The sequence below is a fragment of the Somniosus microcephalus genome, chromosome 17 (genome assembly GCF_052327205.1).
Source record: "Somniosus microcephalus isolate GS21.2 chromosome 17, FLI_Smic_1.0, whole genome shotgun sequence".
Taxonomy (NCBI): domain Eukaryota; kingdom Metazoa; phylum Chordata; class Chondrichthyes; order Squaliformes; family Somniosidae; genus Somniosus; species Somniosus microcephalus.
This window is the reverse complement of record NC_141003.1, coordinates 13580380-14157095: the sequence shown is the minus strand read 5'-3', so window position 1 is coordinate 14157095 and position 576716 is coordinate 13580380. Positions and strand designations below refer to the sequence as shown.

Here is a 576716-nt window from a genome sequence, read left to right as displayed (position 1 = left end):
GTAAGACGGTACATGACCAGTGGTGTACATTTAAGGAGTTATTTTACAACTTCCAAAAAAAATATATTCCACTGAGGAAAAAAGGGTGTAAAAGAAAAGATAGCCATCCGTGGCTAAGTAAAGTAATTAAGGATAGTATCCGACTAAAAACAAGGGCATATAAGGTAGCCAAATCTAGTGGGAGGATGGAAGATTGGGAAGTCTTTAAAAGACAGCAAAAAATAACAAAAAGATTGATTAAGAAAGGGAAGATAGATTATGAAAGTAAATTAGCAAAAAATATAAAAACAGACAGTAAAAGTTTCTATAGTTATATAATAAGAAAAAGGGTGGCTAAAGTAAATGTTGGTCCCTTAGAGGATGAGACCGGGAAATTAATGGTGGGAAACATGGAGATGGCAAAAACACTGAACAATCATTTTGTATCAGTCTTTACAGTAGAGGACACTAAGAATATCCCAACACTGGACAAACAGGGGGCTCTAGGGGGGGAGGAACTAAATACAATTAAAATCACTAAGGAAGTGGTACTTGGTAAAATAATGGGACTCAAGGCGGATAAATCCCCTGGACCTGATGGCTTGCATCCCAGGGTCTTGAGGGAAGTAGCGGTAGGGATTGTGGATGCATTGGTAATAATTTTCCAAAACTCACTGGACTCAGCAAAGGTCCCGGCAGATTGGAAAACTGCTAATGTAACACCCTTATTTAAAAAGGGTAGTAGGCAGAAGGCTGGAAACTATAGACCTGTTAGCCTAACATCTGTGGTTGGTAAAATGTTAGAGTCCATTATTAAGGAGACAGTAACGGGACATTTGGATAAACATAATTTAATAGGGCAAACTCAGCATGGTTTCATGAAGGGGAAGTCATGTTTAACAAATTTGCTTGAGTTTTTTGAGGAAGTAACATACAGGGTGGATAAAGGGGAACCAGTGGACATAGTGTATTTAGACTTCCAAAAGGCATTTGACAAGGTGCCACACAAAAGATTATTGCTCAAGATAAAAAATCACGGGATTGGGGGTAATATTCTGGCGTGGGTGGAGGATTGGCTCTCTAACAGAAAGCAGAGAGTTGGGATAAATGGTTCATTCTCAGATTGGCAACCAGTAACTAGTGGTGTTCCGCAGGGGTCAGTGCTGGGTCCCCAACTCTTTACAATCTATATTAACGATTTGGAGGAGGGGACCGAGTGTAACATATCAAAGTTTGCAGATGATACTGTTGTGTATGTAACCTGTTCCACCTTAAGAGAGCTTAAGCCTGTTCCACCTTAAGAGATGTACTACTTTCTCAGGCTGCTGTAGACGTAATACCGGGGGTGAACACACCGGTATATAAGCACTGTGCAGTAACCTTGTATTCAGTATAGTCCCTACCTCCAACCAGTAAAGACCTGTTTGAGTTATACGTTTAAGTCTTTGTGTTAATTGTTCAATACAATACACATACTTAACACTGGCGACGAGTCAGGTTCTTACCCTGCGGCAGTTATTCCACGGCGGTTGAAGAGAGGTTTCAAACCTCACCACTCACCACCCCACTGGAAGCGACAGGCATTAGGACCCTGAAGCCTCCATCAGCTTGTGAACCGGAGTAGAAGACAGGACTGGGGAAGAGAGGTACAGGGCGATAGCGATCGGCAGATAAGGGCCGGGCCGCTTTCAAGTGCGAGGCGCAGCCGGGCCATCGATCGCATCCGCTGATAAGGGCCGCACTCGGGGGCTGAAGGGAGACGGCATCGGGGGACGGGTGAAGACCGCCAAGCGCGGGAAAACCGCCATTTTGTGGGCGGAGGACGACGGCAAGAGCGGGAAGCCGCCATCTTTGATAACAAGTAAAGAAAATAAAATCTGAGAAATTGCAAATCTACAATGCCTAAACACGGGAATATTAGCACCTTTGATAGTGACCTCGAAGATTGGGCCATATATGTTGAAAGAGTAAAAAATTATTGTAAGGCCAATAAAATTTGTGACCAAGATAAAGCTCTAACATTATTAAATTTAATGGGTGCGAAGACATACGGGCAATTGAAACACCTGTTATCACCAGATGAACCGGCGGATAAGACGTTCGATGAGATTGTTACTGTCCTGAAAGATCATCTAAACCCCACGCCGCTGATGCTAGCGGAACGATTTAAATTTTACGACAGAAGGCAGCTACAGCATGAAAGCAATGCTGATTATTTGCTGGAATTGCGTAAATTAGCGAAATATTGCCAGTTTGGAACGGGACTGACAGAGGCACTTCGAGACAAATTTGTGTGTGGTTTATTTAAACAGGATACACAAAAGTGACTGCTCGAGGAGAATGAGCTGACGCTTGAGAAGGCGGTCACTATGGCAGCAGCACACGAAGCCGCAGCGAGAGGCACGGCAGTAATGCAGCTACGGTCACCGGAGCTCAGTGCACACAAATTGGGTGTGAGTTCTGGCAAATGTTATCGTTGTGGAAAGACAACGCATGATCAGGACCAGTGTTGGTTTAAAAACCAAGAATGTAGAACTTGTGGTAGGCTTGGACATATAGCTAGAGTATGCAGGTCAGCGAAGAAGACCAGCAACAAGAAGTCACCGCAAGGGAAATACGCAAAGGTACACAAGGTGGCCGAACAGGAGTCCGATTCAGACGCAAGCAGTATTGAACTGGCTAGCTTAAGGGTACTCAACGTTGGTAAGGGTGCAGACCTCCAGACAATTTGGGTTACTCTTCAGATAGAAGGAGTCCAAGTAAAAATGGAATTGGACACTGGATCGGCATTGTCGGTCATGAATAAGAAAGATTACAGAAGGTTATTCCAACATATTCCCCTACAGGATACGGAGATTATATTGACAACCTACACGGGGCAGAGAGTGTACCCCATCGGGACAATAAAGGTTGCAGTGGCCAACAAGGGTGAAGGAAGTCAAATAATGGACTTATATGTGCTACCGGAGGGAGGTCCACCACTACTAGGCCGGGAGTGGTTTAGAAACATAAATATGGACTGGCATTCGCTAAAAGCCATAAAGAGTGAGAACTCGGTGCAGATAATCAGCCCAGACTCTAGAACTGATGATGGTAAGACCAACCCATGTGCAAAAGACAAAGTTTCAGCACAGAATTCCACTGAGCAACAACAACATAGTTTAACAGAGAATTCTGAGTCTGTCAAGTCTACTGATATGCACATTTTTGAGGGACACTGGGCTCGAACTCAACTCCATTTCAAACTACAACAGCAATTAGAACAAATGATTCGCCGTTTTGAGCAAGAGATGAATGAAATAAAAAAGTTCTTTGTTACAGAGTGGGAGAATCTGGAAAGTCAACAGAAGCAACTGATGGAGAAAATGGAGCAGGAGCACACCAACCATCTGCGCGAGGAGGCCGAACGAATCAAAGCTGATTCAGGTTCTGAAGGTGCGTGCCATAATCTGGTGTCAGAAGAGTTAACGGTCAGCCAACTCCTTCATATGCTGAGGGACAAGACTCTGAAATGGGAAAAACTTGAACACGAGCTGCGATCTTCAAAGGAAAAGGGTTCGGAGCTCTCAAAAGTCATTGAGATGGCTGATGTGACGACACAGACTGAAACGACTGCAACAGAGCAGCCATTGGATGTCAAAAGTACGCTGACTCACGTCAATGTAGAACAACAGACCGCTGAAACAGCTGCTCCGGTAGAGGGATTGCATAGTCCGATCAATCAATCTCCAAAGGAAGTTGAAGTATTAAAATCACAAATGAGGTCACTAGTAAACGACTTGCTGAAAGCCCAGAAAAAGCTGGATGCAGAGGTACACATGAAGAAGTCTCTTCAGGAAAGATGTCTGGATTTGGAACAAGAGCTGGCTAACGTCCAGCTGGGTATGGAGGAAATAGACGACCCTCTCACTGGTCTAGCTCAGGACGACACCGAATATTACCATGACCTGGTGGACGACACCGAATATTACGATGTCCTGTCCTGCCCAGCTTGTAACTTCGACTCCCAAAGTGCAGAAATCATGGAGGAGCACCAAAAGTCTACGGAACATCGGGAGAAGCTGGCTCTACGACGGAAACAGGAGGAAGAGAAGGAGGAACTGCGCATGCAGCTGGTAGCTGTGGCAGCTGACAATGGAGCCCAGAGAGTCTCCAAGAAGCAGAAAAGGAAAAGGAAAAACAGAAGATGACCCATCTGAACCATTATCACCTCTACCAGATCACACACGTGGTCCCTCCGAACGGAGCCAAATCAGTTCGGAAGTTCAAGCTGTTAAATCCATGAAAGGACTATTGAATGAGTAACGTGAACCGACTACACCACAGAGATTGAATCTGTGAACTGTTTTCCGCAGAGACTGAATCTGTGATATGTTACGTTAAACATGAAGTTATATATGTATATATGTTATTACGTTATGTTAAATGGGGGGGATGACTATAAAGCTAAGAAGGGAGGAGTGTTGTGTATGTAACCTGTTCCACCTTAAGAGAGCTTAAGCCTGTTCCACCTTAAGAGATGTACTACTTTCTCAGGCTGCTGTAGACGTAATACCGGGGGTGAACACACCGGTATATAAGCACTGTGCAGTAATCTTGTATTCAGTATAGTCCCTACCTCCAACCAGTAAAGACCTGTTTGAGTTATACGTTTAAGTCTTTGTGTTAATTGTTCAATACAATACACATACTTACCAGATACAAAGATGGGACGGAAAGTAGTGAGTGAGGAGGACATAAAAAACCTGCAAAGGGACATAGACAGGCTAAGTAAGTGGGCAGAGATTTGGCAGATGGAATACAATACTGGAACGTGTGAGGTTATGCACTTTGGCAGGAAAAATCATAGAGCAAGTTATTATCTTAATGGCAAGAAACTGGAAAGTACTGTAGTACAAAGGGATCTGGGGGTCCTGGTGCACGAAACTCAAAAAGTTAGTATGCAGGTGCAGCAAGTGATTAAGAAGGCCAATGGAATGTTGGCTTTTATTGCTAGGGGGTTGGAATATAAAAACAGGGAGGTATTGCTGCAGTTGTACAAGGTATTGGTGAGGCCGCACCTGGAATACTGCATACAGTTTTGGTGTCCATACTTAAGAAAAGACATACTTGCTCTCGAGTCAGTACAAAGAAGGTTCACTCGGTTAATCCCGGGGATGAGGGGGTGGTCATATGAGGAGAGGTTGAGTAGATTGGGACTCTACTCATTGGAGTTCAGAAGAATGAGAGGCGATCTTATTGAAACATATAAGATTGTGAAGGGGCTTGATCGGGTGGATGCGGTGAGGATGTTCCCAATGATGGGTGAAACTAGAACTAGGGGGCATAATCTTAAAATAAGGGGCTGCTCATTCAAAACTGAGATGAGGAGAAACTTCTTCACTCAGAGGGTGGTAGGTTTGTGGAATTTGCTGCCCCAGAAAGCTGTGGAAGCTACATCATTAAATAAATTTAAAACAGAAATAGATAGTTTCCTAGAAGTAAAGGGAATTAAGGGTTACGGGGAGCGGGCAGGAAATTGGACATGAGTCTGGGTTCGGAATGGTCATGGCCCTGTGGGTAGTGGAGCGGGCCCAGGGGCCGTGTAGCCTTGTTCTGCTCCTACTGTGTTCTAATTCTGTTAGATTTCAGGAGATGGTTTTATTCCTGTTCCTGGCTGGGGTGGAGATCGCCTTTACAGAAGGTAAGTACTGTAGAAAATATAGGGACAGAGTGATCTCCTGGAAGAATTTCGATCGCCTAGATGGGTCGGAGAGGAATTTCCCAGATTTTGTTCTCCCAAATTGGCCATTGGGTCTTTATCTGGTTTTTCGCCTCTCCCGGGAGATCACATGGGTTCGGGTGGATGCAGAGTGATAGAAGATTTGAGGTTAGGATCAGATCAGCCATGATCTTATTGAATGGTGGAGCAGGCTCGAGGGGCCGATTGGCCTACTCCTGCTCCTATTTCTTATGTTCTTATGTTAAGTCAGGGGCGGAGCCAAGAGCCAAGACCTGGAACCTCCCAGGTTAGTCGGGAAAGAGGAAGTGAAACTATACACAGTGGGGGAGGGTAATATACATGAGTGCAAAACGAATACAGGATCAAGACAAACAGATTTCATTACATTCACCCCTTCTATAGATTTAGTCCATCGGGGTGATATTTCTTAAAAGTTGATATAAGTGAGTCTGTCAGGAGGTTTTGCAGTTCTCAGTGATCGGCGCAAAGCCGGTTGGGGTGCCTCTAGGGGAGTGGATTTTGGTTCCTCCGCTGTCTGGGCCTCCGCAGTGTCTTCCAGGTTATCTGCAGTGTCCTCCAGGTTAAAGTTGGGTATTGATACCTCTGGGCGTCCTGTCTCTTTGTAGTGTAGGTCTTCATCGGGTAGTCTCCCATTGTTCTCTCCGCTACCCGAGGGAGCGAGGTCTTTTATGGAAACAGTGTCCTCTCGCCCATCAGAGTATTCGATATAGGCGTACTGAGGGTTTGCATGGAGGAGCTGTACCTTTTCCACAAGGGGGTCCGTTTTATGGCCTCTCACGTGCTTCCGCAATAGTACTGTCCCCGGAGACATCAGCCACGCGGGTAGAGATATGCCCGAGGTGGATTTCCGGGGGAAAACGAACATCTTTTCGTGAGGGGTAGCGTTAGTGGCAGTACATAACAGAGGCCTTATGGAGTGGAGCACGTCTGGGAGGACTTCCTGCCAGCGGGAGGTCGGAAGGCCTTTTGACTTTAAGGCTAACGTGACAGCCTTCCAAACAGTAGCATTCTCCCTTTCCACTTGCTCATTACCCCGGGGGTTGTAGCTAGTGGTTCTGCTAGTGGCTATCCCCTTCGAGAGCAAGAACTGGCGCCGCTCGTTACTCATGAATGACGTCCCCTATCGCTGTGTATGTAGTTCGGCATGCCAAACATGCAGAATAGATTACAGAGACACTTGATGACCGTGGCACTGGTCATGTCTGGGCATGGAATGGCGAAGGGGAAGCGGGAATATTCATCAATGATATTGAGGAAGTATACGTTACGGTCGGCAGAGGGAAGGGGTCCCTTGAAGTCCAGACTTAGGCGCTCGAATGGCCGTGTGGCTTTGATAAGGTGTGCACGGTCAGGCCTGTAGAAACGAGGCTTGCATTCCGCACAGATGCGGCAGGCTCTGGTCATTGCCCTGACCTCCTCGATGGAGTGGGGCAGATTGCGGGACTTTATAAAATGGTACAGTCGGGTGACCCCTGGGTGACAGAGGTCGTTGTGGAGACCCTGTAATTTGTCCGTATGAATGCTGGCACACATTCCCCGCGATAGGGCATCTGGGGGTTCATTAAGGGCTCCCGGCCTGTACATAATATCATAGTCGAACGTGGATAGTTCGATCCTCCACCTGAGTATTTTGTCATTCTTGATTTTCCCCCTTTGTTTGTTATTAAACATGAAAGCCACCGACCGCTGGTCGGTGAGCAGGGTGAAACGTTTGCCGGCTAGGTAGTGTCTCCAGTGCCGCACTGCCTCCACTATAGCCTGTGCCTCCTTCTCGACAGAAGAGTGCCTGATTTCAGGTCCCTGAAGGGTTCGGGAGAAGAAGGCCACAGGTCTCCCAGCCTGATTGAGGGTCGCAGCTAAGGCAAAGTCTGACGCATCGCTTTCGACTTGAAAGGGAATGCATTCGTCCACTGCACACACTGCAGCCCTTTCAATGTCCTGTTTAATACTGGTGAAAGCCTCCCGAGCTTCAGTTGATAGTGGGAAGGACGTCGATTTAATGAGGGGTCGGACCTTATCAGAGTAATTGGGCACCCATTGGGCATAATACGAAAAAAATCCCAGGCACCTTTTTAAAGCTTTGGGATTGTGTGGCAGGGGCAGTTCCTTTAGGGGGCGTAATCGGTCAGGGTCCGGTCCAATTACCCCATCATCCACCACACAGCCGAGGATACAGAGACGGGTTGTGTTGAAGACACATTTGTCTTCGTTGTAGGTTAGATTCAGCTTTAGGGCAGTTTTTAAAAATTTCGCATGATTTAGATCGTGGTCTTGCTGGTTGTGCCCGCAGATAGTGACATTGTCCAGATAGGGGTAGGTAGCTTGTAGTTTATTCTCGTCAACCATGCGGTCCATCTCACGTTGGAAGACCGAGACCCCAGTTGTTACCCCGAAGGGCACTCTGAGAAAATGGTAGAGGCGCCCATTCGCCTCGACGGCAGTGTATGGGCGGTCCTCCGTTCTAATGGGGAGCTGGTGATACTCGGATTTGAGGTCGATAGTCGAGAAGACTCGGTATTGCGCAATCTGGTTGACCATTTCTGATATGCGGGGTAAAGGGTAGGCGTCCAGCTGGGTATAAATATTAACCGTCTGGCTGTAGTCAATTACCATCCGTTTCTTTTCGCTATTTTTAACTATGACTACTTGGGTACGCCACGGGCTGGTACTGCATTCAATAATGCCTTCCCGCAGGAGTCTGTCCACTTCCGCCTTGATAAAGTGTCTGTCTTCCAGACTGTACCGTCTACTTTTGGTCGCTATGGGCCTACAGTTCGGAGCGAGATTAGCGAATAAAGAGGGCGGGCTGATTTTTAAGGTTGATAGGCCACAGACTGTGAGTGGCGGCTGGGACCCGCCATATGCTAGCGTGACACTTTCGTGGTGGCACTGGAAGTCCAGGCCCAAGATTACATTAACACAGAGTTCTGGCATCACGAGGAGTTTAAAATCCTTGTAGTCCGTGCCTTTTACAGTCAGTGTTACCACACAGTAGCCCAAAATGTCCGAAGTGTGGGGCTTAGCAGCCATAGCAATTCTGCTCCGTGTAGGGGTTACCGTTAATGAGTGCCGCCGTACCAGGCTAGGGTGGATAAAACTCTCGGTACTCCCACAGTCAATTAAACATTTCGTTAAATTCCCGTTTACCTGTATGTCCATCATGGATTTTGTCAACGGGTGTGGCCTGAATTGATCCACCGTGATCGAAGCCACTGTTGGGCCCTGGGCGGCTGTTGAGTCGGGAAAAGATGGCGGATCCCAAGATGGCGGCCCGCACAGCACGCACGAGGCGGTGACGGAGTTGGAAATCGGATTCCCCCTGCAGACTTTGCTAAAATGCCCCTTTTTCTTACATTTGAAGCATGTAGCGTCCTTCGCTGGGCATCGTTGTCTGGGGTGCTTGGCCTGGCCGCAGAAGTAGCATTTCGGGCCTCGAGACATTGCCGCTGTAGTAGGACTCCTGGGTGAACTTCTGTGTGGGGACTCCGGCGGCGTAGAGCTGGTCTGAGACCTGGATGGGGAAGATGGCTGATTCCAAGATGGCGGTCCCCTCGGCGCACACGAGGCGGTGAGGGCCGCATGGCCGGAAGAATAAGAGTCAGAGTTTTTCTGGGCCACGTCCAGCGATCGTGCAGTGGCCACTGCCTTTTTTAAGCCCAGGACCTCCTTCTCCAGCAGTCTCTGCCGGATATAATTCGATTTGAGGCCCGTGATGAAGGAATCGCAGACCAATTTGTCAGAGTACGCGTTGGCCGTCATGGCCTTGCAGTTACAGTCCCGGACCAGGTCCTTTAGGCCCTGTAAGAAATCGTCCATTGATTCCTCTGGTCGCTGCCTGGCGTACACTTCGTTTACCGGCCTCTGGTATTGGGCCTTCAGGATAGTGATGGCCTCCGTGTAAGAGGTGGCATCCCGGATGAACGAATAAATCTGATGACTTACGCGAGTACTCAGTAGACTCAGTTTATCTACCTCGCTAGCGGATGAGGCCCCCGCGAAGAGTTCGAAGCATTTGAGCCAGTGTCCAAATTGATTTGATGCTTCAGCAGAATGTGGATCCAAGTCCAGACGCTCTGGTTTTAGGAGTCGCTCCATCCTAGTATTCTTTAGTGATTAAAATTGATGGGCCTTCAATAACCACAAAACTAGAAGTTATAGACTTAAACAAGTTGGCTTTTAATCACTAAGATCAGAGCTAACATCTCAACACGCCGACTGGTTCACAGGAATGAGTCATACAGATCCTGGGATCTTTATGTAAGAGAAGTCAGGGACGGAGTCAAGAGCCAAGACCTGGAACCTCCCAGGTTAGTCGGGAAAGAGGAAGTGAAACTATACACAGTGGGGGAGGGTAATATACATGAGTGCAAAACGAATACAGGATCAAGACAAACAGATTTCATTACAAAGGGGAAATTGGAGGTGGTGGTGTTCCGCTGTGCCTGCTGCTCTTGTCCTTCTAGGTGGAAGAGGTCGCGGGTTTGGGAGGTGCTGCCGAAGAAGCCTTGGCGAGTTGCTGCAGTGCATCTTGTAGATGGTACACACTGCAGCCACGGAACGCTGGTGATGGAGGGAGTGAATGTTTAAGATGGTGGATGGGGTGCCAATCAAGCGGGCTGCTTTGTCCTGGATGGTGTCGAGCTTCTTGAGTGTTGTTGGAGCTGCACTCATCCAGGCAAGTGGAAAGTATTCCATCACACTCCTGACTTGTGCCTTGTAGATGGTGGAAAGGCTTTGGGGAGTTGGGAGGTGAGACACTCGCTGCAGAATACCTAGCCTCTGACCTGCTCTTGTTGCCACAGTATTTATGTGGCTGGTCCAGTTAAGTTTCTGGTCAATGGTGACCCTCAGGATATTGATGGTGGGGGATTCGGCGATGGTAATGCTGTTGAATGTCAAGGGGCGGTGGTTAGATTCGCTTGTTGGAAATCGTCATTCCCTGGCACTTCTGTGGCGTGAATGTTACCTGCCAGTTATCAGCCCAAGCCTGAACGTCATCCAGATCTTGTTGCATGCGGGCATGGACTGCTTCATTATCTCAGGAGTTGTGAAAGGCGCTGAACACTGTGCAGTCATCAGCGAACATCCCCATTTCTGACCTTATGTTGGAGGGAAGTTCATTGATGAAGCAGCAAAAGATGGTTGGGCCTAGGACACTGCCCTGAGGAACTCCTGCAGTGATGTCCTAGGGCTGCGATGATTGACCTTCAACCACCACAACCATCTTCCTTTGTGCTCGGTCTGACTCCAGCCAGTGGAGAGTTTTCCCCCCCCGATTCCCATTGACTTCAGTTTTACTAGGGCTCCTTGATGCCATACTCGGTCAAATGCTGCCTTGATGTCTAGGGCAGTCACTCTCACCTCACCTCTGGAATTCAGCTCCTTTGTCAATGTTTGGACCAAGGCTGTAATGAGGTCGGGAGCCGAGTGGTCTTGGCGGAACACAAACTGGGCATCAGTGAGCAGATTATTGGTGAGTAAGTGCTGCTTGATAGCACTGTCGATGACACCTTCCATCACTTTGCTGATGATTGAGAGTAGACTGATGGGGCGGTAATTGGCCGGATTAGATTTGTCCTGCTTTTTGTGGACAGGACATACCTGGGCAGTATTCCACATTGTTGGATAGATGCCAATGTTGTAGCTGTACTGGAACAGCTTGGCTGGAGGCGTGGCTAGCTCTGGGGCACAAGTCTTCAGCATGACAACCGGGATGTTTTCGGGGCCCATAACCTTTTCTGTATCCAGTGCGCTCAGCCATTTCTTGATATCACGTGGAGTGAATCGAATTGGCTGAAGACTAGCTTCTGTGATGGTGGGAACCTCAGGAGGAGGTCAATATGGATCATCCACTCGGCACTTCTGGCTGAAGATGGTTGGAAATGCTTCAACCTTGTCTTTTGCACTCACGTGCTGAGCTCCACCATCATTGAGGATGGGGATATTCATGGAGCCTCCTCCTCCCGTTAGTTGTTTAATTATCCACCACCATTCTCAACTGGGTGTGGCAGGACTGCAGAGCTTTGATCTGATCCGTTGATTGTGGGATCGCTTAGCCCTGTCTATAGCATGCTGCTTCCATTATTTAGCATGCATGTCGTCCTGTGTTGCAGCTTCCCCAGGTTGGCACCTCATTTTTAGGTACGCCTGGTGCTGCTCCTGGCATGCTCTTCTACACTCCTTATTGAACCAGGGTTGCTCTCCTGGCTTGATGGTAATTGTTGCGTCCGTGTATAATAAGACACAGACTGCGGAGAATGGCACAACAGGTGTTTACTCAACGTGGCTCACACTGCAACTGATCTGTACAGATTACTACTCAGTGCTATATACAGGTGTGGTCACTGCCGGTACTGCAGTATACATGAGCTGTAAAACATAGTTCCGCCCTTAAAGGTATATACATTACAATTCCTCCCCTTTTAGACTAACAGTACCACAACACTCATTTAACAATTCAATATCAAACTAATTACAATTAACACTTTTAACATGCAACATTAGCTGAATATAGTCTATTTATATATTCAGTCTTTGGGGAGGCTTCCTGATCCTTTATGGATAGCGCCTTTCCCGAGTGTCTTGCTCTTGGTGCGGAGGCGATTCTGGCCCCCTGTCGTCGGTTGGTTCATCAGCTTCCGATGCTACTGTTTCTGGGGTAGATGCGACCTGTACGTCGGGTTCATCACCAGGTACGTATGGGCGAGGCATGGGGTTGACTTGTTCCTGTGACTCTAGGATCTGGTCAGCATGGCGTCTCACGATGCTCTCCCCAACGTCCACTGTGTACATTAGTGGGCCCTGCCGTGTGCATATCGTTCCTGGCTGCCATTTTTCTGTTCGGTAGTCGCGGGCCAAGACTGGTTGCCCTACATTGAAGCTCCTTGTTGGCTCCTCATGGATGTGCTGGAATTGCTTACTCTCAACATCTCTTCGTACGTTTGGTCTGAGCAAATCCAGGCAAGATCTTAACCTTCGGTTAAAGAACATCATGGCTGGGGCCTGGTTGGTGACTGCATGTGTCGCATTCCGGTAGGCGAACAGGAAATTGTCCACCTTGTGCTGCAGCGGAATGTTGTCATTGTACATAGCCTTTATTGCCTTCTTAAAGGTTTGTACAAACCTCTTAGCCAATCCATTTGTGGCTGGATGATACGGGGCGGATGTGTAATGCCTTACCCCATTCTTTTTCAAGAACCTCCGGAACTCTTCAGAAACAAACTGTGGTCCGTTGTCGGAGCAAATCTGTTCTGGCAAGCCATTCCTGGCAAAAATGGTCCGTAGGACTGCAATAGTTTTCTCCGTGGTGGTGGAGGACATTTTGATGACCTCAGGCCATTTCGAGTGCGCATCCACGGCTATTAAAAACATTGAGTCCATGAATGGACCAGCAAAATCAATATGCACCCGTTGCCATGGAGATGAGGGCAACTCCCATGGGTGTAGAGGGGCCTGTGGTGGTGCATTTTGGACTTTCTGGCATCCTGAGCAGATCTTGGTCAGGTCCTCGATTTGTTTATCGATTCCCGGCCACCACACATAAGCCCTGGCTAGGCTTTTCATTTTTACCCCTCCCAGATGACCCTCATGAAGCTCATTGAGCACTCTATCCCTTAACTTGGGTGGAATTACCACTCGGGATCCACACATCAAGGTCCCCCGGCACACTGACAGCTGTTCTCTCCTTGTCGAGAATGCTGGCAACAGTGAGTCGCCATATGCTGGCCATCCCTTCACCGTCAAATCATATACCCGAGACAGTGTCTGGTCATTTCGGGTTTCCTTTTTGATACAAGCGTTAGTTACCGGTCGGTATTCAACTATAGTCGAATGGAATATTTCGACAGGATCCACTGCTGGTGCTTCCTCCGCAGTAGGCAGTGGCAGGCGTGATAGCCCATCAGCATTTCCATGCTGTTTCGTGCCCTTATATTCAATCTCATAGTGGTGCGCCCCTAGAAAAAGTGACCATCTTTGTAGTCGTTGCGCAGTCATCACCGGAACGCCCTTCTTCGGATTAAAAATGGAGACAAGAGGCTGGTGATCAGTCAGCAAGGTGAATTTCTGCCCATGCAGATAGTGATTGAACTTTTTCACTACCCACACTAGGCTGAGGGCCTCCCTGTCAATCTGGGCGTAGTTACGCTCGGCTGAGGTTAGTGATCGTGACACAAAGGCTATTGGCCTCTCTGAGCCGTCCAAGAATTTGTGCGACAGCACCGCTCCAATGCCGTAGGGCGACGCATCACATGCCAACCGAATTGGTAATGCCGGGTTGTAATGGGCCAATACCTCTTTCGATGTGATTAGTGTTTTGCTCTTCTGGAAAGCTCATCTACATTTGTCACTCCACTTCCATGGCACCCCAGTTTGCAGTAGGGTGTTCAGTGGGTGTAGTATTGTAGACAAATTTGGCAAGAACTTATGGTAGTAGTTTACCAGCCCGAGGAACGACCTCAGTTGTGACACATTTTCCGGTGCTGGAGCCTTGACTACTGCCTCAATCTTCTCTGGGGACTTATGTAACCCCTCTTTATCGATAACGTGGCCACAATACGAGATCTGTTTTCTAAGAAACTCGCATTTGGGGCGGTTAGCTCGGAGCCCATATTCCTGCAATCTAGTGAGCACCTGCTCCAGGTTGGCAAGGTGATCACTGTCATTTTCGCCCGTGACCAGGATGTCGTCCAAATAACACTGGGTCCCTGGGATCCCTTGCAGGACTTGTGCCATTGCCCTCTGCCAAATAGCCGGAGCTGATGCTACCCCGAATACCAGCCGGTTGTATTGGTAGAGACCTTTATGGGTGTTGATTGTGACGTATTCTTTTGATGCTTATTCTACCTCCATTTGCAGGTACGCCTGGGCCAGATCAATCTTAGTGAAGCGTTTCCCTCCAGATAGCGAGGTGAAAATATCTTCAATCCGCAGAAGTGGATATTGTACGGTGTGAAGGACCGGGTTCACTGTTATCTTAAAGTCCCCACAGATGCAAACCTTCCTTGGTTCCCCAGGCATGCTGCTCAACGACTTTTTCATCACAGGGACGATGGGCGTAGCCCACTCGCTCCAGTCTACCTTGGACAGTACACCTGAACGTTCCAGACTCTCCAGCTCTGCTTCGACGGCTGGGCGGATCGCATAAGGTACTGGCCTGGCCATAAAAAAGTTTGGGCTTGCGTTTTCTTCAATTTTAATCGTCGCTGTCATGCCTTTTAGTGTTCCGAGTCCTTGCTGGAACACTTCTTTCGCATCAGTTAGGATCTTTGACAGTCACCCAGGTGTGACGTCGTCATCCTTTTTGTCAGCCACAGTCAGTGCCTGTATGGAATGCCAATCCAGTTGTATTTTCTGGATCCATTCACGTCCCAGTAATGGTGGTCCTCCATCTTGCAATACATACAGGTCTAGTTTTGGTGTTTCCTTACCGTTATATATAACGGTCACCCTTATTTTTCCTTTGGGGTAGACCTTTTGCCCCGTGTACGTCTTCAAAATAATTTTTGTGTCTCTCAAGTGTATGTGTGAGAATAGCCGCTCGTAGTCCCGTCGGTTTATGACTGTTAGGGCTGATCCTGTGTCCAATTCCATCTTTACCTGGACTCCTGCTATCTTGAGAGTGACCCAAATGGTTCGGTGATCCTCCGTTGTGATCACATTATGTAATTTCAGACAACTCAGTTCCCTGCTTTCGGAGTCGTTATCACTCTTTTGTTCGTCTGAACTATTCTCCGTCATCTTATGTACCTTCTTGTACTTTCCTTTGGTAGGTTTCTTATTGCTGGTTTTCTTTCCCAACCTGCAGACTCGTGCTATGTGTCCTACTTTTCCACACTGTCTGCACACTTTGTCTTTGAACCAGCAATCATTCTGGTCGTGTGTTGTTCTGCCGCAGCGATAGCACTTCTCTGTTCCATACGACATTTCGTTTGTGCCATATTCTTGCGGTCTCTGTTGTATCTCTGCAGCGCCCCGTGCTGCTGCTTCATATCACAGAATCACAGAATCACAGAAACCCCACAATGCAGATAGAGGCCATTTCGGCCCATCGAGCCTGCACCGACACATATCCCACCCGATCCCCGTAACCCCTACACCAACACATATCCCACCCTATCCCCGTAACCCCACGTATTTAATCCCCCTAACACTAAGGGTCAATTTATCATAGCCAATCAACCTAACCCGCACATCTTTGGACTGTGGGAGGAAACCGGAGCACCTGGAGGAAACCCACGCAAACACGGGGAGAATGTGCAAACTCCACACAGACAGTCACCCGAGGCCGGATTCGAACCCAGGTCCCTGGCGCTGTGAGGCAACAGTGCTAATGATACCACAATGCTGAAAGCCTTTTCCAGCGTAAGGTCCTTTTCAGATAAAAGCCGTTTCTGGGTTCCTTCACTTTGAAGCCCACACACAAACTTGTCCCTTAAGGTATCTGCCAGTCCCGCTCCAAACTGGCAGTGTTTCGATAGTTTGCGCAGTTCTGTTAAATAACCAGCATTGCTTTCATCCTTATGCTGGTTCCGTTTGTGAAACTTGAATCTTTCTGCTATCAGCAGCGGTGTGGGGTTTAAATGTTCCTTTAGTATCGTTACTATGTCTTCAAAACTCTTTTCCATTGGCTTCGTTGGGGTTACTAGGTTTCGTAATAACCCATACATCTTTGCACCCATTAAATTTAACAATACCGATGCTTTCTTGTCATCTGACACCTCATTTGCCTTGCAGTACACCTCTATTCATTCGACATATGTAGTCCAATCTTCGACGTCATTGTCAAATGCGGTGATACTGCCACTCTTCGGCATTTTGGGTGTGGCTTAAAATGGCGTCTCCCAATGGCTTAAAATGGCGTCTCCCACGCTTTCCTTCCTCCCCCGCTGCTGCCAATGCCGCTCCCAGCGGTTTTCGTGGCAATGGCGGCGCCCTGTAGGTTTCGTGCGCTTCTCCTGCGCTGCTGCCAACGCCGCTCTCGGCGGTCCTCGTGGCAATGGCGGCACCTCGCGGGTTTCTGCGCGTCTCTCTCTCCCTCTCTCCGACGCTGCTCGGCCCCTGAACACCGGCTGCACCCTGTGCGCTCTGCCCTCTCTCTCCCCCGTCGACGCTGCTTGGCCCTTTGCTGTGCCGCTCGGTCGGGCTCTAGCCCGCCGCTGTCCGGGAAGGGTCTGCGCACTACCTGTTGCCAGCCCGTTTCGCTGGACCACCTCGACTGGAAAGCCAAGCCTGGCTCTCGACAGCCTCCCCCGCAATTCTCGAGTCTCTGCTGGATGGCTGGGCGGTTGCCCGTGGTCGACGCCAGAGTCTCTGGCCTTGACCTCCAATCCACTGATCTCCAGGAACGAATCCCCGGGAGGTGATGCAGAGTTGCAGGTAGGTTCGAACCTGCCTCGTCGCCAATGTTGTGTCCGTGTATAATAAGACACAGACTGCAGAGAACGGTACAACAGGTGTTTACTCAACGTGGCTCACACTGCAACTGATCTGTACAGATTACTACTCAGTGCTATATACAGATGTGGTCACTGCCGGTACTGCAGTATACATGAGCTGTAAAACATAGTTCCCTCCTTAAAGGAATAAACATTACAGTAATGGTAGAGTGAGGGATATGCCGGGCCATGAGGTTACAGATTGTGGTGGAATACAATTCTGCTGCTGCTGATGGTCCACAGTGCCTCATGGATGCCCAGTTTTGAGCTGCTAGTTCTGTTCTGAATCTATCCCATTTAGCACGGTGTTAGTGCCAGACAACATGATGGAGGGTGTCCTCAGTGTGAAGTTGGGACTTCGTCTCCACAAGGACTGTGCGGTGGTCACTGCTACCAATGCTGTCATGGACAGATGCATCTGCGACAGGTTGATTGGTGAGGATGAGGTCAAGTAGGCTTTTCCCTCGTGTTGGTTCTCTCACCACCTGTCGCAGGCCCAGTCTGGCAGCTACGTCCTTCAGGACTCGGCCAGCTCGGCCAGTAGTGGTGCTACCGAGCCATTCTTGGTGATGCACATTGAAATTCCCCACCCAGAGTACATTCTGTGCCCTTGCTACTCTCAGTGCTTCTTCCAAGTGTTCATCATGGAGGAGCACTGATTCATCAGCTGAGGGAGGGCGGTAGGTGGTAATCAGCAGGAGGTTTCCTTGCCCATGCTTGACCTGAAGTCATGAGTCTTCATGGGGTCCGGAGTCAATATTGAGGACTCCCAGGGCCACTCCTTCCTGACTGTATACCACTGTGCCGCCACCCCTGGTGGGTCTGTCCTGCTGGTGGGACAGGACATACCCAGGGATGGTGATGGAGGAGTTTGGGACATTGGCTGAAAGGTATGATTCTGTGAGTATGACTGTGACAGGCTGTTGCTTGACTAGTCTGTGGGACAGCTAACATGAAATTCAACAGAAAGTTAGCGGCGGCGGCAACCAATAGCGCCCCGTGGCGCTGCACCTCCAATGAGTGCTGGGCTCTTTTGCCAGCAACCCGGCTGTGCTAGGCCCCTCCCCTTTAATCAAGGGAGGGAGGCCTCCAGTACCATGGCACTATGTGCTGATACACGTGGTGCTGCTGCACGTAGCGCCGCGATATTCAATGGGAGTGCCCCAAGAGGGAGGGGCAGCGCTTCCTGTAGCGTCCCGCCTCCTGCTTGGGGCGCTATCATTGAATTTCGGGCATGGGGGCGCTAAAAGTAGTAGAAAAGGTATTCAGTGGACATCAGTGCTCGCAGAATAACTCTCCATCTTAGCGTCAGCCCTTGGCACTTGCTTCTGAATTGAAAGGTTATGGGTTCAAGCCTTGCTTCAGGGACTTCTGCACTTCAGTACAGTGCTGTTGGAGGTGCCATCTTTGATATAAACTAAGGCCCAGTCTGCCTGTTCAGGTGGATGTAAAAGATCCCATGGCATAATTTGAAGAGAGTTGTGCTGACTAACATTCATGTTTCAATCAACACCACCAAAAACAGATTATCTGGTTGACATGAATCTTGTCATTCATGTGGAAATGACTTATGAAATAATACTGGGCGGCCTGCTGGTGGCGCTGTCCAGGGAGAGTATAAATACTCGGGCATGGGCCCAGCTTGCTCAGGACATTCTTTAACAGGAACTAGTGAAGGACACAACTAGCTCTCCATGTTGTAAAACAGTTGATTAAAGCTTTGTTTAACGCTTAGACCAAGTGCCGAGTAGTTTTCTTACATCACTGGTCATCTATCTCGTTGGAGTTTGCGGGACCTTGCCGCATGCAAAGTTGCTGCTGTGTTTGTCTCCATAGCAACAGTGACAACACTTCAAAAGTAATTCATTGGCTGTGAAGCACCTTGGGACATCCTGAGGAGATGAATGGTGTTATATAAATGCAAATTATTTCTCTCTCATTGCTTGCAATTTGCATTCCTCAGTACTGTGCGTGATATGAATGGGAAGATCAGTTGGAAAATATACAAGGGGTTATCTGATGCCTGCGTTCCCTGTAACCTAATGACAACTTATTAAAGTATATGCCAATTGTAACTGTAACCATCCCTAATTCTTCAACTTTAATCGGCCCTAAAGGGATATTTCCACAAGGTGAGGAGAATGTGAGCCACTTGACATAAAGACATGGGAGGTATCAAAGTGCTTCCTGCCTTTACAAGAACTCAGGCTAAAATAACATTCCTAATAGAATTAAATTCATCATTGTTCCAATAGGTTATTTGATGCCCGTAGGAAGTCACAGAATATGGGATTCATCCCACTTGTAATTCAAGCCTACACAACCCACAAGGATTTGTGGCATCCATTAATTATTTATTGCTTCTCACTCATGAGATAGATTCCCTATTAAGTTGTCCATTGAGTATCCTGAGTAACTCATTCCCAACCAGCTTTTCTGTATATATAGTTAATACTATCGAACTATTTTACCCTTGTAGGAACGGAGGTTCCTATCAGAAAGACTGAATTTGACTCAGGTAATTAAATTAATGAACTTCAATGAAAACAAACGAGTTTAAACTGGAAACTGCTAGGACACATCAATAACAGGTCCATTCCCCTTGAGGGCTCCACGAGGACTGATCCCCTGATCAGGAGAGTGACGTCATGACGTCATCACGTTCTTCCCACCATTGGGGCATCACGTGACTAACGGCATGACGTCATCATGTGCTGTAAAGGTAACTGGCATTGTACAGTCAAACAGTGTAATTAAAGGTACAGGCACAGACAGTAACTACATTGCTGTTAAAGGAATTATGTACAACCGCTCTGAGTCCTTTGGTGGCTCCGCCACACCCTCAACATTTTATTTAGCGCAGGGGAGTGGGACTTTGGACAGCTCTTTCAAAGAGCCAGCCCAGGCATGATGGGCCGAATGGCCTCCTTCTGTGCTGTATCAGTCTATGGTTCTAGAGGACGTCACTAGAGTAAGTTTATCAGTGATTTCATCTGTTGTAAGATGTTCATGTGGTCCTCAAAGTGCCGCTCCGAACCCACAGGAATATTGAACCTGCTGTCTACCTAAAAAAGTACAATCAGAATTCATAATAGAACTGAAAGTAGCTTTGTTCCCTACACTGGTAACTACAATGCTTTTTATATTCTCAGGGCGTGGGCGTCGATGGCAAGGCCGGCCTTTATTGCCCATCCCTCGATATAACCTTGGCCCCTATCATATTTATATATTTTTTATCCACACTTTTGGTTTGTGCCTTTTCCTTTTTTTCTTTCCCACATGGCAGCTGTCTTTCACTCTGCCAGCGCATTTCACATTTCATCCAGAGCCATCCTTTGTTTCTTTACCGGTCCTATTACCATCTCATCTCGCCTTGAATATCTCTAATGTCTCTTCACCTCTCACAGACCTTCCCTTTTGTTCTTTCATCCCCTCCCCCATTTCCCAGCCCCCAAACTTACTTTTTCATCTGTTTCATTTCCTGCTTTTTTCTCAGTTCTGACGAAGGGTTTCGACCTGAAACGTTAACTCTGTTTCTCTCTCCACGGATGTTGCCTGGCCTGCTGAGTTTTTCCAGCTTTTTCTGTTGTTATTTCCTCGATATAACGGAATGGCTTGCTGGGCCATCAGAGGGCACTTAGGAGTCATACAAACATACGAACAGTGACGGACAGGAAAAGACCTTCTGGTCCATCAGGTCAGTCCCACACAATTGCGATGCCTTGTGTACCACAATATATACACTCCACCCATCCAAAACCATGTAACCTCCTGGGAGAGGTGAAAAACCAGATTAAAACTCAGGCCAATTTGGGGGGGAAATTTGGGAAATTCCTCTCTGACCACCCCACCACCCCCCAGCGACCAAAACTAGTCCAGGCCCTGCTATTTCTATGCAGTACCTGAAGCACCTGTTGTAACAGATGATCTCCGCCCCAGCCGGAAACAGGTCCAGCTCTCGCTTGAAGGAATTCAGCGAATCGGCGTCCACCGCACGAGCCGGCAGCCTGTTGCAGAGGTCCACTATTGTCTGGGAAAAGAACCACCCCCTGACCAATGCTCCCTTTGAGCAGTGAGGCCACACAGCCGTGTAGCGCTTGCAGCTCCCGTGCAGCCGGCTCACCGGCTTTTAAATAGGAAGAACCACGCATGCACGATATTTTGAATGGGCCGTGCACCCAAAAATAAATGAAAGGGAACGTTGCTCCTGATATTTAACCTAGATCTGACCTTACATACCTTGAGATTGTGACCCCTGGTCCTCCCTAACCTACTTAATTGGAAAAAAAACTCTCAACTCGAACACAATCTATTCCCTTCACCATCTTCGATCTGACCACCCCAAAGTCTACGCATCTCTAAAATGTAGATTCTCAGCTCTTTTAGCCTATCTTGATAACTAAGATGCTTTATACAGGGAATTGGTCTAGTGGCTGCTCCTCTGCACCCTCTACAAAGCCTCAATATCACCCACCAAACCAAGACACAGTATTCCAAGAGACAAAATCTTGTACAAGGACTAAATTGTATGCTTTGTCTTGGAGTCAATTGTGCTATAAAGGTACCCCAACACCCTATTCTCGCAATTGCTTCACGGCATTGCTCATGCACTAGAACGCCCAGATCGCTTTCTTTCTCCACCTTCTTAGTCCTCGATATAACTGAATGGCTTGCTGGGCCATCAGAGGGCACTTAGGAGTCATACAAACATACGAACAGTAACGGACAGGAAAAGACCTTCTGGTCCATCAGGTCAGTCCCACACAATTGCGATGCCTTGTGTACCACAGTGTGTAGCACGGTGGCATAGTGGTTAGCACAGTTGCCTCATAGCGCCAGGGACCCGGGTTCAAATCCAGCCTCAGGTGACTGTCTGTGTGGAGTTTGCACATTCTCCCCGTGTTTGCGTGGGTTTCCTCCGGGTGCTCCGGTTTCCTCCCACAGTCCAAAGATGTGCGGGTTAGGTTGATTGGCCATGATAAAAATTGACCCTTAGTGTTAGGGGGGATTAAATATGTGGGGTTATGAGGTTACGGGGATAGGGCTTGGGTGGGATGGCAGTCGGTGTAGGGACCGGGTGCTAGGGTTTGGATGACCAGCCATGATCTCGTTGAATGGCAGAGCAGGGCCGAATGGCCTACTCCTGCTCCTAGTTTCTATGTTTCTTTAATGCTTTTCCTGAAGTGTACGTATGTTCAGCATTCCCCTGCTCACAGGCTGCACTTTCCTAAGTTAAACATCATTTGCCAGTCGTGAGCCCAATCTCCCAACACATTGAGGTCCATCTGAAACAGTTGAGCATCATCTACAGTCTGAATCCGAAGACTCGCACAGATCTCAGTATCATCTGTAAATTTGCAGATTGTATCCCCAACACCTACATTTAGATCATTAATTAAAATAGTGAAGAGCAATAGTCCTGACACTGATGACCGGTCTCCAAACAGATCCAAATCCATCTACAACTATTTGTTGCCTACGCCCTTCCAACCAGTTCTCAATCCAGCTCAATATAGTACCACTAATACCAAAGGCTTCAATTTTATAGAGAAGCCTCTTGTGTGGTACCTTGTCAAAAGCTTTTTGGAAGTCTTAATAGACAATGTCTATTATGAGGCTTCCCTCATCCACCACCTTGGTGATGTCTTCAAAAAAATACAATTAGATTTGTAAGATGTGACCTCCTTTTTTTGAAGCTATGTTGGATGTCCCTAATATGCCCCTCTCTATCTAACTAATCATATATTGCATCCCTAATGATCACCTCAAGCATCTTGCCTATTACTGATAATAGTCAACCATGTTGTGTGAGACTGGATGGGTAAGGACAGCACATTTCCTTCCCTAAAGGACATCAGTGAACCAGTTGTGTTTTTATTTTTTTTTATATTCGTTCATGGGATGTGGGCGTCGCTGGCAAGGCCAGCATTTATTGCCCATCCCTAATTGCCTTTCAGAAGGTGGTGGTTGTTGTGTATGTAATATGTGTGCTACTTGAACCTATGGACAGGACTGCACTACTTGTAGGGCGTAGTGATACGCAGTACCACTCCTGGCCATAGGCGTATAAATAGTACTGTGGGTACTGATCTCCCCTCAGTTCCCGCCTGTGGGCATGAAGTAAAGACCTACGTGCAGTCCCTACCTCCAACCAGTAAAGACCTGTTTGAGTTATACGTTTAAGTCTTTGTGTTAATTGTTCAATACAATACACATACTTAACACTGGCGATGAGTCGGCTCGAACCCTGCGGCAGTTATTCCATGGCGGCTTCGTCCAAAGACAGGACGTTGAAGAGAGGTTTCAATCCTCAACACCCCACTCAAAACTGAAGGGCAGCAGAAATCCTGACAGCTTCCAGCGACTGGAAGCGACAGGCATTAGGACCCTGAAGCCTCCATAACCTCGTGGGTAAGCCGAGCAGCGTTGGCTGCAAAGATAAGGGCCGCACTCGGACTGAAAGGCGCGGCGGCTGCAGAAGCTCAAGGTGCGAGAGCCGCGGTGCACAGCGCGGGCTATCGATCGCACAGAAGATAAGGGCCGAGAGCCGCTTCGGTCGGGAGCCACTTCGCGATCCAGCGATCGCATCCACTGATAAGGGCCGCACTCGGGCGATCGCGGCGAAGATAAGGGCCGCACTCGGGGGCTGAAGGGAGACGGCGTCGGGGGACGGGTGAAGACCGCCAAGCGCGGGAAAACCGCCATTTTGTGGGCGGAGGACGACGGCAAGAGCGGGAAGCCGCCATCTTTGATAACAAGTAAAGAAAATAAAATCTGAGAAATTGCAAATCTACAATGCCTAAACACGGGAATATTAGCACCTTTGAGAGTGACCTCGAAGATTGGGCCATATATGTTGAAAGAGTAAAAAATTATTGTAAGGCCAATAAAATTCGTGACCAAGATAAAGCTCTAACATTATTAAATTTAATGGGTGCGAAGACATACGGGCAATTGAAACACCTGTTATCACCAGATGAACCGGCGGATAAGACGTTCGATGAGATTGTTACTGTCCTGAAAGATCATCTAAACCCCACGCCGCTGATGCTAGCGGAACGATTTAAATTTTATGACAGAAGGCAGCTACAGCATGAAAGCAATGCTGAATATTTGCTGGAATTGCGTAAATTAGCGAAATATTGCCAGTTTGGAACGGGACTGACAGATGCACTACGAGACAAATTTGTGTGTGGTTTATTTAAACAGGATACACAAAAGCGACTGCTCGAGGAGAATGAGCTGACGCTTGAGAAGGCGGTCACTATGGCAGCAGCACACGAAGCCGCAGCGAGAGGCACGGCAGTAATGCAGCTACGGTCACCGGAGCTCAGTGCACACAAATTGGGTGTGAGTTCTGGCAAATGTTATCGTTGTGGAAAGACAACGCATGATCAGAACCAGTGTTGGTTTAAAAACCAAGAATGTAGAACTTGTGGTAGGCTTGGACATATAGCTAGAGTATGCAGGTCAGGGAAGAAGACCAGCAACAAGAAGTCACCGCAAGGAAAATACGCAAAGGTACACAAGGTGACCGAACAGGAGTCCGATTCAGACACTAGCAGTAATGAACTGGCTAGCTTAAGCTGTAATGAACTGGCTAGCTTAAGAGTACTCAACGCTGGTAAGGGTGCAGACCTCCAGACAATTTGGGTCACTCTTCAAATAGAAGGAGTCCAAGTAAAACTGGAATTGGACACTGGATCGGCATTGACGGTCATAAATAAGAAAGATTACGGAAAGTTATTCCAACATATTCCCCTACAGGATACGGGGATTATATTGAAAACATACACGGGGCAAAGAGTGTACCCCATCGGGAAAATAGAGGTTGCAGTGGTCCACAAGGGCGAAGACAGTCAAATAATGGACTTATATGTGATATCTGAAGGAGGTCCTCCACTACTAGGACGGGAGTGGATTAGGAAAATGAATATGGACTGGCATTTCCTACAAACAATAACGAGTGAGAACTCGGTGAAGATAGTCGGCCCAGACTCTGGAACGGATGATGGTAAGCCCAACTCAGGTGCAAAAGACAAAGTTTCAGCACAGAATTCCACTGAGCAACAACAACATAGTTTAACTGTGGATTCTGAGTCTGGCAAGTCTACTGATGTGCCCATTTCTGAGGGACACCGGGCTCGAACTCAACTCCATTTCAAACTACAACAGCAATTAGAACAAATGCTTCGCCATTTTGAGCAAGAGTTGAATGCAACGAAAGAGTTCTTTGATATAGAGTTGGAGAATCTGGAAAGACAACAGAAGCAGCTGATGGAGAAAATGGAGCAGGAGCACACAAAACGTCTGATGTCAGAGGAGTTAACGGTCAGCCAACTCCTGCATATGCTGAAGGACAGGACTCTGAAATGGGAAAAACTTGAACACGAACTTCAATATTCAAACGAAAGGGGTTTGGAGCTCTCAAAGGTTATTGGAAGAGCTGAGGTGGCAACACAGACTGAGATGACTGCAACAGAGCAGCCCTTGGATGCCAAAGGTACGCTGACTCACGTCAACGTAGAACAACAGACCGCTGAAACAGCTGCTCCGGTAGAGGGATTGAATAGTCCGATCAATCAATCTCCAAAAGAAGTTGAAGTAGTAAAATCTCAAATGAGGTCATTAGTAAACGACTTGCTGAAAGCCCAGAAAAAGCTGGATGAAGAGGTACGCATGAAGAAGTCTCTTCAGGAAAGATGTCTGGACTTGGAACAAAAGCTGGCTAACGCCCAGCTGGGTATGGAGGAAATAGAAGACCCTCTCGCTGGCCTAGATCAGGACGACACCGAATATTACTATGTCCTGTCCTGCCCAACTTGTAACTTCGACTCCCACCATACAGAAATCATGGAGGAGCACCGAAAGTCTACGGAACATCGGGAGAAGGTGGCTCTACTACGGAAAAAGGAGGAAGAGAAGGAGGAACTGCGCATGCAGCTGGCAGCTGACAGTGGAGCCCAGAGAGTCTCCAAGAAGCAGAAAAGGAAAAGTCGAAACAGAAGATGACCCATCTGAACCATTATTACCTCTACCAGATCACACACGTGGTCCCTCCGAACGGAGCCAATTCAGTTCGGAAGTTCAAACTGTTAAATCCATGGAAGGACTATTGAATGAGTCACTCCAGCAACGTGAACCGACTACACCACAGAGATTGAATCTGTGAACTGTTTTCCGCAGAGACTGAATCTGTGATCTGTTTTGACATGAAGTTATCTATGTATCTATGTTATTCTGTTATGTAACCCTGAAGTTATATATGTATATATGTTATTACGTTATGTTAAATGGGGAGATGACTGTAAAGCTAAGAAGGGAGGAATGTTGTGTATGTAATATGTGTGCTACTTGAACCTATGGACAGGACTGCACTACTTGTAGGGCGTAGTGATACGCAGTACCACTCCTGGCCATAGGCGTATAAATAGTAATGTGGGTACTGATCTCCCCTCAGTTCCCGCCTGTGGGCATGAAGTAAAGACCTACGTGCAGTCCCTACCTCCAACCAGTAAAGACCTGTTTGAGTTAAACGTTTAAGTCTTTGTGTTAATTGTTCAATACAATACACATACTTAACAGTGGTGAGCCGCCTTCTTGAACTGCTGCAGTCTGTGTGGTGAAGGTGCTCCCACAGTGCTGTTAGGGAGGGAGTTCCAGGATTTTGACCCGGCGACGATGAAGGAACGGTGATATACTTCCAAGTCAGGATGGTGTGTGACTTGGAGGGGAACTTGGAGGTGGTGGTGTTCCCATGCGCCTGCTGCCCTTGTCCTTCCAGGTGGTAGAGGTCGCGGGTTTGGGAGGTGCTGTCGAAGAAGCCTTGGTGAATTGCTGCAGTGCATCTTGTAGATGGTACACACTGCAGCCATGGTGCATCAGTGGTAGAGGGAGTGAATGCTTAAGGTGGTGGATGGGGTGCCAATCAAATGGCCTGCTTTGTCCTGGATGGTGTCGAGCTTCTTGAGTGTTGTTGGAGCTGCACTCATCCAGGCAAGTGGAGAGTATTCCATCACACTCTTGACTTGTGCCTTGTAGATGGTGGAAAGGCTTTGGGGAGTCAGGAGGGGAGACACTCACCACAGAATACCCAGCCTCTGACCTGCTCTTGTTGCCACAGTATTTATGTGGCTGGTCCAGTTCTGTTTCTGTTCAATGGTGACCCTCAGGATGTTGATGGTGGGGGATTCAGCGATGGTAATGTCATTGAATGTCAAGGGGAGGCGGTTAGACTCTTGCTTGTTAAAATCCAACAAGTTTAATGGCCACTTTTAGTGGTACCAGGTTTTTATTTCCAGATTTAAAAAAAACTGAATTCAAGTTCTCAAACTGCCATGGTGGGTTTGAGCACAGATTCTCTGGATTAGTCCAGTGAGATAACCACTACACCGCCAGAGCCAGTATTCAAAAGTGACTCGTTTCAGTTTGGCTTTATTTTCTAATCCCCAGATCGCCCAGTGAAGCTCTTTTTCTTTACAATTTCGTTGAACCAGATGGCTTTGCATTCACCTTGAAACACAGATGCAATGTGCATGTCCTTGTGCTCTTTACAATACCGTAGGGTTGCCTCTCGCACCTGTGTAATGTTCCATTCTGCTCGATTAGACTCCAGAAATTGTAAAACTCCTATTCGAACCTCCATCACCCCTCCCAAACACGCACGGCACATATAGTGTGAAACCAGAAGACATCATTCACTGGCTCTCTTCTGGCGCCAGCTTTACATAACTGTACCATGGTTTACTTTTGCATTTGCACAGTGGCTTTTGGTTTGTTAATATTTGGTTTGTCTTGTTGGGTAGACAGATGTGAAATTCGAGAACTAAAACAAGCCAGTAGAACCGTTTAGAGGATTTTCCATGGACTTTGTGTTGTGATCATGGGGGTAATTTTAACCCCCCCCCACCACCCACCCATAATGGGCAGGAGTGGGTCGTGGGGGAGGGGGGGGAGGTTAAATATGCAAAAATCTAAACCCCAAATTCAACCTGCTGAGAATGTGCCTACTTTCCATGGCGGGTTTGGATTTTAACACCTCCTGCTCAGGTTTCCCAGGGTTCAGGAACGCCGGCATTAACAGGGAGCCGAGTTTGAGGTCAGGAGACCCGATATGAATAAAGGTTCAGTGCTCACAGCTACTTTCTCAGATCCCCCCTGGCAAATGGTTTGGGTGAGGTTAATTCTGTTGTGAGAGAATTATTTGTTCAGTTTGGAGATTCTCGGAGAACACCACGATGGGCGGTGCCAGGGCTGCTATTGATTGGACTTCAGATGCTGTTTCTCTCTCTCTCTCCCCCAGTTTGTGTTTCTCTCTCTCCCTCTCCCAGTTTGTGTTTCTCTCTCTCCCTCCCCCAGTTTGTGTTTCTCTCTCTCTCTCTCCCAGTTTGTGTTTCTCTCTCTCCCCCAGTTTGTGTTTCTCTCTCTCTCTCCCCCAGTTTGTGTTTCTCTCTCTCTCTCCCTCCCCCAGTTTGTGTTTCTCTCTCTCGCTCCCCCAGTTTGTGTTTCTCTCTCTCTCTCCCCCAGTTTGTGTTTCTCTCTCTCCCTCCCCCAGTTTGTGTTTCTCTCTCTCGCTCCCCCAGTTTGTGTTTCTCTCTCTCGCTCCCCCAGTTTGTGTTTCTCTCTCTCTCTCCCCCAGTTTGTGTTTCTCTCTCTCTCCCCCAGTTTGTGTTTCTCTCTCTCTCTCCCTCCCCCAGTTTGTGTTTCTCTCTCTCGCTCCCCCAGTTTGTGTTTCTCTCTCTCTCTCCCCCAGTTTGTGTTTCTCTCTCTCCCTCCCCCAGTTTGTGTTTCTCTCTCTCCCTCCCCCAGTTTGTGTTTCTCTCTCTCGCTCCCCCAGTTTGTGTTTCTCTCTCTCTCTCCCCCAGTTTGTGTTTCTCTCTCTCCCTCCCCCAGTTTGTGTTTCTCTCTCTCCCTCCCCCAGTTTGTGTTTCTCTCTCTCTCTCCCCCAGTTTGTGTTTCTCTCTCTCTCTCCCCCAGTTTGTGTTTCACTCTCTCTCTCCCCCAGTTTGTGTTGCTCTCTCTCTCTCTCTCTCCCAGTTTGTGTTTCTCTCACACTCTCCCCCAGTTTGTGTTTCTCTCTCCCTCCCCCAGTTTGTGTTTCTCTCTCTCCCTCCCCCAGTTTGTGTTTCTCTCTCTCTCTCTCCCAGTTTGTGTTTCTCACTCTCTCTCCCCCAGTTTGTGTTTCTCTCTCTCCCCCAGTTTGTGTTTCTCTCTCTCTCTCCCTCCCCCAGTTTGTGTATCTTTCTCTCCCCCAGTTTGTGTTTCTCTCTCTCCCTCCCCCAGTTTGTGTTTCTCTCTCTCCCTCCCCCAGTTTGTGTTTCTCTCTCTCCCTCCCCCAGTTTGTGTTTCTCTCTCTCTCTCCCCCAGTTTGTGTTTCTCTCTCTCTCTCCCCCAGTTTGTGCTTCTCTCTCTCTCTCTCCCCCAGTTTGTGGTTCTCTCTCTCCCTCCCCCAGTTTGTGTTTCTCTTTCTCCCTCCCCCAGTTTGTGTTTCTCTCTCTCTCTCCCCCAGTTTGTGTTTCTCTCTCTCTCTCCCTCCCCAGTTTGTGTTTCTCTCTCTCCCTCCCCCAGTTTGTGTTGCTCTCTCTCTCCCTCCCCCAGTTTGTGTTTCTCTCTCTCTCTCTCCCCCAGTTTGTGTTTCTCTCTCTCCCTCCCCCAGTTTGTGTTTCTCTCTCTCTCTCCCCCAGTTTGTGTTTCTCTCTCTCTCACCCCCTCAGTTTGTGTTTCTCTCTCTCTCTCCCTCCCCCAGTTTGTGTTTCTCTCTCTCTCTCTCCCCCAGTTTGTTTCTCTCTCTCCCTCCCCCAGTTTGTGTTTCTCTCTCTCCCTCCCCCAGTTTGTGTTTCTCTCTCTCGCTCTCCCCCCAGTTTGTTTCTCTCTCTCCGCCCCCAGTTTGTGTTTCTCTCTCTCTCTCCCTCCCCCAGTTTGTGTTTTTCTCTCTCTCTCTCCCCCAGTTTGTTTCTCTCTCTCTCTCCCCCAGTTTGTGTTTCTCTCTCTCACTCCCCCAGTTTGTGTTTCTCTCACTCCCTCCACCAGTTTGTGTTTCTCTCTCTCTCTCCCCCAGTTTGTGTTTCACTCTCTCTCTCCCCCAGTTTGTGTTTCTCTCTCTCTCTCTCCCCCAGTTTGTGTTTCTCTCTCTCCCTCCCCCAGTTTGTGTTTCTCTCTCTCCCTCCCCCAGTTTGTGTTTCACTCTCTCCCTCCCCCAGTTTGTGTTTGTCTCTCTCTCTCTCCCCCAGTTTGTGTTTCTCTCTCTCCCTCCCCCAGTTTGTGTTTCTCTCTCTCCCTCCCTCAGTTTGTGTTTCTCTCTCTCTCTCCCCCAGTTTGTGTTTCACTCTCTCTCTCCCCCAGTTTGTGTTTCTCTCTCTCTCTCTCTCCCAGTTTGTGTTTCTCTCTCTCTCTCCCCCAGTTTGTTTCTCTCTCTCCCTCCCCCAGTTTGTGTTTCTCTCTCTCTCTCCATCCCCCAGTTTGTGTTTCTCTCTCTCTCTCTCCCCCAGTTTGTTTCTCTCTCTCTCTCCCCCAGTTTGTGTTTCTCTCTCTCTCTCCCCCAGTTTGTGTTTCTCTCTCTCTCTCCCTCCCCCAGTTTGTGTTTCTCTCTCTCCCTCCCCCAGTTTGTGTTGCTCTCTCTCTCCCTCCCCCAGTTTGTGTTTCTCTCTCTCTCTCTCCCCCAGTTTGTGTTTCTCTCTCTCCCTCCCCCAGTTTGTGTTTCTCTCTCTCTCTCCCCCAGTTTGTGTTTCTCTCTCTCTCACCCCCTCAGTTTGTGTTTCTCTCTCTCTCTCCCTCCCCCAGTTTGTGTTTCTCTCTCTCTCTCTCCCCCAGTTTGTTTCTCTCTCTCCCTCCCCCAGTTTGTGTTTCTCTCTCTCCCTCCCCCAGTTTGTGTTTCTCTCTCTCTCTCTCCCCCCAGTTTGTTTCTCTCTCTCCCTCCCCCAGTTTGTATTTCTCTCTCTCTCTCCCTCCCCCAGTTTGTGTTTTTCTCTCTCTCTCTCCCCCAGTTTGTTTCTCTCTCTCTCTCCCCCAGTTTGTGTTTCACTCTCTCTCTCCCCCAGTTTGTGTTTCTCTCTCTCTCTCCCCCAGTTTGTGTTTCTCTCTCTCTCTCCCTCCCCCACTTTGTATTTCTCTCTCTCTCTCCCCCAGTTTGTGTTTCTCTCTCTCCCTCCCCCAGTTTGTGTTTCTCTCACTCCCTCCACCAGTTTGTGTTTCTCTCTCTCTCTCCCCCAGTTTGTGTTTCACTCTCTCTCTCCCCCAGTTTGTGTTTCTCTCTCTCTCTCTCCCCCAGTTTGTGTTTCTCTCTCTCCCTCCCCCAGTTTGTGTTTCTCTCTCTCCCTCCCCCAGTTTGTGTTTCACTCTCTCCCTCCCCCAGTTTGTGTTTGTCTCTCTCTCTCTCCCCCAGTTTGTGTTTCTCTCTCTCCCTCCCCCAGTTTGTGTTTCTCTCTCTCCCTCCCCCAGTTTGTGTTTCTCTCTCTCTCTCCCCCAGTTTGTGTTTCACTCTCTCTCTCCCCCAGTTTGTGTTTCTCTCTCACGCTCTCTCCCAGTTTGTGTTTCTCTCTCTCTCTCTCCCAGTTTGTGTTTCTCTCTCTCTCTCTCCCCCAGTTTGTGTTTCTCTCTCTCCCTCCCCCAGTTTGTGTTTCTCTCTCTCTCTCTCCCCCAGTTTGTTTCTCTCTCTCCCTCCCCCAGTTTGTGTTTCTCTCTCTCTCTCCCTCCCCCAGTTTGTGTTTCTCTCTCTCTCTCTCCCCCAGTTTGTTTCTCTCTCTCTCTCCCCCAGTTTGTGTTTCACTCTCTCTCTCCCCCAGTTTGTGTTTCTCTCTCTCTCTCTCCCCCAGTTTGTGTTTCTCTCTCTCTCTCTCCCCCAGTTTGTGTTTCTCTCTCTCTCTCCCCAGTTTGTGTTTCTCTCTCTCTCTCTCCCTCAGTTTGTGTTTCTCTCTCTCTCTCTCCCCCAGTTTGTTTCTCTCTCTCCCTCCACCAATTTGTGTTTCTCTCTCTCCCTCCCCCAGTTTGTGCTTCTCTCTCTCTCTCCCTCCCCCAGTTTGTGCTTCTCTCTCTCCCTCCCCCAGTTTGTGTTTCTCGCTCTCTCTCCCCCAGTTTGTGTTTCTCTCTCTCTCTCCCTCCCCCAGTTTGTGTTTCTCTCTCACTCTCCCCCAGTTTGTGTTTCTCTCTCTCTCCCTCCCCCAGCTTGTGCTTCTCTCTCTCGCTCCCCCAGTTTGTGTTTCTCTCTCTCTCCCTCCCCCAGTTTGTGTTTCTCTCTCTCTCTCCCCCAGTTTGTGTTTCTCTCTCTCTCTCTCTCCCCCAGTTTGTGTTTCTCCCTCTCTCTCTCCCTCCCCCAGTTTGTGTTTCTCTCTCTCTCTCCCCCAGTTTGTGTTTCTCTCTCTCTCTCCCTCCCCCAGTTTGTGTTTCTCTCTCTCTCTCCCTCCCCCAGTTTGTGTTTCTCTCTCTCTCTCCCCCAGTTTGTGTTTCTCTCTCTCTCTCCCTCCCCAGTTTGTGTTTCTCTCTCTCTCTCCCCCAGTTTGTGTTTCTCTCTCTTTCTCCCTCCCCCAGTTTGTGTTTCTCTCTCTCTCTCCCCCAGTTTGTGTTTCTCCCTCTCTCTCCCCCAGTTTGTGATTCTTTCTCTCTCTCTCCCTCAGTTTGTGTTTCTCTCTCTCTCTCCCTCCCCCAGTTTGTGTTTCTCTCTCTCTGTCCCCCAGTTTATTTCTCTCTCTCCCCCAGTTTGTGTTTCTCTCTCTCTCTCCCCCAGTTTGTGTTTCTCTCTCTCCCTCCCCCAGTTTGTGTTTCTCTCTCTCTCCCTCCCCCAGTTTGTGTTTCTCTCTCTCTCTCCCCCAGTTTGTGTTTCTCTCTCTCTCTCCCCCAGTTTGTGTTTATCTCTCTCTCTCCCTCCCCCAGTTTGTGTTTCTCTCTCTCCCTCCCCCAGTTTGTGTTTCTCTCTCTCTCTCTCCCCAGTTTGTGTTACTCTCACTCCCTCCCCCAGTTTGTGTTTCTCTCTCTCTCTCCCCCAGTTTGTGTTTCTCTCTCTCTCTCTCCCCCAGTTTGTGTTTCTCTCTCTCTCCCTCCCCCAGTTCGTGTTTCTCTCTCTCTCTCTCTCCCCCAGTTTGTGTTTCTCTCTCTCCCTCCCCCAGTTTGTGTTTCTCTCTCTCACTCCCCCAGTTTGTGTTTCTCTCTCTCTCCCTCCCCCAGTTTGTGTTCCTCTCTCTCTCTCCCCCGGTTTGTGTTTCTCTCTCTCTCTCTCTCCCCCAGTTTGTGTTTCTCTCTCTCTCTCCCCCAGTTTGTGTTTCTCTCTCTCTCTCCCTCCCCCAGTTTGTGTTTTTCTCTCTCTCTCCCCCAGTTTGTGTTTCACTCTCTCTCTCCCTCCCCCAGTTTGTGTTTCTCTCTCTCTCTCCCCCAGTTTGTGTTTGTCTCTCGCTCCCTCCCACAGTTTGTGTTTCTCTCTCTCTCTCCCCCAGTTTGTGTCTCTCTCTCTGTCTCTCTCCCCCAGTTTGTGTTTCTCTCTCTCTCCCTCCCCCAGTTTGTGTTTCTCTCTCTCTCTCCCCCAGTTTGTGTTTCTCTCTCTCTCTCCCTCCCCCAGTTTGTGTTTCTCTCTCTCTCTGCCCCAGTTTGTGTTTCTCTCTATCTCTCCCCAGTTTGTGTTTCTCTCTCTCTCTCCCTCAGTTTGTGTTTCTCTCTCTCCCTCCCTCCCCCAGTTTGTGTTTCTCTCTCTCTCTCCCCCAGTTTATTTCTCTCTCTCCCTCCCGCAGTTTGTGATTCTCTCTCTCTCTCCCTCCCCCAGTTTCTGTTTCTCTCTCTCTCTCCCCCAGTTTGTCTTTCTCTCTCTCTCTCCCTCCCCAAGTTTGTGTTTCTCTCTCTCCCTCCCCCAGTTTGTGTTTCTCTCTCCCTGTCTCTCCCCCAGTTTTTGGTTCTCTCTCGCTCTCCCTCCCCCAGTTTGTGTTTCTCTCTCTCTCTCTCCCCAGTTTGTGTTCCTCTCTCTCTCTCTCCCCCAGTTTGTGTTTCTCTCTCTCTCTCTCCCTCAGTTTGTATTTCTCTCTCTCTCTCCCTCCCCCAGTTTGTGTTTCTCTCACTCTCTCCCTCCCCCAGTTTGTGTTTCTCTCTCTCCCTCCCCCTGTTTGTGTTTCTCTCTCTCTCCCTCCCCCAGTTTGTGTTTCTCTCTCTCTCTCCCTCCCCCAGTTCGTGTTTCTCTCTCTCTCTCTCCCTCCCCAGTTCGTGTTTCTCTCTCTCTCTCTCTCCCCCAGTTTGTGTTTCTCTCTCTCTCCCCCTCCCCCAGTTTGTGTTTCTCTCTCTCTCCCTCCCCCAGTTTGTGTTTCTCTCTCTCTCCCCCAGTTTGTGTTTCTCTCTCTCTCTCCCTCCCCCAGTTTGTGTTTCGCTCTCTCTCTCTCCCCCAGTTTGTGTTTCTCTCTCTCTCTCTCCCTCAGTTTGTGTTTCTATCTCTCTCTCCCTCCCCAGTTTATGTTTCTCTCTCTCTCTCCCCCAGTTTGTTTCTCTCTCCCTCCCCCAGTTTGTGTTTCTGTCTCTCCCTCCCCCAGTTTGTGTTTCTCTCTCTCTCCATCCCCCAGTTTGTGTTTCTCTCTCTCTCTCTCCCTCCCCCAGTGTGTGTTTCTCTCTCTCTCTCTCTCCCCCAGTTTGTGTTTCTCTCTCTCTCTCCCTCCCCCAGTTTGCGTTTCTCTCTCTCTCCCTCCCCCAGTTCGTGTATCTCTCTCTCTCTCCCTCCCCCAGTTTGTGTTTCTCTCTCTCTTCCTCCCCAGTTTGTGTTTCTCTCTCTCTCTCTCCCCCAGTTTGTGTTTCTCTCTCTCTCTCTCCCTCAGTTTGTGTTTCTCTCTCTCTCTCCCTCCCCCAGTTTGTGTTTCTCTCTCTCTCGCCCCCAGTTTGTGTTTCTCTCTCTCTCTCCCCCAGTTTGTGTTTCTCTCTCTCTCTCTCCCCCAGTTTGTGTTTCTCTCTCTCTCTCTCCCTCAGTTTGTATTTCTCTCTCTCTCTCCCTCCCCCAGTTTGTGTTTCTCTCGCTCTCTCGCTCCCCCAGTTTTTGGTTCTCTCTCGCTCTCCCTCCCCCAGTTTGTGTTTCTCTCTCTCTCTCTCCCCAGTTTGTGTTCCTCTCTCTCTCTCTCCCCCAGTTTGTGTTTCTCTCTCTCTCTCTCCCTCAGTTTGTATTTCTCTCTCTCTCTCCCTCCCCCAGTTTGTGTTTCTCTCGCTCTCTCCCTCCCCCAGTTTGTGTTTCTCTCTCTCTCTCCCCCAGTTTGTGTTTCTCTCTCTCTCTCTCTCCCAGTTTGTGTTTCTCTCTCTCCCTCCCCCAGTTTGTGTTTCTCTCTCTCCCTCCCCCAGTTTGTGTTTCTCTCTCTCTCCCTCCCCCAGTTTGTGTTTCTCTCTCTCTCTCCCTCCCCCAGTTCATGTTTCTCTCTCTCTCTCTCCCCCAGTTTGTGTTTCTCTCTCTCTCTCTCTCCCAGTTTGTGTTTCTCTCTCTCCCTCCCCCAGTTTGTGTTTCTCTCTCTCTCTCCCCCAGTATGTGTTTCTCTCTCTCTCTCCCTCCCTCCCCAGTTTGTGTTTCTCTCTCTCTCTCCCCCAGTTTGTTTTTCTCTCTCTCCCTCCCCCAGTTTGTGTTTCTCTCTCTCTCTCCCCCAGTTTGTGTTTCTCTCTCTCTCTCCCCAGTTTGTGTTTCTCTCTCTCTCTCCCCCAGTTTGTGTTTCTCTCTCTCTCTCCCTCCCCCGGTTTGTGTTTCTCTCTCTCTCTCCCCCAGTTTGTGTTTCTCTCTCTCTCCCTCCCCAGTTTGTGTTTCTCTCTCTGTCCCTCCCCTAGTTTGTGTTTCTCTATCTCCCTCCCCCAGTTTGTGTTTCTCTCTCTCTCTCTCCCCCAGTTTGTGTTTCTCTCTCTCTCCCTCCCCAGTTTGTGTTTCTCTCTCTCTCTCCCCCAGTTTGTGTTTCTCTCTCTCTCTCCCTCCCCCGGTTTGTGTTTCTCTCAGTTCAGTTCAGTTCAGTTCAAATGCTTTATTGGCATGAAAGTTTACAGAGAACCATATTGCCAAAGCTTACATAGCAAAAAGGTACAGTTTTCCAACATTCTGTAGGTGTCAATCGATTTGACATTTGTTGGGTACATACAATATTACTTTTAACAATATTAATTTTAAACAGTCTTACTTTTAAACAGTCCTCAGGTTGTGACATGTTGTTACATATTTGGCCCCGAGGTATGGTCTGTCTCCTTCTCCCAGGACTAATCTCAATTTTGACAGGTCATCCAATTCCTTGAAATCTGGGGTTGTTTGGCTTAGCTTGTTGAATGATATGTTTCTTGATGTGTTGAATTTTTCGCATTTTAGGAGGAAATGCATTTCTGTTTCAACCTCGCCGGCCAGACATTGATCGCATATTCTATTCTCTCTAGGCTGCCAGGATTTCTTGTATCTGCCTTTTTCAATTTCCAGTTGGTGGTCGCTTAGTCTGTACCTGGTGAGGGTCTGTCTCTGTTTTGTGTCTCTGATGGTCGTGAGGTAGTCTGCCAGTTTATAATCTCTTTTTAGGGCCCGGTAACATTCTAATCTGCTTTGGCTTTCGGTTATTTTGTTCCAATGTTCCAGGTAGGTTTCTTTGCATTGTTTAATGATTTGGTTCACTCGGATTGGTGTTTGGACGGCTGTGTTGGTCTGGGGCTGGTCAGGGTCCGGCTGAGTACTTAGTTTCAGTAGCAGCTGACTCAGGGGACTCTTTTCTGGGTTTAGCTCTTGGGTCTGAAAGGCTTTGAAATGAAGGGTGTCTGGGGAGCTAGATTTGAGGTGATTTAGGAAGTTTAGTGCTCGTTTTTGGATGTTTATTATCAGTGGGTATCTGCCTAGTTCGGCTCTGCATGCATTTGTTGGCGTTTTTCTTTGGGTGCGAAGGATGCTTCGGCAGAATTCTGCATGTAGGGCTTCTATTGTGTGTTTTTCCCATTTAGTGTAGCTTTGGTGATTTAGCGGGCCCCATACTTCACTACCGTACAGTACAATGGGCAGGATTATGCTGTCAAATATTTTGAGCCAGATTTTGATTGGGATTTGGATGTTGTAGAATTTTCTTTTTATTGCATATAGGGCTCTTCGGGCTTTTTCTTTTAGTGCATTCACTGCTATGCTGAAGCTCCCTGATGCTGTAATAGTTAGACCAAGGTAGGTGTAGCTCATAGTGTGTCCTATAGCGGTATCACTGAGGGTAAATTGGTATTTGTTTTCCTGACATCGGGGCCTTTTTTGAAAAATCATGATGTTGGTTTTCTTTAGATTTACTGTTAGAGCCCAATTTTGGCAGTATTTGTCGAGTAGGTCTAGTTGTTGCTGTAATCCCTGTTCTGTGGGAGACAGCAGAACCAGGTCGTCCGCATAGAACAGGGATTTCACTTCTCCATCAAGGAGACGGAGACCTGGTGACTCGCTTTGCTCCAGCATGTCTGCTAATTCATTTATGTATATGTTGAACAGGGTCGGGCTCAAATTGCAGCCCTGTCGGACGCCTCTTCTCTGGGTGAAGAAATCGGTGCGTTTGTCTCCAATTTTGACCCCGCATTTGTTTTTCAGATACATTGATTTAATAAGGTCATAGACTTTGCCCCCTATTCCACACTGAAGAAGTTTATAATAGAGCCCTTCGTGCCATATAGAGTCAAAGGCTTTCTTGAAGTCGATGAAACAGGCGAATATTTTCCCATTTTTTGTTTGGTGTATATGTTTTTCAATGAGGGTGTGAAGGGTATAGATATGGTCGGCGGTGCGGTGTTTTGGAAGAAAGCCTATTTGGTTTTTTCTGAGGATATTATGTTTGTTAAGAAAATCAAGTAATCTACTGTTTAGAATACTGCAGAATAACTTCCCTAGACAACTGTTGACACAGATGCCGCGGTAGTTATTTGGGTCTGATTTGTTTCCGCTTTTATATATGGGGGAGATTAGTCCTTGGCACCAGATATCGGGAAAACAGCCTGAACGTAATATGATGTTGAATAATTTGAGTACCGCACCCTGCATCTCCATATTGCTGAACTTGAGCATTTCATTTTTGATGTTGTCTGGGCCACAGGCTTTCTTTAGGTGGAGAGATTTTGTTTTTGTGGCCAGTTCTTTCCATGTGATTGGGGAGTCTAGAGGGTTTTGGTTGTCTTTAATTGTTGCTTCTAATGTGTGGAGTTTTTCTGTGACCTGATGTTGACTTGGGTTTGTTTCGTTTATTGGGATGTCTTTGTAGAGGTTTTCAAAATGTGTTCTCCAGATGTCGCCATCTTGGATTGGTAATGCTTGCAATTGTGTTGTACTCAGGTTATTCCACATTTCCCAGAATTGTTTTGGATTGGTGGAGTTTTCAATTTCTTCGAGTATTTTGTGGGTATAGTTTTGTGTTTTGTTCCTAATGGTGTGTTTATATCTTTTGAGGGTTTCATTGTATCTAGTACGTAGGTCCGGATTGTTTGGTTGCTGATGCTTTTGGTTTGATATTTTTCTCAGGTCTTTTCTGGCATTTTTGCATTCGTGGTCAAACCATTTCTTATTTTTATTTTGTCTTTTGTGACTCTTCCTCTTCTGTTTCACGAGGTCGGCTTTTACAGCTGCCTCATGGAAGATCATATTTATATCCTCTATGGCCATGTTTACACCATCTCTGGTGATCTCATATAGATTTTCTTTAAATTTTGAAATTTTACTTGTGAGATCAGGTGAATTTAGTGCTGTGATGAATTTATCTCCACTGTCTGGGGCCCATCTGTATGTCTGGTTTATTTTATGTAGCTTAATGGGTTCCTTTTTTGTGTCTGTAGTTTGGGCAGAAAGTTTAAGGTACACATTTATTTGGTTATGGTCTGAGAGGGGGGATTGCTGCCTGACAGTGAATGCGTTGATATCGCAGGGGTCCAGGTCAGTGATTGTATAATCCACCACACTAGACCCAAGAGTTGAGGAATATGTGAGTCTCCCTAAGGAGTCCCCTCTGAACCTACCGTTAACTATGTACAGGCCTAAGGCTCGGCAGAGTTGCACTACCTCCCTACCGCTTTTATTTATTACACAATCGAGGTTGTTTCGGTTTGCGATGGCTGGTGTGACATATAGAGGGGTCTGGCCAAACACATGGTTGTTGCCCTGTGGGTCTATGAAGTCAGGTTCACATCCTGTCCTTGCATTTAGGTCCCCACATAGTAGCACCTTTCCTTGGGCCTGGAAATGGCTGATTTCCATGTGGAGAGTGTCAAATATCTCCTCTTCAAAATATGGCGATTCTATTGGAGGTATGTAGATCGCACATAAGTAAACATCGTTTTTTGCTATTCCTATATTTTTATCTAATTTTAGCCATACGTGTGATTTTCCCTGTTTTATCGGTGAGATGTGTTTGTTCAGTTCTCCTTTATACCACACCAGGATTCCCCCGGAGGTTCTGCCCTTGCGTGTCTTAGTGTTCTTTACTGAGGGCACAATGATTTCATGGTACATTGGAGGACAGTGGGTCGGCATGTCCTTTTGGCACCATGTTTCTGTTAACACAATTATATCAATGTCTTTTATAGCTTTTAGGAATTCAGGGTCTGTACTCTTCATCCCAAAAGTTGAGGAGCGGAGGCCCTGGATATTCCAGCAGCTTATGTGGAAAGAACGCATTTATATAGTTCAATAAAACGAAATAAAATGGACCTATTTTGTGGGATGCGTGTGGGAACACTATTTTCTATAATGCTAAATGATGATTTAGTATAAATTTCATGAGGCATGCACATATATCTATCTAATAATAGTAATAATACTGATAAGATAACAATAATGATAATGATAAATAACAATATTAATAATTTCTCCGGCTTTCTATCAGGCTGTTCAGCATCGTCATGATCTTTCTCAGTTCTTGGTCTACAGTCTGTGGTCTAGAGGGGGGTCTTGGGTCAGGTATAAAAGCACGGTTCTGTTGTTGGTTTTGTAAAGGGGGGTGGGGGACATTGGTGGTCCTGTTTGGGTTACGGCTCCCAATGGTAGAGGGGGTGGGAGGGCTGCGTCTTTTGGCAGTGTTTATGAGGTTTCTTGCGAAGACCCACATCCGCTGTTTGAGTAGATGTATTTCGTCATAGAGGTCCCTTGTGTTGATGTTTGGATGATGGGCCAGGTAGACGTTGGGGAAGACAGAACATCTCGTGTCGATCTTCCTGTTGGTGTTGTGGATTATATAGGCTGGGGTGTCCTTTCTGGGCAGTAGTGTGGAGATCACGATCCGCGCCTCGGGGAATTCCTTGCTGGCCTTTTCCGCCATCCTGCTCACCGCCCTAGCAGTGCCTTCCTGTAGGGTGCGTAGGTCGTTTGTTCCTGTGTGGATCACAAGCCATTTGGGGCTTCCAAGGGATTCTTTGTTCAGGATCCTCATTGCATGGTCTGTGTTGCTGCACCATTTTTTCAGGACTTGATGACCTGGGAACAGCCTCTGGGGGTCCAGAAACTTTCCGTTGGAGTCGGTCAGCAGGACCGCCTGAGGGGCTGGTTTTTCAGACTGGGTAGCAGTAGTCTGGGCAGGACTCGACTGATGGCTGGTTGTTGGCCGGGTTTCTGGGATATGTTGTGTGGCAGGAGCAGGGTTTGAGGCTTTCGGTGTGTCCTCGTGTGTCTCTCTCTCCCCCAGTTTGTTTCTCTCTCTCCCTCCCCAGTTTGTGTTTCTCTCTCTGTCTCCCTCCCCCAGTTTGTGTTTCTCTCTCTCTCCCTCACCCAGTTTGTGTTTCTCTCTCTCTCTCTCTCCCCCAGTTTGTGTTTCTCTCTCTCCCTCCCCCAGTTTGTGTTTCTCTCTCTCTCTCCCTCCCCCAGTTTGTGTTTCTCTCTCTCCCTCCCCCAGTTTGTGTTTCTCTCTCTCTCCCTCCCCCAGTTTGTGTTTCTCTCTCTCTCTCCCTCCCCCAGTTCGTGTTTCTCTCTCTCTCTCTCCCCCAGTTTGTGTTTCTCTCTCTCCCTCCCCCAGTTTGTGTTTCTCTCTCTCTCTCCCCCAGTTTGTGTTTCTCTCTCTCTCTCCCTCCCCAGTTTGTGTTTCTCTCTCTCTCTCCCCCAGTTTGTGTTTCTCTCTCTCCCTCCCCCAGTTTGTGTTTCTCTCTCTCTCCCTCCCCCAGTTTGTGTTTCTCTCTCTCTCTCACTCCCCCAGTTTGTGTTTCTCTCTCTCTCTCTCCCCCAGTTTGTGTTTCTCTCTCTCCCTCCCCCAGTTTGTGTTTCTCTCTCTCTCTCCCCCAGTTTGTGTTTCTCTCTCTCTCTCCCTCCCCCGGTTTGTGTTTCTCTCTCTCTCTCCCCCAGTTTGTGTTTCTCTCTCTCTCCCTCCCCCAGTTTGTGTTTCTCTCTCTGTCCCTCCCCTAGTTTGTGTTTCTCTCTCTCCCTCCCCCAGTTTGTGTTTCTCTCTCTCTCTCTCCCCCAGTTTGTGTTTCTCTCTCTCTCCCTCCCCAGTTTGTGTTTCTCTCTCTCCCTCCCCCAGTTTGTGTTTCTCTCTCTCTCTCCCCAGTTTGTGTTTCTCTCTCTCTCTCCCCCAGTTTGTGTTTCTCTCTCTCTCCCTCCCCCAGTTTGTGTTTCTCTCTCTCCCTCCCCCAGTTTTTGTTTCTCTCTCTCTCTCCCCCAGTTTGTTTCTCTCTCTCCCTCCCCAGTTTGTGTTTCTCTCTCTGTCTCCCTCCCCCAGTTTGTGTTTCTCTCTCTCTCCCTCACCCAGTTTGTGTTTCTCTCTCTCTCTCTCTCCCCCAGTTTGTGTTTCTCTCTCTCTCTCCCTCCCCCAGTTTGTGTTTCTCTCTCTCCCTCCCCCAGTTTGTGTTTCTCTCTCTCTCCCTCCCCCAGTTTGTGTTTCTCTCTCTCTCTCCCTCCCCAGTTCGTGTTTCTCTCTCTCTCTCTCCCCCAGTTTGTGTTTCTCTCTCTCTCTCCCCAGTTTGTGTTTCTCTCTCTCTCTCCCTTCCCCAGTTTGTGTTTCTCTCTCTCTCTCTCTCCCAGTTTGTGTTTCTCTCTCTCCCTCTCCCAGTTTGTGTTTCTCTCTCTCCCCCAGTTTGTGTTTCTCTCTCTCCCTCCCCCAGTTTGTGTTTCTCTCTCTCTCTCTCCCCCAGTTTGTGTTTCTCTCTATCTCTCTCCCTCAGTTTGTGTTTCTATCTCTCTCTCCCCCAGTTTCTTTCTCTCTCTCCCTCCCCCAGTTTGTGTTTCTCTCTCTCCCTCCCCCAGTTTGTGTTTCTCTCTCTCTCCCTCCCCAGTTTGTGTTTCTCTCTCTCTCTCCCTCCCCCAGTTCATGTTTCTCTCTCTCTCTCTCCCCCAGTTTGTGTTTCTCTCTCTCTCTCCCTCCCCCAGTTTGTGTTTCTCTCTCTCTCCCTCCCCCAGTTCGTGTTTCTCTCTCTCTCTCCCTCCCCCAGTTCGTGTTTCTCTCTCTCTCTCCCTCCCCCAGTTTGTGTTTCTCTCTCTCTCTCTCTCCCCCAGTTTGTGTTTCTCTCTCTCTCTCCCTCCCCCAGTTTGTGTTTCTCTCTCTCTCCCCAGTTTGTGTTTCTCTCTCTCTCTCCCCCAGTTTGTGTTTCTCTCCCTCCCTCCCCCAGTTTGTGTTTCTCTCTCTCTCCCTCCCCCAGTTTGTGTTTCTCTCTCTCTCTCCCCAATTTGTTTCTCTCTCTCTCTCTCCCCCAGTTTGTGTTTCTCTCTCTCTCCCTCCCGAGTTTGTGTTTCTCTCTCTCCCTCACCCAGTTTGTGTTTCTCTCTCTCTCTCCCCCAGTTTGTGTATCTCTCTCTCTCTCCCTACCCCAGTTTGTGTTTCTCTCTCTCTCTCTCTCCCAGTTTGTGTTTCTCTCTCTCCCTCTCCCAGTTTGTGCTTCTCTCCCTCCCCCAGTTTGTGTTTCTCTCTCTCTCTCTCCCCCAGTTCATGTTTCTCTCACTCTCTCTCCCCCAGTTTGTGTTTCTCTCTCTCTCTCCCTCCCCCAGTTTGTGTTTCTCTCTCTCTCCCTCCCCCAGTTCGTGTTTCTCTCTCTCTCTCCCTCCCCCTGTTTGTGTTTCTCTCTCTCTCCCTCCCCCAGTTTGTGTTTCTCTCTCTCTCTCCCTCCCCCAGTTCGTGTTTCTCTCTCTCTCTCTCCCTCCCCCAGTTTGTGTTTCTCTCTCTCTCTCTCTCCCCCTGTTTGTGTTTCTCTCTCTCTCTCCCTCCCCCAGTTTGTGTTTCTCTCTCTCTCTCTCCCCAGTTTGTGTTTCTCTCTCTCTCTCCCCCAGTTTGTGTTTCTCTCTCTCTCCCTCCCCCAGTTTGTGTTTCTCTCTCTCCCTCCCCCAGTTTGTGTTTCTCTCTCTCTCCCTCCCCCAGTTTGTGTTACTCTCTCTCTCTCCCCCAGTTTGTGTTTCTCTCTCTCTCTCCCTCCCCCAGTTTGTGTTTCTCTCTCTCTCTCCCCAGCTTGTGTTTCTCTCTCTCTCTCTCCCCCGCTTTGTGTTTCTCTCTCTCTCTCCCCCAGTTTGTGTTTCTCTCTCTCTCTCCCTCCCCCAGTTTGTGTTTCTCTCACTCTCTCCCCCAGTTTGTTTCTCTCTCTCTCTCTCCCCCAGTTTGTGTTTCTCTCTCTCTCCCTCCCCAGTTTGTGTTTCTCTCTCTCCCTCCCCCAGTTTGTGTTTCTCTCTCTCTCCCCCAGTATGTGTTTCTCTCTCTCTCTCCCTCCCTCCCCAGTTTGTGTTTCTCTCTCTCTCCCCCCCAGTTTGTGTTTCTCTCTCTCCCTCCCCCAGTTTGTGTTTCTCTCTCTCTCTCCCCCAGTTTGTGTTTCTCTCTCTCTCTCCCCAGTTTGTGTTTCTCTCTCTCTCTCCCCCAGTTTGTGTTTCTCTCTCTCTCTCCCTCCCCCGGTTTGTGTTTCTCTCTCTCTCTCCCCCAGTTTGTGTTTCTCTCTCTCTCCCTCCCCCAGTTTGTGTTTCTCTCTCTGTCCCTCCCCTAGTTTGTGTTTCTCTCTCTCCCTCCCCCAGTTTGTGTTTCTCTCTCTCTCTCTCCCCCAGTTTGTGTTTCTCTCTCTCTCCCTCCCTAGTTTGTGTTTCTCTCTCTCCCTCCCCCAGTTTGTGTTTCTCTCTCTCTCTCCCCCAGTTTGTGTTTCTCTCTCTCTCTCCCTCCCCCGGTTTGTGTTTCTCTCTCTCTCTCCCCCAGTTTGTGTTTCTCTCTCTCTCCCTCCCCCAGTTTGTGTTTCTCTCTCTCCCTCCCCCAGTTTTTGTTTCTCTCTCTCTCTCCCCCAGTTTGTTTCTCTCTCTCCCTCCCCAGTTTGTGTTTCTCTCTCTGTCTCCCTCCCCCAGTTTGTGTTTCTCTCTCTCTCCCTCACCCAGTTTGTGTTTCTCTCTCTCTCTCTCTCCCCCAGTTTGTGTTTCTCTCTCTCCATCCCCCAGTTTGTGTTTCTCTCTCTCTCTCCCTCCCCAGTTTGTGTTTCTCTCTCTCCCTCCCCCAGTTTGTGTTTCTCTCTCTCTCCCTCCCCCAGTTTGTGTTTCTCTCTCTCTCTCCCTCCCCAGTTTGTGTTTCTCTCTCTGTCTCCCTCCCCCAGTTTGTGTTTCTCTCTCTCTCCCACACCCAGTTTGTGTTTCTCTCTCTCTCTCTCTCCCCCAGTTTGTGTTTCTCTCTCTCCCTCCCCCAGTTTGTGTTTCTCTCTCTCTCTCCCTCCCCCAGTTTGTGTTTCTCTCTCTCCCTCCCCCAGTTTGTGTTTCTCTCTCTCTCCCTCCCCCAGTTTGTGTTTCTCTCTCTCTCTCCCTCCCCCAGTTCGTGTTTCTCTCTCTCTCTCTCCCCCAGTTTGTGTTTCTCTCTCTCCCTCCCCCAGTTTGTGTTTCTCTCTCTCTCTCCCCCAGTTTGTGTTTCTCTCTCTCTCTCTCTCCCTCCCCAGTTTGTGTTTCTCTCTCTCTCTCCCCCAGTTTGTGTTTCTCTCTCTCCCTCCCCCAGTTTGTGTTTCTCTCTCTCTCCCTCCCCCAGTTTGTGTTTCTCTCTCTCTCTCCCTCCCCCAGTTTGTGTTTCTCTCTCTCTCTCTCCCCCAGTTTGTGTTTCTCTCTCTCCCTCCCCCGGTTTGTGTTTCTCTCTCTCTCTCCCCCAGTTTGTGTTTCTCTCTCTCTCTCCCTCCCCCGGTTTGTGTTTCTCTCTCTCTCTCCCCCAGTTTGTGTTTCTCTCTCTCTCCCTCCCCCAGTTTGTGTTTCTCTCTCTGTCCCTCCCCTAGTTTGTGTTTCTCTCTCTCCCTCCCCCAGTTTGTGTTTCTCTCTCTCTCTCTCCCCCAGTTTGTGTTTCTCTCTCTCTCCCTCCCCAGTTTGTGTTTCTCTCTCTCCCTCCCCCAGTTTGTGTTTCTCTCTCTCTCTCCCCCAGTTTGTGTTTCTCTCTCTCTCTCCCTCCCCCGGTTTGTGTTTCTCTCTCTCTATCCCCCAGTTTGTGTTTCTCTCTCTCTCCCTCCCCCAGTTTGTGTTTCTCTCTCTCCCTCCCCCAGTTTTTGTTTCTCTCTCTCTCTCCCCCAGTTTGTTTCTCTCTCTCCCTCCCCAGTTTGTGTTTCTCTCTCTGTCTCCCTCCCCCAGTTTGTGTTTCTCTCTCTCTCCCTCACCCAGTTTGTGTTTCTCTCTCTCTCTCTCTCCCCCAGTTTGTGTTTCTCTCTCTTCCTCCCCCAGTTTGTGTTTCTCTCTCTCTCTCCCTCCCCCAGTTTGTGTTTCTCTCTCTCCCTCCCCCAGTTTGTGTTTCACTCTCTCTCCCTCCCCCAGTTTGTGTTTCTCTCTCTCTCTCCCTCCCCAGTTCGTGTTTCTCTCTCTCTCTCTCCCCCAGTTTGTGTTTCTCTCTCTCTCTCCCCAGTTTGTGTTTCTCTCTCTCTCTCCCTTCCCCAGTTTGTGTTTCTCTCTCTCTCTCTCTCCCAGTTTGTGTTTCTCTCTCTCCCTCTCCCAGTTTGTGTTTCTCTCTCTCCCCCAGTTTGTGTTTCTCTCTCTCCCTCCCCCAGTTTGTGTTTCTCTCTCTCTCTCTCCCCCAGTTTGTGTTTCTCTCTATCTCTCTCCCTCAGTTTGTGTTTCTATCTCTCTCTCCCCCAGTTTCTTTCTCTCTCTCCCTCCCCCAGTTTGTGTTTCTCTCTCTCCCTCCCCCAGTTTGTGTTTCTCTCTCTCTCCCTCCCCAGTTTGTGTTTCTCTCTCTCTCTCCCTCCCCCAGTTCATGTTTCTCTCTCTCTCTCTCCCCCAGTTTGTGTTTCTCTCTCTCTCTCCCTCCCCCAGTTTGTGTTTCTCTCTCTCTCCCTCCCCCAGTTCGTGTTTCTCTCTCTCTCTCCCTCCCCCTCTTTGTGTTTCTCTCTGTCTCCCTCCCCCAGTTTGTGTTTCTCTCTCTCTCTCCCTCCCCCAGTTCGTGTTTCTCTCTCTCTCTCCCTCCCCCAGTTTGTGTTTCTCTCTCTCTCTCTCTCCCCCAGTTTGTGTTTCTCTCTCTCTCTCCCTCCCCCAGTTTGTGTTTCTCTCTCTCTCTCTCCCCAGTTTGTGTTTCTCTCTCTCTCTCCCCCAGTTTGTGTTTCTCTCCCTCCCTCCCCCAGTTTGTGTTTCTCTCTCTCTCCCTCCCCCAGTTTGTGTTTCTCTCTCTCTCTCCCCAATTTGTTTCTCTCTCTCTCTCTCCCCCAGTTTGTGTTTCTCTCTCTCTCCCTCCCCAGTTTGTGTTTCTCTCTCTCCCTCACCCAGTTTGTGTTTCTCTCTCTCTCTCCCCCAGTTTGTGTATCTCTCTCTCTCTCCCTACCCCAGTTTGTGTTTCTCTCTCTCTCTCTCTCCCAGTTTGTGTTTCTCTCTCTCCCTCTCCCAGTTTGTGCTTCTCTCTCTCCCCCAGTTTGTGTTTCTCTCTCTCCCTCCCCCAGTTTGTGTTTCTCTCTCTCTCTCTCCCCCAGTTTGTGTTTCTCTCTATCTCTCTCCCTCAGTTTGTGTTTCTATCTCTCTCTCCCTCCCCCATTTTGTGTTTCTCTCTCTCTCTCCCCCAGTTTGTTTCTCTCTCTCCCTCCCCCAGTTTGTGTTGCTCTCTCTCCCTCCCCCAGTTTGTGTTTCTCTCTCTCTCCCTCCCCCAGTTTGTGTTTCTCTCTCTCTCTCTCCCCCAGTTCATGTTTCTCTCACTCTCTCTCCCCCAGTTTGTGTTTCTCTCTCTCTCTCCCTCCCCCAGTTTGTGTTTCTCTCTCTCTCCCTCCCCCAGTTCGTGTTTCTCTCTCTCTCTCCCTCCCCCTGTTTGTGTTTCTCTCTCTCTCCCTCCCCCAGTTTGTGTTTCTCTCTCTCTCTCCCTCCCCCAGTTCGTGTTTCTCTCTCTCTCTCCCTCCCCCAGTTTGTGTTTCTCTCTCTCTCTCTCTCCCCCTGTTTGTGTTTCTCTCTCTCTCTCCCTCCCCCAGTTTGTGTTTCTCTCTCTCTCTCTCCCCAGTTTGTGTTTCTCTCTCTCTCTCCCCCAGTTTGTGTTTCTCTCTCTCTCCCTCCCCCAGTTTGTGTTTCTCTCTCTCCCTCCCCCAGTTTGTGTTTCTCTCTCTCTCCCTCCCCCAGTTTGTGTTACTCTCTCTCTCTCCCCCAGTTTGTGTTTCTCTCTCTCTCTCCCTCCCCCAGTTTGTGTTTCTCTCTCTCTCTCCCCAGCTTGTGTTTCTCTCTCTCTCTCTCTCCCCCGCTTTGTGTTTCTCTCTCTCTCTCCCCCAGTTTGTGTTTCTCTCTCTCTCTCCCTCCCCCAGTTTGTGTTTCTCTCACTCTCTCCCCCAGTTTGTTTCTCTCTCTCTCTCTCTCCCAGTTTGTGTTTCTCTCTCTCTCCCTCCCCAGTTTGTGTTTCTCTCTCTCCCTCCCCCAGTTTGTGTTTCTCTATCTCTCTCCCCCAGTATGTGTTTCTCTCTCTCTCTCCCTCCCTCCCCAGTTTGTGTTTCTCTCTCTCTCCCCCCAGTTTGTGTTTCTCTCTCTCCCTCCCCCAGTTTGTGTTTCTCTCTCTCTCTCCCCCAGTTTGTGTTTCTCTCTCTCTCTCCCCAGTTTGTGTTTCTCTCTCTCTCTCCCCCAGTTTGTGTTTCTCTCTCTCTCTCCCTCCCCCGGTTTGTGTTTCTCTCTCTCTCTCCCCCAGTTTGTGCTTCTCTCTCTCTCCCTCCCCCAGTTTGTGTTTCTCTCTCTGTCCCTCCCCTAGTTTGTGTTTCTCTCTCTCCCTCCCCCAGTTTGTGTTTCTCTCTCTCTCTCTCCCCCAGTTTGTGCTTCTCTCTCTCTCCCTCCCCCAGTTTGTGTTTCTCTCTCTGTCCCTCCCCTAGTTTGTGTTTCTCTCTCTCTCTCCCCCAGTTTGTGTTTCTCTCTCTCTCTCCCTCCCCCGGTTTGTGTTTCTCTCTCTCTCTCCCCCAGTTTGTGTTTCTCTCTCTCTCCCTCCCCCAGTTTGTGTTTCTCTCTCTCCCTCCCCCAGTTTTTGTTTCTCTCTCTCTCTCCCCCAGTTTGTTTCTCTCTCTCCCTCCCCAGTTTGTGTTTCTCTCTCTGTCTCCCTCCCCCAGTTTGTGTTTCTCTCTCTCTCCCTCACCCAGTTGGTGTTTCTCTCTCTCTCTCTCTCCCCCAGTTTGTGTTTCTCTCTCTCCATCCCCCAGTTTGTGTTTCTCTCTCTCTCTCCCTCCCCAGTTTGTGTTTCTCTCTCTCCCTCCCCCAGTTTGTGTTTCTCTCTCTCTCCCTCCCCCAGTTTGTGTTTCTCTCTCTCTCTCCCTCCCCCAGTTCGTGTTTCTCTCTCTCTCTCTCCCCCAGTTTGTGTTTCTCTCTCTCCCTCCCCCAGTTTGTGTTTCTCTCTCTCTCTCCCCCAGTTTGTGTTTCTCTCTCTCTCTCCCTCCCCAGTTTGTGTTTCTCTCTCTCTCTCCCCCAGTTTGTGTTTCTCTCTCTCCCTCCCCCAGTTTGTGTTTCTCTCTCTCTCCCTCCCCCAGTTTGTGTTTCTCTCTCTCTCTCCCTCCCCCAGTTTGTGTTTCTCTCTCTCCCTCCCCCAGTTTGTGTTTCTCTCTCTCTCTCCCCCAGTTTGTGTTTCTCTCTCTCTCTCCCTCCCCCGGTTTGTGTTTCTCTCTCTCTCTCCCCCAGTTTGTGTTTCTCTCTCTCTCCCTCCCCCAGTTTGTGTTTCTCTCTCTGTGCCTCCCCTAGTTTGTGTTTCCCTCTCTCCCTCCCCCAGTTTGTGTTTCTCTCTCTCTCTCTCCCCCAGTTTGTGTTTCTCTCTCCCTCCCCCAGTTTGTGTTTCTCTCTCTCCCTCCCCCAGTTTGTGTTTCTCTCTCTCTCTCCCCCAGTTTGTGTTTCTCTCTCTCTCTCCCTCCCCCGGTTTGTGTATCTCTCTCTCTCTCCCCCAGTTTGTGTTTCTCTCTCTCTCCCTCCCCCAGTTTGTGTTTCTCTCTCTCCCTCCCCCAGTTTTTGTTTCTCTCTCTCTCCCTCCCCCAGTTTGTGTTTCTCTCTCGCTCTCCCTCCCCCAGTTCGTGTTTCTCCCTCTCTCTCTCCCCCAGTTTGTGTTTCTCTCTCTCTCTCCCCAGTTTGTGTTTCTCTCTCTCTCTCCCTTCCCCAGTTTGTGTTTCTCTCTCTCTCTCCCCCAGTTTGTGTTTCTCTCTCTCCCTACCCCAGTTTGTGTTTCTCTCTCTCTCTCTCTCCCAGTTTCTGTTTCTCTCTCTCCCTCTCCCAGTTTGTGTTTCTCTCTCTCCCCCAGTTTGTGTTTCTCTCTCTCCCTCCCCCAGTTTGTGTTTCTCTCTCTCTCTCTCCCCCAGTTTGTGTTTCTCTCTATCTCTCTCCCTCAGTTTGTGTTTCTATCTCTCTCTCCCTCCCCCAGTTTGTGTTTCTCTCTCTCTCTCCCCCAGTTTCTTTCTCTCTCTCCCTCCCCCAGTTTGTGTTTCTCTCTCTCCCTCCCCCAGTTTGTGTTTCTCTCTCTCTCCCTCCCCAGTTTGTGTTTCTCTCTCTCTCTCCCTCCCCCAGTTCATATTTCTCTCTCTCTCCCCCAGTTTGTGTTTCTCTCTCTCTCTCCCTCCCCCAGTTTGTGTTTCTCTCCCTCTCCCTCCCCCAGTTCGTGTTTCTCTCTCTCTCTCCCTCCCCCTGTTTGTGTTTCTCTCTCTCTCCCTCCCACAGTTTGTGTTTCTCTCTCTCTCTCCCTCCCCCAGTTCGTGTTTCTCTCTCTCTCTCCCTCCCCCAGTTTGTGTTTCTCTCTCTCTCTCTCTCCCCCAGTTTGTGTTTCTCTCTCTCTCTCCCTCCCCAGTTTGTGTTTCTCTCTCTCTCTCTCCCCAGTTTGTGTTTCTCTCTCTCTCTCCCCCAGTTTGTGTTTCTCTCCCTCCCTCCCCAGTTTGTGTTTCTCTCTCTCTCCCTCCCCCAGTTTGTGTTTCTCTCTCTCTCTCCCCAATTTGTTTCTCTCTCTCTCTCTCCCCCAGTTTGTGTTTCTCTCTCTCTCCCTCCCCAGTTTGTGTTTCTCTCTCTCCCTCACCCAGTTTGTGTTTCTCTCTCTCTCTCCCCCAGTTTGTGTATCTCTCTCTCTCTCCCTACCCCAGTTTGTGTTTCTCTCTCTCTCTCTCTCCCAGTTTGTGTTTCTCTCTCTCCCTCTCCCAGTTTGTGTTTCTCTCTATCCCCCAGTTTGTGTTTCTCTCTCTCCCTCCCCCAGTTTGTGTTTCTCTCTCTCTCTCTCCCCCAGTTTGTGTTTCTCTCTATCTCCCTCCCTCAGTTTGTGTTTCTATCTCTCTCTCCCTTCCCCATTTTGTGTTTCTCTCTCTCTCTCCCCCAGTTTGTTTCTCTCTCTCCCTCCCCCAGTTTGTGTTGCTCTCTCTCCCTCCCCCAGTTTGTGTTTCTCTCTCTCTCCCTCCCCCAGTTTGTGTTTCTCTCTCTCTCTCCCTCCCCAGTTCATGTTTCTCTCTCTCTCCCTCTCCCAGTTTGTGTTTCTCTCTCTCTCTCCCTCCCCCAGTTTGTGTTTCTCTCTCTCTCCCTCCCCCAGTTCGTGTTTCTCTCTCTCTCTCCCTCCCCCTGTTTGTGTTTCTCTCTCTCTCCCTCCCCCAGTTTGTGTTTCTCTCTCTCTCTCCCTCCCCCAGTTCGTGTTTCTCTCTCTCTCTCCCTCCCCCAGTTTGTGTTTCTCTCTCTCTCTCTCTCCCCCAGTTTGTGTTTCTCTCTCTCTCTCCCTCCCCCAATTTGTGTTTCTCTCTCTCTCTCTCCCCAGTTTGTGTTTCTCTCTCTCTCTCCCCCAGTTTGTGTTTCTCTCTCTCTCCCTCCCCCAGTTTGTGTTTCTCTCTCTCCCTCCCCCAGTTTGTGTTTCTCTCTCTCTCCCTCCCCCAGTTTGTGTTACTCTCTCTCTCTCCCCCAGTTTGTGTTTCTCTCTCTCTCTCCCTCCCCCAGTTTGTGTTTCTCTCTCTCTCTCCCCAGCTTGTGTTTCTCTCTCTCTCTCTCTCCCCCGCTTTGTGTTTCTCTCTCTCTCTCCCCCAGTTTGTGTTTCTCTCTCTCTCTCCCTCCCCCAGTTTGTGTTTCTCTCACTCTCTCCCCAGTTTGTTTCTCTCTCTCTCTCTCCCCCAGTTTGTGTTTCTCTCTCTCTCCCTCCCCAGTTTGTGTTTCTCTCTCTCCCTCCCCCAGTTTGTGTTTCTCTCTCTCTCTCCCCCAGTATTTGTTTCTCTCTCTCTCTCCCTCCCTCCCCAGTTTGTGTTTCTCTCTCTCTCCCCCCCAGTTTGTGTTTCTCTCTCTCCCTCCCCCAGTTTGTGTTTCTCTCTCTCTCTCCCCCAGTTTGTGTTTCTCTCTCTCTCTCCCCAGTTTGTGTTTCTCTCTCTCTCTCCCCCAGTTTGTGTTTCTCTCTCTCTCTCCCTCCCCCGGTTTGTGTTTCTCTCTCTCTCTCCCCCAGTTTGTGTTTCTCTCTCTCTCCCTCCCCCAGTTTGTGTTTCTCTCTCTGTCCCTCCCCTAGTTTGTGTTTCTCTCTCTCCCTCCCCCAGTTTGTGTTTCTCTCTCTCTCTCTCCCCCAGTTTGTGTTTCTCTCTCTCTCCCTCCCCAGTTTGTGTTTCTCTCTCTCCCTCCCCCAGTTTGTGTTTCTCTCTCTCTCTCTCCCCCAGTTTGTGTTTCTCTCTCTCTCTCCCTCCCCCGGTTTGTGTTTCTCTCTCTCTCTCCCCCAGTTTGTGTTTCTCTCTCTCTCCCTCCCCAGTTTGTGTTTCTCTCTCTCCCTCCCCCAGTTTGTGTTTCTCTCTCTCTCTCCCCCAGTATGTGTTTCTCTCTCTCTCCCTCCCTCCCCAGTTTGTGTTTCTCTCTCTCTCCCCCCCAGTTTGTGTTTCTCTCTCTCCCTCCCCCAGTTTGTGTTTCTCTCTCTCTCTCCCCCAGTTTGTGTTTCTCTCTCTCTCTCCCCAGTTTGTGTTTCTCTCTCTCTCCCCCAGTTTGTGTTTCTCTCTCTCTCTCCCTCCCCCGGTTTGTGTTTCTCTCTCTCTCTCCCCCAGTTTGTGTTTCTCTCTCTCTCCCTCCCCCAGTTTGTGTTTCTCTCTCTGTCCCTCCCCTCGTTTGTGTTTCTCTCTCTCCCTCCCCCAGTTTGTGTTTCTCTCTCTCTCTCTCCCCCAGTTTGTGTTTCTCTCTCTCTCCCTCCCCAGTTTGTGTTTCTCTCTCTCCCTCCCCCAGTTTGTGTTTCTCTCTCTCTCTCCCCCAGTTTGTGTTTCTCTCTCTCTCTCCCTCCCCCGGTTTGTGTTTCTCTCTCTCTCTCTCCCCCAGTTTGTGTTTCTCTCTCTCTCCCTCCCCCAGTTTGTGTTTCTCTCTCTCCCTCCCCCAGTTTTTCTTTCTCTCTCTCTCTCCCCCAGTTTGTTTCTCTCTCTCCCTCCCCAGTTTGTGTTTCTCTCTCTGTCTCCCTCCCCCAGTTTGTGTTTCTCTCTCTCTCCCTCACCCAGTTTGTGTTTCTCTCTCTCTCTCTCTCCCCCAGTTTGTGTTTCTCTCTCTCCATCCCCCAGTTTGTGTTTCTCTCTCTCTCTCCCTCCCCCAGTTTGTGTTTCTCTCTCTCCCTCCCCCAGTTTGTGTTTCTCTCTCTCTCCCTCCCCCAGTTTGTGTTTCTCTCTCTCTCTCCCTCCCCCAGTTCGTGTTTCTCTCTCTCTCTCTCCCCCAGTTTGTGTTTCTCTCTCTCCCTCCCCCAGTTTGTGTTTCTCTCTCTCTCTCCCCCAGTTTGTGTTTCTCTCTCTCTCTCCCTCCCCAGTTTGTGTTTCTCTCTCTCTCTCCCCCAGTTTGTGTTTCTCTCTCTCCCTCCCCCGTTTGTGTTTCTCTCTCTCTCTCCCTCCCCCAGTTCGTGTTTCTCTCTCTCTCTCCCTCCCCCAGTTTGTGTTTCTCTCTCTCTCTCCCTCCCCCAATTCGTGTTTCTCTCTCTCTCTCCCTCCCCCTGTTTGTGTTTCTCTCTCTCTCCCTCCTCCAGTTTGTGTTTCTCTCTCTCTCTCCCTCCCCCAGTTCGTGTTTCTCTCTCTCTCTCCCTCCCCCAGTTTGTGTTTCTCTCTCTCTCTCTCTCCCCCAGTTTGTGTTTCTCTCTCTCTCCCTCCCCCAGTTTGTGTTTCTCTCTCTCTCTCTCCCCAGTTTGTGTTTCTCTCTCTCTCTCCCCCAGTTTGTGTTTCTCTCTCTCTCCCTCCCCAGTTTGTGTTTCTCTCTCTCCCTCCCCCAGTTTGTGTTTCTCTCTCTCTCCCTCCCCCAGTTTGTGTTACTCTCTCTCTCTCCCCCAGTTTGTGTTTCTCTCTCTCTCTCCCTCCCCCAGTTTGTGTTTCTCTCTCTCTCTCCCCAGCTTGTGTTTCTCTCTCTCTCTCCCCCGCTTTGTGTTTCTCTCTCTCTCTCCCCCAGTTTGTGTTTCTCTCTCTCTCTCCCTCCCCCAGTTTGTGTTTCTCTCACTCTCTCCCCCAGTTTGTTTCTCTCTCTCTCTCTCCCCCAGTTTGTGTTTCTCTCTCTCTCCCTCCCCAGTTTGTGTTTCTCTCTCTCCCTCCCCCAGTTTGTGTTTCTCTCTCTCTCTCCCCCAGTATTTGTTTCTCTCTCTCTCTCCCTCCCTCCCCAGTTTGTGTTTCTCTCTCTCTCCCCCCCAGTTTGTGTTTCTCTCTCTCCCTCCCCCAGTTTGTGTTTCTCTCTCTCTCTCCCCCAGTTTGTGTTTCTCTCTCTCTCTCCCCAGTTTGTGTTTCTCTCTCTCTCTCCCCCAGTTTGTGTTTCTCTCTCTCGCTCCCTCCCCCGGTTTGTGTTTCTCTCTCTCTCCCCCCCAGTTTGTGTTTCTCTCTCTCTCCCTCCCCCAGTTTGTGTTTCTCTCTCTGTCCCTCCCCTAGTTTGTGTTTCTCTCTCTCCCTCCCCCAGTTTGTGTTTCTCTCTCTCTCTCTCCCCCAGTTTGTGTTTCTCTCTCTCTCCCTCCCCAGTTTGTGTTTCTCTCTCTCCCTCCCCCAGTTTGTGTTTCTCTCTCTCTCTCCCCCAGTTTGTGTTTCTCTCTCTCTCTCCCTCCCCCGGTTTGTGTTTCTCTCTCTCTCTCCCCCAGTTTGTGTTTCTCTCTCTCTCCCTCCCCCAGTTTGTGTTCTCTCTCTCCCTCCTCCAGTTTTTGTTTCTCTCTCTCTCTCCCCCAGTTTGTTTCTCTCTCTCCCTCCCCAGTTTGTGTTTCTCTCTCTGTCTCCCTCCCCCAGTTTGTGTTTCTCTCTCTCTCCCTCACCCAGTTTGTGTTTCTCTCTCTCTCTCTCTCCCCCAGTTTGTGTTTCTCTCTCTCCATCCCCCAGTTTGTGTTTCTCTCTCTCTCTCCCTCCCCCAGTTTGTGTTTCTCTCTCTCCCTCCCCCAGTTTGTGTTTCTCTCTCTCTCCCTCACCCAATTTGTGTTTCTCTCTCTCTCTCCCTCCCCCAGTTCGTGTTTCTCTCTCTCTCTCTCTCCCAGTTTGTGTTTCTCTCTCTCCCTCCCCCAGTTTGTGTTTCTCTCTCTCTCTCCCCCAGTTTGTGTTTCTCTCTCTCTCTCCCTCCCCAGTTTGTGTTTCTCTCTCTCTCTCCCCCAGTTTGTGTTTCTCTCTCTCCCTCCCTCAGTTTGTGTTTCTCAGTTCAGTTCAGTTTCAGTTCAAATGCTTTATTGGCATGAAAGTTTACAGAGAACCATATTGCCAAAGCTTACATTGCAAAAAGGTACAGTTTTCCAACATTCTGTAGGTGTCAATCGATTTGACATTTGTTGGGTATATACAATATTACTTTTAAACAATATTAATTTTAAACAGTCTTTCTACTTCATTTGGTACGTTCAATATTAATTTTAAACAGTCTTACTTTTAAACAGTCCTCAGGTTGTGACATGTTGTTACATATTTAGCCCCAAGGTATGGTCTGTCTCCTTCTCCTAGGACTAATCTCAATTTTGACAGATCATCCAATTCCTTGAAATCTGGGGTTGTTTGGCTTAGCTTGTTGAATAATATGTTTCTTGATGTGTTGAATTTTTCGCATTTTAGGAGGAAATGCATTTCTGTTTCAACCTCGCCAGCCAGACATTGATCGCATATTCTATTCTCTCTAGGCTGCCAGGATTTCTTGTATCTGCCTTTTTCAATTTCCAGTTGGTGGTCGCTTAGTCTGTACCTGGTGAGGGTCTGTCTCTGTTTTGTGTCTCTGATGGTCGTGAGGTAGTCTGCCAGTTTATATTCTCTTTTTAGGGCCCGGTAACATTCTAATCTGCTTTGGCTTTCGGTTATTTTGTTCCAATGTTCCAGGTAGGTTTCTTTGCATTTTTTAATGATTTGGTTCACTCGGATTGGTGTTTGGACGGCTGTGTTGGTCTGGGGCTGGTCAGGGTCCGGCTGAGTACTTAATTTCAGTAGCAGCTGACTCAGGGGACTCTTTTCTGGGTTTAGCTCTTGGGTCTGAAAGGCTTTGAAATGAAGGGTGTCTGGGGAGCTAGATTTGAGGTGATTTAGGAAGTTTAGTGCTCGTTTTTGGATGTTTATTATCAGTGGGTATCTGCCTAGTTCGGCTCTGCATGCATTTGTTGGCGTTTTTCTTTGGGTGCGAAGGATGCTTCGGCAGAATTCTGCATGTAGGGCTTCTATTGTGTGTTTTTCCCATTTAGTGTAGCTTTGGTGATTTAGCGGGCCCCATACTTCACTACCGTACAGTGCAATGGGCAGGATTATGCTGTCAAAAATTTTGAGCCAGATTTTGATTGGGATTTGGATGTTGTAGAATTTTCTTTTTATTGCATATAGGGCTCTTCGGGCTTTTTCTTTTAGTGCATTCACTGCTATGCTGAAGCTCCCTGATGCTGTAATAGTTAGACCAAGGTAGGTGTAGCTCATAGTGTGTCCTATAGTGGTATCACTGAGGGTAAACTGGTATTTGTTTTCCTGACATCTGGGTCTTTTCTGAAAAATCATGATGTTGGTTTTCTTTAGATTTACTGTTAGAGCCCAATTTTGGCAGTATTTGTCGAGTAGGTCTAGTTGTTGCTGTAATCCCTGTTCTGTGGGAGACAGCAGAACCAGGTCGTCCGCATAGAACAGGGACTTCACTTCTCCATCCAGGAGACGGAGACCTGGTGACTCGCTTTGCTCCAGCATGTCTGCTAATTCATTTATGTATATGTTGAACAGGGTCGGGCTCAAATTGCAGCCCTGCCGGACGCCTCTTCTCTGGGTGAAGAAGTCGGTGCGTTTGTCTCCAATTTTGACCCCGCATTTGTTTTTCAGATACATTGATTTAATAAGGTCATAGACTTTGCCCCCTATTCCACACTGAAGAAGTTTATAATAGAGCCCTTCGTGCCATATAGAGTCAAAGGCTTTCTTGAAGTCGATGAAACAGGCGAATATTTTCCCATTTTTTGTTTGGTGTTTATGTTTTTCAATGAGGGTGTGAAGGGTATAGATATGGTCGGCGGTGCGGTGTTTTGGAAGAAAGCCTATTTGGTTTTTTCTGAGGATATTATGTTTGTTAAGAAAATCAAGTAATCTACTATTTAGAATACTGCAGAATAACTTCCCTACACAACTGTTGACACAGATGCCGCGGTAGTTATTTGGGTCTGATTTGTTTCCACTTTTATATATGGGGGAGATTAGTCCTTGGCACCAGATATCGGGAAAACAGCCTGAGCGTAATATGCTCTCTCTCCCTCCCCCAGTTTGTGTTTCTCTCTCTCTCTCCCTCCCCCAGTTTGTGTTTCTCTCTCTCTCTCCCCCAGTTTGTGTTTCTCTCTCTCCCTCCCCCAGTTTGTGTTTCTCTCTCTCTCTCCCCCAGTTTGTGTTTCTCTCTCTCTCTCCCTCCCCCAGTTTGTGTTATTCTCTCTCTCTCCCCCAGTTTGTGTTTCTCTCTCTCTCTCCCCCAGTTTGTGTTTCTCTCTCTCTCTCCCTCCCCAGTTTGTGTTTCTCTCTCTCCCTCCCCCAGTTTGTGTTTCTCTCTCTCTCTCCCCAGTTTGTGTTTCTCTCTCTCTCTCCCCCTGTTTCTCTCTCTCTCTCCCCCAGTTTGTGTTTCTCTCCCTCTCTCCCTCCCCTAGTTTGTGTTTCTCTCTCTCTCTCCCTCCCCAGTTTGTGTTTCTCTCTCTCTCTCCCCCAGTTTGTGTTTCTCTCTCTCTCTCTCTCCCCCAGTTTGTGTTTCTCTCTCTCTCTCCCCCTTTTTGTGTTTCTCTCTCTCTCTCTCTCCCCCAGTTTGTGTTTCTCTCTCTCTCTCCCCCAGTTTGTGTTTCTCTCTCTCTCCCTCCCCCAGTTTGTGTTTCTCTCTCTCTCTCCCCCAGTTTGTGTTTCTCTCTCTCTCCCTCCCCCAGTTTGTGTTTCTCTCTCTCCCTCCCCCAGTTTGTGTTTCTCTCTCTCTCTCCCCCAGTTTGTGTTTCTCTCTCTCTCTCCCTCCCCCAGTTTGTGTTTCTCTCTCTCTCTCTCCCCCAGTTTGTGTTTCTCTCTCTCCCTCCCCCAGTTTATGTTTCTGTCTCTCTCTCCCCCAGTTTGTGTTTCTCTCTCTCTCTCCCTCCCCCAGTTTGTGTTTCTCTCTCTCTCTCCCCAGTTTGTGTTTCTCTCTCTCTCTCCCCCAGTTTGTGTTTCTCTCTCTCTCTCCCTCCCCAGTTTGTGTTTCTCTCTCTCTCTCCCCCAGTTTGTGTTTCTCTCTCTCTCTCCCTCCCCCAGTTTGTGTTTCTCTCTCTCTCCCCAGTTTGTGTTTCTCTCTCTCTCCCTCCCCCAGTTTGTGTTTCTTTCTCTCTCTCCCCCAGTTTGTGTTTCTCTCTCTCTCCCTCCCCCAGTTTGTGTTTCTCTCTCTCCCTCCCCCAGTTTGTGTTTCTCTCTCTCTCTCCCTCCCCAGTTTGTGTTTCTCTCTCTCTCTCCCCCAGTTTGTGTTTCTCTCTCTCTCTCCCCCAGTTTGTGTTTCTCTCTCTCTCTCCCCCAGTTTGTGTTTCTCTCTCTCTCTCTCTCCCCCAGTTTGTGTTTTGTGATGAAATTATCCATTCATCACTGCCTGTGACTGTGGTCGGTTTCAGTTTCATTTCCCTTCCCCCAGTTCCGTTTCCTCACCATTGTATTGTATATTGGAATGTGTTATGTGTAGGGCTCCGCCCATACCTGGCCCCTATGTAAGCAAGCTCAGTCTGGCCTCATATCCAGTACTGCAGCCCTCCGGATGGAAGATACCTCTCTCCACTACGTGTTACCTTCTAAGTTAATAAAAGCCTTGTTTTCTTTCGCTTACATCGAGTCTCGGAATTATTGAGGCAGATCAATTTTATTCACTTATTTTTCAACACAATGGATCAACTCCTGAAATCCGAACGTTTGGATTTGGATCAGCATGCTCCGGACGCATCAGCACGCTTCGGACACTGGTTTATGTGTATGGAATTCTTCCTGGACAATTCCGCAGCCGTCAAAGACGTTACGGACGCTGCGAGTATGAAACTCGGAATTCTGCGGAATTGGGTAAGCCACCAGGTTTACCCCCTCATCCAAGACGCCGACACGTACCTGGCTGCCTGCAACATCTTAAAGGTGCATTACCAGCAGCCTACGAATGAGGTGTATGCTAGGCATCTGCTCGCTACTCGCGCACAGCGACCTGGGGAATCGGTGGAGGAGTTCCTAGGCACCCTGAAAATGCTTGGCAAAGACTGCAAGTGCCGAGATGTAAAAGCCACAGTGTACACTGACGAGCTTGTTCGCGATGCCTTTATCACAGGCCTCAGCTCCACTTACATCCGGCAAAGACTGCTGGAAAAAACGGGATTGGACCTGAAACAGGCTGCGGACACCGCGCGATCCCTGGATGTGGCCCAGAGAAACTCGGACGCCTACTCTTCAGCCCGCGCCGTCCACGCCACCACGTGTGCACCAAGGGCGCCGCCATCTTGGAAGGCATCTTCCCCGCCCGGCAGCCCGACACCGTCGGGACCCCGCTCTCCCCCCAGAAGCCCTACGACAGCCACGACGCGTCGGGGACCCAACTGCTCCTTCTGCGGGCAGCCAAAGCACACCAGAAACCTGTGCCCGGCGAAAGGCACCACCTGCTTTAAGTGCGGTAAGAAGGGGCACTTCGGGAAGGTGTGCAGAGGGAACCCCGCCGGATACCAACCGCCGGAAAACCCGCCACCGCCGCGTGCGCGCCGTGGGAGCGGCCATCTTGGACGCCATCTTGCCCGATCTCGTGGGGTCCGCCATCTTATGAGCAGACAGCGTGGACGCCATCTTGTCTCGATCAGGGCCCTACAGTGGCATCGGTCACAGTGGACCAGACCAGGCCGCACCCGCTATCCAAATCAATGGTGGACATCGAGGTAAACGGGTGCAGGGTTAAATGTTTAATTAACAGTGGAAGCACGGAGAGTTTTATTCACCCTGAACTGGCACAACAACTCTCCCTAAAGGTGGTCCCTACTCAGGGTACCATCTCTATGGCTGATAAAACCCAGACATCGACCATTCTGGGTTACTGCACGGTACAATTGTCCATTAACGGAACTGTATATGATAATTTTAAAGTATTAATCATGAAGAATCTATGTGCGAGCGTGATCTTGGGCCTGGATTTCCAGTGCAACCACCAAAGCATCACGCTCAAGTACGGTGGGTCCCAGCCGCCCCTCACAGTGTGCGGTCTGGCTACCCTGAAGGTAAAGCCGCCTTCGCTATTCGCGAACCTTACCCCTAACTGCCGGCCAATAGCGACCAAAAGCAGGAGGTACAGCTGGGAGGACAGGCGGTTTATCGCGACCGAGGTAGACAGGCTCCTGAAAGAGCGCATTATTGAACGCAGCAACAGCCCGTGGCGCGCCCAAGTGGTAGTGGTAAGGGGTAGCGAGAAGAAACGGATGGTGATTGACTATAGCCAAACGATCAACAGGTACACCCAACTAGACGCCTACCCGCCACCCCGCATATCAGAAATGGTGAACCAAATCGCCCAATACCGGGTGTTCTCCACCATCGACCTCAAGTCAGCGTACCACCAGCTCCCTATCAGACCAGAGGACCGCCTGTACACCACCTTCGAGGCGAACGGACGCCTTTACCAATTCCTCAGAGTCCCCTTTGGGGTGACGAATGGGGTCTCGGTCTTCCAGAGGGAGATGGACCGCATGGTCGATGACCACCACTTGCAGGCAACCTTCCCCTACCTCGACAACGTCACCATCTGCGGTCACAACCAGCAGGATCACGACTCGAACCTCGAGAGGTTCCTGGAAACCGCACAAAAACTCAACCTCACCTACAACGAGGACAAGTGCGTTTTCAACACCACGCGCCTCTGCATACTAGGCAGCGTGGTGGAGAATGGGGAAATCGGACCAGACCCCGACTGATTGCGCCCCCTACGGGAGCTGCCCCTGCCCAACACTCCCAAAGCCCTGAAAAGGTGCCTGGGGTTATTTTCTTATTATTCCCAATGGGTCCCCAACTACTCCGACAAAGCCCGCCCCCTCTTGAAAGCATCCTCTTTTCCGCTCTCTGCTGAGGCCCACGCTGCCTTCAAAAGCATTAAGCAGGATATTGAGCGGGCCACGCTACAGGCAGTGGACGAGAACACTCCATTTCAAGTGGAAAGTGATGCGTCTGACTTCGCCTTGGCGGCCACCCTCAACCAGGCGGGGCGGCCCGTAGCTTTCTTCTCGAGGACCCTCCAAGGGCCCGAGATCAGACACTCCTCTGTGGAAAAGGAGGCCCAAGCCATCGTGGAGGCAGTGCGCCACTGGCGCCACTACCTAGCCGGCAAACGCTTCACCCTACTTACCGACCAGCGGTCGGTAGCGTTTATGTTCAATAATAAACAGAGGGGGAAGATTAAAAATGATAAGATTCTTAGGTGGCGGATCGAGCTCTCCACCTTCGAGTACGACATCATTTACCGGCCAGGGGCCCTTAACGAATCCCCTGACGCCCTCTCACGAGGGATGTGTGCCAGCACCACCGGGGATCGGCTACAGACCCTCCACAACGACCTCTGCCACCCAGGGGTCACGCGGCTGTTCCACTTCATAAAGTCCCGTAACTTACCCTACTCGATTGAGGAAGTTCGGTCTCTGACCAGGAACTGCCACACTTGCGCTGAGTGCAAGCCTCGGTTCTACCGCCCAGATAGAGCCCACTTAATCAAAGCTACACGGCCCTTTGAGCGGCTCAGCTTAGATTTCAAGGGCCCCCTCCCGTCTGTCGACCGCAATGTTTACTTCCTGAACATTGTGGACGAATACTCCCGGTTCCCATTCGCCTTCCCCTGCCCAGACATGACCAGCGCCACGGTCATTAAATGCCTCAACAGCCTGTTCTGCCTGTTCGGTATGCCGAGCTACATCCATACGGATAGGGGGGCGTCCTTCATGAGTGAAGAGCTACGCCAGTACATGCTGTCCAGGGGGATCGCCACGAGCCGTACCACCAGCTACAACCCCCGGGGTAACGGCCAGGTGGAGCGAGAGAACGGGACAGTATGGAAAGCAGTCACTCTAGCTCTAAGGACCAAGGGCCTCCCTATCTCCCGCTGGCAGGAAGTCCTCTCGGATGTGCTCCATTCGATACGGTCGCTATTGTGTACTGCCACGAATGCCACGCCTCATGAACGAATGTTTGTCTTTCCCCGGAAATCCACCTCAGGCGTATCCATGCCGTCATGGCTCTCCACCCCAGGTCCGGTATTCGTGCGAAGGCATGTGAGGGGCCACAAGACGGACCTTCTCGTGGAGCCAGTGTACCTACTCCACGCCAACCCCCAATACACATATGTCCGGCACGCCGACGGAAGGGAGGACACCGTGTCCATAAAAGACGTCGCCCCAGCCGGTAACGACAACAACCACGGCGATAGCAGCGACAACGATCGCAGCAACTCTTACCCACCCACTACTCTTTCATCACCCCCGGAAGAACATCGACCAACAGCACCCCCACCAACTACCCCTTCAACAACCCTGGCGGCACCCCCGGCAGAGACCCAGGAGGCTACCGGGGACACCCAGCCGACACCCGCGGCACCGCAACAGCCACGTCGGTCGCAGAGGACTATCAAACCCCCGAACAGACTAAATCTATAGAAGGGGTGAATGTGATGAAATATTCCATTCATCACTGCCTGTGACTGTGGTCGGTTTCAGTTTCATTACCCTTCCCCCAGTTCCGTTTCCTCACCATTGTATTGTATATTGGAATGTGTTGTGTGTAGGGCTCCGCCCATACCTGGCCCCTATGGAAGCAAGCTCAGTCTGGCCTCATATCCAGTACTGCAGCCCTCCGGAGTTAATAAAAGCCTTGTTTTCTTTCGCTAACATCGAGTCTCGGAATTATTGAGGCACATCATGTTTCTCTCTCTCTCTCCCTCCCCCAGTTTGTGTTTCTCTCTCTCTCTCCCCCAGTTTGTGTTTCTCTCTCTCTCCCTCCCCCAGTTTGTGTTTCTCTCTCTCTCTCCCCCAGTTTGTGTTTCTCTCTCTCTCTCCCTCCCCCAGTTCGTGTTTCTCTCTCTCTCTCTCTCCCCCAGTTTGTGTTTCTCCCTCTCCCTCCCCCAGTTTGTGTTTCTCTCTCTCTCTCCCTCCCCCAGTTTGTGTTTCTCTCTCTCCCTCTCCCAGTTTGTGTTTCTCTCTCTCTCTCCCTCCCCCAGTTCGTGTTTCTCTCTCTCTCTCTCCCCAGTTTGTGTTTCTCTCTCTCCCTCCCCCAGTTTGTGTTTCTCTCTCTCCCCAGTTTGTGTTTCTCTCTCTCTCTCTCCCCCAGTTTGTGTTTCTCTCTCTCTCTCCCCCAGTTTGTGTTTCTCTCTCTCTCTCCCCCAGTTTGTGTTTCTCTCCCTCTCTCCCTCCCCTAGTTTGTGTTTCTCTCTCTCTCTCCCTCCCCAGTTTGTGTTTCTCTCTCTCTCCCCCAGTTTGTGTTTCTCTCTCTCTCTCTCTCCCCCAGTTTGTGTTTCTCTCTCTCTCTCCCCCAGTTTGTGTTTCTCTCTCTCTCTCTCTCCCCCAGTTTGTGTTTCTCTCTCTCTCTCCCCCAGTTTGTGTTTCTCTCTCTCTCCCTCCCCCAGTTTGTGTTTCTCTCTCTCTCTCCCCCAGTTTGTGTTTCTCTCTCTCTCCCTCCCCCAGTTTGTGTTTCTCTCTCTCCCTCCCCCAGTTTGTGTTTCTCTCTCTCTCTCCCCCAGTTTGTGTTTCTCTCTCTCTCTCTCCCCCAGTTTGTGTTTCTCTCTCTCCCTCCCCCAGTTTGTGTTTCTCTCTCTCTCCCTCCCCAGTTTGTGTTTCTCTCTCTCTCTCTCTCCCCCAGTTTGTGTTTCTCTCTCTCTCTCCCCCAGTTTGTGTTTCTCTCTCTCTCTCCCCCAGTTTGTGTTTCTCTCTCTCTCTCTCTCTCCCAGTTTGTGTTTCTCTCTCTCTCTCCCTCCCCCAGCTTGTGTTTCTCTCTCTCTCTCCCCCAGTTTATTTCTCTCTCTCCCTCCCGCAGTTTGTGTTTCTCTCTCTCTCTCTCTCCCCCAGTTTGTGTTTCTCTCTCTCTCCCTCCCCCAGTTTGTGTTTCTCTCTCTCTCTCCCCCAGTTTGTGTTTCTCTCTCTCTCCCTCCCCCAGTTTGTGTTTCTCTCTCTCTCCCTCCCCCAGTTTGTGTTTCTCTCTCTCTCTCCCTCCCCCAGTTTGTGTTTCTCTCTCTCTCTCCCCCAGTTTGTGTTTCTCTCTCTCTCTCTCTCCCCCAGTTTGTGTTTCTCTCTCTCTCTCTCCCCCAGTTTGTTTCTCTCTCTCTCTCCCCCAGTTTGTGTTTCTCTCTCTCTCCCCCAGTTTGTTTCTCTCTCTCCCTCACACAGTTTGTGTTTCTCTTTCTCTCCCCCAGTTTGTGTTTCTCTCTCTCTCCCTCCCCCAGTTTGTGTTTCTCTCTCTCTCTCTCTCCCAGTTTGTGTTTCACTCTCTCTCCCTCCCCCAGTTTGTGTTTCTCTCTCTCCCTCCCCCAGTTTGTGTTTCTCTCTCTCTCTCTCCCCCAGTTTGTTTCTCTCTCTCTCTCCCTCAGTTTGTGTTTCTCTCTCTCTCTCCCTCCCCCAGTTTGTGTTTCTCTCTCTCTCTCTCTCCCCCAGTTTGTGTTTCTCTCTCTCTCTCCCTCCCCCAGTTTGTGTTTCTCTCTCTCTCTCCCCCAGTTTGTGTTTCTCTCTCTCTCTCCCTCCCCCAGTTTGTGTTTCTCTCTCTCCCTCCCCCAGTTTGTGTTTCTCTCTCTCCCTCCCCAGTTTGTGTTTCTCTCTCTCTCTCCCTCCCCAGTTTGTGTTTCTCTCTCTCTCTCCCTCCCCCAGTTTGTGTTTCTCTCTCTCTCTCCCCCAGTTTGTGTTTCTCTCTCTCTCTCTCTCCCCCAGTTTGTGTTTCTCTCTCTCTCTCTCCCGCAGTTTGTTACTCTCTCTCTCTCCCCCAGTTTGTGTTTCTCTCTCTCTCTCTCCCTCAGTTTGTTTCTCTCTCTCCCTCACTCAGTTTGTGTTTCTCTTTCTCTCCCCCAGTTTGTGTTTCTCTCTCTCTCCCTCCCCCAGTTTGTGTTTCTCTCTCTCTCTCTCCCCCAGTTTGTGTTTCTCTCTCTCTCCCTCCCCCAGTTTGTGTTTCTCTCTCTCCCTCCCCCAGTTTGTGTTTCTCTCTCTCTCTCTCCCCCAGTTTGTTTCTCTCTCTCTCTCCCTCAGTTTGTGTTTCTCTCTCTCTCTCCCTCCCCCAGTTTGTGTTTCTCTCTCTCTCTCTCTCCCCCAGTTTGTGTTTCTCTCTCTCTCCCTCCCCCAGTTTGTGTTTCTCTCTCTCTCTCCCCCAGTTTGTGTTTCTCATTCTCTCTCCCTCCCCCAGTTTGTGTTTCTCTCTCTCCCTCCCCCAGTTTGTGTTTCTCTCTCTCCCTCCCCCAGTTTGTGTTTCTCTCTCTCTCTCCCTCCCCAGTTTGTGTTTCTCTCTCTCTCTCCCCCAGTTTGTGTTTCTCTCTCTCTCTCTCCCAGTTTGTGTTTCTCTCCCTCTCTCCCTCCCCTAGTTTGTGTTTCTCTCTCTCTCTCCCTCCCCAGTTTGTGTTTCTCTCTCTCTCTCCCCCAGTTTGTGTTTCTCTCTCTCTCTCTCTCCCCCAGTTTGTGTTTCTCTCTCTCTCTCCCCCAGTTTGTGTTTCTCTCTCTCTCCCCCAGTTTGTGTTTCTCTCTCTCCCTCCCCCAGTTTGTGTTTCTCTCTCTCTCCCTCCCCCAGTTTGTGTTTCTCTCTCTCTCTCCCCCAGTTTGTGTTTCTCTCTCTCTCCCTCCCCCAGTTTGTGTTTCTCTCTCTCCCTCCCCCAGTTTGTGTTTCTCTCTCTCTCTCCCCCAGTTTCTGTTTCTCTCTCTCTCTCTCCCCCAGTTTGTGTTTCTCTCTCTCCCTCCCCCAGTTTGTGTTTCTCTCTCTCTCCCTCCCCAGTTTGTGTTTCTCTCTCTCTCTCTCTCCCCCAGTTTGTGTTTCTCTCTCTTTCTCCCCCAGTTTGTGTTTCTCTCTCTCTCTCCCCCAGTTTGTGTTTCTCTCTCTCTCTCTCTCCCCCAGTTTGTGTTTCTCTCTCTCTCTCCCTCCCCCAGCTTGTGTTTCTCTCTCTCTCTCCCCCAGTTTATTTCTCTCTCTCCCTCCCGCAGTTTGTGTTTCTCTCTCTCTCTCTCTCCCCCAGTTTGTGTTTCTCTCTCTCTCCCTCCCCCAGTTTGTGTTTCTCTCTCTCTCTCCACCAGTTTGTGTTTCTCTCTCTCTCCCTCCCCCAGTTTGTGTTTCTCTCTCTCTCCCTCCCCCAGATTGTGTTTCTCTCTCTCTCTCCCTCCCCCAGTTTGTGTTTCTCTCTCTCTCTCCCCCAGTTTGTGTTTCTCTCTCTCTCTCTCTCCCCCAGTTTGTGTTTCTCTCTCTCTCTCTCCCCCAGTTTGTTTCTCTCTCTCTCTCCCCCCAGTTTGTGTTTCTCTCTCTCTCTCTCCCCCAGTTTGTTTCTCTCTCTCCCTCACTCAGTTTGTGTTTCTCTTTCTCTCCCCCAGTTTGTGTTTCTCTCTCTCTCCCTCCCCAGTTTGTGTTTCTCTCTCTCTCTCTCCCCCAGTTTGTGTTTCTCTCTCTCTCCCTCCCCCAGTTTGTGTTTCTCTCTCTCCCTCCCCCAGTTTGTGTTTCTCTCTCTCTCTCTCCCCCAGTTTGTTTCTCTCTCTCTCTCCCTCAGTTTGTGTTTCTCTCTCTCTCTCCCTCCCCCAGTTTGTGTTTCTCTCTCTCTCTCTCTCTCCCCCAGTTTGTGTTTCTCTCTCTCTCTCCCTCCCCCAGTTTGTGTTTCTCTCTCTCTCTCCCCCAGTTTGTGTTTCTCTCTCTCTCCCTCCCCCAGTTTGTGTTTCTCTCTCTCCCTCCCCCAGTTTGTGTTTCTCTCTCTCCCTCCCCCAGTTTGTGTTTCTCTCTCTCTCTCCCTCCCCAGTTTGTGTTTCTCTCTCTCTCTCCCCCAGTTTGTGTTTCTCTCTCTCTCTCCCCCAGTTTGTGTTTCTCTCCCTCTCTCCCTCCCCTAGTTTGTGTTTCTCTCTCTCTCTCCCTCCCCAGTTTGTGTTTCTCTCTCTCTCTCCCCCAGTTTGTGTTTCTCTCTCTCTCTCTCTCCCCCAGTTTGTGTTTCTCTCTCTCTCTCCCCCAGTTTGTGTTTCTCTCTCTCTCTCTCTCCCCCAGTTTGTGTTTCTCTCTCTCCCTCCCCCAGTTTGTGTTTCTCTCTCTCTCCCTCCCCCAGTTTGTGTTTCTCTCTCTCTCTCCCCCAGTTTGTGTTTCTCTCTCTCTCCCTCCCCCAGTTTGTGTTTCTCTCTCTCCCTCCCCCAGTTTGTGTTTCTCTCTCTCTCTCCCCCAGTTTGTGTTTCTCTCTCTCTCTCTCCCCCAGTTTGTGTTTCTCTCTCTCCCTCCCCCAGTTTGTGTTTCTCTCTCTCTCCCTCCCCAGTTTGTGTTTCTCTCTCTCTCTCTCTCCCCCAGTTTGTGTTTCTCTCTCTCTCTCCCCCAGTTTGTGTTTCTCTCTCTCTCTCCCCCAGTTTGTGTTTCTCTCTCTCTCTCTCTCCCCCAGTTTGTGTTTCTCTCTCTCTCTCCCTCCCCCAGCTTGTGTTTCTCTCTCTCTCTCCCCCAGTTTATTTCTCTCTCTCCCTCCCGCAGTTTGTGTTTCTCTCTCTCTCTCTCTCCCCCAGTTTGTGTTTCTCTCTCTCTCCCTCCCCCAGTTTGTGTTTCTCTCTCTCTCTCCCCCAGTTTGTGTTTCTCTCTCTCTCCCTCCCCCAGTTTGTGTTTCTCTCTCTCTCCCTCCCCCAGTTTGTGTTTCTCTCTCTCTCTCCCTCCCCCAGTTTGTGTTTCTCTCTCTCTCTCCCCCAGTTTGTGTTTCTCTCTCTCTCTCTCTCCCCCAGTTTGTGTTTCTCTCTCTCTCTCTCCCCCAGTTTGTTTCTCTCTCTCTCTCACCCCCAGTTTGTGTTTCTCTCTCTCTCTCTCCCCCAGTTTGTTTCTCTCTCTCCCTCACTCAGTTTGTGTTTCTCTTTCTCTCCCCCAGTTTGTGTTTCTCTCTCTCTCCCTCCCCCAGTTTGTGTTTCTCTCTCTCTCTCTCCCCCAGTTTGTGTTTCTCTCTCTATCCCTCCCCCAGTTTGTGTTTCTCTCTCTCTCTCCCCCAGTTTGTGTTTCTCTCTCTCTCCCTCCCCCAGTTTGTGTTTCTCTCTCTCCCTCCCCCAGTTTGTGTTTCTCTCTCTCTCTCCCCCAGTTTGTGTTTCTCTCTCTCTCTCTCCCCCAGTTTGTGTTTCTCTCTCTCCCTCCCCCAGTTTGTGTTTCTCTCTCTCTCCCTCCCCAGTTTGTGTTTCTCTCTCTCTCTCTCTCCCCCAGTTTGTGTTTCTCTCTCTCTCCCCCAGTTTGTGTTTCTCTCTCTCTCTCCCCCAGTTTGTGTTTCTCTCTCTCTCTCTCTCCCCCAGTTTGTGTTTCTCTCTCTCTCTCCCTCCCCCAGCTTGTGTTTCTCTCTCTCTCTCCCCCAGTTTATTTCTCTCTCTCCCTCCCGCAGTTTGTGTTTCTCTCTCTCTCTTTCTCCCCCAGTTTGTGTTTCTCTCTCTCTCCCTCCCCCAGTTTGTGTTTCTCTCTCTCTCTCCCCCAGTTTGTGTTTCTCTCTCTCTCCCTCCCCCAGTTTGTCTTTCTCTCTCTCTCCCTCCCCCAGTTTGTGTTTCTCTCTCTCTCTCCCTCCCCCAGTTTGTGTTTCTCTCTCTCTCTCCCCCAGTTTGTGTTTCTCTCTCTCTCTCTCTCCCCCAGTTTGTGTTTCTCTCTCTCTCTCTCCCCCAGTTTGTTTCTCTCTCTCTCTCCCCCAGTTTGTGTTTCTCTCTCTCTCTCTCCCCCAGTTTGTTTCTCTCTCTCCCTCACTCAGTTTGTGTTTCTCTTTCTCTCCCCCAGTTTGTGTTTCTCTCTCGCTCCCTCCCCAGTTTGTGTTTCTCTCTCTCTCTCTCCCCCAGTTTGTGTTTCTCTCTCTCTCCCTCCCCCAGTTTGTGTTTCTCTCTCTCCCTCCCCCAGTTTGTGTTTCTCTCTCTCTCTCTCCCCCAGTTTGTTTCTCTCTCTCTCCCCTCAGTTTGTGTTTCTCTCTCTCTCTCCCTCCCCCAGTTTGTGTTTCTCTCTCTCTCTCTCTCCCCCAGTTTGTGTTTCTCTCTCTCTCTCCCTCCCCCAGTTTGTGTTTCTCTCTCTCTCTCTCCCCCAGTTTGTGTTTCTCTCTCTCTCCCTCCCCCAGTTTGTGTTTCTCTCTCTCCCTCCCCCAGTTTGTGTTTCTCTCTCTCCCTCCCCCAGTTTGTGTTTCTCTCTCTCTCTCCCTCCCCAGTTTGTGTTTCTCTCTCTCTCTCTCCCCCAGTTTGTGTTTCTCTCTCTCTCTCCCCCAGTTTGTGTTTCTCTCCCTCTCTCCCTCCCCTAGTTTGTGTTTCTCTCTCTCTCTCCCTCCCCAGTTTGTGTTTCTCTCTCTCTCTCCCCCAGTTTGTGTTTCTCTCTCTCTCTCTCTCCCCCAGTTTGTGTTTCTCTCTCTCTCTCCCCCAGTTTGTGTTTCTCTCTCTTTCTCTCTCCCCCAGTTTGTGTTTCTCTCTCTCCCTCCCCCAGTTTGTGTTTCTCTCTCTCTCCCTCCCCCAGTTTGTGTTTCTCTCTCTCTCTCCCCCAGTTTGTGTTTCTCTCTCTCTCCCTCCCCCAGTTTGTGTTTCTCTCTCTCCCTCCCCAGTTTGTGTTTCTCTCTCTCTCTCCCCCAGTTTGTGTTTCTCTCTCTCTCTCTCCCCCAGTTTGTGTTTCTCTCTCTCTCTCCCCCAGTTTGTGTTTCTCTCTCTCTCTCCCCCAGTTTGTGTTTCTCTCTCTCTCTCTCTCCCCCAGTTTGTGTTTCTCTCTCTCTCTCCCTCCCCCAGCTTGTGTTTCTCTCTCTCTCTCCCCCAGTTTATTTCTCTCTCTCCCTCCCGCAGTTTGTGTTTCTCTCTCTCTCTCCCTCCCCAGTTTGTGTTTCTCTCTCTCTCTCCCCCAGTTTGTGTTTCTCTCTCTCTCTCCCCCAGTTTGTGTTTCTCTCCCTCTCTCCCTCCCCTAGTTTGTGTTTCTCTCTCTCTCTCCCTCCCCAGTTTGTGTTTCTCTCTCTCTCTCCCCCAGTTTGTGTTTCTCTCTCTCTCTCTCTCCCCCAGTTTGTGTTTCTCTCTCTCTCTCCCCCAGTTTGTGTTTCTCTCTCTCTCTCTCTCCCCCAGTTTGTGTTTCTCTCTCTCCCTCCCCCAGTTTGTGTTTCTCTCTCTCTCCCTCCCCCAGTTTGTGTTTCTCTCTCTCTCTCCCCCAGTTTGTGTTTCTCTCTCTCTCCCTCCCCCAGTTTGTGTTTCTCTCTCTCCCTCCCCCAGTTTGTGTTTCTCTCTCTCTCTCCCCCAGTTTGTGTTTCTCTCTCTCTCTCTCCCCCAGTTTGTGTTTCTCTCTCTCCCTCCCCCAGTTTGTGTTTCTCTCTCTCTCCCTCCCCAGTTTGTGTTTCTCTCTCTCTCTCTCTCCCCCAGTTTGTGTTTCTCTCTCTCTCTCCCCCAGTTTGTGTTTCTCTCTCTCTCTCCCCCAGTTTGTGTTTCTCTCTCTCTCTCTCTCCCCCAGTTTGTGTTTCTCTCTCTCTCTCCCTCCCCCAGCTTGTGTTTCTCTCTCTCTCTCCCCCAGTTTATTTCTCTCTCTCCCTCCCGCAGTTTGTGTTTCTCTCTCTCTCTCTCTCCCCCAGTTTGTGTTTCTCTCTCTCTCCCTCCCCCAGTTTGTGTTTCTCTCTCTCTCTCCCCCAGTTTGTGTTTCTCTCTCTCTCCCTCCCCCAGTTTGTGTTTCTCTCTCTCTCCCTCCCCCAGTTTGTGTTTCTCTCTCTCTCTCCCTCCCCCAGTTTGTGTTTCTCTCTCTCTCTCCCCCAGTTTGTGTTTCTCTCTCTCTCTCTCTCCCCCAGTTTGTGTTTCTCTCTCTCTCTCTCCCCCAGTTTGTTTCTCTCTCTCTCTCACCCCCAGTTTGTGTTTCTCTCTCTCTCTCTCCCCCAGTTTGTTTCTCTCTCTCCCTCACTCAGTTTGTGTTTCTCTTTCTCTCCCCCAGTTTGTGTTTCTCTCTCTCTCCCTCCCCCAGTTTGTGTTTCTCTCTCTCTCTCTCCCCCAGTTTGTGTTTCTCTCTCTATCCCTCCCCCAGTTTGTGTTTCTCTCTCTCTCTCCCCCAGTTTGTGTTTCTCTCTCTCTCCCTCCCCCAGTTTGTGTTTCTCTCTCTCCCTCCCCCAGTTTGTGTTTCTCTCTCTCTCTCCCCCAGTTTGTGTTTCTCTCTCTCTCTCTCCCCCAGTTTGTGTTTCTCTCTCTCCCTCCCCCAGTTTGTGTTTCTCTCTCTCTCCCTCCCCAGTTTGTGTTTCTCTCTCTCTCTCTCTCCCCCAGTTTGTGTTTCTCTCTCTCTCCCCCAGTTTGTGTTTCTCTCTCTCTCTCCCCCAGTTTGTGTTTCTCTCTCTCTCTCTCTCCCCCAGTTTGTGTTTCTCTCTCTCTCTCCCTCCCCCAGCTTGTGTTTCTCTCTCTCTCTCCCCCAGTTTATTTCTCTCTCTCCCTCCCGCAGTTTGTGTTTCTCTCTCTCTCTTTCTCCCCCAGTTTGTGTTTCTCTCTCTCTCCCTCCCCCAGTTTGTGTTTCTCTCTCTCTCTCCCCCAGTTTGTGTTTCTCTCTCTCTCCCTCCCCCAGTTTGTCTTTCTCTCTCTCTCCCTCCCCCAGTTTGTGTTTCTCTCTCTCTCTCCCTCCCCCAGTTTGTGTTTCTCTCTCTCTCTCCCCCAGTTTGTGTTTCTCTCTCTCTCTCTCTCCCCCAGTTTGTGTTTCTCTCTCTCTCTCTCCCCCAGTTTGTTTCTCTCTCTCTCTCCCCCAGTTTGTGTTTCTCTCTCTCTCTCTCCCCCAGTTTGTTTCTCTCTCTCCCTCACTCAGTTTGTGTTTCTCTTTCTCTCCCCCAGTTTGTGTTTCTCTCTCTCTCCCTCCCCAGTTTGTGTTTCTCTCTCTCTCTCTCCCCCAGTTTGTGTTTCTCTCTCTCTCCCTCCCCCAGTTTGTGTTTCTCTCTCTCCCTCCCCCAGTTTGTGTTTCTCTCTCTCTCTCTCCCCCAGTTTGTTTCTCTCTCTCTCTCCCTCAGTTTGTGTTTCTCTCTCTCTCTCCCTCCCCAGTTTGTGTTTCTCTCTCTCTCTCTCTCCCCCAGTTTGTGTTTCTCTCTCTCTCTCCCTCCCCCAGTTTGTGTTTCTCTCTCTCTCTCTCCCCCAGTTTGTGTTTCTCTCTCTCTCCCTCCCCCAGTTTGTGTTTCTCTCTCTCCCTCCCCCAGTTTGTGTTTCTCTCTCTCCCTCCCCCAGTTTGTGTTTCTCTCTCTCTCTCCCTCCCCAGTTTGTGTTTCTCTCTCTCTCTCCCCCAGTTTGTGTTTCTCTCTCTCTCTCCCCCAGTTTGTGTTTCTCTCCCTCTCTCCCTCCCCTAGTTTGTGTTTCTCTCTCTCTCTCCCTCCCCAGTTTGTGTTTCTCTCTCTCTCTCCCCCAGTTTGTGTTTCTCTCTCTCTCTCTCTCCCCCAGTTTGTGTTTCTCTCTCTCTCTCCCCCAGTTTGTGTTTCTCTCTCTTTCTCTCTCCCCCAGTTTGTGTTTCTCTCTCTCCCTCCCCCAGTTTGTGTTTCTCTCTCTCTCCCTCCCCCAGTTTGTGTTTCTCTCTCTCTCTCCCCCAGTTTGTGTTTCTCTCTCTCTCCCTCCCCCAGTTTGTGTTTCTCTCTCTCCCTCCCCAGTTTGTGTTTCTCTCTCTCTCTCCCCCAGTTTGTGTTTCTCTCTCTCTCTCTCCCCCAGTTTGTGTTTCTCTCTCTCTCTCCCCCAGTTTGTGTTTCTCTCTCTCTCTCCCCCAGTTTGTGTTTCTCTCTCTCTCTCTCTCCCCCAGTTTGTGTTTCTCTCTCTCTCTCCCTCCCCCAGCTTGTGTTTCTCTCTCTCTCTCCCCCAGTTTATTTCTCTCTCTCCCTCCCGCAGTTTGTGTTTCTCTCTCTCTCTCTCTCCCCCAGTTTGTGTTTCTCTCTCTCTCCCTCCCCCAGTTTGTGTTTCTCTCTCTCTCTCCCCCAGTTTGTGTTTCTCTCTCTCTCCCTCCCCCAGTTTGTGTTTCTCTCTCTCTCCCTCCCCCAGTTTGTGTTTCTCTCTCTCTCTCCCTCCCCCAGTTTGTGTTTCTCTCTCTCTCTCCCCCAGTTTGTGTTTCTCTCTCTCTCTCTCTCCCCCAGTTTGTGTTTCTCTCTCTCTCTCTCCCCCAGTTTGTTTCTCTCTCTCTCTCTCCCCCAGTTTGTGTTTCTCTCTCTCTCTCTCCCCCAGTTTGTTTCTCTCTCTCCCTCACTCAGTTTGTGTTTCTCTTTCTCTCCCCCAGTTTGTGTTTCTCTCTCTCTCCCTCCCCCAGTTTGTGTTTCTCTCTCTCTCTCTCCCCCAGTTTGTGTTTCTCTCTCTCTCCCTCCCCCAGTTTGTGTTTCTCTCTCTCCCTCCCCCAGTTTGTGTTTCTCTCTCTCTCTCTCCCCCAGTTTGTTTCTCTCTCTCTCTCCCTCAGTTTGTGTTTCTCTCTCTCTCTCCCTCCCCCAGTTTGTGTTTCTCTCTCTCTCTCTCTCCCCCAGTTTGTGTTTCTCTCTCTCTCTCCCTCCCCCAGTTTGTGTTTCTCTCTCTCTCTCCCCCAGTTTGTGTTTCTCTCTCTCTCTCCCTCCCCCAGTTTGTGTTTCACTCTCTCCCTCCCCCAGTTTGTGTTTCTCTCTCTCCCTCCCCCAGTTTGTGTTTCTCTCTCTCTCCCTCCCCCAGTTCGTGTTTCTCTCTCTCTCTCCCTCCCCCAGTTTGTTTCTCTCTCTCCCTCCCCCAGTTTGTGTTTCTCTCTCTCCCTCCCCCAGTTTGTGTTTCTCTCTCTCTCCCTCCCCCAGTTCATGTTTCTCTCTCTCTCTCCCTCCCCCAGTTTGTTTCTCTCTCTCCCTCCCCCAGTTTGTGTTTCTCTCTCTCCCTCCCCCAGTTCATGTTTCTCTCTCTCTCTCCCCCAGTTTGTGTTTCTCTCTCTCTCTCTCTCCCCCAGTTTGTGTTTCTCTCTCTCTCTCTCTCCCCCAGTTTGTTTCTCTCTGTCTCTCCCCCAGTTTGTGTTTCTCCAATTCCAATTCCAATTCCAATTAAAATGCTTTATTGGCATGAAAGTTTACAGAGAACCATATTGCCAAAGCTTACATAGCAAAAAGGTACAGTTTTCCAACATTCTGTAGGTGTCAATCGATTTGACATTTGTTGGGTACATACAATATTACTTTTAAACAATATTAATTTTAAACAGTCTTTGTACTTCATTTGGTATGTTCAATATTAATTTTAAACAGTCTTAATTTTAAACAGTCCTCAGGTTGTGACATGTTGTTACATATTTGGCCCCAAGGTATGGTCTGTCTCCTTCTCCTAGGACTAATCTCAATTTTGACAGATCATCCAATTCCTTGAAATCTGGGGTTGTTTGGCTTAGCTTGTTGAATAATATGTTTCTTGATGTGTTGAATTTTTCGCATTTTAGGAGGAAATGCATTTCTGTTTCAACCTCGCCAGCCAGACATTGATCGCATATTCTATTCTCTCTAGGCTGCCAGGATTTCTTGTATCTGCCTTTTTCAATTTCCAGTTGGTGGTCGCTTAGTCTGTACCTGGTGAGGGTCTGTCTCTGTTTTGTGTCTCTGATGGTCGTGAGGTAGTCTGCCAGTTTATATTCTCTTTTTAGGGCCCGGTAACATTCTAATCTGCTTTGGCTTTCGGTTATTTTGTTCCAATGTTCCAGGTAGGTTTCTTTGCATTTTTTAATGATTTGGTTCACTCGGATTGGTGTTTGGGCGGCTGTGTTGGTCTGGGGCTGGTCAGGGTCCGGCTGAGTACTTAGTTTCCGTAGCAGCTGACTCAGGGGACTCTTTTCTGGGTTTAGCTCTTGGGTCTGAAAGGCTTTGAAATGAAGGGTGTCTGGGGAGCTAGATTTGAGGTGATTTAGGAAGTTTAGTGCTCGTTTTTGGATGTTTATTATCAGTGGGTATCTGCCTAGTTCGGCTCTGCATGCATTTGTTGGCGTTTTCCTTTGGGTGCGAAGGATGCTTCGGCAGAATTCTGCATGTAGGGCTTCTATTGTATGTTTTTCCCATTTAGTGTAGCTTTGGTGATTTAGCGGGCCCCATACTTCACTACCGTACAGTGCAATGGGCAGGATTATGCTGTCAAATATTTTGAGCCAGATTTTGATTGGGATTTGGATGTTGTAGAATTTTCTTTTTATTGCATATAGGGCTCTTCGGGCTTTTTCTTTTAGTGCATTCACTGCTATGCTGAAGCTCCCTGATGCTGTAATAGTTAGACCAAGGTAGGTGTAGCTCATAGTGTGTCCTATACTTTCCCTCACCCAGTTTGTGTTTCTCTCTCTCTCTCCCACCCCAGTTTGTGTTTCTCTCTCTCCCTCCCCCAGTTTGTGTTTCTCTCTCTCTCTGACCCTCCCCCAGTTTGATTTTCTTATTAAATCCGTGAATTTCAAGGTATGGTGTTCTTCAATAAATAGACGGAGGCTGCAGATCAACAATCAACAGGTGTTTACTGGATGAGGGTAGTCTAACAACTAACAGTACAGAACCCTGCTCAGGGCTTATATACAGGTGTGGTCACTGCCGGCACTACAGTATGCAAGAGCTGTAAAAGTAGTTCTTTCTTAAAGGTACATACACTACAATTCCTCACCTTTTAGATTAACAGTACCATAACAATCAAATAACAGTTAATACTTTTAACATGCACATTTAACTGAAATAGTCCATTTATAGATTCAGTCTTTGGGGCGGCTTCCTGATCCTTTCTGGATAGCGCCTTTCTGGAGTGTCTTGTTCTTGGTGCGGAGGCGATTCTGCCCCCCTGTCGTCGGTTAGTTCATCAGCTTCCGATGCTACTGTTTCTGGGGTAGATGCTACCGGTATGTCGGGTTCATCACCAGGTACGCGAGACATGGGGTTGACTCGTTCCTGTGACGTTAGGATCTGGTCGACATGGCGTCTCACAATGTTCTCCCCAACATCCACTGTGTACATTAATGGCCCCTGCCGTGTGCAGATCGTTCCTGGTTGCCATTTCTCTGTTCGGTAGTCGCGGGCCAAGGCTGGTTGTCCTACATTGAAGCTCCTTGTCGGCTTCTCATTGATGTGCTGGAATTGCTTATTCTCAACATTTCTTTGCACATTTGGTCTGAGCAAATCCAGATGAGATCTCAACCTTCGGTTAAAGAACATCATGGCCGGGGTCTGGTTGGTAACTGCATGTGTCGCATTTCTGTAGGCTAACAGGAAATTGTCCTTATGCTGCAGTGGAATGTTGTCATCGCACATGGCCCTTACTGCCTTTTTAAAGGTTTGTACGAACCTCTCAGCCAATCCATTTGTGGCTGGATGATACGGGGTGGATGTGTAATGCCTTACCCCATTCCTTCTCATAAATTTCCGAAACTCTTCGGACACAAACTGTTAAATCTGTGAGTTGTTCAAGTAATTAATACTCAGACTTAATCAGTAACAATAAAACAGGTCTTTACTGGTTGGAGGTAGGGACTATACGTAGGTCTTTACTTCATGCCCACAGGCGGGAACTGAGGGGAGATCAGTACCCACAGTACTATTTATACCCCTATGGCCAGGAGTGGTACTGCGTATCACTACGCCCAACAAGTAGTGCAGTCCTGTCCATAGGTTCAAAGTAGCACACATATTACATACACAACATTCCTCCCTTCCTAGCTTTACAGTCATCTCCCCATTTAACATAACGTAATAACATATATACATATATAACTTCAGGTTTACATAACAGAATAACATAGATACATAGATAACTTCATGTCAAAACAGATCACAGATTCAGTCTCTGCGGAAAACAGTTCACAGATTCAATCTCTGTGGTGGAGTCGGTTCACGTTGCTGGAGTGACTCATTCAATAGTCCTTCCATGGATTTAACAGTTTGAACTTCCGAACTGAATTGGCTCCGTTCAGAGGGACCACGTGTGTGATCTGGTAGAGGTGATAATGGTTCAGATGGGTCATCTTCTGTTTTTACTTTTCCTTTTCTGCTTCTTGGAGACTCTCTGGGCTCCATTGTCAGCTGCCACAGCTGCCAGCTGCATGCGCAGTTCCTCCTTCTCTTCCTCCTGTTTCCGTCGTAGAGCCAGCTTCTCCCGATGTTCCGTAGACTTTTGGTGCTCCTCCATGATTTCTGCACTTTGGGAGTCGAAGTTACAAGCTGGGCAGGACAGGACATCGTAATATTCGGTGTCGTCCACCAGGTCATAGTAATATTCGGTGTCGTCCTGAGCTAGACCAGTGAGAGGGTCGTCTATTTCCTCCATACCCAGCTGGACGTTAGCCAGCTCTTGTTCCAAATCCAGACATCTTTCCTGAAGAGACTTCTTCATGTGTACCTCTGCATCCAGCTTTTTCTGGGCTTTCAGCAAGTCGTTTACTAGTGACCTCATTTGTGATTTTAATACTTCAACTTCCTTTGGAGATTGATTGATCGGACTATGCAATCCCTCTACCGGAGCAGCTGTTTCAGCGGTCTGTTGTTCTACGTTGACGTGAGTCAGCGTACTTTTGGCATCCAAGGGCTGCTCTGTTGCAGTCATCTCAGTCTGTGTTGCCACCTCAGCTCTTCCAATAATCTTTGAGAGCTCCGAACCCCTTTCGTTTGAATATTGAAGTTCGTGTTCAAGTTTTTCCCATTTCAGAGTCCTGTCCTTCAGCATATGCAGGAGTTGGCTGACCGTTAACTCCTCTGACATCAGACGTTTTGTGTGCTCCTGTTCCATTTTCTCCATCAGCTGCTTCTGTTGTCTTTCCAGATTCTCCAACTCTATATCAAAGAACTCTTTCGTTGCATTCAACTCTTGCTCACAACGGCGAAGCATTTGTTCTAATTGCTGTTGTAGTTTGAAATGGAGTTGAGTTCGAGCCCGGTGTCCCTCAGAAATGGGCACATCAGTAGACTTGCCAGACTCAGAATCCACAGTTAAACTATGTTGTTGTTGCTCAGTGGAATTCTGTGCTGAAACTTTGTCTTTTGCACCTGAGTTGGGCTTACCATCATCCGTTCCAGAGTCTGGGCCGACTATCTTCACCGAGTTCTCACTCGTTATTGTTTGTAGGAAATGCCAGTCCATATTCATTTTCCTAATCCACTCCCGTCCTAGTAGTGGAGGACCTCCTTCAGATATCACATATAAGTCCATTATTTGACTGTCTTCGCCCTTGTGGACCACTGCAACCTCTATTTTCCCGATGGGGTACACTCTTTGCCCCGTGTATGTTTCCAATATAATCCCCGTATCCTGTAGGGGAATATGTTGGAATAACTTTCCGTAATCTTTCTTATTTATGACCGTCAATGCCGATCCAGTGTCCAATTCCAGTTTTACTTGGACTCCTTCTATCTGAAGAGTGACCCAAATTGTCTGGAGGTCTGCACCCTTACCAGCGTTGAGTACTCTTAAGCTAGCCAGTTCATTACAGCTTAAGCTAGCCAGTTCATTACTGCTAGCGTCTGAATCGGACTCCTGTTCGGTCACCTTGTGTACCTTTGCGTATTTTCCTTGCGGTGACTTCTTGTTGCTGGTCTTCTTCCCTGACCTGCATACTCTAGCTATATGTCCAAGCCTACCACAAGTTCTACATTCTTGGTTTTTAAACCAACACTGGTTCTGATCATGCGTTGTCTTTCCACAACGATAACATTTGCCAGAACTCACACCCAATTTGTGTGCACTGAGCTCCGGTGACCGTAGCTGCATTACTGCCGTGCCTCTCGCTGCGGCTTCGTGTGCTGCTGCCATAGTGACCGCCTTCTCAAGCGTCAGCTCATTCTCCTCGAGCAGTCGCTTTTGTGTATCCTGTTTAAATAAACCACACACAAATTTGTCTCGAAGTGCCTCTGTCAGTCCCGTTCCAAACTGGCAATATTTCGCTAATTTACGCAATTCCAGCAAATAATCAGCATTGCTTTCATGCTGTAGCTGCCTTCTGTCGTAAAATTTAAATCGTTCCGCTAGCATCAGCGGCGTGGGGTTTAGATGATCTTTCAGGACAGTAACAATCTCATCGAACGTCTTATCCGCCGGTTCATCTGGTGATAACAGGTGTTTCAATTGCCCGTATGTCTTCGCACCCATTAAATTTAATAATGTTAGAGCTTTATCTTGGTCACGAATTTTATTGGCCTTACAATAATTTTTTACTCTTTCAACATATATGGCCCAATCTTCGAGGTCACTATCAAAGGTGCTAATATTCCCGTGTTTAGGCATTGTAGATTTGCAATTTCTCAGATTTTTTTTTTTTTTTTTTACTGCTATCCAAGATGGCGGCTTCCCGCTCTTGCCGTCGTCCTCCGCCCACAAAATGGCGGTTTTCCCGCGCTTGGCGGCCTTCACCCGTCCCCCAACGCCGTCTCCCTTCAGCCCCCGAGTGCGGCCCTTATCTTCGCCGCGATCGCCCGAGTGCGGCCCTTATCAGCGGATGCGATCGCTGGATCGCGAAGCGGCTCTCGGCTCTTATCAGGAGATGCGATCGCTCCGTTGAAACGCCTCCCGCTCGAAGCGGCTCTCGCGCCCTATTCCTCCAGCTCCCCCAGCCCCGTTCGTGTGGCCAACGCGGTCGACTGCCTGTCGCGTCGCTGCCCGGCTCAGACAACGGCTTACCCACCACCAAGCTGGAGAAGAAGCTGACGGTCGCCGATGGAGGCTCCGAGGTCAGGATGTCTTCCAGTGGGGTGGAGAGGGTGGAAACCTCTCTGCAACGTCCTGGCTGTGGACGAAGCTGCCGTGGAGTGACTGCCGCAGGGTCCGAATCAGACTCGTCGCCAGTGTTAAATCTGTGAGTTGTTCAAGTAATTAATACTCAGACTTAATCAGTAACAATAAAACAGGTCTTTACTGGTTGGAGGTAGGGACTATACGTAGGTCTTTACTTCATGCCCACAGGCGGGAACTGAGGGGAGATCAGTACCCACAGTACTATTTATACCCCTATGGCCAGGAGTGGTACTGCGTATCACTACGCCCAACAAGTAGTGCAGTCCTGTCCATAGGTTCAAAGTAGCACACATATTACATACACAACACAAACTGTGGTCCGTTATCAGAGCAAATCTGCTCTGGCAAGCCGTTCCTGGCAAATATGGTCCGTAGGACTGCAATCGTTTTCTCCGTAGTGGTGGAGGACATTTTGATTATCTCAGGCCATTTCGAGTGCGCATCCACTGCTATTAAGAACATTGAGTCCATGAATGGACCAGCAAAATCAATATGCACCCGTTGCCATTGAGAGGAGGGCCACTCCCATGGGTGTAGAGGGGCATGTGGTGGTGCATTTTGGACCTTCTGGCATCCTGAGCAGCTCTTTGTTAGGTCCTCGATTTGTTGATCGATCCCCGGCCACCACACGTAAGCCCTAGCAAGGCTTTTCATTTTCACCCCTCCCAGATGGCCTTCGTGAAGTTCATTGAGCACTCTCTCCCTTAACTTGGGTGGAATTACCACTCGGGATCCACACATCACTGTCCCCTGGCATACTGACAGCTGTTCTCTTCTGGATGAAAATGCTGGCAACAGTGAGTCGCCATGTGTTGGCCATCCCTTCACCGTCAAATCATATACCCGAGACAGTGTCGGATCATTTCGGGTCTCCTTTTCTATATCCGCGTTAGTTACTGGCAAGCGTTCAATTATCGACGAATAAAATATTTCGACAGGGTCCACTGCTGGTGCTTCCTCCGCAGTAGGCAGTGGCAGGCGTGATAGCCCATCAGCGTTTCCATGCTGTTTCGTGCCCTTATACTCTATTTCATATTGGTTCGCCCCTAGAAAAAGGGACCATCTTTGTAGCCGTTGCGCAGTCATCACCGGAACGCCCTTCTTTGGATTAAAGATGGAGACAAGTCGTTGGTGGTCAGTCAGCAAGGTGAACTTCTGCCCGTGCAGATAGTGGTTGAACTTTTTTACTCCCCATACTAGGCTGAGGGCCTCCCTGTCAATCTGGGCGCAGTTGCGCTCGGCTGAGGTTAGTGACCGAGACGCAAAGGCTACTGGCCTCTCCAACCCGTCTGGGAATTTGTGTGACAGCACCGCTCCAATACCATAGGGTGATGCATCACACGCCAACCGAATTGGTAGTGCTGGGTTGAAATGGGCCAACACCTCTTTTGATGTGATCAATTCTTTGCACTTCTGGAAAGCTCGTTTACATTCATCATTCCACTTCCATGGTACCCCCGTTTGCAGTAGGGTGTTCAGTGGGTGTAATACTGTAGACAAATTTGGTAAGAACTTATGGTAGTAGTTCACCAACCCGAGGAACGACCTCAGTTGTGACACATTTTCCAGTGCTGGAGCCTTGGCTACTGCCTCAATCTTTTCAGGGGACTTATGTAACCCCTCTTCATCAATAACATGGCCACAATACGAGATCTGCTTCTGGAAAAACTCGCATTTGTGGCGATTAGCTCGTAGCCCATATTCCTTCAATCTGGTGAGCACCTGCTCCAGGTTGGCGAGGTGATCACTGTCATTTTCGCCTGTGACCAGGATGTCGTCCAAATAACACTGGGTCCCTGGAATCCCTTGCAGGACTTGATCCATTGCCCTTTGCCAAATAGCCGGAGCTGATGCTACCCCGAACACCAGCCGGTTGTATTGGTAGAGACCTTTGTGAGTGTTGACCGTGAGGTATTGTTTCGAGGCTTCTTCTACCTCCATTTGCAGGTACGCCTGGGCCAGATCAATCTTAGTGAAGCGTTTTCCTCCAGATAGTGAGGCGAAAATATCTTCAATCCGCGGAAGCGGCTATTGTACCGTGTGAAGGACTGGGTTCACTGTCACCTTAAAGTCCCCACAGATGCGAACCTTCTTTGGTTCCCCAGGCGTATTACTCAACGACCTCTTCATTACAGGAACGATGGGTGTAGCCCACTCGCTCCAGTCCACTTTGGACAGTACTCCTGAACGTTCCAAACCTTCCAGCTCTGCTTCGACGGCTGGGCGGATCGCATCTGGCCGTAAAAAACTTTGGGCTTGCATTTTCCTCTATTTTAATCATCGCTGTTATGCCTTTTAGTGTTCCGAGTCCCTCCTGGAACACTTCTTGTGCGTCAGTTAGCATTTTTGACAGTCGTCCAGGTGTGACGTCGTCATCCTTTTTGGCCTCTACCGTCAGTGCCTGTATGGAATGCCAATCTAACTGTATCTTCTGGATCCATTCACGTCCTAGTAGTGGTGGTCCTCCATCTGGCAATACATATAGGTCCATTTTTGGTGTTTCCTGGCCGTTGTATATCACGTTCACCCTTATTTTTCCTTTGGGGTAGAATTTTTGCCCCGTGTACGTCTTCAAGACAATCTCTGTATCTCTCAAGTGTATATGTGAGAATAGCCGCTTGTAGTCCCTTCGGTTTATGACTGTTAGGGCTGATCCTGTGTCCAATTCCATTTTCACTTGGACTCCGTCTATCTTGAGCATGACCCAGATAGTTTGGTGATCCTCCATTTTGATTACATTATGTAGTTTCAGACAACCCAGCTCCTTGCTTCCGGAGTCTGTATCACTTTTCTGTTCATCTGAACTACTCTCTGTCACCTTATGTACCTTTTTGTACTTCTCCTGTGGAGATTTCTTGCTGCTGGTTTTCTTCCCCGACCTGCAGACTCTTGCTATGTGTCCTGCTTTTCCACACTGTCTGCACACTTGGTCCTTGAACCAACAATCCTTCTGGTCGTGTGTTGTTCTGCCGCAGCGATAACACTTCCCTGCTCCATATGACATTTCATTGGTGCCATATTCTTGCGGTCTCCGTTGTATCTCTGCAGCGCCCTGTGCGGCTGCTTCGTGTGATACTGCCATGCTGAAAGCCTTGTCCAGCGTAAGATCCTTTTCTGATAGAAGCCGTTTCTGGGTTCCTTCACTTTGAAGCCCACACACAAACTTGACCCTTAACGTATCTGCTAGTCCCATTCCAAACTGGCAGTGTTTCGATAGCTTGCGCAGTTCCGTTAAACACTCAGCATTACTTTCGTCTTTATGCTGGTTCCTTTTGTGAAACTTAAATCTTTCTGCTATCAGCAGCGGTGTGGGGTTTAAGTGGTCCTGTAGGATTTCCACTATGCTTTCGAAATCCTTATCCACTGGCTTCTCTGGGGTTATTAGGTTTCACAGTAAGCCATACATTTTTGCACCCATGGAATTCAACAAAACCAGTGCTTTCCTGGCATCTGGCACTTCATTCGCCTTGCAGTACACCTCAATGCGTGCCACATATGTCACCCAATCTTCGACTTCATTGTCGAACGCTGTGACACTGCCACTCTTCGGCATCCCTGGGTGTGGTTAGACTGGCTAAAATGGCATCTCCCGCGCTCTCCCTTCTTCTCCGCTGGCTCAAAATCGCGTCTCCCGCGCTTCCCTTTCTTCCCGCGCTCGCCCTTCTTCTCCGCTGCGGCTTCAAAAATGGCGTCTCCCGCGTTCTCCCTTCTTCTCCGTGGCTCAAATGGCATCTCCCGTGCGTCCTTTCTTCCCCCGCGGACGCTGCTCAGCCCTTGAGCCCTGGCTGCGCTCTGCGCGTTCTCCCGTGCGCCTCTCTCGTTGCCGCCGCTCAGTCCTGAACCCCGGCTGTGCTTTACCCTCTCTCTCTTTTTGTTTTCCGTCAACGCCGCTCGGTCTTCAACCCCCGGCTGCGCCCTGTGCGCTTTACCCTCTCTCTTACCCCGTCGACGCTGCTCGGCCTTTTCTGTGCCGTCGGTCGGCTCCAGTCACCGCTGTCCGGGAAGGGTCTGCGCTGTACCTGTTGCCAGCCTGTTGCTGGATCGTCGTGGCTGGAGAACCAAGCCCAGCTCTCAATAGCCTCCCCTGCGATGCTCACTCTCTGCTGGATGACTGGGCGGTTGCTCGTGGTCGACGCCCGTGCTTCTGGCCTCGACTTTCTTCCACTGTCCTCCAGGAGCGAATCCTTGGGAGGAAATGCAGTGTTGCAGGTAGGTTCGAATCGACCTCATCGCCACTATTAAATCCGTGAATCTCAAGGTATGGTGTTCTTCAATAAATAGACGGAGACTGCAGATCAACAATCAACAGGTGTTTACTGGATGAGGGTAGTCTAACAAGTAACAGTACAGAACCCTGCTCAGGGCTTATATACAGGTGTGGTCACTGCCGGTACTACAGTATACAGGAGCTGTAAAAGTAGTTCTTTCTTAAAGGTACATACACTACATTTCTCTCTCTCTCTCCCTCCCCCAGTTTGTGTTTCTCTCTCTCTCTGACCCTCCCCCACTTTGTGTTGCTATCTCTCTCACTCTTCCTCCCTAGTTTGTGTTTCACTCTCTTCCTCTCCTCCAGTTGTTCTCTCAGAGTTCCTAGGTGATTCTCATTGGCCCAGATCCTGTTATCCTCATGACACCAAATGAAGCGATATATTTCTGAATAGCGGGGGAACCAGCAGGGCTCAGACAATGCGGTTTGGTTGCAAGCCACACCAGCCGGGATACTGCGCACACGTGAACCGCGCATACAAGGACCAATTCTCCCGCGTCGCCAGCCGCAGTGCACTGGAGACCAATCGGCCATTCCGAGGGTGAGCACCTCTGCCGATGGTCAGCAATGCAAGTATACCACTGGTCTCCAGAGCCTATTCCTCTGATGGTGTCAGCTGCACTCTCTGTGGTGGCCCACCTCGTGTCCTCTCCCTCGCTCTTGTGTACTGTGCCCGCTTCACCTGCAACGGGGGAACGACAGGCCTATAAGTGTAAGGCATGTCTCCACCCAATGGATGCAGTGCATTTGGTGAGGGTGATGATCAAACAGATGAATCACATTGCAGGAGGATGGGGCTGAGTGGCAGTGACGGATGGATAGATGGGGAGGTGAGGAAGTGCACAGAAAGTGTGTGTGAGGAGTGATGTGATGAAATAGGCTTGACAAGACAGAGTGGGGGGAGGGGAGGTAGGTGAATCTGCAACTGTACACACCTTTACTGACATGGTTAGGTCATTAAACCGCTTCCTGCACTGGATCCAGGTACGAGCCACAGCAGTCCTGCTGCTGACCCCCTCAGCTACCTCTAGCCATGCCTTCTTGGTGATGCAACAGGTTTCTTCCTCCTGCTGCTGGGCAAGATTGTCTCCTCCCTGCTCCTCCCTGCACCTAGCAGAACATCGTTAAAGCGGGGCGCAGCCTTTCAACGTCCTGAGTCCATCTTGTATGACCGCTGGCTCATTCCAAAACCTCCCAGCTCCTCCAAATTCCATCTTCGAACTGGCCCTTTAAATAGTCGAAAGGAGATCGGGTCGTGCAGCTGCGCTTCACGCCCACTGACCCGCATTGGAGACATGAAACGCAGAAGTAAAATTAGAATTAGATATCCACATTGAAATGAGGCATTCTGACGCATCGAAACCTCTTTTGGGCTTCATGCCTGCCCCCGCCCTCCACCGCCCCCACCCCTGGGTTAATATCTGGCCCAATGTAGCTGATCACAATAAATATTGGTTACAGAAATTCACGATGAGCAACTGCTGGATTTTGCTTTCTGTCGCTGCTATCTTTTCGCTTCCTTGTGAATTTTGTCCTTTCTGTTGCTCTTCTGACGCGCTCTGGCCATCGTTCCCGTGTGAGCTTCAACAATTAATGGCAGGCTGTTTAACTGTGGTGGGGGTGGTGCACTATAGCCAAATCCACGTTCAGCTCGAAGAGGCAGGAACTACCTTTTCAGCCTCCAGGGATTGATTAAATCTAGTGGGATCACCGAGTACCTTTAACACATACCGGCTACTCAAGGTTTTTACTGTGCAAAAAATTTCGAATTATCCAATCATTCAAATTAGGCAACTTTATGTAAACAGCGCTTACCTTTCGTATAATCCCCCCAAAAAATCAATTAACAGATATTTAGAAAGGAAACATTTTCAGGGCTACGGGAAAGAGCAGGGGTGTCGGACTGATTAGTACCTCTTTCAAAGAGTCCGGCACAGGCACGAGGGGACAAATGGCCTCCTCCTGTGTTGTATGGTTCTATGATAATTTAAATCAAGTGATATGAATCAAAAGGAATAGGCCTGTCTTCGGAACATAGGGACTGGAGGAGGCCATTCAGCCCCTCAAGCCTGCTCCGCCATTCTATTACACCGTGGCTGATCTGCACCTCACCTCCATTTACCCACTTTTGATCCATGACCCAACAAAAATCTACCGATCTCAGTCTTGAAAGCTCCAATTGACCCCCAGCACCCTCAGCCTTTTGGGGGAGAGAGTTCCAGATTTCCCCCACCCTTTGTGTGAAAAAGTGCTTCTTGATTTCACCCCTGAACGGCCTGGCTCTAATTTGTTCTGGATTTCCTCAACAGAGGAGATGGGTTAGAATAGAATCATAGGTTCTCTGTGTCTTGGATCAGAGTACTGCCCCTACTTTCCAGATGAAGTATTGTTGATCAGGAGCTGGAACCCGAACCACTTCCCCATCAAACCTGGAGCACTCTGGCCAATAGCACGCCTAGCACCTGCCCAGCTGACTTCGTCTAAACCAGCACACACTGGGAATCCAACCCATGACCTCTTTCTGCTTCAACATCCCTTTCGAAGTGAGACTTATTTCATGTTTACGAGCTCATCTCATTTTCACAAATTCAGGTAACTTAGAAGTTTGCTTCCAGAATTATTTTGACTTGATTCATCGTGTCAGGTTTTAATTAATCTCAGCACCACCATTTGTATCTTCTAATCCATTCACCACAGCTAAGGGTGTTACCACAGAATCAAGGCCGACACTTGCAGCCAGTCGCAATATGCCTGCAATAATGATCTGCTAATGCTCCTCATGTGGCTAATGAGTCACCTAATGGGTATAAATATTGAAAGGTTTGTGAATCCAACAGTGGATTAGACGAGTGTTGTGAGAAAAGGCTCATTTACCAATGAAATCGTGCTCGTAACACATGAGGAGTCGGGAAGAAGTTGTATGGCTTCAAGAAGAAGGAAGGTAGCATCTGTTAAGATATAAGCAAAAAACTGGTTGTACAGAAAAATGTTAGCAAGGATGCAGCAAACAAGATACAGGAAGCTTTGGTTTATCCGGAGGTTAAAAGTCCGGAAAGCTCTATCGACCGGCAAAATTCAGAAGCCGTTTCCTGTAAGTTTTTTTACTTCTCGTTGCTTTTTTTTTTCCCAGTCAGGCTCTGCAAGGTCTGTAGCTAAGCAACAGCTTCAGCTAGAGGCGCTTTTAAGCTGCAGCCGACTGTTTTGAAGCTGTTGCTAAGCAACAGGGTTTGTTGATTCACACGGAGCTGAAAAGCTCTGTATGTTTCAACATTAGCGCTGGTTTGTCCGGCAGTTTTGATGGGACGGCAACAGCTCGGTGCCGGATAGCACAAAGTTTCCTGTACTAGATGTGGAAATTATAGAAATATTTTAAATTCATTCTCGGAATGTGGGCATCACTGGCAAGGCCAGCATTTATTGCCCATCCCTAGTTCACTTTGAGAAGGTGGTGGTGAGCCGCCTTCTTCAACCATCGCAGTCCGTGTGGTGAAGGTGCTTCCACAGTGCTGTTAGGGAGGGAGTTCCAGGATTTTGACCCAGCGATGATGAAGGAACAGCCGATATATTTCCAAGTCAGGGTGGTGTGTGACTTGGAGGTGGTGGTGTTCCCATGCGCCTGCTGCCCTTGTTCTTCTAGGTGGAAGAGGTCGCGGGTTTGGGAGGTGCTGCCGAAGAAGCCTTGGCGAGTTGCTGCAGTGCATCTTGTAGATGGTGCACACTGCAGCCACGGTGCGCCGGTGGTGGAGGGAGTGAATGTTTAAAAATTACATTATACATGCCATGAAGGGAAAGAGCATCTATAAAGAATGGAAGACTGTTTCTGGTATATTCCTTCATGAGAGTGCATTCTAACAAAGGGCGGTCCTCAAACATTCCATTCCTCCTTCCTTTCCAAATGCCATCCATCTTGCTCTATGTTTCCAGCATTTTCTGTTTTTGTTTCACATTTCTAGCATCCGCAGTATTTTAGTTTTTGTTTTAATGAAGGGAAAGAGAATGTATTGGAGGAAGGAATTGTGTCATTAATCTCCACTGCTCTTACCTTTAAAGACAAAACTCACATATGACAGGAGGTCCTGGTGCAATATAGGTGGTGACTTCCCCTCCCCCACCAGACATAACATAGAAGATAGGAGCAGGAGTAGGCCATTCGGCCCTTCGAGCCTGCTCCGCCATTTAATGAGATCATGGCTGATCATACAAATTCAGTACCCTGTCCCTGCCTTCTCCCATATCCCTTGATCCCTTTAGCCTCAAGAAATATATCCAACTCTTTCTTGAATATATTTAATGAATTGGCCTCCACCGCCCTCTGTGGCAGAGAATTCCACAGGTTCACCACTCTCTGGGTGAAGAAATCCCTCCTCATTTCAGTCCTAAATGGCTTACCCCTTATCCTTAGACTGTGACCCCTGGTTCTGGACTCCCCAGCCATCAGAAACATCCTTCCTGCATCTAGCCTGTCCAGACCTGACCCCCACCAGACATAAAACAGCTCGCACCATACGGGGAAAGCCATGTTTTGATGGATAGAGTTTGGAAGGCGTTCGGATGGGGAAGTTTGAAAGGTGCACAGAATTATTGGTATGTTCCTTATTAATTATATATTCTGTGGTTTGCATGATGCCCACATACATTGTCCATAAGCATATAACAGAGCATGTATTGGCAAAAGAATACCTAAATGGACTCATAACGTGCCAACTACTCTCTTCACAGATCAAGGAGACGCAGTGAACTACCTAACACACACAGTGACCTGAGCAACAACCAGCACCAGTCCTTCTTGAGGCATGTGCCGTCACAGATCCACACTACAATTGAGGTATATAGTGATATTGAGGAGAAAAGGGGAGGATCAAACACTGAGCCGGGCGAGGAAGGAATTGGAATGGTGGTGATTGATGAAGAGCCATCTGATGTAAGGCAGAAAGCTCCAGCATACTGACGTTGTCTGGGGTTACAGACTTTAGTGAGCCTGATCAGAGGCTGTTAGAGCAGCAGGATGGGACTGCAGTCACTTGACCTCCCCGCCCACCCCTCGCGCCACTGCACTCCACTGGAAGGCAGGATGTGTGGTGTGAGGAGTCCCACACTCAGATCTTCGTTGCCATCTCCCACGGGTGATATCATTTAGCTCTGGTTATCTCCACTACAGCCTTTCAGCACCTGCAGGGGGACCTGAGATATGCCGGCCATCAGCACGGTGGAAGCATCTCTGGTGATTGCTCCCAATGATGCCATGGAGTCCAAACTAGTTACAGCTGGCGTCAACGCATTTAGAGACTGGTTACAGCCCGCGATCCCAAAACCTCACCGATGCCAACTATTCTGTGCTCGCCGATAAATGGGCACGGTGAGGAGTTGCCCTCCAGTAGAGGCATGTGTTGGGTAGCCCAGGAACTTACGGTTCTCACTCATGGCTGTCCCATTACAAAACCACGCACAGATGATTAAACAAAGACAGAGCAGGGCACAAGACCTGAGTTGGACCAGAGTCAGATTCCTGTTATCTCGCAACCAAGTGTGTCAAAGGTTATGGCCTGAGGGGGTGGGGGTTGGTGGAGGAGTTCCAGGGGCTTAGATCAGGCTCAAAGGCATTCCGGGGGCTGAGGTCAGGAACAGAACCTGGTGGGAGTATCAAGGTCAGTTCTCGATACTAAATGGTGCATGTACTTGGTTACATTGTGTTTCCTTACTGTGTTATGCCAGATAGAATTCATGTTTTATCAGTTTTGTTGTCTTTTCCAAAGAAAAATGTAGCAATCTTCAGGGTATTCACTGGTGTTAATAACAGTTGACCTCAGTTTTAGTGCTTTCTCCATTAAATGACAGGGAATGAGAAGGCAGACTTAAAAACAAGTCCTACCATGACCTGTGAATGGCCAGCCTTATTGCCAATAATTTTTTTTAAATGGCCCGGATTTTGCGGTGGTAATGATGGCGACCTGTCAGCGTTCGTCTAAATTACCCCTCTGAAACTGACCGTAACTTCAGGATTTAGTGCATGCGGAAATCCTGATATTGCGGTCAGTCATTCCCTGTTCCACCGTAGGCAGCGCTGTGGAACTCCCCAGAGCCGGCAATCAGTGGACTCAGTTGAACGGACAAAAACTTCAGCTTTTCCGATTTAATTGTGCTGTTAAACACCCCATTAAAAGTTAAGCCTTGTTGGAATATGAACGCCATACTGACTGCTGAACAACTGTTCTGGCTCTTAAAAAAGAAATGTTTTATTTGCAGTGTCAGATTTCTCCACTATGATAGAAAATTACTGTATTTTAAAAATAATAATAAAATATTTTTTTAAGTTTGTTTATGATACTTCAGCTTCTACCTTAACCCCATGTGTATGTCCCAATCTTTATTTTGCTCTCTGTACAACTTTTAAAAGTGAATTGAATCAGTGCTTTTTATTTCCTGGTTTGCTGCCAGTGAGCATTCTTTAATGTGATTGGCTGCTTAGGCAGCTTGATGACATCACTGCTGCATCATGCTGGGGTTACCCTATTGACAGTGCTACAATCAATTATACGTCAAGGAAGCTAACATGTTCACCACAGAGATTGCGAGATCTTTGTGGGCCGCTATCCTTTGGGTCAGCGGCGAGCGCTGTCGCTTCACCGCTGACTGCAAAATCCAGACCAATGTGCATCGTCTCTTGCTCCCCACTCCCCACCTCCCCGACTCCAAAATATGGTAGCTTCATTAGACATAGACGGGAGGAAGTTTTTGTTGTGTTCTGGGAGTTGGAGTCTGCTAGCAGATTGAACCTCTTCATTCAGGATAGCTGACAAATGTGGGAATTCCCATAACTCAGGTGTAGGTTGCCTGAAAGAGGGTAGGGTTGGGAGGGAATTGTTGGCAAGTAACAATCACACCACACAAGTGCCAGGCAATGACCATCTCCAACAAGCGAGACTCTAACCATCTCCCCTTGACATTCAATGGCATTACCATCGCTGAATCACCCACTATCAACATCCTGGGGGGTTACCATTGATCAGAAACTGAACTGGACCAGCCATATAAATACTGTGGCTACAAGAGCAGGCCAGGGGCTGGGAATTCTGCGGTGAGTGTCTCACCTCCTGACTCCCCAAAGCCTTTCCACCATCTACAAGGCACAAGTCAGGAGTGTGATGGAATACTCTCCACTTGCCTGGATGAGTGCAGCTCCAACAACACTCAAGAAGCTCGACACCATTCAGAATAAAGCAGCCCGCTTGATTGGCACTCCATCCACCACCTTCAATATTCACTCCCTCCACCACCGGCGCACTGTGGCTGCAGTGTGTACCATCTACAAGATGCACTGCAGCAACTCGCCAAAGCTCCTTCAACAGCACCTTCCAAACCCGCGACCTCTACCACTTAGAAGGACAAGGGCAGCAGACGCATGGGAACATCACCACCTACAAGTTCCCCTCCAAGCCACACACCATCCTGACTTGGACCTGTATCGCCGTTCCTTCACTGTCGCTGGGCCAAAATCCTGGAACTCCCTTCCTAACAGCATTGTGGGTGTACCTACACCATATGGACTGCAGCGGTTCAAGAAGGCGGCTCACCACCATCTTCTCAAGGGCAATTAGGAATGGGCACTAAATGCAGGCCTAGCCAGCGACGCCCACATCCCATCAATGAATAAAAAAAACACGGAAATTACAATTATATGGGTAGGTTTAGTGAATTTGTTGTGAATTATGTGATCTTTTTCCTTGAACCGCTGAAGTCCGTGTGGTGCAGATACTATTAGGATGGATGGATTAACATTCTAACAACTGTCCACTGTATTAAGAGTTCTTTCACTAACTATGTATATAACAAAAGGCATTGCAAGTTATATTATCGGCAGCTCCATGCTGACTACTGATTCTTGATCTGGTCGTTTTCAAATGGTGATAAGAGAAATAAAAGAGTTGATAGATATAGTAATATAGATAGAATCATGGCACTAAAGTGGTATTGCTACAGAAAAGCTCATTTTAGAATATAATTGCAGATACAAAGCTTGCAATGGCAGCCGATAATTATAACATAACTCTTTATTTGTTTTGTTTTCTTGTTCCTTTATTTTGTTTGATGTTGTGCTTAGCTTGACTCATTTTCTTGTTGCTGAGGTAATGAAAACATTTTTTTAATGACTTTTTTCTACCCTTTTGTTCTGGGCCACCTTAGGCCAGGTGCCAACTGTGGCTGATGAGGAAACCAGTCCACTGATTCCCAGGCTTCCAGCTGGTTGCTAGGACAAACCCACGTGATGATGTGCTCTCTCTCTCCCTCTCTCTCTCTCAGGGATGTACCTGGTGGTAGATACCAAGAGCTCAGCAGTGAGCTCACATTCCACCACTCCACTGTGACGCAAGTGAACTCTCCAACACACTGTGCCCTGCATCAGCACTTGGTTACCTCATTTTATACAGGAAGAGTGGCTAAGATGGGGGAGGATTTCTCAATAGGTTGGCTGTGTATCAGGGCTCATCACTCCTGTGATTAGAGTCTGAAGGGATAATTACTAGTCCGAGCCCTTTTCAGGCTACCCCGGATCAGGCGTATTCCCCAGACGTTCACCTTCAACTAAAGTTCGAAGTGTTAGTTTATAACACTTTAAACTGGGTAGTGGTAGTGTGTTTCTCCCAAACTGCAGACTCTCTGGAAGCAACTCTTTGCTTCTTCAATAGAGCCATTGTTTTAGTATTTACAACCAATTCCCATTTCAAAAGCTTGTATGGTGTTTACAGCTTTGTGTTAACACTTCATCTTATCTCAGAAGCCTGTATTCTGCTTACAGCCTGTGTCTTTGAGGCTTTTAGATTTTTAAACCCAGTTTTCATGTTTTAATAAAGTCAGACTTCTGTTCATAGGATGGTGTATTTTTCTGAAATATGGCTATTCCTTTACACCCCCCTCTTTACCAAATAATGAGCTGGAACATCTAGACAGAATTTGGTCAATATTCCTCATAAGGTTACAATAGCATATTAATTTCATGAGATGCACAATCATGTGCTACATGAAAATTCCTTTTAAGTCATCCTAGGATAATGTTTTGCCTTATTTTAAATTGAACACAATTTAAAAGGATGATAAGTACATTGGCATGCAATGAGCGAAACAACATGTACTTAGAATGTCCAATCGGCAGATGTACGATCTGTAGAGGTGAATTATTCATGTGAGTCAAGGAGATGTCATTTGAAACTAGTTGAAGCTTGACACGCTGTTCCTTCGATCCAGCGTGTGTACAGATGTGTGTTTTCATAAAGGCCTTGCCAGGCACTCAGTTGATTCCTCCTTCATCCGCGGTGTCTTCCTCCGTCGCTAAAGTAACTCGTTTATCTTTCCTTGTTTCGGTTGTTGCTTTTCGCAAATCCAATTCCTGATGCGTTGCCAAGCAACGTGTGGAAGAGCCGGTGACACTGTCTGACTTCCCGTCATCAGTAATTCGATCGCATCCATTTCCTGTGGCGTGCTCCAAGCTGGGTCTTTAAAGACAATGTACGACTGCACCTTGTATTGTTCCTCCATTCCGGTATCCCGCAGGACATCTCTTGATATTGTCTATGGAGACAGTTTTAAGAATATGCTTGCCATTCGGCTGGTTAATATGTATTTGAACTGCTCTTTTGTTAATAACAGAATGTATTTGAACAGGTTTTTTCCACTTTGGTCTTAAACCAGGTTTTTGCTCAAACTTCTTTTCCTGTACCCGTTCTCCTACTATGGGTTGCCGGCCATGCTTTATTTGTCAATTCTTTCTGCTTATTTGCTCCCCTTATCCTCTGGTCAATTCGATTAATCTCCTCTGTTACTTCTTTTTAAAAATCTAACTGTCGCTGTCGGGTCAAGGACTCAGAGTGTGTAGAGGCAATAAAAGAACTATGGGTAAGCGGTGTATTCATCTCAACCCCATACATCAGATAATATGGAGTTTTAGGGGACACTGTCCCTGATGCAGATGTGGGCACATTATTGAGTGATAGCTGTACTTCCAGAATGCTGGTTGTTCACTTATTCCCCCTGATTCTTAACAGTTTGACCAATAGCTTTTTTACTTCCTGGTTTTTACGTTCCACCAGCCCCGCTGATTGCGGATGACGTGGCGTGCTGTGCTCTAACCCAATCCTTCTTTCTTCGCAGTAGTCTTTGAAGACCTTGGATACAAAGGCTCTGTCTTGATCGGAGTGTAAGATTTTGGGTGCACCAACTACAGTAATTATATCAGAACTAGCCCTGGCAAGTGCATTTTCCGAAACAGTTTTTGTGGGGACCAGAAGTGCATCCATCTACACAAACGAGAACATGTCTATATCCCAAAGATGGGGGAAGTGGTCCAATAAAGTCAATAAAGAATTTTCCCATTGGCTCATCAGCTTTCACAGGAGCCAATGGTGGTGGCTTAATTAGTGATGACTTATTGGTTAAATAGCATGGCTCTGTTCCTGGGACTAGGGACAGGGTCACTGGCCAAGGCTTGGAAGCTAAGCCAGAACCAGGCCTGGTTAGTACCTGGAGGGGTGACCATCAGGGAAGACCAGGTGCAGAAGGTCACGGAAGGAGCCCCAAGGAGGGGCGGTTGGTGAGAAGGTCATGGAAGGAGCCCTGGGAGGGGCGGCTGGTGAGCAGGCCCGGGCGTTGGGCTGAAGATTGTCGGACAGGAGGAATGGTGGAAATGGAATGGTGGCGTGCACAGACGCAGCGGCTTTGCTTCTCCCAGGATGGTGCTATTTACGTTTAATGTTAATGTTATTTGTACTGGACTCATGGGAGCTTGCAAGATCACATTTCGTTGTTCATGTACTTGTGCATTGTACAATGACAATAAAGTTGAATTATTATTATTATTTGCCACATATGTTTTATAGGCTTTAAGCATGCCTGGCCACCAATGTAAGGGGGTCAATTTGCAGAATGTTGTTCTGGCACCACAATGTGCTTGACTTATGCCCTTGTGAGCTTCTTTTACAAGCTGTTCTCATTTGTGCCTCGGGGGTACTTCTCGGTTTCCCTTGGGCAACTTAACTAGTACAATACCCGTAGTGGTTTCTGAGTAAAAGTACTTTGGTGGATCACAGAAATCACAGAAACCACACAGTGCAGATAGAGGCCATTTCGGCCCATCGAGCCTGCACCGACACATATCCCACCCGATCCCCGTAACCCCTACACCAACACATATCCCACCCTATCCCCGTAACCCCACGTATTTAATCCCCCTAACACTAAGGGTCAATTTATCATAGCCAATCAACCTAACCCACACATCTTTGGACTGTGGGAGGAAACCGGAGCACCCGGAGTAAACCCACGCAAACACGGGGAGAATGTGCAAACTCCACACAGACAGTCGCCCGAGGCTGGATTCGAACCCGGGTCCCTGGCGCTGTGAGGCAACAGTGCTAACCACTATGCCACCGTGCTGCCCATTCCTGGTGGATTCTCTCTTGTTGGGTCTAATAGCTGAATCAGTTCTTCATCCTGTCCGTTCTGCCCTAGTGATTACACTAACATTGGCAGGCCCCTCTAGAGAGGGTGTCATGCAGACCGAACGTTTCGCTTGTTCGTCTGCAAGGCTGTTTCCTTTTGAGTGTATGTCCCAGTGGTATGCCCGTTTACATGAATCACCTGACAATTTTTATCCATTCTCGAACGGAGAATATCTTCCCACAATGACTTATGTTTTATGGGTTTACCCTTATGATTGGTAAAAATTTGTTTGTTCCCAGAAAACTAGATCTTGGTTATATCCTCTTTTACAGTAGCCACTATCCATGCAGATTAGTGTGGGTTTAATAGGGTCTGCCTTCTCTAAAGCATACCGTAATGCTGCGGCTTCAGCATATTGCGCTGTCTTATGGCCAAGGGGTATAGACAGTAATTCTTCTGGATAAAAAGAATAGGAATCTCAAAGTCCCTACTATGATCCCCATCCCAGCTGAGGATTATTGGGATGCCCCTTTTTTAATCGTCATCAATGATCCATCACAGTAAATAACTTGATGGTATTCTGTAAGCGGTCTCATAGGTATCTGTCTGATTCCCTCCTCCGTATCATCATCCTCCATGATGGGGAGATGCTCTATCTTTCCACATTGATTTGGATGGCGTTGTAGATATTACAGTAATGAGTTTCTCGAGGAGGTCTTTGCCTCCCCCCTCTAGGCAAGTTCGATCAAGCTGTGTTCGAACATGTTTTTCCCTGTCATCCTGGTCTGTGGATGCTTCTACAGGTCTGGTTGAAATTTTAAGGTAATGTTTCATGTCCGGTTGTCCTATAATGAGGGAACAGGCCAATTGTGGTACCAGTCCTACATCTAGGGTCACCGTGATTCCATATATAGTAATAGGTATTTTGTAAAAATTAATTATTTTGGTTTTGTCTTGTGTGAACCCCCCTAATGATTCTTTTACAAATTGGGCTCCTCAAATCTGTCCACTTAGTTTTAATAATTGCAGGATCTATTACAGTGTAATCAGCTCCCATATTAAACAGAGCCTTCACTTGTGTGTTTGTGGGCAAGGTTGCCAGGGTATAGGGGAATTCAAGAGACCCTGGCTGGGTGCCAGGCCTCCAATCCTGGGATTGTTCATCCTCAGGATGCTGAGTTTCATTTGCTGCTTTGTCGTTAATTATTTTAACTGATTTTTGTTCCTCCCTCTTGGGGGTATCATGTTTTCCAAATCCCTGAGGGGGTTTGTCAGACCGTTTATTATCTTGATGATCCTCCTGTTGAGTTGACGTTGGTTCTGCCGGGAATCTTTTTGATCCCAATTTCAGTTTTCTCGGTACCCTCCTGTAAAAAATGTCCCCATAGGGAGTCCACTGTCCTTCGCTTTCCTTTCGAGGTCTAGCCCCTCGTCTATCCCATCTTTCTGGGGAGAAATCTTTCTCGTATTGTGGGCGAGTTGGGGGTGTAAACCTTCTGGAATATCCCATCTTTGTTGGTTATCTCGATAATCGTTTAGAGCACCCTCACAGGCAAGTTTGAGGGCTGTATTTTGGTATTCATTAGCCAGGCAACCATGGACAATGTCCCAGGTATCCTGTGTAAGTACTTTGCCTAATCTGTAGGCAGCTACCAGCCCTTTAGTTGTGGCTGTATTGGTGAGTATTTCCTTGATGGAACCCATTATATGCCCTCCCTGAGTTGCCATGAGCACATAGGCGTATATTTGAACCCAGTTGTTGCACTGGTTTAATGGGGGAATTAAGTCTGAACTTAGTATCATTTGTAGTAGTTGCCTCAGGTGTTGGGCATTCCAATCTTGGCAACAGGTTTCCAATTTATCGAGGTTAGTTAGAATCCAGCAGGTTTTTTCCTGGCTGGTGTTTCCCAGTCTACCACACATTCCGGGGTACAGAATCTTCAGGCGAGACAGAGGGGGAGGTATAAGAGGAGGGGGTGTCGCAATATTAATTAAGGAGTCAATTACTGCAGTAAGGAGGGATGATATATTAGCAGGGTCCTCTAATGAGGCCATATGGGTGGAGCTTAAAAACAAAAAGGGGGCAAGCACTTTGCTGGGAGTGTACTATAGGCCTCCAAACAGTCAGGGGGAGATAGAGGAACAGATATGTAGGCAAATCTCAGAGAAATGTGCAAATAATAGGGTAATAATAATGGGGGATTTCAACTTCCCCAATATTAACTGGGATAGTCAGAGTGTGAAAGGCTCAGAGGGTGTAGAATTCTTAAAGTGCATCCAGGAGAGCTTTTTGAGCCAGCATGTAGAAAGTCCTACAAGAGAGGGGGCGGTACTGGACCTAATTCTAGGGAATGTGGCCGGCCAAGTGGAAAAAGTGCTATTAGGTGAGCACTTTGGTGATAGTGACCATAATATGGTAAGATTTAAGGTGGTCATGGAAAAGGACAGGGATGGGCCGGAAATAAAGGTTCTAAATTGGGGGAAGGCCGATTTTAATAGGATAAGGCAGGATCTGGCCAAAATGGACTGGGATCAGCTACTTGTAGGAAAATCCGCATCGGAGCAATGGGAGGCTTTCAGAAGGGAGATTGAGATCATACAATGGCAACATGTTCCCGTAAAGGTCAAGGGTGGTTCCAAAAACCACAGGGAACCTTGGATGTCAGGGGATATACGAGAATGGATTAGGAAAAAAAGGAGGGCTTTTGGTAGATACAAAAGGCTAAAGACGGAGGAAGCCCTAGAGGAGTACAAAAAGTGCAGGGGGATACTTAAAAAAGAAATTAGGAGATCAAGGAGGGGCCATGAAATAACACTGGCAAGCAAAATAAAGGAAAATCCGAAGATGTTTTATAAGTATATTAAGGGTAAGAGGATAACTAGGGAAAAAATAGGGCCCATTAGGGACAAAAGTGGCAATCTGTGTGTGGAGCCGGAAGATGTAGGAAGGGTTCTAAATGAATTTTTTGCATCTGTTTTCACTATGGAGAAGGACGATGTAGACATAGAAATAGGGCGGGGGGACTGTGATATGCTCGAACATATTAACATCGAGAGGGAGGAGGTATTGGCGGTTTTAGCTGGCCTAAAAATGGATAAATCCCCAGGCCCGGATGAAATGTATCCCAGGCTGCTGTGTGAGGCAAAGGAGGAGATTGCGGGGGCTCTAACACATATATTCAGGACCTCTCTGGCCACAGGGGATGTGCCAGAGGACTGGAGAACCGCTAATGTAGTACCATTATTCAAGAAGGGTAGTAGGGAAAAACCGGGGAACTACAGGCCAGTGAGCCTAACATCAGTGGTAGGAAAATTATTGGAAAAAATCCTGAGGGACAAAATTTGTCTCCACTTGGAGAGGCAAGGATTAACCAGGGATAGTCAACATGGCTTTGTCAAGGGAAGATCATGTCTGACTAATTTGATTGAATTTTTTGAGGGGGTGACTAGGTGTGTGGATGAGGGTAACGCAGTGGATGTGGTATACATGGATTTCAGTAAGGCCTTCGATAAAGTCCCGCACAGGAGACTGGTCAAGAAGGTAAGAGCCCATGGAATCCAGGGTGCCTTGGCACATTGGATACAAAACTGGCTTAGTGGCAGAAGGCAGAGGGTGATGGTCGAAGGTTGTTTTTGTGACTGGAAGCCTGTGGCCAGTGGGGTACCACAGGGATCGGTGCTGGGTCCCTTGCTGTTTGTGGTCTACATTAATGACTTGGATATGAATGTAAAGGGTATGATCAGTAAGTTCGCGGATGATACAAAAATTGGTAGGGTGGTAAATAGCGAGGAGGGTAGCCTCAGTCTGCAGGACGATATAGATGGGTTGGTCAGATGGGCGGAACAGTGGCAAATGGAATTTAACCCGGAAAAGTGCGAGGTGATGCACTTTGTGGGGACTAACAAGGCAAAGGAATACACAATGAATGGAAAGACCCTAGGCAAGACGGAGGGTCAGAGGGATCTGGGTGTGCAAGTACACAGATCCCTGAAGGCGGCGGAACAGGTGGATAAGGTGGTAAAAAAGGCATATGGGATACTTGCCTTCATTAGCCGAGGCATTGAATATAAGAGCAAGGAGGTTATGATGGAGCTGTATATAACACTGGTTAGGCCACAGCTGGAATACTGTGTGCAGTTCTGGTCGCCACACTACAGGAAGGATGTGATCGCGTTAGAGAGGGTGCAGAGGAGGTTCACCAGGATGTTACCAGGGCTGGAGCGCTTCAGCTATGAAGAGAGACTGGGCAGATTGGGTTTGTTTTCCTTGGAGCAGAGGAGGCTGAGGGGGGACATGATTGAGGTGTACAAAATTATGAGGGGCATAGATAGGATGGATGCTGAGGAGCTTTTTCCCTTAGGAGAGGGGTCAATAACTAGGGGGCATAGATTCAAGGTAAAGGGCGGGAGGTTTAGAGGGGATTTGAGAAAGAACTTTTTCACCCAGAGGGTGGTTGGAGTCTGGAACTCACTGCCTGAAAGGGTTGTGGAGGCAGAAACCCTCACAACATTTAAGAAGCATTTGGATGTGCACTTGAAATGCCATAGCATACAAGGCTACGGGCCAAATGCTGGAATATGGGATTAGATTAGACAGGGCTTGATGGCCGGCGCGGACACGATGGGCCGAAGGGCCTCTATCTGTGCTGTATTACTCTGACTCTATGACATTGTGTAGATAGAGCTCAGGTTTACTTGACCTAGGGGCGCAATTTGTGGTTGCTGGGGTTGGTTTACTGGACCATTAATCATTGCACCTCCAGCATTTAGATAAGATTGAGCTAGTGCCTGTCAGCATTGATTATAATAGATTCTAAGCTGTCTATAGTTTTCTCAAAGATTCTGGTCATTTATTTCATCATGAGCTTGCCAACTTAACCGGAATCCATGGTCCCCAGGAACATAGGCTGCTCCAGTCCTGCTATTCGGCCATGGTTGCCACCACATTGTTGGGTACCGTTTATTAGGACTCCCAATTGTGCAGGTGTGCACCTTGTCATTAAGGAATTTAGTGGATTTGGAGTATTTGTTTGATTATCCCACAGGATATTCTGTATCCCCTGGTTCTGGGGATCAACATCAATCATGCCATGAGTTCCAACGGCTCTTTCAGCATCAAAGCCTTCTATTTCAAAAATTATCACTTGGTTTTGTGGAGGTACAGGGATAGGATCATTTCCCCTAATAAAGCAATCGTTTGAATTTTCTAATAAAAAGACTTGGCCAATTCCGACAGGGTTTGCCATTTCGTCAGGACCTAACCTCAGTTAGGGTTTAATATGAACTTTATAAGAAATTTCTAGACCTCAATGGTATATTGAGGGAGTTCTGATTTAAGTTCTACAAGGCCTGATTAGGGACTTGTCGGCCTAGAAATTGAGTTGACGCCGCGCCAGGGCTTTAGCGCCGGAAATTTAGCGCCGGCGCTAATTCCCTTGCGCGCGCCAAAAATTCAGTAGCGCCGCGCCCAGACGGCTGCCAGCGCTACTGGCGGGCGTGAGCGCCTCCCAATGGGCGCTGAGTGCCGAATTGCGGCGCTAATCCGGCGCTGCGGCACCCGATGCGGTGCGGCAGGCTGGGGAAGTGCAGGCCTCCTCCTTCAGTTAAGGAGGAGCTGCCTGCACCCGCCCGCTGTCCGTTCAAATATTGTAAAAATGAGCCCGGCACCTCGGACAAGTGCCGGGCTTGCAGGCCAGACGCATCTGTTCCGCGGGGGGGGGGGTGGAGGAGTCCGGGGAGGGAGGTGCGGACAGGCAGCCGACGGGAAAGCGGCCGGCCGCCGCGCGACCTTAATGCGCCGGCGCTAACTCGGGGAAGACTCGGTTGCCAGAGTCTTAGTTGCGGCTGCCACGGGCGAGGCGGCCGCAACTGAATTTCGGCGCTGGGGCCCGTCGTCATGGCAACCGGGACGCTGCGCACACCGATGACGTCATCGGTGCCGGCGCAGCGCTACCGGTCTACCGCGGCGTAAGGGCCCCAGGCAATTTCGGCGCCGGCGCCAAATGCAGCGCTAGGCCCTCTAGCGCCGCAAAATCGGCGCTAAGGGCACTCAATTTCTAGGCCGTCATCTCTAGAGACATAAATCTGGGTCTCAGTACCACTGTCAGTAAAACACTCCTTCTATACTTAACAATCTACAAGATGGATATAGATATAAATATAAGTATAGGTTCTGTATCAACTCATTAACACACACGTTGGGCGCCAACTCAAGGGACAATTACTAGTCCTAGCCCTTTTCGGGCTAACCCGGATCAGGCGTATTCCCCAGACGTTCACCTCCAACTAAAGTTAGAGATAGCCGAATCCTATAAGACTCAAAGACTTAAAAACTTACAGAGCCTGCCTCTAAAGTTGAGAATCGCTTGTCCCTTCCAGCGACTTCTGACTTCCTATCTGAAAGTTCCATATTTTATACTATTTTTCAGTGGTATATCCTTTGAAGTTTTCTGCTGATGTAAGCTAATTATCTCTAGTCATTCTTTCTGTTGACTTCTTTCTAATCTTACTGTCAGTTCAGCTGTTAACTTGCAGAATCCTGTCTCTACCTTTAGGTGTTCAAATTTTATCATAAAAAATGGTTATAACAGATGTATTTATTTGATGCCATTCTTATGAAGGTCCTCCATTCAACCCTATTAATTCGGTTTAAAAGTCCAGACTTGAAGATGTTACCATCCTCCAGGTAGCACTTTTAATAAGTTTAACTAGACTGTAACCTTCCAGATATTATGAGGGTCCGGAACCACCCCCCCCCCCAGAATCCTGCAACTCCTCTGAAAAGAGTGTACAGAGATTGAGTTTGTGAGTTTGATACAGAAGTACTCCGTGAGACAATTCTAAAAATATATAGATTTATTAAAGAACTGACATGTAGTTAACAGCTGGTGATTCAATCGCAACATTAACAGTTCAAAAACAAATAGCTTACATTTCTTATTCTCAGAGATCCTTATTCTCAAATCTTAACTTCGTTACATTTTTACATTTCTTATTATTTCTAATCCAGGATATCCACCAAAATCAAATAAGAGTACCTTTTGATCCCCGAGACTCAAAGAGTTAAAAATTTACAGAGCCTGCCTTTGAAGTTGAGAATCGCTTGTCCCTTCCAGCGACTTCTGACATCCTATCTGAAAGTTCCATATTTTATACTATTTCTCAGTGGTTTATCCTTTGAAGTTTTCTGCTGATGTAAGCTAATTATCTCTAGTCATTCTTTCTGTTGACTTCTTTCTAATCTTACTGTCAGTTCAGCTGTTAACTTGCAGAATCCTGTCTCTACCTTTAGGTGTTCAAATTTTATCATTAAAAATGGTTATAACAGATGTATTTATTTGATGCCCTTCTTACAAAGGGCCTCTATTCAATTCTTAAATCACCTCTGCTGGTTATGAACAGACTTCTTGTCTCCTAACTGTTCCAAGTTCAATACAAAAACCATGTGATTGCTTGGTGCATCTATTGATATTATATCTACAAAGTCTTCTGTTGGTATCTTTTACAACATGTAAATCAAAAACACTTCAACTAGGGTGTTCTATGCATTACTTAGCTACTTCAATTGGTTGTATTAAGAATTATGTCTCCTGTCTTTCATTTGATGTGATATTTATGAAGGCATATGGTTCTTTAATGTTCTGAGTTTCTGTTCACAGTGTTAGTTTATAACACTTTAAACTGGGTAATGGTATTGTGTTTCTCCCAAACTGCAGACTCTCTGGAAGCAACTCTTTGCTTCTTCAATAGGGCCATTGTTTTAGTATTTACAACCAATTCCCATTTCAAAAGAGAGTATGGTGTTTACAGCTTTGTGTTAACACTTCATCTTATCTCAGAAGCCTGTATTCTGTTTACAGCCTGTGTCTTTGAGGCTTTTAGATTTTTAAACCCAGTTTTCATGTTTTAATAAAGTCAGAATTCTGTTCATAGGATGGTGTATTTTTCTGAAATATGGCTATTCCTTTACAAGACTTGTGTGGATCACATTAACACTTCAACCTGGCTACCAAGAGACAATCTTACAATAGCAAAATACTGCGGATGTTGGAAATCTGAAACAACGACAGAAAATGCTGGAAATACTCAGTAGGTCAGGCAGCATCGTGGAGAGAGAAACAGGGGTCAATTTTCTGGCCGTCGTCGGGCGGCTTTTCAGGCGGCCGGGGGCCGAAAATCAGCGAAAAAGCGGGTCGGGACCCCCCCCGCCTGATTCCCCACCCCGTCCGACTTTCAGACCGCCGTTTCCCCGCGCCCCGCTTCAGTCCCAGCCGCCGCTGGCGGGACTGGTCGTCGGAGCAGTAATGAGCAATTATCTGCTTGTTGAAGTCGATTTCCCCGGGCCGTTGCGACTTTGGGGCTTTCCCCACCTGAAACCCGCCTGCGGGGAACCCCGCTGCTGAGAGCTGGCGTGAAGCTTGCCGGCTTGCTAGCTGTCAGCTGCAGGTCATTGGAGAAGCTGCGATTTAAAGGGCCAGCACTTGTATGTTGAAGGACCTTGTTGTTGCAGGTTTGGGGCTACTTCTTCAAGGCTTAGGCACAGCTGTGGAAGGTTGGAGCCTCACACACTTCTCCAATGCGATCTCCTGGGAAGCCCCTCTCGCCACCCTCACTCAGCGCTTCCTCAGCGGAGGCATCTACCAGAAGCGTGGGACGCCTTTTTTTCCTTCCCTTCTTGCCATTAGAAGATCTCCAGCAGCAGAGGCGGCAGCAGCAGAATCAGGAACAGCAGGATCAGCAACAGGAGCACCAGGCTGCTGCTCACTCACCTGAAGCTGCACAGGCCAGAAGGAGCCAGCGCTTGGAAGTGGCTTGAGAGCACCCTGCTGCGCTTTAGCACTCACCATGTTTTCCATACCCTGGCGAGTTATCTCCTCCATGGAGGTTGCCAACCTTTCCATGGTGATGCGTTCATGCGCCAATGACTCCACAAAGGCTCTGCTCATGGTCGCTTGGGACTCCTCCATTCGCTCCACACTCACAGCGACCCTGGAGACAAAATCTGCCAGAGACTCCTGCATCTGTGCATGGAGATCCATCACCTCTTCTCTTGCGGATGGACCCAGAGGCAGAGGGTCGACATGCAGCGCAGCTGAGCTGAGCTGGCAGAGTCCTGCGCCCTCCGATGAGGACTCTCCACTGCTGTCCCTGTCTCCAGAATCTGCTGAGGCTCACTTGCGAGCTGTGAAACACCAGGTGACAACACTACTTTATGTCCCGAAGGTCCCCCCAAGGTGTGAGTGTCTGCGCTGGTGCTGGGTGCGCTTACTTCTGCTGACGCTGTGCCCTCAGAGGTTGGAGCTTCCTCTGAGGAGTCTGGCTGCACAGCCTCTTCCTCCTCCACAGTGAGGACGGGGGCTCTGGATGGTACAGTGGGGGAGTAAAGGAAGGAGTTAGAGATGTAATGCCAAGGTTCTTCTGGTGACTCCCAGCGAGTTGGCATCTGCTGACACCTGCATCCATGCAGCATTGGTCTCAGTGGGAGGCCTCTTCCTCCCTGACCTAGGGAAGAGGACCTCCCTGTGGGCCCTAACCCCATCCAATAATGCCTGCAGTGAAGCCTCGTCGAATTTGGAGGCAGCTCGGGGTCTGGCACTGGCCACAGCTGCTGCAGACTCCTCTGCCATCCTGTATGGTTCGTTTGGAAGCCTTCAGAGGATGCAGTGCTTGCTATGGACCTTGAAAGCACCACGAATGATAACATCATACTGTGCGGATTTCTGACTCGAATTGGACAATTAGCAAGGGTTCCCACATGCTGGGAATTAATTGGCCACTTGAGGGAAAATTGCGTGGAGCTGGCTGACACTTTTTTATGTGTGTCAGAAACCCCACATTCGGGGAAACCCGGCCATTTCCCACACAAGCCGAAAATCGGGGCCACAGAGTTAACGTTTCAGGTCGATGACCCTTCGTCAGAACTGGAAAAATTGGAGAAGTAACAGATTTTTAAGTATGTGTGGGGCAGGGAAAGGGAGGAAGAGAGGAAAGAACAAAAGTGATGATGGTGTAAGGTGAAAGGACATGGTAATGGGACAAGTAAAGAATCAAAAGATGACTCTAGATGAGGTGTAAATAGTGTAGAGTGGTCTTTTGTTTCTTAACTTGTCCCATTACCATCTCCTTTTGCCTTGCACCATCATCCCTTTTGTCTTTTAATCTCTCCTGCCTTCCATCCTATCACAGACCTTCCCTTTGTTCTTTCCTCCCCTCACCCCTTTCCCTGCCCCTGCCCTTGTTTAAAATATGTTACTTCTCCAACTTTTTCCAGTTCTGACAGAGGGTCATCGACCTGAAACGTTAACTCTGTTTCTCTCTCCACGATGCTGCCTGACTTGCTGAGTGTTTCCAGCATTTGCTGTTGCTGTTTTAAGAGACAATCTTAGTTTTGTTAATCTTTAGACCAGTGCTGTCCAATAGAAATTGCTGACTACCACAGGTGGCTATGGCAACACCGTTTTAGCCAAGGATGTAAAGCACTCATGACAACCATAACAAATGCACAGAAAGTACACAACCAGATGTGGCTAATTGCATTTCTGATTGGTAAATAAATCATGAGTAAGAGGCACCATTGTAGGGCCTGTGATCGCAATACTCATATCCACATGGCGTATATGTGTGAACTTTAACCTTTTTGTGAGTTTGTTGGTAAAATGCTGAGAGGAAGGGCAGTGCGTGCGAGTGTTCATTGATCGTTGTGAGTGCTTCGCTTCCTTGGTTACTGAATGGTGGGCGATGGTTGTTCAGTTGATATATACGTGTGAAGTACATTTACTGTATTGTGTGAGTGTGTGTAAGGCAATTTCTACTAAAATTAGTGCCTGTGGAAAAACAGTGTCGCCGTAGCCTCACCTGTGGCTAGTCAGAGATTTCTATTGGCCAACACTGCATTAGACTATTGTTGATTCAGCCTTATAGAAACATAGAAACATAGAAGATAGGAGCAGGAGTAGGCCATTCGGCCCCTCAAGCCTGTTCCGCCATTCAATGCGATCATGGCTGATCATCCAAATTCAGTACCTTTCCCTGCTTTCTCCCCATATCCCTTGATCCCCTTAGCCTTAAGAAATATATCTAACTCCTTCTTGAATATATTTAATGAATTGGCCTCAACTGTCTTCTGCGGTAGAGAATTCCACAGGTTCACCACTCTCTGGTGTTATGTTCATAAATAAATAGACATTCTTATTATGAACAACTAGCTTGGAGTTAGTCATTTATTCAGCCATGTGGACTAGTGTGCAGGCCTCCATCTTGACTTCTGCCTTGTGGGTAGCCTGGTGCATCGTGGGTAGCCCACTCTTATATACATACAGCTCCACCTAGTGTACCATTCTAGAATAACATGTTACTGATCATTACATCCCCTTTCTTTGAGGTTAAACAAAATCAATATCAATCAACTTTCAAGAAAAACGATAAAGATGATATCAGTAACACTTTTGTTAGTACTCTATAAACATAAACATTTTCACAACAGTCAACACATTTTCAAAGCTTTACTTTATACTCAAAGATCAGGCTTTTTTACTTCACGTGTGGATCTTCTCAGCACAGGTAAGTCTGATGTGTTTTCATGAGAGCCTGTATGTGTGTTTGTGTTAGATTGTTCTAGTGGTGAGTGACAAGATTCAGTTGCGGCATTGCCATCGATTTGCTCTTGGATAGTTTCTTGTGTCTTCAGGAGGGAACGGCGGTTCCTCCCGAGAATCTGTCCTTCCTCAGTTCTAATAGTGTATGACCTTGGTCCTGCTTCCTCAAGAACTGTAGCTTTCCTGTTCCATGCATCTGGATCCTCAATCCTGACAACATCATCCCTTGTCAATGGTTTCAGAGTTTTGGATGACTTGTCATAGTATGATTTCTGTTTCAGCTTTAACAGTTGAAGTCTCTGTCTCAGTTCCTTACTCTGCTTTTCTTTTGCACAGCAGGGTAGCGTGGTACGCAACTTGTGACCCATTAGGAGTTCAGCAGGTGATGAACCAGAGTCTAAAGGTGAGGCTCAGTAGCTCAGCAGGGCGAGATAAGGATCAGACTTGCTTTCTTTTGCTTTCTTCAGTAGCTGCTTGAGAACTGCTCTGCCTTACCATTCGACTGAGCATACAAAGGACTGGATGTGATGTGCTGAAAGTCATATTGTGCTGCAAACTGTTGCCACTCCTTACAGTTGAAGCACGGACCATTGTCGCTAACGGCAATGCTGGGAATTCCATGTCTGGTGAAAATGGATTTAACATGCATTATGACACTGCTTGCTGATGTGCTTGAGATCAGCGCCATCTCAGGATAGTTGGAATAGTAGTCAATCACTATTAGATAGTCTTTACCATTCAAATGAAAAAGGTCCATACCAACCTTTTGCCATGGTGCTGTTGGTAAGTCAGCTACTATCATTGGTTCCTTTGCTTGTTTGTTTTGGTGTTTCTGACATGTCTCACATTCGCCTATCATGTTCTCAATGTCCTTATTTATGCCAGGCCAATAAACAGTGTCTCTTGCTCTCCTTTTGCATTTTTCAATTCCGAGGTGTCCCTCATGAATCCTTTTGAGCATGTCTTGATGTAGAGCCTGTGGAATGACTATTCTGTTCTGTTTTAGTAATAGTCCACTTGCGACACTCAATTCTGACCTGATGTGAAAGTACTTTGGACAGGAACCTTTTGGCCAACCATGATGAATGTTCTCTATTACTGTTTGTAACACTGTGGCCTAGAAATTCAGTTGCGTGCGCCAGCCGTTAGCGCCTTAGGAGGAGTAGATCTCGAGCGCTAGGCGCTTAGCGCCCGGGCGCAGCGCGATCTGCGCCTCGCCCCAACTTCAGTAGACATTTAGCGCCGGCGCAAAGTGTTTGCGCGCGCTCAGCTGCGCGCGCAGCTTATGACGTCATTTCGTCGTGCAACGCCCTTTGTGCGCCCCAAACCGGAACTTCAGTTGCGCCCCCCCAATGTGGGCATGGCGGTGCTAAGAACTGTGAAGTGGAACGCAGCAGAGGCCCTGCGGGCCTCGGGGAGCGCTAATTAAAGGGCACTTACACTGAACTATAAAGGCCAGCCATTTTGCTGCAATGACTTTTGTGCAACGGATTTCTGGACAGAGACCAAGGAAGAGACCTTACTGATTTGGCCCAACATAGGAAAGGTATTTTTGGCTTCTGGCCAGAGCTTGGAAATTTGCCTCATTGTGATTTCATTGTTTGCAAGTATATTATGGGGGCTGCATGGGGTTCCAACCCTCAGTTCCAGCATTATGTGCGAAGGGCTCGCAGACGCTGTGTGAGAGGGGCAGCCATGCCTAGACACAGAGGGGGCATCAGGCGTTGGCAACGTAGGCCTTACCCACTCAGGGAATACCGCCAGCAGGTGTCCTATCTCACCATGACTGCCGCGCAGTGTGTTAAGAGGCTACGCTTCAGAAGGGAGGTGGTTGCAGAGATCTGCCAGCTGCTTCACAGAGATCTGCGTCCACAGCTGATGTGCAGGACGTCTCTGTCGGTGGAAGTGAAGGTCACGGTGGCTCTGAACTTCTATGCAAGCGGCTCCTTCCAAGCCGCTGCTGGGGACATAGCGAAAATATCCCAGTTCGCCGTGCATCGCTGCATCCGGCAGGTCACCGATGCCCTTTTCACAAGGAGACACCAATTCATCTCCTTCCCCATGACCCTGGAGAGGCAGGAGCAGCGTGCAGTCGGATTTGCGAGGATCGCGGACTTCCCCATGGTGCAGGGCGCCATTGACTGCACGCATGTGGCTTTGCGGGCACCTATCAACAATGCCGAGGATTACCGCAACCGGAAGGGCTACCATTCCCTCAATGTACAGCTGGTGTGTGACCACAGGCAGCGCATCCTAGCTGTCAATGCCCGCTTTCCAGGCAGCAGCCACGATGCATTTATCCTGCGCCAAACTACTGTGGCTGACATGTTCCAGGCACAGCCTCCCCCAAGAGGATGGCTTATCGGGGACAAAGGCTATCCTTTGTGTACATGGCTCATGACCCCACTCCGCGCGCCCAGGACCCCTGCTGAGGAGGCATACAACGAAAGCCATCAAGCCACAAGGAACATCATAGAGCAAACGATTGGCGTCCTCAAGCAACGGTTCCGCTGCCTGGATCGCTCCGGCGGATCTCTGCAGTATTCGCCGGATAGAGTGTCCCAGTTCGTCGTCGTTTGCTGCATGCTGCACAACCTGGCTATCCGCAGGACTCAGGCACTGCCACCTCACGTTGGACCACCACCTCAGGAGGACGAGCAGGAGGACCATGAGGAGGAGGATGAGTACCAGCCCAGGAGGGAGCCACAAGGTCCAAGGGCCGTCCGTCGGCGGCTTATTGAACGACACTTCTAGGCCCCCTGTCAGGGAATGGCTTGTGGCACTGAAGGGACATGAATGCAGCCGCTCCGCAAGCCCTCAGCCGGTTAACGCAACAACCACTTGAAACATCACACATGGACAAGCTGAATAAAGAAAAAGCTTTATTGAACAAACTCAGGGCCCTTCCCACATGAAACCCAAAAACAGACAACACCCCCAAAAAACAGTCAAAACCATATCTCACTCCCACAACCTGGGGAGGAATAACAAAACTTGTCCATCCAAATGGCCTTCATCCTCGGCCTTACCAAAAGAACCCCCCCCCATAGACAACACAACCACCCCCATATAAAAAAACATTTGCCAACACACTCTACTTTGTGTGCCGAGAGGGCGAGTCCTTGTCCAGCCTTTTCCGGCCCCTGGCCGACCTGCTGCTCCGCCTCAACCTCGGCCCTGTGGGTGCTGCAAGGCTGGGGGAAGGCTCCTGAGGGGCACATTGCGTGACGGCAGATGCCCTTGGGGGTCGGCCTAGACGAGCTCTGGCCCTCGAGGGGCCGGCTGCTGACTGCTGCAGCTGTGGCTGGGCAGCATCAGTCTCTCCAGCAGCTCGTGGCAGCTTCGCTGGGGGAGTGGCAGTGGCGGCTGCAGCAATGGGGGCAAGCTGGCTGATGCCAGGCGCTCGCTGCTCACCTGAGACACTGGCACTCGGTCGGGCTGGCACTGCAGCAAGCGCAGCAATCTGCTGAAGGCCAGACCGCTGTGCTGATGCAGCGCGGCGGGTGCCCTGTCGATGCCTGGCTGAGACAGCGAGTGTGGCAGCAGTGAGTGCCCGTACTGCCCTGGTCTGTGCCCGCATCAGACCAGCCAGTGACTGCACGGCACCACTGATCAACTGGCCACTCGCTGCCTGTGCTGCCCTGAAGTCGTCCCGACTCGCGTCCTGTGCTGCCCTGAATTCGGCCCGACTCGCGTCCTGTGCTGCCCCGAATTGTTCGAGACCCCTGGCCTGTGCTGCCCCGAGTTGTTCGAAACCCCTGGCCTGTGAGGCCCCGAAATCGGACACACTATGAGCCAGGGACTCGATGGCCTCAGGCAACCGTGCCACAACCCCCATGAACTCGGTGTGCCGGCGATCCGAGTCCGCGGACATTTGATCGAGGAGGCGCACCTCCTGGGCGAGGACCGTCTCCGGACTGGAGGCCGGACTCTCCCTCTGGGGAGAAGGCCGCCGACCTGGCCGACCCTTCCTGCGTGGCTGGACGCCACTGGGCCCAGCAACTACACTCCCCTGCAACACCTCCCCCCTCTGGGGAGAAGGCAGCCGAGCTGCCCGACCCTTCCCGCGTGGCTGGGCGCCACTGGGCCCAGCAACTACACTCCCCTGCAACACTTCCCCCCTCTGGGGAGAAGGCCGCCGAGCTGGCCGACCCTTCCCGCGTGGCTCGACGCCACTGGGCACAGGAGCTACACCCCCCTGCAACACTTCCCCCTGGCTCTCCTCCAGGGAAGACGTGTCCCCTCCATTGCCATCCCCTGGCGCGGATGAGGGTTCCCCCGATGGGCCGCCTTCCTCTTGCTCCTCCTCGTCCTCCTCTTCTGAGGGACTGGCACTGGCAGCTTCAGGTACCTCCTCCTCACCAGCTGAAAGCAGGAAGGCACAAGAGTAGCTTTAGAGTGAGGACAGGGCGTCAGCGAGGGAGGCATGAGTGGTGGCATTCAGCGCATTGGTCGGACAGTGGCAAAGGATGTAGATCTGAAGCGCAAGGGGAACGAGAGAGGTCCAAAAGGTCATGTCCTTACCATTGGGGCCCAGCACAGGGTCGGCATCTCCACATGCAACGGGGCCAATCAGCCGGCCACCCATGAGTCGACCCACGCGCTCCTCCAGGTCACTGAGCTGCTGGAACTGGGGACGGCCTCCCCCGGTGACAGTCCGGCTCTTCAGATTCTGGGCCAGCTTGGCCTGCAAGAGAAAGGACGGCCTCTAAGTACAGTGCGGTGCCCTGTTGTTGTGTGCACTGCCTCCCATGGTCGAATAGCTTGGCCAGTGCGGTGCCCTGTTGCTGTATGCACTGCCTCCCATGGTGGAATAGCTTGGCCAGTGTGTAAAGTGCAGAAAGTGCAATGGATGTTCATGCCAGTGCCATAGCTGCTGGATGAGGGCTGGCCATTAGGGCTTTGAGGTCCCTCTGCCCATAATGTGAGGTGCACATGCAAGGATGAGGAGGACACTGGAAAGGGTACTCACCCTGACAATCCGAGTGAGGTCGTTAAACTTTTTCCGGCATTGGACACCAGTCCTGGGGACATCGCAGGTGGCTGTGACCCTCTGGGCGATATCCCTCCAGGCTCTCCTGTACACCCTGGTGGCAGGCTTCTTGCCACTGTCCGGGAACAAGATATGGCGTCTCCTCTCCAAAGCCCTAACCAGCACCTTTAAATCATGGGCAGAGAAGCGCTGCGCTCGCTCACGGGCCCTCTGCACCCTTCCTGGCGCTATTTCTCTCCAGCAGCAGTGTTTAGGCCTAGCTGGAGGGCTGCAGTATCCAGGGCGTGGCAGCAGACCAAGTCGACCCTTCCCCCTTTAAGAGCTGGCCGGCGCCAGGGTGTCTGCTGTCAATCAAGACATGACCGCACCTGCGCTGCGCCCGGCCTCGGCGGTATCAGTCTGCACCGCCGGCTTAGCGCCTAAAGATAGCCGTGCATCGCCAGTTTTAGCGCTCGAGCAAACTCCTTGGCCAAAGCTACTGAATTTCGGCGAAGTGGCCTCCACTTTCCGGCGGGCGCAAACTTTAGCGGCCGCCCGACTTTACCGCCCCAAAAGTGGCTATACTGAATTTCTAGGTCTGTATCTTTTACTGTTTCTTCTGCTATTTGCTTTGATTTTGTGTCTGACACGGGCAGCACAGCAGTGACCATACTCACATGAACATCCACGTCTTCCTCAGTAGAGCTCACATGACTCATTGTGGGTGCTCGGGATAGTGCATCTGCTAACACTATGTATTTGACTGGTGTGTAGATCAGTTCAAAGTCATATCTTTGCAGCTTCATCATGAGTCGTTGAATACTTGGAGACATCTCATTCAGATTTTTTTTAATGATGGCAACCAGTGGGCAGTGGTCTGTCTCAACTGTGAAGGTGGGAAGTCCATATATGTAGCCATGGAACTTTTCTAGTCCAACTACCAAGCCTCGACATTCCTTTACAATCTGGGCGTATCGACACTCAGATCAGTCGTAGACCTGGAGGCATAGGCAACAGGCTTCCAATCTTCACCCTCTGCTTGTAGCAAGACCACGCCTAGGCCATCTTTTGATGCATCCGTTGACACTTTGATTCTCTTTGTTGGGTCAAAGAAGGTGAGTACAGGTGTGGTTGTCAGCACTGTTTTAAGGTTCATCCACTCTTGTTCATGTCTTTCTGTCCATGCAAACTCATTTGTTTTATGTAGCAGGTCTCGCAGACAGGCTGTCTTGGCTGACAAGTTAGGAATGAACTTTCCAATGAAGTTTATCATCCCCATGATGCGTAGCACTCCTTTTTTGTCAGTGGGTCGGGGCATGTTGAGTATTCGTTTACTTTTTCCATATCTGGCTCTATTCCTTTACCAGATAGATTATCTCCTAGGAAAGTGACTTCCTGGACGCCAAACTGACACTTGGCTTTGTTCAGCTTCAGTCCATTCCAGCGTATGCTCTGTAGCACTTTAGTCAGTCTCTCATTGTGTTCTTTCAGTGTGGAGCCCCAGATGATGATGTCATCAACATAGACATGAACTCCTTCCAGACCTTCAATTATGTGTTCCATCGCTCTATGAAAGATTTCAGATGCAGATATTATCCCGAAAGGCATTCTGAGGAAACAATACCTGCCAAATGGTGTGTTGAAGGTACAGTATTTGGTGCTTTCTTCATCCAGTTTTAGTTGCCAAAATCCTTGTGAGGCATCGAGCTTTGTGAAGTATCTGGCACCTGACATTTCACTGGTGATTTCTTCTCGCTTGGGAATCTGGTAGTGTTCACGTTTTATGTTTGCATTTAAGTCCTTTGGATCCATGCATATTCTTAGATCATTGTTCTTTTTCTTTACACATACCATGGAGTTAACCCAGTCTGTTGGCTCTTCGACTTTCCTGATGACTCCTAGTGTGGTCATTCTGTCCAGTTCTTTCTTGAGCCAGTCACGCAGGGGTGCTGGAACTCTCCGTGGAGCATGTACCACTGGCTGAGCATCCTCCTTTAGCTGGATCTTGTATGTGAATGGTAGAACTCCAAATCCTTTGAACACATCCTGGAAATTACTCACTACAGAATCCACTGAGTCATCTGGTCTGCTTATGGCACAGTTTATACGGTAGACTCTCTTGACCAGTTCTAAGTCCTCACAAGCTTTGTCACCTAGTAGTGAATCAAGTCCTTCAGCCACAACAGAAAACATGAGATGATGCACTTTGTCTTTGACTGTCACTTTAAGTCTGCATACACCTAAGCTATCTATTTTCTGTCCATTATAGTCCTTCAGTAGTACTGACTTTTTCTGTATTTTGGGCTTTTCTTTCATATTTTTAATGTCACTCATACTGATTGAGTTTGCTTTTGCCCCAGTGTCTAGTTTCAATGTAACTAATGCTCCATTTACCTGCAGTGGCATCATCCATTTGTCCTCTTTTACTGCATTAACTTTATGTTCAGCATTGTCCATTCCTGAGGGCTGCACATTTTCTGTATCCTTTTCTATATTGTCGCATGACACCATTCCTACAAAAAATGTCTCACTTAAATCAGTGTCCTCAATCACATTGACTTGTTGCCCTTTCTTTGTTTTTACTTTTGAAAAGCATTGTTTGGCAAAGTGATTCTTTCCATTACATTTTGTGCACATTTTCCCAAACGCTGGGCATTGTCGTGACTGGTGTTTGTAACCACAGCGTTTACAATTAAAAATTCCTTCCTCCGATTGCTTTTCATTTCTGTTCTGCCCACGTTTCTTCCCTTTGTAGGACACAGCACCGACAGCAGCACTATCACTTACTACAATCGCATTATTATTAATTTCACTGAAAGTCTTCACGTGCTTTTGAGCTAGCTCACTGGCTTGGCATATTTTCACAGCATTTTCCAATGTTAGTTCGGTTTCTCTCAACAGACATTCCCTGACCTTTTTATCATGAATACCAAACACAATCTGGTCACGAATCATGGATGATTTCAGCTCAGAGAAATTACATGTTTGGCTTTCAGTTTCAGATCGGTCACAAAGCTATCAAAGTCTCATTTTGCTGCTGTGTCCGTGAACGGAACATGTACATCTCATAGGTCTCGTTCTTTTTGGAAGAATAATGTGTATCAAACTTCTTTAGCACATCGTCAATTTTTTCTCTGTCCTCCTCTTGATTAAATACAAATGTATTAAATACCTCTATCGCCTGCGGGCCTGCAACCATGAGCAGCAAAGCTATCTTCCTTGCATCTGGCTTCGTACCGAACCCGATGGCAGCAATGTAGAGTTCGAATTGTTGTTTGAAAGTCCGCCAATTGCAGTCAACATTCCCCGTGAGTTTCAAACCCTCCGGTGGCTTCCAATTCTCCATGTCGCATTTCACAATATTCAGCAGATTTTACCAATCCTGGTACCATGTTATGTTCATAAATAAATAGACATTCTTATTATGAACAGCTAGCTTGGAGCTAGTCATTTATTCAGCCATGTGGACTAGTGTGCAGGCCTCCACCTTGACTACTGCCTTGTGGGTAGCCTGGTGCATCATGGGTAGCCCACTCTTATATACATACAGCTCCACCTAGTGTACCATTCTAGAATAACATGTTACTGATCATTACATCTGGGTGAAGAAATTCCTCCTCATCTCAGTCCTAAATGGCTTACCCCTTTTCCTTAGACTACGACCCCTGGTTCTGGACTCCCCTGCCACCAGGAACAGCCTTCCTGCATCTAGTCTGTCTAGTCCTGTTAGAATTTTATAAATTTCAATGAGATCCCCTCTCATTCTTCTAAACTCCAGCGAATAATAGCCCAATCGACCCAATTTCTCTTTATACGTCATTCCTGCCACATGTAAGGATAGTTTGAAACAGGATCCTAGATGGTTGTATAACTGAGCTCTGAACATGCTATTATAAAAGCACACTGCCCACATCTTAGGAAACATGTATAGTATAGAAAATGCAGAAGTGGGAGAAATGCCTTCTTCCTGTTATTGTCACATGGTTGCAAAGAGAAGCTAGAAATATGCAAAAAAATACAAGCTCTCTTCACAATGTGCACCAACAGAAATGGGGAGGCATCTTACCCCCTGTGAGAACACTGGTGCTCAGAGCTCACAACAGTGTAAATCAAGCTTGCGCAGTCCATGACTTGGTGATTCAAAGGGCCTGACCTTGAGTGGATTTCTACAAGGGGTGACCTGTTCCGTGTCCAGTTGGCCAATACACTACGAGAACTCACAGTGCTCCGAAAACTTAACATGCTGGTCTCCCAGCTCAGCATGGGGAAACCCACAACATTTCTATAGCAGGGGGTGCAGGAGGCTGGACTGTGATTCAATGAGCACAGGGGGGCAGGAGGCCGGACTGTGATTCAATGAGCACAGGGGGGCAGGAGGCCGGACTGTGATTCAATGAGCACAGGGGGGCAGGAGGCCGGACTGTGATTCAACGGGCACAGGGGGGCAGGAGGCCAGACTGTGATTGAATGGGCAAAGGGGGGCAGGAGGCCGGACTGTGATTGAATGAGCACAGGGGGGCAGGAGGCCAGACTATGATTGAATGAGCACAGGGGGGCAGGAGGCCGGACTGTGATTCAACGGGCACAGGGGGGCAGGAGGCCGGACTGTGATTGAATGAGCACAGGGGGGCAGGAGGCCGGACTGTGATTCAACGGGCACAGGGGGGCAGGAGGCCGGACTGTGATTCAATGAGCACAGGGGGGCAGGAGGCCGGACTGTGATTCAATGGGCACAGGGGGCAGGAGGCCGGACTGTGATTGAATGAGCACAGGGGGGCAGGAGGCCAGACTGTGATTGAATGAGCACAGGGGGGCAGGAGGCTGGACTGTGATTCAACGGGCACAGGGGGGCAGGAGGCCGGACTGTGATTGAATGAGCACAGGGGGGCAGGAGGCCGGACTGTGATTCAACGGGCACAGGGGGGCAGGAGGCCGGACTGTGATTCAATGAGCACAGGGGGGCAGGAGGCTGGACTGTGATTGAACGAGCACAGGGGGGCAGGAGGCCGGACTGTGATTCAATGAGCACAGGGGGGCAGGAGGCCGGACTGTGATTCAATGAGCACAGGGGGGCAGGAGGCCGGACTGTGATTGAATGGGCACAGGGGGGCAGGAGGCCGGACTGTGATTCAACGGGCACAAGGGGGCAGGAGGCCGGACTGTGATTCAATGAGCACAGGGGGGCAGGAGGCCGGACTGTGATTCAATGGGCACAGGGGGGCAGGAGGCCGGACTGTGATTCAACGGGCACAGGGGGGCAGGAGGCCGGACTGTGATTGAACGAGCACAGGGGGGCAGGAGGCCGGACTGTGATTGAACGAGCACAGGGGGGCAGGAGGCCGGACTGTGATTTAATGAGCACAGGGGGGCAGGAGGCCGGACTGTGATTGAATGGGCACAGGGGGGCAGGAGGCTGGACTGTGATTCAATGGGCACAGGGGGGCAGGAGGCTGGACTGTGATTGAATGGGCACAGGGGGGCAGGAGGCCGGACTGTGATTCAATGAGCACAGGGGGGCAGGAGGCCGGACTGTGATTCAATGAGCACAGGGGGGCAGGAGGCCGGACTGTGATTGAATGAGCACAGGGGGGCAGGAGGCCGGACTGTGATTGAATGGGCACAGGGAGGGGCAGGAGGCCGGACAGTGACTCAATGGGCACAGGGGGGCAGGAGGCCGGACTGTGATTGAATGGGCACAGGGAGGGGCAGAAGGCCGGACTGTGATTGAATGGGCACAGGGGGGCAGGAGGCTGGCCTGTGATTGAATGGGCACAGGGGGGCAGGAGGCCGGACTGTGAATGAATGGGCACAGGGGGGCAGGAGGCCGGACAGTGACTCAATGGGCTGGCGGCTGGAGAGACCTATGAATGAAAGATAAAACTCATATTTCTACAGCGCCTTTCATGCCCTCATGACATCCCAAAGCGCTTTACTGCCAAAGAAGTACCTTTGAAGTGTAGCCACTGTTGTAATGTAGGAAACGCAGCAGCCAATTTGCGCACAGCAAGCTCCCACAGACAGCAATGCGATAACAAGCAGATAATGGCCCGGATTTTGCGGGGCTGATGACGGCATATGCCGTTGTAAGCCTTGTAAAAGGCCCCGCAAGTTCCAGGTTTCTGCATGTGTGAAAACCCAGAACTTGCGATCTGTTATGGTTCACCTCGACAGATCATACAAACCAACCAAAAATTCACTTTGGCCGGTGCAGAGTCGGGCTCTAACTTCCCAGCAAATGCCCACGAAACCCTTACGCCTGGTAAAAGCGGGCATAGGGCCTGCTTTCACCAGTGTAAGGGTTAATATAAATGTTAAATTAAAAATTTTAAAATAATAAATCATCCACAAACATTTAAAATGGGTTTATGTAAATTTTTAGCCTGGACTAAAATGTTTAAAATTATTTTTCAAAAATTTAAATTTTTATTGTAAATGGTTCATTAAAGGGACTTTTAATTAAATGTGAACACTATTTTTATTCCGGTTGTGTAAATTATTTGATTATTTGGGGATTCCTCATATGCCTATAGGGATTCTGTTCGTAAATGGAATCCCCATAAGCTTATGAGGAATCCACCTTTCTGATTGGAGCACCTGGCCCACGTGATCCCAGGGATGCTTCCGAACTGCCTGTGTCCCTGGGATCCGTGGGCCTTTCCGCAGGTGTACGCCCACAGGCCCAGGACCCGACATCGCCGAAGCCCGGGAGCCAGCAGGTAGATGCGGATTATTTTTCCGGGTCGGAGGCGTACTCCGGAGGTACACCTCCGACTGCAAATTCCAGCCCAATATGTTTTAGTGATGTAGACTGAGGGATAAATATTGGCCAAGACACCAGAGAGAACTCCCCGTCCCCACTTCTTTATAGTGCCATAGGATCTTTTACGTCCACCTGAGAGGGAAGACAGGGCCTCGGTTTAACGTCTCATCCGAAAGGCGGCACCTCCGAAAGTGCAGCACTGGGAGTGTCAGCCTAGGTTAAGTGCTGAAGTGTCTGGAGTGGGACTTGAACTCGCAACCTTCTAACTCAGAGGCGAGAGAGCCACCCACTGAGCTTCAGCTGACATGAAAAAACTAATAAATTTAAAATAAATCTTGGCTGCAGCACCTCCTGATTGAACAGACCTGGGAGGTGTTAGCAGCAACACCTAGCATTGGGAGGGCTGAAAGATAAGTATAGAAACCTACATAAACACTGTAGCATATCATGTTGAACAGGCAACTCGAGGCATTACCTTCCAGACACGATACAATCGCGGCACAGGAAGCAAGTGTGTCAAACAGGAAGTGCGTGTTAAATACCAAGCATTTAATATATAAATAGATATTCTGTATCAATTAAGAGCTGAGGTAGATTCAAAGTTAAGAAAGCTACTGGCACCAGATTGTCTGGTTCTTTGTTCCGACATTTGGACTGGTTTTAATATGTTAATTGAGCTAGGAATGCTTCCTTACAGCCATGCCAGAAATTCAATTCTGTGCATTACAACTACATAAAATAATAAAGTAGCAGAGACTGAGAGTAGCTTCAAGTGATGTTTACTGAGTAACTGGAACTTCGGCACTGACTATACAAATCGATACGTGTCTGTTATATACGCTCGCAACTAAGGATATACATCCGCAATACAAAGTAGTCCCTTCAATGTTGTATACATTACACTTCCTCCCCCTTTAGTTTAATAGTATATTAATGCAAAATTTCTATAATTAACATACAGAGCCTGTCTTTACAGTAACAAAATTCAAATTCCAACATAACATTTTATTTTCTCAACAGCCCTTTTACAAGTCAAGTCTCTGGGGAGGCCTCCTCTGCCTCTCTGGGTAACATCTCTCCAGACTCTTTTGCTTTGGGGAATGAGACTGTACAGGTACAGGTGCATCAGATGAGCTATCAGCACAGGTAGAGCTCTCAGCTGTGGATGAGGCTGGTGCTGATGCTGATGAATCAGGAGTGTCTGTTTCCATGTCAGGTGAGTCTGGGCGAGGTATAGGGGTGTTTTCCACCTGAACGTCCAGAATTTGGTCCACATGACGTCTCAAAACGTTCTCTCCCACATCCACAGTATACATCAGTGGTCCCTCTCTTGTGGATATTGTACCTGGTTGCCACTTTTCCGTCCGGAAATCACGAGCAAGAACTGACTGTCCCACACTGAAGCTTCTTGTTGGCTTAGCATTCAAATGTTTGAACTGGTTGTTCTCTACATCACGACGTACATTTGGTTTAAGAAGGTCCATGCGAGATCTTAGGTTCCTGTTCAGAAACATCATCGCTGGAGCCTGATTAGTGGCTGCGTGTACTGCGTTCCGATAAGCAAAGAGGAAATTGTCTACCTTGTGCTGCAGTGGTAGACTCTCGCTGTACATTGCTTTGATGGCCTTCTTGAAAGTCTGTACGAATCTTTCTGCCAAGCCATTTGTAGCTGGATGGTACGGGGCAGATGTGTAGTGCTTGATTCCATTTTTCCTCGTGAACCTTTGGAATTCGTCAGAGACAAATTGTCGTCCATTGTCTGTGCAGATTTGTTCTGGTAGGCCATTTCTAGCGAACGTGGTCCTCAGAACTGAAATGGTCTTTTCAAATGTGGTTAATTTCATTTTAATGACCTCGGGCCATTTGGAATGTGTATCGACTGCAATCAAGAACATGGAGTCCATGAACGGTCCAGCAAAGTCGATGTGCACACGTTGCCATGGTGATGAGGGCCATTCCCATGGATGGAGAGGGGCTTGTGGTGGTGCGTTCTGGACCTTTTGACATCCTGAGCAGCTCTTTGTCAGGTCCGCGATCTGTTTGTCAATTCCCGGCCACCACACATAACCACGGGCAAGACTTTTCAACTTTACCGTACCTAAGTGGCCTTCATGCAGTTCATCTAGCACTCAGTTACGAAGCTTGGGAGGAATCACAACTCGTGAACCGCACATCAGTGTTCCCCGACACACTGATAATTGCTCCCTCCTAGCTGAGAATGCTGGAAACAATGAGTCACCATGCGCTGGCCATCCCTTCACAGTGATGTCATAAACCTTTGACAATGTAGGGTCATTGCGTGTTTCTCTTTCAATGAGGGAGTTTGTCACTGGTAGCTGCTCAACTATTGTTGTGTGAAATACCTCTGCTGAGTCAACTGTTGTAGTTTCCTCTGAGGTCGGCAGTGGTAAACGTGACAAACCATCGGCGTTGCCATGTTGCTTGATCCCCTTGTATTCAATGTCATACAGGTGAGCCCCTAGGAAGAGTGGCCATCGCTGTAGCCGTTGTGCCGTCATCACTGGAACGCCCGTCCTTGGGTTGAAGATTGAAACGAGAGGCTGGTGGTCAGTTAACAGTGTAAACTGTTGACCATACAAGTAGTGGTTGAATTTCTTGACTCCCCACACAAGGCTGAGGGCCTCTCGGTCAATCTGTGCATAATTGCGTTCAGCTGTAGTCAATGATCTTGACGCAAAGGCTATTGGTCTTTCTGAGCCGTCTGGGAACTTATGTGACAACACGGCACCAATGCCATGGGGTGAAGCATCACATGCCAGTCGAATAGGTAAGGATGGGTCAAAGTGAGCTAGCACCTTTTCTGAAGTAATGAGTCTTTTACTCTCTTGAAAAGCTTGTTCACAGCTGTCACTCCACTTCCATTGTGACCCTGTCTGTAGCAGTGCATTTAGTGGATGTAACACTGTGGATAGGTTGGGCAAGAACTTGTGATAGTAGTTCACCAGTCCAAGATATGATCTCAACTGAGACACATTTTCAGGTGTTGGTGCATTAATCACAGCTTCAATCTTGTCTGGAGACTTGTGTAAACCATCCTTGTCAATCACATGTCCACAGTATGAGATTTCCTTTTTGAAAAACTCACACTTGTCTCGGTTCGCTCGGAGCCCATACTCCTGTAACCTGATGAGCACCTGTTCAAGGTTGGAAAGGTGGTCGTTGTCATTCTTGCCAGTAATGATGATGTCATCAAGATAACACTGAGTACCTGGGATCCCCTGCAGGACTTGGTCCATTGCCCTTTGCCAGATTGCAGGAGCTGATGCTATTCCGAATACCAGCCGATTGTACTGGTAAAGGCCTTTGTGCGTATTTATTGTCAGGTACTTCTTTGATGCATCATCAATTTCCATTTGGAGATAGGCCTGGGCCAAGTCAATCTTTGTGAAGCGTTCCCCTCTTGACAGGGAAGCAAAGCTGTCCTCAATGCGAGGCAATGGGTACTGTACTATGTGGAGGACTGGGTTAACAGTCACTTTAAAGTCTCCACAAATGCGCACTTTTCTTGGCTTTCCTGGTTTTGTGCTGGAGGTTTTCTTCATCACTGGAACTATAGGTGTGGCCCATTCACTCCAATCCACCTTGGACAGGACCCCTAACTGCTCCAAGTTCTCCAGCTCTGCTTCTACTGAAGGGCGAATTGCATAAGGCACTGGTCTGGCATTATGGAACTTTGGATTTGTGTTCTCCTCAATCTTAATTTTTGCTTTCATGCCCTTAAGTGTTCCTATTCCCTTCTTGAACAGTTCTGGAGAGTCAGAGAGTATTTGTGACAGTCTCTCAGGAGTGGCGTTGCTGTCCTCCTTTGCTGACACAAACAGTGCTTGGATGGTGTGCCAATCCAACTGTATTTTCCTGAGCCATTCACGTCCCAGCAATGGTGGTCCTCCATTTTCCACTACATAGAGGTTCAATTGCGGTATTTTTTTTTCTTTGTATGTCACTGTCACTTTTATTTTACCTTTGGGGCACACTCTTTTTCCCGTGTATGTCTTTAACAGTACTTTAGTTGGCCTTAGCGGTATGTGTGAAAACAGTCGTTTGTAGTCATGTACAGAGATCACTGTTAAAGCTGAGCCTGTGTCCAACTCCATTTTCAGCCTAACTCCTGCCACTTCTGGAGTAACCCATATTATTCTGTGATCCCCTGTCTCTTTCACACTGTGTAGTTTTAGACAAGCCAGATCCTCTTCCTCTGAGTCTGTGTCACTTTTTTATTTATCTGAACTGTCTCCAGTCACGTAGTGTACCTTCTTGTATCTATCTTTGAAAGGTTTCTTGTTTTCAGTCACTTGGTGTGCCTTTTTGCTCTGTATTGTATCAGTTTTCTGCGTCTTTGCTTTGCAAACTCTTTCAATGTGCCCTCGTTTGCCACATTGTCTGCAATCTGTCTTTAAACCAACAGTCATTGTGGTCATGTGACATTTAACCACAGCGATAGCACTTCTTTTCTTGTTTCAGTGCAGCTATGAGCAGTGGTTTGGGGCTTAAATGGTCTTGGAGTGTGTCCACTATTTGTTTGAATGTTTTGTTTGCTGGCTTTTCAGGGGTTAATAAACTACGTAGCAGCCCGTATGTCTTTGCGCCCATAACACTCAGCAAAACAGTGGCCTTCTTTTCTACCTCCACTCCGTTAGCCTCACAGTACAACTCCACTCTTTCAATGTAAGTTGCCCAGTCTTCAATGCTGCTATCAAATGCTGCAATCGTGCCAATCATCGCCATTTTTTTTTTCAAACCCGTTTTTCTTTCTTTACTAGTTAGCTAGCGTCATGCAAGTCACTGTGCACTTTTCACTTGACTTACGTATCCCCTGCCTAGCTTAGCAAGCCTGCTCCGTTTTCTCTACCTTCTCGCTCCTTTCTTCCAAATTTCGGTGTCCTCTGGATGCGATGCCAGAATAGGAAGACGTAGGTTCATAATTCTCGTTGCCAATTTGTTGTGTTTGTACCGCTATACACAACTACATAAAATAATAAAGCAGCAGAGACTGAGAGTAACTTCAAGTGATCTTTACTGGGTAACTGGAACTTCGGCACTGACTGTACAAATCGATACGCGTCTGTTATATACGCACGCAACTAAGGATATACATCCGCAATAGAAAGTAGTCCCTTCAATGTTGTATACATTACAGTGCACTGCAGCAACTCGCCAAGGCTTCTTCGGCAGTACCTCCCAAACCCGCGAACTCTTCCATCTAGAAGGACAAGGGCAGCAGTCGCATGGGAACACCACCACCTCCAAGTTCCCCTCTGTTGTGTATGTACCTTTAAGAGAATAACTGGTCTCAGACTGCAGTACCGGCAGTGACCACCCCTGTATAAAAGGCGCTAGAGAGCCTCTGTTGTGTTAGATTCGTTTATGCCTTTCACCAGTAAAGATCTCTTTGTTTCTCTCCTGCTGATCCATGTCTCAATCATTCATGGGCTTAACACTGGCGACGAGTTAGAAACGAACTTACCTGCAACTCAGCAGCAGCTCCGACGACGTGTTGAAGGTCGGAGCCAGAAGAAAGAAGAAAAAAACCCAGAAAAAATCGGCCATTGAAACTCGAGAAACGGACGGCGACCGTCAATCATCGATTTCAACACTTGCAGGAGAGACTGTCCAGAGCCAGGCTGGGTTCCTCGGTCCGTGGTTTCCCAGCTAATCGGGCTGGTGGCAGGTAGTGCTCTGATCCTTCCTGGGCTGCAACGGGGCCGGGCAGAGAGTTGGGAAGCAAGGAGAGAGAGAGAGGGTGGAGCATACAGGGCGCGGCCGGTGTTTCGAAGCTGGGCAGCGTTCGGACCTCAGAAGAGGGAGGGAAGTGTCCCAGAGGGTCCGCTCCACGACGGGAAGATAATAAAAGAAACAAATTAATATTTAATGCGCAGGAAACCGTGGAAAGCAGCGCTAACAACAGCGGGGAAGAAGACAAAGCGCGGGAGGCGCCATTTTGTTAAATCGGGGAAGAAGGCAAAGCGCGGGAGGCGCCATTTTAGATTTGCAAGATGCCGAAGACTGGCTGTATCACTGCTTTTGATAATACATTAGAGGACTGGACCACGTATGTGGAAAGAGTCGAGGAATATTTCGAGGTAAATGAAATAGCGGAGGGGAAAAAGGCATCAATATTGCTAAACTTAATGGGCGCTAGAACGTACGGCCTATTGCGGGACCTGATTACTCCAGCCAAACCGAAGGCGAAGAGTTTTAACGAAATTGTTGCTGTTCTACAGGAGCACTTAAACACTGCACCGCTGTTGATAGCAGAAAGATTTAAATTCCACAGGAGAACTCAGCACAAAGATGAGAGCAATGCTGAGTATCTTACGGAACTACGCAAGCTATCAAAGCACTGCCAGTTCGGAGCAGGACTGGCAGATACCCTACGGGACAAATTTGTCTGTGGACTCCTGATTGAAGGAACACAGAAGAAGTTACTAGCAGAAAAAGAGCTGACGCTAGATAAGGCTTTCAGCGTGGCAGTATCGTATGAAGCAGCAACCAGGGGAGCTACAGAAATTCAACAAAAACCACAGGAATACGGCACCCACGAAATGACACGGGGATTTGCTAAATGTTATTGCTGCGGCAGAACTAACCATGACCAGAAGGACTGCTGGTCCAAAGACAAAATATGCAGATAATGTGGGAAGATTGGACACATTGCACGAGTATGTAGGTCTGGGAAGAAGACCAGCGACAACAAAAAGGCTACTAAGGAACCGTACAAGAAAGTACAAAAGATGTCGGACAGTAGTTCCGAAGACCAGATGAGCGATAGTGTATCCGGAAACAGAAGACTAAGCTGTCTCAAACTTCACAATGTAATCGCAAAAGAGGATCACCGAACCATTTGGGTCACTCTCACGATAGCAGGGTCCCAAGTTAAAATGGAATTGGATACAGGATCAGCGCTAACCGTCATGAATCGACGAGACTACGAGCGGCTATTTTCACACATACCCTTGAGAGAGACATCCATCGTCTTGACGACGTATACAGGGCAAAAAGTATACCCCAGAGGAAAATTAAGGGTGCCTGCCGAATACAATGGCAAGAAAATACGGAAATTGTATCTCTACATACTGCCAAATGGTGGACCACCGTTATTGGGACGGGAATGGATCAGGAAGATAAACTTAGATTGGCATTCCATTCATGCAATGACGGTGGACGGTAAAAAAGATGAAGACATCACTCCTGGACGATTGTCAACAATCTTAGCTAACGCCAAAGAGGTATTTCAACAAGAACTGGGCACGCTTAAAGGCGTAACCGCCTCGATAAAAATAGAAGAGAATGCAGTTCCCAAGTTTTTCAAAGCGAGACCGGTACCATATGCAATTCGCCCAGCCGTCGAGGCAGAGCTGGAGAATCTGGAGAAGGCGGGCGTGTTGTCTAAGGTCGACTGGAGCGAGTGGGCGACACCCATCGTTCCTGTCATGAAGAAAACGTTAACCAATAAGTCCGGAGAGCCACGGAAGATTCGCATCTGTGGGGATTTCAAGGTGACGGTGAACCCTGTCCTTCGCACAGTACAATATCCTCTTCCAAGGATAGAAGACATCTTCGCCTCGCTGTCTGGAGGGAAGCATTTTACAAAAATTGACCTAGCACAAGCATATTTACAGATGGAGGTTGAAGAGTCCTCTAGGAAGTATCTCATGATAAACACTCACAAAGGTCTTTACCAGTATCATCGATTGGTATTCGGGGTAGCATCGGCTCCGGCGATATGGCAAAGAGTGATGGAACAAGTCCTGCAAGGGATTCCAGGGACTCAGTGTTACTTGGACGACATCCTTGTAACAGGTGAAGATGACAGTGAACACCTTAACAACCTAGAACAGGTGCTCACTAGACTACGGGAACATGGGCTGCGAGCCAACCGCCCCAAGTGCGAATTTTTTAAGAAACAGATATCGTATTGTGGCCACGTGATTGATGAAGAGGGGTTACATAAGTCCCCTGACAAAATTGAAGCGGTTGTTAAGGCCCCAGCGCCTGAAAATGTGTCGCAGCTGAGGTCATTCCTCGGGTTGGTGAATTACTATCACAAGTTTTTGCCGAATTTGTCGACAATTCTGCACCCACTGAACGCCCTGCTACGAACGGGGGTAGCATGGAAATGGAGCGATGATTGTAAGCGTGCTTTTCAGCAGAGTAAGGACTTAATCACTTCAAAGGAAGTATTGGCTCACTACAACCCAGCACTGCCAATCAGGCTGGCGTGTGATGCATCTCCCTACGGCATTGGGGCGGTACTGTCACATAAATTCCTTGATGGTTTAGAGAGGCCGATAGCTTTTGCGTCACGCTCGTTAACTTCTGCCGAGCGTAACTACGCCCAGATTGACAGCGAGGCCCTCAGCCTAGTGTGGGGGGTGAAGAAGTTCAATCACTATCTGCACGGTCAAAAATTTACTCTACTAACCGATCATCAACCTCTTGTCTCCATTTTCAACCCTCAGAAGGGTGTACCGATAATGACAGCACAACGGCTGCAGAGATGGTCCCTTTTCCTAGGGGCACACCAATATGACATCGAGTACAAAGGAACTAAACAGCATGGAAATGCTGATGGATTGTCACGTCTACCGTTGCCGACGGTGGAAGAAGAAGACCTTGCAGTGGATCTGTGGTGTATGCGCCTTTAAGAGCAATTGTGGTGTATGTGCCTTTAAGAGCCCCAGGTGTGCGTAATGCCGGTAATTGCCACTTGGGCTATATAAGCCTGTGTATTGTATATATCCTTTAGAACCCCCCCCAGACTTGCTTAGTAAATACCTATGAACCAACTCCTGTCTTCAGTGTCTTTATCTACACACGGACACTACAGTGGCGACGAAGTGGAAACGGACTTACCTGCAATTCGGCAGCACCTCAAGGACATCGATTCCTCCAGCGTCCAGAAGACTCAAGGAAGTTATAGAAACTGTGGTTTCACCAGCTGGCCAAGCTGGTGGCAGGTACTGCGCTAATCCTTCCTGGGCGTCAGGCTGGGGCTCCAGCGTCGGGCTCTACAGCTGAGACAGGCAGCGAAATCGGAGGCAAGCAATAACGGACTGGGAGGGTGCACTCGGGAGACGGCCGTCGCGGCAAGCAGGTCAGCGTTTAGACCTCCGTCGGGAACGAGTCTCCAACAGTGAATAAACGGAAACCACAGTAAAACAGCGTTGTTATCGGTAGCAGCGGCGGAAAGTGCAGGAAGCGCCATATCGTTGCTACAGAGAAAAAAAAAGAGCGCGGGAAGCGCCATATCTTTTTTTTTGAAATGCCTAAGTCTGGCAATATTGATGCTTTTGATAATGAAACAGAGCCTAACTTTGGCAATATTGATGTTTTTGATAACAAGATAGAGAATTGGACCACATATGTAGAAAGAGTGGAGGTGTTTTGCACTGCAAATGGAATAGAAGATGAAAAAAAAGCTTCAGTGCTTCTGGATCTAATGGGCGCAGAAACATACAAGCTGTTACGCAACTTAATCACTCCAGCCGAACCGATGGACAAGAATTTTGAGGAGATTGTTGATACCCTACACTGCCAATTCGAGGCAGGACTGGCAGATTCTCTGCAAGACAAATTCATCTGCGATCCCCTAAGTGTAGAAACACAAAAAAAGGTATCTTCTGGAAAAGATTTAACACTGGACAAGGCTTTCAGTGCAATAGGAGTGGCAAAGATACAGCAAAGGCCACAGGACTTCGGCACCCATGAAATGACACGGGGTTTCAAGAGATGTTATCGCTGCGGCAGATCCAACCATGACCAGAGGGATTGCTGGTTCAAAGAAAAAGCATGCAGGCGATGCGGAAAGATGGGACACATTCCACGTGTATGCCGATCTGAAAATAAAAAATCCACTAACGGGAAAAGAATCAATAAGGAAAAGCACAGAAAGGTACAAATGATGACGGACAGTAGCTCCAAAGACCAGAAGAGCGATAGCGACTCCGGGAACAAGAGACTAAGCTCTCTCAAATTACATAATGTAATTGCCAATGAAGATTACCAGACCATCTGGGTTACCCTCATAATAGCAGGGTCCCCAGTTAAAATGGAGCTAGATACAGGATCAGCTCTAACCGTAATAAATCGACGAGATTACGAGAGGCTATTTTCGCATATACCTCTAAAAGACACATCCATTATCTTAAAAACATATACGGGGCAGAAAGTCTACCCCAAAGGAAAAATAAAGGTGCCTGTGGTATACAACGGCAAAGAAATACAAAAGTTGTATTTATACATTCTACAAGATGGTGGTCCACCGTTGTTGGGACGTGAATGGATAAGGAAGATACGTTTAGACTGGCACTCCATTCAGGCACTGACGGTGACCAGTAAGGAAAAAAACAAGGATGACATCATACCTGAACGATTAAAAGACATCTTGGCCAACGCCAAAGAAGTGTTTCAAGAGAAACTAGGAACCTTGAAAGGCATCACCGCCTCAATAAAAGTGGAAGATGCAGCAATTCCAAAATTTTTTAAGGCAAGACCGGTGCCATACGCAATACGTCCGGCAGTCGAGGCAGAGCTGGAGAATTTGGAAAAGGCAGGCGTATTATCCAAAATAGATTGGAGCGAATGGGCAACACCCATCATTCCAGTCATGAAAAAAGCATTGAAAAATAACTCTGAGGAACAGAGAAAAATTTGCATCTGTGGGGACTTTAAGGTGACTGTAAACCCAGTCCTTCACACGGTACAGTATCCTCTTCCGAGGATAGAAGATATTTTCGCCTCACTATCCGGAGGAAAACGTTTCACAAAAATTGACTTGGCACAGGCATATCTACAGATGGAGGTTGAGGAGACCTCTAAAAAGTATCTCACAATAAACACACACAAAGGCCTGTACCAGTACAATCGACTGGTTTTTGGAGTAGCATCAGCTCCAGCTATCTGGCAAAGAGCTATGGAGCAAGTCCTGCAAGGGATTCCGGGGACTCAGTGTTACCTAGACGACATCCTTATAACAGGAGAAAACGACAACGAGCACCTTGCCAATTTGGAACAGGTGCTCACTAGGCTGAAAGAACGGGGCCTACGAGCAAATCGCCCCAAGTGCGAATTTTTCCAAAATCAGATATCATATTGTGGCCACATAATTAATAAGGAAGGGTTGCATAAGTCACCTGAAAAAATTGAAGCAGTTATAAAAGCCCCAGCACCTGAAAATGTTTCACAATTGAGGTCATTCCTGGGATTAATAAATTACTATCATAAATTTTTACCGAACTTATCAACTATTCTACACCCTCTTAATGATCTTCTACACACAGGAGTGATTTGGAAATGGAACGAAGACTGTAAACGTGCCTTCCATAAATGTAAAGACTTAATCACATCCGAGAAAGTTTTGGCTCATTACAACCCATCACTACCAATCAGACTGGCGTGCGATGCATCCCCTTACGGCATAGGAGCGGTATTGTCCCATAGATTCCCTGATGGCTCGGAACGGCCGATAGCTTTTGCGTCACGCTCATTGAACTCAGCTGAGCGTAACTATTCCCAGATAGACAGGGAAGCACTCAGCCTGGTATGGGGAGTGAAGAAATTCAACCATTACCTACACGGACAAAAATTTACCTTGCTGACTGACCATCAACCCCTCATCTCCATATTCAACCCTAAGAAAGGTGTCCCCATTATGACGGCACAAAGACTGCAGAGGTGGTCCCTTTTCCTACGGGCACACCAATACAACATTGAATACAAAGGGTCAAAACAGCATGGGAATGCTGACGGTTTATCGCGCCTGCCGTTGCCAACGATAGAAGAGGCACCTACAGTAGACCCAGTAGAGATATTCCACTCTACCATAGTGGAATGTCTACCGGTGACAAATTCTGCCATTGAAAGGGAGACCAGAAATGACCCTACTCTCTCACGGGTCTACGATTTAACAATGAAGGGATGGCCAGCACATGGCAAACCACTGTTGCCAGCATTCTCGCAAAGAAGAGAACAGCTGTCAGTGTGCCGAGGAACTTTGATGTGTGGATCCAGAGTGGTGATTCCACCCAACTCCAGGATAAAGTGCTAAAGGAGCTTCACGAGGGGCATCTGGGTGGAGTGAAAATGAAGAACCTAGCTAGGGCATTTGTATGGTGGCCAGGTATCGATGGAGACATCGAAGACATGACCAAGAGCTGCCTAGGATGCCAGAAGGTCCAAAATGCTCCGCCACAGGCCCCTCTACATCCATGGGAGTGGCCCTCATCTCCCTGGCAAAGGGTGCACATCGACTTTGCTGGTCCATTTATGGACTCAATGTTCTTAATCGCAGTTGATGCACACTCCAAGTGGCCGGAGGTAATAAAGATGTCCTCCACCACCACGGAAAAAACCATCACAGTATTAAGGACCATATTTGCCAGGAATGGGCTGCCGGAACAGATATGTTCTGATAATGGACCGCAATTTGTGTCCGAAGAATTCAGAAAGTTCTTAAAGAACAATGGGGTAAAGCACTACACGTCCGCCCCATACCATCCCGCCACCAATGGATTGGCTGAAAGGTTTGTCCAGACCTTTAAGAAGGCCATAAAGGCCATGGGTAATGAAGACATAAAACTTCAGCACAAGGTGGATAACTTCTTATTTGCATATAGGAATGCAACACATATGGTTACAAACCAAACTCCCGCCATGATGTTCTACAATAGAAACCTAAGATGCCGGCTGGATTTGGTCAAGCCCAACATCCGAAGGGACGTGGAGAACCGGCAGTTTCAGGGCATGAATGAAAGGCCAACTAGGGCCTTCCAGATAGGCCAACCGGTTTTGGCCCGGGACTACCGTACCGAGAAATGGCAGCCTGGAACTATCTGTACACGACTAGGACCACTGATGTATACCGTGGACATCGGAGAAAGCATAATAAGGCGCCATGCTGACCAAATCATCAAGTCATCCGAAAAGGGACAACCTACACCACCACGCTATACATCTAACGATGAAGTAGAGATACCCATATCTACCTCCGATCCGGTGATACTGGAACCCGATGAACCCGACACTGGCCTTCAAGCCGAATCAGCCTTGCCAGAAGAACCTACTACACCACCAGAAACTACTACACCTCCGAGGCGTTATCCGGACCGAGTCAGGAAGCCTCCTGAGAGACTAACTTATAATTAATTAATACAGCAATGTATATTATTTTGCATATAACATGTAATTAATAATTACTTAAAATATGATGTACTAGTTAGCTAGAAGGGGAGGAATTGTGGTGTATGTGCCTTTAAGAGCAATTGTGGTGTATGTGCCTTTAAGAGCCCCAGGTGTGCGTAATGCCGGTAATTGCCACTTGGGCTGTATAAGCCTGTGTATTGTATATATCCTTTAGAACCCCCCCCAGACTTGCTTAGTAAATACCTATGAACCAACTCCTGTCTTCGGTGTCTTTATCTACACACGGACACTACAGGATCCAATGGAGTTATTCCACTCGACCATAGTCGAATGTCTCCCTGTGACGAATGCAAACATAGAAAAGGAAACAAGGAATGACCCGACACGATCACGGGTCTATGATTTAACGGTGAAGGGTTGGCCAGCACATGGCGAACCACTGCTGCCAGCATTCTCACCGAGAAGAGAACAGCTGTCAGTGTGCAGAGGAACCTTGATGTGTGGATCCAGAGTAGTAATTCCACCTAAGTTGACGGATAGGGTGCTCAATGAGCTTCATGAGGGTCATCTGGGTGGGGTAAAAATGAAGAGCTTAGCCAGAGCGTTTGTGTGGTGGCCGGGAATCGATAGAGAAATCGAAGAGAGGACCAAGAGCTGTGCAGGGTGCCAGAAGGTCCAAAACGCCCCACCACAAGCTCCTCTGCATCTGCACTGAGAAATGGCAGCCAGGAACGATTTGTACACGACAAGGACCTCTCATGTATACCATGGACGTTGGGGACAGCATTGTAAGACAACATGCTGACCAGATTCTAGAGTCACTGGAAAACGTCAACTCCACACCACGATCTGATACACCTGGTAATGAAATCAACGTTCCAATTGCAGCTACCGCAGACCCGGTAATATTGGAAGCAGATGCACCAAACAACGACATTTATTCCGACTCAACATTGCCAGAAGAACCTGATACCCCAAAGAGGCGTTATCCAGACAGAATCAGGAAGCCTCCTCAAAGACTGAACTTATAATTGCTTAAACTTAACCAATGTATCTAGCAACAGTAATTGTGATTGTAATTCGTTATCATTAGTTGTTAAATGAATGTTATGTACTGTTTATCTAAAAGGGGAGGAATTGTTGTGTATGTACCTTTAAGAGAATAACTGGTCTCAGACTGCAGTACCGGCAGTGACCACCCCTGTATAAAAGGCGCTAGAGAGCCTCTGTTGTGTTAGATTCGTTTATGCCTTTCACCAGTAAAGATCTCTTTGTTTCTCTCCTGCTAGTCCATGTCTCAATCATTCACGGACTTAACACCCTCCAAGTCACACACCATCCTGACTTAGAAGTATATCGGCCGATCCTTCATCGTTGCTGGGTCAAAATCCTGGAACTCCCTCCCTAACAGCACTGTGGGAGTACCTTCACCACACGGACTGCAGCGGTTCAAGAAGGCAACTCACCACCACCTTCTCAAGGGTAATTAGGGATGGGAAATAAATGCTGGCCTTGCTCGCGACACCGACATCCCATGAACCAATATAAAAAATCAAATAATAATGATTCTGTAGAGCAAATCTGCATTTTGTGACTGCATTGAATTTGCTGTGCGCTCTGGGCAAGGCTAAAGTTAAATAGGACATTTCAGTCTTTGCTGGGGTGGGGGGCACTGAGATAGGTCAAAACACAAAGAAGGGGACGCGAGGTTGAGTGCTTTCGGGACTCTGTGAAAGTGCACATTGGAGAAAGTCACTTGTGTGGTGTAAATTACTTTTTATGTTTACTTTCTGAAGAAGCTTCAAAGGTCCTAGCAGTTTAATACAAGAATTGTACTGTCCTGCATGCATTTGGCTTGTTATAAATTCTTTAAATAAATCCAGAAGCTTGAAAAAAACTCAAGGGTGGCTTTCAGATAGACTTGGAGCACAGCAAAGGTGCGAGGACATTTGCAATCTGGGATTGTACAAGGCCTAAAGTTATGGGATCTCGTAATGCTGAGGGAGTGCTGCACTGTCGGAGGTGCCATCTTTTGGATGAAATGTTAAACCGAGGCCCTGTCTGCTCTCTCAGATAGCTGTAAAAGATCCCATGACACTATTTCAAAAGAGAACAGGAGAGTTATTTTGCTGGTTTCCTGGCCAATATTTATCCCTCAAAAAATATAAAGTATCTGGCCTCGGGCGACTGTCTGTGTGGAGTTTGCACATTCTCCCTGTGTCTGCGTGGGTTTCCTCCGGGTGCTCCGGTTTCCTCCCACAGTCCAAAGATGTGCAGGTTAGGTTGATTTGGCTATGATAAATTGACCCTTAGTGTTAGGGGATTAAATACGTGGGGTTACGGGGATAGGGTGGGATATGTGTCGGTGCAGGCTCGATGGGCCGAAATGGCCTCTATCTGCACTGTAGATTCTGTGATTCTGTGATTGTGATTCTGTGATCTGGTCATTATCGTATTGCAGTTTGTGGGACCTTGCTGTGCGCTATTTGGCTGCCGTGCTTCCTACATTACAACAGTGACTACATTTCAAAAGTAATGAATTGGCTGTAAAACGCATTGGGATGTCCTGCGATTGTGAAAGGCGCTATAGAAATGCAAGTTCTTTCACCAGGGGCAGAATTTAGAGAGGCTGAAGATTAGCAGATTTAAGGAGACCACTGCAAGAGGGAATAGCTGATGAAAAAGCCTTAACCCTCTATCACCACAACAACAATATGCATTTATATAGCTCCTTTAATGCATTAATACATCCCAAGGCGCTGCACAGGAGCGATTATCAAACAAAATTTGACACCAAGCCACATAAGGAGACATTAGGACAGATTATTTTTTTATTTGTTCCTGGGTTGTGGGCGTCGCTGGCAAGGCCAGCATTTATTGTCCATCCCTAATTGCCCTCAAGAAGGTGGTGGTGAGCCCCCTTCTTGAACCGCTGCAGTCCGTGTGGTGAAGGTACTCCCACAGTGCTGTTAGGATGGGAGTTCCAGGATTTTAACCCAGTGACGATGAAGGATCGGCGATATATTTCCAAGTCAGGATGGGGCGTGACTTGGAAGGAGCTTGGAGGTGCTGCCCATGTCCTTCTAGGTGGTAGAGGTCACGGGTTTGGGAGGTGCCATTGAAGAAGCTTTGGCGATTTGTTGCAGTCCATCTTGTAGATGCTACAGTGCGCCTGTGGTAAAGGGAGTGAATGTTTAAGGTGGTGGATGGGGTGCCAATCCTATTGGGCTGCTTTGTCCTGGATGGTGTCGAGCTTCTTGAGTGTTGTTGGAGCAGCACTCATCCAGGCAAGTGGAGTGTATTCCATCACACTCCTGACTTGTGACTTGTAGATGGTGGAAAGGCTTTGGGGGGTCTGGAGGTGAGACACTCGCTGCAGAAGATCCAGCCTCTGACCTGCTCCTATAGCCACAGTATTTATGTGGCTGGTCCAGTTAAGTTTCTGGTCACTCCCTAGGATGTTGATGGTGGGGGTTTTGGCGATGGTAATGTCAAGGGGTGGTGGTTAGACTCTCGCTTGTTGGAGATAGTCATTACCTGGAACTTCTGTGGCATGAATGTTACCTGCCACTTATCAGCCCAAGCCTGAATGTCGTCCAGGTCTTGTTGCATATGGGCATGGACTGCTTCATTATCTGAAGAGTTGCAATTGGAACTGAACACTGTGCAATCATCAGTGAACATCCCCACTTCTTGCCTTATGATGGAGGGAAGGTCATTGATGAAGCAGCTGAAGATGGTTGGGCCTAGGACACTGCCCTGAGGAACTCCTGCAGCGATGTCCTTGGGTTGTGATGATTGACCTTTAACCACCACAACAATCTTCCTTTGTGCTAGGTATGACTCCAGCCAGTGGAGAGTTTTCCCATTGACTTCAGTTTTACTAGGGCTCCTTGACATTCAGTTAAATGCTGCCTTGATGTCAAGGGCAGTTGCTCTCACCTCACCTCTGGAATTCAGCTCTTTTGCCCATGTTTGGACCAAAGTTGTAATGAGGTCTGGAGCCGAGCGGTCCTGGTGGAACTCAAACTGAGCATCGGTGAGCAGATTATTGGTGAATAAGTGCCGCTTGATAGCACTGTCGACGACACCTTCCATCACTTTGGTGATGATTGAGAGTAGACTGATGGGGCGGTAATTGGCCGGATTGGATTTGTCGTACTATTTGTGGACAGGACAAACCTGGGCAGTTTTCCACATTGTCAGGTAGATGCCAGTGTTGTAGCCATACTGGAACAGCTTGGCTAGAGGCACGGCTAGTTCTGGAGCACAAGTGTTTCTTGATATCAAGTGGAGTGAATTGAATTGGCTGAAGACTGGCTTATGTGATGGTGGTAACTTCAGGAGTTACGCGAGATGGATCACCACTCAGCACTTTTAACTGAAGATGGTTGCAAACAACTCAGCCTTGTCTTTTGCACTCATGTGCTGGGCTCCTCCATCACTGAGGATGGGGATGCTCATGGAGCCTCCTCCTCCCGTTAATTATTTAATTGTCCACCACCTTTCACGACTGGATGTGGTAGAGTGAGTGATATGCCGGGCCATGAGGTTACAGATTGTGGTGGAATACAGTTCTGCTGCTGCCTCATGGATGCCCAGTTTTGAGCTGCTAGATCTGTTCTGAATCTATCCCATTTAGCACAGATGACCAAAAGCTTGGTCAAAGAGGTAGGTTTTAAGGTGCGTCTTATAGGAGGAGAGAGAATAGAGAGACGGAGAGGTTTAGGGAGGGAATTCCAGAGCTCAGGGCCCAGGCAGCAGAAGGCACGGCTGCCAATGGTGGAGCGATTAAAATAGGGAATGCACAAGAGGCCTGAATTGGAGGAGTGCAGATATCTCAGAGGGTTGTAGGACTGGAGGAGATTACAGAGATAGGGAGGGGCGAGGCCACAGAGGGATTTGAAAACAAGGATGAGAATTTTCACATTGAGGCGTTGCTGGACTGGGAGCCAATGTAGGTCAGCGAGCACAGGGGTGATGGGTGAACGGGACTTGGTGCGAGTTAGGACACGGGGCAGTGAGCACAGGGGGTGATGGGTGAACGGGACTTGGTGCGAGTTAGGACATGGGGCAGTGAGCACAGGGGGTGATGGGTGAACGGGACTGGGTGCGAGTTAGGACACGGGGCAGTGAGCACAGGGGGTGATGGGTGAACGGGACTTGGTGCGAGTTAGGACACGGGGCAGTGAGCACAGGGGGTGATGGGTGAACGGGACTTGGTGCGAGTTAGGACACGGGGCAGTGAGCACAGGGGGTGATGGGTGAACGGGACTTGGTGCGAGTTAGGACACGGGGCAGTGAGCACAGGGGGTGATGGGTGAACGGGGCTGGTTGCGAGTTAGGACACGGGGCAGTGAGCACAGGGGGTGATGGGTGAACGGGACTGGGTGCGAGTTAGGACACGGGGCAGTGAGCACAGGGGGTGATGGGTGAACGGGACTTGGTGCGAGTTAGGACACGGGGCAGTGAGCACAGGGGGTGATGGGTGACCGGGACTTGGTGCGAGTTAGGACACGGGTCAGTGAGCACAGGGGGTGATGGGTGAACGGGACTGGGTGCGAGTTAGGACACGGGGCAGTGAGCACAGGGGGTGATGGGTGAACGAGACTTGGTGTGAGTTAGGACACGGGGCAGTGAGCACAGGGGGTGATGGGTGAACGGGACTTGGTGCGAGTTAGGACACGGGGCAGTGAGCACAGGGGGTGATGGGTGAATGGGACTTGGTGCGAGTTAGGACACGGGGCAGTGAGCACAGGGGGTGATGGGTGAACGGGACTGGGTGCGAGTTAGGACACGGGGCAGTGAGCACAGGGGGTGATGGGTGAACGGGACTGGGTGCGAGTTAGGACACAGGGCAGTGAGCACAGGGGGTGATGGGTGAACGAGACTTGGTGTGAGTTAGGACACGGGGCAGTGAGCACAGGGGTTGATGGGTGAACGGGACTTGGTGCGAGTTAGGACACGGGCAGCCGAGTTTTGGATGAGCTGAAGTTTATGTAGGGTGGAAGATGGGAGGCCGGCCAGGAGAGCGTTGGAATAGTCAAGTCTGGAGGTAACAAAGGTATAGATGAGGGTTTCAGCAGATGAGCTGAGGCAGGGGTGGAGACGGGCGATGTTACGGAGGTGGAAATAGGCAGTCTTGGTGATAGCGAGGATATGGGGTCGGAAGCTCAGCTCAGTGTCAAATAGGACGCCAAGGTTGTGAATAGTGGACAGGTAGAGGGATGGAGTCGGTGGTTAAGGAATGAAGTTTGTGGCGGGGACCAACAATAATGGTTTCAGTCTTCCCAATATTTAATCGGAGGAAATTTCTGCTCATCCAGTCGGATAAGCAGTGACATGAATCTTGTCATTCATATGGAAATGACTTATGAAATGATACTGGGCGGCCTGCTGGTGGCGCTGTCCAGGGAGAGTATAAATACTCGGGCATGGGCCCAGCTTGCTCAGGACATTCTTTAACAGGAACTAGTGAAGGACACAACTGGATCTCCATGTTGAAAAACAGTTGATTAAAGCCTTGTTTAATACTCCGACCAAGTGCCTAGTAGTTTTCTTACGTCAAGCAGCGTGACATATCAGAGGTCGTGGAGGGATTGAGAGAGGTGGTGGTGAGTTTAGCTGGGTGTCGTCAGCGTATATATCAGTGTCAGCCATGGCTCAGTTGATAGCACGCTTGCCTTTGAGTTGGAAAGTTGTGGGTTCAAGTCCCACTCCAGAGTCTTGAGCATAAAATCTAGGCTGGCAGTACTGAGGGAGTGCTGCGCGGTTGGAGGTGCCGTCGGATGAGACGTTAAAGCGAGAACCCTGTCTGCTCTCTCAGGTGGACATATAAGATCTCATGGCACCATTTCAAAGAGCAGGGGAGTTCTCCCTCGTGTCCTAGCTGATATTTATCCCTCAAATCATACATCACTAAAAACAGATGATCTGGTCATTATCACATTGCTGTTTGTGGGAGCTTGCTGTGTGCAAATTGGCTGCCGTATTTCCTACATTACAACAGTGACTACACTACAAAAGTACTTCATTGGCTGTAAAGCACTTTGGGATGTCCTGAGGTCATGAAAGGCGCTATAGAAATGCAAGTCTTTCTTTCCATATGGAACCTGACGTCATTTATTTCAGATGATGTCACCAAGCGGCAGCATGTAGATGGTGATAACATTTAATTTGACGACACTGTTGATCGCAGTACCTCAAAACTGTTTCCAAAATTTTGACAAATAATCCCATTGTAAAAAATAGTTAGACCAAACGCTTCAGCAATTAGATGCCCACGCCTTGCTCCAATGATGTTTCTGTCAAGGCTTTACTTGTCACTGGGATGGTTCTCGTTGTGTTTTGATGGCCCTGATGAGCTTACCAAAGATAGCTGAAAAGACATTGCTTGAATTTACAAATGGGCTGCAAGACCTGGAATTTGCATAGTTCACTGATGAGCCTCAACGTGTTTAATTTTTGTGTGTGTGTGTATAGCTTCCAGGCATTTTTCTGCCAATGGTGTACTTGAGCATTTTCATGAGTTGAAAGATGGCTGTGTCTGCTGATTTCTGGAGTAGTTACCAATCCAATCAACGTAACCTCCTTGGTAATTAACGAAGATTAAAGAGGTAGCATCAACCGTGTATCAGACAGGGCAATGGTGCTGAATCAGATACGAAAAGCCAAATTATCGTTTCTGTAGCTGTAATAACAGCAGGTAATTTGCTTTTGATGCCAATCATCTTTTTGGAAAGGTACTCGTGAACAATACGTGCAACATTCTTTTCTTTCTGATTAGGCTGTCACCCAGTGACCTTATTCGTCAAGTGATTGAAGTGACACCCATTGCTTTGTGAGCAAGGTAAACTTTCCTTTCATTACAGTTAGAGGGCAAGAAACTTCTCTGAAAGTCAAATGTGTTTTACGGACACTGAGATGAGAGAATTTCATTCAAGGAATCAGAATGCTGTTGACTAGAGGTTGCCGACCCTCCAGGGTTGTCCTGGACTCTCCAGTAATTAAAGTTTAATCTCCAGAACACGACTGCAAGGAGAGAAATCACTGGGACATTAACAAAATTGTGGGTTTTTTCCATTTTCTTTGATCACTTCTGTTTATTAGTTATAAAAATATTGGAGATGGGAAGGAAGGCTGTTCGACTGGGTGAGGCTATTGTCGGTGGAAGGCTGTTCGACTGGGTGAGGCTATTGTCGGTGGAAGGCTGTTCGACCGGGTGAGGCTATTGGTGGTGGAAGGCTGTTCGACCAGGTGAGGCTATTGTCGGTGGAAGGCTGTTCGACCGGGTGAGGCTATTGTCGGTGGAAGGCTGTTCGACCAGGTGAGGCTATTGTCGGTGGAAGGCTGTTCAACCGGGTGAGGCTATTGTCGGTGGAAGGCTGTTCGACCAGGTGAGGCTATTGTCGGTGGAAGGCTGTTCGACCGGGTGAGGCTATTGGTGGTGGAAGGCTGTTCGACCAGGTGAGGCTATTGGTGGTGGAAGGCTGTTCGACTGGGTGAGGCTATTGTCGGTGGAAGGCTGTTCGACTGGGTGAGGCTATTGTCAGTGGAAGGCTGTTTGACCGGGTGAGGCTATTGGTGGTGGAAGGCTGTTCAACCGGGTGAGGCTATTGTCGGTGGAAGGCTGTTCAACCGGGTGAGGCTATTGTCGGTGGAAGGCTGTTCGACTGGGTGAGGCTATTGTCGGTGGAAGGCTGTTCGCCCGGGTGAGGCTATTGTCGGTGGAAGGCTGTTCGACCGGGTGAGGCTATTGTCGGTGGAAGGCTGTTCGACCGGGTGAGGCTATTGTCGGTGGAAGGCTGTTCGACTGGGTGAGGCTATTGTTGGTGGAAGGTTGTTCGACTGGGTGAGGCTATTGGTGGTGGAAGGCTGTTCGACCGGGTGAGGCTATAGGTGGTGGAAGGCTGTTCGACCGGGTGAGGCTATTGGTGGTGGAAGGCTGTTCGACTGGGTGAGGCTATTGGTGGCGGAAGACTGTTCGACTGGGTGAGGCTATTGTCGGTGGAAGGTTGTTCGACTGGGTGAGGCTATTGGTGGTGGAAGGCTGTTCGACTGGGTCAGGCTATTGGTGGTGGAAGGCTGTTCGACCAGGTGAGGCTATTGTCGGTGGAAGGCTGTTTGACTGGGTGAGGCTATTGTCGGTGGAAGGTTGTTCGACTGGGTGAGGCTATTGGTGGTGGAAGGCTGTTCGACCGGGTGAGGCTATTGGTGGTGGAAGGCTGTTCGACCGGGTGAGGCTATTGGTGGTGGAAGGCTGTCGAGGAACCAACCAGAGATCAGGCCATCTTAGACTGGGTATTATGTAATGAGAAATGATTAATTAGCAATCTTGTTGTGCGAGGCCCCTTGGGAAGGAGCGATCCTAATATGATAGAATTCTTCATTAAAATGGAGAGTGAAGTAGTTGACTCACAGACTAGGGTCCTGAATTTAAATAAAGGAAACTATGATGGTATGAGGCGTGAGTTGGGTAGGATGGATTGGGGAACGTTACTTAAAGGGTTGACGGTGGATAGGCAATGGCAAACATTTAAAGATCATCTGGATGAACTACAGAATTTGTTCATCCCAGTTTGGCATAAAAATAAAACAAAAAAGGTGACTCAACCGTGGCTAACAAGGGAAATTAGGGATAGCATAAGATCCAAGGAGAGGACATATAATTTGGCCAGAAAAAGCAGCAAACCTGAGGATTGGGAGCAGTTTAGGATTCAGCAAAGGAGGACAAAGGGATTAATTAAGAGGGGGAAAATAGATTATGAGAGTAAGCTTGCAGGGAACATAAAAACTGATGGTAAAAGCTTCTATAGATATGTGAAGAGAAAAAGATTGGTGAAGTCAAGCGTAGCTCCCTTGCAGTCAGAATCAGGGGAATTTATAATGGGGAACAAAGAAATGGCAGACCAATTAAATACATACTTTGGTTCTGTCTTCACAGAGGAGGACACAAATAACCTCCAAGAGATGTCGGGGAACATAGTGTCTAATGAGAGGGAGGAACTAAATGAAATCAGTATTTGTAGGGAAATGGTGTTAAGGAAATTGATGGGATTGAAGGCCGATAAATCCCCAGGGCCTGATAATCTACAACCTAGGGTACGTAAGGAAGTGGCCCTAGGAATAATACATGCAATGCTGGTCATCTTCCAAAATTCTATAGAATCTGGAACAGTTCCCTTGGATTGGAGGGTAGTTAATGTTACCCCACTATTTAAAAAAGGTGGTAGAGAGAAAACGGGGAATTATAGACCGGTAAGTCTGATTATCGGTAGTGGGAAAAATGCAAGAGTCCATTATAAAAGATGTAATAGCAGAGCACTTGGAAAACAGTGACAGGATCGGACAAAGTCAACATGGATTTACAAAAGGTAAATCGTGCTTGACTAATCTACTGGAATTTTTTGAGGATGTAACTGGTAGAATAGATAAGGGAGAACCAGTGGATGTTGTGTATTTGGACTTTCAGAAGGCTTTCAATAAGGTCCCGCATAAAAGACTAGTGTGCAAAATTAAAGCACACGGGATTGTGGGTAAGGTACTGTCTTGGATAGAGAACTGGTTAGTAGACAGGAAGCAAAGAGTTGGAATAAATGGGTCTTTTTCCGAGTGGCAGGCAGTGACTAGTGGGGTACCGCAGGGATCGGTGCTAGGACCCCAGCTATTCACAATATATATAAATGATCTAGACGAGGGAACTAGATGTAAAATCTCCAAGTTTGCAGACGACACAAAGCTGGGTGGGTGTGTGTGCTGTGAGGAGGATGCAGAGAAACTCCAGTATGATTTGGACAGGTTGGGTGATTGGGCAGATGCATGGCAGATGCAGTATAATGTGGATAAATGCGAGGTTATCCACTTCGGTGGCAAAAACAGGAAGACAGATTATTATCTGAACGGCAATAGATTGGGAAAAGGGAAAGTGCAACGAGACCTGGGTGCCCTTGTGCACCAGTCGCTGAAGGTAAGCATGCAGGTGCAGCAGGCGGTTAAGAAGGCAAATGGTATGTTGGCCTTCATAGCGAGAGGATTCAAGTACAGGAGCAAGGATGTCTTGCTGCAGTTGTACAGGGCCTTGGTGAGACCACACCTTGAGTATTGTGTGCAGTTTTGGTCACCTTATCTGAGGAAGGATGTTCTTGCCATGGAGAGAGTGCAGCGTTAATTCACCAGACTGATACCTGAGATGGCAGGAATGACGTATGAGGAGAGATTGGATCGATTGGGCTTATACTTGCTGGAGTTTAGAAGAATGAGAGGGGATCTCATTGAAACTTATAAAATTCTAACAGGACTAGACAGACTAGATGCAGGAAGGATGTTCCCGATGGCTGAGGAGTCCAGAACCAGGGGTCACAGTCTAAGGATAAGGGGTAAGCCATTTAGGACTGAGATGAGGAGGAATTTCTTCACCCAGAGAGTGGTGAACCTGTGGAATTCTCTACCACACAAGGCAGTTGAGGCCAATTCATTAAATATATTCAAGAAGGAGTTAGATATATTTCTTAAGGCTAAAGGGATCAAGGGGTATGGGGAGAAAGCAGGGACAGGGTACTGAATTCGGATGATCAGCCATGATCTCATGAAATGGCGGAACAGGCCCGAGGGGCTGAATGGCCTACTCCTGCTCCTATCTTCTATGTTTCTATGTTAGACTGGATGAGGCTATTGGTGGTGGAAGGTCATGTGATCAAATCTCCAGGAATATGTCCCACCAGAGTTGGCAACCCTATTCTTGATGGTCATCAATAGGACAAAAGGCTCTCCATCCATGCCTTCAGTTTACCATATCCATGTCTCCAGTCTGTGTAATCTTTGTGAGGATGAAGTGCATTCTAGTGGCTGGCCAAAGATGACCTGCATTGGCTGTATCCAACCTCTAGTCCTGGCAATTCATAATCATGGAAAGACTATCTGTATGCAAAGTTTCAAGCATGATGTTACATTCGGATTCGATAGATGGATAGATAGATACCTTGGAATGATTCGATCCCTTCCAATACTTTGATATACTCATTGTATTTAGCGTATGGATATGCTCCTTGAACTAGTATTTTAATGGCCATACACCTACTTTGGCATTTTAATGGTATTAATGGAACTGTCCTTATAATTGGGTTCAAAGCGGCATTGTCAATTTTTCCATTCTCATATGGAGCTCGTCACTGATAGAATTGTTTTCTATCTTGTGTTTTTAATACTGCGTTGGTGATGTATGTGAAACAGAGGCTGTAAAATCCCTCCTGTAAAGGTGTGGGTAATACAACGACTTGCATTTATATAGCGCCTTTAAGGTAGTAAAACATCCCAAGGCGCTTCACAAGAGCGTAACCAGACAAAATTTGATATTGGGCCATGTAAGGAGATATTAGTGCAGGTGAGGTAGGTTTTAAGGAGTGTCTTAAAGGAGGAGAGAGAGGTAGCGAGGTGGAACGGTTTAGGAAGGGAATTCCAGAGCTTAGGGCCTAGGCAACTGAAGGCATGGCCGCCAATGGTGGAGCAAAGGAAGTCGGGAATGCGCAAAAAGCCAGAATTGGAAGAACGCAGAGTTCTTTGAGGGTTGTAGGACTGGAGGAGGTTACAGTGATAGGGAGGGGCGAGACCATGGAGAGATTTGAATACAAAGATGAGAATTTTAACTTAGAGGTGTTGCCGGACAAGGAGCCACTGTAGGTCAGGGAGCACTGGGGTGATGGATGAACGGGACTTGGTGCGAGTTAGGATACGGGCAGTAGAGTTTTGGATGGGCTGAAGTTTATGGTGGGTGGAAGATGGAAGGCCGGCCAGGAGAGCGTTGGAATAGTCAAGTCCAGGGGTAACAAAGGCCTGGATGAGGGTTTCAGCAGCAGATGGGCTGAAATTAATACCTAATGGTTTAATCTTTAATCAGTAGTAAAGGCAAACAGTTCACCCTATAGTGAATGCCTCCACATTTGTTTAGTTTCCTTTGTTTGTGAATTGTATCGAGGGGAGGGGCAGTTTTTAGAGATGTTTTCAAATCACTTTCATACTTTAGAGGACACCAGGCTCGGTGTGGGCAAAACTACCACTCACAAAACAATTGCAGGCCATAGTTAGTTATACAAACGAATGAGGATATATCGACAGGCCAAACTAATACAGAAGAACAAACTGGCACAAACTCTCAGGTTGTCTCAATAATTAATGTAACAAATATAATTAACCATCCAAATACTCAGAGGACTTTAAAGAGGAGATCGGACTGAGATGCTCGTAGTTATGAAGGGTTTTGATAGGCAAATAGGAAAAAAACTGGTCACTGAGTCAGTAACTAAAAGGCATAAATTTAAGATCATCAGCCAAAAAAAGGAGCGATTAGTTGAAATTGTTTCCATAGAGGGTTGTTAGGACTTGGCATTCCCAGTCCAGAACAATGGTGGAAGGAGAATCCATAATAACTTTTAAAAGGGAAATAGCTAAATATTTGAAAAAATAAAATTTAAGCGGGTCTGGGGAAAGGGCAGGGGATGGGACTAAGTGGACAGCTGTTTCAGAGAGCTGGCACAGGTGTGATGTACATTACATAGAAACATAGAAGATAGGAGCAGGAGTAGGCCATTCGGCCCTTCGAGCCTGCTCCGCCATTCAATGTGATCATGGCTGATCATCCAAATTCAGTACCCTGTCCCTGCCTTTTCCCCATATCCCTTGATCCCTTCAGCCTCAAGAAACATATCCAACTCTTTCTTGAATATATTTAATGAACTGGCCTCCACCGCCCTCTGTGGCAGAGAATTCCACAGGTTCACCACTCTCTGGGTGAAGAAATTCCTCCTCATTTCAGTCCTAAATGGCTTACCACTTATCCTTAGACTATGACCCCTGGTTCTGGACTCCCCGGCCATCAGAAACATCCTTCCTGCATCTAGTCTGTCCAGACCTGACAGAATTTTATAGGTTTCGATGAGATCCCCTCTCAATCTTCTAAACTCCAGTGAGTATAAGCCCAATCGACACAATCTCTCCTCATACGTCATTCCTGCCATCCCAGGTATCAGCCTGGTGAATCTTCGTTGCACTCCCTCCATGGCAAGAACGTCCTTCCTCAGGTATGGTGACCAAAACTGCACACAATACTCAAGGTGTGGTCTCACCAAGGCCCTGTACAACTGTAGCAAGACATCCTTGTTCCTGTACTCGAACCCTCTTGTTACGAAGGCCAACATACCATTTGCCTTCTTAACCGCCTGCTGCACCTGCATGCTTACCTTCAGCGACTGGTGCACAAGGACACCCAGGTTTCTTTGCACTTCCCCTTCTCCCAATCTATTGCCATTCAAATAATAATCTGCCTTCCTGTTTTTGCCACCAAAGTGGATAACCTCACATTTATCCACATTATAGTGCATTTGCCATGTTTCTGCCCAATCACCCAACCTGTCCAAATCGTACTGGAGTTTCCCGACATCCTCCTTGCAGCTTACCCTCCCGCCCAGCTTTGTGTCGTCTGCAAATTTGGAGATATTACATCCAATTCCCTCGTCCAGATCATTAATATATATTGTGAACAGCTGGGGTCCTAGGACCGATCCTTGCGGTACCCCACTAGTCACTGCCTGCCACTCGGAAAACGACCCATTTATTCCAACTCTTTGCTTTCTGTCCACCAACCAGTTCTCTATCCAAGTCAATACCTTGCCCCCAATCCCATGTGCCTTAATTTTGCACGCTAATCTCTTGTGTGGGACCTTATCGAAAGCCTTCTGAAAGTCCAAATACACCACATCCACTAGTTCTCCCTTATCTATTTTACCAGTTACATCCTCAAAAAATTCCAGTAGCTTAGTCAAGCATGATTTACCTTTTGTAAATCCATGTTGACTTTGTCCGATCCTGTCACTGCTTTCCAAGTGCTCTGCTATTACATCTTTTATAATAGACTCTAGCATTTTCCCCACTACCGATGTCAGGCTTACCGGTCTATAATTCCCCGCTTTTTCTCTACCACCTTTTTTGAATAGTGGGGTAACATTAGCTACCCTCCAATCCATGGGTACCGTTCCAGAGTCTATCAAGTTCTGGAAGATGATCAGTAATGCATCTACTATCTCTAGGGCCACTTCCTTAAGTACCCTGGGATGTAGACCATCAGGCCCTGGGGATTTATCGGCCTTCAGACCCATCAATTTTCCTAACACCATTTCCCTACAAATACTGATTTCTTTCAGTTCCTCGCTTTCATCAGACCCTATGTTCCCCGGCATCTCTGGGAGGTTATTTGTGTCCTCCTTTGTGAAGACAGAACCAAAGTATGCATTTAGTTGGTCTGCCATTTCCTTGTTTCCCATTATAAATTCCCCTGATTCTGACTGTAAGGGACCTACGCTTGACTTCACTAATCTTTTTCTCTTCACATATCTATAAAAGCTTTTACAGTCAGTTTTTATGTTCCCTGATAGCTTACTCTCATATTCTATTTTCCCTTTCTTAATTAATCCCTTTGTCCTCCTTTGTTGACTCCTAAACTGCTCCCAATCCTCAGGATTATTGCTTTTTCTAGCCAATTTATATGTCCTCTCCTTGGATCTTATGCTATCCCTAATTTCCCTTGTTAGCCACGGTTGAGTCACCTTTTTTGTTTTATTTTTACGCCAAACTGGGATGAACAAATTCTGTAGCTCATCCATTCGGTCTTTGAATGTTTGCCATTGCCTATCCACCATCAACCCTTTGAGCGCCATTCCCCACTCAATTCTACCCAACTCGCTCCTCAGACCATCGTAGTTTCCTTTATTTAAATTGAGGACCCTTGTCTCTGAGTCAACTACTTCATTCTCCATCTTAATGAAGAATTCGATCATATTATGATCGCTCCGACCCAAGGGGCCTCGTACAACAAGATTGCTAATTAATCCTTTCTCGTTGCATAATACCCAGTCTAAGATGGCCTGATCTCTGGTTGGTTCCTCGACATATTGGTCCAGGAAACCATCCCGTAAACACTCCAGGAATTCCTCCTCCACAGTATTGTTACTAATTTGGTTGGCCCAATCTATATGTAGGTTAAAGTCACCCATGATGACTGCTGTGCCCTTATTGCACGCTTCTTTAATTTCCCTTTTAATGCCATCCCCAACCTCCACCTTACTGTTTGGAGGTCTATATACCACTCCCACTAATGTTTTTTTCCCCTTAGTATTTCTCAATTCTACCCATACAGATTCCACATCATCAGAGCTAATATCCTTCATTACAATTGTATTAATCCCTTCTTTAACCAGTAATGCTACCCCACCTCACTTTCCTTTTTCCACAGTGACTACACGGAGCTTGCTGTGCGCAATTGGCTGCCGCGTTTCCTACATTACGACAGTGACTACACTTCAAAAGTACTTCATTGGCTGTAAAGCACTTTGTGACGTCCTGAGGTCGTGAAAGGTGCTATATAAATGTAAGTCTTTTTTTCTTTTCTTCTTTTACACTTCAAAATTGGCTGTAAAGTGCTTTGGGATGTCCTGAGGTTAGAACATACGAAATAGGAGCAGGAGTAGGCCATTCGGCCCCTTGAGCCTGCTCCTCCATTCAATAAGATCATGGCTAATCTTCTAATGCAACTCTACCTCCCCGCACTATCCCCATATCCCTTGATTCCCTTAGTATCCCAAAATCTATCGATCATTGTCTTGAATATACTCAACGACTGAGCATCCACAGCCCTCTGAGGTAGAGAATTCCAAAGATTCACAACCCACTGAGTGAAGGAATTTCTCCTCATCTCAGTCCTAAATGGCCGACCCCTTATTCAGAGACTGTGACCCCTCGTTCTAGACTCCCCAGCCAGAGGAAACATCCTCCCAGCATCTACCCTGTCAAGCCCTTTAAGAATTTTGTATGTTTCAATGAGATCACCTCTCATTCTTCTAAACTCTAGGGAATATAGGCCTAGTCTACTCAATCTCTCCTCATAGGACAATCCCCTCATCCTAGGAATCAGTCTGGTGAACCTTCGTTGCACTCCCTCTATGGCAAATACAGGTAGACTATCCTTTATCCGCACTTCTGAAAACCGAAAACCTCTGAAAACCGAAAGTTTTTTGTGGAGCGTAAGTCGTGCGCACGACATAACCCGAGTGGCGCCAAACATGACCCGACACGGCCGATGCTTTTCTGACCTGATTTGCGAGCCAGCTTAGCATAGGAGTCAGCCGATATCCGCTTTCCCACAACTGGCGGCGGCAGTCGAGCCCCAGACCCCTGCTAAGTCAAGGAATTCAGACACGGAGCAGGGGGAGCTGTAAACAGACTGAGCGGCAGCACAGAGCAGCAGGAAGGGGAATGAGACACGCAACAGTCGCAAGAGGTAGCCTGAACTTTTAAAATTTATATTAAATACAAATACTAATTACCAAATTAATTTAATGTTCAGAGTTTCCCAGTCTGAAATAATACCTTCTGAAATCCGAAAATTTCCGAAAACCGAAACACAGCTGGTCCCAAGGTTTTCGGATAAGGGATAGTCAACCTGTATATCCTTCCTTAGGTAAGGAGACCAAAACTGTGCACAGAACTCCAGGTGTGGTCTCACCAAAGCCCTGTATAATTGTAGTAAAACTTCTTTACTCTTATACACCAATCCCTTTGCAATAAAGGCTAACATACTATTTGCTTTCCTAATTGCTTGCTGTACCTGCATGCTAACTTTCTGCGATTCGTGTATAAGGACCCCCAGGTACCTCTGAATACCAACATTTCCCAGTCGCTCACCATTTAAAAATAATTCTGCTTTTCTTTTTTCCGACCAAAGTGGATAAGTTCACATTTCTCCACATTATATTCCATCTGCCATGTTCTTGCCCACTCACTTAACCTGTCTAGATCCCTTTGCAGCCTCTTGTGACCTCCTCACAACTTACTTTCCCAGCTAACTTTGTGCCGTCAATAAACTTGAATACATTACACTCGGTCCCCTTCATCTAAGTCATTGATGTAGATTGTAAATAGCTGAGGTCCAAGCACTGATCCTTGTGGCACCCCACTAGTAACAGCTTGCCAACCCGAAAATGACCCGTTTATTCCTATAGCAAAATACTGCGGATGCTGGAAATCTGAAATAACAACAGAAAATGCTGGAAATACTCAGCAGGCCAGGCAGCATCCGTGGAGAGAGAAACAGAGTTAGCGTTTCGGGTCTGGGACCCAAGACCTGAAACGTTAACTCTGTTTCTCTCTCCACGGACACTGCTTGGCCTGCTGAGTGCTTCCAGCATTTTCTGTTGTTATTTCAGATTATTCCTATTCTGTTATCTCTCCGTTAACCGATCTTCAATCCATGCTAATATATTGTTACAGGTTGAACCCCGGTAATCCAGCACGTTCAGTGGTCTGGCACGAGGAAGGTCCTGCTGTCACATTCCCTCCCTGGGATGGGTCCGGCTCGGGTCCCGGGACCGCCGCCGGGTCAGGATCAGCGCCTGGACCGCGCAGCATCACCGACGGCTCGGCGGAGCGATGGAGCCCGAGCCCGAGCAGCCCGTGGGCGGCGGGGTCGGCGGCGGCACAGGGAGGGCAGCAGCAGGAAGAGGAGGAGCAGGTGGTGGCGTTGTTTGTGGTGACTTTCGACACCTTCAGTGGTTCGGAATTTTTAATGGTCCGGCACCGGCCTGGTCCCGAGGGTGCCGGATTACCGGGGTCCAACCTGTAATAGGTTGTGAAAGGTATAATAGAAATACAAGTTCTTTCATTATGTGACAAATGGGCTCCTTCTGGGCTGCAGAATTCCATGATCTAGCCCTCAACCTGTCTCCTAATTATTCCAGCAAAATAAGCTAGAGGTGCTTCATGACAGACAATGTTATTCCAATAATCATTAATCAAATGGATGGCTTAAATGTTATAACATGCATCTAACATTTTTGTAAACGCCACATAAACAGATCCTCAATCCAATCATTGTGATCCTCTTTAATTAAGTCCAGTTTATGTTGCGGTAGATCATTGAGAACCGTGCATTAATATGTAGCAACATGGCACTGCCCCAAAAATATTGCTTCTAACATTCCTTGTACTGTCCCAAAGGACAATCCTCAGTTATATTCATCCAGTTAAATTTGAACGAATCGCTTGGGATAGGGGCAGGAGAGGTAAAATCAGCACCATGGTTAGTTAGTGCTACCTAAGTGCAAACTCCACCACTGGAATCACCTTGACATAACAGATCTTTTGGTTCACTGTTGCCCAACTGGGGTGTCACATAATCGGTGCTACAAAAGCCTCGCTTTACAGAGGGTGTGTACATTTCTAAATTGAGCATCCATGGTTCTATATCTTCGTCCATAATTAGTAGTGAAAAATAAAGGTGTATAGTGCTCAACGAACTGAATATGTAAATAAAATATTGGCCCAGAAATTCGGGTCGGGGGCTTCCCGCGGGTGTAAGCCCCCGACCTGCACTTACCTAGCGTGCCGGCCGTTGAGCTGTGGGCCCGTGTGGGATTCCGATCCTGGGCCTCCTCCAACTGCCGGCGCGCAGTGCTTGCGTATCCCAGGGGCGCAGTTAGTTCGATGCTTCCCCTGGGATCACGTGGGCCATGGAGAGCCAATGGTAGCAGGGAATGCTTCATTCATAAGTTTGACAGGAAGAGCTGTCAAACCTATAAATACTATAAGCCCCAAAACATCACTAAAACTTCAAATACATTTTTTAAAAAGCATCACATTTTAAAAATATCTATAAATTACATGAAATAACTATTTTAAACAATAATTTAAATTTAAAAAAAAATTAATTACATTTTCTAACGGGGCTAAAAATAAACTTACCTTTCTTTAAAGTATTTAAAAATAATAAACCTGTGGAAAAAAAGTTTTAATTTTAATTAATTCACCACTTACCTTGTTAAAAGCAGGCCTTGCGCCTGCTTTTTAAATGTGTAACTGCTGGAGACTTACCCTCCCGGAGAAACCTGGAAAAAAACCGGAAGTTCCAGGCGCACGCGCTGCCTCTCCGGCGTACGCGTTCGACCTCTGAACCCCTTCCTTTAAGGGAACGGAAGTTCCGGTTTCCCGCGCATGCACAGTGCATGCACGAAACCGGCACTTCCATTGGGCCTACGGGTGAGTACCCCGTGCATACTCACCCGTGGAGACCCGAATTTCTGGGCCATGGGTAATTACATAAACAATGGCTTCTGTTCCTGCTCCATTACCTCCAGAGTCCCCCAATGATCTATCGTTGGCTCCTTCCTCAACTACATGCTGCCGTTTGGTGACATCATCCAGCAACATGGGGTCTGTTTCCACATGTACGTTGATGACACCCATCTCCACCACCTCTTGTGACCTCGCGCTGCCTCTATAGTGTCACACTGCTTGTCCAACAACCAGTCTTGAAAGAGCCGCAATTTCTTCCAGTTAAATACTGGGAAGAGTCAAACCATCATCTTGGGCCCCCTGCCACAAACTCTGTTCCTCTCCCCACTCAATTCAATTCAATTCAATTCAATTCAAATCGCTTTATTGGCATGACAAGTTACATCTTATGTTGCCAAAGCATCGAAAAACATTCATGTTTGTTCACAAAAATACAGATCTATCCATACAGTGTATAAACAGATATTTCCCTGAGTGTATAAATATACTTTCATATAATTTATATATACTCTTTTCTTATATTTAGTGGTTGTCCCTCTGTTTATGGCAAGCTGTAACATAGTGTGCCGCTAGTGTTACACAATTTCTCTCTTCCCCTAGTAGGTATGGGAGTTTTTGGTCGTCATTCAAATTTCTGAATTCCGGGCATATTTTTGTGAATTTTGGGTAGAAATTCTCCCTTATGCCCTGATATTTTCTACAAGCTGTGAGGAAGTGCATCTCTGTCTCCACCACTCCCTGACTGCAGTGAGAGCATATCCTGTCCTCTCTTGGTAGCCGGGTCTGCCTGTGTCTACCTTTATCGATCGCCAGGTTATGTTCACTAAGTCTGTACATTGTCAAAGTTTTTCTCAGTTTGCTATCCTTTACCATGGTCAGGTAATCAGCCATGTTGTATTGTCTGTTTAGGGCCAAGTAGCAATTGAGTTTGCTTTGGGTTTTTGTTGTTTCTGCCCAATATGACAGATATTTTTCCTTTTGCTTAGCGACGATTGTGTTGGGTCGAATTCTTTGTGTTATGCTGTCACTGTCCTGGGACTGGTTATTGTTAGTAGTGTTAGTACAAGTAGACTACCCTTTATCCGGACTTCCGAAAACCGAAACCCTCTAAAAACCGAAGGTTTTTTCGTTCAGCGTAAGTCGTGCGTACGAGCGAAAAAGCCTTCGGTTTATAGAGGGTTCCAGTTTCAGAAGTTCGGATAAAGGGTAAGTCGTGCGCACGACCCCCCCGCGGACCCCGCCGGCCCCGACAACCGCCGACCCCGCCAGCCCCGACAACCGCCGACCCCCCCCCCCGCGGACCCTGCCGGCCCCGACAACCGCCGATCCCCGCCGCCGACCCCCCCGCCGACCCCGCCAGCCCCGACAACCGCTGACCCCCCCCCGCGGACCCCGCCGGCCCCGACAACCGCCGATCCCCCCCGCCGACCCCCCCGCGGACCCCGCCGGCCCCGACAACCGCCGACCCCGCCAGCCCCGACAACCGCCAACCCCCCCGCGTACCCCGCCGGCCCCGACCCCCGCCGACCCGACTGACTTACGCTGAGCGTCAGCGTAAGTCGTGCGCACGACCCCCCGCTGACCCCCCTGCGGACCCCGCCGGCCCCGACAACCGCCGACCCCGCCAGCCCCGACAACCGCCGACCCCCCCGCGGACCCCGCCGGCCCCGACAACCGCCGACCCCGCCAGCCCCGACAACCGCCGACCCCCCTGCGGACCCCGCTGGCCCCGACAACCGCCGACCCCCCCGCGTACCCCGCCGGCCCCGACCCCCGCCGACCCCGACTGACTTACGCTGAGCGTCAGCGTAAGTCGTGCGCACGACCCCCCGCCGACCACCCCGCCGACCCCCCCGCGGACCCCCGCCGACCCACCTTCCAAAATCCGAAATTCTCCTTTATCCGAAACTCGGCTGGTCCCGAGGTTTTCGGATAAAGGATAGTCTACCTGTAGTTACTTCACTGAGCCCCAGGACTAGTTGACTGAGGGTATTCTTCTTTATGGTCCTCTCTTGGCATTTCAGGGCTTCGTAATGATATCATTGGGGGTTGCTCATTTCTAGGTGTTTCCAAAATTTGGTGGCTCTTTTTTGGATAGTGATTATTAATGGATATTGGCCTAGTTCTGCCCTGCATGCATTGTTTACGGTTTTCCTTTGAGTCCGGAGGATACTTTTACAGAATTCTGCCTGTAGGATCTCAATTGGGTGTTTGTCCCATTTTGCAAATTCTTGTTGTGTTAGCGGTCCCCACACTTCACTGCCATAGAGTGCAATTGGTTCAATTACTGATTTGAAAATTTTGAGCCAAATGCTAATTGGGATTTCTATTTGGATTGATTTTTTAATGGCATAGAAAGCCCTTCTTGCTTTCTCTTTCAGTTCATTCACAGCCAGTTTGAAATTTCCCGTAGAACTGATTTTTAAGCCCAAGTATGTGTAGTTAGTGGTTTGTTCAATTTTGGTTGTTCCTAGTGTGAAATTTATTTTGGGTCCCTGATGTCTGGATCTTTGCTGGAACACAAGGACTTTGGTTTTTTGGGGATTTATTGTCAGGGCCCAGGTCTGGCAGAATGACTCCAGCAGATCCAGGTTCTGCTGTTGACCCTCCTTAGTTGGTGACAGCAGAACCAGGTCATCTGCATAGAGGAGGAATTTAACCTTGGATTCATATAGGGTGAGGCCGGGTGCTGTAGATTGTTCAAGTAGTTTTGCCAATTCATTTATGTAAATATTAAAGAGTGTCGGTGAGATTGGTGAGCCCTGCGTCACCCCCCGCCCCTGTGGGAAGTATTTTGTTTGTTTGTCTCCAATTTTAACTGCACATTTGTTGTTTGTATACATTGATTTAATTACATCATATGTTTTTCCCCCTACCCCGCTTTTGATAAGTTTCAGGAATAAACCGTCATGCCAGATGGAATCGAAAGCCTTCTGGAAATCTATAAAGCATGCGTAGATTTTGCTTTTGTTTTGATGAACGTGTTTGTCAATTAGGGTCTGTAGGGTGAAGATATGATCTGATTGTGGCGGTCCCAACGGTTGTCTTTTATATTGAGATATATACATAATTCCCTTTAACTTAACTTATTTATGTATGTATAACTAACCTAACTGTATGTACTTAATTTACTTAATTGTATAACTTACCAGTTAGGGCTGTTGCCTCTTTAACTTATCTGTTGGGCTGTTGCCCCTTTAAGAGGCGACCTAACGCGCTGACGTCACGTATCACGTGACGCATGCGCGTCGGCCGCCGACTTAACGCGCTGACGTCACACGACGCACGCGTACTGGCCGCCGGCCCGATTCGGGCTTCCAAGACGGCCGCCGGCATAGCCCGGTCTATCGAGACTTCGGCTGCATCAGCCGGCAAGCGGGAGCGAAGGGATTCTCCGCTCCCGCGGCAAGTACTGGCACAGCCCGGCCTAGTAACCTCGGCCTTAAAGGCCAGCCTCCGTAATGGGGAGATGTACTGACAACGGCGCAGGTCACGTGACCGCCTAAGCGCACGTGAACGTGCTGACGTCATGATGCGGTCACGTGACGTCGGGAATATAGAGCCGAGTGTGAGGAGGTCATGAGGCTCCCCACACGTTCCCCACGGGACTGGGAACGCAGTCCTTGTGGAGTCCCCGCTGGGACAAGGTCTACAACATGGTGCTCCTGCAGTCAGCCATCTTACCTGCTATCTTACTTACCGTAAGACCTACAACATGGAGTTCCTGCAGTCAGCCACCTTACCTGTTACCTTACCTGCTGTAATTATCCTGTGATCTACAATATGGTGCTCTTGCAGTCAGCCATCTTACCTGCTACCTTACCTGCTGTATTATCCTGTTCTGGTAAATAAACAACTTATTTATAGTTCGTCGAAGCTAAACTCTTTTATATAGTGGCGATTTACACGAACCACTACATGATGTTCTATAGTTTGGCAGGAATCCAATTTGGCTTTTACTCAAGACATTGTGCTCCTCAAGGAAGTTTATAAGTCTTTTGTTTATGATACTACAGAATATCTTCCCCAGGTTACTGTTTACACAGATACCTCGATAGTTATTTGGGTCGACTTTGTCCCCACTTTTGTATATGGGCGTTATGAGTCCTTTGTTCCAGATATCAGGGAAGTAACCGACACTCAGAACCAAGTTGAAGAGTTTTAGGATAGCCAGTTTCATTTTATCGTCTGTGTGTTTAATCATCTCGCTTAGTATGCCGTCTGCCCTGCAAGCTTTTCCTGGTCGCAGGTCCTTGAGTTTTTCAAAAAGTTCTTTTTCTGTTATTATGGAGTCTAGCGGGTTTTGGTTATCTTTTATGGCCATTTCGAGCTTTTCCAGTTTTTTGCATATTTGGTGTTGCTCTGGCTTTAGTGTGTTTTTCTGGTATAATTTTTCAAAGTGGTTTTCCCATGTGTCTCCATTTTGAATGTCCAATTCGTCGTGTTGTTTTTTGTGTAATGTATTCCAGTTGTCCCAGAAACAATTGGAATCAATGGATTCCTCAATGGAGCTGAGTGTATTCTTAATATATTGCTCTTTTTTGGTTCTGAGTATGTTTCTGTATTGTGTTAGTGTCTGACAATAAGTAAGGCGTAATTCCTCGTTTTCTGGATGTCTGTGTTTTTGGTTTGATATTTTTCTAAGTTTTTTCCTCATGTTATGGCAATCTTGGTCAAACCATTTTTCATAGTTTTTTGTTTTGGGTTTGTTCTTGCGAGCTTTCAAGTTTGACCTTGTTGCCAAATTATCAAAAATATTGTTTAGGTTATTCACTGCCCGGTTTACGCCTTCTTTATTGTGAGTGTATATGTTATCCAGAAAGGTGTCCAAGAGAGCTTGAGTTGATTCATTGCTAATTGCTTCGTGTCGTTTTTGGCCCATCTGTATGATTTTTTGGTGTTGTACAGTTTACTGGGTTGTGTTTCTGTGTTGGGAGAGGAGGAGGAGGAGGAGGAGGAGGAGGAGGAGGAGGAGGAGGAGGATGAGGAGGAGGAGGAAAATACACCGTTCACAACAGCACACTGGATCCTTCCACACAACACATGCAGACTGCCTTTTATCGTGCAGGAGGAGTGCCCTTTAATTTGCGCTCCCCAGGGTGTGTTGCGTTCCATTTTACAAACGCTCTGGACGCCAGCCGCACAATGGGGCGGTCCGACTGAAGTTTGGATTCGGGGCGGCCAAAGGGTGTTGCACGAGGATGTGATGTCATTTTCTGCGCGCGCATCCGGGCGGCCGCTAAACTTTGCGCCGGCGCTAACGGGCAACTTAATTTGGGGCGGGGCGCAAACTGCGCTGCGCCCGGGCGCTACACGCATAGCGCCCGAAAATCACTTCTCTTAAGGCGCTAACTGCTGGCGCAAGCAACTGAAAATCTAGCCCATAGTAATTTGACTGTGATCTGACAGTGTTGTTTGTGGTTTGACTGTGAATGCTCTGAAAGAGGATGGGTCCAAATCCGTAATCATATAGTCTACGGTGCTGCAGCCAAGAGGTGAGCAATAGGTCGATCTTCCTAGGAGGTCTCCTATGAACCTACCATTGACAATGTACAGACCCAGGCTTCGACAGAGCTGCAGGAGCTGTTTTCCGTTGGTATTTGTCTGCTTGTCGCAGTTATGCCTGTATGGAAGGGAAGGGATATCGAAGTGGTTATTCCCGAATATGTAATTGTTTCCCTGATTATTGGTGAAGTCTGGTTCTTCGCCAGTTCTTGAATTGAGGTCACCACAGATCAACACGTTCCCCTGGGCCTGGTATTGGATAATTTCCCCCTCAATGTTGGAGAAGGTGTCCTCTTTAAAGTACGGGGATTCCATTGGGGGGATATAGAGTGCACAAATGAAAACATCTTGGGTGTTAGAGATAATCTCCCTCTCAATTTTGAGCCACATGTGGTTTTCGCCCTTTTTTATAAATTTGATGCAATTCTTAAGCTCTGTTTTAAACCAAATCAGTATGCCTCCGGAGTCTCTGCCTTGGGTTACTCCTGGTAATTTGTTGGAGGGGACCACCAGCTCTGTGTACCCTTGGGGACAGCCAGTGTGTCCTTTTCCTTAAAACCAAGTTTCCTGTAAAATGATAATATCTAGATCTTTAGTTTCATCTATGAACTCTGGGGTCCTACTCTTCACGTCGAGCACCGAAGAGCGTAGACCTTGGATATTCCAGGTCGAAATATATAAGGATTTCATGTTAAGTTTGATCTTTTACTATGATATGTTAAAGAATGATATGTGTTTGTCGTGTCTAAATGTGGGAAAAAAAGATCATCTCATTTGTCTATAAATGCTAATACTACTTGGTTACAATTCTTTCTATTAATTAGTCCTTGATTTTTTTCATTTTCTGATCCATAAGGCGGAAGTAGATGCTGCTGCACGTCTGCTTATTGTCTCTTAATGGATTGTCTCTGTCTGAGGTATTGCGTACGCCCTGTGCATCCCTCCCTCTGCCTGGCTGGGAGCGGTCCTGTTCCCCTGTGGGACTGGAGTGGTGCAGGTCTGATATTGTTGTTGTGCATGGGGATCCTCTCTGGTCCCAGTTGGTGTGGTGGTGGTCTCTGTAGTGGTCCTGGTATGTACCCCGCTGATCTCTGGTGGTCGGGGGGGGGTCCTCTTGGAGTCTGGGTATGGACCTGGTTAAAAGCGACGTCCTTCAGGGCTTTAGCAAAGATCGATATTCGTTTCCTGTGGATGTGGACGCGGTCGTAAAGACATTTCTCATCGAGGGTGGGGTGTTGGGCCAGGTGCACATTGTGTTTTGATTCACAGTCTCTTGCTATGCTGGCATTTATCTCATGAATTGTGTTGCTGTTAAAGTCTGTTCTCGGCAATATTGTGGAAACAGTGATTCTAGTGTTTGGAAATGTATTGCTTGCCTTCCTAATCACTGCTCTGAGCGATGTTGCTATCCCTTTCTGCTGGGCCTTTAGGTCATTTGTGCCCGTGTATTATTATGTGTTGGGGGGAGCCTAATCGGGTTTTGGTCAGCCATTCCAGGGCTCTGTCTGTTGTTGGGCACCAGATCTTTTCTACTTTACTTCTAGGGAAGAGCTTTTTCTCCCATAGAAATTTCCCATTTGAGTCTATGAGTATTATGATGTCAGCCTTGTTTGTGTTTACTGTCTGGTGGCCTTCGCCTGGACTCATAGCGTGTGTGTTGGGCTGGGGTGGTCGTGTCTGGTGTGTGCGCTCCTCTTGTGAGCGGCTCGCTTGTGGTTCCACGGTGGTGGGGGAAGACTGAGCTTCAGTATGCTGGTCGGTCTGTGTGGCACCCCTTGTATTGTGTGTCTGCTGCTGTTGTTCAGTGTGGGAGTGCAGCTGTTCAGTCGGGCTCTGTATTGTCCTATCTCTAGCCTCTGGCTGCTGGTCTAATGGTGCTATCTCTCCTCTATGGCTCTCCTTGTTTTCCTGCAGCTCTTTCACCTGATTCCCAAGTAGATTCACCTGATTCTCAAGTAGATTCAGCTCTCTCCTGTATCTCTCCCTCTCTTGCTTTTGTTCGTGTTTCAGTTTAAGGACCTCCTCTCTAAGTTTAACCATCTCTGTCTCTAACTGATTAAATTTATCCTTTAGTTGTACCTGGCTGTGTGATCCCGGGGTATGTGTCTGGTCGGCCCTGGAGGGCTCACTCACTTCCTGGCTAGGCTGCTCTTCTCTTGGTGAGCTGGAAGTGGTAGGGGGACTATGTGTGGCTTCCTCCCTGGTAATTACGCTGGGGTTAGTCAGTTGTATCATGTGGCTGTGGGGCCCCGGGGTTAGTGTCTGGTTAGAACTGTGTGGCTCGTTCACCTCCTGACCAGGCTGATTTACTCCTGGTGAGTTGTCAATGGTGGGGGGGAGTGCGGGTCGCTTTTCCCCTGTTAGCCACTCTGGGGCTGTTCCTTCCCCTCTCAGTTATTTCTTTCAGTGTCTTGAAGGCCGTTTCAAAGTTGTCGAGGTTGCCTTGCACTAATATTGTTCCGTTATCGTACATGTTGACAGTTGTGGTTGCCCTGTCCCCTGGTTTCTTAATTTTCATTTTGGACCCATTAGCGGTTCTTTCCTGCTTAACCCTGGTATAGTGTGATTTTATTGCTGTGATCCAAACTGCTGGCTGATCTGAGTAAAAAATGAGATTACATTTTTTCCCAGTGCTGTGCCGGTCAGCAAAAAGAGTTTCTGGTTTTTCTCTCAGCTGCTCATGCTTGATCGATTTTATAGCATTTTTTCTGGTGTTGGGGGGAATCTGGAAGAGGTTGCTCTCGGTGTGCCTCGGGAGCTGCTGTGGCTCCTCTGATTCGCTCATTATTGGTAGTGTAGAGGTAGAAAGTATTGTTGATCTTAGAATAAGCTTTTCTGGGGCCCCGGGTTTGGTGTTTCCCTCTCCCTGCTCGCGACCTTTCCCAGTCCCCGGACTCGCTTGCTCTCCAGGCCCTCCCCAGGCCCCATACTCTGTCCTGGTCTGTGTCTGGGATTTGCTGATTCCCGGTGTCTCCCGGCTGCTCCCCTCCCTCTCAGAGGTCTCTGGGCCTCTGTTTTGGCCCGGCTCACTGTTTCAGACTGTTTGCAGCCTTGGTGACCCATTCAACACTGAGCTGAGTTTCCAGCCTATCAGAAAGACCGCCTATATCCACCTCCGTAACATTCTGCCCCTACCTCGGCCGAAACTCTCGTTCACCTCCAAACCTGACTGTTTCAATTCTCTCCTGGCCGGCCTCCCATCCTTCACCCTCCATAATCTTCAGCTTATCCAAAACTCTGCTGCCCGTATCTTATCCCATACCATGTCCTGCTCACCCCTCGTCCCTGTCCTCGCCGACCTACACGGACCCACAGTCCCCAAACACATCGAATTTAAAATTCTCATCCTTGTGTTTAAATCCCTTCCTGGCCTCGCCCCTCTGTAACCGCCTCTATCCCTACAACCCCCAGCCATGTAAAGGTGCTGCACGCCAGAGCACTTTAGGAGCTCTACCTAGTCTTGCATAGTGCTTGTGTGAGCAAGCTGGGGGACACTGCTTACAAACCCCAATGAGTTCTCGGTCAGTGAGTATTATTGGTACCGGTTTAATGAGCACGGCATGTAATGGGCTGTATTAGTGTGTTTATCATTAAAGATTATTAATTATAAGAACATAAGAATTAGGAGCAGGAGTAGGCCATACGGCCCTTTTGAGCCTGCTCCGCCATTCAATAAGATCATGGCTGATCTTCGACCTCAACTGCACTTTCCTGCCTGAAACACAAACATTAATCGGATGCCCCTCTGTCTCTTGGGTCTACTGTCTGTATTATAAGAGAAGGAAAGTGAGTGTCCTAAACCCAACACTCAATACAGAATACTGCAGTCTTCAAACAGTCTATTTTTCATAGTGTGGTGGAGCCACCAAAGGACTCAAAGTGGTTGTACATAATTCCTTTAACAGAAATGTAGTTACTGTCTGTGTCTGTACCTTTAATTACACTGTTTGACAATACAATGTCTAGTTACCTTTACAGCGTGGTTTCAACGTGATGACGTCATGCCGTTAGTCACGTGATTCCCCAATGGCGGGAAGAACGTGATGACGTCATGACGTCAGCCTTCAGACCAGAGGATCAGTCCTCGTGGAGCCTTCAAAGAGAGCAGACCTGTATTCGATGTATTCCAGCAGTTTCTAGTTAAAACCTGTTTTGTTCCATTAAAGTTCATTGTTTAAATTGTCTGAGTCGAACTCAGTCTTTTCGATAGGAACCTCCGTTCCTACATTGGTGACCCCGACTTCTACGAACAATTTTCATGGAAGGTTCATCATGGACACGAACGCCGTGACTCTGAAACTGCCACAGTTCTGGGAGCAACAACCAGACGCCTGGTTTATCCAGGCTGAAGCCCAGTTCGCCATCGGGAACATCGTCGCAGATCAGATCTGTTATTATTACGTGGTCTCCGCCCTCGACAGCGCAACTGCCTCACGGATCATCAGCCTCCTTGGTAGTCCTCCCACTGACAGCAAGTATGATGCGATTAAGGCGCAGTTGCTTCAGGTCTTCGGGCTCTCGAAGTCAGAGCGCGCTCGCCGGCTCATCACGATGCCTGGCCTCGGGGACTCCAAACCGTCCGAGCTCATGAGCCAAATGCTCACGCTCTTGGATGCCGAACCGGAATGCTTCCTCTTCCGGGAGCTTTTCCTCTACCAAATGCCTGAGCAGGTACAGGCTGCCCTAGCCAGATCTGACATTACAGATTGCACCGAGCTTGCTGCTGAAGCCGATAAGATTTTCACGGTAACCCAGCAGTGCTGCACGGCCACGAGGCGTTCATCCCCCAGAGACACGGTTCCAGCTCCTCCTACAGCGGGCTGGTGCTCCTACCATGCTCGTTTTGGCACGAAAGCACGATGCTGTCTCTCCCCCTGCAGTTTTTCGCCCCCAAAAAAAGAACAAAGCTCCTGCAGCATTCCTGGCGAAGGAGGACCGGGTCTAACGGGCGCTCCGTGGTTGCGATGGCCGTCGGATCTACAGGGAAACTTCTTTATATCACTGATTCCCTATCGGGCCGACGTTTTCTTTGTGACACCGGGGCGCAGTGTACCATTCTACCTGCGTCGAAGCTCGATATGCAGGCTGGGAACCTCGGTTTTTTCCTCGTAGCGGCTAATGGCGCAGCAATTCGAACTTTCCAAAAACGGCGGGTCCAAGTCTGTTTCGGCGGTCAGCACTTCTTTGGGGAATTCGTCACGGCCACAGTCTCAAAGGCCATCCTAGGGGTGGATTTTCTGTGTGCCAACAGCCTCCTCGTCGATGTCCGGCACCGCCGGCTGATCAACGCGGCCACCTTCCACTCGATTCCGTGCTACCATGGTACCTCCGGGTCGCGCTCTATTGCCTGCACCTTCCCTCCTCCGGATGACTTCACTCGGCTCCTCGGAGAGTTTCCGGAGCTGACAAGGCCCACTTTCTCCTCCTCGGCCACGAAGCATGGTGTTGAACATCATATCACCACCACTGGCTCCCCGGTTTATGCGCGGGCTAGAAGGTTCGAACCCGGCAAGCTCGCGGCTGCGAAAGCGGAGTTCGACACGATGGAGCGGCTCGGGATCATTCGACGATCCAATAGTCCCTGGTCCTCGCCTCTCCACATTGTTCCCAAACCGGGCGGTGGCTGGCGGCCATGCGGTGACTACCGACGCCTAAACGACGCCACCACTCCGGATCGGTACCCGATTCCGCATATTCAGGATTTCTCGGCCCATTTGGCGGGAAATTCTATCTTTTCTAAAGTCGAGCTTGTCAGGGGATATCACCAGGTTCCCGTGCACCCACAAGTCGTCCCAAAAACTGCAGTCATCACCCCTTTTGGCCTCTTTGAGTTCCTGCGGATGCCGTTTGGCTTGAAGAACGCAGCACAGGCGTTCCAGTGTTTAATGGACTCCGTGCTCCGAGACCTACGCTTCATCTTCGTCTACCTTGACGACATTCTCATCGCCAGTGCTAGCAAGGAAGAGCACATCTCCCATTTGCGTTCCCTCTTTACGCGCCTCAGCCAGCACGGTTTAATCATCAACCCGGCCAAGTGCCAGTTCGGCCTGCAGCAGATCGATTTCTTGGGACACCGCATAACATCGGACGGCGCCGTCCCCTTAATGACGAAGGTGGAAGCTGTTACCTCTTTCCCACGCCCGCCAACCGTCAAGGCCCTGCAAGAGTTCCTGGGGATGGTCAACTTCTACCACCGTTTTGTCCCTAAGGCGGCTCAACTTATGCAACCCTTGTATGGGGCCCTCAAGGGCAAGCCCGGTAAGGATCCAATCAGCTGGACAGCCGAGATGGACCAGGCGTTCGTCAACACCAAGAGCACTTTGGCCAACGCAACCATGCTGGCGCACCCACTTCCAGGTGCCACCATCGCCCTTACCACAGACGCGTCCGACTACGCCATCGGTGCAGTGCAAGAGCAGTGGGTCGACGGCACGTGGCAACCGCTGGCGTTTTTCAGCTGTCAACTACGGAAAAATGAAAAAAAATACAGCACCTTTGATCGGGAGCTACTGGCCCTTTTCCTCGCCATTCGCCATTTCCGGTTCTTATTGGAAGGACATCCCTTCATGGCTTTTGTCGACCACAAACCTCTTACGTTCGCCATGGCCAAGACCGCCGAACCGTGGTCCGCTCGTCAACAACGTCACTTGACGTTTATTTCCGAATTTACCACAGACATTCAACATGTGTTTGGTAAGGACAACCTGGTGGCGGATTGCCTCTCCCGTGCGACGGTCCACGCGGTGCACCTGGGGATCGACTACGCCCTCGTGGCTGCGGATCAGGCCTCGGACACTGAGGTCCAATCATACAGAACCGTCCCCTCTAGTTTCCAAGTGACCGACGTCAGTTTCCAGGCTGCAGGCGCAACGCTCCTTTGCGACGTCTCCATGGGCGTTCCCCGACCTATCGTGCCGGTCGCAGTAATGTATGTGCGTTTTAACATAATTATGGTGCTTAACTTTGTTAGTTAAATTAGGCAGTGAAACATAAGCACTAAGCCATCACGTTCAATGAATGGGCTGTTGTGCAACGCTTGCATTGAGCTCAGTGTAATAGCAGTTTATCTTGATGTGCAGCAAGAAGCTGTTATTTGTTTAAATGTATACAGCTTGCCACATTTCATTGTGCACATTATGAACACCCTCACTGCTATAGATTACCTCCGATCAAAAAGGAAGAAAGTTAGTAATTACTTGCATCAGGACACTCGACGTTAGGTCCCCCAGTGCCTCCAATTTAAAATTCTCACCCTTGTGTTCAATTCCCTCCATGGCCTCCTTGCCCCTCCCTACCTCTGCAACCTCCTCCAGCCCTACAAGCCTCCTCCAACTCTGCATTCCTCCAACTCTGGCCTCTCGTGCATCCCCTCCTCATTTCACCCCACCATTGGCGGCCGTGCTCTGGAATTCCTTCCCAAAACCCCTCACCTTTGCACCGCAATCTCCTCCTTTAAGACCCACCTCTTAACCAGGGTTTTGTTCACCCCTCTTTAATCCTTTGATTGACATCCATTTTTGTCTTATTTACGCCCCTGTGATGCACCTTGGGATGTTTTTCTATGCTAAAGGTACCATATAAATGCAAGTTATTGTATATTTATTTCCGAAGTATTTCCCATACCTCGGGAGCCTACTGTCAACAAGAGCAGACGCCGATGACGAAGTCCAACACTGCCTTCAGTGTACTTGCGTCTGTGCACACTCGGAGGTCGAACTCCAAACCATCGTCAACACCTTCACCGAAGCGTACGAGAGCATGGGCCTTACACTAAACATCCGTAAAACAAAGGTCCTCTACCTACCTGCCCCCGCCACACAGTACTACCCCCCCGATTATCAAAATCCATGACGAGGCCTTGGACAACGTGGACCACTTTCCATACCTCAGGAGCCTACTGTCAACAAGGGCAGACGTCGACGACAAAGTCCAACACCGCCTTCAGTGTGCCAGTGCAGCCTTCGGTCACCTGAGGAAGAGAGTGGTTCAAAACCAGGACCTCAAACCCGGCGCCAAGCACATGGTCAACAGAGCAGTAGTAATACCCGCCCTCCTGTATGCCTCAGAGACATGGACCATGTACAGCAGGCACCTCAAAGCACTGGAGAGGTACCACCAATGCTGCCTCCGCAAGATCCTGCAAATCCATTGGCAGGACAGGCGCACCAATGTCAGTGTTCTCGCTCAGGCCAACATCCCCAGCATCGAAGCTTTGACCACGCTCGATCAGCTCCAATGGATGGGTCACATCGTCCGCATGCCCGATACGAGACTCCCAAAACAAGCGCTCTACTCGAAGCTCTGACACGGCAAGAGAGCCCCAGGTGGGCAGAGGAAATGCTTCAAGGACACCCTCAAAGCCTCCTTTAAAAAGTGTAACATCCCCACTGGCACCTGGGAATCCCTGGCCCAAGACCACACAAAGTGGAGGAGAAGCATCCGGGAAGGCGCCGAACACCTCGAGTCTCTTCGCCGGGAGCAAGCGGAAGCCAAGCGCAAACAGCGGAAGGAGCGCACGTCAACCCAAGCACCCCACCCACCCGCCCCTTCAACCACCTTCTGCCCCACCTGTGACAGAGACTGTAGGTAACACATTGGACTCATCAGTCACCTGAGAACTCATTTTTAATGTGGAAGCAAGTCATCCTCGGTTCTGAGGGACTGCCCAAGAAGAAGAAGATTTCAGAAACATTGTTCAGTGGTGAATTTTATCAGCAAAACTGACTTGCCTGAAATTATAAAAGGAGCCTTTGTTTACAAGCTGGAATTAAGGTTTCCTTAGAACTTCAGTGGCCCATTGAAGCAAGGTTGGTTCTACAGGAATGTTGATGCGATGGTTTCTCTTCTGCTCGTACAGATCTATTCAAGTCCCTTATAAAATTCAGTTCACATGAGCACGTCATCACCCCAGAATGTCTTATGTCGTTTAAGAAATCTTCAACACAATGGTGCACTGGAACTGCATTCTCAAAGCAAAGGAAGCACTTTCATTTCTATAGCGCCTTTCACGTCCTCAGGACATCCCACACCACTTTACAGACAATGAAGTATCTTTGAAGTGTAGTCACTGTTGTAATGGAGGCAAAAGAAGCAGCAAATTCACACACAGCAAGGTCCCACAAGACAGCAATGAGATAAATGACAAGCTAATCAGTTTTAGTGATGTTGGTTGAGGGATAAATGCTGGTCAGGGCACCGGGAGAACTCCCCTGCTCTTGGTTGAATCAACCCGAGAGGGCAGACGGCACCTCTGACAGTGCAGCACTCCCTCAGTACTGCACTGGAGCGTCAGCCTAGGTTATGGTCTCTGGAGTGAGGCTTGAACCCACAACCTTCTGATTTGTAGGCAAGCCACTCGAAGGTAAATGCAAAAGAATAGGATTAATAAAATCGTGGAGTAGTTTTGTGCTTTTTGTATTTTTTATTATTTACATTAGTGTTATTGCTTTTAAAAAAACCTTTTAAAAGTTACTTTCTTCTCTCTTTTGTTTTATTTCTTCCTCCCCAGAGGGTATGCAGATGACCAAACCCATAGATCTGCCCAAACCACAATACAACTGGCCATTAAGATGCCTAGAGGGTGACTTGTAGTCCAATTTTCCTTCCTGGTTAAAAAAACCCTCTGTCCTCCTTTTGGCATTATCACTGCAACAACCTGGCTCAGATTGGGAACTGGCCTTATGGGAATTGGCACACAATGCGACACACGGCGGGGCTACATCAACTTGTGGTGTCCTTCTTGATGGAAATGATACCTCCTATTGCTGTGGCCATGTGAGGGATATCTCAGTAATGTTACACACTGGATTTCAGTTGTGTTAACCGATGTAGAAATTAAGAAATCTTCCCCATTAAGGTCGTCGTCGTACGTGTCTTCACATGTTCCTTTTGGGGAACTGTATGAAGTGGTGGAAGGATTTCTGGCCGCAATTAACGCTCCTCCCATGACCGTAACCATCCTCGTACCAGCCATTAGGGTGGTTAGTCCGATGGCGGAAGGGTTTTACGGGCTCCCACAACCCATACAAGGGGGGGGGGGGGCCACCCACACTCACGGACGCAAGTATCCCGCTGGATGTCAACCCAGAATTTAGAGCTGGAGCTCCGACTCCACTTGCCGGGACTGTCTGGAGCAGGGTTCGAAACCCTACACCTTCTGGCCCAGCGGCGGGGATGCTACCGCTACGCCAAAGGCCCACTCCCCCCATTAAGGTGACATAAGATCTAACCCACCATTTCATCCCAGCACACCAAGTGCTGAGAACAATTGATTCACTGGCAGCAGCACTGAACCAATATTGAAATATTTAAATGATGTTCACAGAAATCACAGAAACCACACAGTGCAGATAGAGGCCATTTCGGCCCATCGAGCCTGCACCGACACAAATCCCACCCGATCCTCGTAACCCCTACACCAACACATATCCCACCCTATCCCCGTAACCCCACGTATTTAATCCCCCTAACACTAAGGGTCAATTTATCATAGCCAATCAACCTAACCCACACATCTTTGGACTGTGGGAGGAAACCGGAGCACCCGGAGTAAACCCACGCAAACACAGGGAGAATGTGCAAACTCCACACAGACAGTCGCCCGAGGCTGGATTCGAACCCGGGTCCCTGGCGCTGTGAGGCAACAGTGCTAACCACTATGCCACCGTGCCCAAAGACGTGTGAAACAAAGAACAAAGGAATCATTAAATGATGCTTTTGAGTTTCAGATCAATGAAAGGGAGATTGCACAGTGCTGGGACCGATGCCAAATACAAATGTAAAAATCAGGGTGTCCAAAGTATTATAAAGTGCCAGCTGTGGCTCAGTTGGTAGCACCCTTGTCTCTGAGTCAGATGGTCGTGGGTTCAAGTCCCACTCCAGAGCCTTGAGCACATAATCCAGGCTGACACTCCAGTGCAGCGCTGAGGGAGTGCTGCAATGTCGGAGGTGCCGTCTTTCACATGAAGCGTTAAACCGAGGTAAACCTGAGTCTGCCATCTCAAGTGGACGTAATAGATCCCACGGCACTATTCGCAGACGAGCAGGGAAGTGCTCCCTGGTGTCCTGGCCAATGTTTATCCCTCGAAGCAGATTTGCATATTTATCCATCACTAAAACAGATTATCTGGTCATTATCACATTGCTGATTGTGGGAGCTTGCTGTGCGCAGATTGGCTGTAAAGCGCTTTGGGATATCCTGAGGTCATGAAAGGGGCTAATGCAAGTCTTTCTTTTTTTGTTAGTTACCAGGTGACTGGATGATAAGATATCTCTTCCTTTCAGTTACTAATAAAGCAAAGCTTAGAAGCCATCGGCTCATCTTCACTGAGAGTCAAATCCTTCAACAACTAGGGTTGCCAACGCTCAAGGATTCCCCTGGAGTCTCCAGGAATTGATCTTCCGGACCCTGCTGCAAGCAACCGGGAGAAAAATCATGTTTTATTTTTAAAATTGTGTGTTTTTTAATTTTCTTCAAACATTTTTGTTTTATTAGTTACTAGCTGGAGTGCCCGGCGGTGCCGAGGCTTTTTTGAGGACATGTTGTTGTTGGAAGAGAGAGAGAGAGCGACTGGGTGGAAGAGAGAGGGAGAGAGCGACTGGGGGGAAGAGAGAGAGCGACTGGGGGGAAGAGAGAGCGACAGGGGGGAAGAGAGAGAGCAACTGGGGAGAAGAGAGAGCGACTGGGGGGAAGAGAGAAAGCGACTGGGGGGAAGAGAGAGAGTGACTGGGGGGAAGAGAGAGAGCGACTGGGGGGAAGAGAGAGAGCGACTGGGGGGAAGAGAGAGAGCGACTGGGGGGAAGAGAGAGAGCGACTGGGGGGAAGAGAGAGAGCAACTGGGGGGAAGAGAGAGAGCGACTGGGGGGAAGAGAGAGAGCGACTGGGGGGAAGAGAGCGCGACTGGGGGGAAGAGAGAGCGACTGGGGGGAAGAGAGAGCGACTGGGGGAAGAGAGAGAGCGACTGGGGGGAAGAGAGAGAGCGACTGGGGGGGAAGAGAGAGAGCAACTGGGGGGAAGAGAGAGAGCGACTGGGGGGAAGAGGGAGAGCGACTGGGGGGAGAAGAGAGAGAGACTGGGGGAAGAGAGAGAGCGACTGGGGGGAAGAGAGAGAGCAACTGGGGGGAAGAGAGAGCGCAACTGGGGGGAAGAGGGAGAGCGACTGGGGGGAGAAGAGAGAGAGACTGGGGGAAGAGAGAGAGCGACTGGGGGGAAGAGAGAGAGCAACTGGGGGGAAGAGAGAGCGCAACTGGGGGGAAGAGAGAGAGCGACTGGGGGGAAGAAAGAGAGCGACTGGGGGGAAGAGAGAGAGCGACTGGGGGGAAGAAAGAGAGCGACTGGGGGGAAGAGATTGCGACTGGGGGGAAGAGAGAGAGCGACTGGGGGGATGAGAGAGAGCGACTGGGGGGAAGAGAGAGAGAGAGAGATGGGGGAAGAGAGAGAGCGACTGGCGGGGAAGAGAGAGAGCGACTGGGGGGAAGAGAGGGAGCGACTGGGGGGAAGAGAGAGAGTGACTGGGGGGAAGAGAGAGAGCGACGGGGGGGAAGAGAGAGAGCGAACGGAGGGAAGAGAGAGCGCGACTGGGAGGAAGAGAGAGAGCGACTGGGGGGAAGAGAGAGAGCAATGGGGGAAGAGAGAGAGCGACTGGGGGGAAGAGAGAGAGCGACAGGAGGGAAGAGAGAGAGCGACTGGGGGAAGAGAGAGAGCAACTGGGGGGAAGAGAGAGAGCGACTGGGAGGGAAGAGAGAGAGCGACTGGGGGGAAGAGAGAGAGCAACTGGGGGGAAGAGAGAGAGCGACTGGGGGGAAGAGAGAGAGCGACTGGGGGGGAAGAGAGCGTGACTGGGGGGAAGAGAGAGCGACTGGGGGGAAGAGGGAGAGCGACGGGGGAGAAGAGAGAGAGACTGGGGGGAAGAGAGAGAGTGACTGGGGGGAAGAGAGAGAGCAACTGGGGGAAGAGAGAGCGCAACTGGGGGGAAGAGAGAGAGCGACTGGGGGAAGAAAGAGAGTGACTGGGGGGAAGAGAGAGCGACTGGGGGGAAGAGAGAGAGCGACTGGGGGGATGAGAGAGAGCGACGGGGGGAAGAGAGAGAGAGAGAGATGGGGGAAGAGAGAGAGCGACTGGCGGGGAAGAGAGAGAGCGACTGGGGGGAAGAGAGAGAGCGACTGGGGGGAAGAGAGAGAGCGACTGGGGGGAAGAGAGAGAGCGACGGGGGGGAAGAGAGAGAGCGAACGGAGGGAAGAGAGAGAGCGACTGGGAGGAAGAGAGAGAGCGACTGGGGGGAAGAGAGAGAGCAATGGGGGGGAAGAGAGAGAGCGACTGGGGGGAAGAGAGAGAGCGACTGGAGGGAAGAGAGAGAGCGACTGGGGGAAGAGAGAGAGCAACTGGGGGGAAGAGAGAGAGCGACTGGGGGGAAGAGAGCGAGCGACTGGGGGGAAGAGAGCGCGACTGGGGGGAAGAGAGAGCGACTGGGGGAAGAGAGAGAGCGACTGGGGGGAAGAGAGAGAGCGACTGGGGGGAAAGAGAGAGAGCGACTGGGGGGAAAGATAGAGAGCGACTGGGGGGAAGAGAGAGAGACTGGGGGAAGAGAGAGCGACTGGGGGGAAAGAGAGAGAGCGACTGGGGGGAGAAGAGAGAGAGACTGGGGGGAGAAGAGAGAGAGAGAGAGACTGGGGGAGAGAGAGAGAGAGACTGGGGGAGAGAGAGAGAGAGACTGGGGGAGAGAGAGAGAGAGACGGGGGAGAGAGAGAGAGACTGGGGGAGAGAGAGAGAGAGAGACTGGGGGGAGAGAGAGAGAGACGGGGGAAAGAGAGAGAGAGAGACTGGGGGAGAGAGAGAGAGACTGGGGAGAGAGAGAGAGAGAGAGACTGGGGGAGAGAGAGAGAGAGACTGGGGGAGAGAGAAAGAGACTGGGGGAGAGAGAGAGCGACTGGGGGGAAGAGAGAGAGCTATTGGGGGGAAGAGAGACAGCGACTGGGGGAAGAGAGAGAGCAACTGGAGGGAAGAGAGAGCGACTGGGGGAAGAGAGAGAGCGACTGGGGGGAGAAGTGAGAGAGACTGGGGGGAGAAGAGAGAGAGAGAGACTGGGGGGAGAGAGAGAAAGACTGGGGGAGAGAGAGAGAGAGACTGGGGAGAGAGAGAGAGAGACTGGGGGAAGAGAGAGAGCGACTGGGGGGAGAAGTGAGAGAGACTGGGGGGAGAAGAGAGAGAGAGAGACTGGGGGGAGAGAGAGAAAGACTGGGGGAGAGAGAGAGAGAGACTGGGGGAGAGAGAGAGAGAGACTGTGGGAGAGAGAGAGAGAGACTGGGGGGAGAGAGAGAGAGCGAGACGGGGGAGAGAGAGAGAGAGACTGGGGGAGAGAGAGAGAGACGGGGAGAGAGAGAGAGAGACTGGGGAGAGAGAGAGAGAGACTGGGGGAGAGAGAGAGAGAGAGACTGGGGGAGAGAGAGAGAGAGAGAGAGACTGGGGGAGACACATGGGAAAACCACTTTGAAAAATTATACCAGAAAAACACACTAAGGCCAGAGCAACATCAAATATGCAAAAAACTGGAAAAGCTCGAAATGGCCATAAAAGATAACCAAAACCCGCTAGACTCCATAATAACAGAAAAGAACTATTTGAAAAACTCAAGGACCTGCGACCAGGAAAAGCTTGCGGTGCAGACGGCATACTAAGCAAGATGATTAAACACACAGATGATAAAATGAAACTGGCTATTCTAAAACTCTTCAACTTGGTTCTGAGTGTCGGTTACTTCCCTGATATCTGGAACAAAGGACTCATAATGCCCATATACAAAAGTGAGAACAAAGTCGACCCAAATAACTGTCGAGGCATCTGTGCAAACAGTAACCTGGGGAAGGTATTCTGTAGTACAATGTCCTGAGTAAAAGCCAAATTGGATTCCTGCCAAACTATAGAACATCAGATCATATCTTCACCCTACAGACCCTAATTGACAAACACGTTCATCAAAACAAAAGCAAAATCTACGCATGCTTTATAGATTTCCAGAAGGCTTTCGATTCCATCTGGCACGACGGTTTATTCCTGAAACTTATCAAAAGCGGGGTAGGGGGAAAAACATATGATGCAATTATATCAATGTATACAAAAAAACAAATGTGCAGTTAAAATTGGAGACAAACAAACAAAATACTTCCCACAGGGGCGGGGGGTGATGCAGGGCTCGCCCATCTCACCGACACTCTTTAATATTTACATAAATGAATTGGCAAAACTACTTGAACAATCTACAGCACCCGGCCTCACCCTATATGAATCCAAGGTTAAATTCCTCCTCTATGCAGATGATCTGGTTCTGCTGTCACCAACTAAGCAGGGTCAACAGCAGAACCTGGATCTGCTGGAGTCATTCTGCCAGACCTGGGCCCTGACAATAAATCCCCCAAAAAACAAAGTCCTTGTGTTCCAGCAAAGATCCAGACATCAGGGACCCAAAATAAATTTCACACTAGGAACAACCAAAATTGAACAAACCACTAACTACACATACTTGGGCTTAAAAATCAGTTCTACGGGAAATTTTCATCTGGCTGTGAATGAACTGAAAGAGAAAGCAAGAAGGGCTTTCTATGCCATTAAAAAATCAATCCAAATAGAAATCCCAATTAGCATTTGGCTCAAAATTTTTAAATCAGTAATTGAACCAATTGCACTCTATGGCAGTGAGGTGTGGGGACCGCTAACACAACAAGAATTTGCAAAATGGGACAAACACCCAATTGAGATCCTACATGCAGAATTCTGTAAAAGTATCCTCCGGACTCAAAGGAAAACCGTAAACAATGCATGCAGGGCAGAACTAGGCCAATATCCATTAATAATCACTATCCAAAAAAGAGCCACCAAATTTTGGAAACACCTAGAAATGAGCAACCCCCAATGCTATCATTACGAAGCCATGAAATGCCAAGAGAGGACCATAAAGAAGAATACCCTCAGTCAACTAGTCCTGGGACTCAGTGAAGTAACTACTAACACTACTAACAATAACCAGCCCCAGGACAGTGACAGCGTAACACAAAGAATTCGACCCAACACAATCGTCGCTAAGCAAAAGGAAAAATATCTGTCATATTGGGCAGAAACAACAAAAACCCAAAACAAACTCAATTGCTACTTGGCCCTAAACAGACAATACAACATGGCTGATTACCTGACCATGGTAAAGGATAGCAAACTGAGAAAAACCTTGACAATGTACAGACTTAGTGAACATAGCCTGGCGATCAAAAAAGGTAGACACAGACAGACCCGGCTACCAAGAGAGGACAGGATATGCTCTCACTGCAGTCAGGGAGTGGTGGAGACAGAGATGCACTTCCTCACAGCTTGTAGAAAATATCAGGGCATAAGGGAGAATTTCTACCCAAAATTCACAAAAATATGCCCGGAATTCAGAAATTTGAATAACGACCAAAAACTCCCATACCTACTAGGGGAAGAGAGAAATTGTGTAACCTTAGTGGCACACTATGTTACCGCTTGCCATAAACAGAGGGACAACCACTAAATATAAGAAAAGAGTATATACAAATTATATGAATGTATATTTATACACTCAGGGATATATCTGTTTATACAATGTATGGATAGATCTGTATTTTTGTGCACAACCATGAATGTTTTTCGATGCTTTGGCAACATAAGATGTACCTAGTCATGCCAATAAAGCGATTTGAATTGAATTGAATTGAATTGAGAGAGAGAGAGAGAGACTGGGGGGAGAGAGAGACTGGGGGGAGAGAGGGAGAGTAAAAGCCAAATTGGAATTCTACCAAACTATAGAACATCAGATCATATCTTCACCCTACAGACCCTAATTGACAAACATGTTCATCAAAACAAAAGCAAAATCTATGCATGCTTTATAGATTTCCAGAAGGCTTTCGATTCCATCTGGCACGACGGTCTATTCCTGAAACGTATCGAAAGCGGGGTAGGGGGAAAAACATATGATGTAATTAAATCAATGTATACAAACAACAAATGTGCAGTTAAAATTGGAGACAAACAAACAAAATACTTCCCACAGGGGCGGGGGGTGACGCAGGGCTCGCCCACCTCACCGACACTCTTTAATATTTACATAAATGAATTGGCAAAACTACTTGAACAATCTACAGCACCCGGCCTCACCCTATATGAATCCAAGGTTAAATTCCTCCTCTATGCAGATGACCTGGTTCTGCTGTCACCAACTAAGGAGGGTCGACAGCAGAACCTGGATCTGCTGGAGTCGTTCTGCCAGACCTGGGCCCTGACAATAAATCCCCAAAAAAACAAAGTCCTTGTGTTCCAGCAAAGATCCAGACATCAGGGACCCAAAATAAATTTCACACTAGGAACAACCAAAATTGAACAAACCACTAACTACACATACTTGGGCTTAAAAATCAGTTCTACGGGAAATTTTCATCTGGCTGTGAATGAACTGAAAGAGAAAGCAAGAAGGGCTTTCTATGCCATTAAAAAATCAATCCAAATAGAAATCCCAATTAGCATTTGGCTCAAAATTTTTAAATCAGTAATTGAACCAATTGCACTCTATGGCAGTGAGGTGTGGGGACCGCTAACACAACAAGAATTTGCAAAATGGGACAAACACCCAATTGAGATCCTACATGCAGAATTCTGTAAAAGTATCCTCCGGACTCAAAGGAAAACCGTAAACAATGCATGCAGGGCAGAACTAGGCCAATATCCATTAATAATCACTATCCAAAAAAGAGCCACCAAATTTTGGAAACACCTAGAAATGAGCAACCCCCAATGCTATCATTACGAAGCCATGAAATGCCAAGAGAGGACCATAAAGAAGAATACCCTCAGTCAACTAGTCCTGGGACTCAGTGAAGTAACTACTAACACTACTAACAATAACCAGCCCCAGGACAGTGACAGCGTAACACAAAGAATTCGACCCAACACAATCGTCGCTAAGCAAAAGGAAAAATATCTGTCATATTGGGCAGAAACAACAAAAACCCAAAACAAACTCAATTGCTACTTGGCCCTAAACAGACAATACAACATGGCTGATTACCTGACCATGGTAAAGGATAGCAAACTGAGAAAAACCTTGACAATGTACAGACTTAGTGAACATAGCCTGGCGATCAAAAAAGGTAGACACAGACAGACCCGGCTACCAAGAGAGGACAGGATATGCTCTCACTGCAGTCAGGGAGTGGTGGAGACAGAGATGCACTTCCTCACAGCTTGTAGAAAATATCAGGGCATAAGGGAGAATTTCTACCCAAAATTCACAAAAATATGCCCGGAATTCAGAAATTTGAATAACGACCAAAAACTCCCATACCTACTAGGGGAAGAGAGAAATTGTGTAACCTTAGTGGCACACTATGTTACCGCTTGCCATAAACAGAGGGACAACCACTAAATATAAGAAAAGAGTATATATCAAATTATATGAATGTATATTTATACACTCAGGGATATATCTGTTTATACAATGTATGGATAGATCTGTATTTTTGTGCACAACCATGAATGTTTTTCGATGCTTTGGCAACATAAGATGTACCTAGTCATGCCAATAAAGCGATTTGAATTGAATTGAATTGAATTGAGAGAGAGAGAGAGAGACTGGGGGGAGAGAGAGACTGGGGGGAGAGAGGGAGAGTAAAAGCCAAATTGGAATTCTACCAAACTATAGAACATCAGATCATATCTTCACCCTACAGACCCTAATTGACAAACATGTTCATCAGAAACAAAAGCAAAATCTATGCATGCTTTATAGATTTCCAGAAGGCTTTCGATTCCATCTGGCACGACGGTCTATTCCTGAAACGTATCGAAAGCGGGGTAGGGGGAAAAACATATGATGTAATTAAATCAATGTATACAAACAACAAATGTGCAGTTAAAATTGGAGACAAACAAACAAAATACTTCCCACAGGGGCGGGGGGTGACGCAGGGCTCGCCCACCTCACCGACACTCTTTAATATTTACATAAATGAATTGGCAAAACTACTTGAACAATCTACAGCACCCGGCCTCACCCTATATGAATCCAAGGTTAAATTCCTCCTCTATGCAGATGACCTGGTTCTGCTGTCACCAACTAAGGAGGGTCGACAGCAGAACCTGGATCTGCTGGAGTCGTTCTGCCAGACCTGGGCCCTGACAATAAATCCCCAAAAAAACAAAGTCCTTGTGTTCCAGCAAAGATCCAGACATCAGGGACCCAAAATAAATTTCACACTAGGAACAACCAAAATTGAACAAACCACTAACTACACATACTTGGGCTTAAAAATCAGTTCTACGGGAAATTTTCATCTGGCTGTGAATGAACTGAAAGAGAAAGCAAGAAGGGCTTTCTATGCCATTAAAAAATCAATCCAAATAGAAATCCCAATTAGCATTTGGCTCAAAATTTTTAAATCAGTAATTGAACCAATTGCACTCTATGGCAGTGAGGTGTGGGGACCGCTAACACAACAAGAATTTGCAAAATGGGACAAACACCCAATTGAGATCCTACATGCAGAATTCTGTAAAAGTATCCTCCGGACTCAAAGGAAAACCATAAACAATGCATGCAGGCAGAACTAGGCCAATATCCATTAATAATCACTATCCAAAAAAAGAGCCACCAAATTTTGGAAACACCTAGAAATGAGCAACCCCCAATGCTATCAATACGAAGCCCTGAAATGCCAAGAGAGGACCATAAAGAAGAATACCCTCAGTCAACTAGTCCTGGGACTCAGTGAAGTAACTACTAACACTACTAACAATAACCAGCCCCAGGACAGTGACAGCGTAACACAAAGAATTCGACCCAACACAATCGTCGCTAAGCAAAAGGAAAAATATCTGTCATATTGGGCAGAAACAACAAAACCCCAAAACAAACTCAATTGCTACTTGGCCCGAAACAGACAATACAGCATGGCTGATTACCTGACCATGGTAAAGGATAGCAAACTGAGAAAAACCTTGACAATGTACAGACTTAGTGAACATAGCCTGGCGATCGAAAAAGGTAGACACAGGCAGACCCGGCTACCAAGAGAGGACAGGATATGCTCTCACTGCAGTCAGGGAGTGGTGGAGACAGAGATGCACTTCCTCACAGCTTGTAGAAAATATCAGGGCATAAGGGAGAATTTCTACCCAAAATTCACAAAAAATATGCCTGGAATTCAGAAATTTGAATGACGACCAAAAACTCCCATACCTACTAGGGGAAGAGAGAAATTGTGTAACCTTAGCAGCACACTATGTTACAGCTTGCCATAAACAGAGGGACAACCACTAAATATAAGAAAAGAGTATATACAGATTATATGAATGTATATTTATACACTCAGGGATATATCTGCTTATACACTGTATGGATAGATCTGTATTTTTTGTGTTCAACCATGAATGTTTTTCGATGCTTTGGCAACATAAGATGTACCTTGCCATGCCAATAAAGCGATTTGAATTGAATTGAGAGAGAGAGGGAGGAGAGAGAGAGAGAGGGGGAGGGAGGGGGGAGAGAGAGAGAGGGGGAGGGAGGGGGCGGAGAGTGAGGGGGTGGGAGGGAGGGAGGGGGAGGAAGGGGAGGGAGGGAGAGGAGGGAGGGGGGGAGGGGTGGAGGGAGGGAGGAGGAGGAGGAAGGAGGGAGGGGGAGGGAGGGGGCAGAGAGAGGGGGAGAGAGGGGGGGGGAGAGAGGGTGAGGGATGGGGCAGGGAGAGAGGGGGAGGGAGGGTTCAGAGAGAGCGGGAGAGAGAGGGGGAGAGAGAGAGGGGGAGAGGGAGGGGAGAGAGAGAGATGGGGAGGGAGGGGGGAGAGAGAGGGGGAGGGAGGGGAGAGAGAGAGGGGGAGGGAGGGGGGAGAGGGGGAGGGAGGAGGGGAGAGAGAGAGAGGGGAGGGAGGGGGAGAGAGAGAGAGGGGGAGGGAGGGAGGAGAGAGAGAGGGGGAGGGAGGGGGAGAGAAAGAGGGGGAGGGAGGGGGAGAGAGAGAGGGGGAGGGAGGGGGAGAGAGAGGGGGGAGGGAGGGGGAGAGAGAGAGAAAGGGGGAGGGAGGGAGGGGGGAGAGAGAGAGGGGGAGGGAGGGGGAGAGAGAGAGAGGGGGAGGGAGGGGGGAGGAGAGAGGGGGGAGGGAGGGGGAGAGAGAGAGAGGGGGAGGGAGGGGGGAGAGAGAGGGGGAGGGGGAGAGAGAGAGAGAGGGGAGGGGGGAGAGAGAGAGGGGGAGGGAGGGGGAGAGAGAGAGGGGGAGAGAGGGAGGGTGAGGCAGGGGGAGAGAGAGGGGAGAGAGAGAGAGGGTGAGGCAGAGGGAGAGAGAGGGGGAGAGGGGAGGGGGGAGAGGGGAGGGGTGAGGGGGAGAGGGGAGGGGGTAGAGGGGGGAGGGGGGGAGAGGGGGGAGGGGGGAGAGGGGGGAGGGAGGGGGGAGAGGGGACGGGGAGAGGGGTGGGGTGGAGGAGAGAGAGACAGAGGGAAGGAGAGAGAGAGGGTGAGTGGCCCGCGGCCGCAAATGGAGCCAAGCCCCGGGATACGGGCGTGAGCCAGCTTGAGGATGTGAGAAACGGCCGGGCCCGGTTGCCGGGTTAACCCTTCCTGCCCTCCCGAGCTCCGCCCCCGCCCGAGCCGGCTTCAAGACCGCCGATTCGCTCGCGCTCCGGGCCGACGTTGACGCGCGTGCTGACTCCCGCCCCGTCCGCCTTTACTAAGATGGCGGCGATGGCTACGCTCACCTCAGTCCCGCGCCGCCAGCCTTTAGAAAGATGGCGGCGATCGCGGGCCACTTGTTGAGCGGGACGGGAGGTGCGTAGATCGGGCGTGGCTGGGCAACAGAGGCCCAGGCAGAGGCCCAGGCTTCGAGGCCTGCCTGAAAAAATGGTGAAAGGTAGGAAAATTATAGAGGTTAGAGAAAAGATTTACAAATTAATTAACTTTTTATAAAAACAATTTGTGTGTTAAAAGCAACTTTTTTTTTGCTGGAAATCTAGATTTGAAAAGAAACACGCAGAAAGTGGGAAAAGAAATGAAGAGTTTGGAATCAAGATGGCGGCAACTCACCTCAACTCAGAAGCATTAGACCCGCCCACACACGCACCGATTGGTCAACCATCAGGTCACTGAACTGTAGGATTGGTCAATCGTCAGGTCACTCGACTCTAGAATGGCCCGCCCGCACACGCAATGAACCCACCCCCGTGACGCAGCGATTGGTCGACCGTCGGGTCGCTCGACTGTACGATTGGTCAACCTTAACGTCACTCGATGCTAATGAGCGGATAATGAGCGGAATTTTGAATGTTTTTTGGATACCGTCGGCACAATTTTTGTCAAAAAGTAAATATGCCTATGAGAGTCCCCTAATGATAAGTTTTCTTTTGATATAACATATGTGTAGGTACGTTCTATAACTTTTGATTGTATAGCCGGACAGACAGACAGAGAGACAGACAGACAGACAGAGAGACATACTGTTTTATATATATAGACTAGCTGAAGTGCCCGGCGGTGTCGAGGGTCTTTTGAGGGCATGTTGTTGTTGGAAGAGAGAGAGAGAGCGACTGGGGGAAAGAGAGAGAGCGACTGGGGGGAAGAGAGAGAGCGACTGGGGGGAAGAGAGAGAGCGACGGGGGAAGAGAGAGAGCGAGAGACTCGGGGGAAGAGAGAGAGCGACTGGGGGGAAGAGAGAGAGCGACTGGGGGGAAGGGGGAGGCGGGGCGGAAAGGAGGAGGGGGTAGGAAAGGGGGAGGGAGGAAAGGGAGAGGGGAGGGGGGAGGGGGGAGGAAAGGGGGAGGGGGAGGGGAGGAGAAGGGGGCGGGGGGAGGGGAGGGGGGAGAAAAGGGGGAGGGGGGAAGAAGGGGGAGGTGGGAGGGGGAAGAAGGGGGAGGGGGGAAGAAGGGGGAGGGGGAAGGGGGAAGAAGGGGGAGGGGGAAGAAGGGGGAAGGGGGAAGAAGGGGTGGAGGGGGAAGAAGGGGGAGGGGGGAAGAAGGGGAGGGGGAGGGGGGAAGAAGGGGGAGGGGGAAGAATGGGGAGCGGGGGAGTGGGGAAGAAGGGGGGGAAGAAGGGGGAGAGGGGGAGGGGGGAAGAAGGGGAGGGGGGAAGGGGGGGAGGGGGGAAGAAGGGGAAGGGGGGAAGGAGGGGGAGGGAGGAGGGGGAGAGGGCAGAGAGGGGGGAGGGGAGCACCCCGTCAGCCCGAGCCCCGCCCCCCGCCTCCCCGAGCCCCGCCCCCAATCTCCCGAGCCCCGCCCCCGATCTCCCAAGCCCCGCCCCCCGAGGCCCGATCTCCCGAGGCCCGATCTCCCGAGCCCCACCCCCCGATCGCCCGAGCCCCGATCTCCCAAGGCCCGATCTCCCGAGCCCCGCCCCCGATCTCCCGAGCCCCGCCCCCCGCCCTCCCGAGCCCCGATCTTCCGAGGCCCGATCTACTGAGCCCTGCCCCCCGCCCTCCCAATCCCCGATCTCCCGAGGCCCGATCTCCCAAACCCCGCCCCCGATCTCTCAAGCCCCGCCCCCCCGATCTCCCGAGGCTCGCCCCCCCCCGATCTCCCGAGGCCCGATCTCCCGAGCCCCGCCCCCCCCCCCCTGAGCCCCGATCTGCTGAACCCCGATCTCCTGAGCCCCGCCCCCCACCCGAGCCGGCTTCAAGAGCAGAAAGAGAGACGCCGCCACGCAACCTACCGCGTGAGGCCCGGCCGGACTCAAGTCGCGTGCGTTGACTCCTGCCCCACCCGCCTTTACTAAGATGGCGGCGGTGGCGATGCTCGGCTCAGGCCCGCCCCCTCCAGCCTTCACAAAGATGGCGACGATCGCGAGCCGCTTGTTGAGCGCAACGGGAGGTGCCTAGCTCAGGCGTGGCTGGGCAACAGAGGCCCAGGCTTACAGGCCTGGAAAAATGGTGAAAGGTAGGAAAATTATAGATGTTAGAGAAAAGATTTACAAATTAATTAACTTTTTTTAAAAACAATTTGTGTTTTAAAAGCAACTTTTTTTTTGCTGGAAATGTAGATTTGAAAAGAAACACGCAGAAAGTGCGAAAAAGAAATGAACAGTTTGGAATCAAGATGGCGGCCACTCACCTCGGTTCAGAATGATAAGGCCCGCCCACACACACACCGATTGGTCAACCGTCAGGTCACTGAACTGTAGGATTGGTCAATCATCACGTCACTCAACTGTAGGATGGCCCGCCCGCACACACGATGAACCCGCCCCCACTCGATGCAAATGAGCGGACAATGAGCGGAATTTTGAACGTTTTTTGGATACCGTTGGCACAATTTTTGTCCGAGCAAAAAGTAAATACACCTACAAGGGTCCCCTAATGATGAGCTTTCTTTTGATATAACATATGTGTAGGTACGTTCTATAACTTTTGATTGTATAGCCGGACAGAGAGACATACCATTTTATATATATTGACTAGCTGAAGTGCCCGGCGGTGCCGAGGGTCTTTTGAGGGCATGTTGGAAGAGAGAGAGGGAGCGACTGGGGGGAAGAGAGAGAGCGACTGGGGGGAAGAGAGAGAGCGAGAGACTGGGGGGAAGAAACTGGGACTGTCTGGAGCAGGGTTTGAAACCCTATGCCTTCTGGCCCAGCGGCGGGGATGCTACCGCTACGCCAAAGGCCCACTCCCCCCATTAAGGTGACATAAGAGCTAACCCACCATTTCATCCCAGCACACCAAGTGCTGAGAACAATTGATTCACTGGCAGCAGCACTGAACCAATATTGAAATATTTAAATGATGTTGTCCAAAGACATGTGAAACAAAGAACAAAGGAATCATTAAATGATGCTTTTGAGTTTCAGATCAATGAAAGGGAGATTGCACAGTGCTGGGACCGATGCCAAATACAAATGTAAAAATCAGGGTGTCCAAAGTATTATAAAGTGCCAGCTGTGGCTCAGTTGGTAGCACCCTTGTCTCTGAGTCAGATGGTCGTGGGTTCAAGTCCCACTCCAGAGCCTTGAGCACATAATCCAGGCTGACACTCCAGTGCAGCGCTGAGGGAGTGCTGCAATGTCGGAGGTGCCGTCTTTCACATGAAGCGTTAAACCGAGGTAAACCTGAGTCTGCCATCTCAAGTGGACGTAATAGATCCCACGGCACTATTCGCAGACGAGCAGGGAAGTGCTCCCTGGTGTCCTGGCCAATGTTTATCCCTCGAAGCAGATTTGCATATTTATCCATCACTAAAACAGATTATCTGGTCATTATCACATTGCTGATTGTGGGAGCTTGCTGTGCGCAGATTGGCTGTAAAGCGCTTTGGGATATCCTGAGGTCATGAAAGGGGCTAATGCAAGTCTTTCTTTTTTGTTAGTTACCAGGTGACTGGATGATAAGATATCTCTTCCTTTCAGTTACTAATAAAGCAAAGCTTAGAAGCCATCGGCTCATCTTCACTGAGAGTCAAATCCTTCAACAACTAGGGTTGCCAACTCTTAAGGATTCCCCTGGAGTCTCCAGGAATTGATCTTCTGGACCCTGCTGCAAGCAACCGGGAGAAAAATCATATTTTATTTTTTAAATTGTGTGTTTTTAAATTTTCTTCAAACAATTTTGTTTATTAGTTATAAAAATATTGGAAATGGAAAAAATGGCTGTTTGAGAATCATTCAATCGGGTAATGAAGATTCTGTTCACTCTCCAATTGGCTGTGGGAAAGTGGGGCGCCATGACGACGGACGTGTCAGGCGACCAATGGCTGGGGCATGGGGGCGGGGCAGTCATCGATGAACGCTCCAACATCCAACCAGAGTTGGCAACCAACAACAACAACAACAGCTTGTATTTATATAGCGCCTTTAACATAGTAAAACATCCCAAGGTGCTTCACAGGAGTATTAAAGGACAAAAAATGTTGACACTGAACCACATAAGGAGAAATTAGGGCAAGTGACCAAAAGCTTGGTCAAAGAGGTAAGTTTTAAGGAGCGTCTTAAAGGAGGAAAGAGAGGCAGCGAGGCAGAGAAGTTTAGGCAGGCAATTCCAGAGCTTAGGGCCTAGGCAACAGAAGGCACGGCCACCAATGGTTGAGTGATTATAATCAGGGATGCTCAAGAGGGCAGAATTAGAGGAGCGCAGATATCTCGGGGGGGTTGTGGGGCTGAAGGAGGTTACAGAGATAGGGAGGGGTGAGGCCATGGAGGGATTTGAAAACAAGGATGAGAATTTTGAAATCGAGGCGTTGCTTAACAGGGAGCCAATGTAGGTCATCGAGTGAGTTAGGACATGAGCAGCCGAGTTTTGAATGACCTCAAGTTTACACATGGTAGAATGTGGGAGGCCAGCCAGGAGTGCATTGGAATAGTCAAGTCTAGATGTGACAAAGACATGGATGAGGGTTTCAGTAGCGGATGAGCTGAGGCAAGGGTGGAGACAGGCGATGTTATGGAGGTGGAAATAGGCAGTCTTTGTTATGCTGCGGACATGTGCTCGGAAGCTCATTTCAGGGTCAAATATAACACCAAGGTTGTGAACAGTGTGGTTCAGCCTCAGCCAGATGTTAAGGAGAGGGATGGAGTCAGTGGCTCGGGAATGGAGTTTCTACCAACACCCCATACATTGTGAAGAGCAATTTACCTTTTCACATTTTGGAACTGATGTAAGATATACTGCATGGAGATAAATCACTTTTGAGTAGAGGAACCTGTAAAACATAATGCAGCAATAATTTCTATAATCCAAAAGCAAATCCATCATATAGATAAAGAAAAAAAAAGAAAGACTTGCATTTCTATAGTGCCTTTCACAACTTCAGGACGTCCCAAAGCGCTTTACAGCTAATGAAGTACTTTTTAAGTGGAGTCACTGTTGTAATGTGGGAAACGTGGCAGCCAAATTGCGCACAGCAAGCTCTCACAAACAGCAATATGATAATGACTAGGTAATCTGTTTTTAGTGATGTTGATTCAGGGATAAATATAGGCCAGGACACCGGGGATAACTCCCCTGCTCTTCTTCGAAATAGCGCCATGGGATCTTTTACTTCCACCTGAGAGAGCAAACGGGGCCTTAGTTTAACGTCTCATCTGAAAGACGGCAACTCCAACAGTGCGGCACTCCCTCAGTACTGCACTGGAGTGTCAGCCTAGATTCTGTGCTCAAGCCCCTGGAGTGGACCTTGAACCCATGACGTTCTGACTCAGAGGCGAGGGTGCTACTCACTGAGCATCAGTACATTCCTGCCTTTTGATGAATAAACCATTTTGAATTACTTGTTGTGGATTTCAGCTGATAAATAGGAGGTCACATGTCCAAAGGAGGGCACATGTCCAAAGGAGGTCAAATGTCCACAGGAGACAAGGTGGTTTCAAATCAAATCAAATTGAACTTTCGAAGCAAAACATCTCGCTCTTATCAGTAAAAAAAATTGTGCTACAAAATAAGTGAGGAACAAAATTGCAGATGCATTAAATCTGCTTTTATCTTAACAGGTTCATTATTCTCAATGATGCATTAGTGTAGGCAGAAGTGCTAACTATTGAAATAAACTGGAACTAACTATCAGATTCCCAGCTGACTGACTTCCTCCTGCTTACTGTGATGGCGAACTGCATGTTCCCCCCAATAAATGACCTGGATATTGGAATACAGAGTAAAATTTCTAAATTTCCCGATGACACTAAACTTAGGGGTATGGCAAAAAGTGAGGATGATGCCAATCGACTGCAACAGGACATAGAAAGGCTAGCATAATGGGCAGACAAGTGGCAGATGGAATTTAATACAGAGAAGTGCGAGGTGATGCATTTTGGCAGAAGGACCAGGGAGAGGCAATATAGACTTAATGGCACAGTTTTAAAGAGTGTGCAGGGACAGAGGGACTTGGGAGTTAATGTGCATAGGTCCCTGAAGGTGGCGGGACATATTGAGAGAGTGGTTAACAAAGCATATGGGATCTTGGGCTTCATGAATAGAGATATTGAGTACAAAAGTAGAGAAGTTATTCTGAACCTTTATAAAGCACTGGTTAGGCCACAACTGGAGTATTGCGTCCAGTTCTGGTCACCACACTTTAGGAAGGATGTGAAGGTATTTGAGAGGGTGCAGAGGAGATTTACCAGAATTGTTCTGGGGATGGGGGATCTTAGCTACAAGGACAGGTTGGAGAAGCTGGATTTGTTTTCATTAGAGCAAAGGAGGTTGAGGGGTGATTTGATAGAGGTGTACAAGATTATGACAGGATTGGATAGGCTAGACGGGGAAAGGCTGTTCCCACTAGTTGATGGTACAAGGACTAGGGGACACAGATTTAAGGTTTTGGGCAAGAGATACAGGGGGGATGTGAGGAAAACTTTTTTACGTAGCGAGTGGTGAGGACCTGGAACTCGCTGCCGATGGAAGTGATGGAAGCGGAGACACGTTTTCAAGGGAGACTGGATAGGCACTTGAGGGAAATAAACTTGCAGGGCTACGGGGATAGCGCAGGGGAATAGGACTGACTGGATTGCTCTGCAGAGAGCCAGCATGGACTCAATGGGCTGAATGGCCTCCTTCTGTGCCATTATGATTCTATGGGCTCGATTTTGTCAATGGGGAGCTTTTGGAGGCAGGACTTCCACTTTTTGGGTTGTAGTCCCGCCTCCATCGACTTGTGGCCAACCCACGCTATTTTCCCTTGATTGACCTTGTTAAGCCCGCCCAGCGGGCTCAGCAGGCCAATTAAGGGACACCTGGTTACTGGTGATGTCAGTGATTGACATTTCATCTGTCAAGAGCTGTTGACAGATGAAAAATCAGCGTTTGACAGCTCTGTGAAGCTGTCAAACACTGACAATCTGTCTTCTAACTTGAGTCCTTCTACTCAGACTCAGTTAGTGAGCTCTCCAGACCAGAAAGCAGAGGCTGCAGCTTTTGACAGCTCGCGGCCATTCTGCTTTCTGTGCCGGTGAGCTGAGGGACTCCTGAGACCTGAAGGAAGGAAGCCTGCAGGAGAAAGTAAAGGTAAGTAAAACTTATTAAAACACTTTACACTTACCTCACACACTTACCTCTGCACACATACACCCATCACTCACCTACACAACGGATATCTCGACCCCTCCAACCCCTGCAGACCGACGGTCCGCCTCGCTAACTTGGCGTGGTTCGGAGCCGTCAGACAGCCCACACTTCAGGGCTAAAAATAGGGATTAGGCAAAAAACTGCCTGTTAACAGGCAATTAATTGGCACTAATCCCCTTCCCGCCTCGGGGAGGCGGCTCCCAGCACAGGTCGGATACCCGCCTCCTGGGACATTGGCACGGAGGCGGGTTGGGGGCGGGATGGGTTCCTGCCCCCCGATTCTGCAATTTTCCCACCGCTCCCGCCTCCAAACCCGCCTCCTCGGGGCTTGGAAAATCGAGCCCATATGACTCTATGACCCTTTAAGGTGGCCAGTGATATTTCTGATTAACTGCTACATAAGAACATCATAGAGAGTAGAAGAGGAAAAGACCACTCAAACCTGTTCCTTGTGTGTAGCACCCATTTCTCAAGGAAGATGCTGCATAAGTACACCAAAATCCCCAAAGAAGTATTCATCCATCCTCACATCTACACTATTTAATCCTTACCCGTTGCTCTCCACAGATATTCTCCATTCTGCCTCCATCCTGCCCCAACACTGTAACTAGCATGTCGGTGGTGTATTTAGCATTTCATTGTATACCTTTTCCGATTATCTTCCAGCTTGACCAGCTATTGGAGTCAGGGACTCAGCTTAGATACTTTTTAGGAGGAGTGGTCTATTCGATATATCTGCGAATCTGGGGAGGGGAGGGGCGGGAGGGGCCGGGTGGAAGACAGGGTTAATGCTAATCTTTAGTCCCGTATGTGGCTTGTTCACTTTAAACCTTTACTTCTGGGCTCACAGTCCATCCCCGACAGTCTTCCTGCACCTGTGACTCTCAGTTCTTTAAGAACCTATATCATACACCTGGGTTTCCTTGTCAGCAGTGAGCGTCGCTGCAGTGAGCTGAAGCCCAGGATCGTGCAATGATGCTTTTCTCTCCAGTTTCTTCAATGCATAAATATCTTTCTGAAAGTGTTAAAAACCAATTCCCCAATGTCTGGAGTATTTTCTATGAAATCACCATTTTAACATGTTTGGGAAATTTGGGGAGAATACAGGAATCATGGAGGTTTTCTACGATGCTAAATGCCCGGATCATTACTGTAGCAGATCCCTGTCCACTTAAGAGAATTTGATTAACTCTGGTTTGCTGAGACAATCACACTAATTTATTTTATAGAACAAACAATGCTTTTCCTGCTAGCTTAATGTTTTATTAATTAACATTAATTTGGCACAATAATACTTAAACCTTGTACCACATGCTATATTGGAACAGGAGGAGCCCAGTCAGCCCTTTGACCCTGTTCTGCCATTCAATTAGATCATGGCTGATCATCCATCATCACCTCAACTCCATTGACCCGCCTTTGCTCCATATCCCTTCATACCCTTACCCAACGAAAATCTATTGATCTCAGTCTTGAAAATTTCAATTGACCCCCAGCAGCCACAACCTTTTGGGGGAGAGATTTCTGTAGGAATCAACGGATTCCTATCTAAATCACTGAGGTCGAGTCAGTTCAGTAAATTAACCGAATTTAATTAAACTGGTGAACAAACCAAAAACACGCAGGAGCAACAGCAAACAGGTCTATACAGTAGCTTGTTCCACGAGGTCTGAACTCAGAACCTCCCACCTCTGACGTCATCACGTTTCCCGCCACTCGGGGCACCACGTGACCAATGTGATGACGTCATCGCGTTGTTTCAGGGTTTTTACAGAAAGCTTGTTTACACTCAGCAAACGGACATAGGTGCTGTAACATTGCTTTAAAGACAGTTATTCATTTGTACAGGAGTTCATTGGTGGTTTTACCACATGCGCCCCCCCAGAAGTGTCTTTAATCATCAAAGTCAATCGCAGAGGAGGTCGGACAATCCTGCCGGAGCGACTCCGATATTCCCGGAATCGCCAACTGTCATTGTGGAGGCGAAACCGACCTCGGGGCTTCCCTTCCGGTCGCGCAATCGGTGTTGCTGCTTTCTCGGTGCCGGCGGCACAAATTTACATGGGGGTCGGCAGCATCTGGCTTTCTGACTGAAACGGGCGTGGTAGTAGCAAAAGCCGGTCTGTGGAGTTGCCGAGGCGGGGTTCTTGGAGGCGGGGCGCGTCGAGGTGGCGCAATACTGTTGCATCACCGCGTAAATGGTGTCGGCTTTGGCCGTGAGCGCCACACCGTCCGTAGCCGTCGACCTGGCCAGGGTTGCTTGTGCCTGCTCAGGGAGCTGGCTCAGGAACAGTTCACGAAATATAAAACACTGCGGCTCAGACCCGAGGAGGGTGAGCATGTGGCTCATCAACTCGGAAGGCTTAGCATCGCCTAACCCAGGGAGTGCGAGCAAGCGTCGTGCGCGCTCCGCCTTTGTGAGACCGAATACTTGCATGAGGCGCGCCTTGAGCGTTTCGTACTTGTTCTCCACGGGCGGGGTCTCCAGCAGGCTGATAATGCGGGAATCCGTCGAGCTGTCCAGTGCGGAGACCACATACAGGTAACAGGTCTGATCCAGCACTATGTTTCGCAGTTGGAACTGAGCCTCCGCTTGAACGAACCAGGAGGCTGCCTGTTGTTCCCAAAATTGAGGGAGCTTCAAACTCGCTGCATTTACATCCATCTTGTTCTCAAGCTTGTCTCCGCGAAAATCGTCCGCGAAGCTTCGGGGTCACCAATGTAGGAATCAACGGATTCCTGTCTAAATCACTGAGGTCGAGTCAGTTCAGTAAATTAACCGAATTTAATTAAACTGGTGAACAAAACAAAAACACGCAGGAGCAACAGCAAACAGGTCTATACAGTAACTAGTTCCACGAGGTCTGAACTCAGAACCTCCCAACTCTGACGTCATGACGTCATCACCTTTCCCGCCACTCGGGGCACCACGTGACCAACGTGATGACGTCATCGTGTTGTTTCAGGGTTTTTACAGAAAGCTTGTTTACACTCAGCAAACGGACATAGGTGCTGTAACATTGCTTTAAAGACATTTATTCATTTGTACAGGAGTTCATTGGTGGTTTTACCACAGTTCTACATTTCCACCACCCTTTGTGTGAAAAGTGCTTCCTGATTTCACTCCTGAACAGCCTGGCTCTAATTTTTAGATTGTAGCCTCTGGCTCTAGGTTCCCCCACCAGAGGAAATAGTTTATCTGGAGCTAATCTATCAAGTCCCTTTATAATTTAAACACCTCGGGGGAGAAATTCAGTATCGCCCCGTTTAGGGGTGGTAACTTTTGAAAGCTGGGAAACTTAGCGGCAGGCGCTAATAATTCCCAGCTTTTAATAAATTGGGTTTGAGCACTCCAGGAAGGAAGTGGATTGCTAAATAAAGAGCTCCACTTCCTTCCTGGAGCGCAACAGGCAGCAGGTGGGGCAGTAGGTGAGCAGCGCTGCGCAATGGGCCGTGCAGCGCTGCCGCGTTGGAAGGCTCCTTCCCTCCCTTAAAGGGAAGGGCCGTCACTGCAGGCTCTGCAAGAGCAAAACTTACCTGGTCCCCGACAGCAGCCGCGATCCGGCCCGATCAGCCCGATGCCCTGCAGCAGAGTGCCGGGCTGATCGATCGCTGGCAAAGACAAAGTAATAAAAAAAGAGAAAGAGCACTTCAGAATTTTTTTTACCTACCTCGGCCACCTTGCCTTTAAGCATCGCCCCCCGAAGCGCCCGGCCTCCCGATGAACGCCTCCTGCAGCTGCCGGTGTTTTCACTCGGCGATGCTGCAGGGGGCGGAACCGAAATTTGGGTCCGGGGCGCTACTGGAGCGCTGCACAGCCAGATGACATCACGATTCCAGGTGCAGGAGATCGTGGCGCTCGGGGTTACTGCCGCCGCAAACCGCCAGGTGAATTTCGCAGGCGGCGGTAACATTGCCGCGCCCGGGCGGTAAGTCGTTAGCGCCCCATTATCGCTCCCGGGAGGCGCTAACGGGGGGCACTAACCAACCGAATTTCTCTCCCCTTGTTTAAACGCTAACATGGTTGGTCATTGTTGGGATTTGCAATTTTGTATTTACACACATGTATTTGGTTTGATTTATAATGAGAAATATGTCTTTTATTGTGGCGGAGCCACTAAAGGACTCAGATTATTTGTATGTAATTCCCTTTAACAACATGTTAGCTACAGCCTGAGTCTGTATCTTTATTTATACTGTTTACTTGTACAGAGCGTGATTACTTTAACAGCGCGGGTAAACGCGATGACGTCACACCGTTCATCACGTGATCCCCCACTGGCGGGAAGAACATGATGACGTCATGACTGTAGTGTATGTACCTTTAAGAGGAACTATGTTTTTGAAGCCCCTGTATACTGTAGTACCAGTAGTGACCACTCGGGTATATAAGCCTGTGTAGCGTCTTGTGTAGTTAGTTCACCTCCAGACTTTGTTCAGTAAATAAATCAACTCCTGCATTCCGTGTCTCCATTAACACACGGATCTAACAGTGGCGACGAGTTAGAAACGAACTAACCTGCAATTCGGCAGCACCTCAAGGGGATCGATTCCTCAGACGAAGGTCGAAGCCAGAAGCAAGAAAAAAAAAACTGTGGTTTCACCAGCTAAACGGGCTGGTGGCAGGTAGTGCACTGATCCTTCCTGGGCTGCGGCGGGCTAGAGCTCGATCGGGTGGCTCTGCAACGGGGCCGGGCAGTGAGTCGGGAAGCAGAAGCAAAGAGAGAGAGAGGGTGGAGCACTCAGGGCGCGGCTGGTGCTGCAAAGCAGGTCAGCGTTTGGACCGAGCAGAGGGAGGGGAAATTCCCAGAGGGTCCGCTCCACGACGGGAACGGTTCTCCAAGTAACGGAGAAACTATTGAAGCGATATATAAAAAAAATTTTTAAAATAGAAATACCGCGAAAAGCTGCAGGTTGCAACGAGAACCGCGGAGAACAGTGTTGGCAGCAGCGGCAGCGGCGGGAAAGCACGGGAGGTGCCATCTTAACTCGTCGGGGAAGAAAGAAAAGCGCGGGAGGCACCATTTTGATCCATCAGGGATGGAGGAAAAGCGCGGGAAGCGCCATTTTAGATTTTCAAGATGCCGAAGCCTGGCAATATTACTGCTTTCGATAGTGATATAGAAGATTGGACCACATATGTGGAAAGAGTGGAGGTATATTGCAAGGCGAATGAAGTAGCGGATGATAAAAAGGCATCGGTACTTCTAAATCTGATGGGCGCAAGGACATACGGGCTGTTACGAAACTTGATCACTCCAGCCAAACCGATGGACAAGAATTTTAAGGAGATTGTTGATACCTTACAGGAGCACTTAAACCCAACACCGCTGCTGATAGTGGAACGATTCAAATTCTTCAGGAGGAATCAGCACAAGAATGAAAGTAACGCTGATTACCTCACCGAATTACGAAAGCTGTCAAAGCACTGCCAATTCGGGGCAGGACTGGCAGATTCTCTACGAGACAAATTCGTCTGCGGTCTCCTAAGCGAAGGAACACAGAAAAGACTACTTTCTGAGAAAGATTTGACATTGGACAAGGCTTTCAGTGTGGCTGTATCATACGAAGCAGCAGCAAGAGGAGCTGCAGAGATACAGCAAAAGCCACAGGACTTCGGCACCCATGAAATGACACGGGGTTTCGAGAGACGTTATCGCTGCGGCAGATCCACCCATGACCAGAAGGACTGCTGGTTCAAGGACAAAGCATGCAGGCAATGCGGAAAGATGGGACACATTGCACATGCATGCAGATCTGGAAAGAAATCCGCTGACAGTAAAAAGGTCAATAAGGAAAAGTACAGAAAGGTACAAATGATGACGGACAGTAGCTCCGAAGACCAGAAGAGCGATAGCGACTCCGGAAACAAGAGACTAAGCTGTCTCAAATTACATAATGTAATTGCCAAAGAAGATTACCAGACCATTTGGGTTACCCTCACGATAGCAGGGTCCCCAGTCAAAATGGAGCTAGATACAGGATCAGCTCTGACCATCATAAGTCGACGGGATTACGAGCGGCTATTTCCGCATATACCTTTGAAAGACACATCCATTATCTTGAAGACATATACGGGGCAGAAAGTATACCCCAGAGGGAAAATAAGGGTGCCTGTTGTATACAACGGCAAGGAAATACAGAAGTTGTATTTATACGTTCTGCAAGATGGTGGTCCACCGTTGTTGGGACGTGAATGGATCAGAAAGATACGTTTAGACTGGCACTCCATTCAGGCACTGACGGTGACCAGTAAGAAAAAAAACAATGATGACGTCATACCTGGACGATTAAAAGAAATCTTGGCTAACGCCAAAGAAGTGTTTCAACAGGAACTAGGAACCCTGAAAGGCGCCACCGCCTCAATAAAAGTGGAAGATGCGGCAATTCCCAAGTTTTTTAAGGCAAGGCCGGTGCCATACACAATTCGTCCAGCCGTCGAGGCAGAGCTGGAGAATTTGGAAAAAGCAGGCGTGTTATCCAAGGTAGATTGGAGCAAGTGGGCAACACCCATCGTCCCGGTCATGAAGAAAACGTTGAATAATGATAAATCTGAAGAACAGAGAAAAGTTCGCATCTGTGGGGATTTCAAGGTGACTGTAAACCCGGTTCTTCACACAGTGCAGTATCCTCTTCCGAGGATAGAAGATATTTTCGCCTCACTATCCGGAGGGAAACGTTTCACCAAAATTGACTTAGCACAGGCATATCTACAGATGGAGGTTGAGGAGGCCTCTAAAAAGTATCTCACGATAAACACACACAAAGGCCTGTACCAGTACAATCGACTGGTTTTCGGAGTGGCATCAGCTCCGGCTATCTGGCAAAGAGCTATGGAGCAAGTCCTCCAAGGGATTCCGGGGACTCAATGCTACCTAGACGACATCCTTGTAACAGGAGAAAACGACAACGAGCACCTTGCCAACTTGGAGCAGGTGCTCACGAGGCTGAGAGAACGGGGCCTACGAGCAAATCGCCCCATGTGAGAATTTTTCCAGAAACAAATATCATATTGTGGCCATGTCATTAACGAAGAAGGGTTGCATAAGTCACCTGAAAAAATTGAAGCGGTCGTAAAGGCCCCAGCGCCTGAAAATGTCTCACAATTAAGGTCGTTCCTGGGATTAGTAAATTACTATCATAAATTTTTACCAAACTTATCGATGGTTCTGCACCCTCTTAACGCACTGCTACAAACAGGAGTAGTTTGGAAATGGAGCGAAGACTGTAAACGTGCCTTCCATAAATGCAAAGGCTTGATCACGTCCAGGGAAGTGTTGGCTCATTACAACCCATCACTGCCAATCAGACTGGCGTGCGATGCATCCCCTTATGGCGTGGGAGCGGTATAATCGCATAGATTCCCTGATGGCTCGGAGCGGCCGATAGCTTTTGCGTCACGCTCATTGAACTCAGCTGAGCGTAACTATGCCCAGATCGACAGGGAGGCACTCAGCCTGGTGTGGGGGGTGAAGAAATTCAACCATTACCTACACGGACAAAAATTTACCTTGTTGACTGACCATCAACCCCTCGTCTCCATATTCAACCCTAAAAAGGGTGTTCCCATTATGACAGCGCAAAGGCTACAGAGGTGGTCCCTTTTCCTAGGGGCACACCAATATGACATAGAATACAAAGGAACAAAACAGCATGGGAATGCTGACGGGTTATCGCGCCTACCGTTGCCAACGGTGGAAGAGGCGCCTACAGTGGACCCAGTGGAGATGTTCCACTCGACCATAGTGGAATGTCTACCGGTGACAAATTCTACCATTGAAAAGGAAACGCGAAATGACCTGACTCTCTCACGAGTCTACGATTTAACGGTGAAGGGATGGCCAGCACATGGCGAACCACTGTTGCCAGCATTCTCGCAAAGAAGAGAACAGCTGTCAGTGTGCCGAGGAACCTTGATGTGTGGATCCAGAGTGGTGATTCCACCCAAACTCAAGGATAGAGTGCTAAAGGAACTTCACGAGGGGCATCTGGGTGGAGTGAAAATGAAGAACTTAGCCAGAGCGTTTGTGTGGTGGCCAGGTATCGATGGAGACATCGAAGAAATGACCAAGAGCTGTCTAGGATGCCAGAAGGTCCAAAACGCCCCACCACAAGCCCCTCTACATCCATGGGAGTGGCCCTCATCTCCATGGCAAAGGGTACATATCGACTTTGCTGGTCCATTTATGGACTCAATGTTCTTAATCGCGGTGGATGCACACTCCAAGTGGCCGGAGGTAATAAAGATGTCCTCCACCACCACGGAAAAAACCATCGCAGTATTAAGGACCATATTCGCCAGGAATGGGCTGCCTGAACAGATCTGTTCTGATAATGGACCGCAATTTGTATCCGAAGAATTCAGGAAGTTCTTAAAAAACAATGGGGTTAAGCACTACACGTCCGCCCCACACCATCCCGCCACCAATGGATTGGCTGAAAGGTTTGTCCAGACCTTCAAGAAGGCCATAAAGGCCATGGGTAATGAAGTCATAAATCTACAACATATATAACTTCTTGTTTGCGTACAGGAATGCAACACATGTGGTTACAAACCAAACCCCCGCCATGATGTTTTTTAATAGAAGCCTAAGATGCCGGCTGGATTTGGTCAAGCCAAACGTCAGAAGGGACGTAGAGAACCGGCAATTTCAAAGCATGAATGAAAGGCCAACTAGAACCTTCCAGATAGGTCAACCAGTTTTGGCCCGGGACTACCGTACCGAGAAATGGCAGCCTGGAACTATTTGCACACGACTAGGACCGTTGATGTATACCGTGGACATTGGAGAAAGCATAATAAGGCGCCATGCTGACCAGATCATAGAGTCATCCGAAAAAGGACAACCTACACCACAACTCTATACACCTAGTGATGAAGCAGAGATACCCATAGTATCTACCTCCGATCCGGTGATACTGGAACCAGATGAACCCAACACTGGCATTGAAGCCGAATCGACCTTGCCAAAAGAACCTACTACACCACTGAGGCGTTATCCAGACCGAGTCAGGAAGCCTCCAGAGAGACTGAATTTGTAATTGATTAACTTCAGCAAATGTGTATATTATTGTTCTTGTAAAAATGTTATTTAATGATTACTTAAAATGTTATGTACTATTTATCTAAAAGGGGAGGAATTGTAGTGTATGTACCTTTAAGAGGAACTATGTTTTTGAAGCCCCTGTATACTGTAGTACCAGTAGTGACCACTCGGGTATATAAGCCTGTGTTGCGTCTTGTGCAGTTAGTTCACCTCCAGACTTTGTTCAGTAAACACTTGTTAAATCAACTCCTGCATTCCGTGTCTCCATTAACACACGGATCTAACAATGACGTCAACCACGGGACTGCCCTAGCAGTCCTTGTGGAGCCTCCGAACTGAGCAGACCTACACTCGATGTTCTCCTGTAGTTTCTTGTTTAAACCTGTTAGTTTCCATTAAACTTATTTGATCGCCTGAGTGGACCTCAGTTTTTGGTTAGGAACTAGACATTCCTACATTGGTGACCCCGACTTTTGCGAACAGTTTTCGCAGAAGCTACTCAACATGGAAACGAATGCTGTTACCTTGAAGCTACTGCAGTTCTGGGAGCAACAACCAGCCGCATGGTTCATCCAGGCTGAAGCCCAGTTCGCCATCAGGGACATCGTTACGTGGTCTCCGCCCTCGACAGCGCCACAGCCTCGCGGATTGTCAGCCTACTCGGTAGTCCGCCTACTGATCGCAAGTATGACACGTTAAAGGCGCGGTTGCTACAGGTCTTCGGGCTCACGAAGTCGGAGCGCGCCCGCCGGCTGCTCGCTATGCCCGGCCTCGGGGACTCCAAGCCGTCCGAACCCATGAGCCAAATGCTCACGCTCCTCGGTTCCGAACTGGAATGCTTCCTCTTCAGGGAGCTATTCGTCTGCCTACTACTGGAGCAAGTTCAGGCTGCCCTAGCCAGGTCCGGTCACAGACTGCGCGGAGCTTGCTGCTGAAGCGGACAAGATTTTCGCGGTGACACTGCAGTACTGCGCTGCCACGAGGCGCCCATCCCCCACAGACGCTGCTCCAGCTCCTCAATCAGCGGGGTTGTGCTTCCACCACGCCCGTTTTGGCGCGAAAGCAAAATGCTGCTGCTCTCCCTGCAGTTTTTCGCTCAAAAAAAAAACATCTACAGCCACCCTGGCGAAAGAGGACCGGGTCTAATGAGCGCCCCGTCGCTGCGATGGCCATCGGAAATTCGGGAAAGCTTCTCTTCATCACCGACTCCCTATCTGGTCGACGTTTCCTTTGCGACACCGGGGCGCAGTGTAGCATCCTACCTGCGTCAAATCTCGATATACTAGCTGGGGGCCATGGCCTCTCCCTCGAGGTGGCTAATGGCGCGGCCATTCGGACCTTCGGACGGCGGCGGGTCCAGGTGTGTTTCGGCGGCCAGTGCTTCCACTGGGAATTCATCACGGCCAAAGTCTCGCAGGCCATCCTCGGGGCGGATTTTTTGTGTGCCAGCGGCCTCCTAGTTGATGTCAGGCACCACCAGTTGATCAATGCGGCCACGTTCCACTCCATCCTGTGCCACCGCGGTAACGCCGTGCCGCGCACTGTCTCCTGTGCGTTCCCACCTCCAGACGACTTCACTCGCCTCCTCGGAGAGTTCCCAGATCTGACCAGGCCCACTTTCTCCTCCTCGGCCACTAAACATGGTGTAGAACATCACATCACCACTACCGGCTCCCCGGTTTACGCACGGGCCCGACGACTCGAACCCGGCAAGCTCGCGGCTGCGAAAGCAGAATTCGACACGATGGAGCGGCTGGGGATTATTCGCCGGTCGAATAGTCCCTGGTCTTCGCCTCTCCACATTGTTCCAAAACCCAGCGGCGGATGGCGGCCATGCGGTGACTACCAACGCCTGAACGACGCCACTACTCCTGATCGGTACCCGATCCCGCATATTCAAGATTCTCGGCCCATTTGGCGGGAAATACTTTTTGTTCAAAAGTCGACCTCGCCCGTGGTTACCACCAGGTCCCCGTGCACCCGCAAGACGTCCCGAAAACTGCAGTCATCACCCCATTCGGCCTGTTTGAATTTCTGCGGATGCCGTTTGGCTTGAAGAACGCAGCACAGGCTTTCCAGCGCTTGATGGACTCCCTGCTTCGGGGCCTAAAATTCCTCTTCGTCTACCTCGACGACATCCTCATCGCCAGCCCTAGCAAAGAGGAGCACCTCTGCCATTTGCGCACCCTGTTTACATGCCTCAGTCAACACGGTTTGATTATCAACCCGGCCAAGTGCCAGTTCAGCCTGCAGTGGATTGATTTCTTGGGCCACTGCATCACATCAGACGGCGCAATTCCCTTACAGACGAAGGTCGAGGCGGTTATATCTTTCCCGCGCCGTCAAGGCCCTACAAGAGTTCCTCGGGATGGTCAATTTTTTATCACCGGTGCGTCCCTAAGGCGGCTCTGCTTATGCAGCCCTTGTACGAGGCCCACGAGGCCAAGTCCGGTAAGGATCCGATCAGCTGGATGGCCGAGATGGACCGGGCGTCCATCGACACCAAAGGCGCCTTGGCCAACGCAACCATGCTGGCGCACCCACTTCCAGGTGCCACCATTGCCCTTACCACCGACGCGTCGGACTACGCAATCGGCGCAGAGCAGGAACAGTGGGTGAATGGGACGTGGCAACCGCTGGCATTTTTCAGCTGTCAACTACGGTGAAATGAAAGAAAGTACAGCACTTTCGACCGGGAGTTGCTGGCCGTTTTTCTAGCCATCCGCCATTTCCGGTTCTTACTAGAGGGATGTCCGTTCATGGCTTTTGTAGACCACAAGCCACTAACTTACACTATGGCCAAGACCACCGAACCATGGTCAGCTCGGCAACAACATCACCTGACGTTCATTTCAGAATTCACCACGGACATTCAGCATTTGTCCGGTGATGCGCTATCAATTACTCAAAAAAGACTGAGAGTTAAGAGAGTAACTAAAGGCTTTTATTAACAAAAGAATGAAGGTCTGCCTCGAGTGGTCGACCGGTCCAGAATACAAAGGGGGCTGGGGAGCAGTCACCTTTATACTAGGACTTGTGGGAGGAGTCAGCTGAGGCATGTCCAGGCATGTACACAGTGGCATACAAACAGTGGTTTACCACATTCACCCCTTGTTTAAAATTGAGTCCGGCAGGGTGAAGTGTATTAAAAGTTAGTGTATTGGAGTCTCTCCGGAGGTCTTGTCTGCCGCTGTGATCGGCGTGGCGACGGCAGGGGTAGTGGAGCTTCCGGCGTCGAGTCCCGCGTAGGCTGTGGCACAGGCGTGTCGTCCTCGTAGGTGTCGAGCGGGTCGCTGGGCCCAGGCCTGCCGTCTGCTGGGGCTGAATATCGGATCGTGGGGGGGGGTGGTAGTGAGTAGTGGGTTACTGCGGCCCCCGAGGGTGCAAGGTCTCTTATGGAGACTGTGTCCTCCCGCCCGTCCGGGTATGCAATGTAAGCATACTGGGGGTTGGCGTGGAGGAGGTCGACCCTCTCGACCAGGGGGTCCATTTTATGGGTCCTCACGTGCCTTCTCAGTAGGACCAGCCCTGGGGACGTCAGCCATGGCGGTAGCGATGTCCCCGATGTGGACTTCCTTGGGAAGACAAGCATCTTCTCATGAGGGGTGGCGTTAGTGGCAGTGCAGAGCAGTGACCGAATAGAGTGGAGCGCATCGGGGAGCACATCCTGCCAGCGGGAGGTTGGAAGGCCCCTAGACTTTAAGGCTAGCAGGGCGGCCTTCCAAACTGTCGCATTTTCTCTTTCCACCTGTCCGTTCCCCCGGGGGTTGTAACTAGTGGTCCTGCTTGTGGCAATACCCCTAGTTAGCAGGTACTGACGGAGTTCGTCGCTCATAAACGATGAGCCCCGGTCGCTATGGATATAGCTGGGGAAACCGAACAGGGTGAAGAGGTCGTTCAGACATTTAATGACCGTGGCACTGGTCATGTCCGGGCAGGGGATGGCGAACGGGAAACGGGAGTACTCATCAATAATATTGAGGAAGTACACATTGCTGTCGGAGGAGGGGAGAGGCCCTTTAAAATCAACGCTCAGGTGCTCGAAGGGGCGAGTGGCTTTTATCAGGTGGGCCCTGTCTGGTCTATAAAAGTGTGGTTTGCACTCAGCGCAGACTTGGCAGTTCCTGGTCATGGTCCTGACCTCCTCAATAGAGTAAGGCAGGTTGCGGGCCTTGATGAAGTGGAAGAACCTGGTGACCCCCGGGTGGCAGAGGTCATTGTGGAGGGCCCGCAGTCTATCGATCTGCGCGCTGGCGCAGGTGCCACGCGATAGCGCATCCGGGGGTTCATTGAGCTTCCCGGGCCGGTACAAGATCTCGTAATTGTAGGTGGAAAGTTCGATTCTCCACCTCAAGATCTTGTCATTTTTGATTTTGCCCCTCTGCTTGTTGTTAAACATGAAAGCAACTGAACGTTGGTCAGTGAGCAGGGTAAATCGTTTTCCGGCCAGGTAGTGCCTCCAATGACGCACAGCCTCCACAATCGCCTGGGCCTCCTTCTCAACAGCGGAGTGTCTGGTCTCCGGGCCTTGGAGGGTTCGTGAAAAGAAGGCCACGGGTCTCCCCGCCTGATTGAGGGTAGCGGCCAGGGCAAAGTCGGACGCGTCGCTTTCCACCTGGAAGGGGATGGATTCGTCCACTGCGTGCATGGTGGCTTTGGCAATGTCTTCCTTGATACGGTGGAAGGCTAAGCGGGCCTCTGCCGTCAAGGGAAAAGAGGTGGACTTGATCAGCGGATGGGCCTTGTCCGCATAGTAGGGGACCCACTGGGCATAATAGGAGAAAAACCCTAGGCACCTCTTCAGGGCCTTGAGGCAGTGGGGCAGTGGGAGTTCCATAAGGGGACGCATCCGGTCGGGGTCGGGGCCGATGACTCCGTGTTCCACAACACAGCCAAGGATGGCGAGGCGGTTTGTGCGGAATATGCACTTCTCCTTGTTATATGTCAGGTTCAGGAGTTGGGCGGTGCGGAGGAATTTTTCGAGGTTTGCGTCATGGTCCTGTAAGTCACGGCCGCAGATGGTCACATTGTCCAGATATGGGAAAGTGGCCTGCAACGCATTTTGATCTACCATCCGGTCCATCTCCCTTTGGAAGATGGAGACCCCGTTGGTGACGCCAAAGGGAACCCTAAGGAAGTGATAGAGGCGGCCGTTTGCCTCAAAGGCAGTATACTGGCGGTCCTCAGGGCGGATAGGGAGCTGGTGGTACGCTGATTTCAGGTCAATGGTCGAGAAGACGCGGTACTGCGCGATCTGGTTGACCATATCAGCTATGCGGGGGAGTGGGTAGGCGTCCAGCAGGGTGTAGCGATTTATTGTCTGGCTGTAGTCGATGACCAGGCGCTGCTTCTCGCCGGTCTTAACGACCACAACCTGGGCTCGCCAGGGGCTGGTGCTGCCCTCAATAATCCCTTCCTTCAGGAGCCGCTCCACTTCGGTTTTAATGAAAACCCTGTCCCCGGCACTGTATCGCCTGCTCTTTGTGGCGATGGGCTTACAGTCGGGGGTGAGGTTAGCAAACAGTGGGGGGGGGGGGTGACTCTGAGTGTGGAGAGGTTGCACCTGGTGCGCGGCGGGCAATTTGGGAGCTGCTGGCTGCGGACTGTGAGTGGGGGTAGGGGTCCACCGTACGCCACCGTAACACTTTTAAGGTGGCACTGAAAATCTAACCCCAGCAGGACGGCAGCGCAGAGGTCAGGCAGGACCAGAAGTTTAAAATGATCGTACACGGTCCCGTCTACTACGAGTGTCACTATGCAGTAGCCGCCGATGTCCGCCGACTGGGACTCGGAGGCCATAGAAATCCGCTGGTGCGCAGGCAGGACTGGGAGAGAGTAACGCCGCACCGTGTCGGGGTGGATGAAGCTCTCCGTGCTCCCAGAATCAAAAAGGCAGATTGTATCGTGGCCATTTACCTTAATGTCCATTGTGGAGCTGGCCAGCTGGTGCGGTCTCGCTTGGTCCAGTGTAACGGATGCCAGCGTAGGGGTCGGTGTGTCGCTGCGGGTATCAGATGAGGCAGTGTTGGGGGCCTGCTGCGTTCCGGTTGTCGTCCAAGATGGCGGCGTCCATGATCCCCATGTGGCTGGAGGCGTCCAAAATGGCTGCTGTACCGGTGGTTCGCACATGGCCGGGGAGGCCCAAGATGGCGGCCCGCATGGCCCACACGCGGCGCTGCTGGGGTTCGGGGTGGCTTTGGCCCTGCAGACGTTAGCGTAGTGTCCCTTCTTCCCGCAGCCCGAGCAGATCGCGTTTTTCGCCGGGCAGCGCGCTCTGGGGTGTTTTGCCTGGCCACAGAAGTAGCATTTCTGGCCTTGGGGCACTGCTGTCTGGCCTTGGGACACTGCTGCGGTAGTTGGGCCGTTGCTGGGGTGTGGCTGGGATGGCACGGCGCTATGAGGCGGTCCTACCGTGTCCCAGGCTGTCATTCCCCGCGGCGTCCACGGTGCAGAGGAGTAGGCATCCATGCCCCGGTAGGCTGCATCCAGTGATAGTGCGAGTTCAGAGGCCTTGTTGAGGTCGAGGTCACTCTGCTCCAACAGTCGCTGTCGGGTGTAATTGGATCTGTGGCCCGCTACAAAAGCGTCCCGGATAAGTTCCTCTGTGTACACGGCGGCCTTTACATCCTTACAACCACAGGCCCGGCCAAGCACAGACAGTGCCTGAAGGTATTCCACGGTCGATTCCCCAGGTTGTTGTTTACGACTCCCCAGAAGGTGCCTGGCGTACACTTCGTTCACTGGGCGCGTGTACTGGTCCTTGAGGAGCTTGATAGCGTCCGTGTACGAGGTCGCGTCTTGGATGACCGAGTACACTCGGTGGTTCACTTTGGAGGTCAGGACATCCAGTTTGTCCTCGTCCGATTTGATTGCTGCGGAGGCGGTCAGGAATTTTTCGAAACACTTAAGCCAGTGAGTAAACTTGGTGGATGAGTCCGCCTCCCGATGATCTAAGTCCAGGCATGCTGGTGTGAGGATCTTCTCCATTATAAAAATTTGTTAATAAAATTGATGCGCTATCAATTACTCATAAAAGACTGAGAGTTAAGAGAGTAACTAAAGGCTTTTATTAACAAAAGAATGAAGGTCTGCCTCGAGTGGCCGACCGGTCCAGAATACAAAGGGGGCTGGGGAGCAGTCACCTTTATACTAGGACTTGTGGGAGGAGTCAGCCGAGGCATGTCCAGGCATGTACACAGTGGAATACAAACAGTGGTTTACCACATCCGGCAAAGACAACCTGGTGGCGGATTGCCTCTCCCGCGCGACTGTTCACGCAGTCCAACTCGGAATCGACGATGCCCTAATGGCTGTGGATCAAGCCTCGGACCCAGAGGTCCAAGCATACAGAACCAGCCCCTCCAGCTTCCAAGCGGCCGATGTCAAATTCCATGCTGCAGGCACCATGCTACTTTGCGACGTCTCCATGGGAGCTCCCCGCCCTATCGTACCAGTCACCTGGCGCCGAAAAGTGTTCGACACCATACACAGGTTGTCACACCCTGGCATGAAGGCCTCGCAAAGGCTGATGTCGTTAAAATTCGTCTGGAGGGGTATGCACATGGATGTCCGTGACTGGGCCAACACCTGTGTGGTCTGCCAAAAGGCCAAGGTACAGCGTCATGTAAAAGCTCCATTGGCCACTTTCGCTGTTCCGGAGCGTCGATTTGACCACGTGAATGTGGACCTCGTGGGGCCGCTTCCACCTTCTCAAGGTTTTACACACATCCTCACAATGGTAGACTGCACCACTAGATGGCCAGCGGCAGTTCCTTTGGTTTCCACCACTTCGGCAGACGTAGCCAGAGCTTTCATCTCCTCTTGGGTTGCTCGTTTCGGGGTACCGGCGGACATCTCTTCCGATCGTGGACCGCAGTTTTCCTCTGAGCTCTGGACCGCTGTGGCTCAGGTGCTCGGCACCAAACTACATCGCACCACCGCCTATCATCCACAGGCGAATGGCCTGTGCGAGCGATTCCACAGGTCCCTCAAAGCCGCTCTGCGGGCCAGTCTTCAAGGCGTGGGATGGGTGGACAGACTTCCATGGGTCCTTTTGGGTCTTCGCACGGCGCCAAAAGAAGATTTGCAATCGTCCTCAGCGGAACTCGTATATGGCCAGCCACTATGAGTACCAGGGGTTTCCTCTCGTCTCCAACAGAGCCATGGTCCGCCTCCCAGCAACTCGTCAGCCACCAGGAGGCAGCCAGATGTTTCGCTCCAGTGCCTATGTCGCATCACGGCTTACAGAGCTCCCACGTCCCAACTGAGCTGAAAAGCGCCGAGTACGTGTTTATCCGCCACGATGCTCACCGGGACCCGCTCAAGCCTCCTTACACTGGTCCCTTCCGCGTCATAGAGCCGGGAGACAAAACCTTTTCGGTCGATATCGGAGGTAAACCGGACCACATTTCGGTTGACCGGTTGAAGCCGGCACACTTAGACCTGGACCGCCCAGTCGAGATCGCTCAACCGCCAAAACGTGGCCGACCGCCCACAGTCGCCGTGCCAGAGCCACCACAACCACCCACCAGCTCGACCACCGTCCATCAGCTTCCACTTCAGGGTTACAGAAGCCGCTTGGACAGGCTTGTCAGGCCTCCTTGCCGTCTCACTTTTGCTGTTAAAGACAATTCTGGGGGGGCGCATGTGGCGGAGCCACTAAAGGACTCAGATTGTTTGTATATAATTCCCTTTAACAACATGTTAGCTACAGCCTGAGTCTGTATCTTTATTTATACTGTTTACTTGTACAGAGCGTGATTACTTTAACAGCGCGGGTAAACGCGATGACATCACACCATTCATCACGTGATCCCCCACTGGCGGGAATAACGTGATGACGTCATGACGTCAACCACGGGACCGCCCTAGCAGTCCTCATGGAGCCTCTGATCTGAGCAGACCTACACTCGATGTTCTCCTGTAGTTTCTTGTTTAAACCTGTAAGTTTCCATTAAGCTTCATTTTATTTGATCACCTGAGTGGACCTCAGTCTTTGGTTAGGAACTAGACATTCCTACATTATCATCTTTTATTCTGTTAGATTGGATTTCTGGTGTACAATATATATTTACATTCATAACCATTTTGTGCTAAATAAGTTTCTCTGTTTCTCATAGACAGTCTTAAGAATTGAAAAGTGACAATAAATCAGGCTCAATGTTTTTCTTATTTATTGTAGCAGTAATAAAAATAAATGTTAAAACTAAACATGTCAAAAAAAACTCTTAGGAGGAATAATGAGAAACTGGTCAAAGCAGCAACTTGGAAGGTTTGTTTGTGATTTATTTCTCAAGGATTCTGTTTAAACCGTCTGTTTAAAGTGGATTGTGGATTTTATTCTAACTGCTGCAAAGGAAGAGGCTAGGTATTACATAGAATGACATAGAATATACAGCACAGAAACAGGCCATTCGGCCCAACTGGTCTGTGCTGGTGTTTACACTCCACACGAGTCTCCTCCCATTCCATCGACCTCATCTCAGCATTCAACGTATCTTTCTATTCCCTTTTCTCTCATGCACTCGACTAGTTTCCTTTTGGAAGCATCTAAGCTATTTGCCTTAACCACTTCCTGTGGTAGCGAGTTCCACATTCTAAACACTCTCCTGTGTAAAGAAATTTCTTCTTATTTCCCTATTGGGTTGATCAGTCACTATCTTGTATTTATGGCCCCTAGTTTTGGATTCTCCCACAAGTGGAAACATTCTCTCCACATTTACCCCGGCCAACCCATTCATAATTTTAAAGACCTCTATCAGGTCATCTCTAAGTCTTCTATTTTCCAGCGATAAAAGCAAGCGATACAATTTGGGCCTCCCCAGCGCTCTGTATTGTTCACTGCAGATTGCACTCTCCATTGGGAATCCCGCTTTCTGCATGAACCCAAGCGTGCAAGGTACAGGTAGACTATCCCTTATCCGCAATTCCGAAATTCGAAAACGGCTGAAAACCGAAAGCTTTTTCGTGGAGCGTAACTAGAGTATTTATGGTCTATATTTATCCCACTATTTAATTTACCAAATTATTACTGTACAAATAAACTGTAATACTATTTATAGTCTTTATTTACCCCACTCAGTGTGAATATTCATAAGGTTCGCTGCAGAAATATTAATGTGTTTGCTTACAGGGTGCTGCCCAGACCCCCGCTAGGTTGTTACATACTGATTCTGAATACCATTCTGAAATCTGAAAAATTCCGAATTCCGAAAAACATCTGGTCCCAAGGGTTTCGGATAAGGGATAGTGCACCTGTAATAGCATTCAATGACTGTGAGCAGCCTATATCAGAGCTATAATCTTCTACTGGGTTATGCACCAGCCATTGTACCAGATACCCACTGTACATTCACGAGCTCTGAAGGTGAGTAGACCCTGCTGAAGCTAGCAGAGATGCCCAAACAGTTTTGTATATTCCTTTACCCTCAAATTGATGATAAAGGAGCTCCTTCCAAGTAACTCAAACAGTTATATTTAACATACATTGGCCTGGCTAAAAATTCATTTGAAAAGATATAATATAGAAATGTCTTAGGATATGATGCAGAATGGAGCCTAATGTCCATGACAGCTAGTGATGAAATCATTTAATTAGGTTGTAACATGACACACAAGAATTTGGAAAAATGTTTATGTATCTTAAAAAGAAAGAGCTTTCATTCATACAGCTCCTTTCATGACCTCAGGCTGTTCCAAAGCGTTTACAGCCAGTAACGTAGCTTTCAAGTGTAGTCACTGTTGTAATGTAGTGGAACACATCAATCAATTTTGCGCACAGCAAGCTCCCACAAACAGCAATATGATAACGACCAGATAATCTGCTTCAGTGATGTTGTTTGAGGAATAAATATTGGCCAGGACACCGGGGAGAACTCCCCTGCTCTTCTTCGAATATTGCCATGGAATCTTTTACGTCCACCTGAGAGAGCAGATGGGGCCTCGGCTTAACGTTTCATCTGAAAGACGGCACCTCCGGCAGTACAGCACTCCCTCAGCACTGCACTGGAGTGTCAGCCTCAATTATGTGCTCAAGTCTCTGGAGTTTGTACAGTGTGTACTTCCTATAAGTGTCTCACTCCCCGTAACACTTCCCTGTTATGCCTGTCTAATGTTTTTTTCTGACCCTGCTTATACGTACCACCCACTGGGTCTTCAGAGCTCCATCTCCAAAGCAAGGGGCGCAATTATCCACACCGCCACCCACCCAAGGCATGTAAAAATTGGATCTGTTACCCAAACTCCAAGCCTTTTCTGCAGCTGGGAGTGTGGGTTTTAGTACTCCTTTATGCAGGGGTGAGATTGCCAAGAAGGCTCCTCCCGGCACTGAGCTGAGGAAGCCTGTGTTATTTACAGTGCAAGCTGTGTTCATACTGTAATTGCCATCATACAGTAATCAATTACAATATAACCACAGCATGCACCTTAAGAACATAAGAATATAAGAATTAGGAGCAGGAGTAGGCCATACGGCCCTTCCGCCCTGCTCCGCCATTCGATAAGATCATGGCTGATCTTTGACCTCAACTCCACTTTCCCACCCGACCCCCATATCCCTTGATTCCCCCAGAGTCCAAAAATCTATTGATCTCAGCCTTAAATATAATCAACAACTAAGCATCCACGACCCTCTGAATGAAAACATTTCTTTCTCATCTCAGTCCTAAATGGCCGACCCTAAATCCTGAGACTATGCCCCCTAGTTCTAGACTCTCCAGCCAGGGGTAACAGCCTCTCAGCATCTACCATGTCAATCCCCCTCAGAGAATCTTACATATTCATTGAGATCACCTCTCTCTAAACCCTAGAGAATATAGGCCCATTCTACGCAATCTCTCCTCATAGGACAACCCTCTCACCCAGGGATCAATCTAGTGAACCTTCGCTGCACCCCCTGTAAGGCAAATATATCCTTCCTTAGGTACAGAGACTAAAACTGTGCACAGTACTCCAGGTGTGGTCTCACCAAAGACCTGTACAATTGTAGCAATTCTTCCTCTGTTAAATAACAGAGGGTTTCCCAGCTCACAGTGGATGAAATGCCATTGACAGCCATCATTATACTTCACCCCGTGCTGCTCCTCACTCTGCCTCTCGTCACTTCCAGCCCCCCTGCCCGCTTCCCAAAACCCAGCTGCCCGAGAATACCCACATCACCACTTTCTTGCTTTGGAGTCGGTTCAGGCCTTAAGACTCAGTTTATACTACATATACTACATGCTCAGTGCCAACACTGAATTTGTAGTGTAAATACACCTGTAAACAAACATCTGGCTGGGCCCTGGGCCATTACTGAGAACCTGGCTATGCACTGGTCTCACTGATATCCTGCACCATAAAGAAAGAAAGATTGGCATTTCTACAGCACCTTTCACAACCTCAGGATGTCCCAAAGCGCTTCCCATGAAGTACTTTTGAAGTGTTGGAATAAATGGGTCTTTTTCCGAGTGGCAGGCAGTGACTAGTGGGGTACCGCAGGGATCGGTCCTTGGACCCCAGCTATTCACAATATATATTAATGATCTAGACAAGGGAACTAGATGTAAACTCTCCAAATTTGCAGACGACACAAAGCTGGGTGGGCGTGTGTGCTGTGAGGAGGATGCCGAGAAACTACAGGATGATTTGGACAGGTTGGGTAATTGGGCAGAAGCATGGCAGGTGCAATATAACGTGGATAAATGTGAGGTTATCCACTTTGGTGGCAAAAACAGGAAGGCAGATTATTATCTGAATGGCAATAGATTGGGAGAAGGGGAAGTGCAACGAGATCTGGGTGTCCTTGTGCACCAGTCGCTGAAAGTAAGCATGCAGGTGCAGCAGGCGGTTAAGAAGGCAAATGGTATGTTGGCCTTCATAGCGAGAGGGTTTGAGTACAGGAACAAGGATGTCTTGCTGCAGTTGTACAGGGCCTTGGTGAGACTACATCTTGAGTATTGTGTGCAGTTTTGGTCGCCTTATCTGAGAAAGGATGTTCTTGCCATGGAAGGAGTTCAGCGAAGATTCACCAGGCTGATACCTGGGATGGCAGGAATGACATATGAGGAGAGATTGGGACGATTGGGCTTGTACTCGCTGTAGTTTAGAAGAATGAGAGGGGATCTCATTGAAACTTATAAAATTCTGACAGGACTGGACAGACTAGATGCAGGAAGGATGTTCCCGATGGTCGGGGAGTCCAGAACCAGGGGTCACAGTCTAAGGATAAGGGGTAAGCCATTTAGGACAGAAATGAGGAGGAATTTCTTCACTCAGAGAGAGGTGAACCTGTGGAATTCTCTGCCACAGAAGGCAGTAGAGGCCAATAAATTAAATATATTCAAGAAGGAGTTGAATATATTTCTTAAGGCTAAAGGGATCAAGGGGTATGGGGAGAAAGCAGGGATCGGGTACTGAACTTGGATGATCAGCCCTGATCGCATTGAATGGCGGAGCAGGCTCGAGGGACCGAATGGCCTACTCCTGCTCCTATCTTCTATGTTTCTATTTTCTATGTGTAGTCACTGTTGTAATGTAAGAAAGGTGGCAGCCAATTTGTGCACAGCAAGGTCCCACAAACAGCAATGTGATAATGACCAGATAATCTGTTTTAGTGATGTTGGTTGAGGGATAAATGTTGGCCAGGACACCAGGGAGAACTCCCCTGCTCTTCTTCGAAATAGTGTCATAGGACCTTTTACCACCACCTGAGAGAGCAGACGTCTCATTTGAACGATAGCACCTCCGACAGTGCAGCACTCCCTCAGTACTGCACTGGGTCAGTACAGCACTGGAGTTTCAGCCTGAATTATGTGCTCAAGGGTGTGGAGCGGGACTGGAATCTATCACCTCCTGACTCAGGAGTCAAGAGTGCTCCCAACTGAGCCACAGCTGACACCATCCAACCACTGTTCACCCCCACCCCCAACGATCCCACTGCTCTCATACACCAAAACCACACACCCACCACTGCCACACCCTCCTCCGACCATTTTCACCGCCCCAATACACTGCTCCGGATCTCAGAACCTCATAACCACATAACTTGAATCCAATGATACCGCTACCACTCCCATCATATTTTAATAAAAACATAATTTAAGTTAATCAATCACCACAGTTCAATGGCTCCGGTACACTGTATGTTACAGAGCATAAAACAGGGCATATTTTCACCGTGTGCATAGATTAGCAAATTTTTTTAAAATTTGTTTTATGGGATGTGGGTATCACTGGCAAGGCCAGCATTTATTGCCCATCCCTAGTTGCCCTTGAGAAGGTGCTGGCGAGCCGCCTTCTTGAACCGCTGCAGTCCGTGTGGTGAAGGTGCTCCCACAGTGCTGTTAGGGAGGGAGTTCCAGGATTTTGGCCCAGCGATGATGAAGGATCGGCCGAAATACTTCTAAGTCAGGATGGTGTGTGACTTGGAGGGCAACTTGGAGGTGGTGGTGTTCCCATGCACCTGCTGCCCTTGTCCTTCTAGGTGGAAGAGGTCGCGGGTTTGGGAGGTGCTGCCGAAGAAGCCTTGGCAAGTTGCTGCAGTGCATCTTGTAGATGGTACACACTGCAGCCACGGTGCGCCGGTGGTGGAGGGAGTGAATGTTTAAGGTGGTTGATGGGGTGCCAATCAAACGGGCTGCTTTGTCCTGGGTGGTGTCGAGCTTCTTGAGTGTTGTTGCAGCTGCACTCATCCAGGCAAGTGGAGAGTATTCCATCACACTCCTTACTTGTGCCTTCTATGGGCGTTGGTTACAGTTCTGTTTTACAATGTCAACAGTGTTATACCATACAGCATTGCAACAGTGACTACACTTCTAAAAGTACTTCATTGGCTGTAAATCGCTTTGGGACGGCCTGAGGTTGTAAAAGGCGCTATATAAATGCAAGTTCTTTCTTTTCATATAATGCAATGTATTATTCTGTTGCTAAGGTGAAGCTGTCTTTAAGTTGGTATGTCCGTTTAAGGCACTAAAGTCTAATCTATAATGTGGTACATCTGTGCCCCCTTCCTGTTTACAAAACCTTACTTGCTATTGTCAAATTGTTTCCTTAATTCCTATGCCCACATTTATAATGGAAACTGTCCATGTAAACTGGTCACATTGTAATTACATGCTCCTGCCATTGGTGGCACTATGGCTTTGCATCTCCCAACTCCTCAGGCTGTACCACAGAGAAATTCCTAGGCCTAGAAATTGGGACATTTACCGTCCTGGCGAAAATGGCGGCCGCCACTCTAGCGCCCTTTTCTGACGTGGGACTCGGTGGCCACCATTTTGTTGAGGGCCTCAGCACTACCGATAGCAGGGCTGGCCCTGGACATGCAAATGTAGAGAGCATGACGTCAGTCGGCGTGCAATGGCAACTTAACGTCACCTCAGCGAACTTCAACCTTAGCACTGAGTTCAGTGCTGGGTTTCAACGCTGGGTCCTAAGCTTGCTCTGAGAAGTGAGCGTACAACAGACTGACAGGGACACCCACACCTTTCAGGTAAGTTTGCATTTAAGCTTTTGGACTGGATTTTTGTTATTTTATTGAAGTAGTGGCTTGGTGCAATACATGTTAAACATTTTTTTAAGTGTGCAGGGAGTGCAGGGAGTGCTGCTGGATGCTTGCAAGGCCTCGGATGGTAAAAGCAGGCCTCTGAGAAGACAGAAAATGCTGGAAATACTCAGCAGGTCAGGCAGCATCTGTGGACAGAGAAACAGAGTTCACGCCTCAGGTCGAGATGCTGCCTGACCAGTATTTTATGCTTTTATTTCAGATTTACAGCATCTGCTCGCAAAGGGAAGGGGAGGACGCAGAAGAGGAAGAAGCAGGAGAGGAGGAAGCAGAAGGAAGGATGTAACCCAGACAGCCCCTTTCTGGCTGGGATATCCGGGATGGAATCATCCGCCTGTGGTAAAAGAGACCACAACCGCAATTCCCCATTCAACATTTCACAGATCACAGAATCACAGATCACAGAAACCTCACAGTGCAGATAGAGGCCATTTCGGCCCATCGAGCCTGCACCGACACATATCCCACCCAATCCCCGTAACCCCTACACCTAACACATATCCCCATTTAATCCCCCTAACACTAAGGGTCAATTTATCATAGCCAATCAACCTAACCCGCACATCTTTGGACTGTGGGAGGAAACCGGAGCACCCGGAGGAAACCCACGCAAACACGGGGAGAATGTGCAAACTCCACACAGACAGTCGCCCGAGGCCGGATTCGAACCCGGGTCCTTGGCGCTGTGAGGCAACAGTGCTAACCACTATGCCACCGTGCTGTCCCACAACTTCCCCTCCCTCTGTTATTGACCATAACAGTGTCCTCTTGGCCACAATGCTGAAATAAAAGCCACCACAAAGCAAACTTTCCAATCCAACTTTATATATCTATTCATCCAATACGACTTCAAGAAAGCAACTCATCACCCTTATGCATTCCCTTAGTGACTGTCTTGTCTGTGTCTTTGCCTATCCTACTGATGTCACGCAATGCTACCCCAGTGGCTGCAGCATGGCTGATGGAAGGCTGCTGACGTTCAGTGGGGGGCACTGCAAATGGCCTTGCAGGTTGACCTTGAGGAGCTGGTGGCTGGGCGTGTGCAATTGATTGACGGTGGTTCTACTTCTTCACTCACCTCATCCTCTTCTTGGCCAACCATTGGCTGGGCTAGCTGCATTTCTTGGGTGTGTGAAATGAGGAAGGCACAAGGGTGGAGTTACATAGAAACATAGAAGATAGGAGCAGGAGTAGGCCATTCGACCCCTCGAGCCTATTCCGCCATTCAATGAGATCATGGCTGATCAGTTGTGGTGAGGGGAGGGTGGGAAAGCAAGAGGTGCATGCGAGAAGGAGGATAATGTGTGAGGATAACGTGTGAGGATACCAGCATCTTGTATCCTTCCAGCCCCGCTGCTGGCCAAGGGCTGAGCCATGCCCCTGCCAAGAATGGCCAGCACCATCTCCTCCAAGGGAGTGACGTGAAGTTAAGAATGGAAGATGTACCTCGTGATTGATGCAGATTGTTGGTAGGTGAGTGATGGGGGGTGGGGGGTGGGGAGAGTTGTGCATTAAGCAGTGTGAGGCTATTGGTGCAGTTTGTAGGAGATGGCTTTTGAAGATGCATTCACTGACTTTGACCAGTGGTCTGAGGTCATGAAGCTTCTTTGGGCACTGGAGCCAGTTCGTGGGGGGGCGGCACTGCTGGCAGTGATGACCTCGGCGATCTGGTCCCACATCCTTCTTTCTGGAGGGCCTCCTGACCCCTGTGGATAGAGAACATATCTTGCAGTGTATACCCCCTCCACAAAGCTGGAGTGCTGCGTGCGAGACCCTGGGTGCCCTTCCTTGGCTTGTTGAGCCATTTGTGTTAGTGCTGAAGCACTTTTCCCATTTTTTTAGGTGTGGAAGGGAATTCAGTTTTAAGAGCTGAAGACTCCCATTTGGGAATGTTTTTTATGTTAATTTTTTTTCAGAAGGCAGTTCCCCTTTAAGAAACTGAACTGCTTTCTGAAATGACAGCCTCGCTTTCAGAGCGTCTGTTCTAGCTGCAATGATGCTGCGGCCAAGCTACATTGGGGCTTCCTGCCGGGACCAACGCCACCAGGACGGTGTTGCACAGTGAGTTTAGTGCTGGGCTAATGTCAATTAGTCCCCAGCACCAATTTTTCAGTCCTGCCAGCGTCACCATTTTTGGCGGCCATTAATAGCGGCCAGCGGTGGCACCGGCAGCTTTTGTGGCTTGCAAGAATTTCTGTGCCCTAACTATAAATGATTAAATATTAACTATAAATGATCTTAAATCAAGGACAGAATGAATGTCTTTAAAATGAGGGCTGAATTATGTCTGTGTGATATATTTTCAAGTCAGGGTGGTGTGTGACTTGGAGGGGAACTTGGAGGTGAGGATGTTCACATGCGCCTGCTGCCCTTGTCCTTCTAGGTGGAAGAGGTCGCGGGTTTGGGAGGTGCTGCCGAAGGAGCCTTGGCAAGTTGCTGCAGTGCATCTTGTAGATGGTACACACTGCAGCCATGGTACGCCGGTGGTGGAGGGAGTGAATGTTTAAAGTGGTGGATGCGGTGCCAATCAAGCGGGCTGCTTTGTCCTGGATGGTGTTGAGCTTCTTGAGTGTTGTTGGAGCTGCACTCATCCAGGCAAGTGAAGAGTATTCCATCATACTCCTTACTTGTGCCTTGTAAATGGTGGAAAGGCTTTGGAAAGACAGGAGCAATGTTCCCATTAAGCTGCATGGCCGTGTACCTGCCTTGAGGTCCTGCACAGGCCACTTGCCGGTTTACAATGGAAAAGCTATGCATGCGCGGTAATTTGAATGGGCTGTAGCCCCTTAAAGGAGCCGCGCGCCCCCCAAAAAATTAGTTGGAACATTGGTTGGGAGGTGAGCCACTCGCCACAGAATACCCAGCCTCTGACCTGCTCTTGTAGCTGCAGTATTTATGTGTCTGGTCCAGTTAAGTGTCTGGTCAATGGTGACCCCCAGGAAATTCATGGTGGGGATGCGACGATGTTAATGCCATTGAACGTCAAGGGACGGTGGTTAGATTCTCTCTTGTTGGAGATACTCATTGCCTGGCATGTGTGTGGTGCGAATATTACTTGTCAACTTATCAGCTCAAACCTTACTGTTGTCCAGGTCTTGCGGCATGTGGGCATGGACTGCTTCACTATCTGAGGAGTTGTCAATGGCACTGAACACTGTGCAGTCGTCAGCGAACATCCCCATTTCTGACCTTATGTTGGAGGGAAGGTCACTGATGAAGCAGCTGAAGATGGTTGGTCCAAGGACACTGCCCTGAGGAACTCCTGCAGCGATGTCCTGGGGCTGTGATGATTGACCTTCAATGTCTACAACCATCTTCCTTTGTGCTAGATATGACTCCAGCCAGTGGAACGTTTTCCCACTGATTCCCATTGACTTCAGTTTTACTAGGGCTCCTTGATGCCACACTCGGTCAAAGGCTGCCTTGATGTCTAGGGCAGTCACTCTCACCTCACCTCTGGAATTAAGCTCTTTTGTTTGTATCTGGACCAAGGCTGTAATGAGGTCGGGAGCTGAGTGTTCTTGGCAGAACCCAAACTGGGCATCAGTGAGCAGGTTATTGGTCAGTAAGTGCCGCTTGATAGCACTGTCGATGACACCTTCCATCACTTTGCTGATGATTGAGAGTAGACTGATGGTAATTGGCCAGATTGGATTTGTCCTGCTTTTTGTGGACAGGACATACCTGGGCAATTTTTCACTTTGTCGGATAGATGCCAGTGTTGTAGCTGTACTGGAACAGCTTGGCTGGAGGCGCGGCTAGTTCTGGAGCAGAAGTCTTCAGCACTACAGCCGGTATGTTGTCGGTGCCCATAGCCTTTGCTGTATCCAGTGCGTGCAGCCATTTCTTGATATCATGTGGAGTGAAACAAATTGGCTGGCATCTGTGATGGTGGGGACCTCAGGAGGAGGCCGAGATGGATCATCCACTCAGCACTTCTGGCTGAAGATGGTTGCGAATGCTTCAGCCTTGTCTTTTGCACTCACGTGCTGGGCTCCGCAATCATTGAGGATGGGGATATTCATGGAGCCTCCTCCTCCCGTTAGTTGTTTAATTGTCCACCACCATTCATGACTGGATGTGGCAGGAGTGCAGAGCTTTGAGCTGATCTGTTGATTGTGGGATCGCTTAGCCCTGCATATAGCATGCTGCTTCCACTATTTAGCATGCATGTAGTCCTGTATTGCAGCTTCCCCAGGTTGGCACCTAAGTTTTAGGTACGCCTGGTGCTGCTCCTGGCATGCTCTTCTACACTCCTTATTGAACCAGGGTTGGTCCCCTGGCTTGATGGTAATGCTAGAGTGAGGGATATGCCGGGCCATGAGGTTACAGATTGTGGTAGAATACAATTCTGCTGATGCTGATGGCCCACAGCGCCTCATGGATGCCCAGTTTTGAGCTGCTAGATCTGTTCTGAATCTATCCCATTTAGCATGGTGGTAGTGCCACACAACAGGATGGAGGGTGTCCTCAGTGTGAAGACGGGACTTCGACTCCACAATGACTGTGCGGTGGTCACTCCTCGCAATACTGTCATGGACAGATGCATTTGCGACAAGTAGATTGGTGAGGACGAGGTCAAGTAGGTTTTTCCCTCATGTTGGTTCTCTCACCACCTGCCGCAGGCCCAGACTGGCAGATGTGTCCTTCAGGACTCGGCCAGTGGTGGTGCTACTGAGCCACTCTTGGTGATGGACATTGAAATTTCTCACCCAGAGTACATTCTGTGCCCTTGCTATTCTCAGTGCTTCTTCCAAGTGATGTTCAACATGGAGGAGTACCAATTCATCAGCTGAGGGAGGGCGGTAGGTGGTAATCAGCAGGAGATTTCCTTGCCCATGTTTGACCTGAAGCCATGAGACTTCATGGGGTCCAGAGTCAATGTTGAGGACTCCCAGGGCCACTCCCTCCCGCCTGTATATCACTGTACCACCTCCTCTTGTGTCCTGCCGGTGGGACAGGACATACCCAGGGATGGTGATGGAGGGGTTTGGGACAATGGCTGATAGGTATGATTCTGTGACTATGACTATGTCCGCCTGTTGCTTGACTAGTCTGTGGGACAACTCTCCCAATTTTGGCACAAGTCCCCAGATATTAGTGAGGAGGACTTTGCAGGGTTGACTGGGCTGGGTGTGCCTTGGTCTGAATCCGGTGCCGAGGTTGATGCATTCTCGTGACATTTGGGTAAAGCTTGGGCAAATCTGTGCCTGAAGCTTCCTTATCGTAAAAAATTCTTTATAATTTACCAGTTGATCCCCTGTGGGAAAAATTTTATTTTATTTTTCTTTGTCCTACTTGTATTAGAAATTGCTATTGTCTGGTATTCTACCAGGTTGTCCATTTAAGCGTGTCGTGCCCTCTAACCCCACTTCATCTGAAGACTACACTGGGTCTTGACTCCACCTTGTTCAGCGACACGGGAGACCAACTGGTTGTTTTAAATAAACACAGCCCGAGGTCAATCAGAGTTGAATTGCTATTTGGGTAGGGAAGGCGCTTGTTAATTTCCAGCATTGGCTCAGAAAAAAAAACCATGAAAATAAGGTTGTGTGTTCAAGTCCAGAGTTTCAGTATGCAATCCAGGCTGAGGGATCACCTGTCTACCTGTTATGGTGGTTCGGGTGGGTGTAAAACAAGTGAAAATAAACAAGAAGTTCTTATGCTGTCCCTATCATTCCTCCCTAAATCAACAGCACTAAAAAGCAGGTTAATTGTTCCTCCATCTGATTGCAGGCCTCCTTGTGGCCGCACAGAATATAGGGTTTCTTCACACAATGACATTTGCTGTATAATGACACCGGGGCTTAAAGGGTTAAATTGTGAGGACAGGTTACACAAACGTGGCTGGTATTCCCTCGAGTTTCGGAGGTCGATGGGTGATCTGATTGAGGTGTTTGAATTGATAGGGTATGACGTAAAAAAACTACTAGGCACTTGGTCTAAGCGTTAAACAAAGCTTTGATCAACCGTTTTACAACATGGAGGTCCAGTTGTGTCCTTCACTAGTTCCTGTTAAGAATGTCCTGCGCAAGCTGGGCCCGTGCCCGAGTATTCATACTCTCCCTGGACAGCGCCACCCGTAGGCCGCTCAGTATTATTTCATAAGTCTTTCTTTCATGAATGACTGATTCATGTCAGGGAAGATAAAGAGAAACTATTTCCTCTGGTGGATGAAGCCACAACAAGGAGGGCGTAACCTTAAAATTAGAGGCAGGCCGTTCATGAATGAAATCAGGAAACATTTCTTCACACAAAGGGTGGTGGAAATGTGGAACTCTCTCCCCCAAAAGGCTGTGGATGCTGGGGGTCAATTAAAGCATTCAGGACTGAGTTCGATAGGTTTTGCTAATTAATGGTAGCAAATCACTTTGGTCATTCTGGTTGGCAGCATTCCTAGAGGTTTAATCATTCTGACCACATGATGTCTGAACGCATGACATCTACAAATATTATTGCATTTACCTTATAACGGTCGGGCTCGCTGTAGTCCAGTATTATAACGGTCGGGCTCGCTGTAGTCCAGTATTATAACGGTCGGGCCCGCTGTAGTCCAGTATTATAACGGTCGGGCTCGCTGTAGTCCAGTATTATAACGGTCGGACTCGCTGTAGTCCAGTATTATAACGGTCGGACTCGCTGTAGTCCAGTATTATAACGGTCGGGCTCGCTGTAGTCCAGTATTATAACGGTCGGGCTCGCTGTAGTCCAGTATTATAACGGTCGGGCTCGCTGTAGTCCAGTATTATAACGGTCGGGCTCGCTGTAGTCCAGTATTATAACGGTCGGGCTCGCTGTAGTCCAGTATTATAACGGTCGGGCTCGCTGTAGTCCAGTATTATAACGGTCGGGCTCGCTGTAGTCCAGTATTATAACGGTCGGGCTCGCTGTAGTCCAGTATTATAACGGTCGGGCTCGCTGTAGTCCAGTATTATAACGGTCGGGCTCGTTGTCGTCCAGTATTATAACGGTCGGACTCACTGTAGTCCAGTATTATAACGGTCGGGCTCGCTGTAGTCCAGTATTATAACGGTCCGGCTCGCTGTAGTCCAGTATTATAACGGTCAGGCTCGCTGTAGTCCAGTATTATAACGGTCGGGCTCGCTGTAGTCCAGTATTATAACGGTCGGGCTCGCTGTAGTCCAGTATTATAACGGTCGGGCTCGCTGTAGTCCAGTATTATAACGGTCGGGCTCGCTGTAGTCCGGTATTATAACGGTCGGGCTCGCTGTAGTCCAGTATTATAACGGTCGGACTCACTGTAGTCCAGTATTATAACGGTCGGGCTCGCTGTAGTCCAGTATTATAACGGTCCGGCTCGCTGTAGTCCAGTATTATAACGGTCGGGCCCGCTGTAGTCCAGTATTATAACGGTCGGGCTCGCTGTAGTCCAGTATTATAACTGTCGGGCTCGCTGTAGTCCAGTATTATAACGGTCGGGCTCGCTGTAGTCCAGTATTATAACGGTCGGGCTCGCTGTAGTCCAGTATTATAACGGTCGGGCTCGCTGTAGTCCAGTATTATAACGGTCGGGCTCGCTGTAGTCCAGTATTATAACGGTCGGGCTCGCTGTAGTCCAGTATTATAACGGTCGGGCTCGCTGTAGTCCAGTATTATAACGGTCGGGCCCGCTGTAGTCCAGTATTATATCGGTCGGGCTCGCTGTAGTCCAATGTTTTTGCTCGCAGTTTGTGCGAGAATTTCCGAGAACCGGAAGACCTGACGTGAGCTGGGGGAGGGGAGAGACTTTGCGCGGAGTGGGGAGACCGAGGGCGGATGAGAGGAGACCAAGGGCGGGAGGGCGGGGAGGCCGAGGGTGTGGGAGGGGCGACCAAGGGCGGGGGAGCGGAGGTCGAGGGCGGGAGAGGGGAGAGGAGACTGAGGGCGGGGCTGAAGGGGGGAGAACCCGAAGGCGAGGGTAGGGGGGAAAAGGGGAGACCGAGGGCGGGGAAAAGGGGAGACCGAGGGATGGGGGGAAGAGGGGAGACCGAGGGTGGGGGGGAAGAGGGGAGACCGAGGGCAGGGGGGAAGAGGGGAGACCGAGGGTGGGGAAGACGGGAGACCGAGGGCAGGGGGAAAGAAGGGAGACCCAGAGCGGGGGAAGAGGGGAGACCGAGGGCGGGGAAGAGGGGAGACCGAGGGCGGGGGAAGAGGGGAGACCGAGGGTGGGGGAAGAGGGGAGACCGAGGGTGGGGGTAGAGGGGAGACCGAGGGTGGGGGAAGAGGGGAGACCGAGGGTGGGGAAGAGGGGAGACCGAGGGTGGGGGAAGAGGGGAGACCGAGGGTGGGGGAAGAGGGGACACCGAGGGCGGGGAAGAGGGGAGACCAAGGGCAGGGGGGAAGAGGGGAGACCAAGGGTGGGGGTAGAGGGGAGACCGAGGGTGGGGGTAGAGGGGAGACCGAGGTTGGGGGAAGTGGGGAGACCGAGGGTGGGGGAAGAGGGGAGACCGAGGGTGGGGGTAGAGGGGAGACCGAGGGTGGGGGGGAAGAGGGGAGACCGAGGGTGGGGGAAGAGGGGAGACCGAGGGTGGGGGAAGAGGGGAGACCGAGGGTGGGCGTAGAGGGGAGACCGAGGGTGGGGGGGAAGAGGGGAGACCGAGGGTGGAGGTAGAGGGGAGACCGAGGGTGGGGGAAGAGGGGAGACCGAGGGTGGGGGAAGAGGGGAGACCGAGGGTGGGGGAAGAGGGGAGACCGAGGGTGGGGGAAGAGGGGAGACCGAGGGTGGGGGAAGAGGGGACACCGAGGGTGGGGAAGAGGGGAGACTGAGGGCGGGGGAAGAGGGGAGACCGAGGGCGGGGAAGAGGGGAGACCGAGGGCGGGGGAAGAGGGGAGACCGAGGGCGGGGATGAGGGGAGACCGAGGGCGGGGGTAGAGGGGAGACCAAGGGCGGGGAAGAGGGGAGACCGAGGGCGGGGACGAGGGGAGACCGAGGGTGGGGAAAGAGGGGAGACTAAGAGCGGGGGGAGTGAGACCGAGGGCGGGGTTGGGGGGGTGAGACCGAGGGTGGTGGGGGGGTGAGACCGAGGGCGGGGGGTGAGACCGAGGGCGGGGGATGAGACCGAGGGCGGGGGGGTGAGACCGAGGGCGGTGGGGTGAGACCGAGGGCAGTGGGGTGAGACCGAGGGCGGGGGGTGAGACCGAGGGTGGTGGGGGGGTGAGACCGAGGGCGGGGGGTGAGACCGAGGGCGGTGGGGTGAGACCGAGGGTGGTGGGGTGAGACCGAGGGCGGGGGATGAGACCGAGGGCGGTGGGGTGAGACCGAGGGTGGTGGGGTGAGACCGAGGGCGGGGGATGAGACCGAGGGCGGTGGGGTGAGACCGAGGGTGGTGGGGTGAGACCGAGGGCGGGGGATGAGACCGAGGGCGGGGGGGTGAGACCGAGGGCGGTGGGGTGAGACCGAGGGTGGTGGGGGGGTGAGACCGAGGGCGGGGGGTGAGACCGAGGGTGGTGGGGGGGTGAGACCGAGGGCGGGGGGTGAGACCGAGGGCGGGGGGTGAGACCGAGGGCGGTGGGGTGAGACCGAGGGTGGTGGGGTGAGACCGAGGGCGGGGGATGAGACCGAGGGCGGTGGGGTGAGACCGAGGGTGGTGGGGTGAGACCGAGGGCGGGGGATGAGACCGAGGGCGGGGGGGTGAGACCGAGGGCGGTGGGGTGAGACCGAGGGCGGTGGGGTGAGACCGAGGGTGGTGGGGGGGTGAGACCGAGGGCGGGGGGTGAGACCGAGGGTGGGGGCTGAGACCGAGGGCGGTGGGGTGCGACCGAGGGCGGTGGGGTGAGACTAAGGGCGGGGGATGAGACCGAGGGCGGGGGGGTGAGACCGAGGGTGGTGGGGTGAGACTGAGGGCGGGGGGTGAGACCGAGGGCCGGGGTGGGGTGAGACCAAGGGCGGGAGGGGGTGAGACCGAGGGCGGGGGTGGGAGGAGGGGAAACCGTGGGTGGGAAGCGAAATGCAGAGGGGACTAAATGAGTACTTTGCATCTGTCTTCATCAAGGAAGAAGATGCTGCCAACGTCGTTATGAAAGAGGAGGTAGTGGAGATACTGGATGGGATAAAAATCTATAAAAAGGAGGTACTAGAAAGGCTGTCTGTACTTAAACTAGATAAGTCACCAGGACCGGATGGGATGCATCCTAGGATGCTGAGGGACGTAAAGGAGGAAATCGCGGAGGTAATGGCCATAATCTTCCAACCCTCCTTAGATACAGGGGCTGGTGCCAGAGACTGGAGAATTGCAAATGTTACAACCTTGTTCAAAAAAGGCTGTAAGGATAAATCCAGCAACTACAGACCAGTCAGTTTAACCTCGGTAGTGGAGAAGCTTTTAGAAATGACAATCAGGGACAAAGTTAACAGTCACTTGGACAGGTGTGGATAATTAAAGAAAGCCACCTCGGATTTGTTAAAGGCAAATCATGTTTAACTAACTTGATCAAGTTTTTTGTTGAGGTATCAGAGAGGGTTGATGAGGGCAATGCGATTGATGTGGTGTACATGGACTTACAAAAGTGAGACATAATAGGCTTGCCAGCAAAGTTGAAGTCCATGGGATAAAAGGGACAGTGGCAGCATGGAAACAAAATTGGCTAAATGACAGGAAACAGAGAGTAGTGGTGAACAGTTGTTTTTCAGACTGGAGGGAAGTTATACAGTGGTGTTCCCCAGGGGTCGGTACTAGGACCACTGCTTTTCTTGATATATATTAATGACTTGGACTTGGGAGTACAGGGTACAATTTCAAAATTTGCAGATGACACAAAACTTGAAAGTATAGTGAACAATGAGAAGGCATGTGATGGACTTCAAGAGGACATAGACAGGCTGGTGAAATGGGCGGGCACGTGGCAGATGAAATTTAATGCAGAAAAGTGTGAAGTGATACATTTTGGTAGGAAGAACGAGGAGCGGCAATATAAACTAAAGGGTACAATTCTAAAGTGGGTGCATGAACAGAAGGACCAGGGGGTATATGTGCAGAAATCGTTGAAGGTGGCAGGGCAGGTTGAGAAAGCGGTTAAAAAAGCATATGGGATCCTGGGCTTCATAAATGGAGACACAAGGCTGGATTTTCATTGAGGAGGCATGTAGGAGGTGGGACTACAACTTTCAGGGTTGTAGTCCCGCCTCCATCGAGTTGTGGCCAACCCACGCAATTTTAACTTGATTGACCTTGTTGAGCCCGCCCAGCGGGCTCAGCAGGCCAATTAAGGGCCACCCGGCAACAGGTGACGTCACAGATTGACATTTCATCTGTCAAGAGCTTTTGACAGATGAAATATCAGCATTTGACAGCTGTTTGAAGCTGTCAAACACTGACAATCTGTACTCTAAGTTAATTCCTTCCTCTCAGGCTGATTTAGAGATCTCTCCGGAACAGAAAGCTGAATGCTGCAACTTTTGACAGCTCACGGCCACTCTGCTTTCTGTGCCGGTGAGATGAGGGACTCCCGAGACCTGAAGGAAGGAAGGCTGTAAAGGTAAGTAAAGGTAAGTAAAACTTCTTTAAACACTTTACACACACCAAACACACTTACCCCTGCACTCATGCACCCATCACCCACCCGAACACCAGACATCTCGAACCCTCCAAGCCCAACAGCCCACCTTGCTAACTTGCCGTGGTTTGGAGCCGTTGGGAATCCCACGCTTCAGCAATAAAAATAGGGATTAGACTAAAAACTGCCCGTTAACTACCTGTTAACAGGCAGTTAATTGGCACTAATCCCCTTCCCGCCTTGGGGAGGCGGGTCCCAGCACAGGTCGGGTATCCGCCTCCTTTGAAACTGGCATGGAGGCGGGTTGGGGGCGGGATGGGTTCATGCCCCCGATTTCGAGATTTTAACCCCCCACACGCCTCCAATCCCGCCTCCACGGCCCAATGAAAATCACCCCCATGGAGTACAAAAGCAAGGAAGTTATGATGAACCTTTATAAAACACTGGTTCGGCCTCAACTGGAGTATTGTGTCCAATTCTGGGCACCGCACTTTAGGACCGATGTGAAGGCCTTAGAGAGGGTGCAGAAAAGATTTACGAGAATGATTCCAGGGATGAGGGACTTCAGTTACGTGAAGAAGCTGGGGTTGTTCTCCTTAGAGCAGAGAAGGTTGCGAGGAGATTTGATAGAGGTGTTCAAAATCATGAGGGGTCTGGACAGAGTAGATAGAGAGAAACTGTTCCCATTGGTGGAAGGGTCAAGAACCAGAGGACACAGATTTAAGGTGATTGGCAAAAGAACCAAAGGCGACATGAGGAAAAACATTTTTACGCAGCGAGTGGTTAGGATCTGGAATGCGCTGCCTGAAAGGGTGGTGGAGGCAGACTCAATTGTGGCTTTCAAAAGGGAATTGGGTAAGTACCTGAAGGAAAAAAACTTGCAGGGCTGCGGGGAAAGGGCGGGGGAGTGGGACTAGCTGAAGTGCTCTTGCAGAGAGCCGGCACGGGCTCGACGGGCCGAGTGGCCTCCTTCTGTGCTGTAACCATTCTATGATTCCATGATTCTAAATCAGATGTGGGAGGAATTTTGGTTCCACCAGTAACTAATGTTAACTCACTGAAATTGCACAGATAACTAATAGTAATACTGGTAACACACAGATTCCCCTCATAACCAATAGTAATACAGTAACTCACTTATAGTTCATATGTAACTGTTTTTTTTTTAATTCATTGATGGGATGTGGGCGTCGCTGGCTAGGCCTGCATTTAGTGCCCATCCCTAATTGCCCTTGAGAAGATGGCGGTGAGCCGCCTTCTTGAACCGCTGCAGTCCATATGGTGTAGGTACACCCACAATGCTGTTAGGAAGTGAGTTCCAGGATTTTGGCCCAGCGACAGTGAAGGAACGGCGATACAGGCCCAAGTCAGGATGGTGTGTGGCTTGGAGGGGAACTTGTCAGTGGTGATGTTCCCATGCGTCTGCTGCCCTTGTCCTTCTAAGTGGTAGGGGTCGCGGGTTTGGAAGGTGCTGTTGAAGGAGCTTTGGCGAGTTGCTGCAGTGCATCTTGTAGATGGTACACACTGCAGCCACAATGCGCCGGTGGTGGAGGGAGTGAATGTTGAAGGTGGTGGATGGGGTGTCAATCAAGCGGGCTGCTTTGTCCTGGATGGTGTTGAGCTTCTTGAGTGTTGTTGGAGCTGCACTCATCCAGGCAAGTGGAGAGTATTCCATCACACTCCTGACTTGTGCCTTGTAGATGGTGGAAAGGCTTTGGGGAGTCAGGAGGTGAGACACTCGCCGCAGAATTCCCAGCCTCTGGCCTGCTCTTGTAGCCACAGTATTTATATGGCTGGTCCAGTTCAGTTTCTGATCAATGGTAACCCCCAGGATGTTGATAGTGGGGGATTCAGCGATGGTAATGCCATTGAATGTCAAGGGGAGATGGTTAGAGTCTCGCTTGTTGGAGATGGCCATTGCCTGGCACTTGTGTGGTGCGAATGTTACTTGCCACTTGTCAGCCCAAGTCTGAATGTTGTCCAGGTCTTGCTGCATATGGACACGGACTGCATCAGTATCTGACGAGTCTTGAATGGTGCTGAACAGTGTGCAATCATCAGCGAACATCCCCACTTCTGACCTTATGATGGAGGGAAGGTCATTGATGAAACAGCTGAAGATGGTTGGGCCTAGGACACTGCCCTGAGGAACTCCTGCAGTGATGTCATGTGATTGAGATGAATGACCTCCAACAACCACAGCCAACTTCCTTTGTGCTAGGTATGATTCCAACCAATGGAGAGTTTTCCCCTTGATACCCATTGACTTCAGTTTTGCTAGGGCTCCTTGATGCCACACTCGATCAAATGCTGCCTTGATGTCAAGGGCAGTCACTCGCACCTCACTTCTTGAGTTCAGCTCCTTTGTCCATGTTTGGACCAAGGCTATAATGAGGTCAGGAGCTGAGTGGCCCTGGCGGAACCCAAACTGGGCGTCAGTTAGCAGGTTATTGCTGAGTAAGTGCCGCTTGATAGCACTGTCGATGACACCTTCCATCACTTTGCTGATGATTGAGAGTAGACTGATGGGACGGTAATTGGCCGGGTCGGATTTGTCCTGCTTTTTGTAGACAGGACATACTTGGGCAATTTTCCACATTGCCGGGTAGATGCCAGTGTTGTAGCTGTACTGGAACAGCTTGGCTAGGGGCGCAGCTAGTTCTGGAGCACAAGTCTTCAGTACTATTGCCGGAATGTTGTCAGGGCCCATAGCCTTTGCAGTATCCAGTGTCTTCAGCCGTTTCTTGACATCACGTGGAGTGAATTGAATGGGCTGAAGACTGGCATCTGTGATGCTGGGGACCTCAGGAGGAGGCCGAGATGGATCATCCACTCGGCACTTCTGGCTGAAGATAGTTGCAAATGCTTCAGCCTTGTCTTTTGCACTCACGTGCTGGGCTCCACCATCATTGAGGATGGGGATATTTTTGGAGCCTCCTCCTCCTGTTAACTGTTTAATTGTCCACCACCACTCACAACTGGATGTGGCAGGACTGCAGAGCTTTGATTTGATCCGATGGTTGTGAGATCGCTTAGCTCTGTCTATCGCATTTTGCTTCCGTGGTAGTAATAGGTGTAGTGCCCTGCTATCCTACCTGTAACTAGTAGTAATCCTACAACCCGCTGATATTCACCCTGAAACCATAGGCAGAATCCCCCAGTATAAGGTGTGGTGAGGCTCCCCAGTCGATGCCACCTTTAACAGGCCCGGTCTCTCTTGCTATCTCCTTGGACCCTGGTTTGGACTCTGGTTCTGTGTGAAGGTGACGAGTCTGAACTGGGAGCCTCAGGCAGAGCTGATCTGTACTTGGACTTAACAAATCAAAACCGGCCGGTACAGACTGACCTGAACCAAACCGAGAGATCGCACAAAGGGCAGCGGGCTCGGTGTTTGTGGCACTTCTCACAGGGCACATCATCCTAAACAAAGCTCAGCACCAACATTTTTAACCACTCCCTGAGCTCGCACTCGATAAAGGAGAGTTTCCACAGAATGATGGAACTTACAGCACAGGACCAGGTCATTTGGCCGGCGGTGTTGGTGCTCTCTCCTGTAACCCAATTCCCCCCAGATGCTTTTATAATCCTCCTTTACAAATATTTATCTCATTCCCTTTTAAATGGTGTTCCAATCCCTACCTCAATAGCCACATGTGAAGTATCCCATGGTCTAATAGTTCTCAAATCCAGAACATTTCTCTTCCCTTCCTCCTTGTTTTTTCCAATGAGAATCATCGGTTTCTGTTCCCTAGTTCCCTATTCATCCACCAATGGATCTCTATTCACCCACAGTAAGGTCCCCGGGTTTCACTCACCCCATCGCTGGCTGTTCCTCTATTGGTGCTGCTCCCACTCACCATGTTGCTGTCTCTGCTCCCAGCTCTGTAGGAAATGTTGGTCCCGACCCCATTCCCCAAGCTTCCTCTCTTCCCATCTTCCCAACTTCCACCCCGTACCCCATCCCCCCCAGTTTCCCCAAGTGTGTGACTTGGAGGTGGTTGTGTTCCCGTGCGCCTGCTGCCCTTGTCCTTCTAGGTGGACGAGGTCGCGGGTTTGGGAGGTGCTGCCGAAGAAGCCTTGGCGAGTTGCTGCAGTGCATCTTGTAGATGGTACACACTGCAGCCACGGTACGCCGGTGGAGGGAGTGAATGTTGAAGGTGGTGGATGGGGTGCCAATCAAGTGGGCTGCTTTGTCCTGGATGGTGTCGAGCTTCTTGAGTGTTGTTGGAGCTGCACTCATCCAGGCAATTGGAGAGTATTCCATCACATTCCTGACTTGTGCCTTGTAGATGGTGGAAAGGTTTTGGGGAGTCAGGAGGTGAGACACTCGCTGCAGAATACCCAGCCTCTGACCTGCTCTTGTTACCACAGTATTTATGTGACTGGTCCAGTTAAGTTTCTGGTCAATGGTGACTCCCAGGATGTTGATGGTGGGGGATTCAGCGATGGTAATGCTGTTGAATGTCGAGGGGTATTTGAACAATAACTCAATGCGTGAAGCGCTTTGAGATGTTTCGATGTGATGAGCCGTTGTTTGATACAATGATAAACAAGCAGAGTAACAATATCATCCTTTCTGAATGGTGGATTCAATCTAATCAACATTATACATTTCTTAGGGCTGGCTAATTGTGTTTGATCTTATTTTATATTTCATATACAAATGATTTCAGTTAGTAAAAAATTATTAACTGCATTATTCAGCCTTGAAATAAAACGTTTCCATCATTCTGCTCTGAATTAAACAGGACAAGGAGTGGATTTGAAAGTTTAAAGGAAACTTGAGTAGGGGTAAAAGAATCCCAGGATGGGACAGTGTGTGATTCTTGTCCTTGATTTTTGTTTAAAATGCTGGAGTTATTATAAATGAGATTCTATTATAACCAGGGCTAGGTATCGAGGTGGTGATATGCTGGGGTGGTGACATCTACAAATTGGCATATATTGGATAAACTAAGCGCTGAAGCATATCTGGTGTTCTGAGCAGTCCTGGGAGCTCTTGCAAACGAAACGGAGGAAGGATTGTGTGTGTTCTTGCAGGCTTTTCTTTGCCCAGTTGAAGGAAGCGGGGCTGTGGAGAGTGATCAGAGCAGTGAGAGGACTGGCTGGGAGGAAGGAGGCGGTGGAGGGGTGTGCCAGCCCCGAATGACATTCCGACAACTCACTTCCGCGTTGCTGCTTTGATCTCGCTTTCCTTTTGGTGTGTGTGTGTGTTTGTTTGAAGTTTGTTTGTTTGTGGTCCGGGCTCAGCTCGGTGTGTGTGTGTGTTGGGAGACCCGGAGAGTGGCAAGGGGGAAGGGGTCTGGGGTTTGGAGCTAAGCCCACCTCCTGCTTGCCCTGAGCCCGTTGTCTCTCCGCCCGGGGCGCTGAGCGGAGCCTCTCCTGTGGACTGGCCACTGTACCATGAGAAGATGGAGAAAATGTCCAGCTTCCTCCACATTGGGGACATCGTGTCCCTCTACGCCGAAGGAACTGTCAATGGTTTCATCAGCACCCTGGGGTGAGTACAACTCCTCCGTGTTTAAAACTTAAAACTGACAACTTTGAAAAAAGTTTCAGATCTTAAATTCAACTGTTTTAAAGTTTGGTTACTGATGTACTATGTCCAACAGGAAAGGCCCCTTTGCCTCTTTAAGAGTGTGGCAAAAGTCGGAAGTGTGTTTTAAAAAAAAAAAACCTGGCCAAGGGGCCTCGACTAATGAGGTGACACTGTGTTGTTGAGGCCGCTGCCAAAGGCATGTTTAAACCCTTGTTAAAACAAGCAGTCAGCATTCTCCACACTGAAGTGTATTAACCTTAGGGGGCAGGGGGAAAGAAAGCAGATTTGGCCCCTTAATTTCTCAATCACCCTCTGACTGAGGGCAAATTGCCTCTCCACAAAAGGCCAATTAATCAGAAACATGTCAGAATCGTTTTGAAAGCGGAAATCTCACAGGCAGCAGTTGGTGGGCTGTGTGTATGGTGGGTAGCTTTGCACACAAATATCACTTCAACTTAATTGCTCGGTAGCTTTGCAATTTTTTGTGAAAAAAAAGGTCAGTTCCCCCAGTTTCGCCACTTTGCCACCCTTGAACTGGGAAAGGCCTTGATTGTGGACTTGCCTGTTTTACTGAACTGACTTTTGCTTTTTTTTTTGCTGGGGGAAGGGAGAGGAGAGGAAGGGAGGGGAACTGTAGTAACGCTTGTTTCCTAAGATGAGCAGCCTCCATACACCATGTGAAATGGACCCTTCAGAAAGCAGAGCTTCCCACGTTGAGGGAAGTGAAAAACGATTCGGGCCAGGCTGAACAACTTGGGCAAGGCCCCAAATCCTCCATCGCCAGCTCTGGCGTACGAGTAAAAGGCACGATTCAAAGAGGGAAAAAAAGGAAGAACGTGCATTTATATAGCGCCTTTCACGACCTTGGAATGTCCCAAAGCACTTTACAGCCAATGAAGTACTTTTGAAGTGCAGTCAGTGTTATAATGTCGGAGACAAGGCAGCCAATTTGCGCACAGCAAGGTCCCACAAACAGCAATGTGATAATGATCAGATAATCTGTTTTAGTGATGTTGGTTGAGGGATAAATGTTGACCAGGGTACCGGGGAGAACTCCCCTGCTCAGTGCCATGGGATCTTTTATGCCCACCTGACAGGGCAGACGAGGCCTCGGTTTAACGTCTCCTCCAAAAGACGGCACCTCCGACAGTGCAGTGCTCCCTCGGTACTGCACTGGGAGTGGATTATGTGATCACGTCTCTGGAGTGGGGCCTGAACCCATGACCACCTGACCCAGGCGGGAGTGTTACCCACTGAGCTACAATGAAAAACGAATGAAGCAAGATGAGTAATGTCAATTCCCCTCTCCGCCTGGTTTAGCTGGAGATATTCTATGGGTATCCCAAGGGGCCGAGGCACAATAGGGAATGAACTGTCGGAGCCTCATCAAGTTGTTATAGGTGTTTGAACGACTGTGCTACTGTGAGTAGAATCACTGTTGTGGAAATTGTACACAGATGGGGCCAAGTAGGTTCGTCCTGTGTTAATACCACTAACCCTAAATGCAGCTGAAAGTACACGAACATTGTAATAGTGCTATTTTACAAAATAAAACTGTATAATAGCAATTAAAAAGAAATGTTGCAAGCACTCGGCAGGTCAGGCAGCACTTGTGGAACGAGAAAGGTAGCGTTAATGCCACAGGTTGATGAACTGTTCTGACGAAGGGTCATCGACCTGAAACGTTAACTCTGTTTCTCTCTCCACAGATGCTGCCCAACCTGCTGAGTGTTTCCAGCATTTACATATCACATCCGCACTATTTTGCTTTCTGTTTAATAGCAAGTTTAGTTTGTTTATAATTGGGAAGCGAGGGCTCACATGTTTGGAGTATGCACAGGCTGTAGCTCCTGACTTGTGGTGTAGAAATTTTAAGCTGGTTTGTTTTGAATCTAGTCACAAAGAATCCTTGGTTGAGGTTATCAGTTATACCGTCCCTGCTTCTTGAGTTATCCATGGGATGGAAGTGCTGGACTGTCTGCCGCGGCATTTCAGCTCCACGATATCAAAGATTGCCGGCTTTTATTCAGTGTCTGAATATTTCCCGAAACGTAGCCAATGCTGGTCAGAGACTGAGGCACAGAGATGGCGTCTACATCACTCCCGTCCTTACCCCACCCCACCCCCCTGCCACCGGGCTCAAACGCATGCCCCCTCCGCCCCCCCACAGCCCCCACAGGCTCCACAGCTGTCCTGTCCCCCACACCCGGGCTTCTGCACCCCCCCTCCCCTCTTTCCCCCCCCTCCCCTCTTTCCCCCCCTCCCCTCTTTCCCCCCCTCCCCTCTTTCCCCCCCTCCCCTCTTTCCCCCCCTCTTCCCCCCCTCCCCTCTTTCCTCCCCCCTCTTTTCCCCCCCTCCCCTCTTTCCCCCCCTCCCCTCTTTCCCCCCCTCCCCTCTTTCCCCCCCTCCCCTCTTTCCCCCCTCCCCTCTTTCCCCCCTCCCCTCTTTCCCCCCCCTCTTTCCCCCCCTCCCCCTCTTTCCCCCCCCTCCCCCTCTTTCCCCCCCCTCCCCCTCTTTCCCCCCCTCCCCCTCTTTCCCCCCCTCCCCCTCTTCCCCCCTCCCCTCTTTCCCCCCTCCCCTCTTTCCCCCCCCTCTTTCCCCCCCTCCCCTCTTTCCCCCCCCTCCCCTCTTTCCCCCCCTCCCCTCTTTCCCCCCCTCCCCTCTTTCCCCCCCCTCCCCTCTATCCCCCCCTCCCTCTTTCCCCCCCCTCCCCTCTTTCCCCCCCTCCCCTCTTTCCCCCCCTCCCCTCTTTCCCCCCCTCCCCTCTTTCCCCCCCTCCCCTCCCTTCTTTCCCCCCTCCCCTCTTTCCCCCCCCCCCTCTTTCCCCCCCCCCTCTTTCCCCCCCCTCCTCTCTTTCCCCCCTCCCCTCTTTCCCCCCCTCCCCTCTTCCCCCTCCCCTCTTTCCCCCCCTCCCCTCTTTCCCCCCCTCCCCTCTTTCCCCCCCTTTCCCCTCTTTCCCCCCCCCTTTCCCCTCTTTCCCCCCCTCCCTTTCCCCTCTTTCCCCCCCCCCCGGGCTCCAAAGTGTGCGCCCCTTCCCTCGAGCTCCAAAGCACGTCCCCTCCCCAGCTCCACAGCACTCAACCACCCCACCCCAGATTTAGACTGGCTGGCTAAAGAAAGAAAGAACTTGCATTTATATAGCGCCTTTCCTGACCTCAGGATGTCCCAAAGGGCTTCACAGTCAATGAAATACTTTTGAACTGTAGTCACTGCTGTAATGTAGAGAATAAAATGGCAGCCAATTTGCACACAGCAAGCTCCCACCAACAGCAATGTGATAATGACCAGGTGATCTGTTTCTGGTGTTGGTTGAGGGATGGATATTGCCCGGGACGCCAGGAGAACTCCCCGGCTCTTCAAATATGCCCATGGGAATCACCTCGGATATGGTTGTGAGTTAGGCTACGGTGAATCTAATTGAATGGCGGAACAGGCTCGAGGGGCTGAATGGCCTTCTCCTGTTCCTATGTTCTGATGACTGTGTGAATGTAACCAATGCACTGCACAGGAAGAAAAGTATCAGGAGTGAGTGAGCTCAAATCAGAACATTTACCCCTTCTGTCCAGAATTCCTTCTGCCTTCATCCTACCTGCTTGATGCATCTTTCTCTGCAAAAGCACATTGCATGACAGTAAGGTTGAGTTGCATGATTACCTCACAGCTGGATCCCTCTGACGAAGGGTGGAGTGACTCCCTCCCTAGTGGATGTTGATTCTGTGCGATGATCAAGTATGGCGTCTCCATTATAAAAGGAATTACACTGAGGAAAATCATTTAGAAAGTTTGCAACAAATCACAAGCTCTTACAAGTGATAAGCTTATCGCCAACCTTTGTTGGTTCAAGGAGTGATGTCTACTCATTGGAACGTGGCACGAAAGCACCTTCCCAGGCTGGCATTTCCAATTGTTGCAGCTGATTATAAAACTCAGTATGGCCAGCCCAAAAAACCCTGTAAGAAATCCAAATTTCAACAGTGAAATGCAGCAGAGCCCTGAAGTCTTGGAGAATCCTCAGTGTGCAAGTAACCCCGGATACGACCTATAGCTTTTGTTTTGTGTTCAGTCTTCTGATGCCAATTTAAGATTTACAGTGAAGCCCTTTATATAAAATACATAGCGGGCGACGTTCCCGCTCTGCTGCAGACCTCACCAGAGTATCAGCGATAGGTGGCGGGCGGGGCGAGGGGGGGGTGTGTGTGTGTGTCATTTAAATAGATCATGGTGGGGGCCCCATATCAATATGGGCACATCCTTGGTGCCTGTTTGAGGCGGGTGAGAGAGGAAGGCAGGGCTTTGCACTGCGGCCTGGCGATGCCAGTGTCAGACCCGGATTCAGAGGTGGAGGGCCCGTGGCTAGTCCAGCTCCTTTTTATAAGGGGGACGATTTAACAAAGAAGTATTTATTCGGAGCAATTCCGGCCCGTGACTCCAACCCTGAGGCTGCTTTGGGCCGCACTTCCGCAGCTCATGAACCCAGGTGCTGGGATCGTTCTAGTGTCCCACATTACAACAGTGACTCCACTTCAAAAGTACTTGATTGGCTGTAAAGCGCTTTGAGACGTCCAGTGGTCATGAAAGGCGCTATAGAAATGCAAGTCTTTTTTCTTTCTTTCCCGGTCGCTCGGTGCAAGAGAGACGAAAGAGCGACAGATATTCCGACAGGTGACGCCACCCCCGCTGGTCCTGAGCTCCTCTTGATGTAAGGTGCTCAGTATTGGGGTGGAGACAACACCCGCCAGCAGGAAATCCCTTGGACGGGTTTTCCTGATGGAGATCCACTTCAATCTCCCGGCCCCCACCAGTCCTCTCCTGCTCATTCTACGCGGGATCTCCGGTCCGGGTCCCAAGGAAATTTGGGACCATAAGGTCTTGGAAAAAGTACAATACAAGACTTGGAGCACAATGCTCATTTTTCATGAATATTCTGGCAGGTGTGAGGTCTGCTCTCGTACAGATTTCTGCAGAAACGTTTGTCATTTTTGATGCATCATATTTCTAATTTCCCCACTGAACCGGTGAATTTCAAAGGACCAATTTGTCTCCCATTATTCCTGATTGGACTTCAGTCTTTGTGTGTTCAGGTTAGGCTGCTCCTATCTTCCACCCTCCATAAACTTCAGCTCATCTAAAACTCTGCTGCCCGTGTCCTAACTCGCACCAAGTCCCGTTCACCCATCACCCCTGTGCCCGCTGACCTACATTGACTCCCGGTTGAGCAACGCCTCGATTTTAAAAGTGTCATCCTTATTTTCAAATCGCTCCATGGCCTCGCCCCTCCCTCTCTCTTTAACCCCCTCCAGCCCTACAAGCCTCCGAGATCTCTGCACTCCTCCAATTCTGTCCTCTTGCGCATCCCCGATTTTAATCGCTCCACCATTGGCGGCCGTGTCTTCAGCTGCCGATGCCCTAAGCTCTGGAATTCCCTCCCTAAACCTCTCTAACTCTCTTTCCTCTATTAAGACGCTCCTTAAAACCTACTTCTTTGATCAATCTTTTGGTCATCTGCTCTAATATCTCCTTATGTGGCTGGGGTGTCAAATTTTGTTTTATAACGCTCCTGTGACGTGCCTGGGGACGTTTTACTAAGTTAAAGGCGTTATATAAACACAAGTTGTTGTCGTTCTAGTTGTGATTGGGCTTTTATTTGTGCTGTGTGTCCCTTTGCCCTGCCGTTCAGTCTGGTTATGCTGTACTTCAATGACTGTATAGTACAGCGAAGCACCATAATGTTCTTAACAGAAGCTTATTCTGTAAGACACCAAGAAAAGTAGCGAGAAACTTTTAATTTTGAAAAGCACTTGTATTACTTTGTTAAAAAGAAGGAACCTGCATTTCTATAGCAACTTTCAAGATCTCAGAACATTCCAAAACATTTGACAGCCAATGAGGTACTTTTGAAGTGTAGCCACTGTTGTAATGTAGGAAACCCAGCAGACAATTTGTCTACAGCAAGCTCCCACAAACAGCAGTGTGGTAATGACCAGATCATCTGGTTTTATTGATGTTGGTTGAGGGATAGATATTGGCCGGGACACCGGGGAGAACGCCCCTGCTCTTCTTCCGAATCGTGCCATGGGATCTTTTACATCCACCTGAGAGGGGGAAGACGGAGCCTCGGTTTAACGTCTCATCTGAAAGGCGGCACCTCCGTGAGAGATTGAGCCTCGGCTTCGTTCCTTTGTAATTGTAGCCCAAAGAGCAGAGTGTGACTGCTATTGCTCCCTAAAGCAATGTGGGAGGGAGGGTGACCTTAATGATACTGAAGGCTGCTTAATTGTATAGTTGACGACATTGTGTATTTAAGCAGGATGTGTTGTATTTATACCTTTGTATTTACTAAGGAGGACCCCTATCAATGTTAACACAGCCTCTGGCCTGATTTCAATACTGTACTACAATCTGAGGTGCTAAAGGACCTCGAAAATGCAGGAAAGGTTTCTTTTTTTTATTATATAGTGGCAGCAGGCCATTTAGTCTAGTTCACATAAGTTGTAAGGACTGAGGTACACTGAGTAGAGCTGACACTTAAGTAATGTTCTGAAACAACTCTGTGTGTGGCTGATCCGTGCTTTTGTTAACCTCCAGACTCTCGACTGTTCCAACGCTCTCCAGGCCGGCCTCCCATTATCCACCCTCCGTAAACCTGAGCTTACCAAAACTCTGCTGCCTGTATCCTAACCCGCACCAAGTCCCGTTCACCCATCAGCCCTGTGCTCGCTGACCTACATTGGCTCCTGGTCCAGCAATGCCTCAACTTTAGAATTCTCATTCTCGTGTTCAAATCCCTTCATGGCCTCACCCCGCCGTATCTCAGTAACCTCCTCCAGCCCTGCAACCCTCCGAGATCTCTGTATTCCTTCAATTGTGGCCTCTTGTGCATCACTCACTCCACCATTGGCAGCCATACTTCAGCTGCCGAGGCCCTAAGCTCTGGAATTCCCTCCCTAAACCTCTCTGCCTCTCCACCTCTCCTCCTTTAAGACACCCCTTAAAACCTACCTCTCTGACCAAACGTTTGGTCATCTGTCCTAATACCTAGTTCGTTGGCTCGGCGTGAATCGCCTTGGGATGTTTTACTATGTTAAAGGCGCTATATAAATGCAAGGTGTTGTTGCAGTACTGAACTTTACGGGCTCCCAGTCTGTCTGGAGCTAGGCAATAGTGCAATTGGGCAAGTACATTTTAATATCTATTATTAGAAAATTTGTTATATAATGCTCTTTTTCTGTAAAGAAAACTTCAGGATGGGTCCAGCATAAAGTCCTGATGTGAATTACTCATTTAGTATGAAGCACCATTAGATCTGACTGTTCAGAAATGTTGAATAATAACAGTATTAACCCACTGCCTCATTTTTAAATTTAATTTAAAAAAATTAACCTGCTCAGTAGGAAGAAACGACTGCATATTTATAGAATAGACTGATACAGCACAGAAGGAGGCCATTCGGCCCACCGTGCCTGTGCCGGCTCTTTGAAAGAGCTCTCCAATTAGTCCCACTCCCCTGTTCTTTCCCCATAGTCCTGCAAATGTCTCCTTTTCAAGTATTTATCAAATTACCTTTGAAAAGTTACTATTGAATCTGCTTCCTCCACCCTTTCAGGCAGTGCATCCCAGGTCATAACTCGCTGCGTACAAAAATTCTCATCTCCTCCTCTGGTTCTTTAAAAATGATCTGAAATCTGTATCCTCTGGTTATTGTCCCTCCTACCAGCGGAAATAGTTTCCCCATTACTACTTTATCAAAACCCCTTTATTTAGTTTAAAATGTCTCATTTATTAACTGTCCACATTGTCAGGTTATTTAAATTATTAGCAACTGAAGCTACCCTCGGCAGGGACTAGCCAGACTGTCGTAGATCAGGGTTATACAAATTGGCAGCCAAATGGTATTCTTTGTCCCTCTTCTCGACCCAGACCTCTTTATTTCCTTTTACGCTGAAGGCCTCGGGCACTAGAAAATGTTGTCGAATTGTCTTGTTCACTTGTTCGTCCTCTGCATGCAAATACACTGTCGAGCCCGTCCTGTTTTTCAGTCTGCTGAACGCACAGCTGATTCTTCTACTAGTGCATCATTTGGCAACATGCTACCAAGGTACCTGAACTGGTTAACAACAGGCTGTTCACTTTTAGCGATGGTGAATGTTGGTGTGGAGGAGCACTGGCTTGGAGCAGGCTATTACACGGCTTTCTTTCTTCAAGCTATGAAGAATGATACACAATATAGAGAAACAAACATTTAGAATCTTTGGAAATTGGAGTCATTGAGCTGTGAATAAAGAGAGAATTTGCATTTATATAGCGTCTTTTACCACCTTGGGATGTCCCAAAGTGCTTCACAGCCAATCAATTACTTTTGAAATGCAGTCACTGTTATTTAGGCAAATTTGGTGACCAATTAGCGCACAGCAAGGGCCCACAAACAACATTGAGATAGATGATCAGTTATTCTGCTTTGGGTGGTGTTGGTTGAGGGATAAATGTTGATCAGGACACATAGGAATTGCTAGATTACAAAAGACCAAGGTCCATCTAGTTCGTCTTCTACCATCCTGATAGTCGCAATAATGGAGTTGTTAACTAATCAGGGCAATCAATCTCTATCAATGAGTCTACAACAGGCCCAGATATGAGGTGAGGAAAACCCCAGTGGCGGAGAGCTTTGGGAACCAGAGGTCCAAAGTCACCTGTTCCTCCCAAGCCTGCTACACTCGCCTCACGTCATGTCTCAAATTACTCATATACTGGATCCTAAAATATTCGTTTCTGACACGGGGAGAACGCCACTCTCTCCTTCAAATTGTGCCACAGGATCCTTTATGCCCAACTGAGAGGTCAGACTTGGTTTAAGTTCTCATCTGAAACATGGCACCTCCGGCAGTGCAGCACTCCTTCAGGACTACATGGCAGTGTCAGCCGAGGTTATGTGTTCAAGTCTCTGGAGTGGATCTTGGGCCCATGACCTTCTGACTCAGAGGTGAGAGTGCTACCTATGAGCCACGGTTGAAGGCACGACTGTGTATAATTCTACAATAGTGTTGAGAATGCACCTTTGCTGGGTTGTTGCCATGTTCCTCTCATTACTTGTTTAATTCCATTTGAAGCCAGCTCCTAGTTTACAATTCCATCAACTGTCGTTACTTTTCCCAATAACTGATCTCACTCTAGGGCTAAGTTTCAGTCATTCCTTTGGGAAGCTCCCTCTCCAGGTGGTTCCAAGGACCGTTGGGGGCAGACATATTTATTTTACCTGATACAAAGCTGAATATTCTTGCATGATAGCCACCATTATCCTGTTAAATCGCCATCAACCAGCAGGTATTTACATCCTAAGGTGATGGATTCAGGACATCTTGCCAGATTGTGATTGCAATCTTCTGGTTCCTGCCCCATAGTCAATGCTTCCTTGACAGGAGGGGGTGTCCATTTAGAAAGTGGTCTGGACTGGGATCCCAACCACAGAGCTTCTGCCATAGATGCTAGTCTTCAAAGAGCACATCTACAAGGATAAGGGGAGAAACGCCATGGTAGGTATGGAAACTAGCCAGGACGGTTATGGTAAGGTGTCCTCTGCATTAACGCCATGCAAGTGTGGCATTGGTGAAACCTCTCAGACCTCTACAGGCCGTAGCTCGTAATCTTGAAGTTACGGTCCAGTGGAGTCCTCCTGCTGATTTACCTTGGCCCATTTTCTATCAGTGGGACCAATGAGAAGAAGGGTTTCCACAAATGTGACCAGTAAAGCAGCCACCTGGAGCTGTTCGTGTTTTCACACCGATCTTTATTCTCTGGACTTGGTAGCTTGGGATGTGACCTGCTTTGGCGCTGAGATGTTCCGAGCCCCATCACAGAATTCGATCGGGTCTCCTGCCGATGTCATTGGGCGTCCCGATTGGACCCACTGCCCGCTTGATCTGCACCAGAAGTGAAATCCGGCCCCATGTTTCTGTTACTGAATATTACATTGTCAAAAACTCATTAACAGATGCTGCTACAAATTGATTGTGATGCGCACAATAGTTGCCCTGGAGAGTGGAGACTGGAATACGGTCTCTAAATACTTGAATATGGTTTCTAACTTGAATATGGTCATCCAGCGAGTCATTCGTATCTGGCCGGAGTGACCACTGGCTCAGGGATAGAATTCCCGCCTCTGGGTCAGAAGGTGAAGGGTAGTCTGCAAAACTAGTAGGGAGCAGAAACAAAGGCCAACAGTAAAGAGGGTCAAAGTGCAGAAAAATATTAAACAGACAAAGTTGAAGGCACTTTATCTAAATGCACGTAGCATTCGCAACAAGGTGGGTGATTTAATGGCACTAATAGAAGTAAACGGGTATGATATATTGCCATTACAGAGACATGGTTGCAGGGTAACCAAAGCTGGGAACTGAATGTTCCAGGGTACTCAACATTTAGGAAGGACAGACAAAAAGGAAAAGGAGGTGGCGTAACGCTGTTAATAAGGGATGAGATCGGTATGGTAGAGATAATAGATCTTGGCTTGGCAGATCGTGATGTAGAACTGGAATCAGTTTGGGTGGAGCTATGAAACAGCAAAGGGCGGAAAACATTGGTGGGAGTTGTGTATAGGCCACCAAATAGTAGTGGTAATGTAGGGCACAGTATCAATCAAGAGATTAGAAGTGCATGTAACAAGGGCAATACAGTAATCATGGGTGACTTTAATCTACATATTGACTGGGCAAATCAAATTACCACTAATAGTGTGGAGGATGAATTCTTGAAATGCATGCGAGATGGATTCCTGGATCAGTATGTGGAGGAACCAACCAGGGAACAGGCTATTCTGGAACTGGTACTGTGTAATGAGAAAGGGCTAATCAATAATCTTGTGGTAAAGGGGCCTTTAGGGACAAGTGACCATAATATGATTGAATTTTACATTAAGTTTGAGAGTGATGTAGTCCAATCTGAAACTAAGGTCTTCAATCTAAACAGAGGAAACTACAAGGGTATGAGGGACAAGTTGGCCATGGTAGATTGGGAGCCTACACTAAAAGGTATGAAGGTGGACATACAATGGCTAACACTCAAGGAAATAATGCATAATTTGCAACAAACATATATTCCTCTAGGGCATAAAAACCCAAAAGGAAAAGTGATCCAACCATGGCTAACAAAAGAAATTAAAGCTAGTATTAAGTCAAAGGAGGAAGTTTATAAAGTTGCCAGGAAAAGCGGTCAGCCTGAGGATTGGGATCTTTTTAGGAATCCGCAAAGGGGGACCAAAAAATTGATAAAAGGGAAGATGGAATATGAGCACAAACTAGCAAAAAATATAAAAACGGATTGTAAAAGCTTCTATAGGTATGTGAAAAGGAAAAGACTGGCGAAGGTAAATGTAGGTCCTTTACAGTCAGAGATGGGAGAATTTAAAATGGGGAATGAGGAAATGGCGGAGAAATTAAATAAATACTTTGTTTCTGTCCTCACGGAGGAAGACACAAAAAACCTCCCAGAAATACGAGAAAACCAAGGGTGTGGCGAGAATGAGGAACTTAAAGAAATTATTATTAGTAAAAAAAACAGTACAGTAGAAACTAAAAGTAAGATTGGGCAGAGTCAACATGGATTTATGAAAGGGAAATCCTGTTTGACAAACCTATTGGAGTTCTTTGAGGATGTAACTAGTGGAGTAGACAAAGGGGAACCGGTAGATGTGGTGTATCTGAATTTTCAGAAGGTCTTCGATAAGGTTCCACACAAGAGGTTGGTGAACAAAATTAGGGCACATGGAATTGGGGGTAATATACTAGCATGGATTGAGAATTGGTTAACAGACAGAAAACAAAGAGTAGGGATAAACGGGTCTTTTTCAGGATGGCAGGCTGTGACTAGTGGGGTACCGCAAGGATCGGTACTTGGGCCCCAGCTATTCACAATCTATATCAATGATTTGGATGAGGGGACTAAATGTAACATTTCCAAATTTGCTGATGATACAAAGCTAGGTGGCAGTGTCAGTTGTGAAGAGGATGTGAAGAGGCTTCAAGGGGATCTCGACAGGCTCAGTGAGTGGGCGAGAACATGGCAGATGGATTATAATGTGGATAAATGTGAAGTTATCCACTTTGGTAGAAAAAACAGAAAGGCAGAGTATTTCCTAAATGGTGAAAGATTGGGGAATGCAGATGCTCAAAGGGACCTGGGTGTCCTTGTACATGAGTCACTGAAAGTGAATGTGCAAGTGCAGCAAGCCATTAGGAAGGCAAATGGTATGCTGGCCTTCATTACAAGAGGATTTGAGTACAGGAGTAAAGAAGTCTTACTCCAATTCTATAGGGCCTTGGTGAGATCACACCTGGAGTACTGTGTACAATTTTGGTCTCCTTACCTAAGGAAGGATATACTTGCCATAGAGGGAGTGCAACGAAGGTTCACGAGATTGATTCCTGGGATAGCAGGACTGTCGTATGAGAAGAGATTGCGTAAACTAGGCCTGTATTCTCTTGAATTCAGAAGAATGAGAGGGGATCTCATTGAAGCATACAAAATTATTACAGGGCTTGATAGGGTGGATGCTGGGAGAATGTTTCCCTTGGCTGGGGAGTCTAGAACCAGGGGCCACAGCCTCAGGATAAAGGGTAGGCCATTCAGGACTGAGATGAGAAGAAATTTCTTCACACAGAGGATGGTGAATCTTTGGAATTCTCTACCCCAGAGGGCTGTGGAGGCTCAGTCATTGGGTATATTCAAAACAGAAGTCGATAGATTTCTGACTAGTAAGGGCATCAAGGGATATGGCGATAGGGCCGGTGAATGGAGTTGAGGCAGAAGATCAGCCATGATCTCATTGAATGGCGGAGCAGGCTCGAAGGGCCAAATAGCCTACTCCTGCTCCTATTTCTTATGTTCTTATGTTCTTAAGGGTTCAAGCCCCACTCCAGACAGACCTGGCAAGCTCTCAATACTGGGTTGAGGTCCAGTGGGGGGTAGGTAGCCTTCCCCTCGCCCTATTGTAAAGGGTAGGTGGGGCTCTTTAGCCTTAGTGAGGGTCCTCCAATGATAAAAACTGTGAGGAAGGCAACAGGAAACTACCTCCCCTAGTAAGTGGCTCAAGAAACTCATGTGCGAGACCTGAGTCAGGACCTGCCCTAGGGAACAGAACACAATGGGCAGATACAGTAGGTGTGGATCACAAACTCAGCCCGCTTTTGTACTGCTCCTCCTTAATTCGGCATCTGCGACTTGGCTCCTGTAGACTGGTGGCAGGTTACTTGATCCAATTTTATCTGGGCTTAGAAGTCTGCTGCCATTCTGATTTAATAGCATAATCTGCTTCGTTGTTGCAATGTGCTGGAATACCCAATGAAAGACCAGGTAGAAAAGACCCTGCTGTTACCACCAGCCTGAGCATTTGCACATCCTTTCTGCAGGCAGTCAGACTTTGAGCTGTTAGCTATTCATTTCTCGTCGACACCTGGACTTGTTGGTCCTTAGCTGGTGAAATATCCAGTGATGAAAGGGGGCAGCCCTACAACCCTCTGAGAGCTCTGCGTTCCTCCAACTCTGGCCTCTCGTGCATCCCCCCCACTTGCGTCGCCCCACCATTGGCGGCCGTGCCTTCAGCCGTCTGGGCCCAAAGCTCTAGAATTCCCTCTTCGTCTCGCTCTCATCCTTTAGGACTCTGCTTAAAAGCTGCCTCTTTGACCACCTGTCCTTTATGAGTGCAAGTTGTAGTTGTTGGTGCACAGCCACCACCAGATAGTGTTTTACAGAGGGCGTGGCAGTGAGGTGCGGTATGAGCAAAATCTGAGTCATGGATTGAAACTTGCACCTGGGACCAGGATCTGAGGCCTTGCTTCACTGGATCTAGTCTGAAATACTTGAAAGTTGCTCTGCTTATTTGCGCTCCATTCAGAAGTAGGGTGTCCGCTTCTGTCCAGATTAGCAGAATATTGAGTCTTTTTTTACTTAACCACAGGAAAAATAAGGATTATATTTCAAGCGCCTAATTTTCTGTAAGCATTTGACATGCCAGCAAGGCTCCTTGTTCCAGTGGGAGGGTGTGAGAATGTTGTTTGAACCTGCCTAGTACATAATAGTCTTGGCCAAACAGTAAAATGAATTGCATATTGCAACATGTTTTGAACGGGGGAATTGAGAGGAATTTAACTCTTTGTGTGATTAGAGTGCAGGATTTGAACTGTTGCACAAGGATTGGCGTTTGGAAACATTTCTTGTTGCATAGAAAATAATGTGCATTGAAAATTTGTGGATTGACAGTCCAATAACCTAGTGGTTGGAGTGTGGAAAGAAGAAAGTCTTACATGTACATAGTGCATTTCACATCCTCTGGATGTCCCAAAGTGCTTTACAGCCAATTAAATGCTTTTGAAGTGCACAAACAGCAATGAGATAATGACCAGAACATTTGTTTTAGTGATGTTGGTTGAGGGATAAATATTGGCCAGGACACCGGGGAGAACTAGGACATAGGAACAGGAGGAGGCCATTCAGCACCTTGAGCCTGTTTTGCCATTTAGTTAGATCATGGCTGATCTGTAGATGTCGATGACGAAGTCCAACACCGCCTTCAGTGTGCCAGTGCAGCCTTCGGTCACCTGAGGAAGAGAGTGTTTGAAGACCAGGACCTCAAACCCGGCACTAAGCTCATGGTCTACAGAGCAGTAGTAATACCCGCCCTCCTGTATGCCTCAGAGACACGGACCATGTACAGCAGGCACCTCAAATCACTGGAGAAGTACCACCAACGCTGCCTCCACAAGATCCTGCAAATCCATTGGCAGGATAGGCGCATCAACGTCAGTGTTCTCGCTCAGGCCAACATCCCCAGCATCGAAGCTTTGACCACGCTCGATCAGCTCCGATGGACGGGTCACATCGTCCGCATGCCCGATACGAGACTCCCAAAACAAGCGCTCTACTCGGAGCTCCAACACAGCAAGAGAGCCCCTGGTGGGCAGAGGAAATGCTTCAAGGACACCCTCAAAGCCTCCTTGGAAAAAGTGCAACATCTCCATCGACACCTGGGAATCCCTGGCCCAAGACCGCACAAAGTGGAGGAGAAGCATCCGGGAAGGCGCCGAATACCTCGAGTCTCTTCGCCGGGAGCAAGCGGAAGCCAAGCACAAACAGCGGAAGGAGCGCCAAGCACCCCACCCACCCACCCCTTCAACCACCGTCTGCCCCACCTGTGACAGAGACTGTAGGTCCCGCATTGGACTCATCAGCCACCTGAGAACTCATGTTTAGTGTGGAAGCAAGTCCAAGGGACTGCCTAAGAAGAAGAGTTAGATCATGGCTGATCTGTATCTTAACTCCATCTACCCGCCTTGGTTCCATTACCCTTGCCTAACAAGAATTTATCAGTCTCAGTTTTGACATTTTCAATTGACCCCGAGCCTCAACAGCTTTTTAGGGGAGAGAATTCCAGATTTCCATTATCCTTTGTGTGAAGAACTCCCCTGCTCTTCTTCGAATAGTGCCATGGGATCTTTTACGTCCACCTGAGAGAGCAGATGGGGCCTCGGTTTAACGTTTCATCCAAAAGGCAGCACCGCCGACAGTGCTGCACTCCCTCCGCACCGCACTGGAGTGTGAGCCTGGATTTTGTGCTCACGTCTCTGGAGTGGGACTTGAACCCACGGCCTTCTGACCTAGAGGCAAGAGTGCTACCACTGAGCTAAGGGCAACACCTTACAAGTGGAGACCGTAACCAGAGAGCAGAGCAATAAGTTGCTGCTTTGCCTTCTATTAAACTCACTTCACCTCATTTCCAGGGTTTTTGGGATGGCTACTGAATGATCTGTTCCCAGAGAAGAGGGAAAACTGATGGGATTTATCCTGCTCCATGGATACAATTTTACATGACTGTAACTTTTTACAGGGAAGAGAAATAAATTGTGTGTGTGGAGTAGGAGGGAGGAAAGGAAAAACGGGATAATGGGGGGTTGGGGTAGATAAAGGTCAACGGGAAGAGTTTTGAGGCATCCCAGGACGCAAACTGAATTGTGAAAATTTATAATACAGATGCCTATTGTAGCTTAAGCTTTGGTCCGGACACGCTGTCACATGCCTGATTATAGAATTCCCAAAGGCTGTCTTCTATGGCATGCTACATCGTAGCAGAAGTGGGCAGATGAGACGCTATAAAGACACACTAAAGAGCATCTCAACATCTTGGAGTATTAACCCCGACACCTGCGAAGGCACAGCCACCGACAAACCACGACGGCAGCATATTTGCCTGATCTGTTTGAAGGAATTTTTGGTTGTGGGATTTGGCTGCCAAGTGCCCGGCTCACAGGGCAACTCATCGCCCCGCCTTACCCGTCTCCCAGGGCGATACGTGTGGCTGGGATCGGACTCTTCATCCATCAGCGCGGCCACAACAACTGAGACTCTTCCGTTGACTCGACGAGGGACTCTGTTAATGTAGAATTTACTGGATGTTGCAATAATATTTAAAGCCAAGTCATTAATTAGAATAGGGCCCAATTTTATAGCTCAGCTATACTGAATAACCAGCATTGCTGCATTGAGATTTGTCTGTAACACCAATACAAGATGATTAGATAATTGCAACCGGATTGACATCAGTTGATTATTTTACTAAGGGTGTGATTCTCCCTCTCAAACCTGATATCCAATTCGATCACATTATGGTCACTGTTTATAAGGTGTTCACTTACCATCCGATTGTTAACCATTTCTGGTTCGTTATGTCATGAATCTTACCATTCATGTAGAAATGACTCTCAAGATAAAACTGTGCGGCCAGCTGGTGGCGCCGTCCAAGGAAAGTATAAATACTCGGGCGTGGGCCCAGCTTGCTCAGGACGTTTTGTAACCAGGAACTAGTGATGTAACTAGAATCTCATAGTTGTGAAACAGTTGATTAAAGCTTTGTTTTATACTCCAACCAAGTGCTTAGTAGCTTTCTTACGTCACGTTACTCCAAACTAAATCCAGTGTGGCCTGTTCCCTTTGTTGGTTTTAAAACAGTGTATTTGGACTTTCAGAAGGATTTTGATAAGGTCCCGCATAATAGATTAGCATGTAAAGTTAAGGCACATGGGATTGGGGGCAAGGTACTGACTTGGATAGAGAACTGGTTGGCAGACAGAAAGCAAAGAGTTGGAATAAACGGGTCTTTTTCCGAGTGGCAGGCAGTGACTAGTGGGGTACCGCAGGGATCGGTCCTTGGACCCCAGCTAGTCACAATATATATTCATGATCTAGACAAGGGAACTAGATGTAATATCTCCAAATTTGCAGACGACACAAAGCTGGGTGGGCGTGTGTTTTGTGAGGAGGATGCCGAGAAACTCCAGGATGATTTGAACAAGTTGGGTGATTGGGCAGAAGCATGGCAGATGCAATATAACATGGATAAATGTGAGGTTATCCACTTTGGTGGCAAAAACAGGAAGGCAGATTATTATCTGAATGGCAATAGATTGGGAGAAGGGGAAGTGCAACAAGACCTGGGTGTCCTTGTGCACCAGTCACTGAAAGTAAGCATGCAGGTGCAGCAGGCGGTTAAGAAGGCAAATGGTATGTTGGCCTTCGTAGCGAGAGGGTTTGAGTACAGGAACAAGGATGTCTTGCTGCAGTTGTACAGGGCCTTGGTGAGACCACATCTTGAGTATTGTGTGCAGTTTTGGTCGCCTTATCTGAGGAAGGATGTTCTTGCCATGGAAAGAGTTCAGCGAAGATTCACCAGGCTGATACCTGGGATGGCAGGAATGACGTATGAGGAGAGATTGGGTCGATTGGGCTTATACTCGCTGGAGTTTAGAAGAATGAGAGGGGATCTCATTGAAACTTATAAAATTCTGATAGGACGGGACAGACTAGATGCAGGAAGGATGTTCCCGATGGTCGGCAAGTCCAGAACCAGGGGTCACAGCCTAAGGATAAGGGGTAGGACATTCAGGACAGAAATGAGGAGGAATTTCTTCACCCAGAGAGTGGTAAACCTGTGGAATTCTCTACCACAGAAGGCAGTAGAGGCCAATTCATTAAATATATTCAAGGATGATTTGGATATTATAGTGTCCGAGTATAAATAATACACGGACTGCAGGAGAACAATAATAACAGGTATTTACTGAACAGAGGGTAACTTAAGACTGAAATACAGAAGCCTGCTATGGCTTTATATACAGGGGTAGTCACTGCCGGTACTGCAGTATTGAATCAGTTCTTCTCTTAAAGGTACATACACAACAATTCCTCCCCTTTTAGATAAACAGTACATAACATTCATTTAACAACTAAATAATAACTAATTACAATTACAATTTTCTCTGTACTATATACATCAACTGAAATAATCATTTATAAGTTCAGTCTTTGAGGAGGCTTCCTGATCCTGACTGGACAGCGCCTTTCTCGAGTATCCTGTTCTTGCGGCGGAGTTGATTCTGGCTCATTGTCATTGGTTGGTTCATCAGCTTCCAATACCACTGCTTCTGAGGTAGACGCAATCTGTACTTCGGGTTTGTAACAGGTAGACATTCGACTATGGTCGCATGGAATATCTCAACAGGGTCCACTGCAGGTGCTTCCTCTACCATAGGCAACGGTAGGCGCGACAGCCCATCAGCGTTTCCATGCTGTTTCGTACCCTTGTACTCTATGTCGTACTGATGTGCCCCTAGAAAAAGTGACCATCTTTGCAGCCGTTGCGCCGTCATCACCGGAACGCCCTTCTTTGGGTTAAAAATGGAGACCAGGGGCTGATGATCAATCAGTAGGGTGAATTTCTGCCCGTGCAGATAGTGATTGAACTTCTTCACCCCCCACACCAGGCTGAGGGCCTCCCTGTCAATCTGGGCGTAGTTACGCTCGGCTGAGGTTAACAAGCGCGATGCAAAGGCTATTGGCCTCTCTGAACCGTCAAGGAATTTGTGTGACAGCACCGCTCCGATGCCATAGGGAGACGCATCACATGCTAACCGAATCGGTAGTGTTGGATTGTAGTGGGCCAATACTTCTTTTGAAGTGATTAGGCATTTACATTTCTGAAAGGCACGCTTACACTCATCACTCCATTTCCATGTTACTCCAGTTTGCAGCAGGGCGTTCAGTGGGTGCAGAATTGTAGATAAATTCAGCAAGAACTTATGGTAGTAGTTCACCAACCCGAGGAACGACCTCAGTTGCGACACATTTTTCGGTGCTGGAGCCTTGACTACAGCCTCAATCTTGTCCGGCGACTTATGCAACCCTTCCTCATCAATCATATGGCCACAATACGAGATTTGTCTCCTGAAGAACTCGCATTTGGGGCGGTTGGCTCGTAGCCCATATTCCTGTAATCTCGTGAGCACCTGCTCCAGGTTGGCAAGGTGTTCACTGTCATTTTCGCCCGTAACCAGGATGTCGTCCAAATAACACTGGGTCCCCGGGATCCCTTGCAGGACTTGTTCCATCGCCCTCTGCCAAATAGCCGGGGCTGATGCTACCCCGAATACCAGTCGGTTGTACTGGTAAAGGACTTTGTGAGTGTTTATCGTGAGGTATTTCCTAGATGCTTCTTCCACCTCCATTTGTAGATATGCTTGGGCCAGATCAATCTTTGTAAAGCGTTTCCCTCCAGATAGTGAGGCGAAAATATCTTCTATCCGTGGAAGTGGATATTGTACTGTGTGCAGGACTGGGTTCACAGTTACCTTGAAGTCCCCACAGATGCGAACCTTCTTCGGTTCCCCAGGCGTGCTGCTCAATGATTTCTTCATCACAGGAACGATGGGTGTGGCCCACTCGCTCCAGTCCACCTTGGACAGCACACCCGAACGCTCCAGACTCTCCAGCTCTGCTTCGACGGCTGGGCGGATCGCATAAGGTCTGGCCTTAAAAAATGTTTGGGTTTGCGTTATCTTTGATTTTTATCGTTCACAGAATCACAGAAACCCCACAGTGCAGATAGAGGCCATTTCGGCCCATCGAGCCTGCACCGACACATATCCCACCCGATCCCCGTAACCCCTACACCAACACATATCCCACCCTATCCCCGTAACCCCACGTATTTAATCCCCCTAACACTAAGGGTCAATTTATCATAGCCAATCAACCTAACCCGCACATTGTTGCTGTTACTCCTTTTAGAGTCCCAAGTCCTTGTTGGAACACCTCTTTCGCGTCAGTTAGAATTTTTGACAGTCGTCCACGTGTGACGTCATCATCCTTTTTATCAGTCACACTTAGCGCCTGAATGGAATGCCAATCCAATTGTATTTTTCGGATCCATTCACGTCCCAATAATGGTGGTCCTCCATCTGCTAGTATATATAGATACAGTTTCTGTGTTTCCTTGCCGTTGTATTCAACTGGCACCCTTATTTTTCCTCTGGGGTAGACTTTTTGCCCCGTGTATGTCTTCAATACAATGGACGTGTCCTTCAAGGGTATGTGTGAGAATAGCCGCTCATAGTCTCGTCGATTCATGACAGTTAGGGCTGATCCTGTGTCCAATTCCATCTTTACTGGGGACCCTGCTATCATGAGGGTGACCCAAATGGTTCGGTGATCCTCCTTTGCGATCACGTTGTGTAACTTTAGACAACTTAGTCTCCTGCTCCCGGAGTCCTTATCACTCTCCTGATCTTCCGAACTACTGTCTGTCAATTTCTTTACTTTCTTGTACTTTTCCTTAGTAGTTCTTGTAGTGTTGGTTTTCTTTCCCAACCTGCAGACTCTTGCTATGTGTCCCATTTTCCCGCATTGCCTGCATACTTTGTCCTTAAACCAGTAGTCCTTCTGATCATGGGTTGTTCTGCCGCAGCGATTGCACTTTTCTGCTCCATACGCCACTTCGTTAGCGCTGTATTCCCATGGTTTCTGTTGTATTTCCGCAGCTCCCCGTGCTGCTGCTTCGTAGGATACTGCCACGCTGAAAGCCTGTTCTAGCGTCAGGTCCTTTTCTGAAAGTAGTCGTTTCTGGGTTCCTTCACTCTGGAGCCTGCAGACAAACTTATCCCACAAGGTGTCTGCTAGTCCTGCTCCAAACTGGCAGTGCTTCGATAACTTGCGTAGTTCCGTAAGATAGTCAGCATTGCTCTCATCTTTGTGCTGGTTTCTTTTATGGAACTTGAATCTTTCTGCTATCAGCAGTGGTGTAGGGCTTAGATGTTCCTGTAAGATATGAACAATCTCCTCAAAACTTTTCTCCATTGGTTTAGCTGGGGTAATTAAATTCCGCAATAGGCCATACGTACTCGCACCCATCAGATTTAATAATACCGACGCCCTCTTTCCATCAGCCACCTCATTTGCCTTGCAGTACACTTCAATTCTTTCCACATACGTGGTCCAGTCTTCTACCTCGTTGTCGAAAGCAGTGATACTGCCACTTTTCGGCATCTTGGGTGATTTAAAATGGCGCCTCCTGCGCTTTTTCTTCTTCACCAATGGATTAAAATGGCGCCTCCCGCGCTTTTGCTTCTTCCCCAACGGGATAAAATGGCGCCTCCCGCACTTTTGCTTCTTCCCCTTACTGCCACGCTGCTCGGTGACCCGTGGCTTCGGCGCGTCTCGCTTTCCTTCCCCCCCCCCCCCCCGTTTCGTTTCTCTCCGCTGTCCTGTTCTCGAGCACCGACCGCGCCCTGTGCGCTCCACCCTCTCTCTCTTGTTTTCTTTTCCCGGCGATGCTGTGCGGCCCGATTTGTAGAGCCGCTCGATCGAGCTTGAGCCCGCTGCAGTCTGGAAGGATCAGCGCACTACCTGCTACCAGCACGATTTGCTGGAACACCTTGACTGGGGAGCCAAGCCCAGCTCTCCACAGCCTCTCCTGCAACTCTCCGAACTCCGATGGATCCTTGGGCGGTTGCCCGCGGTCAACGCCCGTTGTTCTGACTTCGACCTCCAAGAAGCTTCTTCTCAGGGAAAGATCCCCGTGAGGTGATGCAGTACTGCAGGTGAGTTCGAACCTGTTCATCGCCAATGTAGTGTCCGAGTATAAATAATACACGGACTGCAGGAGAACAATAATAACAGGTATTTACTGAACAGAGGGTAACTTAAGACTGAAATACAGAAGCCTGCTATGGCTTTATATACAGGGGTGGTCACTGCCGGTACTGCAGTATAGAATCAGTTCTTCTCTTAAAGGTACATACACAACAGATATATTTCTTAAGACTAAAGGGATCAAGGGGTATGGGGAGAAAGCAGGGACCGGGTACTGAATTTGGATGATCAGCCATGATCTCATTAAATGGCGGAGCAGGCTCGAGGGGCCGAATGGCCTACTCCTGCTCCTATCTTCTATGTTTCTATGTTACAGGCCCACGGATCCCAGGGACGCAGGCGGTTCGGAAGCGTCCCTGGGATCACGTGGGCCAGGTCCTCCTATCAGAAAGGAGGATTCCTCATAAGCTTATGGAGATTCCATTTACGAACGGACTCCCTATGGGCATATGAGGAATCCCCAAATAATTTACAGATTTCTAATAAAAATAAATGTTCCCATTTTCACATTTAATTAAAAGTCTCTTTAATGAACTATTTTTTAAAAATGTAATTTTTTGAAATTTTTAAAAAATATTTTAATCTGAGCCAAAATTTACATTAACTAATTTTAAATGTTTGTGGATGATTTTTGATTTTAAAATTTTTAATTTAACATTTATATTAACCCTTATGATGGTGAAAGCAGGCCCTATGCCCGCTTTTACCAGGCATAAGGGTTTTGTGGGCATTTGTTGAGCAATAGTTGGGCAAATAGCCCGACTCGGCACCAGCCAAAGTGATTTTTCTTTCGGTTCGGAGGATCTGCCAAGGCCTTCGCGCATGCGGAAACCCGGAACTTGCAGGGCCTTTTACAAAGTTTACGCCATCATCGGCACCGCAAAATCCGGGCCATTGTTCCACAAAACTAACGGGTGTGTAGGGTGCCACTGGTAGGTGAAGACCAGTGGCCGCAACTCCAAAGGTGTTATCTTTCTTCCCATCCTTTCTCTGACAGTTTTCTCCCCTCTGCTTCTGAAGGAATTGACTCTTTAAGATAAGGTTCCACGGGCACCAGTTACCCTCGGATACCTCGCTCAAGTGGGCACTCTTCATATGTGAGTCGTCGGTGGGTATTGATGGCCTAATTTGAACATGGCGCCTAATAGCCGAGCACAATGCTGCCCTCACCTGATGCCCCTACATGTGCATCTTCCAGGAGGAGCCATTGGAGAGTGATCAGGATTGGGACCAGTGACTGGCGTGCTTTTTCCTTGCCCAGCGTCTACCTGTGTTGTGCTTATTGGTGCCATGAGTGAGATCAGCCAAGCTGGCACAGACTGGGATGGAATTTGGAATCTCCCTGCTCTGTATAGTTCAGCTACACACTTCCTTAGCCAACCGTTCTATTGTGACTGTGTGCTTAATTACAGAACTACACTCTAGTTGAGGACAGGAAAGGAGCTATCTAAATGCAAGATTTTCCTTTCTATATCAGAGTTGCTGCTGAACTTGTATCATAGATGAAGCTGCCTCGTTGATGTCTTAGTGGTACATCCATTGCTAGGTGGTCTACTGAGCCACACAGACCCAGAAGGTCCCAGCTTCCATCCCTTGGCTTTGCTGAGTTTGCTGATCTCAGTGGGATGGGATTGGCATGATGACCATCAGCATTCCTTGGATAAACCACCCAGGGCTCCCACTCCCTGTTACTGTCTAGATTGCTGGAAAGTGTATGAGCATGCCTTTTTCATCCAGAAATTCTGTTGCCCATATCCTAACTCGCACCAAGTCCGTTTCATGTCTCTCTCACACAAAGGGTAGTAGAAATCTGGAACATTCTCCCCCGAACGGCTGTGGATTCTGGGGGACAATTGAAATTTTCAAGATGGAGATCGATGGAGTTTTGTTAGGTAAGGATATCAAGGGATGTGGAACAAAGGTGGGAGAATGGAGTTGAGGTACAAATGAACGCATTGAATGGCCCAAGGGGTTGAATGGCCTCCTCCTGTTCCTATGGAGATCAGGTGCGAGAATAGTCTGGCTTGGTTATAATGCTCCTTGTGGTCGAATTGCCTGCTGACATTCATTGTGTTGACTCGTTTACTTGAATGAGATCCCGAGCTCTGTCTAGTGCCCATAGGCCATACCTCACCATGAAACAATGATGAGAGGGGTGAAAACTGAGAAGATGCTACATCAAGCACTTAAATAAAAACTTGTTTTTTTCCCACATTTGTGTATAGACAGTTACGCAACAATTGACGGGCCTTTAAAAAGAGAAAGAAAGAACTTGCATTTCTGTAGCGTCTTTCACAACCTCAGGATGTCCCAAAGCGCTTTACAGCCAATTAAGTACTTTTGAAGGGTAGTCACTGTTGTAATGTAGGAATTAAACTCATTCGTAGTTCCCTTTTGACCATTAGTGTTTGTTCATAGGTTAGCATTTTCTAACATCACATCTCTCATCAGAAGGAGAAGTATGTACTGGTGCTGTTGTTTGCCTATTTATTTTCATGAGAATAAATTAAAACACGAAAGAAGCTTCATTTGTTGTCTTCTCGGATCTGATGCCTGTTTCCTTTCAAAAATGGAGAAGCTGAAACCTAAATGCAGGTTTGTGCTTGTCCATAATCTAACACGCAGATGCTGTGCCTGAGCATCCTAACTGAGGATTCAGATGCTGCGCCTGAGCATCCTAACTGAGGATTCAGATGCTGAATTTCTTTCAGAAATAGGAATAATAGTTGATTTGTTGTTGAGCCCCATTCTAACCTAACCTCCTGTGAGCACGATGGCTAAAATTCCAATCTGTGCACGCACCTTTAAGGTCATTATTGAGTGATAGTTATAGAATGAAGTTGATATTTTTGTTTTTTGTTTAAACACTGTTTTGATTTACCACAGTGTCCTGGAAGGTCAGTAAACTTGACTGTCGCTAACTAGCAATCGATGCCAGGTTAACTCTCCACTGCTGGCTGTTTCATTCCTCAGTGTTCTCACATGGATGGTTTGGGGTTCTGGTTTTGGTCGAATTCTGCTTTTCCTAATTTGTGTAGTATTTTTTCCATTCATTGCATTCCCTGACCTTCCTCAATTTTTTTTATTTTACTTCGCAAAGCTGCTGGCAAAATTTGACCACAATATTAGATTAAAAAAATACAATATAATTTACTTCAAATTATTTGATAATTTAATGTTTTAAGCACTAAAGTCTTACTTTCCTACATTATTTATAGGAACAGGAGGAGATTGTTCCGCCCCTCAAGCCTGTTCCGTCATTCAATTACTGTAAATCACGGCTGATCTGTATCTTAACTCCATCTACCCGCATTGGTTCCATATCCCTTACTACCCTTAGCTAAAAAAACAATCTATCTGTCTCAGTTTTTCAATTGACTCCCAGCCTCAACAGCTTTTGGGGGAGAGTGTTCCAGATTTCCACTCCCCTTTGTGTGAAGAAGTGCTTCCTGACATCACCCCTAAACAGCCGAGCTCTAATTTTAAGGTTCTGCCCCCTTGGCCTGGTCTCCCCCACTAGAGGAGATAGTTTCTCTCTATTTACTCTATAAAATCCTTTAACCATCTTAAACACTGTTATTAGAGCACCCCCCTTAATCTTCTATATTTGGGAATACAAGCCTAGTCTATGCAACCTGTCCTCATAATTTTATCCTTTTCGAAACATAGAAACATAGAAAATAGGAGCAGGAGTAGGCCATTCGGCCCTTCGAGCCTGCTCTGCCATTCAATATGATCATGGCTGATCCTCTATCTCAATACCATATTCCCGCGCTCTCCCCATACCCCTTGATGCCTTTTGTGTCCAGAAATCTAACTATCTCCTTCTTAAATATATTCAGCGACTTGGCCTCTACAGCCTCCTGTGGTAGGGAATTCCACAGGTTCACCACCCTCTGAGTGAAGAAATTTCTCCTCATCTCAGTCATAAATGTCCTACCCCATATCCTGAGACTGTGGCCCCTCGTTCTAGACCCCCCCCAGCGAGGGGAAACATCCTCCCTGCATCCAGTCTGTCTAGCCCTGTCAGAATTTTATACGTTTCAATGAGATCCCCTCTCATTCTTCTAAATTCTAGTGAATACTGGCCTAGTCGACCCAATCTCTCCTCATACAACAGTCCTGCCGTCCCAGGAATCAGTCTGGTGAACCTTCGCTGCACTCCCTCTATGGCAAGTATATCCTTTCTTAGGTAAGGAGGCCAAAACTGCACACAGTACACCAGGTGTGGTCTCACCAAGGCCCTGTACAACTGTAGTAAGGCATCCTTGCTCCTGTACTCAAATCCTCTTGCAATGAAGGCCAACATACCATTTGCTTGCTGCACCTGCATGTTTCCTTTCAGTGACTGGTGTACAAGGACACCCAGGTCCCTCTGTACATCAACATTTCCCAATCTATCACTGTTAAGTCTGTGAGTTGTTCAAGTAATTAATACTCAGACTTAATCAGTAACAATAAAACAGGTCTTTACTGGTTGGAGGTAGGGACTACACGTAGCTCTTTACTTCATGCCCACAGGCGGGAACTGAGGGGGATCAGTACCCACAGTACTACTTATACCCCTATGGCCAGGAGTGGTACTGCGTATCACTACGCCCAACAAGTAGTGCAGTCCTGTCCATAGGTTCAAAGTAGCACACATATTACATACACAACATTCCTCCCTTCCTAGCTTTACAGTCATCTCCCCATTTAACATAACGTAATAACATATATACATATATAACTTCAGGTTTACATAACAGAATAACATAGATACATAGATAACTTCATGTCAAAACAGATCACAGATTCAGTCTCTGCGGAACACAGTTCACAGATTCAATCTCTGTGGTGGAGTCGGTTCACGTTGCTGGAGTGACTCATTCAATAGTCCTTCCATGGATTTAAAAGTTTGAACTTCCGAACTGAATTGGCTCCGTTCGGAGGGACCACGTGTGTGATCTGGTAGAGGTAATAATGGTTCAGATGGGTCATCTTCTGTTTCGACTTTTCCTTTTCTGCTTCTTGGAGACTCTCTGGGCTCCACTGTCAGCTGCCAGCTGCATGCGCAGTTCCTCCTTCTCTCCCTCCTTTTTCCGTAGTAGAGCCACCTTCTCCCGATGTTCCGTAGACTTTCGGTGCTCCTCCATGATTTCTGTATGGTGGGAGTCGAAGTTACAAGTTGGGCAGGACAGGACATAGTAATATTCGGTGTCGTCCTGATCTAGGCCAGCGAGAGGGTCTTCTATTTCCTCCATACCCAGCTGGGCGTTAGCCAGCTTTTGTTCCAAGTCCAGACATCTTTCCTGAAGAGACTTCTTCATGCGTACCTCTTCATCCAGCTTTTTCTGGGCTTTCAGCAAGTCGCTTACTAATGACCTCATTTGAGATTTTACTACTTCAACTTCTTTTGGAGATTGATTGATCGGACTATTCAATCCCTCTACCGGAGCAGCTGTTTCAGCGGTCTGTTGTTCTACGTTGACGTGAGTCAGCGTACTTTTGGCATCCAAGGGCTGCTCTGTTGCAGTCATCTCAGTCTGTGTTGCCACCTCAGCTCTTCCAATAACCTTTGAGAGCTCCGAACCCCTTTCGTTTGAATATTGAAGTTCATGTTCAAGTTTTTCCCATTTCAGAGTCCTGTCCTTCAGCATATGCAGGAGTTGGCTGACCGTTAACTCCTCTGACATCAGACGTTTTGTGTGCTCCTGCTCCATTTTCTCCATCAGCTGCTTCTGTTGTCTTTCCAGATTCTCCAACTCTATATCAAAGAACTCTTTCGTTGCATTCAACTCTTGCTCAAAACGGCGAAGCATTTGTTCTAATTGCTGTTGTAGTTTGAAATGGAGTTGAGTTCGAGCCCGGTGTCCCTCAGAAATGGGCACATCAGTAGACTTGCCAGACTCAGAATCCACAGTTAAACTATGTTGTTGTTGCTCAGTGGAATTCTGTGCTGAAACTTTGTCTTTTGCACCTGAGTTGGGCTTACCATCATCAGTTCCAGAGTCTGGGCCGACTATCTTCACCGAGTTCTCACTCGTTATTGTTTGTAGGAAATGCCAGTCCATATTCATTTTCCTAATCCACTCCCGTCCTAGTAGTGGAGGACCTCCTTCAGATATCACATATAAGTCCATTATTTGACTGTCTTTGCCCTTGTGGACCACTGCAACCTCTATTTTCCCGATGGGGTACACTCTTTGCCCCGTGTATGTTTTCAATATAATCCCCGTATCCTGTAGGGGAATATGTTGGAATAACTTTCCGTAATCTTTCTTATTTATGACCGTCAATGCCGATCCAGTGTCCAATTCCAGTTTTACTTGGACTCCTTCTATCTGAAGAGTGACCCAAATTGTCTGGAGGTCTGCACCCTTACCAGCGTTGAGTACTCTTAAGCTAGCCAGTTCATTACAGCTTAAGCTAGCCAGTTCATTACTGCTAGCGTCTGAATCGGACTCCTGTTCGGTCACCTTGTGTACCTTTGCGTATTTTCCTTGCGGTGACTTCTTGTTGCTGGTCTTCTTCCCTGACCTGCATACTCTAGCTATATGTCCAAGCCTACCACAAGTTCTACATTCTTGGTTTTTAAACCAACACTGGTTCTGATCATGCGTTGTCTTTCCACAACGATAACATTTGCCAGAACTCACACCCAATTTGTGTGCACTGAGCTCCGGTGACCGTAGCTGCATTACTGCCGTGCCTCTCGCTGCGGCTTCGTGTGCTGCTGCCATAGTGACCGCCTTCTCAAGCGTCAGCTCATTCTCCTCGAGCAGTCGCTTTTGTGTATCCTGTTTAAATAAACCACACACAAATTTGTCTCGAAGTGCCTCTGTCAGTCCCGTTCCAAACTGGCAATATTTCGCTAATTTACGCAATTCCAGCAAATAATCAGCATTGCTTTCATGCTGTAGCTGTCAGTCGCTGATGGAGGCTTCAGAGTCCTAAAGCCTGTTGCTTCTAGTGGGGTGGTGATGTTTGAAACCTCTCTTCAACTGCCGCAGGGTAAGAACCTGTCTCGTCGCCAGTGTTAAGTCTGTGAGTTGTTCAAGTAATTAATACTCAGACTTAATCAGTAACAATAAGACAGGTCTTTACTGGTTGGAGGTAGGGACTACACGTAGCTCTTTACTTCATGCCCACAGGCGGGAACTGAGGGGGATCAGTACCCACAGTACTATTTATACCCCTATGGCCAGGAGTGGTACTGCGTATCACTACGCCCAACAAGTAGTGCAGTCCTGTCCATAGGTTCAAAGTAGCACACATATTACATACACAACAATCACCATTTAAGCCCTGGTATCATTCTGGTGAATCTGTGCTGCACCCCCTCCAAGGATAATATATTCAAATTATTGGATTGTTCAATTCTTGTCGTGCAAGAAATTATTTTGAATTATCAGGAGTAATAATTCTCCTTCTACTCCTTAAGGTATTGACCTGAATCTTGTCATTCATGTGGAAATGACTTATGAAATAATACTGGGCGGCCTGCTGGTGGTGCTGTCCAAGGAGAGTATAAATACTCGGGCATGGGCCCAGCTTGCTCAGGACATTCTTTAACAGGAACTAGTGAAGGACACAACTAGATCTCCATGTTGTGAAACAGTTGCTTAAAGCCTTGTTTAATACTCAGGCCAAGTGCCGAGTAGTTTTCTTACATCAGGTATTTTAGCCTGACATTCCTATCTTCATGTTAGTTACCTTTTGACGATGCCCCCTTCTGTTCTTTAAGGAAGGAAGAACTTGCATTTATATAACACCTTTCATGACCTCAGGACATCCCAAAGTGCTTTACAACCAATTAAGTACTAATCAAGTGTAGTCAATAAAATAAAAACAGAAAATGTTGGAAATACTCAGCAGGTCAGGCAGCATCTGTGGAGAGAGAAACAGAGTTAACGTTTCAGCTCGATGACCTTTCGTCAGAACCCTACAGAAGTGTAGTACCGTTGTAATGTAGGGAAAAGTGGCAGCCAATTTGCGCACAGCAAGCTCCCACAAATAGCAATGAGCTACATGACCAGATAATCAGTTTTTCTTCATGCTGGTTGAGGGATAAATATTGGCCAGGACACTTGGGAGAACTCACCTGATCATCTTCGAATAGTGCCATGGGATTTTTTTTTAGAGAGCAGACAGGGCCTCGGTTTAACGTCTCATCCTAAAGAAGGTACCTCCGACAGTGCAGCTGTCCTAGTGTTGACCTAGATTATGTGTTCCATGTTTCCTAAGTGGAGCTTGACCCATGACCTTCTGTCGTAGAGGCGAGAGAGACCACTGAACCGTGGCTGGAAAATAAGACATTAATACACTGCTACTGTTTTGTAGTTGGAGGAGAATGTTTTCAAATAGTAACCAAGAAAGGACGGTGTCTTATTTGGACACAATCTGAGTGAGTTGATTTGTGAATTTTTTTTACTTCAGGGGTGGGATATGTGTTGGTGTAGGGGTTACGGGGATCTGGTGGGATATGTGTCGGTGTAGGGGTTACGGGGATCGGGTGGGATATGTGTCGGTGTAGGGGTTACGGGGATCTGGTGGGATATGTGTTGGTGTAGGGGTTACGGGGATCGGGTGGGATATGTGTTGGTGTAGGGGTTACGGGGATCTGGTGGGATATGTGTCGGTGTAGGGGTTACGGGGATCGGGTGGGATATGTGTCGGTGTAGGGGTTACGGGGATCTGGTGGGATATGTGTTGGTGTAGGGGTTACGGGGATCGGGTGGGATATGTGTTGGTGCAGGGGTTACGGGGATCGGGTGGGATATGTGTTGGTGTAGGGGTTACGGGGATCGGGTGGGATATGTGTCGGTGTAGGGGTTACGGGGATCGGGTGGGATATGTGTTGGTGCAGGGGTTACGGGGATCGGGTGGGATATGTGTCGGTGTAGGGGTTACGGGGATCGGGTGGGATATGTGTTGGTGCAGGGGTTACGGGGATCGGGTGGGATATGTGTTGGTGTAGGGGTTACGGGGATCGGGTGGGATATGTGTTGGTGTAGGGGTTACGGGGATCAGGTGGGATATGTGTCGGTGTAGGGGTTACGGGGATAGGGTGGGATATGTGTCGGTGCAGGGGTTACGGGGATCTGGTGGGATATGTGTTGGTGTAGGGGTTACGGGGATCGGGTGGGATATGTGTCGGTGTAGGGGTTACGGGGATCGGGTGGGATATGTGTTGGTGTAGGGGTTACGGGGATCAGGTGGGATATGTGTCGGTGTAGGGGTTACGGGGATAGGGTGGGATATGTGTCGGTGTAGGGGTTACGGGGATCGGGTGGGATATGTGTCGGTGTAGGGGTTACGGGGATCGGGTGGGATATGTGTCGGTGTAGGGGTTACGGGGATCGGGTGGGATATGTGTCGGTGTAGGGGTTACGGGGATCGGGTGGGATATGTGTCGGTGTAGGGGTTACGGGGATCGGGTGGGATATGTGTTGGTGTAGGGGTTACGGGGATTGGGTGGGATATGTGTTGGTGTAGGGGTTACGGGGATCGGGTGGGATATGTGTCGGTGTAGGGGTTACGGGGGTCGGGTGGGATATGTGTTGGTGTAGGGGTTACGGGGATCGGGTGGGATATGTGTCGGTGTAGGGGTTACGGGGATCGGGTGGGATATGTGTCGGTGCAGGCTCGATGGGCTGAAATGGCCTCTATCTGCACTGTGGGGTTTCTGTGATTCTGTGATTCTGTGAACCGTTCACTAAGATTGGCGATCCCATTTTTGTTTAAATAAATGGAAAATCTTTAGATATGGACCTGCCTAATATTTTCCACATAAATTGTTCTGTTTTGTGTGTCAGAATAACTCTTCTGGTATCGCACACCCTTAAATCGTGATAATGATGTGGCCTACTTCCATGGTGGCCTAAAGCACAGACAGTGTAGGATCAGTGGTAGAAGGGAGCCTTTCAGGTGTGTGCCCAAACCAGCGGTATCCATGGGAACAGATCACACTCGGGTTACCAGTTTGGCAGCTCGAGCGTGTCATTTTTTTGGATACGAAACAAGTTCAGAAAGAAAATGCACATCTATGCATTTTTTGTTCGTGATAGAATTGTTGTAATGATAGAATTAACTCTTTCAGTATATCTCTGACAATTAACCTTATTCAGTACATATCCTTTTAAATCTGTGGATTTTGAAGTTGTGTGTGTGTGTGGAGCAGAGAACATAGTGGCATTAATCTGGGATCTCTTGTCCAAACTTCCAAAAGATGATCCCAACTTGTGTAAAGCCCAGAACTATCATTGAAGAAATGGTGCATTCAAAATAACATCCCAGTAAGTCAACAAATGAAGATAGGTACAGATTCTGGTGATCTCATGAACCCCGGTAGGATTCTTGACCATTTGAATGACCATAGGTTTATAAGCCTATATGTTGTAAATGACAGAGCATGGAAGTATTAGCCACCTTGGCACAGCAATCCAGGGTACAGTGTGAGGCTTTAAACATTTCAGTTGCAAAAATTCAAATCTAAAATTGTTTTTTAAAAGCTTGTAGCATTGCACACCCTACATAATCACAGACAAAATCAATCTGAGACTAGCCCAGAACATCAGCACTCTTCTGTATTTTACGTTTTGCCACTCAATTGTTGAATTGGAGCAGTGAGTGCGACACAATCATGTTTATCCTGTCTTGAAAAGCCCTGCGAGGTCACCTTCCTTGGACTTCAGAATGCTTGTTTTTGAAACCGCCGGCTATAGCTAGAATTTAGCAGATGTGTAAATGGGGGTGAATTTTGCCCGTTGTCATAGTTGGTTAGCGATGAAACCAACTTATAGATTGGAAAGATTTTACAAACCTACAGATAGTGATTATTCCCTTTTTGTGAAATGATTAAATGGTTTTAATACCATATAAACAAAATCATGTACTTTGACTTTTGACGTCTGGCACCTGACTGAAAGCTGGCTTACTGACATTGACCCTTTCCCTTCATCACTTGCATCAAACCCCCTCCCCAGACTGCTTTGGCCTGTCATTTTAATCCTCTAGCATTTTCTACGCGTTTTACGACCTTGCTCTCCATCACGCTTCCCAGCTCTCACTGTTTATTGCCCACCCAACTTCCTTGACTCAATTGCTTCTCTGTTATCTTCACTCAGTCTTTGCGCTGTGTGACAGCTCATCTTTAGTGACTTCAACCTATATCTGTATTCTCTTTGCTTCCATTCCTTTGAGTTTTACCATTGGCGGCCGTGCCTTCAACTGTCTGGACTCTAAGCTCTGGAATTTCCTCCCTAAACCTCTCCGCCGCTCTACAACTCTCTCGCCCTTTAATATGCTCTTAAAAGCATACCTCTCTTTATGTGGCTCGGTGTCAAATTTTGCTTGATAACACTCCTGTGAAGCACTTTGGGATGTTTTACTACATGAAAGATGCTATATAAATGCAAGCTGTTGTTGTTGCTCATTGATCTTGCCAATTGCTCCCTCTCCTCCAGCATTGCTTAACCCTTTTCAAAATGGCTGCCATAACCTCCTTTCTTAAAAAGCCCACCCTCTACCTTCTCCAACTCCGGTTCTAGTCTCCCCTTCCCTCTTAAGGTTCTGGAAAACACCCAACTACATGCCCACCGCTGCCTGGTTTCTGTCCTGCCCTGTCCCAAATCCAGTCACCAGTGATATTGGGGGTGATTTTCATTCAGAAGTCAGGAAGGAGGCGGGACTACAACTTTCAGGGTTGTAGTCCCGCCTCCATCGAGATGCGGCCAATCCACGCAATTTTAACTTGATTGACCTTGTTGAGCCCACCCAACGGGCTCAGCAGGCCAATTAAGGGCCACCTGGCAACAGGTGACGTCACAGACTGAAATTTCATCTGTCAAGACGTTTTGACAGATGAAATATCAGTGTTTCACAGCTGTTTGACGCTGTCAAACACTGACAGTCTTACTTCTAACCTGAGTCCTTCTACACAGACTCAGTTAGAAATCTCACTGGCACAGAAAGCTGCAGGCTGTCACTTTTGACAGATCGCAGCCATTCTGCTTTCTGTGCTGGTTAGATGATGGACTCCCGAAACCTAAAGGAAGGAAGGCTGTAAAGGTAAGTACAGGTAATTTAAACTTCTTTACACACTTTAGACACACCAAACACACTTACCTTTGCACTCATGCACACATCCTTCACCTGAACACCGACATCTCGACCCCTCCAAGTCCTTCAACCCGACCACCCGCCTCCTCTAACTTGGCGTGGTTTGGAGCCGTCGGGAATCCCACACGGCAACCTTCAAAATAGGGATTAGGCTAAAAACTGCCTGTTAACTACCTGTTAACAGGCAGTTAATTGGCACTAATCCCTTCCCGCCTCGGGTAGGCGGGTCCCAATGCAGGGCGGGTACCCGCCTCCTTTGAAACTTACATGGGGGCGGGATGGTGTCAGGACCCCCGAATTCGAGACTTTAACCCCCCGCACGCCTCCAATCCTGACTCCACGGGTCAATGAAAATCGACCCCATTATGTGTGACTTCCGTGGTGTGATAGCTCTTGTTCTCCCAGACCACTTCCCACTTTCAAAAGCCTGCTCAGAAATCTCTTTGGCCACCTCCACTCGCCATCCTGCCAAGTGTCTGATTCCCTCACCCTCCTTGTACAATGCTTTGGAATGTTTTATGTTCAAGAAGTTGTGCTTGTGCAGGTTTCCACTTGAACATCTGCCCCCACATCATTATCAGAGATACAGGATTAAAACATTGCTATGGAGGAAATGGGAATAGCAAATAAACATCTGGTCTGCTCAGCAAGTGGTTAACATGCTATTTTATAACTCTCTTCAACAGTGCGATGACCTTCATTCCAGAGCGGGATCTTGTTCTTATTTTTGAAACAAAATAGATTTTTTGACTACACTGGAGGTGTGACAGGGAATCTGAATGACCTTTGCACCTTCGAACTTTTCACTAGATTGGCTGAAATGAAAGGTTATTTTGAAAGTTTGGTTCCAAGAAAGGGGTAAAAACAGCTTTCAGTGTTCATCTGATAATGTTAAAATCCAGTTTTGTAAATCAGTGGGTAACACTCTCGCTTCTGAGTCAGAAAGTTGTGGGATCAAATCACGCTCCAAGAGACTTCAGCACGTAATCCAGGCTGACACACCCAGTACAGTGCTGAGGGAGTACTGCGCTGTCAGAGGTGTCATAGAGTCATAACGGCACAGAAGGAGGCCATTCGGCCCATCGAGTCCATGCCTGCTCTCTGTAGAGCAATCCAGTCAGTCCCATTCCCCCGCTCTATCCCCGTAGCCCTGCAAGTTTATTTCCCTCAAGTGCCTATCCAGTCTCCCCTTAAAAACATTGAGTGTCTCCGCTTCCACCACTTCTGTCGGCAGCGAGTTCCAGGTCCTCACCACTTGCTGTGTAAAAAAGTTTTTCCACACTTCCCCCCTGTATCTCTTGCCCAAAACCTTAAATCTGTGTTCCCTAGTCCTTGTACCATCAACTAGTGGGAACAGCCTTTCCCCATCTAGCCTATCCAAACCCATCATAATCTTGTACACCTCTATCAAATCACCCCTCAACCTCCTTTGCTCTAATGAAAACAAATCCAGCTTCTCCAACCTGTCCTTGTAGCTAAGATCCCCCATCCCCGGAACCATTCTGGTAAATCTCCTCTGCACCCTCTCAAGGGCCTTCACATCCTTCCTAAAGCGTGGTGACCAGAACTGGACACAATACTCCAGTTGTGGCTTAACCAGCACTTTATAAAGGATGAGACGTTAAATTGAGGCCCCGTCTGCTCTCTCAGGTGGATGTAAAAGATCCCATGGCACTATTTCGAAGAAGAGCAGGGGAGTTCTCCCCAGTGTCCTGGCCAATATTTGCCCCTTAACCAACATCACTAAAAACAGATTATCTGGTCATTATCACATTGCTGTTTGTGGGAGCTTTGCTGTGCATGAATTGGCTGCTGTGTTTCCCACATTACAACAGTGACTACACTTCAATAGTACTTCATTGGCTGTAAAGAGCTTTGGGACATCCTGATGAAGTGAAAGGTGCTGTATAAGTACAAGCCTTTCTTCATTCTTTTCTTACTTGACCTGGCCTGCCATGGCACAGTGCCCTGTCCCTGCTCCTGGTATTGACAGACACATCCAACAGTGAATCTGAATGTGGGGTGGCCACACAGTGCAGTGGGTCAACCCAGACACTGGAACTCCATCGTTAACTAGCCGACCTCCTCTGGAGTTGTTCACAGCTGGAGTTTCCACAGACTGACTACTGAAGCACAGCAGGCCTGTACTTGGCCATACTTTGTGAATGATACCAGAGCTTAGAGACTTAAATTATGAGGACAGGTTGCATAATCTTGGCTTGTATTCCCTCGAGTATGGAAGATTAAGGGGTGATCTGATCGAGATGTTTAAAATGATTAAAGGATTCGATAGAGTAAATACAGAGAAACTGTTTCCTCTGGTGGGGGAATCCAGAACAAGGGGGCACGACCTTAACATTAGAGCCAGGACATTTAGGAGTGAAATCAGGAAGCACTTTTTCACACAAAGGGTAGTGGAAATCTGGAACTTGCTCCGCCAAAAGGCCGTGGGTCAGTTGAAGCTTTTAGGACTGAGATGGATAGACTTTTGTTAGCGAATGGTATCAAGGGACATGGAGCAAAGGCGGGTAAATGGAGTTAAAATACAGACCAGCCATGATCTACTTGAATGGCGGTACAGGCTCAAGGGGCTGAATGGCCTATTCCTGTTCCTACATTCCTAAGCACCCCAAAGAGGAATTGTTGGTGTGGAAACAGTCTACCTCAAGGTGACCTGTTTAATAAGGTCAGGATTGTTATACCATACAATGCACAATGTATTATTCTTCAGCTAAGGTGCAGCTGTGGCCCTTTGAGATGAGAAACGGCTAATTGTTAAGTAAACGGCAGGTTGTTCTTTTGTGATGAAACTGCAGATGGGAAAGTGCCTGTAAGTTTAAGGCTCCAAATTAAGTGACCTTAAATTAAATTAAATTAAGTTATCCTGCATTAAGTGACTTGACTTTCCCCTTCCTCCCCCCCCCGCCCCAAGTTTGTGATTTCACCTGTAACATAGTGACATGTTTGATGTATAACAGACAAAGTGTATGCCATATTTCCCATGGTATTGCCCATGATAAATTGGAGTTTGCGCTGTTCTAGAAGAACAGCAACATTGTATCATGCAATGCACAAATTTATTATTCTGTTGCTAAAGTATAGGTGTGTGTCCCTTTAAGAGTACAAAGTCTTATTAATTTTCTCTAGAAAACAGAAGGCTGAGGGGTGACCTGAACATTATGAAGGGGTTTCGATAGGGTAGATGTGGAGAAGATGTTTCCACTTGTGGGGGAGACCAGAACTAGGGGCCATCAATATAAGATAGTCGCTGATAAATCCAATAGGGAATTCAGGAGAAACTTCTTTACACAGAGAGTGGTTAGAATGTGGAACTCGCTGCCATAGGGAGTGGTTGAGGCGACTAGCATTGATGCATTTAAGGGGAACCTGGATAAGTACATGAGGGAGAAAGGAATAGAAGGATATGCTGAGAGGGTGAGATGAAGTAGGGTGGGAGGAGGCTCGTGTGGAACATAAACACCAGCACAGGCCAGTTGGGCCGAATGGCCTGTTTCTGTGTTGTAGATTCTATGTAATATGTAAACACTTGATAAATCTATTCCCAGGTCAGTTAAGAGCTGCAGATATTATGGCCCTTGTATTTCAGTTGGTAGCACTCTCGCTTCTGAGTCAGAATGTTGTGGGCTCAAGTCCCACTCCAGAGACCTGAACCCAAAAATCCAGGCTGACACTCCCAGTGCTGTACTGAGGGAGTGCTGCACTGTCAGAGGTGCCGTCTTTCGGATGAGACGTTAAACCGAGGCGCCGTCTGCTCTCTCAGGTGGATGTAAAAGATCCCACGGCACTATTCAAAGAAGAGCAGGGGAGTTTCTCCCAGTGTCCTGGTCAATATTTATCCCTCAATCAACATCACTAAAACAGATTATCTGGTCATTATCACATTGCTGTTTGTGGGATCTTGTTGTGCGCAAATTGGCTGCCGCATTTCCTACATTACAACAGTGACTACACTCCAAAAATACTTCATTGGTTGTAAAGCGCTTTGGTACGTCCGGTGGTCATGAAAGGCGCTATAGAAATGCAAATCTTTCTTTCTTTAGACTTTTCTCACGTGTGTCAGAAATTTACATTAGACACTGTGTAACATCTGAAATGTGCTAGACTTGGAAGTACACGCACGAGAATAGTTTTTAAAATATTCTAGATGGCTACTAGTGAATCTCTTGTGAGTGTGCTTAAGGTAAGCCCTAGGCTGTTTTATAATAACTGGAGCATTATATTGTGAAAGTTTAATTTTAAACAGCAATAGGTTTAGTATTGGTGTTCTGCCTCCCATACTCTGCCCAAGATTGTCAGTTACTGTAACAGCTACTTGCACAGTCAACACCCCCTGCCATCAACAGCAGTTAGTTACTGTTGTGTATGTCCCTTTAAGGGAATAACTGGTCTTAGACTGCAGTACCGGCAGTGACCACCCCTGTATAAAAGGCCCTAGCAGGCTTCTGTAGTTTCAGTTTCAAGCTGCCTCTTGTTCAGTAAAGTACCTGTTAAACTGTTCTCCCGAAGTCCGTGTATTATTGAGGCGCGGACTTTACATAATCATTTTAGTATAAGAATCTTGCTTTCAAACGCTCAGAAATTGTTGAACATTCGCAGTGTTTGTCGAGCAGTACTAGCATCTTTTTGAAGTGACACTTCTGGTACTGCCAGCACACTGACAACCCTTGGCATCATTTGCAGTTTGCAAGTTGCACACGCGGTGTGGCTTTACATGGTACGGCCTTTTGTACATTTCACTTGGACGTTTCCCGACATTATAACAGTGACCACACTTCAAAAGTACTTTCGTTGGTTGTGAAGCTCGTTGAGACGTCCCGAGGTCATGAAATGCGCTATAGAAACGGGAGTTCGTTCTTCGTCCATTGGTATATAGAAGGGACAAAAGACAATTAATTGGTGCTGTGCCACACACAGACTTTGCTCCTACAATTCCCCACACAGCTAGTTCCAGATCTCGACCACACCACTGGGCCAAGGCACCGAGTGGAGGCAGGGTGCTTCTCCAGTTAGGCTGGTTTCATCACATGAAGCAAACCAAATTGTAAACTGGAGGGAGCGCACCAGGTTACAATGGGTCTTGGTTGAGAAAACATTGCTGAGGTTGGAGGGGAGGAAATACATTTAACAATGGGCTGGGAGAGGGAAATAGAGACTTGTTTATTAATTCTTTTGTACTAGTCATGTGGTAGACTGGGGCGATTTGATGCTCAGAATGTGGAAACTCCAGTTGTCGCATTAGGTTAGTTTTAAAAGTAAGGACCTGTTTACAGCCGATGGTATCTGAAAGTACAGAAGTAACGCTTTACGCTGCGTAAACTTCCACTCAAGTTGGAAGCACTGAACAAATTGATGTGAACACCCTGAATCGGTCACCCGTTTCCAAATTAGTACTCCAGCAGAGCAATGTTAGCAGATGATTGACCAATCTCTTGCATTTGTCGGTCTTCTGTAACTAATGAGGCCTGACTTTGTGTTGGGTGTCTTAGTCATAAATACAGCCTGAATTCCTCTAATGTCCTCGGGTTGTAGCCGATTACATCCCAATGTCTTGAATACACATGGTGTGAGTAACTGAGAATGCCGGGTCATTGAAAGGCTGAGGTTTTTTATGCAGGGTGGAAGAGGACACTTTTGGGGAATTTTGCCATTTTTTTTATAGATGTAGGAGATTTTTAATTATGGATTGCGACGATTAGTCAACAACTCCATTATTTTTGTATGATGGGACTACCAGGATGGTAGGTGACCTAGATGGACCTTGGTGTTTTCGTCTCGCAATTCCATTGTTCTAAGTCCAATGTGACTTAACTTCAAAAGTATCTCATTGGCTGTAAAACGCTTTGGGACGTCCTGCGGTCGTGAAAGGCGCTATATAAATACTTTTCCATTTTCTTTTTCCTTTTCTTTATTTCTCTCATTCTCCTTTCTTTCTTTCTCACTGTCTTTCTTTTGGTTTTTTTTTCTCTCTCTTTCCTCTTTCTATATTTCTTTCTATTTTACTTAAGCCAACAATCTACCCTCCTCTTAAACGCTGGCGTGGTCAGTGCTACAATTTCGACATGCTTGCCGAAAGTCCCAGTAGGTCACTTCCACCGGACTGCAGAGCCACGAACTGCTAATGTAAACACGGCAGCACATCTTATGTTCATTAATAACTAGACATTCTTATTATGAACACAGCTAGCTTTTGCTAGTTACTTTTATTGAGCACATGTGGACTAGGTACAGTATCTGTAGAGGCTTCCATCTTGACTGCTGCCTTGTGGGTAGCCTAGTGCCTCATGGGTAATGTAGTCTTAATATATATACAGCTGGGTAGTGTAGTCTTATACATACAGCTCTACGGCTCCACCTAGTGTCCACTATAGAATGACATGTTATTGATCATTACAGCACACACCACTGAAGTCGGTGGTCTTTAGTTATATCTCCAAAGGCAGTGGTGTGCGAGACGCCAGAGAGAGAAAGAAAGATTTGCATTTATATAGCGCCTTTCACGACCACCGGACGTCTCAACGCGCTTTACAACCAATGAAGTACTTTTTGAAGTGGAGTCACTGTTGTAATGTGGGACACGCGGCAGCCAATTACTGTATGTGATGATGACCAGATAATCTGTTTTTGTTATGTTGATTGAGGGATAAATATTGGCCAGATCAAAAGACATGGCCGGGGAGGGGTTAAATGGCTGAAATGTACTGGGCTGTGAAGGGGTTTTGCTGTTGCTGCCTTGTGTGGACCTTTCTCGGTGTGAGGGACACTAATGCTTTAAATGTGTATCACCCACAGCCGTTTTAAAACATTTGTTCTAAAGTCTGCTCTTGGACTCGTTCTGTGACATAAACAGGGACATTTCGATCAGCAGTGTGGCTGGGAGCCAGCAAGCCAGAAGCAGGGAGTGTCTTTTCCAACATAAATGATTAATTAATTACATTTTCAAAGAATTCCAGGAAGTTTGTGAGGCAAAGTGTAGAATTGGCAAGTGTTGCCGGAGACACCATTGTCAATAAGAGGAATTTTGTGTGGTGGGGTGGATGTTGGGGGATCAGATATACCAGATATTTCCAACAGAGAGCTTGGTGATCACAGTCCCATTCAGCCCCAATAGAGGTGGGACCCTGTATCAGGAGAACTCCAAACCAAGAGGGCAAGAGCAAATCTTGATCAAAAGTACAAAGAGATGCCAACACTTTTCACAATTTTTAAAAATTTGTTTATGGGATCAGGGCGTTGCTGGCAATGCCAGCATTTATTGCCCATCCCTAGTTGCCCTTGAGAAGGTGGCGGTGAGCCGCCTTCTTGAACCGCTGCAGTCCGTGTGGTGAAGGTGCTCCCACAGTGCTGTTAGGGAGGGCATTCCAGGATTTTGACCCAGCGACGATGAAGGATCGGCGATATACTTCTACGTCAGGATGGTGTGTTACTTGGAGGGTAACTTGGAGGTGGTGGTGCTCCTATGCGCCTGCTGCCCTTGTCCTTCTAGGTAGAAGAGGTCGCGGGTTTGGGAGGTTCTGCCGAAGAAGCCATGGTGAGTTGCTGCAGTGCATCTTTTAGATGGTACACACTGCAGCCACGGTACGCTGGTGGTGGAGGGAGTGAATGTTTTAAGGTGGAGGATGGAGTGCCACTCAAGCGGGCTGCTTTGTCCTGGATGGTGTCGAGCTTCTTGAGTGTTGTTGGAGCTGCACTCATCCAGGCAAGTGGAGAGTATTCCATCACATTCCTTACTTGTGCCTTGTAGATGGTGGAAAGGCTCTGGGGAGTCAGGAGATGAGACACTCGCCGCAGAATACATAGAAACATAGAAACATAGAAGATAGGAGCAGGAGTAGGCCATTCGGCCCCTCGAGCCTGCTCCGCCATTCAATGAGATCATGGCTGATCATCCAAATTCAGTACCCTGTTCCTGCCTTCTCTCCAATATATCTAACTCCTTCTTGAATATATTTAATGAATTGGCCTCTACTGCCTTCTTTGGTAGAGAATTCCACAGGTTCACCACTCTCTGGGTGAAGAAATTCCACCTCATCTCTGTCCTAAATGGCTTACCCCTTATCCTTAGACTGTGACCCCTGGTTCTGAACTTCCTGACCATCGGGAACATCCTTCCTGCATCTAGTCTGTTTAGTCTTGTTAGAATTTTACAAGTTTCAATTAGATCCCCTCTCATTCTTCTAAACTCCAGCGAGTACAAGCCCAATCGACCCAATCTCTCCTCATACGTCATTCCTGCCATCCCAGGTATCAGTCTGGTGAATCTTCGCTGCACTCCTTCCATGGCAAGAACATCCTTCCTCAGATAAGGCGACCAAAACTGCACACAATACTCAAGATGTGGTCTCACCAAGGCCCTGTACAACTGCAGCAAGACATCCTTGTTCCTGTATTCAAACCCTCTCGCTACGAAGGCCAACATACCATTTGCCTTCTTAACCGCCTGCTGCACCTGCATGCTTACCTTCAGCGACTGGTGCACAAGGACGCCCAGATCTCATTGCATTTCCCCTTCTCCCAATCTATTGCCATTCAGATAATAACCTGCCTTCCTGTTTTTGACACCAAAGTGGATAACCTCGCATTTATCCACGTTATATTGCATCTGCCAATCACCCAACCTGTCCAAATCATACCTAGCCTCTGACCTGCTCTTGTTGCCATAGTATTTATGTGGCTAGTCCAGTTAAGTTTCTGGTCAATGGTGACCCCCAGGAAGTTGATAGTGGGGGATTCGGCGATGGTAATGCCATTGAATGTCAAGGGGAGGTGGTTAGACTCTCACTTGTTGGAGATAGTCATTGCCTGGCACTTCTGTGGCGCGAATGTTACCTGCCACTTATCAGCCCAAGCCTGAATGTCGTCCAGGTCTTGTTGCATGCGGGCATGGACTGCTTCATTTACTGTGGAGTTGCGAATGGCGCTGAACACTGTGCAGTCATCAGCGAACATCCCCATTTCTGATCTTATGTTGGAGGGAAGGTCATTGATGAAGCAGCTGAAGATGGTTGGGCCTAGGACTCTCTCCTGAGGAACTCCTGCAGTGATGTCCTGGGGCTGTGATGATTGACCATCAACCACCACAACCATCTTCCTTTGTGCTAGGTATGACTCCAGCCAGTGGAGCATTTTCCCCCTGATTCCCATTGACTTCAGTTTTACTAGGGCTCCTTGATGCCAGACTCGGTTAAATGCTGCCTTGATGTCAAGGGCAGTCACTCTCACCTCACCTCTGGAATTCAGCTCCTTTGTCCATGTTTGGACCAAGGCTGTAATCAGGTTGGGAGCCGAGTGGTCTTGGCAGAACCCAAACTGGGCATCAGTGAGCAGGTTATTGGTGAGTAAGTGCTGCTTGATAGCACTTTCGATAACACCTTCCATCACTTTGTTGATGATTAAGAGTAGACTGATGAGGCGGTAATTGGCCGGGTTGGATTTGTCCTGCTTTTTGTGGACCGGACATACCTGGGCAGTTTTCCACATTGTCGGATAGATGCCTGTGTTGTAGCTGTACTGGAAAAGCTTGGCTAGAGTCGCGGCTAGTTCTGGAGCACAAGTCTTCAGCACGATAGCCGGGATGTTGTCGGGGCCCATAGCCTTTGCTGTATCCAGTGCGCTCAGCCGTTTCTTGATATCACGTGGAGTGAATCGAATTGGCTGAAGACTGGCTTCTGTGGTGGTGGGGACCTCAGGAGGAGGCCGATGTAGACCATCCACTTGGCACTTCTGGCTGAAGATGTTTGCAAACGCTTCAGCTTTGTCTTTTGCACTCACGTACTGGGCTCCACCAGCATTGAGGATGGGGATATTCTTGGAGCCTCCTCCTCCCGTTAGTTGTTTAATGGTCCACCACCATTCACGACTGGATGTGGCAGGACTGCAGAGCTTTGATCTGATCCGTTGATTGTGGGATTGTGGCAGGTTTGTTTTCACATTCCTGACCTTGGTATGTCACTCGACTACAAGTGTTCAAATCATTTGAAACTCCGTTCACCGCTTATCAAACCCATGACCTGTTTCGCTATGTGAAAGCAATTGCCGTTTCCAAATTCTTGACTTCTACCAGTGCCCTCCTTGTTTTTTGCCGGTGTGGAGTGTCTCGCCTGAAACGTCACCTGTCTTTCTCTTCCATGTGCTGACGAGCTTGCTGTGCATTAACAGCATTTGTTATTTCAGATTTTAAGCCGGTGCAGTGTTTCTTTCCCTCCAAATGGTTTAAATGGGTTGAGGATTTCAGAAGCCCTGGCCAAACATATTAACTCATAGAATCATAGCATAATACAGCACAGAAGGAGGCCTTTCACTATCCAATTAGTCCCACTCCCCTGCTTTTTCCCCATAGATCTGCAAATGTTTCCTTTTGAAAGTTGAATCTGTTGTGTATGTAATATGTGTGCTACTTTGAACCTATGGACAGGACTGCACTACTTGTAGGGCGTAGTGATACGCAGTACCACTCCTGGCCATAGGGGTATAAATAGTACTGTGGGTACTGATCTCCCCTCAGTTCCCGCCTGTGGGCATGAAGTAAAGACCTACGTATAGTCCCTACCTCCAACCAGTAAAGACCTGTTTTATTGTTACTGATTAAGTCTCAGTATTAATTACTTGAACAACTCACAGATTTAACACTGGCGACGAGGATGGGATACACAAAAGCGACTGCTCGAGGAGAATGAGCTGACGCTTGAGAAGGCGGTCACTATGGCAGCTGATGGAGAAAATGGAGCAGGAGCACACAAAACGTCTGATGTCAGAGGAGTTAACGGTCAGCCAACTCCTGCATATGCTGAAGGACAGGACTCTGAAATGGGAAAAACTTGAACACGAACTTCAATATTCAAACGAAAGGGGTTCGGAGCTCTCAAAGGTTATTGGAAGAGCTGAGGTGGCAACACAGACTGAGATGACTGCAACAGAGCAGCCCTTGGATGCCAAAAGTACGCTGACTCACGTCAACGTAGAACAACAGACCGCTGAAACAGCTGCTCCGGTAGAGGGATTGAATAGTCCGATCAATCAATCTCCAAAAGAAGTTGAAGTAGTAAAATCTCAAAGGAGGTCATTAGTAAACAACTTGCTGAAAGCCCAGAAAAAGCTGGATGAAGAGGTACGCATGAAGAAGTCTCTTCAGGAAAGATGTCTGGACTTGGAACAAAAGCTGGCTAACGCCCAGCTGGGTATGGAGGAAATAGAAGACCCTCTCGCTGGCCTAGATCAGGACGACACCGAATATTACTATGTCCTGTCCTGCCCAACTTGTAACTTCGACTCCCACCATACAGAAATCATGGAGGAGCACCGAAAGTCTACGGAACATCGGGAGAAGGTGGCTCTACTACGGAAAAAGGAGGAAGAGAAGGAGGAACTGCGCATGCAGCTGGCAGCTGACAGTGGAGCCCAGAGAGTCTCCAAGAAGCAGAAAAGGAAAAGTCGAAACAGAAGATGACCCATCTGAACCATTATTACCTCTACCAGATCACACACGTGGTCCCTCCGAACGGAGCCAATTCAGTTCGGAAGTTCAAACTGTTAAATCCATGGAAGGACTATTGAATGAGTCACTCCAGCAACGTGAACCGACTACACCACAGAGATTGAATCTGTGAACTGTTTTCCGCAGAGACTGAATCTGTGATCTGTTTTGACATGAAGTTATCTATGTTATTCTGTTATGTAAACCTGAAGTTATATATGTATATATGTTATTACGTTATGTTAAATGGGGAGATGACTGTAAAGCTAGGAAGGGAGGAATGTTGTGTATGTAATATGTGTGCTACTTTGAACCTATGGACAGGACTGCACTACTTGTAGGGCGTAGTGATACGCAGTACCACTCCTGGCCATAGGGGTATAAATAGTACTGTGGGTACTGATCTCCCCTCAGTTCCCGCCTGTGGGCATGAAGTAAAGACCTACGTATAGTCCCTACCTCCAACCAGTAAAGACCTGTTTTATTGTTACTGATTAAGTCTCAGTATTAATTACTTGAACAACTCACAGATTTAACAGAATCTACTTCCACCGCCCCTTCAGGCAGCGCATTCCAGATCATAACTTCCTACGTAACAACATTTCTCCTCATCTCCCCTCTGGTTCTGTTGCCAATTATCTTAAATCAATACCCCTCATAATTTTGAACACCTCTATTAAATCTCCCCTTAACCTTCTTTGCGCTGAAGAGAGCACTCCCAGCTTCTCCAGTGTCTCCACATAACTAAAGTCCCTCATCCCTGGGAATGGTAAATCCCCTCTGCACCCTCTCCAAGGCCTTGACATCTTTTCTGAAGTGTGGTGCCCAGAATTGGACACAGTACTCCAGCTGAGGTTTAACCAGTGTTTTATAAAGGTTTAGCATAATTTCCTTGCTTTTGTACTCTATTCCTCTATTAATAAAGCCCAGGATTCCATATGCTTTAACAGCCTTCTCAACCTGTCCTGCCACTTGATTTGTGTACATTCACCCCCAGGTCTCTCTGTTCCTGAACCCCCTTTAAAAGATTTTACCATTTAGTTTATATTGCATCTCCTCATTCTTCCTACAAAACTGTATCACTTCACACTTCTCTGCATTAAATTTCATCTGCCATGTGTCTGCCCATTTCACCAGCTTGTCCATGTCCTCCTGAAGTCTGTTACTATCCTCACTCTTTATTACATTTCCAGGCTTTGTGTCATCTGCAAACTTTGAAATGATGCCCTCTATACCCAAGTCCAGGTCATTAATATATATCAAAAAGAGCAGTGGCCCTTAAAATTAACCCCAGGGGGACACTACTGTAAACTTCCCTCCAGTGTGGAAAAGCAACCCTTCACCACCACTACGATAGCAAAATACTGCGGATGCTGGAAATCCGAAATAACAACAGAAAACGCTGGAAAAACTCAGCAGACCAGGGCAGCATCCGTGGAGAGAGAAACAGAGTTACCGTTTCAGGTCGATGACCCTTCGTCAGAACTGGAAAAAAGCAGGAAATGGAAAGCAGGTTTAGGGGCTAGGAAAAGGGGGGGGGGATGAAAGAACAAAGGGGAAGGTCAGTGATAGGATAGAAAGCAGGAGAGATTAAGAGACATTGAGAGACAGATATTCAAGGCGAGAGGAGGTGGTAATGGGACAGGTTAAGGAACAAAGGATGGCTCTAGATGGGGTGTGAATTGCGCTGGCAGAGTGAAGGACAGCTGCCATGTGGGGGGGAGGGAAGAAAAAAAAAAGGGGGGCCAACCAAAAATTGTGGATAAAAAAAGAAGAAAATATATATATGTGATAGGGGCCGAGGTTATGATCTGAAATTGTTGAACTGGATGTTGAGCCCAGAGGGCTGTAGAGGGCCTCATTGAAAGATGAGGTGCTGTTCCTCGCACCACCACCCTCTGCTTTCTGTCTCTCAGCCCATTTTGTATCCTCGCTGCCACAGTCCGTTTAATCCCATGGGCTTCACTTGGTTTGGAAATTCCTTTGACTGAATTTATCCACACTCCTAAAAAGCAATGTGGTAGATAAAACTTCCTACCATATAAATATATATTAGTGTACAATATAAATGTCAATAACCAGAGGGCACAGATTTACGTTGATTGGCAAAAGAGCCAGAGGCGACATTAGGGGAAACCTTTTTTATGCAGCGAGTGGTTAGGGATTTGGAATGCACGGCCTGATAGGGCGGTGGATACAGATTCAATATTAACTTTCAAAAGGAAATTGGATAAATACTTGAAGGAGAAAAATTTGCAGGGATTTGGGGAAAGAGCGGGGGAGGGGGACTAACTGGATTGCTCTTCGAAAGAGCCGGCGCAGACTCGATGGGCCGAATGGCCTCCTCCTGTGCTGTACTATTCAATGATTCTATGAATGCATTTCTATAAGGCATAACTCTCTCTATTGGGTTTTTACAGAAAAATGCAGCAAGTTATTCCTTCTTTGGTTTTACCTGTAATTCCTTTCAGTAATGTACTTGCGTGCCAGTTTTTAAAAACACATCCATTTGAATTTAGAAAGAGTTAGAAATGTGATTTACATAGTATCACCTCAGAAAAAACAGCTCCTCTATGGGCACTGCACTTCAGGGAGGATATATTGGCCATGGAGGGGGCCGGATCTCCTGAGCTGGTTAACCAGGTGGTAAAACAGGAGGGGCAATGTAAGCCTGAGGTTTCAGATCAGTGCAGAATGCAGTTAAGTAGCAAATATCAGCAATTGAATGGAGTGAAAAAGGATACAATAGTCTATGACTGAAGAAAAAAGTCCACTCCCAGGATTTTGGGAGAGGCGAGGCTTTCAAGTAAAATCATTAACTGGACCATTAAAAGACACACGAGATTAATCAGTTGAAAAATGTAATCATGTTATTGTGAAATATATCATTTTGAATTTTGCATGCATGAGGGAGGGAGGGAGAGGGGAAGCATACGTGAGGGAGAAGGGACTCGAGGGATATGGGTCCAGAGTGGGAAGAGGTAACTAGAGTGGGAGGAGGCTCGTGTGGAGCATAAACACCGGTATAGACCAGTTGGGCCAAATGGCCTGATTCTGTGCTGTAGATTCTATGTAATTTATCAAAATGATACCAGGGCTTAAAGGGTTAAATTATGAGGACAGGCTTCATAAACTTGGCTTGTATTCCCTTGAGTGAAGGCTGATCTAATCAAGCTCTTGAAAATGATGAAAGGATTCGATAGGGTAGATACAGAGAAACTCTTTCCTCTGGTGGGGGAATCCAGAACAAAGGGGGCACAATCTTAAAATTAGAGCCAGGCTGTTCAGGAGTGAAATCATGAAACTCTTTTTCACACAAAGGGTGGGGGAAATCTGGAACGCTCTCCCCAAAAGGCTGTGCATGCTGGAGGTCAATCGGAGCTTTCAAGACTGAGCTCGATTTTTGTTAGATAAGGGTATCAAGGGATATGGAGCAAAGGTGTGTAAATGGCTGTCTAGGCCTGCATTTAGTGCCCATCCCTAATTGCCCTTGAGAAGATGGTGGTGAGCCGCCGCCTTGAACCGCTGCAGTCCATATGGTGTAGGTACACCCACAATGCTGTTAGGAAGGGAGTTCCAGGATTTTGGCCCAGCGACAGTGAAGGAACGGCGATACAGGTCCAAGTCAGGATGGTGTGTGGCTTGGAGGGGAAATTGTAGGTGGAACAAGCTCGAGGGGCTGAATGACCTACTCCTGTTCCTATGATATAATGTTGGACATGTTTGTGTCTGCCATTTTTCACATGGACCTAATTTCCAGCCTCTGTGCGGCAGTTAGGGTAGCGTAGTAAGTGAGGACGAGGGGCCTTCTCACAAGGAAGGAAAAAGTATAGTTTTGACCTATGGTACTGAGGCAACTAAAGTAGAATTGACTGGCGTGGGTTGCTACGACTGCTTGTCGTCTTTCCGTGCCCTGGCATGCACCTGGGTGACCCTGGAGCACGATCACATGGCGTCCACCAGTTGGCTCGAAGCCTTCTGTAACTTGTGGACAGCACAGGACCTTGTCAGCCTGGCGAGAATCAACTCATTGTCTAATACTCTGCGCATGTACTCTTAGTTTGACTGGGTCACTTGCTTTGTGTTAGTGGTGCCCTCTTTTATAGGTCATTTTCTCTGGTGGCATTGGGCACACACCCAGATTACAAATAGAACCATAGTACTGTTATAGTCTCTAGCAACAGGTTACAGAGAAATGTAGGGTGTGTAGTGTAGTGGCTATGTTACTGAGCTCGTAATCCCCAGATTACCGTGAATGAATGAGAACATATTTTTGGTATTGGCGATAGAGCAGGTTAGAAGGCTACCTAGTCTGGGCAATGATTAACAAACTATTATTTCTGTGATTATGAGGAGATTTTCTTTATTGTTGCGTATTAAGATTGTCAATCATTTGCAACAATGTGGACCTTTTATAGTTCATGCATAGTCATTGAATGATGTGACTAGGGGCAGGTGAGGCAAACAAAAAGGGATGAAATCTCTAAGTATTGATTTAAAACCTTTTCTGATGGTGAGGACTACATCACATCATTTCACAGAATCACAGAATCACAGAAACCCCACAGTGCAGATAGAGGCCATTTCGGCCCATCGAGCCTGCACCGACACATATCCCACCCGATCCCCGCAACCCCTACACCAACACACATCCCACCCCATCCCCGTAACCCCACGTATTTAATCCCCCTAACACTAAAGGTCAATTTATCATAGCCAAACAACCTAACCTGCACATCTTTGGACTGTGGGAGGAAACCGGAGCACCCGGAGGAAACCCACGCAAACACGGGGAGAATGTGCAAACTCCACACAGACAGTCGCCCGAGGCCGGATTCGAACCCGGGTTCCTGGCGCTGTGAGGCAACAGTGCTAACCACTATGCCACCGTGCTGCCCTCTATGCCACCGTGCTGTAAGAATATCTGACTGGAAATCTGCCACTTCACAGTACAAAGGTACGTGAAGACTAATTGACAATCTGCTAACTGCGGGGAGCATGTGAGTGTTTGTTTTGTTAAACAAGCTTGCTCAAACATGGCTCTGAAATTTCTTCATGTTCTCTAGTGCGTGAATAAATGTGTCATCCCACACAAGGAATTTTGCAAGGCCAGATAGGAAGGAACCCAAAGCAGAAGGATATGTCGATAGGATGAGATGAAGTAAGGTGGGAGGAGGCGGGTGTGGAGCATAAACACCGACATAGACCAGTTGGGCTGAATGGCCTGTTTCTGTGCTGTAAAATCCTCTGTAGAACAATAGCAGATGTGACAGAGTATCTCAGACAATAATAAAACTGGCAGTATTAGTTACACTGCCCTATAAATTTTAGCGCTCACATTCCCATATTCATGCAAAGCCAAACATCCCAAGGGAAAAGCAATTCCTTTTTTTGAGTGTGTGTTTTTTTTCTGCATACAGGGAATCTAAAATTATGCCACAGTACACTATGATCTGGAATTCACTGCCTGAAAGGGTGGCGGAAGCAAATTCAACAGTAACTTTCAAAAGGGATTTTGATATATACTTGAAAAGGAAAAAAATTGCAGGGCTATGGGGCAAGAGCAGGAGAGTGGGACTAATTGGAGAGCTCTTTCAAAGAGCCGGCACAGACACGATGGGCCGAATGGCCTCCTTCTGTACTGTATCTGTCATTCCGTCTGTCTGTCTGTCTTGAATTAACTCGAAAGTTATAGAGTGTACCTACACGTGCGTTACGTCAAAAGAAAGCTGACGATTCCAGAACCGTCCTAAGCGTATTTACGTTTCGGCCGGACAAAAATTGTTCGCGCGTTATGCAAAAAACCTTCAAAATTAAACTCATTATCTGCTAAGTAGCATTGATTGACTGACGTCAAGGTCGACCAATCCTGTGCCGGCACGATTGACCAATCCTACAGTTCAGTCGCCTGATGGTTGGCCAATCGCTGCATCTGTGGGTGGGACTAATCGTTTTCATCTCAGGGATCTGGCAGCCATTGCCTCAAGCTAAAAACCCCATTTACTTCCAGTTCAAAATCTGCTAATCCAGCTTCGAAAAAGTTAGTATCTCTTTTAAAAATAACATAAGATTTACCAAAAACGTTTTATAAGTACTTTCACTTTCATCTTTCAAGGTATTAAAAGGTAGAAATGTTGCCCGGCAGCAGATTGAGAGAGGGACACAGAGACAGGGCCCAAAAGCCTGGGACTCGATTTAAAATGTTGCCCGGCAGCAGATTCACAGAGGGACACAGAGAGGCCCCAAAGCCTGGGACTCGATTTAAACCGCCCGGCCCAAAACAGCCCTGGCAAAGCCGGGCTCCCCCAGCTAGTGATTCTATAAATGGGCTTAACTCACTTTATAAGTCAGAAATCCCTGAACTGAGTGCAATAAACTTTGAGTAAGTGGGACCTCTCTGCCCATCTCACTGTTGCAGACTCAAACTGCCCAGACTGACTCTCCCAGAGAAAGACAATGATTGACCTCTGACCCTCTTTAACAACACTCTGCATCAATGATTGGCTCACCGAGCTGCCAATCAAACTCACCAGCTAGAATGAGAAACCCCACCTCATTGGTGTGGCAGTGCTCTGGCAATCACTTTTTACGTTTAGCTAAACCCCTTTAGCAGTTCTGAATAGAAAGCATTCCAACATTAAAAGTGCAGGTAACTATGGAGCAGTGCTGGATTGGCCCACATTGGCTCAAACTATCCTGTATTTCCACTTGCGTGTCCCAAACAACATCTTGTCTCTCTGGGAGTTGACCCTTTGTGAACTGAATCTGACTTCATAGCATTATATAAATTAAACCAAAATCCCTTCCAGGCCAGATATACTAAAATCGCAAACTGTCGCCTCCCATGAGAGGCAGAGGTCCCTTGAAATCCCTTTTGCTCTAACCTCTCGTAGCATCAAGTGATTTCTGCCCCACACGGGAGTCCCAGAGACTTGGCAAACTGGCCTAACAGAGCAGATCTGTGACAGAATTGAATCAGGCATACAGCCGAGTGATTCAGGGGCTGGGGACATTTGAATCACGGTATCCCAAGGCCAAAGGATGAGCATGATGTACTCAGCTGTGGCCCAGTTGGTAACACTCTCGCCTCTGAGTCTAAAGGTCGCGGGGTCTGTTAAGTATGTGTATTGTATTGAACAATTAACACAAAGACTTAAACGTATAACTCAAACAGGTCTTTACTGGTTGGAGGTAGGGACTATACATAGGTCTTTACTTCATGCCCACAGGCGGGAACTGAGGGGAGATCAGTACCCACAGTACTATTTATACCCCTATGGCCAGGAGTGGTACTGCGTATCACTACGCCCTACAAGTAGTGCAGTCCTGTCCATAGGTTCAAAGTAGCACACATATTACATACACAACATTCCTCCCTTCCTAGCTTTAGTCATCTCCCCATTTAACATAACGTAATAACATATATACATATATAACTTCAGGTTTACATAACAGAATAACATAGATACATAGATAACTTCATGTCAAAACAGATCACAGATTCAGTCTCTGCGGAAAACAGTTCACAGATTCAATCTCTGTGGTGTAGTTGGTTCATGTTGCTGGAGTGACTCATTCAATAGTCCTTCCATGGATTTAACAGTTTGAACTTCCGAACTGAATTGGCTCCGTTCGGAGGGACCATGTGTGTGATCTGGTAGAGGTAATAATGGTTCAGATGGGTCATCTTCTGTTTCGACTTTTCCTTTTCTGCTTCTTGGAGACTCTCTGGGCTCCACTGTCAGCTGCCAGCTGCATGCGCAGTTCCTCCTTCTCTTCCTCCTTTTTCCGTAGTAGAGCCACCTTCTCCCGATGTTCCGTAGACTTTCGGTGCTCCTCCATGATTTCTGTATGGTGGGAGTCGAAGTTACAAGTTGGGCAGGACAGGACATAGTAATATTCGGTGTCGTCCTGATCTAGGCCAGCGAGAGGGTCTTCTATTTCCTCCATACCCAGCTGGGCGTTAGCCAGCTTTTGTTCCAAGTCCAGACATCTTTCCTGAAGAGACTTCTTCATGCGTACCTCTTCATCCAGCTTTTTCTGGGCTTTCAGCAAGTCGCTTACTAATGACCTCATTTGAGATTTTACTACTTCAACTTCTTTTGGAGATTGATTGATCGGACCATTCAATCCCTCTACCGGAGCAGCTGTTTCAGCGGTCTGTTGTTCTATGTTGACGTGAGTCAGCGTACTTTTGGCATCCAAGGGCTGCTCTGTTGCAGTCATCTCAGTCTGTGTTGCCACCTCAGCTCTTCCAATAACCTTTGAGAGCTCCGAACCCCTTTCGTTTGAATATTGAAGTTCGTGTTCAAGTTTTTCCCATTTCAGAGTCCTGTCCTTCAGCATATGCAGGAGTTGGCTGACCGTTAACTCCTCTGACATCAGACGTTTTGTGTGCTCCTGCTCCATTTTCTCCATCAGCTGCTTCTGTTGTCTTTCCAGATTCTCCAACTCTATATCAAAGAACTCTTTCGTTGCATTCAACTCTTGCTCAAAACGGCGAAGCATTTGTTCTAATTGCTGTTGTAGTTTGAAATGGAGTTGAGTTCGAGCCCGGTGTCCCTCAGAAATGGGCACATCAGTAGACTTGCCAGACTCAGAATCCACAGTTAAACTATGTTGTTGTTGCTCAGTGGAATTCTGTGCTGAAACTTTGTCTTTTGCACCTGAGTTGGGCTTACCATCATCCGTTCCAGAGTCTGGGCCGACTATCTTCACCGAGTTCTCACTCGTTATTGTTTGTAGGAAATGCCAGTCCATATTCATTTTCCTAATCCACTCCCGTCCTAGTAGTGGAGAACCTCCTTCAGATATCACATATAAGTCCATTATTTGACTGTCTTCGCCCTTGTGGACCACTGCAACCTCTATTTTCCCGATGGGGTACACTCTTTGCCCCGCGTATGTTTTCAATATAATCCCCGTATCCTGTAGGGGAATATGTTGGAATAACTTTCCGTAATCTTTCTTATTTATGACCGTCAATGCCGATCCAGTGTCCAATTCCAGTTTTACTTGGACTCCTTCTATCTGAAGAGTGACCCAAATTGTCTGGAGGTCTGCACCCTTACCAGCGTTGAGTACTCTTAAGCTAGCCAGTTCATTACAGCTTAAGCTAGCCAGTTCATTACTGCTAGCGTCTGAATCGGACTCCTGTTCGGTCACCTTGTGTACCTTTGCGTATTTTCCTTGCGGTGACTTCTTGTTGCTGGTCTTCTTCCCTGACCTGCATACTCTAGCTATATGTCCAAGCCTACCACAAGTTCTACATTCTTGGTTTTTAAACCAACACTGGTTCTGATCATGCGTTGTCTTTCCACAACGATAACATTTGCCAGAACTCACACCCAATTTGTGTGCACTGAGCTCCGGTGACCGTAGCTGCATTACTGCCGTGCCTCTCGCTGCGGCTTCGTGTGCTGCTGCCATAGTGACCGCCTTCTCAAGCGTCAGCTCATTCTCCTCGAGCAGTCGCTTTTGTGTATCCTGTTTAAATAAACCACACACAAATTTGTCTCGTAGTGCATCTGTCAGTCCCGTTCCAAACTGGCAATATTTCGCTAATTTACGCAATTCCAGCAAATATTCAGCATTGCTTTCATGCTGTAGCTGCCTTCTGTCGTAAAATTTAAATTGTTCCGCTAGCATCAGCGGCGTGGGGTTTAGATGATCTTTCAGGACAGTAACAATCTCATCGAACGTCTTATCCGCCGGTTCATCTGGTGATAACAGGTGTTTCAATTGCCTGTATGTCTTCGCACCCATTAAATTTAATAATGTTAGAGCTTTATCTTGGTCACGAATTTTATTGGCCTTACAATAATTTTTTACTCTTTCAACATATATGGCCCAATCTTCGAGGTCACTATCAAAGGTGCTAATATTCCCGTGTTTAGGCATTGTAGATTTGCAATTTCTCAGATTTTATTTTGTTTACTTGCTATCAAAGATGGCGGCTTCCCGCTCTTGCCGTCGTCCTCCGCCCACAAAATGGCGGTTTTCCCGCGCTTGGCGGTCTTCACCCGTCCCCCGACGCCGTCTCCCTTCAGCCCCCGAGTGCGGCCCTTATCTTCGCCGCGATCGATAGCCCGCGCTGTGCACCGCGGCTCTCGCACCTTGAGCTTCTGCAGCCGCCGCGCCTTTCAGTCCGAGTGCGGCCCTTATCTTTGGTCCCGATCGCTGGCCCGCGCTGCGCCTCGCACTTGAAGCGGCTCCCGGCCTCTGGCTCACCCGCTCGCGCGGCTCTTGCTCGCTCCCTCCCGGGCTCTGGCTTACCCACGAGGTTATGGAGGCTTCAGGGTCCTAATGCCTGTCTCTTCCAGTCGCTGGAAGCTGTCAGGATTTCTGCTGCCCTTCAGTTTTGAGTGGGGTGTTGAGGATTGAAACCTATCTTCAACGTCCTGTCTTTGGATGAAGCCGCCGTGGAATAACTGCCGCAGGGTTCGAACCGACTCGTCGCCAGTGTTAAGTATGTGTATTGTATTGAACAATTAACACAAAGACTTAAACGTATAACTCAAACAGGTCTTTACTGGTTGGAGGTAGGGACTATACATAGGTCTTTACTTCATGCCCACAGGCGGGAACTGAGGGGAGATCAGTACCCACAGTACTATTTATACCCCTATGGCCAGGAGTGGTACTGCGTATCACTACGCCCTACAAGTAGTGCAGTCCTGTCCATAGGTTCAAAGTAGCACACATATTACATACACAACAGGGTCAAGCCCCAGTCCACAGACTTGAGCACATAATCCAGGCTGACACTTCAGTGCAGTACTGAGGGAGTGCTGCACTGTCGGAGGTGTCGTCTTTTGGATGAGATGTTAAATCAAGGCTCCATCTGCCTGCTCAGGTGGGCGTAAAAAATCCCATGGTGATTTCGGAGAAGAGCAGGGGAGTTTTCCAAGTGTCCTGGCCAATATTTATCCCTCAACCAACATCACTAAAACAGATTATCTGGTCATTATCACATTACTATTTGTGGGATCTTGCTGTGTGTAAATTGGCTGGCGTGTTTCCTACATTACAACAGTGACTACACTTCAAAAGTACTTTGTCAACTGTGAAATGATTTAAGATGTCTTGAGGTTATGAAATGTGCTCCATAACTGCAAGTGCTTTGTTTCCCTTTCCTGTGACGCAATGAAAGTTCAAGATTCACTGGTCATTGAAAATCCTCATGTATCATAAAGTCAGGAATGGATTGTTTGCTGATGATTCCACAGTGTTCAGCTCCATTTGCAACTCCACTGAAAATAAAGCAACCTGTGCCAGCCTATAGTAGGACCTGGACGTTACCCAGGCTTGGGTTGACAAGTGTCAGGTAGCATTTATGCCAAGTAAGTGCCAGGCATTGACCATCTCCTGATCTTTAACAGGACCATCGTTGGTCCCCTACCTTCCACAACTTGAGGTTCACCATTTGTCCAGAAGCTTTACCAAACCAGCCATATCGACACTGTGGTATAAGAGCAGGGCAGAGGCTGCATGAGACAAACGGTTCACCTCATGATCTCTCCGTCTGGCTGGGTGTAGCTGAACCAATACTCCAGGTGCTCAACACCATCCAGATCAGACCAGTTTGCTTCATTAGTGCCCTGTCACTAGACTCAATATGCATCCCCTCTACCATCCGTGCACTGTGGCTGCAGTGTGCCCTATCTATAAGATGTAGTGCGACAACTCGCCAAGGCTACTTGGACAGCACCTCCCTCCCATCTGGCCTATGCTACTGAGAAGGACAAGAGCAGCAAAGTCATGGGAACGCCATCCCAAGTTCCCCTCCAAAGGACTTGAGCACATAAAGCTAGGCTGACACTCCAGTGCAATGCTGAGGGAGTGCTGCACTGCCGGAGGTGCCGTCTTTCGGATGAGACGTTAAACCAAGGCCCAGTCTGCTCTCTCAGGTGCACGTAAAAGATCTCACGGCACTATTTCGAAGAAGAGCAGGGGAGTTATCCCCGGTGTCCTGGCCAATCTTTATCAATCAACATAACAGAAACAGATTATCTGGTCATTATCACATTGCTGTCTGTGGGAGCTTGCTGTGTGCAGATTGGCTGCCGCGTTTCCTACATTACAACAGTGACTACACTTCAAAAGAGTACTTCATTGGCTGTAAAGCGCTTTGAGATGTCCGGTGGTCGTGAAAGGTGCTATATAAATGCAAGTCTTACTTCTTTTTCCCAAATCACACGCCATTCTGACTTACTGGTTTGAGATTTCTTCACGACTGTTGCTAACAGCGAGGATAGGAGTCACGGAGAATCCTCACTGTACAATGCTGCATGTAAATGTTTATGGAGGAAGAAAAACCTGTCTGAGAAGCTGTTGCTTAATGGAGTTACATTCTCAACCAGATGGCGGATGTATTTCAATTCCGAAGGCTGCCCTATGATCTAACTTTATCTCATTGTGATTAGGTTTGTAATTTCTTGCGTGAGAAATGCAGCTTGCTCAACCACATCTTCTGGCTAACCTGAGCAAACCAGATTTGTTATGTAGAGGTTGGGGACAACCGTAACCACAAGCATTCTCCATGTGGACCATGGACTGGTTGGGCTGAATGGCCTGTTTCTGTGCCGTATATCCTATGTAATCCTATGTAAGCTCAACGTAAGCTTGAGGAACAGCATCTCATCTTTCGATTAGGCATTTTCAGCCTTCTGGACTGAACATTGAGTTCAACAAAATTAGATTATAACCTCTGCCCCCATTATTTCAGTCGGCAGCTGTTGATGCAATGAGATAAATGACCAGATAATCTGTTTTATTGGTGTTGCTTGAAGGATAAGTGTTGGCCAGGACACTGGGGAGAACTCCCCTGCTCGTCTCCAAAAACACCATGGGATATTTACGTCCACCTGCAAAGGCAGATGGGACCTCAATTTAATGTCTCATCCAAAAGACGGCACCTCCGACAGTGCAGCATTCCCTCTGCTCTACACTAGAGTGTCAGCCTTAGTCTCTGGAATGGGGGCTTGAACCCACGACCCTCTGACTCAGAGATGAGAGTGCTGCCAGTGAGCCAAGACTCACACCTATGTATTCAATAAACTCTGGAATGTATTAACTAAAATCTTGAATTGTACTCACTTTGGATTTACTCCAAAGTACATGTTGTAAACCCAAATGCGTGCTGTGAGAATTTCTCTTTAAACGGTGATTTTTGTCGGGCTATGTTGGTCTATGCAAAACGATACAATCAGGTTGGCCATTGAAGATTTTAACATTCTTTGTGATCCCTGTTTATGTTGCAAAGTTTCCAGAGTGATTCTGGTACAGATTGAACTCTGGAGGAGACTTGGTCTCATCGACATTGGAACAGAGGCTCAGTCCTTGGTGGCTGGGATTGTCGCAGCGATAATACGGACAGAGTTTGTACTGTTTGTCTCAATGGAACATGAGCGCAGTGTTGCCCAACACGTTGGTCACTAGCCGCCAATGTTGTCTCTAAGCTGTGTGCATGCATGGCCGCGCAGAAATCTGCAGGCCGCTCTCAAGCTTTTACACTGGAAATACCGCGCTGGCGCAGAAATTTAAAGGCACCGCGCATTGAAAGAAACAGCCCGCGCAGAACAAAGTGCAGCCGACAGGGAACATTGTTAGCCACATGTGGCTAATTAGGAATCCATATATGGCTAATTGCATTTCTGATTAATAAATAATTAATGAGCCATCAACTCCGCTGTTGGGCCTGTGATCTCAATACTCATTCACACGGCGTATACATGTGAACTTTAACTTTTTTGTGCGTTTGTTGGTAAAATGCTGAGAGGAGAAGCAGAGTGTGCGAGTGTTTATTGATCGTTGTGAGTGCTTCGTTTCCTTGGTTACTGAATGGTGGGCGATGGTTGTTCAGTTAATATACACGTGTGAAGTACATTTACTGTATTGTGTGAGTGTGTGTAAGGCGATTTCTGCTAAAATTAGTGCATGTGGATAAAATGGTGTCGCTGTAGCTTCACTTGTGGCCAATCAGTGATTTTCTAGCTGAGAGCACTGGGCTAGCACGGCAACCTATTTAGAAAGGGTTGAGTATCGTGCAGTCTGGCCCTGGGTAGTTTGACTTTCATTTCTGTGGTGTGCTGCAATGTAAACTATGCTGACCTTGAACCTTATCACCACAGTATACAATGTACAGTACTCGGAGCTGCCCTGTGACTAGGTAGCAACACAGCTTCAGACCAAGCGTAGATAGCAGGTTCAAAGGAACGTAATGTGCTTTTCTGATTGATTTCCAAGAAAACGCAACCTTTTTGCCAGTTCACATGTTGGAAAGCTAAATTCTTGCATCGACAGATCTCAAGGTCATTGAACAACAGAATATCTGAGTATGCTCCTGTCCCTGCAACAAATCCCTTCCTTTTAATCATTTGGGAGCATAATATGAGCATACGAACAATGACGGACCCTCTGGCCCATCCAGCCTGTCCTACACAATTGCGATACCTTGTGTATATCACAATATATCCACTCTCCACCCCACCCAAAACCATGTGAAAAACCAGATTAAAAACCCAGGACAATTTGGGGGGAAAAAAATCTGGGAAATTCCTCTTGACCCTCCCCCCATGGCGATTGAAACTAGCCAAGGAGATCTCTCTGGCCCTAATTCCCTGAAGTACCTAACTTTCGTAAGCGGTGATGTCCGCTCCAACTAGGAGCAGGTCCAGCTCTCGCTTGAAGGAATTGAGCGAATCGGCGACCACCGCACCAGACGGCAGCCTGTTCCACAGGTCCACTGTTTTCTGGGAAAAGAACCACCTTCCTGACATCGAACCTAGATCTGGCCTTACACAACTTAACATTGTGACCCCTGGTCCTCCCTAACCTACAACGTCCTCTTACAGCTCATACAATGCATCATTCTGCAGTGTAGATTATCTGCAATCGTTGAAGCCAAATAAAGCTAAATTAGAGAACTGTGATGAGCTACAGAATATTACTGTACCAGAGACACAATCTGTGATAACATGCTTTTGAGGTCATAAACAGAAAAAGCTTCCAAATATTACAAACATACGAAAATGACGAACAGGAAAAGACCAACTGATCCAACCAGCCTGCCCCACATAGTTGTGATGCTTTATGCCTCATGATAGATACACTCCTCCCACCCACACGGAGCCGGGTGATCTCCTGGGAGAGGCAAGAAAGCAGATAAAAACCCAGGCCAATTAAGGGGGGGAAAATCTGGAAAATGTCTCTCCGATCCCTTTAGGCGATCAAAACGAGCCCTGGAGACCTCATTGCCGCTGATTTATATCACAGGGCGTCACCGATGCCATGCTCCTTTCTGCTTTTTCAGACGAGTGTAGTTTTTAACGTGCGTTTTATATTCATTTGATAAACACACTGCAGCGATTGAGGATTTAGCGATCAATCTGTATCAGATAGTGCTACTTGCCTCTGTGACTTACTTAGTGAGAAAGGGTTGAGCAATCTGCAACCTGACAGGTGTGCAGTGCGCTGCAGTGTAACAGTGTGACATTAGCAGTGGATATTGGAGCTGAGTTTACGAAGCTGGCAAGTGGCGATTTATACGATGTGAAACTCAAAACTGGTTCAGGCCACTGGATGAATGAGAAGGCCTGAGGCCTCTGCGGTTTATGAGTGAAGAGGCCTCTTATGTTGGGTCATTTTGGTTCCATTATACATTAATAAGAATCAAGCAAAAAGTTCCTGAAGTATAAGGTGTATTTATTTTGTGAGACCAAGGCAGAGAGCCAAAGTGCACGATACCACTAAGGTAGAAAGGAGTAAAAGAGTAATAATTGGTGGAAACTGAACTGGGATTATAAAAATATTTTGTAAATTCTAGGAGGAACTTCCTAGTACACAGTGGAGCCTCTGTGGGACTTCACTTAGTCGAAGTGGTGCTGGTAGTAGGTCCAAAGATCCAACTGAATGTAGATATGGGGAGGGGGGGAGGAGGATTTTTGTTTGGTACCTGAAAATCTTTGTTCCAATCTCATCTATTAATGTTATTGTTAAGATTTTAGTAAAGCACAATGGAGGCATGTGTCTGTGTCCACTTGAACTCTTAAGATTGCTAGATTTTTGTTCAGTAAGAGAATGAAGGTTTGCAAATCACAGGCAGTTAAATGGAGTTGAGGCGAGGATGAGCCATGGTTGAATGGTTTAGCAGGCCCGAGGGGCTGAATGGCCCCCTCCTGTTCCTATGAAATCCGACAGGGGCGGTGCTGGAGGGCACAATCCCGAGGTTAAAGCCAGGATCGTGGTCAGCGAATTTTCAGGGGAGTGGAAAATCATAGCAAGTTAGGCAGCGCACTGGCCGAACCTCGCCTTGGTGTATGGTGTTCAGCTGTGGGCTGTCTCTCGCCCCAGCTTAGGAAGGATGTACCGACCTATGGGGGGAAATCCAATAATAATTACATAGAATACCTGGGACGAAGGGGTGTAGCCATGATTAGAGACTGGGTAAACTGGGGTGGGTAACCTCCTGAGACATGGGGAGGTGTGAAGGGGTAACCTGACTGAGATGTTTAAAGTATTGAAGGGAATTCTATTGAGATAGGCGGAGGTACGACTTTTCCTTAAGTAGATTCTAGACCAGTCTCAGCGGTTTTAGAATCTGGAACGGTCCCAGCGGATTGGAAGGTAGCAAATGTAACCCCGCTATTCAAGAAAGGAGGGAGAGAGAAAACTGGAACTACAGGCCAGTTAGCCTGACATCAGTCATCAGGAAAATGCTGGAATCCATTATTAAGGAAGTGGTAACAGGGCACTTAGAAAATCATAACATGATTAGGCAGAATCAACATGGTTTTCTGAAAGGGAAATTGTGTTTAATAAATTTATTAGAGTTTTTTGAGGATGTAACAAGCAGGATAGATAAAGGGGAACCAGTGGATGTAGTATATTTGGATCTCCAAAAGGCATTCGATAAAATGCCACATAAAAGGTTGCTATGCAAGGTAAGGGCTCATGAGTTTGGGGATAATATATGGATAGAGGATTGGTTAATGGACAGAAAACAGAGAGTAGGGATAAACGGGTCATTTTCCGGTTGGCAGGCTGTAACTAGTGGGGTGCCGCAAGGATCAGTGCTTGGGCCTCAGCTATTTACAATCTATATTAATGACTTAGATGAAGGGACCGAGTGCAATGTATCCAAGTTTGCTGATGATACAAAGCTAGGTGGGACAGTAAGCTGTGAGGAGGACACATAGAGCCTGCAAAGGGATATAGATAGACTAAGTGAGTGGGCAGTAAGGTGGCAGATGGAGTATAATGTGGGGAAATGTGAGGTTATTCACTTTGGTAGGAAGAATAGAAAAACAGAATGGCCCAGAAATTTGGGTCCCCACGGGTGAGTATGCACGGGGTACTCATCCGTAGGCCCAATGGAAGTGCTGGTTTCCTGCATGCACTGCGCATGCGTGGGAAACCGGCACTTCCGTTCCCCTGAAAGCAGGGGTTCAGAGGTCGAACGCGTGCGCGGGAGAGGCTTCGCGTGCGCATCGAACTTCGTTTTTTTTTGCAAGTTTTCCCGGGAGGGTAAGTCTCCAGAAGTTAGACATGTAAAAAGCAGGCGTCAGGCCTGCTTTTTACAAGGTAAGTGGTGAATTCATTAAAATTAAAACATTTTTTCCACAGGTTTATTATTTTTAAATACTTTAAAGAAAGGTAAGTTTATTTTTAGCCCCGTTAGAAAATAAAATTATTTTTTTCAAAAATTTAAATTATTGTTTAAAATAGTTATTTCATGTAATTTATAGTTTATTTAAAAAATGTGATGTTTTAAAAAAAATTATTTGAAGATTTAGTGATGTTTTGGGGCCCGTAGTATTTCTAAGTTTGACAGCACTTCCTGTCAGACTTATGAATGGAGCATTCCCTGCTCTGATTGGCTCTCCATGGCCCACGTGATCCCAGGGGACGCATCGAACTAACTGCGCCCCTGGGATACGCAAGCACTGCCCGCCGGCAACTGGAGCAGGCCCCGGATCGGAATTCCACGGGGGCCCACAGCTCAATGGCCGGCGCGCAAGGTAAGTGCAGGTCGGGGGCTTATACCCGCGGGAAGCTCCCGACCCGAATTTCTGGGCCAATATTTTTTAAATGGTGAGAAACTATTAAATATTGGTGTTCAGAGAGATTTAGGTGTCATCGTACAGGAAACACAGAGAGTTAGCATGCAGGTACAGCAAGCAATTAGGGAGGCAAATGGCATGTTGGCCTTTATTGCAAGGGGGTTGGTGTATATAAGTGTAAGGAAGTCTTGCTACAATTGTACAGGGCCTTGGTGAGACCACACCTGGAGTACTGTGCACAGTTTTAGTCTCCTTATCTAAGGAAGGATATACTTGCCTTGGAGGCGGTGCAATGAAGGTTCACTAGGTTGATTCCTGGGATGAGAGGGGCTGTCCTATGATGAGAGATTGAGTAGAATGGACCGATACTCTCTGGAGTTTAGAAGAATGAGAGGTGATCTCATTGAAACATATAAGATTCTGAGGGGGATTGACAGGGTAGATTCTGAGAGGTTGTTTCCCCCTGGCTGGAGTGTCTAGAACTAGGGGGCATAGTCTCAGGATAAGGGGTCGGCCATTTAAGACTGAGATGAGAAGGAATGTCTTCACTCAGAGGGTGGTGAACCTTTGGAATTCTCTGCCCCAGAGCGCTGTGAATGCTGAGTCTTTGAGTATATTCAAGGCTGAGATCGATAGACTTTTGGACTCTCGGGGAATCGAGGGATATGGAGATCGGGCGGGAAAGTGGAGTTGAGGTGGATGATCAGCCAGGATCTTGGTGAATGTTGGGGCAGGTTCGAGGGGCCGAATGGCCTACTCCTGTTCTTCTTATGTTCTTATGAATCCTGAACAAGGAAACATATTCTTAAAATCAGACGGATGGAAGTGAAACCAGAACAACTGCATTCCCGTGCAGTTGTGGCAACGTGGAGCACACGGCCCTAAAGGGCCTTGGATGAAGAATCAAGCAAGGTGCTTGAAAGGGACATAACAACAACTTGTATTTATATAGCACCTTTAAAATAGTAAAACGCCCCAACGTTTTGACACCGAGCCACAGATAGAGATAGCAGGACAGATGACCAAAAGCTTGGTCAAAGAGGTAGGTTTTAAGGAGTATTTTAAAGGAGGAAAGAGAGGGGGAGAGGTTTATGGAGGGAATTCCAGAGCTTGGGGCCAAGGCAGCTGAAAGCACGACCGCCAAAGGTGAAGCGATTAAAATCGGGGATGTTCAAGGGGCCAGAATTGGAGGAGTGCAGAGATCTTGAAGGCTTGTAGGGCTGGAGGAGGTTACAGAGATAGGGAGGGGCGAGGCCACGGAGACATTCGAAGACAAGGATGAGAATTTTCTAATTGAGGCGTTGCCGGACTGGGAGCCAGTGTAGGTCAGCGAGCACAGGGGTGAACGGGACTTGGTGTGAGTTCGGATACGGGCAACAGAGTTTTGAATGAGCTCAATTTATGGAGGGTGGAAGATGGGAGGCCGGCCAGGGGTGCGTTGGAATAGTCAAGGCGAAAGGTAACAAAGGCGTGGATGAGGGTTTCAGCAGCAGATGAGCTGAGGCAGGGCGGAGTCAGGCAACATTACGGAGGTGGAAGTAGGCAGTCTTGGTGATGGAGCGGATATGTGGTCGGAAGCTCAGCTCGGGTTCAGACACCAACACCAAGGTTGCGAGCGGCCTGGCTTAGCTTCAGACCGATGCCAGGGAGAGAGATGGAAACGGTGACTAGGGAGCAGAGTTTGTGGTGGGGACCGGAGACAATGGGCAGGATTTTCATTGGAGGCGGGATTGGAGGCGTGCAGGGGGTTAAAATCTCAAAATCGGTGGGCACGAACCTATCCCGCCTCCATGCCAGTTTCAAAGGAGGCGGGTACCCGCCCCGCACTGGGACCCGCCTCTCCGAGGCGGGAAGGGGATTAGTGCCAATTAACTGCCTGTTAACAGGTACTTAGGGCAGTTTTTAGCCTAATCCCTATTTTCATTCTTGAAGTGTGGGATTCCCGACGGCTCCAAACCACGCCAAGTTAGCGAGGCGGGCCGTCGGGCTGAAGGGCTTGGAGGGGCCGAGATGTCCGGTGTTCAGGTGGGTGATGGGTGCATGAGTGCAAAGGTAAGTGTGTTTGGTGCGTTTAAAGTGTTTAAAGAAGTTTTACTTACCTTTACAGCCTTCCTTCCTTCCTTCAGGTCTCGGGAGTCCCTCATCTCACTGGCACCGAAAGCAGAATGGCCACGATCTGTCAAAAATTGCAGCATTCAGCTTTCTGTTCCAGAGAGATCTCTAAATCATCCTGAGAGGAAGGAATTAACCTGGAGTACAGATTGTCAGTGTTTGACAGCTTCAAACAGCTGTGAAACGCTGATATTTCATCTGTCAAAAGGTCTTGACAGATGAAATATCAATCTGTGATGTCACCTGTTGCCGCGTGGCCCTTAATTGGCCTGCTGAGCCCGCTGGGCGGGCTCAACAAGGTCAATCAAGTCAAAATCGCGTGGGTTGGCTACAACTCGATGGAGGCGGGACTACAACCCTGAAAGTTGTAGTCCCGCCTCCCACCCACCTCCTCAATGAAAATCCAGCCCAATGGCTTCAGCCTTCCCAATATTTAGTTGGAGGAAATTTCTGCTCATCCAGTATTGGATGTCGGACAAGCAGTGGGACAAATCAGAGAAGATGGAGGGGTCGAGAGAGGTGGTGGTGTGATAGAGTTGAGTGTCATCAGTGTACATGTGGAAACTGTTGAGTTTTCGGATGATGTCGCCGAGGGGTAGATGAGAAATAGAAGGGGGCCAAGGATAGGTCCTTGGGGGACTCCAGAGAAATGTTCCCTTTAATTTCTCTTGGGTGACCATATAATCTGTTTTAGTGATGTTGGTAGAAGGATAAATATTAGCCAGGACACCTGAGAGAACTCAGGGAGTGTCGGCCTAGATTTTGTGCTCAAGTCTCACTCGAGGCGAGAGAGCTACGGCTGACTCCTAATACTTGTGAATTAAGAGTATTCAGGGATATAGTAAAACGGGAGAGGAAGCACCAATTTTGGAAACTATTGTTGCAAGTAAGCCCTTAACATGTGTCGCCGCGATGGTGTTGGTGAAGTTTCAGCATATGGCATGTTTGGTCCCTGCCCTCTGTGTTACGTGGCAGGGACCAAGGCCTAGAAATTGGGTTGGGGCGCCAAAGTGGCGCAAAAGTCGCCTGAGCGCAGGATTTAGCGCAGCGATCGGAGTGATACCGATCGCCAGAAATTCAGTTTCAGTGCCCCTCGAGGGAGACGGGGCGAGGCTCGAGGCGCTCCACGTCCCTCTTAGGGCGCTGAAACTGATTATCGCAGCGCAACGTGCCACAGCGCCACACGCTGCGGCACGGCACGCTGCGGTACTGCAGGCCTTCCTCCCACTGTTAAGGGGGAGGTGCCTGCAACAGCGCGATCCCCGCTCGCGAGTGCCGGCAAATGAGCCCGGCACCAAGGAGAAGTGCCGGGCTCTCGGGAAACAGCCGGCAATGCCGCAGTGGGGGGGGGAGTTAGGAGGCCGGGGACGGAGGTGCTGGCAGGCGGCCGCCGAAAAAGCGGCCGCTCCGCACCTCCACCTTAACTTGCGCTGCTGCCAGCACAGTAAGGCCCCGTGAACCGGGCGCGGGTAGCGAACGGCGCAACTGCGGCATTCACTACCAAATATCGCGAACGGGGCGCGAATGGGGCGCTGCGCACACCGATGACGTCATCGGTGGCGGCGCAGCGCAACAGGCTAACGCCACCATTAGCGCCCCTCCTGAATATCGCGGGAGGCGCAGCCAGTGGCGCTACAGCCACTGCCTGCCTCTTTAGGCGCTAACAGGTGGCGCTACTCACCCAATTTCTCCCCCCAAGAGTTTTACTTTCCCGTGTCAAATATCCTTGTTGCAACAAAAATAGCATCAGAGGGTCACCAAAATATTAATTTAAAAAAATGCATTTCATTGCTCTGTAATGCATCTTATTGTTTTGTGTAGCAAATGTAATCCTAGCTAAGCTCTTGTAAACATATGTTCTTAGGCTACAAAGTCAAGAATAAACTCGCACTGCTGTGTCTCAACTAACTGAAGTGCCTTTCTCTTACAGATTAGTGGATGACAGATGTGTGGTTCAGCCAGAAGCTGGCGAGCTGGCCAATCCTCCGAAGAAATTCAGAGGTAAGGTGACCGGGGTGAGCGGTTTCTCTTCAAATACAACGATATTTCCACGCTCTGGTCCTCTACATCTTCCCATTATAGACCAGACATTAAAATGCTTTTTATCCTAGAATTCAACGGCTGATTTCTTCTGTTTTTTCACTTGTTGGAAGCTTGCAGAAGAAATAAAGTTATGCTAAGAGATTATTGTCTGAATAAAACACACGCAAGGATGAAGAAATAAAAACAGAAAAATGCTGGAAATACTCAGCGGGTCAGGCAGCATCTGTGGTGAGAGAAACAGAGTTAACGTTTCAGGGCGATGACCCTTCGTCAGAACTGAATGGTTGAAGAATTTGCACCTTCTGTATTTACAAGCCGCAATGTCAGTCGCAGGTTTCTCTATCTCTAACCTTTTCCAGTTCTGACGAAGGGTCATCGACCTGAAACGTTAACTCTGTTTCTCTCTCCACAGATGCTGCCTGACCTGCTGAGTATTTCCAGCATTTTCTGTTTTTATTGCAGGTTTCTCTATAGTTGCTCTCAGGATGTGGTCGACACTGGCAAGACATTTGCCCATCCCCCGCTACCCTGAGGCAGTGTTATGCGCAGAGTGTGGGACGGGACTCTGTTGTAGGCCCAGACCGGGTAGGGGTGACCGGTTCCATAGTATTAGTCAACCATTTTTTTGTACATACAGCTGTCAGCCATGGCTCAGTGGGTAGCACTCTCGCTTCTGAGTCAGAAGGTCGTGAGTTCATAGTCCCACTCTAGAGACTTGAGCCCATAATCCAGGCTGACACTCCAGTGCAGTACTGAGGCTGTGTTGCAATGTTGGGAGGTGCCATCTTTCAGATAAGACTTTAGTCCGAGACCCCGTCTGCCCCCTCGGCTGGATGTAAAAGACCCCATGGCACTATTTGAAAGGAGAGCAGGGGCGTTCTCACTGGTGTCCTGACCAATATTAATCCCTCAATCAACATCACTAAAGCAGATTTATAACAGAAAATGCTGGAAACACTCAGCAGGTCAGGCAACATCTGTGGAGAGAGAAACAGAGTTAACGTTTCAACTCGATGGCCTTGCATCAGAACTGGCAAAAGTTAGAGATGTAACATGTACCGAGGCAGGGAAAGGGGGAGGGGAGGAAAGACTGTGATTGGGTGGAAGAATAAAAGTGATTAAATGATTAAAGGGATGATGGGACAAGGCAAAAGGGGGCGGTAATGGGACAAGTGAAGAAACAAAAGATGGGTCTAGAGGAGGTGAAAAAGACAACAGCAGAATTATTACTAACAGCTGCCGTCTGAAAAAATGGGAGCAGTGGTTATGATTTGAAATTGTTGAACTCTATGTTGAGTCCGGAAGGCTGTAAAGTGCCTAATGGAAAGATGAGGTGCTGTTCCTCGAGCTTACATCGAGCTTCATTGGAACAGTGTAGGAGGCCAAGGACAGAGAGGTGGGAGTGGGATAGAGAATTAAAATGACAAGCGACCAGAAGCGATCTGCATTTGATCTCCCCAATGTAGAGGAGACCGCAGTGAATACAGTCTACTAAATTGAAAGAAGTACAAGTAAATCGCTGTTTTACCTGGAAAGAGTGTTTGGGGCCCTGAATGGTGGGAAGGAAGGAGGTGCCGTGGGAGGGGGAGCGAGTTTTGTGGGTGATGGAAGATTGGACCAGGCTGTCACGGAGGGAGCGGTCCCTTTGGAACGCTGAATGGGGAGGTGAGGGGAAGATGTGTTTGGTGGTGGCATCACGCTGGAGATGGCGGAGGATGATCTGTTGAATGTGGAGGCTGGTGAGGTCGGAGTGGGAGTGAGAATTAAAATAACAGGCGACTGGAAGCTCGGGGTCACGCTTGCAGACTGAGCAGAGGTGTTCCACAAAGCGGTCACCCAATCTGAGGACATCCTGAGATTGTGAAAGGCGCTATATAAATACATTTTTTTTTAAGCTGTATTTTTAACCACAATTTGTCAGCTTTCATGGTGATATTTTCTGGTGCCAGCCCACAATTTACCAGATTTATTAAATTCATAACATGCCCAGGTGGGATTTGAACTTATCACCTCTGAGTGGTGCATTCACTGCCTTAGTACCATGACCACTGAAGTACTCCACTCCCACTTGCTCACCTTTTTAGTTTTAATTTCAGGCAGTGTGTCAGACTGGTAACCTATTACAATCCATCGAGATGCTACAGTACTATACTGGGGAGCAGGCTTCACATTCTGCAACTGCTAATCAGCATTGCTTTGTCCTTGACTGTGGTGACTGTGCAACTAGATTCTGTTGGAATGCAGCCTGGTTCCCCCAAAAATATTGTTGCCGCTCTATCTTTGTATTTGTAGTTCTGCAGAATAGTTCAAATATTTCCCTTCTCTCGGCATCTTAATCAGAGAGCTGCTCGACTGTTGCCGTGGGAGTTGCTTTTGGGTGGAGCTGTTTGGTTTGCAGGTAGGGTGTGACAGAAAAGAGATCTCATTTGTCATTGGCCCGTGCTGTTTTGTGGTAGCTGCTGCTCATTGGCCAGTGGTAACCAGGTGACTGACTTGGCTTAGGCTGGACACTGGAAGTCTCAGGTGATTTCAAGAGCTTTTTTTATTGTCAGGCAACTGGAGAAAACATAAAGCAGCTTTTTCAGGCACAAGTCCCACCTGTCGCCTTTGTTTCAGTTTTATTTATTTATTAAGCTTATTTATTCAGTCTTGTTAAAGACAATCATTGCTAGGGGGGCTCAGTCACCTCTTCTGGCTGACTACATTTCATGACCTTTTATTATCGGTGTTATAAATCTCATCATCATAAAGAAACGACTCATGAAATAACACTGGACGGCCAGCTAGTGGCGCTGTCCAAGGAGTATAAATACTCAGGCGTGGGCCCAGCTTGCCCAGGAACATTTTGTAAGACAGGAACTAGTGAAGTACAACTAGACCTCCATGTTTTGAAACAAGTTGCTTAAAGCCTTGCTTTATACTCAAACCAAGGGCGTAGTGAGTTTTATTACGTCAATCGGTAGAAAGCTTGCATTTCTATAGCACCTTTCACGACTTCCGGGGCGTCCGAAAGCGCTTTACAGCCAATGAAGTGCTTTTTGAAGTGTAGTCACTGTTGTAATGTAGGAAACGCAGCGGCCAATTTGTGCACAGCAAGATCTCACAAGCAGCAATGTGATAATGACCAGATAATCTGGGTTTAGGCGTTGGTTGAGAGATAAACATTGGCTAGGATACCGGGGAGAACTCACTTGCTCTTCTTTAAAATAACGCCATGGGATCTTTTGCGTTCACCTGAGGGGGAAGACAGGGCCTCGGTTTAGCGTCTCATCGGAAAGATGGCACCTCCGGCAGTGCAGCACTCCCTCGGTCCTGCGTTGAAGTGCCAGCCTGGGTTATGTGCTTAAATTTCTGGAATGGGACTTGAACCCACAAAACTTCTGACTCCGAGGCGAGAGTGCTGGCACTGAGCCAGGGCTAACACCTGAACGGTGACAGAATCTCTCCAGGTTGCTGTCCCATGTTCTTCGGTTTCCTGTTTCACTGTGCCACCCTGTGGGTTGGGAGTTAATTGGTCATAAGAAGTCTGAGGTCAGGTTTGAAAGTTACTGAAGGAAATGGCTATGACCTCAGAATTTGTATTGCTTTGCATCAGATAGCACAGTAAAGTTAAGCACAGTGTTCATGCTGATGTGCTGATTCATTATTGCTTCTTTGTAATCTGACTTTTTTAAATAAATACAATTCAGTAGTTTGAAGCCTGAAATATAGAGTCCCTGTTTTCTGTCAGTTTGGAGAAATCTGCAGCACATGGTGTTAGGACATATTCTTTTCCATCCATATCCCAACGGTAGAAGGGTTCCTTGTTCTGCTGGCAACGCGATCCCAGATATTTAGCATATAATGCCAAGTCCCAGTTGGTAGGGAGCTTGCTTTGGAAACTGACCTTTGTGGTGAGCGCAAATTAAGAGTATTGTGAAGTAGCTATAATGGAATTAATGGTAATAAAACCACAACACGAGAATAAATAATGAGAAGCTTTAACTCTGTCTCCAATTCTAAACAAGTCCCAAGTATATCCACCAAAACTCAACAGGTTGTAAATTGATTTCACAAAAAAAGGTCAAAGGAAAGAAGGGAGGTATTGGAAAAAGAAGACAATCTGCATCAAAGAAACCCTGGGGCAAAGGAGAAACTACCGCCGGGAATGTCCTTGGTGGCTCTCCCGCTCAGCTTTGGTGGATACCTCGTTGATGTGGTTTATCCGGAGTTACCACTGAAATTATGACGGCTAATTGTGGAACCCTCCAAAGAAATTCCTGGAGTTTGTGCCTTCGAGGTTAGAAAAGTCTGCCGCTTTGCGTAAAAGAGCGCTCCCTTGCCATCACTCTGGGAGCCAGTCAATATATTTTTCCTTGCTTTCCTTCGCCCCACCATTGGTGGCCGTGCCTTCAGCTGCCTAGGCCCTAAAGCTCTGGAAATCCCATCCTAAACCTCTCCTCTCTACCTCTTGCCCCTTAAAACCTACCTCTTTGACTAAGCTTTTGGTCACCTGTCCTAATGTCTCCTTTGGCTCAGTGCCAATTATTTTGTCTGATTATGCTCCTGTGAATTTGACTACGGCACAGAAGGAGGCCATTCAGCCCATTGTATCTGTGCTGGCCAAAAAAGAGCTCTCCAGCCTAATTCAATTTCAGCTCTTGGTCCGTAGCCTTGTAGGTTACGGCACCTCAAGTGCATATCCAAGTACTGTTTAAATGTGATGTTGGTTTCTGCCTCTACCACGCTTTCAGGCAGTGAGTTCCAGACCCCCACCACTCTCTGGGTAAAAAAAGTTCTCCTCAACTCCCCTCTAATCCTTCTACCAATTACTTTAAATCTATGCCCCCTGGTTATTGACCTCTCTGCTAAGGGAAATAGATCCTTCCTATCCACTCTATCTGGGCCCCTCATAAGTTTATACACTTCAATCAAGTCTCCCCTCAGCCTCCTCTGTTCCAAAGAAAACAACCCCAGCCGATCCAATCGTTCCTCATAGCTAAAATTCTCCAGTCCTGGCAACATCCTCGTAAATCTCCTCTGTACCCTCTCCAGTGCGATCACATCCTTCCTGTAATGTGTTGACCAGAACTGTACGCAGTATTCTAGCTGTGACCTAACTAGTTTTTATACAGTTCAAGCATAACCTCCCTGCTCTTATATTCTATGCCTTGGCTAATAAAGGAAAGTATCCATATGCCTTCTTAACCACCTTATCTACCTGTCCTGCTACCTTCAGGGATCTGTGGACATGCACTCCAAGGTCTCTCTGTTCCTCTACATTTCTCAGTATCCTACCATTTATTGTGTATTCCCCTCCCCAAATGCATTACTTCACACTTCTCTGGATTGAATTCCATTTGCCACTTTTCTGCCCACCTGACCAGTCCATTGATATCTTCCTGCAGTCTACAGCTTTCTTCCTCACTATCAGCCACACAGCCGATTTTTGTATCATCTGCAAACTTTTCAGTCTCCTGGCCAATATTTATCCTGCGACCAGCACCACTAAAGCAGATTATCTGGCCATTATCACATTGCTGTTTGTGGTATCTTGCTGTGCATTTTGTAGGATAAAACCGGTGCGATTGAAACTGAAGAAAAACATGAGCAACTTGGGCACACCTGTTTGGGGCTGAGTCCTGCAGGCCAAGAAAGTTTCCATTTCTTTGTTCTTGTGTTACATTAGTTGAGCTTGGCCAAGGTGGCATTTTGGCAATTGGCCTCAGTACCACAGTGGCAGAAGATCCCCCAGCGTGGCTGATCCTGATTGCTTTCCTTGTGATCATGTGTGAACGTGTCTAAGCTGTGGTCTCTAATGGTTGAATAGCCTGCTTAGTTTTGGCTTCACTGGAGCGTGGAACTGACATTTATACTGCTGTTTCGTGGTGCGCTGAGGATTATTTATGACAGATTTGTATTTTCCACCCTGCTCGTACCTTGGCTGTTTGAATTTCCTCCAAGATGTTCTGGTTCAGTACTTTGAGTCTTTCTCGAGGATTGTCAGTCTGTGCAATTTGTGACCAGTGACAAAATGTTTATTCCAAAACAGAAGATTAAGATTATGAATCAGAAAGGAATGGCTCATTGCATCGGTTGATGCAGCTGACAAGCATCACAATAAGTAACCAAATCGGGAAGTACAATTGCATAGCTGCAGTATGAAGCCACGAAACACTTGAGGTAATGAAGCAAATCACAGCATAGAAGGAGGCCATTCGGCCTATCGTGCCCGTGCCTGTGCCGGCTCTTTGAAAGAGCTATCCAGTTAAGAACATAAGAAACAGGAGAAGGAATAGGCTAGTCGGCCCCTTGAGCCTGCTCCGCCATTCAGTAAGATTCAGCCATGATCTTATTGAATGGTGGAGCAGGCTCGAAGGGCCATATGAACCACTCCTGCTCCTAATTCTTATGTTCTTATCTTCTACCTCAACTCCACCTCCCTGCACTGTCCCCATATCCCTTGATTCCCTTAGTATCCAAAAATCTATCGATCTCTGTCTTGAATATACTCAACGACTGAGCCTCCACAGCCCTCTGGGGTAGAGAATTCCAAAGATTCGCAACCCTCTGAGTGAAGAAATTTCTCCTCATCTTAGTCCTAAATGGCCGACCCCTTATTCTGAGACTATGCCCCCTAGTTCTAGACTCCCCAGCCAGGGGAAACATCCTCCCAGCATCTACCCTGTCATGCCCTTCAAGAATTTTATATGATTCAATGAGATCACCTCTCATTCTTCTAAATTGTAGGGGATATAGTCCTAGTCTACTCAATCTCTCCTCATAGAACAATCGCCCCATCCCAGGAATTAGTCCCACTCCCTCGCTCTTTCCCCAAAGCCCTGCAAAATTTTCCTTTTCAAGTATATATCGAAATCCCTTTTGAAAGTTACCACTGAATCTGCTTCCACCGGTGCATTCCAGATCACAACAACTCGCTCCGTAAAAACATTTCTCCTCATCTCGCCTCTGGTTCTTTTGCCAATGATCGTAAATCTGTATCCTCTGGTTACCGACCCTCCTGCCAACCTTTGGTTTTGGCACATCTTGTTTTGCACGAGATTAATTTTTGTAATTGACTGATGTGACCAGCGCTGCAATGGCGAGAATACTTGATGTAATAGGTACACCAGTCCCTTTGCCTTAAATAAGTGATGATACTGATACTGACAAATCATCTCGGCAGTACTGCGACAGGTATTTTTGGGTCACAATCCCTGCTAATGGGCATATTGTTACTGTGCCTCTGCTCTGCAGCTCAGGATTACGTTCCCTCGGAATTTTCCTCCTGATCTAGGCTTTTATCTTGGGACTCCGGTGTGCTCCCAGTAGTGAACACTCTGCATGTGGAGAATTGCAGGTACTCCTTCCAGATGCATGTTAACTTTGCACTGTGCCTACGTAGAAGCTTTATAACACCCTGAGCCCCCGTTAGAGGGTGGGATATTCATTTATCAACCTATTCGGCAGTTGTAATTCCGTGTTTTCCTCCCATCAGGCTCCCGGTTTTTCAGTTATCTCCACTCTGGCTGCGGAGTGGTCAAATAAATAACAAATTAAATTCAGTATAGTGCAGCGTGATACTGGTTAATTTTGGTAGGAGGACTTATTCCTTGGAAGGTAAGAAACTAAACGCGGTAGAGAAGCAAAGAGACCTGGGAATACAGATAAATAAATCGATTTAAAAGTAGCAACACAAGTTGATAAGGTGATTAAAAAGTGCAAACAAAGTCTGGGGATTAATTTCTAGAGGAATATAATCTAAAAGTAGGGACTTACTCTTAAATGTATCTAGCACCTTGGTTAGACCACACTTGGAGCACTGTGTGCAGTTCTGGTCATATTACAGAAAGGATATAGAAGCACTGGAGAAAGTGCAGAAAAGATTTACAAGGATTGACGTAAGAAAACTACTAGGCACTTGGTCTAAGCGTTAAACAAAGTTTCAATCAACTGTTTTACAACATGGAGGTCGAGTTGTGTCCTTCACTAGTTCCTGTTAAGAATGTCCTGCGCAAGCTGGGCCCGTGCCCGAGTATTTATACTCTCCCTGGACAGCGTCACCCGCAGGCCGCTCAGTATTATTTCAGAAGTCTTTCTTTCATGAATGACTGATTCATGTCAAGGATAGTAACCAGAATTGAGAGGATGCAGCTATCAGGAAAGACTGAGCAGGTTGGGGCTCTTTGCTCTGCAAAAAGGAAGAGGAAGAGGAGACCTGATAGAGGTCTTTAAAATTATGGAGGGGTTTGATAGAGTGGATGTGGGGAAACTGTTTCCACTTGTGGGCGAGCCCAGAAGAACGGGATAGCCACTGACACATCAAATGAAGAATTTAGGAGGAATTTCTTTCTTCAGAGAGTGGTGAGAATGTGGAACTCGCTGCCACACGGAGTTTAAACAGAGAGCATTGATGTAATTAAGGGGAGGCTTGATGCACAGAAGGAGAGAGCAGGGAATAGAGGGATAGCTGGGCAGGGTGAGAAGAGGTAATTAGAGTGGGAGGAGGCTCCTGTGGAGCATGAGCACCAGCATAGACCAGTTGGGCTGAATGGCCTGTTTCTGTGCTGTAGATTCTATGCAGTTCTCTGAGCTGTACACTTGTCCGCTTTCTCATATGTGTGCCACTGACACGGTTCGGAATTCTTTGTCCATTTTTCCAGAGGAAGGACTTGGTCATGAGGGGGTTAATTTTGGATTTCCCTGCCTGGGTGGTGACCTGGCGGAACGGAGCACCCGCCCATTGTAGAAACCGCCCGATTCTCATTCTACAGTACTGAGCTCTTTTAAAATGTGTTTTGAGCAAAAGCTTGCCTTGACCGGATTATCCTCTCCGGACGGCCCCATGCTGGGGATCCGCTTCGACAAGCGATGATTTGAAATGCAAGATGGGACGTTGTCTTTCTTGGATACCAAACCTAGGGGGTAATTAATTATTGTATCTGTTTATTCAGAAAGACTCCTCGTTTCAGATTTGCCACAATGGCATCCTCTGATTAAATTGTAAGATTTCTTTTTTTTTTAAGTCTGTGCTTGATTACTGTCAAATTTACATCATCTCAAAAATTCCCCAAGATGTACATTTTAAGTTGCCATGCAACCACTAAAGGAATACCTTAGACATCACACCATGCTTGTAAACCCGTCGCCTCCTCTAACAATAGGAAACCATTCAAGGAAACCGGAATGGTGATGGTAATGGAAGATATCAATGCCAGGAAACTAAAATGGAATAGTTCTGAACAGCTGAATGAGAACCAGCAAGTAAATAAAGAAAGAATGACTGACATTTATATAGTGGCGTTCATGACCAAATGAACAATCCTTCAATCTTTCCTCCCATTACCGAGGGGCTTGGTTTTGGCAGGTAAATGGGAAACTGATCCTTTCCAGAGGACTAGAATACAAGGGGGCAGAAGTTATGCTGCAGCTGTACAAAACCCTGGTTAGACCACACCTGGAGCACTGGGAGCAGTTCTGGGCACCACACCTTAGGAAGGATATATTGGCCTTGGAGGGAGTGCAGCGTAGGTTTACCAGAATGATACCCGGACTTCAAGGGTTAAGTTACGAGGAGCGATTACACAAACTAGGGTTGTATTCCCTGGAATTTAGAAGGTTAAGGGGTGATTTGATCAAAGTTTTCAGGATATTAAGGGGAACAGATAGGATAGATAGAGAGAAACTATTTCCGCTGGTTGGTGAGTCCAGGGCGAGGAGGCATCGTCCAAATATTAGAGCCAGACCTTCCAGGAGTGAAATTAGGAAACACTTCTACACACAAAGGGTGGTAGAAGTTTGGAACTCTCTTCCGCAAACAGCAATTGATGCTGGGTCAATTGTTCATTTTAAATCCGAGATTGATAGATTTTTGCTAACCAAAGCTATTAAGGGATATGGGCCAAAGGAGTTAGGTCACAGATCAGCCATGATCTCATTGAATGACGGGACAGGCTCGAGGGGTTAAACGGCCTTCTCCTGTTCCTACATCTTATTTTCTTCCAAGTTTTTGAGAGCACTGCAGGATTACTTCTGAAAGTGTGTTTTTCCTGTATCCTTCATTCGGGTCTGTGTATTTTGGCCTACCAGGTTTGAGTGGGTTTTATATACCGCCTTTCACAACCTCAGGACTTTCCGAAAGTGCTTTACAGCCAATGAAGTACTTTGTTGAACTGTAGTAATGTAGGAAACACGGAAGCTAATTTGCACATAGCGAGATCAAGATCCCACAAACAAATAACCAGGTAACCTGTTTTTAGCAATGTTGGTTGAGGGACAACGGGAAGAACTCCCTTGTACTTCTTTGAAATAGTGCCGTGGGATCTTTTAAATTCACCCGACAGTGCTTTGGTTTAACATCGCATCTGAACGACAGCACAGTACTCCCCAGCACCACACTGAAGTGCTAGCTTAGATTATGTGGTTAAGTTTCAGGAGTGGGATTTGAACCCACAACCTTCTGGTTCAAGAGGCGAGAGTGCTACCCACTGAGCCACGACTGACGATGACAATTGCAACCATTTCCAGACAAACAGGCTTTGTCCAAATGGCACTGTGTTTGTATTAAGCTGGCTGTGTTGGTTTTCTCACCTAGCGAATGATATATAAAAGCTGTTATGTGTATTAGTGGAGAGGTTGAATCGTGACATTTCTCTGAGAATTGTGTAACATGTGACTGAGGTATTGTACAATGTATGAGTTACATAATGCACTTTAAACAGAGCAACGGCTAATAATCACACAAGGCCATCGTTTCAGACGGCTAAACCACCTGCACTTAGTTTTTTACTAACGGTTCTTGTGTTTTGTGGTCTGTGCCTATTAATAATTTACACAGTCCTTCCTGCAATTGTAAATGTGGCATAGTTTGGTGTTTTCAGATTGAAACAGTACTTCAAAACATTGAGAGTTTTTGAAGATGTTCTAGTCAGAGGGTATTTTTTCGCAAAGGGTCACATTTTCTGACTTGGTGAAATTTGAGTTTAATAAAGGAGACCGCCATTCATTTTGGAAAAAGAAACCTTGCTTTTGTTGCATTCTGCCGACAGCTTATTTGGATTTGAGGCTGTTCTTCAATGGTTAAAGGCAGATGGTTTTTCAGTAGGTGGCTGCAAACGGACGGAGTTTGGATATTGGCTCACTTTCATTGTATTGGAAAAATGCCAGCTCCCTTGCTCAGATACAATGAGTTACACTGTTATATTGCTTTTAAGGATATAACCTTGTAGTAATTGGAATCTCCTGTTTTAATTCTTCAAAATCTTCATATCTGCACCACTTTACAAGGCCGTTCTGTTAAAAGGATGAATAGTAAATATTACCAAAAAGTAACATTGCTTTCATTTATTAAAGTAACAAATGGCTTTGTAATCTTGGACCTACTTGTGTGTAATAATTGAATTGTGTGTGATAATTGAATAGATAGTGCGGAGATGTATTTCTATTGTGTATGATGTAGCCTGTTGCATAAAATATATTGGTTTCTGTATGGAAAAAATACAATAAAATTGTCTTAATGTATAGCTTGTAGTGAGAATTAGTACAAATGTATAATTCTACATGCATTCCTTTTCCTGACTTTAGTTGACGTTTTCTCCGTGTCCTGGTCTACATTCCCCCACAGCAGGGAGCTCTCCGTGTCCCCTGGTCTACATTCCCCCACAGCAGGGAGCTCTCTCCGTGTCCCCTGGTCTACATTCCTCCTCAGCAGGGAGCTCTCCGTGTCCTGGTCTACATGCCCCCACAGCAGGGATCTCCCTCCGGGTCCCCTGGTCTACATTCCCCCACAGCAGGGAGCTCTCTCCGTGTCCTGGTCTACATTCCCCCACAGCAGGGAGCTCTCTCCGTGTCCCCTGGTCTACATTCCCCCACAGCAGGGAGCTCTCTCCGTGTCCCCTGGTCTACATTCCCCCACAGCAGGGAGCTCTCTCCGTGTCCTGGTCTACATTCGCCCACAGCAGGGTGCTCTCCGTGTCCCCTGGTCTACATTCCCCCACAGCAGGGAGCTCTCCGTGTCCTGGTCTACATTCCCCCCACAGCAGGGAGCTCTCTCCGTGTCCTGGTCTACATTCGCCCACAGCAGGGTGCTCTCCGTGTCCCCTGGTCTACATTCCCCCACAGCAGGGAGCTCTCCGTGTCCTGGTCTACATTCCCCCACAGCAGGGATCTCTCTCCGTGTCCCCTGGTCTACATTCCCCCTCGGCAGGGAGCTCTCCGTGTCCCCTGGTCTACATTCCCCCCACAGCAGGGAGCTCTCTCCGTGTCCCCTGGTCTACATTCCCCCACAGCAGGGAGCTCTCTCCGTGTCCCCTGGTCTACATTCCCCCCACAGCAGGGAGCTCTCTCCGTGTCCCCTGGTCTACATTCCTCCTCAGCAGGGAGCTCTCTCCGTGTCCTGGTCTACATTCCCCCTCAGCAGGGATCTCTCTCCGTGTCCTGGTCTACATTCCCCCACAGCAGGGAGCTCTCTCCGTGTCCTGGTCTACATTCCCCCACAGCAGGGAGCTCTCTCCGTGTCCCCTGGTCTACATTCCCCCTCAGCAGGGAGCTTTTTCCATGTCCCCTGGTCTACATTCCCCCACAGCAGGGATCTCTCTCCGTGTCCCCTGGTCTACATTCCCCCACAGCAGGGAGCTCTCTCCGTGTCCTGGTCTACATTCCCCCCACAGCAGGGATCTCTCTCCGTGTCCCCTGGTCTACATTCCCCCCACAGCAGGGATCTCTCTCCGTGTCCCCTGGTCTACATTCCCCCTCAGCAGGGAGCTCTTTCCGTGTCCTGGTCTACATTCTCCCCACAGCAGGGAGCTCTCTCCGTGTCCTGGTCTACATTCCCCCCACAGCAGGGATCTCTCTCCGTGTTCCTGGTCTACATTCCCCCTCAGCAGGGAGCTCTCCGTGCCCCCTGGTCTACATTCCCCCTCAGCAGGGAGCTCTTTCCGTGTCCTGGTCTACATTCTCCCCACAGCAGGGAGCTCTTTCCGTGTCCTGGTCTACATTCTCCCCACAGCAGGGATCTCTCTCCGTGTCCTGGTCTACATTCCCCCACAGCAGGGATCTCTCTCCCTGTCCCCTGGTCTACATTCCCCCTCAGCAGGGAGCTCTCCGTGTCCCCTGGTCTACATTCCCCCACAGCAGGGAGCTCTCCGTGTCCCCTGGTCTACATTCCCCCACAGCAGGGAGCTCTCTCCGTGTCCCCTGGTCTACATTCCCCCCACAGCAGGGAGCTCTCTCCGTGTCCCCTGGTCTACATTCCCCCCACAGCAGGGATCTCTCTCCGTGTCCCCTGGTCTACATTCCCCCCACAGCAGGGATCTCTCTCCGTGTCCCCTGGTCTACATTCCCCCCACAGCAGGGAGCTCTCCGTGTGCCCTGGTCTACATTCCCCCCACAGCAGGGAGCTCTCTCCGTGTCCCCTGGCCTACATTCCCCCCACATCAGGGCGCTCTCCGTGTCCTGGTCTACATTCCCCCACAGCAGGGAGCTCTCTCCGTGTCCTGGTCTACATTCGCCCACAGCAGGGCGCTCTCCGTGTCCTGGTCTACATTCCCCCACAGCAGGGAGCTCTCCGTGTCCCTGGTCTACATTCCCCCACAGCAAGGATCTCTCCGTGTCCCCTGGTCTACATTCCCCCACAGCAGGGGGCTCTCCGTGTCCTGGTCTACATTCCCCCACAGCAGGGAGCTCTCTCCGTGTCCCCTGGTCTACATTCCCCCACAGCAGGGAGCTCTCTCCGTGTCCCCTGGTCTACATTCCCCCTCAGCAGGGATCTCTCCGTGTCCCCTGGCCTACATTCCCCCTCAGCAGGGATCTCTCCGAGTCCCCTGGTCTACATCCCCCCCACAGCAGGGATCTCTCCGTGTCCCTTGGTCTACATTCCCCCTCAGCAGGGAGCTTTTTCCATGCCCCCTGGTCTACATTCCCCCTCAGCAGGGATCTCTCTCCGTGTCCTGGTCTACATTCTCCCCACAGCAGGGAGCTCTCTCCATGTCCCCATGCCTACATTCCCCCTCAGCAGGGATCTCTCTCCGTGTCCTGGTCTACATTCCCCCACAGCAGGGATCTCTCTCCGTGTCCCCTGGTCTACATTCCCCCACATCAGGGAGCTCTCTCCGTGTCCTAGTCTACATTCCCCCTCGGCAGAGAGCTCTCTCCGTGTCCCCTGGTCTACATTCCCCCCACAGCAGGGAGCTCTCTCCGTGTCCCCTGGTCTACATTCCCCCATAGCAGGGATCTCTCTCCGTGTCCTGGTCTACATTCCCCCACAGCAGGGAGCTATCTCCGGGTCCCCTGGTCTACATTCCCCCACAGCAGGGATCTCCCTCCGTGTCCCCTGGTCTACATTCCCCCACAGCAGGGAGCTATCTCCGTGTCCTGGTCTACATTCCCCCTCAGCAGGGATCTCTCTCCGGGTCCCCTGGTCTACATTCCTCCTCAGCAGGGAGCTCTCCGTGTCTCTGGTCTACATTTCTCCAAATACATTAAAATTGTGGCAATATTTTACTACAAGTTCTTTTTTTTAAACTTTGATTCCGCTTTGGATCACGGGTTAGCTGAGAGAGCAGAATACTTGTTCCCAAGACTCCCTCACTGCCCAACTATAGTTGATTGTTCACAGATGTGTGACACACCCTCAATTTTTATATTTCTACTCTCACTTTGCAAAAGTCTCCAGCCACTTGCTGGCTCCGTGCTTTAACTCAGTCAGGATGTGTTTCTTCCAGGGTGTCACCCGTAGCTCAGTGGTAGCGCTTTCGCCTCTGGTCACTCTCGCCTATTGATCTCTGATGGTTGTGGGTTCAGGTCCCACTCCAGGAATTAAATCTAGGCTGACACTCCAGTGCAGTACTGAGAGAGTGCTGCATTGTCAGTGGTGCTGTCTTTTGGATGAGATGTTAAAACGAGGTCATATCTGCCTGTTCAGGTGGAGGTAAAAAAGCAGGGGAGTTGTCCTGGCCAACATCCATCCCTGAACCAGCACCACCAAAACAGATCGTGTCGTCTTTTATCACATTTCAGTTTGTGGGATGTTGCCATATTTCACTAAATTCTAACAGTCACTACACGTCAAAAGTAAATGCCTTGGGACATCCTGAGGATGTGAAAGGCACAACTTGGTTTATTTTTTCCTATCTCTGGTGGTATGTTTTCTATGTACGTGTGTGTATATGTAGATGTGTATATATTATAACACACACAGTACTGTGCAGGTCACACTCATTGATGAGCAGCCCTGTTTTGTTTCTGTCGATTCCACTCTCCGTACACGAGAGAGATTGAGGTAACTCCTTTTGCTGCCTTCACACTTTTGCAATTAAACTTCACTGCCAAGAACGCGTTGGGTACTCGTGCTCCAGAAATGTTTCCTCAGCCAAGCCGCAGGGGTTTGTTTATCCATACTTAGATAGTTTTTATTTCTGTGAAAGTGAAATCCCTCAATATTTACTTCAGCTCTCCCGCTGTTTGCTTACAATTGCTCATTTCTTTCTTGCAATCAGAAACTGCAAATGTGGTCTAATACTTGGGAAACTAGCAAAGCTGAGTTCGCAAGTCTCGGGCTGAGTATTCAGTTGCAACGCTGTTTTGCTTTGGACTATTCTGATTAACACAATAAATATTATACTCAATGGAAGAAACCACCCATGCATGCATGGCCTCCCCATAAACAACAACAACAACTTGTATTTATATAGCGCCTTTAACGGAGTAAAATGTCCCAAGGCGCTTCACAGGAGCGTTATCAAACAAAATTTGACACCGAGCCACATAAGGAGATATTAGGACAGGTGACCAAAAGCTTGGTCAAAGAGGTCGGTTTTAAGGAGCGTTTTAAAGGAGGAAAGAGAGAGAGATTGAGAGGTTTAGGGAGGGAATTCCAGAGCTTAGGGCCGAGGCAGCTGAAGGCACGGCTGCCAATGGTGGGGTGATTAAAGTAGTGGATGCACAAGAGGCTGGAATTGTAGATGGGGAGAGGTCTTGGCGGGTTGTAGGGCTGGAGAGATAGGGAGGGGTGAGGCCATGGAGGGATTTGAAAGCAAGGATGAGAATTTTAAAATCGAAGTGTTTCCGGCATTTATTGCCCATCCCTAATTGCCCTTGAGTAGGTGGTGGTGAGCCACCTTCTTGAACCACTGCAGTCCGTGTGGTGAAGGTAATCCCACAGTGCTATTAGGGAGGGATTTTGACCCAGCGACGATGAAGGAACGGCGATATATGCCCAAGTCAGATTGGTGTGTGACTTGGAGGGGAACTTGGAGGTGGTGGTGTTCCCAAGCGCCTGCTGCCCTTGTCCTTCTAGGTGGTAGAGGTTTGAAATGTGCTGTCGAAGAAGCCTTGGCAAGTTGCTGCAGTGCATCCTGTAAATCGTACACGCTGCAGTCACAGTGGTGGAGGGAGCGTGTAACCATTTTGCAAAATTAACCTCTAGAGTAGATCAAATTAGCCGTGAAATGAGTTTAGAAATGTATATTAACATCGCAAAACGATTAAGAGATTCTGCTGGAGGGAGAGATTCGAATGCAAATGTAAATGTAATGTGCCATTTATATAACTAAATGCTGTGATTGTAGAGTGTATTTATGCTGCGTGTGCTATCTGGAGTAGCCTGAACTGTCGCAGTGCCTATTTATATACTGTTTAACCCCCATTCAGCAGTGTAACTGTATTGTGTCATAGAGGGGTAGGATGTAATGCCACACAGTGAGCGCCCAATCTCGGCTGACCAATGGGAGGGAGGGACCAAACAGCAGAGACGGAATAAGGCGGGAGAAGTAAGCTTAGGATGTCAGAATACTTCGGTGTAGTACTGAGGGAGCAACGTTCCCTCTAAGCTCTCTGCCAGTCCCGCGCAGTCCGGGACTGGCTTTTCCAATGTTAAAGAAACTGCGGATGGGCTGCGCAGCCCCTTTTAAAGGGGCCATGCACCCAAAATGAAATTGGGGAACATTGCGACAGAGTGCTATATTGTCAGAGGTGGCGTCTTTCGGATTAGACATTAAACCCGAGGCCCCTTATGCCCTGTAATATCGACGTGAAAGATCCCATGGGAATACTCTGAAGTAGAGCAGGGGCGTACTCTTTGGTGGCCTGGCCAATATTTATCCCTCAACTAACATCACTAAAACCTGGGTGGAGACTGAGCGCGGAGACCGAGCGGGGGAGAGAGAGAAAAAAACCACATGGAGTGACATCACAGGACAGCTGGTAACTGATTGGTTGGTAAAGGTCACATTGGATTTTTTTCTTGCTATTCAAGGGGCCGGGGTTAAATAGCTGGTTAGAGATAAAACAGAAACTTAGAGATTGGTAACTGTTAATACTATATTAAACTAGTAACTGTAATACCATATTATATTAATAATTTCAATTACAGGAAACTCTTTGGTATCCGGCACCGATGGGACCGGCGTGTTGCCGGTTGATCAAAAATTCCGGATGATGGAGAGGGTTATCTACCGAGGCTATTTTTAACAAAGAAAAATAAAAAAATCAAGAAATGTGCAGTATACAGTAATTGGGTACTCACCTACAGAATGTTGTGTTAAATGGATGGTGGAAGGTGCTAGATTGAGTACAGGACTGCCAGTTGAGGGTAATGCAATGCAATGACTACCGGCAGCGTGGGAGACACACAGTACCCCTGTAAAATGGCGGATCAGAAGAGACTACCGGCAGCGCGGGAGAGTCAGACTCCTGTTACAGGGGTATTGAGGTGTTCCGACTTCCAACAGCACCAGGAAGCCGAGTGGCGACGGTTTGGAGAACTAACCCCACTGACTAACTCGGCCACCGCGGGAGACTCGGCAACATTGCCGGTTATTGAGGTGTTGTTTTCGGAGTGAGAATTTTGCTGGTTAATAGAGAATTCCGGATATTTAGGTGCCGTTTAAACGAGAGTTTCCTGTAGATACATCTTAATCTTAAATTTCTGTAAAGCTAGTTAATAGCCTGTTAAATAGAGGCATGGCAGGGCAGCTCAGTCCCGTGGAATGCACATCCTGTGCCAATTGGGAAATCCAGGACGCTTCCCGTGTCCTGGACAACAACGTATGCAGGAAGTGACGTCAGCTGGAGGAGCTCGAGCAGCAGCTGGCGTCACTGCGGTGTGTGAGTCTCAGAGCTTCGTGGATAGCACGTTTCAGGAGGTGGTCACCCCGCAGCTAAGGAGTGTGCAGGCATAGAGGGAGTGGGTGACTGCCAGACAGAAAAGGAGGACCAGGCAGGAGTCCCCTGAGTGCATCTCGCTCTCCAACCAGTATTCTGTTCTGAGTACTGGTGAGGGCGATGGTTCCTCTGGGGAGTACAGCCAGAGCCACGGGTGGCTCAGCTGTACAGTGGGGAAGGAAGAAGAATGGGAGAGCAATAGTGGTCAGGGATTCGATAGTTAGGGGAGCAGACAGGCGTTTTTGCGGCCACAGACGTGACTCCAGGATGGTATGTTGCCTCCCTGGTGCCAGGGTCAAGGATGTCACTGAGCGGCTGCAGAATATTCTGAGGGGGGGAGGGTGAACAGCCAGAGGTCGTGGTTCATATCAGTATCAATGGCATAGGTAGAAAGAGGGATGAGGTCCTGCAGGCAGATTTTAGGGAGCTAGAAAAGAGATTAAATAGCAGGACCTCAAAGGTAGTAATCTCCGGATTACTTCCGGTGCCATGCGCGAGTGAGTATAAAAATAGGAGGATAGCGCAAGTGAATGTGCGGCTGGAGAGATGGTGCAGGAGGGAGGGCTTCAGATTCCTGGGGCATTGGGACCGGTTCTGGGGGAGGTGGGACCTATACAGTCCGGACGGGTTGCACCTCAACAGGGCCGGAACCAATATCCTCGCAGGAGGTTTGCTAATCCTGTTGGGGAGGGTTTAAACTAATTTGGCAGGGGGATGGGCACCAGGATGTAACATTAGAAAGGGGAAATAAAGTGCTCAAAGGATTGGGAGAGGCAGAGAGGACTAAAGTAAGAAATAATAAGGTATTAGGTGGGGTCAGACTAAGAGAGAATCCAGGATGGTCTAAGATGGGTTTACAGTGTGTGTATCTGAACGCACGAAGCGTAGTAAACAAGGTAAGTGAGCTGCAGGCACAAATAGCCACATGGGAATATGATGTTGTGGCAGTAACTGAGATCTTGGCTCAAAAAAGGACAGAATTGGGTATTAAATATTCCTGGTTATAAGGATAGGGAAGGAAAGATAGGAGGTGGTGTGGCAGTATTGGTTAAGGAGAATGTTACAGTGCTGGAGAGGGAGGATGTTCTGGAGGGGTCAAGGACAGAATCTATATGGCTAAAGTTAAGAAATAATAGAGGTGCCATTACACTGCTCGGTGTATTCTATAGACCACCAAATCATGGTAAAGATATGGAGGAGCAAATTTGCAGGGAAATTACAGAGAGGTGCAAGAACTATAGAGTAGTGATAATGGGCGACTTCAGCTATCCGAATATAGACTGGGATTGTAATAGGGTAAAGGGCAGAGAAGGGGAAGAATTTCTGAAGTGTGTTCAGAACTTTCTTGATCAGTATGTTTCCAGCCCGACGAGGGAGGAGGCATTGCTGGATCTGGTTTTGGTCAAGTGAAGCAAGCGTCAATAGTTGAACAGTGATCATAGTACCATAAGGTTTAGATTAGCTATGGAAAAGGACAGGGAGCAATCTAGAGTAAGAATGTTTAACTGGGGGAAGGCCAATTTCAGTGGGATGAGAACGGATCTGGCCCGGGTAAACTGGAATCAAAGTTTGGCAGGCAAAACTCTAATGGAACAATGGGCTGCCTTTAAAGAGGAAATAGTTCGGGTAGAGTCGAGGTACATTCCCACTAGGAGAAAGGTAGGGCGACTAAAGTCAGAGCTCCCTGGATGACAAAACAGATCGAGAATATGATGAAGCAGAAAAAGAATGTGTATGACAGATGTCAGGTTGCAAATACATCTGAGAATCAGGCTAAATATAGAAAGATCAGAGGAGAAGTGAAAAAGAAAATAAGAGGGGCAAAGAGAGGATATGAGAATAGAATGGCAGCTAACATAAAAGGTAAGCCAAAAGTTTTCTATAAATAGTAAAAGGGTAGTAAGAAGAGGGGTGGGGCCGATTAGGGGCCAAAAAGGAGACCTATCCATGGAGGGAGAGGGTATAGCTGAGGTACTAAATGAGTACTTTGCATCTGTCTTCACATAGTGAAGGAGGAGGTAGTAGAGACACTTGATAAGATAAAAATTGATAAAGAAGACTTATTAGAAAGGCTGGCTGTACTTAAAGTAGATAAATCACCAGGAGCGGATGGGATGCATCCTGGGATGCTGAGGGAATTGAGGGCGGAAATCGCAGAGGAACTGGCCATAATATTCCAATCCTCCTTAGATACGGGGGTGGTGCCAGAGGACTGGAGAATTGCAAATGTTACACCATTGTTCAAAAAAGGGTGTAAAGATAAACCCAGCAACTACAGGCCAGTCAGTTTAACCTCGGTAGTGGGGAAGCTTTTAGAAGCAGTAATCAGGGACAAAATCAACAATCACTTGGATAGGGGTGGATTAATTAAGGAAAGCCAGCACGGATTTGTTAAAGGCAAATTGTGTTTAACCAATTTGATCGAGTCTTTTGATGAGGTAACAGAGGGGGTTGGTGAGGGTAATATGGTTGACGTGGTGTACATGGACTTCCAAAAGGTGTTTGATAAAGTGCCACATAATAGGCTTGCCAGCAAAGTTGAAGCCCATGGAATAAAAGGGACATTGGCAGCATGGATACAGAATTGGCTAAGTGATAGGAAACAGAGAGTAGTGGTGAACGGTTGTTTATCAGACTGGAGGAAGGTATACAGTGGGTGTTCCCCAGGGCTCAGTTTTAGGTCTACTGCTTTTCTTGATATATATTAATGACTTGGACGTGGGTGTACAGGGCACAATTTCAAAATTTGCAGATGACACAAAACTTGGAAGTACAGTGAACAGGGAGGAGGATAGTGATAGACTTCAGGAAAACATAGACAGGCTGGTGAAATGGGCGGACACGTGGCAGATAGAATTTAACACAGAAAAGTGTGAAGTGATGCAATTTGGTAGAAAGAATGAGGAGAGGAAATATAAACTAAAGGTACAATCCTAAAGGGGGTGCACGAACAGAGAGACCTGGGGGTATGTGTGCATAAATCGTTGAAGGAGGCAGGGCAGGTTGAGAAAGCAGTTAAAAAGACTTACGGGACCCTGGGCTTCATGAATAGAGGTATAGGCCTAGAAATTCAGTTAGGGGCGCCCAGCTCGCCTGGGCGCCGGAATTACCACTGCGCGCGGAGCCACTTGCGCCAGCGGGATATTCACTTTCAGCGCCCCAAGTGGAAGCCGGCCGCTAAACAAGGGTTTCGGCGCCCCGCTTGGGGCGCTTGGGGCGCTGAAACTGAATATCGGCGTGCAAAGTGCCGCAGCGCCACCCGCTGCGGCACGGCAGCCTGCGGTACTGCAGGCCTTCCTCTCAGTCTTAAGGGGGAGGTGCCTGCAACCGCGCGATCCCCGCTCGCGCGTGCCGGCAAATGAGCCCGGCACCAAGGAGAAGTGCCGGGCTCTCTGGAAACAGCCGGCAATGCCGCGGGGGGGGGGGGGGTGGTGAAGGAGGCCGGGGAAGGAGGTGCGGGCAGGCGGCCGCCGAAAAAGCGGCCGGCCGCACCTCCACCTTAACTCGCCCCAGTACCGGCACAGGTAGGCCCCGTGTACCGGTCGCTGTTTGCGGCCGGCGCGGGCGAGGCGGCAGCAACCAAATATGGCCAGTGGGGCGATAGCGGGGCGCTGCGCACACCGATGACGTCATCGGTGGCGGCGCAGCGCTAATGGCTAACGCCGCCATTAGCGCCCCGCTAAATATCGCGGTAGGTTTGTACAGTGGCGCAAAAGCCCTCTTTGGGCGCAAACTGGTGGCGCAGGCCACTGAATTTCTAGGCCATAGAGTACAAAAGTGTGGAAGTTATGATGAACCTTTATAAAACACTGGTTCGGCCCCAACTGGAGTATTGTGTCCAATTCTGGGCACCACACTTTAGGAAGGATGTGAAGGCCTCAGAGAGGGTGCAGAAAAGATTTACGAGAATGATTCCAGGAATGAGGGACTTCAGTTACGTGGATAGACTGGAGGTCGTTCTCCTTAGAGCAGAGAAGGTTCAAAATCATGAGGGGTCTAGACAGGGTAGATAGAGAGAAACTGTTCCCATTGGCAGAAGGGTCGAGAACCAGAGGACACAGATTTAAGGTGATTGGCAAAAGAACCAAAGGCGACGTAAGAAAAAACTTTTTCACACAGCGAATGGTTAATATCTGGAATTCATGGCCTGAAAGGGTGGTGGAGGCAGACTCAATTTTATCTTTCAAAAGGGAGTTGGATAAGTATCTGAAGGAAAAAAAAATGTCAGGGCTACGGGGAAAGGGCAGGGGAGTGGGACTGGCTGAGAGTTGGCACCGTCTCGATGGGCTGAATGGCCTTCTTCCGTGCTGTAACCATTCTATGACACTATGATTCTATGAAAACAGATTATTTGGTCATCATCTTATTGCTGTTTGTGCGACCTTGCTGTGCACAAATTGGCTGCTGCGTTTCCGACACTATAATAGTGACTACACTTCAAAAGTACTTAATTGACTGTAAAGCGCTTTCGGACGTCCTGAGGTCGTGAAAGGCGCTATATAAAGGCATGTCTTTTTCTGTCTGTCTCTGACTCCCCCTCTGGCTTTTTCTCCCCCTTTGTCTTTTTCTCCCCCTCTTTCTCTCTCTTTCTCTCTATTCTCTCACTCATTCTCTCTTTCTCACTCTCTCTTTCTCTCACTCTCTCTTTCTCTTTCCCTCACTCTTTCTCTCACTCTTTCTCTCACTCTTTCTCTCACTCTCTCTTTATTGCTGCTTCATTTCTTCACCTACTCCCAATGTAGAGGCAAACGTATGTTGGGAGGAAACTCTATCCTGAAAAGGCAGTGCAACACCACTAACCCGTGTTGCTCAGAATAATGGAATGTACAATTGATTTCTTTATACGAAAACAGAATGAAAATACCAGCACCATAACGCAAGAGTGAGTCTAATGCAGCACGGAATGCTGTTGATGAATTTTGAGAAATGTGTGATTTGCTGTCCCTGGATCATGTTGCACCGGGCACAAGCGAGCAGTATGGCTGGAGGCAGAACAGTCCAGTTGTACTGGTTGCTCAAAATTGGGAAGATTGGCGTTCTCGAGCTCAGTGTGTACTCATGCAGGAGGAAGTGCACACGCTTGCATTTTTGAGGAAGGTGGCGCCCTAGCAGGCAGTATGAGTGAAAAATTGATCACGGCCTGTTTTGGAGTGTGCGCTGTCTGTGGGGACCAGGAGGTCCGAAGCTGGCCTGAAATTGGGTCTCTCAGGCCTCATTTAAAGAAAAAATGAAAGACTTGCATTTAAATAGCGCCTTTCACAACCTCAGGACATTCCAAAGCACTTTACAGCCAATGAAGTACTTTTGAAGTGTAGTTACTGTTGTAATGTAGGGAAATACTGCAGGCAATTTATGCACAGCAAGCTCCCACAAACAGCAATGTGAGAACAAGCAGATAATCTGTTTTATTGATGTTGGTTTTAGGGATAAATATTGGTCAGGATACCAGAGAGAACTCACCTGGTCTTCCTCGAAACAGTGCCATGGGATCATTTACATCCACCTGAGAGAGTAGACAGGGCCTCGGTTTAACTGGAGTGTCAGCCTAGATTTATGCTGAAGTCCCTGGAGAGGGGCTTGAACCCGTGACCTTCTGACTCGGAAGCGAGAGTGCTACCACCGCCCACGGCTGGGTGAGCTGTTAACGCCTGTCATGCCTCCATGGGTTGTTGGGCCATTTTAAATAGATGAATGTCGGACCGCTTGCCTCGCCTGCAGTGGCCCTTGGGTAAGTCCCGAAAATGGTGAGGTGGGGTTTGGTGGTGGGGGGAAAAGAGTAGCAAATATATAGGTCCTTGGTGAGACCACACCTGTTGTATTGTGTTCAGTTTGGGTCTCCTTACCTAAGGAAGGATATATTTGCCGTAGAGGGAGTGCAACAAAGGTTCACCAGACTAGTTCCTGGGATGGGGGGATTGTCCTATGAGGACAGATCGAGTAGACGAGGCCTATATTCCCTAGAGTTTAGAAGAATGAGAGGTGATCTCATTGAAACGTACAAAATTCTTACAGGACTTGACAGGGTAGATGCAGGGAGGATGTTTCCCCTGGCTGGGGAGTCTAGAACCAGAGGTCACAGTCTCAGAATAAGGGGCTGGCCATTTAGGACTGAGATGAGGAGAAATTTCTTCACTCAGAGGGTGGTGAATCTTTGGAATTCTCTACCCCAGAGGGCTGTGGAGGCTCAGTTGTTGAGTATAATCAAGACAGAGATCGATAGATTTTTGGATATTAAGGGAATCGAGGGATATGGGGATAGTGCAGGAAAGTGGAGTTGAGGTAGAAGATCAGCCATGATCATATTGAATGGCGGAGCAGGCTCGAGGGGCCGAATGGCCTACTCCTGCTCCTATTCCTTATGTTCTTATGTAACAGGGGAAGTGGCCTATTGCGAGTACAGTGGAGTCGGGGGAGCAGCTGTTGAAACAGGGTGCCTGCTCTGCTCATCGCAATCCAACTTCAGCTAGGACCTAAAACAGGTGCTAGGCTCATCATTTACACATGTAAAAGCCTGTTGTAGGTGGGTGCCAGGATAGGGTTGCCAACTTTGGATGTATTCCTGGAGGTTTCCTCACATGACCTCCCGCCACCAACTGCCCCGCCCTCACGTTCCCACCATTGGTCCCCCGACACGTCCATTCTCGCGGCGCACCATCCTCCCAGCCAATCGGAAAGCAAACAGACTATTTGCTGCCCAATTGGATGATCCTTGACTGTCAGTCAAAAAGTCTTTTTCCCCATCTTCAATATTTTTTGTAAATAATAAACAAAAGTGTTCAAAGAAAATGAAAAGAGGCACACACTTTTTTTTAATGCCCTATGATTTTTCTCCTGGGTTGCTCTCAGCAGTGTCCTGGAGATTAATCTCAAATTCCTGGAGACTCCAGGGCAATCCTGGACGTTTGGCAACCCTACGCCAGGTACAGCTGAAAAATGGCAAGCCCTAAAATCAGGAGAGGCGTCATTCAGGCAGCCTTGGGGCGCAGGATGTAGGTCCTCGAAGTTGGCCCCCTTAAACCGGGAACAATGAGGTGCAATTTCTACCTCCTATAACTTGGTCCTTGCACGTGCTATAGCGACCTGTTTACCTTCTAACCACCCAAGCACGTTTGATCTTAAGGGGATAGATGTGGGATGGGGGGGGGGGGAAGGTCTGGGTTCAAAGCACATCCCAACATTGGCATTCATACTGGATTCCACTATGGATGGCACAGTGTTGCCTCACCGCTGGACTGCATCCTTGGATGGGAGTCGCTGAAGTCAACTCAGTGGGAGCCAGTGTTCATTCGGGGCTGTGTTCAGGGAGTTTCATGCTCTGTTTACGATGCTATAACCATAAATGTGGCATGTAAATTGTAGCGTAATTAGAGCACTGGCGGTATTAGCGATATTAGTTGAAACACACGAGCAGACTGGCTGCCGTCAATCTTAGCTGGGAAATGGCATGTGTCGGAGAAGAAATTAGTCTTTATTTTTATAATACATTTTTTTTTTAAAAGGAGGAAAAAAAACTCACCTGAAGGTCTGGTCTTTAAAACTGCTTTGCAAACAGCCGAGAGTGGAACTCACAAATAAGACTATTCCATGAGAATAACGAAATCAGTAAAACGCTATCAAATTTTAATGCAAAACTTTTGGGATCTCTATCTTTTGAGTTTGTAATCTGTCGTCTCTCTTGTTTTATTTATACCAGACTGCCTTTTCAAGGTGTGTCCCATGAATCGGTATTCAGCACAGAAACAGTTCTGGAAAGCGAAACAGTCAAAACAAGGGAATACTGAAGCTGCGCTGTTGAAAAAGTTGCAGGTACCCGTTGTGCTTTATCGCTGTGGTGCTGGAATGTGTGTATTTTAATCTGCGTGCTATTTTCCTGCCATGTCAAGTTTGTTGTTTTTTTTTAAACCTGCTTAGTGAGTTGTTGGCCGTCGCCATTAGCCCATTTAGAGTGCAGATTGGACCCAAGATGGCGGCTGTTCGAGATACAGACCTCGTGAGGGTAGAGGTTCTTGTGTCCTGCTCCTGAATGCATTGGGTCACCTGGGCACAGTCGATACAGGAAGATTGCATGGCGGTGGAAAATTAGGTGGACTTCCTTTATAGCCGTATTCACTGCACCAGGTGATCCAATAGGCACAGTGCCAGGAACCTGTATCCCGAGATCTGTCAATGATGTACGTTGATGCATTTATCCAAAGAATGCATATTGGTAAAACAATGTTGTGATCTGGAACGTGCTGATTGGGAGGGCGGTGGAAGCAGATTCAATAGCAACTTTGTAAAGTGAATTGGATAAATACTTGAAAAGGAAAAGTTTGCGGGGCTGTGGGGAAAGAGCCGGGGGGAGTGGGACTAATTGGAGAGCTCTTTCAAAGAGCTGGCACAGGCACGATGGGCCGAACGATTTATACAGTCCCTGTTTTGAGTGTGTTCTTTGCTATGTGAAGGTGATGGTACTTTGAAAATAAACGAATGTGTTTATACAGCAAGCAGCTGAACTGGAACAGAAACAGAATGAAATAGAGAACAAGAAACTGCTCGGGGAGGTTGTGAAATACAGCAATGTCATTCAGGTAAGGGAACTGTTCTATAGGTAGGTTTCTGGGAGTCATCGTTTATGTATTCTCCTCAGCCCAACTATCTTCAGCTGCTCCATCAATGAACTTCCCTCGATTATAAGGTCAGGAATGGGGCTGTATGCTGCCAGTTTCACAGCTCCATTCACAACTCCTCCGATGATGAAGCAGCCCCTGCCAACCTACAGCAGGACCTGGATTACATCCAGGCTTAAGCTCACAAGTGACAGGTAAGGCTCGTACCACAAAAGTGGCAGGTAATGACCATCTCGTACAGGAGAAAGCCCAGCAAATCTCCACCTGACCTTCCACCATTGTCGAGTCTCCCACCATCAATATCTTGGGGGGGGGGGGTGGTCACCACTTACCAAAAGCTCAATTAGACCAGCCACATCAACACAACACAGTTGCTACAAGAGCAGGGTATTCAGTGACGAGTGCCTCATCTCCTGATTCCTCAACGCCAATCCACCATTTAATAAGGTTCAAGAGCAAATGGCTTGTGTGCAATGCTCCTCAATATTATGGAGTAGAACAGGTAGCGTACAAAGCCTGTATTTACCCTTTGTGGGACTATTGTAGCCACATTGCTAGTTTGCAGAGAAAAGCCAACTCTTATTCCTCAGTGTAGATCAAAGCCACGGACATCAACAGGCCTCATGGGGAAAGTGAATGATAGGCTGGAGTTTGTTCTCTCCATCGCACTGATTGAGTGAATGGTCAGTGCTGTGAGGGTATAATTGCTAGGCCAGAATTCCATGTTGATGCAAGGAACACAACGATTGCCATAGCAACATTCTGAAGACACCTGTACAAATTGTCAGCGACCACCATGTTGTCAGGGACTCTGGCCCCAATTTTAACTCTGGGCAGGCTTTGGATGGGTGGGTGGGCCACGGTGTTAGTTAGAAACCCACCCACTGCTCCAGAAATGAGGCCAGGGCCTCATTTAAATCACAGTGACCGACTTCTCCCACCCCTCCCCCACCGCCCCCCACACCATTCCGGACGGGAGGTCGGAGGGAAAGCCGCAGAAGATTGCATGGCCTGGAGGCCACCCAGGCGACTGCAGGTAAGTGTGGGGATTGGCAGCCAGACCCATCCCATGAGAGGGGGGGGCGCAAATAATTGGGGTGTATGGGAGTTGGTGGGAGGGGGGTGGGCGAGGTCGCGACTCCTGATCAATGTTCCCTCGAAGCTGTGAACGTGCGTGGCCATGCAGTCATCTGCAAGGTCCCGCTCAGGCCACTCGCAAGCTTTCCCGTTGGAAATACCGCGTGTGCGCAGAAATCCGTCGGGACCGCGCAGTACAGTATTGCGTACAGTTTTGGTCTTCTTATTTAAGGAAGAATATACTTGTGTTGGAGGCAGTTCAGTGAAGGTTCACGAGGTTGATTCCGGAGATGAATGGGCTGTCTATGAAGAAAGGTTGAGCAGGTTGGGCCTATACTCATTGGAGTTTAGAAGAATGAGAGGGGATCTTATTGAAACATATAAGATTCTGAGGGGGCTCGACAAGGTAGATGCAGAGAGGATGTTTCCCCTCGTGGGGGAATCTAGAACTCGGGGGCATAGTTTCAGAATAAGAAGGCACCCTTTCAAATTGGAAATGAGAAATTTCTTCTCTGAGAGGGTTGTGAATCTTTGGAATTCTCTACTCCAGAGAGCTGTGGAGGCGGAGTCATTGAATATATTTAAGGTGGAGATAGACAGATATTTTAATGATAAGGGAGTGAAGGGATATGGGGAGCGGGCAGGGAAGTGGAGTTGAGGCCAAGATCAGATCAGCCATGATCTTATTGAATGGCAGAGCAGGCTCGAGGGGCCGAATGACCCACTCCTGCTCCTATGTCTTATGTTCTTATATAAATAAACAGGCCGTGCAGACAAAGTGCAGCTTAGAGGGTACTTTGCTCCTGATCCTCCTGCCCCACAGAGAAAGAAAAACTAACGCATCTTTTTAGGGCCTCGTCTGGCCCCGTTCCTCCGTCGTTGGGTTGGGCCTGGCGGGAAACCCACGGCCCCCCCCCCCCCCCGAGTTAGATTTGTAGTCGTGTCTTGATGATGTCATCGGGACCCGACAAGCACGTGTTAAAAAGGACCCCACCGGCTATGGGTGGGTGTCCTTGCTGCCTGCCCAGCGCAAACCTGAACCTGTTGGCTCTTGGCGGCTCCAGGGCGGGTAAGTAACTTGGCCGATTTTAACTGTCCTCTTCGGATTCCGCAGGGCAGATGAGATTTAAAATCGGGCCCCCCCACCCCCCTGGTCTCAGACAGCATCATTCCCTGGAAAACTATCTCTTGTGTACAAAAATGGAAGGAAGACTTAACTATAATTTGCTCCACCATGTTTACTGGACCTTGCACTGGGCGTTGGGTAATACTTCGCTGTTGTTAGACTTGAAGAAATCATTTTTCTAACCTTGATGTGGTTATTCCTGGCTGCAAAAAATACATTTAAAACATTGCCTTACCAAGGCTCAGTACCTCAACAGTGTAACAACAGCCACTTGCATTTCTATGGCATCTTTAATGTAGAAGAGCATCCCAAGGCACTATACAAATGCAAGTGGTTTGTCGTTGTCGTTACATGTTACAGAGGTGTCAGCTGACACAAATGGACGCTGAGCCAAAGAAGGCGATGTTAGGAGGGGTGACCTAAAGGTGGTCAAAAGGGTAGGTTTCAAAGTGGGTCTTAAAGGAGGAGAAAGAGGCGGTGAGGTTTAGGGAGGGTATTCCCGGGGCCCAGGCAGCTGAAGGCGCGGCCTCCAATGGTGGGGCGAAGGGAGTTGGGGGGGATGCGCAAGAGGCCAGAATCAGAGGAATGGAGAATAAAGAATATGTATCGGTAAATAACCTGTGTTTGGATCAAAGAAACGGTTCATTGTTTTATGTCTTTGTGTAATTTTGACTGCAGTTACTGCACATAAAAAGCAACAAGTACCTCACCGTCAACAAGAGGCTGCCAGCTCTCCTGGAAAAGAATGCAATGAGGGTCTCCTTGGACAGTGCGGGAAATGAAGGTTCCTGGTTCTACATTCAACCTTTTTGGAAGCTGAGGAGCGAAGGTGACAATGTAAGTCTGAATAAGATACAGCATGTGATAAACACTGCACAACATACAACTACAGGAAACTCTTTTTTATCCGGCACCGACGGGACCGGCGTGGTGCCGGTTTATCAAAAAGTCCGGATTACAGAGAGTTATAGTTAAAAGGTACGAGAGCCCCGTACACAGCAACAGATCCAGGCGTCCCTGTTGCATAGCAACAGGTGCAGGAACCCGGCCACAGATCCAGGCGTCCCTGTTGCATAGCAACAGGTGCAGGAACCTGGCCACAGATCCAGGCGTCCCTGTTGCATAGCAACAGGTGCAGCAACCCGGCTACAGATCCAGGCGTCCCTGTTGCATAGCAACAGGTGCAGCAACCCGGCCACAGATCCAGGCGTCCCTGTTGCATAGCAACAGGTGCAGGAACCCGGCCACAGATCCAGGCGTCCCTGTTGCATAGCAACAGGTGCAGGAACCCGGCCACAGATCCAGGCGTCCCTGTTGCATAGCAACAGATGCAGGAACTCCGGTTACACGGCCACAGATCCAGGAACGGCCACTAATATGAAGCAAAACTTACCTGAACCTACTCCTGAATTTTGCCGGTTAATAGAAATTTCCGGTTATTTAGGTGCCGGTAAATCGAGAGTTTCCTGTAGTTTGATGTGTGGCTGAAATTAGATTTATGCCCAGTGGTGTGACTCACCCCAGCACTCCCAGGGCTGGAGCAGTAGAAACAGGAGGAGGCCATTCAGCCCCTCGAGCCTGCTCCACCATTCAGTTAGATCGTGGCTGATCTGCATCTCGGTCTCATTTAGCGTCTTTACTCCAAGTCCCTTCATACCCTTACCCAACAACAATCTATCGATTGGCGTTCTAGCCTCTTTCTTTTTATCTTGGGTTGTGGGGAACACGGGCAAGGAGGTCTTCTTTGTCCTGAGGGCATTTAGAATGAACCATGTGGGGTAGGATTGGAGCCACGTGCAGTCCAGACCTGGTCGGGGTGACAGTAATGTTCCCTGAGGAACATTAGTGAACCTGTTGGGTTTTTAACAACAATCCGGCAGCTTTTCATGGTCAGTCATTCTGGTGCCAGCCCACAATTCACCGGATTAGCTGCATTCAATTTCACAGTTTGCCACGGCGGCGTTTGAACTCCTGGCTTCTGGGTTGCTTGTCCAGTACCAGAACCAATAGACGACCATACCCCTAACTGAAATAGCTATCACACACAACTCTCCGACACATAATGGTTCACTGTACTTTCTCATTTGTGCTTTTTGAATGAGCCATCTAGATATAATCTCTTGTGGCAAGCAAGGTTCTTGGCACTATTTGCTACCACTCCCACTTTTGGATTGTTTTTTCGTGGAGTTTTGATAATAGTTGCAAGAGCAACAGATTTCTGGCCAGTGACTTCCTGCCATTGTTATGTTGTTCTTCACGTCTGGCACAATGAGCCTCATGTGAGATGACTGCTCTGTTTATCGGGGCTAGCGCATTGGACTTGCACAGACAGAAGCAGAACTCACGAATATTGTGACTGAGTTGTTGCAGACACTGAGTGATGGACAGAGACTTGCCAAGTTCGACACACAGACTTGCACCCGTCCCACTGACTGGGGGAACATGTTGGTCCTGCATCGGCCCCTGAATGTAATAATGTGATGAATTTATTTACAGTTTTTATAGTGCTGGAAAACTTGCCATGAAAAAACAGCTGCAACTAGTGATTAATCTTATTGTGCATATCAACCCGTTCAATAAATCAAAATAAGCACCTTGATAGCACTGTGTTTATAAACTGCAGTCAGTTTTGAAAGATAGGGATCAACACTTCCACCCACTTTTGCACAATAGGTCTATTGTTGTTTTATGTCAGGGTTTTATAAACATTGGTTTGTAATATGCTACTGAGATTCTGGTCATCTATATGTTTTGCATATACTAGTCCATCCCGTCTATTGTAACACGGGGGGAGTCAAGACCAAGTGTAGCACTCGGGGCAAGCAGGATTAGAGGAGGGAATAACTGGACCCAGATGAGGGAGGGAGAAGGAGGCAGGTGGAAGGGGGAGAGGAGAGGGATGGAGGGGTGGGAAGGGAATAGAGGGAGAGGACAGAGGGAGGGGAGGGGGTGGATGGGAATGGGAGAGATGGCGGAGTGGTGGAAATGCTGGAGCACGGGGACAGGAGGAGAATGGGGAAGCGGGTTTGTGGAGAGATGGATAGGGAATGGATAGGGAGAAGAGGAGAAGGAAGAGAGGGGAGGAGGAGGACAGCTGGAGCAGGTGGGATTTCAGTTGCCAAAAAGCTGCTCAGTGTGGGGAGGTCTGAAATGATTGTCAGTGTGGGGGGGTGGGGTGGTGGGGGCGAGGAGGTGATCGGGGAAAGGGGGACAGCAGTCACAGTACGTGAACAAAGTAGCTGCTCAATAGTGGGTGAGGGGGTTGCTAAAATACGGCTTTGTTGGGGGGTAATGCCTGGAATGTTGCTCAGTGGGGGCGGGGGTAAACTTCCTGAAATATTGGTGATGGATAGGGGGAGAACAAAGAAATAGAGAGGGAGAGGGGAAGGGTGGATTGTCTAAGATGTTGCATGTGTGAGAGACTTGTTTGTTGATGTCTGAGGGGGACAATTGGGCTCCCGTCAGCTCGGAAATGCCTGTCACCTGAAGGAAAAATCTTGGAGATGGCGGGACGTAGACAGAGAGAGCCCTGGCCGAAAAGTGTGGGGGGAGACAGTGAGAGCCCTGGCCAAGAGGAAGAGGGTGGGTGGGACGGGGTGGGGTAGCGCAAGAGACAGTGTGAGCCCTGGCCAAGAGGAAGGGGGTGGGTGGGACGGAGGGGGGGGGGGTAGTGCGAGAGACAGTGAGAGCCCTGGCCAAGAGGAACAGGGTGTGTGGCGGGGGGTGGGTGGGGCGGGGGGGGGGGGGAGCGTGAGAGACGGTGAGAGCCCTGGCCAAGAGGAACGGGGTGGGTGGCGGGGGGCGGGAGGGGTGGGGGTGTGTGGCGGGGGGTGGGTGGGGCGGGGGGGGGAGCGTGAGAGACAGTGAGAGCCCTGGCCAAGAGGAAGGGGGTGTGTGGCGGGGGGCGGGAGGGGTGTGGGTGTGGGGGCGGGGTGGGGCGGGGGGGGAGCATGAGAGACAGTGAGAGCCCTGGCCAAGAGGAAGGGGGTGGGTGGGAGGGGGTGGGGTAGCGCGAGAGACACTGAGAGCCCTGGCCAAGAGGAAGGGGGTGGGTGGGATGGGGGGAGCGCAAGAGACAGTGAGAGCCCTGGCCAAGAGGAAGGGGGTGTGTGGCGGGGGGCGGGAGGGGTGGGGGTGTGCGGTGTGGGGGCGGGGTGGGTGGGGGGGTGCGGTGTGGGGGTGGGGGGGTGCGGTGTGGGGGTGGGGTGGGAGGGGCGGGGGGGGGGTGGTGCGAGAGACAGTGAGAGCCCTGGCCAAAATGTGTGTGGGGAAGACAGTGAGAGGAAGCGGGGAGAGTCAGAGAGACACCTGGCCAAGAGGGGTGGTGTGGGGGTGGAGGAGATTGGAAACAGTCCGGGGTTGAAAACATATATTAAGAAGTTTACATTTTGCAGTTTGAGCTTTGTTGGCTGGTTACCTATACCAACACAGCTACTGGCTGACGCCAAGCTAGGATGCTCCACAGTGACACACAGTGACCAGAGTCTGAAACTGCACGCAGACTAAAATGGTTAACTGTCAATACATTATTTGGAAACTACTGTTTTAACAAGTAATGTTACGTGACATTTAACATTGAAAGCCCCCATTACAGCACCGCCTACAGGTGGTACTGCAGTTAAATGTTGATTTTAAAAGGGTTTTCCCATGAGATAGGATACTCAATGGTAATTTGAAATGGAATGTTGTAACCCCACAGCGATCTTAATATATAATAGATTGAAACCAACTGAATTATTGTGCTGCTGCTTCTTGAAGTGCAGACCTTGGAACACTTTGTTCTGCATCTACTCTTTTAAATATCTACCCGTATTGCAGGTAGGTGTTAGTGAGTGGTAAAATACCATTTTAGGATGCAGTATATGCAGTGAGTGTAGCTGGTTTGGGAGGAACAAGTGACTGTGGACCTCTGGTTCCCAAAGCTCTCCACCACTGGGGTTTTCCTCACCTCATGTCTGGGTCTGTTGTAGACTCATTGATAGAGATTGATTGCTGTGATTAGTCAACAACTCCATTATTGTATCCTGTGACCTCCAGGATGGTAGAAGGCGAACTAGATGACCTTGGTCTTTGTTCGTCTAGAAATTCCCGTGTTCCTAAAAGTGCCCAGCCTATTCCACGTTGACTACTGATCACGATGGTCGAGCTCCAGTAAATTGTCGAGGGACATTTTGCCTTCAGTCACAGGGTCGTGGCAGTTGAAATCAGAAAAATTGCGTTGAAGTCAAACAAAATGGAAATTAAGGTAGAGGTGAACAAAATTCAAATTATTTTTAAGGAGTGATCAAGGCAACACAGCTACATATACTGCTCAACAATCAACACCAGGTGAAGACAGGAAAAGTTCCGGCTCGTTATTGAAGAGAACTAATTGCAAATGTCGCTAATAAGGGGTGACCTAATAGAGGTCTTTACAATTATGAAAGGTTTTGATAGAGTGGATACAGAGAAAATGTTTCCACTTGTGGGGAAGAACATAACTAGAGGCCATCAATATAAGATAGTCACCAAGAAATCCAATAGGGAATTGAGAAGAAACTTCTTTACCCAGAGAGTGGTGAGAATGTGGAACTTGCTGCCACAGGGAGTGGTTGAAGCAAATAGTATACAGGAAACTTTGTGATATCCGGCACCGACGGGACCAGCGTGTTGCCGATCTATCAAAACTGCCGGACATACAAAGTTAATGTTGAAGCATACGGAGGTTTTCATCTCCGTATCTGACAACCATCACCGTTGCTTAGCAACAGCTTCTAAACAGTCGGCTGCAGCTGCAAGCATCTCTAGCTGAAGCTGTTGCTATAGCTACAGACCTTGCAGTGCCTGACTGGGAAAAAAAAGCAACGAGAACTAAAAATACTTATAGAAAACGGCTCCTGATTTTTGCCGTCAGATCGAGTATTCCGGACATACAACCTCCGGATAAACCAAAGTTTCCTGTAGATGCATTTAAGGGGAGGCTAGATAAGCATACGAGGGAAAAGGGAATAGAGGGTTATGCTGATAGAGTTAGATGAGGAAAGACGGGAAGAGGCTCGAGTGGAGCATAAACACCGGCATGGACTGGATGGGCCAAAGGACCATCATTGCAATGGTAAAACTGTGGCTCAATGACCGAATAGAAGTGAAAACGGCCAGAGAACTTGGGTCAGATCCTAACTGCATCAGTCACCTGCTTTCCTTTCATGTGGTGTACAGGTGGTTGTGGGCGATAAAGTGGTCTTGAATCCCGTCAACGCTGGGCAGCCGCTGCATGCTAGCAATCACGAATTATTGGACAACCCAGGCTGCAAAGAGGTAAGTAAAGATGACACAACTGTTGGTGAACTGTCTACTGTTGGCAATCCGATGAGGAAATTAACCAAACCTTTTCAATACCAGGTGAACGCTCTGAATTGCAACACAAGTTGGAAGATTGCGCTGTTCATGAAGCACAGCGATTATCGCGACGATGTTCTTAAGGGGGTTGGTGCTTCTTTTGTTTTCCTTCCGATCTGATTTATTCCATGGATCACGTCAAAGTTGTTGTAATCTAACCAGTTTGCCCCTGTCAATCTTCAGGGTGATGTGGTGAGGCTTTTCCACGCAGAGCAGGAAAAGTTCCTAACCTGTGACGAGTACAAGAAACAGCAGCATATCTTCCTGAGAACCACACTGCGCCAATCAGCAACCTCCGCTACAAGTTCCAAAGCACTCTGGGAAATTGAGGTATAGCCCATAACATAATTGCGTATAATATGTGTTGTTAAAATTCCTTGCAATCTCTTTGATTTTAAAATGAATGATCTAATGATTTAAGTTTGTATGTTTTTTGGAGAGGAGTGAACGAGTAGAGAAATCCCTCGCTGGAGAGCTGCCCAAAAAGTCAATCTATTTATATCACAACGACCATGTTTATTTTTTACACCGGATAATTTCTTAGGTTTGACTTTGTAAGCAGACACTATGCTCCTTATTATCTGGAGCGTGCCCTAGCTTGCCCAGATGGGAAACCTGGAAGTTTGGGTTTCTGGCACGCCCTGCCCAAATTAATGGTAGGATGCCTTTTAAATGTTTTTGACAGACTTCCCGCCTGACTGTCTTTTGCTATCGGATAAGTCAGATTGACAGGCTGTGTCTGCCTGTCGGGCAGGAAAGCAGCCGAGGAAAGGGTTGGAGGCGAGTTTGAGAATTTTAAAATTTATACCTGCCCGTGCACCCCCAACCTACCCGTGAGGGGTTAAAATCCTCCCCTCATTGTGCCTTTTGGTTTTAACCCCTCGCATACTGTTTCTAACAATACAAATTACAAGTTAAAAATTCAGCACAAGCAAAAATCTATTCCAACACTTTGAAAATAAAAATATTGTCCATTTCCATTAATAATTAGAATATGAACAATGCTTTCTTTAATCACATTTGCAGTGCTTCTATTCCAAAATCCCTTGCTCGCACACAGCATGAAACTAGCTGATGAGCCTAGCTATAAAGGTCACTGAAGCTTGCTCTAAGCTCAGTATCCATGCTGATGTGTTTCCATTTCCCATGCTTTACTGTGAAAGTGCCCTGGTGTTTATTCGGTTAATTTGAGAGTTTCCTCTTGCAGGTGGTGCACCATGACCCCTGTCGGGGCGGAGCGGGACACTGGAATAGCCTGTTTAGGTTCAAACATCTGGCTACAGGAAACTACTTGGCCGCAGAGGTAGGAACATTGCACATTAGTAAAAGAATACCACAGTGCTGACAGTAATTACATTGTGCATTGTGCTTTTTGGGCAGTGCATACACCACAAAGGAGTGCGGGTTTTTTTTTTGAGCACTCATTTCAAGCATGCAGCCGTTCCTTGTCCTCATCTAGAATAAGGTTCTGACTGCAGAGTGAACTCCCTTTATTGCTCATCCATTTTAGTTCCTTGCAATTGAACTGACCTATTTTGGCATCTGGTGAGGTTATATTCAAAAGATTACAGACACAAAGGGAGCATTCAGCAGTCGTAACCTTTAGTTTTGTTCCGTTTACCTGCTCCGCACTGACCCCATAATTTATTGTTTTCTATATTTCATGAACTTCCTGCTAGAACATATGCAAATATCTGGTTACCTAGTCCAGACAGTTCTGATTTGAAATGGCAAATCCTTATATCTGCACATGAAGAAAGATCCTGCATTTATATAGCGGCTTTCACAACCTCAGGGTGTCCCAAAATGCTTTACAGCCAGTGAATTATTTTTGAAGTGTAGCCACTGTTGTAATAGAGTAAATGGGGAAGCCAATTTGCGCACAGCAAGCTCCCACAAACAACACTGTGATAATGACCAGATACCTGTTTTAGTGATGTTGGTTGAGGGATAAATATTAGCCGGGACACCGGGGAGAACTCCCCTGCTCTTCTTTGAATAGAGCCATGGGATCTTTTATGTCCACCTGAGAGGTTTCATATCTCTTCTGAAAAACGGCACCTCCGACAGTGCAGCACTCCCTCAGCACTGCACTGGAGTGTCAGCCTGGATTTTGTTATATTGGAAACCTGAGGGATGAGCTTCCTTTACTCGGTGTCCATCAAGCCCTTAGTTCCTGGGTGCAAAACAGAGGAAAAATGGGAGGATCCTCTCCCTAGCGTTGTTGCCCTGGGAATAGCTTGGGGTTTCCCCTTGGTGGCGGGGGAGTAGGGTGCTTACACTTGGGGCAGGTGTAAGCATTCAAATCCGATACAAATGAGGCAGGAGTAATGTAGTGGCACCTCCTCCTTCGCTTTCTTCTGCCAAAACCAGATGCCCGTTTAAGAAGAGCACCTAAAAGAATTCAGTCTTGAGCCTTGCACCAGGTCCCCCTCAGATCAGAGGAGACAGAAATTTACTTTCTTTTAAACGTTTCCCCAATTAATGTTTTGGGTCTGGACACTTTCTGGCTGTTAGTTTTGGATAGAAGCCAGAATTGGGTTTTCCTTGTCCCATTTCCAGGTGCAAGGGCCCTGCCAAATGCCAGGGCTGCACCTGAGGTACCTTAGGCCAAGGTTAATGGTTTGAACCTACAAAGACGGTTGGGCTCGGTTCAAGCCTTGGATCTTCTCTACGTTACTTGATGCCAGGTAGCGGATGAGAGGATTATCAACCCTTAGACACGTATAGCTATCTGGATACATAACATTGATAGCCTACAGTTTGGAATTAACATTTATAAAGCATCGACTGAAATAGGACTGGAACTAAATCATTGTCTCGTCCTCTCCCTAATGAGTTTATAACTGCAGGCAACTTTTTTTTAAATTTCCGAAATACAGGAAACTTTTTTTTATCCAGCACCGACGGGACCGGCGTGGTGCCGGTTGCTCAAAAAGTCCAGATTACAGAGAGGTATACTTACCAAGGTACGAGAGCCCCATACACGGCCACAGGTGCAGGAGCCCCGGATACACGGCACTTGTGCAGGAGTCCCGGTTACACGGCACTTGTGCAGGAGTCCCGGTTACACAGCACTTGTGCAGGAGTCCCGGTTACACAGCACTTGTGCAGGAGTCCCGGTTACACGGCCACAGATCCAGGAGTCCCGGTTACATGGCCACAGGTGCAGGAACCCTGGTTACACGGCCACTAATATATAGTAAAACTTACCTGAACCTACGCCTGAATTTTGCCGGTTAAGAAAGATTTCCAGATAATTTAGGTGTCGGTTAAAAGAGAGTTTCCTGTACTCCTTAAAACAATAAGCTATTTGCAAAGCTGTGTTTATTGTCCATGCCCAGTTGTCCAATTGGTGAGCCTTCTCTTTGAACCACTGCAGTCCTTGTGGTGATGGTGCCCTCACAATGATGCTGGTCGCATGCTGGCCCAGCAATGGCAGTGTAAGTCCCAGTCAGGATGGTGTGTAATTGGAGGGAAGCTTGCAGGTGATGGTGTTTCCCATGTTATTGGTGTTCTTGTCCTTCTTGGTAGTCGAGCTAACAGGGGAGGGAGGTGCTGTAACAGTAACCTCGGTGAATTGCTGCATTGTATTGTGTAGATATTATCTAATGCACACACATGCCACTGGATAGATGTAGATAAAAGAAGTAATTGATCACTGCCTCAATATAAATGCTTTATCTCTCAGATACTTAACATTAGCATATTACATTTTCATTATTTATTAGAATATACATTCCACCTCATTTATTTTGTTTGACTGTCATCATCGAGTAATCAGGAGCACATCGAAGGAGCAAACTTATATATTTATATTTACAATTAACTTATACCATTTAACTAATTTATATTTACACTAGCTGAAGTGCCTGGCGGTGCCGAGGGTTTCTTGAGGGCATGTTGTTGTTGGAAGAGAGAGAGAGAGCGACTGGGGGAAGAGAGAGAGCGACTGGGGGAAGAGAGAGAGCGACTGGGGGGAAGAGAGAGAGCGACTGGGGGGAAGAGAGAGCGACTGGGGGGAAGAGAGAGAGAGACTGGGGGAGAGAGAGAGAGACTGGGGGAGAGAGAGAGAGACTGGGGGAGAGAGAGAGAGCGACTGGGGGATAGAGAGAGAGCGACTGGGGGAGAGAGAGAGCGACTGGGGGAGAGAGAGAGCGACTGGGGGAGAGAGAGAGAGACTGGGGGAGAGAGAGAGAGAGAGACTGGGGGAGAGAGAGAGCGACTGGGGGAGAGAGAGAGCGACTGGGGGAGAGAGAGAGCGACTGGGGGAGCGAGAGAGAGAGAGACTGGGGGAGAGAGAGAGAGACTGGGGGAGAGAGAGAGAGACTGGGGGGAGAGAGAGAGACTGGGGGAGAGAGAGAGAGACTGGGGGAGAGAGAGCGACTGGGGGAGAGAGAGAGCGACTGGGGGAGAGAGAGAGCGACTGGGGAGAGAGAGAGAGTGGGGGAGAGAGAGAGAGTGGGGGAGAGAGAGAGAGAGAGAGTGGGGGAGAGAGAGAGAGTGGGGGGAGGGAGAGAGACAGAGAGAGTGGGGGGAGAGAGAGAGAGTGGGGGAGAGAGAGAGAGAGAGAGTGGGGGAGAGAGAGAGAGAGTGGGGGAGAGAGAGAGAGTGGGGGAGAGAGAGAGAGAGTGGGGGAGAGAGAGAGAGTGGGGGAGAATGAGAGAGTGGGGGAGAGAGAGAGAGTGGGGGAGAGAGAGTGTGAGAGAGAGAGAGAGAGAGACTGGGAGTGTGAGAGAGGGAGAGAGACAAAGAGAGAGGGAGGGAGAGAGAGAGAGAGAGACAGAGGGAATGAGAGAGAGACAGAGGGAAGGAGAGAGAGGGGGTGGGGGAAAGGGGGGGTGGGGAGGGGGGAAAGGGGGGGTGGGAGGGGTGGGGATGGGGGAAAGGGGGGGTGGGAGGGGGGTGGGAGGGGTGTGGAGGGGGGAAAGGGGGGGTGGGAGGGGTGGGGAGGGGGAAAGGGGGGGTGGGAGGGGTGGGGAGGGGGGAAAGGGGGGGTGGGAGGGGTGGGGAGGGGGAAAGGGGGGTGGGAGGGGTGGGGAGGGGGAAAGGGGGGGTGGGAGGGGTGGGGAGGGGGGAAAGGGGGGGTGGGAGGGGTGGGGAGGGGGGAAAGGGGGGGTGGGAGGGGTGGGGAGGGGGGAAAGGGGGGGTGGGAGGGGTGGGGAGGGGGGAAAGGAGGGGTGGGGAGGGGGGAAAGGGGGGGTGGGAGGGGTGGGGAGGGGGGAAAGGGGGGGTGGGAGGGGTGGGGAGGGGGGAAAGGGGGGGTGGGAGGGGTGGGGAGGGGGGAAAGGGGGGGTGGGAGGGGTGGGGAGGGGGGAAAGGGGGGGTGGGGAGGGGGGAAAGGGGGGGTGGGAGGGGTGGGGAGGGGGGGATGGGGGGTGGAGAGGGGGGGAAGGGGGGGTGGGAAAGGGAGGGGGGGAAAAGGGGGGGTGAGAGGGGGGGTGGGAGGGGGGAAAGGGGGGGTGAGAGGGGGAAAAGGGGGGGTGGGGGGAAAAGGGGGGGTGTGGGAGGGGAAGGAGGGGTGTGGGAGGGGAAGGAGAGGTGTGGGAGGGGGGGAAGGAGGGGTGTGGGAGGGGGGGAAGGGGGGGTGTGGGAGGGGGGAGGGGGGGAGGGGGAAGGGGGGAGTGGGAGGGGGAAGGAGGGGTGTGGGAGGGGGGGAAGGGGGGGTGTGGGAAGGGGGGAGGGGGGGAGGGGGAAGGGGGGAGGGGGAAGGGGGAAGGGGGGAGTGGGAGGGGGGTGTGGGAGGGGGGGAAGGGGGGTGTGGGAGGGGGGAAGGGGGGTGTGGGGCGGGGGAAGGGGGTTTGTGAGAGGGGAAGGGGTTGTGTGTGGGAAGGCGGGAAGGGGGTGTGTGGGGGGGGAAGGGGGTGTGTGGGAGGGGGGAAGGGGGTGTGTGGGAGGGGGGAAGGGGGGGTGTGGGAGGGGGGAAGGGGTGTGGGAGGGGGTGAAGGGGGTGTGTGGGAGGGGGGAAGGGGGTGTGTCGGAGGGGGGAAGGGGGTGTGTGGGAGGGGGTGAAGGGGGTGTGTGGGAAGGGGGGAGGGGGGGTGGGAGCGGGGGTGAAGGGGGTGTGTGGGAGCGGGGCGAAGGGGGTGTGTGGGGCGGGGGAAGGGGGGGGAAAGGTAGAGGGGGAGCCAGCAAACCCTCTCCCCTCTGCCAGTGTTGGTCCCTGTCTGGGCCGGAAGCCTGGGACTGGAGTTGCGCTGCCGGCCGTTGGAGAAGCCTAGGCCTCGGGCCCCTGCACTGACATGGCCCAGCCTACCTTTTAATACCTTGAAACATGAAACTTAAAGTACTTATAAAACGTTTTTGGTAAATCTTTCTATAACATACACTTTACAACCTCACCAATCTTTTTATTAAAAAATGGGGTCCTCACCTGTCAGTGTGTTGTATCACAAACAACAATGGTCGCCACTTGCTGTTCAGTTGGAAAGATTAGGCCCCGCCCACACACTCGATTGTCTCTCCAGGACCTGATTGGGAGCACTGAAGCCCCACCCACTCTATGTTCCTGTACTAAGATGGCCGCGCATGCACTCTGTTACACACTGAATCAAAATGGCGTCGCACTGAAACTTTTCACCCTCCTTGACAAAAATGGCTGCCGTTAACCTGGGGCTGTCAGCAGAAGAAATCCCCTCAGCTGCAAACACGGGACCTTCAGATAATTATTCGGGGCTTGCGACCTACCCCAGTTGCTTATGAAGCCTCCCCACCTACCGACCCCAGGAATGGAGCGGAGGCAGCAGACCCTTTCCCTCTGCCAGTGTTGGTCCCTGTCTAGATCGGGAGCCTGGGACTGGAGTTGCGCTGCTGGCGATTGGAGAAGCCTAGGCGCCGGGCCCCCGCACTGACATGGCCCCGAGAAATAAATCACATACTGGACTCATTTATTACACGCAAATTATATAATGAGCTAGTTGGGCTCCTAAGTACCAAATTTGTGCTGGATAAAATCCCCTCCACACACACAGAAAGTGGGAAAAATAAATCAATAGTTAGTAGTTAGGAATCAAGATGGCTGACACTTGCCTCGGTTCAGAATGATAAGGCCCGCCCACACATGCACCAATTGGTCAGCCGTCAGGTCACTGAAGTGTAGGATTGGTCAATGGTCCTGTCACTCGACTGTAGGATGGCCCGCCCGCACACACAATGAACCCGCCCCCACTCGATGCAAATGAGCGGATAATGAGCAGAATTTTGAACGTTTTTTGGATACCGTCGGCACAATTTTTGTCCGAGCAAAAAGTAAATACACCTACAAGAGTCCCCTAATGATGAGCTTTCTTTTGATATAACATATGTGTAGGTACGCTCTATAACTTTTGATTGTATAGCCGGACAGAGAGACAGACAGAGAGACATATCCTTTTATATATAGATAGATAGATTTATATATAACATTCTTGTCACTTCTCCAGGGTTTCTCAAAACACTTTACAGTTCTTGAATTAATTTTTTTAAGTGCAGGCACTGTTGATACGTAGGGAGCACGGCAGCCATTTTGTGCACAGCTAGATCCCATAAACAGCAGTGAGGTGACTGACCAAATTATCTGTCTTTTGGTGGTAGTGGTGGTTGAGGGAGGATTGTTGACCTCAATCTCTCCCCTTTGAATTGAGTTGGGGGCAGGAGGGTAGGGGGGGGCATCGCTGTCCACCTGAACCACCAAGGCAGGTTAGACAGGATGCTCAGGCTTCGCGTCTCACCCAAACCACATCACCTCTGACAATACGGCACTCCCTCAGTACGGCACCCGAGTGCCAGCCTAGACCCTGGATTGGGGCTTGAGCCCACAACCTCTGACTCCGGGGCGAGAGCGCCACCACTGAGCCAAACTGACACCCCCTCTGATAAAACATCACTGCATTGTACCATCCTGGTTATAGAACAGCTAGGTACACCAGCGGGAGTATTGGGGAACCGTCGCAGAATGAACATTCATACCTGCCGATATTTTCGATTTAATAATTGCTTTTGTGCTGTTGCCACAATTTCAATATTGGGGGTGAATTTCCCCGGGGCTTCTCCGGCCCCGCTGCCGGAAGTTAGGGGGAAACCCCGGTTTACATGGGTCAATGGGGTTTGCTCCGCACTTCTGCCAGCAGAACGGGAGAATCCCTGAAGAAATTCAGCCCCCGTTTTCGCTGTTGTCTAACTTTATAAACACGCACCTTTGTTTTTAGGTTAATCCGGATTATCGAAGTGATCAGTTAGAATCAAAGGGAGTGGTAAGTGAAAGTACTTTGGTCTAATTTTGCTTCTGTGGCTACTGTTGAACTCTCGGCTTTCCCCCCCCCCCCCACCCCCCACCGCCTGCGGCTCTGTGGGTTGATCTGCTGAGTAACCGAGCTCTGCGGACCTGGCAAACCACAGGTTCAGCCTCCAGTCTGTGCTGAGTTAGATGGTAGGTCGCGGGGGATGGTTGATAGGGGCTCTACCATTGGCTCCCCTGCATTAGCGGATGGGGGGAGTCAGCTACACTTCCTGCTCCTGATCGCTAGCCAGCAGCCTCTGCTGGAGGTGCGGGCGAGGGCAGGTCCAGTATCGGCTGTGATGATTCATGACGTCAGTAAACACGCTGATAACTTGGCATCAGTGCTCATCAGCTGCTCGGGGGAGGTTTCAGAAGACACCTTGTGAATCGTACATCAGCAGGAACTTGACACCTTTGAGAGGGAAGGAAAGGAGGAGGAAAATTTCACTGGGATGTGGCCTGATGGCACAGCGCTAGATCGACTCGATCAAAGCACCACATAAAAGTGGAATTTACCTCATGAAGTAATTCACAATTCAGTCGGAATAGTCAAGCAACGAATAAACGTGCATTTATATAGTGCCTTTCACATTCTCATTGATCATCCATTTTAATCCCACACAGAGAGGAACTATTATTACAGATGACGGCCATTGTTTCATCCTGTGTGCTGCTGATGTTGTCGGATGTTGACCTCATTACTATCGTACTAATATCTCAAAAGGCTTCGGGGCAAAAATTTGGTCAAGCACCCTTTGGGGCGCTAAAGTAGCATCCCGAAAAAGTTAGCGCCCCCGCGCCCGAAATCCCCTGGTAGCACCCCAAGAGGGAGGCGGGGCGCTACTGGAAGTGCTCCCCCTCCCTCGGGGCGCTACCAGGGAATACCGTGCCGCTGCATCATGTGCGGTGGCACGTCGCGCCGCGGTACTGCAGGCCTTCCTCACCACCTTAAAGGGGAGGGGCCTAGCACAGCGCGATCCGGGGCCCAGCTGGGCCACCAGGGATCAAATTGCCGGCAAAAGAGCCCAGCACTCAAGAGGAGTGCCGGGCTGACGGAGGGGGGCTGCAGAGGAGGCCGGGGACAGGTGCTGACAGGCGGCCATCAACAAAAATGGCCGCTCGTCACCTCCCCATTAATTATCGTCATCCCCGGCCACATGTACGCCCCCCCTGACCATGTCAGACATAGCGTCCGGCGGTAAGTCAGGGGGCGCTACTGACGTTCGCGGCCGGGGCGCTGTGCACAGCGATGACATCATCGCCGGAGGCGCAGCGCCGTGGGGCACTACCGGTTACCGCCGCCACTAACCTCCCGCAGTATTTTGCGGGAGGCGTTGGCGGCGCTGGGCCCGGGCGCTAGTTGCTTTGCGCTCCATTAGCGCCCTCTTAAGGTGCTAATGGGAGGCGCAAAGCAACCAAATTTTGCCCCCTTCAGCTTTGAAAGTGTCAGCTTGGTATGGTTGGTGGCACCCTCGTTTCTGGGTTCGAGGGTCGTGGACTTGTATAATCTGGGCAGACACTCCAACAACTTGCATTTATATAGGATCTTTAACGTAGTAAAATGTCCCAAGGTGCATCACAGGAACGTTATCAGACAAAATTAGAGACCGAGCAAAAGAAGCAGACATTAGGACAAGTGACTAAACACTTGGTCAAAAGGTAGGAAACTGCAGAGCTTAAGACCTTAGATGGCAGAAGGCATTGTCGCCAATGGTAGGGTGAAAGAAGTGGGGCAAGAGGCCAGGGTAGACCATCGCAGAGTTCCCAGAGGGTTGTAGGGCTGGAGGAGGTTACAGAGATAGAGAGGGGCGAGGTCATGGAGGGATTTGAACATGAGGATGAGAATTTTAAAATTGAGGCGTTGTTAGACCAGAAGCCAATGTAGGTCAGCGAGGACAGGAGTGACAGGTGAACGGGACTTGGTGCGGGTTCGGATAGAGGCAGCAGAGTTTTGGATGAGCTTAAGTTTATGGAGGGTGGAAGGTGGGTGGCTGGCCAGGAGAGTGTTGGAATAGTCGGCTCTCGAGGTAACAAAAGCATGTACCCCAGTGTAGTATAGTTTGAGACACCCTCCCTCGAAGGTGATATAAAACTGGGGCCTCCTCTGCCTGTTCCATTGGAAGGGAATAGAGTTCTTCTGGTGCCGTGGCCAGCCTTTCTCCCTCAATCAATGTCATGAGAAAGAAATCAACTGATCATTGATCTCATTGCTGCGCACGGGATCTTGCTGTGTGCAAATGGCTGCCACGGTTACCACAACCCCCCGAGATATCTGCGCTCCTCTAATTCTGCCCTCTTGAACATCCCTGATTATAATCGCTCAACCATTGGCGGCCGTGCCTTCTGTCAAGGTCCTAAGCTCTGGAATTCCCTCCCTAAACCTCTCCGCCTCTCTACCTCTCTTTCCTCCTTTAAGACGCTCCTTAAAATCTACCTCTTTGACTAAGCTTCGGATCACCTGCCCTAATTCAGTCTTATGTGGCTCGGTGTCAAATTTGTTGTCTTATAATATTCCTGTGCAGCACCTTGGGATGTTTTACTGCGTTAAAGGCACTATATAAATACAAGTTGTTGTTGTTGTTGTCGTACGCACCCGTAGGGGTCGCAAAATACAGCCCATATAACTCTGATCGGCATTTGGAAGCAATAAACTTAACTGAACACCATTGAAACCTGAAGCAACATCTTATAAACATAAGGCAGTGATGAGGCGGGTGGAGTGCTGTGAAATAATTTGGTATGAGCTGTAGAGTGGGCGATTACTTGTTTTCAGTACGAGTATGGGGAAAAAAGAAAGACTTGCATTTATACAGCCTTGGAGCATCCCAAAGCACTTTACAGCCAATGAAGTACTTTTGAAGTGTAGTCACTGTTGTAATGTAGGAAACACGGCAGCCAATTTGCGCACAGCAAGCTCCCACAAACAGCAATGTGATAATGACCAGACAATCTGTTTCTGTGATGTCGATTGAGTGATAAATATTAGCCAGGACATCAGGAAAATCTCCCCTGCCTTTCTTCGAAATAGTGCCATGGGATCTTTTACATCCACCTGAGAGAGCAGAGGGCTACAGTTTAAATGCAAGCTTGAGGGGCTGTATGGCCTACTCCCACTCCTTAACATCTGATCTGAAAGACAGCACCTCTGACAGTACGGCACTCCCTCAGTACTGTCTGATTAGATTTTGTGCTCAAGTCTCTGGAGTGGGATTTGGAACACATGATCTTTCATGACTAAGAGGTGAGAGTGCTGCCCACTGAGCCACAGCTGACACCACGGGGAGGGGAATCACTGTGTGGGACTAAGTGTTGTGCTACGATAGAAATGTGCCCATGCCCCATACTACTTGTCACCTTTGCGCGTGCCATGTTCGTTGTGGTGTAATCGAAATGGTGCAGAGCAGTCTTTCTCCCAGTACTTGCCAAAAGATCGGACACAGTTTGTGAAGAGCTCTAATTCTCTCCACAAAATGGTAGCTTTCAGCGCGACTCGGTCTTATGTGCTGCTCTATTTTGAAAATAGATCTTGGCGCGCAGCAAGCGATAACCGATCTGCGGGAGCAGTTTTGACCATGTGCCGTCACACTCCGAGCCGGTTAGTGGACTGTGAGTGACACCAGGAGGCTAAGCCAAGCCCTGCAACTGCCATGGCTGCTTGCCTGACCCCTGCAGCATGGTGCAAGAAAGCACGCCAAGTTAGAGACGGTCTACTCCTGATAATTCAGTCGTCTTTTTGCACGTTAAAAAAAATTCAAGTTATCCAGTAATTCGAATGAGCCAACATAATTAAAATGGCAATGTTAAAGAGAATGGGGTAGATCTGGGCTTTGTGCGATAGTGTGAAGCGGGCAACAGCGAGTCAGCAGCCCCTGTTACATCTCTCTCCTGTTTTTATTTCCATTGACATTTAAATCAGGACAGATGTTTTACACTCTCGCACAAAGTCCTGACCTCCCAACAAATTAAATTATCCAGTGATTGCAATTAACTAACGTTGAATTAAGAGGAGTAGACTATATCGGACCAAAACATTGCCCCACTATTTGTCCGCTGAAGTCTTTCGCAAAGCACGCAACGTAACAGAACACCCGGTGCTTCTCGCCCACCTTTCAGTCACCTTATCTCGGCACACGGCTACTAATAGATTTTTGCAGTTAATTCCGATCACTAATTGAGTTTGACGTGCACAGAGCGAGGTACGCCCAGGTGACCAAATTCGGATTTTTTATCCACACTTTTTGTTTGGCCTTTTTTCTTCCCTCCCACAGGGCAGCTGTCCTTCACTCTGCCAGCGCAATTCACACTTCATCTAGAGCCATCCTTTGTTCCTTAACCTGTCCCATTACCACCTCCTCTCGCCTTGACTATCTCTCGATCTCTCTTAATCTCTCCTGCTCTCTATCCTATCACTGACCTTCCCTTTAGTTCTTTCATCCCCTCCCCCATTTCCCAGCCCCTAACTTGCTTCACAATCTATTCCTTTTCCTGCTTTTTTTTCCAGTTCTGACGAAGGGTCATCGACCTGAAGCGTTGACTCTGTTTCTCTCTCCACGGATGCTGCCCTGGCCTGCTGAGTTTTTCCAGCGTTTTCTGTTGTTATTTCGGATCTTACTTGCAGCCCGCTCTCCCATCTTGTTTCATTTCCTCTCAGGGCGACGGAGACATGCTGCCAGCTAAAAGCAAGCGGCAGCTGGTGGAGAAGATCGTGTACACGCTGGTGTCGGTGCCCCACGGAAATGATATCGCGTCCCTCTTTGAGCTTGACACCACCACCCTTCAGCGAGCTGACTCCCTGGTCCCCAGGTAACTCCTGTCCTTTAGGACAACAGTTAAGTTGGCCCGGAATTTCCTGGAATGTTTCGACGGGTATGGTAGCATAGTGGTTATGTTGATGGACTAGTAATCCCAGAGGCCTGGACTAATGATCTAGAGACGTGAGTTCAAATCCCACCACAAGAAGCTGGGGAATTTAAATTCAATTAAATAAATCTGGAATTTAAAAAAAAACTAGTATCAATAATGGTGAGATAGAAACATAGAAGATAAGGAGCAGGAATAGGCCATTCGGCCCCTCAAGCCTGCTCCTCCATTCAATGAGATCATGGCTGATCATCCAAATTCAGTACCCTGTCCCTGCCTTCTCCCCATATCCCTTGATCCCTTTAGCCTTAATAAATATATCTAACTCATTCTTGAATATATTTAATAAGTTGGCCTCAACTGCCTTCTGTGGTAGAGAATTCCACAGGTTCACCACTCTCTGGGTGAATAAATTCCTCTTCATCTCTGTCCTAAATGGCTTCCCCCTTATCCTTAGACTGTGATCCCTGGTTCTAGACTCCCCCGCCATCGGGAACATCCTTCCTGCATCTAGTGGCCATGAACACTACCGGATTGTTGTAAAAACTCATCTGGTTCACTAATGTCCTTTAGGGAAGGAAATCTGCCGTCCTTACCCGGTCTGGCCTATATGTGACTCCAGACCCACAGCAATGTGGTTGACTCTTAACTTCCCCCTGTGGTTCAAGAAGGTGGCTCACCACCACCTGCTTAAGGACAATTAGGGATGGGCAATAAATGCCGGCTTTGCCAGCGACGCCCACATCCTATGAACAAATAATAAAAGTAACCGCAGTGCAAGAGCAGAGTTGCGCCGGATCTCCCTCGAGGTAATTTGTGCGTGACTGATTTACGTCGACGCGTGTGAATTTTCTCGATCGTTTGCGTCGCTTATGAGGTACGTTTGGCGAAAGTCTCCTATCTCATTTACATAGCCCCGCCCCCCACCACAAAGACCAGCTCACGCGAATTTCCTGGATTTACGCGAATAATGGGGCTGGTGCAGACTTACGCCCCCTAAATTTAGGCCCGATGTCACGTGATATCGGTGTAACTGAGATTTCCCGAGTTTAATAGCGGTTTTTCTCTTTTTAATCTCTACAGTGTGAGTTGCTGAACGCCAGTTGAATCTGTGCAGGTAGATATAGACTATGGCAGATAAATTGTGCAAATGCTGAGCGGGCCGAGAGAGGGTCACTGTAGAGGAATAGTGCAAAATCAATAGTGCAGGTGCTAAGCAGGCCGAGGAAGAGTCACCATAGTGCCACCCGCTCACCTGTAGTCAGTAAGGGCTGAGAATTCTATTCAGAAATGTTTAGTAACCATACGTTAGGCTATCTTATATTTAGTAAAAATTTAAATTTAACTCGCGTAACATCAAGAGCATTGTTTTGAACGAATTATTGTTGATTTTCTTCAGGAACTCCTATGTTAGATTAAGACACCTCTGCACAAATACCTGGGTCGCCAGCAGCAACATCCCTATCGACACAGAAGAAGAAAGACCGGTGATGCTGAAGGTACCGTACAGATTGCAGCCGTAAGGTCCACCTCGCAACATTCACTTTGTCTCCTGAACGCCGTTGTTTCTAGAGATTGACCAGTGTGTGTCAGCCGTGGCTCAGTGGGCGGCACTCTCGCCTCAGTCAGAAGGTCATGGGTTCACAGTCCCACTTCAGAGACGGTGGCATAGTGGTTAGCACTGTTGCCTCACAGCGCCAGGGACCCGGGTTCGAATCTGGCCTCGGGCGACTGTCTGTGTGGAGTTTGCACATTCTCCCCGTGTTTGCGTGGGTTTCCTCCGGGTGCTCCGGTTTCCTCCCACAGTCCAAAGATGTGCGGGTTAGGTTGATTGGCTATGATAAATTGACCCTTAGTGTTAGTGGGATTAAATACGTGGGGTTACGGGGATCGGGTGGGATATGTGTCGGTGCAGGCTCGATGGGCTGAAATGGCCTCTATCTGCACTGTGGGGTTTCTGTGATTTCTGTGACTTGAGCAAAAAAGATCTAGGCTGACACTCCAGTGCACTACCTCAGGTGGAGGTGTAAGATCCCCACGGCACTATTTCAAAGAAGGGCAGGGGAGTTTGCCCTGGTGTCCTGGCCGATATTTATCCCTCAACCAACATCACTAAAAAACAATAGCAAAATACTGCGGATGCTGGAAATCCGAAATAACAACAGAAGATGCTGGAAAAACTCAGCAGGCCAGGCAACCTCCGTGGAGAGAGAAATAGAGTCAACGTTTCAGGTCGAAGCCCTTCTTCAGAACGAAGGGTTTCGACCTGAAACATCGACTCTATTTCTCTCTCCACGGAGGTTGCCTGGCCTGCTGAGTTTTTCCAGCATCTTCTGTTGTTATTTCACTAAAAAACAGATGATCTGGTCATTTACCTCATTGCTGTTTGTGGGAAATTGTACCTGCGCAAATTGGCTGCCGCATTTCCTACATTACAACAGTGACTGCATTTCAAAAAGTACTTCATTGGCTGTAAAACGTAAAGAGCTTTGAGGCGGCTTGAGATTGTGAAAGGCGCTATTTAAATGCAGTTCTTTATTTTTCTTTCCACTTGGCTTACTGCAAGTCAATGCCCCAATGGGTAGGGTGGGCCTTGTTGGACAAGCTGTGAGAAATCCACCGGGACTCTGTACTGGGAGGCTGTGCAGATTAAGTCGGTTAAACTTCAGTAGTGCGCCTCCACACACTTGATTAGAAGGGGGTCCTAAAACTTGTCTTTTGCCAATCCCCAGCTACGTTCTCTGGACTAAGGTAGGTGGGTACTCCATCAAAGCAGGGCATGTGGGCACTGTAGATTTCTCGGTAGTTTAGTTTGGAGACACTTGAGCATAAGTGACAGGTGTATGGACAACCAATATCAAACTAATTCCATGTGGTGTCACTCGACCGCAGATTCAAATATCACTGCGTTATAGAGTTAACCCCAAATGGATGTGATGGTCAAATCCAAATTGTGCTTTAAGAGAATTCCAAGTCGTTATTTCAAAAAAATTCATTCTCAGGATGTGGGAACCACTGGCATTTATTGCCCATCCCGAGTTGCCTTGAGAAGGTGGTAGTGGGCTGCCTTCTTGAACGGTTTGATACAACAGAGTGGGTTACTAGTCGACTTCAGAGGGCAGTTAAGAGTCAAGCACATTGGTGTGGGATTGGAGTCACATACAGGCCAGACCAGGTAAGGACGGCAGGTTTCCTTCTCTAAAGGTCATTCGTGAACCAATTGAGTTTTTAGAACAATCCAACAACTTCATGGTCACTTTTACTGGTATCAGCTTTATTAAACCTGAATTCAAATTCTCAAACTGCCAAGGTGGGAACTGAATTCACTCTAGATTACTTAGTCCAAGCTCTCTGGATTACTAGTCCTGTAACATAGCCACTACACTACCGTACCACCATAGAAAACTAAAATATTCCACTGCTTTCACGTAACCTCTTCATATTGCTTGTTGCCGTGACATTGTCCACATGCTGTAGATTGACTATTATCTCATCGTTATTAGATTGGAACATGTCCGACCAAAGAAGATAAGGAAGCATTTGCGATTGTCTCCGTGCCTCTTTCAGAAGTCCGAGATTTAGACTTTGCCAATGATGCCAGTAAGGTGCTTGCAGCAACGGTCCAAAGGTTACAAGATGGCACCATCACTCAGAACGAAAGAAGGTCAGTGAATACATATTGAAAATCCGCGCTATTCATAGAATTACATAGAATTTATTGAACCGAAACAGGCCATTCGACCCAACAGGCCCATGCTGGTGTTTATGCTCCACGTGAGCCTCCTCCCACCTTACTTCATTTTACCCGGTTAGCACGTCCTTCTATTCCTTTCTCCCTCATGTACTTATCTAGCTTCCCCTTAAATGATAGTCACCTCAACTACTCCATGTGGAAGTGAGTTCCACATTCTCACCGCTCTCTGGGTAAAGAAATTTCTCCTGCATTCCTTATCTTATATTTATGGCCCCTAGTTTTGGTCTCCCCACAAGTGGAAACATCTTCGCTGTGTCTACCCTATCAAACCTCTTCATAATTTTAAACAACTTGGAGTTAAAGTAAAGTCAGATTGAAAGAATCACTTGTGATTTGATTTTATAAACTGCACAATCAAAGATCATTTCACTGGTGTGCAGTGTAGCAGAATTCTTCTAAGTCACCAAGTACCTTTCATCTCTGAATGAATTTGTTTTAAATTAAGTTTTCCCTCTCCCAGGAGATTAGGTGGGGGTGGGGGTGGGGGGTGGCAGTCAGAAAGCAGGTTAGGGTTATGATGTACAGGAACTCTCGTTTAAACGGCACCTAAATATCCAGAATTCTCTAATAACCGGCAAAATTCATACTCCGAAAACAACACCTCAATAACCGGAAATGTTGCTGAGTCCGAGTCTCCCGCGGTGGCCGAGTTAGTCAGTGGGGGTAGTTCTCCAAACTGCCACTACTCGGCTTCTTGGCGCTGTCGGAAGTCTCTTCCGATCCGAACACCTCAATAACCGGAAATGTTGCCGAGTCCGAGTCCATTTAACACAACATTCTGTAGGTGAGTACCCAATTATACTGCACAGTTCTTGATTTTTTTATTTGTTTGTTAAAAATAGCCTTGGTAGATAACCCTCTCCGTCATCCGGAATTTTTAATCAACCGGCACCATCCCGGTCCCGTCGGTGCCGGATACCAAAGAGTTTCCTGTATAGAAGTCATACCATAACAGTATCGGACAGGCTCGATAGACCATCTGGAGGAAAGAGAGGCGGAAAGGTTCAGGGAGGGAATTCCAGAGCTTAGGGCCTCGGCAGCTGAAGGCACGGCCGCCAGTGGTGGAGCGATTAAAATCGGGGATGCTCAAGAGGCCAGAATTGGAGGTGCGCAGATATCTCGGAGGGTTGTAGGACTGGAGGCGGTTACAGAGATGGGGAGGGGCGAGGCCGTGGAGGAATGTGTAAACAAGCAAGGGGGTTTCAGGTGGGTGAGAGAGCGTGGGGAAATGAACACAGGCCAATCCGCTCGATGGAATAAATAAGGGCAAGATCCTCTGTTTGTACCAGTTGATCTTCCACAGTGTTCCTCACAGATTAAAATAAAGAAAGATGGTCTCCCTCCTTTTCATTGCCTCTCTCCGTATCGCCTCTTTGCCTTTTTGCTTGTCTTCTGCTTATTCTGTCTCCATTTTCTTTCACTCGGTCTCCCTCTTTCTATTTGTGGGTCTCATGCACTTTTACTTTCACCCTTGTGTCTTTTGTATCTACGTTTTCCCTCACTTCCTTTTTATCTCTTTCTGTCGTTCCGTAGCTGTGTTTTCCTTCACTTAAGGAAGGACATGGATCGTACGTCAATATATTTCACTCAGATCTCTCTCAGCCCCATTGAAATGTGTGCTCTAGGTAGATTGAAGAAAGTGGCACCTTATCTAAGCAATCTAATTGACATTCTTTATTCCTCCAGGGATTCTAGCCAGGTGCAATCTATTTGAATAAATGAATACTGAAGAAAGACTTAAGAATCAGCCCAGAGCAGGACTGACTCCCCACAGTAGATTCACAGAAATAGGAGGCCTCGATTCTCAGTCTCTCATTCTCATGGGCCGTGATACCATCAGGTACTCACCGGCCCAGACATTTATACACAGGAGTGGAGTTGATGCCAGAAAAACCACTTGTCAGCTGTGCCTTCATCGAGTTTACAGTCCCTTGTCAGCCTCTCCTTCTTGCTGCCTCCTCTTCGCACTCGCTTGCTCTCTCTGTCTCTGTCTCTCTCTCTGCTCAATCTGTTTCTCTCTCCCCTCCCTCTCTCACTCTCTATCTCTCTCTCACACTCTCTCTCTCACTCTCTCTTTCTCTCTCCCCCTCTCTCAACAACTGCACGCACTACCATTCCGCTTGAGAAATAAAGCTGATGACAACCCTCAGTAATGATAAAGCCAGGTGTTACTTTTGTTCTTTTGAGCATAAATATAAATAATTTTCAGGGTAGCTGATTTTTCATGCCTATAATTTATTAAAGAGAGCCTTTAAATGCTGAATTTTCTAGTTAATCTCAGGGACTAAGAGCAAAGGAGACTTTGAAAAGGCTGAAAAATGGTTTGGTTCCCCTATTTGCTTCTTTAAACCTGGGATTTAACCCTTGAGGGGCTGTTTCACACCTTTAGCAAGTGCCTCCCTGGAGGTTCAGTTCAGGCTGAGAGTTCACCTAGCGAAGAGTTCACTACACAAAGCTGACTCGGGAAGATCTGGCGGGGCCAACCTTTCCCATTCAGGCCAGTGAAAAGGTCACGGTGATCTAATCCCATTGGACAATATGCCCTGCTGCATTTCCTGCAGCCAATGATGTTATTTCTAGGTCTGAACCAACACCACGGTAGCTTGGAGGTGATGGGACTTGTAAGGCTGGGCCAGTGAGGAAAGCTGGAGTGTTTGAGACAGGGAGGGAATGGATTGGTCAGAGTGGATGTGTGAGTGAGGGGGCAGAATCGAGGCCTGGGAATCGTGCGGTGTAGTGCGCAGACTTTTTAAATCAAGTCTGAGGGTAGTGGTGACCCAGGCCTTTCTATATCAGGCTGCTGCAAATAGAATGGCAGGTTTTTCCAGCTAATCTCTATGCCATTTTACTCCTGTGAGCAGATCTGCTCTCCAGATTGGCTGTATCTTGGGCAATTTTTTTTTTGCTGCTATGTGATTGGATGGAATTTTGCTTTGGTGCATTGTGATTGGGTGGAATTTTTTTGTGCATTCTGATTGGATGGAATCTTTTTTGGGTGCATTGTGATGGGGGAGAAATACTTCACGTAATTTTGTTGGTTAATAAAAGCACCAACATAACCAATTAGAAAGAGAGAAAAATGCAAAGTTGAATAATTAACCAATGAGGAAGAAGATGGTTGATGGGATCTCTCGAGTCATGCCCTAGACGGTAGACAACAAGTTTGACCTACACAGCAACACACAGACATTTATTTAGTTATCAGATTGGTGACTTCACTCCCCACTTTTAATGCAGTTTTTTCTTTGATTCAAAATTTGCCGTGTTACGGTAGATATTTTTAGCCTAATATCTGTCCAATTAAACTGATTTGTATGAAACATAATAGAAAACAGGCTACGTAATTCATAAATATAAGCAACAATAACTGCGAACTAAAGAAACACGTGCATTTATATAGTACCTGAGCACATCTCTCACAAATATCTCAAAGCACTTCACTTACAATGAATTACATTGAAGTGCAGTGAGTGTTATTATGTAGGTAAACAGTGCAGCCATTTTGCACACAGCAAACTCCCACAAACGGCAACAAAATGCCTGGCCATGAGATGGCTGCCTCCTCAGGCTATAACTTGTGCCTCTTACTGACTGATCAAGCACCGTCACAGGGACTGATCTGTGATCTGCGGGAAACCTTTTGTTAACAAGTGACCAAAAAATGGAAGTAAACAAGGTAACTTGAAATTGAGAAGTAATCAGTTCATTTATTGACAGGTTTGGGACGAAACTGTTGGAGGACTTGGTTTTCTTTGTTGCTGATGTCCCCAGCAATGGCCAAGAAGTCTTGGATGTGGTTATCACAAAACCAAACAGGGAGAGACAGAAGTTAATGAGAGAGCAAAATATCTTGAAGCAGGTAAGACCACTTCACTGCTTTTCAGAAAGCTCCAATTTTATCTTTCTCACATGAATAGTTACACAGATATAATCTAAAGAGACAGTCTGCTTCATGCAAGGTATAACATCTTGCTAACCCACAATGAGTATGGCACCACATTCGGGGAGTGTACTTTATTCAGTGCACGCCATGTAATGGTGTGATTACTGGGTTATCGATCCAGCCACTGCAGGTGCAGTGAACAGGCAGCACCACTCAGTTCCCTGCAAACGCGTCGGCCTAGTTTGTAGGCTCGAACCCACAGCCTTTGGCCTATAGGGTGAAAATCTTAACAAACTGAAGGGTCTCACCAGAATGATACTGGGGCTTAAAGGGTTAAATTATGAGGACAGGTTGCATAAACTTGGCTTGTATTCCCTCGAGTTTAGACGGTTAAGGGGTGCTCTGATCGAGGTGTTTAAAGTGATGAAGGGATTCGATTGGGTGGATGCAGAGAAACTATTTCCTCTGGTGGGGGGAGTCCAGAACAACCTTAAAATTAGAGCCCGGCCGTTCAGGGGTGAGTCAGGAAACACTTCTTCACACAAAGGGTGCTGGGAATCTGGAACTCTCTCCCCCAAAAAGGCTGTGGATGCTGGGTCAGTTAAAATGTTCAAGACTGAGACCGATAGATTTTTGTTAGGTAAGGGTATCCAGGGATATGGAGAAAAAGCAGGTCGATAGAGTTAAGATGCAGATCAGCCATGATCTAATTGAATGGCGGAACAGACCTGTGGGACTGAATGACTTCCTCCTGCTCCTATATTCTTATCACCATGGGATTGTGAAATTTAACACGAAGGGAAGCAGAAATGGATTAAAATTAAGTTGTGGAGTATCTGAAGTTAGGCTTTCAGTTTCGAAGGCTAGAAGAAAGAACTATTCTGCACAAGGGATTAAGGTCCCTGCCGGTATCTTTTTATCATGGGCTGATGTGTCTTTTTTTGTCAACTTTCACGACAGATCTTTGGAATTTTGAAGGCCCCTTTCATGGACAAAGGAGACGGGCCAATGTTAAGACTGGAAGACTTAGGAGATCAGAGATATGCTCCCTATCGATACATACTGCGGCTCTGTTACCGGGTCCTTAGACACTCGCAGCAGGACTATAGGAAAAATCAGGTTGGTACGGTCCATCGCTAACAGCGGTAGGAATGGTCCAGTCTATATTTTCAACAATAAAAACAGAAAATGCTGGAAATACTCAGCAGGTCAGGCAGCATCTGTGGAGAGAGAAACAGAGTTAACGTTTCAGCTCAATGACCCTTTGTCAGACTAAAGGGAATGGTAACATAGTGGTTATGTTACTGGACTAATAATCCAGAGACATGAGTTCAAATCCCACCACGGCAGTTGGGGAATTTAAATTCAGATAATTAAATAAATCTGGAATTTAAAAAAAGAGCTAGTATCAGTAATGATAACCCTGAAAGTACTGGATTGTGATAAAAACTCATCTGGTTCACTAATGTCCTTTAGGGAAGGAAATCTGCCGTCCTTACCCGGTCTGGCCTATATGCGACTCCAGACCCACAGCAACGTGGTTGACTCTTAACTGCCCTCTGAAATGGTGGCTCACCACCACCTTCTCGAGGGCAATTAGGGATGGGCAATAAATGCTGGCCTTGCCAGCGACGTCCACATCCCAGGAACGAATAAAAAAAAAACTGTTTAAAACAGATTCTTTTAATTTACCTTGGGGGAGGGGGAGAGTTTACTTACACAAGATTCTAGGTCAGTATTTCAGAATGGATACAGATTTATTTCATCGAATTGTTTACAGCGCGGAAGGAGGCCATTCAGCCCATCGTACCTGTGCCAGCTCTCCGAAAGAAGCTCTCCCCCGCCCTTTCCCACGTCATTTTACATATTTTTTTTCTTTCAGGAGTACATTGCTAAGATGTTTGGCATTATGCAGTCCCAAATCGGATATGATGTGCTGGCAGAAGACACAATAACAGCCTTGTTACACAACAATAGGAAACTGCTGGAGAAACACATCACAGCGAAGGAAATCGAAACCTTTGTCAACTTGCTGCGGAGGAACAGAGAGCCCAGGTGGGACAGTGTGCACTTGTTTAATCTTGTCCCTTTTCCAATGTTGTTCTTCAGTCCTGTTTGTTTGGGAAAACTCTCACTTAGATCAGTGTGCCGTTACTTTTAATATATATAAAATCATAGAGGTTTACGGCACAGAAGGAGGCCATTCGGCCCATTGTGTCTGAGCTGGCCTAAAAAGAGCTCTCCAGCCTAATCCCACTTTCCAGCTCTTGGTCCGTAGCCCTGTAGGTTACGGCACTTCAAGTGCATATCCAAGTACTTTTTAAATGTGATGAGTGTTTCTGCCTCGACCACCCTTTCAGGCAGTGCGTTCCAGACCCCCACCACCCTCTGGGTGAAAAAATTCCCCTCAACTCCCCTCTAATATTACTACCAATTACTTTAAATCTGTGCCCCCTGGTTATTGATGTCCCTGCTAAGGGAAATAGGTCCTTCCTATTCACGCTATCTGGGCCCCTCATCATTTTATACACCTCAATCAAATCTCCCCTCAGCCTCCTCTGTTCCAAAGAAAACAACCCCAGCCTATCCAATCGTTCCTTATAGCTAAAATTCTCCTGCCCTGGCAACATCCTCGTTAACCTCCTCTGTACCCTCTCTAGTGCGATCACATCCTTCCTGTACTGTGGTGACCAGAACGGTACACAGTCCTCGAGCTGCGGCCTAACTAGTGTTTTGTACAGTTCAAGCATAACCTCCCTGCTCTTATATTCTATGCCTCGGCTAATAAAGGAAAATATATCGTATGCCTTCTTAACCACCTTATCTACCTGTCCTGTTACCTTCAGGGATCTGTGGACATACACTCCAAGGTCATAGAATCATAGAATGGTTACGGCACAGAAGGAGGCTATTCGGCCCGTCGAGCCCGTGCCGGCCCTCTGCAAGAGTACTTCAGCTAGTCCCACTCCCCCACCCTTTCCTTGTATCCCTGCAATTTTTTTTCCTTCAGGTACTTATCCAATTCCCTTTTGAAAGCCACGACTGAATCTGCCTCCACCACCCTCTCAGGCAGTGCATTCCAGATCCTAACCACTCGCTGCGTAAAAACGTTTTTCCTCATGTCACCTTTGGTTCTTTTGCCAATCACCTTAAATCTGCGTCCACTGGTTCTCGACCCTACCGCCAATGGGAACAGTTTCTCTCTATCTACTCTGTCAAGACCCCTCATGATTTTGAGCACCTCCATCAAATCTCCTCGCAACCTTCTCTGCTCTAAGGAGAACAACCCCAGCTTCTCCAGCCTATCCACGTAACTGAAGTCCCCCATCCCTGGAATCATTCTCGTAAATCTTTTCTGCGCCCTCTCTAAGGCCTTCACATCCATCCTGCAGAAAGGACACAGTACTCCAGTTGAGGCCGAACCAGTGTTTTATAAAGGTTCATCATAACTTCCTTGCTTTTGTACTCTATGCCTCTATTTATGAAGCCCAGGATCCCGTATGCTTTTTTAACCACTTTCTCAACCTGCCCTGCCGCCTTCAACAATTTGTGCGCATATACCCCCAGGTCTCTCTGTTCATGCACCCGCTTTAGAATTGTATCCTTTAGTTTATATTGCCTCTCCTCGTTCTTCCTACCGAAATGTATCACGTCGCACTTTTCTGCGTTAAATTTAATCTACATAAGAACATAAGAAATAGGAGCAGGAGTAGGCCATTTGGCCCCTCAAGCCTGCTCCGCCATTCAGTAAGATCATGGCTCATCTTCTACCTCATCTCCACTTTCCTGCACTATCCCCATATCCCTTGACTCCCTTAATATTCAAAAATCTATCGATCTCTGTCTTTAATATACTCAACGACTGAGCCTCCACAGCCCTCTGGGGAAGAGAATTCCAAAGATTCACCACCCTCCGAGTGAAGAAATTCCTCCTCATCTCAGTCCTAAATGGCTGACCCCTTATTCTGAGACTGTGACCCCTGGCTCTAGACTCCCCAGCCAGGGGAAACATCCTCCCTGCATCTACCCTGTCAAGCCCTGTAAGAATTTTGTATGTTTCAATGAGATCACCTCTCATTCTTCTGAACTCTAGGGAATATAGACCCATTTCACCAGCCTGTCTATGTCCTCTTGAAGTCTTTCACTATCCTCCTCACTGTTCACTATACTTCCAAGTTTTGAGTCATCTGCAAATTTTGAAATTGTGCCCTGTACACCCAAGTCTAAGTTTAATATATATCAAGAAAAGCAGTGATACTCGTACCGACCCTGGGGAACACCACTATGTACTTTCCTCCAGTCTGATAAACAACCGTTCACCACTACTCGCTGTTTCCTATCACTTAGCCAATTTCGTATCCATGCTGCCACTGTCCCTTTTATTCCATGGGCTTCAACTTTGCTGGCAAGCCTATTATGTGGCACTTTACCAAATGCCTTTTGGAACTCCATGTACACCACATCAACCTCACTGCACTCATCAACCCTCTCTGTTACCTCATCAAAAAACTCAATCAAGTTAGTTAAACACAATTTGCCTTTAACAAATCCGTGCTGGCTTTCCTTAATTAATCCCTACTTGTCCAAGTGCCTGTTAATTTTGTCCCAGATTATCGTTTCTACAAGCTTCCCCACTACTGAGGGTAAATTGACTGGCCTGTAGTTGCTGGGTTTATCTTTACACCCTTTTTTGAACAACTGTGTAACATTTGCAATTCTCCAGTCCTCTGGCACCAGCCCCTGTATCTAAGGAGGGTTGGAATATTATGGCCAGTATCTCCACGATTTCCGCCCTCAATTCCCTCAGCATCCTAGGATGCATCCCATCTGCACCTGGTAATTTATCTACTTTAAGTACAGCCAGCCTTTCTAGTACCTCCTCCTTATCAATTTTTATCCCATCCAGTATCGCCACTACCTCCTCTTTCACTATGACTTTGGCAGCATCTTCTTCCTTGGTAAAGACAGATGCAAAGTGCTCACTTAGTACCTCAGCCATACCCTCTGCCTCCATGATTTGCTCTCCATTTTGGTCCCTAATCGGCCCCACCCCTCCTCTTACTACCTGTTTACTATTTCTATGTCTATAGGAGACTTTTGGATTCCCTTTTATGTTAGCTACCAATCTATTCTCATACCCTCTCTTTGCCCCTCTTATTTCCTTTTTCACTTCCCCTCTGAACTTTCTATATTCAGCCTGGTCCTCACTTGTATTCTCAACCTGGCATCTGTCATACGCCCCTTTTTTCTGCTTCATCTTACTCTCTATCTCTTTCGTCATCCAGGGAGCTCTGGCTTTGGTTTCCCTACCTTTCTCCTTCATGTGAATGTACCTTGACTGTACCCGAACCACCTCCTCTTTAAAGGCAGCCCATTGCTCGATTACAATTTTGCCTGCCAAACTTTGGAAAGGTTTCTATGTTCCTCTACACTTCTGCGTATCCTACCATTTATTGTGTATTCCCCTCCCCAAATGCATTACCTCATATTTCTCTGTCTTGAATTCCATTTGCCACTTTTCTGCCCAGCTGACCAGTCCATTGATATCTTCCTGCAGTCTACAGCTTTCTTCCTCACTATCAACCACACGGCCAATTTCTGTATCATCTGCAAACTTCTTAATCATGCCCCCTACATTGAAGTCTAAATCATTGATGTATACCACAAAAGGCAAGAGACCTAGTACTGAGCCCTGCAGAATCCCACAGCTTTCAATCACAAAAACATCCTTCGACCATTACCCTTTGCTTCCTGCCACTGAACCAATTTTGGATCCAACTTGCCACTTTCCCTTGGATCCCATGGACTATTACTTTTCTGACCATGCGGGACCTTGTCAAAAGCCTTGCTAAAATCCATGTAGACTATATCAAAAGCACTACGCTCATCAACCCTCCTTGTTACCGCCTCAAAAAATTCAATCAAGTTAGTCAGACACGACCTTCCCTTAACAAATCCATGCTGACTGTTCTTGATTAATCCGTGCCTTTCTAAATGATGATTAATACGGTCCCTCAGAATTTTTCCAACAATTTGCCCACCACCGAGGTTAGGCTGACTGGCCTGTAATTCTCTACCACAGAAGGCAGTGGAGGCCAATTCATTAAATATATTCAAGAAGGAGTTAGATATATTTCTTAAGGCTAAAGGGATCAAGGGGTATTGGGAGAAGGCAGGGACAGGATACTGAATTTGGATGATCAGCCATGATCTCATTGAATGGCGGAGCAGGCTCGAGGGGCCGAATGGCCGACTCCTGCTCATCTATGTTTCTATATTAATTACTTGGTCTATCCCTTTCTCCTTTTTTAAACAACAGTACCATGTTAGCAGTCCTCCAGTCCTCCGGCACCATGCCTGTAGCCAGAGAGGATTGGAAAATGATGGTCAGAGCCTCTGCTATTTCCTCCCTTGCTTCTCTTAACAACCTGGGATACATTTCATCTGGGCCTGGCGATTTATCTACTTTCAAAGATGCTAAACCCCTTAATACTTCCTCTCTCTGTTTATCTCATCTAATATTTCACACTCCTCCTCCTTAACTACAATGTCTGCATCCTCCCTCTCTTCTGTGAAGACAGACGCAAAGTATTCATTAAGAACCAAACCCATGTCTTCCGCCTCCACACACAAGCTTCCTTTTTGGTCTCTAATAGGCTCTGCTCCTTCTTCAGTTATCCTCTTGCTCTTTATGTATTTATAAAACATCTTTGGGTTCTCCTTGATTTTACTTGCCAATTATTTTTTCATGCCCTCTCTTTGCTTTCTTAATTTGCTTTTTAATTTCACCCCTGCACTTTCTATACTCCAGGTTTTCTGCAGTATTTAGCTCTCAGTATCTGTCACAAGCTTCCCTTTTTGCCTTATCCTACCCTGTATGCCCCTTGACATCCAGGGGGCTCTAGATTTGGGAGTCCATCCTTTTTCTTTGTGGGAACATATTTACACTGAACCCTCACTATCTCCTCCTTGAATACACTGTAACCTAAACAGACAATTGCAAGTCATAGTATTTATAGTATCATAGTATTTATCTGTTAGTCTGCATTAGGATCGAGAAATACGTTTATAAAACCTATATTTAAATCCGCACTGGGCTAATAACAGCTGTGAGCCTGACGAGCATTCAGAAGATCAATAGTTGAGGTCAAATTTGCTTGCTTCAAGTGAGGAGCTCTGTCAGATCATGGGATGGAGCCTCATGGAGAAGCAAGATCTTCCTTTCTTTTGGAGAAGGGGGGGATTGAAGGGAGAGGAGGAGGAGGAGAGAGACGGGGTTTGATTTCTCCTGGGTGAGCACCCCTACCTGATTCTGGAATCACTTTGAAGCTAGTCATTGAGACATTTGTGACTTGGGCTAGCCTACGGCCTATATCCCATCCAGAGAAGATGGTGGACATCTAAAAAAGAATGACTTGCATTTCTATAGCGCCTTTCACGACCACCGGACATCTTAAAGCGCTTTACAGCCAATGAAGTACTTTTGAAGTGTACTCACTGTTGTAATGGGGGAAACGCGGCAGCCAATTTGCGCACAGCAAGCTCCCACAAACAGCAATGTGATAATGACCAGATAATCTGTTTTAGTGACGTCTTCGAAATAGTGCCAGGGGATATTTTACGTCCACCTGTGAGAGCAGATGGGGCCTCGGTTTAATGTCTCATCTGAAAGATGGCACCTCTGACAGTGCAGCACTCCCTCAGCACTGCACTGGAGTGTCAGCCTAGATTTTTGTGCTCAAGTCCCTGGAGTGGGACTTGAACCCACAACCTTCTGACTCAGAGGCGAGGGTGCTGCCCACTTTTTAATTTTTTTTTATTATTATACTTTATTGAACATTAAGAACATTTACAACATCGTGATCATTACATTGTATGAGACAAATCAATTCCACCGCCCTGCACAGCCATTCCGCCACCACATTTTAACATCAAAACCTGAAGTTTAATTTGTCACCTGCAACATATATTAATTGATTGTACTTTAAAAATTGGTTGTAAAATACTGTCCTTAAATTCCTTTCTGAATAAAACATCCACAGAGCCTTATAATGATCTTTTAGCTTATATTTAAAATACTCTTTTAGATTGATTCTCCTCCCCTTAAAAAACAGAGCATTCCTTCTTTGCACAATCACGAATCTAGCCAAACTGAACATTAAATTAATTGCCGCTCCGCTAGACTCTGGCAGACTCTCCTGCAATCCCCATCTCAAAATTGAGTCCCACGGGATTCCCATTCTCGCTCTTCGGTCCCCACCCAGCAAAAAAGCTTCACACAACTGTCGAACATAGTACTTAAAGTCATTTAACTGCGGACATAACACCAGTAAATGGGACAGAGTCTTATCCTGTGTCCCACACATTGGGCAAGTTGCCGCCTCCACTCGTCCAATCTTGCACAAGAACGTCATGGTAAAAATCCGGTTATGAGCCAATTTGAAATCCAGTTCAATCCATTCTGGGCATTTAAAATTTGCCCACACTCCCTTCCAAATCCTGTTGAAGTCCAGCTGTGGGTATATACTCTGCCAAAACTCCTGACCAGCAGGTGTCTTGAATCTCCATTCTCTGAATACCTCATAGAAATCTCGAGTATTACAGTTGTCAAATTGGACTAACTCTCCCCCTTTCTCCAGTACAAAGCTTGGAAAAGCAGGATGCATTTTACTTCCTTTGGAGATTTCCGCATTTATTTCTTCCATCCATTCCTGTGGCATTGCCCTCACAATCTTCTCATACATGATTCCTATTGTTTTTCCTTCTACCTCCTGATCCTCCTCCCACACCATGTCCCTCACTATCGCTTCCGGCAACCAACCTGGAATCACCTCGTATAATACATCTTTCACAGATATAATCCCAGCTTTTATAAAAGCTTGATTAAATAAAACCTCTCCTTCGATGTTGACCCACCTATTCAAAAATAAGGGCTGTTCTAAAAGTTCCTCAGCCCCCTTGGGCATAAACTGCACACTTTTTAAAAATTGAGCCCAAGGCCCCGATTTTCGGCTTGTGTGGGAAATGGTCGGGTTTCCCCAAATGTGGGGTTTCTGACGCACACAAAAAAGTGTCAGCCAGCTCCACGCAATTTTCCCTCAATTGGCCAATTAATTCCCAGCATGTGGGAAGCCTTGCTAATTGTCCAATTCGAGTCAGAAATCCCCACAGTATGATGTCAACATTCGTGGTGCTTTCAAAGTGTCCAGCAAGCTTCTCCACCTCTGCAGGCTTCTCAGCCACTCTTGCACAATGGCAGAGGAGCCTGCACCAGCTGTGGCCAGTGCCAGACCCCGAGCTGCCTCCAAATTCGACGAGGCTTCACTGCAGGCATTATTGGATGTGGTTAGGGCCCACAGGGAGGTCCTCTTCCCTAGGTCAGGGAGGACAAGGCCTCCCACTGAGACCAATGCTGCATGGATGCAGGTGTCAGCAGATGCCAACTCACTAGGAGTCACCAGAAGAGCCTTGGCATTACATCTCTATCTCCTTCCTTTACTCCCCCACAGTACCATCCAGAGCCTTCATCCTCACTGTGGAGGAGGAAGAGGCTGTGCAGCCAGACTCCTCAGAGGAAGCTCCAACCTCTGAGGGCACAGTGTCAGCAGAAGTAAGCACACCCAGCACCAGCACAGACACTCAGACCTCGGGGGGACCTTCGGAACATAGAGTAGTGTTGTCACCTGGTGTTTCACAGCTCACAAGTGAGCCTCAGCAGATTCTGGAGACAGGGACAGCAGTGGAGAGTCCTCGTCGGAGGGCGCAGGGCTCTGCCAGCTCAGCTCTGCTGCGCTGCATGTCGACCCTCTGCCTCTGGGTCCATCCGCAAGAGAAGAGGTGATGGATCTCCATGTGCAGATGCAGGAGTCTCTGGCAGGTTTTGTCTTCAGGGTCGCTGCGAGTGTGGAGCGAATGGAGGAGTCCATAGCGACCATGAGCAGAGCCTTTGTGGAGTCATTGGCGCATGAACGCATCACCATGGAAAGGTTGGCAACCTCCATGCAGGAGATAACTCGCCAGGGTACGGAAAACATGGTGAGTGCTCATAAGAGAATGACATCTCTTGAGGAGCGTTGGCCATCTGTTGAACAGAGAAACCAGATCTTCATGGAAGTCCTTCTGAGTAGGACTGCCAGTGCAGAAACGGGTCCCACTGGCCCCCTAAAGCGCAGCAGGGTGCTCTCAAGCCACTTCCAAGCGCTGGCCCCTTCTGGCCTGTGCAGCTTCAGGTGAGTGAGCAGCAGCCTGGTGCTCCTGGTGCTCATCCTGCTGTTCCTGGTTCTGCTGCTGCCGCCTCTGCTGTTGGAGATCCTCTAATGCCAGGAAGGGAAGGTAACAAAGCCCTCCATTCCTTCTGGCAGATGCCTCCATTGAGGAGGTGCTAAGTTAGGGTAGTGAGAGGGGCTTCCCAGGAGCTCACACTGGAGAAGTGTGTGAGGCTCCAACTTTCTACAGCTGCTCGTAAGGCTTCAAAAAGTTCCCCCAAGCCTTGATCAACAAGGTCCTGCAGCCTGCAAATGCTGCCTCTTTAAATCTCTTCAGCCCTCAGCGACCTGCTGCTGCAAGCAAGCAAACCAGCTGTTTTCACGCCAGCTCTCATCGGCGGGGTTCCCCGCAGGCGGGTTTCAGGTGGGGAAAGCCCCAAAGTCACAACGGCCCCGGAAAATCTTCCTTAACAAGGAGATCATTGGTGATTAGTGCTCCGACGAGCAGTCCCGCCAGCGGCGGCCGGGACTGAAGCGGGGTGCGGGGAAACAGCGGTCAGAAAGTCAGATGGAGCGGGGAATCAGGCGGGGGGGGGGTCCCGACCCGCTTTTTCGCCGATTTTCGGCCCCCGGCCGCATGAAAAGCCGCCCAACGGCGGCCAGAAAATCGGGGCCCAAGTCTCTCCAACCCCCTTATGAAACCTAGGGAGAAGTTTAATCGATTTCAAAAACATTTTATTGTATTCCATATACAATATCCCCTGCCCTCCTATCCCACTTCGTTTTTAAAAATGCTCAAAACAACTCTTCCAAAAACTTGTATTTGGCTTCTGAAGAAATCTCTTCACCCATTTGATTCTAAAGGATTTTTTCTTCAAATCAATATCTGGGAAATTGAGTCCTCCCTGATTTCTCCGTCCAATTATGGTATTGTAAGCCACCAAGGCTGGTTTCCCTTCCCATGAAAACCTCACACAAGCCTCTCGGATGGACTTTTCTGCCCACTCAGGAATATCCTCCACCGTCAATAAGTACCATAGCTTAGATAGCAGGAGAGCAGACACCACTGTCGCTCTTCCTTGCACTTTCAACCACCTTCTTTCCCATCTTCCCAAAATCTTTTTAATTTTCATAACCTTCGGTTCCCAATTTAATCGATCCACTTCTTCCCCGTCTTTCTTGCACCCCCAGAACTTCCAAAACCTCCACCACCTTAAAGGGACATTCCCCCAACCATTCCCCCCTACCCCTCCCTGCAACCAGGCATTGGGACTTACTATAATTCACTCTGGCACCTGAAGCTCTACAATATTCCTCCACTACCTCCATAGCTTTCCTCACTGACTCCCCATTTCTCAATGTTAAGGTTGTGTCATCTGCATATTGGTGTATCACCGACACCAGCCCAGAACTGGGGACCACAATCCCAACTACACCTTGTTTCTTTCGCATCATGTAACCTAATGGTTCTGCTACCAATGTGTACAGCAGTGGGGACAGGGGACAACCCTGTCTCACTGATCTCTGTATCGGAAAATACTTAAATAAAAAACCATTACATTTAACACAGCTAAATATGTTTGAATAAAAAATCCTTATCCATTGAATGAAATTTTCCTTGAAACCAAATGCTTTCAAAACCTTCAATAAAAACTCATGCGAGACCCTATCAAAGGCTTTCTCTTGATCTATCTGTAATACATAACCCTCCCTCCAACTCTCTTCCATGAGCTCTATCGCATCTCGGATTGAGACCACAGAGTCTGCGCTGTCCCGGCCAATGACTCCATAGGACTGAGAGGGCCAAACTATCTCCGGTAACACCCCCTTCAAACGATTTGCCATAACCCTCACCAAGATCTTATAATCCACATTTAATAGTGTGATGGGCCTCCAATTCTTCAGATCCCGTCTATCCCCTTTATTATTTTTATAAGCTAAGCTTATGATACCTCTCCTCATAGATGGGGCCAGGCTTCCCTCAATTTTAATTTCCTTAAAAACTTCTAAGAGCAATGGACTTAAAATCTCGAAAAATTCCTTATAAAATTCTGCACTTAGTCCATCGGACCCTGGGCTTTTCCCCCCCTTCATTCCACTTATTGCTATTTTTATTTCCGCTAATCCTACTTTTTTATCACACATGCTTCTCTCATCCTCCTTTAAACCCTTTTCAATAAAAGCAGTAACCTTCTCCATCTCCAAATTGGAAGTGTCTTCTTTTGTATATAGCTCTTGATAAAAGCTGCTAGCCGCCTCCAAAATCTCCTCACTTTCATGAATGATCTTCTCCCCAACCTTCAACTCCTCAATTAACGATAATCTCTGTCGCAGCTTCTCTTGCTCTAGAAAATATCTAGTGCATCTTTCGCCCTCCAATGCATCTCTAGCCTTTGCACAGAGAATGGCCCCCTTGCATTTTTCAGCTTGCAATAATTCCCACTCTTCCTTTAGCACCCGGAACTTAATCTCAGCTCCCTTATCCCCTCCGTCAACTGCTTTACAGACATCCGTAAACCTTTTGTTTATATTCTCTTCTCGATGCCGGTTAGCTGCCGCCCTCTTTTTCCCATAACGTACCAAAAAAACTTTGACCTCATATTTGAAATTGTCCCACCAAACTCTTCTTTCTTTCAAGAACAAAAGTTCCTCCCGAGCATTCTTTATTATATTTATAATCCCTTCTTTATAAGCACTTCCCTTCAGGTATTGATTGTTTAAAATCCACACCCCTGAACCGATCTTAGCTCTGCTGTTCCTAATTCTAAGAACCAAAGCCGAGTGATCACTAAAAAATACTTTTTTATAATAAATCTCCATCACCTCCGAACTTAACCCTTCCCGCATTAACACAAAATCTATTCGACTCTGTTTTAAAACATCACCCACCCAACCTGCTCTGGAGAACTCCCTTTTTATGGGGTTCCGGTCCCTCCATAAGTCTCTCAAATTTAAATTTGCCATCATTTTTACAATCATCCCTCTGGAGTTATCATCTTTAAAGGTCATCTGGGCTGAAATGTTCATCCAAGATAAAAATACAGTAAAATCCCCCACTATACAAGGATTTTCCACCTCTGCCGCTCCGGTGAATAACCCCCGAAAAAACTCGCGACGCTTGCAATGGTCATTCGGTGCATAGATATTAAAGAGATCACAATTAAATCCCTCCAATTTTACCCTTAGCCGTAAAAATCTCCCCTCAGTGTCCTTGTCCACCAAGGCAACGTTCTCTTCTATGGACGGACTCACCAAAACAGCCACCCCTCTACGGTTATTGTTTGCACAACTTGCAAACACCTCTCCCTTCCAAACCTTCTGAACTCTTTCTTGAATATCCTCATCCCAAAAGGTTTCTTGCAGACACAACAAGTCCGTGCCTTTAAAACCCTGCAACAACTGCTGCAATTTCTTCTCACCCCTCAGTCCGTTCACATTAATCGAGACCAATGTAATCATGGCTCCAAAAAAGGGAAGTATGCCCAATAATCTCTCCATCATTTAATCTCTGACTCTTCCCTCCTCTCATGTTCCTTCTCAACTTTTCGGCCAGCTGTTGCTTTTTCCTGCAGCCTCCGGCTCTTTTTCCCCTCCTGTTTGACCCCTCCCTGCTGTTTCAGCCTCTTCCTTGCCTTAAGTTTGGACCCAGGAGCTGCCCTTTCTCCCTCCTTCTGCCCCTCACTAACCTTTCCCTTTCCACATGATACCACCCCATCCCCGACTTCCATGTCTCTGTCCCCCTCTAATTCCTCACACTCAAGCTCTTCTGCAACCCCCTGTGCCTGCTCCCCGTCAGATACATAATCCTGCTCCCCGTCAGATACTTCATCTCCCATAGAGAGTCTTCCTGCTATCGCAGTTTCTCCCACTGTGCCGCCCCCTTCGACCACGTCTCCACCTCTCACCCTTGCACCTTGTTCCCTCACTCCATGGGACAATGGCGCACCTAAATTGTTCCCTTCTGACGTCTCTATCTCGCCGATCCCATTCTGCTGTCCCTTTAAGGCTCCTGCCTCTTGCACCCTCTCCCCACCCTGCCCCCTCCCGCTCACCAAAATATCCGACTCCCCGCCTTTCCCCGGAGCACTCACTTCCACCACACACCCCGCTCCTGCCTCCTCTCCCCCCACAGACACCAGACTCCCCAGGGGGAGCCGAACTGCACTAAGGCTCAAGTCTGCACTCGACCCTTGCTGCCCGCTGCTGTCTTTGTTCCTCTCCCTAGCACTCGCTGTGTTTTCCGCCATCTCCATCTCGATCTCCGCTCCGCCATCCTCTGCCTCTTCCTGTGCTCCTTTTTCCTTCATTTTACCGGCTGTGTCCTCCGACTGCACCGCACCGCCGGCCGTTCCACACTCCTCTCCTGCTCCTTCTCCCATCTCCTCATCACTCATTTCGCTCCCTTCTGCCACACACTCACAGCGGGTGGGGCCTTTGTGACACACCCCACAGCTCTCCGCCTTGCAGCTCCGCGCGATATGTCCCGACTCACCGCAATTGTAACAGTACAAATCAGGACAGTTTCTTACGAGATGGTCATGTCCCAGACAATAGTAACACACCTTTACTTGGTTATCGTGCAGCACACGAAAGTACTGCTCTCCTTCCAGTGTCTCGAACTTCATACTGTACGGCAAAGACCTCACCCCCTCTGGGAACCGCACCTTTACATACCGGGTTCCGTCTGCTACCCGTGTTCCCGGATAGTACCTCCTCTTTATTTCGGAACAGATTTTAATGTCCCACGACTCCAACTTTTTGCTCAGCACTTTGTCCTCGATGTACACAGGCAAGTTCAAAAATGAAACCACAACCTCCTCTGAATATAGCTGAGTCACCTCCAAGAATTTCTCCCCAACTTTCAGACTGAGCAGCAGTTTTTCCACCTCCTCACAGCCACTGACCGTCACCTCAAATCCCACATTTGGTTTTGGTCGGCAGGCAAAGCAGCTTCCCTCACCACAGTCCTCATGAACCGCCTGGATTATATCCCAGGCTCGAATCTTTTTATCTTCACACTGCACCACCACCGTGTTTTCTTTACCAAACCTCCTGAGGTCCCGGCCCAAATCTTTGGGCCTTTTTTTTTCCCCTTCCCACCACAGTTTCTTTCGCTAATAAAATTCCTCTCGGGAATATTGTCCTCTGAGGGGCCCGGTACTCCGGACCCCTCAGCAGTCATCTGGCTGTTTTCTGTGGGCCAAAAAGGCCCTAAAACCTGAAAACAACACCCCAAAACCCTCCACCAACTTTTTACAAAACTCCCTCCAACACCCAGCTGCAATTAGGCAACCAGTCACACCTGGCTCACTCCTAGCCCCTCCCACCTAGAGAGTGCTGCCCACTGAGCCACAGCCTCCCACGGCACGAAATGGTAAAGAGAAACAATTCTACGAGGAATGAGAGAAAGGCAGCTCCATGGGAAAATTGCAGTCTTCAAAGTGATAGGGGTCGATTTTCCTGGAGCCGTGAGGTGGGGTTTCAGGCGTGTGGGGGGGGGGGAAATCCCGAATTCGGGGGTCCTGACACTATCCCACCCAAAACCCCGCTCCACGCAATTTTCAGAGGAGGCGGGTACCCACCCCGCACTGGGACCCGCCGACCCGAGGCGGGAAGGGATTCGTGCCAATTAACTGCCTGTTAACAGGTAGTTACCAGGCAGTTTTTAGCCTAATCCCTATTTTGAGGGGTTTCGTGTGGGATTCCCGATGTCTCCAAACCACACCAGGTTAGAGCAGGCGGGCCGTCGGGTTGAAGGACTTGGAGGGGTCGCGATGTCGGTGTTCAGGTGAGTGATGGGTGCATGAGTGCAAAGGTGTGTGTGTTTGGTGTGTTAAAGTTTCTAAAGAAGTTTAAATTACCTGTACTCACCTTAACAGCCTTTCTTCCTGTAGCCGTCGGGAGCCCATCACTCAGCCGGCACTTAAAGCTGAACGGCTGTGATCTGTGAAAAGTGACAGCCTTCAGCTTTGAGTGCTGCTGAGAGTTCTAACGGAGTCTGTGCAGAAGGACTCATGTTAGAACTCAGACTGTCAGTGTTTGACAGCTTCAAACAGCTGTGAAACACTGATATTTCATCTGTCAAGAACTCTTGACAGATGAAATTTCAGTCTGTGACGTCACCTGTTGCCGGGTGGCCCTTAATTGGCCTGCTGAGCCCGCTGGGCGGGCTCAACAAGGTCAATCAAGGGAAAATCGCGCAGATTGGCCGGACGTCGATGGAGGCAGGACTAAAACCCGAAAGTTGTCGTCCCGCCTCCTTCCCGACAGCTTCAGGAAAATCTACCCCATAGACTCCAATTATAAAATTAATGCTGAATATACTCTTGTCAGAATGGCCCAGAATTAGCTGGAGGGGGCATGTCGTGCTGAGTACCAGGAGTTGGATTTTTTTCCTCACCTTTCAGCTCCAGTTATTTTTGCGCTGCAAGTTGCTGGAAATACGAATTCATAACAGCACCAAGGGCAATGGGCCCTTCGGGTCCCTGGTGAACGATGGGCCCAATGGCCTATCTCCTTAAGCAATGAGAATTAAGGATACAGGAAGAAACAGAGCACTGACTGAGAAGGAAATCGGGTGAATTAGACTCAAATCAGATACAGGAAGAGAAATAAAGAGATTGGACTAAGAGAGAAGAAAAGTGACAGAAAGGAAAAGTAAGAAAAAAAAATTAAACACGTAAACAGTTTTCTACCTTCGTATCTCTTCCTCGCCAGAAATTGCAGGATTTTTTACACACTAGTAACGCCATGCGCCTTTAACTCGCCGTTATTTCGCCAGCTGATTTTGGCTCAATATTTTCAAGATGTGCCCCGGGGGCAGTGAAGGGGTTAACGCTGAAATATTTAACCGTTTGTGGCATTGATTCTCTTGCAGGTTTTTGGATTACTTGTCAGATCTTTGCGTGTCCAACAACATTGCCATCCCGGTCACTCAGGAACTCATCTGCAAATTTATGTTAAATGCTTCCAACGCTGATATTCTCATTCAAACCAAGTAAGCAGCAAAGTCCTTTATCGGGTTGCAGATTGTACAACTGGCCAGTTTAAGATCACCTGCGTTGGCACTGTATCAGATCTTTAATACCCATTTACAAACTGAGGGCTTCTATTTTCTACATACTTCTATCCGGGAGGTAGAGGCATCAGTTTAATTTGATAGAAAATGATATTATAACTGGCTGTTATTATGTAGTGAGGGCTGGTACAACACCTCTGTGTGTCATCTGTCTGTGTGGTTATCAATACATTTTTACACTGGTGAATAGCGAATTTATCCCCATTAGTTCTCAAATGTTTGAAAAAATCCAGAACTGTGAATCGTCATGATTGTCTTAATACCTGATCAGTTTTAATTGAAGTTATGCAAAATGATGGTGTAACAATGGAGCTAAGACAAGCGGGAAATACTGAGAATGCTGGAAATCAGAAACAAAAATAGAAAATGCTGGAAGCACTCAGGCTGACGAAAGGTCATTGAGCTGAAACATTGGCCCGTATCCTGCATGCGGAGGCCTCCGATCTGGAAAAAAATCTACGCCCTTATCTGAGAGCTCCCGAGGTCCGGCCATTTCCGCTCCTGGGCCTGTCCACGACGGAATGCGCAGGGCCCAGGTATCCCAGGGGCGCAGGCAGTTCGCAATCCTCCCTGGGATCACGTGGGCCATGGGGACCCAATGGGAGAAGGGAATCTCCCGTCATACTTTTGACAGGTCTCTCAGTTTAGACCCGTCAAAAGTATGAATGGAGATCAATGAAAAAACACGCCAAAACATTAAATAATTTTTTTTTTAAATCACGTTTTTAAAATGAGTTAAGATTACATTAAAATAAATATTTTAAACAAACATTTTACAGGGCTAAAAATAAACTTACCTTTTTTTAAAGTATTTTTAAATTATAACTTTTTTAAACTCTTATGCTGGTAAAAGTGGGCCTTACGCCTGCTTTTACCAGGCGTAAGATTTCTAAGGGTTTTCTGCGGGTGGAGGTTGTGCAGAAAGCGGAACTCTCCCTCCGCAGAGGCCCTTCTCCAGGGCAGACGTCCAATCTGTCAAGTGCATTCTTGACAGATTGGAAATGCCGGTTTTCAGCGCATGCGCTTCGCATGCCTGAAACCGGCACTTGCAAAGTCCCTACGGGTGTGTACACAGCGCGTACCCACCCGTAGGGATCGGAAAATACGGGCCGTTAACTCTGTTTCTCTCTCCACAGATGCTGCCCGACCTGCTGAGCATTTCCAGCATTTTCTGTTTTTATTTCACTATGGAACTATTTTGACAGTGGTTTTGGGTCTTGCAGGAACACACGAGAATGATGGGTCACTGTAATGGGAGATGGTGTTCAGTTTTTAGGTTGCACATTGTTCTGTTGTAAAGTCTGGTTTTTTGGGTGGGGAAAGAGTCTGTGTGAAATGGCGGCTCTGAAATATTTCATTATTTAAAAAAAAAAGGGGGTCCAAATGGCTTGTGAATAGCTTGTTTCTGTTTGCAAACTAGCAGAGGTACATAAAAAGGTACGGTGAGTTTATGGCTGTCCATTGTAACCCCAGTAGTGCTATTGTTGTGAGACTCGTGTTTAAGTTTTAAATGTTGTCCTTTGTGAAGGCTGTTATCAAATCGTGGGGACTTCAGTATAGAAACTTCCTTGCTCGAAGATGATGTTGATGAGGATGAGGTTTGGTTATACTGGATCGATGGAGACAAGGAACCTCATGGCAAGTCTATCCGTGAACTGGCTCAGGAGGCGAAGGAGGGAAATAAAGATGATAAGGATATTTTAACATACTACAGGTAATTTGTCTTTAAACCTTTTTAAAAATTTGTTCTTGATTTGCACTTGAACCCTCCTGCACAAAAGTCCATGAATCAAGTGCTATTTTCTCAGGAAACAGTGGGATGTAGCCATTGGCGTAAGATGGGCTTGATTAATGTTTGAGGCAAGTTACCTTTATGGGCTCCTCCACAATTTCTTAGATTGGTAAGACTCAGGCCCGTGCATTGATTCAACCAAACACCGCTGAGCGGACAGACAGGATTGAGATTCAAAGAGTATAGATGGGACTGTTCTGCAAGGACCTAATCCACGAATATTCAGTGAGGCTTTCTTCTGACTATATCAACTTGCTCCTGATCTCTCTGCAAAGGTGCAATGCACATTTGGACCCAGACAATCCTTTCCCGTCAACACCTCATAGTAATGCAGAAAGGAATTGGTAACCCTCATGTGTTCTCTCAACCAACACAAGCTTAACTGATGGACTCTTATTCTGTTATCCTGTTTTCCACCTATTATTTGGAAATGGGTTGACCTAAAACTACAACAACTTGTATTTATATAGCACCTTTAACATAGTAAAACATCCCAAGGCGCTTCACAGGAGTGTTATCAAACAAAACTTGAGACCGAGCCACCGAGCAAAACTGGAGGCCATCAATGTAAGATAGTCACCAAGAAATCAAATCGGGAATTCAGAAGGAACTGCTTTACCCAGAGAGTGGCGAGAATGTGAAACTCGCTACCACAGGGAGTAGTTGAGGCGAATAGTATAGATGCATTTAAGGGGAAGCTAGATAAGCATATGAGGGAGAAGGAAAATAAGAACATAAGAAATAGGAGCAGGAGTAGGCCACACGGCCCTTCGAGCCTGCTCCGCCATTCAGTGAAATCATGGCTGATCTTCTGCCTCAACTCCATTCACCGGCCCTATCGCCATATCCCTTGATGCCGTTACTAGTCAGAAATCTATCGACTCCTGTTTTGAATGTACCCAATGACTGAGCCTCCACAGCCCTCTGGGGTAGAGAATTCCAAAGATTCACCACCCTCTGTGTGAAGAAATTTCTTCTCATCTCAGTCCTGAATGGCCTACCCTTTAACATTTAGGACCAAGAGCTGAGAAGTGGGATTAGGTTGGATAGCTCTTTGTTGGCCGGCGTGGACATGATGGGCCGAAATGGCCTCCTTCCGTGTTGTAACTTTCTATGATTCTATGATTATCCTGAGGCTGTGGCCCCTAGTTCTAGACTCCCCAGCCAAGGGAAACATTCTCCCAGCATCCATCCGATCAAGCCCTGTAATAATTTTGTATGCTTCAATGAGATCCACTCTCTTCTGAATTCAAGAGAATACAGGCCTAGTTTACTCAATCTCTTCTCATACGACAGTCCTGCCATCCCAGGAATCAATCTTGTGAACCTTCGTTGCACTCCCTCTATGGCAAGTATATCCTTCCTTAGGTAAGGAGACCAAAAAAAACCTCTTGTAATGAAGGCCAGCATTCCATTTGCCTTCCTAATGGCTTGCTGCACCTGCACATTCACTTTCAGTGACTCATGTACAAGGACACCCAGGTCCCTTTGAGCATCTGCATTCCCCAATCTTTTACCATTTAGGAAATACTCTGCCTTTCTGTTTTTTCTACCAAAGTAGATAACTTCACATTTATCCACATTATATTCCATCTGCCATGTTCTCGCCCACTCACTGAGCCTGTCGAGATCCCCTTGAAGCCTCTTCACATCCTCTTCACAACTGACACTGCTACCTAGCTTTGTATCATTAGCAAATTTGGAAATGTTACATTTAATCCCCTCATCCAAATCATTGATATAGGTTGTGAATAGCTGGGGCCCAAGCACCGACCCTTGCAGTACCCCACTAGTCACAGCCTGCCATCCTGAAAAAGACCCGTTTATCCCTACTCTTTGTTTTCTGTCTGTTAACCAATTCTCAATCCATGCTAGTATATTACCCCCAATTCCGGGTGCCCTAATTTTGTTCACCAACCTCTTGTGTGGAACGTTATCGAAGGCCTTCTGAAAATTCAGATACACCACATCTACCGGTTCCCCTTTGTCTACTGCAATAGTTACATCCTCAAAGAACTCCAATAGGTTTGTCAAACAGGATTTCCCTTTCATAAATCCATGTTGACTCTGCCCAATCTTACTTTTAGTTTCTACTGTACTGTTTTTATTAATAATAATTTCTTTAAGTTCCTCATTCTCGCCACAACCTTGGTTTTCTCGTATTTCTGGGAGGTTTTTTTATGTCTTCCTCCGTGAAGACAGAAACAAAGGGCTAGATTTTCGTGGAGCCGTCAGGTGGGGTTTCAGGCGTGTGGCGGCGGGGGGGAAATCCCAAATTTGGGGGCCCTGACACCATCCCGCCCAAAACCCCGCCCCACGTGAATTTCAAGGGTGGCGCGCCCCGCACCGGGACCCGCCGAAACCAGGCGGGAAGGGATTAGTGCCAATTAACTGCCTGTTAACAGTTTTTAGCCTAATCCCTATTTTGAGGGGTTTCGTGTGGGTTTCCCGATGGCTCCAAACCACGCCAGGTTAGAGCAGGCGGGCCGTCGGGTTGAAGGAGTTGGAGGGGTCGCGACGTCGGTGTTCAGGTGAGTGATGGGTGCATGAGTGCAAAGGTAAGTGTGTTTGGTGTGTCTAAAGTGTGTAAAGAACTTTTACTTACCTGTACTTACCTTAACAACCTTTCTTCCTGTAGCCATCGGGAGCGCATCACTCAGCCAGAACTGAAAGCTGAATGGCTGCGATCTGTCAAAAGTGACAGCCTGCAGCTTTGAGTGCCGGTGAGAGTTCTAACTGAGTCTGTGCAGAAGGACTCATGTTAGAACTCAGAGTGTCAGTGTTTCACAGCTTCAAACAGCTGTGAAACACTGATATTTCATCTGTCAAGGACTCGTGACAGATGAAATTGAAGTCTGTGACGTCACCTGTTGCCGGGTGGCCCTTAATTGGCCGGCTGAGCCCGCTGGACGGGCTCAACAAGGTCAATCAAGGGAAAATCGCACGGATTGGCCGGACGTCAAAGTAGGCGGGTCAAAAACCCGAAAGGGGAAGTCCTGCCTTCTTCCCGACAGGTTCGGGAAAATCTACCCCAAAGTATTTATTTAATTTCTCTGCCATTTCCTCATTCCCCATTATAAATTCTCCCATCTCTGACTGTAAAGGACCTACATTTACCTTCGCCAGTCTTTTCCTTTTCACATACCTATAGAAGCTTTTACAATCCGTTTTTATATTTTTTGCTAGTTTGTGCTCATATTCCATCTTCCCTTTTATCAATTTCTTGGTCCCCCTTTGCTGATTTCTAAAAAGATCCCAGTCCTCAGGCTGACTGCTTTTTCTGGCAACTTTATAAGCTTCCTCCTTTGACTTAATACTAGCTTTAATTTCTTTTGTTAGCCATGGTTGGATCACTTTTCCTTTTGGGTTTTTATGCCCTAGAGGAATATATGTTTGTTGCAAATTATGCATTATTTCCTTGAGTGTTAGCCATTGTATGTCTACCTTCATACCTTTTAGTGTAGGCTCCCAATCTACCATGGCCAACTTGTCCCTCATACCCTTGTAGTTTCCTCTGTTTAGATTGAAGACCTTAGTTTCAGATTGGACTACATCACTCTCAAGCTTAATGTAAAATTCAATCATATTATGGTCACTTGTCCTTAAAGGCCCCTTTACCACAAGATTATTGATTAGCCCTTTCTCATTACACAGTATCAGATCCAGAATAGCCTGTTCCCTGGTTGGTTCCTCCACATACTGATCCAGGACACAATCTCACATGCATTCCAAGAATTCGTCTTCCACACCATTAGTGGTAATTTGATTTGCCCAGTCAATATGTAGATTAAAGTCACCCATGATTACTGTATTGCCCTTGTTACATGCAGTTCTAATCTCTTGATTGACACTGTGCCCTACATTACCACTACTGTTTGGTGGCCTATACACAACTCCCACCAATGTTTTCCGCCCTTTGCTGTTTCATAGCTCCACCCAAACTGATTCCAGTTCTACATCACAATCTGCCGAGCCAAGATCTATTGGCCTAGAAATTCATTGCCCTTAGCACCGATTTTGCGGCGCTAGAGGGCCTAGCGCTGCAATTGGCGCCGGTTCCTAAATTGCCTGGGGCCCTTCCGCGGCGGTAGACCGGTAGCGCTGCGCCGGCACCGATGACGTCATCGGTGTGCGCAGCGTCCCGGTTGCCGTGGTAACCCGGCCCCAAGCCGAAATTCAGTTGCGCCCGCCTCGCCCGTGGCAGGCGCAACTAAGACTCTGGCAACAGAGTCTTCCCCCAGTGTGCGCCGGCGCATAAAGGTGGAGCGGCGGCCGGCCGCGTTCCCGGCGGCCGCCTGCCCGCACCTCCCTTCCCGGACTCCTGCATTCCCCCCCCGCGGCCCTGATCAGTGTCTCATGCGAGCCCGGCACTTCCCCGAGGTGCCGGGCTCAGATGTCGGGTCAATCCGCCGGACAGTTGTCGGCTGCAGGTAGCTCCTCCTTAACAGGAGGAGGAGGCCTGCAGTTCCCCCGCCTGCCGCACCGCATCGGGTGCCGCAGCGGGGGATTAGCGCCGGGAAACCCAAGTTCACGCCCGTTTTGAGGCGCTAAAGGAGGGTTTTAGCGCCCGCCGCCGCCTGGGCCCGGCGCACCCGAATTTTCGTCGGGCGCTGCCGCATTACCGCTGGCGCAAACTTTCTGGCGCTACAGCCCTGGCAAGACCAGAACCCAATTTCTAGGCCAATATCTCTACCGTACCAATCTCATCCCTTATTAACAGTGCTACGCCACCTCCTTTTCCTTTTGTCTGTCCTTCCTAAATGTTGAGTACCCTGGAACATTCAGTTCCCAGCTTTGGTTACCCTGCAACCATGTCTCTGTAATGGCAATTACATCATACCCGTTTACTTCTATTAGTGCCATTAATTCATCCACCTTGTTGCGAATGGGATGTGAGTGACATCGCCCAGGCAGTAATTATTGCCCATCCTTAGTTACCCTAAGGGCATTAAGAGTCAACCACAACAACTACTTGCATTTATATAGCACCTTTAACACAGTAAAACATCCCAAGATGCTTCACAGGAGCATGAACAGAAAAAAACTGACACCGAGCCACATAAGGAGACATTAAGACAGGTGACCAAAAGCTTGGTCAAAGAGGTAGGTTTTTAAGGTGGAGAGAGAGGTGGAGAGGTTTCAGGAGGGAATTCCAGAGATCTCGGGGGGGGTTGTGGGGGCTGGAGGAGGTTACAGAGATAGGGAGGGGCGAGACCCTGGAGGGATTTGAAAACCAGGATGAAAATTTTAAAGTTGAGGCATTGCTGGACCGGAAGCCAATGTAGGTCAGTGAGTACTGATGGGTGAACGGGACTTGGTGCAAGTTGGGACACGGGCGGCAGAGTTTTGGATGAGCTCAAGTTCATAGAGGGGGGAAGATGGGATTTGACAGTGACTTCAATCACCATCTCTTCCCTGCATTTACTCTCACCGCCGCTTCCTACAGGTACCAGCTGAATCTATTCGCAAGAATGTGCCTCGATCGTCAATACCTGGCCATCGATCAGATCTCAACACAGCTTGGAGTGGACCTCATCCTTCGCTGTATGTCAGACGAGCACCTCCCTTACGATCTACGGGCTTCCTTCTGCCGGCTGATGCTGCACATGCACGTGGACCGAGACCCACAGGAGTCGGTCACTCCGGTGAAATACGCCAGGCTATGGACAGAAATCTCCACCCAGATCACAATTCACGAGTATGCCTCACGCTTTGATATTATGTGTTCATTTAAACGCAAGCATTTTTAGCCCACATTAAAATCATGAAGCAATTAGATCTGCATCTCTCAATTCAAAGGCATGGCATTATGAATCAAATTCTCTGTTAAAAACCGTACAGCACAACAGCAAAAACAAGAAAGAATTTGCATTCATATAGCGTCTTTCACGAGCTCAGGAGGAAAGAAAGAAGGAAGGGTGGAAAGAAGGAACAGTTATAAAGAAAGAACTTCGCATTTCTGTAGCGCCTTTCACCACCTCAGGACGTCCCAAAGCGCTTTACAGCCAATGAGGTCCTTTTGAAGTGTAGTCACTGTTGTAATGTAGGAAAGACAGCAGCCAATTTGTGCACAGCAAGCTCCCACAGACAGCAATAAAAACAGAAAATGCTGGAAATACTCAGCAGGTCAGGCAGCATCTGTGGAGAGAGAAACAGAGTTAACGTTACAAACCGCAATGTGATAATGACCAGATAATCTCTTTTAGTGACGTTAGCTGATTATAGTTAATAATATACTAATTAATAATACATTTCAGGACATGCAAATAACTTTGTATAAATTGCGCTTCTAATTTTTATTTAAATTTGATTATGACCAGGAACTATCACGGTATACCAATACTGCGGAACCACAACCAAGACTTGCTTTCAAAGCAGTGTGTAGGCACGAGTGCTCTTAAGTTACGCGGAGGAAAGTTTCCACTATACCGGAGGGGTTTGATAGGGCAGATGTGTAGAAACTTGTGGGCGAGTCCAGAACAAGGGGGGCATAAATCTAAGATAGTCCCTAACAGATCAAATAAAGAATTTAGAAGGAATTTCTTTACTCAGAGAGCGATGAGAATGTGGAACTTGCTGCACATGGAGTGGTTGTAACAGAGAGCATTGATGTAATTAAGGGGAGGCTTGAGGCATACATGAGGGAGAAGGGACTAGAAGGAGACAGGGGCAGAGATAATTAGAGTGGGAGGAGGCTCGTGTGGAGCATAAACACCGACACAGACCAGCTGGGCCGAATGGCTTGTTTCTGTGGTCAATTCCATGTAATTCTATGTAATCTCACTTGTACATTGGAAATATAGTGCACTTTTTCAATGTATATTTACAAGAGGGTATTCTTAATTGTTTACATCCATGTTTATTCATTCTAGGAAAGAAATAGAATATCAGAACATTTTTCATGATAAATATTATTTTCTAAATGCTTTTTCATGACATGCACTTGATGTTAAGACAGTCATTTGCTTTGTACGTGAGTCTTTTCGGGGCAGCATTACATTGGTCTTAATGCGTGACAGTTGTGTAATTTGGGGTTTGTTTTCTGTCGGGTGAAGCATCTCCTTTAAACGTTCCAATCTTTGGGCAGGTACGACTCATTCACTGACACCTCACGTGACGACAAAAAGAACAAGTTTGCTCTTACGGTGGACTTTGTGGAGGAGTACCTGAAGGATGTTGTAACTCAGCCATTTCCTTTCGGAGACAAGGAAAAGAACAAGCTCACTTTTGAGGTGCGTAACAGAGAGTGGAGTAATGCTGAGTGACGTTCTGCGGAAGGCACACCATTTGTTTTTGGTGATTACATAGAAATTACAACATGGAAACATGAACCTACAGCTTTTACACTGAAGTGGGATGGGACCAATATTTCGGGATTGGAAATGTCCAGTTTCAGTTGATTCTGCTTCGTAAATGTTAGTGAGACCGGGCGGATTAACTGACCAAATCCTTCTGGTGTTTTTCTAGGTGGTGAATTTGGCTCGAAACTTGATCTACTTTGGGTTCTACAGCTTTAGTGAACTTCTGAGGCTAACTCGAACACTACTGGCAATCCTGGACTGTGTCCAGAACCCCGCGTCCTCGTATTTAGAAAGACTAAACAAATTTCAAGATGGAGGTAAGTTTACAGCACGCCCCTTGCTCTGTGTAAGTGTTCTGACGGAAGGGGGTGAAGCTCAAACGCCACAATACAGGAAACTTTCGATTTATCGGCACCTAAATAACTGGAAATCTCGGTTAACCGGCAAAATTCAGGAGTAGGTTCAGGTAAGTTTTACTTCATATTGTACTCGCCTTCCTCGATCTGTTGCTGTGCAAGGGTGTGGCTGCAGCTGTTGCTAAGCTACAGAGACGCTTGGAACTTGTGGCCATTGTTCTGAACCTGTTGCTAAGCAACAGGGTTTGTTGCTTTATACGGAGCTCTCAGCTCTCCGTATCTTTTACTAAAGAAATTTCATAGCAAGCTGTCAACCGTGGCACTGCTTCCCCCAGTGGACAGGGTATTTGCTGAGCTCAGCACTGTGCAATACCTGCTAACAGAAAGTCGACACAAACCTCAGAATGTGTCTGGTGCTAATTATTAAAGTTGCTTTTGTGTAAAATTTGGATTGATGGACAATGCTGAGCGTGAGAATTAAGCTCGATTTCTGTAGTTTAGTCATTGCTCTGATTAAAATTGTGTTTGAAGCACTGTTGTGGAACTTTTCCATTAATCTTAGCCTCTGAAATTCATTGTGCTGTCTGCAGAAATTGGATAGTTTCCATAATTGGGAAGAATTGGGTGCCGCCTTGGCATGTGTGCTGTTTACTCCCATTGATTACTGCCGCTGTGAAGTTACTCAGTGTTTCTCCATATGTTCTGATCCTAATCCCATTTGACTACTGCGTTGCCAGTAGCTCTGCATGATTGGCAGACTTTTTTTAACATTGCGTATAAAATATTGCTGATCTAATTTTTATTCTAGAGACCCCTTGCTTCAGGTCCAACAGGAGTTATGTCTCTCACGATGTTCAGTCAAATTCTCTAACTCCATCGCAAGCATGTATTGGGGCCAGAGTGTCAAGAGGCATGGGCTAGGTTGGTAGATTGTCCTGCTCCTTCACCTGGAGCTATTGGATTGACTGGGCACAGGCAAATATGGGATAATTGGGCCCCCTCTGCTCTCTCAGGTGGACGTAAAAGATCCCATGACACTATTTCGAAGAAGTGCAGGGGGGGGACTTCTCCCCGGTGTCCTGGGCCAATATTTATCCCTCAACCAACATCATTAAAAAATAGATTACCTGGTCATTATCACGTTGCTGTTTGTGGGAGCTTGCTGTGCACATATTGGCTGCCATGTTTCCCACATTACAACAGTGGCTACACTTCAAAAAGTACTTCATTGGCTCGGAAGCACTTGGAGACGTGCTGAGGCGCTATAGAAATGCAAGTTCTCGCTTTCTTTGCCTGATTTTTCTCCAGTCGCTGTGCCCAGGTGATTCACTAGCCCCAAGTGCAAGAGTAGGAGAATCTACCCCACAATTACAATAGTCCGTGACCCCTTCCCCCCAACCCCCACGCACTGGACTCTCCTGCTCCTCTACCCCAGCGTGTGGTCTGTATTACAGCATCATTACGCTGGGCTAATTGCATTTGTTTTCCATTTCTAAATAAAGAGCAAAAGGAAGGGCAGAATTGCATCAGTTCCAGCAAAGCCGCTAGCATGTCACCCATCTTTGTCGTCTTTCAGGCAACAACGTGATCAGGACAATTCACGGAGTGGGGGAGATGATGACTCAGATGGTTCTTAGCCGAGGGTCTCTCTTACCTGGGGTCCTGCTGGAGAGTCACGACAGCCATATCCGCAGCGTACCCGGGAAGCAGACCCTGGAGAATGAAGACGTGACCGTCATGGACACCAAGCTGAAAATAATCGAGATACTGCAGGTGTGCTTGTGACAGATTTGAATTTGCTGCAGGCATTAAATTTTAATCAGCCCACCTTAAAAGTGCTGATTGATAATGAGCACCTAGGAGAGTGGTCACCTGTACCGGGCACTCGCATCGTGTGGGCATGATAATGGAGCGGCACATCGAATTCTTGCACAAATTGGATTTACCAAATTCTATAAATAGAGGAAACTTGATGTAAGCTGTTGAAAAAGAGATTTGTGCAGCCAATCAGGGAAATGAAGTAACTCAGGAGTACTTGCATAGAATTACATAGAATTTACAGGACAGAAACAGGCCATTCGGCCCAACCGGTCTATGCTGATGTTTCTGCTCCACATTAGCCTCGTCCCACCCTACTTCATCTCACCCTCTCAGCATACCATTCTGTTCCGTTCTGTGTTTATCTAACTTCCCCGTAAATGTATTTATACTATTCGCTTCAACCACTCCCTGTGGTAGCGAGTTCCACATTCTCACCACTCTCGGAGTAAAGAAGTTTCTCCTGAATTCCCTATTGGATTTATTGGTGACTATCTTGTATTTATAGCCCCGAGTTTTGGACTCCTCTGCCACCCACCTCCCCCCCCCCCCCCCCCGCCCCAGCAAGTATTTGCATCAGTGAATTGTCTTATGACGAAAGGTTGAGCAGGTTGGGCCGATACTCATTGGAGTTTAGAAGAATGAGAGGGGATCTTATTGAAACATATAAGATCCTGAGGGGGATTGACAGGGTAGATGCAGAGAGGATGTTTCCCCTCGTGGGGAAATCTAGAACTAGGGGGCATAGTTTCAGAATAAGGGGTCATCCATTTAAAACGGAAATGAGGAAGAATTTATTTCTCTGAGGGTCGTGAATCTGTGGAATTCTCTTCCCCAGGGAGCTGTGGAGGCGGAGTCATTGAGTATATTTAAGGTGGAGATAGACAGATATTTGAACAGTAAGGGAGTCGAGGGTTATGGGGATCGGGCAGGGAAGTGGAGTTGAGGCCAAGATCAGATCAGCCATGATCTTATTGAATGGCGGAGCAGGCTCGAGGGGCCAAATGACCCACTCCTGTTCCTACGTCTTATGTTCTTATGTATGTTTTGTTCGTATATTCAGTAACATCTAAAGTGCGGTATCGACGGTAGATTTAATTGATTTTGAATGTGGTAAAAACAAATGTCTCTTTATATAGCCTGTGGATTTGTGAGGTGGCGGACATTTCTTTGTAGACCTTTGACTGCCATGTTTAAAATTCCCTGAACTTGCTGCCAGTATCGTAACTCGCACCAAGTCCCGTTCGCCAATCACCACTGTGCTCGCTGATCTACATTGGCTCCCGGTCCGGCAATGTTTCGATTTTAAAATTCTCATCCTCGCGTTCAGATCCCCCCATGGCCTCGCCCCACCCTATCTCTGTAACTTCCTCCAGCCCTGCAACCCTCCGAGATCTCTGCGCTCCTCCAATTCTGGCCTCTTGTGCATCCCCTATTTTAATCGCTCCACCATTGGCGGCCGTGCCTTCAGCTACCTAGGCCCTAAGCTCGGGAATTCCCTCCCTAAACCTCTCCTCCTCGCTACCTCCCTCTTCTCCTTTAAGATGCTCCTTAAAACCTACCTCTTTGTCCAAGCTTTTGGCCACCTGTCCCAACATCTCCTTCTGTGGCTCGCTGTCAAATTTTGTCTAATAACGCTCCTGTGAAGCATCTTGGGACGTCTTACTACATGAAAGCTTCTATAGAAATACAAGATGTTGTTGTTGGGCAGTGATTCAATTTTAAATAGTAGGAAAACTTCCACATTAGGCAGATTTATAATTGGTTGTTTTTATGTTATATCATAGAAACATAGGAGCAGGAGTAGGCCATTCGGCCCTTCGAGTCTGATCCACCATTCAATATGATCATGGCTGATCCTCTATCTCAATACCATATTCCCGCTCTCTCCCCATACACCTTGATGCCTTTTGTGTCTAGAAATCTATCTATCTCCTTCTTAAATATCTTCAGTGACTTGGCCTCCACAGCCTTCTGTGGTAGAGAATTCCACAGGTTCACCGCCCTCTGAGTGAAGACATTTCTCCTCATCTCAGTCCTAAATGTTCTACCTCGTATCCTGAGACTGTGACCCCTCGTTCTAGAGCCCCCCCCCAGCCAGGGGAAACATCCTCCCTGCATCCAGTCTGTCTAGCCCTGTCAGAATTTTATACGTTTCAATGAGATCCTCTCTCATTCTTCTAAACTCTAGTGAATACAGGTCTAGTCGACCCAATCTCTCCTCATACGACAGTCCTGCCATCCCAGGAATCAGTCTGGTGAACCTTCGCTGCACTCCCTCTATGGCAAGTATATCCTTTCTTAGGTAAGGAGACCAAAACTGCACACAGTACTCCAGGTGTGGTCTTACCAAGGCCCTGTACAACTGTAGTAAGACGTCCTTGCTCCTGTACTCAAATCCTCTTGCAATGAAGGCCAACATACCATTTGCCTTCCTAACTGCTTGCTGCACCTGCATGTTTGCTTTCAGTGACTGGTGTACAAGAACACTCAGGTCCCTTTGTACATCAGCATTTCCCAGTCTATCACCATTTAAATAATACTCTACCTTTCTATTTTTCCAACCGAAGTGGATAACTTCACATTTATCCACGTTATATCATAGAATGACATAGAGTCCACAGCACAGAAACCGGCCATTCGGCCCAACTGGTCCATGCTGATGTTTATGCTCCACACGAGCCTCCTCCCACCCCTACTCCATCAGCATATCATTCTACAGGAAACTTTGTGCTATCCGGCAGCGACGGGACCGAGCTGTTGCCGTTCCCTCAAAACTGCCGGACACTCCAGCGCTAATGTTGAAACATACGGAGATTTTCATCTCCATATCTGACAACAAACACTGTTGCTTAGCAACAGCTTCTAAACAGTCAGCCCGTACCTTGGGAGCATCTCTGTAGCTTAGCAACAGCTTCAGAGAGACTTTCCAGAGCCCGACTGTTGGAAAAAAAAGCCACGAGAAGAAAAAAAAACGAACAAAACGGCTCCTGATTTTTGCCGGTGGCGCAAGCTTGCCGGACACTTAGCCTCCGGACAACACAAAGTTTCCTGTATTCCTTTCTCCCTCATGTACTTGTGTAGCTTCCGCTTAATGCATCTATACTATTCGCCTCAACCACTCCCTGTGGTAGCGAGTTCCACATTCTCACCACTCTCTGGGTAAAGAGGTTTCTCCTGAATTCCCTATTGGATTTATTAGTGACCATCTTATATTTATGGCCCCTAGATTTGGTCTCCACATACGTTTTCCCTAATGAACTCCTTTAGACAATCTGGTTTTAATGGCAAATGATTACCTTTAGAAGCAACAATTTTACAAACTAATTAATTTGCTGTTTAAAAGTGCACCTGAAGATGTTTGATCCAAACTCTGTTACTGATCTAAGGTTGTGCTGTGGTTACTGTTTCACTGCCATGCTGATCTACACTGCCTGGGATTGTAAAAAGGGGCTTTACTTTGCAGTTCATCCTCAGTGTCCGACTGGACTATCGCATTTCCTACATGCTCTCGATCTACAAGAGAGAATTTGGTGAGAGCAATTCCGTTAACCCCGTAACGGGTTCGCCGACAGAAGCAGCCGGTGAGTGGTGCGCTCGCTGTCCTGTGTTTAGAAACTTGCTTCCTTTCCCTAGTCAAGGTGTGGCCGTATTTGGAGTGGCCCCAAGCTGCTCCTCAAAATGTAGTCATGATAGAGGAGAAATCCCAGCAAACTGTTGGCCCGTTGTCTTATCCTTGGCAATTCCGAAGCTTGAGCAGTGCACCGATCAGTTTGGTTTCCTCAAAACAACAGAGAAGGCATGTTGGGACTGGTGATTCGGTGCTTACGACCTAGCTTAGAATCCCACAAATAGCAGTGTGCTGCCGTATGAGTGGTTTATATTGTGCAAAGCATGCTCGCTGTTTTGTATACAATATGTTCACGATGTATGTATTATGGGCTGTTTTCTAATGATGGTGTGAGATCTCTCTTCTGACATCGGGCTCACTGGGCCACGGACCCAGTGCTTCGTTAGAGTGGATCATCTGCTCCGAAACCTTCATCACCGTCATTCTTCAGCTGACTGTCGGGGATAAGTGACAATGGCCCTTCCTTTCTCTTCCCCTTTCCTCCTTTCTCTCTTCCTCTCTCCTCCTTTCTCTCTTCCCCTCTCCTCCTTTCTCTCTTCCCCTCTCCTCCTTTTGCGGGCACCCTGCTGTCCCCTCACCAGCATTATTATTTTAATTCATTATTGCGATGTGGGCATCTTTGGCAAGGCTTTTGTCCGTCCCTAGTTGTCCTCAGAAGGTGGTGGTGAGCCGCCTTCTTGAACCGCAGCAGTCCGTGTGGTGAAGGTGCTCCCACAGTGCTGTGAGGGAGGAAGTTCCAAGATTTTGACCCAGTGACAATGAAGGATCGGCGATATATTTCCAAGTTCACCCAGAGAGTGGTGAACCTGTGGAATTCTCTGCCACACAAGGCAGTTGAGGCCAATTTATTAAATATATTCAAGAAGGAGTTAGATATCTTTCTTAAGGCTAAAGGGATCAAGGGATATGCGGAGAAAGCAGGGACAGGGTACTGAATTTGGATGATCAGCCATGATCTCATTAAATGGCGGAACAGGCTCGAGGGGCCGAATGGCCTACTCCTGCTCCTATCTTCTATGTTTCTATATTTCCAAGTCAGGATGGTGTGTGACTTGGAGGGGAACTTGGAGGTGATGGTGTTCCCATGCGCCTGCTGCCCTTGTCCTTCTAGGTGGTAGAGGTCGCGGGTTTGGGAGGTGCTGCCGAAGAAGCCTTGGCGAGTTGCTGCAGTGCATCTTGTAGATGGTACACACTGCAGCCACGGTGCGCCGATGGTGGAGGGAGTGATTGTTTATGATGGTGGATGGGGTGCCAATCAAGCGGGCTGCTTCATCCTATATGGTCCCGAGCTTCTTGAGTGTGGTTGGAGCTGCACTCATCCAGGCAAGTGGAGAGTATTCCATCACACTCCTTACTTGTGCCTTGTAGCGGGTGGAAAGGCTTTGGGGAGTCAGGAGGTGAGACACTCGCCGCAGTACAGTTGAGTTTAAAGCTCAGTAGAGTGGACCAGTTGAACCCGGAGCATCCCTGTGGCTCACGGTGTCCTGAAGCTGTTGAGACAGCACTCAGCTTACAAATGTATATAACCTGGTGATTGAGCCATGACTTAAGGCTGCACAGGGTGTGTCCTTTCTGAGCTGATGTTTTGCCAGTTTGAGGCAAAAACTGAGAGCTTGAGACTGTTCAGAAAGTTTTATAAAACCCTGCAGTATTTGTACCTTTGGGTTTGTGTGGGCTACTGTATTTAAAATTAGAAAAAAATAAATACTGTACCAGATAGATCACCATTAAACGTTCTTCAAGCTAAAGAATTTATAAACAATTTTGCTTTTTTATTTCACAATAGAGATTGTGATATCCGTGTGTGTATCTGTCTGTGTGTACACTTTAATACAAGAAAAAATGAGGGTGGAAATCCTTTTAAATGGCACAGTTAACTTCCAAGTTTTGTGTGTAAAAGCCCAAAGGGTTAGAATGTAGAGATGCCCATCATAAGATGTTCAGTGCTCTCTGTCACAGGTGAAGAAGTTGGGGGCAGTTTAAACGTTTTAGTATAAACCAGGTGATATCGGATCAGCTGCCCGTTAGACATCTCTCCCCAGTTTCATTTCCACGGAGTTCAATCGGAAGAGATGTGTAATGGGCGGCTGATTGAATATCGCCCGTTTTACACTCGCGCCCAAAGTCAAGTTGACCCCATGTTGACTTCTGGTTCCATAGATATCCTTGATACCCTAAGGAGTAGGTGACGGGTGTTGGAGTTCGACAAATCCAATTTTAGCACAACTGTGATATTTAATGTGTGAGCCTCTAAATTGACATTTTTGTTTTGTACAGTACCAGACCTTGAGGCCATTGGCGAACAGGCAGAGACAATGTTTGCAGGAAGGTATGAACCACTTTCAAACAGTTTTTTCCACATTTTATGGCCAAAATGTGATTGGGGTAGGTTTTGACTTTGCGCGATAGTCTAAAGCGGGTGACAGCGGGTCGGTAGCCCATTTTACATTTTTATTTCCGTTGACTTCAACGGGAGAGATGTAACATGGGCTGCCGACGCTCTCACCTGCTTTACACGATCGCACAAAGTCAAAATCTGCCCCAGTGTTTAGTGGCCACTGTAGTCAATGAATTGAAAATTCATAAAAACAAATTGCCATGTTTACTGGCTGTACCTCCAAGGAAAGCTTGGTATCGCTCGTCAAATAAAAACACTGCTGTTCCAAGTCCCAACTGTGGGCAGCTCCTTATCTATAATATATTGGAAGTCATTTCCTGCCAGCGTCGCACCTACTTCCTGTCACACATTCCCCGTCACGCTGTACCCGCTGACTCACTACGAGCAATGCCACGGGAGCGCTGATAGCTGTTGACAAATATTGAGTGGAATTTTGACACAATTTCCATTATTTCCAACTGCTTCTATAAGCGTGACTGTTTGGGCCCTTTGAATGCTCGTAAACCATGACCTCCTCACAGTGACACAGCTGAGAAAAGGCACTCAGCTGTGTGGGGACTGAAACTGTGCCGGTGCTTAAACTTCCTGCACCAACACGTCGCACTGAATTCTTTTTTAAAGCAGATGTCATCCTTGGCTCTGTGGTAGCTCTCTCGCCTCTGGGGCAGATGGTTGTGGGTTCCAGTCCCACTCAAGAGACTCGAACACATAACCCAGGCTGCAGTGCAGTACACTGAGGCAGAGCTGCACTGTCGGAGGTGCCGTTTTTTTGGATAAGATGTTAAACCGAGTCCCCGCCTGCTCTCCCAGGTGAATGCAAAAGGCACTATTTCGAAAAAGAGCAGGGGAGCTCCCCATAGTGTCATAGAGTCATAGTCATTACGGCACAGAAGGAGGTCATTCAGTCCATTGAGTTTCTATAGAGCAATTCAGTCAGTCCCATTCCCCCGCTCTATCCTGGCCTATATTTATCCTTTGTTGGATCTTGCTGTGTGCAAATTGGCTGCCGCGTTTCCTACATTACAACAGTGGCTACAATTCAAAAAAATAAGTATTTAATTGGCTGTGAAGCACTTTGGGATGTCCCAGATGCTATATAAATGCAAGTTCTTTCTTTTTCATATTGAATTGTAAGTGGCAGCCATTTAATGCTTTTCTTCTGCAGCCAAGAAAGAAACCCAGTAGAACTGGACGATGAAGGAGGAAGGACATTTCTGCGAGTCCTCATACACCTGATAATGCACGACTATCCCCCGCTGGTGTCCGGTGCCTTACAGCTGCTCTTCAAGCACTTCAGCCAAAGGGCAGAGCTCCTTCAGGCGTTTAAACAGGTAATAATTCCTCATCACAGCATTGTTGCAGTTCTCTTGGCATCTAGTTCTCTTCCTTCATTCTTCCTCTTTCTGTTCTTCTTTCTTTTCTTCTTTCCTTCCTTTTTTCCTTCCTTCTTTTCCTTCCTTTCGTTCCTAGGAACAGGAGTAGGCCATTCAGCCCCTCGAGCCTTCCTTCTTTCTTTTGTGAATTTTGGTGTGGGATTTCGCGCATTGGGGCGCATCGCCGGGTTCAGAGGTCAAACCCTGCGAAACGCGCTGGCCTCCATGTCTAAATTCCCAACATGCACTCCTCGTGTACAAATTCTTAAATAGTATATCCTGGACTTTTTATCTTTTGTGTTCATGTTTCAACCTTGGTTCAATGGTAGCATTTTCACCCCTGAGTCAGACAGTCGTGGGTTCAAGTCCCACTCCAGAGACTTCAGCACATAATCCAGGCTGACTCTCCAGTGCGGTACTGAGGGAGTGCTGCACCGATGGAGGTGCCGTCTTTCAGCTGAGACATTAAACCGAGGCCCCGCCTGTTCTCTCAGATGGACGTAAAAGATCCCACGGCACTATTTCGAAGAAGAGCAGGGGCGTTCTGCCTGGTGTCCTGGCCAATATTTATCCTTCAACCAACATCATTAAACAGATTATCTGGTCATTATCACATTGCTGTTTGCTGTGCGCAAATTGGCTGCCGCGTTTCCTACATTACAACAGTGACTACTCGTCCTTCCTTCCTTCTTTCCTTTTTCTTTTTTCTTTCTTTCTCTTTCTTCTATTCCTTCCATTTTCTTCTTTACGGTCACTGGAACAGGAGTGGGCCATTCAGCCCCTCAATCCTTCCTTCCTTCCTTCCTCCCTCCTTCGTTCTTTCCTTCTGGTTAAGTGAACTCTGAAATGATAAACCAAACAAAAAGGCATTTAGAATGTTTGTACCTAGTTACCATCAAGGTACAGTATAAGAATAATGCATCCATTACTTATTTGGTAACAACACTTTGTTCCTTGTGATTTAAAGCTCAATCCGAAGGAAGGTGGTGGGGTGGGGGAAGGGCCAGGTGACCGAGGTCCATGGTGCCAGGGGTGGGAAGCGGAGCACCCCACAGAGCCGTGAGGGCAGGCAACCAGCTGGCCATGGCAAAGTGCACGGGGAATGGAGCAAACATCTCTAATTAAAAGTCTTACTTCTGCACGCACTTCCTTTCAACTGTTTCATTCATAGAATCTTACCACACAGAAGTAGGCCATTCGGCCCATAGTGCCTCTTTGAAAGAGCTGTCCAAAGTCCCACTCCCTTGTTCTTTCAACAACAACTTGCATTTATATAGCGTCTTTCAAATAGCAAAATGTCCCACGGCGCTTCACAGGAGCGTTATCAGAAAAAATTGACACCAAGCTAAATAAGGAGATATTAGGACAGGTGACTAAAAGCTTGATCAAAAAAATAGGTTTTAAACTGAGTTTTAAAGGAGGAGAGCGAGGTGGAGAGGCTGAGGTTTTGGGAGGGAATTCCAGAGTTTAGGGCCTGGGCGGCTGAAGGCACGGCCACCAATGGTGGGCGAAGGAAGTATGGGATACACAAGAGGCCAAGATTGGAGGAATGCAAAGCTCTCGAAGGGTTGTAGGGCTGGAGGAGGCAACAGAGATAGGGAGGGACAACGACGAGGAGGGATTTGAACATGTGAATAAGAATTTTAAATTTGAGGTGTTGCTGGACCGGGAGCCAATGTACATCAGAGTTCATGGCTGAGGGAGTGAACGGGACTTGGTGCGAGTTAGGATACGGGCAGCAGAGATTTGGATGGGCTCAAGTCTATGGAGGGTGGAATATGGCAGGTCGGCCAGGAGAGTGTTGGAACCGTCAATAGCTCTGCAAACTTTTCCTTTTCAAGTATATATCCAGTTCCCTTTTCATTCTTTTGAATAATGTACAAAAGAGCGGTGATTCCTTATCTAAGGAGGCATATACTTGCCTTGAGAGGCAGTGCATGAAGGTTCACTAGATTGATTCCTGGGGTGAGAGTGTTGTCCAATGAAGAGAGATTGTGTAGAATGGGCCGATACTCTCTGGAGTTTAGAAGAATGAGAGGTGATCTCATTGAAACATGCAACATGCTGAGGGGGATTGACAGGGTAGATGCTGAGAGGCTGTTTCCCCTGGCTGGAGAGTCTAGAACTAGGGGGGCATAATCTCAGGATAAGGGGTCGATCATTTAAGACTAAGATGAGGAGGAATTTCTTCACTGAGGGTTGTGAATCTTTGGAATTCTCTACCCCAAAGGGCTGAATGCTGAATCGTTGAGTATATTCAAGGCTGAGATCGATAGATTTTTGGACTCTAAGGGAATCAAGGAATATGGAGATCGGGCGGGAAAGTGGAGTTGAGGTCGAAGTTCAGCTATGATCTTATTGACTGGCGGAGCAGGCTCGAGGGGTCATATGGCCTACTCCTGCTCTTATTTCTTATGTTCTTATGATTAAATAAAACCTTTAAACAGTATTTAAGACCTTTTTTTAAAATATGTTTCAGGTCCAGTTACTGGTTTCTTCTCAGGATGTGGACAACTACAAGCAAATCAAAGCTGACCTGGACTTGTTACGATTAACGGTAGAAAAATCGGAGCTGTGGGTGGAGAAGAAAGGAAGCTACGGCAGCAGTGAGACCCAAGCAGAAGGGACAGATGATGTGAAGGTTGAGGTTTGTTAAAGATACAGGCCTGGAGTTTCCGCTCGATTGCACTCTTCCTTTCAGCGCAGTTTGCTGGAAATTGGCCAAACCAGCGCGAAAGATGGCGGAATTTTAAGCGCAAATTGCGTTCAGCGCAACTCGAGTTTCCGTGATCTTTTGCGCGGGTTTAAAAAAACAGTGCGCTGGAAGCTGGCCCCACCCACAAAACTGGCCATGCACCGTGTGAATTAATCACCATTGGGAGTTTCCACTAATTGCGTTCGTTTGCGGGCCTTCGAGGAGGCTCCAGAAATTAAGCTGGATCTTTTGGTCGCAAGGACACTAATGGGCACGTTTTAAAAGCTGTTGAATTTAATTTTTTTTTTAATTTACAAAGAAACTGACTACTGTACCCCAATATAACTAGAAAATGGTTCTGTATATTTTTTTTAAAGTTATTTTCATTCATTTAAAATCAGGTTACTCACGGGGAGGAGTGACACTGAGGTTAAAATGCTTGTTTCTTGTGATAAACCCATTTCCAGCTGTATTAATCAAACTGCACCAGGTTACCACTCTTAAATACATCAAGGAATACTTTAAAAAAATATTACGTTTTACAACCCAATTGCGCTGGTTCATGGCAGATTTTGCATTCGGTGATATGCAAATAAGTTTGAGTGGAAACTTGAGATCAGAAAACACTTTTCAAAACAGGTACAATTTTTGGCCGCAGTTTACGCCGGGATCGCCGATTGCACCCACAGCGGAAACTCTTGGCCACAACGTTCAGCATTGGCTGCGTGCAGGTGACACTCACTGGGCTGAAATGTGCACCTTGTTGTGCATCCCCTCCAAATACACAAACCTGTTCTGGGGAAATACCTCACAGGTGCTTGGCATTTCCTCACTTTATCGATGCCCAGGTGGTCGGCATCTCCCCGGTGACCGCCATCTCCCGGGTGATCGGCATCTCCCCGGGTGATCGCCATCTCCCCGGTGATCGCCATCTCCTGGTGATCGCCATCTCCCCGGTGAGCGCCATCTCCCCAGTGAGCGCCATCTCCCCGGTGAGCGCCATCTCACCAATGACTGCCATCTCCCCAGGTGATCGCCATCTCCCCAGTGATCGCCATCTCCTGGGTGATCGGCATCTCTCCGGGTGATCGCCATCTCCCCAGCGATCGCCATCTCCCCAGCGATCGCCATCTCCCCGGGTGATCGCCATCTCCCCGGTGATCGCCATCTCCCCGGTGATCACCATCTCCCCGGTGATCGCCATCTCCCCAGTGATCGCCATCTCCCCGGCTGATCACCATCTCTCCAGTGATCACCATCTCCCCAGTGATCGCCATCTCCCCGGTGACCGTGATCACCATCTCCCCGGTGATCACCATCTCCCCAGTGATCACCATCTCCCCGGTGATCACCATCTCCCCGGTGATCGCCTTCACCCCGGTGATCGCCATCTCTCCGGTGATCACCATCTCTCCAGTGATCACCATCTCCCCGGTGATCGCCATCTCCTGGTGATCGCCATCTCCTGGTGATCGCCATCTCCCCGGTGAGCGCCATCTCCCCGGTGAGCGCCATCTCCCCGGTGAGCGCCATCTCCCCAATGACTGCCATCTCCCCAGGTGATCGCCATCTCCCCAGTGATCGCCATCTCCTGGGTGATCGGCATCTCTCCGGGTGATCGCCATCTCCCCAGCGATCGCCATCTCCCCGGCGATCACCATCTCCCCGGGTGATCGCCATCTCCCCAGTGATCGCCATCTCCTGGGTGATCGGCATCTCTCCGGGTGATCGCCATCTCCCCAGCGATCGCCATCTCCCCGGCGATCACCATCTCCCCGGGTGATCGCCATCTCCCCGGTGATCGCCATCTCCCCGGTGATCACCATCTCCCCGGTGACCGCCATCTCCCGGGTGATCGCCATCTCCCCAGTGATCGCCATCTCCCCGGCTGATCACCATCTCTCCAGTGATCACCATCTCTCCGGTGATCACCATCTCCCCGGTGATCACCATCTCTCCGGTGATCACCATCTCCCCGGTGACCACCATCTCCCCAGTGATCACCATCTCCCCGGTGATCGCCATCTCCCCGGTGATCACCATCTCCCCGGTGATCGCCTTCACCCCGGTGATCGCCATCTCCCCGATGATCGCCACCTCCCCGGTGATCGCCATCTCTCCGGTGATCGCCATCTCTCCGGTGAGCGCCATCTCCCCGGTGAGCGCCATCTCCCCGGTGATCGCCATCTCCCCGGTGACCGCCATCTCCCCGGTGACCGCCATCTCCCCGGTGACCGCCATCTCCCCGGTGACCGCCATCTCCCCAGTTCCTTGTTATCTCCTCATGCGCTTGGCATCCCTTCAGCTCCCTGAGTTGAGGTGCCAAATTAATGTTTTGGCCTTGATTAAGAAATAAATGTAGCAGCTATTCTTTTCCTGGTGCAATAATCTTGACTCTGGCTGGCTTTTATTTATTTTTCCTTGAAGGATCCAGGAATTCTAAGCCCTGTACAAGATGGTAACAAAAAACCACAAATAGACAGTAACAGCAGCAACAACTACAAGATTGTGAAAGAGGTGCGTAAATCTTGGTAGCTGTGTGACTTGATAACTCCCTGTAGCACAGGTCCCATTTTGTTTGATCATTGCACGTTCCGGTTTGTGTTTAATGGCACCGGTTCGGTCTTTCTCTCGACTTTTGTTTTGCGCTGCGCACAGAGTGGCAGTTTCCAGAAGCAGATTGTGTATTCCTTGAACCAAAACCTTATTGCGTGTAATGTAATATCTCCAAGTTTGCAGACGACACAAAGCTGGGTGGGCGTGTGTGCTGTGAGGAGGATGCCGAGAAACTCCAGTATGATTTGGACAGATTGGGCAGAAGTATGGCAGATGCAATATAACGTGGATAAATGCGAGGTTATCCACTTTGGTGGCAAAAACAGGAAGGCAGATTATTATCTGAATGGCAATAGATTGGGAGAAGGGGAAGTGCAACGAGACCTGGGTGTCCTTGTGCACCAGTCGCTGAAGGTAAGCATGCAGGTGCAGCAGGCGGTTAAGAAGGCATGGTGTGTTGGCCTTCGTAGCGAGAGGGTTTGAGTACAGGAACAAGGATGTCTTGCTGCAGTTGTACAGGGCCTTGGTGAGACCACACCTTGAGTATTGTGTGCAGTTTTGGTCGCCTTATCTGAGGAAGGATGTTCTTGCCATGGAAGGAGTGCAGCAAAGATTCACCAGGCTGATACCTGGGATGGCAGGAATTATGTACAAGGAGAGATTGGGTCGATTGGGCTTGTACTCACTGGAGTTTAGAAGAATGAGAGGGGATCTCATCGAAACTTATAAAATTCTAACAGGACTAGACAGACTAGATGCTGGAAGGATGTTCCCGATGGTCGGGGAGTCCAGAACCAGGGGTCACAGTCTAAGGATAAGGGGTAAGCCATTTAAGACAGAGATGAGGAGGAATTTCTTCACCCAGAGAGTGGTGAACCTGTGGAATTCCCTACCAAAGAAGGCAGTAGAGGCCAATTCATTAATATATTCAAGAAGGAGTTGGATATATTTCTTAAGGCTAAAGGGATCAAGGGATATGGAGAGAAGGCAGGGACAAGGTACTGAATTTGGATGATCAGCCATGATCTCATTGAATGGCGGAGCAGGTTCGAGGGGCCGAATGGCCTACTCCTGCTCCTATCTTCTATGTTTCTATGCACCAGCAATTATGTGGGATGCCCACCACATCCTCTCTAAAGGCAGGGAACACCAGGCTTAGACCATTATATTCAGACTAAACCTAATACATTTATCTACAAGGGAAGACATAGAACTCAGTAAGATGCAGCAAGTTACAGGTGGTACAAATACATAGAAAACAATAAAGATTGAATCAGTCCCACAAAGGGTTAAACTGTCTTTTCCGCAACCTATTTCTTGTGCAGTCCAATAACATACGGAAAAGACCAGCTGGTCCATCAAGCCTGCCCCACACTCATGATGATGCCCAGAGTATTGTGACTAGACACTTTCTTCCCCTCCCCCCACAGCCTTGTAATTTCCTGCGAGAGGCAAAAAAGCAGAGAAAATACCCAGGGCCAGTAAGGGGGAGAAAATACCCAGGGCCAATAAGGGGGAGAAAATACCCAGGGCCAATAAGGGGGTGAAAATACCCAGGGCCAATAAGGGGTGAAAATACCCAGGGCCAATAAGGGGTGAAAATACCCAGGGCCAATAAGGGGGTGAAAATACCCAAGGCCAATAAGGGGGAGAAAATACCCAGGGCCAATAAGGGGGTGAAAATACCCAGGGCCAATAAGGGGTGAAAATACCCAGGGCCAATAAGGGGGTGAAAGTACCCAGGGCCAATAAGGGGGAAAAACTCTGGGAAATTCCTCTCCGACCTCCTCAGGCAATTGAAACCAGCCCAAGAGATCACACTGACCATACACGTTAACTGTTAACCCACTGACCTTCTCTATGATGCGATCTCTGCCCCAGTCAGGAACCGGTCCAGCTCCCTCTTGAAGGCAGAGAGTCAGCACCCACTGCACCAGCCGGCGACGCATCCCAGAGGCTCCCTACTCTCTGGGGAAAGGAGAACCGCCCAACATCCAGTCTATTCCTACTCTGACATTAGTTTAAACCCGTGTCCCCTGGTCCTCCCCAATCTGCTAAACTGGGATAATCTACCAATAGGCACGCCATCCAGCCCTTTCATTATTTGATAGACCTCCATCAGGTCAGCTCTAAGCCTACACTGCTCTCAAGGAAACAGAGTCAGCTCTTCAAGCCTATCTGAGTAACTAAGGTGCGCAAGCGAGGAGTCATTCTTATAAGACTTTAGAATGAAAAGCCTTTCATAGACTTCCTGATACGATGTGATGCAATTGCCATGTCTGTCTTTCGGAGTTTCAGCAAACTGGACTGAAGTGGGCCCTTTAGGTTTAGCTCTGTTTCGGCCACTCATGCACTGACCGCTTCCTTTTCAGATCTTGATGCGACTGAGTAAGCTGTGCGTGCAGAGCATGAGGCGGAGCAGGAGTCAGCAGCAGCGTCTGTTGAAGAATATGGGAGCTCACACAGCGGTGCTGGACCTTCTGCAAATCCCATACGAAAAGGTAACCTTTGTGTTTGAACTCCGCAACCGTGACGCGCACCGAATTTGAATATGCCAAATAAGTTTTCCACAAGAAAACAAAATGGCCTTGTTCTGGATACTGTCAGTGCTAATTTTATTTTATATTTCCCCGTTTGACTGCAGACAGACGCTAAAATGAACGAAATTATGAACTTGGCCCATGGCTTTGTGCAGAATTTCTGTGCGGGAAATCCACAGAATCAGATCCTCCTCCATAAACATCTCAACTTGTTCCTTACTCCTGGTGTGAGTACCCTGGTTTTGAAAGCATGTAATCTTGGTGTGCTGCCGTGGTGGCTAGACAGAACATGATATTCTAATGTTCCCTGCATTGCCTTTTATCACCATTGCTGTAACGTTTGTGTACGAGTTGCAGCTTTAGCTTGTTTCTATGTCTTGTGTGACTTATGCATCTGACTGGTCTTTTACCAGTTGCTGTAAAAGTCAGTACATTTTAAAAGTCAAACGCAGCGTGTATCACTGAGGGAGTGCTGCACCGTCGGAGGTGCCGTCTTTCGGATGAGACGCTAAACCTGCTCTCTCAGGTGAACGTAAAAGATCCCGTGGCCGCCCACTATAGCGAAGAAGAGCAGGGGAGTTCTCCCCAGTGTCCTGGCCAATATTCTTCTCTCACTGAGCATCACTTAGACAGATTATCTGGTCATTTATCTCATTGCTGTTTGTGGAATCTTGCTGTGCGCAAATTGGCTGCGACATTTCCTACATTACAACAGTGTACTCCAAAAGTATTTTCTTGGATGTGAAACACCTTGGGTCTTCCTGAGGCTGCGAATGGTGCTATATAAATGCAACAACAACAATAACTTGTATTTATATAGCGCCTTTAATGTAGTAAAACGTCCCAAGGCGCTGTACAGGAGTGTTACAAGACAACAAATTTGACACCGAGTCACATAAGGATAAATTAGGGCAGGTGACCAAAAGCTTGATCAAAGAGGTAGGTTTTAAGGAGCGACTTAACAGAGGAAAGAGAGGCGGAGAGGTGCAAATTCTTTCTTTCCTTCTTTCCCCTCTCTCTCGCTCTCTTTCTCTCACTCTCTCTTTCTCTTTCCTTTATCTCGCTTTCTTTCTCTCTTTTTCTCTTTTCTCTCTTCCTTTCTTTCTGTCTCTCTCTTTCTCTTCCTTTTTCTTTCTATCTGTCATTCTTTTTCCCCCTTTTCTTTTGACCACTTATCTATCCTATTGTTTCGACCTACGAGTGCTTTACATGCTTTTCTTCATCAATAGAATAAACTGTGTTCAACATCAGTGTTTTTCATATGATGTATGTATGTGACCTTTGCGTGGGCATAATCGAAAATTGAAAAGAGCTTGGCTGTTGAGCGTAGTCATGGTGATTATGGTGTTTGATTTCCCTTTCACCCCCAGAATACGTAGGGACGTCCATAGCCTGGGAGCTGCCATGGTTCCCATTCCACTTGGTGATGGCCAGAGTTGCAATTTGTAGGATTTATTTTTAACCTGGCATTAGCTTATGGTTCCTGCTGCACGAAGGTGGGATAAACCCTTTCCGCCTCCTCGTGCGCTGACAAGCGTGTATTGTGAGCTATTCTGAGACATTAATGTTGTGTGGAAGAAGTTATTCTATGAGCAGCCATCATTCTGAGGCGGGTGGCGGGGGGGGGGGGGAGTAATTTTCATCCTTCACGGTTTGGGCTGTAAACCGGCCGAGCATGTCACCCGTCCATTATAGAACCCGCCTAATTTTCATTGAATGCCACCCAAATGATAAAGGTCGACAATTACCCCCAGTGTTAACCAACTTTAAGGCCTAGAAATTCAGTATCGCCACGTCCAAACGTGGTGCTACAGCCGGGCGTTCGCTAAATTTAGCGACCGGCGCAACTTTGCGCCACCTTCGCCGAAATTGAGTTGCATCGCCCCAAGAGGTTGCTGCTGCACTAAAGCAGATGGTGCACGACTATCATAAGGCGCTAAGCCGGCGAGCCGAGGCGCTACCACCAAGGGCGGGCGCAGTGCAGGTGCGGCGAGTTGCTGATTGAAGGCAGACACGCTGGCGCCGGTCAGCTCTTAAAGGGGGAGGGTCGATTTGGTTTGCTACCACGCCCTGCACACTACAACCCTGACCATAGCTGCTTCAACAGTTCAACGCCCAGGACAAAGGAGAAGGCTAGGGTGCAAGCGCTGAGTCAAAGCCGAAAGCTCTCTGCCTTTGTCTCTCTCCAAATATCCGTCTCTCACACAGAAGGATTGGCACAAAATGTCTGCCACTAATAATGCAGGAGAAGTCCCCTTTAAATAGCGCCCCCCACAGCGACTGGGAACCGTTCCCCTCTACCAGTCGCTGGGGGCGCCAGGTGCACAGAAGGGCGGCGCCACTGAAGTTCCAGTTCGGGGCGCACCAAGGGCGTTGCACCATGAAATGATGCCAGGATCTGCGCGCGCAGCTGAGCGGGCGCTGCGGTTTTGCGCCGCCGCTAAATCTTGAGTGAAGTTCGCGAGAGGCGCAGATCGCGCCGCGCCCGGGCGCTAGCCACTTAGCGCCCCACTTCTCCTCCTCCTAAGGCGCTAGCGGCTGGCGCTAACAACTGAATTTCTAGGCCTAACTCCCTTCTCCGCAATAGCCATTGGGTCACTGGAAAATCCACTCGTTGAGAATATCGTAGAAACAATTTGGACTGTTGGAGGCCTCAATTTGCTCAATTCTTTTCGCTTCAGTTTTTTTGTTTTTAGTCGGATCATGAACATTGTGAGCGAGCGTACCGCAGTTCGCCTGTGAATTATGGGATCACCTTTGACCCGGACGTTGATAGTTGCGCTCCATTTATTTTTTGCAGCTCTTGGAAGTGGAAACCATGCGACACATTTTTCTCAGCAACTACCATCTCTGCAACGAGATCAGCGAGAGGGTGGTCCAGCACTTTGTGCACTGCATAGAGACGCACGGTCGACATGTGTTGTACCTTAAGTTCTTACAAACTATCGTAAAAGCAGATGGGAAGTATGTGAAGAAGTGCCAAGATATGGTCATGACTGAGGTAAAAAAAAAATACACAGTTCAAGAAATTGGGAGAAAACTTGTCGTAGTAATGAGATGAAGTAAAACCAGAAGTTTTACATATCCTTCTCAAATAGCCTCAAATTACTTTTGGACTCTCATCCAGACTTTGGGAATGAGTGCAGCAGACGCTAGCTATTTGGTTAATTGACGGTCACATTTCAGTTCAGAAGTTATCAGTATTTAAATTCACATAGACACGCTGAAGCATTGTCGACACCAAAATTAAGAAGACCACAACTTTCACAAACCCTGTCCGTCAACTACTTGAGATTTACCGTTTTTCTCTCGCCGCTTCCATTGTTTTGCCCTTACCCAGCCACGTGCCACATTGCACAACCCACTCATTCATGATAGACGTACGTTATGTCGACTGACACTTCAGTGCCGTACGGACAGAGAGTTGTATTGTTGGAGGTGATGTTTTTAAGATGAGACATGCACCAGTTCAGGTGGACGAACAAGATCCCTTTGGCCCCATTCGATGAAGGAGAGGGTGTCCTTGGCCGGCATTCTCCCTTAACCAGCACTACCTAAAAAAAAAAAAATCAGATCAACTGGTCGTTCATCCCGTTGCTGTTTGTGGGATCTTGCTGTGCGCAGCTAAGGCCGCCTGCTTGAAGCACTTCACACAAATTACACTTAATGATACCTCAGAGACAAGATGTGCTCCATAAATACATGTCTTTCGTTCCGTGATAGATTTGTGTAGTGTGGTGTCAGGTATATCGGCGTATGAACAACGGCATCGGTTGATTGGTTGATTGCCGAAATGACATCACTAGGAATCGATGCCTGCTCCTTCTCACTAGGGGGTGCTCATGTTTAAAACAAGCGGTCAATTCCCTTTGGCGATACATTTGATTGTTCTCAATTAAATTGTCTACTCTTGCCGGAATATCATATTTTACATTAGCTTTAGGTAATTATTGGCATTTCCTTGATACCTGCAGCTGGCTAACGGGGGAGAGGATGTGCTGGTGTTTTACAATGATCGGGCGTCCTTCCCGCTCCTTTTACAAATGATGTCATCGGAACAAGACCGCTGCGATGAAAATGGTGCCCTGAATTACCACATCACGCTGGTCGAGCTGCTGGCAGCCTGTACGGAGGGCAAGAATGTGTATACTGAAATCAAATGCAACTCCCTGCTGCCCTTGGATGACATTGTGAGAGTGGTAACCCACGAGGACTGCATACCCGAGGTAGAGACAAGCTCAACCCTTTATCTCTCAGTTGTCAGGACAGCAGGCTTTACAGTAGCATCAGTGAGTTGTTCAAGGTGACGGTCGAGATTTTAATTAACCCTTTGAGTTAATCTATACAGATTTACAAAGGTGATACGAGGATTGTAAAACAGATGGTGGAACATGTGAAACATGTCCAACTGCACAGCATGTTATATTCACCCAACACTTCTATGTGTACAGTTCTGGTCCCCATATTACAAAAAGGATATTGAGGCATTGGTGAAGGTGCAAAAAAGGTTTGCCAAGATGGTACCAGAACTGAGAGGTTATACCTATCAGGAAAGACTGAACAGGCTGGGGTTCTTTTCTCAAAACAAGAGAGAAGGCTGAGGGGTGACCTGATGGAGGTCTTTAAGATTATGGAAGGGTTCGATAGGGTAGACACAGAGAAGATGTTTCCACTTGTGAAGGAGTCCAAAACCAGGGGCCATAAATACAAGATAGTCACTACAGTAATAAATCCAATAAAAAAATCAGGAGAAACTTCTTTACTCAGAGAGTGGTTAGAATGTGGAGTGGTTGAGGCAGGTAGCACAGATGCCTTTAAGGGGAAGCTAGATCAGTACTTGAGGGAGAAAAGAATAGAAGACTGTCATTCTATGTAACTGTTCCGCACGCAACGTCTTTCGACAGCAAGCTTTGTCAAATTATTTCAAAACACTTTACTGTATTAAACTTTGTTATGTATGTTATTCATAGAATTTCACAAATGTCATATTTTATTAATAAATAGAATCCTAAATTATTCCCCATTCAGCCAATCACCATATGAAATTGAATAGGCCACTCTCTGAATGAAGAGAATAAATTCTTGAGATAGCCCCGCTCCTGTTTGCCATGCACCACCCCCCCACCCCCGCCCGCAGTTACCTGTGGGCTCAGAGCCGGCTGAAATTAGTTAGGCCCTGAGAGGCAAACTACATCGGGCCCGACACAGCAGCTTTGAATTATGTTGACGGGACCTGAAGACAAATTTAGGACGGTTCTGGCATGCTGATACTTTGTGCCACTAGAATTGCGCCGGTTGGGGGATCTGACGGGTTTAGGCCCTAGTGCGCTTTGGAGAACCTGATGCCAGGCAGTGGAGTGGCTACTGTGGTCTTGTTACCCAGCCCCTACCTCTAGCTCCAAACGTCTATCAGATGATTTCCTCCTAATGTCCTTTGTACACCAGCAAATTGTGTCTGTCGTTGTGCTCACCTGTGGTGACTCTGTTGCCCCTACAGGTGCTGTCCTGCCTGGCTGCATATTCTGCCCCATTCTCCCTGAACTACTGTGGAGGCCCTTTTGCTGTCATCTCCAGGTCTCATCTTGGTCTGTCCCCCTATTCCTCCCGCACCTTTTTGTCATCTCCCTCTCTACCACCTTTCACACCCATCTCAGAATCCTCATCATCTATCGACTGCTGCCCAAACAACCCTGCCGTCTTCTTCGGCAAAATCTTCTCCTGCTTTTCTTTGGTCTCTGCTCTGAGCCGCTCCTCAGCCCCAGTGACTTAAACCTGCATCAAACTCCCCTTGATCTTATTGAATGGCGGAACTGGCTCGAGGGGCTGAATGGCCAACTCCTGTTCCTAACTTCCTCTGATTGCTCTGCTTTCCTTGTGTCCCTAAACCTCACTGCCCTCATAAACCCTCCCATCCGCATCAGCAGCCACCCACTTGGCCATGCTGATGAACAAGGCTTCATCACTCCCGGTCTCAATCATCAGTAGGACAATCTCACATTACTTGATCTCTTTCACCATTCCTATTCCCCTGCTTGCCCTCTGTCTGTGCCCGCGTGTCTGTCTGTGCCCGCGTGTCTGTCTGTGCCCGCGTGTCTGTCTGTGCCCGCGCGTCTGTCTGTGCCCGCGCGTCTGTCTGTGCCCGCGCGTCTGTCTGTGCCCGCGCGTCTGTCTGTGCCCGCGCGTCTGCCTGTGCCCGCGCGTCTGCCTGTGCGCGCGCGTCTGCCTGTGCGCGCGCGTCTGCCTGCGCCCGCGCGTCTGCCTGCGCCCACGTGTCTGCCTGCGTGTGCCCGCGTGTCTGCCTGACCCGCTGAGTGTTTCTGGCATTTTGTGTCTTCATTTCAGATTTCTAGCATCCGCAGTATTTTGCTTTAGTTGGATAAAATTACTACCTTGCGTGCAATTCGAGCAGGAAGTTCCCCCCACATCTAAAGATCTGACCTGTGCTGAGTTAGCTGATCTCACTGGAGGAGGGGGTGGGTGGGGTGGGGGGGAGCACAACAATATTAGCAGTCCCAGAATGGAAAACTCGAACCGGTTGTTGACGAGCCGCCATTGAACCCTGCTAGAAAGCACACCTGTGCGGATATCAAGTGGTGACTGGAGTTGGCTCAACTGAGGTGACCTTCGTGGTCCTCTCAGCTGGGGAACGAAGGACTGCATTGGGCAGAGAAGGGGCTGGGAGAAAATTGACTGTGGAGCAAACCTTTTCTTTGATATCAGTCATTTTTTTAGCTTATTCAAGCAGAGTATTTAAACCGATTCCTTGGTGAAATGAGTGGGGGAAAAAAAGAAATGTTTTTCCTCACAGGTGAAGACAGCGTACGTTAATTTTGTGAACCATTGTTACGTGGACACAGAAGTTGAGATGAAGGAGATTTACACAAGTAACCACATCTGGAAGCTGTTTGAGAATTTCATTGTCGACATGGCTCGGGTAAGTCTTGCTGTCCAAGATACTCCTTTTTCTTCGCTAAGTTTAGCAGCTCCAGCAGGGATCATAAATAAACCAAAGATTAAAATGCCCCGTTAAATATGAAGAAAGTCACTCTGACCATTTTGGATGGCCTAAAAGAAATCTCTTCATTTGTGAGAATCTTTGCTGGCAGTGCGAGGGTAAATCAACACAGCCTCAGTAAAGCATTGTAAAACATTACGCCAAATAAATATCGACTCAATTGTAAACCTTTTGAAAACTCCAGTGCTGAATACTACATAGAATGTACATAGCAGAAACAGGCCATTCAACCCAACTGGTCCATGCCGGTGTTTCTGCTCCACACGAGCCTCCTCTCATCCCTCTTCATCTAACCCCATCAACATATTCCTTTCTCCCTCGTGTGTTTATCCAGCATCCCCCTAAATGCTTTAATATTAATAAGTATTGTCAAACTTCAGAAAGTATTCTGGATTGCACTGCCTGAAAGGGTGTTGGAAACAGATTCAATAGTAACTTTCAAAAGGGAATTGGATATTTCCCTCTATTATTAAATATCTGCAGATCAATATTCTCATCTCTTTTATATTTAAAGCAAGGGAGATCTTTTAACCAGATGTCAGAATTTTATGATGTCAGAAATAAGTAAGTTTAATTTTTATCCAATAAAATATTTCTGCTTTACAAGTTGACTGCTCACAAAATGGGGGCCAAATTGGTCTTTGGCCAGTCGCACAAAACTGGCAATAGAGAATCGGCCTTCCGTTTTACACCCCACCTGAGTTTCTTTTCCATTAACTTCAGTGTAATTCGGTGGTAGCGCTCTCGCCTCTGAGTCAGAAGGTTGTGGGTTCAAATCCCACTCCAGAGACTTGAGCACAAAATCCAGGCTGACACTCCAGTGCAGTGCTGAGAGAGTGCTGCACTGTCGGAGGTGCCGTCTTTCGGATGAGACGTTAAACCGAGGCCCCGTCTGCCCCCTCAGATGGACGTAAAAGATCCTATGGCACTGTTTCGAAGAATATTAAGGGTCCTGGGGCCAATATTTATTCATTAACCACCATCCCTAAAAATAACAGATTATCTGGTCATTATCACATTGCTGTTTGTGGGAGCTTGCTGTGCGTAAATTGGCTGGCACATTTCCTGCATTACAACAGTGACTACACTTCAAAGAACTTAATTGGCTGTAAAACGCTTTGGGATATCCTGAGGTCATGAAAGGCGTTGTAGAAATGCAAGACTTTCTTTTTTAAAATGGAATAGAAAATCGGGTGGTGTGTAAAATGGCCGATCGAGACCAACTTGACCCCCTATATTTTGTTTTACATCATGCATTCCCATGTGTTTGTTCCACAATGCTGCTGCATGGTTCAGGTGATTAACGTTTTTTCCTATGGATGTGCATGACACATTTTACCAACTCACTTGAGCAAGGTTTGAAGATCACTCTTGTTTGGTTTGTCCCGTCCTTCTCTTAGCTCACCTGTCACTCGGTTATTGTCTCTCTAATTCAATTTCCTCTTTCCCCCCCTTGGCGGAACCATTTGAATTTAATATATAATTAACTGGATATTTTGCTGAAGGTTTGCAACTCCACAACTGACAGGAAGCACGCTGACACTGCACTGGAGAGGTATGTGACCGACACGGTGATGAATATCATCAGCGGGTTCTTCAACTCCCCGTTCTCCGATAATAGCACAAGCCTGCAAGTAAGTCACCTTTGTGATATTGTATCTGTGTATTTCATTCATTGGGTTGTGTATTCCTCAGTGTCCAAAGACCATCTAGTATTCACTGAGCATCTTGCATTTCAGAAGTTCTTTTCCTCAATTTCTATATGCTACCTTAAGGGCACAATTCATCATCATACATGTGCAATATGAATAGTCATTTCTAAATAGACAAAGGGCAGTTTGACATTGGCCAATGTTTGTGTGCGTGCGCATCATTTTATTAATTCCTGCGATGTGGTCGCCGCTGGCAAGGTCGACATTTATTGGCCATCTCTAATGAGTAACTTACTGGGCCACTTAAGAGGACAGTTAAGAGTCAACCACGTTGGTGTGGGACTGGAGTCACGTGTAGGCCCAGACCGGGTAAGGACGGCAGGTTTCCTTCCCTGAAGGACGTTAGTGAACCAGTTGGGTTTTCCTGACAATCCGACAGCTTCATGGTCACTTTTACTGCTCGAATCTTTTGTTATTCCCAGATTTTTAAAACTGTATTCAAATTCACAAACTGCCGTAGTGGGATTAGAGCTCACGTTCTCTGGATTACTAGTCAAGTGGCATAATCATCACACTACTGTACCCCTTACATGTGTGTGTTTACTTGTGACTAGGTGTTAGTAAAATCCAAATGCTAAAGATGTTGAGGCAGTCCATTCATTGAGACTGCTCCAGCTTCAGCTGAATGTGCTAGCACTGGCACAATGGGCCAAATGGCCTCCATTTGTTCTGCCAATTGCAGGATTCTTACCTGCTGGTTATGCTCTTCATGCATGCACCTTGATTGAATGGCCATGACTGTGACCAAGCCCTACATAGCTATTTGGTCGTTAAATTTGCATGCGGCAAACGTTTTATTCCTATGTATAAAAACGGGGCGGGTGTTTCTGCCCAGGAGATGCCCTGGCCTCCATGGAATGATGGGTTGAACCAGGAATTTTAATCTACTTGCCAAAAGCAAAGCAGCGCTAATATTCGCGAGGCAGGGAACCCAAAGGCTGTGAGAAAGATTTTGCCATTTTGAAACGTTATGTCCAGTTACCCTCTCGGTCTTTGTACGTTACGAAATACTTGGATGGCACCGGGCATCCTGCTGTTTATGTTAAGTGTGCGTCATCACAGCCTCCTGATCTGTGTTTGAGTGGGCGAATTAAATCCTGTTTGCTCAACGCATGACACATCTTGGCGGTCGGCAGAGATTCTGAATGATGTCTTAAGAACCATTAAGAGTAACACACAAAGACCTGGGCTACCGGTGCAACTTTCAGATCAAGAACCTAATTTAACCGCTGTTCAAAATTGCACCTGACACCAGTTCCACCTCACTGCCTTATTTCTATAGTTGTAGACTGTACAAAAACATCTCAGAGGAATGCATCTGGTATTCTTCAGGGAAAGAAACTGCGGCATATAATGGTCTTTCACATTTCTTCGTGTTTGTAGACACACCAGCCAATATTTATTCAACTGCTGCAGTCTGCCATTAGAATTTACAACTGCACTTGGCCAACTCCAGCGCAGAAGTCCTCAGTGGAATCTTGTATTAAGACTTTGACTGAAGTCGGTAAGTTTGCATCTCGAGAAAAGTTGGGTGTTTGTTTTTTCGCAATCGATCTGATTTCACAGGGAGTTCCTTTGAGTCGCAGGTTTTGAAATTGATCCACTTGGAGAGGCACTGGGGGGTGAATACACTTGCCTATTATCTCAGGAGGTTTGGCCTCAATCCAGCCGCCCCCCCCCCCCCCCCCGACATAAGGGATGAAAGTCTTCTCTGTCTGTTGGCTTTCTGGATTTAACCGAGGGAGTTTCAACCTAATCGGTGACATTCCTCACCTTGAGCTCAAAGTTCACTGAAAATAAAAGAAAATACGGCTTTACTTTTCTAAAACCTTCATCATTAAACTTTATAAAGAAAGAACTTGCATTTATATAGCACCTTTCACAACCTCAGCATGTCCCAAAGCGCATTACAGCCAATTAAGAACTTTTGAAGTGTCGGCACTGTTGTAATGTAGGAAACGCGGCGGGAATTTGGGCACAGCAAGATCTCACAAAATAACAATGAAGTAAATGAGCAGATAATCTGTTGGTGAGGACTCCAGGGGAACTCCCTTGCTCTTCCTGGGATCTTTTTGTGTCCACCCAAGAGGGCAGACGGGGCCTCGGTTTAACATCTCATCCAAAAGACGGCACCTCCGACAGTGCAGCGCTCCCTCAGCACCGCACTGGAGCGTCAGCCTAGATTTATGTGCTCAAACCTTTAGATTGAGGATCAAACCCACAACCTTCTGACTCCAAAGTGAAAGCGCTACCGCTGAGCCACGGCTGACGACTGAAATATAAAAGTAACATTTGATTTTTAATTGCAGCTAAAAGCCGAACGATAGCGATCCCTGTAGATTTGGACAGCCAAGTGAACACCCTGTTTTTGAGTACCCACTCCAACATGGTACAGAGGGCAGTGATAGGCTGGCGAATGTCTGCCCGCAGTGCACCTCGCTATAGAGATGCAAGCGGTGGACCATCCTTGGACTACAGGAATATTATAGAGAAATTGCAGGTAAAACCATCTTGCTTGAACAGATAATAGAAATTTTACATTGGGGATTTAGAGATTATGGGCTGGATTTTCATTGCGGAGTCGGGTAGGAGGCGGGACTACAACTTTCGGGGTTGTAGTCCTGCCTCCATCGAGTTCTAGCCAACCCACGCTATTTTGACTTGATTGACCTTGTTGAGCCCGCCCAGCGGGCTCAGCAGGCCAATTAAGGGCCACCCAGCAACAGGTGACGTCACAGATTGAAATTTCATCTGTCAAGACCTTTTGACAGATGAAATATCAGTGCTTCACAGCTATTTGAAGCTGTCAAACACTGACAATCGGTACTCCAGGTTAATTCCTTCCTCGTAGGATGATTTAGAGATCTCTCCAGAACAGAAAGCTGAATGCTGCAATTTTTGACAGATCGCGGCCATTCTGCTTTCTGTGCCGGTGAGATGAAGGACTCCCAAGACTTGAAGGAAGGAAGGCGGTAACGGTAAGTACATGTAAGTAAAACTTCTTTAAACACTTTACACAGACCAAACACACTTACCTCTGCACTCATGCACCCATCACTCACCTGAACACCGGACATCTCGAACCCTCCAAGCCCTTCAGCCTGACGGCCCGCCTCGCTAACTTGGCGTGGTTTGGAGCCGTCGGGAATCCCACATTTCACCAATGAAAATAGGGATTAGGCTAAAAATTGCCTGTTAACTACCTGTTAACAGGCAGTTAATTGGCACTAATCCCATTCCCGCCTCAGGGAGGCGGGTCCCAGTGCGGGGCGGGTACCTGCCTCCTTTGAAACTGGCATGGAGGCGGGTTGGGGGCAGGATGGGTTCGTGCCCCCCGATTTTGGGATTTTAACCCCCCACACGCCACCAATCCCGCCTCCACGGCCCAATGAAAATCCTGCCCTATATCTACATTAAAAAGGGAATTGGATATATTTTTTTATTCATTCTTGGAATATGGGCATCACTGGCAAGGCCAGCATTTATTGCCCATCCCTAGTTGCCCTTGAGAAGGTGGTGGTGAGCCGCCTTCTTGAACCGCTGCAGTCCGTGTGGCGAAGGTACTCCCACAGTGCTGTTAGGGAGGGAGTTCTGGGATTTTGACCCAGCGATGATGAAGGAACGGCCGATATATTTCCAAGTCAGGATGGTGTGTGACTTGTAGGGGAACTTGGAGATGGTGGTGTTCACATGCGCCTGCTGCCCTTGTCGTTCTAGGTGGAAGAGGTCGCGGGTTTGGTAGGTGCTTTAATGTATCAGCAGTTGGTGCTTTAATGTATTAAGGTTGCTCAATCATCTGACATTACCCTGTCCGACATCCAGCACTGGATGAGTAGAAATTTCCTCCAATTTAATATTGGGAAGACCGAAGCCATTGTCTTCGGTTCACACCACAAACTCTGTTCCCTGTCCACTGATTCGATCTCTCTCCCCGGCAACTGTCCAAGGCTGACCAAGTCTGTTCGCAACCTTGGTGTCATATTTGATCACAAATTGAGCTTCCTACCTCATATCCGTTCTATCACTAAGACTGTCCATTTCTACCTTCGTAACATCGCCCGTCTCCGCCCTTACCTCAGCTCATCCGCTGCTGAAAACCTCACCCATGCCTTTATCACCTCTAGGCTTGACTATTCCAACGCACTCCTGGCCAGCCTCCCTAGTTCTACCCTCCATAAACTTGAGGTGATCCAAAACTCGGCAGCCCGTGTCCTAACTCGCACCAAGTCCCGTTCACCCATCACCCCTGTGCTCGCTGACCTACATTGGCTCCCGGCTAAGCAGCGCCTCGAATTTCAAAATTCTCATCCTTGTATTCAAATCCCTCCATGACCTCGCCCCTTCATATCTCTGTAATCTCCTCCAGCTCTATAATCCCCCTAGACCTCTACGCCCCGCCTATTTTGGCCTTTTGAACATCCCCGATTTTAAATGCTACACCATTGGCGGCCGTGCCTTCTGTTTCCTCGGTCCTAGGATGTGGAATTCCCTGCCTAAACCTCTCTGCCACTCCACTTCTCTCTCCTCCTTTAAGACCTCTTTAAAACCTACCTCTTCGACCAAGCTTTTGGCCACCTGCCCTAATTCTCCTTATGTGGCTCGCTGTCAAATTTTTTTTTTTGGTAACACTCCTATGAAGCGCCTTGGGACATTTTATTACATTAAAGGTGCTATATAAATATAAGTTGTTATTAATCCTCAGGATATAGTGTCCACCCTGGAACAACAATTCCAACCCATGGTGCATGCTGAATTTTCGTTGCTGGTTGATGTCCTTCACAGTCCAGAACTGCTTTTCCCCGAAGGAAGCGACGCTCAGCTTAGATGCGAGAATGGGGCTTTCATGAGCAAGTAAGTCACGGGCAAGAAGTGAAGTATGTGGAGACTGCGCAGGGAGGAACGGCGAAATATCCTCCTGAGTGCCATTAGTGAACATCCAGCTGAGTAGAAATGAGAGTTGGAAATGAGTTACAAAGGTTTCTTTCAACGGGACATGAACTTGGTGTTCCATTATCTGTTCTGTTTTTATATCACGCACGCACTGAGACACGGTGATGTAGTCATGGTGACTTATTAATACATCCAAAACTCTGCTGCCTGTGTCCTGACCCGCACCAAGTCCTGTTCATCCATCACCCCTGGCTCCTGGTCCACCATTGCCTAGATTTTAAAATTCTCATCCTCGTGTTCAAATCCCTCCATGACCCCCACCCCTCCCTATTTCTGTACCCTCGTCCAGCCCGACAACCCTCTGAGATCTCTGCACTCCAATTCTGGCCTCTTGCGCAAGCTTGATTTCCTTCACCTCTCCATTGGCGGCCGTGCCTTCAGCCGTGTAGGCCCCAAGCTCTGGACTCCCCTCCCGAAACCTCTCCCTCTCTCCTCTAAAACTCTGCTTGAAACCTGCCCCTTTGACCAAGCGTTTGGTCACCTGTCCTAATGTCTCTTTCTTTGGCTCGCTGTCAATTTTTGTCCGATAACGCTCCTGTGAAGCGCCTTGGCACGTTTTGCCACATTAAAGGCGCTATATAAATGCTATTTCCTCCTGGCTCAGTTTTGGAATGTCCTGCAAAGGGCAGCAATCGGGCTGTTGCTTAATTCCTAACTGTTGAAGCACAGGCAACAGTGAAGAAAGGGAGATGTTAACGACCCAACCAATCACATCAGTGTGTTGCCGTGTGGTCTCCATCTCTTGCTCGCCTGGCCCTCCTACTCTCTGCAGTCTCCAATTGCCTCTTCGACCAAAGTGGGGTTTTTTTTTGCAGACGTACAATTGGCTTTAAGCAAACGTATCTGCCTCCCAAGATGTGATGAACTGCACCCAGCCCAGTCCTGTATATAAACACATCTACTCACCTTCTGGCTCTTAAAGTTAGAGCCAGGCTGTTCAGGAGTGAAATCAGGAAGCATTTTTTTCATGCAAAGAGTGGTGGCAATCTGGAACTCTCTCCCAAAAAGGCTGCGGATGCTGGGGGCCAATTGGAGCTTTCAAGACTGACAGCGATAGATCTTTGTTGTATAAGGGTATTGAGGGATATAGAGCAAAGGTGGGAAAATGGATCAGCCATGATCTGATTGAATGGCGGAGCAGGCCTGAGGGGCTGAATGGCCTCCTCTGGTTCCTATGTTTCTAAAACTGTTTCAAATTTGCCAGCGGTAACTGTGCAGAATTGAAGCAACGGAGCATTGGTGTAAAGTACCCAACATAGCTTATTTCCGTAAATAGTGAAGAGGAGAAAAGTCGCTGGGTGTTTGTAGGTCACGAGTGTTGCAGTTGAAAATCACATGAAGTGATGACAGAAGCCCCACTTGCCTGTTGTCTGCCGTGAAGCCTGGGAGTCACCAAAACTGTTTGCCAAAAAATAGACCAAAACTGGCTCCACCAATTCCAACCATGGGTCTTGTAATTAATGCTGATCTCAGGGTTGAGATGTTAATCTGCTTGATAGCCACTCACACGGTTTGTGCGATTATCTTAAGTGCTTCATGTTGTTGCTCTGTGAATTATCCCGTAAACAACACGCTCGAACCTAAGTTTTATCTCACAGTTATCATGTTAGAACTTAAGAAATAGGATCAGGAATAGGCCACTTGGCCCCTCGAGCCTGCTCTGCCACTCAATAAGATCACGGCTGATCTTGGGCTCAAAGCCACTTCGCCCTCCGCTCCCCATAACCCTTCACTCCCTTATCTTGCAAAAATCTGTCTATCTCCACCTTAAATGTATTTAATGACCCAGCCTCCACGGCTCTCTGGGGCAGAGAATTCCACAGATTTACGACCCTCTGAGAGAAGAAATTTCTCCTCATCTCAGTTCTAAAAGGGCGACCCTTTATTCTGAGACTGTGCCCCCGAGTTCTAGATTTCCCCACGAGGGGAAACATCCTCTCTGCATCGACCCTGTCGAGCCCCCTCAGAATCTTACATGTTTCAATAAGATCACCTCTCATTCTTCTAAACTCCAATGGGTATAGGCCCAGCTTGCTCAACCTTTCCTCATAAGTCAAACCCCCTCATCTCTGGAATTAACCTCGTGAATCGTCTCTGAACTGCCTCCAATGCAAGTATACCAGTGCTGTGTATAAACGGCTGTCCTTCAAAGCTGCTTAGAGTTAGGTTGCCCTACAAATCAGGCAAGATCTAATTGAATGATGGAACAGGCTCGAGGGGCTCAGTGGCCTCTACTCCTGTTCCTATGTCAAAATAATGCCTTTGACAATCCACCGCCAGAGTTTGCTGGTACAATATCAACAACAACAACTTGCATTTATATAGCGCCTTTAATGTGGTAAAACGTGCCAAGGCGCGTCACAGGAGCAATTATCAAACAACATTTGACATCGAGACAAAGAAAGGAGACATTAGAACAGGTGACCACAAGCTTGGTCAAAGAGGCAGGCTGTAAGGAGCATCTTCAAGGGAGAGAGAGGCGGAGCGATAGATAAAGTTTAGGGGAGGAGTTCCATAGCTTCGGGCCGAGACAGCTGAAGGCACAGCCGCCAGTGGTGGGGGGAATGTACAAGAGGCGAGAGTTGGAGGAACTCCGAGATCGTGGAGAATCGCAGGGCTGGAGGAGGTTACAGAGATAGGGAAGGGGGTATTTGATATTGTGAGCAACACCAGGAAAGATCTGCTAATGGGATAATACGGCTAAGATTTCAATCACTATAATGGCCCAGAAATTCAGGTCGGGGGCTTCCCGCGGGTGCAAGCTCCCGACCTGCACTTACCTAGCGCGCGGCCGTTGAGGCCTGGGCCTGCGTGCATTTCCGGTCTGTGGCCCGCTCCAGCTCCCGGCGCGCTGTGCTTGCGTGACCCAGCGGCGTACTTAGTGCGATGCGTCGGCTGGGATCACGTGAGCACTGGGCAACCAATCGGAGGAGGGGAAAGCCCATTCATGAGTTTGACATAAGTCCTGTCAAACTCGTGAAAACTCCGGGCGCCCAAAACAGTACTTAACCTTAAAATAAATTTGAGAAAAAAACACACTATTTAAATCAACTATAAATAATTAAATAACTATTTTAAACAATAATTTAAATTTTTGAAAAAAATAATTTTATAAAAAATCTGGGCTAAAAATACACTTACCTTACTATAAAGTATTAAAAAATAATAACCCTGTGGAAAAAATGTTCTAATTTTAATTAATTGACCACTTACCTTTTAAAATGAAGTCCTTACGTCTGCTTTTTAAATGTGCAAAAAGTAGAGGCCTTCATGCACGGGCAAACCTGTAAAAAAAAAAAAAAAAGCGGAAGTTCAACGTGCACACGCAGACTCCCACGCGCACGCGTTCGACCTCTGAACCCCTTCGTTCAGAGGATCGGAAATGCTGGTTTCCCGTGCATGTGCTGTGCATACAGAAAACCGGCACTTCCATCGGTCCCACGCGTGGGCACTCCGTCCGTACTCACGCGTTGGGACCCGAATTTCTGGGCCATTAACTCTTAATTTATCCTTAAATTCAGTGGTAACTTTATATGACGTGCATAGAAACATAGAAACATAGAAGATAGGAGCAGGAGTAGGCCATTCGGCCCTTCGAGCCTGCTCCGCCATTCAACGAGATCATGGCTGATCATCCAAACCCTAGCACCCTGTCCCTACACCGACAGCCATCCCACCCAAGCCCTATACCCGTAACCCTGTAACCCTGTAACCCCACGTATTTAATCCCCCCTAACACTAAGGGTCAATTTTTATCATCGCCAATCAACCTAACCCGCACATCTTTGGACTGTGGGAGGAAACCGGAGCACCCGGAGAAAACCCACGCAAACACGGGGAGAATGTGCAAACTCCACACAGACAGTCACCCGAGGCCGGATTTGAACCCGGGTCCCTGGCGCTGTGAGGCAACAGTGCTAACCACTATGCCACCGTGCTGCCCCCATAATATTGTGATACACCTCACATTTTGGTTTTAAGGAACAAATCTTCTCCCCAGTATTTCAATTACTTTAAAGTACGTCTTCAAATGATTCGCAACTACATGTATTTCAAAAAGCATTACTGGGTGCAGTAAATGACTAACATAATGAGGTATAACATCATTAAACCTCCTACTTTCTTACTCCGTTAGAAAGACTATAAAAGTGATCTTGACGTGACTTGTCTGCAGCTTTTAAAAACAACACGATTAGCTCATAGTTTTTAGCAATTCCTGTTGCTTGTGGGCGTCACAGCGATTTGAGGGGGGAAACCGTATTGATACTGTATTAATTTAATTGCAGATTGATCAATCATTCTAAAAAACTGATGGATAAAGAAGAGAAACTCTGCATTAAAATTCTTCAAACGCTGAGAGAAATGCTCAACAGGAAAGACAATTTTGGGGATAAGGTGAGTGCAAATTGCCTTGTTTATCTGGAGGGCCTGTGAAAGTAGTAGTGAGTACATACGCCACTAGTGGGCAGTGTTTATCATGGTTACCAGTGTACTTGAAGCTGTAAAGTAAATGCCAAGACACAATGTAGATGTAACCTCACATTGAGAACTGGTTCTATCGGATTGTTCAACAAGCCATGAGGTCATTCTGTTTGTGTTCGAAATGTCAGTGCTCTGTGCGTGCCATTCTTGGCATCTGCCTGCAGCTAGCGAGAAGTGCCTGTTGGTTGAGAGCTTCTTTCTGGAAACTAATAGCCCTCACTCACGCCCAAAGCAACCCCCAGAAGGGCAGGGGAACAGAGAACTAAGCAAACAAGCTGAAGACAAACAGCAGCGGTCTCCAACCAACAGGAGCATCTCTTGACACCCCTCAGTTCCTCTCCCTAGTCCAGGGAACCAGGTTAAAATGGCTGTCTTGACCTTTACACGTGCATTGTTCCAATGGACCCACTTGCATTTATGAAGAACTTCTAACGCAGAAAGATGTTCCAAGGTACGTTCAGAGGGAAAAAACCATAAAAAAGGAATGGACAGGTGGGAGTGTTAGGAGAGGGGAGACGAAAAATATGGTCACAAAGAAAGGTTTTAAACTTTGTAGGGCTTAGGGAGGGGGTTTCGAGAGAGTAGGGCTAAGATAGCTGAATGATCTGCCACCAATGGCAGGGTCAAAGGACGAGTGGGGGAGCACAGGAAGTCAGAGAGGATTGCAGACTAAGTACATAGGATGGCAAGGGATGCGTAGGTAGGGTAGGCCTGGGCCATGGGGGTAAAGGGGTTTATGTTCAATGCATTGTGGCAGGGAGCAGGGTAGGTCAGTGACAGTGCGCAGGACAGGATGGGGCCGGCTGAATTTTGGATAAGTTGGAGTTTGGGGGAGGAGGCAGGCGAGGAGGCCATTGGCCATTGGATAGTCCAGTCAAGAGGTGACAAAAATGTGGATAAGGGATTTGGTGCCGGTTTGGGTAAGGTGCGGAGGTGGGAAAGGGAAGTCTTGTCGATGGATAGCGTGTAGGGTCTGAAGCTCCGTTCTGGGTTGAACTGCTTGTTGAAGCTTCACTCAGCCTGAGAAAATAGGCAGGGCGGGGAGTTTATAGCGGAGGTCAAAAAACAATAAGTTTGGCCTTTAGCTGGAGGAAATTTTGAGTCATGCGTGACTTTTGATAGCCCAAAGGTGCTTGATGGACGTGGTGGAGAGGTAGAGTTAGGTGGCATCAGCACACACTGAACTGTCGCCGAAGGGTGGCATGAATGTGAGGTTGTGGGGGGGGTTGGGGGGGGCAGGTGGGCAAGGACAGGCGGGCAAGGACACGTCCTTGAGGAACTCTGGAGATGAAATATGCAGGGTTGATCAGAGAAACCACTGCTGGAAATGTGCTGGCTGCATTGGAACGGGTAGGAGTGGAACTGTACAAGGGCACTTACAGAGCAGGCTAATGGATGAGAGGTGGTGAAGTAGGATGGCATGGAAAGGTTAAGGAGGCATAACGCTCTGTACTCACTGACTTTAACCAGGCGGCCTTGGTACTATGAGCAGAGCAGAAGCCGGACCGAAGCAATTTGAACAGGGAATTTTGAGGGAGGTGGACATGGGGATGGGAGGTGGTGACATGTTCAAGGACCTTACAGGACCTCAAGGACCCGCGAATGGGTGCAGAGGGAAAGCTCAGACTGCATGAACCTATGGTAGAGGGCTGGGCTTGACGAGGAAGATTCTTAGCATGTAGGCTGATACAAGGAGGAAACAAATCAGGAGCTAGCGGAGAAAGTTAAGCCCGGTTCGGGGACCACTGAAGGAGCGCAGGTCGATCCAGGAGAGGAGCAGAGAGAATCCCAGGAAACCAGGAGCAGAGTCCCAACCCAGGAATCAGTGGAGGAACAAAGCACCGCCCAGGAAACCAGGGAAGGTGCAGAGCCCAACCCAGGAGCAGGCATCAAAGTCTACCTACTGTCTGATAAAATGGACATTGTCTTAGCAAAATATATATCAGCAAATAATCTTATGAAAAAGTAATCCAAAAATTTTATTGCTGGCTGTTTGGTTTTCTTAAACATCCTACTGACCTCTTCAACAAAGAACCCACTGTTGATAAAGTAACTGGTCTATAATTCTCCATCTACATTAGATTTTATCTTGCACTCCTCAGGTACAGTTCTGTGTTTATCGAGCATCTTTGAATAAGCAGTGCCAATTTGTTTAATCATTTCCTTGCAAATCTAAGGGTTCCATCTGTTCCAGGAGATTCCATGTGATGTCATGTGTACAGTTGCCGCTGCCTGGGTTTATTCAGAACCAATGATTTATGCGTGGTTTCGGTTCACGAGCCACATTAACTGGCTGTGAACCTTGCCCACAGTTATCTTCATGTGAAGAATCCATTCAACGCATCAGCATTCCCTGATTTTCACTCTGTGATATTGCTATCTAGCTAATGTCCTGTGGGATATCTGCACCCCAAAAAGCCTTTAACAGGGCACCTATTTCATCCATACATCAGGTTCTATGAAAAGATTAGCGTGCACCAGGAACGGACAGTGAGTAAGTGGATTGTTCGATGTAGAATTCTATAAGCAACAAAGAGTTGGTAAGCAGAGTTGTGCTCAGGTTGGATATATGTAGAATTATCTGGTATTATTGTGCCCGGTGTATTGATTGTATAATTGTTGCATGGTTTGAGAATGAATTATGTACTCATTTCATGTTACATAGAATTACATCAAATTTTATAGCACAAAACAGGCCATTCGGCCCAACTGGTCTACCGGTGTTTATGTTCCACACGAGCCTCCTCCCACCTTACTTCATCTTACCCTATCAACATATCCTTCCATTCCTTTCTCCTTCATGTGTTTATCTAACTTTCCATCAAATGCATCTATGCTCTTCACCCCAACCACTCCCTGTGGTAGCGAGTTCCACATTCTAAACACTCTCTGGGTAAAGAAGTTTTTCATGAATTCCATATTGGAATTGTTAGTGACTATCTTTATATTTATGTCCCCTAGTTTTGACCTTCCCCACAAATGGGAACATCTTCTCTGTCTACCCTATCGAACCCCTTTATAATTTTATAAAGGCCTCTAACAGGTCACCTCTCAGTTTTGCGTTTTCTAGAGAAGAGAGCCCCAGCCTGTTCAGCCTTTCCCTGATACTTATAACCTCTCCATTTTGGTATCATCCTTGTAAATCTATTTTGCACTTTCTCCAGTGTTTCTATATCCTATGTTCACACGACATGTTGTAAAATTCTGGCATTGACCAATATTATTATTAGAATAGGTAGATAGTGTTCGGTGACAAAATACCAAAGTATTTAGGTAACAAACCAGTCATCTCTCAGTGATTTATAGATGCTGGTCCATTGGACAGCACTCTGTACGTAACCTCTGTGACCGCAGTGTGCAACTGCTGAGAGTTTAACTAGTTGAGTTAGTTGAGACTATACTCGTGATGACACTGTTCTTTCTGCTTCCTCTGGCCAGCCGCACATGATTGCTTTAAAGAAATGCCTAGCAGAGGTTCACAAAACTCATTGAATAATTTTATTTTTAAACCCACACGCATCAGTCATGCGTGTCAGGGTAATCGTGGCTGTCATGCTGTTTCTGTGCTGCCGGGGTTGTTTTGGTTGGATGGGGGCAGAGATCCTGACAGTTGACGTGGGAGTACCAAGTGAAGGGTACGGTACGTGTTACACTGGCCCCACACAAAACTCATACCCTCTCAGCAAGCAACTTTTTAGCACGTTTACATTTTTTTTTTAATTCATTCTCGGGATGTGGCAAGGCCAGCATTTATTGCCCATCCCTAGTTTCCCTGACACAACTGAGTGGCTTTGCAAAGGGCAGTTACGAATCAACCACGTTGGTGTGAGACTGGAGTCACACATAAGCCCAGATCTATACTTCCTATTAAACCCAACTGGTGGAAGCAGATTCAATAGTAACTTTCAAAAGCAAATTGGATTAATACTTGAAAAGGAAAAAAATACAGACGTATGGGGAAAGAGCAGGGGAGTGGGATGAATTGGAGAGCTCTTTCAAAGAGCTGGCACGATGGGTGGAGTGGCCTCCTCCTGTGCTGTATCAGCCTATGATTCTACGCTGTTTGTGGGACCTTGCTGTGCGCACATTGGCTGCTGCATTCCTCATGCAAAAGATCCCACGGCACTTTCGCAAGAAGAGCAGGGGAATTCTCCCCACTGTCCTGGCCAATATATACTCAACCAACATCACAAAAATAAAAATTATCCGGTCTTTATCTCATTGCTGTTTGTGGGAGCTTGCTGTGCGCAAATTGGCTGCCGCGTTTCCTACATTTACAACCGTGACTCCACTTCAACAAAGTACTTAATTGGCTGTAAAGCTCTTTGGGACGTCCTGAGGCCATGAAAGGCGCTACAGAAATGCAAGTCTTTCTTTTCTTTCTATTACAGTAAGTTAATAAACATTTCAGCAATTTGTAATTTTACATGGTTACTTCCATTTGTATATTTTGCCGTATCGATCTTTACATATTAAGCCATACAGCAGATGGTCAGGCGTAGTGGGCAAACAGTGCTGCACTGAGCACTCAGTTATAAGTGTATTGCACTCAAAATTGTAACCCAACAATTGGCACTCACTGCAGAGTTAACATGGATATTGAATTGGTGAAGGAGATTGACAGGTCCAGGTAAAACGTACATAGAAACATAGAAACATAGAAGATAGGAGCAGGAGTCGGCCATTCGGCCCCTCGAGCCTGCTCCACCATTCAATGAGATCATGGCTGATCATCCAAATTCAGTACCCTGTCCCTGCTTTCTCCCCATATCCCTTGATCCCTTTAGCCTTAAGAAATATATTTAACTCCTTCTTGAATATATTTAATGAACTGGCCTCAACTGCCTTTTGTGGTAGAGAATTCCACAGGTTCACCACTCTCTGGGTGAAGAAATTCCTCCGCATCTCTGTCCTAAATGGCTTACCCCTTATCTTTAGACTTTGATCCCTGGCTCTGGACTCCCCCGCCATTGGGAACATCCTTCCTGCATCTAGTCTGTCTAGCCCTGTTAGAATTTTATAAGTTTCAATGAGATCCCCTCTCATCCTTCTAAACTCTAGCGAATATAAGCCTAATCGACCCAATTTCTCTTCATACGTCATTCCTGCCATCCCATGTATCAGTCTGGTTAATCTTCGCTGCACTCCCTCCATGGCAAGAACATCCTTTCTCAGATAAGGCGACCAAAACTGCACACAATACTCAAGGTGTGGTCTCACCAAGGCCCTGTACACCAAGGCCCTGTACCACTGCAGCATGACGTCCTTGCTCCTGTACTCGAATCCTCTCGCTACGAAGGCCAACATGCCATTTGCCTTCTTAACCGCCTGCTGCACCTGCATGCTTACCTTCAGCGACTGGTGCACAAGGACACCCAGGTCTCGCTGCACTTCCCCTTCTCCCAATCTATTGCCGTTCAGATAATCTGCTTTCCTATTTTTGCCATCAAAGTGGATAACCTCGCATTTATCCACATTATACTGCATCTGCCATGCATCTGCCCAATCACCCAACCTGTCCAAATCATACTGGAGTTTCTCGGCATCCTCCTCACAGCACGCACGCCCACCCAGCTTTGTGTGCAAACTTGTACAGATCAATTTTGAATTAAGAATGGAATGCATCAAAAGACAGAAAATCAAGATTGACTTGGTACCAATGACAACATTATCTATTATCTAGATGACCAAAATGAAGAAGAGAGAGATTGCTGTAAAACACAGAAGCAAAATGTGCCATGATTTCTCAGCAAACATTCAACCTGTTATTTCTGATGCCAACTTGCTGTAAAGTGAACTTGTTCAATAATCGGCCCTTTTGCTTATTTTCCGTTCTGAAAGTCAGCTTTGTTTGCCTTGTCCTCCAGCAGTGCTGCCGGAGACCAGCCTGGTGTTTGATGTCCCTGTGACAGGACAATCACACACCGAGGGGCAGTAATCTGCTGAGGAATCCCCTGTGAAGCTCATCTGCTGACCAGTGTCATTATTCAGGCTGTTTTTGAACTGTTTCTGAGTTACTGTCTTTTGTTATGTAAAAAAACACACAGCTTTTTGAGTCTCTGGTCGGGGATCATTTTAATTTTTGGCTGCAGTGTTAAAGCGGGTGATATCAGATCCGTCGCCCGTTAAACACCTCTCCCGATTTTCCTATCAATTGAAGTCCACATAAAACGCCATCGAATTTACAGCACGGAAACCGTCCATTCGGCCCAACTGGTCTCTGCTGGTGTTTAAGCTTCACACGAGCCTCCTTCACCTCACCCTATCAGCACATCATAATAAAATGGGCTGGAGTTTCCGTCAAGTTGCGTTGGTTTTTTTCAGCGGCCGTTCACCCGAATTCGGCCGAAGCAGCGCAGAAGGTCGCCGGATTTCAAGAGCAAATTACGTCCAGCCCAAAATCGAGTTCCCGCGATCTTTTGCGCTGGTTTAGAAATAAAATCACGCTAGAAGCCGGCCCCGCCCCACAACAGTGGCGACGCCCCCAGACCGCATTAATCACCATGGCGAGTTTCCGCTAATTGTGCCCGTGAGAGGGCCAGCGGAGAGGAAAATCGGGCGGGGTGTTTAACGAGCGGCCAATATGATATTGCCCGTTTTACACTGTAGCCAATTGTTAAAATTACCCCCCAACCTCCTCGTTGACTATCTGGTTTCTGTGCAGGATCTTTTTATAAGAAATCTTCAAAATAAAAATAATTTAAAAGGCCAGAAACTTGGTAACCAACACCGCTAGAAATTGCAGCCTCCTCTAAATGTTCTCGAATACTTTGCTAAAATAGAATTTACTCTTTATACTTTGTTTTTTTTTTAGAAAAAAAGGCTGTACAGAAGAATCTATCAAATTTGAATTATTTTAACAAAAACAGAGTTAGAGTGTTTTATTTTTTAAGACAGTGATGGGTAGCAGCAAAGGGAGGGCCTGTGTGTAGTGCTATCTGGCACTGATTTAGTGAGCATAATTTACTGGGAATATGTTTTTGAACTACAAATTCTGAAGAATTTAAGGAGTTAATGGACTGTTTTGACGGAGCCTTCGTAATGCAGAAGCTTTCTTGTTTAAAGGTTCCAATTAACAGCCTGGCCATTGTCCCTGATAGGTTTGTGATAAAAATGCTGTATGGATAATCAGAATCATTTTGGTTTATTGGAAGCACTTGGGTTTTTGTTTTCGTGTTGCTATCAGTTATCCTGAGCCCTCGTGAGCCAGTTGCTGAGTGCGTTTCAGGGCAGTCCTTTTCCAAGTTCAAACCCTGGCAAAAGCACAGCAGCATGTGACTGTACACGTGAACACTGTGTGCAGCTCGGGGACGCGAAGCGTGATTGGAGGAGATTCCAGCTGCCAGGAAAATGAGGTGACTCAGAGTGCAAACCCCTCAGCCACCGACAGCATGTGAATATGTAACGCCTGCAGTCTGGTGCTGTGTGCAGCACTGGAAGCACATCACATGTCGTACAACACATCGGGCTATGAAGTGGAACATAACTGATCATTGCATGAGCTTTCATTTATAAAGAAAGAAATACTTGTATTTCTATAGCACCCTTTCACGACCTCAGGACATCCGAATGTGCTCTACAGCCAATGAAGTAGAGTCACTGTTGTAATGTGGGAAACGCGGCAGCCAATTTGCACACAGCAAGACCCCACAAACAGCAATGAGATAATGACCAGATCATTTTTATTTTCGTGTCATTGGTTGCGGGATAAATATTGGCCAAGACACTGGGGACAACTCCCCCTGCTCTTCTTGGGCCCTGAGCTCTTTTATGTCAAACCGGAGAGAGCAGAACCGGTTTAATGTCCCTGAAAGACGGCATCTCCGACAGTGCAGTGGGGTTCGAATCCTCCACCTTCTTACTCAGAGGCAGGAATGCTACCACTAGGCCAAAGGCTGGTTTCGTTCGCTAGTAAACCAACTGGTAACTTCCTCCATGTTCAGGAGGGTGAGGGGGGGGGCGACAGACTGCATCAGGACTTCTCGCAACTTCCTCAATCAATTTAAGGTTTAACTGTTCCCGTGAACGTTGTATATTCTGTTCAGCCAGGTATCCTGGTTTTTGCACATTTATAAGGCTGGTACAAAATACACTGTGCACTTAAACTACATATTACCGTATTGGATCCTCCATCTTGATTTACTTTTCCCATATCCAGTTGAGCAAAGAATAATTATGAAGGTCATTATTCCATCATAATCGCCTTTCCATTGAAAGGCATCACCTTGCTGAAACACTTGTTTTCCAATTATTCTGGATGTTCACACAATCTGAATACCCTCACCCTGGGATGTAGATATCATAGGTGGCTTTAATCCAGTTTTGTACTCGAGTGTTGGCTGTGGCTCGGTGGGTAGCACTCTCACCTCTGAGTCAGGAGGCTGTGGGTTCACTCGGAGACTTGAGCGCACAGTCCAGGCTGACAGTTCAGTGCAGTACTGAGGGAGTGCTGCGCTGTCAGAGGTGCCGACCAATGGTTAAGATATTCTGCCCTCTCATGAGGATGCAAAAGACCCCGCGGCACTATCTGAAGAAGAGCAGAGGTGTCCTGGTCAACATGTACCCCCCCCAACCAACACCACTAAAACCGGTCGTCTATCTCAGTGCTGTTGCTGGAACCTTGCTGTAAACAAACTGCTGTCTGTGACTGCACCACAGAACTACAAGGGACGTTGGGATATCCTGAATGGTGCTATATAAATGCAAGCCTGTTCGTTCTTCTGTGTATTAAACCCTTGTGCTTTCACATTATTTTCAATGAGGAAGGTTCTTGCTGTCAGCTCATAGCTCGCCTTATCACAGTTGTTTACTATATTTGACAACGCGGCCCACCTAGAATATTGCGATGTATCCATGGTGATAATTTGGCCAATGTAATGCTGTTCTACCTCCTACACAGATTGGCACACGGAAAGGCAAATCTCCAAGTCCTCCCTCCCCTGAAGCAGGAGCCCTCCCAGCAGGGTTAGAGCTCTAATTGATGGGTTATATTACTTATTACTAACTAACTGCAATTCCCCTTTCCCTCAATAATGCCTTTCTGGCAGTAGAACAGCAAAATTAAGGCTGGTAAATTTACATAATAATATGTAATCATCGGTTTTAATTATGCAAGACCCAGATGCCTCGTGCACTGCAGCAAGACACAGGCGCCAACTGTTTTGGTGTTCCGTATCCCCACGCGGTTTCATTAGTTAAAGTGTACTTGAGAATTTCTCTCTGTGATTTCTCTTCAGTGAACACCACTATACAGCTGGCACGAGGCAGAAAAAAACACCTGCCAACTGTGGGTTATTTTAAACACTCACTTGGTCGCCAACATACAAGAGGGCCTGAAGTGGCTTCACTTTTACGTCAACCAACACGATGGGCTGGATTTTGATACTGGGGCGGGCTGGGGTCGTGTAATCCGCATTTCGTGTTAGCCACCCGATTCTAAATCGATGTGGGAAAATGATGCCATTTTAACTTAATTGGCCAATTGAGTTCCAACGTGTGGGAACCCATGGCAAATGAGTTTTTCCAGTCTGAAAGTCGCCTCCGATTACGTCATCATTGCTACTGCATTTAAGGTCTGCAACAAGCCTTGCTTCTTCTGCAGACTGCCAAGCTTTTGCCCTTGCATGTTAGAGGGACCTGCAGAAAGAATGGCCAGCCAGAGACCTAGGTCTGCACCCCGCTTTGATGACATTGCCCTGCAGGCTTTAGTAGAGGGAGCAAGAGCACATAAAGAGGTGTTCTTCCCTTCTTCAGGGAGGAAGAAGCCTCCCCAGCAAACCAAGGCTGTGTGGATCCAGGTGGCAGAGGAGGTCAACTCATTATCAGTACCCCGCAGAACCTGGCTTCAGTGCAGGAAGAGGTTTCATGACCTGCGCACTGGAAAAGTGAGTATGAATTTCCCATCACCCACAATCTGATCCCCATTGCCTTTCCTCACCAGCACTCAGCTTTAGCAATCTCTTCCTCCACATCCTACTTGACACTGACATCCATGCACCCTTACCCATTCCCTCTCTCGCTATGGTCACATTCACCTAACTATTTGACTATACAGCCCTCACACTCCCTATCACTGTGATGCAACTACAACTTGCAACACACAGGGAGGGCCCTTGCTCTTGCCACCTCACTCCATCTTTGTCTCCTTCTAAGCATCTATGCTGTGGATTCTCTACACTCACTCCTTCATTCTCACTCAAACTCCACTTGTCTCCCTCATTGCAGGAAAAGAGAGCTCACAATAAGAGGGAAAGAGCGAGGACAGGAGGAGGGCCACCCTCAGTAGCCCAGCTCACCCCCTGGGAGGAGGCAGTCCTGAAGATCATGGGAGTGGAGGAGGATTCCCAAGTGGGAGATGGACAGACGGGTGCATCACAGCAAGCTGGTGACAGAATAGTTTTCCATCTCTCTCAATGACATTGCATGAGTCACTGATAATGATTCTGAAGCTCTAACCGATGGACTTATGATCATCTGCAATATGCAATGTGCATGTAACCTTGGCCTCACATCTCTGATTCTTTCCTTTACTCCCCCACAGGACCATCGCAAGCACCCATCCCCACTATCCAGGAGGAAGAGCATGAGCCTCAAGACTCCTCAGAGGAAGCTGCAACCTCTGAGGGCGCAGCTTCAGCAGAATTCACCGCACCCAGCACAAGCGCAGACACTCACACCTCGGTGGGACCTTCGTGACATAGAGTAGTGTTGTCACCTGGTGTATCACAGCTCACAAGTGAGCATCAACAGATTGTGGAGACAGGGACAGCAGTGGAGATACCTAGGCGTGCTTCACATGGGAAAAGGGTTAAAATCACAAAGGCCTATCAAAATGGCATTATAGAGGCAATTTAGTGCTTGTTAAGGGCCTTAACGGCCTATCCCGCCTCTTGGAGGCGGGACGGAGACGGAACCAGTAGACACGATTTAATGAAAATTGCTTGGAGATGGGATGGAGGCGGGGTTGGGCCTGCCCGCCAGTTTTTGCAATTTTAACCCCCCACACGCCTCCAACCCCGCCTCAAGGGCCCGATGAAATTCAAGCCCATAGACTACGATTGTAATGTTTAGCTGCTTTGTTGTAGAGCCAGTTATTCACGTTTTGAGAACGACGAATAGCGACAGAATCTAGCCGCGCAGGAGGAGGACATTCGGCCCGTCGTGCCTGTGCCGCCTCTTGGAGGGAGCTGTCCACTTAGTCCCACTCCCCCGCTCTTTCCCCACAGCCGCAGCAAACCTTCCCTTTCCAAATATATATCCAAGTTTTATTTATTTACTCTGCCACCTCTCACAGAACTTTTTTTCATAATTTTGCAAAAATCCAAGACATTTATAAAGAAAGAAAGAACTTGCATTTACATAGCGCCTTACACGTCCCCAGAGCACTTCACAGCCAATGAAGTACTTTTGGAGTGTAGTCACTGTTGTAATGTAGGAAACGCGGCAGTCAATTTGCGCACAGCAAGCTCCCACAAACAGCAATGTGATAATGACCAGATAATCTGTTTTAGTGATGTTGGTTGAGGGATAAATATTGGCCGCAGGTCACCGGGGAGAACTCCCCTGCTCTTCATTGATTGGATCTTTTACATCGACCTGAGAGAGCAGAGGGGGCCTCTGCTTAACGTTTCATCCGAAAGACAGATCACAAAATCGATACTGATGAAGAAGCTCTTCTTAACTCATCTATCCAGAACTACCCTACAGTTGCCCCTTCACACCATTGAAGTGTTAAACGAGTCCACTAACTATTATGTCCGTGAATGATTGAGACACGGACAGCAGGAGTTGAACAAAACACGTCTTTACTGATGGAAGTCAATAGTGAAACTGAAAACAACAGAGGCTCACTAGCACCTTTTATACAGGGGTGGTCACTGCCGGTACTGCAGTCTGAGACCAGTTATTCTCTTAAAGGTACATACACAACAATTCCTCCCCTTTTAGATGAACAGTACATAACATTCATTTAACAACTAAATGATAACTAATTACAATCACAATTACTGTTGCTAGATACATTGGTTAAGTTTAAGCAATTATAAGTTCAGTCTTTGAGGAGGCTTCCTGATTCTGTCTGGATAACGCCTCTTTGGGGTATCAGGTTCTTCTGGCAATGTTGAGTCGGGATCAATGTCGTCGTTTGGTTCATCTGCTTCCAATATTACCGGTTCTGCGGTAGCTGCAATTGCAACGTCGATTTCATTACCAGGTGTATCAGATCGTGGTGTGGAGTTGACATTTTCCAGTGACTCTAGAATCTGGTCAGCATGGCGTCTTACAATGCTCTCCCCAACGTCCACGGTATACATGAGAGGTCCTTGTCGTGTACAAATCGTTCCTGGCTGCCATTTCTCTGTGCGGTAGTCCCGGGCCAAAACTGGTTGACCTATCTTAAAACTCCTGGTCGGCCTTTCATTCATATTCTGAAACTGCCTGTTCTCCACATCTCTTCTGACGTTTGGCTTAACCAAATCCAAGCGGCATCGTAGTCTTCGATTGAAGAACATCATGGCTGGAGTTTGGTTGGTAACCGCATGTGTCGCATTCCGGTAGGCAAACAAGAAGTTGTCCACCTTGTGTTGTAGGGGTATATCTTCATTACACATTGCCTTGATAGCCTTCTTGAATGTTTGGACAAACCTCTCGGCCAATCCATTAGTGGCTGGATGATATGGGGCAGATGTGTAATGCTTAACACCATTGTTCTTTAAGAACCTCCGGAACCCTTCAGACACAAACTGTGGTCCATTGTCAGAGCAAATCTGTTCAGGCAGCCCATTCCTGGCGAATATGGTTCGTAAAACTGTGATAGTTTTTTCCGTGGTGGTTGAGGACATTTTTATTACTTCTGGCCACTTTGAATGTGCATCCACCGCAATTAAAAACATCGAGTCCATGAAGGGACCAGCAAAATCAATGTGCACCCTTTGCCATGGAGATGAGGGCCACTCCCATGGATGCAGAGGAGCTTGTGGTGGGGCGTTTTGGACCTTCTGGCATCCTGCACAGCTCTTGGTCATCTCTTCAATTTCTCTATCAATTCCCGGCCACCACACAAACGCTCTGGCTAAGTTCTTCATTTTTACCCCACCCAGATGACCCTCATGAAGCTCATTGAGCACTCTATCCGTCAACTTAGGTGGAATTACTACTCTGGATCCACACATCAAGGTTCCTCTGCACACTGACAGCTGTTCTCTTCTCGGCGAGAATGCTGGCAGCAGTGGTTTGCCATGTGCTGGCCATCCCTTCACCGTTAAATCATAGACCCGTGATAGTGTCGGGTCATTCCGTGTTTCCTTTTCTATGTTTGCATTCGTCACAGGGAGACATTCGACCATGGTCGAGTGGAATAACTCCATTGGATCCACTGCAAGGTCTTCTTCTTCCACCGTCGGCAACGGTAGGCATGACAATCCATCAGCATTTCCATGCTGTTTAGTTCCTTTGTACTCGATGTCATATTGGTGTGCCCCTAGGAAAAGGGACCATCTCTGCAGCCGTTGTGCTGTCATTATCGGTACGCCCTTCTGAGGGTTGAAAATGGAGACAAGAGGTTGATGATCGGTTAGTAGAATAAATTTTTGACCGTGCAGGTAGTGATTGAACTTCTTCACCCCCCACACTAGGCTGAGGGCCTCTCTGTCAATCTGGGCGTAGTTACGCTCGGCAGAAGTTAACGAGCGTGACGCAAAAGCTATCTGCCTCTCTAAACCATCAAGGAATTTATGTGACAGTACCGCCCCAATGCCGTAGGGAGACGCATCACATGCCAGTCTGATCGGCAGTGCTGGGTTGTAGTGAGCCAATACTTCCCTTGAAGTGATTAAGTCCTTACTCTTCTGAAAGGCACGCTTACAATCATCGCTCCATTTCCATGCTACCCCCGTTCGTAGCAGGGCGTTCAGTGGGTGCAGAATTGTCGACAAATTCGGCAAAAACTTATGGTAGTAATTCACCAATCCGAGGAATTACCTCAGTTGCGACACATTTTCAGGCGCTGGGGCCTTAACAACCGCTTCAATTTTGTCAGGGGACTTATGTAACCCCTCTTCATCAATCACGTGGCCACAATACGATATCTGTTTCTTTTAAAATTTGCACTTGGGGCGGTTGGCTCGCAGCCCACGTTCCCGTAGTCTAGTGAGCACCTGTTCTAGGTTGTTAAGGTGTTCACTGTCATCTTCACCTGTCACAAGGATGTCGTCCAAGCAACACTGAGTCCCCGGAATCCCTTGCAGGACTTGTTCCATCGCTCTTTGCCATATCGCCGGAGCCGATGCTACTCCGAATACCAATCGATGATACTGGTAAAGACCTTTGTGAGTGTTTATCGTGAGATACTTCCTAGAGGACTCTTCAACCTCCATCTGCAAATATGCTTGTGCTAGGTCAATTTTTGTAAAACGCTTCCCTCCAGACAGTGAGGCGAAGATGTCTTCTATCCTTGGAAGAGGATATTGTACTGTGTGAAGGACTGGGTTCACCGTCACCTTGAAATCCCCACAGATGCGAATCTTCCTTGGCTCCCTGGACTTATTGCTTAACGTTTTCTTCATGACAGGAACGATGGGTGTCGCCCACTCGCTCCAGTCGACCTTAGACAACACGCCTGCCTTCTCCAGATTCTCCAGCTCTGCCTCGACGGCTGGGCGAATTGCATATGGTACCGGTCTTGCTTTGAAAAACTTGGGAACTGCATTCTCTTCTATTTTTATCGAGGCAGTTACACCTTTAAGCGTGCCCAGTTCTTGTTGAAATACCTCTTTGGCGTTAGCTAAGATTGTTGACAATCGTCCAGGAGTGACGTCTTCATCTTTTTTACCGTCCACCGTCATTGCATGAATGGAGTGCCAATCTAAGTTTATCTTCCTGATCCATTCCCGTCCCAATAACGGTGGTCCACCATTTGGCAGTATGTAGAGATACAATTTCCGTATTTTCTTGCCGTTGTATTCGACAGGCACCCTTATTTTTCCTCTGGGGTATACTTTTTGCCCCGTATATGTCGTCAAGACGATGGATGTCTCTCTCAAGGGTATGTGTGAAAATAGCCGCTCGTAGTCTCGTCGATTCATGACAGTTAGCGCTGATCCTGTATCCAATTCCATTTTAACTTGGGACCCTGCTATCGTGAGGGTGACCCAAATGGTTCGGTGATCCTCTTTTGCGATTACATTGTGAAGTTTGAGACAGCTTAGTCTCCTGTTCCCGGATTCACTATCGCTCATCTGGTCTTCGGAACTACTGTCCATCATCTTTTGTACTTTCTTGTACGGTTCCTTAGTAGCCTTTTTGTTGTCGCTGGTCTTCTTCCCAGACCTGCAAACTCGTGCAATGTGTCCCATCTTCCCGCATTGCCTGCATATTTTGTCTTTGGACCAGCAGTCCTTCTGGTCATGGTTAGTTCTGCCGCAGCGATAATATTTTGCAAATCCCCGTGTCATTTCGTGGGTGCCGTATTCCTGTGGTTTTTGTTGAATTTCTGCAGCTCCCCTGGCTGCTGCTTCATACGATACTGCCACGCTAAAAGCCTTATCTAGCGTCAGCTCTTTCTCTGAGAGTAACTTCTTCTGTGTTCCTTCACTCAGGAGTCCACAGACAAATTTGTCCCGTAGGGTATCTGCCAGTCCTGCTCCGAACTGGCAGTGCTTTGATAGCTTGCATAGTTCCGTAAGGTACTCAGCATTGCTCTCATCTTTATGCTGAGTTCTCCTGTGGAATTTAAATCTTTTTGCTATCAACAGCGGTGCAGGGTTTAAGTGTTCCTGTAGGACAGCAACAATTTCGTTAAAACTCTTCGCCTTTGGTTTGGCTGGAGTAATCAGATCCCGCAATAGGCCGTACGTTCTAGCGCCCATTAAGTTTAGCAATATCGATGCCTTTTTCTCCTCCGCAATTTCGTTTGCCTCGAAATATACCTCGACTCTTTCCACATACGTGGTCCAGCCCTCTATTGTATTATCAAAAGCAGTGATACAGCCAGTCTTCGGCATCTTGCAAATCTAAAATGGCGCCTCCCGCGCTTTGCCTTCTTCCCCAATTTAACAAAATGGCGCCTCCCGCGCTTTGCCTTCTTCCCCGCTGATTAAGATGGCGCCTCCCGCGCTTTGCCTTCTTCCCCGCTGTTGTTAGCGCTGCTTTCCGCGGTTCCCGTTGCAACCTGCAGCTCCTCGCGGTTTCTTGCGCGTTTAATATTTCTTTTTTTTAAATTATCTTCCCGTCGCGGAACAACCCTGTGGGACTCTTGCCTCCCTCTTCGCGGGTCTATACGCAGCCCGGCTTCGTAGCACCGGCCGTGCCCTGTGTGCTCCACCCTCTCTCTTCTTCCCGACAACGCTGCTCGGCCCCGTTGCAAACCACCCGCTCGAGTTCGCGACCGCCGCAGCCCAGGAAGGATCAGTGCACTACTTGCCACCAGCCCGATTAGCTGAAGCACCGTCGACAGGAACCAGGCCCCGCTTCCGACAGCTTCTCCAGCAATCTTCAACTCCGCAACACAGGGCGGATGCCCACGGTCGACGCCCGTTTCTGCTGCCTCTTACTTTCTTTTCTTTCCGGCCTCGACCTCTGCTCACTTCGCTGTAGTAATGGATCCCAGGAGGTGGTGCAGACTGTAGGTAGGTTCGTATCTGCTCGTCGCCAGTATTACGTCCGTGAATGATTGAGACACGGACAGCAGGAGTTGAACAAAACACGTCTTTACTGATGGAAGTCAATAGTGAAACTGAAAACAACAGAGGCTCACTAGCGCCTTTTATACAGGGGTGGTCATTGCCGGTACTGCAGTCTGAGACCAGTTATTCTCTTAAAGGTACATACACAACACTAACCAACTCACAAGCCAAGTGTTGACCACAATATATAAAGAACCTCCTAAATTTAGTAATTTGCCTCTATAACAACAACAACTTGTATTTATATGGTGCATTTAACATTGTGAAACACCCCAAGGTGTTTCAGAGGTGTGTAATCAAACAAAATTTGACACTGAGCCACATAAGTAGATATTAGGACAGTTGACCAGAACCTTGGTCAAAGAGGTAGGTTTTAAGGAGCGTCTTAATGGAGGAGAGTGAGGTGGAGAGGCGGCGAGGTTTAGGAAGGGAATCCCAAAGCTTAGGGCAGCTGAAGGCCGCCAATTGTGGAGCAGTGAAAATCAGGGGTGCGCAAGAGGCCAGAATTGGAGGAGCGCAGAGATCTCAAGAGGGTTGTAAGGCTGGAGGAGGTTACAGAGATAGACCATGGAGGGATTTGAAAATGAGGATGAGTTTCAACCTGTGCCCCTTGGTTGTTTTCATTCACAGTTACCTCTTCTCCAGTTGACCGGTGCCACAACATCATAGTCATCATCCTTCTTCTTACTGCTCAGATCATTTGTGTTGATCGACACTGTCGCGCTGATTTCGTGTTGGGCCACAGGAATTGTGCATCCTATGCAAGATATTTAATGATGTACAGGAAACTCTCGATTTACCGGCACCTAAATAACCGGAAATCTCTGTTAACCGTCAAAATTCAGGAGTAGGTTCAGGTAAGTTTTACTTCATATTAGTGGCCGTTCCTGGATCTGTGGCTCTGTATCCGTGGTTCCTGCACCTGTTGCTAAGCAACAGGGAAGCCTGGATTTGTTGCTGTGTAAGGAGATCTCGTACCTTTTACTATACCTCTCTGTAATCCGGACTTTTTGATAAACCGGCACCACGCCGGTCCCGTCGGTGCCGGATAATAAAGAGTTTCCTGTACATAGATAGGCAGTAGCACTGAAGCACTTGAAATTAGAGAAGCAGTGAACCCATGTTAGAAAAGCACTTGATGTAGAGAATAAAACCAGGAGCCGATATATTGGAGAAGTAATGCTTGAAGTTATGTGAACATTATCATTGGTAAAACAGCCACCATTAACTGATGTATATTAAATCTGAATCTTGAGAAACGATTTCAAGTCTCTTGCGAGCCAAATGTTTACGGCACACTTCTTAAAGATTAAGAAGTGTGCATGAGTTTAAGGGAAGAAGCCAAGCTGTTAGCGAAATGAATTCGAGATAGTTTCAGTATTCATATTTTTAATGCAACCAAGAATATTGCTGCAGTCACACCTTCGTGCACTGTGAGATACTGGCATTCAGGAAAAAAAACCCTGATCTCATCTGTATTGCCATGTTGCATGACGAGGGCAAAGTATTTTCAGAATTCGAATATGGAATTACACTACTAGAACCTTTCAACAAAGAAAACTGATCATGTTTACAAGTTATAACGGTAATAATGCAGAAGCAAATTGTAGCGAGACACAGGATATGTAACTGATTCCAAAAGGGACTCCAGTAAAGGGATCCTCACCTCTCCTGGAATTAACAGTTGAGATGGGAAACAACCATGTTAGACATTTGTACCATCAATAGCTCGATAATGTAGCTCAGGAACTTCAATTGGATTAGAGTGTGACGTTCCATGTACTGCATAAATGAACTGACTTCTCACTTTCGACTGCTCGTATTTCCAGTTCCCTGCCTATTCTCCATAGTAAGAAGCAAACATATCTATTTAGATGTGGGAGTGCATGAGAGAAAATATCTTGAAGGACATTGCATTTTTCTACATAGAACAATAGCTATCTGGAGGCGAGTTAGAAAGCTTTCGCTTCTGCGTATCTGTTGTTCTGGGTTCAGCCGGCACTGCAAGAGTAAGGATCAAGTGGCTCATAAATGACTGTCAAACTCTCGGATTAGGTTACAATAGCAAAATACTGCGGATGCTGGAAATCTGAAATAACAACAGAAAACACTGGAAAAACTCAGCAGGCCAGGGCAACATCCGTGGAGAGAGAAACAGAGTTAACGTTTCAGGTCAAAGACCTTTCGTCAGAACGTCAGTGATAAGTGAGAGGAGGGCCTTAAACTATGGGGTAGGAAGTCGTCTTGGCTTCGCTGGAACTGAATATCCAACGGGGAGTATCACAGGCAGCCGATGTGATACTGCCCGAGGCAAACTTCTACCCATATGTCCTGTGGAATGTGTGATCTTATTCCATGTTGAGGTTTTCTTTACCCTGTAGGTCTTTCAGTAGACACACTCTACTGGAATTGTTTAATACAGTCCATTCTGATGGATGAATCATCATAAAATAATTAATATCAATTGGTGTAATAATCCACACTTACCCGGAGATGTATTCAGTAAAACAAGAAGTATCTCATTTTCTTCATTGAGTATGGAACATCGTACTAACTAGCATTAGACTGGAACTAATTCAGTTGGTTATTTAAAAAAAAACTTTATTTAAAATTTGAACATTTTTACAGTAAATGACATTTACAGAGCTCAAATCTCGGCTCTTTGTACAAAGCCACACACCCTCATGCCTACAAGACAGGGGTCCCAGTCTCTTCAAGTTAATGATGTGATCGCCAAGCTCCTTGGTCATCTCCACTTGCTCATCCAGATAGTGGGTCTCCAGGAATTCACACAGTTGAGGGTTGGCGCTCCCAGTGGAGAGTTTATGCAGATCCAGCAGACTCTGGCCAACATTCTTCTCCATCTGCAGGGCTCCCTGCTTCGCCGAGCGGAGCCTCTCGCTCTCCCGACCGAACAAGTGGACTGTAAAGAAGCTTAAAAACACAGTGGATTTCATTTCCTGTGCACAAAATAATTATTAGTAAAGTACTGCTGGTAGGTAAAGAGGCTAATGAGTGGCGGTCGACAATGTCCCCCGTAAGCCACACTGCCTCCCGCGCGGCCGGCCGTCCCCAGCGCACGGGCCATTGAAATGTTTGGGCCTGAGCGGTACCTAGAATGTAAAAGCCAGTGAGCAGCCTGCGCGGGACCTTGTGCGAGACTGTGCGGCCACGCAGCTTAGCGGGAGCATTGGCGGTGGGCGCGTAGAATGAGAGTTTTTACAGTATCGTGCGCTGTTGGTCTGTTGCACGTTAAAGAAACAAATCGTTGTAAAAGTATTGGCCCGGATTTTACGGGGCCTATGACGGCGTACGCCATCGTAAGGGCCCCGCAAGTTCCGGGTTTCCGCAGGCGCTGCGAACGGACGAAAACCCAGAACTTGCGATCTGTCGAGGTTCTCTTCGACCGATCGTACCCTTCCACTGGAAGTTGACTTTCGCTGGGCTATTTGCCCAGCGAATACCCACCAAACCCTTACCCCCTGATAAAAGCAGGTGTAAGGCCTTCTTTTACCAGCGTAAGGGTATAAATAAATGTTAAAATCATTTTTTTTTTAATGATTTAAACATTCACTTACATTTAAAATGAGTTTAGGCCAATTTTATCCTGGTTAAAAATGTTTACAGTTATTTTTCAAAAAATTAAATTTTTACTTTAAATGTTTAATTCAATGGTATTTTAATTAATTTTGAACCTGTGATCATTTATTTTTATTTCAGTGTTGTGAAATTGTATTTTTTAGGTGATTTCTATTATGCTTATGGGGATTCTGTACGTAAATGGAATCCCAATAAGCGTAATGGGAATCCCCCTTTGTCATTGGTTGGCCTGGCCCACGTGATCCCAGGGACGCTCGTGAACCACCTGTGCTCCTGGGATCCGTGGGCCTTTACCCAGGCGTACGCCCGCAGGCCCAGGACCGCAGGAGTCCGAAGCTCTGGAGCCATCAGGTAAGTACGGAGTTTTCTAGCGGTTCGTAGGTGTACACGGGCGGCAAGCCTCCGACCGCAATTTCCAAGCCATTATATGCATTCCGAATCTATCATACCACTTCTTGGTAACCTGTTTGTGGATTTGTTTAATGTAGTCAGCACAATGTCCAAAATCCACATGCTTCCCAATCAGATACAGCATCATCTATCCAGTATATTTGAAGTGTTCAAGTAAATATCAGATTCACTTTGTCTTGCCAATTCACAGGGAGAGTTCCACATGAGCGCATGTTATTGCAAGCACAGTGTTATATGAGACTTAGCTCGACTGGAAGCACTTTGGCTGTTGCCCAGGTGAAGGCGCTTGAGTCTGTGTCATTTCACTTTGCCATCCAGAGTGTAAGATGGATGCTTAGGAGGCCTCAATCATTGGAATGCCAAATCTTCTCCATTGAGGACTCAATAGACTTCAAGTGTTGAACAGCCCATTGATGTACTGAAACTGTGCAATGTAATGGAGGCTATGCAAAGGAGGCCGCACTTTTGATTAAGTGTGAAAATAAGATGTAGATAGCATAGGTCTGATAGCAAAATACTGCGGATGCTGGAAATCCAAAATAACAACAGAAAATGCTGGAAAAACCCAGCAGGCCAGGCAACATCCGTGGAGAGAGAAATAGAGTCAACGTTTCAGGTCGAAACCCTTCGTCAAGACTGAACAAACACAGGAAATGAAACAGATTAAAAGGCCAGTTTGGGGGCTGGGAGAGAACAAAAGGGAAGTGAAGAGACATTAAGAGGTATTCAAAACCAGACGAGATGGTGATAGGATTAGTAAAGAGACAAAAGATGGCTCTAGATTAGGTGTGAAATGCACTGGCAGGATGGGAGACAGCTGCCATGTGGGAGAGAAAAAAAGGGGGAAGGGCACAAAACAAAGGTGTGGATAAAAATATATGTAAAAATGTAATAGGGGCCGAGGTTATGATCTGAAATTGTTGAACTCGATATTGAGTCCGGAAGGCTGTAAAGTGCCCAATCGGAAGATGAGGTGCTGTTCCTCGAGCTTACGCTGGGTTTCCGTGGAACAATGCAAGAGCCCGAGGACGGTGAGGTCGGAGTGGGAATGGGGTGGTGAATTAAAATGACAGGCGACCGGAAGCTCGGGGTCACCCTTACGGACTGAATGGAGGTGTTCCGCAAAGCAGTCACCCAATCTGCGTTTGGTCTCCCCAATGTAGAGGAGACCGCATCGTGAGCAACGAATACAGTATACTAGATTGCAAGAAGTACAAGTAAATCGCTGTTTCACCTGGAAGGTCAGTCCTCTGACGAAGGGTTTCGACCTGAAATGTTGACTCTATTTCTCTCTCCACAGATGTTGCCTGGCCTGCTGAGTTTTTCCAGCATTTTCTGTTGTTATGTAGATAGGTCTGATGGGATAGTACTTGATGATGGTGATGAGCAGAGCACCCCCTGGAGTTCAAAGGTTGACCAAATCTTGGGGCAGCTTCAGAACAACTATTTGACACATTCACGAAATCAAAGTGTGTTGGCACAGTTCTAATATTGATAATTATATATAGTAAATAACTTAGAAAATACTCAGCTACTGCCATATGTTAATTAAAATCTTTCAATGGTCTGTATTGGCTTGTTTGTTGTGGCAAACAGGATTACAGAATACTGACTGTATAAACAGCCTGAATTGGACACTTATGTTGGCCCGCAGGGCAGTGAGATACAGCTGGCGGGTTGATTTGCAGGCACACGCACTCCATGCTAAATTGCAGTGCTCACAAAAAGCACTTGCTGACCCCTCAGATCTTCCCATCACTGCAGTCGGAAGACGATTGAGGCGCCTCATTAAAGTTTTCCACTGGGAAATCGAGGAACCGGCCTCACCAAACCTGGTTGCTCACGCGTCGAATTTACTTCATGAATTTCACCTGCTGCCCAATAGGGACGTCACAATATTGGGCGAGAGCCGTGGGCCTGTTAGCACAGGGCATCCAGCTGTCCCAGCAGACTCTGTCCCAGCAGACTCTGTCCCAGCAGCGTGCTCTGCTGGCTGATAACCTGACATAGGGACAGGAGGAGGCCATTCAGCCCCTTGAACCTGCTCCGCCATTCAGTTAGACCACAGCCAGTCTGTCCCTCAACCCCATTTTCCCGCTTTTGCTCCAGATCCCTTGATACCCTTACCCAACAAAAATCTGTCAATCTCAGTCTTGAAAGCTCGAACTGACCCCGCCGCATCCATTGCCTTTTGGTGGAGAGAGTTCCAGATTTCCACTACCATTTGTGTGGAAAAGTGCTTCCTGAACGGCCTAGCTCTAATTTTAAGGCTATGCCTCCTTGTTCTGGATTCCCCCACCAGATGAAGTAGTTTCTCTCTCTCCACCCTACCTATTTAACATATGGCAGTAGCTGAATATTTTCTAAGTCATTTATCATTTTGAACACCTCGATCAGGTCGCCCCCTCACTCATCGATACTCAAGGGAATACAAGTCTGTAATTGTAGGCGATGCCACGTCCTTAAACCTCACCACTTGCCAGGATGGGTATTCGGCTGAGGAAGAAAAGCCACGTACGTGTCGTGACTCGGGAATCGTTTAGAACATAGGCAATCGGCCCCACACCTTTCAAGGCAAGGTGGGGCTCTTGTGGACAGACACACCAATGGGGTTTGAATATGAATAACGAAGTGGCTCTCCGTCCGCAGCTGAGTAACGAAGCCCTGTAGATAGGACACTGGTGGTAGATATGGGCTTGCGATTATTACCCATCTCCCAGCAGGTGCCGAGAGCCCTGTGAAAGATGGACTCCACATGTCTCTGTGAACAGTTGAGTTGATTACGATAGTTCCGGAGTGCTCAGTACTGAGAGTTAGTTTTCACATTAACAGGCTGACCTCTTCATATTACAGCATTTTGAGCAGATAGTTGTCGGAAGCGGGAACTTTCTTTCCCAGTCTGTGGCACTAAAGGTGCTCTGTGCCACACGTTAAACTTTAAGGTGGGAGAGTCCTTTTTTTTTCTTAAATCGTCTTCTAATCTGATTTTTTTTAATCTGTTCTTTTAAAGGGCACAGTTTTGAGGAAGATCCTTCTGAATCGTTACTTTGGGAATCTTCGTAGTGTCTATAAAGGGGATGGACACAGCGGCAGCATAAATGCCCCACTGGCAACAGGGAGTTTCTCCAAGTCTGCACAACCTGGAGGTAAATCCGTGGCCGTTCATTAAACTATACTGGTTTAACAGCAATAGAAATTGATAATATGGAGCAAGTTTAGATACGTGCAAATGGAACAAAAAAAATGAATTGACCTGAGGTTGCACGTATGTTCTTGCGTTCCTGTGAACTGAATCAGTGATAGCACGCGCCTCGGAGTCAGGGGGTCAAGGGTTCAAGTCCCACACCGGAGACTTGACCACATAATCCAGGCGGACACTCCCAGTACAGTACTGAGGGAGTGCTGCACTGTCGGAGGTGCTAAACCGAGGCCCCGTCTGCCCTCTCAGGTGGATGTAAATGCTCCCATAACACTAATCAAGGAAGAGTACGGGAGTTCTGCCTATTGTTGAGATGTTGCAGTGCCATCATTGGTGGGAGGGTATAATTACAGCGTGACAAGTTTACATAGGCAGTTTGCATTATAAATGTGGAGCCTTGCTGTGTGCAAACTGGCTGCTGCATTTGCCTAATAAAGCAACAGTGACAACACTTCTATAATACTTAATTGGTTGTAAGGCACTTTGGGACATCCTGAGGTCGTGAAAAATACTATAGAAATGCAAGTGCTTCTTTCTTTTTAGGTTTCCTACCTGTTCAGTAATATTTCAGGTACCCAGTAACAGTACTATGCCGTGATTTCAATTGTTGAATCAGTCAAGGCAGAGGAACATACTTTGTATCAGTGGCGGAGCCAGGGTTGAAGGGTTGAGAAGGATCAAACTCCAGGTCTAGCCGAAAGACGGCACCTCCGACAGTGCAGCACTCCCTCAGTACCTTATTAACATAGAAACATAGAAGCAGGAGTAGGCCATTCGGCCCTTCGAGCCTGCTCCGCCATTCAACGAGATCATGGCTGATCATCCAAACCCTAGCACCCGGTCCCTACACCGACAGCCATCCCACCCAAGCCCTATCCCCGTAACCCCACGTATTTAATCCCCCCCAACACTAAGGGTCAATTTTTTTTTTATATCATGGCCAATCAATCTAACCCACACATCTTTGGACTGTGGGAAGAAACCGGAGCACCCGGAGAAAACCCACGCAAACACGGGGAGAATGTGCAAACTCCACACAGACAGTCACCTGAGGCCGGATTTGAACCCGTGTCCCTGGCGCTGTGAGGCCGTGCCACCGTGCTGAAGTGTCAGCTTAGATTATGTGCTCAAGTCACTTGAGTGGGATTTGAACCCACAACCTCCTGACTCAGAGGCTGAGAGTGCTACCCACTGAGCCATGGCTGACACTGAACCGTTAGCTGGAGTGGGAAGAAAGTTTAATGGTAAAACCAGCAGGTGTCATGTCCCGTCAGTGAATTCAGTCAGTGGAGTCCAGGAGGCTTGCGAGTCAAAGCCTTTCCATTGAGGAGTGGGAAGAGACCCAGCTGCTGTCTGTCTACAGCACAGCAAGGAAAAGCAATTAAGATACAGCCCACAACATATTAAATGAACAGGAATAGACCTTTACAAAAGCAAAATATTGCGGATGCTGGAAATCTGAAATAAAAATGCTGGAAACACTCAGGTAGCATCTGTGGAGAGAGGAACAGAGTTAACGTTTCAGGTCGATGATCTTTCATCAGAACTGGTTCTGACGAAAGGAATCGACCTTTTCCTTGTTGGAAGAAGTACATATGCTGGTACTAAAATAGAGAATACAAAATGAAGTCTCCAGCTAAAGTATTTGATTGTATTTTCCACAGGTAGCTCTTCATCGGATGCAGACAAGTGTGGAGTCTCTGTATTTGAGATTCAGTGTCACCTTGACAGAGAAGGGGCATCGGAACTGGCCACCGACCTCATCACAAACACAAAAAATTCCAGAATATTTGAAGAAAGTATCATGCTTGGCATTGCGCTGTTAGAAGGCGGGAACACCCAGATCCAGGTAAGTCACGGGTCGAAGTTTGCAGAACTTCAAGCCAAATGGCCCACCCCCACATTAATCAGTCTGTTTTCAAATCTCAGTATTCATTTTACCGCCAACTGAACGAGCTGAGGAAGTCCGAGAAATTCTTCAAAGTCTTCTACGACCACATGAAAGTGGCCCAACAAGAAATCAGGGCGACAGTGTCAGTCAACACAAATGATTTGAGCAGCAAGAAGAAGGATGATGACTATGATGTGGCACCGGTCAACCGGAGAAGAGGTAACTGTGAATGAAAACAAGCAAGGGGCACAGGCTGAAACTAATAAGAGGCAAATTACTCGTGGGTTGGTTAGTGGACTCGTTTAACACTTGGATGATGTGAAGGGGCAACTGTAGGGTAGTTTTGGATAGATGAGTTAAGAAGAGCTTCCTCATCAGTCTCGATTTTATGATCCATCTTTCGGATGAGACACTAAACCGAGGCCCCGTCTCATCTGCCCTGTCAGGCAAATGTAAAAGATCCCACGGCACGATTCGAAGAAGAGCAGGGGAGTTCTCCCCGGAGTCCTGGCCAATATTTATCCCTCAATCAACATCACCAAAAACAGATGATCTGGTCATTTTCTCATTGCTGTTGGTGGGAGCTTGCTGTGTGCAAATTGGCTGTCGCGTTTCCCACATCACAACAGTGACTACACTTCAAAAGTACTTCATTGACTGCAAGGTGCTTTGGGACATTGTGAGATCATGAAAGGCGCTATAGAAATGCAAGTCTTTCATTCTTTATGAACAACTCCTAACTGGTGACTTCGTAGAAGATTATCATTTAGTTTTCACATCAAACTCGAATCTTCTTAGTTGCACCTGATACATCTTGTAACTCGTATTTTGTTCCCTTGGAGAATTCCTCCTAAGATCTTTTCCTTTCTCCCCCTTTGTTGGGATTTCCCACACCACATACCACTTTGTTGAGATGGAAGCCGCTGGTTTGCCTCCAGCCTCCAGCCCTCCCACCCAGTCAGCTCTGGGAACAAGCCATGAGGTGTGGGACAGCCTGGAGGCACATTCATTCCCTCCCTATGGGGAAGTGCCCAGTCTCCCTTGGCACCTTCATAAGAAAGAAAGAACTTGCCTTTCTATAGCCCCTTTCTTAACCTCAGGATGTTCCAAAGTGCTTTACAGCCAATTAAGTACTTTTGAAGTGTAGTCACTGTTGTAATGTGACTCCCCTGCTCTTCTTCGAATTAGTGCCATGGAATCTTTTACGTCCACCTGAGAGGGCAGACTGGACCTCTGTTTAATGTCTGATCTGAAAGACGCCACCTCGGACAGTGCAGCACTCCCTCAGCACTGCGCTGGAGAATCAGCCTGGATTATGTGCTCAAGTCGCTGGCCGATATAGGGAACTCACCGGACTGAGTGACTGTAGAGTCTCTGTAACATTTGTAGAAATATAAACAGACGTTCAAATACCAAGCAAAAACGTGGAGTTTATATTGAAATTTGTTGGAAATATAGTCTCATTCTGAAATATATTTGTGCAGAGAGTTTGTTAATGTATCTGGCTGTAATCAATCTATCCATTAATTGTAGTAAATAGCCTTAAAAACAGGCTTAAACAAATTGAAGAAAGAATCATTTTTTCAGGAATGTTGCTATAGTTTTTATCTTAAAGTAAGGAAAATAAAATCAACAATCACATTTTAATAGCACCCGCGTTATAAAAGAGGGAAGCATGCATAAATATATAAATATAATCTGGTACTGCAACAGCAGTAGAATTATATTAAATCACAGATCATAAGGTTGTGGCTCTCTGATTATACCCACTAAGGCAACAAGCTGCGAGCTTGTTAATCAGGCCCTCAAAGCCCTGCTGCCTCAGTTCTTTTTCTGCTTATATTACTCATTCCCTGATTGGTTCTGGTTTGAATTGTGTGGCTTTCAGAGGTTTGGAAACGACAGTTTTCTTGGCCCCGTTGCTTCATTGCAGGATGAATCCTAAATCAGGACCCGAGATCTGTTAGTATCAGTAACCCGAGATAAATGCACATTAATGGGAGCGGGGCTTTAAACTTCATGGCGTCGATTCTTACTGCCTTTGCCTGGGGCGGCTACGTCCTCAGAATGGGGTCGTCCGCCTCGCTGCCCCGTTAACCCCGGCGGTCAGCACCAGGTTGAAAGGGGCCTAGCGTCAGGTGTCCAAAGCGCCGCCTGGTTCAGGCGACAGGCCCCTTTTAATATGGAAGTCGGGGTGCTACGACGCAAATAGGACCCCGATCACTATTTCACGTCAGAACTGGTCACAGCCTGCACCGTGCTCACTCTGACCAACTCCAAGGGTGATGGGACCAACGAGGAGTGCTCCTCCAGTGCCCACTGGGACGGACCCCCACCTCCCGCAATGAGCCTTGCTGGCGGCCTCCCCGGCTCGATCGTAAGGCCTCGATTGGGTGAGCTGCACCAGGTCGACTGTTTGGCTCCCCGCAGCTCACGAAAGAAAGACTTGCATTTTATTAGCGCCTTTCACGACCACCGGACGTCCCAAAGTACTTTACAGACAAGGAAGCAGTTTTTGAAGTGTGGTCACTGTTGTAATGTGGGAAACACGGCAGCCAAATGTGCACAGCAAGATCCCACAAACAGCAATGTGATAATGACCAGATACTGTAATCTGTTTTTGTTATGTTCGTTGAGGGATAAATATTGACCAGGACACCGGGGATAACTCCCCCCTGCTCTTCTTCGAAATAGTGCATGGGATCTTTTACGTCCACCCGAGAGAGCAGACGGGGCCTCGGTTTAACATCTCCGACAGTGCAGCACTCCCTCAGCACCGCACTGGAGCGTCAGCCTAGATTTTTGTGCTCAAGTCCCTGGAGTGGGACTTGAACCCACAACCTGCTGATTCAGAGGGGAGGGTGCTGCCCACTGAGCCACAGCTGACAAATGGAAATCGGGGTGCTATGACACAAATAGGACCCCGATCACTATTTCAGGTCAGAACTGGTCAGAGCCTGCACCGTGCGGGGGCCTCAAATCGCTGGTGGGGGATGGGGGCAGCCCTTCACCCCAGGAACGGTCGGCCAACCAGTGCACTCGCCCGATCGACCCCTGTCTGTGGCCCCAGAGCTTTCGTGATATACATCTTAGCGCCCCATCTCGATCAAAATTTGGGCGCCTCCTTCCATGTGGTGCAAATAATAAGTTCTGTCAAATTCTAGTTGCAAATTTCATCAGTCACAAAGCACACCTTGTTTTAAAAGATTAAACGTCTTATAATTTCTCTTAGCGCGGGATTCACCGTTTCACCTCAAGGAGGGAGTGAAAGGACAGTTAACAGATGCTTCCGTTGCCACGTGCAAGGCCTATTATATGTACAGACGGGAGATGGATCCCGAGGCAGATCTCGTCCCTGTGGGAAATGACAGCGTTGGCCCTGAGGAGAAGCCTGGAGATGAAGAAGTTATGAGCCCTGTGATTACTATAATGGAGCCGATCCTCAGGTTCCTTCAGCTGCTGTGTGAGAACCACAACACAGAGCTTCAGGTGAGGTCACTGGACACTGAGGGTCATCAGAAACAACTGCAGCAAAGGTTCTCTCGGTTTTGTGCATTCAAAGGACAAGCTGCACATCTTGGAAAAAAAATTCTTAGCGCAAAAAACAAAACTACTTGTACAATTTACCAGACGTGTTTTGAAAGAGAAACTCAAGACTAAGTCTGGGATGCAATAGCTAGTATTTGCATTTGTTGGATAGGCGGGTAATGGGAATTGAGGTAGAGATCGGCCATGATCTAACTGAATGGAGGAACAGGCTCGAGGGGCTGAATGGCCGACTGCTGCTCCTAACGTTGCATTGAAATTTCTCTCTCGCTGGGTTGTCCTGTTTGAATGTTGTGGGCCTGGAGGTTTGGACAGGGCTGTTCTTGGTGCTGCTCCATCATTGGCGAATAAACCCTTAAATCGGAGCACCAAGATCTGCTAAGATCAGCAACTTGAAATAGAGGCAAAGTAACGGCAATATGGATTTAAACTTTATTTGCGCCCCTGCTCACCCGAGGCCCCATGCTAGCGCCTGCTCGTCCCACAGAGAAAAGAAGCTTGGGCACTCCCGGTGCTGGGAAAGAAACATAACAAAAGGCCCTGGGTTTTCCTCCACTATCCCAACCCAAATCCGGCGGGATAGCAGCGGAAATGGCAGGAAGGTGGGGCATTGAGGGCTTACCGCGGCCTCCCTGCCCAGACCTTGGCTCTTCCTCCCACCCATCCCCCATGGGCCACCCCTTCCACACCCGCCAGATGCAAGTGGCCTCAGTGTTTCTTGATGGAGCAAGATGGCCTATTAGAGACTTCCTCTCCCTCCAAATTCTCCCCGGCACTTACTCTGCCGAAGCCTACAGAAACTGTGGCCATTCCCGTTCTCGGGGCTCTTCTGTCCCAGGAAGTGCTGCGGCTGAGATCGCTAGTTGCTACAGGGCTCTCTTCTCTGCTCCAACAATGTGACCCCCTCCAAAAGAACAACCTCACGCTTATCAATGCAAAGTCTTCCATTCCCCACACCGACCATTCTTGAGGACTGTCTGAGTGAGATTGCCAACCTAGTGATGAATTGGATGACTTTGAGGTTGGGCACGGTGATACCATGGGCTAATTACATAACTGCACGTTAATCAAATCAGCCGGCACTTCGCAAAACTCACCTCTTCTTGCCGATACTGTTCTGTTTTTCTTTTGAATTTAAAACCGAGAGACTTTAATTTATTTATTCGTTCGCGGGACGTGGGTGAAGGTTCTCCTCAGCCTGCTGGCTGCCAGCTCTGTTGTGAGTAGAGTCGATGAGTTGGCTTTGCTGAGGAGAGCAAGGCTCCTCACGTGTAAGCGTGAAGGACGTGCGCACGTTGAGATCTCGAGGTTGTTCTTGGGGGCATCAGGCGGTGATTCTTAGTTTAACAGTGGGATGGACCTCAGCTTAAAGCTGCTGAGCTGCATTTACTGTGTCAGTTAGCTGTTAATTTAATGTGCAGTTTGTACCATAGATCTCTTCAGATACATTATTGAGCTACTGGAGCTTGTTATGAAATGTCAAAAATAAATTACATTTGAAAACACTTACTTTAGTCCAGGCTGTTTTCCAAAACACAAGTTTCTCATCCATCCTTAAAAAGAGAGACTTTTCTCTTTATCATCTATTCTCGGGATGTGAGCATCACTGGCAATGCCAGTATTTGTTGCCCATTCTAGGTGCCCTGAGAAGGTGGTGGTGGGACGCCTTCTTGAACTGCTGGTAGCAGGTTCGATACAACTGAGTGGCTTGCTAGGCCACTGCAGAGGGCAATTAAGAGTTAACCCCAATGTTTAGCCTCCACCAGCGCTTCTTGAAGAGAACTACTATCCGAACACAGAAACATTTCATTTTTTCAGAAGCTCCAGCTCCTCGCTGATAGAAATGTCCCTTTTTGAAACATTGGAGAACGTGAGCGGCATCTAAACGCTCCTTGTATTTGAAACACTTGATCGGCTTTCATTTCCGCTTTTCTGCTCTTATTCCAGAATTTCCTTCGATACCAGAACAACAAAACCAATTACAACTTGGTGTGTGAAACGCTTCAGTTTATGGACTGTATCTGCGGCAGCACCACGGGTGGGCTCGGCCTGCTGGGTCTCTACATTAACAAAAAGAACGTCTCACTCGTCAACCAAACTCTGGAAACACTGACTGAATATTGCCAGGGACCGTGTCACGAGAATCAGGTACAACCCATGGGCTTGGTGCCTGCCAATCGGATGACGTCCATGTTGGGTTTAACACATTGCTACACGCGCTTGTTATCCCACTCGCCACTTTCCTCCATAGGGTAACTAACCCGTGTACAACTTGGATCAGAGTTTAAAGGTGCAATGCCCACTTGGTAAACATGGCTGAAAGAGGAACATCTACGCCGGGAAAAGCCCCGAGAACAAATTCCCGGCGCCGCTTTGGCGTTACAATCTTGACGAGATATCGTTTATTAAAAATCTTTCTGATTAATCCAGAAATGTTCTGAAGGGAGCATGGGAAAAAGTTGCCTTGGTACCTCGGGGCAGGAGAGAGCGTAGATAGTCGAGGTTTCCGGAGGTTCTGAGGGAAAGTACGAACCCTGCACCGAGTGCCTGCCCTCTCCACAGCTGCTGGCCAAATGGCCCTGTGTTTCCGCCATCTTCTGTTTTAGTCTTAGACTTGCAGTGTGTTGCTTTTTATTCACGCTGATATCTGGTCGTTTCCCACAGGCGGGAACATCTCAGTAAAATGACACCACAACTTTGTTTTTATGCCTTTTTTTTCCCCCTCCGCTCTGGTCGGAGGGCGGGAGCAGAGAAAGTCAGGTGGCCAGAGTCCGTTGGCAGGCAGGAAAGTGGTGGGGCGGGGGTTTCGGGAGGAAAATGGGGGTGGGGGTGGCGAGGGGGATTTCCCGGGCAGAAAGACTTATTTATGGGACCCGGAGGAGCACTCCGTTTCTTCTTGGCCCCACAACAGCAACAACTTGCATTTATATAGCGCCTTCAACGTAGTAAAACGTCCCAAGGCGCTTCACAGGAGCGATTATCAAACACCGAGCCACATAAGGATGTATTAGGACAGGTGACCAAAAGCTTGGTCAAAGAGGTAGGTTTTAAAGGAAGATAGAGAGGCGGAGAAGCTTACTGAACTTGGGGCCCAGGCAGCTGAAGGCATAGCTCTGCCAATGGTGGTACGAAGAAAATCGGGGATGTGCAAGAGACCAGAATTGGAGGAACGCAGAGATCTCGGAGGGTTGAAGGGCTGGGGGAGATTACAGAGTTAGAGAGGTGTGAGGCCATGGAGGGATTTGAACGCAAGGACAAGAATTTTTAAACCGGGACATTGCTGGACCGGGAGCCAATGTAAGTCAGTAAGCACAGGGGCGATGGGTGAACAGGACTTGGTGCGAGTTAGGACACGGGCAGCCGAGTTTAGGATGTGCTTGAGTTTATGGAGGGTGGAAGATGAGAAGCCGGCCAGGAGAGCGTTGGAATAGTGAAGTCTAGAGGTAAGGTTCCTTCTTACCTTGGACAGCTTCTTCACCCTCCTGACAGCTGCCGGCCACACCGCTCTGGGGGGGAAGTCGCCGCTCAGGCCCCGGTTAGAAACCAATTGGCGGAAGAGGACCCCGATTTGCATAAACCTTCCAGCGGGAGTCTCAGCCACTGAACTGCAGTGAGCGGTTAAAATGATGGCCAGCGGGCTGCAAGACTGCAGGATCCATTAAAAAGGCCCCATAACCTATTCCCGCCGGGTGGGCTAAGATTCCCCTCCCACCATATGTTTGTGATGAGGAGTTAGCTTGTATCCACCTGCCCAAAGCTGGCGAATAGCTGCCCATACAAACCCACTTGACTTGTTAATTTTGTATTGTTTATACTTTCCGTTTGTGAAAATTGTAGATCAGAGTGAGGCGATTTCACAGGAGAGTGAGGCATTGGGAATGGGACACAGAAGGTAGAAGAGAACAAATGGAGTCTGACTTGGCATATAACAATCTAGAATGATCTACCTGTTCTGATACCAGAACATGAGGTTTAAAGGGATATATATAATGGTTGGAATATAACGGAAGATAAAGTACCATGCGGGTGAAATTGGTCTTGGGTGGGAAAGTGAATCAGCCGCCCATTGAGGTTGAAGGAAAATAAATTTGGGCGCAGTGTAAAACAGGCTGCCAATTCGCTACCCCTCGTTTTACACTATTGCTTTTTCACCCCCCACCCTTGTGTATAAAAGGATTATGCAAGTTGTCATAGACCAGAACTGCGCCAAGTTGTAGTGTGCGCAGTCTCTGTGTAACTGTAGGGTAACAGAATTCTTTGCAACAGGCTAAGCGATGCCAGTTTCTGTGGTGGTTGTGTCTGCTCGGGGTCAGAAGTTAAACCCCCGACACAATGGAAGTTACCCATGTTTCATTCTGTCTTGCACAGACCTGCATCACCACCCATGAATGCAATGGAATTGATATCATTATCGCACTGATCCTCAACGACATTAACCCCCTGGGGAAGTGCCGTATTGATCTCGTCTTACAGCTAAAGGTAAGATTGTATTTCCTTTGCTAAATAGTTATTTTTTTTCTAAATGTTATTTTGCTTCTGTCAGCCCAGTGAGGGTGAAGACTTGCTCCATTAGGACAATTTGGTTGCATGAAATCTTGGTTTTAGTTAAAAACAAACAATAGCTTGGTATCTGTCTGCACATGATCCATAAACTGATGTTAAGTTAAAATACGTCTCAAAACGCTCTTCTGTTGCCCGTAGCTTAGTGTGTTCCAGTTTGAAGTAAATACTCCTAAAGATTCCAATATTTGTTGGCCCAGAACTTCGGGTCTCCACGGGTGAGTCCGCACGGGGTACTCACCAGTAGGCCCAATGGAAGTGCCGGTTTCCTGCATGCACTGCGCATGTGCGGGAAACCGGCACTTCTGTTCCCCTGAACGAAGGGGTTCAGAGTTCGAACACGTGCGCAGGAGAGGCTGCACGTGCGCATCGAACTTACGTTTTTTTTACAGGTTTTCCCGGGAGGTTAAGTCTCCAGAAGTTACACATTTAAAAAGCAGTCACAAGGCCTGCTTTTTACAAGGTAAGTGATGAATTAATTAAAATTAAAACATTTTTTCCACAGGTTTATTATTTTTAAATACTTTAAAGAAAGGTAAGTTTATTTTTAGCCCCGTTAGAAAATAAAATTATATTTTTCAAAAATTTAAATTATTGTTTTAAATAGTTATTTCATGTAATTTATAGTTTATTTAAAAAATGTGATTTAAAAAAAAAATTATTTGAAGATTTAGTGATATTTTGAGGCCCGTAGTATTTCTAAGTTTTGACAGCTCTTCCTGTCAAACTTATGAATGGGCATTCCCTGCTCCGATTGGCTCCCCATGGCCCACGTGATCCCAGGGGACGCATCGAACTAACTGCACCCAGGATCGGAATCCCACACGGGCCCACAGCTCAATGGCCGGCGCGGGAAGCCCCCGACCCGAATTTCTGGGCCATGATGTTTGAATAATAGTGGACGGAAAAGATCCCATGACACTATTTCGAAGAAGAGCAAGGGAGTTCTCCCCGGTGTCCTGGCCAATATTTAACCTTCAATCAACATCACTAAAACAGGTTATCTGGTCATTATCACATTGCTGTTTGTGGGATCTTGCTGTGCACAAATTGGTTGCTGCATTTCCTACATTACAACAGTGACTGCACTTCAAAAAGTACTTCATTGGCTGTAAAGTGCTTTGGGACATCCTGAGGTTGTGAAATGAGCTATATAAATGCAAATTCTTCTTTTAAATTTTGTCACCATTTTTCCACGGAGATCTCGGAGGAAAAGAGTTACCTTTAAATGTTGGGTTGTTACAGCAAATGTATTTAGAACAAGAATGGCACCTAACAATATGCTAATGTTAATTGTTTTCTCCAAAGACTATAAACAGTAAGCAATTTATTTGCCTGTCTTGGCAATTGATAAACACATCACACCCATTGTGTTGGAAAGTCTTTGATCCCTTTCACACAGACAGGTTGTGAGACAGTCAAGCTCAGTAAAGGCTGCAAAAAAGGTTCAAGTGCAGGGGGTAGTTCAAAATTATTTTGTCTAAGGCAAGCAATACCACCCACTGATGTGATCGTTATTTTGTATTACGCAAAGGTAAATTGTACGAACATAACTGATGCTCTGTATGCTCATGTACTGCAAATTGAAAAGAAAGAACTTGTACTTGTGTAGTGCTTTTCATGACCTCAGGACATCCCAAAGTGCCTCACAGCTTAGGAAGTACATTTTAATGTGTAGTTACCGCTGTAATGTAGAAACTTAAAAAATGTAATAAAGCAACTTAACAATTTGTGAGACAGACAAAAGTGAGAGAAAATATGAGGGGAAAAAACAATGAGATACAGTCACCAAAAAGTGTGTGAGAGGCTTACAGAAAGCGAAAAAGAAGAAAAGACAGAGAGAAGGATACAGAAAGAATTAGGAACTGAAAAGTAGAGAAACAGTTACAGAAGGGAAACACAATTTGTTTTTGCCCATGAGCAAAGTGACCAGCAGTGCCACAGGTGGTCCAATGGGCAGTGTGTATCTAGCACACATCCATCGCACTCCCAAGTGGCACACTTCATCTCAGATACAAAACAATCTTTAAAAAAAGAAGAGAAAGCGAACTGGGTATTTCATCCTGGGTTCTTCTGACTGGAGCCAGAAGTTTATCTGCTAATTCTAATCTGAAAACAGCAATTACACTCTAAATGACCTCAGGCTGTGCTTACTTAATGGCAATTTGGCTTTAATGTGGAAGAGCTCCACCTCAGAAAGAAAAACTTGCATTTATATAGCCCTTTTCACGAATTCACGGTGTCCCAAAGCACTTTACAGCCAATTAAGTACTTTTGAAATGTAGTCACTGTTGTAATGTAGGAAACAAGGCAGCGAATTTGCACAATAATGCACTGTGAATGACTGGGTGTTATAACCCTGTTATAAAACAGCACATCCTTTGACTCACCGTTAGAAACCTCACACCAGATCACTCGTTCCAAAAAAATATTTAGTTTCGAGTTGCTCTTAATAAAATGGGACATTTCACATTATCTGGTTTTGTTTTAATAAAATGTCTGTGTGTTTTTTTAATAGAACAATGCTTCTAAGCTTTTACTTTCCATTATGGAAAGCAGACATGACAGTGAGAACGCAGAAAGAATTCTGTACAACATGCGGCCGAAAGAACTGGTAAGATCCCGTAACGTTATTCTGCATCATTCGATGGCATCACTCACTGGTGGAACTCCAACTAACCACAGCTCCTGAAAGGATCCTTTTCCTTCAAATGACCGTGTCTAACTCTTGCTGCAGTTTCAATTGTCGCAAAACAGATTAGGGGGATTTGCGATCATAACAATTTAAAGATTAAATTTTTGTCAAATGGTTAATAAAAAGCACATATTCCAAAACGGTTCCAAAACTTTTTCTAACAAATGAGCTTTAAAAGGCGTCACAAGAGTCATTGTCCGGGTTTAATCAGCTTGGGCTGAACACCTTTAACAGTGACCTTAAGTTTCAAAGTTTCACATTGCGGTGGTCCTATTGGAGCATAATCACCTGCTCTTACTGGTCCCGCCATGACTCAAAAAAATGTTGAATTGGTGCAAGTTATACTGCTCGTCCGTGTCAGTGCAACATGAAAGTCACTCCAGGAACAGGACATGTGGTATAAGAACATAATAAATAGGGGCAGGAGTAGGCCATACGGCCCCTCGAGCCTGCTCCGCCATTCAATAAGATCATGGCTAATCTTCGACCTCAACTCCACTTTTCTGCCCTATCCCCATATCCCTTGATTCCCCTAGAGTCCAAAAATCTATCGATCTCAGCCTTGAATATACTCAACGACTGAGCATCCACAGCCCTCTGGGGCAGAGAATTCCAAAGATTCACAGCCCTCTGAGTGAAGAAATTCCTCCTCATCTCAGTCTTAAAATGCCGGCCCCTTATCCTGAGACTATGCCCCCTGGTTCTAGACACTCCAGCCGGGGAAACAACCTCAGCATCTACCCTGTCAATTCCCCTCAGAATCTTATATGTTTCAATGAGATCACCTCTCATTCTTCTAAACTCCAGAGAGTATAGGCCCAATCTACTCAATCTCTCCTCATAGGACAACCCTCTCATCCTAGGGATCAATCTCGTGAACCTTTGTTGCACCGCCTCTAAGGCAAGTATATCCTTCCTTAAATAAGGAGACCAAAGCTGTGCACAGTACTCCAGGTGTGGTCTCACCAGGGCCCTGTACAATTGTAGCAAGACTTCCTTACTCTTATACTCCAACCCCCTTGCAATAAAGGCCAACATGCCATTTGCCTTCCATATTGCTTGCTGTACCTGCATGCTAGCTTTCTGTGTTTCTTGTACTAGGACACCCACATCTCTCTGAACACCAACATTTAATGTATAACTGTACCAATATTGAATATTGAGTAAACTTGAAACAGTGCTGTGTATCAATACTTGTAAAAGCTTTGCCTCCTCTTCTCTCTAAGTTGGACTTCATTAAAGTGTAAGTAAACTGTTCTTCAGACACTGAGGGGCAGAAATTCGTCTCGGGCGGAATTTGCCCGTTACACGCAGCGCTTGATACTCAGTTCCATTGACTGCGGTGGAGCCGAACATCAGACGCTGCGTATAACGAGCGGCCGACCCGATACCGCCCGTTTTTCGCTACCCGCCGAGATGAATTTCCAGGCCTGGATTTTTTGGCACAAAAATTTAGCAAATTGACATCTTACTACTTCTGGAGAATGGTAAATTTGTACTGACACAAAAGTAGTCGAACGTTAGGAATGAGAGGAAAATACATTATCAAACAAGGAACTCCCAAGTGGCTTAGTGATAACTGCCTGGAATGTCTGTGGGGCTTCTTCCGATCTCCGGCCGTAATTTCAGCGGAGAATCGCCGATAACCTGGTGTAATGTTGCAAACAGCTGAGGTATCAACTGATCCTCCACCGAAGTTACAGCCGGAGATCGGACGAACCCCCGGGAAATTTCTACCCCTAAGTCTACATCTCGGAGACGCGCAGAGCAGCGGAATGATCGGACTTCAGTGACAGGGACACATATAGGCCCGTACACTTGGGCGCACGGGATACATTCCCTGCGCCTCTGTGGTGAGGTCCAAGGCTCCCCAGATATTGGCCCTCGGAGCCTCAGGGCAAACCAGCCTTGCAGTGGGGGCTTCAGGCGTGAGGTTAAGGGAATGTATTTTTTTGTCCTTACCCAATATGGCAGGCCGGGCATTTCTGGCAGGAAATGTGCGCACACTTCCTGCCCGCCATATTGCGGCCTTAGCCATCCAAGTAGCGCCTGAAATTTGTTGAGGTATTCTCTTGGTCAAGGAGAGGGCAATCAGCCAGGGTTCCCATTCCTGATCACTACCCACTGACCCTGACTGAAGCCATCACCCACCCACCTTACTTTGTGCCCACAGCTGCTTCGCATCAATGCAAAAAGAAGATTATAGTGAGTGAATCGCCCACCTTCCTATATACTGATACACAGCATAAGCACCTTTCACTATTCACCATCCAAAATCTGATTATCTTTTGAAGGTTGATGTCATAAAGAACGCTTACAATCAAGGTGCAGAGGTCGACACCGAAGAGAATTTAGAGGAGCATATCTCTCCGAAGGATGTTGGCCATAATATTTATATCTTGGCCCATCAGGTATGTTGATTCGTCACAAATATTTGATATAAATTTTCCTCAACTATATATCACTTTGGGTAATTAGGTATATCAGACAAGCAGAATCTCTTGTGTGAATTTCTCACTGGGTCAGAGACTTGTGAACAAGGGTGATGGGTTCGCGCAACTCTAACTGTCACCCAGCTTGTATTTGCCACTGACAGAACATGTATGAAGAAATGTATGAAGCACTTTTCACGATCCCAGGACAGCCAATTAAGTACTTTTGAAGTGTAGTCACTGTTGTAATGTAGGAAACACAGCAGCCAATTTACGCACAGCAAGCTCCCACAAACAGCAATATGATGACCAGATAATCTGTTGAGGGATAAACATTGACCAGAACACTGAGGAGAACTCTCCCTGCTCTTCTTCGAATAGTGTCATGGGATCTTTTATATTCACCTGAGAGGGCAGATGGGGCCTCGGTTTAACATCTCATCCGAAAGGTGGCCTGCATTCATTTTTAGCGTTGTGCTAGTTGGTTTTTGTCTTGATGTCGAAAGTGAGTTGTCACTTCTGCATCAGTTTTCCCTTTGAAGGTGTTTTTTTTTCTTTCCAGCAGCCGTTTGTCGTTCCTGTAACTAGGTGGTTGTTGTATTTAAAAACAAACCTGTGGCCACTAGGCTCAATGTTGGAAGGTTCACAACAGCATCTGTTAGCTGCTGTTGCAATTAAAGATGTCCTTTCATTACAATACCAAAATCTTATTTTCCTGCCTTATGACAAGATTATGGAATGATCAGCTCCTCTCCATGAACATGATCAGCACACTTATTGACATGATACTTGTTATTCATGTGGAAATGACTTATGAAATGATACTGGGCAGCCTGCTGGTGGCGCTGTCCAGGGAGAGTATAAATACTCGGGCATGGGCCCAGCTTGCGCAGGACATTCTTTAACAGGAACTAGTGAAGGACACAACTAGATCTCCATGTTGAAAAACAGTTGATTAAATTGACGTAAGAAAACTACTAGGCACTTGGTCTGAGTATTAAACAAAGCTTTAATCAACTGTTTTTCAACATGGAGGTCCAGTTGTGTCCTTCACTAGTTCCTGTTAAAGAATGTCCTGAGCAAGCTGGGCCCATGCCCGAGTATTTATACTCTCCCTGGACAGCGCCACCAGCAGGCCGCCCAGTATCATTTCATAAGTCATTTCCACATGAATGACAAGATTCATGTAATTTATTAAGCATTTTTAAAATTTCTTCTCGGGATGTGGGCGTCGCTGGCAAGGCTGGCATTTATTGCCCATCTCTAGTTGCCCTGAGAAGGTGGTGGTGGGCCGCCTTCTTGAACCGCTGGTAGCAGTTTCTAGGCTTTCTAGGCCACTTCAGGGGGTAATTAAGAGTTAACCACGTTCATGTGAGACCGGAGCCACATATCGGCCAGACCAGGTAAAGACGGCAGATTTCCTTCCCTAAAGGACATTAGTGAACCAATTGGGTTTTTATGACAATCCAACAGCTTCATGGTCACTGTTACTGATACCGGCTTTTTATTTCAGAATTCAAATTCTCAAACTGCCATGGTGAGAATTAAACTCACATTCTCTGGATTATTAGTCCAGTAACATAACCACTGCACCACCATACCCCGATATACTGTACCCATGTCTGCAAGAAATTTTGAAAGAAAGATCTTGCATTTATACCGCATCTTCTGCACCCTCAGGATATCTCAAAGCACTTTACAGCCGATGAAGTACTTTTGAACTGCAGTCGCAGTTGTTTTGTAGGAAAACACAGCTGCCAATTTGCGCACAGCAAGGTCCCACAAACAGTAATGAAATGGGCAACCAATTTACAGGAATCTCTTTGGTATCCGGTATCGATGGGACCGGCGTGGTGCCGGTTTATCAAAAAGTCCGGATTACTGAGAGGTATGGTTAAAAGGTACGAGAGCTCCGTACACAGCAACAAATGCAGGCTTCCCTGTTGCTTAGCAACATGTGCAGGAACTCCGGCCACAGACCAAGCATCCCTGTTGCTTAGCAACAAGTGCACGAACCCCAGTTGCACAGCCACAGATCCAGGAACTGCCACTAATATGAAGTAAAACTTACCTGAACCTACTCCTGAATTTTGCCGGTTAACAGAGATTTCCGGTTATTTAGGTGCCGGTAAATCGAGAGTTTCCTGTATTCTGTTTTATTAGTGTTGGTTCAGGGAGGACTATTGGCCGGGACACCAGGAGTACTCCCCTGCTCTTCTTTAAACAATGTCATGTGGTCTTTTGGGTCCACCCAAACAGACGGACACGGCCTGGGAATTCCAATCAAGGGCCTTGGTTTAATGCTTCATCCGAAAGGCGGCACCTCCGACAGTGCAGCACTCCCTCAGCACTGCACTGGAGTGTCAGCCTCGATTAGAGCGCACAACATGTTTGCGAAGGGCTTTTGCCATTGTACAGTAACCATATTTCTAGCCTCACAATCACCTTTATATCCGAGAAGTCGATTTATACAGGGCGTTGACGTCATTATCTTCTTTTCCAGCTGTCGCAACATAACAAGCTATTACAACAGAAGCTTAAACCAGGCTCCGATCCACAGGACGAAGGCAGTGAAGCTGTAATACATTATGCTAATCACACTGCGCAGATTGAGGTACGCCGTCCGTATGGGAATCGACCTCTTTTACATTATCTCAATTGGTCATTTTAAAGTGGAAACAATCAATGGAGCAAACAGAGGACATGTAACTGGTGAAAGGTTGGGCAAATGACAAAATGGAAGCCTAAATTTAAGCTTCCTCCATGGTTAGAATCACTAAGTAATTTTAAAAAATCACACCTTTGGTTGAACAGTGGAATATTTAATTTATTCTACCCATGAGATCATTATAACTTAGCATAGTCGTTCATTAATGGCACAGAAGGAGGCCATTCGGCCCATCGTGCCTGTGCCAGCCCTTTGGTAGAGCTATCCAATTAGTCCCACTCCCCCGCTCTTTCTCCATAGCCCTGCAAATTTCCTCTTTTCAAGTGTATATACAATTCCCTTTGGAAAGTTATTATTTAATTTGCTTCCACCACCCTTTCAGGCAGCGCATTCCAAATCATAACAACTCGCTGCGTAAAAACAATTCTCAATTTCCCTCTGATTCTTTTGCCAATCATCTTAAATTTATGCCCCCTGGCTACTGACACTCCTGCCAGTGGAAACAGTTTCTCCTTATTTACTCTATCAAAACTCCTCATAATTTAGAACACCTCTATTAATCGCCCCGTGACCTTCTCTGCTCTGAGGAGAACAATCTTCTGCTTCTTTAACTTCTGCGGTCTTCTCCAATTTTGCCACCTTCTTGGTATGAAGCACTCACTCCACTAACTGTTAGACTGTGGAGATCCTGCTCCTCTGTCTGGCTGTTGACATGGTGTCTGACATAACAGGGAAGACCTCGTGTTACACAACACCACAACACGTGAAAAGGCGAGAAGGTGCTAAGTCAAGATCTCTGAAAAGGGCACCGGGGAAAGTCTTAAACTGTGAAGCCCAGAAATTCTCCTTTTCCTTGGGGCAGAGTTCGGGTGGAGGATTGGCAGTGACACTGGAAGTTGGGGTGAATCTTGGGTTCAGATACCACCTGAAAGTTCTGTCCACCATACTTCCTTTTTGATCTATATTAATGACCTGGACTTGGGTATACAGGACATAATATCAAAGATTGCAGATGACACAAAACTCGGAAATGTAGTTAACAGTGAGGAGGATAGTAACAGACTTCAGGCGGACACAGACAGACTGGAGAAATGGGCAGACACATGGCAGTTCAAAGTTAACGCAGAGAAGTGTGAAGTGATTCATTTTGGTAGGAAGAATGAGGAGAGGCAATAAAAACTAAATGGTACAACTTTAAAGAGGGTGCAGGAACAGAGAGTCCTCGGGGGTTTATGCTAAACCTTTATAAAACACCAGTTAGACCCCAGCTGGAGTATTGTGTCCAATTCTGGGCACCCCACTTTAGGAAGGATGTGAAGGCCTTAGAGAGGATGCAGAGGAGATTTACTAGAATGGTATCAGAGATGAGGGACTTCAGTGATGTGGAGAGACTGGAGAAGCTGGGGTTGTTCTCCTTAGAGTAGAGAAGGTTAAGGGGAGATTTAATTGATGCATTCAAAATCATGAATGGTTTTGATAGAGTAAATAGGGAGAAGCTGTTTCCAGTGGCAGAAGGGCCGGTAACCAGAGGACACAGATTGAAGGTACTATGACAAAAGAGCCAGAGATGAGATGAGAATTTTTTTACGCAGCGAGTTATGACGATCTGGAATGCAGTGGCTAAAAGGGTGGTGGAAGCAGATTGAATCGTAACTTTCAAAAGGAAATTGGATAAATACTTGAAGAGGAGAAAATTGCAGTGGGACGAATTGGAGAGCTCGTTCACAGACCCAGCACAGGCACGATGGGCCGAATGGCCTCCCTTGCTGTAAGATTCTAGGATTCCTTGTGAATATGGAATTTCTGCCCTTCCTTCGATTCATGCTATCCTGGAAGTGATGTCCTGCAAGCTTCCTGCTCTGACATGGTGTTAATAACAAATAGAAAAGGTCCTCTCCATAACGCTAAGTTGAAGGAATAGTTTACTGGTAAAATAACTTGGGACCTGCAGGGTAAGAGAATGACTCCCGCCCACTTCGGGTGTATATCATGGCAGTTTCTGAGGTCCAATGAGCTGGTGAACCCTGTGTCTCCAGTTCAGTAAAAAAAAAGGTATATGTCTTATCGTCTCAAAACTCCCTTCAGAGTTTAGGACAAGCTGACATATTTTCTTGTTGAGCTTCTAGTCACGCTCAATCTAAAGCGTCTGCTGTGGAAGATGACTGCATTTAGTATTTGGATTGGCTGGATGAGTCACTGAACTTAATGTTCTAGTGGCTGATCTACTCCACCTCAAGATTGGGCTGCCACTTATACTAAATTGCTACTCAAACTGAATTGCAATTCCCTTTAACTCTGAATCGCCCAGACCTTTTAGCCCAGCTAGCCCCTCGATAGTTTGAAAGAGCATTCCGCTCCCACTGCATGGATGTTTTGGAATAAAGCCTTTTCCTATTATGCTAACAAGCCTAAGAAACAGCTGTTGATATTTGCCTGCTACTTTGAGATATCAAGTCCTCTACCACATACTGTTTGGTTTGACAACGACAACATCTCCTTCTGTCACATTGGAGGGCACGAGGGCAGGATTAAGGGGTCATTATGCAAGAGCTTTGGCCATAACCTGTGCCATCTTCAAATGGGAGGAGCACTCAATAATTGCCACCTAGAAGGAAATCCAGTACGATTGGGTGATTGGGCAGAAACGTGGCAAATGCACTATAATGTAGATAAATGTGAGGTTATCCACTTTGGTGGCAAAAACAGAAAGGCAGATTATTATTTGAATGGCAATAGATTGGGAGAAGGGGAAGTGCAAAGAGACCTGGGTGTCCTTGTGCACCAGTTGCTGAAGGTAAGCATGCAGGTGCAGCAGGCGGTTAAGAAGGCAAATGGTATGTTGGCCTTCGTAGCGAGAGGGTTTGAGTACAGGAACAAGGATGTCTTGCTACAGTTGTACAGGGCCTTGGTGAGACCGCACCTTGAGTATTGTGTGCAGTTTTGGTCGCCTTACCTGAGGAAGGACGTTCTTGCCATGGAAGGAGTGCAGCGAAGATTCACCAGGCTGATACCTGGGATGGCAGGAATGACGTATGAGGAGAGATTGTGTCGATTGGGCTTATACTCACTGGAGTTTAGAAGATTGAGAGGGGATCTCATCGAAACCTATAAAATTCTGTCAGGCCTGGACAGACTAGATGCAGGAAGGATGTTCCCGATGTTCGGGGAGTCCAGAACCAGGGGTCATAGTCTAAGGATAAGGGGTAAGCCATTTAGGACTGAAATGAAGAGGAATTTCTTCACCCAGAGAGTGGTGAACCTGTGGAATTCTCTGCCACAGTGGTGGAGGCTAATTCATTAAATATATTCAAAAAGGAGTTGGATATATTTCTTAAGGCTAAAGGGATCAAGGGATATGGGGAGAAGGCAGGGACAGGGTACTGAATTTGGATGATCAGCCATGATCTCCTTAAATGGCGGAGCAGGCTCGAAGGGCCAAATGGCCTACTCCTGCTCCTATCTTCTATGTTTCTATGTAACTTGCATTTCTACAGCACCATTCATGATCTCAAAGCGAGCTACAGCCAATGAAGCACTTTTTGAAGTGGAGTCACTGTTGTATTGTAGGAAACTCAGCAGCCAATTTGTGCACAGCAGGGTCCCACGAACAGCAATGAGATAACGACCAGATAATCTGTTTTAGTAATGTTGATTTGAGGGATAAATATTGACCAGGACACCGGGAGAATTCCCCATCTCTTCTTTAAGGTTTGCAATAACCTGAGTGGGCATTGGTTTAATGTCTCATCCAAAAGACAGCACCTCCGACAGTGCAGCGCTCCTTCAGTACTGCACTGATGGTGTCAGCTTAGATTATCTGCTCCAATCCCTGGAGTGGGACTTGAACCCATGACCTTCTGACTCAGAGGCGAGAGTGCTGCCCACTGAGCCACAGCTGACACGTAGGGCTGGATTTTCATTGAGGAGGCAGGTAGGAGGCGGGACTACAACTTTCAGGGTTATAGTCCCGCCTCCATCGAGTTGTAGCCAACCAACGCGATTTTGACTTGATTGACCTTGTTGAGCCCGCCCAGACCTTTTGACAGATGAAATATCAGTGTTTCACAGCTGTTTGAAGCTGTCAAATACTGACAATCCGTACTCCAAGTTAATTCCTTCCTCTCAGGATGATTTAGAGATCTCTCCGGAACAGAAAGCTGAATGCTGCAGATTTTGACAGATCGCGGCTATTCTGCTTTCTGTGCCAGTGAGATGAGGGACTCCCGAGACCTGAAGGAAGGAAGGCTGTAAAGGTAAGTAAAACTTCTTTAAACACTTTAAACACACCAAACACACTTACCTCTGCACTCATGCACCCATCACTCACCTGAACACCGGACATCTCGACCCCTCCAAGCCCTTCAGCCCGACGGCCCGCCTCGCTAACTTGGCGTGGTTTGGAGCCGTCTGGAATCCCACACTTCAAGAATGAAAATAGGGATTAGGCTAAAAACTGCCTCTTAACTACCTGTTAACAGGCAGTTAATTGGCACTAATCCCCTTCCTGCCTCAGGGAGGCGGGTTCCAGTGTGGGTCGGGTACCCGCCTCCTTTGAAACTGGCATGGAGGCGGGTTGGGGGCGGGATGGGTTCGTGCCCCCCGATTTCAGAATTTTAACCCCCCACACACCTCCAATCCCGCCTCTACGGCCCAATGAAAATCCTGCCCGCAGTATTACCTGCAAACCTCCAGCCTGTTGTGCCTCCGCTTCTTCTCTTGTCCCACCACTGAGCACTGAGCTGCTGGGATCCTACTCTCTGGAATTCCTTCCCTAAATGCCTCTCCATCTCTCCTTCGTCCTTCATGACCCTGCTCAAAGCCCGCCTCTTTGACCAAGCTTTCTGTCACCCCCTCCCTTCTTGGCACAGCATCTGTTTTCCATACACCTATTTCTGAAGTGCCTTAGGATATTTGCTGCTGACTGCCTTTGTTTATTTAGACTCCAAAAAAAAGCGTGACACGGAGGCTTGCATTAGTGTCTGACACCACCTCTAGTTTGCCAGACCATGAATTATGATTGCCTTAGGCTTGAAGCAGTGTCACCTTCGCTACAATGTACAGGTAGACTACCCTTTATCCGAACTTCCGAAAACCGAAACCCTCTAAAAACCGAAGGTTTTTTCGTTCAGCGTAAGTCGTGCGCACGACATGACCAGAGTGGCGCACGACTTACGCTGAGCAGGGCAGAGGGTCACTGAGTTCCCTCCTGGGTAGGAGATTGCAGGCCGAGCCGGGCAGTGTGAAGGAGGTATACCAGGAGAGTGAACCCAACAATACAGCGGCCCGTCCGATAGCTGCAGCGGCCTGTCCAATATTCTTTTCTCCCCCCGCCGACCCCCACCCTTTCGGATAAGGGATAGTGTATCCTTTATCCGCACTTCCGAAAACCGAAATCCTCTGAAAACTGAAAGTGTTTTCGTTCAGCGTAAGTCGTGCGCACGACCCCGACCCCCACCCCCGACCCCCCCGCCGACCCCCCCGCCGACCCCGACCCCCCGCCGACCCCCACCCCCGACAAATTTCCCAGTCTTATAAAATACCTTCCAAAATCCGAAATTTTCCGAAAACCGAAACACGGCTGGTCCCAAGGTTTTCGGATAAAGGATAGTCTACCTGTACTAGTGATTTGGGAGGTGAAGCCATGTTATGTGGATTAGTACAAAAGGGGGGAGAGGGGCCTTTTGTAGTGGTTCATCAACGAAAGGTGTTCTCCACATACTCCTGTCTTGGGAGTTTTCTTCCAGAATGAACAACTTTTTTAAGCCTCCATTTCAACACTCAATCTATAATGTTGTTAAACATTTAACATGCGTACAAACTTCCTATCCATCGCGCTTCAGATGTTGCACACTCGTGCAAGTCTCTAAGCCACACTGCTTGGAGCTTAAGGCAATCATAACTAATGGTCTGACAAACATACACTAGTGCATGCCTCCGTGTCACACGTTTTTTTGGAGTCTAAATAAACAAAGGCAGTCAGTAGCAATGAACTGTCAGGAATAGAGAATGACGGGAGTTATTTATATATTTATATCACATTTTTTAAACATACCAAACTTTTTTTGCCGGGTACAAAAATAAACAGAAAGAATCAATTTACTCCCAATAGTTTTAGTCCAGTGAGATTTAAGTATTTGCATTCTGCACAGAAGACTGACTAATTCACAACGCACCAGAATAAACAGTCACCTCTCATTTATGCTCAATAAAGAAATCAACAGTTGAAACAAAAGCATTTCTCACAATAAGTGACCAATTATAAACTCGCTCATCAGCCAGTTATCCGAGCTGTATCAGTGCGTACGCTTGGTAATGTTACGTGGAAAAAAAGCCTTCTGCCAAGTATATGGTATAATCTGGGTTTGACTGCATCCAAAATAACTCAATGACAGCACTTTCTACAGCAAACATACCGAGGGATAAGATAATCATGAACCACCAGGAACAGTAAGTCATGGCATTTTTCAAATGTTAAAGAAAATAATGTATTTTTTTGTTAACAAATTCATTCTCGGGATGTGGGCGTCGTGGCAAGGCCGGCATTTATTGCCCACCCCTAGTTACCCTAAACTGTGTGACTTGCTTGGCCAATTTAGAGGCCAGTTAAGTGTCAATCACGTCGGAGTGGGTCTGGAGTTGCATTCAGGCCAGACCGGGTAAGGACGACAGGTTTCCTTCCCTAAAGGACATTGGTGAACCAGATGGGTTTTTAATGACAATCCGACAGCTTCATGGTCACTTTTACTGGTACCAGCTTTTTATTTCCAAATTATTTTTTAAACTGAATTTGAATTCCCGAATTATCTCGGTTACTAGTCCAGTAACAAAGCCACCAGCGTACCCTGGCATTTAATACATAAAACAACACAACATGGCGGGATCTCCAGGCCATAATCTAACCTCGGGTTCAGCTACAGGAAACTTTCTTTTATCCGGGACCGACGTGGTCCCGGTTCATCAAAAATTCCGGATAACCGAACGCTATAGTAAAAGATACGGAGCTGAGAGCTCCGTATAAAGCAACAAACCCTGTTGCTTCAGAACAATGGGCACAAGTTGCAAGCGTCTCTGTAGCTTAGCAACAGCTGCAGCCACACCCTTGCACAGCAACAAATGGAGTAAAAAAAGTAATAAAAGTTACCTGAACCTACTCCTGAATTTTGCCGGTTAACCGAGATTTCCGGTTATTTAGGTGCCGGTAAATCGAAAGTTTCCTGTAATTATAAACCACCTAAACTTTGCTGTTATGATAAAAGGTTGGAGATTGTCCAGCAGACCAAGACATGTTTTCTCTGTCTCATAACTTGTTCCAGTGTCTCTGCTGGTCCTCCTCAGTCATTGAATTAGGTGGCTACTTGGGGACCGTATATCCTGGAGAAGAGTTTGAGCAATAGTCTTAACTTGATTCTACCTTCCATCCTCAGATTGTGCGGCATGACCGAACTATGGAGCAGATAGTCTTCCCCGTGCCCAGTATCTGTGAATATCTCACACACGAGTCCAAGAGTAAGGTGTTCAACACCACCGAGAGGGATGAGCAGGGCAGCAAAGTCAATGATTTCTTCCAGCAAACCGATGATCTCTACAACGAAATGAATTGGCAGAAGAAGATCAAGAGTAAGTATTCTCACTTGGGTCCTGTATGGTGGTCGGGCTCCTGTGATCACAGTTAGAGCTTGGGATACATTTGGTATTTTTTTTTAACGATTAGCTAGGCCTTGTGTATAAAACTTCAACCAGCGTAAAAAGAAATTATTTTTGGGTTTACACAAGAAAGAGATGACTTCAGAACTATTCTCCCTTGCCTATAAGCCTATTAATTGGTTTATTTTTTAAGCCAATTCTTTGTGTTCCTCTTAAAATCTAATCTCTCCAGTGCATCAAATGACAGATAGAGGCCTAGAAATTTGGCTGCACAGTGCCCGTTTTTCGGCCTTATAAGCCTTTAATATAGTGGGCAGGAAGCACTGCCCGCCACCTTGGTAAAGGCCGGAAAAGGCAACGTGCAGTGCCCACGCCTGAAGCCCTTTGCAAATAAGGGGCCTAACAGCAGCAGTAAAGACCTTCCCACACTTGTGTGGCCATTGATGATAATTGAGGTTGGGTCAATACTTATTCCCACCTGCTCTTCATTTTTTAGAATTATGACTGGGCCATTGATGAGGCCAAATCACACCCTTGGCAAACCTTTGGCTTCATTCAGTGCGTGTATTTTGTTGGTAAATATACTTCCTATAAATGACTGGACTCCTGATCTCATTGGGTACGTGATCCCTGTGGAGTCCTGTTTCTTCAATTCTTTTTCTTTTGACGTTTCTCCATCAGCCTGTACTTTCTCACTGGGCCTCATTTCCATTTCTCTTTCTTTCCCAGCAGCACTCAGTGTTTCGGGCATTGAGTACTTCTGGGAGAAAACACAAATTCCACCTGGTGTGTGGACATGCAAAATATTACAGTACTAATCATATATTAATGTGTGCCTTACTATTGGAGCCATACACTAGCACTGATGGACATATCACTGTTCTATCAGTAAGTCCTGTAAACCCACAGTGGGTGAACTTCCTCCCTCTGTCACTGAACCCGAGTTCAAAGGGTAACAGTAGAGTCGATTTTAACTTGGTCCGCTGGGTGTGACAGCGGCTCTAGGGTTGGAGTGCTGCACTTCCCCATACAATCCCCGCGTGCCGCCATTTTCTTTCGTATTCATTCTCGGGGTGTGGGCGTCGCTGGCAAGTCTGGCATTTATTGCCCATCCCTCGTTGCCCTGGATACAACTGAGTGGCAGTTTTAAGAGTCAACCACGTTGGTGTGGGACTGGAGTCACATATAGGCCCAGACCGGGTAAGGATGGCAGATGGGCAGCACGGTGGCATAGTGGTTAGCATTGTTGCCTCACAGCACCAGGGACCCGGGTTCAAATCCGGCCTCGGGCGACTGTCTGTGTGGAGTTTGCACATTCTCCCCGTGTTTGCGTGGGTTTCCTCCGGGTGCTCCGGTTTCCTCCCACAGTCCAAAGATGTGCGGGTTAGGTTGATTGGCTATGATAAATTGACCCTTAGTGTTAGGGGGATTAAATACGTGGGGTTACGGGGATAGGGTGGGATATGTGTTGGTGTAGGGGTTACGGGGATCGGGTGGGATATGTGTCGGTGCAGGCTCGATGGGCCGAAATGGCCTCTATCTGCACTGTGGGGTTTCTGTGATTTCTGTGTTTCCCTCCCTGAAGGACATTAGTGAAACTGTCAGGTTTTTACTTTATCATTTTTACTTATACCAGCTTTTTAATTGCTGTGTATTTTTTTAAACTGAATTCAAATTCTCAAACTGCCATGATGGGATTCGAACCTGCATTCCCTGGATTATTAGTCCAGGCCCCTCTGGATTACTAACCGTGGGCCTGTACAAGGGCAGCCCAGGTGTTGTGAGATGGTAGTGATGCTGTAACTGATTGATCCTTACTAGGCACATGACAGCATTGTAGTTTCCCCTTTCTTCCACCCCAGTAATTCTTCGTCTCGCTCTGTCTGTCTACCTTTCTTCTCAGACATGTCTTCCCCCCGCCCCCAACGAGCCATCTAACATTTACCTGTATTGTGTGAGTGTGCAAAAGACAGAAAAATAACAAGGGCTCTTTTCTCTAGAAAAGAGAGGGCTGAGGGGTGACCTAATAAAGGTGTTTAAAATTATGAAGGGGTTTGATAAGGTAGATGTAGAGAAGGTGTTTCCACTTGTGGGGGAGACCAGAACTAGGGGCCATAAATCTAAAATAAAAACAGAAAATGCTGGAAAGGGGAAGCTAGGTATGTACATGAGGGAGAAAGGAATAGAAGGATATGCTGATAGGGTGAGATGAAGTAGGGAGGGAGGGAGGAGGCTCGTGTGGAGCATCAATGCCGGCACGGACCAGTTGGGCCGAATGGCCTGTTCCTGTGCTGTACATTCGATGTAAAGTTAGTGTGCGTGTGGCCTCTCCTCTATGCCTGAAACGTTAACTCTGACTCTTTCTCCACAGATGCGGTCTTATTTTTGTTATCTAGTTAACAATTTCTATTGGACAGCACTACGAGAGTTTTACTTACCTTGTTCTTTCTTTCTTCAGACATCCCAGGCTTGTATTGGTTCTCAAAAAACATATCGCTATGGGGGACCATTTCATTCAATTTTGCAGTATTTATCAACTTGGCTGTCGCACTTTTCTATCCATTTGGAGATGATGGTGATGAGGGTAAGTTGGAAAGAATGTTCGAAAATTAATTGCTTACTAAACGCTTACTAATTGCACACTTTTTCAGATCGCCTGGAAAGATGTTGTGTTGTGCATGTTTGCTGATTTCATTATTATAGTTGAAGCAGTATGACTTAAAAGGAGTAACATAGAAAGAAAGAAGTTGCATTTATATAGCACCGCTCATGACGTCCCAAAGCACTTTTGAGCCAACAAAGTTGTAATGTCGGGAAAAGCGGCAGCCAATTTGCGCACAGCAAGCTCCCACAAACAGCAATGTGATGCTGACCAGATAATCTGTTTTAGTGATGTTGATTGAGGGATAAATATTGGCCAGGACACTGGGGATAACTCCCCTGCTCTTCTTCGAAATAGTGCCATGGAATCTTTTATATCCATCTAACAGGGCAGACAGGGCCTCAGTTTAACGTCTCGTGCGAACAACATTGACTACACTTCAAAAGTACATCATTGGCTGTAAAGTGCTTTGGGATGTCCTGAGGTGAAAGATGCTATAGAAATGCAAGTTCGTTCTTTATTTTCTTTCTATAATACACACCACAAGTAAGCATTGAGGATCAAAATGGAATTGACATCTATTGGGCCAAATGTTACTGTAGTGGGGCATTTAGTTCAGCCTGTGCGAGCTGATAACGGGACAGCGAGGGAAACAGGGCACCTGGGACCTGAGTGAGCAGGACAAGCAACTGTGAATCTCCTTAACCAATCAGATTGAAGGATTGTGAAATTAACAGCGTAAAGACTGAGAAAGAAGTGTAAGTTAGAGAGGGTGAATTCAATGTCAAATCAGGTACAGGAAGAGAAATAAAGAAAGAGAAAGAAAGATTGGATTGAGAGAAAGGGACAGAAAGGAAAAGTAAAAAAGAAAATGTTTTAATTTAAAATTTTACATTTTTTTAAATCTCCAACAACAATTAATACTTGGAGGAATGAGACCCCACGCTTGTAATAGTTCATTTTCAGTGCCAGAGAGATTGACTAGCAGTAATTAACACGTATCAAGTCGTTAAAAGGCTACTTAGACTGAAATGGAGAAAACTTAACTTTCTGTGGTGAGTTTAGTTCATATCTACCACGCAAATACAGCAAGTTCACGCCGTTCAATGCATGGCAATGGTGAGGCAGTCAGTGAGATACCATTTTCGCGAAGGTAATGGTGGAGCAGCGCATCTCGGGCATCAACGTTTGGATATTTTAGTTTAACCGCGCATCTGCCCCTCGCCTGAAGTTGCGCATAATTAACGGTGAGCGCCATTAGCTTCCCTGTTATTGTGACAGCAAAATCTGGCCCATTATTGGAGATTACTCCAGTGGCTGCAGTCCAGTGAACTGGGGAAGATGGTGATCAATAATGCATTGTCGGAGTTTCATTTGAGTTACAAATGGAACAGTTGGTTAATACCTGCTATATATAAAATCTGCTGCTTTCAAAGCTACAGCCAACAGCGCTATCTGCTAAGGCTACTGTGGGAATCAGATCCTTCTCCGTCCAACGTGGGCTATCTCTATTATCATGTACTCACTGATTGTTTTGTTCTCTTCCTCTTTGCAGGTACAATCCCTCCCCTGTTTTCGCTGCTGCTCTGGATAGTGGTTGCTGTTTGCACTGCTTTGCTTATCCTCGTACCAAAGCCTCATGGCATAAGACTATTTATTGTATCTGTAATGTTCCGGTCCATATACACCATCGGGCTGGGGCCGACTCTGATACTCTTGGGTGCTCTCAATGTAAGTAGCGACGCGTTGTCCCAAGAAAATTGACATTATTTGTAAATCTCAGGTGAGCCAGAGATTAATGAAAATATTTACCTGAGCATAGATTTTTAGTATGAAAGATAAATGTACCCATTTTACGATTTAGTGCTCCCAACACGGAGCTTCATGCAACTGGAGCACATATTGGAAATTCGGGTGCACAGGGCAGTGCATTTGATTCACAGCTGCATCATTTTCTACCCATTAATTTCCTGGTACAGGAAACTTTGTGCTATCCGGCACCGACGGGACCGAGCTGTTGCCGTTCCCTCAAAACTGCCGGACACTCCAGCGCTAATGTTGAAACATACGGAGATTTTCAGCTCCGTGTGAATCAACAAACCCTGTTGCTTAGCAACAGCTTCTAAACAGTCGGCAAGCGTCTCTGTAGCGTCTCTAGCTGAAGCTGTTGCTTAGCTACAGACCTTGCAGAGCTTGACTGTTGAGAAAAAAGAAACAAAAAGAAAAAAACAGCTCCTGATTTTTGCCGGTGGCTCGAGCTTGCCGGACATTTAGCCTCCGGATAACACAAAGTTTCCTGTATGTGCTCCCGAATTTGCAGTTTCACCACACTGAGCTCTGTGTCTGACTGCTAAATCCTTAGAACTCATCCCTAGATTTGTACAGTAAGGAAGCACAACCTGAATTAAATCATAAAAACAAAGCAGTCTCCCACAGGATTGCACAGAGCGGGAGTCAGGACCAACTGTAATCTTCAGGTGAAAGGGGTTAGATGGTGAAGGATAATTGGACGAGGGCACGCAAACATAATTCAGTCCACATTTTAAAGTCCTTATTTATTTTTGTATAGTACTTTGACAAAACCTACAGTAATTTCGGAAACAGGGCAGAGTTGATTTTTCCTCTATGGTACAATCTGAGGAACTGGTCATTGCAAAACTGAGGTGCTACAGTGCCACCACTGGTGAGAGAGTGTCATTACAGTGTGACAAGTTTACATAGGCAGTTTCCATCATAAGTGTTTGGACATAGGAATTTATAATAAATAGGACTATATTATGTTTTCTATTTTTGCTATAATTTAGGTTCGGTTATTGAGGTACATTTCCATTAGGCTGCTTAATATCATGCTCAGTTCTCACCAGTCCTTGCCTGGAGATTGTGGGTGAAAGACTTGGGGCTAGATTTTCAGTTGCTTGCGCCAGCAGTTAGCGCCTTAAGAGAAGTGATTTTCGGGCGCTATGCGTGTAGCGCCCGGGCGCAGCGCAGTTTGCGCCCCGCCCCAAATTAAGTTGCCCGTTAGCGCCGGCGCAAAGTTTAGCGGCCGCCCGGATGCGCGCGCAGAAAATGACGTCACATCCTCGTGCAACGCCCTTTGGCCGCCCCGAATCCAAACTTCAGTCGGACCACCCCATTGTGCGGCTGGCGTCCAGAGCGTTTGTAAAATGGAACGCAACACACCCTGGGGTGCGCAAATTAAAGGGCACTCCTCCTGCACTATAAACGGCCGTCTGCATGTGTTGTGTGGAAGGATCCAGTGTGTTGTTGTGAACGGTGTATTTATGTTTCCGGCCTCCTCCTCCTCCTCCTCCTCCTCCTCCTCCTCCTCGTCCTCCTCCTCCTCCTCGTCCTCGTCCTCGTCCTCGTCCTCCTCCTCCTCGTCTTCCTCTTCCTCTTCCTCTTCCTCCTCCTCGTCTTCTTCATCTTCATCGTCGTCTTCCCCCCCCCCCCCCCCCCAGACTCTGCCTTTGCAAAACACACATGCACCCTTCCCCTTTAAGAGCTCACTGGCACCAGAGTGTCTGCCGTGCGCTGCGCCCGAGCTCGGGTGTTGCGCTCTGCACCGCCGGCTTAGCGCCTAAAGATAGTAGTGGAACGCCTCTTTTAGCGCTCCACCAACCTCTTAGGGCGAAGCCACTGAATTTCCGGCAACGGGGCGCTACTTTGGGGCGGCCGCTAACTTCCGGCGGGCGCTAAGGTTAGCGCCCCAAAACTGTCTATACTGAATTTCTAGGCCAATGTCTTCTGTCACCTGGAAGCAGTTCCTTCACTGGGATTTGTTGAGCTGGAAGGTGAGGTTGTTCTGGGCCAGGAGGAGGAACGCAGGGATTTGCACCAAAATAGTTTTAGGAGTTCCCTAAATGCAAGAAGTTTACCAGAAAACTGGAAAATGTCACTAATGAAAAATTGGAATAGAACTGCGGAAGCACAGATCAGTTTGACGTCAGTAGTGGGAAAATGCTTCAAGAGAACTTAGTGCGAAGGGGCCGATGCACATTCATGGAGGCCATGAGATGAAGTCAGCATAGATTGGTATTCATGGCATTGACTGATGCTTCACAACCAGCGTCGAGCTATCGGGTGGATGTATAGTTTGCCTGGAACTTCAAAAGGCCGTAGATAAAGTTTAGATTCCTGAGGCTGTTGAATAATAAGGTTCGTGGCAAATTAGCTGGAAAGGAGTGAGCCCGGGCCGCAGTATCTTTGTGGAGCCAGGAGGAGCACTCCTGCAAAAAATCAAACAAAACCAAATGAGGTCTGGGGGCCCTTTTGCGGGTCAGCCACCGGCAGTCCCTTTAAGGACCCCTGGTTAGGCCACTCGCTGCCTGGTACAGACGGGTGGTCCGTGCGCGGCGCTCACTTCGGGAACCCTGCAACTGCGCAGAACCCCAAATTAGCATATTGAAATAGCCTCCCGCCTGAAAGAGGTGAGGGTGTTGTGCGCCCATTTACACCTGCTGAGCCGTGGGCATCGCTGGCAAGGCCGGCATTTTTTTTTGCCAATCTCCGGTTTTCCTGAGAAGGTGGTGGTGGTGGGGAGCCGTCTTCTCCTTGAACAGTTGCAGTCTGTGGGGTGAAGGTGTTATTCGGCGTGGTGTTTTTTTTTTTTACACAACCGAGTGGCTTCAGAGGACAGTTAAGAGTCAATCACGTTAGTGTGGGACCTCGAGTCACATGTAGGCCAGGCCAGGTAAGGACGGCAGATTTCCTTCATTAGTTGGGGTTTTTACGACAACCCAACAGCTCCGTGGTCACTTTTCTACTGATAGCTTTCAAGGGGCGGCTGGTGTGTCCCTTCGCCACCTTCCAAATGATTAACTACCAGGAGCCTGTGTTTCAGGCGAGGATCGGACAGGCGGAAATTGAAAATCACCTCCATACATTTTAGATTCACTTTTTCCCAGGTGAAATACAATGTCCATAAAGGTTGCTTGTAGTAGTGGCTGAAAACTTGGTCGCAATGGAAGATACTCGCCAAAAAAAATGGGAGGAAATCTGTTGTTTTCCCTTTTCTCTTCTGTTGGTTCCGTTCTGATAAAATTTAATACGTGTTAAGTATGCATGAGATAAACAGATTTCAATGTTCTGGTGACTTTCGAATCCCACAGGTATCATTCGTGGTTCTAATCTCCTCAAGAATCCTTGAAATTCCCCTAAATGCAGAATGTTGAACTCTATTGTCAGAAAGAATCACGAGGGAAGATTTCCACTGTTCACTGTCTGTAGTGAAATTATAAAAATGTTCTTCAATCAATGCACAAATGTAGGAATTCTCCATCTTCCCCCAGCCCCCACACCCCCCAAAATATTCTGAAGCCCATCTGAATTTTTTAGATCGTCATATAATGATGATAGTAGAGAAACTGCCTTATAATTCACTCCTACCCTCACAGCATCCTCGATTGCACCTTGTAACATAGCCCAGCACTTCTTCAAACAGTTAGAATGGTTTTGATTAAAATGAAGCACATTTTAGAAGATCCTCTTTTGCATGTTTCAGTGAGGTATCACTTCCACCAGTAGTTGACAATATAATTCATACTTGGCTTGAATGAATTCCAGGTAGTTTTTTTTTTCTCTGAGCAGACAAAATATATCATTGCCGGTGTGACGTATTTTTTGTTGCATGTTCTGAATTCTCGCTCTCCTGTTTTCATTAGCTGTGCAATAAAATCGTGTTCTTGGTCAGTTTTGTTGGAAATCGTGGTACATTCACCCGTGGTTATAAGGCAGTGGTCATGGACGTGGAGTTTTTGTACCATGTGACCTATGTCGTTGTCTGCATGCTTGGCCTCTTCGCCCATGAATTCTTCTACAGTTTCCTGGTAAGTGGGAGTTTCAACATTTGTTTAAAAATATAAATACTAGCTGATCTCATATGAAAACCGACAAACAGGAGGAGACCTACTGGTCCATCCAGATTGTCCCACACAAATGTGATGTCCTATGCATCATGATACATGCACCTCCCCACCTCACCACATAATCTCCTGGAAGAGGTGAAAAACCAGGCCAATCTCTCATGGCATTGCTCATGGTTAGTCTGGGGTCATGGTTGGTTATCTGCTGGCTTGGCTTGGCCTATCCCTTTAAGGCTACAGCAGAGTTGATTCCATTGTTGAGAAGTGAGCTCAACAGATCAATTGCAAGCTATATGCTGTTACCGAGGGAAGTTTAGGAACATAGGAACAGGAATAGGCCTTTCAACCCCTCGAGCCTGTTCCACCATTCAGTTAGATCATGGCTGATCTGTATCTTAACTCTATCTACCCGCCTTGTTCCGTAACCCTTAATACCCTTGCCTAACAAATATCAATCTCAGTTTTGAAATTTTCAATGGACCCCCAGCCGCAACAGCGTTCTGGAGAGAGGGTTCCAGATTTCCACTACCCTTTGTGTGAAGAAGTGCTTCCTGACATCACCCCTGAACGGCCTGGCTCTAATTTTAAGGTTATGCCCCCTTGTTCTGGACTCCCCCCCACCAGAGGAAATAGTTTCTCTCCACCTACCCTATCAGCTCCTTTAATCATCTTAAACACCTCGCTCAGATTACCCCTCGATCTTCTCTAGTCAAGGGAACACCATCCTGTGAAGTTTGTAGATTGCCAGGTCCTTGCAGAGTTTTGGCTCCTGGTCGCTCTGCAAACTCTGCTCACTAAGAGAAATTAACCTGTAATTGACCCAATTTGTTTTTAATACAAATGGCATCTTGAAGTGTGACTAGGATTCTAACAACTTCTGTGTAGAAGGATTATATAGATAGATATATAGTCTAAATTAATGCAAGAAATATTTAAACTGTAATAAAAAGGAAGTATGTCTGAATACAATATTTTTTCATAAGTACTGAAGTTCCAATTGCCGAATATATAGAGAGTGTTGAATAAAAGTGTCTCCCTGGGTCCGGTTGAGGTATTGGCTTTAGTGGATTCCTGACTAAAGTTGAATGTGAATCATTCGTTAATGTGTTTGATTTGCAATTCAGTTCTCAACAGTTAACCCATGGACTGGGTCAGCTTCATATACTTGAGATCTAGTTATATCAAGTGTACTAGTCAATAACTGTCTTGCATTCTTGTTAAGTGCTAAGATAATTGGTCCAAAGTATTTCTTCAGCTTTTACTTCCCTTTGATCTCCCTCATTACAACAGTGGATTGGTTAAGTTCACCGGCCAGATAGATATTTCACTACCATGACTCTACACAGTCTTCAAAACCAGATCTTCCTCTGCTGTGATGACCAAATGTTTAATTACTCCACCCATTCTCATTAACCGAATTACAGAGAACAGTTTTTGCAGGGTGTCCCTTTTCAGAACCCCAGGGAAAACGTCAGATAAATTCTTCTTCCTGGTCACTCAGCCATATAATCCCACTCCTGTATCTCCCCGTATCTTTTACCGAATTTGGGCAGTGTTGGATGTTAGGGCCATAGAGGTTTGCGGCACAGAAGGAGGACGTTCGGCCCATTGGCCTGGCTTTCTGCAAAAAGTGATCCAAAACAAATCCCACCGCCTTGCGCTCTCTCTCTCCATAGCTCTGGCTCACAAAACTGAGCAAACCTTGCCGTGCCTTCACACTCTGAACCTGAGTTTGTTGTGTAGACCCATTTGGAAAGCAGCTGATCGCCATAGATCTCCAGGATACATATTCGCATTAGTAAGGACATGTCTCCTCTTAAGTTTGCAATCAAGCAGAAGGCATGTTGATACAAGAGTCCCCTTGCTTGCTAATAGTACCCTAGATATTCACAGGATGACTGTCTCACCTGTGGGAGCAGAGTCTTTCTTTAACCATATCTGGGAGACTTGACCCCTGAACTGTGTCTTTGTACAGAAGGCTCTTGTTCAGAGAAGTGGGAGTTACCTTGCCTTTTTTTTAAGTTGTTTACTTTTGAGTGTTTTTGTTGTGTTTTTTCCTCTTTATAACAAATTGAATTATTGTTTTTTCTATTCCCCAGCTGTTTGATTTGGTCTACAGAGAGGAAACATTGCTTAATGTCATAAAAAGTGTCACGCGCAATGGTCGGTCCATTATTCTGACAGCAGTGCTGGCTCTTATCCTTGTCTATCTCTTCTCCATTGTGGGATTCCTCTTTCTACAAGATGATTTCATCATGGAGGTTGACCGACTGGAGAAGAACAAGACCCCTCTATCAGGTAATACAGAAAGAAAATACTGCAGATGCTGGAAATCTGAAATAAAAACAGAAAATGCTGGAGATACTCAGCAGGTCAGGGCAGCATCTGTGAAGAGAGAAACTGAGTTAATGTTTCAGGTCGATGACCTTTCGTCAGAACTGGAAAAAAGCAGGAAATGGAAAAGATTTTTAAGCAAGTGTAGGAGCTGGGAAAGGGGGGAGGGGTTGAAAGAACAAAAGGGAAGGTCTGTGATAGGATAGAAGGCAGGAGAGGTTAAAACACATTAAGAGATATTCAAGGCAAAAGGAGATGGTAATGGGACAGGTTAAGAAAAAGATGGCTCTAGATGGAGTGTAAATTGTGCTGGCAGAATGAAAGACAGCTGCCCTGTGGGGGAGAAGAAAAGAAGACACAAACTAAAAGTGTGGATAAAAAATATATATATGATAGGGGCCGAGGTTATGATCTGAAATTGTTGAACTCGATGTTGAGTCCAGAAGGCTGTAAAGTGCCTAATCGAAAGATGAGGTGCTGTTCCTCGCGCTTACGCTGAGCTTCATTGGAACAATGCAAGAGGCCGAGGACGGCGAAGTTACCTCTATCAGGTATCTTCATCTCTTTCCTACAACTAGGCAACATTGTAATAATCATTTGAATTCTTGTATAAAATGCACCGTGGGACATCTTTCTACATTGAAGGAGCCAAATATAATGCCAGTTACGGTTGACGGTCTTAAAAAGGATCTTCAGTATGAATTGCAGTCCGACACTTTTTTTGGTTTGTTTTTTTGTACAGCCCATGAAAATCCATATGGCTCACCCTTGGACAGTAAGGAAGAAGTTTGTCGGAAGAACTGTTCTATATCATCTATTGCAGCTGCAGGTTAGTAAACAACATCCAGGGGTATTCAATATTTAGGAAAGATAGGCAAAAAGGAAAGGGAGGTGGGGTAGCATTGCTGGTTAAAGAAGGGATTAACACAATTGTAAGGAAGGATATTAGCTCTGGTGATGTGGAATCTGTATGGGTAGAACTGAGAAATACCAAGGGGCAGAAAACATTAGTGGGAGTGGTATATAGACCTCCAAACAGTAATGCGGAGGTTGGGGATGGCATTAAAAGGGAAATTAGAGAAGCGTGCAATAAGGGCACAGCAGTCATCATGGGTGACTTTAACCTACATATAAATTGGGCTAACCAAACTAGTAACAATACTGTGGAGGAGGAATTCCTGGTGTGTTTTCGGGATGGTTTCCTGGACCAATATGTCGAGGAACCAACCAGAGATCAGGCCATCTTAGACTGGGTATTATGTAACAAGAAAGGATTAATTAGCAATCTTGTTGTACGAGGCCCCTTGGGTCGGAGCGATCATAATATGATCAAATTCTTCATTAAGATGGAGAATGAAGTTGTTGACTCAGAGACGAGTGTCCTGAATTTAAATAAAGGAAACTACGATGGTCTGAGGCGTGAGTTGGGTAGGATTGATTGGGGAATGTCACTCAAAGGGTTGATGGTGGATAGGCAATGGCAGACATTCAAAGACCGCATGGATGAACTACAGAATTTGTTCATCCCAGTTTGGCATAAAAATAAAACAAAAAAGGTGACTCAACCGTGGCTAACAAGGGAAATTAGGGATAGCATAAGATCCAAGGAGAGGACATATAAATTGGCCAGAAAAAGCAGTAAACCTGAGGATTGGGAGCAGTTTAGGATTCAACAAAGGAGGACAAAGTGATTAATTAAGAAGGGGAAAATAGAATACGAGAGTAAGCTTGCAGGGAACATAAAAACTGACTGTAAAAGCTTCTATAGATATGTGAAGAGAAAAAGATTGGTGAAGTCAAGCGTAGGTCCCTTGCAGTCAGAATCAGGGGAATTTATAATGGGGAACAAAGACATGGCAGACCAATTAAATACATATTTTGGTTCTGTCTTCACAACGGAGGACACAAATAACCTCCCAGAGATGTCGGGGAACATAAGGTCTGATGAAAAGGAGGAACTGAAAGAAATCAGTATTTGTAGGGAAATGGTGTTAAGGAAATTGATGGGATTGAAGGCCGATAAATCCCCAGGGCCTGATAATCTACATCCTAGGGTACTTAAGGAAGTGGCCCTAGAAATAGTAGATGCATTGCTGATCATCTTCCAACATTCACTGGAATCTGGAACAGTACCCATGGATTGGAGGGTAGCTTACCGGAATTACAGACCGGTAAGCCTGACATTGGTAGTGGGGAAAATGCTAGAGTCTATTATAAAAGATGTAATAGCAGAGCACTTGGAAAACAGTGACAGGATCGGACAAAGTCAACATGGATTTACAAAAGGTAAATCGTGCTTGACTAATCTACTGGAATTTTTTGAGGATGTAACTGGTAAAATAGATAAGGGAGAACCAGTGGATGTGGTGTATTTGGACTTTCAGGAGGCTTTCGATAAGATCCCACATAAGAGATTAGCGTGTAAAGTTAAGACACATGGGATTGGGGGCAAGGTATTGACTTGGATAGAGAACTGGTTGGCAGACAGAAAGCAAAGAGTTGGAATAAACGGGTCTTTTTCCGAGTGGCAGGCAGTGACTAGTGGGGTACCGCAGGGATCGGTCCTTGGACCCCAGCTATTCACAATATATATTAATGATCTAGACAAGGGAACTAGATGCAATATCTCCAAATTTGCAGACGACACAAAGCTGGGTGGGCGTGTGTGCTGTGAGGAGGATGTCGAGAAACTCCAGGATGATTTGGACATGTTGGGTGATTGGGCAGAAGCATGGCAGATGCAATATAATGTGGATAAATGTGAGGTTATCCACTTTGGTAGCAAAAACAGGAAGGCAGATTATTATCTGAATGGCAATAGATTGGGAGAAGGGGAAGTGCAACGAGACCTGGGTGTCCTTGTGCACCAGTCGCTGAAGGTAAGCATGCAGGTGCAGCAGGCGGTTAAGAAGGCAAATGGTATGTTGGCCTTCGTAGCGAGAGGGTTTGAGTACAGGAACAAGGATGTCTTGCTGCAGTTGTACAGGGCCTTGGTGAGACCACATCTTGAGTATTGTGTGCAGTTTTGGTCACCTTATCTGAGGAAGGATGTTCTTGCCATGGAAGGAGTTCAGCGAAGATTCACCAGGCTGATACCTGGGATGGCAGGAATGACGTATGAGGAGAGATTGGGTCGATTGGGCTTGTACTCGCTGGAGTTTAGAAGAATGAGAGGGGATCTCATTGAAACTTATAAAATTCTGACAGGACTGGACAGACTAGATGCAGGAAGGATGTTCCCGATGTTCGGGGAGTCCAGAACCAGGGGTCACAGTCTAAGGATAAAGGGTAAGCAATTTAGGACAGAAATGAGGAGGAATTTCTTCACCCAGAGAATGGTGTACCTGTGGAATTCTCTACCACAGAAGGCAGTGGAGGCCAATTCATTAAATATATTCAAGAAGGAGTTGGATATATTTCTTAAGGCTAAAGGGATCAAGGGATATGGGGAGAAAGCAGGGACAGGGTACTGAATTTGGATGATCAGCCATGATCGCATTGAATGGCGGAGCAGGCTCGAGGGGCCGAATGGCCTACTCCTGCTCCTATCTTCTATGTTTCTAAACAAGGCAATGTGTAATAAAACAAGGGCAAAAGAAACCCGTTCAGCCTTATGTTGCTTTAAATTTCCTCTAATGGAAGGAGCAAGAATTTTTTTTAAAAACTGCTTATTTCCAATATAAGAACATAAGAAATAGGAGCAGGAATAGGCCACTCAGCCTCTCAAGCCTGCTCCGGCATTCAATAAGATCATGGCTGATCTTGGGCTCAAAGCCACTTCCGCGCCCTCTCTCCATAACCCTTCACTCCCTTACCTTGCAAAAATTTGTCTATCTCCACCTTAAATGTATTTAATGACCCAGCCTCCACGGCTCTCTGGGGCAGAGAATTCCACAGATTTACGACCCTCTGAGAGAAGAAATTCCTCCTCATCTCGGTTCTAAAAGGGCGGCCCTTTATTCTGAGACTGTGCCCCCGAGTTCTAGATTTCCCCACGAGGGGAAACATCCTCTCTGCATCTACCTTGTCGAGCCCCCTCAGTATCTTACATGTTTCAATAAGGTCACCTCTCAATATCTGTCCTTTTCGAGATGGCATACTTCGGCCTGGAGTTTCCGCTCAGTTGCGCTGGTTTTTTCGGCGCAATTCCCCCGCGATCAGCGTAACCGGCGCAAAAGATGGTGGAATTTTAAGTGCAAATTGCGTTCAGCGCAACTCGAGTTTCCGTGATCTTTTGCGCTAGTTTAAAAATCACCGCGCTGGAAGCCAGCCCCGCCCTCAAAACTGGCCACGCCCACAGGGTGAACGAATCACCATTGTAGATTCCACCAATTGCGTTCATTTGCCAGCCTTTGAGGGGGCTTTAAAAATTAAGCTGGGACTTTTGAGCGCAGGGACACTACTAGACACGTTTTGAAGGAAGTTTTTTTTTATTTACTGAGGAACTCACTACTGTTCCCCAACATAACGAGAAGATAGGTTATTTTTTTTTAAAGTAATTTTCAGTCATTTAAAATCGGGTTACTCACAGGTGGTGGATTGACAATGATTTAAAATGCTTGTTTTTTGTGATAAACCCATTTTCAGCTGTATTAATCAAACTTCACCAAGTTAATGCTCTTAAATACACCAAGCAATATTTTTTAAAGCAAATTATTTTTTAAAATAATGTTTTGAAACGCCGCCCGATTGCACTGGTTCACGGTAGATTTTGCGTTCGGCGATATGCAAATGCGTTTGAGCGGAAACTCGGGGGACGGGGGTGGGGGGGGGATCACTTTTCAAAATGGCCACGATTTGCGGCGGGATCACCGATTGCACCCAAAGCGGAAACTCTCCCCCATAGTATCTAACTTCAGCTCGTTTGAGGAGAGGCCTCTTCAAGAAACAAATGCAGAAAATTCTATATTTTTGGAATGCAGAGGGTGTAAGAAAAGCCTGCCTGTAAGGCTCTGTGTCTTGTGATGTGTTTGTTTTTCAGTCCTGTTTCTATCTTTTTACTTAACTCTTTGTTGAATCCTGTTTCACTGCCTAGTTGCCACACAGGGAAAGCGACAAGTATTTGCTGTGTTGTAGAAATCTTGTCTCACACCCCTTCTTGAACTTAATCTTCCTCATCTATTTACTCTGATTGCAAATAAATGCAGTCACCCTCATGGGAGATCATGAGATGTGGGTTAGATTTCCTCTCTGTGCAAAAATCTTTTGTCCTAGTTTGTCATCAGCCTATAATTATAGTTAAATGGAAAAAGTTTTATGTAATTTTATCCAGAGAAAAATTGCCGTCTTATCTTAAAGACTTTTGTTTAGAAATAAAATGAATTCTCGGGATGTGGGCGTCTCTGGCAAGGCCAGCATTTATTGCCCATCCCTAGTTGCCCTCGAGAAGGTGGTGGTGAGCCACCTTCTTGAACCGCTGCAGTCCGTGTGGTGAAGGTGCTCCCACAGCGCTGTTAGGGAGGGAGTTCCAGGATTTTGACCCAGCGATGATGAAGGAACGGCCGATATATTTCCAAGTCAGGATGGTGTGTGACTTGGAGGGGAACTTGGAGGTGGTGGTGTTCCCATGCGCCTGCTGCCCTTGTCCTTCTAGGTGGTAGAGGTCACGGATTTGGGAGGTGCTGCCGAAGAAGCCTTGGCGAGTTGCTGCAGTGCATCTTGTAGATGGTCCACACTGCAGCCACGGTACGCCGGTGGCGGAGGGAGTGAATGTTTAAGCTGGTGGACGGGGTGCTGTTGTTTTGGCTTTCTGGACCCCATGGCAACCCCAAGTCAATTCTACATTTCTACATTTAAGGGCTCATCCTGGATCTGTTCCTCAGTTTGTTTCCTCCCAACAGCAGCAGTTTTATCCTCCATCCCAGGCAAAACTTGTCCAATGGGCCATTTATCAGTTATTTTTCCGTCCTTGTTTATATAACAACAACTTGCATTTATATAGCGCCTTTAACTTAGAAAAAGTCCCAAGGTGTTTCACAGAAGCCTAATCAGACAAAAACCTCATGTGTAGGGATACGATAAAGGGAGATGTCCAAGCTCTCTGTAATTCTCATACTCGTGTTCAAATCCCTCCACGGCCTCGCCCCTCCCTAGCTCTCTAACCTCCTCCAGCCCTACAACTCTCTGAGAACTCAGCATTCCTCCCATTCTGGCCTCTTGCGCATCCTCGACTGGCATCGCTCCACCATTGGCGACCATGCCTTCAGCCACCTGGGCCCTAAGCTCGGGAATTCCTTCCCTAAACCTCTCTGCCTCTCTCTCCTCCTATAAGATGTTCCTTAAAACCCACCTCTTTGACCAAGCTATTGGTCACCTGTCCTAATATCTCCTTATATGGACTCGGTGTCAATTTATTTGTCTGATCACGCTCCAGTGAAGCACTTTGGGAAGTTTTATTGCATTAAAGGCGCTATATAAATGCAAGTTATCTTTTGTGGGCTACCATGGAGTTTCAGAACCTACATACACAGCTTATATCAACATTCCCATGAACTCTCCATAAATCTCAAATTCCTGATGAAACAGATTTCGGTGTCTGGAATCAGGATTTAGGGCAGCACGGTGGCATAGTGGTTAGCACTGTTGCCTCACAGCGCCAGGGACCCGGGTTCAAATCTGGCCTCGGGTGACTGTCTGTGTGGAGTTTGCACATTCTCCCCGTGTTTGCGTGGGTTTCCTCCGGGTGCTCCGGTTTCCTCCCACAGTCCAAAGATGTGCAGGTTAGGTTGATTGGCCATGATAAATTGACCCTTAGTGTTAGGGGGGATTAAATATGTGGGGTTACGGGGATAGGGCTTGGGTGGGATGGCTGTCAGTGTAGGGACCGGGTGCTAGGGTTTGGATGATCAGCCATGATCTCGTTGAATGGCGGAGCAGGCTCGAAGGGCCGAATGGCCTACTCCTGCTCCTAGTTTCTATGTTTCTATGTAATAAGGCAGCAATGGTAAGAACAGCCCTTTCCAAACTTCCAAGCCCACAGATTCAAGCAGGAGAACCCAATGAATAAGAAATCTTAAGTCCATATAGGAGTGAGTTGTCTAAGCTTCAGGAAATGGTTTGCCAGATGTGGGGGGCACATGTGGGCCAAAGTCACAGTTTGAGCTAGGGGAAATCAGTGATTCTCTAAGAGTTTTATATGTGAGAATTGTGCAGTCTTTCATAATCTCACACTACATAATGGATCCATCCATTGACCAGACCCTTTAGAAAAAGGAGGCAAATTTAATTCATGCACGCAGCTTTATATCGCAGATGACCAATGCCCTGCTGTTGCTGTTGCTCTTCCAGTAAAAAGGCATTGGTCGCAAATAAAAGACGGCACTGTCGGAGGTTCCGTCTTTCATATGATACCTTAAACCGAGGCCCCGTCTGCCCTCACAGGTGGATATAAAAGAACCCATGCCACTATTTTGAAGAAGAGCAGGGGGAGTTCTCCCCGGCGTCCTGCCCAATATTTACCTCTCAACCAATATCATTAAAACAGATGACCTGGTCATTATCACATTGCTGTTTGTGGGAGCTTGCTGTGCACAAATTAGCTGCTGCGTTTCCTACATTACAACAGTGACTACACTTCAAAAGTACTTCATTGGCTGTAAAGCGCTTTTGGATGTCCTGGGGTCGTGAAATGCGCTATAGAAATGCAAGACCTTTTTCTCTTAAAACATAGACTATAGCTGAAATGAAATTCAATTGAGCAATTGTTTACCAAGGGAACCAAAGCAGCATGCCTCACGTTATTAACACGAGTTACTTTTGCAAGAAACTGGTAAACAGATGTAACTTGAGCAAGCGGTATAGACAGCACTTCAGCAGTAGTACATGACCTCCAATGAAAGCCCACTGCAGTCATTTTGTTCCAGACACCGATTAGCCAATACGGAAATCAACTGTCTCGCCTTTACTCATTTCTTTGTTGAAAAGTTGAAGTGGGCTCCGCGCGCGATGTGAAGGAGCGATAAGGCACAGCGCTATTTTTAAAGTTGGGTAGTTTCGCAAGGTTAATAATGAGTCACAACTGACTTGAGAGGCGGCCGACAGATGAAGTATGAAGAACAGTTCTGCTTTCAGTAACACAAGACAGGACCTGCAAGCTACGTGTATAGAACTTCTATAAATGTAATTCAATATAATAGTTTATAAGCTGCTTAATTTTTTTACTTGCCCACTGAACTGCTGACCCAAAACAAGCCAATTATTGATAGTTCTTAGAAAGAATGAAAGGAATAAAGAACTTGCATTTATACAGCACCTTTCACGATGTTCCAAAGCGCTTCACAGCCAATGAAGTACTTTTGAAGTGCAGTCACTGTTATAATGTAGGAAATGTGGCAGCCAATTTGCGCACAGCAAGCTCCCACAAACAGCACTGTGATAATGACCGGATAATCTGTTTTAATGATGTTGGTTGAGGGGTAACTATTGGCCAGGACACCAGGGAACAACTCCCCAGCTCATCTTCGAAATAGTGCCGTGGGATCGTTTACGTCCACCGGAGAGGGCAGACAGCAGCTCGCTTTAACGTCTCACCCGAAAGGCGGCACCTCTGACAGTGCAGCGCTCCCTCAGTACTGCCCCTCCGACAGTGCAGAGCTCCCTCAGTACTGCCCCTCCGACAGTGCGGCGCTCCCTCAGTACTGCCCCTCCGACACTGCAGCGCTCCCTCAGTACTGCCACTCCGACAGTTCAGCGCTCCCTCAGTACTGCCCCTCCGACAATGCGGCGCTCCCTCGGTACTGCCCCTCCGACAGTGCGGCGCTCCCTCAGTACTGCCCCTCCGACAGTGCGGCGCTCCCTCAGTACTGCCCCTCCGACAGTGCGGCGCTCCCTCAGTACTGCCCCTCCGACAGTGCGGCGCTCCCTCAGTACTGCCCCTCCGACAGTGCGGCGCTCCCTCAGTACTGCCCCTCCGACAGTGCGGCGCTCCCTCAGTACTGCCCCTCCGACAGTGCGGCGCTCCCTCAGTACTGCCCCTCCGACAGTGCGGCGCTCCCTCAGTACTGCCCCTCCGACAGTGCGGCGCTCCCTCAGTACTGCCCCTCCGACAGTGCGGCGCTCCCTCAGTACTGCCCCTCCGACAGTGCGGCGCTCCCTCAGTACTGGCCCTCCGACAGTGCGGCGCTCCCTCAGTACTGCCCCTCCGACAGTGCGGCGCTCCCTCAGTACTGCCCCTCCGACAGTGCGGCGCTCCCTCAGTACTGCCCCTCCGACAGTGCGGCGCTCCCTCAGTACTGCCCCTCCGACAGTGCGGCGCTCCCTCAGTACTGCCCCTCCGACAGTGCGGCGCTCCCTCAGTACTGCCCCTCCGACAGTGCGGCGCTCCCTCAGTACTGCCCCTCCGACAGTGCGGCGCTCCCTCAGTACTGCCCCTCCGACAGTGCGGCGCTCCCTCAGTACTGCCCCTCCGACAGTGCGGCGCTCCCTCAGTACTGCCCCTCCGACAGTGCGGCGCTCCCTCAGTACTGCCCCTCTGACAGTGCGGCGCTCCCTCAGTACTGCCCCTCCGACAGTGCGGCGCTCCCTCAGTACTGCCCCTCCGACAGTGCGGCGCTCCCTCAGTACTGCCCCTCCGACAGTGCGGCGCTCCCTCAGTACTGCCCCTCCGACAGTGCGGCGCTCCCTCAGTACTGCCCCTCCGACAGTGCGGCGCTCCCTCAGTACTGCACCAGGAGTGTCAGCCTAGATTTTGTGCTCAGATTTTTAGACTGGGACTCTGAAGGGAGAGAGCTACCCACTGAACCACACCTGGAGGGCCCCACATTATCCATTTATTTCAAAGAAAATGACTGCTAGAAACAAGCTATTTTCCCGCACAAGGAGTCCCATTGCATTTAATTCTCTGAGTTAGTTCGCAGGCTGTATTCAACTGAATAATTATAATTCAATAATTACTGGAAATCTATGGCGATGGGAATATAGAACTACTTATATTGATCAGCAGTTGTAGTTCAGTCGCTTAGAAAATTCAAGGTGGTGAAATGGGTCTTGCCCCATAGCGCAAAACGGGTGATAGCAAATCGGCAGCCCGTGTTACGTGGAAAAGAGCCTTGGGCGTTACGTAGAACGGCCTCCTGATTCATTGTCACCCCTTTTGCTCCCAAGATCAATTGCACCCCGCAAAATTTGCATTCCACAAACCGCGACTCCTCTGACGCTACATTATTGTAACCAGTTACAGTGATCCGTGTTGTTTGATTGCTCACTTTAGTGGCAGTTCCCTCTTGTTAAAAGACAATTGGCTCAATTGTAACCTTGGGAATCTGCACGCTGTAACATATGAATAGGCAAAGATATTACTAGTGGGTGTCTAATTGTCCTGAACCAGACTTTATTGTCTATTATCTGTGAGGATGACACAACAGAGCTGATTTGATAGTTGTACTTCGCCAGTCGGCCCTCCATGTCGGAAATTGGGAGCTAACTACCCGCAATTTACCATCCAACTTGGAGCAGAGCCTTGGTCCGACCCCATCTGGAATACTGTCTTCAGTACTGGGCCCAGTGCCTCAGGAAGGACAGACTGGGCTTGGAGGGGGTGCAGCGCAGATTCACCAGAATGACACCGGGGGTAAAATTATGAGGACAGGTCGCGTAAACTTGGCTTTTATTCTCTTCAGTATAGAAGGTTGACCTGACCGAGGTGATCTGATTGAAGTGTTTAAAACGATAACGGGATTCGATGCAGAGAAACGGTTTCCTCCGGTGCGGGAATCCAGAACAAGGGGGCAAAATCTTAAAATTAGAGCCAGGCCGTTCAGGGGTGAAATCAGGAAGCACTTTTTCACACAAAGGGTAGTGGCAATATGGAACTCTCTCCCAAAAGGCTATTGATTTCAAGGCTCAGATCAATAGACTTTTGTTGGGTAAGGGTATTAAGAGATATGGGGGGGAAAATTTGGTTGCTTTGCGCCTCCCATTAGCGCCCTAGAGGGCGCTAACGGGGTGCAAAGCAACTAGCGCCCGGGCACGGCGCCGCCAACTCCTCCCGCGAAATTTAGTGGGAGGTTAGCGACGACGGTATCCGTTAGTGCCCCATGGCGCTGCGCCTCCGCTGATGATGTCATTGCCGTGCGCTGCGCCCCGCTCGCGCCCTGGCTGTGATCTTCGGTATCGTCCCCTGACTTACCGCCGGACGCTATGTCCGACGGGGTCAGGGGGGCCTACCTGCGGCCAGGGCAGCACTATTTAAAGGCGAGGTGCCGGGCGGCCATTTTTGTTGCCTGCCTCCGCTCCTGTCCCCGGGCTTCTGAGCCCCCCCCCCTCCCGTGGAGTGCCGTCTACTCTCCGTGAGCCCGGCACTTCTCTTGAGTGCCGTGCTCTTTTGCTGGCACTCCGATCCCCGCTGGCCCAGCTGGGCCCCAGGTCATGCTACGCAAGGCCCCTCCCCTCCCCATTGCGCCGCGATATTCCCTCGCAGTGCCCCAAGAGGGAGGTGGGCCGCTTCCAGCAGCGCCCCACTTCCCTCTTGGGGCGCTACCACTCAATTTCGGCTGTGGGGGCACTAATTCTTTTCAGGGCGCTAAAAGTAGCGCCCCAGCGAAGTTAGCGCCCCAAAGGGGTCGCGACTCAATTTTTCCCCCATGGAGTTGAGGTACAGATCAGCCATGATCTGATTGAATGGCAGAACAGGCTCGAGGGGCTGAATGGCCCACTTCTGTTTCTATGGCACCCACGATTGTCCAGTCAAATTAATGGACGGAAAATTGCGTGCAGTGCACCTGCAGTATCCCTTAAACATTGGGAGAGGGAAAATATTTCTGCCTTGAAAAATTGGCCCAAATGTCTGTATTGGTGCTCAGTAAGTAGCAGCACGTTAAGTAGCTCAACAATGCTCCACACAGAAATGATGGTTTAAGATCGAGAGAAATTAATGGAACAAAATGAAAGCACTGGCATTCTGAGAAGTACAGCGAACAGAGAGGCCCAGTAGTTACGTCCGTTTGAAGTGTTGCTGAGTGCCCAGCAATGCTGGTAAGCAATGAGATGCAGTGTGGATTGATAGCTTGTTACCGAAGTATCATTGTTGCACAGTTGGTAGCACTCTTGCCTCTGAAGTCAGAAGGCTGTGGGTTCAAGCCCCAGTCTAGACGGTCAGACACACAACCTAGACTAACACTGAGGAAGTGTTGCAGATAGGATCAGATATTGAACCAAGGCCCCATCTGCTTGTTTAGTTGAGATGTAAAAAATAAATCCCTTAGAATTGTTTAAAAAACAGGGAATACTCCCAGTGTTCTTCTTCCCTCAACTAACACCACCAAAAAACAGATAACTGGTCATTCATGTAATTTGCTGTTTGCGGGACCTTGCTGTGCACAAATTGGGGGTGGAGCGCTTTGGGACATCCTGAGGTCAGTGCTGAATAAATGGCATACCAGTCAGTAATAATGATTGTTGGAATATTGGCCACATTGATCAATATAAGAGGATCTTTAAGGAAAAAGTATTTTGAACAAAACTGTTAAATCCTGCCTGGTAGTTAGCACCCAAGATAAATGTTTGCAAGATTTCACATGGTAAATATATAAACAGTGACTACAAGTAAAGAAATGTTCCTTTTGTTTTGCAGCAGAAGACCAAGAGGACACACGGCCTGAACAAACCTGTGACACTCTACTAATGTGCATTGTTACAGTATTAAATCAGGGATTGAGGAATGGAGGTGGAGTGGGTGACGTGTTAAGAAAACCTTCAAAGAATGTAAGTATCTTTGCACACTTACAAATGTCCCATACAATGTTATTGCATGTGTTTGGTGAGTGCATGCTTGTGGTGCGTGCATGTGTGTGGTATGTGAGCATGTGTATGGTGTGTGTGGGGTGCGTGGTGTGTGAGCGTGTGTGTGTGTGTGTGTGTGTGTGTGTGTGTGTGTGTGTGTGTGTGTGGTGCGTGTGTGGGGTGCACGTGGGACACGTATGTGTGGTGTGTATGGTGCATGTGTGTGTGGTGCATGTGTGCCTTGCACATGTGTGTGAGCATGTGGTTGGTGCAGGAGGGGCGCGTGCGTGTGGGGCATGTGTGTCTTGCAGCGTGTGTGGTGCACACACGTATGTGTGAGCATGTGGGTGGGGTGGTTAGCATGTGTGGTGCGCGAGTGCGCTGCGTGTTGGGTATAGTTGGGAAACAAAGAAGGGAAATATCAGAGAATTTTCCTTAATTTCTTATTATAATAAGGGCCAAGCAAAACACCGTAGAACTATCATTTTAGCAAATGAAATGGGGCCAGCCAGGCTAGAGAGGCAATGGAGTGAGATCTGCAGCACATGAGAGAGATTTCTCACCGAGCAGCAGGAGCTGGTAGTCAGATTCCTTTCATATTTTCTTTAATGAAAAAAAATAACCAGGCAAGACACCTTGGAGTTGACTTTCTGACGCGTGTCCAAGGTAAAGTACCTCAGTTATGTTCGTTGAGGACAGCCCTCAGTTCCCTCTGAGAAGGCACTTTCTCTCTATCTCCTCATGGAAACACTCTGTTGAAACAGCAGATGAGAGAAGAGAGAGCAGTGTTAATCATGTGGAACCTTGGTCAAACCGGTTTGGCTCTTTAATATGAAGTGAAGGAAAAGGCACACCCAAGAAAGTAGATGTTAAACTCGTAGAGCTTGAAGAATATATTGAGCAGTTGAAGCTTAAAGAAGCAGTTTTATGAAAGTGAAATCGTGTTTGACAAATTTGCCAGAGTACTTTGAGGATGTAACGAGCAGGGTGGATAAAGGGGAACCAGTAGATGTAGTGTATTTGGATTTCCAGAAGGCATTCGATAAGGTGCCACATAAAAGGTTACTGCACAAGATAAGAACGCACGGGGTTGGGGGTAATATATTAACATGGATAGGGGATTGGCTAACTAACAGAAAACAGAGAGTCGGGATAAATGGGTCATTTTCCGGTTGGCAATTAGTAACTAATGGGGTGCCACAGGGATCAGTGCTGGGGCCTCAACTATTTACCATCTCTATTAATGACTTGGATGAAGGGACCGAGTGTACTGTAGCCAAATTTGCTGCTGATACAAAGATAGGTGGGTTAGCAAGTTGTGAGGAGGACAAGAGTCTGCAAAGGGATATAGATAGGTTCAGTGAGTGGAGAAAAATTTGGCAGATGGTGTATAATGTGGGAAAATGTGAGGTTATCCATTTTGGAAGGAAGAATGAAAAAGTAAATTATTATTTAAATGGAGCAAGACTACAAAATGCTGTGGTACAGAGGGACCCGGGGGTCCTAGTACATGAAACACAAAAAGTTAGCCTGCAGGTACAGCAAGTAATTAGGAAGGCTAATGGAATGTTGGCCTTTATTGCAAGGGGGTAGAGTATAAAAGTAGGGAAGTTTTGATGCAACTTTACAGGGCGCTGGTGAGACCGCACCTGGAGTACTGCGTACAGTTTTGGTCTCCATATTTAAGGAAGGATATACTTGCATTGGAGGCAGTTCAGAGAAGGTTCACGAGGTTGATTCCTGGGATGAAGGGGTTGACATATGACGAAAGGTTGAGCAGGTTGGGCCTATACTCATTGGAGTTTAGAAGAATGAGAGGGTATCTTATTGAAACATATCAGATTCTGAGGGGGATTGACAGGGTAGATGCTGAGAGGATGTTTCCCCTCGTGGGGGGAATCTAGAACTAGGGGGCATAGTTTCAGGATAAGGGGTCGCCCATTTAAGACGGAGATGAGGAGGAATTTCTTCTCTCAGAGGGTCGTGAATCTTTGTAATTCTCTACCCCAGAGAGCTGTGGAGGCGGAGTCATTGAATATATTCAAGGCGGAGATTTACAGACATTTGAACTACAGGGGAGTCAAGGGGTATGGGGAGAGAGCGGGAAAGTGGAGTTGAGGCCAAGATTGGATCAGCCATGATCTCATTGAATGGCGGAGCAGGCTCGAGGGGCCGATTGGCCGACTCCTGTTTCTATTTCTTATGTTCTTATGTTTCACCTTGATCGTCGATCTATCAACTCTTACGTTTAACATGGTCTAGCACTGTAGCAATGGCAGCCTTCAATTTTCCAACAATTGTCCAGAAGTATCACGATAGATAGTTCTTACCACATGCTGACACTCGAGTTTGTCAATCCCTTGGGTAGGTATATCCACAGCAGTTCATTCGGATTGTTTTGAGTTAAAAGAAGCGACATGTTATTTTCTGCCTGGGACAATGGGGCTGAGGTAACAACCTGTGCACTTAGGTGAATGACCCACCAGGAACAGTGAAAATCACTGCACTTCACTGGGATGTGCTTTAAACCCAGTGAGCATTTAACCAAAATATTTAACATTGAATTAGTGGCAAAGCAATAGGGACTGTGAAAAAACTCCACATTTGACCAATCTGTACTGAAGCAGGCCAGTGTATCAGTTCTTTTTTTGTTGCGATGTGCGCGATGTTGGCAAGGCCACAGTTATGGCCCATTCTTAAATAGTTCCCACCCAACATGATTATTTTACAATTGAGTGGCTCACTGGGCCACTACAGAGGGCTTTAAGAGTCAACCACCAGTGTGAGACCGGAGTCGCATGTAGGCCAGACCACGTAGGGGTGGCAGATTCCATTGTCTGAAGAACATGAGTGAAAGAAACAATTGGGTTTTTACGACCAGCTGACAGCTTTCATGGATCTTTTTTTCTGATGCCAGCCCACAAATGATCATACTTATTGAATTCAAATTTCCTAACTTGCCATGGTGGGGTTGGACCTCTGTTGCTCGCACCAGTACCGTAACCACTAGGCTACCAAAACCCACCTTTGTTGGTGCGTGTTATTTTGGTGGACAGTTTTACTTTACAGGGGACAAGAAACTTACCTAGCTTTGCTACTTTTGTCCTTTCCGTATTTCGCAAAAATGTTACAATCTCGATAAACCGCCCCTCCTTCCCCCTCCAGAAGTAAAAGCATGATTTCGATAGCTCCTTCATCCGGGTGTAGATCGCTGTGCGAATCCATAGCATAAAGGAAGCTACTTACCTACGCCTTGTTAGCTGTTAAGAGTTTAGCCGACCTGCGATGCTAACTAAAACTGGCTGATGAAAACAAATCTTCTCATTTCAGGAGCCGTTGTTTGTTGCACGTGTCATCTACGATCTCTTGTTTTTCTTCATCGTCATCATCATCGTTCTGAACTTGATCTTTGGTGTTATCATCGACACGTTTGCTGACTTGAGAAGTGAAAAACAGAAGAAAGAGGAGATCCTCAAGACGACTTGTTTTATCTGTGGTAAGTTGGTGTTAAAACGTGGCTCAGAATAGTGCAGTTGAATTGCACTCTAGTTCCTATTGCTTTAGTTGGTTTAATATTACTGGTGTCAACCGTGGCTCTGTGGTAGCCCTCTCGCCTCCAAGTCAGAAGGTCATGGGTTCAAGCCCCAATCCAGAGACTTGAGCACACATCTAGGTAGACGCTCCAGAGGAGTGCTGCATTGCCAGAGGTGCCGTCTTTCGGATGAGACATTAAACAGTATGGCACTATTTTGAAGAAGAGCAGGGGAGTTCTCCCCGGTGTCCTGTCCAATAGTTACCCCTCAACCAACACCACTAAAACAGATTATCTGGTCATTTATCACATTGCTGTTTGTGGGACCAGACTCTTTGATTTGATGATTCTCGACTGTCACTCAAACATTTTTTTTTTCCCCAGCTCCGATATTTTTTTGTGCACCTATGATTTTTTTCAGAGTTTCCGGACAGTGTCCGAGAGATTCCTGCCCACTTTCTGCTACATTTGTCAGCTGTGACTCAGTTGGTAGCACTCTTGCTTCTGAGCCGGCAGGTTGTGGGTTCAAGTCCCACTTCGTTTCTTATTTTATTTGTCCCCCATTCACATCGAACCAGCTGCATGTACAATATCCAAACATGTGCTTCCTGTAAGTGTCACACGTGCTTTCTGTGTCACACGTGCTTTCTGTGTCACACGTGCTTTCTGTGTCACACGTGCTTTCTGTGTCACACGTGCTTTCTGTGTCACACGTGCTTTCTGTGTCACGCGTGCTTTCTGTGTCACGCGTGCTTTCAGTGTCACATGTGCTTCCTGTGTCACATGTGCTTCCTGTAAGTGTCACATGTGCTTCCTGTAAGTATCACACGTGCTTCCTGTAAGTGTCACATGTGCTTTCTGTGTCACGCATAGTTCCTGAAAGTGTCACATGTTCTTCCTGTGTCACATGTACTTTCTGTGTCACGTACTTTCGGTGTCACGTGCTTCCTGTGTCACATGTGCTTCCTGTAAGTGTCACATGTGCTTTCTGTGTCACATGTGCTTCCTGTAAGTGTCACACGTGCTTCCTGTAAGTGTCACATGTGCTTTCTGTTTCACACACAGTTCCTGAAAGTGTCACATGTTCTTCCTGTGTCACATGTGCTTCCTGTAAGTGTCACATGTGCTTCCTGTAAGTGTCACACGCGCTTCCTGTGTCACACGCGCTTTCTGTGTCACACGCGCTTTCTGTGTCACACGCGCTTTCTGTGTCACACGCGCTTTCTGTGTCACACGCGCTTTCTGTGTCACACGTGCTTTCTGTGTCACGTGCTTTCTGTGTCACACGTGCTTTCTGTGTCACACGTGCTTTCTGTGTCACATGTATTTTCTGTTGCCACACGCGCTTTCTGTGTCATATGTGCTTCCTGTGTCACATGTGCTTCCTGTAAGTGTCACGTGCTTTCTATGTCACACTGCTTCCTGTAAGTGTCACATGTGCTTTCTGTGTCACACATGCTTTCTGTAAGTGTCACGAGTGCTTCCTGTGTCACACGCCCTTCCTTAAAGTATCACACACACTTCCTGTAAGTGTCACACTTCCACATCACACACTTCTGAATCGCCATGAGTTAACACCATGGGAGATCTATAAGTAGGCATTCAATAAGGTTCCACATAAGAGGCTGTTAACAAAACCGAGAGCGCATGGAATTAGAGGCAACCTATTGACATGGGTAGGAATTGATAGGAGGTAGGAGACAGAGAGTAGGGGCAATGGGGATGTACTCCATTACTAAAAGCTAGTGGAGGGATACAAAAAATAACTTAAAAGGCTAATGGAATGTTGGCCTTTATCTCAAGGGGCCGGAATACCACAGGGTGGAAGTTATGTTACAGCTGTACAGAGCTCTGGTCAGACCCCATTGGGAATACGGTGTTCAGTACTGGGCACCGCAGCTCAGGGAAGATCTATTGGCCTTGGAGAGGGTGCAGCTCAAATTCACCAGAATGATACCTGGGCTAAAGGGGTTAAGCTATGAGGACAGCTTGCATAGACTGGGCTTGTATTCCCTCGAGTATAGAAGATTAAGGGGTGATCTAATTCAAGTGCTTAAAATGATCAAAGGAGTTGATAGGGTAAATAGAGAGAAACTATTTCCTCTGGTGGGGGAATCCAGAACAAAGGGGGCATAGTCTTAAATTTAGAGCTAGGCCGTTCAGGAGTGATGTCAGGAAGCACTTCTTCACACAAAGGGTAGTGGGAATCTGGAACTCTCCCCCCCCCCCCAAAAGCTGTTGAGGCTGGGGGTCAATTGAAAATTTCAAAACTGAGATTGGTAGATTTTTGTTAGGCAAGGATATTAAGGGGTACAGAACCATGACGGGTAGGTGGAGTTAAGATACAGATCAGCCCTGACCTAATTGAATGGCAGAACAGGCTCGAGGGGTTGAATGGCCCACCCCTGTTCCTCTGTTCCTATGAATATTGCACCAAAGACCAGTGTACCACTGCTTCACAATGTCCTGTAGTTCCTGAGCACTACCATCCATGTTTGTGCAATGACAGGAATTGCACACTGTCCTGAATTTTATCTCCATTTCCGTCGTGTGATTTCTCATGAAGAGAAAGTCTATCAAGCAATTTTGTAATCTCTGTGTTCATTCTCCAAATTGTGATACAGAAATGAAATGATTACGTTTCAGCTGATCATTCTGTTAGTTTTCTTTAATCTTCTTCTCTAGGGTTTTGTAGGATTCATTTATTCTGATCTTTTAAAGGATGAAGTACCACTTCCGCATAATAAGGAACCAATTTAATTAAGCAATCATTCAGTGTTGAGCATGTGCAGTAAAATAGCTGTATTGAAATGCATACAAAGTCTAATTAAGACTATCACACATTCATCAGTGCCATTGTATATGCTGAAGGCTTCTCCGCTACTGGCAGTTTTGAACGAGAGACTGTGCAGAAAGCCTTTTTGGTTCTTGGTTTTAGATTGGCACCAAGTGATCTCACATCATAAATATCCACCCACTATATATTAAACTTTAAAGCACTGTTCACAGCACTGGTAATGCTAAACATACAAGTTCCTGTTTATTCAGCGCGCTAAGGATGAAATGAGACCATTGAACTGCTTCATTGTAGGCAGCAAAGAAGCATTTAACTGAACGACCTTGTACTTGATGTCAGCTGGACCTGTCGGCTCCTGTGTGGGGTGATTCAGTTGGAATTCAGGCTTGACACTAGGAATCCAGCAAGTTGAGCAGTAGAATTTGAAAGATCTTCTGAAATGTTAACTCCCCTTTCCAGGAACTTGAGTCCAGTTTGAAATAACAAGTTGCACTTTCTCGCAGGGCAAAAAGGTATATCGGCACATATTGGCTTTAAATTTGTCTTTGGCAGTATCGCAAAACGGGCACTAGCGAATCAGCAGCCCACTTTACTCCCCGCCCGATACTCCTTCCCATCGTCTTCTGGAAACGAATATTGGGCGGAGTGTAAAAGGGGCTGGCTATTCGCTATTGCCCGTTTTACATCACCGTCTGAGACAAATTTATACAACCAATGGATGGCATGAAGCACCAGGTAACCGCTTCCTTTAGGAAAAGCTCCAAATGGTTGTGTATAGAACAGGGGTATTTCCGAACTAATCAGTAGCAATGATGCAAGTCAGCAACAGCACTTCTCCCTCTCTCCATCCAGAACATACTGGGTTTACATAATATAGCCAAGGTCCCCAAGGGTAGGAATGGTCGCACAATGACATCTCAAACCCGTGACCTCTTCCACCTAGAAGGACAAGGGCAGCAGGCGCATGGGAACACCACCACCTCCAAGTTCCCCTCCAAGTCACACACCATCCTGACTTGGAAATATATCACCGATCCTTCATCGTCGCTGGGTCAAAATCCTGGAGCTCCCTCCCTAACAGCACTGTGGGAGTACCTTCACCATACGGACTGCAGCGGTTCAAGAAGGCGGCTCACCACCACCTTCTCGAGGGCAATTAGGGATGGGCAATAAATGCTGGCCTTGATAGTGATGTCCACATCCCACGAATGAATTTTAAAAAAAGCACCCCAGTCCCTCTAGCTCATTACAGCATGGTCACAACATTTTCCTGAATTAATTTGAGACAAGTATGGTCATATATGTTTTGAACTTTGACTCTTTTTCCTTTTCTCTTTTCCCTTCACCTCTTTGTCGTTTACGTACCTCCACACAGCCTTAGGATGGAAGTTAGCTGAAATATTAACACAAACCCCAGTTAGGTTAGTCTGCAGATTGGAGAGTGCAGAAGATTTTACTCAGTGTTATCTTCAGGGAAGTGGGGTTAAAGGGTGTGAGATAATTAGGCTCACAGACATAATTCTGCCCCCATTTTAAAGTCATACATTTTCTTCTTCGAATATAGATTCCTATGTTCACATTTATATTGGAAAGTGTCCACGTAAACTTGTCACACTGTAATTACACCCTCCCACCAGCAGCTGCAGCACCTTCACTGGCAAGAAGCTGTAATTACAGCGTGATGTAAATCTGGACGGTTTGCTTCATTCTCACGCTCTGGGCAGAGCTGGCATTTATTGCCCAATCCAAGTTGCCCTAACTGAGTGGTTTGCTCGGCCACTTCAGAGGGCAAGTTAAAAGTCAACCGCATTGCTGTGGACTGGAGTCACATATAGGCCAGACCAATGCTCCCTTTAAGCCGCGCAGCGCTCTGGAGCTCCCGCGCAGCCGGCTTACCGGCTTTTAAAGGGGAAAAACCGCGGGCATGTGCGGTATTTTGAATGGGCCGCACAGTCCCTTAAAGGGTCCGCGCACCCAAAAATAAAATGAAAGGGAACATTGGACCAGACCGGGTAAGGACGGCAGGTTTCCGTCCCTAAAGGAGGATGGGGAAGGGTGATGTAGGCATAGAAATCAGGCAGGGGGATTGTGATATACTTGAACAAATTAGTATTGAGAGGGAGGAGGTACTAGCGGTTTTAGCGGGCTTAAAAGTGGATAAATCCCCAGGCCCAGATGAGATGTAGCCCAGGCTGCTGTGTGAGGCAAGGGAGGAGATTGCAGGGGCTCTGACACAAATTTTCAGAACCTCTCTGGCCACAGGGGAGGTGCCAGAGGACTGGAGAACAGCTAACGTAGTACCATTGTTCAAGAAGGGTAGTAGGGATAAACCAGGGAATTACAGGCCAGTGAGCCTAACATCAGTGGTAGGGAAATTATTGGAAAACATTCTGAGGGACAGAATTAGTCTCCACTTGGAGAGGCAGGGATTAATCAGGGATAGTCAGCATGGCTTTGTCAGGGGGAGATCATGTCTGACCAATTTGATTGAATTTTTTGAGGGGGTCTAGGTGTGTGGATGAGGGTAGTGCAGTTGATGTAGTCTACATGGACTTCAGTAAAGCATTTGAAAAAGTCCCACATGGGAGACTGGTCAAGAAGGTAAGAGCCCATGGGATCCAGGACAATTTGGCACATTGGATCCAAAATTGGCTTAGTGGCAGGAGGCAGAGGGCGATGGTCGAAGGTTGTTTTTGTGACTGGAAGCCTGTGTCCAGTGGTGTACCGCAGGGATCGGTGCTGGGTCCTTTGCTGTTTGTAGTGTACATTAATGATTTAGATATGAATGTAGGAGGTATGATCAGTAAGTTCGCAGATGACATGAAAATTGGTGGAGTGGTAAATAGCAAGGAGGGAAGCCTCAGGCTACAGGACGATATAGATGGGATGGTTAGATGGGCAGAACAGTGGCAAATGGAATTTAACCCTGAAAAGTGTGAGGTGATGCATTTTGGGAGGACTAACAAGGCAAGGGAATACACAATGAATGGTAGGATCCTAGGAAGGACAGAGGATCAGAGGGACCTTAGTGTGCATGTACATAGATCCCTGAAGGCAGCAGGACAGGTAGATAAGGTGGTTAAAAAGGCATATGGGATACTTGCCTTCATTAGCCAAGGCATAGAATATAAGAGCAGGGAGGTTATGATGGAGCTGTACAAAACGCTAGTTAGGCCACAGCTGGAAAACTGTGTGCAGTTCTGGTCGCCACACTATAGGAGGGATGTGATTGCATTGGAGAGGGTGCAGAGGACATTCACCAGGATGTTACCTGGGCTGGAGCGCTTCAGCTATGAAGAGAGACTGGACAGGCTGGGGTTGTTTTCCTTGGAGCAGAGAAGGCTGAGGGGGGACCTGATTGAGGTGTACAAAATTATGAGGGGCATAGATAGGGTAGATAGAAAGGAACTTTTCCCCTTAGTAGAGGGGTCAATAACCAGGGGGCATCGTTTCAAGGTAAGGGGCGGGAGGTTTAGAGGGGAATTGAGGAAAAACTTTTTCACCCAGAGGGTGGTTGGAATGTGGAACTCACTGCCTGAAAGGGTGGTAGAGGCAGGAACCCTCACAACATTCAAGAAGCATTTAGATGAGCACGTGAAACGCCATAGCATACAAGGCTACGGACCAAGTGCTGGAAAATGGGATTAGAATAGACAGGGCTTGATGGCCGGCGTGGACATGATGGGCCGAAGGGTCTCTTTCTGTGCTGTATGACTATGACTCTAAGGACATTTTACCAACACCAAATTTTTTAATTTTCAGATTTTTAAAACTGAATTCAAATTCTCAAACAGCCATGGTGGGATTTGAACTCACGTTCTTGAATTATTAGTCTAGGTTTTTGGATTACTAGTCCAGTAACATCGCCGTACCGTACCCCATAAAGATTTTCATTGAGCCGTGGAGGCGGGCTTGGAGGCGTGCGGGGGGTTAAAATCGCAAAAACTGGCGGGCGGGCGGGACCCCCGCCCCGCCTGGTTCCCGACTCCGAGCAATCTTAACTCAGGCGTGTCTGATGGTCCCGACTCCGTCCCGCATCCAACAGGCGGGACTGGTCTTTAAGGCCCTTAATAACCACTAAATGGCCTCTATAATCCTATTTTAAAGACCGCACCTGGAATACTGCATACAGTTTTGGTGTCCATACTTAAGAAAAGACATACTTGCTCTCGAGTCAGTACAAAGAAGGTTCACTCGGTTAATCCCGGGGATGAGGGGATGGTCATATGAGGAGAGGTTGAGTAGATTGGGACTCTACTCATTGGAGTTCAGAAGAATGAGAGGCGATCTTATTGAAACATATAAGATTGTGAAGGGGCTTGATCGGGTGGATGCGGTGAGGATGTTCCTAATGATGGGTGAAACTAGAACTAGGGGGCATAATCTTAAAATAAGGGGCTGCTCTTTCAAAACTGAGATGAGGAGAAACTTCTTCACTCAGAGGGTGGTAGGCTTGTGGAATTTGCTGCCCCAGAAAGCTGTGGAAGCTACATCATTAAATAAATTTAAAACAGAAATAGATAGTTTCCTAGAAGTAAAGGGAATTAAGGGTTATGGGGAGCGGGCAGGAAATTGGACATGCGTCTAGGTTCGGAATGGTCATGGCCCTGTGGGTAGTGGAGTGGGCCCAGGGGCCGTGTAGCCTGGTTCTGCTCCTACTGTGTTCTAATTCTGTGTTAGATTTCAGGAGATGGTTTTATTCCTGTTCCTGGCTGGGGTGGAGATCGCCTTTACGGAAGGTAAGTACTGTAGAAAATATAGGGACAGAGTGATCTCCTGGAAGAATTTCGATCGCCTAGATGGGTCGGAGAGGAATTTCCCAGATTTTTTTCTCCCAAATTGGCCATTGGGTCTTTATCTGGTTTTTCGCCTCTCCCGGGAGATCACATGGGTTCGGGTGGATGCAGAGTGATAGAAGATTTGAGGTTAGGATCAGATCAGCCATGATCTTATTGAATGGTGGAGCAGGCTCGAGGGGCCGATTGGCCTACTCCTGCTCCTATTTCTTATGTTCTTATGTTCTTAAAAGGCCCTTGCGAATTTAACCCTTTTCCCACGTGAAACACGCCTGGTGGGAAACACGAATGTGAAACCTGGCGGGAGTACTATTGGATTGCTGACTATCAACTGCAGGTCAACCATTAAAGAGGAGATTTGATCAGCCATCATTTGCAGGTGGCAGGACTTAGTGGTCTCAGGTCTGGGCAACTTTTAGAAGGCTTAACCACACCTGTGGAAGTTTGGAGCCTCACACACATCTCCACTGTGACCTCCTGGGAAACCCCTCTCGCCAATTTCACTCAGCGCTTCCTCAACAGAGACATATACCAGAGGCATGGGAGCCATTTATTTCCTTCCCATCTGGGCATTAGAGGAGCTCGAGCACCAGCCACGGCTGCAGCAGAACCAGGAACAACAGCAGCACCAGCAACAGCAGCAGGAGCGCCAGGCTGCTGCTCACCCACCTGAGGCTGCACAGGCCAGAAGGGGCCAGCGCCTGGTAGCCCATCGGCGCAGGAGATACCCCCCAAACAGGGTCTACAGACGCAGGGTCACCTATCTCAACATGTCTGAGCAGCAGTGCCAAAGGCGGCTCCGGCTTTCGCGAGAGGTAGTGACTGACATCTGCGCAATGCTACAGCAAGACCTGCTGCCCAGAGGACCAGGTGGACAAGCATTACCAGTGGCCGTCAAAGTCACCACCGCACTCAACATTTTTGCCTCAGGCTCATTCCAGGGATCAGCAGCAGACATCAGCGGTGTCGCCCAGGCGGCCACACACACTTGCATCACGCAGGTAACCGATGCACTCTTTGCCCTCGCGCACAATCACATCCATTTCACCAAGGATCGAGCAAGTGTCACGGCGCGAGCGGTTGGATTAGCTCACCTGGCAGGCTTTCCAAGGGTGCAGGGCATCGTTGGCTGCACACATGTGGCCCTTAAGGCACCCCATCGCAATCCAGGTATTTTTGTCAACCGCAAAGGCTTCCACTCCCTTAACATTCAGCTGGTGTGTGACCACAAGAAGGAAATATTGCATATTTGTGCCATTTACCCTGGCAGTTACCATGACTCCTTCATACTGCGCCAGTCTAGTGTGCCTCCGCTATTCAGTCCCCCAGACCAACTTAACGGATGGCTACTTGGAGACAAGGGCTATCCCCTGAGGACGTGGCTAATGACGCCGTTGAGGAGAACATCCAACGAAGTTGAGGAGAGCTACATGTCCACCAGAGCCATAATCGAGCAAACCATCGGTTTGCTGAAGATGCGCTTCAGATGCCTGGATAGATCAGGTGGAGCCCTGCAGTACTCAGCAGCCAGGGTCTCCAGAATCATTGTGGTTTGCTGTGCACTTCACAACATGGCACAGCGTCGTGGCTAGCAGATTCCTGAGGACCAAGTGGCTCATCGCATACCCTCCTCAGATGATGATGATGAGGAGGAGGAGGGCGAAAACGAACAACCTGCAGAGTCCCATCAACCAGCGGCAGCATTATGCGAGAACATTGCTGCCTGGGATGCAAGGAACACACTCAACCTGGCCAGATTTGCTTAGCCTAGTCAATCAAACACTTTTGCCTCGCAGCTTCTTACCAGAGCATTGACAATGGCCAAGAACCAGAGGATTCCCAGCACTCTGACCACCATACTGACAGTTGCAAGTATTCCTAAGGCCTCAATGCGGAAGTCCCAATAGCGAAATGACAGACACCACAACTGCAACATTTGCCATCAGTATTTTTATGTACAATTACGATGTGATTCCACCCAAGTGACTACCCTTGTGACTACTTGTGCTTTTATCTTCCTCTTACGCGTGCTCCTACGTAGCGAAATGACAGACACCACAACTGCAACATTTGCCATCAGTATTTTTATGTACAATTACGATGTGATTCCACCCAAGTGACTACCCTTGTGACTACTTGTGCTTTTATCTTCCTCTTACGCGTGCTCCTACGTAGCGAAATGACAGACACCACAACTGCACCATTTGCCATCAGAAATTTTATGTACATTACCGAAGTGATGGCATTTTTGCAGTAAACACAAAATTGCACCCAAGTGACTACCCTTGTGACTATTTGTGCAGAATTTTCCTCTTACGCGTGCTCCTACGTGGTGCCTCCCTTGTGACTTCAGTAGATGTGGAGGTCCCTTGCTCACTTTGCTGCTGCTCCTGTTTCGACACCTTTGGCGGGCATCCTCTAGGGTGGCGAGCCTGTGAGGGCCGTCAACAGTCTGCTGCTCCTGCGGCTGTGCAGGGGTTGAGGCGCCTATCTCACTTGGGTGTGGACTCCGGTGGGGCTCTGACCGAGGGCTCTGCAGTGGCATGGAAATGTGAGCGCTTGGAGAGGAGCCCCCACTTCCTTGAGGTCTGCCATCAACCTCCCTCTCATGAGTCAGGTCCCCCTCAGCGCCTACAAGTGGCTGGAGAGCACCTTGCTGCACATCAGGGGGGCCATGGGAACCCGTATTTGCACTTGCAGCCCTACTCAGAAGGACGTCCATGAAGGTCTGATTTCTCTGTTCAATAGATGCCCATTGCTCCTCAAGAGATGTCATTCTATTCTGAACAATGACCATGTTTTCCATACCCTGGTGACTAAGCTCCCCCATGGCCATAGCCCTCCTCTCCTCTACTGTAGCCATCCTCTCCTCTATGGTAGCCAGCCTTACCATGGAGGTAGCAATCGTTTCCACGGCAGTAGCCATCCTTTCCGTGGTGATGCGTTCATGCGCCAATGACTCCACAAAGCTCTGCTCATGTTCGCTATGGACTCCTCCATTCGCTCCACACTCACAGCGACCCTAGAGACAAAACCTGCCAGAGACTCCTGCATCTGTACCTGGAGTTCCATCACCTCTGATCTTATGGATGGACCCAGAGGCAGAGGATCGACATGCTTCTGAGTCGAGCTGGCAGAGTCCTGCGCCCTCCAACTAGGACTCTCCACTGTTGTCTCTGTCTCCACAATCTGTTGATGCTCACTTGTGAGCTGTGATACACCAGGTGACAACACTACTCTATCCCGCGATGGTCCCACCGAGGTGTGAGTGTCTGCGCTGGTGCTGGGTGCGCTGAATTCTGGTGACGCTGCGCCCTCAGAGGTTGCAGCTTCCTCTGAGGAGTCTGGCTGCTCAGCCTCTTCTTCCTGGCTAGGGGGGAACGGATGCTTGTGATGGTCCTGTGGGGGAGTAAAGGAAAGAGTCAGAGATGTGATGCAAAGGCTACATGCACATAGCTTTTTGCAGATGCTCATAAGCGCATCTGTTACAGCGTCACAATCATTATCAGCGACTCATGCAATGTCAAAGAGAGAGATGGGAAACTTTTCTGTCACCAGCTTGCTGTGTTGCACCCATCTGTCCATCCCCCACGCGCGAATCATCCTCAATGCCCATAATTTCCAGGACGGCCTCCTCCCAGGGGGTCAGGTGGGCTATTGAGGCTGTCCCTCCTCCTGTCCTGGCTCGCTCTCTTTTATTGTGAGCTCTCTTTTCCTGCAATGAGGGAGACAAGTGGAGGTTGAGTGAGAATGAAGGAGTGAGTGTAGAGATTGCATAGCATAGATACTTAGAAGGAGACAAAGATGGAGTGAGGTTGCAAGACCAAGGGCCCTCCCTGTGTGTTGTCAGTTGTGTTCAAAGCATCAGAGTGATAGGGAGTGTGAGGGCTGCATGGTGGAATAGTTATGTGAATGGGAGCATAGAGAGGGAGGGAATGGATAAGGGTGCATGGATGTCAGTGTCAAGTGGGATGTGGAGGAAGAGATTGCTAAAGCTGAGTGCTGGTGAGGAAAGGCAATGGGGATCAGATTGAGGGTGATGGGAAATTCATTCTCACTTTTCCAGTGCGCTGAAGGTCATGAAATCTTTTCCTGCACTGTATCCAGGTTCTGCGGGTGACTCCCAAGGGGTTGACCTCCTCATCCACACTGCCTTGGTCTGAGTGGGAGGCCTCTTCCTCCCTGATGAAGGGAAGAGCACCTCCCTGTTGGCCCTAGCCCCATCCACTAATGCCTGCAGTGCCACCTCGTCAAAGCGAGGAGCTGATCTGGCCCTCCCGCTTGTCATTTTTGCTGCAGCTCCCTCACACTGCACAGTCAAGAAGCTTGGCAGCCTGCAGAAGAAGCAAGGCTTGCTGTGGACCATAAATGCAGCAGCAATGATGACGTCATAGGAGGGGATTTTCAATCATGAAAAACCCATTTGCAAAGGCTTCCCACACGTTGGAAATCAATTGGCCAATTAAGTTAAAATTGCATCAATCTCCCACATCCATTTAGATTCGTGTGAGAAACATGAAATTCGGATAACACGACACCAACCTGCACCTGAGTTAAAATCCAGCCCAGAATGTTTTAGTTGACAGGCCCAGGATTTTTAATATCGTAATACATCTATTACACACTTTTCACTGTTTCTTACCAGGTCACATACTGCTTCCTTGGGTTGCTGGACCTCATGATCTTTGTCAAACCAGCTCATTCCAAACCCTGTTTTGAAATATACTTCTCTGGTAAACAGAATGCTGCATCATTGTCCATTACCAAGAATAAATGCAGGGATTCAGTGATTCTGTTAGACCTTCGTGAGTGTAGAAATATATTCGCACCCCAGTGAACTAAATCATAATTCCACAATTGTGTTTGGAAGGATAGACATGATAATTCATACCTCAACTGAGCTTTGTATTGCATCAGTAGTTCTCATTCCAGTTTCATATTCTGTTAACAAGTACTTACTATGAATTCAAATTTGGTGGAAGCACGTTGGTGCACAAATATACTGGGCATGAAGTGGCAGCATGTGGGAGAACACTAATCATTCTCCATGCAGTTGTCCAGTGCCATGCTATCCCCATGCTCTTTCCCTGTATTTTTTTTTTTTACATTCTCTCTTTTGCATTTCCAATTATCTTTTCAATGATGTTATGGCCCCAGCAACAACAGCTACTTGCAACAAAGCATTGCATGTTCTAGTAACCCACGGTGTGAAAACATTTCTCCTAACCTGCCCATTTGTTCTCCGAGGCTCTCTGAGCCCCTGTTACTGACTCACCGACTAGTGGAAACACTTTCTCTATTTATTCTCTCAAAAACTTTCATCACTTTAAAAAACCTTTGTTGGATTTCCTCTTAACCTTTTTGGTTTTGATGAAAAACCTCATTCCAGTGAATCATCACTTGAGCCTTTGCCATTGGCTCTAATAGTCATCCTGTAATGGGATGCCCAGAACTGCACACACTATATAAACTGTAGTCTAACCAGTGTCTCGTACAAACTTCCTTGCTTTTATATTCAGTGCCTCCTGTACAGAATCCAGAATCTCCTTTGCCTTTTTGATGGTCTTTTATACCCGCACTCCCAACCTTTAAAGAGTTGTGTAATGTGTCAGCTTTAGCTCAGTGCAGCGCTCTTGGCTCGGAGTCAGAAGGTTGGGGGTTCAAGCCTCACTTCATGAGACTTGAGCTGGTGCTTCAGTGCAGTGCTGAGGGAGTCAGAGGTGCTGTCTTATGGATGTGGGGATGTAAAAAAAAAAGATCCTACAGCACTATTCAAAGAAGAGCAGGGGAGTTATCCCCGGTGTCCTGGCCAACATTTATATCTCAACCAACATCACTAAAAACAGATTATCTGGTTATTTATTTAATTGCTGTTTGTGGGACTTTGCTGCAGTGCTTCCTAAATTACAACAGTGACTACACTTCAAAAGTACCTTGTTGGCTGTAAAGCATATGGTGACATCCTAAGGGGCTGTATAAATGTAAGACTTTCTTTCTGTCTGCACTCCTAGATTTGTCTATGCCTCCATGCTGTTATGAGCCTGACTGTTTAGGCTGTACCCCTTTCATAGCTGTTTTTCCCCCCAAAATATACTGATTTACATCTATATGCACTGAACTGCATCTGCCACCTATCGGCCCACTCCCTAACCTATCAGTTTTCCTGCCATCTCCTGGTATTGAAGAGAAAGCCCATCTACCCTTTCCCTCCTCCTCACTTTCTAGTGCTAAGTTACAGAGCAGTGTTACAGAGGGCTGGGATGTGGGGAATGTGTCGGCTTTTGGCTAGGAAGTAGTGAGTGACATTGGGGGAATGGAAAGAGGGAAGGGAACCTGTTCTTCTGCTTCAGTTGAAACAACCCATTAGCTGTTGCTTCTAGAAAGAAAGAAAGACTTACAGCGCCTTTCATGACCACCGGATGTCTCAAAGCACTTTACAGCCAATGAAGTACTTTTTGGAGTCACTGTTGTAATGCAGCCAATCTGCACACAGCAAGCTCCCACAAACAACAATCTGATAATGACCAGATAAACAGTTTTTGTTATGTCTTCTTCAAAATAGTGCCATTGGATCTTTTATGTCCACCTGAGAGAGCAAACGGGGCCTCAGTCTAACATCTCATCCAAAAGACGGCACCTCCAACAGTGCAGCACTCCCTCAGCACTGCACTGGAGTGTCAGCCTAGATTTTTGTGCTCAAAGTCTCTGGAGTGGGGCTTGAACCTACAACCTTCTGACTCAGAGACAAGTGTGCTACCAACTTAGCCACAGCTGATACTCTGTTAAGCTACTGTTCTACTGTTAAAGTTGTACCAATCCAGATTTATTTATTCTCCTCACATATCAATGTAACTATATTTTGTAAAGATTCTGGATATTTAGAATCTTTACATGTGTCGCTTTGCCACAGTACAGTATTTGGTTTTGTTTTACTGTATAGCAGTACTGTATAGCAGTAACAGTGTGCGTGATTTGTTATTTTTAGGGGTTCTGACTTTTGGATTTCATTTTCTCCTGATTGTGCCTTAGCCACTCCCTCAGATGAGTGCCCCCTCCTGTTGCGATGTGAATTTTCCATTTACCACATTGCCCATACTTGTGACCTTTCTGATTAAAGTTGCCTACCAACTTGTTCAGCTCACCCACTCCCAGTAGGAGCTTGATGAAGACTCCTCAAGCTCATTTCCTGTAGGACTTCCAGGAGAGTTCGGAGACTTGGACTATATTCAAACCCAGGTCCCAGAAGGGTGTCACAAACAGAGCATCCAAGCTGTGGCCATAAGGCGGTGTGGGGCCCAGCGTCGCCAATTGAAATACAGTATATGCAGATCATGGGAACATAGGTGTAAGCCCCTGAGGCCCTATAGAGGTCCTATGTGGTCTATAGAGGCAAAAGTTGAGACACCCTGCACTAAGCTAATGCACCAACCAGCAAACACAGTCAAACAACCCGCCATCTCCTTGACTAACCGTCAGCAAGGCCAAGGCAGATTCGCAAGTACTAATAAAACGCTGCTAATGGATTCTTCTTTATTTGTAGGGCTTGAACGAGACAAGTTTGACAACAAGACAGTGTCCTTCGAGGAGCACATCAAGGTTGAACACAATATGTGGCACTACTTATACTTCATTGTCTTAATCAAAGTCAAGGACCCGACTGAATATACAGGGCCTGAAAGTTACGTTGCACAAATGATCACGGTGAGTCTTGTGGAATTCTGTTAACACTGCTCCTTACCTTGTTTGTTACCAGTACTTCTAGCTTAGGAAGACAGGAATTGCGAGATGAGAAAGACCAAGATCCATCTAGTTCCCCTTCTATCATCCGGGTAGTCACCTGATACAACGATAATGGAGTTGTTGACTAACCACAGTAATCAATCTCTATCAATCAAACTACAACAGATCCAGACATGAGGCGAGGGAACCCCAATGGTGGAGAGCTTTGGGAACCAGAGGTCCACAGTCACCTGTTCCTCCCGAGCCTGCTACACTCACCGCACGTCATGCCTCAAATTACTCATGTACTGGATCCTAAAACTTCACCCACACGCTGTGCTACATGGCTGATGCCTTGATGATGAAGAATTATTATCTGCAGGCTGGGGTGACGAGTTCCTTGGTTTGGCATTGCATAGAGTTTAGAAGATTAAGGGGTGATCTAATTGAGGTGTTTAAAATGATTAAAGGATTTGATAGAACAACAGAAAATGCTGGAAAAACTCAGCAGGCCAGGCAACATCCGTGGAGAGAGAAACAGTCAACGTTTCGGGTCGAAACCCTTCGTCAGGACTGAGAGAAAAGGCAGGAAATGAAACAAAAGGCAGTTTGGGGGCTGGGAAATGGGGGAGGGGATGAAAGAAGAGACATTAAGAGATATTCAAGGTGAGACACAAACAATGGCTCTAGATGGAGTGTGAAATGCGCTGGCAGATTTGATTGGGTGGACACAGAGGTACTATTTCCTCTGGTGGGAAAGTTCAGAACAAGGGGGCATAATTTTCAAATTAGAGTCAGGCCATTCAGGGGCGATGTCAGGAAGCACTTTTTCACACAAAGGGCAGTGGAAATCTGGAACTCTCTTCCCCCCCAGAAAGCTGTAGAGGCTGGGGGGGGGGGTCAATTGAAAATGTTAAAACTGACATTGATAGATTTTTGTTAGATAAGGATATTAAGGGTTTTGGAACCAAGGTGAGTAAATGGAGTTAATAGACAGATCAGCCATGATCTGATTGAATGGCGGAATAGGTTTGAGGGGCTGAATGGCCTCCTCCTGTTCCTATGTAGGTTCATAGAGGCATTATTAACACCACTCTTGAGTTGTGTTCAGATTCCAGATTAACTAACTAGGTTTATTTACAGAACTGAAGCAAGTCAGGCAGATACAGAAAAGCACATGCTGTATGTCCATTAACAGCAGTATTTCTTTTAAACCTGCACTCTCCTCCTGACAGTGGTCAGTGTAGTGAGAGCTTCTTTACCATGCTCCAGCACTTTCAGTTCCCAGTCGCCCTGGATCATTCTGGTTGCCTTGCTCTCAATGGGCCGGTTTCTCTCTCTCGGCGTCTAAAAGTCGATATGATCCGTTAGCCTTTGAGCTGCCTGGAATGCGGATGAACGGAAGGTTTAACTGTACCTCTTAAACATGCAGGGTGGAATTCCACCTCGGTCGAGAGTGAGTGAGCTTTGGGAAGGTTTCACCAGCCAGCCAGGTTACACCACATAGCGGGAGCGCTGAGTGGGCTTGGCGTTAGCAGTAGGCATGGCGTAGTCTGAGAGCTTGTCCTAAGTCGAGGGAGGATTTACGTAGGTTAGCAGGCCTGTGGGAAGATGAAGAGACGGTGCCCATTATGATCAGTTTCTTTTCAAATGAAACACATTAATGGCCCAGAAATTCGGGTCTCCACGGGTGAGTACGCACTGGGTACTCACCCGTAAGCCCGATGGAAGTGCCGGTTTCGTGCATGCACTGTGCATGCACGGGAAACCGGCACTTCCATTCCCCTGAAAGCAGGGGTTCAGAGGTCGAACGCGTGCGCGGGGGAGGATGCGCGTGCGCATCGAACTTCGGTTTTTTTTGCAGGTTTTCCCGGGAGGGTAAGCCTGCAGGATTTAGAAATATAAAAAGCAGGCGTAAGGCCTGCTTTTTACAAGGTAAGTGGTGAATTAATTAAAATTAAAACATTTTTTCCACAGGTTTATTATTTGTAAATACTTTAAAGCAAGGTAAGTTTATTTTTAGCCCTGTTAGAATATAAAATTATTTTTTTCAAATTTAAATTATTGTTTAAAATAGTTATTTACTGTAATTTATAGTTTATTTTAAAAATGTGATGTTTTTAAAAAATTTATTTGAATGTTTAGTGCTGTTTTGGGGCCGTAGTATTTATAAGTCTTGACAGCTCTTCCTGTCAAGACTTATGAATGGGCTTTTCCCTGCTCTGATTGGCTGCCCATGGCCCACGTGATCCCAGGGGATGTTTCGAACTAACTGCGCCCCTGGGATACGCAAGCACTGCGCGCCGGGAGTTGGAGGAGGTCCAGGATCGGAATTCCACGGGGCTCTACAGTTCAACTGCCGGCGCGCTAGGTAAGTGCAGGTCGGGGGCTTACACCCGCGGGAAGCCCCTGACCCGAATTTCTGGGCCATTATTAAATGTTCTTATATAACACTCGTGAGTAAAATGCTTTCAGCTGAGTCACACCAGCTGAGAGCACTGTGAGTAGGTTCAACAATGGGAACATCTCTCTGTGTGAATAACTGCCTAAAGCTCTTATGTGAGCCTTTTTTTAAAACCGATAATACAGAATGGTGATTGTAACATGCTTGGGGGGGGAAACGGTGACTTTGAACCTACAGCTCCCAAAGCTCTCCACCACTGGGGTTTTCCTCTCGTGTCTGGGTCTGTTGTAAGCTCATTGATAGAGATTGATTGCCATAATTAGTCAACAACTCCATTATTGTTGTATCATGTGACCCCCAGGATGGTAGAAGGCGAACTAGATGGACCGTAGTCTTTGTTCGTCTAGAAATTCTTATGTTATGAATGCAGAATGAACCCTGTTGAGAATAGACTGCTTTGTACAGCAACCTTTTGTACAATTCTCGGCATCAACAGCACAACAAAATTGTACAGATATAAAAACAGAAAGTGCTGGAAACACTCAGCAGGTCAGGCAGCAACTGTGGAGAGAGCGAAACAGCGTTAATGTTTCAGGTTGATGACCGATATTTCAGATCTCCAGCATCCGCAGTATTTTGCTTTTGTAAAGTTGTACAGATGCTTGCTGAACAGAAGTCTACCCTGAACTATCAGTTTAAAAAACAAGGTGGAAGCCTTGAAATAGTACAGAATTAATAATTAGTTAGACGGCCAGTAAAGCATTAATTGTAATTATTGCTTATAATGAAGTGTCAGTTCTATTTGCCTTGTAGAATTTTATGACATTACTTTGTGTAACAGCTTTTTTTCTGTAGGTGTTTTTATTACTGTGTGTTTTTTGCGCAGTGTGTTTTGATTTAACTTGTTTGTAAATAGACCAGGAAGTCCCCAAGTTTAGTGCCCAGTCTATACCTCGTTAACTGAACCCAACCAGGGTGGAAACTGTTGTGCTGTCATTGGCCTCAGTGCCACTGAGCTAGGGAGGTGGAAAGTTGGCCACGGTGTCTGCTCCTGATAGCTATTTAGTGATCCCTGCTGGAAGGTATGTGACAGGACTGGGCTCAGCTGTGATGACCCCCGTGATGGAACAGACTGCCAATGCCATTAAACTCACACAGGAAGAATAGTCACCCTGGGTGAACTGAAAATAACCAAACATAGGAACAAGAGTCAGCCACTCGGCCCCTCGAGCCTGCTCCGCCATTGTATTTAACCATGGCTGATCTCGACCTCAACCCCATTTACCCTTTGCTTCATATACCATGATACCCTTACCGAACAAAAATCTATTGATCTGGAGAATACAAGGGGGTAGAAGTTATGCTGCAGGGTTAGACCACACCTGGATACTGCGAGCAGTTCTGGGCACCACACCTTAGGAAGGATAGATTGTCCTTGGAGGGAGTGCAGCGTAGGTTTACCAGAATGATACCCGGACTCCAAGGGTTATGTTATGAGAAGCAATTACACAAATTAGGGTTGCATTCCCTAGAATTTAGACGATTAAGGAATGATCTGATCGACGTTTTCAAGATATTTTGGGGAACAGATAGGGTAGAGAGAAACTATTTCCGTTGGTTGGGGATTCTAGGACTGGGGACATAGTCTAAAAATTAGAGCCAGACCTTTCAGGAGTGAAATTAGGAAACACTTCTACACACAAAGGGTGGTAGAAGTTTGGAACTCTCTCTCGCAAATGGCAATTGATGCGAGATCAATTGTTAATTTTAAATCGGAGATTGATGGCTTTTTGTTAACCAAAGGTATTAAGGGATATGGGCCAAAGGCGGGTAGATGGAGTTAGGGCAGATCAGCCGTGATCTCATTGAATGGCAGAACAGGCTCGTGGAGCTAAATGGCCTATTCCTGTTCCTATGTTCCAATGATCGCAGTCTTGAAAATTTCTGTTTTTTTTAGAAGGATTATTTTAGGCTACATCCTCCCTATATTTTCAGTAACTGATATTAAAGGATATGTATCAAATAAAAAAGGATGAAAGGATATTCTATTGCTGCCGTCTGCCCTCTCAGTTGGATGTAAAAGTTCCCAAGGCACTATTCCAAGAAAAACAGAGTTTTGTTTTTTTAATTCATTCCTGGGATGTGGGCGTCGCTGGCAAGGTCGGCATTTATTGCCCATCCCTAATTGCCCTTGAGAAGGTGGTGGTGAGCCACCTTCTTGAACTGCCGCAGTCCGTGTGGAGAAGGTCCTCCCAGTGCTGTTAGGGAGGGAGTTCCAGGATTTTGACCCAGCGACGATGACGGATCGGCGATATACTGCCAAGTCAGGATGGTGTGTGACTTGGAGGGGAACTTGGAGGTGGTGGTGTTCCCATGCGCCTGCTGCCCTTGTCCTTCGAGGTGGAAGAGGTCGCGGGTTTGGGAGGTGCTGTCGAAGGAGCCTTGGCGAGTTGCTGCAGTGCATCTTGTAGATGGTACACACTGCAGCCATGGTGCGCCGGTGGTGGAGGGAGTGGATGTTTAAGGTGATGGATTGGGTGCCAATCAAGCGGGCTGCTTTGTCCTGGATGGTGTAATAAGTATGTTTATATAGCTTGGCCACACACTTCCTATCCATTAATTTCTCATGAGTTTGGTCACACTTTCCTGTCAACATTTACCATTATAAATTACTACGTCAACATTTCCCGTTCAGCTTTGCTATGTAAACTGTTGTGAAGTAGTTGCCAATAGGTGGCTCTGTGGATGGGGTTCTTGAAGTCTCTCTGTGACCTCTATCACCACCTTTCATATACAAAATGTCTATAATTCATCAGCTGACTGCAGGCAATTAACTGGAACAGATATATGAACTCTTGTAACAATAAAGACTGTGTACTGTTAACAGAAAGCAACGGAACTTCTGACATTCCAGATTATACAAACAAATGCTCTCATTTTCTCTTTGGTAGATATGATCGTATGGAAACAGTTTTAAAGGTCCAGAGAAACACAGTTTTGTTAATAATCTCCCAATTTGCAGTACATGGCTAAATACTGCGTATTTTTTTATAGTCATTGCCTGGCACTTATGCGGCGCGAATGTTACCTGCCACTTATCAGCCCAAGCCCGAATGTCATCCAGGTCTTGTTGCATGCGGACATAGACATATATTGAGAGAGGTTTTCCTTTTTTCTTTATTCTAAGATGACAGTGCAATAATCTTTTGAGATTTAATTTAACATTCCCATCCGTGCATTTTTATGGTAAACAGTATATCCCTACTGAACACAAAGGACGATGGTTGTGGTTGTTGGAAGTCAATCATCTCAGCCCCAGGACATCACTGTAGGAGTTCCTCAGGGCAGTGTCCTAGGCCCAACCATCTTCGGCTGCATCATCAATGACCTTCCCTCCATCATAAGGTCAGAAGTGGGAATGTTCGCTGATGATTGCACACAGTGTTCAGTGCCATTCACAACTCCTCACATAATGAAGCAGTCCATGCCCAAATGCAGCAAGACCTGGACGACGTTCAGACTTGGGCTGATAAGTGGCAGGTAACATTTGTGCCACACAAGTGCCAGGCAATGACTATCTCCAGCAAGAGAGAGTCTATTCACCACCCCTTGACATTCAATGGCATTACCATCGCCAAATCCCCCAACATCAACATCCTGGGGGGTCACAATTGACCAGAAACTTAACTGGGCCAGCCACATAAATACTGTGGCTGCAAGAGCAGGTCACAGGCTGGGTATTCTGCGGCGAGTGTCTCACCTCCTGACTCCCCAAAGCCTTTCCACCATCTACAAGGCACAAGTCAGGAGTGCGATGGAATACTCCCCACTTGCCTGGATGAGTGCAGCTCCAACAACACTCAAGTAGCTCGAAACCATCCAGGACAAAGCAGCCCGCTTGATTGATACCCCATCCGCCACCTTAAACATTCACTTCCTCCACCACCGGCGCACCGTGGCTGCAGTGTGTACCATCTACAAGATGCACTGCAGCAACTCGCCAAGGCTTCTTCAGCAGCACCTCCCAAACCTACGACCTCTTCCACCTAGAAGGACAAGGGCAGCAGACGCATGGGGAACACCACCACCTCCAAGTTCCCCTCCAAGTCACACACCATCCTAACTTGGAAATATATAGCTGTTCTTTCATCGCCGCTGGGTAAAAATCCTGGAACTCCCTCCCTCACAGCACTGTGGGAGCATCTTCACCACACGGACTGCAGCGGTTCAAGAAGGTGGCTCACCCCCTTCACAAGGACAACCAGGGAAAGGGCAATAAATGCTGGCCTTGCCAGCGACGCCCACATCCCATGAACGAAAAAAAACTGTTCACATGCATTGAATACTATTTATCCTCCACTGTAAATCCATGTTAAATTTGACCAAGTTTTTAGTCATCTCTCCTAATATCTTCTTCTTTGGCTCGGTACATCTGATTACGTTTCTGTGAAGTGTCTTGGGACATTTCTCTACGTTGCAGGCACTATATAAATGCAAGTTGTTATATAAATGCAAGCTCTCTCTTATAGAGCTATATAATCATTATAAATTTACAACACTAATTAGGACATAAGTTTCTTATGTTGCAACAGTGAATGCACTTCAAAGGTACTTAATTGGCCGTAAAGTGCTTTGGGACGTCCTGAGGTCATGAGAGGTGCTGTATAAATGCAAGTCTTTCTTATTTTAGGTAATTGAGCAGTCAAGTACATAATTCTGTCCAACAAAAACAAAACCTCTGCTCAGTTCTCAAATCTTACTGAAGGTGAGACTAATCACGATGATTAATTGCAGGAGAAGAACCTGGATTGGTTCCCTCGGATGCGCGCCATATCATTGGTTAGTAACGAAGGCGATAGTGAACAGAACGAAATCAGAAGTTTACAAGATAAGTTGGAATGTACCATGAATCTGGTGATACAACTGTCCGGTCAGCTTTCAGAACTGAAAGAACAGGTAAAGAAACTATTTAAACTCTGGTCAATGTTTCTGGGACTCAGCTACTCTCTTGGAGCACGTTCCCCCAATCCTCCGAGCCTCTAGGTGGGGCCACCTATGTGGCAGATCACTAAATTGGCAAGGAGGTCCTTCTTACTCCGCACTACAAACTGTGGGGGTAATTTTCACCTTCACAGTCTGGGCATTAATCTGGGGGAGTGGATCAGCCGCCCATGGTAGAACCCGCCCGATTTTCATCCGGTTGGTTTCAATGGGATGAAAATTGAGCTCCTCAATAGGCGGGCGATCAGTTGCCCCAGATTAATGCCCAGGTGGCGAAGGTGGTCTAGTAGGCACCAATGATGATGGCCGAAATTCATGCCGCAGACGATTACACCCTCACATTGTTTCCAGTGATTGAGCAGTTAGGACAAGTGATTGAGCAGTTAGGACAAGGAGGACATGGATCTAAGATTAAATGTAAGAGATTTAGGACAGTGAGTAGGAGAAACTTGTTTTATACAGAGGGTTGTGTTGGTGATTGAAGCAGAGACCACATCATCATTTAAGAATAGATTAGATAGGTGGTTGAAGGTAAAAGGATATGGGAACAGAGCAGGCACATGGGATTAAGGTATTGCTCGTTTGAATGATAACAACCAACACAGACTGGTTGGACCGCACAAGTGTAATTTCTGTGTAATTCTGTGAGCCATAAACAGCAACAAGAGTAGAGTGAAGCTCATTTAATGAATCCAGAGTGAGCGGTTTTGATCGAGTCGATACAGAGAAACAGTTTCCACCGGCAGGAGGGTCAGTAAGATGGTAACCAAAGGACACAGATTTAAGATAACTGGCAAAAAAGCCAGGGGGGAGATGAGGAGAAATTTTTTTACGCAGCGAGTTATGATGATCTGGAGTGTACTGCCTGAAAGGGCGGTGGAAGCAGATTCAATAGTAACTTTCAAAAGGGAATTGGAGAAATACTTGAAAAGGAAAAAAATGACAGGGCTCTGGGGAAAGAGCGGGGGGGAGTGGGACTCATTGGAGAGCTCTTTCAAAGAGCGGGCACAGGCACGATGGGCCGAATGGCCTCCTTCTGTGCTGTTTGATTCTGTTTTGAAACGGGTTTTATTTTACTCTGTAGATGACCGAGCAGAGGAAGAACAAGCAACGACTGGGATTTCTCGGACCAAACACACCTCACATGAATCATCACGTGGCAGCACATTGAGGACCAGTGACTTGGGCGTTCAGGACATATGTCCACGGAATCATGTGCCGGGGACGGACGCATGATGCTCGTTGTTGAGATCCTGTTTTTATATTCGAAAAAATGTCTTAATAACTGGATTGAAGCAATTTAGAGGGACACACGCATGGTCAGAGACCTGCCTTAATAGCCACTGTAGGGATGTTCTCTGTATATTCCGATGAGTGGCCTTCCTGGTGGTGCCTTCATGCTTGCTCACCCTGCCTTCCAACCTTCCTGTTCGTAATCCTTATGCGTTTCCTGCACTTCGAGTCCATAATTAAAATACCCAGCGTTGTTGTCTCATGGCTGATTATAAGATGGTAACCATTTTTATATTTTGTTTTATTCATTCTTGGTATGTGGGCATCGCTGGCATTTATTGCCCCTTCCTAGTTGCCCTTGAGAAGGTGATGGTGGGCATCCTTCTTGAACCTCTGCAGTCCGTGTGGTGAAGGTGCTCCCGCAGTGGTGTTCTATAGGGAGTTACACGATTTTGACCCAGGAATAATAAAAGGAATGGTGATATATGTCCAAGTCAGGGTGGTGTGTCACTTGGAGGCGAACTTTGAGGTGCCCTTGTCCTTCTAGGTGGGCGAGGTCACAGATTTGGGAAGTGCTGCTGAAGAAGATTTGGCGAGTTACGGCAGTGCATCCTGTGGGTAGTACACACTGCAGCCACGGTACGCCAGTAGTGGATGTCCTGGTTGGTGTCGAGCTGCTTGAGGTTTGTTGCAGCTGCATCCATCCAGGCAAATGGATAATATTCCATCACACTCCTGACTTGTGCCTTGTAGATGATGCAGATGCTTTGGGGAGTCAGCAGGTGACCTACTTACCACAGAATACCCAGCCTCTGACCTGCTCTAGCAGCCACGGCATTTGTATGGTTGACCACCTGGTGAGTAGTGACCACCCAGGATGTTGACGGTGGGGGACTCGGTGATGGTAGCGTAATTAAATGTCATGGGAATATGGTTAGGCTCTCTTTTGTTGGAGATGGTCATTGCCTGACACTTGTGTGGTGCAGATGTTACTTAAGGTTCATGCCTGATTTAAAAAAAAGACTCTTTGTGTGGTGTAGATGTTACTTGCCACTTATCAGTCCAGGCCAGGATGTTGTCCAGGTGTTGCTGCATGTGGGCACAGACTGCTTCATTATGTGAGCAATTGTGACTGGAGCTGAACACTGTGCAATCATCAACAAAGAGGCTATCAATGAACCAGCTGAAAATAGGTGAGCCTAGGTTGTTGCCCTGAGGAACTCCTGCAGCAATGTCCTGGGGCTGAAATGATTGGCTTCCAACAACCACAACCATCTTCTTTTGTGCTAGATATGACTCCAGTGGAGGGTTTTCTCCCTGATTCCCATTGACTTCAGTTTTACTAGGGCTCCTTGATACCATACTCAGTCGAACTCTGCCTTGATGTCTAGGGCAGTCATTCTCACCTCACCTCTATAATTCAGCTCTGGTGTCCAAGTTTGGACCAAGGCTGTAATGAGGTCTGGAGCCAAGCGGTCCTGGTGGAACCCAAACTGAGCATCGGTGAACAGGTTATTGGTGAGTAAGTGCCGCTTGATAGCACGGTCGATGACACCTTCCATCACTTTGCTGATGATTGAGAGTAGGTTGATAGGGCGGTAATTGGCCAGGTTGGATTTGTTCTGCTTTTTGTGGCCATACCTGGGCAATTTTCGATATTGTCGGGTAAATGACTACTGTAGCTCTAATGGAACAGCTTGGCTAGAGGCGCGGCTAGTTCTGGAGCACAAGTCTTCAGCATGACAGCCAGGATGTTGTCGGATCCCATAGCCTTTGCTGTATCCAGTGTGCTCAGCCGTTTCTTGATATCACGTGGAATGAATCGAATTGGCTGAAGACTGGCATCTGTGATGGTGGGGACTCAGGAGGAGGCCGATATGGATCATCCACTCGGCACGTCTGGCTGAAGATGGTTGCAAATGCTTCAATCTTGTCTTTTACACTCGTGTGCTGGGCTCCGCCATCAGGATGGGGATGTTCATGGAGCTTCCTCCTTAGTTGTTTAATTTTCCACCACCATTCATGACTGGATGTGGCAGGGTTTTTAGAGCTTTGACCTGATCTATTGGTTGTGGGATCGCTGAGCTCTGTCTATAGCATACTGCTTCCACTGTTGAGCATGCATGTAGTCCTGTGCTGTAGCTTCACCAGGTTGGCACCTCATTTTTAAGTACACCTGGTGCTGCTCCTGGCATGCTCTTCTACACTCCTCATTATACCAGGGTTGGTCGCCTGGCTTGATGGTGATGGAGGAATATGCCGGGTCATGAGGTTACAGGTTGTGGTGGAATACAATTCTGCTGCTGCTGATGGCCCACAGCGCCTTATAGATGGCTAGATTTGAGTGGCTAAATCGGTTCTTAATCTATCCCACTTAGCACGGTGGTCGTGTTCCTGTGCGTTTGTTTCTTATACTCCGTGTCCATAGTTAAGATATTTAGCATCGTTGTCGCATAGTTGATTACAAGATCATGACCACAGGGCATTGAAGCAATTTAGAAGGACGCGCACGTGGTCAGAGGCTTGTCTTAATATCTACCAGAGGGATGTTCTCTGTGAATTCCCCTGCGTGACCCTGCTGGCGACGCCTTCACACTAGTTCGCCCTGCATTCCAATCTTCCTGTCAGTAAGCCTCATGCGTTTCACAGATCACAGAAACCCCACAGTGCAGATAGAGGCCATTTCGGCCCATCGAGCCTGCACCGACACATATCCCACCCGATCCCCGTAACCCCTACACCAACACATATCCCACCCTATCCCCGTATTTAATCCCCCTAACACTAAGGGTCAATTTATCATAGCCAATCAACCTAACCCGCACATTTTTGGACTGTGGGAGGAAACCGGAGCACCCGGAGAAAACCCACGCAAACACGGGGAGAATGTGCAAACTCCACACAGACAGTCGCCTGAGGCCGGATTCGAACCCGGGTCTCTGGTGCTGTGAGGCAACAGTGCTAACCACTATGCCACCGTTTCCCACAGGACGAATGCGTGCTTCCTTATCAATTGATCTGATCATTGTCTTTAAAGTAGTAAAAGGATTCTACAGGGTAGATGCAGAGAAACTGTTTCCTCTGGTGGGGGAATCCAGAACAAGAGGACACCATCTTAAAATTAGAGCCAGGCCGTTCAGGAGTGAGATCTGGAAGCATTTTTTTACACACAGGGTAGTGGAAATCTGGAACTTGCTCCCCCCAAAAGGCTGCAGAAGCTGAGGAGTCAGTTTGAGCTTTCAAGACTGAGATTGCTCGATTTTTCTTGGGTAAGGGTATTGAAAAGGCGGTAAATAGAATGGAGGTGCAGATCAGCCATGATCTAATCGAACAGGCTCGAGGGGGCTGAGTGGCCTACTTCTATTCCTATGTTCAGTCCTCTGTGTTCCACATCTTGTAAGAAACTGCGAGACGACAACACTGAGTATTTTGGCCAGAGTAACTGGAGTCTGTGAAACAGTCGCACGTTGCTGAATATCTGATTCCTGGGACAACTTGAGCAAAGAATATAATGGGTAACTTCAGCCAATGTGCAACTTCACCTTGTTCATGTTCCTTGAACTGCGGTATATAGCTTATATTAGGGACCAAAGAGGTTTGATTGAAAGGAAAAGGGGAGTAAGTGGAAGGAATAGCAGGGAACGCTTCACATTCTGCGATCGAGGAACATATCCAGATGGGGGTTATCGGGAAGCAGTGAACTATACAGCTGTGCTCCTGGGCCTCAACTACATATCTCGACTAAAGACACTTTTGCTCTTGTAAAGCCACTTTGAATGTATCTAACCTTTCGATGTCATCAAATTTGCAAAGGTACTAAAGCATAAAATATTTTTATACACTGAACCAATTGAACTACAAAGGATGTATGACATTTTAAAATATTAATTTTGTACATTAATGAGGGAAATCACTGAGATATTTTGCTGCATCAAAGAACCCAAATGGTTTGATTTTTTTTTTAATGTGGTATTTATATGGTTTCATTTCAGTATCTTGCATGTACTGCAAAATAGTGGGGAGGCAATGGAAATCCCCAATTAAATCATCATTACGAAGCCGCCTTAACTGGTATTATTTGTACGGCCTTTGTAAAAAGAGGTGAAGGTCTTAATTGGTTCTGACTGGATGATGTGTTTGTATCTGTTAAACTAATAAAGCTTATCTTTTTTAGTGAACAGGAGTATTTCTTATTAACCGTCACAGCCTGGCTATTGCAGCAGTTGTGCTATTGTGGGGCTAAACCATTGATTTTTGTTTTGAAGATTACAAAGCAACCTTATTTTCCTGCTTTCAATGCATGAGCTAGCAATTCCTGCACAGCAGGCCAGCGAATGACACAAAACAGAAAGCAGATCATCCTCTTAATCAACTATGAATTGCTATTAGACAGATGACGATCCAGAACCAGCTGCGAACCAAGCTGAACAACGGGGCGAGGAACAGTGAGGAAAACCAAGTTCACTGCCCAAGGTCTGAAAACCCTACTGCGAGCACTAGGGGAGGGGTGTGCTTTATGGAACTGACGGCTACCCTCCAGAGGGAGGAGGTAGCGACGGGAACAAGCAGCCACCACTATCTTAGATGTAGCTGACACAGATGATTAAGTCGTTGGCCCAGTGGCCTCTTTAAAATAAAAAGGAAGACTTGCATTTATACAGCGCCTTTCACGACCTCAGGACTTCCATATTTCCACCTCCGTAACATCGCCCGTCTCCACCCTTGCCTCCGCTCATCCGCTGCTGAAACCCTCATCCATGCCTTTGTTATCTCTAGGCTTGACTATTCCAACGCACTCCTGGCTGGCCTCCCACATTCCACCCTCCGTAAACTTGAGGTCATCCAAAACTCAGCTGCCCGTGTCCTGGCTCGCACCAAGTCCTGTTCGCCCATCACCCCTGTGCTCACTGACCTACATTGGCTCCCGGTTAAGCAATGACTTGATTTTAAAATTCTCATCCTAGTTTTCAAATCCCTCCATGGCCTCGCCCCTCCCTATCTCTGTAATCTTCTCCAGCCCCACAACCCCCCAAGATATCTGCGCTCTTCCAATTCTGGCCTCTTGAGCATCCCTGATTTTAATCACTCCCATCATTGGCGGCCGTGCCTTCAGCTGCCAAGGCTCTAAGCTCGGGAATTCCCTCCCTAAACCTCTCCGCATCTCTTCCTCTCTTGCCTCCTTTAAGACGCTCCTTAAAAGCTCCCTCTTTGACCAAGCTTTTGGTCACCTGCCCTAATATCTCCTTATGTGGCTCGGTGTCAAATTTTGTTTGATAACGCTCCTGTGAAGCACCTTGGGACATTTTACTATGTTAAAGGCACTATATAAATACAAGTTGTTGTTTACTGCCAATGAAGTCCTTTTGACGTGTAGTCACTGTTGTAATGTAGGGTTCCTGGATTCACCGGTGGATAGTGAACTGGTGAGCAGGGTATGGAGAATGGAACTGAAGGGCAGCTCGTCCCGTGTAGTGAAATTCAATGATTTGGCCTGCATCAGAGATGTTGCTATGGGAGCCAGCAAATAATCTAGTTCTCTTTACATAGGCCATGTGGAATAAAGTCCTCTGTTCTTTACATGATCCACCTTTCTCCCTTCCACACCTTCCAAACTTCTCTCTCTGCATCTCTGCCATTGGACTTTCCCGAAGTATATATTACAAGCCCATAGACGCCTATAACTACGTGCATTATGTTCCTCCTCACCCACCTTCCTGCCCTTTCTCTCGGTATCTTGCCCTGCATCATATCTATTCTGATCACTCTTTCGACACCAGCTATTCTGAAATGTTCCCTTTCCACACACTATTTTCTAAAGCAGCAACCACTTTCCACATGAAACAACGAATCCTGCACACTTCCTCCAAACTAGTCAACTGTATTCATTCCTCACAAGGTGGCCTCCTCTATTGGAAATGGGATTTACCCCCACCAAATGCTTTCAGATCTATGCCCTCACTAGAGACACCAAAACACCAATTTTAACTCCCTCACACCTGATGAGAAAGGGGCGTGCACGGGGTTAAAACGGGCGGAGTACTTGCCTTCCCATTCCCACCGGTCACTATTTGCATTTACAGGTTTCGGGAGGTGTGTGAGGTCCTCGCCGCAGGTAGATGAGGACCTCCTAAAAATTCAAATGTCGGTCCAATGATGTTATTCAGAACTCAACGCTCTATTAACCCCGTGCACAATACCAACCGCGCCAGGGAAAGCTGTCGCCACATGGATCCAGCAAGATAGTTTTGGGCACCACACCTCAAGAAGGATATATGGACCTTGGAGGGCGTACAGCACAGAGTCACCAGAATGAAACCGGGGCTAACGGGGTTAAATCATGAGGACAGGTTGCATAAACGTGGCTTGTATTCCCTCGAGTTTAGGAGATTGAGGGGTGATCTAATCGAGGTGTTTAAAATGATAAAAGAATCCAATAAAGTAGATGAAGAAAAACCTTCCGCTGGTGGGAGACTCCAGAACAAGGGGACACCATCTGAAAGTTAGAGCCAGGCCTTTCAGGGGTGAAATCCGGAAGCACATTTTCACATGATTGAGATTTTTAAGACTGAAGTCGATAGACTGTTGTGAGATAAGGCTATCAAGGAACAAAGGTGGGTAAGTGGAGTTGAGGTTTAGATTAGCCATGATCTAATTAAATGAGGGAACAGGCTTGAGGGGCTGAATGGCCTCCTCCGGTTCTATGCCCATATGAGAGTAAATCCAATGTGGTGTCAAACCTGGTTTACAATGTGCCTGGCAGGCGTTGGAGGTGAGATTAAAGGAGACGTACTGTGCCCTGACTGTAATTGAAATAGGGAGCAGACATTCTCCCCCGCCCACTCTCGAACCGATGAGAGCACTCTTCCCGTGTGTGTATGGGAGCTAGAATGCACAGAGCTTCTAGGTTTGCCAACCATTCAGGAATGAAAGATTAATCTCCTGGACACTGCTGCGAGCAAGCCAGGCGGAAAAAATCATAGAAGCACAAAAGGAATTGCTTTTTTCACTTCTCTGAACACTTACATTGAAATATTGCAGATGGAAAAGAAAGGCTCTTTGACTGACGGTCAAGAATCATCCAAATTGGTTAATGGAACATAGGAACAGGAGGAGGCCATTCAGCCCTTTGAGTCTGTTCTGCCATTCAATTAGATCACAGCTGATCTGTACCTTAACTCCATTTACCCGCCCTGGTTCCGTCACCCTTAATGCTCTTGCCTAACAAAAATCTTACCAGTCTCACTTTTGAGATGTTTGATTGACCCCAGTCTCAACAGCTTTTTGGGGAAGAGAGTTCCAGATTTCCCTTTGTGTGAAGAAGTGCTTCCTGACATCACCCATGAACGGCCTAGCTCTAATTTTAAGGTTAAACCCCCTTGTTCTGGACTCTCCAAACCAGAAGAAACAGTTTCTCTCGATCTATCCTATCAAATTATTTAATCATCTTAAACACCTCATTTAGATCACCCCAATGAAGAGTGTGTTTGCGTTCCATTTGGCGTGGTATGTTGGAGCGCCGTGAGGAGAGATGTGACAGCTAGGGTTCCCAACCCTCCCGCTTTTGCCAGGGGTTTTCCGGAATCGGGGATTCGTCCCCCGGGTGCTGCTTGTAGAAGCCCCGGAGATCAGCTGCAGTGTGCACCCCCGCTCCCCCCACTCCCGCTCTGTGACATCACCGGCTGCCTGCTCAGAGAAGCTTTCAGCTTGGTGATGTCACCCGACCACCGCCACAGAGAGCCGTGAGCACGGGGAGTGGCCGGAACAGTCAGGAGGGGGCTGCTGGAGGGTCTGGAATTGGGGTGGGGTGGGGGGTGCTCTCAGGAATATGGGGGGGGGGATGGTGATGGTGAGGGAGACCCGGGGATTGGCTCTTCTCTCCTTTTAATATCCAGCAATATTGGGGTAACGAAAGCTCCAGAGGCAGGAGGGTTTTACATTCATCAGCATTTCCTGCAGAGCCAGGAGCAGCAGCAGCAGCAGCAACATGGTAAGTGGGAGCGGCGCCGTGAGAGGGGCAGCCAGTGAAGGGGGAGAGAGAAATCCGGGGACCTTACTGTGGGTAAACAGTGAAAACTTGTTCCCACCGGTGGGTGAATGGGGAACTGGGAAACGGAAAACAAGGATCTCACTGGAAGAGAGTGTAATGTATGTACCTTTAAGGGGAGAACTACTTTTTACAGCTCCTGTATCCTGTAGTACCGGCAGTGACCACACCTGTACATAAACCCTGAGTAGTGCTCTGTACAGTCAGTTGCAGTTTGAACCCTCATTCAGTAAACACCTGTTGATCGTTCCCTGCAGTCTTTGTCTGATTATTGAAGGACACAACATTAAGATACACGGATCAAACATTGGCAACGAGAAAGATTCGAACCTACCTGCAACTCTGCATCACCTCCCAGGGATTCGCTCCTGGAGAACAGTGGAAGGAGGTCGAGTCCAGAAGCACGGGAATCGCAGGGGAGGCTGTCGAGAGCCAGGCTTGGCTTTCCAGCCACGGTGGTCCAGCGAAACGGGCTGGCAACAGGTAGTGCGCTGACCCTTCCCGGACAGCGGCGGCTAGAGCCGACCGAGCGGCACAGAAAAAGGCCGAGCAGCGTCGACAGGGGAGAGAGAGAGGGCAGAGCGCTCGGGGCGCAGCCGGTGTTCAAGGGCCGAGCAGCGTCAATGAGAGAGAGCAGAGCGCAGCCAGTGTTCAGGACCGAGCGGCGTCAACGGGAGAGAGAGGCGAGAGAGAGCAGAGCAGCGTCAACGGGGGAGAGAGGCGCGCAGGAAAATGCGAGGCGCTGCCATTGCCACGAGGACCGCAGAGAGCGGCATTGACAGCAGCGCAGGAGCAGCGCACGAAACCCACAGGGCGTCGCCATTTGCCAGGAGGACCGCCGAGAGCGGCGTTGGCAGCAGCACGGGAGACGCCATTTTAAGCCGCTGCGGGGAAGAAAGGAAAGCACGGGAGATGCCATTTTAAGCCGCAGCGGGGAAGAAAGGAAAGCGCGGGAGACGCCATTTTAAGCCAGTCTAACCACTCCCAAAAATGCCGAAGAGTGGCAGTATCACAACGTTCAACAATGAAGTCGAAGATTGGACGACATATGTCGAACGCATAGAAGTATACTGCAAGGCGAATGAAGTGCCAGATGACAAGAAAGCGCTGGTATTGTTGAATTCAATGGGTGCAAAAACGTGTGGCTTACTACGAAACCTAGTAACCCCAGAGAAGCCAGTAGAAAAGGGTTTTGAAAACATAGTGTCAATCCTACAGGACCACTTAAACCCCACACCGCTGCTGTTAGCAGAAAGATTTAAGTTTCGCAAAAGGAACCAGCATAAAGATGAAAGTAATGCTGAGTATTTAACGGAACTGCGCAAGCTATCGAAACACTGCCAGTTTGGAACGGGACTAGCAGATACTTTAAGGGACAAGTTTGTGTGTGGGTTTCAAAGTGAAGGAACCCAGAAACGGCTTCTATCAGAAAAGGATCTTACGCTGGACAAGGCTTTCAGCATTGCAGTATCACACGAAGCAGCCGCACGGGGCGCTGCAGAGATACAACGGAGACCGCAAGAATATGGCACAAATGAAATGTCACACGGAACAGTGAAGTGCTATCGCTGAGGCAGAACAACACACGGCCATAATGATTGCTGGTTCAAGGACAAAGTGTGCAGACAGTGTGGAAAAGTAGGACACATAGCAAGAGTCTGCAGGTCGGGAAAGAAAACCAGCAGCAAGAAATCTCCACAGGAGAAGTACAAGAAGGTACATAAGGTGACGGAGAGTAGTTCAGACAAACAGAAGAGTGATACAGACTCCGGAAGCAAGGAGCTGGGTTGTCTGAAACTACATAATGTGATCAAAACGGAGGATCACCAAACTATCTGGGTCACGCTCAAGATAGCAGGAGTCCAAGTGAAAATGGAATTGGACACAGGATCAGCCCTAACAGTCATAAACCAAAGGGACTGCAAGCGGCTATTCTCACATATACTCTTGAGAGATACAAAGATTGTCTTGAAGACGTACACGGGGCAAAAAGTCTACCCCAAAGGAAAAATAAGGGTGAATGTTATATATAACGGCAAGGAAACACCAAAAATGGACCTATATGTATTGCCAGATGGAGGACCACCACTACTAGGATGTGAATGGATCCGGAAGATACAGCTAGATTGGCATTCCATACAAGCACTGACTGTAAATGCCAAAAAGGATGACGAAGTCACACCTGGACGACTGTCAAAAATGCTAACTGAGGCACAAGAAGTGTTCCAGTAGGGACTCGGAACACTAAAAGGCATAACAGTGATGATCAAAATAGAGGAAAATGCAAGCCCAAAGTTTTTTAAGGCCAGACCGGTACCTTATACGATCCGCCCAGCCGTCGAAGCAGAGCTGGAAGGTTTGGAACATTCAGGAGTACTGTCCAAAGTGGACTGGAGCGAGTGGGCTACACCCATCGTTCCTGTAATGAAGAGGTCGTTGAGTAATACGCCTGGGGAACCAAAGAAGGTCCGCATCTGTGGGGATTTAAGGTGACAGTGAACCCAGTCCTTCACACTATACAATATCCGCTTCCGCGGATTGAAGATATTTTCGCCTCGCTATCTGGAGGGAAACGCTTCACTAAGATTGATCTGGCCCAGGCGTACCTGCAAATGGAGGTAGAAGAAGCCTCGAAACAGTACCTCACGATCAACACTCATAAAGGTCTCTACCAATACAACCAGCTGGTGTTTGGGGTAGCATCAGCTCCGGCTATTTGGCAAAGGGCAATGGAACAAGTCCTGCAAGGGATTCCAGGGACCTAGTGTTATTTGGATGACATCCTGGTCACGGGTGAAAATGACAGTGATCACCTCGCCAACCTGGAGCAGGTGCTCACTAGATTGAAAGAATATGGGCTCCAAGCTAATCGCCACAAATGCGAGTTTTTCCAGGAGCAGACCTCGTATTGTGGCCACGTTATTGATAAAGAGGGGTTACATAAGTCCCCTGAAAAGATTGAGGCAGTAGTCAAGGCTCCAGCATCGGAAAATGTGTCACAACTGAGGTCGTTCCTCGGGCTGGCGAACTAGTACCATAAGTTCTTGCTGAATTTGTCTACTGTACTACACCCACTGACCACCCTACTGCAAACGGGGGTACCATGGAAGTGGAGTGATGAATGTAAACGAGCTTTCCAGAAGAACAAAGCATTGATCACATTGAAAGAGGTATTGGCTCATTTCAACCCAGCACTACAAATTCGATTGGCGTGTGATGCATCACCCTATGGCATTGGAGCGGTGCTGTCGCACAAATTCCCGGACGGCTCGGAGAGGCCAGTAGCCTTTGCGTCTCGGTCACTAACCTCAGCCGAGCGTAACTACGCCCAGATTGACAGGGAGGCCCTCAGCCTAGTGTGGGGAGTGAAAAAGTTCAATCACTATCTGCACGGGCAGAAGTTCACCTTGCTGACTGACCACCAACCACTTGTCTCCATCTTTAATCCAAAGAAGGGCATTCCGGTGATGACTGCGCAACGGCTACAAAGATGGTCCCTTTTTCTAGGGGCGCACCAATATGATATCGAGTATAAGGGCACGAAACAGCATGGAAACGCTGATGGGCTATCACGCCTGCCACTGCCTACTGCGGAGGAAGCACCAGCAGTGGACCCTGTCGAAATATTTCATTCGACTATAATTGAATGCTTGCCAGTAACTAACGCTGGTATAGAGAAGGAGACCCGAAATGACCCGACACTGTCTCGGGTATATGATTTGATGGTGAAGGGATGGCCAGCACATGGCGACTCACTGTTGCCAGCATTCTCATCCAGAAGAGAACAGCTGTCAGTATGCCAGGGGATCTTGATGTGTGGATCCCGAGTGGTAATTCCACCCAAGTTAAGGGAGAGAGTGCTCAATGAGCTTCACGAAGGTCACCTGGGAGGGGTGAAAATGAAAAGCCTTGCTAGGGCTTATGTGTGGTGGCCGGGGATCGATCAGCAAATCGAGGACCTGACAAAGAGCTGCTCAGGATGCCAGAAGGTCCAAAATGCACCACCACATGCCCCTCTACACCCATGGGAGTGGCCATCATCTCCATGGCAACGGGTGCATATTGATTTTGCTGGTCCATTCATGGACTCAATGTTTTTAATAGCCGTGGATGCGCACTCGAAATGGCCTGAGGTGATCAAAATATCCTCCACCACCACGGAGAAAACTATTGCAGTCCTATGGACCATTTTTGCCAGGAATGGCTTGCCAGAGCAGATTTGCTCTGATAACGAACCACAGTTTGTGTCCGAAGAGTTTCGAAGATTTATGAAAAGGAATGGGGTAAGGCATTATACATCCGCCCCGTATCATCCAGCCACAAATGGATTGGCTGAGAGGTTCGTACAAACCTTTAAAAAAGCAGTAAAGGCCATGTGTGATGACGACATTCCACTGCAGCATAAGGTGGACAATTTCCTGTTAGCCTACAGAAATGAGACACATGCAGTCACCAACCAGGCCCCGGCCATGATATTCTTTAACCGAAGGTTGAGATCTCATCTGGATTTGCTCAGACCAAATGTACGAAGAGATGTTGAGAATAAGCAATTCCAGCACATCAATGAGAAGCCGATAAGGAGCTTCAATGTAGGGCAACCAGTCTTGGCCCGCGACTACCGAACAGAGAAATGGCAACCAGGAACGATATGCACACGGCAGGGGCCATTAATGTACACAGTGGATGTTGGGGAGAACATTGTGAGACGCCATGCTGACCAGATCCTAGAGTCACAGGAACGAGTCAACCCCATGTCTCGGCCATACGTACCTGGCGAGGAACCCGACGTACAGGTCGCATCTACCTCAGAAACAATAGCATTGGAAGCTGATGAATCAACTGACAACAGGGTGCTAGAATCGCCTCCGCACCAAGAGCGAGACACTCGGGAAAGGCGTTATCCAGAAAGAATCAGGAAGCCTCCCCAAAGACTGAATTTATAAATAGACTATTTCCAGTTAATGTTGCATGTTAAAAGTGTTAATTGTAATTAGTTTGATATTTAATTGTTAAATGAGTGTTATGGTACTGTTAATCTAAAAGGGGAGGAATTGTAATGTATGTACCGTTAAGGGGAGAACTACTTTTTACAGCTCATGTATACTGTAGTACCGGCAGTGACCACACCTGTATATAAACCCTGAGTAGTGATCTGTGCAGTCAGTTGCAGTTTGAACCCTCATTCAGTAAACACCTGTTGATCGTTCCCTGCAGTCTTTGTCTGATTATTGAAGGACACAACATTAAGATACACGGATCTAACAGAGAGGAGGAAGGTTCTTGACTGAGTGCTATTAGATTGTGAGATCCTTCACCACATGTGGCTATTGAGGCAGGTACTAAAACTACATTTAAAAGGGAAGGGGTTGAATATTTGAAAAGGAGCAAAATAATAAGGGAATAAAAACAGAAAATGCTGGAAATGCTCAGCAGGTCAGGCAGCATCTGTGGAGAGAGAAACAGAGTTAACGTTTCAGCTTGATGACCCTTCCTCAGTACCTTTCAGGTCATAATGTTTAACTCTGTTTCTCTCTCCACAGATGCTGCCTGACCTGCTGAGTATTTCCAGCATTTTCTGCTTTTATTTCCGATTTCCAGCATCCGCAGTATTTTGCTTTTGAAAATAATAAGGGAATTGGGTTACAGGAGAGAGCACCAGCTGAATGACCTCGTCCTGTGGTGTAATTTCCATTAGTCTGTGGAAACTCTCCTTTATCGAGTGCGAGCTCAGGGAGTGGTTTAGAAATGATGGTGCTGAGCTTTGTTTAGGACGATGTGCCCTGTGAGCGGTGCCACAAACACCGAGCCCGCTGCCCTTTGTGCGATCTCTCGGTTTGGTTCAGGTCGATCTGTACCGGCCGGTTTTGATGTGTCAAGTCCAAGTACAGATCAGCTCTGCCTGAGGCACCCAGTTCAGACTCGTCACCTTCACACAGAACCAGAGTCCAAACCAGGGTCCAAGGAGACAGGGAGAGAGACCGGGCCAGTTTAAAGTGGCATCGACTGGGGAGCCTCACCACACCTTGTGTAGTGCAGGGGGATTCTGGCTGTAGTTACAGGGTGAATATCAGCGGGTTATAGGATTACTACTAGTTACAGATAGGCTATCGGAGCATTACACCAGTTACATATAGACTATCAGTGAGTTATTGTATTGCTGTTGGTTATGAGGGGAATCTGAGTGTTACCAGTATCACTATTAGTAAGTGCAAATTCAGTGAGTTACCATTAGTTACTGGTGGAATCAATGTTCCTCCCACCTCTGGTCTCCCCTCTGTGAGTCGCTCCCCCGCCTTTGGTCTCCCCTGTTTCCCCGCCCCTGGTTTTCATTCCCCCCCACCTTCGGTTTCCCCTCTTCCCCCCCCCGTCCCCGGTTTCCCCTCTTCCCCCCCGCCCTCGGTTTACCCTCTATCCCCCCCAGCCCTCAGTTTACCCTCTATCCACCCCCCCAGCCCTCGGTTTACCCTCTATCCCCCCCCCGCCCTCGGTTTCCCCTCTGTCCCCCCCCCCCGCCCTCGGTTTCCCCTCTATCCCCCCCCCGCCCTCGGTTTCCCCTCTATCCCCCTGCCGCACTCGGTTTCCCCTCTATCCCCCCCCGCCCTCGGTTTCCCCTCTTCCCCCCCGCCCTCGGTTTCCCCTCTGTCCCCCCCCCCCGCCCTCGGTTTCCCCTCTATCCCCCCCCCGCCCTCGGTTTCCCCTCTATCCCCCGCCGCCCTCGGTTTCCCCTCTATCCCCCCCCGCCCTCGGTTTCCCCTCTTCCCCCCCGCCCTCGGTTTCCCCTCTTCCCCCCCGCCCTCGGTTTTCCCTCTTCCCCCCAGCCCTCGGTTTCCCCTCTTCACCCCTGCCCTCGGTTTCCCCTCTTCCCCCCCGCCCTCGGTTTCCCCTCTTCCCCCCCCGCCCTCGGTTTCCCCTCCTCCCCCCCGCCCTCGGATTCCCCTCTTCCCCCCCGCCCTCGGTTTCCCCTCTTCCCCCCCCGCCCTCGGTTTCCCCTCTTCACCCCCACCCTCGGTTTCCCCTCTTCCCCCCCGCCCTCGGTTTCCCCTCTTCCCCCCCGCCCTCGGCTTCCCCTCTTCCCCCCCCCCTCGGCTTCCCCTCTTCCCCCCGCACCCCTCGGCTTCCCCTCTTCCCCCCCCCCTTGACTTCCCCTCTTCCCCCCCCACCTCGGCTTCCCCTCTTTCCGCCCCCCCCCTCGGCTTTCCCTCTTTCCCCCCCCCCCCGGCTTCCCCTCTTCCCCCCCGCCCTCGGCTTCCCCTCTTCCCCCCCCCTGCCCTCGGTTTTCCCTCTTCCCCCCCCGCCCGCGGTTTCCCCTCTTCCCCCCCGTCCTCGGTTTCCCCTCTTCCCCCCCCGCCCTTGGCTTCCCCTCTTCCCCCCCGCCCTCGTTCTCGCCCGCCCTAAAGCTCCTGCATCCCGCCCCCCCCCAACCACTGCCCTCGGTCTCCCCTCGCCCGCCCTCGGTCTCCCCTCCCCCGCCCTCGGTCTCCCCTCCCCCGACCCCTCTCTCCGCCCCCCCCCCCCCGCCCACCTGGCTCACGTGAGGTCTTCTGGTTCTCGGAACTTCTCGCACAACAGCTGCTGCCACGAAACCGCGAGCAAAAATACTGGCCGACAGCGAGCCCGACCGTTATAATACTGGACTACAGCGGGCCCGACCGTTATAATACTGGACTACAGCGAGCCCGACCGTTATAATACTGGACTACAGCAAGCCCGACCGTTATAATACTGGACTACAGCGAGCCCGACCGTTATAATACTGGACTACAGCGGGCCCGACCGTTATAATACTGGACTACAGCGAGTCCGACCGTTATAATACTGGACTACAGCGAGCCCGACCGTTATAATACTGGACTACAGCGAGCCCGACCGTTATAATACTGGACTACAGCGGGCCCGACCGTTATAATACTGGACTACAGCGAGCCCGACCGTTATAATACTGGACTACAGCGAGCCCGACCGTTATAATACTGGACTACAGCGAGCCCGACCGTTATAATACTGGACTACAGCGGGCCCGACCGTTATAATACTGGACTACAGCGAGCCCGACCGTTATAATACTGGACTACAGCGAGCCCGACCGTTATAATACTGGACTACAGCGAGCCCGACCGTTATAATACTGGACTACAGCGGGCCCGACCGTTATAATACTGGACTACAGCGGGCCCGACCGTTATAATACTGGACTACAGCGAGCCCGACCATTATAATACTGGACTACAGCGAGCCCGACCGTTATAATACTGGACTACAGCGGGCCCGACCGTTATAATACTGGACTACAGCGAGTCCGACCGTTATAATACTGGACTACAGCGAGCCCGACCGTTATAATACTGGACTACAGCGAGCCCGACTGTTATAATACTGGACTACAGCGGGCCCGACCGTTATAATACTGGACTACAGCGAGCCCGACCGTTATAGTACTGGACTACAGCGAGCCCGACCATTATAATACTGGACTACAGCGAGCCCGATCGTTATAGTACTGGACTACAGCGAGCCCGACCTTTATAATACTGGACTACAGCGAGCCCGACCGTTATAATACTGGACTACAGTGAGCCCGACCGTTATAATACTGGACTACAGCGAGCCCGACCGTTATAATACTGGACTACAGCGGGCCCGACCGTTATAATACTGGACTACAGCGAGTCCGACCGTTATAATACTGGACTACAGCGAGCCCGACCGTTATAATACTGGACTACAGCGAGCCCGACCGTTATAATACTGGACTACAGCGGGCCCGACCGTTATAATACTGGACTACAGCGAGCCCGACCGTTATAATACTGGACTACAGCGAGCCCGACCGTTATAATACTGGACTACAGCGAGCCCGACCGTTATAATACTGGACTACAGCGGGCCCGACCGTTATAATACTGGACTACAGCGAGTCCGACCGTTATAATACTGGACTACAGCGAGCCCGACCGTTATAATACTGGACTACAGCGAGCCCGACCGTTATAATACTGGACTACAGCGGGCCCGACCGTTATAATACTGGACTACAGCGAGCCCGACCGTTATAATACTGGACTACAGCGGGCCCGACCGTTATAATACTGGACTACAGCGAGTCCGACCGTTATAATACTGGACTACAGCGGGTCCGACCGTTATAATACTGGACTACAGCGAGCCCGACCGTTATAATACTGGACTACAGCGAACCCGACCGTTATAATACTGGACTACAGCGAGCCCGACCGTTATAATACTGGACTACAGCGAGCCCGACCGTTATAATACTGGACTACAGCGGGCCCGACCGTTATAATACTGGACTACAGCGAGTCCGACCGTTATAATACTGGACTACAGCGAGCCCGACCGTTATAATACTGGACTACAGCGAGTCCGACCGTTATAATACTGGACTACAGCGAGCCCGACCGTTATAATACTGGACTGCAGCAAGCCCGACCGTTATAATACTGGACTACAGCGAGCCCGACCATTATAGTACTGGACTACAGCGAGCCCGACCGTTATAATACTGGACTACAGCGAGCCCAATCGTTATAGTACTGGACTACAGCGAGCCCGACCATTATAATACTGGACTACAGCGAGCCCGACCGTTATAATACTGGACTACAGCGAGCCCGACCGTTATAATACTGGACTACAGCGAGCCCGACCGTTATAATACTGGACTACAGCGAGCCCGACCGTTATAATACTGGACTACAGCGAGCCCGACCGTTATAATACTGGACTACAGCGAGCCCGACCGTTATAATACTGGACTACAGCGAGCCCGACCGTTATAATACTGGACTACAGCGAGCCCGACCATTGTATCCGTGTGTTAATGAAGACACGGAATGCAGGAGTTGGTTTAACAGGTGTTTACTGAACAAAGTCTGGAGGTGAACTAAAAGATACAAGACGCTATACAGGCTTATATACCCGAGTGGTCACTACCGGTATTACAGTACGCAGGGGCTCTTAAAGGTACATACACTACAATTCCTCCCCTTTTAGATAATTAGTACATAACATTTTAAGTAATCATTAATTAACATGTTTACAAGAACAATAATCTACACATTTGCTGCAGTTAATCAATTATAAGTCAGTCTCTCTGGAGGCTTCCTGACTCGGCCCGGATAACGCCTCAGTGGTGTAGTAGTTTTCGGTGGTGTCGTAGGTTCTTTTGGCAAGGTCGATTCGGCTTGAATGCCAGTGTCGGGTTCATCTGGTTCCAGTATCACCGGATCGGAGGTAGATACTATGGGTATCTCTGCTTCATCATTAGGCGTATAGAGTTGTATTGTAGGTTGTCCCTTTTCGGATGACTCTATGATCTGGTCAACATGGCGCCTTATTATGCTTTCTCCAATGTCCACGGTATACATCAGCGGTCCTAGTCGTGTGCAAATAGTTCCAGGCTGCCATTTCTCGGTACGGTAGTCCCGGGCCAAAACTTGTTGACCTATCTGGAAGGTTCTAGTTGGCCTTTCATTCATGCCTTGAAATTGCTGGTTCTCTACGTCCCTTCTGATGTTATGGCTTGATCAAATCCAGCCGGCATCTTAGTCTTCTATTGAAAAACATCATGGCGGGAGTTTGGTTTGTAACCACATGTGTTGCATTCCTGTACGCAAACAAGAAGTTATCTACCTTATGTTGTAGATTTATGTCTTCATTACCCATGGCCTTTATGGCCTCCTTGAAGGTCTGGACAAACCTTTCAGCTAATCCATTGGTGGCGGGATGGTATGGGGCGGACGTGTAGTGCTTAACCCCATTGTTTTTTAAGAACTTCCTGAATTCTTCGGACACAAATTGCGGTCCATTATCAGAACAGATCTGTTCAGGCAGCCCATTCCTGGCAAATATGGTCCTTAATACTGTGATGGTTTTTTCCGTGGTGGTGGAGGACATCTTTATTACCTCCGGCCACTTGGAGTGTGCATCAACCGCGATTAAGAACATTGAGTCCATAAATGGACCAGCAAAGTCAATATGCACCCTTTGCCATGGAGATGAGGGCCACTCCCATGGATGTAGAGGGGCTTGTGGTGGGGCATTTTGGACCTTCTGGCATCCTAGACAGCTCTTGGTCATTTCTTCGATGTCTCCATCGATACCTGGCCACCACACAAACGCTCTGGCTAGGCTCTTCATTTTCACTCCACCCAGATGCCCCTCGTGAAGCTCCTTTAGCACTTTATCCTGGAGTTTGGGTGGAATCGCCACTCTGGATCCACACATCAAGTTTCCTAGTTCCTGTTGAAACACTTCTTTGGCGTTAGCCAAGATGTCTTTTAATCGTTCAGGTATGACGTCATCATCATTTTTTTTCTTACTGGTCACCGTCAGTGCCTGAATGGAGTGCCAGTCTAAACGTATCTTCCTGATCCATTCACGTCCCAACAACGGTGGACCACCATCTTGCAGAACGTATAAATACAATTTCTGTATTTCCTTGCCGTTGTATACAACAGGCACCCTTATTTTCCCTCTGGGGTATACTTTCTGCCCCGTATATGTCTTCAAGATAATGGATGTGTCTTTCAAAGGTATATGCGGAAATAGCCGCTCGTAATCCCGTCGACTCATGACGGTCAGAGCTGATCCTGTATCTAGCTCCATTTTGACTGGGGACCCCGCTATCATGAGGGTAACCCAAATGGTCTGGTAATCTTCTTTGGCAATTACATTATGTAATTTGAGATAGCTTAGTCTCTTGTTTCCGGAGTCGTTATCGCTCTTCTGGTCTTCGGAGCTACTGTCCGTCATCATTTGTACCTTTCTATACTTTTCCTTATTGATTTTTTTTCTGTCAGTGGATTTTTTGTTTCCAGATCGGCATACACGTGCAATGTGTCCCATCTTTCCGCATTGCCTGCATGCTTTGTCCTTGAACCAGCAGTCCCTCTGTTCATGGGTGGATCTGCCGCAGCGATAACATCACTCGAAACCCCGTGTCATTTCATGGGTGCCGAAGTCCTGTGGCTTTTGCTGTATCTCTGCAGCTCCTCTTACTGCTGCTTCGTATGATACAGCCACACTGAAAGCCTTGTCCAATGTCAAATCTTTCTCAGAAAGTAGCCTTTTCTGTGTTCCTTCACTTAGGAGACCGCAGACGAATTTGTCTCGTAGAGAATCTGCCAGTCCTGCCCCGAATTGGCAGTGCTTTGACAGCTTTCTTAATTCGGTGAGGTAATCAGCGTTATTTTCATTCTTGTGCTGATTCCTCCTGAAGAATTTGAATCGTTCCGCTATCAGCAGCGGTGTTGGGTTTAAGTGCTCCTGTAGGGTATCAACAATCTCCTTAAAATTCTTGTCCATCGGTTTGGCTGGAGTGATTAAGTTTCATAACAGCCCGTATGTTCTTGCGCCCATCAGATTTAGAAGTACCGATGCCTTTTTATCATCCTCTACTTCATTCGCTGTGCAATATACCTCCACTCTTTCCACATATGTGGTCCAATCCTCTAAACCACTATCGAAAGCAGTAATTTTGCCAGTCTTAGGCATCCTGAAAATCAAAAATGGCGCCTCCCGCGCTTTCCTTTCTTCCCTGCCGAGAAAAAATGGCATCTCCCGCGCTTTCCCGCCGCTGCCGCTGCTGACAACGCTGTTCTCCGCGGTTTTTATTTGCACAGATATTTTTAATAGTTTGAGACTCGTTCCCGCCGGACTCTCTGGGACTTTTCCCTCCCTCTGCTTGGTCCGAACGCCGACCTGCTTTGCAGCGCCGGCCGTCTCCCGAGTGCTCCACCCTCCGTCTCTGTTTGCCTCCACCTTCCGACTCGCTGCTCAGCCCTGCTGCAGAGCCACTCGATCGAGCCCCAGCCCGCCGCCCAGGAAGGATTAGTGCAGTACCTGCCACCAGCCCGGCTAGCTGGTGAAACCACAGTTTTTTTTTTTCTTCGACCTTCGTCTGAGGAATCGATCTCCTTGAGGTGCTGCCGAATTGCAGGTAAGTCCGTTTCCAATTCGTCACCACTGTTGTATCCGTGTGTTAATGAAGACATGGAATGCAGGAGTTGGTTTAACAGGTGTTTACTGAACAAAGTCTGGAGGTGAACTAAAAGATACAAGACACTATACAGGCTTATATACCCGAGTGGTCACTACCGGTATTACAGTACACAGGGGCTCTTAAAGGTACATACACTACACCGACCATTATAATACTGGACTACAGCGGGCCCGACTGTTATAATACTGGACTACAGCGAGCCCGACCGTTATAATACTGGACGACAACGAGCCCGACCGTTATAATACTGGACTACAGCGAGCCGGACCGTTATAATACTGGACTACAGCGAGTCCGACCGTTATAATACTGGACGACAGCGGGCCCGACCGTTATAATACTGGACTACAGCGGGCCCGACCGTTATAATACTGGACTACAGCGAGCCCGACCGTTATAATACTGGACTACAGCGAGTCCGACCGTTATGATACTGGACTACAGCGAGCCCGACCGTTATAATACTGGACTACAGCGGGCCCGACTGTTATAATACTGGACTACAGCGGGCCCGACCGTTATAATACTGGACTACAGCGAGCCCGACCGTTATAATACTGGACTACAGCGAGTCCGACCGTTATAATACTGGACTACAGCGGGCCCGACCGTTATAATACTGGACTACAGCGAGCCCGACCGTTATAATACTGGACTACAGTGAGCCCGACCGCTATAATACTGGACTACAGCGGGCCCGACCATTATAATACTGGACTACAGTGAGCCCGACCGTTATAATACTGGACTACAGCGAGCCCGACCGTTATAATACTGGACTACAGCGAGCCCGAGCGTTATAATACTGGACTACAGCGAGCCCGACCGTTATAATACTGGACTACAGCGAGCCCGACCGTTATAATACTGGACTACAGCGAGCCCGACCGTTATAATACTGGACTACAGCGAGCCCGACCGTTATAATACTGGACTACAGCGGGCCCGACCGTTATAATACTGGACTACAGCGAGCCCGACCGTTATAATACTGGACTACAGCGAGCCCGACCGTTATAATACTGGACTACAGCGGGCCCGACCGTTATAATACTGGACTACAGCGAGCCCGACCGTTATAATACTGGACTACAGCGGGCCCGACCGTTATAATACTGGACTACAGCGGGCCCGACCGTTATAATACTGGACTACAGCGGGCCCGACCGTTATAATACTGGACTACAGCGGGCCCGACCGTTATAATACTGGACTACAGCGAGCCCGACCGTTATAATACTGGACTACAGCGAGCCCGACTGTTATAATACTGGACTACAGCGAGCCCGACCGTTATAATACTGGACTACAGCGAGCCCAAGCGTTATAATACTGGACTACAGCGAGCCCGACCGTTATAATACTGGACTACAGCGGGCTCGACTGTTATAATACTGGACTACAGCGAGCCCGACCGTTATAATACTGGACTACAGCGGGCTCGACTGTTATAATACTGGACTACAGCGGGCTCGACTGTTATACGGTAAATGCAATACCATTTGTAGAAATCATGTGATCAGATGCCGTGTGGTGAGAACATCGCACGATCAAACCTCCAGGAATGCCGCTAACCAGAGTTGGCAGCCCTCGTGCCGGGTGACCAATGGGAGGGAGCGTGTGGGCGGGGTGACTGGAGGCGGGAGGCCGTGTGATGAAACCTCCAGTATTATGTCCAATCAGAGTTGGCAACCTTAAGAGCTCCCCTGGAAAACAGGAAGCGTTCCAGCCAGGCAGGAGCCAGGCAGTGTAAACACGGTTCTGGCTGGCTGGAAGTCAAACTGCGGCTGCCAGTCTCAGACCAGACCCGCTCTGTAAAAGCAGCCTTCGATCCCTTTGCCACGCACCACTCTTTGGCTGAAAGTGTAGCCACGTAACGTGCTCCCAGCTCACAGCTAATGTCTGCTCTGCGCCCAGCCGATTAATGCAAGGGAGCAACCAGAGAGAGGTACACCTCCTGGAATCGTCAGCACTCACCGAAAGGAATCCTCATTCTGCACCCTCTGGTGATATGTGATAGTATCTGAACACGCTGCAATATTGGCTTTTATCTAAAGGAAACGACTTGCTTTTCTATAGTGCCTTTCATGACCTCAGAACATCTCAAAGTGGTTTACAACCAATGAAATACTTTTGAAGTGTAGTCACTGTTGTAATGTCAGAACAGTGGCAGCCAATTTGCGCACAGCAAGGTCCCACAAACAGCAATGAGGTACATAACCAGATAACCTGTTTTTAGTGGTGTTGGTTGAGGGATAAATTTTGGCCAGGACACCAGGAGAACTCTCTGGTCCTCTTCAAGTAGTGCCATGGGATCTTTTACATCCACCTAAGGGGGCACACTTGATTTAATCGTTCATATAATAGATGGCACCTCTGACAGTGCAGCACTCCCTCAGTACTGCACTGAAGTGTCAGCCTAGATTATGTGCGCAAGTCTCTGGAGTGTGGCTTGAATCCACGACCATCTACCCTATAAAGATTTTACAACACATTGCTCATTGTGGTTCTCCCAAAGTGCCACTATTAAGTGAGGTGGCACATTTATTATGCTTCCAAGCTTTAGTGGGCAAAGTTAAACCAATTTGTGAACACGCAAGAAAATCTGATCTCATCGGAATATGGGAGTAGTGTCCTTGTTAGTATTCATTTATTTAAAATGTTATATTTTCACAAACTGGAGGGTATATCAAAATTTATATGTGTGTTTCAGACACCTTACGGGCACAAGGGTTACACAAGGAACAGCTTTATATTCCTTGGGGTGTAAGGTATCATCATCGAACAGCTGAGGCTTCGGCGTTTAAGCCACCTGTCCATCCCACTCCCAGAATTCTTTTGTTTTCTAAAAGTAAATTTAAGATGAAAGATAAGTTTGTCGTTGACTACGCATGGCTCTTTCTCCCCTGAGAGTTGTGTTAGGCCCCTAATGATGATGTGGAGTCAAGACTACATGAGATAAATAATGTAGCTGTACATCCACTTCAGTCTCCACAGCAAGCCAGGGCTCCTCGTTCACCAGGGTGATTTGGAATTTATCTTTTCATTGATGCAAAGGGATTGCGTGAAATAAAAAGTGAAACTCTCTTTGTGTAAATTCTGAGTATCTCCAGAATATTTAATAGCAGTCTCACCGCTGAGTCAGAAGGTTGTGGGTTCAAGTCCCACTCCAGAGACTTGAGCACAAAAATCCAGGCTGACACTCCCAGTGCAGTGCTGAGGGAGTGCTGCACTGTCAGAGGTGCCACCTTTCAGATGAGACCTTAAACCGAGGCCCCGTCTGCTCTCCTAGGTGGACGTAAAAGATCCCGCGGCCACTATTTGAAGAAGAGCAGGGGAGTTCTCCGTGTCCTGGCCAATGTTTATCCCTCAACCAACATCACTAAAAACAGCTGGGAATTTATTTCATTGCTGTTTGTGGGAGCTTGCTGTGTGCAAATTGGCTGCTGCGTTTCCTACATTACAACAGTGACTACATTTGTAAAGTATTTCATTGGCTGTAAAGCGCTTTGGGACATCCTGAGATCATGAAAGGCGCCATAGAAATACAAGCTCTTTCTTTCTCTTTCTTTCTTCTTTATTTAGCACATTTAAGAATGTTATTATACAGGAAACTCTTTTTTACCTGGCACCGACGGGACCGGCGTGCTGCCGGTTTATCAAAAAGTCCGGATTACAGAGAGGTATAGTAAAAGGTACGAGAGCCCCATACACAGCAACAAATCCAGGCTTCCCTGTTGCTTAGCAACAGGTGCAGGAACCCGGCCACAGATCCAGGCGTCCCTGTTGCATAGCAACAGATGCAGGAACCCTGGTTACACGGCCACAGATCCAGGAACGGCCACTAATATGAAGCAAAGCTTACCTGAACCTACTCCTGAATTTTGCCAGTTAATAGAGATTTCCGGTTATTTAGGTGCTGGTAAATCGAGAGTTTCCTGTAGCTGTATATTATACACTTTTTCAGGACGACTGTCCATTTTGTGGTACCATATACAATCGGGTCGATATTTCAGTAATATAGAGACAAACGTTGCAATAAACAATAAAATGTCACATTGGGCTCCCCATGGCTGTACTTCATTTGTGAAAAAGAAACATGCATTCACTTCACTAAATTGGCCTCACAGGAAAATGTGAGATACGGATTTAATAAAGGTCCATAACGTGTAAACCATTCACTTTATTGAATATGATGTAGTGCTTTTTATTCTCACACTTCTACAATTTTTCCTGTTTTGAAAATCAATTCACCGGATAAGCAGAATTAATATTAGAAACATAAGTGTGGGAAATATTTGCCCCTGGTGGCTATTTTGGTAGATGGGTGTGGGGCTATTGTATGGGAAATCTTCAGCTAAGAATAGCCCATTCTCAAGATTTTCATCCCAGAGGTCCACCCTATTGAATCATAGAATCATAGACATTTACGGCACAGAAGGAGGCCATTCGGCCCATCGTGTCTGGGGCGGCCGAAAAAGAGCTCTCCAGCCTAATCTCACTTTCCAGCTCTTGGTCCGTAGCCCTGTAGGTTACAGCACTTCGAGTGCATATCCAAGTACTTTTTAAATGTGATGAGGGTTTCTGCCTCTACCACCCTTTCAGGCAGTGAGTTCCAGACACCCACCACCCTCTGGGTGAAAAAAGTTCTCCTCAACTCCCCTCTAATCCTTCTACCAATTACTTTAAATCTATGGTTATTGACCTCTCTGCTAATTGACTGAAGCACATCACAATATAAGGCAGATATCATCAATGATGAGATGATCTCATCACATTCTTGATCTATGTTCTCAGGAGACTTCTGTTCATAAACTGAATAAAATTACTTGCAATAGTGCCAGATGAGAGGGCTCCTTTAATGTGAGGTATTGCATTTGTAGTTACCCGTCCAAATTTCCTGGACATTACCTCAGTTTCTAGGCTGTCCAATGTTTTTCTCAAATCAAATCAAATCAAATCAACTTTTATTGTCATTGTTAGTGCACAAGTGCAGTACAACGAAATGTAGGCTTGCGGCTCCCGAGAGTGTACAATTTGGATTAGGACACTTAAACATTCAACATACATTTATACATTTGGCTTGCAGTATATTAGCATAAATATGGCCATAATAAAGTGCATTGTCAGATGTGCAGGCTTTAGTGTTTATTTGTGGAGTTCAGTAGGATGACAGCCCTGGGAAAGAAGCTGTTCCTAAATCTGGTCGTACGGGTGCGAATGCATCTGTAGCGTCTTCCAGATGGTAGGAGGGCGAACAGACTGTGGCTGGGGTGGGTAGGGTCTTTGATGATGGACCGTGCCCTCCGTAGGCAGCGTTTCTGATATATATGCTCTATGGTCGGTAGCCGGGTGCCGGTAATGCGTTGGGCAGTTTTGACTACCCGCTGCAGGGCTTTCCGGTCATGGGAGCTACAGCTGCCATACCATACCGTGATACAGTTTGTCAGGATGCTCTCTATAGTGCAGCGGTAGAAGTTAGAGAGGATCAGGGGTGACAGATTACATCCCTTCAGCCTCCTCAAGAAATATAGGCACTGCTGGGCCTTCTTCACCAGAGAGGAGGTGTTGAGGGACCAGGAGAGGTCTTCCGTGATGTGGACTCCGAGGAACTTCCTTTAACATAGAAACATAGAAGATAGGAGCAGGAGTAGGCCATTCGGTCCCTCGAGCCTGCTCCGCCATTCAATGCGATCAGGGCTGATCATCCAAATTCAGTACCCGGTCCCTGCTTTCTCCCCATACCCCTTGATCCCTTTAGCCTTAAGAAATATATCCAAATCCTTCTTGAATATATTTAATGAATTGGCCTCTACTGCATTCTGTGGTAGAGAATTCCACAGGTTCACCACTCTGGGTGAAGAAATTCCTCCTCATTTCTGTCCTAAATGGCCTACCCCTTATCCTTAGACTGTGACCCCTGGTTCTGGACGCCCCGACCATCGGGAACAACCTTCCTGCATCTAGTCTGTCAAGTCCTGTCAGAATTTTATAAGTTTCAATGAGATCCCCTCTCATTCTTCTAAACTCCAGCGAGTACAAGCCCAATCGGCCCACTCTCTCCTCATACGTCATTCCTGCCATCCCAGGTATCAGTCTGGTGAATCTTCGCTGAACTCCTTCCATGGCAAGAACATCCTTCCTCAGATAAGGCGACCAAAACTGCACACAATACTCAAGATGTGGTCTCACCAAGGCCCTGTACAACTGCAGCAAGACATCCTTGTTCCTGTACTCAAACCCTCTCGCTACAAAGCCCAACATACCATTTGCCTTCTTAACCGCCTGCTGCACCTGCATGCTTACCTTCAGCGACGTGTGCACAAGGACGCCCAGGTCTCGTTGCACTTCCCCTTCTCCCAATCTACTGCCATTCAGATAATAATCTGCCTTCCTGTTTTGCCACCAAAGTGGATAACCGCACATTTATCCATGTTATATTGCATCTGCCATGCTTCTGCCCAATCACCCAACCTGTCCAAATCATACTGGAGTTTCTCGGCATCCTCCTCACCGCACACACGCCCACCCAGCTTTGTGGCGTCTGCAAATTTGGAGATATTTACATCTAGTTCCCTTGACTAGATCATTAATATATATTGTGAATAGCTGGGGTCCAAGGGCCGATCACTGCGGTACCCCACTAGTCACTGCCTGCCACTCGGAAAAAGACCCGTTTATTCCAACTCTTTGCTTTCTGTCTGCCAACCAGTTCTCTATCCAAGTCAATACCTTGCCCCCATCCCATGTGCCTTAACTTTACATGCTAGTCTCTTATGCGGGACCTTATAGAAAGCCTTCTGAAAGTCCAAATACACCACATCCACTGGTTCTCCCTTATCTATTTTACCAGTTACATCCTCAAAAAATTCCAGTAGATTAGTCAAGCACAATTTACCTTTTGTAAATCCATGTTGACTTTGTCTGATCCTGTCACTGTTTTCCAAGTGCTCTGCGATTACATCTTTTATAATGGACTCTAGCATTTCCCCCACTACCGATGTCAGGCTTACCGGTCTGTAATTCCCCGTTTTCTCTCTACCACCGTTTTTGAATAGTGGGGTAACATTAGCTACCCTCCAATCCATGGGTACTGTTCCAGATTCCATCGAATGTTAGAAGATGATCAGCAATGCATCTACTATTTCTAGGGCCACTTCCTTAAGTACACTAGGATGTAGATTATCAGGCCCTGGGGATTTATCGGCCTTCAATCCCATCAATTTCCCTAGCACCATTTCCCTACAAATACTGATTTCTTTCAGTTCCCCCCTTTCATCAGACCCTATGTTCTCCGACATCTCTGGGAGGTTATTTGTGTCCTCCTTTGTGAAGACAGAACCAAAATATGTATTTAATTCGTCTTCCATTTCTTTGTTCCCCATTATAAATTCCCCCGATTCTGACAGCAAGGGACCTACGCTTGACTTCACCAATCTTTTTCTCTTCACATATCTATAAAAGCTTTTACAGTCAGTTCTTATGTTCCCTGCTAGTTACTCTCATATTCTATTTTCCCCTTCTTAATTAATCCCTTTGTCCTCCTTTGTTGAATCCTAAACTGCTCCCAATCCTCAGGATTATTGCTTTTTCTGTCCAATTTATATGTCCTCTCCTTGGATCTTATGCGATCACTAATTTCCCTTGTTAGCCACGGTTGAGTCACCTTTTTTGTTTTATTTTTATGCGAAACTGGGATGAAAAATTTCTGTAGTTCATCCATGCAGTCTTTGAAGCCATTGCCTATCCACCGTCAACCCTTTGAGTGACATTCCCCAATCAATCCTACCCAACTCGCGCCTCAGGCCATCGTAGTTTCCTTTATTTAAATTCAGGACCCTAGTCTCTGAGTCAACAACTTCATTCTCCATCTTAATGAAGAATTCGATCATATTATGATCACTCTGACCCAAGGGGCCTCGTACAACAAGATTGCTAATTAATCCTTTCTCGTTACATAATACCCAGTCTAAGATGGCCTGATCTCTGGTTGGTTCCTTGACATATTGGTCCAGGAAACCATCCTGTAAACTCTCCAGGAATCCCTCCTCCGCAGTATTGTTACTAATTTGGTTAGCCCAATCTATATGTAGATTAAAGTCACCCATGATGACTCCTGTGCCCTTATTGCATGCTTCTCTAATTTCCATGTTAATGCCATCCCCAACCTTCGCATTACTGTTTGGAGGTCTATATACCACTCCCACTAACGTTTTCTGCCCCTTGGTATTTCTCAGTTCTACCCATACAGATTCCACATCATCAGAGCTAATATCCTTCCTTACTATTGTGTTAATCTCCTCTTTAACCAGCAATGCTACCACACCTCCTTTTCCTTTTTGCCTATCTTTCCTGAATATTGAATACCCCTGGATGTTGAGTTCCCAGCCTTGGCCACCCTGGAGCCATGTTTCCGTAATCCCAATCAAATCATATTCGTTTACCTCTATTTGCACAGCTAATTCATCCACCTTATTACGAATGCTCCTCGCATTAAGACACAAAGCCGTCAGGCTTGTTTTTTTAACACTCTTAGACCTATTAGAATTATTGTTTACTGTGGCCATGTTTGATTTAAACCGTTGATTTCTCTGACTGCCACTTTTGTTTTTCTCCTTCCTATCTTTTGCTTTTATCCTTGTTTCCCTTTCCTCTGTCTCCCTGCTCAGGTTCCCAACCCCCTGCATTTTAGTTTAAACCCTCCCCCAGAGCACTAGTAAACACACCCCCTAGGACATCGGTCCCGGCCCTGCCCAGGTGCAAACTGTCCGGTTTGAACTGGTCCCACTTCCCCCAGAACCGGTTCCAATGTCCCAGGAATTTGAATCCCTCCCCCTGGCACCATTCCTCTAGCCACATATTCATCTGAAATATCCTTCTATTTCTACTCTGACTAGCACGTGTCACTGGTAGCAATCCTGAGATTACTACCTTTGAGGTCCTATTTTTTAATTTACCTCCTAACTACTTATATTCAGCTTTTAGGACCTCATCCCATTTTTTACCTATATCGTTGGTACCTATATGCACCACGACAACTGGCTGTTCACCCTCCCCTTCCAAAATGTTCTGCAGCCGCTCGGAGACATCCTTGACCCTTGCACGAGGGAGGCAACACACCATCCTGGAGTCTCGTTTGCGGCCGCAGAAACGCCTATCTATTCCCCTTACAATAGAATCCCCTCTTTTTCCTCCTGTCCTGAGCAGCAGAGCCACCCCTGGTGCCAGGAAGTTGGCTGCTGCTGCCTTCCTCTGATAAGCCATCCCCCCCAACAGTACTCAAAGTGGTGTATCTGTTTGAGTGGGGGATGTCTACAGGGGACCCCTGCACTACCTGCCTGCGTCTAGTACTCTGTCTGTTGGTCACCCCTTCCCTTCCTGCCTGTCCAACCTTTACCTGCGGTGTGACCAACTGATTAAATGTGCTATTCACGACGTCCTCAGCCTCACGAATGGTCCAGTATGCATCCAATCGCAGCTCCAGTGCTGCAATGCGGTCTGCCAGTAGCTGCAGCTGGATACACTTCCTGCACACGTAGTTGTCAGGGACACAGGAAGTGTCCCTGAGTTCCCACATATCGCAGGAGGAGCATACCACGTGGCCGGGCTGTCCTGGATGACTTACCCTTTAATTAATTGAAATTAAATCAAATCAATCCCACCAATTACACTACAGTTAAATGGTATATTTAAGGGCCCTGGTTTACCAACAGTCCCCGCTATACCACAGAGACCTTAGAAACTATAAACCAGAGTTAAAGTTTAAAAAGTGAGAAATACTCACCAACCAATCGCTCACCTGCTTTCTGGTGACGTCACACTTCGATTACTTTTTACTTCTCTCCCTCCCTCTGAGCTCGGAGATTGGAGATTGGCAAGCTCTGAGGCCTACCTGGTCCTGGGGCTCGGTTTTTATACTGCCGCTGCTCACAGGTCCGTTCAGCTGCTCTGAGGCCTACCTGGTCCTGGGGCTCGGTTTTTATACTGCCGCCACTCCCACTGCTCACAGGTCCGTTCAGCCGCTCTGAGGCCTACCTGGCCCTAGGGCTCTGTTTTTATATTGCCGCCGCTCCCGCTGCTCACAGGTCCGTTCAGCCGCTCTGAGGCCTACCTGGCCCTAGGGCTCTGTTTTTATACTGCCGCCGCTCTTGCTCCTCACAGGTCCGTTCAGCCGCTCTGAGGCCTACCTGGTCCTGGGGCTCTGTTTTTATACTGCCGCCGCTCCCGCTCCTCACAGGTCCGTTCAGCCGCTCTGAGGCCTACCTGGTCCTGGGGCTCTGTTTTTATACTGCCGCCGCTCCCGCTCCTCACAGGTCCGAATGAAGGTTAGCTCATTTGTCTGAGGTGAGCTCTTTATTTCTTTCCCCTTCCTTGTGGTAGTTCATTCCAGCTCACAGAAAAAAAGATAACCATCATATTTATTCTCTGAACTATTTAAAAGTTAGTTTTAAGTCATGAGACAAACTCGGGGTTGAGTCATATTCTGCAGCTGGTGAAACATAACTCCTTCATATCAACGCTGATCCAAAACAAAGCAGATGTGTATTTGTTCCATGATGCCTCTTAAATAGATTTCTATTGTTAGCTTGTCTTGTATCGTGACTCAAAATCCAGGAGAAAACTGTTTGCTATTTATATAATAATGTCAAGCTAGTTGATATATATATATATATATTAATATTCAGTATAATGGATGACGTTTTGAGATCTCCTCCACGGATTTAGAATTCAGTCAACCCATCTAACAGAAGAAGCTATTCACCTGCGTGACTTTCTCACACTCTTCTCCGAGTCACACCTCCTCAGCGAGTAGGTTCTTGGTCTTCTATCACTTGCTGCACTTTAGTCCAGTGCACTATTTTGGGGAAGTTACCATCTTGTCTTCATAAATGTAATTTTTTTTTTTGTGGTGAATTCGTCAAGTTGAAGGATGTAATTGCTGGAGAGTAGAATATTTTGCAACGGAATAAAGCTCCTTATTACTGTCAAACAATGTTGTCTTACTCTCCACTTCAGAAGATCGTCTCTACTGCACCAGGATTCTTTACTATTTCCATGGGGAAATAAATCATCTAAATTGGAATAACTTCCTTTATGGACATCATTGACCCAATGAGCAGTGCACTGAATTAACCAATATTGGAATGAAAGAAAGACTTCGCTGCCGCGTTTCCCTACCTCACAACAGTGACTACACTTCAAAAGCACTTGATTGGCTGTAAAGCGCTTTGGGACGTCCTGAGGTTTGTGAAAGGTGCTATAGAAATGCAGTTCTTTCCTTCTTTATTGATTGAAAACTGCTAGCAAGGGAATTTGCCACGGGGTTATCAGCTTGGATATAAATATCCTAACACAGGAGAGACTCCAAACCTTAGTTCTAAAACACCCTGCTTGAAAACAGTTGTCAAACAGCTGCAGAATATCCAACATTCCTGACTCCTCAAATACTTCAAAAGACCGGGGGCATCAGATGAGTAACCCCTATCCCGGGTGGTCCATGACAGTCATGGCTCTCAAATATTTCTTTCTGTTTTCTGAGAAAATCAATTAGCTTTGCATGAAGATCTGATTTGACAGCCTGTTGGCTGACAGGCTGCGTGACATTTTCCGTGGCCATCTTCTTTCTTTTTGCTTTTGTGCAATGTGTGGTCAGCTGTGGCTCAGTGGTGGCACTCTCACCTCAGAGTCAGAAGGCTGTGAATTCAAGGCCCACTCCAGAACACAAATCCAGCCTGGCACTCCAGTGCTGTACTGAGGGAGTGCTGCACTGTCGGAGGTGCCGTCTGTTGAGTGAGATGTTAAACTGAGGATCCTCTCAGATGGATGTAAACGTTCCCATGGCACTATTTCGAAGAAGAGCAGGGGAGTTCTCGGTATCCTGGCCAATATTTATCCCTCAGCTAACATCGCTAAAACAGATTATCTGGTAATTATCAGATTGCTGTTTGTGGGAGCTTGCTGTGCGCAAATTGGCTGCCACGTTTCCTACATTACAACAGCGGCTACACTTCAAAATTACTTCATTGGTTGTAAAGTGCTTTGGGACATCCTGAACTCGTGAAAGACGGTATATAAATTATATAAATGCAAGTCTTTCTTTTTATCTGTTGCCACATGGCAATTTTACACAGTGAGGGGTTTTATTGTGCCTCCCAGGTTTTTAATGTATATATTGGCTGATCGTAACTGTAGTAAGTAATCTCTCACTATTGTTCAAAGTGCTTGGCATTGGCTGATGGCACAGGTTAAAAGCCCAGCACTAGTAAAAATCTGAACGACATGATTTGTAGCTTCAAAGAAATGCTCGGCACCAGCTGTGTGTAACAGCACATGGTGTTTATACCCTCTGGTGGGATAAACATATTGCTGTGTAGGACCCCTGACATCCTGCATTGCCTTCTGCGGCCTGGGCTCGAGAGAAGAGACTGTGGAATTAAAGCAAGACAATCGAAACTTTCCCAAATGATTGCTCTTTACTGAAGTTTGAAAAATCATCCAGTCTGGATGCACAGAGCTTGGGAGAATACCCTGGCACAAACTGAAAGGCCATGTATAGTCCAATGTTCCATACCAGTCATGGTTATTGTGCCAGATCATGTGTGACGCGAAGCTATCGCCACCTGCACTGTTAATGCTGACAGTTTCAGTGAGAAGCACAGTACAAATGATAAAAGAGCCTGAATAGAAAGGGAATCCACATCACTTCCACTGATCACCAGGGCATCACTTGGTGATGTCCCGACATACTCATTGGGATATAACAGGCACAGCGCATAAAACCATTTTTTTTAATGAAAGTTTTTAGAGGCTGGACAGACTTAAGATGGAAGGAGCCATAAATGAATGACAGCAGATGAAGATTAAATTGTAGTTTCTTTATAGTGAAGGTCAATCTAAGCAAAACTTATGCAGTATCACTTTAGCAGTTCTCAAATTTTAATTTTGCAAGAGATTGTTTTACAGGACAAGTGATCATTAGTATTTTGATATACTGTACAGTATATTATTACAGTGTATCCCGAGCCATCAGTTGCAAGGAATGTGCTCCATAGCACCAAGGGAAACTCCTGCAGGCTGGTTTGCACAGCTGGCTACCCCATTAGACTTCCCATCGAGATCGATTGCAGGTCGACACCAATCGTTTAGGAAATGCCTCACTGTTCAAACCTATGCTCCCTGAACTATTGACGTATATTTCATTTAAGCTTGCACTGCCGCACACAGAGAACATTTTTCAAAAAACATCCCATCGCAGAAGTGTTTGTCGTGGTAAAGATTGTGGAACTTTTCTGCACGATATTATTTAAAGGACTGTATTGACTGTAACTGCGTCCTGGGCCTTAATATTTCCGAGGCTTCTTAAGTTTCCATTAAATGTTAATTTTGTAGCACGTGCGGAGTCAAAGGAGCATAATAATAATTAGGAACATGAGGAACAAGAAGAGGCCATTCAGCCCCTCGACCCTGCTCCGCCATTCTACTAGATCATGGCTGACCTGCACCTCAACTCCATGCACCCACCTTTGCCCCATCTCCCTTGATACCCTCACCCAACAAAAACCTACCGATCTCCGTCTCGAAAGCTCACATTGACCCCCAGCATCTTCAGCCTTTTGGGGGGCAGAGAGTTCCAGATTTCCACTCCCCTATTGTGTGAAAAAGTGCTTCCTGATTTCCCTCCCAGACAGCCTCGCTCTAATTTTAAGATTACATTAAAATTTGCCGTGTTTTAATATCATGGGCTTATTTATCGTTGAAAAGTCAGGAAAGTCAAAATCGCCGCGACACAAAAGTGCCACGTGCCACGCAGTTATTTATTTACGGAGACTCTACATCTGTATCTTTAATAAAGATCCCACATGTAGTCATTCGAATGATTTGATTTGTTACAATAAAAATTATTAGACTCAGCAGGTGGTAAAATGCATATTTTATTCTAATATACAAAGTGTGTCCAAATAACCACAGATAATTTACTGAGGTTCTGCCAAATATTCTCACAGGATTCGGTTTTGAAGTTGAGATTTTTTAAAATATATATATTTGATCATGGGATCTGGGTGTCGCTGGCAATGCCAGCATTAATTGCCTGTCCCTAGTTGCCCTTGAGAAGGTGGTGGTGAGCCGCCTTCTTGAGCCGCTGCAGTCCGTGTGGTGAAGGTACTCCCACAGTGCTGTTAGGGAGGGAGTTCTGGGATTTTGACCCAGCGACGATGAAGGATCAGCGATATACTTCTAAGTCAGGATGGTGTGCGACTTGGAGGGGAACTTGGAGGTGATGGTGTTCCCATGCACCTGCTGGTCTTGTCCTTCTAGGTGGAAGAGGTTGCGGGTTTGGGAGGTGCTGCCGAAGAAGCCTTGGCGAGTTGCTGCAGTGCATCTTGTAGATGGTACACACTGAAGCCACGGTACGCCAGTGGTGGAGGGAGTGAATGTTTAAGGTGTTGGATGGGGTGCCAATTGTAATGTATATACCTTTAAGGGGGGGAACTATCTTTTACAGCTCATGTATACTGCAGTACCGGCAGTGGCCACACCTGTATATAGCACTGAGTAGTAATCTGTACAGATCAGTTCCACTGTGAGCCACGTTGAGTAAACACCTGTTGTACCGTTCTCCTGCAGTCTGTGTCTTATTATACACGGACACAACATTGGCGACAAGGCAAATTCGAACCTACCTGCAACTCTGCATCACCTCCCGCGGATTCGTTCCTGGAGATCAGTGGATTGGAGGTCAAGGCCAGAGACTCAGGCGTCGACCACGGGCAACCGCCCAGTCATCCAGCAGAGACTCGAGAATTGCGGGGGAGGCTGTCGAGAGCCAGGCTTGGCTTTCCAGTCGAGGTGGTCCAGCGAAACGGGCTGGCAACAGGTAGTGCGCAGACCCTTCCCGGACAGCGGCGGGCTGGAGCCCGACCGAGCGGCACAGCAAAGGGCCGAGCAGCGTCGACGGGGGAGAGAGAGAGAGGGCAGAGCGCACAGGGCGCAGCCGGTGTTCAGGGGCTGAGCAGCGTAGAAGAGAGGGAGAGAGAGACGCGCAGAAACCCACGAGGCGCCGCCGTTGCCATGAGGACCGCTGAGAGCGGCGTTGGCAGCAGCGCAGGAGAAGCACGTGAAACCTACAGGGTGCCGCCATTGCCACGAGAACCGCCGGGAGCGGCGTTGGCAGCAGCGGGGGAGGAAGGAAAGCGCGGGGCATGCCATTTTAAGCCATTGGGAGATGCCATTTTAAACCACACCCAAAATGCCGAAGAGTGGCAGTATCACCGCATTTGACAATGAAGTCGAAGATTGGACTACATATGTCGAACGAATAGAGGTACACTGCAAGGCAAATGAGGTGTCAGATGACAAGAAAGCATCGGTATTGTTAAATTTAATGGGTGCAAAGACGTATGGTTTATTACGAAATCTAGTAACCCCAACGAAGCCAATGGAAAAGAGTTTTGAAGACATAGTAACGATACTACAGGAACATTTAAACCCCACACCACTGCAGATAGCAGAAAGATTCAAGTTTCACAAACGGAACCAGCATAAGGATGAAAGCAATGCTGATTATTTAACAGAACTGCGCAAACTATCGAAACACTGCCAGTTTGGAGCGGGACTGGCAGATACCTTAAGGGACAAGTTTGTGTGTGGGCTTCAAAGTGAAGGAACCCAGAAACGGCTTTTATCTGAAAAGGACCTTACGCTGGAAAAGGCTTTCAGCATTGCGGTATCATATGAAGCAGCAGCTGCAGAGATACAACAGAGACCGCAAGAATATGGCACAAACGAAATGTCATATGGAACAGAGACGTGCTATCGCTGCGGCAGAACAACACACGACCAGAATGATTGCTGGTTCAAAGACAAAGTGTGCAGACAGTGTGGAAAAGTAGGACACATAGCACGAGTCTGCAGGTCGGGAAAGAAAACCAGCAATAAGAAACCTACCAAAGAAAAGTACAAGAAGGTACATAAGATGACGGAGAATAGTTCAGACGAACAAAAGAGTGATAACGACTCCGAAAGCAGGGAACTGAGTTGTCTGAAACTACATAATGTGATCACAATGGAGGATCACCGAACCATTTGGGTCACTCTCAAGATAACAGGAGCCCAGGTAAAGATGGAATTGGACACAGGATCAGCCCTAACATTCATAAACCGACGGGACTACGAGCAGCTATTCTCACACATACCCTTGAGAGACACAAAAATTATTTTGAAGACGTACACGGGGCAAAAAGTCTACCCCAAAGGAAAAATAAGGGTGACCGTTATATATAACGGTAAGGAAACACAAAAACTAGACCTGTATGTATTACAAGATGGAGGACCACCATTACTGGGACGTGAATGGATCCAGAAAATACAACTGGATTGGCATTCCATACAGGCACTGACTGTGGCTGACAAAAAGGATGATGACGTCACACCTGGGCGACTGTCAAAGATCCTAACTGACGCGAAAGAAGTGTTTCAGCAAGGACTCGGAACACTAAAAGGCATGACAGCGACGATTAAAATTGAAGAAAACACAAGCCCCAAATTTTTTAAGGCCAGACCAGTACCTTATGCGATCCGCCCAGCCGTCGAAGCAGAGCTGGAGAGTCTGGAACGTTCAGGTGTACTGTCCAAGGTAGACTGGAGCGAGTGGGCTACACCCATCGTCCCTGTGATGAAAAAGTCGTTGAGCAGCACGCCTGGGGAACCAAGGAAGGTTCGCATCTGTGGGGACTTTAAGGTAACAGTGAACCCGGTCCTTCACACCGTACAATATCCACTTCTGCGGATTGAAGATATTTTCGCCTCACTATCTGGAGGGAAACGCTTCACTAAGATTGATCTGGCCCAGGCGTATCTGCAAATGGAGGTAGAAGAAGCATCAAAAAAATACCTCACAATCAACACCCATAAAGGTCTCTACCAATACAACCAGCTGGTATTCGGGGTAGCATCAGCTCCGGCTATTTGGCAGAGGGCAATGGAACAAGTCCTGCAAGGGATCCCAGGGACCCAGTGTTATTTGGACAACATCCTGGTCACGGGCGAAAATTACAGTGATCACCTTGCCAACCTGGAGCAGGTGCTCACTAGATTGAAGGAATATGGGCTCCGAGCTAACCGCCCCAAATGCGAGTTTTTTAGAAAACAGATCTCGTATTGTGGCCACGTTATCGATAAAGAGGGGTTACATAAGTCCCCAGAGAAGATTGAGGCAGTAGTCAAGGCTCCAGCACCGGAAAATGTGTCACAACTGAGGTCGTTCCTCGGGCTGGTAAGCTACTACCATAAGTTCTTGCCAAATTTGTCTACAATACTACACCCACTGAACACCCTACTGCAAACTGGGGTGCCATGGAAGTGGAGTGATGAATGTAGACGAGCTTTCCAGAAGAGCAAAACACTAATCACATCGAAAGAGGTATTGGCCCATTACAACCCAGCATTACCAATTCGGTTGGCATATGATGCGTCACCCTACGGCATTGGAGCGGTGCTGTCGCACAAATTCTCAGACGGCTCAGAGAGGCCAATAGCCTTTGTGTCACGATCACTAACCTCAGCTGAGCGTAACTACGCCCAGATTGAATATAAGGGCACGAAACAGCATGGAAATGCTGATGGGCTATCACGCCTGCCACTGCCTACTGCGGAGGAAGCACCAGCAGTGGATCCTGTCGAAATATTCCATTCGACTATAGTTGAATACCTACCGGTAACTAACGCTTGTATCGAAAAGGAAACCCGAAATGACCCGACACTGTCTCGGGTATATGATTTGACGGTGAAGGGATGGCCAGCACATGGCGACTCACTGTTGCCAGCATTCTCGACAAGGAGAGAACAGATGTCAGTGTGCCGGGGGACCTTGATGTGTGGATTTCGAGTGGTAATTCCACCCAAGTTAAGAGATAGAGTGCTCAATGAGCTTCATGAGGGTCATCTGGGAGGGGTAAAAATGAAAAGCCTAGCCAGGGCTTATGTGTGGTGGCCGGGAATCGATAAACAAATCGAGGACCTGACCAAGAGTTGCTCAGGATGCCAGAAAGTCCAAAATGCACCACCACAGGCCCCTCTACACCCATGGGAGTGGCCCTCATCTCCATGGCAACGGGTGCATATTGATTTTGTTGGTCCATTCATGGACTCAATGTTTTTAATAGCCGTGGATGCGCACTCGAAATGGCCTGAGGTCATCAAAATATCCTCCACCACCACGGAGAAAACTATTGCAGTCCTACAGACCATTTTTGCCAGGAATGGCTTGCTAGAACAGACTTGCTCTGACAACGGACCACAGTTTGTGTCCGAAGAGTTCCGGAGGTTCTTGAAAAAGAATGGGGTAAGGCATTACACATCCGCCCCATATCATCCAGCCACAAATGGATTGGCTGAGAGGTTCGTACAAACCTTTAAGAAGGCAATAAAGGCTATGTACAATGACAACATTCCACTGCAGCACAAGGTGGACAATTTCCTGTTCGCCTACCGGAATGCGACACATGCAGTCACCAACCAGGCCCCAGCCATGATGTTCTTTAACCGAAGGTTAAGATCTCGCCTGGATTTGCTCAGACCAAACGTACGAAGAGATGTTGAGAGTAAGCAATTCCAGCACATCCATGAGAAGCCAACAAGGAGCTTCAATGTAGGGCAACCAGTCTTGGCCCGCGACTACCGAACAGAAAAATGGCAGCCAGGAACGATATGCACATGGCAGGGCCCACTAATGTACACAGTGGACGTTGGGGAGAGCATCGTGAGACGCCATGCTGACCAGGTCCTAGAGTCACAGGAACAAGTCAACCCCATGCCTCGCCCATACGTACCTGGTGATGAACCCGATGTACAGGTCGCATCTACCCCAGAAACAGTAGCATCAGAAGCTGATGAACCAACCGATGACAGGGGGCCAGAATCGCCTCCACACCAAGAGCAAGACACTCGGGAAAGGCGCTATCCAGAAAGGATCAGGAAGCCTCCTCAAAGACTGAACATATAAATAGACTATTTTCAGCTAATGTTGCATGTTAAAAGTGTTAATTGTAATTAGTTTGATATTTAATTGTTAAATGAGTGTTATGGTACTGTTAACCTAAAAGGGGAGGAATTGTAATGTATATACCTTTAAGGGGGGAACTATCTTTTACAGCTCATGTATACTGCAGTACCAGCAGTGACCACACCTGTATAAAGCACTGAGTAGTAATCTGTACAGATCAGTTCCACTGTGAGCCACGTTGAGTAAACACCTGTTGTACCGTTCTCCTGCAGTCTGTGTCTTATTATACACGGACACAACACCAATCAAGCGGGCTGCTTTGTCCTGGATGGTGCCGAGCTTCTTGAGTGTTGTTGCAGCTGCATTCATCCAGGCAAGTGGAGAGTATTCCATCACACTCCTGACTTGTGTCTTGTAGAGGGTGGAAAGGCTTTGGAGAGTCAGGAGGTGAGACACTCGCCACAGAATACCTAGCCTCTGACCTGCTCTTGTTGCCACAGTATTTATGTGGCTGGTCCAGTTAAGTTTCTGGTCAATGGTGGGGGATTCACCGATGGTAATACCGTTGAATGTCAAGGGGAGGTGGTTAGACTCTTGCTTGTTGGAGAAAGTCATTGCCTAGCACTTCTGTGGCGCAAATGTTACCTGCCACTTATCAGCCCAAAACTGAACATCGTCCAGGTCTTGTTGCATGCGGACATGAACTGTTTCATTATCTGAGGAGTTGTGAATGGCACTGAACACTGTGCAATCATCAGCGAACATCCCCATTTCTGACCTTATGTTGGAGGGAAGGTCATTGATGAAGCAGCTGAAGATGGCAGGGCCTAGGACACTGCCCCGAGGAACTCCTGCAGCGATGTCCTGGGGTTGTGATGATTGACCTATAATCACCACAACCATCTTCCTTTGTGATAGGTATGACTCCAGCCAGTGGAGAGTTTTCCCCTTGATTCCCATTGACTTCAGTTTTACTAGGGCTCCTTGATGACACACTCGCTCAAATGCTGCCTTGATGTCAAGGGCAGTCACTTTCATCTCACCTCTGGAATTCAGCTCCTTTGTCCATGTTTGGACCAAGGCTGTACTGAGGTCGGGAGCTGAGTGGCCTTGGCGAAACCCAAACTGGGCATCAGTGAGCAGGTTATTGGTGAGTAAGTGCCGCTTGATAGCACTGTCGATGACACTTTCCATCACTTTGCTGATGATTGAGAGTAGACTGATGTGGCAATAATTGGCCGGATTGGATGTGTCCTGCTTTTTGTGGACAGGATATACCTGGGCAGTTTTCCACATTGTCGGATAGATGCCAGTGTTGTAGTTGTATTGGAACAGCTTGGCTAGAGGCGCAGCCAGTTCTGGAGCACAATTCTTCAGCACGACAGCCGGGATGTTGTTGGGGCCCATAGCCTTTGCTGTATCCAGTGCGCTCAGCCGTTTCTTGATATCACGTGGAATGAATCAAATTGGCTGAAGACTGGCTTCTGTGGTGGTGGGGACCTCAGGAGGAGGCCGATATGGATCATCCACTCGGCACTTCTAGCTGAAGATGGTTGCAAACGCTTCAGCCTTGTCTTTTGCACTCACATACTGGGCTCAATCCTCATTGAGGATGGGGATATTCATGGAGCCTCCTCCTCCCGTTAGTTGTTTAATGGTCCACCACCATTCGCGCCTGGATGTGGTGGGACTGCAGAGCTTTGCGCTGGTTAACCTGGAGTAGACCTCTCCAATGTGTTATTTTAATTGAATTTATTGCTTTACCTGTTGGCTTTCAAAGTAACTCCGCTGTTTGTATCTCACCTGCTGAGTAGATGCTATTTTTACAGAGCATTGAAAAACAAAACAGATGTATCAATGTACATCAAAAATAACATTTAAATAGACAGGGCAATAGAGGCTGAAAATGCAACAAAGATAAAAAGAACAATGGCCCGGAACTTGCGGCAGATAATAACAATGACCGAACAGTGTTCGCTGTTATTACCCCTTTGAAGCTGACCGCAACTTCAGGATGTAGCACATGCGTATCCTAACGCGGAAATCCCGAAGTAGGGGTCGGTCATTCACTGCTCCGACACTGGCTGCGCTGTGGACTCCCCCCCATAGCCGGCAATTAGTGTAATCAGTGAAACTGACGAGAACTTGGGCTTCTCTGTGGTAATATCGCTGTTAAATACCCCATTCAAAGTTACACCCTTTTGTATTAGGTGTAACTGGGTTTTTAACAGCATATTGACTTCTAAACAAAGGTTATGGTCCTGAAAAAATCATTTTAATTCTGTGGAGTGTCACATTTCTCCATTTTAATAAAAATTACAATTTTTAAGAAACTTTAAAAGAAAAATTATAATTTTAAGAGTTTGTTTGTATTTATTTCAGGTTTACCTTTTCCCCATGTGAGAGCCCCAATCTCTGCTTTGCTCTCTATAACATTTTTTAAAAGTCAGAATAAAAGTAACTTCTTCACTTCCTGCTCCTGTGAGAATTCTACATTTTGATTGGCTGCTTACACAGCTTGTTGACGTCACAGCAGATCGCATTAGGGATTCCCCACTATACTGCACTGATCTCAACGGCACGTCGAAAAAGCCAAACGTCTCGCCACAGCGATGGCGAGATCTCTGTGGGCAACTTTCTCCGGGGCCCGAGGGGAACGGCTTTGCTTCGCCGCCGACCGCAAATTACGGGCCATAGTGAGTAGCCTAAATGGTGGAGATCCAATGGAAACTGTCATGGAACAACAGATATTGAAAGAGGATATGATTAATAATCCAGAACGTGAGTTCAAATCCCACCAGGGTCAGTTTGAGAATTTGAATTCAGTTAAAGAAAAAATCTGGAATTAAAAAGCTGATATCAGTAAAAGTGACCATGAAGCTGTTGAATTGTTGTTAAAACCCCATCTGATTCACTACTGTCCCTTAGGAAAGGAAACCTACTGCCCTTACCCGGTCTGGCCGTGACTTGACTCCAGTCCCACACCAATGTGGTTAACTCTCCAAGCAAACAACTTGGGTCAGAGATGAGCTACGATACTGTGGCTGTGATTTTCCGAGCCGCAATCTCTGGGAACACAGAGTAACCTGGGTGATTTTTAACTGCCCTCCTATCCTGTTTTTTGCCAAGTGGGGGAGAGGCTGATTTTAAGTTGGTTACATTAGTGTTGAATTGTAGGTAGGATTTATTTGCGGTCAACTTACTCTCAGTGGGAACTGGATTGAGCCTGCCCCAACTCACTACACTTGGGATCCTTATAACTCTTTAACAGGGCAGACCTTCAGACCCCACCTCTCAGTATGGGGCTGAATTCAATCCCTGGTCCCAGATGGAGAAAGAACAGTGCGGTTCATACACTGCGACATTCAACTATCAGGCTAACTTTACCTCAAGCTGCTACAGTGCAGGGGCCGACTGATCAGGTTTGCTTTTATATTATAATAGTGAGCTGTAGCGATGGGAAATGTATTATCAGATTGAGACGCCCTGGCATTCTCTTGACTCTAAGCTAGTGTGCTGCTGGATCATTCAGGACCTGTGTGCACCAGTGTTTAAAATTTATACCACACAAGTGGACTGAACGTTACTTTGTTTGATTCAGGTTAAAAATATTGCAGAGAATGACGCATCAATACGAATATCAATCAAGTGCATCTCGCTCTCAGACAGTCACTGAGCATATAAATAACCATGTCTTCACTACTGACAAACTTTGCTATGTTTCTTGAAAACTGTTGTCACGGCGATAAACACCAGTGATGAAATTCTTGTCTTCAGGTGTCAGCTGTGGCTCAGTGGTAGCACTCCTGCCTCACAATGAAAAAAAAATTGTGAGTTCAAGACCCACTCCAGAGACTTGAGCACATAATCCAGGCTGACGACCCAGTGCAGTGCTGAGGGAGTGCTGCACTGTCAGAGGTGCCGTCTTTCAGAGGAGATGTTAAACCAGGTCTGCCCTCTCAGGTGGGTGTGAAAGATCCCACGGCACTATTTCAAAGAAGAGCAGGGGAGTTATCTCCGGTGTCCTGGGGCCAATATTTATCCCTCAACCAACATAGCAAAAAAAACAGATTATCTGGTCATTATCACATTGCTGTTTGTGGGAGCTTGCTGTGCGCAACTTGGCTGCCGCGTTTCCCACATTACAACGATGAGTACACTTAAAAAAAAAAAGCACTTCATTGGCTGTAAAGCGCTTTGAGACGTCCGGTGGTCATGAAAGGCGCTATATAAATGCAAGTTTTTCTTTCTTTCTAACCATAGCCCCTTGACATTCAACTGCATTACCATCACCGAATTCCTCACTATCAACATCCTGGGGGTCACCATTGACCAGAAACTTAACTGGACCAGCCACCTAATTACTGTGGCTACAAGAGCAGGGCAGAGGCTGGGTATTCTGCGGTGATTAACTGGTCATTATCGCATTGCTGTGTGTGGAAGCTTGCTGTCCGCAAATTGGCTGTTGTATTTCCTACATTACAACACTTCAAAAAGTACACCAGTGTAAAGCACTTTGGGACGTCCTGAGCTGGTGAAAGGCAAGTTCTTTCTTTTCTCTTTTCTGGTGGTCTTTGATGTGCCCACAAACCAGCTCACCAGTTGCCACAGTTTAGCAACTCCGTATCATGGACCTTGTCCTAAAGGATGGTAAACTCCACTAGAATCGAGTCATTTTGTTGCATCAACCTCAGCCTTTAAAAGAAAAACAAACTCTGAACATCACTCAACATGTGGTATAAACAAAATACCCAATGGTGGTTTATAGACATTTCCAGACAGCTCGGCCTTTATGACTTATTCTGACAAGTTCTAGTCCTTGCTATGGCTTTATAATACAGAGATTTGATAGATAGTTGAGTTTGCCTCTGCAATAGTTTGTTTAACTAACAAGCTGTAGTTAGTTTTTCTATTGCCGGCTTGGTTTTATAGCTCAATTTTCTATTTCTTGCATGTTTGCGAGATAGCTTATGTGGGTACGATGTGAAAAATAATTCCCCAGTTATTTATATCCAAATAAATACTAAAGACCATTGCTTTGTAAATCTCTGCTTCCTACAAAGCTCCACCAATTGTATCTGCTCTTTCTCCTACTTGTGTTGTCTAGGCCTTACGCCCCAAGCTCTGGAATGCCCTCCCTAAACCTCTCCGCCTCTCGCTCCTCCTTTAAGACACTCCTTAAAACCCACCTCTTTGACCAAGCTTTTGGTCACTTGTCCTAATATCTCCTTATGTGGCTCGGTGTCAAATTTTGTTTGTTAACGCTCCTGTGAAGCGCCTTGGGATGTTTTACTACGTTAAAGGCGCTATATGTGTAATGTTTCCTACATTACAACAGTGACTACACTTCAGAAGTGTTCGATCGTGTGTGCGTGTGTGTTCATGAGCGCGTGTTCCTGTGTGTGTTCATGTGTGCGTGTTCATGTGTGTGTGTTCATGAGCGCGTGTTCCTGTGCGTATGCCTTTCTCTTTGCGAAATTGCTGTTCCATATACCCCCTTCACTGCGTGTACATTTAACTTCAGCCTTTTATCACTGTGCAGGTTGGTGTTAAAAGTGAACCATTTTTATTTCAGATCCCCCATGATGTGCCTCAATAATTCCGAGACTCGAAGTTAGCAGAACAAAAACAAGGCTTTTATTAACTTAGAAAGTAACACGTAAGAGAGAGAGATGTCTTCCTTCTGGAGACTGAGGCCAGACTGAAGCTAGCTTACAAACGGGGCCAGGTATGGGCGGAGCCCTACACACAGCACAATACAGCACATTCCAGTACACAATACAATGAGGTCTGGGGGAAGGGAAATGACACTGAAACCGATCTCAGTCACAGGCAGTGGTGAATGGAATATTTCATCACACCCCACACACGGTGATCTGAAAACTCTTCACCACTGCTGCTCTGCCCATTCCTACAACAGTTCTGCTGTGCACAGAATTTAAATTTCACTCACCTGCCAAATAACTGCCTCACTCTTTTAACCGGTTGTTACATTTTCAATCTTTTTCCTTCCCCCGCCGCCGCCCCCCCCCCACCCCCCAATCCCCTCACAATAGCCGGCGGATTGCCAAGAATGCTTTCATTCGGAGACTGAAGATCGACTACTCTAACATTGTCACTCCAGCTTCATCCTGTCAGTAGTGTGGTGAGTTCCCTCCTTCGGACTCTCTTCCACTGACTCAGTGCCTTCCTTTCACTCCATGCTGATCTCACTGAGATAATTAATTCACCTGGCTATGAATAATATCAGCAGAATAGTCAGTCATGAGCCTCAGGTAGACACAACTCTTAAACTAGTTCTTTAGTAACAGTCAGAATCAGGGGGATTTATAATGGGGAACAAAGAAATGGCAGACCAATTAAATACATACTTTGGTTCTGTCTTCACAAAAGAGGACACAAATAACCCCCCAGAGATGTCGGGGAACATAGGATCTAATGAGAAGGAGGGACTGAATGAAATCAGTATTTGTAGGGAAATGGTGTTAGGGAAATTGACGGGATTGAAGGCCGATAAATCCCCAGGGCCTGCTAATCTACATCCTAGGGTACTTAAGAAAGTGGCCCTAGAAATAGTAGATGCACTGCTGGTCATCTTCCAAAATTCTATAGACTCTGGAACAGTTCCCATGGATTGGAGGGTAGCTAATGTAACCCCACTATTTAAAAAAGATGGTAGAGAGAAAATGGGGAATTATAGACTGGTAAGCCTGACATTGGTAGTGGGGAAAATGCTAGAGTCCATTATAAAAGATGTAATAGCAGAGTACTTGGAAAACAGCGACAGGATTGGAGAAAGTCAACATGGATTTACAAAAGGTAAATCATGCTTGACTAATCTACTGGAAATTTTTGAGGATGTGACTGGTAGAATAGATAAGGGTGAACCAGTGGATGTGGTGTATTTGGACTTTCAGAACGCTTTTGATAAGGTCCTGCATAAGAGATTAGCGTGCAAAGTTAAAGCACATGGGATTGGGGGTAAGGTACTGACTTGGATAGAGAACTCGTTGGCAGACAGGAAGCAAAGAGTTGGAATAAACAGGTCTTTTTCCGAGTGGCAGGCAATGACTAGTGGGGTACCGCAGGGATCGGTGCTAGGACCCCAGCTATTCACAATATATATTAATGATGTAGACGAGGGAACTAGATGTAATATCTCCAAGTTTGCAGATGACACGAAGCTGGGTGGGTGTGTGTGCTGTGAGGAGGATGCAGAGAAACTCCAGTATGATTTGGACAGGTTGGGTGATTGGGCAGATGCATGGCAGATGCAGTATAATGTGGATAAATGCGAGGTTATCCACTTTGGTGGCAAAAACAGGAAGGCAGATTATTATCTGAACGGCAATAGATTGGGAAAAGGGGAAGTGCAATGAGGCCTGGGTGTCCTTGTGCACCAGTTGCTGAAGGTAAGCATGCAGGTGCAGCAGGCAGTTAAGAAGGCAAATAGTATGTTGGCCTTCATAGTGAGAGGATTCAAGTACAGGAGCAAGGATGTCTTGCTGCAGTTGTACAGGGCCTTGGTGAGACCACACCTTGAGTATTGTGTGCAGTTTTGGTCGCTTTATCTGAGGAAGGATGTTCTTGCCATGGAGGGAGTGCAGCGAAGATTCACCAGACTGATACCTGAGATGGCAGGAATGACGTATGAAGAGAGATTGAGTCGATTGGGCTTATATTCGCTAGAGTTTAGAAGAATGAGAGGGGACCTCATTGAAACATATAAAATTCTAACAGGACTAGGCAGACTAGATGCAGGAAGGATGTTCCTGATGACCGGGGAGTCCAGAACCAGGGGTCACAGTCTAAGGATAAGGGGTAAGCCATTTAGGACAGAGATGAGGAGGAATTTCTTCACCCAGAGAGTGGTGAACCTGTGGAATTCTCTACCACAGAAGGCAGTTGAGGCCAATTCATTAAATATATTCAAGAAGGAGTTAGATATATTTCTTAAGGCTAAAGGGATCAAGGGATATGGGGAGAAGGCAGGGACAGGGTACTGAATTTAGATGATCAGCCATGATCTCATTGAATGGTGGAGCAGGCTCGAGGGGCCGAATGGCCTATCTTCTATTTTTCTATGTTTCTATGTTGCTGGCCATTGTTGCAGTGATAGACAACCAGACGGCTGGGGGCGTTTTGTGAGACATCCAGTCATATCTCTGTAATTAAGAAACTGAACTTCAGCATTTGCAGTTTTTCAAAAGCATTTCCCACTTGAATTTTAGTCACTTGTGGACAGAATCGATGGCCGCAGTTTTCCCTCTGCCGTGTGTGCGTGTTTGGAGGTGGGTCGGCAGTAAAACTTGCAGAAGATGGGAGCAGGTCGGGAACGCGCCATCGTCCCGCCTCCTCGCGCCTTTAACTCGGGCGCGTTTGCCAGCGCGCCACAGACCCGAACTGCAGAGGCGGGCGGCCTAATTCATCTCATTAACTTCTTGTTGTGAGACCCTTAACAGGGATTTTAACCACCAATGCCTTCAACAGATTTATAGGAATTCTTAAAGCTGCTGCAAAATGCAGTATACCTCGGGGGTTTAGAAAGACTTAGGGGGAGAAATTCGGTATCGCCCCGTTTGGGGCGCAATTATCGGCCGGGCGCAAAGTTTAGCGCCTGGCGCAAATTATCGCCTCCAACTGCAAACTTGGCCTCGATCGCCCCTGGAGGTGATTGGAGCGCTAAATCAGGTGCTACACACCTCTCTTAAGGCGCTAACGCCGAGGAGTGAGGTGCTACCTCAGAGGGCGGGCGCAGCGCAGGTGCTGTCAGTCAGCAATGGAACACAGACACACTGGCGCCGGCCAGTTCTTAAAGGGGAGGGTCGATCTTGCTCTCCATCCACACCCTGCTCATTGCAACCTTGAATCTCGGCCTGGACAGACCTCAACCTCAAATCTGCAGCAAAGAGCAATGGAGAGGCCCAGGGAACGAGTTCAGCACTTCAGCGGCCGGGTGGGTGGCTCTGGTTGGCGCAGTGGAGTGCCAAAGATCGATACTCTACCCACAGAGTGGCAGGAGGCCATTGCCCTGCGACTATAGAGGAGTGTGGAGGGAGGTGGCTCAGCACGTCTCCTCCAGGAGCATGGTGCCCAGGACCCACACTCAATGTCGGAAGAAGTTCAACGACCTCACTCGGGTGGTCAGGGTGAGTGGCTGCTTTTCAATACCTCTCCATCCCTCCATCTCAACCTCACTCTGTGGCCAGAGGGTGTAAAAACCCCAAATACCCAACACCCATCCAAGACCTATGGCCATCTCATAAAACACACACACACATTCCACACCTTGCAAACATTAAGGGCTGTTCAACTATGGGAGGCACATCAGGCAAGACCATGGCTGCACATTTACTCAGACGCCGTCCTTTTTCTTGCAGGCCAAGCTCTCTCACAACAGGCGGCAGCAGCAACGGGTGGGTGGAGGGCCGGCTGAGCTGCAGACCCTCAGTGATTTGGAGGCGCGGGTCCACAGGATCGTTGCCAGCGAGGTGATAGGTGCCGTGGCTGCTGGAGAGGTCGACCCCCTTGGGTACAGCAATGGTAAGGTCATCAGCTTTCTCTCCTCTCTCATTCCACTTGCCCCTCACAACACCAGCCTTTTGCACTTTCAATCCAACTTACTAAATCTCTCCAGTCCTTGCTCCCTTACTGCCCCCCGTCCTGATGCTAAAGCCACTCTTGTACGTCCCTGCTTTCAGATAGTGAACCACCAGCTGACCAGCCTGGCCCTCAACCTACCAGTGGGAGCGACGGCCCAGGAGAGGAGGAAGAAGAAGCTGGAGCCTCAGCACCTGCGTCTCCCGAGGGAGCCCATGCCCACACTGGGACCACACCTTCCCTGGAGGGGAGCAGGGGGGAAAGGTCTGATGAGGACGAAGCTCCGGGACCCAACGGGCTGCAGCAACACCATGGGGGTAGGGAAGCTCGGGGGTCATCTCCCTGGAGGAAGAGTAGGCCAGCGAGTCCTGCTACACTGGACGCAGAGAAGGAGTGGCTCAGGCGGTGAACATGCACACTCAGCTCATGGGTGCAATGGGAAGGGTGCCCGAAAGCATTGATGGACTGGCTAGGAGTGTGGAGCACTCCGCTGCAGCACAGGCCGACACAACGCAACGGCTTAGTGCTGCAATTAAGTCACTGGCTGCTGCGATCCAATCTCAGACTGCTCTCATGCAGTCTCAGATTGATGTAATGCAAGCACTGACTGCTGCCATCCTCGCTGGGTCAGCCACATTGCCCCGGGCTCTCACGGTGCCACAGCAGGCCAGCAATCTGTGCTCCAGCAGATTGCTCCGGATGCTGAGGTGCTGCCCCATGGGAGTGCCAGTGTGTCGGTCGAGCAGGGGGTTGCTGTCCTCTCTCAAGATGACAGCATTCCTGCTGCCACCACTGGCACTTCCCCATTGCACGTGCCACCGCCTGCAACCCAGCCAGCCCAGACTGCTGCCGTCCATGCAGAGTTGGTGCAGTCTGCAACTGGGCCCTCCAGGCCCAGAGCTGGTCGAGGCCGTCCCTCAAGGGCATCTGTAGTCTCAGGTTCTGACATTCAGCAGCCTTCCACCAGCCTTGCTGCAGCCACTGGGGCCCCATTACAGAGGAGCAGTAGGGTGGGAAGGGGGGAAATGCGCAAGGGATGGAGATCACCCTCGAAGGGCAAAGGTAGGAGATCTCAAGAAATGGTGGGAATGTTTTTATTAAAGGTCGAGGTTCGTCTGATAACTTTTCTTTAGTGGTTTGGCCTTTATCTCCAGCTTGTGAGAACCAGTTATGTTAATTAATGATTTTTTGTGTTTTTTTCTATTAGTTTGTCCTGAATAAATGACACACACAGAGCTTGTTAAATAAAAAAGTTGTTGTATTCAAAATGTACATGTTTGGCCTTTGGAATCATTGCAGCTTGGGCCGGCTATAGGGGGTGCGGGTTGCTTTCCATGATGTTGTTTTCCATGCCAGAAACCATCTTCTGAGTAGGGGCCTAGAAGCGGCTTGTTATCAGCTGTTGATGGACGGCCCTTGCAGTTTCAACATTGTGGGCTTCCCTCCCGCCTTGGTGCTGCTGCTGATCATCCTCCTCATCCTCCTTCTCCTCCTCCTCCTCCGGTGGTGCACCAATCCCTGGTGGCACTGGCTGGCTCCTCAGGATTGCCGGGTTGTGAAGCATGCAGCACACAACTATGAACAGGGAGACTCGCTCAGGAGAGTACTGCAGGGCTTCTCCTGAGTGGTCCAGACAGCGGAACCATTGCTTGAGCGCGCCGATCGTCTGCTCAGTGATGTTCCTGGTGCCAATATGGCTCTCATTATACCGCAGCTCGGCAGGGGTGTTGGGGTTACGGAGCGGTGTCATCAGCCAGGTGCAGAGTGGAGCCAACCACTTGGGTGATGCGGTGCCTGGAAAAGGTCTGGCACACCAGTCTGGCGTAGGATGAAAGCATCGTGGCTGCTGCCAGGATTGCGGGCATTGACAGCGAGTATCAGCTGACTGTGGTCACAGAGCAACTGGACATTTAAGGAGTGGAACCCATTGCGGTTTCAGAAAACCTCTGCATTCTCATGCAGTGCCCGCAATGCTACATGCGTGCAGTCAATGGCGCCCTGCACCATGGGGAAGCCCGCTATCCTAGCAAAGCCACATGCACGTTCATGCTCTTTGGCCTGGGTCATAGAAATATAGAAACATAGAAGATAGGAGCAGGAGTAGGCCATTCGGCCCCTCGAGCCTGCTATGCCATTCAATGAGATCATGGCTGATCATCCAAACTCAGTACCCTGTCCCTGCCTTCTCCCCATATCCCTTGATCCCTTTAGCCTTAAGAAATATATCTAACTCCTTCTTGAATATATTTAATTAATTGGCCTCAACTGCCTTCTGTGGTAGAGAATTCCACAGGCTCACCACTCTCTGGGTGAAGAAATTCCTCCTCATCTCTGTCCTAAATGGCTTACCCCTTATCCTTAGACTGTGACCCCGGTTCTGGACTCCCCCGCCATCGGGAACATCCTTCCTGCATCTTGTCTGTCTAGTCCTGTTAGAATTTTATAAGTTTCAATGAGATCCCCTCTCATTCTTCTAAACTCCAGCGAGTATAAGCCCAATCGACCCAATCTCTCCTCATACATCATTCCTACCATCCTAGGTATCAGTCTGGTGAATCTTCGCTGCACTCCTTCCATGGCAAGAACGTCCTTCCTCAGATAAGGTGACCAAAACTGCACACAATACTCAAGATGTGGTCTCACCAAGGCCCTGTACAACTGCAGCAAGACATCCTTGTTCCTGTACTCAAACCCTCTCGCTACGAAGGCCAACATACCATTTGCCTTCTTAACCGCCTGCTGCACCTGCATGCTTACCTTCAGCGACTGGTGCACAAGGACACCCAGGTTTCATTGCACTTCCCCTTCTCCCAATCTATTGCTGTTCAGATAATAATCTGCCTTCCTATTTAGGAGTCACGCTCGATCGCACCCTGTCATATAGGCAACATCTCCAGAACCTTGGGAAGAAACTAAAGAGTACGGTCAACTTGATCCAGAAACTCGCCGGATCCACATTGGGAGCAGACACTCAAACCCTCTGTACGGCAGCACTCGCCCTGGTGTACTCTACAGTGGAGTACTGCTCTCCGACATGGCTATTGAGTCTGCATGTCAAATCCATTGATGTCCAGCTGAATTCTACTATGAGAATTATCATCGGTACACTTATATCAACACCAACACCTGGAAGATCACCATGCATTTGCGTGCCAAATTCTCTGGCAGCTGTCATGACTCTTTCGTCCTATGCCAGTCCACCCTCCTTCAGCTCTTCACACCACCAAACAGATTTACCGGCCGGCTGCTTGGAGACAAGGACTATCCACTGAAGACGTGGCTCATGACACCCCTGAGGAGGCCAAGCAATGAAGCTGAGGAGCATTATAATGAAAGCTACATGTCCACCATATGTGTCATAGAGCAAACAATAGCCATACTGAAGATGCGCTTCAGATGCCTTGACAGATCTGGAGGAGCCCTTCAGTACACACCAGCCAGGATCTCCAGAATCATCGTTGTTTGTTGCACTCTGCACAACGTAGCGTAGCAGCGAGGATTGGAGCTGCAGGAGGAGCAAGGCTCTGAGCGCACAGCCTCTTCAGAGGAGGAGGAGGAGCATCAGCTGGAAGATGAGGAGGAGGAGAAGGAACTTGCGGTCCAGGTGCCAGCAGCACCGGAGCACATTGCTGCCTGGGAGGCCAGGGATGGCCTCATCATGGCCAGATTCACTTAACTTCCTGCATTGCACACATATGGCTGTCACATGCTGTGCCAAGTAACCCCCCCCCCACCGCAAACAACACCATAAAGCATCCGTACAATGACCAAGCCATTTCTTTCACACTGACCCCCATTGCTGGAGGTTATGTAATGCCTCACCATTCACTCCAACTCACTAAGACACTTCCAAAGCAGCAGACAATAATGGGCATGACCAGAAAGTGGTGAAAATAAATGCTTTTATATGTGTCATAACAGTAATGGAACCTTAACAATAACACTTCTTTAAACACCCATGTGCTTACCCTTGTGCATCTACTTCTGTGTCATTTTTCTTTTCCGCGTGCTTCTACAAGGTGCAATCCCTGTTGCTTCAGCAGAGGTAGAGGCAGGCTGCTCACTTCCCTGCTGCGACTGCATAGACACATTTGGCGGATGTCCTCTGGGTTTTGGAGCCTCTGAGGGTCCCGCCAAAGTCTGCTCCTCCTGCAACTGTGCAGGGGCAGACTCGGCCATTGTGATCCAAGGAGGTATCTGGGGCTCTGACTGTGGGGGGGAGGGGGAGGGTGATGGGGGAGAAGTGTGAGTGCTTTGAGTGGAGCCCCCACTTCCATGTCCCCTGTCAACATCATCCCTCTCATGGGCCACCCGCACCTCCCCGCTAGCAAGGAGCTGGAGAGCACCTTGCTGCACATCAGTGGGGCGATGAGATCCAAAGTCTATGTTGACATCCCTCCTAGAGAGGAGGTCTATGAGCCTCTGCCATCTGTTCTCCATAGCTAGTATGTTCTCGTGTGACTGGCGCATTAGCTGCTCCATGCAGGTGGCCATCCTTTCCATGGAAGAGCCTATCGTCACCATCGCCTGCGAGATGGTGCTGCTCATGTTGGAGATGGACTCCTCCATTCTCTGCACATTTGCAGACATCACGGCTACAAAACCTGTCAGAGCCTCCTGCAACTGTTGCTGCCCTTCCAGGATCTGGATGGCCCCGAGGCTCAGCGTCTGCATGCAGCTCAGCAGAGCTGGGAGTGTCCTGCGCCCTCCAGCGAGGATTCTCCACTGCTGTCCCTGTCAACACCATCTGCTTTTGCTCACTTGTGACTTGTGAGACACCAGCTGACAACACTACTCTATCTCACATAGGACCCACCGAGGTGAGCATATCTGCGCTGGTGCTGGCTACGCTTGGGTCTAGCGACGGTGCACCCTCAGAAAATGGAGCTTCCTCTGAGGAGTTGTCTTCCTCCTCCGGCTAGACAGGGGGTGGGAAGGGGGGCTCTTGATGGACCTGTGGGAGAGTAAAAAGATGATTTAGATATGTCATATCAAGAATGGGTGATGATACCATTATGCACATAATGGCCCAGAAATTCGGGACGGGGGCTTCCCGCGGGTGCAAGCCCCCCGACCTGCACTTACCTAGCGCGCCGGCCGTTGAGCTGTGGGCCTGCATGTGATTCTGATCCTGGGCCTCCTCCAACTGCCGGTGCGCAGTGCTTGCGTATCCCAGCGGCGCAGTTCGTTCGAAGCGTCCCCTGGGATCATGTGGACCATGGAGAGCCATGGAATCTGCAGGCAATCTGTATTTATAGATTTGACAGGAAGACCTGTCAAATCTATGAATACAATTCAGCCCCAAAACATAACTAAAACTTCAAATAAATTTTTAAAAAACATCACATTTTTAAAATAACTATAAATTACATAAAATAACTATTTTAAACAATAATTTAAATTTTTGTAAAAATTAATTACAGTTTCTAATGGGGCTAAAAATAAACTTACCTTTCTTTAAAGTATTTAAAAATGATAAACCTGTGGAAAAAATGTTTTAATTTTACTTAATACACCACTTACCTTGTTAAAAGCAGGCCTTGCGGCTGCTTTTTATAAGCATAGCTGCTGGAGACTTACCCTCCCGGAAAAACCTGGAAAGAAACGGAAGTTCCAGGCGTACGCGCTGCCTCTCCGACGCACGCGTTCGACCTGTGAACCCCTTGCTTTAAGGGAACGGAAGTTTCGGTTTCCCGCGCGTGCGCAGTGCATGCACGAAACCGGCACTTTCGTTGGGCCTACGCGTGAGTACCCAGCGCATACTCACCCGTGGGGACCCGAATTTCTGGGCCAATGAACAATGAACAGGCTGCTGACATCAGTCACCGTATGAGTGACTGCTGTATGTCATGTGGCTGTATGAGATGTAATTCTGTCACCAGGTTCTCCGTCTCCCACGTCAGCAGCTCTGCAGCTCTTGAATCCACCAGGGCCACCTCCTCTGCTGGAGTTAAAGTGCTAAAGGATGCAGGGCCACCTCCGGTTCGCTCCCTCTCCCTGTTGTTGTGCTCTCTTCTCCTGCAAGGAGGGAAAGAAGAGAAGTTTGAGTGAGAATGATGGAATGAGTGTAAGGATTGTGTGGGTTACATCTGAAGAGGGTGACTATGAGGGAGTGTGGTGCCAAATGGCCTCCTTCTGTGGTGTTACTTGCTATGATTGCATTAGGATGAGGGTGAGTGAGAGGGGTGGTTAGTCAGATGGGAATGTCAGTATGTACATAGAGAGAGAGGGATGAGTAGGCGTGCAAACTATGTTGGTGTGAGTAAGGATGTGCAGGAGTAGGGTAGGGAAGGCGGAGTGATGGGGATGTGATGAGAGGCGCAGCAGGATGAAGGTGAGTGTGGCTTTGCAGTAACGTTTCCTGACCTCATCAGATCACTGAAGTGCTCCCGACACTGCACCCAGGTCTTCCTGACCACATCCCTGCTGTTCACCTCCTCAGCTATTTGGAACCAGGCTTTTTATGTCTCCTGGTGAAGTCTCTTCCGCCCATCAGCAGCGAAGAGGACCTACCTGCGTGCGGAGTCATCGGAAAACCTGGGTGCAGCCCTCTGACTCTGTGAAGCCAAGTTTACAAGTCTGAGCAATAACCAGATCCTCCAATATACTCCCTCCACACTCCAACATCAACCTTCAAATGTGATGTGGCCACGGCTGCTTTAAATATCCCCGCTGGAAATGTGTCATCAATGACATCATCAGACCCACATCATTTAATAGGCCTAGGAAGCACACATGTCTGTTTAATAGGGGTCATTAACTGAAAGCTGCTCTGAGGAACGGGCTCATCAATACCACACGGTACCGACCCAACGCGGTACATAAGAACATAAGAAATAGGAGCAGGAGTAGGCCAATCGGCCCCTCGAGCCTGCTCCGCCATTCAATAAGATCATGGCTGATCTGATCCTAACCGCCAATCTACTATCACAGAACCATCTCCTGAATCTAACAGAATTAGACACACGAAATAGGAGCAGGATCAGGCTACACGGCCCCTGGGCCCGCTCCGCTACCCACAGGGCCATGTCCGATCCGAACCTAGACTCATGTCCAAATTCCTGCCCGCTCCCCGTAACCCTTAATTCCCTTTACTTCTAGGAAACTGTCTATTTCTGTTTTAAATTTATGTAATGATGTAGCTTCTACAGCTTTTTGGGGCAGCATATTCCATGGACCTACCACCCTCTGAGTGAAGTAGTTCCTCCTCATCTCAGTTTTGAAAGAGCAGCCCCTTATTCTAAGACTATGCCCCCTAGTTCTAGTTTCACCCATCATCGGGAACATCCTCCCCGCATCCACCCGATCCAACCCCTTCACAATCTTATATGTTTCTAAGATCGCCTCTCATTCTTCTGAACTCCAATGAGTAGAGTCCCAATCTACTCAACCTCTCCTCATATGTCCATCCCCTCATCCCCGGGATTAACCGAGTGAACCTTCTTTGTACTGACTCGAGAGCAAGTATGTCCTTTCTTAAGTATGGACACCAAAACTGTACGCAGTATTCCAGGTGCGGTCTCACCAATACCTTGTACAACTGAAGCAATACCTCCCTATTTTTATATTCTATTCCCCCTAGCAATGAAAGCCAACATTCCATTGGCCTTCTTAATCACTTGCTGCACCTGCATACTAACCTTTTGAGTTTCATGCACCAGGACCCCCAGATCCCTTTGTACTTCAGTACATTCCAGTTTCTTGCCATTAAGATAATAACAACTTGCTCTATGATTTTTCCTGCCAAAGTGCATAACCTCACACTTTCCAGTATTGTATTCCATCTGCCAAATCTCTGCCCACTTACTTAGCCTGTCGATGTCCCCTTGCAGGTTTTTTATGTCCTCCTCGCTCACTACTTTCCCTCCCATCTTAGTATCATCTGCAAACTTTGATATGTTACACTCGGTCCCCTCCTCCAAATCATTAATATAGATTGTAAAGAGTTGGGGACCCAGCACTGACCCCTGCGGAACACCACTTGTTACTGATTGTCAGTCTGAGAATGAACGATTTATCCCAACTCTCTGCCTTCTGTTAGATAGCCAACCCTCTATCCATGCCAGAATATTACCCCCAATCCCGTGATTTTTTATCTTAAGCAATAATCTTTTGTGTGGCACCTTGTCAAATGCCTTTTGGAAGTCTAAATACACTACGTCCACTGGTTCCCCTTTATCCACCCTATATGTTACTTCCTCAAAGAACTCCAGCAAATTTGTCAAACATGACTTCCCCTTCATAAAACCATGCTGACTTTGTCCTATTAAATTATGATTATCCAAATGTCCTGTTACTGTCTCCTTAATAATGGACTCCAAAATTTTACCTACCACAGATGTTAGGCTAACCGGTCTATAGTTTCCAGCCTTCTGTCTGCTGCCCTTTTTAAATAAGGGTGTTACATTAGCAGTTTTCCAGTCTGCCGGGACCTTTGCTGAGTCCAGGGAGTTTTGGAAAATTATTACCAATGCATCCACAATCCCTACCGCCACTTCCCTCAAGACCCTAGGATGTAAGCCATGAGGTCCAGGTGATTTATCCGCCTTGAGTCCCATTATTTTACCGAGTACAACTTCCTTAGTGATTTTGATCGTGTCTAGCTCCTCCCCCCCTTTAGCCCCCTGTTTGTCCAGTGTTGGGATATTCTTAGTGTCTTCTACTGTAAAGACTGATATAAAATATTCATTCAGTGTTTTTGCCATCTCCATATTTCCCACCATTAATTTCCCGGTCTCATCCTCTAAAGGACCAACATTTACTTTAGCCACCCTTTTTCTTTTTATATAACTATAAAAACTTTTACTACCGACCTGCCACATGATACCGACCTGCCACACGAGACCGACCTGCCACACGAGACCGACCCGCCACACGATACCGACCCGCCACACGACACCGTCCCAACGCGATACCAACCTGCCACACGATACTGACCTGCCACACGATACCGACCCACCACACGATACCGACCCGCCACACGATACCGACCCGCCACACGATACCGACCCGCCACACGATACCGACCCGCCACGAGACACCGACCCACCACACGATACCGACCCGCCACGCGACACCGACCTACCACACGACACCGACCCACCACACGATACCGACCCGCCACGCGATACCGACCCACCACACGATACCGACCCGCCACGCGAAACCGACCCGCCACGCGATACTGACCCGCCACACGATACTGACCCGCCACGCGATACCGACCCGCCACGCGACACCGACCCGCCACACGACACCGACCCGCCACACGACACCGACCCGCCACACGACACCGACCCGCCACACGACACCGACCCGCCACACGACACCGAACCGCCACACGACACCGACCCGCCACACGACACCGACCCGCCACGCGACACCGACCCGCCACGCGACACCGACCCGCCACGCGACACCGACCCGCCACACGACACCGACCCGCCACACGACACCGACCCGCCACACGACACCGACCCGCCACACGACACCGACCCGCCACACGACACCGACCCGCCACACGACACCGACCCGCCACGCGACACCGACCCGCCACACGACACCGACCCGCCACGCGGTACCGACCTGCCACGCGGTACCGCACACACCCGAACCGACGCAGTAAGTAAAATTCCGGCGGATGCCTCTGTTTGGTGCCAGGGTGAAGCTTTCCATTCTAACAGCCTTACTCTATTCGGTTCTGCAAACAGTCTCTGATCAATGGAATAAATAATGAAAAAGGCATCAACTTTTATTTTGGGCCTTCGGGTATAAAAAAGATAAGGGGGGAGAAATTGGGTGGAGGCGCAAACGGGGCGCCAAGCTCGCCTGGGCGCCGGATTTAGCGCAGCATTTGGAGCAGTAGCGACCACCGGAAATTCAGCTTGAGCGCCCCAAGAGGGACACGGGGCGAGGCTCGAGGTGCTCCGCGTCCCTCTTAGGGCGCTGAAACTGAATATCGCAGCGCCACACGCTGCGGCACGGCGCGCTGCGGTATGGCAGGCCTTCCTCCCATTCTTAAGGGGGAGGGGTCTGCACCAGCGCGATCAGAGATCGCGAGTGCCGGCAAAAGAGCCCGGCACCGAGGAGAAGTGCCGGGCTCTCGGAAAACAGCCGGCAATGCCGCGGGGGGTGATCAGGAGGCCGGGGACGGAGGTGCTGGCAGGCGGCCGCTGAAAAAACGGCCGCCCCGCACCTCCACCTTAATTTGCGCCACTGCCGCCACAGGAAGGCCCCGTGAACCGGGCGCCATTTGCGACCGGCGCTACAGAGGCAGTCGCTGCCAAATATCGAGATCGGGGCGGTAGCGGGGCGCTGCGCACACCAATGACGTCATCGGAGGCGGCGCAGCGCAACAGGTTAACACCGCCATTAGCGCCCCAGCTAAATATCGCGGGAGGCGCGGCCAGTGGCGCTAAAGCCACTGAGTGCCCTCTTTAGGCACTAACTGGTGGCGCAGCCCACTGAATTTCTAGGCCAAAGTGTTTATTTCTCTGCCTTTTAAACATGTACAGAAGGCTTTCGATAAGGTCCCACATAAGAGATTAGCATGTAAAGTTAAGGCACATGGGATTGGGGGCAAGGTATTGACTTGGATAGAGAACTAGTTGGCAGATAGGAAGCAAAGAGTTGGAATAAACGGATCTTTTTCCGAGTGGCAGGCAGTGACTAGTGGGGTACCGCAGGGATCGGTCCTTGGACCCCAGCTCTTCACAATATATATTAATGATCTAGACAAGGGAACTAGATGTAATATCTCCAAATTTGCAGACGACACAAAGCTGGGTGCGCGTGTGTGCTGTGAGGAGGGAGCTGAGAAGCTACAGGATGATTTGGTTGGGTTGGGTGATTGGGCAGGTTGGGTGATTGGGCAGAAGCATGGCAGATGCAATATAACGTGGATAAATGTGAGGTTATCCACTTTGGTGGCAAAAACAGGAAGGCAGATTATTATCTGAATGGCAATAGATTGGGAAAAGGGGAAGTGCAATGAGACCTGGGTGTCCTTGTGCACCAGTCGCTGAAGGTAAGCATGCAGGTGCAGCAGGCGGTTAAGAAGGCAAATGGTATGTTGGCCTTCATAGCGAGAGGGTTTGAGTACAGGAACAAGGATGCCTTGCTGCAGTTGTACAGGGCCTTGGTGAGACCACATCTTGAGTATTGTGTGCAGTTTTGGTCGCCTTACCTGAGGAAGGATATTTTTGCCATGGAAGGAGTTCAGCGAAGATTCACCAGGCTGATACCTGGGATGGCAGGAATGACGTATGAGGAGAGATTGGGTCGATTGGGCTTGTACTCGCTGGAGTTTAGAAGAATGAGAGGGGATCTCATTGAAACTTATAAAATTCTGGCAGGACTGGACAGACTAGATGCAGGGAGGATGTTCCCGATGGTCGGGGAGTCCAGAACCAGGGGTCACAGTCTAAGGATAAGGGGTAGGCCTTTTAGGACAGAAATGAGGAGGAATTTCTTCACCCAGAGAGAGGTGAACCTGTGGAATTCTCTACCACAGAGGGCAGTAGAGGCCAATACATTAAATATATTCAAGAAGGAGTTGGATATATTTCTTAAGGCTAAAGGGATCAAGGGGTATGGGGAGAAAGCAGGGACAGGGTACTGAACTTGGATGATCAGCCATGATCGCATTGAATGGCGGAGCAGGCTCGAGGGGCCGAATGGCCTACTCCTGCTCCTATCTTCTATGTTTCTATGTTTACAAACTTTGTGGCTGGGTTGGTTCCAGGATGATGCACCCAGCTATAGTAACTTAATAACAGCAGGAACAGGAGGAGGCCACTCAGCCCCTTGAGCCTGCGCCGCCATTCAATTCGATCACGGCCGATCTGTGCCACAACTCCATTTTCCCGCCTTTGCGCCATATCCCTGGATACCCTTACCGAATAAAAATCTAGCGATCTCGGCCTTGAAAGCTCACATTGACCCCTAGCACCCACAGCCTTTTAGGGGAGAGAGTTCCAGATTTCCACTACCCATTGTGTGAAGAAGTGTCTCCTGATTTCACTCCTGTCTCTAATTTTAGGATCATGCCCCCTAGTTCTTGATTCCCCCACCAGAGGAAATAGTTACTGCCAATCAAATCCTTTTAACATTTTAATCACGTTGATCAGATCCCTCCTCAACCTTCTAAACTCAAGGGAAAGATAGAAACTTAGAAGATAGGAGCAGGAGTAGGCCATTCGGCCCCTTGAACCCGCTCCGCCATTTAATGAGATCATGGCTGATCATCCAAACTCAGTACCCTGTCCCTGCTTTCTCCCCGTATCCCTTGATCCCTTTAGCCTCAAGAAATATATCCAACTTCTTCTTGAATATATTTAATGAATTGGCCTCAACTGCCTTCTGTGGTAAAGAATTCCACAGGTTCACCACTCTCTGGGTGAAGAAATTCCTCCTCATCTCAGTCCTAAATGACTTACCCCTTATCCTTAGACTGTGACCCCTGGTTCTGGACTCCCCCGCCATCGGGAACATCCTTCCTGCATCTAGTCTGTCTAGTCCTGTTAGAATTTTCTAATTTTCAATGAGATTAAGCGGGGAATATAAACCAAGCCCAGGTATCATTCTGGGGAATCTGTGCTGCTCCCCCTTCTATGGCCAACCTGTCCTTCCTGAGGTGTGGTGCCCTAAACTGAATGCAATACTCCAGATGGGGTTTGACCAAGGCTCTGTACAACTGAAGCATCACTTCCTCCCCCTTGTATTCCAGCTTCTTGAGATAAAGGCCAACACTCCATTAGCCTTTCTGATTACTTTTTGTACCCGTGCACTGGCTTTTAGTGATTTGTGTACATGGACATCCAAATCCCTTTTACATAAGGACATACGAAATAGGAGCAGGAGTCGGCCATTTAGCCCCTCGAGCCTGTTCCACCATTCAATAAGATCATGGCTGATCTGATCTTGGCCTGAACTCCACTTTTCTGCCTGTTTCCCA

The 576716-nt window shown here is 47.8% G+C and overlaps 1 protein-coding gene across 1 annotated transcript; it reads left to right on the top strand.

The window, feature by feature from the left end:
• The first annotated feature begins 227647 nt into the window (after nucleotides 1-227647).
• itpr2 (inositol 1,4,5-trisphosphate receptor, type 2) lies at nucleotides 227648-518274 on the top strand. Its single transcript, XM_086009952.1, has 57 exons — nucleotides 227648-227979; nucleotides 295679-295749; nucleotides 321623-321735; nucleotides 322413-322499; nucleotides 325420-325578; nucleotides 330940-331038; nucleotides 331123-331206; nucleotides 331303-331449; nucleotides 332327-332422; nucleotides 339306-339350; nucleotides 344028-344179; nucleotides 345636-345735; nucleotides 347740-347900; nucleotides 351708-351849; nucleotides 352834-352992; nucleotides 353756-353928; nucleotides 368956-369075; nucleotides 370685-370870; nucleotides 376395-376646; nucleotides 378036-378180; nucleotides 378416-378566; nucleotides 380182-380378; nucleotides 383890-384007; nucleotides 386332-386383; nucleotides 387618-387783; nucleotides 390305-390472; nucleotides 392948-393037; nucleotides 395449-395577; nucleotides 395721-395843; nucleotides 398417-398617; nucleotides 399591-399842; nucleotides 402425-402550; nucleotides 404137-404265; nucleotides 405727-405847; nucleotides 406653-406843; nucleotides 409046-409194; nucleotides 413580-413688; nucleotides 437476-437611; nucleotides 439329-439513; nucleotides 439594-439774; nucleotides 442788-443044; nucleotides 445049-445249; nucleotides 447470-447580; nucleotides 450180-450275; nucleotides 452651-452767; nucleotides 455292-455402; nucleotides 462881-463073; nucleotides 465559-465684; nucleotides 467258-467433; nucleotides 471363-471527; nucleotides 473663-473861; nucleotides 474640-474726; nucleotides 486466-486596; nucleotides 489945-490110; nucleotides 505280-505440; nucleotides 512657-512818; nucleotides 513948-518274. The coding sequence occupies exons 1-57, from the start codon at nucleotides 227891-227893 to the stop codon at nucleotides 514032-514034; spliced, it is 8100 nt and encodes a 2699-aa protein (XP_085866078.1). The 5' UTR covers nucleotides 227648-227890; the 3' UTR covers nucleotides 514035-518274.
• The last annotated feature ends 58442 nt before the right edge of the window (nucleotides 518275-576716 follow it).

Coding starts and splice junctions, on each gene's coding strand:
- itpr2 (XM_086009952.1), top strand. CDS start 227,891: ATGGAGAAAATGTCCAGCTTCCTCCACATTGGGGACATCGTGTCCCTC. Junction 474,727..486,465: donor ATCATCTATTGCAGCTGCAG/GTTAGTAAACAA, acceptor TTTGTTTTGCAG/CAGAAGACCAAGAGGACACA. Junction 486,597..489,944: donor TAAGAAAACCTTCAAAGAAT/GTAAGTATCTTT, acceptor TTCTCATTTCAG/GAGCCGTTGTTTGTTGCACG.